We start from the raw sequence: 440,790 nt of genomic DNA, 5'->3' as shown, positions 1-440,790 counted from the left end.
TCCAGATAAAACTTTTTTTATCTGAGTACAGATCATTAAGCCTGTTTGGCTTAGTGGTTTAGGCATGAAGCTAAAAATTAGGAGACTGTGAGTTCTAGTTCTACTTCAGACAAAAAACCAGTTTTGTGAGGCCTAGGAAAAAAGTAAGGGGCAAACTACTTCCAAATATCTTGCTAAGAAAACTGCAGTGACTAATCAAGAGGAGTCAAAGTTGACTCAAACGCACAGGGGAAAAAATAATTAACTATCAGTATGAAAATCTGACAATCAGATTACATGATGGGAAAGATGCTGGGTGAATGACAAGCATCAAACAAAATGATCCACATCAAACAAAATGTTCACAGGTGTTTGGCATCCATAGATGCCTAGGTTCAGTCCTGACATCCCCAAGCAAGACCAAGAAAGAAAACTTTAGAATGCTTCTAATACCGCATCATATCAGGTTACTTAGTCTATTGGTCTGAATTAGTATAAAGCACTATTTTTCACTGGATTTTTTGCACTGTGGTGAATGAATATATTGTCAGTCAAAATTGGCTTATTATAGTATGCATGATTCATGAGCTAGATGCTTATTTAGCTTTTCTTCAGCAAGAGGGGGGAGAGGCTATTTAGTCATTGCTAAAAATGTTGTTCTGAATATAAATTAAGTAAATGAAATAATTCATGAAGCCCAAATGGTGAGAAACAAAAGGAGTAATCATGGGAGACTAGGAGAAGGAATGTAGGGAGTTGGCAAGGTGTGGGGAGTGTGGAGGAGGTGTGGAGGCGAAATATAATGCCAATCCTGAAGTTGTGCAAATTGTCTTGCCTTCAGTAAGACTGGGAAAAAAGGAAGGAAACTTGGAAAGAATTATGTGGGACAAGATTGCCTTAGAGAAAACAATACCAATTTCACCGTGTACAAGGAATGGGGACTTACATTTTAATAGATAATTATTGTTTCTTCGTATTTTTGTTCAAAACCTGCATATGTATGCAGTTGTTCACACTGTAGGTATCTCTTTAATACAATCAACCATAAAAACCAAAGTTATCTAATGCCGACTCCTCAACCATGTTATCCCAAAGCCTGGGAGAACCGGTCTTTCATTATTTCCTGAATGACATTAGGGTGGGAGCGGTGTGAATCTCTGGGTGGATATCCTTCCAAAGGGCAGGCACTGAATTCCTGGGTCCTATTAGATGTCATTGTTTGATAACCACCCTGCATGATTTTACTGGATGAGCAGAAACAGACTGAGATAAAATGGTCCCTCAAACAGCCAGGGCCTATGCCATGAATGGCTTTATGGGGGAGAACCAGCACCTGGAATCACCTGGAAGCTAATTGATGACTAGGGTGCACCAATGCTTCCTTCAAGGCCAAGTTGACTGACTACTCTGAAGGAAGCTGATACCACCTGCCAGGCAGCCTTAACAGTATTCAGGAGAACGCCAAATCTAACAAGTAGCTGGTCAAGCTCACAGACTGGAGGACCCAGTCAAAGAGTATTTGTCACACAGGCCTTGCAGCCACTGTAGCCCATTCTTCCCCACAGAGATCAGGTAATTTTAAATGGGGCCACTGGGCAGCTTTCAGCATATGCAATAAAAGCTGAGAAATAAACTATTTCGTCACCTTTGTTGCAACATTGTGATTCTTATAGAAATAAGTTCTTACTCATGCTTAGTCTGCTTGCCACGAAGTTCTTCAGAAATAGGTCCAGAGGCTGCCTAAATCATCTTTCCAAAGGATGCTCTAATGATTTTGCCTCTGTGGCTGGGTGACTCTAATATCATGTATGCAATGCCTTTTAACTATAACCTTATAATGGCGCTATCTGCCAGACTTCTCTTGGATGAACCTTCCCACAATTCAAATTGGCACATCGGTGAGAGAATTTGATGTGAGGCCTGAAGCTACTTCAGTTGCCTTCTGATAGTTATGACTGCAAGCAGGAGAAAACAGACAAGAGATCTGCTGCCCTAAATTGCCTATATATAGATATGTCATCTGAAAGTACAGTGCTAATTGGAATTCTTGTGTTATTATAACATTTCCTTTCCTTCTAAAAATAGTATTAACTGGAGGTCTGTTATTTTTGGTCCTTGGATTAACAGTTTTTAAACCAAAAGACTAGGAGGGAGGACTGGCATAATTCTTTTGGAAGGTACATTGAGTGGTAGAATAAGATTGTTTCTGCAAAAACAGGACTGATGGAGAAAAACACTATTTTTTGTCAAGCTCCAAAATCCAAGAAAGACACATTGAAATTCTCTCACAATGAAATAAAGGAAAAGTAGTTTCCTTTATTGTTCCTCATCTACAGGCAGAAACTTTGCCAAACTAAAGCAGACTATTTGCAACATAAAACATACTCTGGGAACCGTTAAGGAGGAACTGTCTTCCCCCTTTTCCTCCCACACAAAAGATCTAAAGTGTGATGCTTCTTGCTCCTTTGGAATGCACTGGCTCTAAGCTGTACAACATTCCATCACAATTTCCCCAAATACCGTACATTACCATATTTACATATTTGGAGGAGAAGACTGAAGAGCCACTGAGTGTCAAGCAATGACTGATGAAGTTCTGACCCTTGCAAGTTACGCATTTAATTCAAGGTAAATCAAAGATAATGTCAACATGACCTCAGTAAATATACTGTACAAGGACTGTGACCCCAAAGCCAATATTTTCCAAGGACTTTTAGAAAATGGAAGGGGAAGGTTAAATTAAGATAGGGTTATTGTTGATGGTGAATTACAGTGGTTCTGTGTGGTCAGTTATTGGATATGAACATAGAATCCAGCAATCAATTGATTCCATCAAGATGACATAGGCCAATGATGGCAAATCTTTTAGGCACCAAGTGCGCATGCGCCCCCAAACTGCAAGGTATGGGGGCATGTGCCCGTGCACCTCATGCATGCACGCACCCATGCACATGCGCCCACACCCTGCGGCAGAGACCCGAAGGCCAGCTGGCCGGTGGGAGGCCTGCGCGCATGTACGGCAGACACCCAAAAGAGCTGGGTCGATGGTGCGTGTGCCCACAGAGAGGGCTCTGCGTGCCACCTCTGGCACGCGTGCTATAGGTTTGCCACCACTGACATAGGCTGAGTGGATATAACATACTTAAATGAAGTTTTTGTGGATTTGCTAGTAGTGCCAGAATCTGCAAGCCCCCTGCACTTTTGGCACACGACCCCCCTGCACTTTTGGCACGCAACAGTAAAAAGGTTACGGGTGAGCCTCATAGGCCTGTTTCACACCTGGACATAACCATAAATCATAGATCTCCTTAATTTATTCCTCAGCAAGTCTCAGCAGAAGATTCGTGAAGAAAAAGAAGAGCTAAAGAATCTTAAAAATCCAATGAAGGCCTATAAAGCCTTCATTTAGCATGCAGAGGGAGTTGGTGACACCAAGAATTGCAGCTGTAGATTCTGATTAAGAAGTCTCTAAAGGGAAGTCACTGGTGGCAGGAGGATTAAAAGGCTAACTGGAACTAAAGCGTGTGCCAGTAGGGAAAGACACTTTTGGAGTAAAGGACTACTGCTATTGCTGCTCTCTAGATGGTCTATATCAGTTTTTGCTGTCGTGTGCCAAAAGCAGGGGGAGCGCAGGGAGGTCATGAGCATGCGTGCCACACCCATAATTCAATGCACCCCGCACCCCGTACCCCCACGTATATGCGTGCAAGCCCCCTGCACTTTTGGCACACGACCCCCCTGCACTTTTGGCACGCAACAGTAAAAAGGTTACGGGTGAGCCTCATAGGCCTGTTTTTCACCCTCCCCAGGCTCCAGAGGCTTTCTTGGAGGCCGGGGAGAGTGAAAATGGCCTCCCGCCCCCAGAGGCGGGAAACGGCCCATTTCCAGTGGGCCCAGAACGCCTGAAAATCATCTGGCCAGCATGCGTATGCGCACTGGAGCTGAGCTAGGGCAACGCTTGCATGCCCACAGATATGGTTCCACGTGCCACCTGTGGCACATGTGCCTTAGGTTCGCCATCATGTATCTATATGATGCATAAAATAGATGCAAGCGTGCTGTGTAGAGGATGAAGACTCTGGAATAAATTTATTTTTTGAAAGTAAGCCAGTGCTGGAAACAATCTCTTATGGCTTCCTAGGATGGCTATCTGAACCCTTGCCTTTTAGTAGGGGATAAATCTCTTGGATCTGGTTGGTACGGTGCCTAACTCTTTCCTTCTGCTCTGATTGGCTGTCGACCTGCTTAGATATTTGCAGACGTGTGTAAAGGATCCAATGTTTTTGTCAAAATAATAAAAAGAGCATTGTGCTGTTGCACAGCAATCTCCGCCCCTTTTATATGCGTATGCAGTGTCACAATAAAAGAAAGGCATAGCAAGCGCCTTATTTATCACCTACATTCACTCTTCTGCAGTGAAACCTGGATAATGGACTTTGATGTTCTAATAAAAAGCAAGATGGATCTAGCTTGCTTAAAATCTGCACAACTAAAAGTACCATTATTAATTGCCTCTGGTCTTCAGGCTGTTTAAATGCTTGAGAAATATTATTCCCTGCTACGAATGTGTTTCAGATTGGGCAAAAGCCCAAATAACAAGATGGAGTAAGTTAATTTATAACATATGTTCATTTTTATGAGATAAACAGCACTTCCAAGCTATTGCAGACACTGCAACAGCACTGTAAAAAAGAAGGGGAAATAAGAAATATGTCTCATTTAGGAAGAGAAAGAATACAGGTAGTCCTTGACTTACAACAGTTCATTTAGTGACCGTCCAAAGTTACAATGGCACTGAAAAAGTGACTTATGACTGTTTTTCACACTTACGACCGTTGGAGTATCCCCATAGTCACATGATCAAAATTCAGATGCCTGGCAATTGACTCATATTTATGACTGTTGCACTGTCCTGGGGTCATGTGATTTTATGACCTTATCACAAGCAAAGTCAAGGGGGAAGCTAGATTCATTTAACAGCTGTGTTGCTAGCTTAACAACCGCAGTGATTCACTTAACAATTGTGGCATGACAAGCCGTAAAATGAGGCAAAATTCACTTAACGTTTCACTTAGCAACAAAGATTTTGGGCTCAATTCGAGGACTACCTGTATTGGTTTGAGTGGCCAAGAGTCCTCTCCTGTGATCACAGGAGAGCATTTATAATCATAAAACCATTAATTATCCCATTATAATATAGGTAGTCCTTGACTTATAATCATAACTGATCCCGACATTTCTGTTGCTAAGTGAGACAGTTGCTAAATGAACTTTGCCCCATTTAACAACCTTTGTTATATAGTTGTTAGGTGAACCACTACAGCTGTTAAGTTAGTAACACAGTTGTTAAGTGATTCTGGCTTGCTCATTGACTTTGCTTGTCAAAAGGTCGCAAAGGTGATCAAATGACCCCGGGACACCGCAACCGTTGTAAATCTCTGTGATTGCCAAGCGCCTGAATTTTGATCACTGCAATGGTCATATGGGTGAAAACGATCATGTCACTTTTTTCAGTGCCGTTGTAACTTTGAATAATACCACATGAACTGTTGTAAGTCGAGGACTATCTTATATGTGGAAAAATCATGGAGGCCCTGCATGATTTACTTTTTTCCACCAGCTCTATCATTCAAGCTAGCAATTGGCTGATTTTGTGAGAAGGGCTACTGAGTTCATTTTTATTTCAAAATCCAAAAATTCAATCCAATTTATTCCGTAGAAATGCTTCTGATCGTCACTTCTGCTTGAAATCCAATAAGATATTTCCCACAAAAGGATCTATTGCCGTTGCAAATTCCATCACATTCTATCTTCTATAAGGAAAGGCATTTCCATAGTCCGTGCAATTCTGGTGAAACACAAACACTTTATTTTGGGAAATTGAGTTCTAATTCTCTGAATTGCAGTCTAGATCTGAACATGGAATCAGACTGGATTATTTCTGGGTGGCCCACTTTTGAAAAATGTCCAGATTCCAGATCAGGCCCTGAGACAGATTCTCTGCTCTCACTTATTCACAATTAATTGAGGTGGGCTTATGGTCTTTTTCAATTCTAAGATTAGCCATGGAAAACTAGTGGCCAATTTGAATATTTGCTAGCCTAATTACCATCTCTGGGATATTTCAATATTTGATGAACAGTGCTGAGAAACTGACAAGTGTGCTGGATCAATTCATGAGTCACCTTATACCTGTTCTAAAAGTCTTGGGCTTGCTGCCAAGTTGCTTCTGTAGCTCTTCAAGGCTCTGGAAAGCACTTTCAGAAGACTTTGGCTGGCATTTATAAAGCATTCCTTCTGCCACACGATTTTAAATGAAACACTGCCCAATGGAATTCATTCCACATTTCGATATTGCTAGTTTACTACTTTATCTTTCATGGTGATCTGCTGAGACAACAGCTGTATAATAACTTTAATAAACAATAATATCTATTATGTTAATTTGTCTGCCTACCGGAGATTATGGTTATTTGGGCACTATCGTAGCAAAAACCGAAGAAATGCTGACCTAGTTTATTGCCCTCTAGTTCTCCATAGCCTAGGGGTAGTTTCTGGGACTGAAATTTACACAGCTGTCGATTCTCTGGTTCTGCTTTAGGATTTGTTGAAGGCTGAAGAATTTATAACTGCTAAAAAATACTGGTAATCATCCATGAAACTTTTCTTTTTTATTTTACATAAAACGGGTATTATATTTTATATACATATACTATCTATTAGATTTTTTTAAAAAAAATAGTTACCATATGGGCATACAGAGAGATGAATATATTTAATCATGGAAAGCCAATGAATGGTTCTTAATGCAAAGTCAGGTCAGTTCCTACATTCATTTTCTTTGTGCTTCATCAAAAAAGCACAACCAAGGTATAACGTCAAATCCAGGGTGTGCATTACTACAATTGAAAAGAATAAAAAGAGTGTTAAATAGACTAATCAATTCAAATAAACCCCTCAAATTTAGGCAAATTTCATTAAAAGCTGGTCAGGTGTAAAGCTTGCCTCCTTCAAGTTTCTAAGGAAACATTTTGAGTTGATTGCTCAATGTTTGAAAATCACGCTGTTTGAAAATGATATAACTTCTACTTATTGTGTTAACTGAAATTGGGGCAGAAATCTGGGCTTTCTTTCAAATCAAAATCTATAAATACATTATCCAATTATTTAAAGTGAGCTGCCTGAGATGAGTAAGCTTCTTTTAGTTAAGGTAACCTATATTTTGTTCACTCATTACTTATAGCTGTATTCCTAATTATTCAGTATTATTTCTGGCCAATGAAATATAACGAACATCTATTTTCCTGCAATTTTTGCATTTTATCCACAGGAAAATTTTTTAAAACGTAGTTAGGATATTATGACGTCTAAAAGACAAAATAGATTCTACAATAAAAATTACTGAAGAAATAAAAACCCTTTTAGCTACACCCATGGTCCAGTTCTCAGCCAAACTTACTACTGAGTAAGAATACATAGAAAAAGCACAATTTTACTAGGCTTACATATAATTTCATTTTATTCAAGCCAAAGATAAAAAATTGTAAGAGACAACTGGTGGTGGTTTTTATTAAGACCTAACATTTCAAAAGCAGTCTGAGTTTTTCATGCTCTCTTCTTTCCCATGATGAAATTTCTGGTATCTCTATAGACATTATAATTAATTCCAACTTTGCATCCATATGTATATTTGGCATGTGCTGCTTTATCTTAAGTTTTTTTAAAATAGTAATTCTATTAAAGATTACAATTTACAACAATAAAACAAATACAAATTAAAAAGAAATAAAAAGAAAAAATTGGTGCAGAAGAGAAAAAAATCAGAAAAGAAAAAAATGAAAAATAAAAATATAGTAAAAAAAGAAATATATAAAGAAGTGACTGCCTTCTCATCACAAGTATAAACAATTTTAATAACTTATCACTTTCTCTTCACTATCCCTCATCTTTCATCCCATATTCCATCTCTTATCTATAAACAAATCTACAAAACCTCATCATTTTAATCCTGATGTCAGCAAAAGTCCATAAGGCGTACCAAAGATATATCTGTTTTAACCTTGATCAAATAAACCAATTGCATAATCTTCCTTTTATTTCTAACAACCTTGATCTTTAATTCCGTCAAATAATGTTCTAGAACTTTCTTTTCATTTGTTCTATGTCCCTTCTCACAAAATTCTTCAAACTGATAATAAGCCTATTTTGTAAATCCAATTAAGAAAAGATATCCAGGTTATTGTCTTGGTTTATTTTTTATATATCCTTTTTTAATCTATAAAAATAAAAGCAAAAACCACTCATGCATTAATCATGAAATCTCCAGAACCGTAAAGCCTACAAACTTGAAATTTGCCATGTATGTTCCTCTCGGCTTCTAGGTGCGCACTAAGAAAGGATTTTTTGAAATGACCATCAGAGCATTAGTATTTCCTATATTATTATTTAACACGCTCTGATGCTAAGGAGTTCTACTCCCCCTCCCCACCTGAAAAGAAATCTGTTCCAAATGCAAAACACAAGCAGAGGAGAGGAGTTTCACTTTCAGTTTTACTTTCACAGCAGCAAGCAGCTTTACTACAGAACAGTTGAGCTAAGCCATGCCCAGCCTCCTTCCTGTCTCCTTCTTGCTCACACAGTAAATACTGTTTGAGTTTCCAAACATCCCTCAACTCTCTCACACACTGACAGGATGCTAGCCAGATGAATACCAATTGATGCTGCGGGCTGGGACATTCTACTCCCACTCCCCCTCTTTTCCAACTGCCAGTTGCATTATATTAACACACTCTGATGCTATGGAGTTACACATTCTACATTAAGTTTCAGGCTGTAAGTGTCAATTTATCAAGCCCGAGCGCATAGTTTCGTAGTGAAGCATGGGCATCCAGCTAGTTATTAAGATATCTCCCAGTTTCTTTTATATGTCCAGTATAACATTTTCCCATGCCTTTTCTGTAGCTTGTCCTTTCTAAATCCACTTTCAAATCAATCTCTATCCAATCAGGTAATACTTGTTTCTTTTCCATAGCATCTTTTAAACAAATCTGTCTATAGAGGCAGACAGGCTTAAAATTAATTTCTGGGTCTGTTGTTCAAAAATATCTTTTAATATGTCCAATGTTAGAATATTTTATGTCAGGTACAAGAAATCAGGAAATAAGGCAGTTCAAATGAATACATGTTTATTGCTTGCTAACTCTCTTTACAAGAATCTGAACTACTAACAGTCAAAGCAAATTGGCGCTAGATAAGAGTCAACAGAATTCAAGTTAGGACTGAACTGAGATAACTCATGGGCATGAAGGGACTTGAGATGTGCTTGACCTCTTCCTCGGGCTCAGCCTGATGATCTCCTATATCTTGCTTCATTCTGTATTAGTAAATTGAATTTGAGTGTTCCTAGATAGTAATCTTCAGTTTCTTCTAGTTCTTTCCAGTGTCAAATTTTTAAAGACCTAACTTATTTATTTAAAAATTCAAAATAAAAGCAGTTCCCCATGAGGATTCTTTATAATAATTTCAAAATTTTATTTCCAATTTATGTGCACACTTAGTATATGTGTAACTTTCTAAAATCAAAGTTTTAATTACTCTTTTGTGTTTTGTTCCAGAAAGAAAATTTAAACCTGTATTTAAAACATGTTTGCTAAGGATTGAAGACTCACTTGGTGTTGTAAAATTTATTGGTTCAAAGGCCCCTTAATAGGTGAAAAACAGTTAATAAGCAATTTCCAAAAGTGATTAGAAAATGGAGTTTGAAAACCTGTCCTTTTAAAGGCTAATCTCTTGTCTCCCAGTGCTCTAAATCTCCCACAGTCTTGCAGTCATCTCATGAAGAGCAACTGTCTTGAGCTACCTGTGGGTAATCTCAAATTCTCTCCTTGTCCAGAGAGGAATTACAAAGAGTCAGTCTATTTGCAGGCTCTTCATTCTGTTGCAGTTGTCTTCAATTTGCCATTCCTTCCTCAGAAGTCTCCAAAAGAGCCATGATGTTTTAAGAGGCAGAGCCATTTTCTGGTACTTTTGGGAACAGATTTACAAGACTTAAAAGTGTCAGGTTGGGAGCAAAATGTAGACAGGCAAATGGCTGAAGATTTCAGTTGCACAGTATCAGACATTTTGGGTGGAAATTTAAAAAAATTGAGTAGTTTATCTGCTAGTTACATTTCTATTCAGTTTGCCAAGGATGATGATGTAATGAGAAGATGATATGGGACATAAATGAAATATTGGGGGCTGCCAGGTCACAAGTTACCAGTTTCACAGGAGACAAAATTTTAGCAGTGAGGCTTTCTATATACCTAAACAGCATCTTCACCTTGATAATGCCAGCAATGTGGGAAAGCAACTGTGGTGCCTATGAGAATTGACGACCCAGACTACATAACATCAGGAAATAGTGGACTGTATAATATAAGATTCATTATACTTTTCCATACGGAAAACCATTTATGGGATCTTAAATTAGCATAATACTTGCTCACTCAGCATTAAGTGTATTAGACAAGATGGGTCGAATATAAATCTAAATAAATAATAAGTAAATAAATAAATAATAAGTAAATAATATTTATTGCTTGAAATTTAACCTGGAAAGACCAAACAAATTCTACAGTGGAAGTAGCTCAGCAACTATGGTTCTGCTTAAATGATAAAAAGAAAAGAAGGGATGGAAAATAGATCTATTTTCTTTCTTCATGGTCAATATAAAGAAAAGGCCATTTTCAGATTAATACCAGAAATCTGATATGCCGAATGACCACTCAAGATCAATGTGGGTGGTTGTTTATCCCAGTTGTTATGTGCTCCCAATTATACCAGGGACAGCTTCTGTTCTGCTATAAATTCAAGGTATTTATTGCAGTCTTAAATCTTTAACTGAAGTTACATAAAAGCACACTGAAGATTTAAAGCTTCCTGTTTCAGTATAGACAGGACAGCTTACTTGTCCTAGAGTCCAGAGGAATAAATCATATGTTCAGGGAAGGCTCAAGAGCAGTCAATGTCCAGTTTACAGGTGAGCCAGTAAATCAACTCAGTGTGCAAAGAGAGCTTCAGGAAAGAGGACACAATTTGCCACAAGAAGCCAGTCAGTTGTTTGTCCCCTTTTGACTGCCAGATATCTACCGTAATTTGCTGGGTCTATTTCTTTCTTTTGAATTGTCCGGTTAACTTTCCTTTCTTTACCGTTTGTGGTTTGTGATGTGTCAGCTGGTGTAGGACCTTGCCCAATTCAGGCTCTGAGTCGGTTGGTTAAGATGCTCCCTAAACCCAATCTGTTATGATTGCCATTTTATTTATTTAATTATCAAATTTATTTGCTGCCCATCTTACAGTTTAAGGTGACTCTGAATGATTGACATCACTGCTTGTCTCCCTCAACTTCATCACCATCTCCAGCACTGTTCTTTTGATTGCATTCTTTGTCTTCCGTGCCACTGCTACTTCCCCAGGTACTGTGGCACACACACAAAATAGCACTTTAGTGTTTTCTATTACATGTGTAGGGACAAGCCTCACTCCTCAAAATGTTGCTCCTTGTTTGGGTCTCCCCTGCTGTGGTCCTTATGAATCCAGTTTACTAACCTGATTTCAGATATTTCTGCCCCTCCCTCCTTCCATGCATTTCTTCTCATTCTTCCCAATGCCAGCTGTTTCTATGAAGTAAGAAATGTGAAATCTATTGGCTTAATTTAATTTGTTGAAAGGCTGTATATCATTCCAATGAATAATAAGATTCAGACATAATATATTTCATGGTCAATACGAAGGGCAAACAAGAGTGGCTGACTTTTTGTTTTGCTAGCTTTGTAGTTCATTTATTCACAACCACCAAAGTTTGTTTAAAAATGCTGGCTACACTGTTTTCACAGAAGAACACTATTTTATTCTCTCTTTATATCCTTAGCACCACGATTAAATACAGCTTATATATGTAAAATTGACTGTATCTCTTTCCCCCATCAAACAAAGAAGCACAAGTATATTAATTGCCAGAAAATACGATGAATATACACTATTTACCTCTTTGAGCACAGAAACTTTTGAATGCAGCTACGAAGGCTAAACTGTTTCCAGGATATAGTTATTGAAAAAATGGATTCTGATCAGGATTGATCAATTGATCTATCAAATGTATATAGCTGCCCATCTCACCAAAGGCAACTCTGGATGAGGCGAAGAAGAAATCAATAAAACCACACATATAATCCACAATGATAAAAATACAAAAAAGTAGCATTAAAAGTAAATATTATAAAAACAGATACAAATCCTAGGTGAAGAGAGAACCTGTGCCTATGCCATTAAGGATTTTAAAGGTCAAACCAGCACCTTGAGTTGGACTCGGAAGAAAACTGTCGATCAATGCAGCTTGTAGAGCAGTATTGTCACATGCGCTGTTTTAGGAGCCAACATAACTACCTGCACCACTGCATTCTGTACCAGCTGAAGCTTCCAGATACTCTTCTAGGGCATGTCCATGTAGAGTGTATTGTAATAGTACAATCTGGAAGTGACTAGGAAATGAGTGACTGTGAACGGGGCCTACTGATCCAGTAAAAGAAGCAACTGTTACACAACATGAAGCTACGCAAAGGCTCTCCTGGCCACGACTGTCATCTGCTCATGAAGCAGAAGTTGTGAGTCTGGGAGGACTCCGAGATTGTGCATAGGATCTGTTCAGGGGTGAAATCTACTTACCTTCCCTACCGGTTTGGAAGTGCACGTGCCCTGCACGTGCACTCTGCTTGCGCATCACACGCGCACACGGACCCTCTGTGCATGCGCAAACCCCTCTGTGCATGCGCAGAGGGTAAAAAAAGGTTACTTCCTGGTTAAAACCAGGAAGTAATGATGAGTGGTTGGGTGGGTGGAGCCTCATGCCGCCATCGCTACCAGTTCTTCAAACCACCCGCCGCCATTGCCATCGTCCGAACCGGTACCCCCTGGATCTGTTTGGGGGTAGTAAAACCCCAGCAACAAAAATTGTAGTCTTGGACCCAGTGGGTCCTAAAATTCAGATTTTCTTTTAACCCCCACACCACCCAATTAGAGGAACAATGAAACAATTACTGAAACATTTATGGTCATCAGTTTCAGCTGATAGATATAAAGCTCTGTTATCTCAGCTGCAGAGGTATTTATGGGCAATTCAGCTGCTCAGAAGTTCAAAGATCACCTCATAAAGTTTACAGTAGTATTAGAAAGACATGACAAACATCTCCCACGCTCATTTTAACAGACATTTTCACTTGCACTCTTCTAAAATATAAGCACTGAATTATTCTGTGAGATATACAATCACATATTGTTAGTACCATGTTCACTAATTTCACACATGCATTCTTACAGATATATATTACAGAATAGTAATTCTTGCAGGATTAGATTTCCAATTAACTTGCTAAGTCTGCTCTTGTTTCATCATCTTGATGAGTGTTCATAGCTCTAATAATGATTGGATGCTGAGTAACTAATGAGCAAATAAATCTCTAAGAATAATTTTGCAACCAGAAATTAAAAGTTTGTAGGTTTCTAGGTGTCACAAATGCTGAACATCACCATGGTCTTAACAGCTACTATTTGGAACTTAGTCCCATTGATATCAATGGAATTTGCTTCATAGTAAGCAGGACATAGCCAATAATGGACATACCGGTATGTTCTATATGAAAAATGCCAAGTGGATCTAATATTTGTTGGAAAGACTAAAGATTGTAGTTTATGTTATTTAGTAACATTTAGGCTTATTAACAAATAAAGGCACTGATTTTTATTTATTTTTTTACAGCTAATGCTTTTCCTGAGTTGCCTTGATCTTTTTTCACTGGTTCATAGCCTCTCCTCTTACTGGTACATATCTATATGGAAAATGTATTTGGGATCATAAGATATAATGTCATTTGTTTGGTTATGACTTAGCACTGAAACCACAGTTTATAGTTTAGCACTGTATAACCCTGGCCGCTATGCTGTACTCATGAAACCACAGTTAAAGCAATGTTTGAAATCAGCCACAGTAGAATTATCTCCCATTTTTTTCTTAGTCATTCAGGTTCTTTATCTGCAATTTTCTTAGGAAAAGACATGGCTGACAACTCAGCAGCTGTTTCCAAAGTCCATATAAATCTATTAATTCTTTCTACAGTATTCTCTCTAAAGCAGGGGTGCCAAACTCACATGGTTACGACAGCATCATGTGACATATCGAGAGTTTTTACCCTTTGCTAAACTGGGCATGGGCGTGGCCAACGCGTGATGCATCTGGCCCACAGGCCAGGAGTTTAACAGCCCTGCTCTAAAGTACTAAAGTAGAGTTTAAAATAAGAATCCCTAAAAATGCTGAACAATAGTTAATTGTTGTAGTATTTTAGTTAAAGAAGCCACAAGATGAAAATTTCCAGTTTCACAGAACCATTCAAATCAACTTTCCATCGCTACTGTTAGTTAACTATTATGTACTGTGTGAAATCACTCTATTATTGTCATTGTTCACTAAAATGGTTAAAGAAAAATGGTTGAAAATTTGTGTTTGAAAAAAAAAACTGCTAAGAAATTTCCCCAAGGGGCAAAAGAGAACCTTTGAGTTGTGGCATTATGATCTGGAGGCCAACGTGTGATTAGTTTGAACAAAACTTCTAGATCTTTAGTTACATTTCTTAGGCACGTAACTGTGATTGTAATTGGTTTGTTGGCTTTTTCGTAAGCCTCAGAAATAGCTCTTCTGCATGTTTACTCTGATTCACTGCTACTCTGTCATTTCAAAACTTAAGTACAAAACTAAGAACTGATCTGAGTAAATGGGTTGCAGACAGATTTCAAGTTTGCTTGAAAGCAGAAATCAAATGTCTGATTTTAAAATCCCGACTTTCAGGAAGTAGATTTGTTTCGGTATACTTAAGTTGTCAAGAAACAAAGAAGCTACCATGGCAAAAATGTCCAAAGATAATTGTGGACTAAAGAAAAGAATTACCCTTTGTAGTCTGAGCTATATAGAATTTCTGCTGTCTTCAAACCATTGAAACTACTGAAACTACAAACTGCTGAAATATTCAGGGCAGATTACAGATCACTTAAGGCTTGGAATGTATTGTAATTTTGATTCACCTTTCCTGAACATTTTGCATAGAGTTCTATTCAGTTTTTTTATGCTGTGCTGATTTTCTAACCTCCGGTACTTAGCCTCATAGGCCAAAAATATTAAGACAGGAGTTACTACAAATGCATTTCACCCATATCTTTGGGTGTTTTTTGCAGTAATTTTCCTGTTTCATTGGTGTATAGAAAAATGAAATTAAGAAGGAAACAGTTCTATGGAAAGGTTTGTTGTAAAAAAATAAATTATCAGAAAATGTTTTTCTGAGTCCAAAGGATAAAAAATAAAATACCGATATGTACAAAAAGTAAATTGGATGGATCCATTAGAACTAAAATAGATGAAGAAGCAAGACTGTCACTCTGTTAAACTGTAGTCATTTCCAAGATTGCTTTCTACTCCTCTGAAAACAGCTCCAGACAGCATGAATTCATGATGTTGTCTCTATTTGGCAAATCATCTGATTTATTCCGGACTCAGATGAAATGTTTTTGAAACTGCAGTTAGACTCACCCTTTCTTAGGCTCTATAAAGCTTATGCGTTGGTGGAAGAAAGGTATGACTATAAATCTAACAAATCCATTTCATTCTATATCTGGTGCAGATGAACCACTTGGGGTTGGTCTTGCTTCTCTGTTCTCTAAGTAAAGGAAATGTAGTATCTGGCTGCAGCTTCTTTATAGGGAGTAAAAATAAAACCACTTTGGGAATAAAGCTGAGCTGTGAAAAGAGAATTGCATATGGAAAACTGACACCATCTGGTAAAAAGGCTAGAGCGGTGGGGGCTAAGCTTTTTCTTCCAACACTTTGGTACAAGGAGAAGGATTTTACAGCCGCCTATCCTTAGGATAGTAGTCAGACCAGATTGTTATTTTTAAGATATAGACCACACCTTAATCACAAGATACTACTAAACAGCAAGTTGCTTTTAAACGCTCCAGAGTTTGTTCTGAACAGTGTCCTGAACACTGTTGTGGGAACAATTATTGAAGCGGTGACACAATTTCTATGCCTTTGTTCAATTATATAAAGAATATTATTGCTATTAGCTAAAATATTGGAGATTAAGTAAGTAAGTGTAGTAAGTGTGGTTCTGTTTATATATTATTACAGTTGGAGGTTAAGAGATGACTAACATAAAGACCATTGCCTGAAAAAACTACCAAGACTTTAATCCTGCAAATTATCTGATTAAATCATATTGCACTTCCAGTATGTCTCAATCCATCTCTGTCTAGATGGATTGCTCTGCTTAGTTAGAAGGTCAGAAAAGGTGATCACATGACCCTGGGACATTGCAAATGTCATAAATATGAATCAGTTGCCAAGGGTCTGAATTTTGATCATGTGACTATGGGGCTACTGCAATGGTTATGTGTGAAAAATGGTCATAAATCACTTTTCTCAGTGGTGTTGTAATTTCGAGCAGTTACTAAATGAACTGTTGTAAGTTGAGGACTACCTGTACACACATGGCAAAAAAGAGGAAACTAACAATAGCTTGAAGACCTTTGTCAGCAGGGTGTTTTCTCTACCAGAAGAATAGCATTTTGTAAGGTCAGCTATTTATGAATAAATACCTGATTTTTTAAAAATAGCAAATATAATACAGGAACTCTATTTTTGAGTCAATTATAACTTACTGTTTGGAGAAGATACATAATAGCCAGTGTGTGCACTATTACTTTAAAAAGAAACAGGATTTGACTTGAGAATGTAAAAGAAAAATTGCTTGCTGGCAGAGATCCAAGCTTAGTCAACTGTTCTGTGTGAAATACGTTTCTGCAGATATGTTTAAGCTGTACTAACTGCCAGATTTTGCAGCTGAATATTATCCTGACTTGCTCAATCTTGTCTTCTCCATAAATCAAAAATAATTAAATGCAGATGAAACACAAGTGATTTTTCTGAATCTGCATAGTGTTCTGTTACATAATAGAGTTATCCAAAATGATTTGCCCTGTCTGAAAGATTTGATTTCAGTATTTGCAATGGCCACATAACTCCCTGGCAGTTATTTGCACAAACTCCCCAGTTAAGCTCAGCTTCATATACAGATCAAGTTGGGAAATTCTTGAACTACAATTTCTAGAATAAGAAGAGTTAAGTGTACCCTATTTAATATAATTAGTATTATTGGTTTTCAATCTGGGTATATGCAAGGATAGTGCTTAATTAAATCAGTATAAATTAATTAAATATTTATGATTGTCATTTACTTCAAAATAAGGATATGATAATACCTTAAGAACATTTTGTCTCATATGTGGCCGAACCTGGCTGTCCTCTGGTCTTGGAACCTAAGCCGAGCCAGGGTAAAAGACCAAGACTGTAGATCAGATTAAAAAGCATCCCAGAAAAGGCCATGGCATATGCACATTTGTAAGAAAACTACACACAGAAGGTGTGCCTACAGAGTCATCAGACGCTGTGTTCGACTTGAGGATGCCTCTATCTGCTAAGAAAATATTAATCTTAAGAGAATATTTGAAAGAGCTTTTACATACAGTATAAAACAATGGCCCCCAACCCTTTGGGCACCAGGGACCAGTTCCATGGAAAGAGGTTTTGCCACCAACCAAAGGGGCGTGGTTTTGGGTGCTGACTTCATCCCGCGGATGGGGCTTCGCTTATTTGTGTGGCCCAGTTTCTGGCATGCCAGTTCATAGACTGGAAGTTGGGGATCCCTGGTATAAAATACAATATTTTAGATATACATTTATATAATTTTTGAACAATCGTGTTGCAAACAATGTTACTGAAAAGAAATCTCACTGGCCTTGTTTAAACGTCAGTAAATGATTCTTAAATACTATTTTACTGAACAAGCGAGTTTGCTTCACACAGAATGCTAAACCAGAATGGATAGAATGGATGTATAATGCTGATCTGGGAAGAAATTATTGTTTTGGATTTGCTTTGGATTAAATTTAAAAGAGCTGTTAAGGCAGATGGACTTTATGATATAATCCAGCTGATTTAAGTAAAAATTGTGCAAACATGAGAGCTAATAGGTAGAACCTGTGAGAATTAAATTTTCAGGCACTGCTACTAGCTACTTCAGAACAGTGGTGCTCTTTGGACAAGATCCCAGTTAATTGTTTAGCTATGAGCAGTTCTTGTATTGCCAACAGAATGATTTACAGTGCAATTTCCTGCATGCTGCATGGGTGTGTGTTTTCATTTACTTAGATGTATATAAATATTTGAATGTGTTTTGGGAATACACTTGTGTGCAAGAACGCAAGTTTTCAGTCTACAACAGTCAACTCCCAAAAGTAGAATCTGTCATCTTTCTCTGTTATATAGAACTATTGCTCTAAAGCAGTTTCTTATCAAAAAGAAATCAGATCAAGAATATATTCTGAACTGTTATTAAAAATGTGCATTAGATATGTAATGCATTATTTTATTTATAATTGCATGCTTATTTATAATTACCAACACTTTTCAAGATTTGCAAAACCTTACAAGTAACCAGTTCTCTAGAATTAAGACTTTAAAGGATTTTGTATTATTATCTGATTTTAATTGTTAATTTGTTTTTTTAAAACAATACTTATTACATTTTTGTGGTCCCAAATTCTTATTTTATGGCTATCCAAAAGAGCACATAGGACTTTAATATTGTTTTCAATTATCTGGGAGTAAACCTCATTACGTTTGGTAAATATTACTTCTGCAAAGGCACTAATTAAATTTCCTATCCTCCACATTTTGCTAAGCTACAAGCTACCAACTATTTTAGCCAGCACAATTTAGCAAAATATGAATTGTCACATCTGGTCTATACAGGGTTTGGGGGGAGGTTATTCTTTTTTTGGGGGGAGGAGGGAATTAGTCCCCTTGAGTTGGTGTTGATTCTAGGCAACTGCCCAGACAAGTCCCTGTAGTTTTCTTGGCAAGATTTTTCGGAAGTGGTTTGCCACTGCTGCTTCTGCGCCTGTGGCTAAGAGAGCAGGGACTGATCTAGATTTCACAGTGGTCTTTGAAACACAGTCTCCCAGTTTCTAGCCTGATGCCTTTTAACCACTAAACTAAACTGTTTTTTTTTTCTAGGATTGTCACAGATTAATATTGTTGTCATTGTTCAGTGATTATGCAGTGTCTGCCTCTTTGTGGCCCAATAGACCATAGCATGGTGGCTTCCCTCTCCTCCAAATTCATGTTCATTGCATCGATGACACTATCTAGCCATCTCATCCTCTGCTGTCCCTTCTCCTTTTGCCTTCAATCCTTCCCAACATCTGGGTCTTTTCCAATGAGTCCTCTCTCCTCATTAAGTATTTGAACTTCAGCTTCAGTATCTGTCCTTCCAAAGGACAGTCAGGGTTGATTTTCTTTAGAATCGACTGATTTGATCTCCTTGCAGTCCAAGGCAGGGTCTCCAACCTTGGCAACTTTAAGACTTGTGGACTTCAACTTCCAGAATTCCTCAGCCAGCTTTGTTTTGATCTCCTCGCAGTCCAAGGCAGGGATCTCCAACCTTGGTAATTTTAAGACTTGTGGACTTCAACTTCCAGAATTCCTCAGCCAGCTTTGTTTTGATCTCCTCGCAGTCCAAGGCAGGGATCCCCAACCTTGGCAACTTTAAGACTTGTGGACTTCAACTTCCAGAATTCCTCAGCCAGCTTTGTTTTGATCTCCTCGCAGTCCAAGGCAGGGATCTCCAACCTTGGTAATTTTAAGACTTGTGGACTTCAATTTCCAGAATTCCTCAGCCAGCTTTGTTTGATCTCCTCGCAGTCCAAGGCAGGGATCTCCAACCTTGGTAATTTTAAGACTTGTGGACTTCAACTTCCAGAATTCCTCAGCCAGCTTTGTTTGATCTCCTCGCAGTCCAAGGCAGGGATCTCCAACCTTGGTAATTTTAAGACTTGTGGACTTCAACTTCCAGAATTCCTCAGCCAGCTTTGTTTTGATCTCCTCGCAGTCCAAGGCAGGGATCCCCAACCTTGGCAACTTTAAGACTTGTGGACTTCAACTTCCAGAATTCCTCAGCCAGCTTTGTTTTGATCTCCTCGCAGTCCAAGGCAGGGATCTCCAACCTTGGTAATTTTAAGACTTGTGGACTTCAATTTCCAGAATTCCTCCAAGGTTGGAGACCCCTAGTCCAAGGGACTCTCAAGAGTCTTCCCCAACACCACAATTCAAAAGCATCAATTCTTCAGCGCTCAGCTTCCCATATGGTCCAGCTCTCACAGCCATACTTTACTGCCGGGAAAACCATAGGCAGATTCATGTAATACTAATTTTTGTTTTATAAAATAAAATGTAGCTCTGCTCAAATTCTGCAGATTCAGATCCCTTCAGGCACAAGACCATCTAATGCATTATTATTGAAAGTATCTTTTTTTTATTATTGCATGGTTCTGGCTAAACAGCTGTTGATGAGAAAGGCTCTCCATCTTTTCTCTGATGTCAAAAGAGAAGAAAAGCTCTAGAAAACCTAACTTGTGCTTGGCTGTATCGTATATAAATTGCCTAAGAGAACATGCATGACTAAAAAGAACAAAGTGAATGCATCATATATGCATACATTCGTTTATATCATGGGTGTCAAACTTGCAGTGTCACATTGTCATCACGTGACATTTTGCCAAGTTCTTCCCCTTTGTGGAGGTGGGTGGGTGTGGCCTGCATGTGATGCATCTGGCCTGTGGGCCACCAGTTTGACACTCCTGGTTTATATCAATATCATAATTTAAATAGGTAACCTACAGTGAGGGATGCGGTGGCTCAGTTGGCTAAGACTCTGAGTTTGTCGATCAAAGGTCGGTAGTTCAGCAGTTCAAATCCCTAGTGCTGCGTAACGGGGTGAGCTCCCGTTACTTGTCCCAGCTTCTGCCAACCTAGCAGTTCGAAAGCACGTAAAAAATGCAAGTAGAAAAATAAGGACCATCTTTGGTGGGAAGGTAACAGCGTTCCGTGCGCCTTTGGCATTGAGTCATGCCGGCCACATGACCATGGAGACGTCTTCGGACAGCGCTGGCTCTTCGGCTTTGAAACAGAAATGAGCATCGCCCCCTAGAGTCGGGAACGACTAGCACATATGTGCGAGGGAAACCTTTACCTTTAGTCTACAGAACCACGTTCGTCCCATTCGTCCCTATCCCAGGGAGGGATATGCTACAGAATTTTGATTGGCGGGGTCTAGGAAGAGAGCCTTCTCTGCCACTGCCCCTGCATTGTGAAACATCCTGCCCTCAGAGATGAGGCAGGCCCCTGCTCTCTTGGACGTCTGCAAAGGGGTCAAAATTTGGCTGTGCGGTCTTGCACGGAGGACACAGAGGCACATACAACCGTGGAGCTGGCTGGCTCCATGAGTGTCGTGTCCCACTCCTCCGCTGACGGCTGGGTCCGGGAAATCCGAATCAGGCTTGCCTCTGCAGCTCTGCCCAAAGTCCTAGCAAAGTCCTCAGAGCAGGCAGGAGACCAGTAAGTGACTTCAGCAAGATAAGTTTGACTTTTGCCTGACTCAGAGACTGCCAGAAAGTAGCTCCTTTATATAGGCCATGGGGTGTGGCTCCATGACTCAGCACTCATTAAGGCCTGCCCCTCCCTTCCCTCTGTTGCCTCCGCCTCTCCAATCTTCTGATGCGAGGGTCACTCCAATCAGCTGTTCTTGGGAGTAAACCCTCCTCAGGCTCACCTGCTGTGGATGAGGGGGAGGGGTCTAGCTGCTCCGTTTGCCTGGGCATGGAGTCAGGGCTGGGGCAGGGAGATGCTCCTTCTTCTGCAGTTTGTGGGGGCATGGAGCCAGGACTTGGGCCGGAAGGCATACATTCCTCAGTGTTGGGGAGCAGGTAAGAAGGCCCCGGCTGCTCTGAGGGCGGGCAAGACACAACAATGAGAACTCCCCTGCCCAACCCCTGACTTATGACAATTGAACCCATTTTTTTCCCTGCTAAGTGAGTTTTGCCCCATTTTACAACCTTTCTTTCCACAATTGTTAAGTGAATCACTGCAGTTGTTAAGTTAGTAATATGGTTGTTAAGTAAATCTGGTTTCCCCATTGACTTTGCTTGTCAGAAGGTCCCAAAAGACGATCACATGAACCCGGAACACTGCAGCTGTCATAAATATGAGTCAGTTGCCAAGTGTCTGAATTTTGATCGCATGACCATGGGGGATGCTGCAACGGTCATAAGTGTCAAAAACGCTCATAAGGCATTTATTTCAATACTGTGATAACTTCGAATGGTCACTAAATGAACTGTTGTAAGTTGAGGACTACATGTACACACATGGCCAAAAAACAGGAAACTAACAATATCTTCAAAATCCTTGTCAGCAGGGTGCTCTACCAAAAGAAGAGCATTTTGAAAGATCAGCTACTTATGAATAAATACCTGATTTTTTAAAAATAGCAAATATAATACAGGAACTCTATTTTTGAGTCAATTATAACTTACCGTTTGGAGAAGATACATAACAGCCAGTGTGTGCGCTACCACTTTAAAAAGAAACAGGATTTGACTTGAGAATGTAAAAGAAAAATTGCTTGTGGCAGAGATCCAAGCTTAGTCAACTGTTCTGTGTGAAATACTTTTCTGCAGATATGTTTAAGCTGTACAGACTGCAACGGTCATAAGCATGAAAAATGCACATAAGTCACTGATTTCAATGCTGTGATAACTTCGAATGGTCACTAAATGAACTGCTATAAGCCAAGAACTACCTGTATTCATAGTTAGTTCAAAAGCACTGTCCAAGGATTTCAAGGTGCCTACCGTCCCTTTCCTATTGTTCCCATTTATTCATTTCCTTATCCTGTATTCATAATCATGTTTATACTTATATCTGTTATCTTATATGTGTTTGACAAATAAATAAATAAAAATAAAATAAATAAGGTGGCCCATTTGAAACTAGGCAGATTTTGGCTTTACATTTTTCCCGTGGGAAGCAACAGCTACTCTGAATCTTTTTATGGGTTTAGGTGTTAACACACCGGTTACTGTTCATTTACTGCCTCTTTTATTGTAGTCCATTCTAATAAAGCAGAAAACTGCACTCCATGCAGAAGAATTGAACTTTCCACAAGCAGGAATCTGTGATCAAGAATCTGTGCCATTTCCTTTCTTTGAGAGAGGTCTCTTCAAAGTAAGGCAAGAGGAGTTGGGAAGAAACAGAGAAAGGAGTTGAACTTCACTTCTATCATTTGGGAAAAGAGAAGTATGAAGCATAACTTTTTTTTTTTTTACCAGCGTATGGCCATTTCTACTTCTGATAATTTATAGGCTCTTGCTGCATCATCCAACCACTGATATCAGTAATGAAGAGAAACTTTCTATCGCCACAGAGCCGCTCAGGTGAGTCTATAAGAAGCTATCGATCACTCATAAGGGGAGGTTTATTTCATTCTGCCCCTCTTCAGTTAATGTGAAAGTCCGGTAGAGGTGATGGGATCTCAATGAACTAATAAATATGTTCTGAAACAGCAGATATCCTGTAGGCTGGATGCATGAAAAGTGGGGCCGGTTCCAGTTAGCTACACTTTCTAAGCGGGTTTAATAATTTAGTTACTTATGTATTTAGCCAAGAAAATAAATAAACGGATCATCGATCACACCAATAACATTTTCATTTCAGGCATAAATGACCAGACTCAAATTATCTTACTTTGGACACATGCAAAGACCTAGTTTATTTTGGAAAAGGTTGTAATGCTAGGAAAAATGGAAGAATAAAAGAAAAAAAGACCTCTGAGTGGGTGGATTCAGTTACAGTGGCAATGAGTTTACTGTTGGAACACCATAAAATCAGATCAGAGACAGATCATTATAGATAAAATATATATTCTTTGCGAAGATCTGGAACCAACTTGTTGGTAATCAATTTATTAATTTATATGGTACAAAAATATGGCACAATTCATAGAAGTTTACAAGTACATGAAAAGCAACATAGCGTTCCCTGCAATGAACCAGATGTATTATCAAAATGACAAAATGTGCATTATGATGTTACAATGTCTATCCCTTAGGTGCTTGTGTATGATATCTCAATGCAATACGAAAGGGTGAAGTTATTTATTCCAGTTCCATAATACAGTTGAATAATAGGGAAAATGTATTTTTATTACATGGAAAGGTACTGGTAGTCCTCAATTTACGACCACAATGGAGCCCAAAATTTCTGTTATTAAGTGAGACATTTGTTAAGTGGGTTTTGCCCTATTTTAGACCTTCCTTGGCACAGTTGTTAAGTGAACCCCTGCAGGTGATAAGTTGGTAACCGGTTGTTAAGTGAATCTGGCTTCCACACAGACTTTGCTTGTCACAAGGTCACAAAAGGGGATCACATGTCTTTGGGACACAGCAACAGTGATACGTATGATGCAGTTGCCAAGCATCTGATTTTTGATTACATGATCATGGGGATGCTGCAAAGGACAGAACTGTGAAAAATGATCACAAGTCACTTTTTTCAGTGCCATTGTAACTTTGAAAGGCCTCTAAATCAGGGGTCCCCAACCTTGGCAACTTGAAGACTTGTGGACTTCAACTCCCAGAATTCTTCAACCAGCTTTGCTCTAAATGAACTTGTATGTCAGACTACCTGGTAGACTTTCTGTAGATGAGGATGTTTTTTAAAATAGTAGAGTGTACATTATTATAGATCAAAACCATGACCTGACTCTATTAAGTTTTTAAAGTAGTAATAATAGTACACGTATACCAGAACTGTCAAAGGATTCCTTGCTTGTGAGAATTCGCTTCGTGATAGGTGATGAAAATGGAACTTCTACAAACGCCTACAAGTATTGCATTAAAACGCCTATTTTAAAAATGCCACTTTTGATTAAAAAAAAAAAATTAAAGGGGGTATTTATTTGGAAGTCCCGTTATATTTGAATGCCTGCCTCAATATTTGCCCATATTAAATGAAAAGAAAAAAATCATTTACGTTACGTCCAGATGGGATCTCCTTTTATTTGGAGTTCCGTGCGCTGAATTGAGCCGTCATGTTTGGTTCTTTTGATGTCTGCTCAAAGAAGGCAGGAAAAGAAACCCTGAAAGATCCGGTTGTGTGAAAAGGACCCATCTGCACGGCTCTCCTTCCCTAAATGACCAGATCTCGAAAAGTCCGACTGGGGAAAACGAGGTCATTGCTTGGGAGGGAATGGAATTTCCGCTCTTCGCTGGCCACGCCCCAAGCCCTAGCAGGGGGCGGGGACTACTACTAGGATGGGCGTAATGGACTAACCGCACAGGTAAACGCGTTGTCCAATCAGAGGCCGTGTAAGGAAACGGGTTAGGCGGACAACGCGCACTTTTATTTAAAGCGACACCATGTCTTACTAGAAAGAGCAGGGCCACGCCTCCTCCATCTCGCTTGCGCCAATCAGCCTCCGAGGGATCGCTGTCTCCCGAGCATGCCAGTGTTTGGAGCCAGGGGAGCGGCGGCGGCGGCTGCCTAGCGAAAGGGAGGGGCTACCTGACAGGAGCGGCGGCGCGAGGCCAGCCGGCGCCGAGCCAATTGCGACACGAGAGGCACCGGCGGGCGGATCGGACGGCTGCGCTTGACGAGGGACTGGGGAAGGGAGGGGGGGATGGGGCGCCCGAGCGCCGGCGAGGCAGCGCCCTGAGAGGTGGCCGGGCCGGGCTCTGTCTCGGGGAGGGAGGGGGACGCCGGGAAGAACCGGGAGGAAAGACCGGAGAACCCGAGGCGGCAAGGATGGCGACGATGTCTCTTCAGTCCGCAACCGCCGCCGCCGCCTCCTCCTCGGAGACTCGGAAGTTCACGCGGGCGCTCAGCAAGCCGGGCACAGCCGCCGAGTTGCGGCAAAGCGTCTCCGAAGTGGTGCGGGGTTCGGTTCTTGTGGTGAGTGGCGGCGAAGGACGGGCGGTGGAACCCGGGAAGGTCCCTGGAGCGGAGCGGGTGGTTTTCTTACCTCCGGTGGGTTCAGGGAGTCCCCCGCGCCCCTCCTGCCTCCCTCCCTCGCTTGGGACGGGGAGGCGGAGACAGCAGCCGCCCCCGACTTGCTCATCTCATCTCAGCGCTGTCCCGTTTGGAGATGGGTGGCCAGACCCCCCCGCCCGCCCGCCTCGCGGGTCTGTCTGAAAGCAGGCAAAGGTTCACCAGTAAATATCGCCCCGGCGGTGCCCCTGTTCCCTTCAGACGTGCCTCCAGGCGCCTCGTCCGGAGAAGCGTGTCTAAGCGTCGCTCTACGAGGAAGAAGGCGGCGGCATGGGGCCAAGGCGCTCAGTTTGGATCTCGCTTCTCCCCTGTCCCGACGAATGGCAAGATCCCTTTTCGAACCGAGTCGCCGTGCCGGAATTCCCGAGGCTGGTTCGGATAGCGGGAAAAAAAGAAATAAAAAAATAAAAACCTCCGCTCAGGGGGATGAGTTAGCACCGCCTGCTTCCGGCTCGGTTTTCCCCACCTTTGGGGTTGTTTTTTTCCCCTCCCTCCCGTTCAGCGGAGACCTGTTTCCCGTTCTCTGAATCCTTCTGTTTCCCGTTCCCTGCTTCGAATACTGAATACACAGGAACGGGAAGGAGGGGAGGTGGGGAGGGTGATCCCTTCCCATCTGCAGCAGCAGCTGGCTCCAGACGTTCGGATTTTCCCTTTTCTGTAAAAACTTCCGTCCATTCACAAGGAGACCCGCCTTTGTTTCCTTCCCGCGATATCTATGAATGAATGAGTGGTTGGAAAACTTGGGAGGGAGAGGATTCCAGGAGTTTAGAGGCAGGAAAAAAAAAAGGTAGCTGTCACAAAACACCTTCAGTGGTTGCTTTGAAAATAATAATAATAATAATAATAATAATAATAATAATAATAATAATAATAATAATAATAATAATAATAATAATAATAATAATAATAAGCACTAAATCGTTTTAAGTTTTAAGCTTCTCTGCTCAGAATAGAATAGGAATAGAAATGAAATAGAAATAGAAATGTTTATTAGCCAAGAGTGATAAGAATTTGTCTCCAGTGCACCAGCTCACAATGTACATATAAAAGGTCATAGGTCAGAATCATAGTTACAATCATTAATCATAAGTTGCAAACAACAATTGATAAATCATAAGAAACCAGTAGGAGAAGACAGTACAGTAGGAAAGATGACAAGATGAAAAATAGGAGGGGATATCCAACCTAGTACTGTATTTCTCTTTAACCCATTTTTTTTTACTGTCTTCTCTTGTTTTATTTTTATTTTGTTACTAACTGAAATGTTTCATGGACCTTTTGGTTAGAGGTTTTAGAGGGTTTGTCTTTAAAAAGTTGGCAGGACCAGAAGAAGGAAGCTGGTAGAATCATGACAAATGAGAGAGTGAAATCTTGATAGATTAACATGTCAGTTTAAATCAAGCTATTCAAACATAGTTAGTATTTTACTCTTTTTCTGTGGGAATGAGTATGTATTGTAAGTAGGCTGTCCTGAGACTACATGTTATAGATCTTTGACATACAAGAAATTAAATACCACTCCGACAGCTTTAATAACAACAACAACAACAACAGAGTTGGAAGGGACCTTGGAGGCCTTCTAGTCCAACCCCCTGCCCAGGCAGGAAACCCTACACCAACTCAGACAGATGGTTATCCAACATTTTCTTAAAAATTTCCTGTGTTGGAGCATTCACAACTTCTGCAGGCAAGTCGTTCTACTTATTAATTGTTCTAACTGTCAGGAAATTTCTCCTTAGTTCTAAGTTGCTTCTTTCCTTGATCAGTTTCCACCCATTGCTTCTTGTTCTACCCTCAGGTGCTTTGGAGAACAGCCCAACTCCCCCTTCTTTGTGGCAACTCCTGAGATATTGGAACACTGCTATCATGTCTCCCCTAGTCCTTCTTTTTATTAAACTAGACATACCCAGTTCCTGCAACTGTTCTTCATATGTTTTAGCTTCCAGTCCCCTAATCATCTTTGTTGCTCTTCTCTGCACTCTTTCTAGAGTCTCAGCATCTTTTTTACATCGCGGCGACCAAAACTGAATGCAGTATTCCAAGTATGGCCTTACCAAGGCATTATAAAGTGGCACTAACACTTCACATGATCTTGATTCTATCCCTCTGTTTATGCAGCCCAGAACTGTGTTGGCTTTTTTAGCAGCTGCTGCACACTGTTGGCTCATATCTAAATGGTTGTCCACTGGGACTCCAAGATCCCTCTCACAGTTACTACTATTGAGCAAGGTACCACATATACGGTACCTGTGCATTTTGGTTTTTTTGCCTAAATGTAGAACCTTTTTTCACTGTTGAATTTCATTTTGTTAGATAGCACCCAATGTTCAAGTCTGTCAAGATCCTTCTGTAACTTGAGCCTATCTTCTGGAGTGTTGGCTATTCCTGCCAGCTTGGTGTCATCTGCAAATTTGATGAGTTCCCCATCTATCCCCTTGTCCAAGTCATTGATGAAGATGTTGAAGAGTACTGGGCCTAAAACAGAGCCTTGGGGTACTCCACTGCATACTTCCCTCCATGTGGATGTAGTTCCATTGAGGACTACACGTTGAGTGCGGTTGGTCAGCCAGTTACGAATCCATCTGGTGGTGGTGCTGTCTAACCCACATTTTTCTACTTTATCTAGTAGTAGGTTATGGTCTACTTTATCAAATGCTTTACTGAAGCTTTGATTGTCTCCATCTCTTTTTCCTACAATGTGATGATGTTCAAAGAGCTGCTTGCTCATTTTCATCCATATAAAAATTTAATAAATAAATAAATAAATATAAGTTAAGGATAAATCTGTATCTAGAGTATTACACGGAGACTGTGAGTTCTTGTCTTGCCTTAGGCACAAAACCAACTAGGTGACCTTGGGCCAGTCACTCTCCCTCAGCTCTGGGAACTAGGCAGTGGCATACAACTTCCAAAATTTTGCCAAGAAAACTGCAGAGACTTGTCCAGGGACTTGCCAGAAGTCACAGGTATACATAGAAAAGTACAATACAGTAGAAGCTGTTTATGATTGGGTAAATCACAGAATTTGATGGTGATATTAAAGAATGTTACGAATGAAGGCGAATATACGTGTCCAGAATAAAGAATCTTACTCCCTTGTGGTGAGTGGTAAAAAAAACCATGAACACTTGATACAGTTATAGCCTTTAAAAATAGAAAATTAATTTCTTTGAATTTTGGAGACTGTTAATTCTAGTCTTTCTTTAGGCATGGAAGGTAGCTCAGTGATTTTGGAGAAAAAAGATAATCTATCTCTCATCCCAACCCACTCACTTGATGTGGGGGCAAATAGAAGGAAGCATTATGTATTCAATAAGAGCTGACACTGACTTGACAGTTCATAATTTTAAGTCAAGATAGGATATAAATCAGTATATATATGCAGTAATTCAGGTATGATAGGCATTGCTGCAGATATATTAAAGATAGTTTAATGAATAATTTTCTAATTGAGACTGCGGACTTGGAATAATTTTATTAAGAGTACTTAAGGACAGATATATTACATGATTGTGTTTTTGGTTATTGCAAGTTGCAGGTTATTTTATATTGTCTTTTGGTAAAAAGTTCAAATTATGCAGCACTGGTTCCTTCAAAATGTTTTAGCATTAGATCTCTTATGGATCTTAGTGCTGGTAGAGTTGGTCATATTGGTTTCAACCTTTGTAGGTTGAGAGTAACCTAGTCAGTAATGATTTGGTTGTATCTTTCTATTATATTGATATAGTTGAGCATTGTTTGCATCTTGGCTATGTGTTTATATGCTGTGTGTATTTCCACTTGGTGGGACTCACATAGTGGTATTCTCTCTTACAGTCTCCAGATTAGAAATCCCAGCTTGCAGACAAGAATATGAGTATGCTTGGAACAGGAAGGAAAAATGCATTTCTATGAAACTTAGAGAAACTAAAAGGGTGTAACAGAGCTAAATGGAGATGGTCTGATCTTGAGAAGTTGATGAATATATTCAAGAAGGTAAAGATGTAGGTTTAATTAGGAATGATTGGTGACTGTTGCTTGCCATTTGTCATACTAGACAAATGAATTTTGGTTAAAACTATACATTCTGCATAAAAGTGATCTGAGGAAACTTACTTTGCTAAGTAACATGAATAAATAGGAATGAGTAGAGAGAGTTACAAAAAGCAATTAAGTGATTTGGCAACACAAGGATGAATGTGAATTTGTGAGCATTTGATGAATCTTTAGAAAAATATTATTCTAAATTCATGATTTAAGATAATTCCATTCATGCTTACACATAGGAAAGAAATGAATAGAAAACCATGACTAAGAGAAATAGTGGTAGAGCAATAATTCATGATTCTGAAGGTAGATTATAGTATCAAAAGTAGATCTTGACAAAAAAATAGGTGTGTAAGAAAAATAGCATTTTTTTCTTTATGAAAAATTATTACAAGATAGATTAGTTTCCCAATTGAAAAAAATTGAAAGTTATCACAAGGACAGAAGGCATAAAACTGCCTTCTTTTGGTGAACAGAATTATGTTTCAGAGTACCACATAAAAGTATATGGAGTTATGATAAAGAGGAATATGAAAAATAATGCTTGGTGGAATGACCAAGTGAAAGAGACTGTGAATTAAAAAATGCATTTAAAGTATAATTGATGCACAAATCTAGAATGTAGAGAGGGAAGATACTGTGTTTCCTCAAAAATAAGACCCTGTCTTATATTTTTTTGAACCCCGAAATAAGCACTTGGCCTTATTTTCGGGGGGGTCTTATTATTTTGGGGCATGTGGAGCAAGACAGAGCTCCTCTTCCCGTCTTACCTGATTTCCAGCTCTGTCTCCCTAACCCTAACCAGAGGAAATGGCAGGACGCAATGTATTTAAATATTTTTGGGGAGGGCTTATTTCAGCACATGCGTTCAAAAGCACAATTGGCCTTATTATCAGGGGATGTCTTATTTTCAGGGAAACAGGGTAGTTGTAAAAGATGTAGTCAAGAGAGAACAAAAAAAATAGTAGAGGGAATACACAAGTTCCATAAAAGTTTGTTTTGGAAATGAGAAAAAAATAAGGAGCCTCCAGCAGCGTTACTGGATCAAATTATCTGAGATGAAAATGAAGTCAGAAGTTGCCAGAAGGAATATATATGTGATTTACATAGTTAGTGCAAATGTTAGTGGAATTGAAGAGCAGGTTTGAAGACAATGCTAGAAATGTTAGTATCCATGAGAAAAATAATGAAGTCATAAATCCTATGCAAATGTTGTAAAATGGTAAGATTGCAGCTATAACTAAAAACATATTAAAATATGGCTGTTTTTTGCTTACGGAATGACTGTGTTTATCATATGTTTAGACCTGTACATTATGATAGAAGACTTGTACTTGGGGTTATCTTGGCTTAGGGTAAGCAATACAAGTAGAGATTGCATTTTTTATATTTTATCCCAATAAATTCTTAAGAATTGTTATTATTGTTCTATTACATTAAGATCAAAATAGCAAATAAATTAATTTTTTGCTGTGCCAGAGAAATTTCTTATTAAAGGGGTATAGGAGGTATCAGTAAGCAGAATGTTGGAAGTGTTTAGCTTTGAGTTGGGCAAGGTATGTGCAGGTCAGATTTTTGTTCTTTGGAAATCACTGAACATTGTATAAATTTGAAAAAGAAATCTATTATATATTTATTGATTGTGGAAAGTATATGATAAACTAAATAGGATTGAATTATAGATATGTTTAGTGAATATTTGAAGGTTGTTTCCTGAGTGCAACACAAGGAGTATGATTTTGAGGTGTAACTGGTATGAGATTAAATTGAGTGCCTAGCAAATGTGTTGAACAGGGAATAAAACAAAAATAAGTGTTATTTCTCTGGTTGTTTAATATTTCTATGATTACATATATACACAATGCTTATAAATAACATTAGATTTTGTTGGTTGAGGACATGGGAAAATATAGAGTGCGTGGGGGGTGGATGTTAGTATTTTTGGCTCAGAACCAAATTATTTACAGCATATAGTAAACTGTATGGATATAGTGAAGATCAAATGCTGGTAAAAAGGTAGGCAATATGTGGTTTTTTGCAAGAAATGAATCTTGACAGATGGAAAAATGGCTGTGTATAGAATGGGCTTCTGCCCACTTGGTTACATGAAAGTGAAAGTTGGGTCTGTGAAGAGAAACTTAAAAGTTCAATGTGATGGGTTATTTAAGAGGTTTGCGTGATAATAGCTGATCCTCATATCCTATCCAAAGACATTTTATAGTTATCTCATCTTCCTAATTGGTTTAAGGACTGTTTTGTTTTAGAGGAAAAGTTAAATAAGTTAATTTCTCTCCATCCTCAAATCATTAACAGTCAGCCTATTTAATACTTGTTCAAAACTTCATAGATGACTTTTCATCAGAGTGAATGATACAGGCCTGCTGAGCAAGTAAAACAAATAATTATAGTCTGCTGTGTCAGAGGTATTATGCACACCCAGAGTTTTTAACCATCTATTCTAGAAGTAACTCTATACAGGAGCCCTTTCACCATTTTTCCTGGCCATCATATTTTTCTATATCAAATGTGGAGCCAGCAAGACTCTCAGCATATTAGATTTATTCATTCAGAAATCAGGGCATTGCTAACCAATATTCTAGTCTTCTGTTGCTTAATTTTAGCTTTTCATGTCTTCTGTATCTAAATAATTTAAGCTATCACCAACCTTGGAAATTTGGATATATCAATGCAGTGGTTGTGTTAATTTGTTGCTGGTTGTCTTAAATTTTGCCTCAACTGCCAATTATATATGCATTACTTGTATTGGTTATATGTTGATTTATGGTGCTTTTAACTGCTAGCTTCCCAGAGTTATGGATTTGAATTGGGTGGCCATGTATATATTAAAACAATAAATACATCTGGTAGTGTAACCCAAATCATCATGACTAACTATTTTAAGTCTAAAAAGGGAAAATATATAAAAAGCAGTAAATTACAGTGTTATCAGCTAAGGAAACTGGACCTAGAAATATGGGGATAAGGGCCTACAGTATATCCTGGCAATCTGCAGAATTATCCTGCAATACTGCATTCTAACCACTGTGCCATCATAGCTGTTATAATTCATATCAGGCAGATGTCTGTCAACCTTCTACATGAATATAGGTGAGTAATATGGGTTGTGGATTCTATTAAAAATTGCTGCTGGTGCTAGGAAATATTTTTCCCAAGATTTTAGTTGGAACATAACTATTATCCTGTGCTCTACACTGTGAAATAATAATGAATGGGCCTTAAATCTTTGTCTCTGTGACATCCTTTCAAATAATTGAGTACTCTCATTTTTTCATCCAGTCATCTTTTTCTAGACAAACTTGGCTCCTTAAATCTTTTTTCATAGGACTAACTTTTTAATTTCCTGGATTTTCCACTTTATTTTCTTGAAACTATCTTAAGGAGGGGTACCCAGAACTGGACATAATAATTGAAGTGGCATTTGAACGTCCAAAATGGACGTTGAAAACTTCTATTGATGCATTCTAAAACCGCATTTGTCAATTCTGATGTCAGATCACAATGCTGAATCCTATTGGAAATTAATTATTTGTCAATATCTTTTCTCCCTGATCAAGATAGTATCTCATGATGGTTTTTATGTTATTTCTATCCTACAGCTACTAGCTATCCTACCCAATTTTATGTAATCTGCTAATTTGATAAACAATCTCTGTACCCTTTTCTCCAAGACTGACTTTTATCCTCAGCCCATTCATTAGCTCACTCCAGTTCAATTAAGAACCATTAAAAAGTACATTCTGAACTTAATTCTTGAACCAGCTATGTATTCAGTTAATTGCTATGCCATGCAACCACAGTTAATTAGCTGAATGAAATGTCATGGGTATTTTGTCAAATTCAAATTAAGATTAACTAATGGAGATTTGTTTTACAAAATCCATGCTGATTTGGGGTAAATATATTTTTTAGGTTGTCTACAAATATCTCTATTTTAGAGTTTTAGAACTTTCCCAAATGGCGGTGTGAGGTTGGTTTAATTCTCTATATCTGCCCTCTGTTTTTTAATGTTAGAAGTAACATTTGCATTATCTCAGATATTTCAAAGTTATTATATAAAATGACAACCATCAATTAGTTTCTTTAGACCCATAGCATCCAGTTCATTTTGTTTTGAGGACTTAAACTCATTCAGAATAGAGATATTCTATATTCATGTTTCAGTTAGTTCCAGGTTACATTTGTGCTCTCTTTATCCTTTTTTCCAGACTTCCCCTGTAGAATATAGATAGATAGCCCTCAGTTATTTGTTATAATTGGGACCAGGAACTCCACTGTTAAGCAATATGATTGCAGAATGAAAAATCACTTGACCACACTGTCTTACGATGGCAGTTCTAAAAGTTCTGGTTGCAGTCATTCAGTGAATTACAATTTGTGATTTCTTACCAGTTTTCCCATTGATTTTGCTTGATGGAAGATGGCAATGAGGGTTGCAAATGGTGATCACGTGACCGTGGGAAACTGCACTCAAAATACAACCATGTGATTGTGGGAAAGCAGTGGTGGCTGCAACTTGGGGCAGTTGTAAATCTTGTTCAGTACTGTCATAATTTTGAACATTCACTGAACGAGTGTTTGCTAAGCGAGGACTACCTATTTTTTTTTTATTGAACACTGACAGAAGTTGATGGCATTTTAATGTCTTCATTGAGTACCAAGTATATTGATTCTTTTTTTCTATTTGAACTTATTTAAGAAGCTCTCATTTTTGTTCTTTGCAACCTCCGCTCATCTAGAATCTTATAATTCTTTTATTTTAACATTCTTATCCAATAACATATCCAATAACATATTTAATGTACCATCATATACAATTAATCGGATCTGCCCGGTCACCACCCCCTTCCTTTTCCTTTTACTCTCCTTCTCTACCTTCTTCTACTTTCCACAACCATCCTCCCCCTCTCTTATCTACATCCTCTCCTCCTTCCTCCCTACTCCTTTCTTCTCCCTCTTCTATCCCTCTTCCTTCCTTTCCTCTTCCTCCTCTTCTCTTTCCTACCTCCTTCTCTCTTCTACTTCCTTCTTTCCCATCATTCTGAAGTGATGCCTTCTTTACAGTTTTGGACTACTTGGTGTGTACCGTACTCCTTCTTGAGAATCTCTTTCCGCCTCTTTATATCTAGCCTTTTCGTCCCTCTACACTAGATAGTCGCATTTGTGCTTTCGCTATATTTTTTTTCCACGTGGGAATGATTTGAAATTATGTTTTTATTATTCCTTTTTTAAAAGAGTGTTCATTCATCTTGATTTCCTTTTTCCATTAGGTTCTCTTATTCCTATTTCTCAATTCATTAAAATATGCTTTTTTTCAATCCAAGTTATGTGTTCAACTGCACTTACAATCAATTACTTGAATATTACATAATCACTTTCCTCCATAATCTTATTTCTGTTTCCTAGTATTGGGCCTTCCATATTAGTTAGTATCTAGTGAAGGAAAGTAGATCCTTGTCCTTTACCCCAGCTTCAGAAGAAAGTTGAATGATACATGAATTTCTGTGTTTCAAGAAAACATACAAAGTGAACTATATATAATTATATATATATATGCATAAAGTCAAACCACTAGATGGAGTACTATTTCATAGTTTCATACAATAAAAAGATTTAAGATTTAAATTTGAAAGATTTAATATTTATACAACTTATAGTTAAAGTGAAAATTTTGCTTATCCTTTGATATATTTTTATGAACATGTTTATAAAAGTTTAAACATTTATAAAAAATACAGTTTCTTACTGAAACTCATATATTGTAGTTTCTTACTGAAGATATTGGTAAAAAGTAAAAACATCTTAAGTGGTTTTTTTAAAAAAAGTATCCATTAGAACAGGGGTCCCCAAACTTTTGGACCTCAAGGACCAGTAAATTCATAATTTTAAATCCCGTGGACCACTGATATGATCTGCCTAAAGACCGGCTGGGTGGGCGTGGCTAGGTGGGCACGGCCAACTCAATGACACGTCGAGGGGTGCCTCACCTGCCTTTACTTGCCCCTCCCCTCCCAGCCACTCCTCGCCTGCCCACCCGGGCTCTTTAGGGTCCCAACAGGAAGCAGTTATTGGAGCTAAGCAGCCACCACTAGAAAGAGTTGCCAAAACAGCTGTCTCAGTTCAGATTGGATCTGACTGAGAAGGAGGCTCAGCAGAAGCACCTCACTGAGGACTAGAAGCATAGGCTTTCCAACCAGAGGGAAAACCTGCGGGATTGTAAGACCAGGTACCGGTGCCTGGAGGTTCAGTGGCTGAGATGGTCAGCTACTTCCAAGCCATGAGGCAGTCCCACTGAAACAAGGCCCTTCAGTTCTTCGCCACCAGCAGCACTTCCCTCCAGCCTTTGCCCAAAGCCCCACACCAGGAGGCTGAAGCAGACCCCAAGTTGGAATTTCTTCCCCCCCCAACACACACAAGAAGACCCTGAAGCGGGAGACTCTCTGCAGCAACACAAACGTTCATTGCACATATCCGTCCCAGGGGCCATAGTTTGAGGACCCCTAATTTAGTTCAATATAAAAAATGCAAATAATTTTTCTGTTGACCACCAAAATTTTCTTGCAGACCACCAGTAGTCCACAAACCACCAGTTGGTGATCGCTGCATTAGAATGTCTTTTATGGTCTTATGGATGAGCAATTTTAATGCCATGTGTTCACTCTATAAGGTGCAATAAAAATGGTTGAATATAGAAAGTAATATTTTTTTTTTTATTTTTTTATTTACATTTATATCCCGCCCTTCTCTGAAGACTCAGGACGGCTTACAGTGTGTAAGGCAATAGTCTCATTCTATTTGTATATTTACAAAGTCAACTTTTATTTGTACTATTCTTTATTTATATTAATATTCTTACATACAGTATTTGCTGTATATCAGGATTTGTCTGTCCCTTTCTCAAAATGTTCATATTAAGCAGAAGGACTGATATCTGAAAATATCTGCTAACAACCTTTTTATAAAAGAGCCGTGGTGGCACAGTAGTTAGAATACAGTATTACAGGCTGATTTTGCCCACTGCTAGGAGTTCAATCCTGACTGACTCAAGGTTGACTCAACTTTCCATCCTTCCGAGTTAGTAAAATGAGGATCCAGATTGTTGGGAGTAATATGTTGACTCTGTAAACCACTTAGAAAGTGCTGTAAAGTATTATGCAGCAATATACAAATCTAAGTCCTATTGCTATAAAAGGTCTCTTTAGAAAAAGGTTAGTTAGGGACATTTTAAGAGATGCAATGAATAACATATCCCCTCCCCAAATACTTTCTGTAAAATAGGTTTTTGAAGTATCAGGCCATCTTTAAAATCCCATAAATGTTTATACTGATTAATCATTTTTCACCACGAGACTTAGACTTAGACTAACTTTATTGTCACTTTGAATGTACACTAACTGGCATAGATTGAAATGAAATTTCATTGCACACAGCTCTCCACCTCCAATATACACTACGTAATAATAAAATATGATTGAGGCTGATGATTTCTTTATGTTACACTGTTATGGTGGTTTTGCTGATTTTTTATTTTATTTTTACTGTTTTCTAATATTATTATTATTATCATCTCTTTTATTCATTAAACATGAAACTCAGTCAACTGAACATTTAAAAATGTGTCATAAATACGATTGACTGGTGCTAATGGTTGATACGGGTTGTTGCCAGTGTCCTAGGTATCAACCAAGTACCTTCTTAAAATATATGATGTTCTGAATAGCACAGTTTTTTGCAGTTCCGCTGCTGTTATTGCAGGAAGCTGCAATTTCTTGATGTGTTTTGTAAAATTCTTGGACATGGTACCAAGTGCCCCAATGACAGTGGGTATCACTGTTACATGTTTCATCCATAGCAGTGTAATTTCGGTGGCCAGGTCGGGATATTTCATGATTTTTTCCAATTCTTTTTCTTCAACTCTGTTGTCTCCTGGTACAGCAATATCAATAAACTGTACGCTTCGGCCCTCAACAACTGTGATATCTGGCATGTTCTGTTCCAAATGACGATCCATCTGTATTCAAAAGTCATAATAATAATAATAATTAATAATCCTTTTGATGGAGAAATGCAGTACACATTTTTAAAGAAAGAATGCTGTTTCCTGATTTTTCTTAGCAGCAGTTGATCTTAACTGATTTAAAAAAAAATCAATGTCCTAGTTAAAGTCAAACGACGATAAAACTTTGGTCACCAAACCCCCAAGTAGGACATAACAGATTTTAATGTCAAATAGATTTGAAAATGGTGAAAATGGGCTCCCTACCTCCGTTTTCTGCTGCGATGGCCTCCTGCAATCCTCTGCCAGTGAAAATGGAGCTCCAAAGGGCCACCCTCAGCCCTCCTGAGTTTCATTTTCGCTGGCAGAGGCACCGTGGGCCGGTCTTTCACTGTTTCCAGAGCAGCCCTGCGGGCCAGATCTGGCCCCTAGGCGTTGAGTTTGACACCCCTGCTCTAAGAAATAAAAAACATCAAACTTATATTTGACCTCAAATATGTATTTTTCTGCTATACAATCCGTGGGATGCTTAATCAGCTATATCAAACAATTTTTAGGTTGAGCCCTTATGCAAAGAGAAAATTTGATTGGCTTGGTCTTAGCTTCGGGTATTGTGTCAGACCAGCCACTACGGTTTATGTATTTTTGGTATATGGGCAGTGTTAGATGAAAACCCAGACATTGTGACCTATGCCACAAACCAGATTTTCACATACTGAAGTGTGATTTGAAAAAGAATGGTGTCCTCTACAGATCCACCTAGAAATGAATTTACTATTCCTGGGTTCACAGGTATAGAATTGTCTCTGTAAACAGTAATTAAGCTTTTTTGAACTCTATAGAAATTGCTTCTCAGTTAACATTTATAGACACAGTTTTCTTTATTTGGAAATGTATGAATGAAAAAAATAACTTGTATTCTTTCATATGCCAGTAACTGCAGTGCTACTTACACTGAATTCATTTAGAAAAGTTTTTTTTTTAAATGCTCTGCTCTCTAGTGGTTTACTATTTGCAGTACATGCATATCTGGATATTTAAAATAAGCTTCCACAGTTGCACGTATCGAATAGTTCCTATAGTAGCAACAGATGGGCATATCTTCTCCATCTCTTTTTGTGCAAGGTCAAATGTTCTTGCAGCAGGAATCTTAACACCCCCACCCACTCCAAATCCAGCACCTCAATATTTAGGTTGACAAAAAAAAATTGTCTGCTGGTGCAAATGCTAAGCTAAGCATTCTGGGAGAATGCTTTTCTTGCGGAGATGAGAGAATTCTTTGTGCCTGGCAGTAGAAGCTGCAGCAGGGTGCTTTTTTCCTTTTTCTTTTTTGGCTTCAGAAAATTTGAGAACGTTGACAAATGGAAATCAAGGCAGCTTAGTTAGGAATGCTGCATTTTTTATCTATTTGTTTTTCGAGCATTTTAGGAAGGATTCTGTTAGAGGCATGGCTGCATTATGAGGTGTGGCTCTTGCTGATATCTTCAAAAGATTTTTGGCATTCTTCTACATAAGCTTAGAATATAGTGCTATTAAATCTTAATAGATATATACTGCTGGAGTGGCTGAAGAAAACCATGCTTTTGAATTAAAGGAATATATTCTGGAAAGAAATACATTTGCTGGAAGGACAGGCTGCAGAGAAATTGTAATGGGTTGTACAACTAGTGTTATTTTATTTAAAGGTATTCGTACAGTTATTGAGAGAAACTGTTCATATATTTGCAAACATCAAAGAGAAAATAAAGCTCTGGAATATACAGCAAATAGCTTAACAAAAGAAGACTCTGGGATACTGATCCATTCATTTTTGGTAAATTTTGATGTGCTTCATTAAGATGTTTTAAATTTATTTTATATATTTTGTATCTGATGCTTTTGAAATTCTCCATCCATTCTGATTCTGTTGCTGTTGAATCTTTATTATTATTTTAATAATAGTACAACATGCTAAAATGCTGATGATACTATTTGTAAGCAATATTTTTAGTAAAACATTGATTTTTCTCTCTCTCAGTATGTCTACGCAGTACTATTTTTAGCATTCTCATTGTTGTTTTATGAATGTCCAAAGCATGTGTCTGGAAAAGGAGATATTATAATTGTAGTAGAAGATAGAAGAATACAGTAAAACTAGGTATTCCTATAAAGATAAACAAAGCATTTAGAAGAAAGAGCTTTTCAAGTATGTTTTTATTTTTATGATGGTGCATATATAGCATAAGGCAGTTGTTAAATAGTGCATACTTAGCAATCTGTGATGTATCTCGGCATTGGGTGTATGGTATTAGCATTTGAGGGAGTGGTAATGTAGCATTTATTAGTGCAGAAAATCCACGTACATAACAAGTATGCATTTTAATGTCTTCCAACATTAATAATGAATATAGTACAGTACTGATTATTCTATTTTATTAAGCCTGATTTGACAAACAATACATGTTAACTTAAAGGAAAGTTAATTAGACAAAATCTTTATTATGAATTATTTTTAAATTCTCCCAATATTTTCTTTACTTTATGTTTTACTTTATATGAATGATATTTTTAAGCAAAGATGCACTGAGCATTAATATATCCATGAATGAAAAATAAATCTTTGAATAGATGTTATAATATTTATTAAGATGATTATCAGCTGCCTTTCTGACCAAAGTCATTCTTACGAAGATACATAATTTTAAAAAACAAGATGATTATGTTAAGTACAGAGTAAACTTCTTTAAAATACAGAATGTAAACTATCTCTTAAATCAGTTCAAATGAAACAATATTGATACTCCTCTAACAGAAAAGCTACCTACTACTTGGTTAAGAACTGTTATAATCTTGGTGCATCCATGCTACCATTTCACTAACTTCTTATGCTGCAGTTTGCTAGTGGCCGTTGAATAATGACCGTAATTGTGGACAGAATTATCGTCATAAGCCATTACAGTTATAAGTTGAGACACCCATGTGACAGGAAGTAATTTATGGTATTTATTGTGGCAGTTGTTAAGCAAATGCCACAGTTGTTAAACAGACCCATTCATTTAAATGGGTGTTTTTTGTTTTGTTTTTGCCAAAACCTGGCAAAAAAAACCCCATGAATCACAGTCATGTGACCATGGAATGCTTCTATGGTTGTAAAGATGACTTGGCATGTTGTCATGTAAACACAGGGAATAGGGGCATAACCAGGAGCACTTTATGGGCCATTAAAGCACTTGTTCCATGGCTGTTGTAACTTTGAATGGTCATTCAGCAAGCACCACCTGTATGACAAAGCATTTGAGGAAGATAGTGAATTAATTTTGGGGTATCCTGGTTACAAACTTTATAGCTAATTACCTTAAATTTTGAAAAAGTATCATTTGTGTATATTATAAATATGATACAGTATGATGCCAGTTTGCTCTACTAAGGCATCAGCCAGAAACCAGGAGATGGAGTTCTAGTCATGCCTTAGCCATAAAAGTTGACTAGGGACTTAGCCCCTCCCCCTCACTCTCAGTCCAACTCACTTCATAGGGTTGTGGGGAAAAAAGGAGGGGGAAGGAGTATTAGATTTGTTTGCCACCCGGAGTTATTTATAAAAATAATAAAGGCTGGATTAAAAAAAATCTAAACAAATAGTTCTATACAATTTAGAAGCAGTATATTTTAGAGCCATGATGACGAACCTATGGCACGTGTGCCCGAAGTGGCACACGGAGCCTTGTCGCCTGGCACATGCAGCATCTCCCGTTCCTCTTCTGGGTTTCTGGCATGCATGCACATGCGATGATCAGCTGGCCTTTGTGCATGTGGCAGTGCCGGAAACCAGAAGAACTGGTCTTCCATTTTCCGGCATGAGCATGTGCGCCAGCCAGCTGATCAGCGTGTGCGCATGCGTTGCAGTAACCAGAAGACTTGCTGGCCAGGAAGCATGCTCCAGAAACTGAAAGTACCTTATCCAGCACACGCATGCCCACCGGGCAGCTCCTCTTCCTGGTCGCGGGCCTGACAAGTGCATGCGCAAAGCGCTTCCTTTTCAGCACTCGTTCACCATTACTGTTATAGAGAGCAATCCAGTACATTAGTACTCAACTTATGACTCTAATGGAGCCAGCCAATTACAGTTGTAAGTTATGATGGTCATAAAACAGGTTGGTCACAAGATTGATCCAATTTTATGATCATTTTTGCAACAGTTGGTAAGTGAATGCTGGAATAATTAAATGAACCAAGGGTTTGCTGTGGGCGTGGTTTTGCTGAAAATGTAAAGTAAATGCTGGTTTTAGGAAAACTTTCATAAAACATGGTCATGTGATCGCGGAATGCTGCAAACATATGTAAATGTCGTCCAGTTGGCAACACCTGAACTTCAGTCACATGATTGTGAAGGGAAGGTGTTGGAACTTTGAAACTGGGTTGTAAGTAGCTACCAGATAGATCCATTGTAACTTTGAATGGTTGCTACTAAGTAATCGGTTGTAAGTCGAATAGTATCTGTATGTGGAACAATTTTGCACCAACTGCAGAAATATTCTTTAAATTAATCCCACAAAAAGCATATCATGGTTATTTAAAAGAATTAAAATCATTTTGGAGGTAAACAAATTTTAATAAAACAATGCATTTGATTTTTTTAAAAAGAAAAAACACTGTTTTTTTTGCTTAGCCATAAAATCAAATTATAAATATGAAATTACATTCTGGAGGTTTATGGCTTTTCCATAGCACATAGCTAAATTGTGCAATTGGCTATTACAAGTTGTGGTAATGGGAGTCAATTTGAATAATGTACTGCTTTAAGACTATCATTCAGAAGCACAAAAGCTTTCAATGGGTTTTCTAGTTGTATTAGAAACTCAGTACAAAACATCATTTCAAAAATGTTATTTCTTTTATTCAAACTACCAGACCAAACCCAAATATTTGCTAATCATTTACTTTCAGTTTCCAAGCTTCATTCCTTAGAATAGAAAACAAGGTTTATTTATGGCTAGAGACTCCAAGATTGAGTTCTTTTGCCTCCTTCATCCCATTTCCAAGTAAGGCACAATGACTTGAGATACTAAACTATAAACTTTTTCCCCATCTACTACTTCCTATTAACTAATTTCAAACTAAGGAAGAGCATATAGGTACTGGTAGCAGTTTCCCCTTTGTGGGCTGGCTGTTCTCTGGTTGATAAAACCTTTGATCATCTGTCATCTTCAATCCCTGAGGGATCAGAGGAGGCAAATTCTATTCTCACTTCCTTCTTTTATGATTTAATGGTCCTCCAGGGCTTACCATCTTTTTGTGAATTTCAGGTCATCATCCAACTAACAATGTAAATATTGCTCAATTCACTGCATCTATAATACTTTAAAAGCCAGAGCCCTGTAGCTCAATCTTAGCTGCCAGCCTATGCCTTCATTCTCCTTTTACTCATTTCCAGAGCATCTGTGGTAAATTTAAGATTCTACCTCTAGTTTTATTTATTTAACAAATTTATGTAGCCACCGATTTTAAGCTAAACTATGGACAGCTTACAACCCCAGATTTAAATAATATATGCAATTATATTGTATATATCACTCAATCTCAGTGCTTGAGGGAAAATTCAGATGGAGGCTTGTTGGATCACAAGGGGGAAGGGTAGGATAGGCGCTGCAGTGAAGAAGACATGCTTCTGAGGACCCACAAGATCAATGTTTAAGGGAAGGAATGTGTTCACCCTTTGTTCAGAAACATTCAAGGAAAATGGTCTCACAATTAACCTGGTCCCATGCTATGTGGGAATTTAAAGGTGATAACCAACACCTTGAACTGCACCTTGAAGAAGACTGGGAGCCAGTGCAGCTCACACAACGGGTGTTAAATGGGCCTCCAACATGGTACCCTCCACTGCATTTTGGATCAGTTGTAACTTCTAGGTGGTCATCAAGGGCAGCCCCATAAATAAGACAATGCAGTAAATGTAAATAGAAAATGACCAAGGCATGAATGATCATGAGCAAGATCTCTTGGTTAACAAGGCACAATTGGCATACAAAATGAAAGTGCAAAGGTTTCTAACACAGCTCCGACCTACTCAACAAGCCGGCGTCATGAACCTAGGATGATCCTCAAACTGAACATCAGCTCTGAATGGGGTAGTTCCATACCCTGACCCATACTCTGAGTGACCTTGGGTCAGTTACTCCCTCTCAGCTCTAGGCAAACCATTTTCAAAAAGTTGTCTAGAAAATATTATGGACTTGCCAAAGAGTAAAGTAAGAAGTAAGGCAAGAAGAAAGACAAGGCAAGAAATACAGAATGATTCAAAAGCACCCTCTAAAAAACAAAACAACTCTTTAAGACCCTAGCCTAAAAACATAGCTGAAAAGAGATTTTTTTAAAAGGGATAAGCTCATGGAAAATCAGGTTTTCACTAACTATTCATTTTGATGGTTGTTTATTACCTCTTGAATCATAGGTAGCCTGCCTAGATTGCTTGAAAGTGGAAAGAGGCTACTGTCTTGTACTTGAGGCTTGTTATCTTATTCAGTGCACCCTGTTTGGTCTCTGTGTAACACATAACATACAAAGATAGATTTTCACTGTGACTGTTCATGCCTAACCCAGTCCTTCAGGTCTTCCAATGCTTGACTCATCTCCATTGTAATTGAGTCTATTGACCTTGCTGCTTGATCCTCCTCCTTTTCTTTTTCTTTCCACCTTTGTAGGGTTGAATTAAATTGTCTTTTGCATTACTAGTAAATACCGAAGGTATTAGCAATAGTACTTATATACTGCTCCATGGAGCTTTACAGCACTCTGAGCAGTTTACAATGCCAGCATATTGCCTCCAACAATCCGGCTCCTCATTTTATCAACCTCGGAATTATGAAATTATGAGTCGCCCTCAAGCCCTGTCATCGTGGGCAGAGTTAGCTTGCAATACTACATTCTAACCACTGTGCCACGAGGGCTCCTAGGTGTTGAAGTTAGAGCATGTGTGTGTCTGGAACCCACAAAATAGATGTGAATTTTATTTTTTAATTAAATATTTGAAATCCTTCCTCAAATTGTAGCATGTATTCTTCCAGAGTTTTTTGCTCAGAATATAAACATACATGAACTGCTTGGTACTTGCATGAGAGAATTCCAGGGAATATCAGGATAAACAGAAGTAAAAAACATCCTGGAAGTAGGCAGTAGCAAACTATAAACGTTTTGCTTACACAATGTATTTGGAAAAAGCAGTTCCCAAGTCATAGGGTTAGGTGATAATCTGCAACTTAAATTTCTCTCAAAATGTATGGAAAACCAGTGTAGCTACTATAACAGTGGAGTTTGCTCTAGTGGTTAAGGCGCCAGGCTAGAAAGCAGACTGTGAGTTCAAGTGCTGCCTTAGCCATGAAGGCCAGCTGGGAGACTTTAGCCAGTCACTCTTCCTCACCTCACCTCACCTCACCTCACCTCACCTCACAGGGTTGCTGTGGGGAAAATAAGAGGAGAAAGATATGTTGAGTGTTTGGCTTGAATATAGACTTAACAAAGGAAAGCAAAAGATGGGCCTCCTCTGATTTGGGAAGCCAGTAATCTGATAGAATTAATAAAACAGGCACAATGCTACAGTTAAAAAAGCTACAACAGTAACATTTTTGCAGAGAATACAGGCATCAGACAGATTGAAAAACCATTGTGACACACATACATACACACCCATCCCCTCTTGCTTGGACTACCAGTCCAGCTACCTATTCCTGAATATGCCAAAGTTGTGTTCCACTGGAACAGTTGAACCATAAAAAAAAAATCACATTTCATGCAAAACTTTTGACTATAGAGATTATTTATTATTTTGTAATCTTTGCTTTTATGATAAAATTGATATTTTTATACAAATATAAGAAATATGCGTGTGTTGAGAGAATGGAGTTAATTCAAGTCTTCTTTTTCCATTTAACTCTATAGTTATATAGCAATTATTATTCAGGAAACTCACCAGACTATCCTGAGTCTTGTTCTAGACATTTTCAGGATGAATGTTAGACATTGCCTGAATGAGTTCGCAATTGTTCCCAATTTTCTCAATACAGTACAATATCAGTGCAAGAGATGGGTTTGCCTGGGAGAAGAAAGCTGTTTGCCCAAAGTTACCCCGTGACATTATAGAAAAGTGATAACTTGATCTGGGTATCCTCTGTCCAGATCCAACCTCACCAATCACAAAACAACACGGATTCTTGATATAATCCAAATTATTGGTACTTGTAGAGTCATCTAATCAGACCACCAACATCAGCTGGATAAATTGGTCATGTTACCTTTCCATATCAGAATCCATAAAATAATAATTTTGTATTCCATTTCAAAGTCACTAACATTTAATACTTAAGCTGGCAGAGCCTACATATTCTATTGTCATAGGATCTCTTTTGTCTCTTTTTATTCTCATGAGAAAAACTATTTTTCTCAAGGGAAAAACCATATTAAAAGTACTCTGACTGAAAGAGCCCTACACGCATAAATACAATTTATTGTTGAATGTAATTGTTTAGAAACTACTGATTTAGAATATTTTAAAATATATGATTATTAGCTTCATTTTATCAGAACAGGGAAGAACTGTTTGGTGAGTTTTATGCTGAAATGGATCCACCTCCTTCTCTGCTACACACACTTTCCTCCCCCTTTTCAAGGGCTGGCCTTTATCTGTCATGCATTCCCACCATAACTTGACTAAGTCTTCAGCAGAGTACTCTCACAACTACTCTCTTTGCAGTTTTAAGGGTGGCAGAAGCTTTACTTTTTGTTCTATCATTGGTATGCTTCTGTTAGAAGATAAAGGTGCTGAGATTTACATTTGTGTGAAATATTCCGGATAAGAATGCTGGCAAGAACAAATAGTAAAAACATTAAAAAGGAACTTACAGACTTTCCTAAAAAATGTTTGGATGCAGCAGCCTCTGAAACAGACATGAACACTTCAGTCCAGGTTTTGGTAAGGTGTTTGTTTTCTTTTTTTTGATGGTTGTGTTTGTGGGGTTTTTTTTGGGGAAGGGGGGGAAGGAAGAAAAAGGTTATAGCATTTAAGATTGAACGGTTCTACCTTCTAATGCCCTCTTTCAGTCTCCTGCTGTGTTATTTCTGATGAATGTATATATAGTTTGCTCTTTTATATTTTAGAAAAGCACTTTTCTAAGTGGTCTGTCAGTACTGATTAAACTTAAATACATTTAAACCAGAAAGTCTTTCTAGCTTACTAGTTTAAATATGATGAAACTGATGTTCTATTTTCAATGCTTTTATTTAATGTTTGAAATGAACAAATCGTTATATTTTTATCTTGTAAACTAAGGTGCACAGTTTCAAAATTTTAGACTGATTAAATACATCTCTGCAATGAAAAATAAGCTATAGAATATATATTCAGAAGGAGCAATGAAAATGTTTTGCTTTATGTGGTTAAGAGGTCAAAAGGCAATTTCTACAGTACGTGAAACTTGACATGTATTTTTTTGTAAATTTTGGGTTATTGAAATAGGGAAGAGAATGGAAAAAGGAAAATATTGTGTCTCAATGATTTCTGACCAGATACCAGAAGTTATATGGTAGATCTTACTACCAGGAGAGTCATTCTGATAATCTGTAATTCTTTAGTTGTTGGTCAGACACTTGAAACATCATAGCTGCAAGTCAATATTGGTTACAATTGATATGCAGTTAATTTTAGACCTAGGTACATTCCTTAGGAATATAAAAATGATAGATGTCTACTGGATCAAACTATAAATGTTTTCTGTGGCAAAATATGAAGATTGTGTCAGAAAAAGATTCTCATAGATTTTGAAGGGATAATGTTGTATATAGAATTCATGAGTACATGTGCTAAAGGAAGTCCAAAGGAAATGTTTATTGGAAACAAATTTGAACAGAGATGTGAGCCACACCCAATCAGCGCAGTACTTATTGGGAGTGTGTTCTACATAACATCCAGGTCTCCATTCTGTGTGTCAGCTATCCTTTGGAATGGTCATTAATTTCTTTATGGTAGACTGTATCTCTGACCATAGTATGGACAAGCTAAACTTTTTAATAGAAGTTCTATAGACCAAATTTGACGTAATTGTGTACATTTTAAACAAGCATTGTGAAATTTTACATTAATGGAGGGTAAAGACTAATATATAACCATATACAAATATACAAATATAAATATACAAATAGAATGAGACTATTGCCTTATACACTGTAAGCCGCCCTGAGTCTTCGGAGAAGGGCGGGGTATAAATGTAAAAAATAAAAATAAATTGTTTTTCCATAGTCTTAAATAATGGAACAAATGCAGAAATTCGAATATGAATCATACAAATGCCAGTTTATAACCCTAATAAAGATTTTATTGATATAAATTTATGTAGTCTTACCATATTGAGCAAGGTGAGCTTTTATCACATTCTTTAATATGAGTTTTTTAATTGAATTACCTGGACTTTATTATGAAACTGAATTATTTGTTGCCTCCGCTTCGTTATAGAACTGAAAATAGATTGTCTCATCTCTAATGCAATTTTGATTGATACTCATTTGAATGAGATATGGTGTGATATATATATGTATTTCAGGACCTACTCTTCTGTTAGCTATGGAGATCTAGGAGACAGTATTATGTATATGTAGTTCTAGGAGACAGTTACTATGTACAGGTACAATGGTTCATTTAGTGATCATTCGAAGTTACAGTAGCACTAAAAATGTGATTTATGACTTTTTCACATTTATAACCATTGAACCATTTACACATATAACCACATGATCAAAATTCAATCACTTGGGGACTGCTATGTTCTGGATCATGTGATCACATTTTGCAACCTTCTGACAAAGTCAATGGGAAAGCCAAATTCACTTAACAACCTTGTGACTAATTTAACAACTGCATTGATTCAGTTAACGACTGTGGCAAGAAAGGTTGTAAAATGGGGTAAAATTCACTTAACAAACGACTCGCTTAGCAACACAAATTTCGGGTTCAATTTTGGTCATAAGTCGAGGACTGCTTGTATTTGTTTTTTTCCTTTTGTTAATCATAAAATTTTAGATTTCTTTCTGTCATATTATGATTACAATTCAATTCAGAGTCAGTTAAATTCTTGGATCCATTTTTATTATTTCTGACTTTTTTTTTTTACTAATTGTTTCTCATTCTAAGTTCATATCCTATTTATTAGCGTTCCCATATAATGGTAGAATGACTTCAATGACTTTTAAAATACATGAAAGATGAATTTTTTTGGTGATGTTGATAACAGAGTTGAATATGAATTATCAATTTCTATATTGGGGACAGTGCTGCACATTGTTCTTGAATATATTATTTGCATCTATTTCTCTCCAAATACTACCTTTATGTTACTACTAACATCTGTCATTTTGGACACCTCAAACTTAAATGCAGACTTTCTAAAGATAGTCACTACCAGTATATTTCAGTTTCTTTTGATGTACATAGTTCCATTTCTTCACTTATTCAACTTTTCAAGAAAAAGATAGGGCCAATTGATGTAGAAATCTAGATTATAGATTTCTATTAGAGACATGTTGATGAGAAGAAATATATACCAGTAATTTTTTTATGGTTATAACAAATTCTGTACAGTTTTCTGATAAATCTTATGGTGTTGAATAGCAAGGGACATATCTATTTGGTTCTCATTGCTTGTATTTTAAATAGCATAAATGGAAAAACCATAGAGTATAATGATGTTGGGTTTGTCCACTTAACCATGGCAATCACTAAAAAAAATAGTTCAGTCTTTCTCAGGCCAACTTATCTTAGTGTTGTTATTGTGGGAATAATATTAGGGAATCTCCTAAGGAGGTCCCCTTATTATTATTACTTTTTAGGAAAAAAGTATTCTTTGTTCTTTTTTTTCCTTCCAGGTTTTACCCTTTTTAATTTCAGCTTGTTGCCTTGATTTCTGGCACAATATTCAAATTGCTATATGATTTTATAATTTTATTTTAAAATTTTGTTTATTTTAGGAAAAGGAAGTGATTACAATGTGGGATACTAACAGCTGAAAAAATTATTATAGGTGTAGTATTATGGTATCTATAATTTTTCTATAGTAGAATCTTTTTCTCATGTGGTGAAACTATTTATAAACGGAAAATGTTTCTAGGAGAATATGAGAAAAAGATTCTGCTTTCCTGTAAAAGTGTTGGTATCAATGTAGCAAATGCCAAAGTCAATATATTGTCCTCGTATTCTTTTGTTAGGGATGATGACATTTCCTTCCTCTTTTTGTAGATCTGAACTCTCAGATGAGTTTGGAGCAAATGTCTCACAAGAGTTTCTTCAATCAGGTTAATTACTTTAATTTAAAATCCATTGTTAGATCTAAATGTAGATATATAAAGCAGTAGAGAACATTCTATTTTCAGAGGAAATTTTGAATAAAAGAGAGGAGCGGTTTTGGTAATATGAAATATAAATAAATAAAACAAAACTATTTCAAGGAAAGCTAAGGATTGAAAAAGAAAACACCACATTACTGAAAATACAACGTTGTTTTTACTAATATTTCTGAAATAATATATTTTGAACAGAACTTCATTAGAGAAAACAAACAGCAATAATTTATACAATTGCAAAAAAAGAAGGTGAACCATCGTTGGCTCAACATACATGGGTACAAAAAAGCAATTACTTCATGAATCTTAGATTTATTTTAGTAGGCTTTAGTAGGTCCAATGCTTGAATCTTAAAATACATCATTTGAAGAAAATATGTTTGCTATATTAAATATCTTAATATCAGTTTCTACTTAATAAAAATAGTAGCTTTTCTATAATAGCTTTGTACCAGGGGTGAAATCCAGCAGGTTTTGACATTCTGGAGAACCGGTAGCAGAAATTTTGAGTAGTTTGGAGAACCGATGGTGGAAATTTTGAGTAGTTTGGAGAATCGGCAAATACCACCTCTGGCTGGCCCCAGAGTGGGGTGGGAATAGAGGAGGAGTTGGGAGAGAATGGGGATTTTGCAGTATCCTTCCCCTGGAATGGGTGGGAATGGAGATTTTGCAGTATCCTTCCCCTGCCACGCCCACCAAGCCACGCCCACAGAACGGTAGTAAAAAAATTTGGATTTCACCACTGCTTTGTACCATATAGTTTCAATCTTTGTTAACACTCAAGACTCTTTTTTTCTGCTATGTATTCAAAAAGATTGTGATATCTATATCTATATGGATATATATTGTACCGTATGATTCTTGATGAATGTATCGTTTCTTTTATGTACACTGAGAGCATATGCACTAAGACAGATTCCTTGTGTGTTCAATCGCACTTGGCCAATAAATTTTTTTATTCTATGTGTGTGTGTGTGTGCATGTATGGGTATGTATATTTTCTTCTGAGTGTGGGCATCCGAATTTCAGTTTTTTAATGTGTGCCAGTGTGTTCACAGAAATAAGTGACAATAAACATTGTCTTGTCTTAAGCATAAGAATGATTAATATTTTGATTTGGCTATTCTGAAATTTAGCGGGTTTTGAATTAGGTGAGGTGGAAAAATATCCTGTGTTTAAGTTTGTTTCAAATTTATATAATGTCAAATAGATTTTACAAGTAGCATTTATAGTACTAACAGAAATCCAAAGCTGTCAATCAATTTCTACACATAAAGCTTTTATGGTCTAGGCACGAAAATCTATTCTACAAGGAAATAATGGTTTTCTGAAATGTGTATATCCATTTTAATACTAAGAGGCATTTGAATCCCATTTGCTACTTTTTCCCATTCCCAACCTTTTAAAACTTCAGGATTAATCTGAGAAACTAGAAAGGCTTGGGGGAAATGGTCCAGAATTAAAACTATAAGAGAATATTGACAGGTATGAAGATAGTTTATTCGTCTTCCTGTCTTTGAAACACAGCAAATGCTGTACAGCAGGGGTTCCCAACTCCCAGTCCACGGCCCATTGGGAATCGGGCCACACAAACTGTAGGTGAGTGTGCAAAGCTCCATTTGTGCATGTGTGGGATTAGGTTGCCCATGAAAAATCATCCCCACCCTTCCCGCCACTGCCAGTCTGCAGAGCCACTAAGGTTGGGGAGTGCTGCTCTACTTGAAACAGAAAAAAACCTCTACTACAAGGCCTTGCTGTGGGATTATAGTTTTCCTTGTATCCAGAAATTCAGAGGATATATATTCAGTATAACAACAAGAAAAAAATTCTGAAGGTATTTGAAGAAAGAAATTGATGATTATAAAAAACTGACTTAATATCCAATTGGGATAGGAATATATTGGACTTGCAATCACACTTAACTAATATTGCATGCAGATATTTCAATTTTGTGTTGCTCTTTCAGGTTGCCTTTTCCTTGTTTTCCTTCCCTCAGTTTTACCAAGCATACAGGTATTCTGAACAAGTCTGTACAGTCAAATCCCAAACAAATCTGAAGCATAGTTGAAGCAATATTTTTATGCTGTTCTGGATCAGGGATCCATGCTATCAACAAAACAATTTGAAACAGCTTTCTTAACCAAATGCTTTACTATGGTGAACTTTTCCATGACATGGCCTGTTTTGATACTGTCAGGAAACAGTTTTCAGGAAGCATATGCAAAAACAATAATGTGTGTTGAAAATCTTTCCACTTAACAATATAGAACAACTGCTCTTTCAAATTGTTTTGCTGACAGCATGGACCCCTGATCCAGAATGATTCAGAATAACAGAATATTGCTTCAAATATGGTTCTGATTTGTTTGGGATTTGACTGTAAAGGCTTGTTCAGACTGTGCTTGGTAAAACTGAGGGAAGGAAAACAAGGAAAAGGCAACACGTGAGATGAAGGCACCGGATCAGCAATATGATTAGAGTGTGTTGAGGAATAGCTGTTAATTATTATTAAAATCAGATCAAGATGAAGAGTATTTGTCCATGTAATCTCCATGAGTTAAACTTGTTTTGATGACTTTTCAATTACTATTGAATAGGAATTAGAGGAGAAATCCCAAAGACTGCCAATCCACAGTTGGAGGAGAAATAGCTGGAGGAAAGGGTGTGCCTCTATGGAGGTTGCTTTCATTTCGTTCATTGTATATTGATAATGTGAAGTTGCAGTATAAAAAGTCTCTCACAATTTGGAGTTAAGTGTAGTATTTTTGTAAAAAAGGCCCATAGCCTACTGTCTCCCTACTTCTTTCATTTGCTGACTTTTTATTTCAGTGCAAGAAAATTAATTGAAAGTCTGCACCAGCTCAGTGTAAGCCATTACACATTTGAACTTGGATTGCCAAATTGTATTCTCAAATTGTTATTGAACAGTGACTTCAATTCTTATATTATAAAATATAGTCAGGGGTTTGTAAATTGTGAAAAGCAATGTATTTAGTACTGATAGAAGAGAATATTTGTAGTTCAGAGTTGAATTGTAGCGTCCTTGTTGTTCTCTTAGCTTGGTGGTTTTTTTGTAGATATTTCATGATGCACTGATGATGTTACCTGGTTTGGTAATGAAAACATCTGCAGGAAAACCACCAAACTCAACGAACAGCAAGGACTCCACAATGTTTTTAGTCTTTCAATCTAATGTTTGGGTGAAGATAAGGAGTCTTTTATAAGAATATTTTAAAATTATAGTATAATAATATTCTTTTTATTATGCCAAGCCATAGAAACCCATATTTAGTAGCATAGAAAAAATAAAATTATATTTCTTTGTGCTTTGAAAAAAAGAAGTTCAGAACTTGTTCTTTCCGTATAAGGTCTTGCCTTTTTAATATTTAGTGGTTTGTAAAATACAAACAAATGTAACACAATACAGGAAAAGTTAAACACTGAAACAAAATAGTCTGAGTTAAATATAACTGAAAGTGAACAAAATACTAATAGTTTTATTGCCTAAACATAATCAAATAATCATAAGATAGTTCAAAATAATATTAACATTAGAACATTAATCTTTTAGATTTCATTGTCTTTGTAAAACTAAACTATTTTTTGAAAAAAAGAATGTCAGTCCAAATTTTGTTACATCATTCATCATATTAGGGAAGTAGCAAAGCATTGGTGAAAATTCTTTACATTTTCATTTAATTGTCAAATATTTATAATAAAGAAAGCTATTTCTAATACAGGTAGTCCTTGACATAAACAATTGAGCCTAAAATTTCTGTTGCTAAGTGAGACAGTTGTTAAGTGACTTTTGTGCCATTTTACGACCTTTCCTGCCACAGCTATTAAGTGAATCACTGCTGTTAGTAACATAGTTGTTAAGTGAATCTGGCTTTCCCATTAACTTTGCTTGTCAGAAAGTTGCAAAAGGTGATCACATGACCCCAGGACACTGCAACTATTATAAATATGGACCAGTTGCCAGGTGTCTGAATTTTGATCACAAGTCCATGAGAATGCTGTCATAATTGTGAAAAACAATCGTAAGACACATTTTTTTAGTGCTGTTGTAATTTCAGTCACCAAATGAACTGTTGTAAGTCGAGGATTACCTATAAAGCTACTATATTGTAGGTGGGAATTGTGACAGTAATAAAATACCATTGAAGGTTCTAACTTATGTTTTTCTCTATGTAGGTGCTTCTTGTCTCTATTGCTTCATTGTTAGTTAGAAAGATAATTTATTTCTTACCCAGTTGTAATAATGGACAATAACTGTTGAACTGTATTTAACAGTTTTTATGCTTAATTATCCATCTCCAGAAGACTTAGATTTAAGTATTCATTTCTGTGAAAGTATTTCTATAGGGCTATACATGAACCGACATGTAACTGTCTTGGTATGTTTTCTGAGCTAAATTAATTAAATGAATTAGTTGAATATAATGTTCAACATGCTTTGTAATTAGAAAAAAATGTAGATGTGTATTTCCTGGGTTTTTTTTCTCATTGTTAGTGTCCTCTATTTATATTTGGTCTTTTACTAAGTTTTTGCAATGGCTAAGTTAGTATTTTCAAAATTAATTTTGTCTATATTTTTTTAAAATGTGGGTGTTATTATTCTTTGAATTAAGTGTACTCTGCTGTATCAACAAGGCATGTTTTCCTGCTATAATGATACATAGTGTGCAGTCTTAAAAAAATAGTTTGCTTCATAGTCTTAATTCTGTAGTCTCTCCTTCATAATGAATCTTTCAAAACATAACCTTTTGTTCTTTTGAACTCCTTCCAATAACATTATTCAAAGACAATATCTCCATGTGGTAGGCATTAGACTATGTGAAGTAATCTTCTTTGACCAACCTCTCTGCAGATCACTATGCTTCTATAAGACTTTTCTAAGAAATCATTACCCTAGAAATACTTTAGAACTGTATTTCAATCTGGAATGGAAACGTAATGTATTTTAAATCTAATTTCACATTCTCCACGTAATTCTAATTGCTGGAATTTAAGGTTTCCTATAGTTTTTTCTAAAGACACCTCGGTATGTGGAGAAATTTTCAAGCTCAAAAGTTAACTATTCTTTTTTGTTGTTGTTACATCAAAACAGCCTTGTAGCTAATACCAAAAACAAAACAAAACATATAATTGTGTTTGATGCCATAATATTTTGTCTAGATTCATGATCTAAGGATTAGAAAACAGAACCATCCTTTAAGATGAAGAGTAATGGAAATAGTTTCTATATCTAAATAATTTAGATTGTATAATAGTAATTTTCAAGCTATTAGCATGAGGTGTTTATGTTAAGAAAGTAGAAATAGGTTCCTACAGTTTTTAGTGCCTAGTGCTACCAATCATCATGATATTAGTTCAAGCTCTATATCAAATATGGAAGATGCAAGATTATATTTAGACCCATACATCAAGTACAGCCACAACAGATTTCCCTGAATCCTTTGGTTTAGAATTGTGAACTAGACTTTACTCAGCTTCTCTTGAACATCAGAACTTGAATATGGCAAAGAGCCTGGCTTTCTGAGAGACTGATTGTCTCCAATAGCTTCTGCCCGCTCGGTGCATTCCAGCAGAATGGCTGTGCTCCAAGTCCACCTCATTAAACATTTCCGTCTTGTGGGACCTAGAAACCTTCCCTGTTTTGCCCTCCAGAACAGCATCCCCCTCCCCCAGGGATAAGGACCGTGCCCTCTCCTACAGTTCCAGAAAATTGTGAAAATATTTAGTCTCAGTCCTGGGACAATGTTTATTATTTGTTTAATGGACCCTGTTTTAGTTTGTTGATAGTGTTGTTTACTAGATAATTTAACTCTTGGTTGTCTGTATGTTTTTAGCAATTTTTAAGTTTTTTTCTAGGTTGTATGCAACTCCAAGGCAACGGGCAGCCAATAAATTTTTAATAATTATAAGATCCTTGGAAATGACTCAGTAGGTGGATAAAAAGGTGAAATCCAGTCTAACTATCACTCTCTATCCCACATATATTCCAGCTTAAAACAGGAACATTAGAATGTTACGATGTGGTTTACATATAGTTCTGAATCAGTTATTGCAAAATCAATTAGCTAATCAATTAAAATTCAATGATCAGGAAAATTAATATCAATTAATGGAAAGGCTATAAGCTGATTAAAATCAATAGCATTTGTTTCTTTAGACAGAGTTGAACTATATATTATCTTGTTAGCATAATGCTCATTTTTTCATATATGTTTATAAACACATAATTTTAAGTTCAAAACTATCCTTTCTAGATAAAAGCAGTAATTCTGTACACTTTTAACTAGGGAATAAATCCAGTGTAAACAATGGTATTTAATTTTGAGTAGTCATATCTGGGATTGTATTGCATAGATTTATGAATGTATATTGCATCTTAAAATATATTTGGGTATAAGCATAAAAATCTCTACTCATCAAATTTTTTTCCCTCTTTTCAGGCAAAACCAAAGATAATTGAGCCAATAGACTATGAAAATATAATTGTTCAGAAGAAAACTCAAATAATCAACGATGGCTTGCGTGAACTGCTACTTTTTCCATATGATGATTTCCAGGTACTTTTTATTTTTTATGAAGGTTGAATTAAATTTATTATACAATACTCTAATACTAAGACTTGAAAGAAAATAGTTAAGACAATGCAGCTGATCTACCAGTTTCTAATATTCTATAGCTGTATGGTTTAGGTACATCATAAAATAAATAAATGAAAAAATGAATCAAGTCTAAGTAAATTTCAAGGTTTTTTTTTAGTTCACTGCTCGTAATCTGTAGTTATTGGTGAAGTATTGTTATCTTTCTGTTTTTGAGCTTAACTTGATTGTTAATTATTTCTTTTAAAGTCTTAAAGCAGGATAGGACTAGATCACCTGAAATGACTCATTTTATATCCCTTAACTCAAAGTCACTTGAAGGTTTTTATGTGATATGGAAACAGTTATTAAACATAGCCTTTAGAAACAGATAGCTTAACAGGGGATAGATAATTGTGTTTGATGCCATAATATTTTGTCTAGATTCATGATCTAAGGATTAGAAAACAGAACCATCCTTTAAGATGAAGAGTAATGGAAATAGTTTCTATATCTAAATAATTTAGATTGTATAATAGTAATTTTCAAGCTATTAGCATGAGGTGTTTATGTTAAGAAAGTAGAAATATGTTCCTACAGTTTTTAGTGCCTAGTGCTACCAATCATCATGATATTAGTTCAAGCTCTATATCAAATATGGAAGATGCAAGATTATATTTAGACCCATACATCAAGTACAGCCACAACAGATTTCCCTGAATCCTTTAGTTTAGAATTGTGAACTAGACTTTACTCAGCTTCTCTTGAACATCAGAACTTGAATATGGCAAAGAGCCTGGCTTTCTGAGAGACTGATTGTCTCCAATAGCTTCTGCCCGCTCGGTGCATTCCAGCAGAATGGCTGTGCTCCAAGTCCACCTCATTAAACATTTCCGTCTTGTGGGACCTAGAAACCTTCCCTGTTTTGCCCTCCAGAACAGCATCCCCCTCCCCCAGGGATAAGGACCGTGCCCTCTCCTACAGTTCCAGAAAATTGTGAAAATATTTAGTCTCAGTCTTGGGACAATGTTTATTATTTGTTTAATGGACCCTGTTTTAGTTTGTTGATAGTGTTGTTTACTAGATAATTTAACTCTGGGTTGTCTGTATGTTTTTAGCAATTTTTAAGTTTTTTTTCTAGGTTGTATGCAACTCCAAGGCAACGGGCAGCCAATAAATTTTTAATAATTATAAGATCCTTGGAAATGACTCAGTAGGTGGATAAAAAGGTGAAATCCAGTCTAACTATCACTCTCTATCCCACATATATTCCAGCTTAAAACAGGAACATTAGAATGTTACGATGTGGTTTACATATAGTTCTGAATCAGTTATTGCAAAATCAATTAGCTAATCAATTAAAATTCAATGATCAGGAAAATTAATATCAATTAATGGAAAGGCTATAAGCTGATTAAAATCAATAGCATTTGTTTCTTTAGACAGAGTTGAACTATATATTATCTTGTTAGCATAATGCTCATTTTTTCATATATGTTTATAAACACATAATTTTAAGTTCAAAACTATCCTTTCTAGATAAAAGCAGTAATTCTGTACACTCTTAACTAGGGAATAAATCCAGTGTAAACAATGGTATTTAATTTTGAATAGTCATATCTGGGATTGTATTGCATAGATTTATGAATATATATTGCATCTTAAAATATATTTGGGTATAAGCATAAAAATCTCTACTCATCAAAATTTTTTCCCTCTTTTCAGGCAAAACCAAAGATAATTGAGCCAATAGACTATGAAAATATAATTGTTCAGAAGAAAACTCAAATAATCAACGATGGCTTGCGTGAACTGCTACTTTTTCCATATGATGATTTCCAGGTACTTTTTATTTTTTATGAAGGTTGAATTAAATTTATTATACAATACTCTAATACTAAGACTTGAAAGAAAATAGTTAAGACAATGCAGCTGATCTACCAGTTTCTAATATTCTATAGCTGTATGGTTTAGGTACATCATAAAATAAATAAATGAAAAAAATGAATCAAGTCTAAGTAAATTTCAAGGTTTTTTTTAGTTCACTGCTCGTAATCTGTAGTTATTGGTGAAGTATTGTTATCTTTCTGTTTTTGAGCTTAACTTGATTGTTAATTATTTCTTTTAAAGTCTTAAAGCAGGATAGGACTAGATCACCTGAAATGACTCATTTTATATCCCTTAACTCAAAGTCACTTGAAGGTTTTTATGTGATATGGAAACAGTTATTAAACATAGCCTTTAGAAACAGATAGCTTAACAGGGGATAGATAAGTGTGTTTGTTGGTCATTTTCCTAGTGCTGTTTGTTTGTTTCTTTTTTCTTGGGACATGAACATATTGGTCTATAGATTTAAATGTTGGCGTTATTGTATATTCTGATATAAATCTGATTTTCATTGTTAATCACAGTTTTGAAAGTCAGCTCCAATTTATTTATGACATTGTGATCATTAGCCACAAAGAGTGTCCAAAGAGCCAAGGAGTGTTTAAATGCTCAATATAGCAAGCAGACTAGTTGGTCTGAAAAATTAACAGGAAAAAAAGGCTCAAGGCTTATGAAACTATTTTTACTCATCTAAGCAGATTTTGAGCCAGTAGAGAATGTCAACTCTTACATCTACTTTGGCCAAGTGTTCAGTACACAGACAGAATTGATAAAGATATATCAATTGAGGTAGATTGGTATGGATTAGCTTTCATCCAACAGAAAGCAAGAATGGAATTTTCAGTATCATAGACATAACAGTAATGACCTATGGTTGTGAAGTGTGCAACTTAAGAAAATCAGAAGTGAAAAAACTTCAAAAAATTGAAATTGATTACCTATGAGCTGGAGGGATGAATTACAGAAAATTCTTGGACCTAACTGAATCTTTAAAACATTTATTAATATATAATACGTCATGACCCAGATTCAGATTCTGAATCTGAAGTTGAAGAAGCTGCTCCAGGTGAGTGTATGGAATATCAGCCTCAGGAGGGACAGAGCCAGACATCACATGAGGCTGATCAATCACAGGCACTACCTGACAGCTGGACCTGTCAGGTGATGATGACATGAGGTCTCCCAGTCCTTGCAGTAGATGGCAGGAAAGAAGATAGAGCAGAGTAGGTCTGTTAGGATACTTGCCAAGCAATGGAGTAAACATTCTAATTAGTGACAGCTGGCTGCAGGCTATAAAAAAAACATGATTTACCTTTGTTCTCTTTGCTGGAAACAATATCTGGTTCATGCTTGACTCCTGTGTGTGAATTCTACCCTTGGACCTTAGATGCTTGGACTAGCTGACAATTCTGACAGATTCTTGAAACTTTAGATAACTCTTCTGCATACTCCTCTTTGAAAACAAACTTCACAGGCAAGCCTTTGTGGTGTTTGACATTGCTTGCTACAGTAATGTTGCTTGAAAGTAAAACTCATAATCTTCACCCAAAAAATTATACATTGATTTGTGGCTGAAACCTCAAGCAGGACACAATACAAATACTTGTTGGTGTCATTGCTTCAGGCAGAGAATCCACCTGAATAAATATGACTGAAGTACCAAAGATATCACAGCAGTCTAACAATGCCAAATGTCACTGCTTGAATAAATAAACATATGATCATTTTGTATAGGTTGAAGAATCTGTAAACAGAATGAACAAATAGTTCTAAGCCAAGATGATAATAGTAGTCTTCAAAATCAAGTTGTTAGTAGTAGTTAGTAGAAAAAGTAATTGGTTGAATTGATATTTAGTCATTTTAAAAATGTTACAAATGACCATCATTCTTGCTATGTTGAGGGAAAATGATTAAGAAGATTGAACAATACAATTAAAATATTTTAGAAACTGTCTGAAGCATCAGTAGAATAAATAGCAATAAATAATGAAACAATATAGGCAGTGGGAGATAGGAATTTATAGATCTGTCAATAGTAATTTGAGGAGAAGAATCGGCAGACTGAAGACGGTTCTGCAAAAAGCAGACCTGACAGCTGCAACATAGTGAAGAGCTACTGAGTAGATGACCAGCTCTTTTATAATTCCTCTTGTATTTGAGATCACCAACAAGTTCTCCAGACAATTGCTTCTTGTGAGGAGACCACAAATAACAGTCTCTAGTGGGTTTAGAGCTCTGGGAGATGAGGGAATAAAGATCTTGCTCAAACTGCAGTCATTGCCTTTGAAAGAACACTGGGTTCACATATTTTGCTTTCTAAACACTTTCAGAAATTGCTTGTTAATTGCTTTGTTAGGAATTTTGGATTAACAGGTTTTATAGCACCAGATGAGCTTCCTTGAATTCTTAGTGAAAGAAGTTTTAAATCCAAGATTAAGGATTTATGCAAAGAGTGATTAAAACTTTGATTTTAGAAAGTTCCACATGGTGGTCCAGATAAATTTGAAACAAAGATTTTTGGAATTAATTATTAAAATGCTGTTGTTTTGAAGTTTTTTTTAAAATAACAACTTTAAAATTAGACAAAGCAAAAACCATAAAGAAGTAAAGATTTTGATTAAAGGCGAAGACATTCAAATTCAATTTACAAATACAGAAAAAAACCCAAAATATTTTAACACTGGGCATGTTGAAGAATATTTTTGAACAGTGGATCCCAAAGTTAATTTTAAGAATTTCTGCCTCTATAGATAGACTCTAAAAGATGTTATAGAAAAGGGCAACTTTTACATTACAAAACTGAGACTGATTTGGAAGTGGATTGAAAAGTGACTGGCTACAAGAATGACATGAAAACAGATATCCCACTGGATACTGTCCTACATTTTAAGAATTAAAACAGATATAAAAATAACAAACAGAGTAACCTGTATAATTTTCCTATATTGGATTCATAAATTGTTAAAGCTTTGAAGAGTTTTGTAAGAATAGACAAAAAAAAAGACATTCTATCTAGGACATTATTTGAATAACTAAAGATCCAGATTGTTAGATGCACTAGGAAGGAATATAAAGTTGGTTTATTTAATCAAGATTAAAATACATATGTTACTTCTGGTAAACTTCAATAGACTTTTGCTATGCCAGGACTGAATATCTATGAAGACTCTCAATGATCCGTGTCATAGTTGCCCCAAAATTGTTTTCCCAAAAGGGGACAGGACGTTCTTGAGGTTTTTTTTCCCCCTTGAAAACATTTTGTTTTTCATCTAAAAAGCAGAACTGAAGAAGTTCCTTGGATGAGAAGTGAAATGTTTTAAATGAAAAAAATCCTAGAAAGTCCAGTTGCCTTTTGGAAAAGTATCTTAGGGGCATCAGGACTGAAATGACAATCCTTTAAGGATTTGTTTATAGATGGAGATCAGCTATGGGAAGATGATGTGATCTGCTGTATTTTAAGAGGATGTGATAAATTACTAAAATTGTTTGTACTTGTGTTAAAGGAAGAAGTCATTTCTTTATATATTTTTTCTTTTTCAGTTATTTTTTCTATTTTTGTTTTTGTTTTGTTTTTCTGCACTTTTTTCCCAAGTTGGTATTAGATTTGCTCTAGCTGTAATTTTAATGAAGTTACTCCATTAAAAAAAGAGTAGTTTTTCTAGAATGACATTCTAAAATGTCTTGATATCCTAATTGATACATTTATCTGGCTGTTCAACTCAAACTATATGGCAAGCCTACTTGGATATACATCCCTGATTATATTTGTTCTCAGCCTTTGAAAAAAAATGTAATTGGAAACACTTTTTAAAAAACAACAACAGCTTTATTGTAGAGTTAAACTTTTTATTTTTACATATGACTAGTTTTGCCTAAATAATGTGTATTTTAAAGAAGGGCGTTCCTCTTTTAAAGGAATTGAACTATTTACCTATGCGTGTAGAGAAAACTATATTTAGTAGATCCAATAAGAAATATGTTGAACATTTATGGAAGGAACCGCATCAAATGCAGGAAACAGGTGTGACTATAAACAATAGGAAGTGCATATGTACTTTAAAAGTTAAACATCTTGGAATTTATTACCAGAACATTGACCCTCTACAGATTTAATGTTGTCTTAAGATACTTCTAAATTTGGCTGTTATTATGAAGTGTCTCTATCTTCTCCATGCAGTATTTCAGAGACGGGGAATAGAGGGAAGAAAGGGATCTTGTAATGTTCCATTTATAATTCTCTGTTTTCTAATCTTTCTTTCAATTTTTGCATCAAATTCGTTAAATGAAAAAAAAGATGGTAGGACAAAAGCTGTCCTATGAAAACAGCCCTAGATTCCTTTAGAGAAAAAAAAAACCTCTATGATATCAAAATAATCATTCATGTAATTTATATGCTGCCCAACTCCCAAATTACTCTTGCAGCTGTAGCTAAGAAGATTTCTAATATTTACATTCTGAATACTTTTATTATAGTAATAATATTTATATTGAAAAGTACATTGAGATTGGCAACTCAATTGCTAAACGAAGTGGTCTTTAAGTGGGACAACACATGACTGTCCTCTTTAGTGGCAGCAGGTCCAACAATCCTGGTTACAGTTGTTAAGCAAATTTTCTACAGTCATTAAGTGAGACATCATATAAGCATTATGTGCAACCTTCTGTCTATTTCCCCATTGGCTTTGATTGTTGGAAGCCATCTGGGAAGGCCCACATGATAATAACATGTATGTAAGTGCAAGCACCAGTCATAAGTTATTTTTTTCAGCACCTTTGGAGCTTCAGACAGTGGTTAAACTAATGGTTATTAAGCATGGACTACATGTAGATGTGTATATATAAAATATACTTCTCAGAACAAATAATATTACTATAAAATGTTTGTTAGGCAAAATGATACATCATTAGGCAATAATTTTTTAATCAATATGCCACAAGTGGGCTAACATAAAGAATGCATCCAACATCTAGAGCCCATTACTGCCATGAAATTGTAATTTGGTGAAGTTGTAGATGCTTCAGCATTGCTGTGTCACTACGATCACCCGCAGTTACATAATTGTTATTTCCAACACTCCCTGCCAGCTTCCCACAAAGGAAATCAATGGGGATGCCAGCAGGAAATCGAAAGACTCCCACTTGCATTGCTTTTTTTGCCCACCTGTGGTCATTCTCTTTATTTAGTTAAGGAGATATCTCTGAAATGTTGACCAAACAGGCCACAGGTTGTCCAATAAAACTTTAGAAATCAACATTGAAATATTCATAATGGCAGTATTGCAGAATTTTTGCATATTATTTTTATAATCTCATAGTTTTAAGTTTAGAACTAATGTATGACCAATGATGTTATAGGAATGCAACTAGGGGATTCTGATTGGGAGATATACAATGAATTAACTGCTGCAAAAATATGCAATATCTGTTGAATAAATTGATGAACTAAATATATGCTTACATATTTTCTTTTGAAAATATTGCAATGAGTTTAAAACTCAGCAAATATGCACATATCTAAGTATGTTTGAGAAAACAGCAAACTGCACTATCACCATGTGCAAAATATTTTTAAAAATCACATAGGAAGCTTAAGAAACAAAATTTTCTGATTTTTTAAAAATATGCACAAAGAATATGGAAAGAAAACCAAATATATACAGTAGACCAGAAATGAAACAGGAATGTCAGGAAAGCAAAAATTGAAAATGCACCAAAAATTCTGAAAGGTAATAAAAAAGGGACTCGGTATATCTACTGCTGTAAAATGTTAAAAGCATATTCATTTCTATATTGGTTCTCTTTTCTCCAATAGAAAATTTAGTTCTATGAGGAAATTATGACAACAATGAGAAAAATAGGAATAAAGATAAAACTTAAAAATCTACTCTGAGATTCTTACTGATTTTGAGTTTAAATGTCCAGGGGAGATGAATTGCTTCCTAGGCCTTAGTTGATTTCTCAATAAACCTTTGTGCATTATATTTAGGAAATCCTGGAGAAATAAATGCAAATATTCCTATCTTTAAAAACAATAAGGAGGGAATCTGAGGGATTAAGAGTTCTGTCTGACATCAATACCTGGAAAGATTCTAGAACAGATCATAAAGCAAGTGAGCAGATTTCAAAAACACTGTGGTAATTGCCAGCATGAGCAATTGTTTCCAAATTAACTTTATCTTGGACTTTGATCAGATTGCTTTGTTACTAAGAATATGGAAATGAGGGAGATATAATAGACCTTGATCTCAACAAAGCATTTGACAATAGTACTTGTGACATGCTGATTATAGGTTGAGTAAATACATGTATGGCTACAGGACATTAATTAATAAAGAATGTAGTTGAAGAATTCTGAGGATTTTCATGGATGTCATCACACTGGAGCAAAATTTCAATATTTTTATTAATGACTTGAATGAAGAAGTGAAGGAAGTGCACTCTAGCCGAGAATACTTTTAGGACAATAGGTATGGATGATGCATCTCTAGTGTAATCAAAGGACTACTATATAGTGGTGTTGTGACTTCTATGCATTTTAGACTACAGAGTATATATATACCCTGTATTTACTGGTTGCATTAAACACTACCCCAAAATATTTGAAGATTTTAGCAAACCCTGGTCTAGAAGTATATTTTAAGGTGTTGGTTACGACCTTTAAAGCGCTCCATGGCTTAGGGCCTGGGTACTTACGGGACCGCCTGCTGTTACCACATGCCTCCCACCGACCCGTACGCTCTCACAGAGAGGGACTTCTCAGGGTGCCGTCCGCCAAACAATGTCGGCTGGCGGCCCCCAGGGGAAGGGCCTTCTCTGTGGGGGCTCCCACACTCTGGAACGAGCTTCCCCCAGGTTTACGCCAAATACCTGACCTTCGGACTTTCCGCCGCGAACTGAAGACATACCTTTTTATCCGCGCGGGACTGGCTTAAATTGAATTTTAAATGTTAAATTTTATTAATTTTAAAAGGGGTTTTTTAGTGTATGGTAAATTTTTAAATTTTCAGGCTAATTTAAATAAGTTTTTTAAATGCCATTTTAATTGTATTTTGTATTGCTCGTTTTATTCTGCCTGTACACCGCCCTGAGTCCTTCGGGAGAAGGGCGGTATAAAAATCAAATAAATAATAATAATAATAATAATAATTTTCCCAACTAGATGCTACAAATCAGAGGATGATCTAATACCATGTGTCCAGCTCTAGAATCTGCTTGCCTTTCAACTATTTTTTAAAATCATTTTTTAAATTCCATCTTTATTATTTTTATAAATAACTCAAGGCAGGATACATACCAAACACTCCTTCCTCCTCCTATTTTCCCCGTAATAGCAATCCTTTGATGTGAGTTGGGCTGAAAAAGAATGATGGGTCCAGAATCACTTTGGGGTGCTAATTGGCAGAAAGAAGCTGGTTACCTTTTTTCTACATTAGAACTGTAAGGGCTAAACCCCACTCCTGTAAATAAAGTTCTTACTGATTGTATTTTTTTTTCATTAAAGACTGCAGTATTGAAACGACAACACCAGTATGTATGTTCTACAATTCCCGAGAATGCAGAGAAAGAAGCTTACAGCTTATTTGTAACAGAGGTAATATATTTTTTTGTATCTTTCTAACATATGCCACTTCTGGGCTACAAAAAACTAAATAGTCATTAGATGGCATCAGGTTTCTTATATCTTTTAGACATCTGGAGCTCATCTGGATTTCTGCAGTCCAGAGGTGGTATGCCTAGTTACTTAAGTCTATATTACAATTTGCTTTGTTATTGTAACCAGTCAGAACAACAATAAAGTGTTCCGATTCATCTCCACCCTTTACTCGGAGCTCCAGCTGGCTAGAGTAGCAGTCTCGAAGTAGTATTCAGTAAGACTTTTAGAAACTGTTTGGAGTTTTGTAAAATTTCCTTCCAAACTAGCTTTTTGGAGTGTGCTGGATATTTAAGAAATAGGCTGTTTAATATTCTGAACAGAATGCTTTAATTTGTTACTTAGTATTTCAGGAACATGCTTTGTTTGTCTAATAAATATAGCACAAAATAATTATATCTTGGACCTCAGCATTTACTTGACTCTTTTTGTTTCAGTGAGAGAGTAGAAGTGATTTTCCTCTTCTAAATTCCTCGTGATATATCTATATCAATCCAAATCTAGTCACCTCTCCATTCTAAATTCAGTCCAGTTAAATTGCTAAATGGTTGAGCAAGTCAGTTTTCGCACTCATTTATTGCTGTCAGTTGTTCACAATTATGTCTCTTTAAATCACTCTGGCAGAATTCTTGTTCATTCATACAGTAGTACAGACCTATAGGGAGATTGCATTAGAATGTTTTAGGAAATTGAATGCCTAAATAAACTCTACAGGTGTGGTTTAGTTAAAGTTTATGGTATTTTTCAAATAGTAAAACAAAATGTAGCCAAGTTAAGAGAAATAAAATCACAGTAAACAGATAATAACCTGGCAATCTGGCTAAATAGGCTGCTGTTAGCTGCAAGTGGACATCTTTGTAATAAGAGCAATATAAAAATATAATAATATGGTTTAGTGTTTCAGAACTCCTTCAATACAGGGGCAAAGTGTTTATTCAAATGGGATGAGTTTCCCCCGAATAGCTCCTGGGAGGGCATTAAATCTTGCCAGAATTAGGGCTGTTCTGAAATTTGCTATTTGGCTTGGAAATCAACCTGGCTTGAAAAAATGTGAATAACTGCCCAGGAACACACCTCTAAATATGACAGCCAAGTCTGATTCCAAATCTCTGGCTTGCTGTGTAAAGGATCCCTCTGCATCTTAATATACCACCATCAGGATTATATTAAGTGAGAAATCTAGCAATTCCTACCCTAAAATGAATCAAAGTAATGGCTTAATTTTTTTTAAAATTTGTGTTTATATCCCACCCTTCTCCGAAGACTCAGGGCGGCTTACACTATGTTAGCAATAGTCTTCATTCTATTTGTATATTTATATACAAAGTCAACTTACTGCCCCCAACAATCTGGGTCCTCATTTTACCTACCTTATAAAGGATGGAAGGCTGAGTCAACCTTGGGCCTGGTGGGATTAGAACCTGCAGTAATTGCAGGCAGCTGCTGTTAATAACAGACTGCATTAGCAGCCTGAGCCACAGAGGCCCATTATTAATAATTAATCATTAAAAATCACAGGAATTAAGCCACAATTTGGGGGGGATAACAAATAAGAGGAAAAAAGACATAAATTTTCAATTTTGATCACTCCAAAACTTATGTTGAAGGCACACAATAGGAACCTATCATGGATATTATGAAAATGGCATTGAAAACCACTGAGAGGTCAAGAAGAACAAGAATGGTCTACCCCCATCCTCCTTCAACCCACCCCGAGGCCATCCAAGAGCACAGTCAATGCTGTCTCTGTCTCTTACCTTGGCCTGAATCCTGACTGAAGGGGATCCATAAATCTGTTTCATCCAGGGTCCTTTATAGCTTTCCAGAATCTTCCCTAAAAAGGGAAGACTTGATGTTGTCCAGATTGGTCAAGCCAAGCAATGGTCTCTTGAGAAGGGGATATTCCACCACTTTCTTCAGAAGCGGAGGGATTCCCCTTCCCTCAAGGAAGAGCTTACCACCCACCCAATCACACATCCTAATTCTGGGCAGCCTTGACCAGCCAGGAGGGGCATGGATCTAAGAAGTAGTTGAATTAAGATCAACAAGAATCAACTGAAATGAAAATTCCTTTTTTCCCCTTTAATTAGCATAGATATAGCAGTGTGATCAGAGCAAGTACTCAAATTACTAAAGTAAATGTATTGTTGCCTACAAGAAGTGACCTAAAGTTTATTTTTTGTCCTGATTTAAAGTGTATTAAGACATACATCTCTGACTGGCATGTTGTCAATTTCAAACATGAAGATTACTCAGGAGACTTTCGGCAGCTTCCAAAGTAAGTAATTTTTGTCTTAAGCTTTATATTAATGCTTACTAATACTTGTTAACTTTTAATATTTAATGTGGTAGATTCTTGGAAATTACTTCCATTTCAATTCTAACATGCCAGATTTGGAAACATGTTTTTTCCTGGCTTCCAGGTTTAATTTCTTAGGATGATTCAGTCCTGCAATATGGGTTTCACAAAAACAACATGGAAAGAACATTTGCAGTTTGTTTTTTTCATGGTTTCGGGAGAAGCAAGAGCTATGATGCTTATTAATAATTGATCATTAATTTTAAAAATTCCATTTTGAATTGTGAAATATGAATGCTATATCAGTACTGTATACAAATAACTGCAGAAATGTATGAGGCTGTGTTAACCATTTTCCTATAAAGGAAGAATGTCAGTTCAATGAAGAAATAATATGCTGTAAATCCTCATTTTTAGCAGGTGAAAATTTAATATTGATAGATTATAGCAAGTATGTCAGCAATTAGTTTAAGATGCATTTAAATGATTTTCCCTACATTTGCAAAACAAATTTCAAATCGTTTCCAAATCTTAGCTACATTTGCATTCAAGATAAAAAATAAGAAAAACTAAATCAAAACTATTATTACCTTCATATAGGCATTCTCTTTTAGAGTCTCTCATGCTATATATTATAATCATACTTTCACACACTGGCAAACTGTTGCAGTGTGTGACCCTGTAATAATTATTGTGTGTTATGGCTCTTTTCTTTTTTTTTAGCAAAGGGAACAGATTAGAAAAGCTTCCAGTTCATGTTTTTGAAGTTGATGAAGAAGCTGATAAGGATGAGGCAAGTCTATTTTTTTGATTATTTTATTTCACTTCATTTTAAAGTTGTTGTTATGATATAGGCCCCTTTTGGAGTAACAAAATGTTATATTTAATAAGAAGTAACTTTATCCTGAAATCTTTAAAATATATTGAATAATATATTACTTTGCCCCAGTGATCTGTATTAGGCATAATAATTTTAAATAGTTTGTAGATGGAGGCGCATGATAGTTCCTTATGTATTTTGTTTATTATTTTAAAACCACCTTATAATTCTGTGCATTTCCAGATGGTATGCAACATTAAAATATCATTTAAATGTAAAATACAGGCCCATAAATACTTTATCTTTGTAAGCTAATATGAATGTATATCAGTGGGTGGCATATAAACCTAATAAATAAATAAATAAATAAAACAAGAATTTAAGAATTATTAAAATACTCAAAAGTTATATGAAGTCATACTCTGAAAAAAACAGGAGCAGATGAATTTATATAGCTTCTGAAAAAGATTAAAATTATTACTATATTTTTAAGAAAGATTATTCTCTCTAATACCATCTGCTATTTTTATATGGTTTCTTTTTCCTTCCTTTCCCCCCCTTAAGAATTTAGTTTCCTTAGTTTTTTTAGAGAAATAGTATATTGCCTTGCTTCTTCCAACCCTCTGGGAATTAATACTTTATTAGTGTGCCTTTGGTTATGCTGACCTACAAGAACTTACAGCTTTGTTTAGAGACCAGTTCCATGTTATAGATTTATCTTTAGGAGAGTCTTTTAACCTCTTCTTTTACATACTTTTTTATTGTCAAGCTAAAACTTTTTATTTATATTTGATTTATGTGTTTCTAATTTCAATCCGAGATTCATGCATGTGGGCAGCTAACAATAGTTAAAAGCACAATAACAACATATAACAAAAAAAGACAATAATACCCATTTAATAAGTATCTGAGATTAAAAAAAACCTACAAAAGCAAATCAAACTATTGTATAGGCTCTACCACGTGTCATGTCTGAACCTCTGTGCTCAGTGACAAAACCATAGCTGAGGCCTTGTGAAAGGCCAATAGCATTGGGACAATTTAATCTTGGGAGGAGCTGCTGTTCCAAAGGGCCCTATAACAGATGGGACACCCTAATAGACTGGACAGGAACATTAATCCCAGCTAATCCAGTCATTAATAGAGACATTGCCTGGCTGTTCTGACCAAGGTATATAAACGTTTTCCTAAAAGATAAAGCATTCTGAAATAACCTACAAAATTGCTAAATAATGTGCTTAACTCAATTCTTTCCTGTGTTTCAACCTGACCACAGGAGTTGGTTATTTATTTCATTAATGAGATTTAGCAGTATTTTTAGAATTTACTTTACCTTTTATGATCTAATATTGCACAACAGAAGGGAAACCATGATGAATGAGTGTTACAATACTATGTTTCTCTTCTATTGACAACATTGAGTTATGCTCAATAGTCATATTTAAGTTAGATCAAAGCACTTGTTTATTAGTTATTTTATTTATTTATAGGTTTATTTTTAAAAAAAAATATTTTACTCATGAATTTGAATTTATGTGAAGTTTATTTTTTAATAGGATGCTGCATCTCTAGGATCTCAAAAGGGTGGACTTACAAAACAAGGATGGTTATATAAAGGGAACATGAACAGTGCAATCAGTGTTACTATGCGGGTATGTATAATTTTTGGCTATTCATAAAATACTGTGATGTTATATAATGTACAAGTGCACATTGACTATGATTTCAGCAATACTTCTTAATGTATAAAAAGGTTTGCAGTGTTGTGAATACAATTAAAGAGGTACTTTTGGTCTCTGTGTCACATTGCTTTTGTTTTTAATACATTTTAATTTTTCATAAATTAGTCATTCAAAAGAAGATTTTTTCATCTCCTTCAACTTGGTGATGGATCATATAATCTTAATTTCTACAAAGATGAAAAAATATCAAAAGAACCAAAAGGATCAATTTTTTTGGATTCCTGCATGGGCGTTGTCCAAGTAAGTAGAGAATTATACTGCTTGATATGATGTGTAACTCTTGCAAAAACCCATAGTATTTCTTCTAGTACTTTGGAATTACATCTTCATACTTCTTTACTTGTATAGAATATAAATTCATTAAATGCAACAGGGATTATTTTTGAATTAATTTACTAGAATTGCACTATTGGTCCTCTGGGTGATAGAAATATATATTTTTTATTACAATGGCTTTATGCTTTTAGTGAGCAAGTATTATAAAATAGTGTCTTTTCACAAGAGCTTAATAATAATAACACAGGTCTAGTTTAAGTGTTGAATTAATAAATCTAGAATCATGTTTTTTTGAAATAAGATATTCAGGAATTGGTGCTGCTATGTTTGTTGCTATGAAACTTATCTTTTTGAGCATCTAGTGGGTTTCCAAGTTTGAATAATACTGATACAGACTAAAAAAAGTATCTTCTCACCAGAAAGGCCAAAAAACAGTTATTTTTCATTTGCGTGCTAAGCATGGAGAATGCTGGGAATTTTTTATTTTTATTTTTATTTTTATTTAATTTTGTCACACAATATACACAAACAACAAGCACACAAAAAGATTATAAAATATATAAACATATATATGAGGAGAAACAAGGAAGTATAAGCATATATATATATATATATAGGAAAAGAAACAGTAGGACAGGAACAGTAGGCACGTTTGTGCTCTTATGCACGCAGATGTAACAAACCTGGAATTATGCACACATATTAATTGCTTTCAGATTTCCCCCCTCTGTTTAATAGTTTAATATAAAATTGTTTCTGTAATCTGGTTCATGTAACACTTAAACTCTGGTTGAGCATTATATTTAGAAGCAAGTAAGCTTGAATAAAGCTTCATGATCATGCATTCTCCATTTTCCCCTTGGGCACATTTGGGAGAATAGTTCAGAAGAGTTTACTTTCACTTTTATAGAATTTTGAATTACAGTACTATAGCCAGCAAACAACTTAAAAACTCAACAGCAGGTTTTAGTGTTCATTTATTGTTCATTGAAAACATTGACTTCCAGTCCTGCTGAAGTCTACCCAAATTGCAAGAAGAAAATAAGAATGTGATCCATCATTTTTCAGGGTATTCTGCTTATAGTGCTAAACCATAATTTAATATTGCATGTGAACACAATCAGTATGTGCATTTTTTTCCCTTGGAAATATCTCTTGTGTGAATTTTGCTAATTATAATTTTATAATTAGCAAAATTATTATAATAACCAAAATGCCAAAGTTGTTCAAAAATCAGGGCAAAATATAAGTTGAAACCTTCAATATTTTATCTTACATTTTCTGGCAAATGGGATCCTTCTCATCCTTCATTACTAGCCCTTCTTCCATATTATTATATAAATTAATAATACTTCTCAGGCAGAATATTTTGGAAAACTTGCCCATGGGTTAATTAGAAAAACTTGAATTTAAGATGGAAAATATTTTAGTTTTTGGGTTTTTTTATCACAACTCCTAAAAAGAATGTCTTTTTCCTAGACTTCATTCACAGTAGCATAATTTCTTGTAATCAATATGTTCAGAATAAATCTGTGGAACTCCTCAATTATTATTAATTGTCTGACCTGTTTTGACTTCTTTCTCTTTTTTGGCAATATAAAAGGAGTTCTAACATTGCTAAATTGAGCTAAATAGACAAGCTATCATTTGGGAGGTTTTGGTTCTTAACACTTGAATGGGTTTTTGTATATGTATAATTTGATTATATTTTATCTTAAAAATTATGTCTAAAAAACTGGACAGATATTATAAAAGGCCATTGTCTCACTTTTTCCTTCTCGTATCCTCCATCAATAAAATCAATAAAAATAGTAAAGTAAAAAAATTTCAATAAAGCACAAACACACACGCATTCACCCCCCTCACAATAGATATTAGATTAGAAATATAGAAAACAATAATGTCAGCGTTCCAAGTAATGCACCCAACTCCTCAAAGTTCTACTTAGATTCCTCAAAGAACAGTTTATTGAGTACATCATATTGGCACAACTGGTGAAAACTCACTCTGAAATTCCTGCGGTTTTCACCTAATTAAAAAGAGAAAATTTTCCCCTTCCCCCAAGTTATCAGTCACATTGTCCAATAGAGATGCTGACCGGTTGCTTGGTTACTTCACTCCTCCTCTCCCAGCCATCTGTTGGAATGACCCTGGTTCCCAAAACGTTTTGTTTTGACTGCAAAACCCCAGTTAACTATTCCCCCCTCCCTGTCCCCTCTTCTTCCTTGCGGCAACTCTGAAGCCACAGAGATAGCCTCAGCCAGGTTCACTTCAGGTTGACAAATAGATTTTTATACAAGAAATTAAACCCTGACAATATGAATGAATCATATTGTTCAGTCTGTCCATTATTCATGCAAACATTGAGAGTGAACATGTTTCCTCAGTTCACTATTTTAGGCCTAAAAGTAGTAGTTTCTTTTTAACAATGCAAAATTAGAGGGTGAGGGAGAAAAGAAAATCTGTTGCAGCTGCTAGATTAATATTTTTTCATTATATTGCAGAACAATAAAGTCCGACGTTTTGCCTTTGAGCTCAAGATGCAGGACAAGAGTAGCTATCTTCTTGCCGCAGACAGTGAAGCAGAAATGGAAGAATGGATTACAACTCTAAACAAAATTCTCCAATTAAATTTTGAAGCAGCAATGCAAGAAAAGAGATATGAGGACTCCCATGAGGGTAAACGCAGCTTATTTCCACGTTGCTTTCAAGCTGTTTAGTAAAAAAAAAAATGTTTTTCTCTATAATTAATAATTGGTTATAAGTAATTTTCAAACAGCGGCATGGTAGTCTAATGGTGAAGACTCTCACATTCCACTTGGAAGGTTGAGAGTTCAATCCTCGGTAGCAGCAGATATTTTCTTTCAAGGGCACAAAGAAAAAATATCTGCTGTGAACTCCGTGTAGGTGTCAGAAGAGCATCTGGCCAGTAAATGCTCAATTCCATCTAGTCGCCCTGATTCTACCCCAAACAGGAACTGCAGGGTTGTAAAAAGGGAGTTTATACAGTACTTTCCTCTGTTTTTGGTAGCCTATACAGATATGTATTATTAAAAAAAAGTCACATTTACTGTCAAAATAATATATAGGGATATAAATAATATATCCACAATGAATCTCATTTAGTTTTTACAAACCAGGCTGCTGTGATTCTTAAGAATCAATTAGTTGATCTTCTTACAAATGCCAGAATGCTGTGATAGTGACAAATTAGATACAGTCCAACATTAAGCAGTACCTAACAGAAAATAGAAAATTGCCCATTTGAATTTTGTTCCTGAATAGTGTGAAAGATTACCAATTTCCAGAATTTTGAAAGCTTGTGAGATTCTTGGTTGTTCTATAGTGATCAATGGACTTCTATAACTTCTTTTTTTTTTAATTTCCAGAAGATGAACAAAACAGGATAGACAGCTCATCTGGTTTAGATGCTTACCTTCCAGAAATTGCGAAGGTAGTCTCGTGCATTTTTTTTTAAATTATGAAATTCAATGACAGTATGTGATAGAATCTGCAAAAATAGAACATTCTGGAATGTACAATTGCCCCTCTGACCTGCATCAAACTATCATCATAGCAGTCATATGTTGATTTCTAGAGTTAAATACTTTAAATTTAAAATGGTTTAAAGTATCCAGGGCATAGTATTCTTGATGAAACAGGTTTTTTTTAAAGGTTCAAACTACTCTCTGAACACCTCAAATTGTTTCTGGTTTGAAGGATGAAACATGTCACTAAACAGTCACTTGAGACAGCAGGATCTGAAGGTGTTTGTCATGATCAATAACAGGAATAGAACATTCCATGGTTATTTGGAATGCTTCATTTTTAAATCAAGTGAATTTTGCAAATTGCTAGTTTATACACCTTACTAAGGAAAGAATGTTGATACTTACCAGGAAGGTTTGTTTTTAAAGTATAGTTGTTAAATAAAACTTAGGCTGCTAGAAAGAATGCTTTTTGAGTTGGGTTTTTGTTTTTTTCATAATTTCAAGCTAGTTTTTCTTGGTGGACAAGATATAGAGAAAACATTAATACCTATCATTGTCAAACGATCAGGATCCTCTTTAAGCAGATCTAATTCTTGATAGAATAAGAAATTAATGGGAGTAAATATTTCTATCAGAATAGTTTTATTGGCCTTTAAATTTAATAGTGTTTTACATTTAGAAAAATTACACTCAAGAAAATAGTCTGATTTAGCCTTAAGAGTGATATGCTAAAGCAGTGTGTTACAGCAAATAGCAGATGGTATTAGAGAGAATAATCTTTCTTAAAAATATAGTAATAATTTAAATCTTTTTCAGAAGCTATATAAATTCATCTGCTCCTGTTTTTTTCAGAGTATGACTCCATATACTTTTGAGTATTTTAATAATTCTTAAATTCTTGTTTGTTTATTTATTTATTTAGTTTATATGCCAATTTTGCCAACTTTACGATGTGTGGACTTCAACTCCCAGAATTACATTAAGCAGGATTCTGGGTAGCATTCTGCGTGCCTTGAGCTCTTTTTTGCTCAAAGCAAGCTGTTACTAAAAGGAGATACCAAAAGATCCCTTTAGAATGGAGATTGTGTCCATGTGGTAGAGGAATAATTGAAACAATGGAACATATTTTAGTTCTTATTTGTTTTATCTTAACTTGTTACTATCAGATTAATTCTTCTTACCAGAAAGTTTGCTCCTATTTGGCTCTTTGTTTAAACAACTTCTATTCTTTGCAATGTGCAGTATGCTTTTGCCCCTTGAAAATTCTGCTTAGATCAGGTAAACATCTGCACTGCATCTCTAAATCCAATGTGTTAGATTCGGGCAATAACGAGGCAGGAGACCAGGATAGTGACAACAGCTCTTTACTATATGGTGAACCCAGCAGCCAGTGCTGGGAAAAACCTCTCCTTATATACAGTTTAACCGGGGGCTTCAACCAATCAGCAACGTGCTATTTTCCCGCCAAAACTTTTAAAGATACATTACACTCCTTCCCTCCCAGAAAACACTTTACCACTATTTACATAAAATTTACATCTTATTTTTCGACGTAATCACGCAAGTAGACTGGGCGTCTCCTGACTCTTTCAGACCTGCGCAATTCATTCCCTGGGAGTGAGTCGAGCTGGCCGGAGGGACTGTTTGTTCCTCTCAGCTCCTCCTCTAGGCCATCCGGCCCTGGATTATTTGCAGAGTCTTCCTGCTGTCTTCAGGATGAACCAGTTGGCGTCGCTGGACCTCCGGCACTCAGATAAGTCCCGCGTTGCCCCGGGTTTGAGTCAGCTGTGGATTCAACATTGAATAGTCAGGGCATGTTTCGCCTGATTCTGTATTACCTGTTATGCTTTCTTATCTGGTCTATGTGGCGCTTCCATACCCGGCCATCCCCAACTCAACTAGATATGACTTTGGTCCTGTTATTTCTATGATTGTTCCTGCTAACCAGGTCGGGCCTCGCTGTAGTTGTGTGCCCACACTAGGTCGCCTGTTGCCATCTCTCTTGTTTTACCTGTGCCCCTTTGTAACCGCCTGGTGTGTAGTTTGGGTTTAAACGGTCTAGGGGCACCTAAGTTTCCGACCCATTAATAGTTCGGCCGGGCTGCGGCCAGTTGTGACACAGGGGTTCTGTGTTGGACTGCTAGGAATGTATCGATTTTGTTTGCCAATCGCCTGGCTTGATTCTGGACAATGCTTCCTTTGCGCTCCGAACGAACGCTCTGCAAGGCCGTTCATCGCAGGGTGGAAAGGCGCCGAGAGGACATGCCGGATGCCCTCCTCTGCCAAGTACCCTCAAACTGGGTTGCCGTGAATTGCGGGCGTTATCGGAGACTAAAGTGTCGGGCAACCCATGGGTTACAAATAGGTGCCGTAGGACTGAGATCACGGCCTCGGCTGTCATGGATCTCATGAGAATGATTTCCAGCCATTTGGAGTAGGCATCGACTACTACCAGAAAGGTTTGGCCGTGGAAGGGGCCGGCAAAATCGATATGGATCCTAGACCAGGGGCCCTGGGGTCTCTCCCATTCCCGAATCGGGGCCGTTGGGGGTAGCGGTCTGACTCCTGGCAGGCCTGGCATTTCCCTACCCTCTCAGCAATTTCCGAGTCCATTAAGGGCCACCACACATAGCTTCTCGCTAGACCCTTCATCCTCACGATCCCTGGGTGACCTTCGTGAAGGAGATCCAATACCTTTTTTCTTAGTTTCTCCGGGATCACCACTCGATCCCCCCATAGCAGGCACCCCCCTTGAGCCGAGAGTTCCCCACGTTTTTTTACAAACTCTTTAAAACGCTCGCCCGGCGCAGCGGGCCAACCTCTTTGTACCCAACCAATTACAGTTCTTATTGTAATGTCCTTATACGAAGCCCGAGCCACCTCTTTGGATGTGACTGGGCCAGAGTCCAAAGAGTCAATTAGCAGAACTGGTATCCCCGGAGTGGGGTCTTCGATAGTCTCTGGTAACGGGCATCTGCTCAGAGCGTCTGCATGCTCTAATTCCTTTCCTGGCTGATGTAGTAATTTGTAAGAATACGCTGCCAGGAAGATAGTCCATCGGGTCAGTCTTGGCGAAAGTGCCACGGGCGTTGGGCGGTCGCCTGCCAGCAGACCTAGCAACGGTCTATGGTCCGTGATGATTTCAAAATCACGACCAAATACATACTCATGGAATTTCTTTACCCCTGAGACTATAGCCAAGGCTTCCTTATCAAGCTGGCTATAATTCCTTTCAGTGGATGACATGGTTCGGGAGTAGTATGCAATAGGGGCTTCTGTGCCATTTGGTAACCTGTGGCTGAGCACAGCCCCCACCCCATAGGGAGATGCATCGCAACTTAACACTAATGGCAGCGTGCCATTGTATTGGATAAGGAGGCTATCACTCGTTAGGAGATTCTTTACCCCTTCGAATGCCCTAGCTTCCGCCTTTCCCCAAGACCATGCAGCCGTCTTTGCCAGTAATTTATGCAGCAGCTCGGCTACTGTTGCCTTATTCCTTAAGAATACTGCGTAGAAGTTGATCAGACCTAAGAAAGCCTGTAACTCCCTTTTGTTCTTTGGAACCGGGGCCTTCCTGATGGCCCTTACCTTGCTCTCAGTGGGGTGAATCCCTTCCCTGTCTATCCGGTAGCCCAGGAATTCCACAGACTCCACCCCGATCTGGCATTTGTTCAGTTTAACCGTGAGACCGGCAGACCGGAAAATGCCCAAAACTTTTCGCAGCCTTACCCCTAATTCCTCTAGATTCTCAGCGGATACCAGTACATCGTCAAAGTATGGTACCACCCCTGGTAGGCCCTGCAATAGCCGCTCCATTAGGTTCTGAAATAACCCTGGAGCCACACTAACCCCAAACTGTAATCGGGTACACTTGAAAGCCCCTCTGTGAGTCACGATTGTCTGTGCTTCGGCTGTGCTGCTATCTACGGGCAGCTGTTGATAGGCTTGGGCCAAGTCTAGCTTGGCAAAAACTTGCCCTTGCCCCATTGAGTGCAGTAGGTGCTGTACCACCGGGACGGGGTAAGCACTCTTTTGCAACGCTTTGTTAAGCGTTGCCTTGTAGTCAGCGCAAATCCGGACCGACCCGTCCGGTTTGACTGGGGTGACTATAGGGGTCTCCCACTTAGCATGGTCAACTGGCACTAGAATTCCCTGGTTTACTAGCTTGTCCAGTTCCCGGTCAATCCTGGGCTTTAGGGCGAACGGGACCCTCCTAGCCTTTAGACGGATAGGGGCAACTTGGGGGTCTATGTTAAAAGAGATAGGGGTCCCCGTGTACTTGCCCAGGCAGTCTCTGAAAACGTCCCCAAATTCTTTCACGAGTGCGTCTTTGAGGTCGACTTCGTTTCTGAAGATTCCAGTCACTCCCATGCCCAATGCTCGGAACCAGTCCAGTCCCAACAAGCTTGGCAGGGTCCCATCAACGATGGTGATGGGCAGAGTTTTCTTGTATTGTCCATACTCGACGTGGACGGACGTTACCCCTCGGACGGGGATGCGATTCCCCTGGTAGTCTTGTACCTTTAATTTCTGTGGTTGCAGTTTGCGCTTTGCGATGGCGGGTAAGGCTCTCACGAGAGTGTCCCAGGACATGATCGTGATCGATGAGCCGGTGTCCACCTCCAATCGGCACGGCACCCCCTCAATCTTTGCCTTTGTAAAGATTTTTTTCTCTAGGCGAGTTGATGCGTGACCCACTCTCACGACAGTCTGATTCAACTTCGCGCCTTTTTTAAACTGACCACTCGCGGGCCGCTTCGCCGTTCCCGCGCTCTGATTGGCCGGTTTGAATTTTTGGCGGGAAGGTTGGGGAGCTCGACAGACCTGTGCTAGGTGCCCCTTCCTTTCGCATCGCCGACAGGTTGCATCTTTAAATCTGCATTGTTGTCGTTGGTGTTGCCCTCCGCAACTCGCGCAGTCGCCCCGGTCGTCTTTCTCCGGCCTCCCGGTGTGGAAGACTCCTTCCTCCTCACCGTCCGATTCAGCCTGGGCCTCTTCATTGTGGACCGGGGTTGATTTTGCACCAGCCGTTGGTGCAACCTGCTTTTGTAGGGTTTCCGCCGCTTGGGTGGACATCTCGTGAGCCCTGGCTTCGTCCAGGGCGTTTGCCAGCGTTAGGTTGCTTTTAGACAGCAGCCGCCTCCGCAAACGGATGTCCCTGACCCCGCGGATGAGTTGCTCCAGCAATGCCTCGTCCAAGTCTCGGTACTCGCAATGTTTTGAGGCTTTCCTCAGGGCGGCCATGTATGCGCTGATGGACTCGCCTTCTTGCTGTCTGCGCTCCCCGAATTCAAACCGTTGCACATACTTGGATGGCATTGGTGCAAAATGGGCTTTTAGTAAAGTCTGCAGAGTTTGCCACGGTACCGACTGTACCGGCGTTGGCTCAGCCAGCGATTCTGCGGTGTCGAAAACTTCTGGACCGCAGTGGCTCAGGAAATAGGCTCGCTTCCTGTTGTCTGAAACTCCTTGAAGTTCGCTCGCCTCGAGGAAACACTCAAGCGAGCCATGTATGACCCCATTTTCCTTAGCTGGGTCGAATGGCGCTGGCGGTGTGTAGCCGGACATCGCTGCTTTCCGCCCTTGTTTTGCTGGGTTCGCATCTTCCTGGTGAGTTCAGCTCTTTTCCTGGCGCTCTTAGCCTCGAGATCCCACCTTCGTCGCCAGTGTTAGATTCGGGCAATAACGAGGCAGGAGACCAGGATAGTGACAACAGCTCTTTACTATATGGTGAACCCAGCAGCCAGTGCTGGGAAAAACCTCTCCTTATATACAGTTTAACCGGGGGCTTCAACCAATCAGCAACGTGCTATTTTCCCGCCAAAACTTTTAAAGATACATTACACAATGTAAGAATTAGGACATAATTTTTGATAGAATATTATCATGTATTTGGGACATTACACACATTACACAAAGGACAGCCTTAAAAAAAACCTTTGGGACTGAATGCCAACATTTTTCCTGGGACTGGGAAAGGAACTAAGCAATTTTCTACAAGGTGAAGTTTTAATTAATTGAAGACACATCATACTTTTCATTCTAGAAATGTCTTTTATGGTCATTAAAAGCAAAATGGAATTTGTGTATGATATAGAGGTGACTAGATGGTTGTGCATGGTATATAATTTTAGCCACTGATGCACATGAAGCTAAATACATACTTAGGAGATACATTCAAAATTATTTATTTCTAAATTCAGTTAAAAGTACAGTGTGAAATGGGAAATGTTGAACTCTATAGAAAGTGACTGGGATTTGGCTGTTCCTTGAGATGCAGGATACCTGCTTATTATATCTAATCTTGGTACCTCAAATGCAGTTTCCTGTTTCCTTGAGATCCAGCAGCTATTTTGGCTTATGTTTTTCTTAGGTACTATTCTCCCTGTATTCTGAGCTATTTTGTTGCTATTTACAGTAAGATTAATTTTGTTTAATCTCTGGATGGTTTCAAAAATATAAGTACCCTTGTGAATTATGCTCTGTTTCTTGGTCTCAGTCTGTTATATATATTTTTTCTGTAGAAACAAACACTACAGAATGGCTTGGCAATTGTATTTCTCTGTGTTTGAGATACTGCTTCATTCATTTTTTAAAGTTAGCTACTCATGACAGGGTCACCTGTTCTGTTTCACCATAATCTTTGCAGGAGATACTTGCCATCCCATTCTTGGTATACTGAAGGCTCCTCTATCAATGTCACCTTCTTTTTCTGAACCAAAATAATTCTAGACAGGAAATAAAGTTGGTCAGAAAGGTTATATTTTAGTACAAAATAAGTAAAATGTGGAATTTACAGAAATAGATTCTATTTTTGTAAAAAGTGCAGAATGAAATATACTAGCAGATTAAAGAATTGCCATATTTTTATACTTCAGATTGGATCTGTTATTGTATGCTTACTGTATTGTTCATTTCCTACTACACACCATCAAATTTCTCTTACCATAAAGTTAACTATAGTATTGTGTATATGTGTGTTTATAAACATAAATTCACAGAAATAAACATAAATACATGAGTATGTTTACACACACACACACACACACACATCAGGGGTGAAATCTAAAAATTTTCTCTACCGGTTCTGTGGGCGTGGCTTGGTGGTCAGATGACTGGGTGGGTGTGGCCAATAACAATAAATAATAAAAATAATAAACAAAGTATACAAAACAATAAGAGGTACCAAAAACCAACTTTCACACTTTACACACACACAACACAACACAACTGACTCACACACAATGTAAAAGCAGCTGCACTTCACCCAAAATGGCCCCCGCAACAAGCAGGAACCTCACACAGCCACATAAAGCTCAAAAATAAACTTTCACACTTTACACCAGGGATGTCCAAACTACGGCCTGCGGGCCAACTGCGGCCCGCGGGTCAGTTTTTATTGGCCTGCAGCAAATTCTGAAAATATAATTGAATATGGCCCGCACATGGTGCTTGAGCTCAACTCTGTTGCACTTCTCAGTTTCAACACTAGATGGAGCCAGTCACAGAAAAGGTGCTTCTCCACTAAACAAAATTAAGCAAAGAAAAATATTTACCACGAGTCACCAGAAATGGCAGCACCGAAGAAACGCAAGATAGCAAGTGAGTGTAGAAGATTTCAAACACGGTGGGAAAATGAATATTTCTTTAAAGAAATCAACGGAAAGTGTGTGGCCCGGGCCTTTGCTTATTTTTCTGTATTTGGCCCTCACCAAAAAAACTTTGGACACCCCTGCTTTACACACACACAACACAACTGACTCATACACACACACACAAAATGCCACATACAGCTTTGTGAGATTTTCTATGTTTGTGTAGTTAGAGTGAAACACTACAGAAACACACCAAATCTCAGAAAGCTGCACAAATATTTTATTTTATTATTTTATTTTATTTATATTTTTTAGATCAGGGGTCTCCAACCTTAGTAACTTTAAGGTTTGTGGACTTCAACTCCCAGAGTTCCTCAGCCAGCAGAGCTGGCTGAGGAACTTTGGGAATTGAAGTCCACAAGCTTTAAAGTTACTAAGGTTGGTGACCCCTGTTTTAGATAAAAGCAGCTAAATTTAAAACTTCCTTAACTTTAAATTGCTGTCTAAAAAAAAACTCCTTAAAAAACCCCAATTAACTATTTTTTAAAGCTCCCCCGCTCATTTACTTACCCAATTGGAGGCAGGCAGATTGAGTTGCTCACCGAGGAGATGGATTGCAGGCAGGCAGATTCAATTGCTAGCTGATGCAACTGACTGCAGCAGCCGAAGCAAAGATAGGCTTAGCGAGCCCAAAACAAGCAGCAATTAGTTAAGTGGGGACAGAGTGATTGGGTGGGCATGGGAAGGGGCTGTTATAAGAGGTTGTAGAAAATATGTTTTTTAAAGGTTCTGGTGATCAGGCAACTCAGCTGGGATTGCCAGAGGAGCCTTTTAAAAACTTTTTTTTACAACCTCTTCAGCCGAAGAGGTTGTTTAAAAAAAAACTTTTAAAGGGTTCTGATGATCCCAACTGAGCCGCGCGATCATCAAAGGTTTTTTTTTTTACTTTTAAAAGCATTTTTTCGGCTGAAGAAAAAATGCTTTTAAAAGTAAAAAAAAAAACACCTCTGATGATGGCGTGGTTCAGCAGGGGGAGGGAGCGGGGCCAGGGATTTTTGCTATTGGTTCTCCGAACCACCAGCTGCCATTGCTACCGGATCAGGCAATCCGGTCCGAACCGGGAGCATTTCATCCCTGATATATACACATACATACTCATACATATATAAACACACACACACACACACACACATATACATACGTGTGTGTGTTTATAAAAAAAATGCTTTCTCTCCCTTATGGGTGGTTTGTATCTTCATCAGTCTTGGGTCTTCCACCAGAGGCCTGCGAGTTTAAGGGTTCTATGCAGCATTTTAGCTGTTCCTAGCAGTACATTCTTCTGGATAGAGAGCTCTGAAGTTGCTTCTGGAATTTGTTGGAGCCAATCTCCCAGCTCAGAAGTTACAGCCCCAAGTGCTTCTACAGTTTCTCCTTCAATTAAAGGAAAGGGGTGAATAAAAATGGAAATTTAAAGCAAGAGAAGGTTACAAATAAGAAAAGAAATAAGGAGAAAACATTATTTAATGGGGATTGGAATTAAGATGAAAGAAGGATGAAAAATTATCTAAAGGATGGAATTGCTGTCAGGGGAATTGGGGAGGATCTGAAAGTGACTTAACTGGTTTTATCTGTAGTTCTTTATTTTTCCTTGTTACCCATCAGTATATTAATGTACTATTCACGAGATAAATGTTATAATTAAATGATTAAAATAATCCAAAGAACATAGAAATATTCCTAGAGCTGATAAATTGGAAGAAAGATTTAAAACTAAAATCAGTTGGCCATACCATGAGAAATATTCTAGAGCCCAGCCTGTCCTGTGTCGTCTCAAACTGTTATCATCACTAGTCCTACAGAGGACTTCACATCTGTTCTTGAGAGTTCCATTTAGTCTAGGAGAAATTACCCTAAAGAAAGAAGGATTGTTTTTTTAAAAAAAACGTTTATTAATTTAAAAATGCCATTTCATTTTGTAGAGTTGCAGAGATTCTGAATTCAAATTCAAAAGTGAAAACAGGGTTAAGCTCTTTGCGCTGGACCCAGATGCACAGGTAAGACTGATTGCAGGGAAAATCCAAAGCTTTTATATAATTTTAAGTATTTAAAGGTTATATTTAATGTTTGTTTCTTTTAAAGAAACTAGACTTCTCTGGTATTGACCCTGAAGTTAAGCCATTTGAAGAGAAGTTTGGAAAGAAAATCCTGGTGAAATGCAATGACTTATCTTTTAATCTACAAAGCTGTGTGGCTGAAAATGAAGAGGGACCAACAACGAATGTAAGCTGCAATAGTGAATCTATCATTTGTAATGTTTCAAGAATAATACCTAATATATATTTTGATGTCTAAGACTCCAAACATTCTGAGAAAATATAATTTCATCTGAAAACTTATTAGAGTTTTACAATCCAGTGCAAATTGAACAAATTGAATGACAAGGCTTTACCACAATAAGAAATTAGAAGTTATATAGAGCTGATTATGTTTTGTTTAAGTAAGGTGCATATGTGAATTTTTAAGAAATTGTAGTATTAACATTTGACTATATATAGTACTAGTATGATCTAGACCACGGGTGTCAAACTCGCCGCATCACATTGCTGTCATATGAGTTTCGCTGTGTTTTTCCCCATTTGTGGAGCTGGGGTAGGCATGGCCTGCATGTGACGCATCCAGCTCGTGGGCCACCAGTTTGAAACCCCTGATCTAGACAATAAGAATATATGGAACATAAGGTACTATTCTGTTTAATGGCATTCATCATATAAACATTAATGTGTAATATAAGAACTGCTTTTTCTACTGGCAGTTCTACACTATTGTTGTGCCTCGCCCGCCCCCCTCTCCTCAGCCGGGCCCCTCTCATCTCCTGTTATCTCAGCCAGAGACTGATAGTGCAGACGAATGGCCTGGCATGCCTCCAGCCCCCAGTCCTGGCACCATGCCCGGACAGACTGAGCAAATAAACCTCCCCTCCACAGCGTGTGAGCATGAGGAGCATGAAGCCAGTCACGAGCTAGAATTGCCGGCAGCTGGAGGGTGGACAGATCCACGCTTCCGGAGAATGGAGAGGCGACGTCAGCAAAAGGAAGGGAGGGACAGGCCTGGATAAGTGCTGAGTCATGGAGCCACACCCCATGGCCTATATAAAGGATCTGCTTTCTGGCATTCTTTGAGTCAGGCAAAGTCTAATCTGGTTGCTGAAGTCACACCTTGGATTCCTGCCTGCCCTGAGAACTCTGACAGGACTTTGGCAAAGCTGCAGAGGCTTCGTGGCCACGTTTGAGACAGACTTTCCAGACCCGGCCGTCAGAGGAGGAGTGGGACACGACAACTATCTATTGTTACAAGTAAATTAGCATTTGCCATTATTATGTTCATGTCTTCTTTTTTTAATGTCCAGGTAGAGCCATTTTTCATCTCACTGTCACTTTTCGATGTTAAGCATAATCGGAAGATTTCATCAGATTTCCATGTTGATTTGAATCATAGCACAGTGAGAGATATGCTAGCTAATACATCACAGGAGTTGTTGAATGGGAGTAGTGATCGCTTACATCCAATTCAGGATATTATTTCAGATGTTATGCTACAATATCCCAAACAAGTAAGGAAAATTAGTGTTTCATTAAAAATCAGTGTCCCATATTTATATTTAGGAATTAATGAAGCAATTAATTTGTCTTTAGGGAATATTCTCAGTAACGTGTCCACACCCGGATATATTTCTAGTGGCCAGAATAGAAAAAGTCTTACAAGGGAGCATCACTCATTGTGCTGAGCCATATATGAAAAGTTCTGATTCTTCTAAGGTATTTGCTTTGATTGTTGGGTATTTATAATTTCTGAATTTGTCTATAACTTGGTAGCTCAACAACATCAAACTGAAACGTGCACATATTCAAGACATAGTTGCTAGATTTTGCTATCAGTTTAATTCCTACACTCGGCAGACAAAGGTAAATACAATTTGTAGGCAAAGTTGCATCTTCTGTGCTGAAATTTGTTTACCAATTGCAAAAGCGGACTAAAAAAGATTGTAAAATCAATTACTGAATATCTGTTAAGGAGTCTCAAATATTGCTTTAGTTTTAATATTTGTTTGGAAAACAAGAACTTAATTGTAGTAAAAAGCATGGGCAACAAACTTTTAGATAAATTTTAGGAGTTAAGGCAAAATTAGATTGAGAGTTTGATGCCCATAGTAGTTTGGTAAGTAGTTAAGAAAAGGGAGTGGAAGAAATTTCAGTTTCAGTAAGAATAGGGATTGCAGAGATGTATGCGGGGGAATTTTGAGTTGTAATTCAGTTCTTTTTCTGATTGCTTACAGGTTGCTCAAAAGGTTCTGAAAAATGCAAAACAGGCTTGCCAACGACTAGGGCAATACAGAATGCCATTTGCATGGGCAGCCAGGTAATGCATGATAGCGTTCTTGATTTAATTCAAGAAGTCTCTGACTTGTATTGTTATGACCTCCTATATTGGTAAATTAATTTATGGGAGTGCCCGCTCCTATTGAATTAAATAATAGTTTAAATGTATTTCTAGTTTGGCATCAACCCAATATTTGTGACAAATGATTTAGAATTGGAATTTAGTCCTTTTTGCCCATTTATACTAACTTTAGTAAATTCATGTGTTAATGTTTTCTAAACTGCCTCTTTTCTTTATTTTCCCACTATGAAGTTCATATAAATATTTTTGATTTAAAAAACTTGCATTTCAGAACACTGTTTAAGGATATGGCTGGAACACTGGACAAAAGTGCAAGATTTTCTACACTTTACAAACAAGATAGTAACAAACTTTCAAATGAAGACATGCTTAAATTGTTAGCTGATTTCAGAAAGTGAGTCTTTTGTTTTACATAGAAATGAAATTATTCATATGTATTCAAATGGTAATAAGCCGATTTGTGTCACATGTGTTGCTTGGAATGGTGTGGTGCTGCTTTTCCCCCCCTCCAATAGAGTTATGACCATAAAGTTATAGAAGAGTTGCAAACTCAAAGTTCTCTAAATCTTCCTCTTTCGTATTTTATGTTGATTTTTAATTAGTTTATTTATGACTGATCCTGTCTATGTGATTTATTTATGACTGATCCTGTCTATGTGATTTATTCAAAAGTGGCTTTAAATATATATGTTGTAAGTCTTTAATACTGATATATATTCCATGATTTAAAAGTTTAAAATATTAAGAGTATTAAGTGTATTAAGAGCACTCTAGAAGAATTTAAGAGTTTAAAGCCTGACTCATCAATTCTGAAGGTTTCCAAAAGTGGATACTATTTATACATTTTCCTTACTGGTAAAATGAAAACAAAACAGAATTAAAGAGAAAGACTTCCTGTTGTCTGAAACTATAAAAAGTAATATGTAGGGGGGAAAATGAAAATCTTGCAAATGTACAGGTTAAGTAAAAATATTGTAGCAGAAGGCATTTTTTGAAAAGACTAAAAATTGCAAAGATAATTCTGTGGATGTGAATATTTGTGGAATTTGTGAAAACATTTTGTGGATGTTTTGAATTGAAAGCTGCATGAATATGCACATTAGGGTTTGCAGATATAAAGTTGTATTGTACATTATGTCAATAGGAGAAAACTTTGTTTCTCTAGAATACAAAACGCAAATATATTTAATGGAACAATAGATTTGGGAGAAATTTTAGAACTCATTTAGTCCAATCTCCTATTCAATGCAGCTTCCTCTGGAGCATCTCTGACAGAGGACAATTCAGCATCTGCTAGATTATCTTTTTCTATTGTCTGCCTCTGAAAAGCCTCTCCAAAGGTCAAGGATTTGCTACTCATTGTAGGCAGGCAGAAGGAGAGAAAAGCATAACACCAGGAACTTTGTGCAAACGATGCAGGATTCTTCTATTTTATTCTGCTTCTCAGCTCTTGTTATACAATGCAAGACATAATACTCAGGGGTGGGCTGCTGGGGGTTCGGGATCTATAGCTAAGATTCTGTGCAGTTCAGAGAACCCCCAAATCCCACTCCTGGCTGGCCCTGCCTATCCCACCCCTCCCAGGAGTCCCCACGCAGCTTGTTTTGGATGCAGGTAAGTGTAGGGCATGTGCAGAGACTCAGGGAGAGCGAAAAATGGGTCTACCAGAAGTTCAGGAAGGCTGGAAACACCCTCTCAGAGGCTCGAGGAAAGCCTCCAGAGCCTGGGGAAGGCAAAAAAGTTCCTCCCGCTGTGGTGCAGGAGGCCAACTAGGCCACGCCCACCCAGCAACTGGACAGAGTACCACTTGCTAAAATTTTTGAAGCTCACCCCTGATAATACTCAATGTTGGACAGACCCTCTGATTCTCTGGGGACTTTTGGGAGGGATGGGAAACTGGAATACCAGCAATCTATGTGGTAGAGAAAGGCTAGTTCCATAAACATCCCGAGTTATCCAGGGCCCATTGATTGTTGTGTTAATTTGAAATGAGTTGAATTATTCTCTTTTGAAGCATGCTTTGTATTTTTTCATAATTCAGATTGAATATATTGTCTCAACTATTTTTATGTTAGGTCATACTTGGTTTTTTCCCCCCTCATAGGCCTGAAAAGATGTCTAAGTTGCCAGTTATTTTAGGAAACCTAGACATAACAATTGATAATGTTTCTCCAGACATACCAAGTAAGTATTAAAAAACTATTGTAAAAGTGGATACAATGGCTTTATTCTTCCATTTTTAAATTCATTTCTAATATACTTTCCAGATTTTGTTAATTCATCATACATTCCCATGAAACAGTTTGAAAACAGTTCCAAGCCAGTAGTAACGTTTGAAGTAGAGGAATTTGTTCCCTGTATACCAAAACATACTCAGCCTTTCACTATCTACAACAATCACCTTTATGTTTATCCAAAACACTTGAAATATGACAGTCAGAAGACATTTGCAAAGGTGAGTTAATGTGCCTGTTAATTATGTTCAGATTCAAAGCTAAATTGATTCTCATTGTTGGAAGTTTGATTTATGTACTTGAAAATAAAAAAGCTACTAAGCTTAATTTCTGTGCTCTTTTTAGGCAAGAAATATTGCCGTATGCATAGAGTTCAGGGATTCCGATGATGAAGATTCTCGGCCACTGAAGGTATGTTGATCTGACTTGTGGCTATTCAGTCATTAATATCAATTTACAGTACAGATGATGGGGCAATATCTAAGATACATCCTCAAGTTCCTTAATATTATATTCTGTGTTTTGCGTAAGCATAAGTAAATCTGGTTACAAGAACAAGCTGTGTACAAGAACAAACCCTACTCTCCAAATAAATGGAGTTGGAATTGTTTTTCTGTGAAATAATATAGGAAGTTAAGAGAAATCAAGTTAACTATAGCTGCAAAGTAATTTGGTTTTTGTGTTACATTAAACTTATTTTCTGTATATATGTAGAAATATAAACAAAAGAGGTAACAGCCATCTTTAAGAAGTTTGCTGCCTAAAATTAGAATCAACCAATTGCTTGCAAAGTTATTTTTCATACTGAGGCAGAGCAGTGATTTTTCTAGTTTAAATCAGAGTAGGTGCAGCTATGTAAGAAATATATTTTTCCTACCCATTAGGTGTTTTAACAAAGATTTGACTTCAGACTTTAAAGATAAAAATTTCAGGAATAGTAGTGAACAAAAACAATATTTCTGGAAGTTTTAAATTGCACAGTGGTATGTGGTGGTAATTTGTGTTAATGTACATCCTTTTAACACCACTGGTTTTTTGCTTTGTTTTGTGTGCATATTTGGTATTTAGAACTGAATTTCAAGATAGGGAAAAGCGAACATGGAGAACTCTATTTACTTTTTATTAATAACTTTCCTAATTCAATATTATGCAAGAAATACATGATTTTTAAAAACCCTTTGTTTTAAGAAATATAGAAACACTAAATAAGGGTTAAAAGCAATTTAGCAGGTCTCAAATTTATGCAAATTGCATCATCCTGCCTTGTTTTTTACATTTTCAATTTATTTCTCATCTCTGTGTTGCTTCCCATTGAGTTGTTATCAGATTCAAGGAAAGTACAAGTTGTAAATCCATCATAGGAATAATGAAATGACATCAGTAAAAACCAGGAATTCCTCCTTGAAGAAAGCAATTGTAACAGAGTTTGAACTCTGCTCTGTTAGTACAAGAGCTGTCTCCCCTTCCTTCACATATTCACTCCAGTCTCTGGTACAATCAGAATCAATCTCTAAAGAAATAATAATCCTTTTATCATATATTTCATATATCACAGAGTGTTTATTGTTACATGCCAGAAGTTGTACAGTAGGAATGTGAAGCACTTTAGACTGAAAGCTGATAGAGCTCACCTACCCTTACCAAAATGCTTCACATCCATACTGTTAAGTATTGCTAAATACAGCTATAGTCGGAATAATATTTTCTGAGCATTTTTTCATCCATTGAGTCCTAATTAAAGGAAAAGCATTGCTGACTTGCATTATCTTGTAGAAGAGCTTAAAAAAAAGAGAACATTAAAAAAAATTCACATGAAATATTTCAGAAATTATATCTATAAAAATAGGATCAGTATAAACCAGCCATTACTTTTTCTGTTTCATTCCTAGTGCATCTATGGCAGACCAGGGGGTCCAATATTTACAAGACAAGCATTTGTTACAGTTCTGCATCACCAGCAAAACCCAGAGTTTTATGATGAGGTAATTTTGTCTTCTTTCCTTTCTCCAAAAATTCTTGCCCATTTAAATTGTTTTCCAGAAACACAGTGGGATAAGGGGGAAGAAGTTGCTTTGCAACATGTCAAGCATTTTTATTCAGAGGTAGGCAGATAAGTCTGTCTACTGTCTATGCTCAGTTTCTACCCATAAAATGATACAGTGATAGCAACTCATTTTCCAACTCTGTAAGATTATGTGCGATAAATATGCAAGATCTTTTTGGGATTAGGTGCTTTTCTTTAAGGAAAATATTCTGCAAGAAACATTTTTTAAAAAAGAAAGAAAATAGTGAAAATGTACAGAAAGAAAAAAATACAGGGAGTAGCAAAAGATCAGATGATAATTAATGGGGAAATGCATTCGAATCTATTTTTTAAAATGTAAAATGTACATTTTATTCATTTTTGTAAACTCACCAGTATTTCAGTTCTCTTCTAATTTCCATCTTAGCAGCACTTTGATTCTTGTAGGAAGAATTGTTATTTGAAGTTTGTTCTCCAGCCAATCGAATTCACAAAACAGAAAAGAACATTAACCACAAGTAATATAGTAGTACAATGATGAAAAATCACATTTAACCCTTATTAAAAATATTTTGAACAAGAACATAAATTGAAATAAGATTCTGTTAGTTTTAACTCTAAGTGATTATTATGTTATCCTTTTAAAATGCCATGGCAGAGAAAGTTCTCTTCCTTCTTCACCCCAAATAAATATTGATAAAATGTGGTACAATCGGATAATCTTGAACTGGTCACAGTAGGAACTAGGATTGCTTGGCAATATTGTGGTCCCTCATTGTTTAAGGTCTTATAGATTAATATAAAATCCCTTAAATCTGGTCCAGTGGTAAGTGTATATACTGTATGCTTACCAGTAGTGGGTTCTACTTACCTTCTCTACCCGTTTGGAACCGGGAGCACATGTGCATGCTCACTTCGCTCACACACAGCATTTCTGTGTATGCCCAGAACCTTCTGCTGCGCATGTGCAGAACGTCTGTGATGATGTCCGGGTGGGTGGGTGGAGCCTCCCGCTGCCGCCACTACTGGTTCGCCTGAACCGGGGCAAACCGGTAGAAACCCACCACTGATGCTTACAGGTTGTATGTTGTAAAATTTGTACTATATATACTACTATACTACTGCTAGAAGACACTTTCCAAACCAAAACTTGCATTTTATTTCTTCTTAGGTAAAAATAGAATTGCCCACACAGCTGCATGAAAAACACCATTTGTTGTTTACCTTCTATCATGTTAGTTGTGACAGTTCAAGTAAAGGGACCACCAAGAAGAAGGACATAATTGAAACACAAGGTTAGATTCAGTTGGTTTTTAAAGGCAATATATTTAGCTAAATATATAAACACTTATAAATAAACACTTATTAGAGAATACAGCAAAGATATGATTTCTCTTTACATTCCTTCTAGTTGGATATTCCTGGCTTCAGCTGTTAAAAGATGGCAGAGTGGTGACAAATGAACAACATATACCAGTATCTGCTTATCTTCCAAGTGGATATCTTAACAGTCAAGAATCAGGCATGAGCAAAGTAAAAAACCCAAGATAATATCTATCTTATTGGTTTGTTTTTGCTATTTGATAAAGCTGGTTTGTATTTAATACATTAAATAACCAACTTTTATTTTTACATCAGCATTCGGGCCCTGAAATTAAATGGGTAGATGGAGGAAAACCACTGTTGACAATTTCAACTCACCTAGTTTCCACTGTATATACACAGGTTGGTATTAATTACACTGTAACTTTTTGCCAAAGTTGTTAATTTTATTTCATCTGAAAATAGCTTATAGTTTTTTATAATTCTATAATTATAAAATATAAGTTATGAAAAATACGACATAATCAAGTTTTGATTATCTTGCTTGCCCATCTTATTATAGCAATCAACCTGGAGAACAAAAGGCAGAAGGAAATGTATGAATCTTTGCCTAAGTGTAGGAAAGGAAAGTAAACTCATGAAGCCTTCCCTCTACATGACAGGGCTCCAACTAGACTAAAACTGTCCAAGCCTAGAGTTGGAAAGAATATATAACAGATTTTCCTGTCTTTGTCCTGGATTTTAGATTAGCACAAGATGAGGACAATACTCTGACTTTCTGGTGGAAAGGTCATGGGATAAACAAATCTATCCAACACTAACATTTCAAAATTAAAATTATGAGTTTTATGTAATGGGACTTTGTACAAGTAAGAAAATACAAAGGGAGGACCAAGAGAGCAAGTTTTGCTCTAGGCTTTGCTATTCTTTCTTGCACCCTACTTCCCTGAAAACATGAGAATTTCAAGCAAGTATCAATTTGATATGTTGGAGGGAGGAACTCATTGCAGGTTATAGTTAAAAGGATGCTTACTATTAGCATTAAATCTTAATTAGACATAGCCGTCATGAAGTAAAATAATGAATTAGAGGCATAAAAGTCTTCGAAATCTATTATTAGCCTGGGCTATGGAACAGCAATACCAAGGAAATTTGAGCCAAACTTTTGAATTAGTGCAAACCTTTGGAATGAGATCATAGATAGTATTTACCAAGTAATGAGTAGATAGAAATAGAAAAGTCTAATGTACATCTCAGAGATCCCACTTGTAGTTATAGTATTATACACTTATTGAAAATCCAAAGTGAGGAATTGGCCTTTGCTTGCATGTTTTAACATTTTTGGTGTTTGAAATATTAGAAAAATGAAAATTTCCAAGTATTTTGCACAAGAATTATGAAGGCTCAGGAGCAATAAGTGCTACATAATTGAAATTAATAAACTTGTATTATTACATGCTATATGAGAACTCAACTGGGAAGGACAAGTTCCTTTAGCTTTTCAATTTTTTTTGAGTTTTTGAAAGTCAAAACATTTCCCCCCCCCCTTATCTGTATTGACCTTTTTAAATGGAAGTAGTGATTTCATGTAAATAGTTTACTTTTCTTTTACTAGGACCAGCATTTAAACAATTTCTTCCATTACTGTCAAAAAACTATGTCCGGCGCTCAAGCTTTAGGAGCTGACCTTGTGAAGTATCTTAAGGTATGAAATTGTTATAAGATGACTAAAAGATAGGCACAACCGAATGGTTACCAAGATCAGAGCCTGTTTAAATTCATTCAACCAAGAACTAACTAAATCTAAAAACCTTACATGTAAAAAAATAAATGTTAAGTCAATCTTGGCTCTGGATGACTTGATTAACTGATTTGCCATCAGGATGGTATCAACTCTTAGGGACCACATACATCTTCTCCAGGGCAATCCTGGTAGTTCAGGAACAACCAAATTACTTTGGAATGAGCAAAATACAATGGTTGTATAAAAGTTGCATGCAAAATGGGTAGTGAATTGTGTCCTACTCATGTTTATGTGCACTATTCTGGGAGTCAGAATTTGTGCTTTATAACAACTTTACAACAAAATAAATCATAACTAGATAGACAGGATTGAATGGAAAACAAATTTTGCTACAATTAGCACTGTATATTCATGGCAGAGAATTAATCATGGCAAAAGTTATCTATGTAGTGTACTCTTAAAGTATAACAATAAGCTGTGGAACAATGTTACTCAATATTCTGTTTCAAATCTTTTTATTCATGTTAGGTCCATAAAAGATTCTTTGGTGTGAAAATGCAACTACTTATCTTGAATTTGCTCTGTTAAAATTAAATTGGTTTCCTAGAAAGAAGATAGTTTTATTCTATTCTATGTAGATATGATGCCAAATCAACCTGATGTTAAGCATAGTTTTGATTTTCAGACTGATAGGCTAAGGGTGGTTTAGAGATGTACAGGTAATCCTCGACTTACAACAGTTCATTTAGTGACCGTTCAAAGTTACAACGGTATTGAAAAAAGTGATGTGACTATTTTTCACACTTACAACCTTTGTAGCATCCCCATGATCATGTGATCAAAATTCAGATGCATGGCAAACTGACTCATACTTATGACCGTTGCTGTGTCCCAAGGTCATGGGACACAATTTGCTCAATTGTGGTGGTAAGTCAAGGACTAACTGTATACCTGTATCAATCTTTAAACAGATTCACTGATGCGTTGGAGTTAGAGCTCTAATTGAAATCATGTTTTGCAAGTTCATTTGATAGACAACAAAGTAATCTCACTATTGTATGCTACGCTATAGTATACTATTGTATTCTATAATAGCATACTATAAAATAATATACACAAAGTAAGACTATTGCTGCATAAATTCACTCCTCATTTAGCAACCAAGTTTTGTTCCAACTACCAGTTCATTAAATGAACATGTGATAGAAAGACAGAGGTAGAGATGCTGCAAATATCACTATTTGCTGCTGCCTCATTCAGATAAAGTTCTCTTGTGCAGCTATGTTAGTTTTACTCTCACTACAACATGCATTATTGTCAAGCACACAAAATCTGATCATAAATACTTATTGGTTGGAAAATGAATTTATTACCCCCATCATATTTGCAAATGGTTGCTCACCAAAATAGTTGTTAAATAAGGAACGAGTATATTACATGTCTGACATATTAGCCTTGTTTAGAAGGTTAGTTTAAAATACCCAACAATAATTTTAATGAGACCTGTTCTCATTATTGTTCTTATATTACGTTCTTATATTAGAACAGTACGGCAGCATGGTGCTTTTCTTCTGGTTTTATCACTTGAGTAAAAGTATGTCTGTAAAACAGTATTATTTATTTATTTATTTATTTATTTATTTATTTATTTATTTGCATTTATATCCCGCCCTTCTCCGAAGACTCAGGGCGGCTTACACTATGTCAAGCAATAGTCTTCATCCATTTGTATATTATATACAAAGTCAACTTATTGCCCCCAACAATCTGGGTCCTCATTTTACCTACCTTATAAAGGATGGAAGGCTGAGTCAACCTTGGGACTGGTGGGACTGGAACCTGCAGTAATTGCAAGCAGCTGTGTTAATAACAGACAGACTTAGTCTGCTGAGCCACCAGAGGCCCATTTTCTCATCTTACCTGTTCTTACCTATCTTGATTCTTCTGGAAAGCTATGAAGTAACATTAGAAATTTGCTTCCTTACCTTACCAAATGTTTATTTTGTTTTTAAACTGTTCTCAGTGTGGTGTGAATCTTGTCAGTCTTGGTAGAACTGGAGTTTAATAGAATTATAACCATAGACTCTTGATTTAGTTTTGAAAATAAGTATGTTAGAAACAAAGTCCCTTTGTGTCCCTGTTTTTACTCTAGAGCCTTCATGCTATGGAGGGACATGTCATGATAGCATTTCTGCCTACTATTTTAAACCAATTGTTTAGAGTTCTGACAAGAGCAACTCAGGAAGATGTTGCAGTGAATGTGACAAGGTAAAAAGGGGTTTTAACATATTTATTATTTATTTATGCAACAGATTTTTGGCAGTTTAAAAATATTAAAAGTATCAGCAAAAAAAATCAAAAAGGAAACTTTCATGGTTAAGACTAAAACAGACACATAGAGAACAATAAAACTATTACTAAAAGCAACAGTTATGGACATCTTATCACCTAATGTAAACTCTTTGGAGTAATATACACCCTGTTTTAGTTTCCGAAAGACTAATAAAGTTAAAATCAACCTAGTATCTAGAGCCGTGGTGGCGAACCTATGGCACGCGTGCCATAGGTGGCATGTGGAGCCATATTGGTGGGCAGGTGAGCGTTGCCCTAGCTCAGCTCTGGCATGCATGTGCATGCCAGCCAACTGATTTTCGGGCCTTTTGGTCCCACCAGAAGTTGGGAAACAGGTCGTTTCCGGCCTCTGCAGGGCCTCGGGGGGGGGGGGGAAGGCCCGTTTTTCGTTCTCTTCAGGCTCCAGAGGCTTTCTAGGAGCCTGGGGAGGGTGAAAATGGCCTTCCCTTCACCTGAGGTCCTGCAGACTCCAGAAACAGCCTGTTTGCCGACTTCTGGTCCCACCAGAAGAGGGTGCCACCCATCCCACCGGAAGTTGGCAAATAGGCCATTTCTGGCCTCCTGGGGTTGGGGAAGGCCATTTTCACCCTCCCCAGGCTCCTAGAAAGCCTCTGGAGCCTGGAAAGAGCGAAAAACAGGCCTTCTGGTCCCACAGGAAGTCGGCAAATGGGCCATTTCCGGCCTCTGGAGGGCCTCCAGGGCAGTGGTGGGGAAGGCTGTTTTCACCCTCCCCAGATCTAAGAAAGCCTGGGGAGGGTGAAAAACAGGCCAACTGGGACCACTGTGCCATCATGTGCCTAAAGCAAGGGGATGGAGTGCGGGGTGCATTGAACTATGGGTGTGGGCACGCATGTGCGACTCACTATGCGCAATCCCCGCTTTTGGCACACGACGGCAAAAAGGTTACCCATCACTGATCTAGAGGGAAGCTACTCTATAGTACATGCACTTCCCCTGAAAACTAATGCCTCCAAACCCCTGCCTTCCCTACTGCATGGGAATGGGAGTTACTCAAAAGTTTCTTCCACTATACATAGCTCAAGTGAATCAATATGGGTTGGAGGAAGTGAAATAATCAAGCCACATAGGATTTTATAGGAAATGATCAAGACTTTTAAATTACACCCAAACTTAATAGAAACAGGAAATACAGATAATGAAATGGGACATTTGCAGGGTTTTGCAGCTTCTAGTATATACTACACATTGTTAACAAGTTACAATAAATTACAACCTACACCAACCATCACCTCAATAAGGCTCATAGGGGAAGGAGAAGACAAACTTTCTACACACAGCTATGTTGTCCAAATACCGTATTCATCATTTTTTGAGCAGCTAACATTGACAATGATTAAAACACATAATGATAAGGGTTTGAGTCTCCTTCTGGTAGGTCTACAGCTGGCCTACCAACTGGAGTTGGGCAAAGCACACTTCCCTTAACCTTCTCCAACCTTTCACACTTGATTCTTCTTCACAGCAGCCTTTATGCTCAGCAAGCACAGGCTTAGTAGATGCTCATACTCTGTTGCTATGGCTTATTTATAAGGAGACTTTTCCTTGACCACACAACAACCCCCATATACTGGGAATTTGCTTCCAGAAACTCCGGGGAAGCTGGATTCACTTAACCACTGTAAAAATTGTTGTAAAATGGGGTCCGACTCAACTCAACAACCTCAAATGACTCACAGTGGAAATTCCAGTCCAATTGTGATTGTAGCAATAGCATTTAGACTTATATACCACTTCATAGTGTTTTACAATCCTCTCTAAGTGGTTACAGAGTCAGCATTTTGCCCCCAATAATCTGGGTCCACATTTTACTGACCTGGGAATGATGGAAAGCTGAGTCAACCTTGAGGTGGTGAGGATCGAACCCCTCACAGTCAGTAGAATTAGCCTACAATTCTCCATTCTAATTCTAACTATTGTGCCACCATGGCTTGTAAGCTGAGGACTGCCTGTAATGTGCCAATTGCTGACTTTAAAAATATTTAGAATGTGAGGATTTCTTATTGTTAACTTTATTTTACTTAGGGTTATTATCCACGTGGTTGCCCAGTGTCATGAAGAAGGATTGGAAAGCTATTTGAGATCTTACGTCAAGGTATCAATCATATAAATATGCTTTGTTTAAAAATTGTATGATTAACATAAATCTGAATATTTTTTGCATAATGTAAGCTCTTTTATTTTTTCTTATCCCAGTACGTTTTTAAAGGAGAAACTTATATTGCTTCACAATATAAAACTGTACATGAAGAACTTGCCAAAACCATGACAACAATCTTGAAGCCATGTACTGACTTCCTCACAAGCAACAAGCTGCTTAAGGTATAAAAGGAAAAAATGTTTTGTTTGTATCATCAATTGAAGGGTTTCTCAGATCTGAAAAGAATTTTAGCACTTCATACTTAAGACTCTGAGCTTGTCAATCGAAAGGTCGGCAGTTCAGTTCGAATCTCCAGTGCTGTGTAACAGGGTGAGCTTCCATTTCAAACCTAGCAGTTTGAAAGCACGTAAAAAATGCAAGTAGAAAAATAGGGACCACCTTTGGTGGAAAGGTAACAGTATTCCGTGCGCCTTTGGGGTTTAGTCATGCCGTTCACATGACCATGGAGACGTCTTCAGACAGTGCTGGCTCTTCAGCTTTGAAACGGAGATGAGCACTGCCCCCTAGAGTCGGGAACGACTAGCATATATTTACCTTTAATTTTAATAATTGACAATAACAGTTATATAAGTTATAGATATAAATGAATACTTATATTGTTTTTACATACTAAACAATGTATTACCTATAAATATAATTGCATTACGTATATACAGTAGTTTATGTAAGTTATTGTCATACCTTAGGAATGAAAGCCACATCAGCGAGTTTGGGCTGGACACTTTTCTCTACCCAACTCATAGGGTGGTTGTTGTGGGTAAAATTGAGGAAGAAGGAGTATTACATATATGTTTGCCATTTTATAAAAAAAGAAGGTAGACTTAAAAAATATAATTTACTTACTGTTTTGTTTCTTCAATAGTATTCCTGGTTTTTTTTCGAAATTTTGATCAAATCAATGGCCCAGCACCTACTGGAAAACGCTAAAGTAAAGGTAAATGATCTAAAAGGTTATAGTACCCATTTTTAACCTTTAAAAATGAATCTGTCTGTTTCTGTCTCTAATCCCTACTGCCATTTCTGGCCACAAAATAGTGATAATGTTGTCTAGGATGGTGGGAATTGTACTCCATGGATAGTAAGCTGTAGAAAGCTGCAGCAAATGGAAAGTTGTTTACTTAAAAACATCTATTTTTCTTATTGAAATATAATCTATTTTGGTTTATAATTTCAAATATTCTCTTGAAGCTGTACTTATATTTTCTGTAACTTTTCATTGCAACAAGTGGTTAGTGCTTCTACTAAACTAGTTGAATAAATATTTTAGAGTAGTATTTCTTATCGCTTCATAGATATCTAGATAAAGTTGTTTCAATATTTTTGAACACTATGGAATTTTTGCAGCTGAAGTTGTTTCAGAATTGAAAACTGTACACATACATTGTGGATGAACAGGATAATTTTGCAGTGTTCCGATTTGTAAATTCTAATTTGTCTGTTTCTAGTTGCTGAGAAATCAGAGATTTCCAGCATCATTTCATCATGCCGTGGAAACTGTTGTCAATATGCTGATGCCCCACATAACTCAGAAATATAAGGATAACCCAGAAGCTTCAAAGAATGCAAACTATAGTCTTGCTGTCTTCATAAAAGTAAGTATATTTTATGTATGTCCTCATTAGTTCTTCCAAGTGGCTGTGAATTGCTCAGATGTATTATCTTTGTGGGCATTTATTTATTGAAATCATTTCTATTTCACTAGGCAGTTTACAAGAATCTCACAATGCAGTTTTAAAATATAAATTAGTAACAAAAGATCAAAATGCTTCCCTGCTAAGCCTTCAAAGTATAATTGATTGATTGATAATATGTCATCAAGCCAGAATTGAGTCTTAGTGACTATATATATACATTTTCTCCAGAATGATCTGTTCCTAATCTGGTCTTCCAGTACTACCATTGTAACTGGGTCCATCCACCTTGCTGCTGGTATTTGCAGCATTACAGCCTCCTTTAGAGAGCTAAGTCTTAACATAATATGTCCAAAGTAGCCCATTTAGGCATTTGTGCCTATCAATTTGTATCTCAAGGGAGAAATGGACATTTGTGCCCTGAGTGAGAACTCTGGGTTGATCTGTTCAATGAGGTATCCATTTGTTTTCTTGGCTATCTGTGGTATTCTCAGAGATCTTTTCCAACACCAAAGTTCAAAGGCATCAACACTCTCCCTATCCTTTATTCTTTAATATCCAACTTCCACTTCCATGAAATACCATGTACATTTTTTTTTGTACGTAGAGGCACATCATGGCATTTGAATATAATTTCCAACACTTTCCCGGCTACTCTACCAAGTGCTAGCCTGCAACATATTTCTTGCCTGCTTGTTCCTTTACTGTTGAAGGATCATCCTAAAAGGCAGAAGTGATTCATTTCTCCAGTATCTTCACTGTCAATTCTAAGGTTGATTGTTCTACTTCTTATCATTAGTTCTGGTCTAATTTATATTTAATTTTCATCCCATTTTCTCCCCATGGTCTTTGACTTTTAGTTCTAGGGTTTGCAGATTCTTTGAATTTTTGACTGTTAGAAAGTGTCATCAGCATAGTGCAGGATATTGATGTTTCAATGTCCAATTTTAAAACGATGTTCATCTTCTTCCAATCTAGCTTCCCTTAATATATATTGCATATAGATTGAATAAATAAGAGGAGAGTCTGTTCCACTTGTTGCATTTCTTTGCCAATCTGGATCCTGTCTGTTTTGCCATGTTCTATATGAACTGTGGGCTCCTGACCTGTTTATAAGTTTCTCATGATCTGGGATTTTCATTTTTCTGAGCACTTCCCACAAGAAGATGTGATCAATACAATTAAAGGATTTTCTATAATCAATGAAACATTCCGCATTCATCAGTTGTGTACATTCTATTTTTAATAGTATCTGTTAGTTAACACTGAGTGGCCTTGAACTGAATTATTCAACCTAGAGTATTTTGATTTTCAAAACTAAAATGTATGTACTGTGAAAATGTCTAATATTTGGCTATTGTTTGCCCTTTAGACTAATTTATTTTTCCCCAATACCAAAGAAATGTAAAGAAATGTAAGTACCAGTGACTGCTTCGTTTTGTTTTTGATTTGCTCTATTTTGCTTTTGCAGCGATGTTTCACCTTTATGGACAGAGGTTTCATATTCAAGCAAATTAACAACTATATCAGCTTCTTTGCTCCAGGAGATCCAAAGGTACTATACTACAAAAACAATTCCTGAATTGGGAGATAATGATAGTATTTTCCTATTATGTTTAGGGATATTTAAATATATGAACTTTCAATGGGGTTAACATTTTGTAAATTCAGGGAAGACTGTTGTTTTGTTCTTCTTATGAGATTGCAGTCATTTTTGTGTATAGGTAGTCCTCGATTTACAACAGTTTATTTAGTAACCATTCGAAGTTACAACGGCACTGAAAAAAGGTGCTTGTGACCATTTTTCACACTTAGGATCGTTGCAGCATCTCCAAAGTCACGTGATCAAAATTCAGATTCTTGGCAACTGACTCATATTTATGATGGTGGCAATGTCTCAGAGTCAATTGATCACCTTTTGCGACCTTCTAACAGGCAAAGTCAATGGGGAAACCAGATTCACATAAATGTGTTACTAACCTAACAACTGCAATGATTCACTTAATAATTGTGGCAAGAAAGGTCTTAAAATGAAGCAGAACTCACTTAAAAACTGTCTCACTTAGCAACAGAAATTTTGAGTCCAATTGCGGTTGTAAGTCGAGGACTGCATGTAATCTACACAGAATCTTCTTATTGCAGCCTGCAGTAACTGAACAATAACTAAATTGAATTGGGCTTCTTATCTTCAAGATAGGAGTATTCTTATCTTCAAGAATACTCAACATATTAACATGTTGAGTTTCAGTTAGAACAGGGGTCTGCAAACTTGGCTCTTTCAAGACTTGTGGACTTCAACTTCCAGAGTTCCTCAGCCAGCTTTGCTCCCCTCACGAAGTGTTGTGGGCCTTTTTATGTTATGTTAACATAAAAACTGAATATAAAAATTTAAAGTAGAGGCAAGGATGGTTAATTTCAACATTAAAAGTTACCATATTTTTCGGCGTATAAGATGCACTCCACCCCCCAAAGAAGATGGAAATGTTGGTGCATCTTATATACCAAATACAGCCATTTTTGGCTTCCTGAAGCCCCATCCCGCTTGTCCCATTTTTGCGCACAGGGTGCACAGAGGGTTTTGGAGGCCTGCAGAGTGCTCCTGAGGGCTGGGGAGGGCAAAAATGCCTCAGTTTTTGTGAAAAAAGGGGCGCACAGAGGGTTTTGGAGGCCTGGGGGCTGGGGATGGCAAAAACCTTTTTTTTCTTACTTACCTCTTCGAAATCTACACCGGTATGTCTTATCGTCCGAAAAACATAGTAATTAAAAGATGGAGTAGTCCTTCAGGGTGCTAACCAGCCTCATGGCTATGTGCTCTTCTGTGAGCCCCAAGCGGTCTTTAGAGATTGGGGACCCACTTCACCTCTGGTGAGAGAATGTTCCAAAGGGCAGGGCAACAGCAGAAGAGGATCTCTTCCTGGCCCCACCAGTGAGAATTGTTTAACTGACAATGTCCACAGTATACCTTCCCTCCCTAATCAGGAAAAAAACTTGTTTATTCAGAAAACTATGACCAGCAAGCATAATTAAACTGCAGCCCATGGATTGGGGACCCCTGCTTTAGGAGATATTTTTGATATATTCACATCTATATCAGATTTAGTTAATTGGGCTGTTAGAGGTTAAAATGTAATATATAAGACTAAATTGTAGCATGCTGGTTCTGCAAAATTGCCTTGGTCCTTTTTCTAATGCTATATTGATACAATGCAGTAATCTAGACCAAAAAGTTGATTTTAAAAACCTGTTATATGAAATATTTTAACAGATGATGGGATTTTTAGTTTAAGTCAATGATTAGACGATGAGGCTTTTATCATTTTTTGTGTTTGAAGATAAATATCATTGTATATTGCCATCCACTGGCAGAATATAAAATTGCAAAATCTATTCATAACTTGTTTTGAACCAGTTCCAAAAATTATTAGAAGCTGCTGTTAATATACTTGGTACACAATCTATGCAACTGCAGCAGAAATAGAAAATGAATCAAGAATGGGCAAATAATCCATAATTATTGTGTTTATATGCAGGTGTCTACATCCATACAATTCTTTAAAATTATATATATTGGATGTATAGTCATTGCTTTGCTTATATCTAGGATATTGAGCCAGTGATGTAAGGATTAATTTCCTTGCCTTTTTTGATTAATATCTACTAGATCATAACTTATAACAATAACATGTTTTACAGGCTCTTTTTGAATTCAAATTTGAATTTCTCCGAGCAGTATGCAATCACGAACACTACATTCCTTTAAATCTTCCTATGCCATTTGGAACAGGCAGGATTCAGAGATATCAAGGTAAATTTATATTTGATGTTGCTAAATTGAGATTCCTAAAAGAGAAAACATATCTTTAAAAAATCCTTTATATCCTAAGAAATGTACATTGGAATTCTGTACTCATAAATATAATAAATTCGTCTTCCTGCTTCAGTTCTGTAGGCAGTACAATGATAAAGTAAAAATACATATGTAATTTAATATGGAATTTGGTTTCTTACTTTCTTTGTTAGGGATGAGGGGAGTGAATGACAATATACTGGTTTTTGTCTTTGCTTCATTTTTTCTTTGAATTAGCTTTCCTTACACTGGAGTCGTATGATATTCCTGGAGGTAGGTGTGAAGTGTGTTTCCCAATCCTAAACTTTGATTTTAGAAACGATAATAATGTGCATAGAAAAGCAAATGAGAGAATTTCATGCTTGAGTCATGCTAGAGTTTATTAAAAGAAACATTTAAAACATGACATATCGGCCTTCACTGGAAACAAAATGAAAATGCATAAATATATCACAATAAACTGAAAAAAATAAAATGCAGAATGTTCTTTATTGTAGCATTTGCTAGGGAACCTAGAAGTCAGGGATAACACAGGGTGTGGTCAAAAAATCAACACGACAGCCAGTATGGTGTAATTGAAGTTCCACCCATTTTTTACAGGTTTCACACATGCAACTGAATCTGAGGGACTAGTAACTAGTTAGTAGTAATAGACCAGCTAGTGGTAGTTCTATTTTTTTTTGTTACATCTGGTTTTGATAGAACTGGTTCTGAAGAAGTGCACAAATAATTCTCTGTGATCCAATGTGCTTCAAGCCTGTGTATTTTAACACTTTCTTGTGTTGCATTGGGAAACCTTAAAACTATTAGTTGATTTATTTCCACTTTGGCACCGCCTGATTCCAGACCAGTTCTGAAGAGATATTCAAATTTCAGCTATTTGTAAGAAAATACTGTGTATCTACGGACACCTAGCTTTTTTGGATGCTGATATTCCTGGCTTGTAGTACAGCAGTAGCACTTAGTCTTACCCGTATTTTTTGGAGTATAAGACGCACCGGAGTATAAGACGCAGCTTAGTTTTTGGGGAAGAAAATGGGGGAGGGGGGAAAATCTGCCTACCAGGTATTCATCTGGCTAGCGTCCTTAGTCTGGTCAGCTTCAGCACATTAGTTTGCTAGTTTTGAGCGTGCGTGTGAGCTTTTTATCCCCTGCTTCGGGATAAAAAACAGCTTCTAAAGCACAACTGATTTTTGGAGAGAGAAGCAATGAGAAAAGCAGGCAAAGTACAGAGATCGCTCGCCAGCGCCTTGTTAGGAGTGAAAAAAAGTTTCTAAAGCACAGTTAAGAGTTGGAGGGAGCAGGCAAAGCCACTAGCACCTCGTTAGGACAAAAAAAGCTTTTAAAGCACAGCTGAGAGTTGGAGGGATCAGGCAAAGCCAAATCTCTTCAGTTGCTAGTGCCTCATTAGGGCTGAAAAAAAGCTTTGAAAAAGTTATATTCGGAGTGTAAGATGCACCCAAATTTTCAGCCTCTTTTAGGGGGGGAAAAGTGCAGTGGTATACAGTGTATACCACTTCACAATGCCTTTACAGCCCTCTCTAAGCGGTTTATAGAGTCAGCATATTGCCCCCAACAATTTGCTGACCTTGGAAGGATGGAAGGCTGAGTCAACCTTGAGCCGGTGAGAATATATGCAAGTGGTATAATTGGCACACAAGTTGAGGAAAGGGCCTCCTAGCCACAACTTTCATCTGCTGTTTGAACAGGAGACCATCTCCAGATTAAGCACTGGGTCTGTCTAGGGCAGTGGTGCCAAACCTATGGCATGTGTGCCAGAGGTGGCACGTGGAGCTCTCTCTGTGGGCATGTATGCTGTTGCCCCAGCTCTGTTTCAGCTGTCTGCCATGCATGCATATGCACCTCCCCGTGGCCAGCTGACTTCGGGTCTCTGTCGCGCAGGTGCGGGGCATGCGTGGGATGGCGGGCACATATTTGTGGGAGGCAGGTATGCATGCGTGGGGGGCAGGGGCGCGGCTGCGCCTTGCAATTTGGGCAGGGCACAGGTGCATGCGTGGGGTGCTCGCGCAGTTTGCAGTTTGGGCACACATGCACACTTTGGGCACTCAGTGCTTAAAAGGTTCACCATCACTCGTCTGGGGTAGTGCAACCCTATTCAGGACCAAAGATGATAAACTGCCAGATGCAGCGACAACCCCCCCCCCTTCACGGCAGACAATCCCTCTTGCAAAGATTCACCTACAACTATTTAATTTTACTAGGGGTCATATGAAAATTGTTATTTATCCGGTTTTCTCTCCCTAAAATTATGTCATTTTTTAAATGGGCTGTGTGTGTATGTGTCTAAGTGTCTGTGTTTGTAGGCATTAATGAATTTATTGTGAATCATTTTTCAGTCCTCTTTTGTACTATTCAGCCTTTCTGGACTCATATAAGAGGAAGACCAGCATAGAAATAAAATAAAATTGTGTGATGCTTGATTTCAGATCTTCAGCTGGACTACTCCTTATCGGATGACTTCTGCAGGCATCACTTTTTGGTGGGACTGCTTCTCAGAGAGGTGGGAAATGCATTGCAAGAATTCAGAGAGATACGACAAATTGCAATCGGAGTTTTGAAGAATCTAATGATAAAACATTCTTTTGATGACAGATACGCTTTAAAGGTAAGCAGATTGCCAAAATGTTTACTTTGAAAGTTAATTATTAATATCTTTATGTACAGAAGATTCTAATTAAATTGAGAATTAACAGAAGTTTTTACACATGGTCTAATTCCAGGGCTCCACGTATTGTTGTGCTCTAATGGTAAAGATGTTCTAGGCACTATTAGCTTCTCCACTCACTATATAAAGTGTATATATAGTAGATCTGCACTGCTGTGATTTAAACATTGTACTTAATAGGAGGCTTACAGAGTGTCCAAACCTCTTCTTGTGCCCTTATTTCATTTTCCATTTGGAAATGACTATTAGAAAATATTTTGCCTTTAGATCTTACCAGACTAAATTTGCTGTCCTTTCAATTTGAAATAGAATCCCAGATCTTAAAAATTAAACTTTCAAAATAATAAATGTTATGCTATTCAAAATCTTGAAATATTTACTGTCTAGGCCTTGGAGAGATCTTTCTAAACCTGTAACACCCTGATTTGTTTCCAATATCGATAAACTGATAATACTGTACAATTAAGAGGAATGAGCTGATTGGTTTTAATATCTAGTGTATTGCTGTCCGAAGTACAAAACACAATAAAAGAATAGCCTATACATTTACAGAGGTATATAAATATCTGAAGAGTAATCAAAGTGTCATACATTTCTGGAATTTTCACTTAAAACTAAATCGTTTATTTTAGACAGTGATTATCAGAAGCCATTTACAAAGGAATCAAATTGGCCCTAATAGTGCCCCCAAACGATTTCAGGATTTAGAGAATACTTATTTATTCCATAGAAAACATTGGTGAAAATTATTCAGTTTGTTTATAATTTGTTGATTTATTTTCTTTAATATGCTTACATATATTTATGCTATTTATTTGATGATAGAAATTGGGGAAGAAGGAGTAATGGATTCTCATTGTATTCCTTTGTCATAATTTATTTTGTTGGGTTTTTTAAACTTCTGTTTGCACTCCTTTCCTTTTCTTCCTTTTTATTACTTTTATAAGCTGCCTAAAGTAATCCCGTGGTGATTAAATTTATTATTTAATCATATTTAATCATTAATTAAATAAATTTAATAAATAAATAAATACATAATAAAATGACAGCACAAATTACTCATGAAATTTTAACATTTATGGATTCTTATAGAAGAATTCATTATGAACAGACAATATAAAATTTATTAGAAAGTAACCCAATAATTGAGTAAACTTTAAACTTGTGATTTGCTCTAGAAGAATACTAAACACACTTTTATCTGTACTCTTTAAATTTAAATGTGGATAGGATTCTTGTACTGCTTTTCCTCAGGCCATTTATTCAATTAGCAACTCTCTTTTCCGCATCTGGAAAATGCTATCACTTCAGCACTCCAAGTTACTTGAATCTCACAGATGTTAGGAATTGGAAATGTGTTGACCTCTTAAAGCATTTAATCAGATTGGCTACTGGTATTAAGGAACACAGAGAGAGAATACATCTGTGAGTCTAATTTAAAATCCTTCTCTGGTAACTATGCATTAATGTAGATTCTCAGTGCAAAACATCAAACCCCGGATGGTTATAACTAAATAAACAATTTAAAACTGGAAGACATCTGATCAAATTTATGGACATTTAATGTGCTTTTACTTTGGTTTAATAATGAACTTAAATATTCTTTTACAGAGTCATCAAGCAAGGATAGCTACCTTGTATCTCCCAATATTTGGTCTACTGATAGAAAATGTTCATCGAATTGATGTCAAGGATATTTCACCCTTCCCTATCAATGCTTCTAGCAGTGTAAGCATATTTTTTTAAAAAAAATAAAACCATCATATATCCCAGTATGCAAATATCTCTATTAACCATATCAAAGGATGAAAAAATGTTTTGCATTTTTTAACAGGGTGCAAAGGATGAATCACTTAATTTACCAGCTGCAAATCCATTGATGACTCCACAAAAATCTGTGAATGCCCTTGACACCAGCCTTCAGAAAGATTTGTTTGGTGCTATATCAGGCATTGGTAACCATATACGGAATTCAGAAACTTTTAAATATAGTTTTTAGTGACTTGCAACATACATGCTTATGAGAAACAAAATCAATATTTATAATGACTGAAGTTGGGATGTGACATCTTAAGTTCTCATATTGCTGTGAAGCTTTTGACTAGGGCCACATTTGACTCTCTAGAACAGGGGTCACCAACCTTTCGGACCTCAGGGATCACTAAATTCATAATTTTAAATCCCACGGACCACTAATATGATCTGCTTAATGATCGGCTGGGTGGGCGTGGTCAACTCAATGTCATTCATGTCGAGGGATGCCTCGCCAGCCTCTACTCAGCCCTCCCCTCCCAGCCACTCCTCCCCTCCCCATCCAGGCTCCTTAGGGCCCTACTAGGAAGCAGTTGTTGGAGCTAAGCAGCCACCAGAAGAAATAGTTGGCAAAACAGCTGGCTTGGTTCAAATTGGATCTGACTGAGAAGGAGGCTCAACAGAAACACCTCACTGAGGAATACAATACATAGGCTTTCCAAGCAGAGGGAAGACCTGCGGGAGTGTAAGGCCAGGTACCAGTGCCTGGAGGCTCAGCAGGCTGCGATGGTCAGCCAGTTCCAGGCCATGATGCTGTCCCACTGGAACAAGGCCCTCTGGTACTTTGCCACCAGCAGCACTTCTCTCCAGTCTTCGCTCGAAGCCCCACAACAGGAGGCTGAAGCAGACCCCAAGTCGGAATTTCTTGCTCCCTTCAACCCACACAAGAAGACCCCAAAGGGGGAGATTCTCTGCAACAACACAAACGTTCATTTCACGTATCTCTCCCAGGGGACGTAGTTTGAGGACCCCTGATTTAGTGCAATATAAAAAATGCAAATAATTTTTCTGTGGACCACCAAAATGTTCTTGTGGACCACCAGTGGTCCACGGACCACCAGTTGGTGACCACTGCTCTAGGAGGCTAATTTACTTCTTCACTTGATGATGAGATTGAAATCAAGTATTTGGCAGGAGAAAATGGAACATATGACTATTTGATTTCAAATCCTAAAAGTAAAAATGAAGCAATAACTTCCATTACTGAAAATGGAGCTGTGTCGTTATGAGGTTCTATTTCTTCCATTGTTAATCCCAATGTAATTCATTTTTATCATTAGTATTAAATACACACCTAACCCTGATACTCCCCTCACCCCTATTTCAACATACCGTACATAGAAGTAGGTACAGGTCAACTGTTTATTCCTAACTTGGTGAATGGCTGAGGGAAATGTTAAGTGAAGTAAATCTTATGTGGGTATTGCTAGATTGGGTACAAGAGTTGGTAGAAAATATGTTACTGTGAAAAAATTTTTTTGGAATTTCTGTTTCTCTTGAATACTTTTCTTCATCAGTTGAGACTGTAACACATCCCTTTTGTGTACATTTCATTATTCAGCACCCCCATATACTTGTTCCACTCCTAATGTTAATTATGTGAGGAATGCAGATTCGAGAGGTTCTCTTATAAGTACAGACTCAGGAAACAGTCTCCCAGAAAAACATGGTGAAAAGAACAATTCGCTAGACAAGGTATGAACTTTTAATGCATTTGTACATATTAATAAAATATACAGCGTCTTCTTGTTCTATTACAAGTGTCAGGAGAGTCAGCCTTTCATACAACCAAGGATTTGTCATCAAATTGGGAAGTCAGAAGGGATGGCTGAGCCTGTACCTTGATTATGTTGACTTCTGACTGATAGGTTTGTTGTTAACTCAGCTGCTGTTTCTATGCGTGTTGGGATGCCCCCCTCATTTTTTTACATTTTCATTCAACACTGTTAGATGCCCAAAGCCACTCTGTGAATGAGATGGGCAGTATCTAAATTTAATAAATAACGTCATTATGTTGAGCTGGGTTGGCCAATTAGATTGAAATAATTAAATAAATAGTTTCTGCCAAGGAGAAAGGCTAACTGTTTTGTTTCTGTCATAAATAAGATGCTGTGTATGCTACAGTTACACAGTCTTACACAAATTTAAGTAAATTTTCAGTTGGGAAAATATCACATTTACAATATATTGTAGTCAATCCCTTTAGTTTGTGTGTGTGGCATATTTCTGTCTTAATTCTAAAAACCTTGCAAGAAGAACAATGTGTTTTTAAAAAAGTGTCAACGTAGTATTTTTAACTTTTTAATAAAATATTTATTAAGTCTTCAGTGGCACAAATCTAGTCATTAAATATTACAGATTGATTGCCTAAGCATAATTTGGTTGATATAGTACAATATACAGTTATCCTTTAATTGGCATTTTTCTTTTAGCATTAGGACTGTATAAGAAAACATTGGTTTAATCAATTTTCTCCTTGATCTGCCTTGTGGCAGAGGGAAAAACCTCTCAGGAGACATTCTTCATCTGCAGTGTATAAAAGTGGAGTAGAAGAGCGCTATTTATCGTCCAAGAAAAAACGGGTCACGGTGGATTTTTCAGTACTGACAGCTCTGTCCTTACCAGAGAGAAATTGTCATGCAACTCTTCCATTACAAGTAGAATTTGGGTGGTTTTTTTTTGTGATTGGTTGGATGGTTGCTTGGTTTGACTGTAAGAGTGCAGTGAGTCCTGACAATTTTGCTAAATCACTGAAGCAGATTTTTAAAAGAGAAACTAGCTCAAATAATCAATAAACAACACTATATATATAGAATAGAATAGAATAGAATAGAATAGAATAGAATAGAATAGAATAGAATAGAATAGAATTTATTGGCCAAGTGTGATTGGACACACAAGGAATTTGTTTTGGTGCATATGCTCTCAGTGTACATAAAAGAAAAAGAAAAAAGAAAAGAAAAAAATACATCAAAGGTACATTTACAACACAAATAATGGTCCTAGTTGGGTTTTTAAGGGTTGCAATTTAACCCTTAATGATAGCAACAAAAAGAAGAAAAAAAGAAAAAATGATAGCAACAAAAAACACTATATATATGTATGTATATGGAAATGTAAATAAAACAAAATTGTATACAGAAATGTAAATAAAACAAAATTATATTTTTAAATCTTTTAAAAACTGCTTCTAGCAAATAGTAAAATTGTCGTTAAACCTACTCCCTTCTTGCTAATGGATTAATTTCTAATGTGAAACAATTGACTATAGTATTAAGACTTTCCAACTTTTAAAATGTTTTTTATTTAATAAGTTTTCAGAGTGGTAGTCAGCTTTACTAACTGATCTTATAGCCTCTTTGGTGTTTTTAATTTACCTGTTGATATATTTACGGTAAGTTAAATTTCTCCAGTTGGTGCAAGATAGAGAACAGAGTTTTCTTCCAACACCAAATATAGTAGGAAGGGATTACAGGATAGAGGAATGAGACTGTGTGGTTACCTCAGAAGCATAATTTCATCCTCAAGATAAAAAGAAAAATTAATGTATTTGTTTAAACATAATGAAACTTTCCTCCAACCCACTCAACATTCTGGACAGTATACAACATCAACAAAAACATAATAAAAATAAGTATAGTGGACCAATGATAGAGTAAAATATAATCACTGAAATCAAAGATAATCCAAATTGAAATAAATCCAAATTCATGAGGGAGACAAATGAAGGATTGAAAAACTTTGTTCTAAATATATTAATTGAAGCATATATGTACTTCAGCTGGATTTTGTCAAACTCTCTTTATCTTTCATGATGCAAGTTTTTATACAGTGTTATGAACATCTCTGTCAGATATTCTGAGTTACCTACTGAAGTAAATCTTACTTCTTACAATGTTTGTGAATAATTATGATGGATTCTTTCTGTTCTTTGTGTTTGCTGTGCTTTGTTTATAATATCTAATTCCATCCTGCACTGACTGGTATTTTGTGTGTATATATTTCTGGTTTTGCAACTGAAATATGCAATTCAAAATCAACAGCTTTTGTCTTACATATGTTTGTCTTACATATGAAATACATAAACATTGAGTTATAGCTCGATAGGGATTGGTTAGTCTTTGGATCAGATTGGCACTCATCCTCTTACATATATCACTCTCTCCTTGCGTGCCTTGATTCTTTGAGATAGAGAAAAATGCTGAAAGACAAGAGTAGATACACAGAAAAAGAGGTGTGGCAATGGTGTACAAAACAGATATGGAGGGAATTAAAATGTTTGCTGAAAAGGGGCCAGGCTATACTGGGGAAAGACTTTTCTATTCAAGTATAGTTTGAATTTATGTTGATCTTGATTCTATTAACAAAAGGATTAGAATCAAGATCATGTGAAGTATGGTATTATAAAACCATAAAGTACTGTCTTATAAAACCTTAGTTAGATCACAATTGGAATACTGCATCCAGTTTGGATCACCATATTATAAAAAGGATGTAAAGACTCTGAAAAGAGTGCAGAAAAGAGCAACAGAGATGATTACGGGGATGGAGGCTTAAACATATAAAGACCGGTTGCAGGAATTGGGTTTGTCTAGTTCAGGAAAAAGAAGGACCAGGGGTGAAATGACAGCAGTGTTCCAATATTTGAAGGGCTGCCAGAAAGAAGAGAGGCTCAACCTATTTTCCAAAGAAATTTCTGAATGCAAGACAAGAAGCAATAGATAGAAACTAATCAAGGAGAGTAGCATCATCCTAGAATTAAGGAGAAATGTCCTAACAGTGAGAACAGTTAACCAGTGGAATGGCTTGCCTTCAGTGGGTGGGTGCTTCAACACTGGAGGCTTTTAGGAAGAAACTGGACAGCCACTTGACTGGAATGGTATAGGGTCTCCTGCTTGACTGGTTGGACTAGAAGACCTCTAGGGTCCCTTCCAACTATGTTATTCTTTTATAAAGTGTAGGGAAGAAAGTTCCATGACTATTTTTAAAGCAGGCACTTTTTTAGAAGGGCAATGGTTAAAGTGGTGAATTAGGAATTGGGATGTCCTGGTTCAAGTCCATCTTTATTGGGTGACTTTCTGCCAGTCCGTCTTTCTCAGCTCTACAGGATTGTGGAGAAAGAAAAATTGCTTTAACAAATTAATAAAACAAATATGAAAGTAATATTAAAAATCTGGAATTTTATTTGAAAGAGCATCCAAAGGCTGATAGATGGATGCTTCCAGCCTTGCAAATGTAGGAAATGACCCAGAAAAGCTTGCTCATATTATTTAAATACAGTCACATATTTATATCATTATAAATACCATAGTTAAGGAAGTTTGATGTAGAAAACATGTAAACATAACATTCAGTTTTGTCCAATTTTTTAGTATGCTGAATTTTGTAACCATCTGTACTGTTCTGATATGAGTGTTAGAATATAGTTGTGTCTTCTTTTTGAGAGATTGGGATGCTTGCATTATTTTTTTATGTTAATACTTAAATGCCTTGTTTTTCAGAACCAGCAGGCTTGCATTTCAGGAAGTTCTGTTGTTCGTTGTGATAAACTTGATCAAGCTGAGATAAGGAGTTTACTGATGTGCTTCCTTCATGTTTTAAAAAGCATGACAGATGGTAAAGGAAACTTAAATTTTCATAATACATTTGGAGTAACCTTTTGGATAATTGTGTATTAGATGTTTGGGGCAAGAAAGGATCCACTCCCTTATAACTCTGCACATGCCCAGTGCTAAGTTTCTCATATTATCTCAATTTTTTAACTTATTTCTTTGGTACTGTTTAAACCTCATTTTTGGTACCAGTTACTTCCAGATCAATTGCAGTGCAGAATTTGAAGATTTGGAGTGACTAATTCCTCAGGACCAAAATGTGAAGATTCTGAAATTGTCCTGACATTTGTCAGATTCCAAAGTTATTATTATTATTATTATTTATTTATTAAATTTTTATACCGCCCTTCTCCCGAAGGACTCAGGATACAGCCAAAGATAAAACACAATACATATACAATTAAAACCAACAATTAAAACCTAGCAAATTACAAAAGGCTGATAATTAAAAGTTTAAATTTAAAATTATAAAAGATTTTTAAAAACCCAATAAAAACCCCAGTTTAAAATTAAAACTATTAAAACCATTATGCCAGTCCTGCTTGAATAAATAAATACGTTTTTAGCTCACGACGGAAGGTCCGAAGATCCGGCACTTGACGTAGGCCAGGGGGAAGTTCATTCCAGAGCGTCGATGCTCCAACAGAGAAGGCCCTACTCCTGGGGGCCACCAGCCGACACTGTTTGGCGGACGGCACCCTGAGGAGACCTTCTCTGTGAGAGCGTACGGGTCGGTGGGAGGCATATGGTAACAGCAGGCGGTCTCGTAAGTACCCAGGTCCTAAGCCATGGAGCGCTTTAAAGGTGGTAACCAGAATCTTGAAGCGCACCAGAAAGACCACAGGAAGCCAGTGCAGACTACGCAGCAGCGATGTTACATGGGAGCCGCGAGCGGCTCCCGTTACTACTCGCGCAGCCGCATTCTGGACTAACTGTAGCCTCCGGGTGCCCCTCAAGGGCAGCCCCATATAGAGAGCATTGCAGTAATCCAACCGAGACGTGACCAGAGCGTGAGTGACTGTGCATAAGGCATCCCGGTCAAGGAAGGGACGCAACTGGTGGACCAAGCAAACTTGGTAAAAAGCCCTCCTGGAGATGGCCGCCAGATGTTGATCAAAGGACAGCCGTCCATCGAGGAGGACACCCAAGTTGCGAACCACCTCCTTTGGGGCCACTAACTCGCCCCCAACAGTCAGCTGCGGCTGCAGCTGACTGTACCGGGGTGCCGGCATCCACAGCCACTCCATCTTGGAGGGATTGAGCCTGAGTCTGTTTCTCCCCATCCAGACCCATACGGCTTCCAGGCACTGGGACAGCACTTCGACCGCTTCGTTGGGGTGGTCCGGGGTGGAGAAGTACAGCTGAGTATCATCAGCGTACAGATGGTAACTCACCCCGAAACCACTGATGACCTCACCCAGCGGCTTCATATAAATGTTGAACAGGGTAGGCAAGAGAATCGACCCCTGAGGCACCCCACAAGTGAGGTGCCTCGCGGACGACCTCTGTCCCCCTCTCAACACTGTCTGCGACCGGTCAGAGAGATAGGAGGAGAAAATCTTGCGCTTCAAGATTTTGGTTACCACCTTTAAAGCGCTCCATGGCTTAGGACCCGGGTACTTACGGGACCGCCTGCTGTTACCCTTTGCCTCCCACCAACCCGTACGCTCTCACAGAGAGGGTCTTCTCAGGGTGCCATCCGCCAAACAGTGTCGGCTGGCGGCCCCCAGGAGTAGGGCCTTCTCTGTGGGGGCAGCGACTCTCTGGAATGAACTTCCCCCGGCCTACGTCAAGTGCCTGATCTTCGGACCTTCCATCGTGAGCTTAAAACACACCTATTTATTCAAGCGGGACTGGCATAATAATGTAGAATTTTAAATTTGGGGTTTATTAATATTTTAAAATTTTAAAATCTAAATTTTAATTTATCGGCCTTTATAATTTGCTTTGTTTTAAATGTTGTTTTAATTGTATATATTTTGTTTTATCGCTGGCTGTACACCGCCCTGAGTCCTTCGGGAGAAGGGCGGTATAAAAATTTAATAAATAAATAAATAAATAAACCACTGAAAAACGGTGCCTTCCACTCCCAATCCCTCCAACCGGCGCAGCAGGATACCATGGTCGATGGTATCAAAAGCCGCTGAGAGATCTAATAGGACCAGGGCAGAGGAGCAACCCCTGTCCCTGGCCCTCCAGAGGTCATCCACCAACGCGACCAAAGCCGTCTCCGTGCTATAACCGGGTCGGAAGCCGGACTGGAACGGGTCTAGATAGACAGCTTCATCCAGGTGCCGGGGAAGTTGCCATGCAACCACACTCTCTACAACCTTCACCACAAAGCGAAGGTTGGAGACTGGACGGTAATTCCCCAAAATAGCTGGGTCCAGGGAAGGCTTCTTAAGGAGAGGTCTCACCACCGCCTCTTTCAAGGCGGCGGGGAAAACCCCTTCCACCAAAGAAGCATTTATAATCCCCTGGAGCCAGCCTCGTGTCACTTCCTGAGTAGCCAGCACTAGCCAGGAAGGACACGGGTCCAGTAAACATGTAGTTGCATGCAACCTCCCCAGCAACCTGTCCACGTCCTCGGGAGCCACAGAATCAAACTCATCCCAAATAACCTCAACAAGACGTGTCTCAGTCATCTCGGTCGGATCATCACAATCTTGGTCCAAACTATCCCAAAGCTGAACGATTTTATCGTATAGATAACCGTTAAACTCCTCAGCTCGTCCCTGTAAATTTAGTAGCACATCTACTGTGCATAAAGTATGGGTTAAGCCTATTCATTTAGGATAGCATCAGTTTGCATCAGTGGTTGCTCTCCATTATTCTACTTGAGTTCTGTTGCTGAGGGTAATCAGATTCAAGGATATCCATGGGACGTCCACAGATTATAATCCCCATGGTAATTTAATTTAAATTATTCTCAGGATCAAAATTAACAGTTCTGTCACTATTATAACTATGTTCCATAAAATCTCCAACACTACTTATATGTATTCCTACATAAGTATAAAGATAATTACGCCATGAATATTCACTCTATGGTACTTTGAATAATTTAATAATAATTTATTACTGATTGATCAAAACCACCAGCACTCAGAAACTGATTTATTTAACTTCATATTATTGTCAGCTTCAAGTCTAAAACTGTCTGAGTACTGGTGATCTTGGTCAATCAGTAATAAATTCTGCTCAGTCTCAAACATACTCAAAATTGATCAGTAAGTACTTTTAATGGAGGATTCACATTGTGTAGCAGAATTACAGCTTCTTTTTAGCTCCTTAAATCTAAAAATAATTGCTCTAATTACAGTTTAATTTTCTTGTACTTTGTAGATGCTTTGTTTACGTATTGGAACAAGGCCTCAACATCAGAACTTATGGATTTTTTTACTATTTCGGAGTAAGTTTAAAATACCATATAGTTACCCTATTAGCAGCACAATCTAAATCTTATATGTAAATTTCAAGATAAACATTGTATTTTTTTGGTGGCGTCGTGGTTAGAATGCAGTATTGCAGGCTAATTCTACTGACTGCAAGTCTCACTGGCTCAAGATTGACTCAACCTTCCATCCTTCCGATGTCAGTAAAATGAAGACCCAGATTGTTGGGGGCAATATCTTGACTCTGTAGACTGCTTAGAGAGGGCTGTAAAAGCACTGTGATAGATAAGTGTGGTAGATAAGTCTTAAATGCTATTTCTATTTCTGTTAATTAGTGTCCTATTCTTGAAGACTGCCTGGAAAAGTCCCTACAGTTTTCTTGGCAAGGTTTTTCAGAAATGATTTACCATTACCTCCTTCCTAGGGCTGAGAGTGAGTGACTGGCCCAAGGTTACCCAACTATCTTTGTGCCTAAGGTGGGACTAGAACTCACAGTCTCTGGTTTCTAGCCCAATACCTTAACTACTATACCAAACTGGCTCTCTAAATATTGTATATGATGTTGTAATATCATAAACATTTCAGTTATAAAAGTATCTATATGGGGAGGTAATCTCAAATTCAAGAGATAGCATATGATCTATCCCTTATTTTGGCTCTAATGTTAGCACAGTTTGTGGATAGTTCACCAGAACTAACTAAATTAAATCAGGGTGACTTCTTTGCGCTCTACTCTGAGCTACTGTATTGTCATTTTGATCTTATCTTTTGAGGTTTTCCATTACGCTTCCATGATAAATCTCCTTTAGCCTATGTCCTTCTGAAATTCAATTTGAAATTCATTTTGCTGATCCCCTGTAATTTCATTTAGGCCAACACCTCTTTTTATTGTACTTTTATGTAGGTATAAAGGATCTTGAACATTTTATTGAAGCTTAATATTATTAATATTTTAGTTAGTAATCACTAAGCTCATTACAATTCTAGTGTCTATAGGAAATCTTGCAAGAGTATAAAAAGTCTTAATTCAGAAACCTAAAATAGTCAATTCATCCATTCAGTCATCCTTAAATAATAATGATAAAAATAAGGAAAGTTCTGATGAAGACCAAATGAAATGTATCTCATTTTTGGACCTGATTCCTTCCATCAGCCCCTTACTCAATGAAGCATTCTTATTACAGTATATGGCTAGCATTTAATATTTGAAGATAACGTCTTTAATAATTCTTACTATCTTCTTTCAGAGTATGCTTGCATCAATTTCAGTACATGGGGAAGCGATACATTGCCAGGTAATGTGTATAAGTCAAGTGTGTTATTTTATTGCAACAGAATGCTTTAAAATCTTGATGATTGAATAACATCCATCTAACATTGGGAAAAATGCATATCAAGAAAGAGGTAAGTAATTAGACTTAGTTATCTGACATGTTATCTGTGGCTCCTGAATGCATTTCAGTTTTATCTTGACATTTTTTTGATGTCACACAATTTTTGTTAATTATTATTGTAGCTGTAGAGATTACAGAATATTAGGCTAAGGAAAGTAGCATATTTTTATACAGTATTTGACGCCTGAATTAAATTGTTCAATCTGCTTTATGTATTCTCTTGGCACTTTAGGAAGTTTGAGAGAATCATCATATGTGTCTCCCATTCCTGACCACTGTTAAGGCTGATATTTTATACTTTGATATAAATTTAATTAATTAATTAATTAAATAAAATAGTATTTTAATGTTGAAAAAGTAGCCTTCTCGGATACTTTGGAATGAACCTGTTACTTGCAGACACATCAAAAGTTGCTCAAAACAATTGGATTGAACAACAGCTTCTTGAGCAGGGGGCACACCAGAGTCTTATTCAGAAGTAATGGAAATATCCCCTTACTCAATGAAGCATGGATTTTCTGTCAGATCCAGTCTCCTACCATCTCATTAGTTGTCATCCAACTGGGAAGTGGTGGAACTGACAGTGATACTGCAGAGGGCGCACTCTACTTTCTAAGGACTTAGTTTGGATATACTGAATACAAACATGCATTGCTTTTTTTCCCCTTTTCATTTCTTGTGCTCAAAATACTTTTAAAACAATCCTATCTGAATTTTTGCTGATTTTTTTTCTTTTTCTTTACACAAATGTCAATTTCTTGCAAGTGTGGGGAAGAATAAAGATGCAAGAATTTACTGTTTTCTGAAGTTAATTATTATTTGAAAATAGACACTGGGTTTATTAAATACTGGGTCTCTTTCAGTTATGTTTGTTAGCTTCATAAGCCTGTTTTTATAAAATTGCAAAGATGCCAAATTAGAATTATCACTTCAGATTGCAGGTATACACCATCCAAGAAATATACGTGCAGCATGTTTAGGGTATCCATTGTTTACATTCTAATATTGTAAGCCGCTTTGAATATTGAGATGGGCAGTATATAAATTTAATAATAAATAAATAATTTCTGGTTTCCAACATTAGAGCTTTCACCTGCAATCTCAAGTTGTAAACTCAAGATAACAGATTTGCATTCAGACTTCAGACTTCCTGATTGTGAAAATTGGGTCTGTAAATGTTTGTGCTTATAAAATTCGGGGTGAGAACACAGTGGACTCAAATCACTGTAATTATTGCATTATCATATTGTATACAGGTAGTCCTCCACTTACAACAGTTCATTTAGTGAGCGTTTAAAGTTACAACAGCACTGAAAAAAGTGACTTATGACCATTTTTCACACTTACAACCTTTGTAACATCCCCATTTTTGATCATGTGACCAAAATTCAGATGCTTGGCAATTGGTTTATGCTTATGACGGTTGCAATGTCCTGAGGTCACATGATCCCCTTTTGCGCTCTTGTGACAAGCAAAATCAATGGGGAAGCCAGAATTACTTAATAACCGAGTTACTAACTTCTCAACTGCAGTGATTAACTTAACAACTATGACAAGAAAGGTTGTAAAATGGGACAAAACTCACTTAACAAATGTCTCACTTAACCTATATTTCGGGCTCAATTATGGTTGTAAGTCAAGGACTATCTGTATTAAAATATAATGATAATTTCTGTGAATTCTTTTCCTTGATTTGTTCTGGTAATGCAAAAAGGAAAAAATCAGTTTATTTAATTACAATAATGGCTATTGCACAGAAAATATATCATCCAGACAGCATGTGATAATATTGAAATTAAAATTAAAAACATGCATGTTTCTGATTTTGTGGGGTTGAAAAAAAATTCACAAACAAATATTAACTCTACACATTGAAATGCACCAAAGGAATGTATTAGCAAAGAAATTGCATGCGATATTTACACGCCCTATAGTTAAAAGTAACAGAGAAGTGTGTAATTCTGGTATTGGTTTTCGTTTCTTGTCAGCTCTGGTGGTGGTACACACTAGGAGGTTAGTCTGTACTGATTGCTAACTCAGATCATTTTCTTATTTCCTTCATTTGATTGCTGGCAAGTTTAACAAAATATATGGCTCTACTCCCTTCCTGCCTGGTAAGATATAGGTGTTAGCATTTTTCACATAATTCTGCTTTAATTGCATGTGTGCTTATTAAACACCTGTTGACTTTCCTTTAACTTTTTTTTCACAAATGTGTATGACCCACAATATATTTTAACTTGTATATTATTTTAACTTAAAACAACCTCCTACAATGCTTGCAAAATACTTATTTCTGCTAATCAATGCAAAACAGCTCAGGACCAACTGGTCAAACAGTTAATCTTTGTTGACTGAGTCTGGTTTGAAAGACTACTGTGGCTGACTATCTGAAAACCATCCAACATTTAAAAATTTTAGAAGACCATCCAACATTTTCAGTTGGGAATTTAATTATATTGGGCACCTTCTCTATATAGTGTGGGCCATATATAATTGCTTTGGCTGGCTAGATCACATGAACATTAACTGAAAACACAAGAAGCTACTTTGTATTTTCATTCTCTAGTGGATTTTTTTGCTTGAGCTGCTTAACTAACTCTCTCCCTCTCATGCTGCAGTGCAACATGTTTAACTTTTGCTTCTGTCCAATTTCACTCATCTTGCAGGAACCAGGAGGGGTTGGGACCCATAGTTCATGATCGAAAATCTCAGACATTGCCTGTTTCCCGTAACAGAACAGGGATGATGCATGCCAGATTACAGCAGCTGAGCAGCCTGGATAACTCTCTCTCATTTAGCCACAGTAAGTTCCATGACATCATAACAGCTGAAATCTCATCTGGTACCACAACATCAGGGGCAGGTCAAAACCCACACCAGAGCATGTCATGGACTTTAGTTTTCTAGGTCAAACCAAAACATGAATCTGCTCACTGGACAGCAGTAACACCAAATGCAAACACAATGTTAAACATGGTTGACATACATACACACATACATATCAAAAATACTCTTTACAGACTTGAACATTATGTATTTACATTCTGTGGTGTTTACCTTAAAAGCTTTTTGTTGTGTCCAATGCTGTTGGGAATTGTGTCAGTTTGCAGTTTGTCCTGAGTCCTCTTAAAATGGGGAAATGTGCTTATTTGATTATGTGACCATGTTTTGACATAGAGTTTAAGAGAAACCTTTTGCAATAGTTTGAAAATACTATGAAAATGTAAAGTCCATGATTTAGTTTGAAGAAGCACACAGTAATTAAGTGACTTTTTCTGTGTTTTCAGTGTGAGAAAAATATCAAGTTTGCTTGGAATTTCTGTAGACAATGGTAAGAAAATGAGGTTACAGTCAGATTTTGTTGGAACGGCTTGAAATAATCATCTCTGGAAATACTTCAATTTTATTAGTAAGAAGAGCATTCAGTAGACATTTTTTTTAATAACAGAAAGTATCAAATTAAGAACAGGCAGCTTGCTGAAATAACACATGTATATATACACATAGACGCCCAAACTTATACACTCATATATTCATTTTTAGGGTCATATTCATTTTTAGGGTATACAGCACTGAGCAAGAGCATTAAAAACAGTAAGAAATAATAAATGAAAGAAATTAAAGCCCAGGGTTTAGAAAAAGAAAAGGAAACCAAATTTAAAGTGGTTTATATCAAGACTATTTGCTAGATTTTTCCATATCTATCTATTCTTGTAAACTATCCTCACTTTCACTATGTCTGTATACTGCTTTTATTATTCAAACTTCTCAATTAAAATGTATTAAAAATAACTTTTACATTTTTTTCTAAACCTAAAAGTTTAGTTTTAGTTTTAATTAAAATTTCTGACTAAAATAAAATATTAAGATCAGGTACCTTGCTGAAATAATATATGTATATATACACATACTGTATTGGTTGGAAACATGCAGAAGAGGCCTTCATCCTGCAGTAGATAGACAATGGCTAAAATGATGATGACGACGACGATGAGAGCATATACACATAGATGCACACAAATATAAATCATATATTTCGGTTACATTATTCCCTTTTAGAGTGCACAGCATTGAGCAGAATATAAAAAAGAGGAAGAAATAGAAAATAATAGAAATTAAAGGTCAGGGTGTAGAAAAAGAAAAGGAAACATAGTTAAAAATGGCTTAAAATTGATAGATTTTTTTCATATTTGTCTGTTCTTATCTTTGCTTTACTATTTCTGTGTAACTGCTTTTATTCTTCAACTTCTTAATGACATTGCTTTGAGGGTTTCTTCTTCCTCTCAATCCATTCATACATTTCTTTTGCAATTTGATCATTCTTTCTATGTGATCAAATCATATGAATATACTCTTTGTAGTGGTCAACGTTATTTCTGAGTGGAATGATATTCCATAGAGCAGACACAATAGCAAATAAAACACATTTGCTGGATCCTGTTAGATCAGAGTTCCCTAACCTTTTCAGCTTTGCATACTGGCAGAGAGAGGCTGTGCAAGTGGCAGTTAAGCATGTACAACTCCATTTGGGGGCGCATCCTCCACCACTTCCGCAGCCCAGTTCCGAAAGGCTCAATACCCGGTAGTGGGACATGGCCTGGGGTTGGAGACCCCTGCGTTAGATGAGTCTCCTTTAATCAAGGGAGTTGGAGCGGAACATTGGCTTACCTGAAGGTTCCTTCTATGTACGCTGCATGAGAGTCCAAAGCAATGGGTTGTTAACTTCATCTGATTGGCCTGAGACTGAGTTGAATTTGTTTGAACACACCTCCTCTTCCTGTTTAGCTCCAGTTTATTAACGAAGAAGCGGTATTGGAGAAGACGAACTCAATTTGAAAACTGGAAAAAAACGGAACTATAACCTCCGGCCTCCTGTATATAGACAAAAACAAGAAGTGAAATAGGGAGGGGTTGGACTCTCACGCAGCGTACATAGAAGGAACCTTCAGGTAAGCCAATGTTCCTTCTCCTGTACGCTGCTAAGAGAGTCCAAAGCAATGGGATATACCCAAGCAAAATATCCCTAGGGCGGGAAAGGAAAGATTAGGAAGACTCAGCAACAGGAAGAACTCGCTGCAGGACCCTCCGTCCGAATGAGGCCTCGGCTGAGGCAAATTGGTCCATCTTGTAGTTTTTAATAAATGGCGAAGGAGAGGCCCACGTGGCTGCTCTGCAAATGTCCAAGATAGAGGCCTGGGTGGCCCAGGCAGTTGTGGTGGCGCCATGGGTGGAGTGTGCAGTGATGCGGCCTGGAAGATGGTGTTTCTGCTGGTCGAGGCCATGGAAATACAGGCCTTTATCCACCTGCCTATGGTGGATGGGGAGACTTTGGTGCCCAGAGCCCTTAGTTGAAAGGAAACAAATAGGGATTCTGTCTTTCTGAAAGGAGCTGTTCTGTTGAGGTAAATACGCAGGGCCCTTCTTACGTCCAGCGTGTGCCATCGACGCCCGATGGATGCTTGGGATGAGGACAAAAATCCGGTAAGATGACTTCTTGAGACCTATGAAAACTTGTGTTTATTTTAGGGAGAAAGGTAGGGTCTAATCGGAGAATGACCCGGTTAGAGTGAAAAATGCATAAGTCCTTCCTAACCGAAAGGGCAGCGATCTCGGAGATCCTGCAGGCTGAGGTTATGGCTATGAGAAAGGCAACTTTAAAGGTTAAGAGCTTGAGACTGGAGGAGCTCAAGGGTTCAAAAGGGGAAGACGTAAGCTTCTGAAGGACAAGGGTTAGGTCCCAGGTAGGGTATCTGTGTACCGGAGGCGGTCGCAGATTGTAAGCTCCCCTCAGAAAACGTCAGATACGGGGGTGTTGAGAAAGTGTGGAGGTCCCGTCACAGAATAAAACAGTGGCAAGAGCTGCAACCTGCCGGCGGATGGTGTTGGTGGCTAAACCCTTGTCCAATCCGTCCTGGAGGAATTGCAGGATATGTCTGATGGAGGCAGAAGTAGGTTCTATTCGCTGCCTAAGACACCAGCGATGGAATGATGACCATGTGGCCTCGTAAATACGCGTTGTGGATGGGCGTCTAGAAGCCAGAAGGGTGGAGATGACCCCCATGGAATGCTTTTCTTTCCTTAGAATCTCCCTGTCAAGTGCCAGACGGCTAGTTGGTAATATTGAGGCTCTGGGTGGAGAATGGCTCCTTGGCGTAGAGAAATCTGATCCGTGGAATTCGCCAAGGTGGATTGATGGACAGGCTCACCAGATCCGCAAACCAACTCCGCCGAGGCCAGTAAGGGGCTATGAGGAGAACTTCTGCCTTCTGTTCCAAGATCTTCGTATGACCCTTGGCAGAAGGGGAGTCGGGGAAGGCATAAAGAAGGCCCCGGGCCACTGACATCGAGGGCATCTGTTCCTTCTGCTCCTGGGGTTTGGAACCTGGAGAAGAACCTTGGAAGTTGTTTGTTGGTCGGGCTGGCAAAGAGGTCTACTATGGGTTGCCCGAATTTGATCGTGATTGTGAGAAACAGATCCAGATGCAGTTGCCACTCTGATTGACCGATGGTCGCCCTGCCCAGCCAATCCGCTTGTGTGTTGGCGACTCCGGATATGTGGGCTGCCTGTAGTGAGAGAAGATGTTTTTCTGCCCACAGGCCTATGGCTGCAGCCTCTTTCATCAATATGCGGGATCGGGTGCCTCCTTGACGGTTCACATGGGCCTTTGTGGTAGTGTTGTCCGTCAGCAGTAGCACATGATGGTTTGATAGCTGCGCTTGGAAGTACCTGAGAGCTAGATGTGCAGCTCTCATTTCCAACCAGTTGATGTCGTTCTTGAGGTCGTTGGGGGACCAGCGACCCTGAGTTACCTGGTCTGATAGGTGGGCACCCCAGCCGTAGAGGCTTGCATCCGTGGTGAGGACGAGACGGCAATGTTCCTGGAATGAGCAGCCCTTTGTCAGGGCTGGAGACAGCCACCACTGTAGAGACTTTCTGACCTTTGGGGGCAGAGGAATTCTGATTTCGGTATGGCTGTTGCCTGTTCTTTGGTGTGGGAGAAGAAGCCATTGTAGGGGTCGTGAGTGAAGACGTGCCCAGGGCACGATCGACAGACAAGAGACCATCTTTCCCAATAACTGTGAGAGCAGTGAAAGTGGAACGCTCTTGAGTGCCTTTACCTTTTTTGTCGTGTCTCTCATGTTGAGGAGATGGTCTCGGGAAAGAAACACCTGGCAGGATCTGGTGTTGATTCTTGCTCCCAGATGGACAATTTCGGTCGTAGGCACTAGATGGCTCTTTGCTTTGTTGACCGAAAAGCCGTGATCCTGTAGGGATTGAATTGTTACCTGTAAGTCCCGTAACGCCTGCTGGGCGGAAGACGACAGAATCAATATATCGTCCAGGTAACATTGCATTCTTACTGGAATTGTGCGAAGGGGGGCCGCCACAGCATCCAGAAACTTGGTGAAGGTACGAGGAGCGGAAGATAGACCAAAGGGCAGGGCCCTGTATTGAAAATGGGCTCCGGCATAACTGAACCTGAGAAAGCGTCTGTGGGCTGGTCTGATGGGTACATGTAGATAGGCCTCCTTGAGGTCGATGGATGTTAGATAGTCCTCTTCTGATGCTTCCTAAGATTGAATTGAGGGAGTGCATCTTGAATCTGCGATATTTGATGTGAAGGTTCAGTTGCTTCAGGTCTAAGATGGCTCTGGTGCCGCCTGATTTTTTTGTCCACTAGGAAAAGAATTGAATAGAAGCCGGTCCCCTGGTGAGGCGTGGGAACCGGTTCTATGGCACTGATGGACAACAGGTGTTGAATCTCGTCTTCCATTTGAGCCCTCTTGGTGGGTTCTTTGGGAATCTGGCATTGGATGAATCTCCTCGGAGGATTTGAGTTGAATTCGAGGGAGAGACCAAGGGTGATGGTTTGCAGTACCCAGGCATCGGTTGTCGTGTGGGACCAGGTAGGGACGAACTTGGTGAGACGACCACCGATGGGATCCTGGCCGGGATAGTCATTTATTCCTGCGATAAGGTCGGAAGCCGGATCCACGGTAGGGACGTCTGGTCTGGGATTGCCTGGTCCTGTCACGAAAGGACTGTCTGTCCTGAAACCTGTCAGGGGGAGGTTGGAAGGAACGTTGATAGGCCGGGGATTGGAACCCGGGATCCTGGGTGCGAAAAGGCTGTCTGCGGTAAGGAAGAGAAGGACGTCTATCTGAACGCCTAGAGACGAGGGAAGGATCTTACGTTTGTCTTTTCCCTCAACTAAAATAGGGTCTAGGGCTTCACCAAAGAGAGATCCACCCTTAAATGGGGCAGCCGCTAACCGCCATTTGGTCTTCATGTCGGCTTGCCATTGTCTGAGCCATAACAGCCTCCTGGAGGTGATGCTGGAGGCAAGGGCTCGGGATGCAAATTTTGCAGAATTAAGGGTGGCATCCGCAGTGTATTCAGCAGCCGCTATCAATTTATTTATGTCCTGATGTAATCTGAGGACATAAATCTGAGGAATCCTCTCCTGCATTTGTCTGAGCCATATCAAAGAGGTTCTAGCAAAGAATGAGGCTGCTGTGGCAGATCTGATAGCCCAGGCAGCCGCTTGATGGGTTTTGCGGGTGGAGAGTTCCGCTCTGCGGTCCTCCGTTCGGAGACCTTCTGCTGCATCTGAAGGTATAATGTTGGAGGAAGAAGCCAAAGTGGCAATTGGGGTGTCTACGGTAGGAACCTTGAGGAGGTCCTCAAGATCTTGATCCGTCATGTACATCTTTTTGTCTGAGCCACTAGGAGAAGGAATGGCACCAGGGTGACCCCATTGATGTTGGATGGTGTCCAAGAAGAGCTTGGGTGAAGGAATTACCCGTTGCTCTGAGACTGGTTCAGTAAAGAGGAATTTGTTGGGGTCTGACGGATCTGAAGCTCCCTCAGATTGGCGTAAGGCAACCCCCATGTTGGCCGTAACTTTTGCCTTGTGTAGTAATGTGTAGAAAAGCTCATGGCGAAAAAGGCCGGTGGGAGCAGGTTTGTCTGGGGCAGACTCTTCGTCTTCAGACAGATTATACTCTGCTATGTCTTCCTCCCCCAAAAAGGAGTCCTCACTATGGTGTGAAGGGGTTGGAGAGCGTGTGCAGCGCGCATAGTCTGGGTGGGTGGCTATCAGAATGGGGTCTTTGGTCAGAGCTGCCCAAGGAGATGGAGCTGGGAAACCTCTCTGAGTGAAGGCATTGTCAATGCCTTGAGAAATGGTTTGCATGATAAGATGACGATATCCTGAGAAATGGCAGGATTACTGTCCTCTCTGTGGGAGACTCCCGCTGCTGTGGGAGTGAAGGTGGCAGAAGGTGCCTGATGTGGGGGCTCAGGCATGGCTCTAGAAGAATCTCCAAAAACTGTACAAATTGTTTCCTGGTTTTCTCCTGAACCACTAGGGATAGTGGGAGACCATCCAGGCTGATTTAATAGAGGAGAATCTTCAGTTAGTGGAACAGAAGTTTCCCTGCCTTCCTCTGCTAATTTTTGTTTTGCTTTATCAAATTGCCTATCCAAGGCCCGTTGTCTTCTGGAGGCATCTCTCTCTGCAGCAGCAGAGGTTTGGAGAGAAGTAGAAGACTTGGATTTGGTGGCAGAAGCCCTTGATTTGGATCTGCTCTTGTGAGGGGGAGGAGCCACGCTAGTAAGGTGTCCTTGGGAGGGCGAGGCAGAAGCCCGGGAAGGAGATCTGCTGCGATCCGCCATCTTGGAAATGAGGCCTAGTGGTTATCAGAGGCCTTGGAATATATGCCCAAATAATATAGTGGCCCTGATCTGAGAATCCTGGAATAAGATCAAACAATAAGGGCCAGTTAGCACCAAGCTGACACCACAGCTGGATTCAAAGCATTCAAAGGCTGCCTGGGGGGTTGCTTTGGGGGGGGGTCCCCAGATGGCGCGAAGCAGGCACCACTGCTCCTATAGCGCCCTTTTTACTGCAGCGTTGGCAGGGGGAACTAGCCTCCGACACCACGGATCTTTTTCTCCACCCCTGCAGGCGCGAAGCCGACACCACGGCTTCTCCTGTGCTCCGCTGGGCTCCACTTACAGTTTGGTGAGGTCCAGCGATGTCCGTTCCTCAATCCGGCGATTCCACAAGGCTTGAGAGGCTTGGAGTGTGAAAAAAATGGCCGCCGGCCTTTGGGCGGCTCAGCTGAGCGGCGCTGGGCTGCGCGTGAAGCGCGAGCCTCTTTCCTTGCCACTCCGGCTCCCAGCAATCAAGAAAAAACAATTGGGCACTTTAAAACTTTTTTTAAGAATTTTTCCTAATTTATTGAAGTCCTATGAGCTGATAAAAGAGTCAAAAGCAATGGAGCAATGGAGCTCTCTATGGCCGACTGAGTTAATAAACTGGAGCTAAACAGGAAGAGGAGGTGTGTTTAAACAAATTCAACTCTGTCTCAGGCCAATCAGATGAAGTTAACAAGCCATTGCTTTGGACTCTCTTAGCAGCGTACAGGAGAAATGCCTATTCTGTCAGTTCTGGGAGGATTAGCAGAAACAATTGGAGGCAGGTGATCCCTCAAATAACTCAACACTATGCCATTCAGGTCTTTATACACAGCACTTGAATTGCAACCAGAACATAACTGGGATCCAGTTCAGGTCATAGAGAAGAGATATTGCAATAATGTACTATACAACATCCCAAACTGACCACACCACTGCATTCTGGGCCATTTGGCCACAATTGACACACAAGATTGATCAGGGCAAAGATCTTCCTAGCCACAGCTGCCATTTGCTCCTCACAGGAGTCATGCATCTAAGAGAATTCCCTAAATTGCACAGAGTCAGTGGGAATGCTACCACCTCATTAAAAAAAAAAAGATGAAAAATCTATGGATGCAGGAGGCTTCAAAGCCTATAGCTATTTATCCCTGCCTTGATTGAGCTGCAGCCTCCTCATTCAGACCCTCACAACTTCCAAACATTGGGAAATAAACTCAGTGGCTTCACTGAGTTGCAACAGAAGAGAATGTAAGTTGCTCAGGTTTGAATTGTAGAGTCCTTGGTGCCTTCTGAGTTTGGTTATTTGCTTATTGACATTTCATTACCCATCTAGGTAACATCTGCTGTGCCAATAGCAATGACTATCCTAAAACATCTGTAAGCAAACAACCAAGTTCAGACCTCATTTAATTTGCCTAAGGGAATGGTACATCAGAATCTCACTGGAAGTTTCATGTAGATTTGAAAATGAAGGCAAGACAATTGAGCCCTGTGGTAACCTGCAAAGAGTAACAGAATAACAGCATTGGAAAGGACCTTGGAGAGCTTCTAATCCAACCCTCTGCTCATTTTAGAAAAATGGTTGTCCTATCTCGTCTTTAAAACCCTATGGCTAGATCTGTCCCTGATTTATTATTTATTTATTTATTATTTAGATTTTTATACCGCCCTTCTCCCGAAGGACTCAGATTAAAAAACAGTACAATATACAGCCAGATTAAAAAACAGTACAATATACAAATTAAAACAAAAATTAAAATAACATATTCTATAAATGGCCGAAAATTTAAAACCGTCAAATTTGACCCATAAAATTCATAAAATACCCCAATTAAAATTATTAAAATTCAAAAGTTTTTAAAAAATGTCACCAACACCAGCTGGAACCAATCTTGAAAGAAGAGAACCGCCCCAAAACATAATCAACCAGAAATGACATAGATCTAAAGTACAGGCAGCTGAACTCATAGTCTTAAAACTCATCAGGCCAACTCTTCCCAAGTAACCGAACAATGCTTCAGTCAACTCCATAGGACTTTGACTTGAGACAGCCAGATTCTTGCTGTGAGAAAAGCCAAACAAGTTTATCCAACAAATTCCTGGAATAATCCTCACAATATCTCTTAGATGTTCCCTGGTTTCTCCTTGGCCAAGAGGAATCGGGTCGCTTTAAACAAAACCATCAGAGGTTTTTTTGCAGATGAAATAAGGATGGACAAATAATTATGTTTTGCTGCCTTTATCAGCCTTAACAAAGGTTTTTACTATATTTAGTTGAGTTCACTCTTTGTTACCTCCAAGGGCATTCTAAGGATTTCTTATGCAGCTTCGTCATCCAGAATGTTTCTGAAAACCAGGGGGCACTCCAGGATACCTTTGCACAGAGTTCTTACACATGTGATCTATTTGAGGGCCTTTGTCATACTCTTGTTCCAGGCAAAGACTAAGGCCCCAAGTGAACCGCGTACCTGATGCTGAGAAACAACCCAAATGTTCCTCTGAAACCCAACTACATCCGTTAGACACCTGGGATAGTCTGATTGAATAGATCATTCCTCCCAGTGGTGGGGTGCTGCTGGAAAGAAATTCAAGATCAATAGGGAGTAATCAGACCATAGATGATAGTAACTGTTGTGGTCCGTCAGCAGCCTACAGTGCTGACAACGGAGTCAGACAGCGATGAGGCTGAGGTGAGGCCAGGGCAATCGGAGAATGAGTTGCGGACTCCAGAGCCTCCAGAGACTGATAATAGTGAGGAAGAGGAACTGGAGGAGCCTGTTCCTAATGCACGCATGAGAAGAGCTGCCAAAAAGCAAGAGCAATTCAAGCAGAGAGGACAACTTGGGAGTAGGGCCAAGAGATGATTGGCCCCTCCCATAAGGCTTAATAACAACCAGCACCAGTGTTTCAGCTTGCTGGAAAACAACGTTGTAGCTGCGTCCTCTGCTTCGTGTTTGGTGACTTCTGGACATTTATCAGGAACGGCCTTTGGCAGTTTACCTAATTGGACTCAGGTTTATGATAACTGACGCATTTGTGTTTGGGAGGCCTCCATTTCTTTTGAGTTGAACGATGCTGGGAATGAAGTAATTCCCAGCTGTTCGAATAAAGTTTATTTTATCATGGACTGAATTTGTTGCTACCTACTTGGGTCTGGGTCACAACAGTAACATCCACCACTTTCACATAGTTCGCCACCGTCCTGAGACAAAAAAGAGGTCTTGTATGTGAGCCTGCTGCGAGTCAGATTTTTGATAATATGGGCCAAGTTGAAATTCCCGTGTGCCTTACATTTGGGAACTCCATTGTCAACCTGGCTGTTGCATCAAGCAGCTCAGGTAGGGAGCTGCTATGTAGGAGGGAAACTAGTATGATAGCAGCAGTCTTAATCCGATCCTGGAGCCTAACTTCAGAAACAGGATGTCACTTACAGCTATCTGGAGACCAGTTCTCCTGGATGCTACTACTCTCTGTCACATGACACTACTGCTCCTAAATTTCTAACAAGGGAGGTCTCCTTTTCATGCCCAATCAGGTATCACTAATACATGCAAGGTCAGCCCTTTCACCAATGGTAGGGTTGTGGATGAGTGGAATTTTATTATAGACTGACCATGCATTTGACAACAGCAACCAGAAAGTGATAGCCCCTGAGACTCTGATGACCAGGCATTGGACCAGAGCACAGGAGGCTGGAACACAGCATCTATCCTAAGCACCAAAACCGCGAGAAGGATTTTTGACCTCTATTTGTTACTCTCTGTGCACCAATATGCCATTTCCTCTTAATTCAACTGAACTTTTTGGTTTTCCTTTCATAGCCAATTCTAACACACACACACAAACACACACACACACATGTGTATGTATATATAAAATAAAGGCAGAAGCATATTCTTATACAGAGATATTTTAAAATAATTTTTATTTTGAGGGGTCCTTGATGTTCTTTGAACTTGGTTGTTTCTTCAAGGGTTTCATTACCAAAACTAGGTAACACCATCAGTTACCAATCTTTGCAAGAAAACAAGCAAGCTCAGAGAGCACCAAGGACCTCTCATTTCAACCTTGAGCTACAAATATTCTTTTTATATTGTTTTTTTCTTTGCAACAGATGTTCTCTACTAGAATTTATGTCTTAAAATTTCCTAATTTTCCCGTCTTTAGTAATCACTAGACAACCCAAAGCCTATTGGGTCATCCTTTCAGAGATATTTCCTTCCCTTCCCTAAACAGAAACAGAAAACCCAGTGAATGTGAGAGAGGGTCTAGGACAGGCCTGTCAAACTGATCGCCATGGGCTGGATACAGCCCGCGCAGGCCACGCCCATCCTGGCTCCGCCAAGGCAAAAAACATCTCAATGTGTCACGATACAGCCCACGATGCAAGCAGGTGTGACACCTCTGGTCTAGGATTACTCACTGCGGGACAATTCAATGCTATATTAATCATTTCATTCAGTTATTTTTATTATTGGTGATCACATTTTCATCAACATTATTGTAGCTCTTGCATTTTTGGATTGATATTTTATTATTAATCCCCATGGTTCCACTGAAATTAATCTAACTTCTGTATTTTTCGAATTGTCCTGCGGTGAGTTGTTCCATTCTTGCAGGAGAAATTTCCATCTTTCTGCTGGCATCCTCACTGATTTTGTTTGTGAAAAGCTGCAAGGATGTGTTAGATATCACAATCAGGTGACTGTGGCAGCCACCAGAAGTTTGCAAATGTAATTGTTCTGAATATCATTAAGATTTCAGTTTGACAGGAGTAATGGGTTCTGGATTTTGGATGTGTTCGTTAAGTACCATTTGAGGTTCTGTGCTTCAAAATTATTGCCTAATGATGCAGAGTTTCAACTAATTAAAGGTTACATACAGAGAAGAGACTTTTAGTGGTATACAGATTTTAGCAAAATACACAATTCATCTGATTTTGTGCCATGATATATGACTTGCTATGTTATTCACCTCATTTTCTCTGTCAAGCAGCCTTTTCTTTTGATACATTAATTTTCTGATTGTTCTTGTTGTATCTTACAATCTTCTAACTTTCACTGCAAATTGTTCTGGTTTACAGCCAATAATGCAGAAGCATCTCTGTACAAACATATATATTCACATCCTACTATCATTATAGGCATCCTTAAACACTTAGCCATAGATATAAACCACTAAAGGGAGATCATTTTTAACTGTTTGGTAAGCATTCTAATTATTCTCGCATATGCATAATTATTGCTGTATACTGCTCTGACCATATTCAGCAATCAATTTTCAACACTGTTTTTGAACAAAATATTCTACAATTCAAGCTCATCCTTTTATCATGCTCTTTAATGACATTACAAATTAATCTTACAATAAATATTCATTTATATGTCTCAATGGCCTATTCTTTCATAATAACTTATACACTTAGATTTATACGTTACATTGACATCCTTCCTTGTTTTAGTTTCGCAAACATATAACTCATCTATTTTTGTTAATGTATTTATTTCTTTTGACATATCTCCAAAGATAAAATGCAAAATACAAAAATACAAAACAAAGAAAAAAACATCCGACAGCAAGAGCAAAACACTATGTGTACCAATCCCATCCCCCCAAATCTTTCTTACGTTAAACATAAAAAAAATCCACCTCAGATGAATTCTGAAATATGAATAAAAAAGCTAAAAGTTTCTCCTCCCCTTACATAACAGGTCCTTAACAAAAATGCTATATTTCATAAATATCCCTGATGTGGAGTTTCATTTGTCTAATAATTGCATCAATCCCTATATCTGATAACTATATATATATATATATATAAACCAAAACAGTCAACAGGTAATCCCAAAGGTAAAACTAATCTTCAAATCCCTCTGTTAACCATCTGTTATTTTATTTAACACGTAGGAAGTCCAGAAATGGCTTCCAGTCTCTTATAAACTTGTCTAATCCATTTTCTTTAATCAAAGCAGTTAATTTCCCCATCTCTGCTAATTCAGTCAATTTTAAAATCCACCCTTTTCCTTGGCATAAGCAATCCTTTCAGCAGTCACCATGTTAAGAAATAGCGTTATATACTGTTTTTCTATTGGTTTGTCCATAATACCTAGAAAAAAGGCTTCAGGTTTCATTAATATTTGTATTTGAAATTAATGCATTTATTTCATTTTAGTTTAGGTTCTTTATCGTTTCCTTTTTTAAACAATCCAAGCTGCAATTTTTCATATAGTATGGATATCATCAAACCATAGTTTTCGTTGAACGAAAGTTTCATGCACAATGCCTGTAATAATATCAAGTAGGAATAAACTTCACTGCTGGGTTTTTTTTAATTCCGAAGCCTCCACTGCTGTTTTTCTGTTCCTAAAAGGGAAAAATGCAGACAGAAGCAATCCCATATTTTTGTTTTTAGATGGATCCTATGGAAGCAACTCTGTGACTAGTCCAGAATCCAGAACCTCATTGTGTCCGATTCTCTTTAAAAATGCCAAATGTAACCACATGGCTCATAAAATGGCTTACTTTTTGTGTTTGTCAGCTTGAAGAATCGCATTTTCTCTTGATTTATTTTTATGTGCATATGTTTATATTAATTGAATAAACTGTGTTGTTAATCTATCTTATATTATACTTGTTTATTTTAACATCTTAATAAAGTAAATAAATTCTATGGCCATTAAGTTCAAGTGCAGTAATGAGTAAATAAATCTACGAATGAATTGATTTGGTCTATTGAATTTGTAATATAGGAATTACAAGCTAATTAATCAAAAGTTTACTCATTTCATAAATTGCTTTGTTTTACATAGAAGGCAATAACTTTAACTATCTAAAAAAACAAGGTAATTTTTGATCATTAGCAGTTTAGGCATGAAACCAGGTCAGAATTGCTCAAATTCTGTTGCCATTCAATTTCTAAGTGAGTCCCATAAATAAAATAAAACAACCCAGTCAAGGAGGCTCTGCTTGTTTCAGTGCTATGACATTCCTTCCTTCCTTCTTTCATTTCATCTTCAATAGAATTAAATATATTTGGAGATTTGAAGTAAAATTATTTGCTGTCAGAGGCCTTTTAATAATACTAATAAATTTAATTTAATAAAATTAAACTGTCTTCTAAAGGTGATTGTTTTTATGTGTCTAAAAATTATGCTGTAAGCAGCATAAAGATTTTTCTATATAAACAAACATTAAATCTTCAACTCTTATCCACTCTTCATTTTCTAATTAAATAAAAAAGAAAAGATAAGCCACAGATTTAGAAATACAGCTACAGGACTATTTGAGTGTTTCTCATAATTTTTGAGAACATTTTCTGATAGATACAAAACACAAAGTAATATAGAAATATTAACAGTTATCATTACTTTTAGGGAATTATAAATACATTGTTCCCTGTAAATAAGGAAATCAAAGTAAATGGATGTTACTTGCATTATATTACACGCATTATCTTGTTAATGTTGCTATCTATATCTCCAGCTCTATTATTCTGTAACATGAATACTACTTGATTAATTGAAATAAAATTGATCCAGATAAAAGCTACTTCAAATTTATGCAGGTTATGGCCATTCAGAAGCAGATGTTCTTCACCAATCCTTACTTGAAGCCAACATTGCCACTGAAGTGGGTCTTACGATTCTGAATACTTTATCTTTGTTCACAGTGGCATTTAAGGTATGTTTTAGATATGTACAATTGTGTACTAATATTGATAAAACAGTGTCTAACAGTACTATTTTACAGATAGAAATATTCCTGCTCCAGAATTTTCTTTTACAATTGTGTTTAGGCTTCCTTGTTGGTATTACTAAAGGTTGGGTTTCTATATTATACTGTGTAATAATTTAAAGGCTGTTCTACTTCCCTCTCCCTCAGAAATTTGATAAAAGTCACACTATTCATTAACTGAAGTTTTAGCAATTAATATGGTAATCAACACTTCTATTTATTAATAGAATTACCATTAGTAATTGCTTTGAGAAAAAAAAAGTTTGCTATGTCCACTGGCACATAGCAAGTCAAATTGCTATTCAAATAGACAAATCCAAGCTAATATTGGATACACAAAAGCCGAGGTACAGGTAGTCCGTGACTTACAACAATTTGTTTAATAACTATTTGAAGTAATGACAACGGTGAAAAAAGTTACTTACAACTCGCAATCCTTGCATTTATAACCACTGCAGCATTCCTACGGTCCCATGATCATAATCTGTGTGCTTTGCAATGGCCTCAGTATCCTAAAATCATGGGATTGCCTTTTGAAACCTGCCCGGGAGGCTTCCTACAAGCAAAGCCAACGAGAGAAGCCCACTTAACAATAATAGCAAAAAGGTGGCAAAATCAGGCATGATTCATTTAACAACTGCACTGTTTAGCAACAGAGGTTCTGCTCTCAATTTTGGTTGTAAGTCAAGGACCTTCTGTACACTTCTCTGGATCTAGTTAAAAATAGACTTTTTGAAAATGTTACTTAATATATGAGTCTATTGTTAATATCATGTTATTGCAAATTTGGCTTATGATAGTAATTAAGAATTTCTGAATTGTTTTGTATGCAGATCTTTGTGAAGATAATTGATTAGCGGATCTATATACTGATGCCTTAATGTAATTTTTTTTTTCCAAAATACACATTTTCTTAATTTTAAGAATCAGTTGCTGAAGGATGATGGCCATAATCCTCTGATGAAAAAAGTATTTGATGTATACATTTGCTTTCTACAAAAAAATCAGTCCGAAATAGCTTTAAAAAATGTTTTCAATGCTTTAAGGACATTAATTTTTAAGGTAAGTAGTTTTAATTTTATTTCCTTGATAGTGTATATTATATTGCTGTATGGTTTCACTTTTTATTTATTTCTCTAACTGTTAGGAATCAGTTAAATGCTTTCCCCCATATCATAGATCTACATGTTAAATCGAATGATACCTCTGATTCAAATGCCAAGGTCTGTCTTTTAGATAGCAGAATAACTTGATCCAGATTGTTGGGGCTAGTGTGCAAATACTACATTATAAATCACCCAGAGATTGCTGCAAGGTGCCATGGGATGACATATAGGCCTAAATGCTAATTGCTATTGCTAATTAATTTCTCTTCTGTTTAATGTTCCACATTATTTTTATTTTGCTCAACTTTAGTAAAGATGAAAGAGCATTTAGAAATATAAAAAATGTTATTTGGATTAAGATTTTATTTCATCCTAGTTTTATTAAATTGGTTTTAACAGAATAAATGTTTTTTTTGCTCTACAGTTCCCTTCTACATTTTATGAAGGGCGAGCCGATATGTGTTCTTCACTATGCTGTGAAATTTTGAAGTGCTGCAATTCCAAACTAAGTTCAATTCGAACTGAAGCTTCCCAACTCCTTTACTTCTTAATGAAGAATAATTTTGATTATACTAAAAAGAGATCATTTGTAAGGACACATTTACAGGTTGGTATACTTTGTTGTTTCACTTGTTTCATAAAAAAAACAATTAGACTTTATCTTTAAATTTCTGAAGATTTTAAACTGAGAGTTTATCTTTGCTAAAATATGTACAACAAATGGAGATAATGCATAGATTATGAGCATGCATACCTATACATGAAAACAGACACACTTTCCACCAGATGTTGCTTTGTTGTAATGTACAACAAATATTGAAAGATAATCATTATTAATCAAGCATTAAGTTTTATATATACGTCATTCTTTGTAAAAATTTTGGGAGAATTTTGATACTTAGTTTGATAACTGACAGTTTGCAGAATAGATTTTATATGGTATAGCATAGACCAGTGGTAGTCACCTGGTCCCTACCGGGCGTTCCAGCTAGTGGGTGTTCCAGCTTTCATGGTGGGCGGTAGGGGTTTTGTCCAATACTGAAGCACTTTCCTTTTTTTTTAATTTAATTGACTTTTTAAAAAAAATTCATAGCATTATTTAAAAACATTTTCATTAGGTTTTCATAAAATTCCCCGTGACAATTTAAATTTCTGAAAATATACTATTTGTATTGCACGCGCATAAGTTTAGTTCATGTTACATAACTAAAACTAAATGGCGCTATAGTGCTACTGGAAACAAAAGAGCCTTGTCCCAGAATAGCACGCGCATCTCCCCCCACACCACCCAGCTATAACAGACAAGCAGGGCTGGTAGCTGGTGCCCCCCTCCAAACCCAATCCACGATCGTGAGAGGCATGTGCAGACGACGATACATGGTGCATTACTGTGTATTGGTGGGAACCGGTGGGCGGTTAGAAAATTTTACTACTAACAGAGATACAAAAGTGGGCGACAGGTATAAAAAGGTTGACTACCCCTGGCATAGACTATCTTACTTGATGTTTTAGTGATCACACAATTTCTTTTGCAAGACTGCAGAGGTTTTTTGGAGAAGGGAAGGGATGCCTTGCATTATGATATTTCATTATTATACCCAAGTTTGATATTTGGCATACAGAGTTCATGGTCAGATATATTCAGGAGGTTAGGATCTTAGTTAGCTTTACTTCATGTATATTTTTAATTTCTTGTATATCATTTGGAAAATCGATTTACTTTATCCATTTTTAAATTCTGTCTTCAAATTATAACAATGTAATTTCAGTAAGATTTGATATGTCTTGATAATGTGGCAATGACATCTGCAAAAATAAGTGTTAAATGGCAGGAAAAAAAATAAATGCCCTAATTTCTGGTATGAATATTGCTTTGAAAGCAATTGCTGTTGGCTGAAATTGCTTTAAACACAGTATTTATATTGACAATTATGATTGCTAATTTAAATTATACTGTATGCTTTCAAGCTGAAATTGTAAGATAATTTACAAATTCTTGAATTTTGGATATTGATATGTAACCAAAGTTGTGATTTTGCATCTTAATAGGTTATCATTTCTGTGAGTCAGCTGATCGCAGATGTTGCTGGAATTGGAGGAACCAGATTTCAGCAGTCTCTTTCCATTATTAATAACTGTGCAAACAGTGATAAATATATTAAGGTTTGTAAAATGTGGAATGTAGAATTTGTCAATTGACATTACTCGAGTAATACCATATAATGTGATGGAACTTGCAAACTACTATTGGAAGTTTATTCCCCTTTATCCAGGTGGTTAGGTAAGCTTCTTGTAATTGAGGAGAAGGAACACAATAAGACATCTAGAAATGTAAGATTTGTTTATATCAAGTACGATATGTCTGTCGGAATTATGTCAGTAGTACAGTCAGTTTTACTACATTCTGTGGTCTCCAACAAAACTATTTTCCATATGGAAATTCAATCCTACTGAGAGAAATTTACCATATTGACAAAGTTAATCTTTGACATTTGTAGCCTTAAATACCTCCAAACAGTGAGAAAATTCAATGATAAATTTGTTCTTGTCAAGGTGCCATTTTATCGTCCTTTACCTTTCACAGTCTCATTCCTTGAAGTCTGATATTGAATGTGGGCTGTTGGCTGAAAACTTCAGTGCTGCAAATGCCTGACTGTCTGTAACTCTGACAGAAGTTTGTGAACTAATTTATAACTTTACAACCCAGCATAATAGTAAATGAACATACAACTCTATTATTTACTGCAGGAGTCTGTATAAACTGTGAAATCCACATGTTAGCTAACAAGTCAAAGAGAAGCTTTACATGAAGTTCCTTAAATGTATTTAGAATATCTGCATGATTTGAATTTCTAATAACTGCAAAGTTCTGAATCATGCAAAGAGTTGTTTTCTTCAGAGTACAACTTAACACATGGAAGTTGAAAAGAGTATGGAGTGGAGTTAGCATTTGCACCCAACTTTCCTTTGCTTTTCATTTTGTGCATTCAGGCAAATGCCTAAAGCTGACTTCTATCTATATTGGATGTATACTTTGCAGCTTACTCATCTTTTGTGGCCCTTGTTTGTGCTCACATCATTTATCATGTTATTTCAATTATAGCACACTACCTTTCCTTCTGATGTAAAAGATCTGACAAAACGCATCCGTACAGTCCTAATGGCCACTGCACAAATGAAGGAACATGAGAATGATCCAGAAATGCTAGTGGATCTTCAGTATAGTCTGGCAAAGTCTTACGCTAGTACTCCTGAGCTGAGGAAAACATGGTTGGATAGCATGGCAAAAATTCATGTTAAAAATGGAGATTTTTCAGAGGTAAGCAAGAAGAAAGTACCTTAATGTGATCTCGTAGAACTGTTTCATAATTTTTTTGAAAGTTGAAGTAATTAGATCTTTTTTTAACAGCAAGAAAGTTAAAAATGTGAGAAACTTCATTTCAATTTAACGAGAAAGTTGCATTATCTATATACATGCCTTTGAAGAACAGTCTACTCTTATCTGTGGAAATAGTTATTTTTTTTCCTGAAATAAGTTCCTGTACAAATAAATAGCTTAGTTTTATTTTCCTCTTCCATTACTTAATCCTTACAATCCTGAATTTATCATAATTGTCTTTTATTTCTATTCATAATCTAGGCAGCAATGTGCTATGTTCATGTAGCAGCTTTGGTGGCTGAATACCTTCTGCGGAAAGGTATGCATCATTGTTACTTTGGGGCAGTATTAATATATATTATATTTTAAAATATATTAAAAATAGTACAGAATGTTAAGTTTATTATATTCATGCCAGCCTTTTCAAAAAACTTAGGCAATAGGTCATTGGACCTTGATGACCTACAAGGTCCCTTTCAACTCTGTTAATCTGTATCTATATTTGCATTTTAAAAATTATTTTGGCCTCGGAGAATCCATAGGCAATTAGTTGGTTTCATAGTTGAGCACAGTTCATCACATAGTCTGATAAATAAATCTGAAAAACGTATGGCCACATAGAAAAAAGCAAAAATCAGTTCTTTACTTTCTGTAAAACACACTTTTCTATTTCAGGAGTTATTTCAGGTGCCCTTTGAAATATGGCAATATTATTTTCCTATTTAGAACAAGGGTAGAAAACATTGACCACAAGTCATCACATAGCTAAATCACAGCTATACAGCATCGTAAAGAATCCTCTGAGGATTAGTGGTTTTGAAACATTGCCATGTTGCCAAATGCAAAAACCGAGGTTGTGTATACCCTTGGAAGCCTATATATTAAAGTAAGAAAATATGGGTCAACACAGATTAGACGGCAGTTGTGGTAAACACATGGAGAAATGTAGATCATAAAGGTGAGCGAGAGAGGAAAAGGCTGTTTTTTATTTTCCTAAATTTGGTGCATCTCTTTACTTAACTATAAAATTTACAAGAAAATAACTAACACTGAGACATTATTTTCACAACTATTTTTTGACATGATGCAGCCATAATGCTTAAAGCCCCTCTATAATATGTCAGAGACAATTCACACAATTCTGGCTATGACAGTAACATCATAGAATAGAATAGAATAGAATTTTATTGGCCAAGTGTGATTGGACACACAAGGAATTTGTCTTGGTGCATATGCTCTCAGTGTACATAAAAGAAAAGATACGTTCATCAAGGTACAACATTTACAACACAACTGATGATCAATATATCAATATAAATCATAAGGATTGCCAGCAACAAGTTATAGTCATACAGTCATAAGTGGAAAGAGATTGGTGATGGGAACTATGAAACGATTAATAGTAGTGCAGATTCAGTAAATAGTCTGACAGTGTTGAGGGAATTATTTGTTTAGCAGAGTGATGGCCTTCGGGAAAAACTGTTCTTGTGTCTAGTTGTCCTTTTGAGGGTAGGAGTTGAAACAGTTTATGTCCAGGATGCGAGGGATCTGCAAATATTTTCACGGCCCTCTTCTTGATTCGTGCAGTATACAGGTCCTCAATGGAAGGCAGGTTGGTAGCAATTATTTTTTCTGCAGTTCTAATTATCCTCTGAAGTCTGTGTTTTTCTTGTTGGGTTGCAGAACCGAACCAGACAGTTATAGAGGTGCAAATGACAGACTCAATCATTCCTCTGTAGAATTGGATCAGCAGCTCCTTGGGCAGTTTGAGCTTTCTGAGTTGGCCCAGAAAGAACATTCTTTGTTGTCCTTTTTTAATGATGTTTTTGATGTTAGCTGTCCATTTGAGATCTTGCGATATGATAGAACCCAGAAATTTGAAGGTTTCTACTGTTGATACTGTGTTGTCAAGTATTGTGAGAGGTGGAAGTATGGAAGGGTTTTTCCTAAAGTCTACCACCATTTCTACGGTTTTGAGTGTGTTCAGTTCCAGATTGTTTTGGTTGCACCACAAGGCTAGTCGTTCGACCTCTCCCCTATATGCGCATTCCTCATTGTCTCGAATGAGACCAATCACTGTTGTGTCATCTGCGAACTTCAGTAGCTTAACAAATGGATCATTGGAGATGCAGTCATTGGTATACAGAGAGAAGAGAAGTGGGGAGAGCACACAGCCTTGGGGGCCCCCTGTGCTAATTGTACAGGTATTTGATGTGATCTTGCTTAGCTTCACCTGCTGCTTCCTGTTTGTTAGGAAGCTTGTGATCCACTTACAAGTCTGTTCCCGTACCTGTAGCTGGTTTAGCTTAGTTAGAAGAATGTCTGGAATGATGGTATTGAATGCTGAACTAAAGTCTACAAAAAGGACCCTTGCATAGGTCTTTGGAGACTCAAGATGTTGTAGGATGTAGTGCAGAGCCATATTAACAGCATCATCTGTTGATCTATTTGCTCGGTATGCAAATTGCAAGGGGTCTAACAGCGGATTCGTGATGGTTTTCAGGTAGGAAAGCACTAGCCTTTCAAAGGTTTTCATGACTACAGATGTTAGAGCAACTGGTCTGTAGTCATTCAGTTCCTTGATGGTGGGCTTCTTCGCACTTGGATGATGGTAGAGGTTTGAAGCAAGAAGGAACATAGCACATCTCTAGTGATTTATTGAAAATATGGGTGAAGATGGGGGCCAATTGGTCAGCACAGACTTTTAAGCAAGAAGGAGTTATCTTGTCTGGGCCTGGAGCTTTTCCTGGCTTTTGTCTGTGAAATAGGTCCTGCACTTCCTTTTCTGTGATCACTAGGGGTTGTGAACCCAATGAAATGGGGTCAGTTGTAGGAGGCTTGGCTGTTGTTGGTGTGTCTGAGATGGGGGTTGTGGAGATAGGTGGCTGTAGTTTCCTTTCAAACCTGCAGTAAAACTCATTCAGGTCATCTGCCAGTTGTTGATTACCTTCAGCCTGGGAAGGAGGTTTGCCATAGCCGTGATATTTTTAAGAGTTTTCCACATGTTTGCTGGTTCATTTGCTGAAAATTGATTCTTTAGCTTTTCAGAGTAGCTTCTTTTGCTGCTCTTATCTCCTTGTTAGTGCATTTCTGGCCTGATTGTACAGCATTTTATCACCTTTTCTGTAGGCTTCCTCTTTGGAATGTCGTAGCTGCTTAAGTTTAGGTGTAAACCAAGGTTTGTTATTACTGTGTATTCGCAAGTTCCTTGTAGGTACACATAGGTCTTCACAGAAGCTGACATATGATGTTACAGTATCTGTGAGTTCATCCAGGTCTGCAGAGGTATCTTTAAAAATATTCCAATCAGTGCAGTCAAAACATGCCTGTAGCTTTAATTCTGATTCCTCCGTCCAGGTTTTCACTGATTTAATTATTGGTTTTATGGCTTTAAGTCTTTGCCTGTAAGCAGGTACAAGGTGAATCATGCAATGATCAGAGTGTCCTACAGCTGCACGTGGTAAAGACCGATAGGCATCTTTTAGTGTTGTGTAGCAGTGGTCTAGAGTATTCTTGCCTCTGGTGGGACAATTGACATGCTGAAAGTATTTTGGTAGTTCTTTCCTTAAGTTTGCCTTGTTTAGATCTCCCAAAACAATGGCCAGTGAATCAGGGTGTTTGGCTTCAGCCTCCATGATTTGGTCAGCTAGAGTTCGTAATGCCTCGTTTACACAGGCTTGTGGTGGGACATAAACAGCAATTAGAAGAAATGAGGAAAATTCACGAGGCTAATAGTAAGGTTTGCAGTTGATAATTAGAGTCTCTAAATTGTTGTCACAGAATTTGTAAATTATGTTAAAATCTTGACACCAGGTTGAATTAATATATAGGCATAAGCCTCCTCCTTTCTTTTTACCAGATGTTTCTGGAATGCTGTCTGATCGCTCAATTTGAAATCCTGGAATGTTCAGGCTGCTATTTTCAATTGATTCATTTAACCAGGTTTCAGAGAAGCATAGGACTGCTGAATTGCGAAAATCAGAATAGTATTTGTTTAAGAGGAGTATTTCATCCATCTTATTTGCAAGTGAGCGATATTTGTTAGGAAAATTGAAGGCAGAGGAGTTTTAGTAGTTCTTAGCTTGATTAAGATCCCAGATCGTTTACCTCGCTTCCTTCGCTTCCGCTGCTTGGTTTTTAGTAATCCATGGCTCCGTGGGAATTGCCTCCTCCTGTGTTAGAATCTCCTCCGTGTTTGTAAAGACAGGCGGGGGTGAGATTAAAGAAAGCTGCTCCTTAAAGAAATGTTCCTTAATTTTTAGCAGATGGTCTCGTGAGTAGGAAATCCGTAGTGAGTCACAGAGAGCAATTAGAAATAAAGAAACAATTAGAGAGCATTTCACCGAGGCAGCCTTCGTCGGCGCCATCTTAGGGGATACATAATACCTGTATTTCTGGGTGGAGTGAACCTTAATACTATCCACCTCCCACCCACCTCCCAAATTGCCTATCATATAAAAGGACTTTCATTGTTCAATCTTAGTCTTGAAAGACCATGGACTGTTACTTAAGTAGTAGATGTCCTTGCAGAATCGACTTGAGACTCCGATACCTTGGAAGGTCATTTCTGATAGGTTGGTCCTTTGCCAAAATTTCCTTGTTGCTGTTCTTGTTACCATGAAATAATTCTTTTGTAGTCTCCTTCAAGAACAGCAGTCAATTGAACTGCTCATTTTTTGGAAGAAAACGTTACAAATAGTTTTAATACCCTCAATATTTGATACATACTGCTTTCTAAATATATCCTAACACAATTATACAAAACTCACAACTGAACTATTTACCAGTAACTATCAGATCATTTTTATTCACCTGTGGGATTTACATTCTTTTTCTCCCCAGATTAATTTGTGCATTTTTCTTCATGTTTTTTCCTATATGTTTAGGAATGTTTAGGCAAGGTTGTAGCAGCTTCAGAGTAATCACTCCAAATATAGATGAAGAGGCCTCAATGATGGAAGATGTGGGGATGCAAGGTGTTCACTTTAATGAAGTATGCAAACTTATATACTTATAAGTCATTATTGTTTTGATTTTCTTGATCTCTGAAATGTCTGTTTCATTAACTAGCCCAAATAGGGTTGTCAAATAACATTACATTTTTAAATTCATTTATTTATTACAGTTCCTAAGCCCATGATGGCAAACCTATGGCATGCGTGCCCAAAATGGCACATGGAGCCATGTTACCTGGCATGCCAGCTGTCGCCCCAGCCCAGCTCCACCGCATATGCGTGCACACCTCCTGCCGGCCAGCTGGTTTTTGGGTCTCTGCCACACATGCGCAAGGGGCAGGGCGCATGTGGGAGACACACGTGCGCATGCGCGGAGGGCAGCGTGCATGCATGGGGCACTCGCATTGCATTTTGGGGGTTCATGCGTGCACCCCCCCGCACCCCGTTTTGGGCCTGAAAGGCCTCCTACACCAACCTGGAAGCCAAAACAGGGCACTGGCGGGCTGGGGCAATTGTGCTGGGGGGGGCAGGTCGCATGCGTGGGAGTGCATGTGTGAGGCCGCTCGCATTGCATTTTGGGGGTCTGGGCACATGTGCGTGCATCCATGTGCACGCCTTGGGTACTCGGCATCAAAAAGGTTAACCATCATTGTCCTAAACTGTACTGCAAACAATCATAAGGCAGGGAACATTTTTTTTTTAGAAAAATGCTTTTTCTATCATGTCAATTTAATTAGCTGATTTGATCAGACTAATGCAACCTGTAAGAAATATGAAAATTTCACATTTCCACATTGTTAGTACTGCATAGAGGTTCACCCATAGTTTGCTATACTGTACTTAAGAATGTTAAAACAGTTTCTGTTATATGATCGAGAAATAATTTGTATGAATAAGTAAACATGCTGCCTAAATGAAAATAATAACATTGACTATCTATTATTCTAGAAAAATATCTGAATTTGATTTTTCTGTAAAAATTACTGCTTATTATTTTCAGATTATTACATTTTGCCACATAGTGAATAATTGCTTAGCTGATAATTATTGCATGTACCCTGCTGAGCCCGTTTTTAACTCATAAACTTTATCTTATGATAATTACATGAACTCTAGACCCTATTAAAATATATATGTGTGTGTGTGTGTGTGTGTGTGTGTGTGTGTATATTTTCTAGGAATACTGATATCTAGTTGGTGATAAACCAATACAAAAATCCACTGATATGAATGTTATCAGTTAATTTAATATGTATTATAACTTTGATTCTGCCAATTTTTTCTAAGAGAATGAAGATAAATGGAAATTATTTTAATTGACATTAAAATGAAAGTATTGAATGTGGTCTTCTGCATTATATTGATCAAAGAAAGATGAAACTGAGTTAAACATATAAATCCAATCCATTTTGAATATTAATTGACATCCCTGTTTGCTTCTTGAATATCGGAGCAAAATTTTATTAGAATATTTGCTGTATATTGCTAGTGCTTAAATATGAGGTAGATAGATGCATCAATAAATAGTGTAAAAATTGTGTCTATATTTTTTATTTTTTCTTCACAAAATTGGTAGATTAATTTCTATTAATAATGACAATTTGCTTGTCATCCTTTCTGTAACTAGGAAATATTGATGGAATTATTGGAACAATGTGCAGATGGTCTTTGGAAGGCTGAACGTTATGAACTGATTGCTGATATATATAAACTTATAATTCCCATATATGAAAAACGAAGAGATTTTGAGGTATTAATTTAAATCTATAAATACGTCAGAAATTTATGTTTAATGATATTGTACACAGGTGTCAACCTCACACAGGTGTAATTCACATTTATGACAGACCATGGGGATACTGCAGTGCAATGAGTTGGCTTCCTAGTTGAGCAGTTATCATGTAGTCAAAGTTCATATTAAGAAGACTATCTTTTTTCTATATATCTTTATAGACTTGAGATGATTAAAGCTAATGTTTTCAGTTGTTATATAGTTCTGCCTAATTTAATGAAACTGGGATCATTGGATTTTTCAACAGATGTCACCACTAGTAATTTAAAAAGTTATTTTAACATGAAACCCCTTTTTGTTCTATTTTAAGAAAACCTAGTTTTGAATTTTTAACACTTAAGTAGATAATACATTTTATTCTGTTTCTAATAACCCAAATGTATTCATGTCTTTATTCACAAAAAACATTTCCCATCTATTTTTAGAAGTTAGCACATCTGTATGACACATTGCACCGTGCATATAGCAAAGTTACCGAAGTTATGCACACAGGCAAGAGATTGTTGGGAACGTATTTCAGAGTTGCCTTTTTTGGACAGGTGAGCACTATCTGCTGTAGTTTTTGCTCAATGCCAACTAAACACCTGAAAGAATGCAACATTACAGGTAGCCCTCACTTAGCAACCACAATTGGGACTGGCAACTACATCACTAAGCGATGCAGTCACTGAATGAAACTTCATATGATTGTGATGGACATACGTCACTTCTCATTCAGTCGTTAAACAGCTCACCCCAGTTGTTAAGTGAGACAACACTGTTAAGTGAGACTTGCAATTTTACTGCCAACTTCACCATAGAAGCTGCTTGTTGGAAGTTGGTTGTGAAGAGCACAAGTGGCAATCATGTGACTGTGATATTGTTCTTAATGGTTGTAAATTGCAACGTGCCTAAATGTTCAGCATGCCACTGCAGGGCCACTGCAATGATCAAGAACATGAGGACTGGTTGTAAAGTTACTTTTTCAGCAACCATTGTAACTTTGAATGGTCACTAAACAGGGCAGCTGTTAAGCAAGGTCTACCTGTATTCTAACAGCATGCTTTTAAAATCTGTTGTGTCTATTTCTATTTGCATGTACTTTCAATTAATGTTTATAGAACTAACAATTGTATTCTGGAAAGGACAATCTCTTCATCAGTAAACTTTATGCTTTTTTCTTTTTTCTTTATGATTACTTTCTTAAGGCAGCGGTAAGTTTTCTAATCATATCAATATAAATTATTAAGGACATTATTTGGTGTTTTGATATGGAGAGGTTTTTTCCCTGATCTTTGTTTCAGTTTTTGTGAAAAAATATAATTTCACTTGGAAAAGCTGTCTCTGTACTTAGGCATACTCACTATTTTAACATGATTTATAGATCTCCTTTGCAACCAAATAAAATAAATTGTGTATATAAGTATATGTGTATGTGCATTTATTGGAGAAAAAATGTGTGTTGGTGATAGAAATTAAATTATGACAGGACTGAAACATATAACACTCCATTTATTCTATTGTCTCTTATGACTATAGCAATACCAGTTTACAGACAGTGAAACAGATGTGGAGGTAATTACAAATATTGCTTTTTAAAGCGAGCAGTGCAGTAAACATCACTACATACAAGCTTAATCTGGTGTGGATATTGTTGTCGATTTAGTCTGCATTTTAAACATGCTATGTTGTATTCCCTGCACCATTTCATTTTCAGATACAGATATTTATTTCTGTAATTTATAAAACAATAGATCTGCTTTCTAGATGAAAACACCTGTTTCACCTTCCATGGAACCTATTCAAAATAAATAAATCAGCGAGTACATGAACAATGATGATCTATAGCATTTCCTAAAAATAAGATAGAATTCAGCTAAATTAACCTTTGATTTAAAATTAACTTGGGTTATACTGTATGACATGATGAAATGAATTATAGTGTTTTGTTAAACTTCAAAATCACACAAATTCTTTAAGCATCGGCTAGTGTTTTGGCATGTGAAACAGGCATACAAACAATATATTGGGGGGAAAAATGTATGTTCCTGAAAATGTTAACCTTAACATCACATATAATTACAACATTCACTATATAGCTGTGTGTATTCATTTTAATGCAACCCCACTGCTTTATTCTTCAATATTTTTTCTCCTTCATCCTTGACATTAAAGACTGACATTGCATTAAATATTGAATATTGATATAATCAGAATTTAACCATTCTGTTTTTTTTTCTAAAGGGATTCTTTGAAGACGAGGATGGAAAAGAATATATTTACAAAGAACCTAAGCTCACATCTCTTTCAGAAATTTCCCAGAGGCTACAAAAGCTCTACTCAGATAAATTTGGATCTGAAAATGTCAGGATGATCCAGGATTCTGACAAAGTAGGCCCACATATTATTTTATAAGAATTGAAGAAGCTGTAACAAAATCTAAATACAGTAAACAAATAAATCAAATCATCTTTTCTGCTGCTATTATTTAAATAGAATAAAATAAGACTTCACAGATCTTCATTTGGTTTAATAATTATAATAAAGCTAGTCTGAGCTTAGTAACACTACTGAATAACGTCAACGTTTTTATGTCAATTTTTCAACAAAATAGTATGTTTTTAGTTCTCATGAAAGTATTATATCAAGCCTTAAATTAATAAATAACTATATATTCATAACTGAGCATTATATTGTCTACAATTTTTTGAAGGTAAATCCTAAGGACTTGGATTCAAAATATGCTTATATTCAAGTTACACATGTAGTTCCATATTTTGAAGAAAAGGAATTGCAGGAAAGAAAAACGGAGTTTGAAAAAAATCACAACGTCCGCCGATTTATGTTCGAGATGCCTTTTACTCAGCTGGGTAAAAGACGAGGTGTGGTGGAAGAACAGTGCAAGCGACGCATCATTCTTACAGGTAGTGCAGAGAAAATGCAGCTCTTGTTTCTCCTGCCACCCACTGAGCTTATTCTCTTCCTCTCAGATTTCAGAGCAATCTGTGTCTTATTAAAGGTTTGATGTGATTATGTCTTACCAACTCTTAACAATTCCATTTGGCAGTAAATTGGTATAGGTTTTTTTCCCTACCAAGGCTAAGTAGCATTGAATCAATCATACTAACTCTATTCAGGCACTTTTATGAACATATGAGTGTTAGAAACTAATACAAGGTATATTGTAAACATTTTTCTACCTTTGTGCTGACCTTGACCTGTTTAGCTGGGAGTCCTGAAGGAAACTAGAGTCACATTCTTGTAAATATGAATGTAGTTCTTCAGGTGCATCAGTGGTGGGTTTCAAATTTTTTTACTACTGGTTCTGTGGGTGTGGCATGGCTTGGTGGGCATGACTTGATGGGTGTGGCAGGGGAACGATACTGTAAAATCTCCATTCCCACCCCAATCCAGGAGAAGGTTACTGCAAAATCCCCATTTCTTCCCAATCAGCTGGGACTTGGGAGGCAGAAAATAGATGGGGACTGGGCCAGTCAGAATTTTTACTACCGGTTCTCTGAACTATTCAAAATTTCCACTACTGGTTCTCCAGAACTGGTCAGAACCTGCTGAAACCCACCTCTTAGGTGCATGTTTATTAGGGTCTCAGAGAAGCAATGCAAACAGACTGAGTGAATAAGATGTTTTATTTAATAGAAGCTACAATTAGTACCAATCCCCCTAAGCAAAAATCACCAGAAAATGTTAGTGATAATATATGCTTTAAGATACCATTTTACAATTGCAAAAATAGGTATCATTTTATGAAAATAATATTTTATCTTCCTAATACGTTCATTAAAAGTCATGCTGGGATTGATCATAGCTCTTTAGTGAGAGCATTCTGTGATAAATGCAGATTACTTCTATAATATTCTAAGCAAAGACAGTGCCATTATTTTGAATTTTATAGTTCAGATTTTCTTTCTTTGGAGCAGGCTACCTACATGCCTTAAGGTGGCAGGCATGTTTTGTGTCTTTTCACATTCTTAAACTCATTATGATTTATGGTAGTATGTGAGACATTCACATTATGTGCATGCTTGAAACTCTTTTATTTGTGTCCTGTCCTTTTAAACAAATGCAGCCCTACAAAGAGCTGATTTTGCTATAGAACTTAGTTTTTATTGCCTCTCAATTGCCATAACAGTTACTAATATGTCAAGGCCAGATTATATGCTGACTCATGACTACCCTTGCACCATGATTGATTGCTTAAGTAAGATTGGATGTTTCTTTCTCACCAAGCAACCAAAACATCTTAGATGACGATCTGTAAATTGTTCTCAATTTTTACTATACTTGAACCAGCTGATCAATATAAATAAATTAATGTAAAAAAAACACAATTCAAGAAAATAAAAAAATAAAAATCAGTGAAATGAAAATCAGTAAAATTAAGAGAATATATTGATCAGGAAAAAGTACCATGAAGTACAAGAATTAAGGACAAGACAGTAAAGAAAAAAAATACACTTTAGCAGCAGTAGAATCAAATAGTTTAAAAAAAGCATATGTGTTGATAGAAGAAAGATAAAAACCAAAGCAATCTAACCTTTTAGAAAAAAAGTAGGACTGTAATCTTCTCATGCTAGTCCTTTTAACTCAGAGTGCTCTACAAAAGATTCATCTTACAATGTGCAGACTAACATGGGAGGAGACTTTTTTATTACTTTGGTTACAGCTATTGTGACCTTAAAGCAGGGGTCTTCAAACTTTGCAAATTTAAGACTTCAACTCCCAGAATTCCTCAGCTAGTCATGCTGGCTGTGGAATTTTGGGAATTGAAGTCCCTCAGTCTTAAAGTTGCCAAGTTTGGAGAGCCCTGCCTTAAAGAATATAATTACACCAAGAAATAATCTGGTAGCCAGTATACAGCTGAAACATAGGGGATTACATGCTCAAGGGCACTTACATGGGCATCTGTATGATGGCTTCATGATGTTTATAAGATGATTTTGACATCACCATGGCTTTTTAAATGCTTCTCCCTGGAGTTTCATCATTTTGCAACTGGGATCTGAATTCTAGCAGCAGCACCTTTCATGGGAAAAATGCTAAATAAGGAGTGCATTTTTAAAAAAGCATTACATCATTTGTTGATTCTTAATTGCTATTCAGGGATAGCTATGTTAAGGATTGTCTGCAGAAGTGACACAGAAAGGAGCACTAATTCCCAAATTGGTGATTTTTTAGAATATGTATTTTAGTCAAAATCTACTTGGTCCGAATATAAAAAGAATTGCATTATCAGTAAAAAAAAAAGTTTTTTGTTTTCAAAACTTTGTGATTGAAATTCACAAACTATGAAATAACATGCTTAATCATATTAATTATTTTCTATCTCTAGTTATCAATTGTTTTCCATATGTGAAAAAGCGGATTCCCATAATGTATCAACAGTACAAAGATTTAAATCCAATTGAGGTAGCCATTGATGAAATGAATAAAAAAAACGCAGAACTCAGGCAACTTTGTTCATCAACTGAAGTTGATATGATCAAACTTCAATTAAAGCTGCAGGGTAGTGTTAGTGTCCAGGTAAGTGCCATACATTTTTCATTTGGTATATTTCCTTTTTTTAAAACCACTAAACCATTTCCCTTCCTTTATTATTCAACATCTGCTAGTCATTATATTAAAATAATAACCCAAATAATCAAAATCTAGTTAGAAAAATGCTTCCAACTGTCAATGACATTATTTATTTTTCCACAGGATATAACATGTATTGTAAGAGATTCAGGACATTCATCTAATGTTATTACAGGACAAAAAAAAACTATATTAATGAACAACACTTTTTCTTTTAGGTTAATGCTGGTCCATTGGCTTATGCCAGAGCTTTCTTGGATGATACAAGCACCAAAAGATATCCAGACAATAAAGTCAAATCACTGAAGGAAATTTTCAGGTAAAGTATCTGAAGATATTTTTTTTCTTGGACATAAGATACTTAAATGCTTTTAACTTCATTTTTTTTCACTTCCATTTTCATTTCAGACAGTTTATTGAAACTTGTGGGCAGGCTCTAGAAGTAAATGAACGGCTTATAAAAGAAGACCAGATAGAATATCAAGAAGAAATGAAAGCTAACTATAGAGAGATGGCAAAAGAACTCTCTGAAATTATGCATGAGCAAGTATGTACTGAGCTTCATTCAAGATACTCTAGATTATCCTATGGTTAAAAAGCATTATCTCCATGCCAGTAATCTCACCCAGAATTTGCCTATCTTGTTTTTTGTTTGCTTGGTTGTATGTGTGTATCTAGTACAGACAAAAACATATATTATATATATATATATATATCTATAAAAGACATTTGAACAAGAGAGGTTGTGCCTTATTTTACTTTTTTCCTTAAAGCTGACATAAAAATAAGTTTGACAACTTTCTTTCTGTCACACTTTCCCCAATTCTGTCCTGCTAGGAAATAAACAATAGGTTCTAAGATGAGCTATGGTAACATTTGCAGCGTAACTACTCAGTAACAGTAGATTGCCATTAGTCACCTTTCTGTTTATCAGCTGCTTAGTAAAATTATTTTTTTCTGCCAATAGTATGCCTGTACAACATGTAAGCACATGTTCAGCAATAGCACACTATCTGTTTGCTATTTCTTGACATGTTTAAATTAAACATACAACATAATTTTAAAAAACATCATTTTCCTATAATAGGCATGGAGTACCTCTGTGACATGGGTCAAATTGCCAGTCATGTTCAGCCCATCGCTTTCTTCCCCAAGTCAACACATTGAATTTATTTTTTTTCTGATTGGGAGATATTTGGACATGAGAACAACTCTTTTTATTACTTCACAATCTGATGATACCACTTCAAAAAAAGCCTCTACTTTGTATGGTGGAGGACTATTTTCAAAGAGAGTTGGTGAAAATGTGTTATTCTTCTAAATCCTGCAGACTCCTCCATATTAATCCCCCTGCATTGGAACTGTACTATATTAACAAATACTAAGTATTTGTCTTGTACTGTAGAGCAACAGTTAATTAGAAGTCTAATTATTATGTGGGGAAGCAGTATAAGAAGGGAGAGATTTATGTCTGAAAAATCTGCATAGATTTGTTTATGAATGTGTGAATGGGATTCAGACAATCATATTAGAGTATCATACGCTACAAGGAGGGTGGACCTGCCACTATTGGTATGCAATCCCTTTTCCAAAACCAATTTAGATACTGCTATAATTGGAGCCACTCTTAATATAACTGATCCCATAGCATGATACAGACTCTGGGTGGTGGCTGGCTTGAGTGCCAATAGTTTATGAACATCTCTCAAGATTTCAGGAGGGAGTAGAGCAACAAATTTCTCAGGAGATTTGCAGTCTGGAAGATTTAAGCGGTTCAACTCTCTCTATGTGGTGCTCCGTAGAGGCTTCCAATTATGAAATAATCATCTTGTATTTTTAAAAAGTGGGGAACCAACATCTATTGATCTCTTATTATATCTTACATTTTTACCTTATTATTTTAAAGGGTGTACGCCTTTTTTGCAAAGTTTAATACCTATTTTGCTTTCCTAAGTACATATTAAAGAAATTAAATACATTTTCTTTGAGAAAAGTGTTATCATATTCCATAGAAACCTTAATGGGCATCTCTCTCTCTTCCTTTTCTTTTCCCCTATGCTGCTTTGAAAATGTGATCAGCTGGGATGGTAATATCTTTTAGTTTCTTTCTAGTTTTCTCTTTGTCTTTTAGTTATGTTTTATTGACTTTAACTTATTAATACAAGACAAATTTGGATTACCCTTGTTTATTTTGCATATTAGATTTGTTTCTAATAAATGAAGTAGTTTCTCATTCTCTAGCTCTAGTTTACCATACAGGTAGTGTAGGCAGTCTTCCCCAAGCTAATAACTTCAAGATACTGTGCACTGCAACTCTTGCCATCCCTAGCCAACGGGATCTAGGACAAATCTGCATGGCAGCTTGGCATGGCCAGCTCACTGCCACCAAGTTGCTTCTGCCAATTCAGTGCCACCAAGTCGCTGCAGGACAACTCCACATGGCCAACTTGGTGATGCAACTCTTCATGGGTGATCAGAGGGAGAGCAGGGAGAGCAAGTGTGTATGTGAGGGCTTCCTATTTTCACAGCTCCTGCCACCACCACCCCGAACTCAGGATTGAAGAGACATGGGGCAGTGGCAGTAGGTGGTGTGAAAATGGGACAACTCTGGCTGCTGCCACCTCGCCATCATCTGCCACCGTTCCTGGCTTCTTCTGCCCAAAGCTCCACAGCAGGGGGGATGGTGGCCAGGGAGGTGAAAATGGGAAGCCACCTCTACTCTGCACTATGCCCACCCACTCTCTCACCCAGCTCTTCTTTTGGCTGCCTGCAGCAAATTGTCCCCACAGTGAATTGGCCATGTGGAGTTGACCTATGGTGACTTGGCAGTAGTGGGCTGGCAGAGGCAACTTCGCAGTGGCAAGTTGGTAGTGGCAAGCTGGTGAGCTTTCCCATTCTGTAGCCAGCATAATTACTGGTGATTGTGACTAGGAATGGTAAGAATTGCAGCCAGAGCTATCTGCAATATACTTGATCAGGTAACAACAGCAGAAATAAGTTCTGGAAAAATTCATTTTGTGTGCTGACTCCTCTCCCCCACTGACATTTATTTTCACTTTTGCTTAATCGTATCTTGCCATACTTCTGCAGATCTGAATAGTTAATATTAACTGTGATTGATATCAGTAAGCCAGCTTCCAAAAATCTGTATGACATTGATATTTTTCAATTACTCAAAAAATTTAGCTGGCTTAGATATCAGAAATGAAATATCTACCTCCCACCTTATTTGACTGATTTCTGTCATTACAAATTGTCCTGAACCAGTAAATCCAGTTTTCATGTTTTTTTGTTATGTAATTGAAAAATTATCAGTCAGATAAGATTAATGTGCTTTATTTTTTTTTTTTAAAGTAATTTTCTTGGGGAAAAATAGCAAATATGCTCAATATAGAAGTGGGCTTTATGTAATGTACCTCCATGCTACATAACCCATTGTTGTCTTTCATTTCTGTGACTGGCAATAAAAGACTTATATTGATCCATAACAGTTTTGCCACTAGACAAGTCAGCCAACCCTCATTGCAATAATATATATGGGATGTATAGTTCCTTTAAATAATTGGGGTGTTGTTGTCAGGTAAATCATTTTGTCTCTTTCTAAAGTTCATAGAGGGATGATATGCTGTTCTCATTTTAAAAATTACATTTATGCAAGGGTTATTCATAATTGGCTGATACCCTAATCTTTACAAAGATGATTATTCTTTACAATGTTCTCAGCCCGTGTATAAGACACCATTTTTTCTTTTTTAAGATTACTGCTGTGGAAGAAAAGGCCAATGTAGTGTCCAACTCACTACACATTTTCAATGCCATTAGTGGGACAGCAACAAGCACAACAGTTCATGGGATGCCCAGCTCTTCTTCAATTGCATAACTGTCTTATACATGAAAGTAACCTTGACTTTGGAACAAGAGGGTTTGGGGATAGCTTGCTAACTCAGGATGAAATCAAAAATTGTGAAAGAACTATGCAGATTCTAGTTATTGTATCAATCAGGTATAAGGAAATAAGACATCAGAAATGCACATATTTTTATATCATGCTTGCAATATTATGTTCTGAGAAGTATTTAGGAAAACTGATCACATAAGGATTTAATGAAGTGAATGGCACAATGTAGGCAGATTTGAAACATGTGTGGACACAAACTTAAGAGTGTTGCTGAAGTTATGCACATATGAACTGATTAAAGTATTAACCACTATGAACTAAATAAGCACTAAACAGAGGTGTTAATGTAAGTAGAAGTAGCTTTTTATAATGTTGACTAACAGTTGTGCTCTATTTTATAACTTACTGGCATTTTGGAGAGCTTATAAGCTTAAAATGAATCAAATATTTGCTTCCAATCAATGGTGACTACATGATATTATCTTAATAAATGTAAAAGTTTGTTAATACAGCTTATAAGGTCTATATAAATGTATTGCATTTTAAATATTTTTAATATTCATACTCACTTTCATCCTTTTACAATTGTGATGGATTCATGTTCATTCCAAGTAAATGCTCTATTTTCTTTTACATTTTATTTGTATATATAAAGTGCAATATGAAGTTGTATACACTTTCTGTAACATTATGCACTGTTTTAAAAAAACAACCACCTAATTTTGCCAAAGTGATGGAATATAAAAGTGGTGATAACTACTGTGGAAATGGTGATGTAATTTAAGGCTTTTGCTGTGTTGCTTGAAAACATGAATAATTTTATACCTGAGAAAGATAAAGGTTTTAATTTTATTTAACTGGAATCACTGTCCTGCTGTAATTAAACATTATGTATAACATCTATATTTTTAAAGAAGTTTAATTTATGTGCAATTTATTTGGATCTTTTTATTTTGCAAAACGTATCACTAAAATCAAGTATTACATTATTTTAATAAATAATATTTTCATATTCTTTTTTTGACATAAATATTTGGTTTAGGTTTTGTGCTATTCTTAAGATTTGCAATAAATGATACTACTCATATGTGTAACTTGGAAATTCTGATTTATTATATAGAGCTGTTGATTGAAATTATTACCATAGATAGATTTTTTGATGTTTAAGATAGTTGTTTAGTTCTTTCATGTATGCATTAGAAACTTAATGATTTCCTACTATTCAATTTTTAGAATAGCTTTAATTTGTGCAAACAGTACAGTAAATTCAATGTTGGCTACCATTATTTGGCTTATATTTTTAACTAATGGAGAGCCCAAATCTAGATGAATTACAGAATACTGAAGGAATTTACTGAATATCTAGTTGAACTTTATACATTTTGATCCTGGACAATGAATGAAATTCAAACACAATCTTCAAAATGGGAAAAAGGAAGATTCAGAGAACTAGACTGCTCAATCTGATATGGATCTAAGAAATTTCCAAAGCGGTTCATAAGGTATTAACCAATATGTATTTTCAAAATAATATAATAATTGCCAGAAAATACAAGAACAAATCTCATCAGATTTCTTAAACTCATTTTTGTGACATTATTTTAAGATTGTTTCAGAAAAATATTTGAAAAAGTACCCTATAATGTTTTGACTAGCAAGCTAGTTACATGATACTATTACAGGTGAGAATTAATTATCTCATTAGGAATCCTCATAAATTTATGTACAACATGAGCAGGAAATTAAGTTTCTTTTTAAAGATTTATTCAAAAAATAAATAAAGCTCAATGAACTCAGACAAGGACCTTGGAGTACTCATCTCTAATGATCTAAGTGTCAGAGCCCACTGCATCAACATTGCCAAAAAGGCATTAAGAGTTGTTAACCTAATCTTGCCTAGCTGCTTCTCTGGTAATATTGTACTGCTAACTAAAGCATACAAAACATTTGCTAGACCAATTCTCGAATACAGCTCATCTGTCTGGAACCCGCACTACATATCGGACATTAATACAATTGAACAGGTCTGGAGATATTTCACAAGAAGAGTCCTCCGCTCCTCTGCTTGCAATAGAATACCTTATGCCACCAGACTTGGAAATTTTGGGCTTAGACAACTTAGAACTATGCTGCCTTCTGTCTGACCTAAGCGTAGTAAATAAAATTATCTGCTATAATGTCCTACCTATCAATGACTACTTCAGCTTTAACCACAACAATACACGAGCACAAAATAGATACAAACTTAAGGTAAACCGCTCCAAACTCAATTGCAGAAAATATGACTTCAGCAACAGAGTAGTCAATGCCTGGAATGCACTACCTGACTCTGTGGCCGTATTGATGCCCTATTGATCCTGCATACAGATCATCATTATATGCAGTGGTGGGATTCAAGTAATTTAACAACCTGTTCTCTGCCCTAATGATTTCTTCCAACAACCAGTTTACCAAACTGCTCAGAAAGTTAACAACCGGTTCTTCTGAAGTGGTGCAAACTGGCTCAGTCCCACCACCGGTTATATGGAAAGGAATATAAATAATAAAAGACTTCGTCAGCTATAAATACTCTGAATTGCAACAAGAAATGACAAAATACATTATGGATTTCTATTAACTGGGTTACCTGATAGTGTAGAACAGCAGATGTCCAAATATGTTGTGACACACAAAGCCTGTTTAATCTGTCCTTGTTTTATTGTTGATCCATTACTGTAGTCTTACATTTGCAGTTTCACTGACACATTTTAAGCAGGAGCACACCCTTCGAAGTATCTAGACAGGCAAAACATCTAGACAGGCAAAACTGGTTGTTGGATATTGCCTGTCCTACATCTTTAGTTTCTCTGATGTTGACTTTACACAGTAGAAGCTGTTTTCTGCTTCATTATGCAAAGGCCATCAGCTGAATGAAAGAAGGGAAGGGGATTTTAAATTGACACTAATCCAGCTGAATTGATATCTTTATTTATTTACGTGGACTGTGATAGAAACCTAAAGAGAAAAAAAATACAAAATACAATATTATTAGTCATATGGGTTAACAATATTAGGAGTTATTGCCTATTTTATTGAGTTTGATTATATTAAGTACACTTCAAAGGAAAAAAATATAGTTAATTTGTTCACAGCATTTCAACGACAATATATTCCCCAGCCTTTCTTTACTGCTCCAGTTTTTGCCTGTAATTTCAGGCTACCAGCAATAAAGATGTAGATGTAGTCAACTTATTTTTATTTATTTATTTATTTTATTAGATTTATAAACCTTATAAACCTCAACTTATGACCACAATTGAACCCAACGTTTCTGTTGCGAAGCGAGACATTGAATTTTGCCTTATGAATATGAGTCAGTTGCCAAGTGTCTGAATTTTGATCGCATGACCATGGGGATGCTGCAATGGTTATGTGAAAAATGGTCATAAGTAAACTTTTTCAATGATGTAACTTCGAACAGTTACTAAACGAACTGTTGTAAGTCGAGGACTACCTGTATCTTTTTTCTCATTAGCTACCAATATTGAATGAAAGGAATCTGATCAAGGTTAAGTACCTAGCCCAGTGGTTCTCAACCTTTTCTTTACCATGGACCCCCTTTAAATATCTTTTGTGGCCAAGGAACATGGCCATGGACCCCCAAGACTGAATTCTAAATTGTAACATTTCTTCAAACCTTTGTGGACCTCCTGCGCCCCCGAGAGGTCTACAGACCATAGGTTGAGAACCATTGACTTAGCCTCTCTTTTTGCATTATTATTATTATTATTATTATTATTATTATTATTATTATTATTATTATTATTATTATTATTATTATTATTATTATTATTAAGAAAATCTGAAATCAGAGTTATCAATTTTTTAGCTGGTATCGACCTTCATATGCATCGAGTTTTTCCTAAGAATCTAGGATCCTACAATATATGGGCATAGTATATGTGCAGATCCAAGCGGTCTGGCCTTTTATAATTGACAGATCAAAATTTTCTCAATGCAGGTATTTTCTAAATGCTGTCCAAGATTTTTGGATATGGCACCCAGTGTACCGATAAGTTTATTATCATTATGCATGGGTACAGTTGGATTCACAGTGTGAGATTGGTGGAAATTTAATAGTTCAAAACTATCTACAAACAATGGCATGGCAAAGTATCAACAACAGTGCATTGAAACATCTGCAAGAAATTCTATTTCTTGCAAGCAAGAGCTGGTGGGCCCATAAAATAAAGTAACAGAAAATGAAGAAGCTAAAGTGATATATGATTTTAATTCAAACATACAAGTACCTGCCATGTTAGCAATTGTCAATAAGGAAGACAAAAAAGTCTGAATGTGGCAGTACCTAGAAACAGTAGAACAGAAGAGAAAGAAGTGGAGAAAATCATAAAATAAAAATAAAGACCTGCAAATATAAGTAGAAGGATTGTGGCAAAGGAAAGCAATGATAGTACCAATAACGGTGCAATCTCAAAATATCTGGAACACCACTTGAACACTATCGGCTTTGACAAACCCCCCATCAGTCAACTGCAAAAGGCAACTTCACTTGGAACAACTCCTGTGACAATACCTTTAGCACCATCAAAAATGTCTATCCTAGGTTCTTGAGAAGGAATTGATAGATGGATAAAAATGACAAATCCAGTGTAAAAATCTGGCTGTTTGATGAATCATAATAATAATATTTCATCATGTCAAAGGAATAATAAGATATATGCTCATGTTAAAGGAATTATTATAAATCTAAAAGTATAATTGATTTCATTGAGAGCAAAATTTGAGAAAATTAATGATACAAGAGTAATGAAATGTTTTGAGCATGGGACATTTCAATAGTATCAAGAGTGGATCATGAGAAAAAAAGGTATAACTTTTTTCTATTTTAAAAATTATATTTGCATTAAGCATTTTCAAAGGAAAGGAGTAGACATTATATATAAAAAGGCAAAAAACAGTAAATATACATGTCCCAGGATAATGTTGCAAATTGAATCTGGGTCGGTCACCAGTACCAGAGGTTTACTCTTCCAAGAGAAGTTCCCTAAAGACAGGCTCTATCACAAGTCCAAAAGCTCAGAAAAGTACATTTCTGGTCCCGGGGATTGACCCAGATTCATCAATCTTGCAAAAAATGGTAAACTCAAGCACAAAACAGATGAGGAAAATTCATATATCACAGAATTAGGCTATGTTTTCTTATTTCTTTAATTAATTTAACCAAAATATGACAACTTTGTCATGACAAATTATTGTAGAAGTGGAAGTAATATAGAAATATCAACAATAGCACAGTGTAAATCATATGCCATATGCTAAATAAAAAAATTAAAACATAGTAATTCTGGCCTAGCAATTAAAACTTTATATTAAAAGAAACCTAAATTTTAGATGATATAAACTCATATTTTAAGGCAATTAAAATAGAATTTTACGGCAAAAATGATTTTTAAGTTGAATTAAAAACTCTATCAGATTTACCTTTGAAATACGAAGTTTTGGACATGGAGGCATACTCCCAGAGTTCAATTAGCCACTGTTTTGCAGAAGAAATTGTCTACACTTTTTGATTGGAAGCATAGAATATACATGTAACAATAGACGTGTATAAGATAATTCAATATATTTTGTAAGGTTTAGTCATTTTTAACTAGAAATATATTGGAAAGGTAATTCAGATTTTATCATTTGTTTTAGCTTCTTTTCTTTTTATCTGATGCGTTTATTTTCTTCAGAATTGAAAACAAGTTGAAATAAATACGATACGTTGGTTCCGTCCCAGGCGCCTGATGGACCCGGAGAGGTTCCGGACGGAGCTTGGGCCACTTCCTGAGAGTCTGGCTCACGGCACGGCTGAGGAACTTGTTGCGGCCTGGGAACAGGCCGCGGTGGGGGCCCTAGACCGTGTCGTGCCTTTGCGGCCTCTGACCCAGCGCAGGTCCCAATCGGCTCCTTGGTTCTCTGAGGAGCTGAGAGGGATGAAGCGCCGGAGAAGACGCCTAGAGAGTTCCTGGAGGTCTAGCCGTTCGGAGGCTGATCGGACACTAGTGAAGTCCTATAATAGGGCTTACCTAGTGGCATTGAGGGAAGCGAGGCGTAGCTACGCCTCCTCCCTCATTGCATCGGCAGATAACCGCCCAGCCGCCCTGTTTCGGGTGACTCGTTCCCTCCTTCACCAGGGGGAGCGGGATGACCCGTTGCAGGGACGTGCTGAGGAGTTTAACGGTTATCTATACGATAAAATCGTTCAGCTTCGGGACGGTCTGGACCAGAATTGCGGTGACTCAGATGAGGCGCCTGAGGGTGGTCTTGGTGACATTTTGTGGGATGAGTTTGACCCTGTGGCTCCCGAGGACATGGACAGGTTGTTGGGTAGGCTGAATGCTACCACATGTTTATTGGACCCGTGCCCTCCTGGTTGGTACTGGCCACTCAGGAGGTGACACGAGGCTGGCTCCAGGCAATTACGAGCGCTTCCTTGGTGGAGGGAGTCTTCCGCCGCCTTGAAAGAGGCGGTGGTGAGACCCTCCTCAAGAAGCCTTCCTGACCCGCTGTTTTAGGTAATTATCGTCGTCTCCAACCCGCCATGCGAAGGTTGTAGAGAGTATGGTGGCATATCAGTTTCCTTGCACCTGGAGGAAACTGTCTATCTAGACCTGCTCCAGTCCGGTTTCCGCCCGGTTACAGCACTGAGACGGCTTTGGTCGTGTTGGTGGATGATCTCTGGAGGGCCAGGTATAGGGGTTGTTCCTCTGCCCTGGTCCTATTAGACCTCTCAGCGGCTTTCGATACCATCGACCATGGTATCCTGCTGCGCCGGTTGGGGGGATTGGGAGTGGGAGGCACTGTTTATCGGTGGTTCTCCTCCTATCTCTCCGATCGGTCGCAGACGGTGTTGACAGGGGGGGAGAGGTGGGCTCCGAGGCGGGTCACTTGTGGGTGCCGCAGGGTCGATCCTCTCGCCTTCTGTTCAACATCTATATGAAGCCGCTGGGTGAGATCATCAGTGGCTTCGTGTGAGGTACCAGCTGTACGCTGATGACACCCAGCTGTACTTTTCCACACCGCGCCACCCCAACGAAGTGCTGTCCCGGTGTTTGGAGGCCGTACGGGTCTGGATGGGGAGAAACAGGCTCAACCTCAATCCCTCCAAGACAGAGTGGCTGTGGGTGCCGGCATCCCGCACAGTCAGCTGAGTCCACGGCTGACTGTCGGGGCGAGTCACTGGCCCCGATGGAGAGGGTGCGCAACTTGGGCGCCCTCCTGGATGAACGGCTGTCTTTGAAGATCATTTGACGGCCGCCTCCAGGAGAGCTTTTACCAGGTTCGCCTGGTGCGCCAGTTGCGCCTTTCTAGACCGGGATGCCCTGTGCACGGTCACTCACGCCCTCGTGACGCCTCGCCTGGATTATTGCAATGCTCTCTACATGGGGCTCCCTTGAAGGGCATCCGGAGACTGCAGTTAGTTCAGAATGCGGCTGCTGGCGGGAGGGAGCCCTCGTGGCTCCCGTGATGACACCTATCCTGCGCAGACTGCACTGGCTACCTGTGGCCTTCCGGTGCGCTTCAAGGTTCTGGTAACCACCTTTAAAGCGCCCATGGCATAGGGCCGGGTTACTTACGGGACCGCCTACTGCTACCGAATACCTCTCACCGCCCGCGCCTCACAGAGAGGGACTCTCAGGGTGCCGTCAGCTAGGCAGTGTCGCCTGGCGACGCCCAGGAAGGGCCTTCTCTGTGGGGCTCCCACCTCTGGAACGAACTCCCCAGGACTCCGCCATCTTCCAGACCTCCGAACCTTCCGTCGCGAGCTTAAAACACACCTATTTATCTGCGCGGGACTGGACTAGTTTTTAAATTTTTTAAATTTTAAATTTTTTAAATTTTATAGGGGTTTTAATTGGTTTTAATATTTATATTATTTTTAATAATTAGGCTTTTTGAATATGTCTCTTAATGGTTTTCTTAATTTGTATATACATGTTTTTTATCTGCCTGTGAACCGCCCTGAGTCCTTCGGGAGATAGGGCGGTATATAAATTCGAATAATAAATAAATAAATAATAAAATAAATATTTAACCGTTATATAAGAATTAAAAGGAACACATAATTATAAATTTATTACACCTACTTTTTAGAATGTAGGTAAGTAGAACTCAATTATTTCCTGGAATTTGCCCATCATCTTGTTCTATAACCTTTAATTTAATAGTGATTCACGTTTGGTGTTTTCATTTTCAGTTAATAGAAATTTTTAAAACTCTTATGTAGATCTTTAAGCCTTTCTTAGAATTTCAGTATTCTTAGTATTATACCTGAGCTCGAAATCTAAATTTAGGTTAAATTTAACCCTGTATTGAAGTACAGGCTTGTGGAATTGCATAGTGGTGATGTCTCATTGAAATGTCTTCCTTTTTTCAAAAACTTTTTTGATATTTTGCTGAAAGATGAATTCCTAATTTAATTTTTAGAAAATTTAGTGATATCTTGACCTCAGCAAATGCAGCACATGACTTCTTTTCTAGTAAGTTATCTTCTCGTTCAAAATGTGGAAAACATCCAAATGTTTTCACAAATCCAGGACATTTTTAGGGTATCAATTGTTTCAGCCTCCATCTAATCAGTTGTATATATGGATTTCTTCTTATTCTAGGACATCTGCCTGACTTACAGTACTTATTGCCACTTCTCTGGGGTTTTAAGAAACAATGTAACATGTACTTCTTTGGCAGAGATGGTGCAGTAGTAACTTTCTCCGGAAGTGATATCTTCCATACTGATTACAATCCCAGAAAGACATGTTCTGCTGGTTCCTCTCTAACAAGGGTTCTTCTTGCTAGCATCCATGACATTCTAAATTCCACCTAGCACCTAGGCCAGTGATGGCTAACCTTTTCCAGACTGAGTGCCCCCAAAATGCAATATGCACCTGCCCCTGTGCATGTGCCCCACCCCCACACATGTGCATGCCCCGTACATGCCCCTGTGCATGTGCATGCAATCTCCTTACCCTGCACATGTGTGTGAGGCCCCATGCACACCCCTGCGCCCCCACGCATGCACATGTAGCCCCCTCGCATGTGCCCTGCCACCTGTGCACCCCGCCCCCTGTGCATGCGTGGCAGAGACTCAAAGACCAGCTGGCCGGTAGGAGGCACGCGCGCATGTGCAGCAGAGCTGAACTGGGCCGATGGCTCACATGCCCACAGAGAGAGTGCTGCGTGCCACCTCTGGCATATATGCCATAGGTTCACCATCACGGAAGGCGTTCCCTTATTCTATCTTTTCCTTATTCTATCTCCACTTTCCAGAACACAGTGATGTACAGCCTCTTAACCTTTCAGGTTTTGCTGAACGTACACTTCCCAACCAGGACTGAGAGGGAACTGGGAGTTTTAATTCTACCTTTAGGGCACTTCCATTCTCTATCTGAAGCAGTCAAGTTGATCCATCATCGCTGTCTGACATGTCAAGCTTGAAATGTTGACAATGATGAGCAAATATCCTGTCCTGCTCCAAATTTATTTATTTTGTCACAACATCATACAAAAGATTATATAGTATATAAACATATATATATAGGAAGAAGAAAAGAAAACAATAGGACAGGAATGGTAGGCACGTTTGTGCGCTTATGCACGCCTTATGGTCCTCTTAGGAATGGGGTGAGGTCAATAGTAGAAAGTTTTGGTTAAAGCTTTTAGGATTATGGAAGAGACCACAGAGTCAGGTAAAGTATTCCAAGCACTGATGATTCTGTTACAGAAGTCATATTTTCTGCAATCTAGATTAAAGCGGTTGACATTAAGTTTAAATCTATTGGTTGCTCTTGTATTATTGCAATTAAAGCTGAAGTAGTCTTTAACAGGAAGGACATTACAATAGATGATTCTGTTACAGAAGTCATATTTTCTGCAATCTAGATTAAAGCGGTTGACATTAAGTTTAAATCTATTGGTTGCTCTTGTATTATTGCAATTAAAGCTGAAGTAGTCTTTAACAGGAAGGACATTACAATAGATGATTCTGTTACAGAAGTCATATTTTCTGCAATCTAGATTAAAGCGGTTGACATTAAGTTTAAATCTATTGGTTGCTCTTGTATTATTGCAATTAAAGCTGAAGTAGTCTTTAACAGGAAGGACATTACAATAGATGATTCTGTTACAGAAGTCATATTTTCTACAATCTAGATTAAAACGGTTGACATTAAGTTTAAATCTATTGGTTGCTCTTGTGTTATTACAATTAAAGCTGAAGTAGTCTTTAACAGGAAGGACATTACAATTGATGATTCTGTTACAGAAGTCATATTTTTTGCAATCTAGATTAAAACGGTTGACATTAAGTTTAAATCTATTGGTTGCTCTTGTGTTATTGCAATTAAAGCTGAAGTAGTCTTTAACAGGAAGGACATTACAATAGATGATTCTATGACTTAAACTTAGGTCTTGTCGAAGGCGACGGAGTTCCAAATTTTCTAAGCCTAGGATTTCAAGTCTGGTGGGATAAGGTATTTTGTTGTTTTCAGAGGAATGGAGAACTCTTCTTGTAAAATATTTCTGGACACGTTCAATTGTATTGATGTCAGAGATGTGATGAGGGTTCCAAACAGGCGAGCTATATTCTAGAATTGGTCTATATTATATATATATATAATATTATATATATAATTTATATATATATTTATTTATTTATTTTGTCACAACATCATACAAAAGATTATATAGTATATAAACATATATATATAAAATTATATATATATAATTTATATATATAAAATTATATATATATAGGAAGAAGAAAAGAAAACAATAGGACAGGAATGGTAGGCACGTTTGTGCGCTTATGCACGCCTTATGGTCCTCTTAGGAATGGGGTGAGGTCAATAGTAGAAAGTTTTGGTTAAAGCTTTTAGGATTATGGAAGAGACCACAGAGTCAGGTAAAGTATTCCAAGCACTGATGATTCTGTTACAGAAGTCATATTTTCTGCAATCTAGATTAAAGCGGTTGACATTAAGTTTAAATCTATTGGTTGCTCTTGTATTATTGCAATTAAAGCTGAAGTAGTCTTTAACAGGAAGGACATTACAATAGATGATTCTGTTACAGAAGTCATATTTTCTGCAATCTAGATTAAAGCGGTTGACATTAAGTTTAAATCTATTGGTTGCTCTTGTATTATTGCAATTAAAGCTGAAGTAGTCTTTAACAGGAAGGACATTACAATAGATGATTCTGTTACAGAAGTCATATTTTCTGCAATCTAGATTAAAGCGGTTGACATTAAGTTTAAATCTATTGGTTGCTCTTGTATTATTGCAATTAAAGCTGAAGTAGTCTTTAACAGGAAGGACATTACAATAGATGATTCTGTTACAGAAGTCATATTTTCTGCAATCTAGATTAAAGCGGTTGACATTAAGTTTAAATCTATTGGTTGCTCTTGTATTATTGCAATTAAAGCTGAAGTAGTCTTTAACAGGAAGGACATTACAATAGATGATTCTGTTACAGAAGTCATATTTTCTGCAATCTAGATTAAAGCGGTTGACATTAAGTTTAAATCTATTGGTTGCTCTTGTATTATTGCAATTAAAGCTGAAGTAGTCTTTAACAGGAAGGACATTACAATAGATGATTCTGTTACAGAAGTCATATTTTCTGCAATCTAGATTAAAGCGGTTGACATTAAGTTTAAATCTATTGGTTGCTCTTGTATTATTGCAATTAAAGCTGAAGTAGTCTTTAACAGGAAGGACATTACAATAGATGATTCTGTTACAGAAGTCATATTTTCTGCAATCTAGATTAAAGCGGTTGACATTAAGTTTAAATCTATTGGTTGCTCTTGTATTATTGCAATTAAAGCTGAAGTAGTCTTTAACAGGAAGGACATTACAATAGATGATTCTGTTACAGAAGTCATATTTTCTGCAATCTAGATTAAAGCGGTTGACATTAAGTTTAAATCTATTGGTTGCTCTTGTATTATTGCAATTAAAGCTGAAGTAGTCTTTAACAGGAAGGACATTACAATAGATGATTCTGTTACAGAAGTCATATTTTCTGCAATCTAGATTAAAGCGGTTGACATTAAGTTTAAATCTATTGGTTGCTCTTGTATTATTGCAATTAAAGCTGAAGTAGTCTTTAACAGGAAGGACATTACAATAGATGATTCTGTGAGTTAAACTTAGGTCTTGTCGAAGGCGACGGAGTTCCAAGTTTTCTAAGCCTAGGATTTCAAGTCTGGTGGGATAAGGTATTTTGTTGTTTTCAGAGGAATGGAGAACTCTTCTTGTAAAATATTTCTGGACACGTTCAATTGTATTGATGTCAGAGATGTGGTGAGGGTTCCAAACAGGTGAGCTGTATTCTAGAATTGGTCTATATTATATATATATAAAAGGCAGGGTGGGCTTTCAAGGCGCTAACCAGTCCTACAGTAGCATGCTTCTCCTCTTTGCGCCAAAACAAGGCTTCAGAGGCATACTTTCACAATTTTCCGGAAGGCCAGGAGAGTGGGGGCCAAGTTATTGTAGATTGTTGTGTTAATGGATTTTACTTAGCCCTGTCTGCATGGAAGGAGAGTGCCCAATTTCCTACTTGTTGTGAAAACTGCGGGTGGCTTTTATGAGAGGAAGCTGAAAAGGCATCAGCCTCATTTCCCAACAAAAGAGCTGCATATTGTTTTTTACTGTGGTTTATCAAAACAAAAAAAATCATAGAACCAAAAATCATCTCATTCTGCTCATGAAGACACGTGGTATTAGCTGATCATAGAAATCAGGAGTTCCTTTGTGGTTGGCAGAATCCATTTATGGAAATGTCTCCAGGATCTTCACCTCCTTTTTAGAAAACACATCAAAAGTAGGATAAATTCTCCCCTGATTTTAATTGCATAGAAGCTGCTGGATGCAGTTGTTCTTGAGGAATGGCCAATTGACTGAGAGCAAAAAGATTCATTACTAGGCGAGCAGGATTTATTTCCTCTGTGCACGAGGCATATTTTTGTTTGTCTTCTGCCTCTGCAGAACAGCTCTGAGGTCATACCTTTATCTCCAATTAGAATTATGTAATTGCAATGATATTTTAAAATGATTTAAGCTCTAAAACTAAATTCCAATATGGGGTACAATACGTGCAACAGGGTATCTATTCCTATGATGTGCAGTTATCTACAGAGTATTTTATCAGACTGGGGTGTCCACTTCTCAAAATCCTGGCTGGACTCCCACAAAGCAAAAAGGGGGGAATATTCCTGCAGATAACTCTAGGAGATAGCAGCACCTGGCCTACTTTCCAAAGCATTCCAGATATCCCACAAGCCAACAACATGCAGTCTCTCTTGGGTCACCTCTTAAAGTAGCAAACAGCTGATGCTCAAGTTTGAGATGAGGAAGGGAGGAGGAAGAGGTGGAACAGGCAGACTGAGGCTCTGTCCTGGCACAGGAGACAAAGAGCACCCTTTCAGTGGGTTATTCATGTCTGGGACTATGTCATTCCTGCCACAAGGAATACATAACTACCAGAGGTGGGTTTCAGCAGGTTCTGACCAGTTCTGGAGAACCAGTAGCAGAAATTTTGAGTAGTTTGGAGAACCACTAGTAAAAATTCTGACTGGCCCTGCCCCATCTATTCTCTGCCTTCCAAGTCCCAGCTGATCAGGAGGAAATGGGGATTTTTGCAGTAACTTTGCCCTGGAGTGGGGTAGAAATGGAGATTTTACAGTAACCTTCTCCTGCCATGCCCACCAAGCCAAGCCACACCTACATCCACAAAACCGGTAGTCAATTTTTTTGAAACCCACCACTGATAACTAACACAAGCCATCTGATCTAGTGGTTAAGGCATCAGGCTAGAAAGAGGGGACCGTGAGCCCAAGTACCACCTTAGCCACGAAAGCCAGATGGGCGATCTGGGGCTAGTGACTCTCTCTTGGCCCAACTCATCTCTCAGGATTGTTGTTGTGGGAAACATAGGAGGAGGAAGGTATGCTGGATATGTTCACCACCTCGAATTGTTTGTAAAAAATAATAAAGGTAGGAAATAAATAAATAAAAATTAAATAAACTGGGGGAGGGACATGAGGAAAAGGAAGCTCTGCTTCAAAAGGCATTAGATAAGAAACCCCAGTCTTGTTATCTACAATAGGAGATTGCCCCATAGGAAGCAAGGTAGAGACTAACAAGACAATTGGTCTACCAGAATGCAGGGTAAGAAGCATCATCACTGGGGAAGAAACGTATCTTTCATGACTCCTGGAGCAGAGTAATATCAATTGATAAGTGCTTACAGGAATGAACAAGAGACTGCAGACCACCAACCAGAGCAATGGTGAAATCCAAATTTTTTTACTACCAGTTCTGTGGGCGTGGCTTTGTGGGCATGATGTGGCTTGGTGGGTAAGGCAGGGGAAAGATACTGCACAATCCCCATTCCCTCCCCACTCCAGGGGAAGGATACTGCAAAATCCCCATTCCCTCCCCACTCCAGGGGAAGGATACTGCAAAATCCCCATTCCCTCCCCACTCCAGGGAAAGGATACTGCAAAATCCCCATTCCCTCCCCACTCCTGGGGGAAGGATATTGCAAATTCTCCATTCCCTCTCCACTCTGGGGACAGCCAGAGATGGTATTTGCCGGTTCTCTAAATTACTCAAAATTTCCACTGCCGGTTCTCCAGAACCCATCAGAACCTGCAACACATGCTAAAAGGCAAGAGGAAAAGACATTTCCTATGGTCCCTGGTTATCTGCATTCATTGGCTCTTCAACACCAAGGCCATCTCACATATTTTTATTGAGAAATCTGAAAAGGAAAAGAAGCAAATAAGGGGAAAGGACTCCAAGAGAAGCCACATATTCCCCTTTAAGTTATTGAAAATGAAAGCAGACAATTGGGCCAAAGAAAACTCCAGACATGGAAATATCCTGATGCATACAAGGAAAGGGCTGAAAAGGCACAAAAACTTCATAACAGCACGGAAGCTGAATCTTATTTCCTGATACAAAATTTCCATTCATTGCAGCTATAACTCCATGATCCCAACCATCCTGCTACACTATCAATAGCAAGGCCTTCACAGTGGTTTTCTGCCAAACGCCTCGCCATCTATCTCTTCTCCCTTCCTCCAAGTTCCCATTATTCTCTTACCCTTCCAGTACTTCCGATTATACTGAACTGAATGAGCAACTGAGCTCATTTGCAGACCTTTGATCCTGGAAGGATACATTAAGGTCCTGCTGCTAAGGCTTTATAACCCATTGTTTGCCAGCTGTTTATTACGATTTCTCTTCCAAGTTTTATCGTGGCACATGATCTTTCGGGCTGGGGTATTTCATATGTGCTACTGCTAATGGCATGAGTGTAGTTCAAGGTCAGAGAGTAAAGTTAACTTTGCATGCTTTGTGCCTGTTTCACTTGTGCATCAGAGACTGCTTGACAAGGTAAGTTTCCAGCCTTTCAATGCCATTTAAAGTCACATAATTCCTCTTTGCCATGTGAAAGTATAGGCTGTGTGTTCACTCCAGATTGTGTACATTTAGAGGGTGCCTTTAAATTACCTTCTTAAAGGTGTCTGTGGTCACTATCTGCTAGAAGTACAAAGTGATTGGGGTGATAGTAGGTCACTAAAACAGACCGAATTAAAGAGAGGTCAAGTCAAATATCAGTCAACGTTTCCTTTGAGGGTCACCTCCAAGGATTGGAGAGCTTGTTTATATGCAAATTGCAATTCTGCCCACCTACAAATGGGCCATTACATTTTGCACCAGCTAAAGCTTCTAAGTAGAAAAATGTAGGAAGTTTCACCATTTAGGTTTCAGAAAAAAGATCTCAATTTCAATAGATTGAAAGTTCTCAGGAAGAAAGATCGATGACACACATGTAGTGCCTAAAATTTGTGAACTCTTTTGAATTTTTAATACTTCAGCATAAATATGATCTAAAACATGATCTGTTCTCCACCAAGTCCTAAAATTAAACAAATGAGTCAAAATATTTATGCTTGTTCATTTATTTATTGGGGACAATGATCCCAAGCTACTACATATTGTTGAGTAATAATGAGAACCTGTAGACATATCAGTTCATTTGATGATATTAGAATCAGATGTTTCACTCAATGGGATGATAATCAGGTGTGAATTTGAGGTCCTGACTTATTTAAGAAACAGATTTCTGGCCGCTGTCAAAAGCTGATCTCACAACACAGGTCTGAGTCATGGTTTGGACAAAGAAAATTGCTGGAGACTGCTCAAAAAAACAAAAACAAAAAAACAACCCAGTTATAAATGTTTGCCAGACTGGAAAAGATTATGAAAACTATTTCCAAGAAATTTGGACTCTGCCAATCCACTAATAGGCAGATTGTGTTCCCATGGACACAGTTCAACACTATTGTTAGCTTCCCTCGGATTGACCAAGATCACACCAAGAGCAAGGTGTATAATATTCCGGAGGTTTCCAAGAGTCTATAAAATGTCGACAAAAGTAAATGGTGCACTTGTTGAAGTTTGTGGAGCTCCCAGCAGAACTCTGGACAATAGCATACATGGCAGAGTTGCAACTAAAGCCACTAATCTCCAAAATGAACATTGCTGCCTGTCTACAATTTGCAGGAGGAAAAGTCACAGCATAGATAATAGTCTGATAAAATATGAGTCTAAAGGAAGAGTGGCGGTGGAAAAAAATCTCAAAAATGGACCTTTCTTATTATTTTGAGAGGAGAAGTACTTTTATAGTTGATTCTGTTACTGTAATCTCAATAAAAAATATTGTTAATATATGTGGTTGGTTGGTGTGTTTTCTCTGGGCTATTTTGAAGTGGTAATATGAAAGACGATACGGATAACCCAGAAGCTATTGGAAGAATATTCTGTGGATGGATGACATCAAAAAAATAACTTTTTGATTTGAATGAGAAATGTCTGGCAAAAAGCAAACATATTCCAGCATAAGATTCATATTATATGTTGAAATGGATTACAAGCACAATGAATTAAATATTTTCAGCCATAGTTATCTTTTAGGACAACTTGTTAATCCATTTTTCATTTTTTAAAAAGAGATCTCTCATACATATGTTGGAAAAAATATCCATCTGGTTCAGTTCCAGGAAGAAGACACTGGAAACATGGAGGCTGATGGAAAAGATGGTTTAATGATGAACAGAACCACATTGGTAGTTCTGGTGCAGCTGACCACATAGAGTTGAGAGTGGTGGGTGGTATTTCTACCTTCTCTTGGGCTTTGCACTTGAGCTTCCTGTTACTGTGCAAGAACATGTATTCTGTTGGCTATTGTAGGGGTCATAGCTGGCTCTGTAGGTTGTCTGAGCTATGTTTGGTTGAAGTTTGGAGGGTGATGCAATGAAGCGGCTTGTTGGGCAATTCCTACTGTAGCTGAGGGTTAACCCTATCTTTGTTCAGACTTTGCTGCAGGAAGTAATGGCTTATCAAATCTGCATTTCTAAAAGCTGGCCTCAGCTTAGTATCTGCTTGGGGGCAGGGAGCTGGGGCTCTGAGTTTCTCCTTCCTTAAGATTTTTATTTCTCTTTTAGGGGAAATATTTTATCCTGCCTTTTTAAATATTTCTCAAAATATTTCATTCTTCTAGGACAGGGGTGGGTGCTAATTTTCTACACATTATTACACATTTCAAGAACAATTCTGAATCTGCAGTCATAGGGTGATAAATTCTTATAATATAGTTCTTAGCAATTAATATGTTTATGAAAGGTTTGTGCACAAATTTTTAGCTCTTCCACAAATACAACCCAAAATATGGACCAGATATGTAGACATTTCCACAATACTAATAAAAAAAGACCAGTTAGAGAAAACCCAGAGAATCATCAACAGCATCTTCAAAGAAATCCAGTTTACCAGAGAAAACAACAACTCACTACCCTTCTTGGACATCCTGGCAGAACACATCCATGAACTAGTGTTCAAAAGACATGATGAAAACTCTTCACAACATACAGACAAACTTAACAATAGTTTCAGTTGGGAAACTGATCATCCTAGACCAAACCAAATACAAAAATGCTACCGAATTTCTAGAAGCTGGCACTCTTAGACTTAGAATAACTTTATTGTCATTTTGAAGGTACACTGATTGGCATACGTTAAAATGAAATTTCATTCCATACAGTTCTCAAAGGGTCACCGCTTCTAATATATAGTACGTAAACATGACAAAATAAATAAATACAAAATTATGCATATACCCACATATATTATATGACCGAGAGAAACACCATAGTCTAGTTCAGATGTATACATATACATGGCGAGAAAAATGAATCTTGCAAGGTTACCAGATGGATGGCATAGGGAGCAAAGCTGTTACAGAATCTGGTAGTCCTGCTAGAAATACTTCGAAACCTGTCTGACAAATTAGCCATCAATGGCTATATAAGCATAAACAATATCTACATACTATGCAAAAGAGACAATCAACAAGCCAAAAACAGAACAAAAAGACCAAAACACTTCCCCACCAGCAATCAGCACCCAGATCAGCGCAGATTAACTCCAAGATCCAACATCATGCCAACAATCAAGTAAACAATACCCCAATCAAGAAAATGCCAAACCAGCCAGCAGTAAACAGCCCAACCGAAGAACCTCTAAGACCATCTTCTCTAACACTGACAGGGCAAGCCACTAAAATATAAACTGAGAGAAACACCATAGTCTAGTTCAGATGTATACATATACATGGCAAGAAAAATGAATCTTGCAAGGTTACCAGATGGATGGCATAGGGAGCAAAGCTGTTACAGAATCTGGTAGTCCTGCTAGAAATACTTCGAAACCTGTCTGACAAATTAGCCATCAATGGCTATATAAGCATAAACAATATCTACATATTATGCAAAAGAGACAATCAACAAGCCAAAAACAGAACAAAAAGACCAAAACACTTCCCCACCAGCAATCAGCACCCAGATCAGCGTAGATTAACTCCAAGATTAACATCATGCCAACAATCAAGTAAACAATACCCCAATCAAGAAAATGCCAAACCAGCCAGCAGTAAACAGCCCAACCGAAGAACCTCTAAGACCATCTTCTCTAACACTGACAGGGCAAGCCACTAAAATATAAACTGAGAGAAAACTCTACTCCTTACCAGCACTGAGATGTTATCTAGTTTAGGTAATGAAATGTCTGCAAGAAAACAATCAAAGTATGAGTGCACCCCAGCAGAACTCTGGACAATAGCATACATGGCAGAGTTGCAACTAAAGCCACTAATCTCCAAAATGAACATTGCTGCCTGTCTACAATTTGCAGGAGGAAAAGTCACAGCATAGATAATAGTCTGATAAAATATGAGTCTAAAGGAAGAGTGGCGGTGGAAAAAAATCTCAAAAATGGACCTTTCTTATTATTTTGAGAGGAGAAGTACTTTTATAGTTGATTCTGTTACTGTAATCTCAATAAAAAATATTGTTAATATATGTGGTTGGTTGGTGTGTTTTCTCTGGGCTATTTTGAAGTGGTAATATGAAAGATGATACGGATAACCCAGAAGCTATTGGAAGAATATTCTGTGGATGGATGACATCAAAAAAATAACTTTTTGATTTGAATGAGAAATGTCTGGCAAAAAGCAAACATATTCCAGCATAAGATTCATATTATATGTTGAAATGGATTACAAGCACAATGAATTAAATATTTTCAGCCATAGTTATCTTTTAGGACAACTTGTTAATCCATTTTTCATTTTTTAAAAAGAGATCTCTCATACATATGTTGGAAAAAATATCCATCTGGTTCAGTTTCAGGAAGAAGACACTGGAAACATGGAGGCTGATGGAAAAGATGGTTTAATGATGAACAGAACCACATTGGTAGTTCTGGTGCAGTTGACCACATAGAGTTGAGAGTGGTGGGTGGTATTTCTACCTTCTCTTGGGCTTTGCACTTGAGCTTCCTGTTACTGTGCAAGAACATGTATTCTGTTGGCTATTGTAGGGGTCATAGCTGGCTCTGAGTTTCTCCTTCCTTAAGATTTTTATTTCTCTTTTAGGGGAAATATTTTATCCTGCCTTTTTAAATATTTCTCAAAATATTTCATTCTTCTAGGACAGGGGTGGGTGCTAATTTTCTACACATTATTACATATTTCAAGAACAATTCTGAATCTGCAGTCATAGGGTGATAAATTCTTATAATATAGTTCTTAGCAATTAATATGTTTATGAAAGATTTGTGCACAAATTTTTAGCTCTTCCACAAATACAACCCAAAACATGGACCAGATATGTAGACACTTCCACAATAATAATAAAAAAAGACCAGTTAGAGAAAACCCAGAGAATCATCAACAGCATCTTCAAAGAAATCCAGTTTACCAGAGAAAACAATAACTCACTACCCTTCTTGGACATCCTGGCAGAACACATTCATGAACTAGTGTTCAAAAGACATGATGAAAACTCTTCACAACATACAGACAAACTTAACCATAGTTTCAGTTGGGAAACTGTGACCATCCTAGACCAAGCCAAATACAAAAATGCTACCGAATTTCTAGAAGCTGGCACTCTTAGACTTAGAATAACTTTATTGTCATTTTGAAGGTACACTAATTGGCATACGTTAAAATGAAATTTCATTCCATACAGTTCTCAAAGGGTCACCGCTTCTAATATATAGTATGTAAACATGACAAAATAAATAAATACAAAATTATGCATATACCCACATATATTATATGACTGAGAGAAAACTCTACTCCTTACCAGCACTGAGATGTTATCTAGTTTAGGTAATGAAATGTCTGCAAGAAAACAATCAAATATAGAGAGCACCAAGGACACAAACAGAAAACCAAAATCACAAACATAAAATAGCAGCTGAGCAGCAACACAAAACCAGGGGTGAAATGCTACTGGTTCGATTCGCCTGAACTGATAATAAAAAATGTATTTAAAAAGTAAAAGCAGAATAATATTGTGGGTGTATGTTGTTCTGGTTAGAGATTTTTAAGTGATTATAAGTATAATCAATTTGTAAAGGAACAACAATACTTTTTAAGAGATGTACAACTTTTTGCATAATTAAGAAACAAGTGATAGCTGTGGTTTAACTTATGTAAAAGAAGTACTTTGTAATTAACAATGCAGACTATCTAATTAAGCCATGTGTTGTAAGAAATGTTTTGCTTTAGATGCCATAGGACTTATTGGACACTTCACAACTCCAACTGCTTCAACGACCTTCTAAAAGGATGCAAATGACCAGCTGTCTATAAGGAATATAAATCCTTCCATTCCCCACCATCCAGTCAGAGCTGAAGAAGTGTCTTGGTTGAGAAGTAAAATGTCTTCAAAGAAAAAACAAGAAAGCCCAGTTGCCTCCTGAAAAGGCACCTTTGGGACTAAATTTAGCATACACACACAATATAAATTTGCTTGTCTGAGATTTGAAAAGTTGAAAATTTACTCAAAAGCCTACATAACATTTTTAGAAAGTACACAGTGTACTTTTTACTATTTGTAGATAGCAAAATGAACCAAAGTCCCATTAATAGGATTTGCCCCAAATTGCTACATCAGACTTTTCTGACTTTTTGTTCTTTCAACAGTCTATTTTAAATTGTGTTGCTGTACTTGTAGAAAAAGTTGTTCACTCTGAAATGAATATGGAAGTCCCTTATTGATAGGTAACACATTTAAGATTCCACAATCAGATGGACATACAAACACACACACACATACAAACAATTCAGGCTAAATTGTGGCACAAAGTTTATACTGTATCTGACTGATGTTGTATCCACAGTTTCCACTGCAGATGCAAATGCAGGGGAATCTAACTACTTAAAATAAGCTTATATTCTTTTGAAAAGGATGTTCTAGGTATACAAATCTAATAAATATAATGTTCTCCAACTTAATGTACATTAATTAGCAAATCTGTTTAATAGATGGGATTCAACTCTGTAAGGATCTGCTTCCTCTATTCTAAGGTTAAAAATAAGGAGTTAGGTAAGTTGATAGATAAATTTGATAGATAAATATATATAAATTTTTGAATAGTACCCTTTTAACTTGATATTAACAATGGGGTGCCAAAAAGTAAAAGCAGAATAATATTGTGGGTGTATGTTGTTCTGGTTAGAGATTTTTAAGTGATTATAAGTATAATCAATTTGTAAAGGAACAACAATACTTTTTAAGAGATGTACAACTTTTTGCATAATTAAGAAACAAGTGATAGCTGTGGTTTAACTTATGTAAAAGAAGTACTTTGTAATTAACAATGCAGACTATCTAATTAAGCCATGTGTTGTAAGAAATGTTTTGCTTTAGATGCCATAGGACTTATTGGACACTTCACAACTCCACTATTTCCACTTCCCAATTCTTCAAAAGTTAATCTGAAGGTGATCTATGATTATGTTTCCTTTGGAGGCCTCAAGAACACTGAGAAAAAAAATCATTGCTTAAATTCAAGTTGCCACCAATCTGGGAGTAAAAAAATATCTCCCATTTCTACAATGCACAAGAACATTTTTTTAAAATGCCTTGTACTCCACTATCACATCCAAGGTATATAAATATAAATACAAATAAATCACTAATTAAAGGGCTTTTTTGTGGAGAGTTAAAATGGTGTCAAGCCATTTTTATTGTTGGAGAGCAAGAGGAAGAAACTGGGAAGAGGGGTGAGGAAAAGTCATATAGATAGAAAACAGAACATTCACAAGCAGTCTTATATGTTAGGAGTTAAATTTGCTTTGTTTTATTGAATATATTTTTATTGGTCACTTTGCCAAAGAAAGTTTCTGTCTATCTGCCAGAGTACTCATAAGTACCAGAGAGATGCAGTATTTCAAACAAAGTCCATTACTGGTGTTTCAAAAATATCAAGATTGGGAAACAAATCAGGTTGGCTCTTGTCTACAGCTACTTTGAATTAAATGTCATCAAAATACATATAAATCACAAAAACATACCGAACATTTGATACTACATAGAACATTGCTACATTTTGCTTTCTTTGGTATTTACTACTTTTTGACTAATGCATCCGTTATTTAAGTTTCTTCAAATATTAGCAATCCATAAAAACAATTATAAGACTAAAATGGATTACTAAATAATAAAAGAGCTTCTACATTAGCAGAATGCAAGAGTCTGGTATTTTTCCCTATCAGCCCTAAAAAAAAAATCACTTTACTTTCCGGCCAAGAAACTGAAACTGCTAAAACAAAAAATCCCACTGCCTTTTATTTCTATCAAATGGTTTATACAAATCTTTTACTCATTTTGTATTTTTTTCCTCAGTTTGCTGTCTCCGAGCACATTTCCCTTCCCTGTCTCATCACCTCCTGTACTTACAGCCCTCTTCTCCCTCCCACCCGCCTCAGTCTTGACCCCTTTGTCGGTAGCATTTTAAAAATCCACCTAAAACACTTTCAGTTCTCTTCCCATCCAACAATTGGATTTGGGATTCAACAGGTGCCTCCTGGGCAGCAAATGAGACAGAAGCAGCACCTGTTGGATTTCTGTCCCATCACACTATATAGAAAGGTACATACTAGATGGACATTACCTTACAGACGACCCCCATCCCATTAAAGACACTGGAGTTTTCATGTCAAATGATCTAAGTGCCAAAGCCCACTGCAACTACATAGCAAAAAAAGCTCTAAGAGTTGTAAACCTAATCTTGCATAGCTTCTTTTCGAAAAACACCACACTACTAACCAGAGCATATAAAACATTTGCTAGACCAATTCTAGAATACAGCTCGCCAGTTTGGAACCCTCACCACATCTCTGACATCAATACAATTGAACATGTCCAGAAATATTTTACAAGAAGAGTTCTCCATTCCTCTGAAAACAACAAAATACCTTATCCCACCAGACTTGAAATCCTAGGCTTAGAAAACTTGGAACTCCGTCGCCTTCGACAAGACCTAAGTTTAACTCACAGAATCATCTATTGTAATGTCCTTCCTGTCAAAAACTACTTCAGCTTTAATTGCAATAATATTAGAGCAACTAATAGATTTAAACTTAATGTCAACCGCTTTAATTTAGATTGCAGAAAATATGACTTCTGTAACAGAATCATCAGTGCTTGGAATACTTTACCTGACTCTGTGGTCTCTTCTCATAATCCTAAAAGCTTTAACCAAAAACTTTCTACTATTGACCTCACCCCATTCCTAAGAGGACCATAAGGGGCGTGCATAAGCGCACAAGCGTGCCTACCATTCCTGTCCTATTGTTTTTCTTTTCTTCTTCCTATATATATATATATGCTTATACCTCCTTATATTTACTCATATAAGTGTTTATATACTATATAATCTTTTTGTATGATACCTACATATATTGTTGTGACAAAATAAATAAATAAATAAATAAGGCACAGGAGGACCAAGGGATAAAAGCAGTGGCGCTTATCGATTGCTTCTTAACGATGTGCCAAATCAAGGAGCGGGGAGGTCGAGAGCCGGCCTTTTCCTCCCACTCCCTGCCCTACAAATTCCTCCTGGAGCGATGAAGGAAAGCGGTTCGGCTCTTTCCTCTCTCGGGTGTTTTTCGCTCTCGGGCGTGAGGGCGGTAGACCCAGTTCTTCCCTGCCCGCCGCCTACCTCCTTCCCCGCTTTCTTGGCCAGGTAGGGGTAGGACTTGGAATCCGGCCAAGGCAGAGGCTTTAAAGAAACCGACCTCCGTGGCCTCCGTTCCCTTTCCACCTCAGCATCTGCCCCAAGTAGGACCGCCGAGAGCAGCACCAAGGGCGGCCCAAATGGGTACGTACGGGAAAGGAAAGGGGTTGGCGCAGCGGCCGGACCCGAGGGTCACCGGGTGGGTCTCCCAAAGGAGCCAAGTCTGCCGGCTTCGACGAGCAGCCTTTGCCGGTTGCTTCTCTCGCTCAGGCGTCGTCCCCCCCCTTCCGTTACTTCTCCGGGTCATGAGGCGTCTCTTCGCTTTTAAGGCGTCTTGGGAGCACTTCTGCGCCCTTAGGCTGCAGTTGCGCTCTCTCCGGTTTTCTGGCGGGGAAGCCTCACAGAAAAGTTACTTCTGAGGAGACAACTTGTGGGGTCGAGGGAGCTAGGCCGATTCCCCGGATCGGCTTTAGCCCAAAGTTACCCCTCTCCCTCCCGAGAGGAGGTTCCGGGGAGCGGGGATGGTGGCTCGTATTCCCCCGTAAAGCGGGGGGCTGCAGGCAGGGACCACCGCAAGAGTGGCCAACCGTGGGCGGCGAAAGGAAAAGGAAAATCCCGGCTTAAGAAAACTCTGTGAGATTCTCAGTCATACAAATCGTGGATGTTTCAAAGGTGCTTTTTAATTAATAATTTTTTTTTTCTCCAAGAGGCAACCGAAGTTTCTGGTTTTTCTTGGAAGACGTTTTGCTTCTCATCCAAGAAACCGCTTCAAGCTCTTCTTCAGAGCTGAAGAAGCTTCTTGAATGAGAAGCGAAACGTCTTCAAAGAAAACCAGAAACTTCGGTTGCCTCTCGAGAAAAAGGCACCTGCTTAAGAAACGTCCCCTTCCCCCGCAAATCAGGGAAATAAAGGAAAAAAAAGGTGGCCGCCCTCCCCCTTCTAAATCCCCCCGCCGCGCGCGCTCAGTTCGATTCCTCGCACAGTAACGAGGGCGCCCGCCAGCCCGTCCGCCGCGCAAAAGGGAGCTAGACCGCCAGCGCTCGCGGCCGCCCAGGTGCTTCGAAGAGCGAAAGGGGCGGGATTGGCCGGAGTTCGTGGGCAACAGCCGGCAGCGAAAGAACTGGCCGTCGGTGGAGAAGGGAGTCTGGCGAAGGGGAGGGAGGGACGGAGGGCAATACCGGTCCGTCGGCGGCTGTAGTTGGCGAGTCCGAGGAATTCCATCGAACAAGCATAGCCGCGTTTGGAAGAGGCAGGCGGCGGCTGCTTCGACGTCCTGACGCTCCCCGCGGAGCTTTCCCAACCGCCTTGGTTCTCAACCCCCGGCTGGGTTCCCTTGACCCGCTTACCCGAGGTTCAGCCAGCTGTGGCTTCATTAATAATGAACCCCGGTTTTGTTTTTTCTGGGCGGGACGCATCGCAGCCCGACGCGTGAGACTAAACTGAGGGCGGCGAGGCGCTGCTTTAATCTGCGCGCCAGTTTCCTCCCTCGCTCGCCCACCGAAACTCCGAGGCGCTCCTCTGCTCTCCCGCCCTTTGGGGAGAGGCGCGCGCTCCTGGTCAGCGGAGGGCACCTGACCCTCGGCCGGAGAGGGCAGGGCCGGAGGAGGAAGGAGGTCTCTGAGGAGATAAGCTGCAAAAGGTGAGGCGCTCTGTGGCTGCGCCAGGAACTCGTCTCCAGAAAGGCTTTGTGGCTCCTTAAATGGGATGCAGCTTTGGCGGAGCAGATGTATCCTATTTATACCAGGGAGTCCTCGACTTACGACCACGCAGGAGCCCAAAGTTACCCCTCTCCCTCCCGAGAGGAGGTTCCGGGGAGCGGGGATGGTGGCTCGTATTCCCCCGTAAAGCGGGGGGCTGCAGGCAGGGACCACCGCAAGAGTGGCCAACCGTGGGCGGCGAAAGGAAAAGGAAAATCCCGGCTTAAGAAAAGTCTGTGAGATTCTCAGTCATCCAAATCGTGGATGTTTCAAAGGTGCTTTTTAATTAATAATTTTTTTTTTCTCCAAGAGGCAACCGAAGTTTCTGGTTTTTCTTGGAAGACGTTTTGCTTCTCATCCAAGAAACCGCTTCAAGCTCTTCTTCAGAGCTGAAGAAGCTTCTTGAATGAGAAGCGAAAGGTCTTCAAAGAAAAACCAGAAACTTCGGTTGCCTCTCGAGGGGGGAAAAAAGGCACCTGCTTAAGAAACGTCCCCTTCCCCCGCAAATCAGGGAAATAAAGGAAAAAAAGGTGGCCGCCCTCCCCCTTCTAAATCCCCCCGCCGCGCGCGCTCAGTTCGATTCCTCGCACAGTAACGAGGGCGCCCGCCAGCCCGTCCGCCGCGCAAAAGGGAGCGAGACCGCCAGCGCTCGCGGCCGCCCAGGTGCTTCGAAGAGCGAAAGGGGCGGGATTGGCCGGAGTTCGTGGGCAACAGCCGGCAGCGAAAGAACTGGCCGTCGGTGGAGAAGGGAGTCTGGCGAAGGGGAGGGAGGGTCGGAGGGCAATACCGGTCCGTCGGCGGCTGTAGTTGGCGAGTCCGAGGAATTCCATCGAACAAGCATAGCCGCGTTTGGAAGAGGCAGGCGGCGGCTGCTTCGACGTCCTGACGCTCCCCGCGGAGCTTTCCCAACCGCCTTGGTTCTCAACCCCCGGCTGGGTTCGCTTGACCCGCTTACCCGAGGTTCAGCCAGCTGTGGCTTCATTAATAATGAACCCCGGTTTTGTTTTTTCTGGGCGGGACGCATCGCAGCCCGACGCGTGAGACTAAACTGAGGGCGGCGAGGCGCTGCTTTAATCTGCGCGCCAGTTTCCTCCCTCGCTCGCCCACCGAAACTCCGAGGCGCTCCTCTGCTCTCCCGCCCTTTGGGGAGAGGCGCGCGCTCCTGGTCAGCGGAGGGGCACCTGACCCTCGGCCGGAGAGGGGCGGGGCCGGAGGAGGAAGGAGGTCTCTGACGAGATAAGCTGCAAAAGGTGAGGCGCTCTGTGGCTGCGCCAGGATCTCGTCTCCAGAAAGGCTTTGTGGCTCCTTAAATGGGATGCAGCTTTGGCGGAGCAGATGTATCCTATTTATACCAGGGAGTCCTCGACTTACGACCACGCGGGAGCCCAAAGTTTATGCTGCTTAAATGGCGAAATTTAAGTGAGCCTTGCCTCATTTTACCAGGTTTCCTGCCGCATTTGTTAAGGGAATCGCTGCAGTTGTTAAATTAGTATTGTTGTTAGTTGCAAAGTCGTGTCCGACCCATCGCGACTCCATGGACAACCTTCCTCCAGGCCTTCCTATCCTCTACCATCCTCTGGAGTCCATTTAAACTCACACCTACTGCTTCAGTGACTCTATCCAGCCACCTTGTTCTCTGTCCTCACTTTGTTTTGCCCTCAATCTTTCCCAGCATTAGGCTCTTCTCCAGTGAGCCCTTCCTTCTCATTAGGTAGCCAAAGTATTTGAGTTTCATCTTCAGGATCTGACCTTCTAAAAAGCAGTCAGGATTGATCTCCTCTAGGACTGACTTGTTTGATGGCCTTGCAGTCCAAGGGACTCACAGGAGTCTTCTCCAGCACCAGAGTTCAAAGGCCTCAATTCTTTGACGCTCAGCCTTTCTTGTGGTCCAACTTTCACAGCCATACATTGCAACTGGGGAAACCATGCACTTTTGTTGGCAGTATTAGTTTTAATTAGTATTAAGGTGGTGGTTAAGGGAATCTGGCTTCCCTCTTTGACTTTGCTTGTCAGAAGGCTGCAACTGACACTGCAACCGTCATAAAGGTGAGTCAGTTGTCGAGCATCCTAATGTAAATCACGTGACCACAATGATGCTGCAATGGTCATAAGTGTGAAAACAGTCAAAGGTCATTTTTTTCAGTGCCGTTGTAACGTTGAACAGTCACTAAGCTGTTGTAAGTCGAGAACCACCTATAAAAGCACCCACTTTTCCTGAAGGTGCCAGAAGTTTCAGTATGATGCTTGTGCTGTTTATGGATATTGCTCCCCAATAAGGACCGGACTATTGAACTTAGTTTCATAAGAAGACTTGGTGCAATTAGTTTAAATGCCTTTCTCTTGGTCTCGCTTACTAAGCAACTAGATAATAGAAGACAGGATGGGGGTGTGTTTCATCAACAAAGTTAGCTAATGGTTAGGCAGGCTTTTAAATGACACTCAGAGCATAAGGTTTAAACCTTATCTTTGAATCTTCAGTGTGCAGCCTGTACAGTGTCAAGATAAAACCGTGCCAAACTGACATTACATTTGCTGAGAAAGCAATTGGCCTCTCCTAGCCTTTCCTAAGCCAATGTTCTGCATTGGTGAAGTACCAGTACCTAGCCACAAACTAACCAGAAAGCCTGCTTTAATGGAATCCATATCAAGAAATGTCTAGAGTTAGAAAATTAATGCTATAATTTTTATATGTGCCCTGAGTCACCTAAGGAGTCCATAAAGTTCTTATGGAAACTAGCTTCCAGAAACTAAAGCAGCTTAGATAAACTGGCTAATCTTTATAACTTTGCTGCTTATTCATATTTCTATAAGGCTAGCTGAATCTGAATATCCTTAAATAAGCTAAGCATGCTTGTTAGGTAATGTTTTCCTTTTTTTTTTTTTATTTGAATTTATATCCCGCCCTTCTCCAAAGACTCAGGGCAGCTTACACTGTGTTAAGCAATAGTCTCATCCATTTGTATATTATATACAAAGTCAACTTTTATTGCCCCCAACAATCTGGGTCCGCATTTTACCTACCTTATAAAGGATGGAAGGCTGAGTCAGCCTGGGGGGACTTGAACTTGCAGTAATTGCAAGCAGCTGTGTTTTTGTCCTTCCAGAGTACCTTCTCATTATAAAATGGGCTTGGTAACTGAAGATTGATCCACTTGATATGATACCAGGTTCAGACCAATCAGTATACCCAAAATCCCAACTGTTTTGGAGTATACTATGGTCACGAGTCTTATATATAAAAGAGATCTACCCTGAGTGTCGCTATTTTTTACATATCAGCTTGTAAGTTAATGTATATCTTGGGTTCCTTACATTAATCTGCCTAAAATTCAGTGAAAAAAGCATAAGGCTAGAGGTATTACATTCCCTTCCTTAAAAATCCTCTGGAACAATCTGCTGCCTTGATGTGGTTACTACTTCTGCCACCACCTGTTTTCCAAGGAAATGCTTTTATGTAGCATCCTCCCTCTCTGATCCCGTTATAGCTAGTCCTCAACTTACAACTGTTCATTTAGTGACCAAAGTTAGAACGGCACTGAAAAAATGACTTATGACCGTTTTTTACATTTATGATCATTATAGCATCCCCATAGGCACGTGTCCAAAATTCAGACGCTTGACAATTGACGCATATTTACAAGGGTTGCAGTGTTCCGGGATCATGTGATCACCTTTTACAACTTTCTGACAAGCAAAGTCAATGGAGAAGACACTTAACAACCATGTTACTAACTGAACAACTGCAGTGATTCACCTTAACAACTATGGCAAGATCATAAAAATGCAGCAAAATTCACTTAAATGTTTCGCTTAGTAATTTTGGGTTCAGTTGTGGTCGCAAGTTGAGGACTACTTGTATGTGAGAGAAGAAAGCTTCATTCTGAATTGCTTATTGGCGAATGAAAGGGAAATAAGTAATAAAAAGGAAATAAATTTTATAGCACCACCTTCTGGCTCTGTAGCACTAATGTGTTTGGCTAAGAGCAAATAGGCTTGTCTTCCTCTTGTGCTAATGGGCAGGTAGACCAATCTCACAAGGGATGACTAGAATCAAACTCTACTACAAAAAAGATTCAGATAAAATATGCAAGGGATGAGTTTACAGAAAACAATATCGGAAAACATATAAAGGACACACACAATGTTAAAATAAAATAAAATAAAATAAAAAAGTAATTGTATGGTATATTTTTTTAATCAGAGGCTGACTAGACTCCTCCCCTCTTTTCAGACACAGCTCATTTTCACCTGCAGTCTTTTCAAGGACAAAACCTTTTCCTCTGCAGCAGAAAGCAAGTGGTTAGGTCAGTGATAGCTAACTTTTTTGCCATCAAGTGCCAAAAGCAGGAGGAATGTGTGTGTGTGTGTGTGACACATGTGCCCACACCCATAATTCAATGTGCCCCACGCATGCTTGCATGCTCCCCCGCTTTTGGAATGTGATGGCCCGGTGGGCCCGGTAGGCCGTTTTTCACCCTCCCCAGGCTCTAGAGGCTTTCTTGGAGTCTGGGGAGGGTGAAAAACGGCCTTCCCCACCCGCCCCGAGGCCCTCCGGAGGCTGGAAACTGTCCATTTCCGGTGGGACCAGAAGGTCTGTTTTAGAGAGAGGGAGAGGGAGTGAGAGAAAGAGAGAGAGTGACATATATTAGAAATAATGGCATATGTAAGGAAGGTCCCAAAAGTCAAGAGGATATGGTAGTTGAAAGCTTATAATGATTGAAGCATTGCCATTTTGTACCCATGCCTGATGTTAAGTTGATGCATATAGAAAGGGTGTAGAACTTTGAATGTGGGTTCAAGACTTCCATTGTAACTATTTTTGAACCACCTTATGGTTCATCATTCAGAACTTACTGTTTTTAATTTGTCAGCTCATTGTTGTTCCCATTTGTGCTGAAATTATTCCCTTTACAATTATATTGTTTTCAAATTTCTTGCATCAGTTCAGAGCATCATACTTTACAAATCATGCACATTCAGATACTAATGCTTCCATTTATCAGAACAAAAGAAGCCATCAGATCAAAGAAAAAGCTTGAAAATTATAGTAAAGTTGGAGATAAGCACTCACCTGAACAGTATCTTCTTTCCCCTTTTTGAAAGACATTAGGTGGTTTTGTATTTCTAGTTCATATTGGAAAATAATGAGTTGGTTTAAAATTGTAGAAAACAAAAAGTGTTTAATTGTCTCTTAAACGTATGGTAACCACTGTTGGGTTTGACCATTGACAGTGGCTTGCAAAAGTTGACCTTTTCATGTGCTGATGGATGCACAGAATGGTATTTTTTATTTTATTCAATTTCTATAGCTGCCCAACTCAAGCAAGTGACTTTGTATGGCAAACAATCATAAAATACAAATGATTACAATAGCGTTCAAATTACCGTATTTTTCAGAGTGTAAAATGCACCGGAGTATAAGATGCAGCTTAGTTTTGGGGGAAGAAAATAGAAAAAAAAAATCTGCCTACCAGGTATTTATCTGGCTAGCATCCTTAGTCTGGTCAACTTCAGCACATTAGTTTGCTGGTTTTCATCCCCTGCTTGGGGATTAAAAATCAGCTTCTAAAGCACAACTGATCTTTGGAGAGAGAAGCAATGAGAAAAGCAGGCAAACCATGAAGATCGCTTCACTCGCTACCTCGTTAGGGCTGAAAAAAGCTTCGAAAAAGCTACATTTGGAGTATAAGATGCACCCAAATCTTCAGCCTTTTTTAGGACAGAAACTGTGTCTTATACTCCAAAAAATATGGTATATATGGCAGCAGAGGAAAAAACGTCACTGTATATGTCAATATAGCCAGAAAACAGAATCCTTCACATCCATGCCCAGGCACAAAGCCAAGTCTTCAAGACCTTATGAAAGACCTACAGGGTTGGGTCATCCTCGACTCTGAAGGAAAATGCTCTAGAGGATGGGCTAGAAGAGAAGGCACATCTTCGAGTTTTTACCAGTCGAAATTCCTTGGCTGATGGGACTCTTATCATGTCCAACCTGCCTGATAGAACTGGATGGGTAGAAACCACTGGGGAAAGATGGTCATTAAGTATTAGTATCCCATGTCATGAAGGGCTTTAAGGGTGACAAACCAACACCTTGAATTGCACCAGGAAATACACAGGCAACCAGTGCATCTCATGTAGTAATGGTATTACATGTGACAAATATTTGACACTATTTACCACCTATACAGATGCATTTTGCCCAAATGAAAGTTTCTGAATGCTTTTCAAGGGCAGTCCCTGGTAGAATGCATTGCAAGAAACAAGAGGTCACAAGGATGTGAGTGACCATGAGTAAAGCCGCCTGGTACAGGAATGGTGCAACTTGTGCACAACCTGAAAGTGTTCAAAGGCCTTCCTAGCAATGGCTGCCCAAAATGCTCTTCTAGCAGGAGCTATGAGTTCAGAAAGACTCCTAAATTACACACTGGGTTCATCTGGATCAGAGCTATCCCATCCAGGACCAAAGAGTGAAGAACCTTGTCACCAGATACCCAGAGCCACTCAGTCTTGCATGGGTTGAAGCCCATTGCGCCCCATCCTGATCCCTAAAGCCTCCAAGCACTACAGCGTTGCTCAGGTGGCCCAGGATGGAGATATAAAGCCGGGCATCATTAGCATATTGATGATGCTTCACTCCAAACCACTGGATGACCTCACCCAGCAGAAGTAAAAAATGAATGAAAGCTGATTTTAGCAAATCTTTTGCAATGGGTGCCACTAAAGACTTAGTTGTATAACTTCTGACAATTGATTTCTTGTGTTTGGAGCATAGTGCAGTAGTGTGATGCTGAACAGCGCTGTCAGTTTTTTCATGCATTGTGAACTACGAACCTTTCCTATTAGAATAATTACAAATAGACCTGTAATAACTATAGATATGCTTATCCCACAAATCAGTGTTCTAAAGTACAGAGCCTCCTTGTACTTAGGTTTTATCTTCAAGATAGTAAAGCAGGGGGCAAAGGTGCTTAAGAAACGCTGACGTGAATTCTGTTATTGTCCCAACTTTTTAAAATTCTGAAGTGATATATAATGTGATAATGTCTAGGGTTTGGCACTACTCAGACTTCTAGAGAATTCAGTGAAAGAAGCAAAACAATGACTGTGACACAAATCAAAATTGGGGCTCTTTTTGTCTGTTCCATAATGTAGATAACAAGTTTGTATCTTCCATAGTCCCAATCCTAGGGAGGAACTGTACTTAAAGTGACACTGATAGACAATATTCAGCACAGATAAGAACCACACCATTTGCTGCTGCAGGATTTATTTTATTTATTTATTTATTTATTTGTCAAACACAACAATATATATAAGTATAAACATGAAATAACCATATGAATCGGATACAACCAAAGGGAACATTAGGACAGGAACAGTAGACACGCTGGTGCTCTTATGCACGCCCCTTACAGACCTCTTAGGAATGAGGTGATGTCAACAGTAGATAGTCTTTGGTTGAAGCTTTGGGGATTTTGGGAAGAGACCACATTGAATACCTTTGTAGAATTATATGAATTCTGAACTAAGAATCAGCATGTCATAATCACTGCTATAATATTGCATGGATTCAGATATGTCCTGAGATGTAAGGCTCGTTTGTTGCTCAGTTTGTTTCTCTTGCTAGAACAGGTCTTATTTACACTATCTCACTTTTCATTTGGCATTGAGATTGATTATCTGGTCTCAGAAACACATTAGGGGAGAGGTCATACATTGCAATAATCATACTTTAAACTTAGTTAAATACATGGCAGATGTCATATGAACCAAGATTAATAGTTGCTTTAGAATTATGCAGACATTAGTCCTCCAGAAAAACAGAGGTCTTGATAGCCAGAGATGTGTTGGAACATCTGCAAGCAGAGGTCTGCAGCAAATTGGTGCTCCCCTAATATATTGTATAATTACTTATCCAGAACAGGTGGTAATTGAGAAGTAAAGAAATCAGCTTTGGATTTTCTAAGGGTAGGCTTTTCAAATCTGCAGTTTGGAAATGTAAACAAAGTATGATTATCTTTCAGTCTTTCTGTAGATCTTTCACGTTACAGTATTCCTATTTAAATTTATATTTTATAGATATGTAATAGAGGATCATCTTTAAATATTGCTGGTATAATGCCTGTAATACAAAATATAGCTAAAATTACATCCTCTTGGTAAGAAATGCCTGTTGTACCATTACACTGTACTGTTACTATTATTTTTCATTTTCGTTTTTGTTTTTCCACACAGAGGAAAGTAAAGGAAAACTTCGGGTAAGTATTAATGCTGAAAAACATGGAAGCTTTGTTCTTAGTGGATCCCTATTCTTTTTCTTCTTTTTTCTAAGACCACATTATTTGTACTCTAATTTCTGACAGCTTCTAATGCAAAATTCAGGGCTGATTTTGGTCTTTGCCTATAAGGTTATATTAACTTAATCTCTTTGAATGTAGCCTTTACAGGTAATCCTTGATTTACAACAGTTCATTTAGTGACCTTTCAGAGTTACAACGGCACTGACTTTTGACAATTTTTCACACGACCGTTGCAGCATCTCCATGGTCACATGATCAAAATTCAGATGCTTGGCAACTGCTTGATACTTATGACAGTTGCAGTGTCCTGGGGTCATGTGATCATCTTTCGATCATGCGACCTTCTGACAAGAAAAATCAATGGGTAGGCAGATTTATTTAACAACTGGGTTACTAACTTAACAACTACAATGATTCACTTAATGAGTGGCAAGAAGAGGTAAAGTGGGACAAAACTCACTTAACAAATCTTTCCCTTAGCAACATAAATTTTGGCTCAATTGTAGTCCTAAGTCGAGGACTATCTGTATATATTTATTGACTTGTTTTTCTAGTAGTTTGGAAAGCAAAAGAGAGAGATTACATCAAAGTGTTACAAATCTTTTTTTTGATTAACTTATTATGGTTAGTCTATGGTTAAAATACATGTTTGAATTTTAATTAAATCTAGCAAAAATTATATTCTCTAATCAGAGTATAACCCAGAAATGAACTAGGATTTATTAGGGATTTTAATGGTGTTAGTGGATTTATTTTATTTATTTATTTATTTATTTGTCAAACACAACAATATATATAAGTATAAACATGAAATAACCATATGAATCGGATACAACCAAAGGGAACATTAGGACAGGAACAGTAGGCACGCTGGTGCTCTTATGCACGCCCCTTACAGACCTCTTAGGAATGAGGTGATGTCAACAGTAGATAGTCTTTGGTTGAAGCTTTGGGGATTTTGGGAAGAGACCACATTGAATACCTTTGTAGAATTATATGAATTCTGAACTAAGAATCAGCATGTCATAATCACTGCTATAATATTGCATGGATTCAGATATGTCCTGAGATGTAAGGCTCGTTTGTTGCTCAGTTTGTTTCTCTTGCTAGAACAGGTCTTATTTACACTATCTCACTTTTCATTTGGCATTGAGATTGATTATCTGGTCTCAGAAACACATTAGGGGAGAGGTCATACATTGCAATAATCATACTTTAAACTTAGTTAAATACATGGCAGATGTCATATGAACCAAGATTAATAGTTGCTTTAGAATTATGCAGACATTAGTCCTCCAGAAAAACAGAGGTCTTGATAGCCAGAGATGTGTTGGAACATCTGCAAGCAGAAGTCTGCAGCAAATTGGTGCTCCCCTAATATATTGTATAATTACTTATCCAGAACAGGTGGTAATTGAGAAGTAAAGAAATCAGCTTTGGATTTTCTAAGGGTAGGCTTTTCAAATCTGCAGTTTGGAAATGTAAACAAAGTATGATTATCTTTCAGTCTTTCTGTAGATCTTTCACGTTACAGTATTCCTATTTAAATTTATATTTTATAGATATGTAATAGAGGATCATCTTTAAATATTGCTGGTATAATGCCTGTAATACAAAAATATAGCTAAAATTACATCCTCTTGGTAAGAAATGCCTGTTGTACCATTACACTGTACTGTTACTATTATTTTTCATTTTCGTTTTTGTTTTTCCACACAGAGGAAAGTAAAGGAAAACTTCGGGTAAGTATTAATGCTGAAAAACATGGAAGCTTTGTTCTTAGTGGATCCCTATTCTTTTTCTTCTTTTTTCTAAGACCACATTATTTGTACTCTAATTTCTGACAGCTTCTAATGCAAAATTCAGGGCTGATTTTGGTCTTTGCCTATAAGGTTATATTAACTTAATCTCTTTGAATGTAGCCTTTACAGGTAATCCTTGATTTACAACAGTTCATTTAGTGACCTTTCAGAGTTACAACGGCACTGACTTTTGACAATTTTTCACACGACCGTTGCAGCATCTCCATGGTCACATGATCAAAATTCAGATGCTTGGCAACTGCTTGATACTTATGACAGTTGCAGTGTCCTGGGGTCATGTGATCATCTTTCGATCATGCGACCTTCTGACAAGAAAAATCAATGGGTAGCCAGATTTATTTAACAACTGGGTTACTAACTTAACAACTACAATGATTCACTTAATGAGTGGCAAGAAGAGAGGTAAAGTGGGACAAAACTCACTTAACAAATCTTTCCCTTAGCAACATAAATTTTGGCTCAATTGTAGTCCTAAGTCGAGGACTATCTGTATATATTTATTGACTTGTTTTTCTAGTAGTTTGGAAAGCAAAAGAGAGAGATTACATCAAAGTGTTACAAATCTTTTTTTTGATTAACTTATTATGGTTAGTCTATGGTTAAAATACATGTTTGAATTTTAATTAAATCTAGCAAAAATTATATTCTCTAATCAGAGTATAACCCAGAAATGAACTAGGATTTATTAGGGATTTTAATGGTGTTAGTGGATTTATTTAATGAATTTGTCTGTAGTACTTAGCTATCCTGTCGGAGGCTAGACTTCAGCATACAGTGTATTCCAATAATCATGAAGCATTATCCGCTCATTTCCATTTCCATCCCCTCCATTTTAATTTATACAGCAATTAGAGTGATACTAGCTAGTAGCTTCTGAATCTTTGCTATGTCTAGGCCAATTCTACTTGGAGAGGGAGCAGTTTATATATACTGTGTCATCTCAGAACTTTTTTTCCTTGAAGAATATTAGTAAATGTGGTAAAACAGTTGTATAGTTTTATAAACATTACAGTTAATTTTGTTGTTCTTTTTGTCTTACCTCAGGCTGGTTGCTTTGGCTACCCACTTAGTATCTTCTTCATAGTCATCAATGAATTCTGTGAAAGATTCTCCTACTATGGAATGCGGTGACTTAAAAATGTGTATTCTAAGTTGGAATTGCTATTGATGCACCTGTTTGCTGATTTTCCCATTAACTACTCTTATTCTTTTCTTCTTTTTTCTAAGACCACATTATTTGTACTCTAATTTCTGACAGCTTCTAATGCAAAATTCAGGGCTGATTTTGGTCTTTGCCTATAAGGTTATATTAACTTAATCTCTTTGAATGTAGCCTTTACAGGTAATCCTTGATTTACAACAGTTCATTTAGTGACCTTTCAGAGTTACAACGGCACTGACTTTTGACAATTTTTCACACGACCGTTGCAGCATCTCCATGGTCACATGATCAAAATTCAGATGCTTGGCAACTGCTTGATACTTATGACAGTTGCAGTGTCCTGGGGTCATGTGATCATCTTTCGATCATGCGACCTTCTGACAAGAAAAATCAATGGGTAGCCAGATTTATTTAACAACTGGGTTACTAACTTAACAACTACAATGATTCACTTAATGAGTGGCAAGAAGAGAGGTAAAGTGGGACAAAACTCACTTAACAAATCTTTCCCTTAGCAACATAAATTTTGGCTCAATTGTAGTCCTAAGTCGAGGACTATCTGTATATATTTATTGACTTGTTTTTCTAGTAGTTTGGAAAGCAAAAGAGAGAGATTACATCAAAGTGTTACAAATCTTTTTTTTGATTAACTTATTATGGTTAGTCTATGGTTAAAATACATGTTTGAATTTTAATTAAATCTAGCAAAAATTATATTCTCTAATCAGAGTATAACCCAGAAATGAACTAGGATTTATTAGGGATTTTAATGGTGTTAGTGGATTTATTTAATGAATTTGTCTGTAGTACTTAGCTATCCTGTCGGAGGCTAGACTTCAGCATACAGTGTATTCCAATAATCATGAAGCATTATCCGCTCATTTCCATTTCCATCCCCTCCATTTTAATTTATACAGCAATTAGAGTGATACTAGCTAGTAGCTTCTGAATCTTTGCTATGTCTAGGCCAATTCTACTTGGAGAGGGAGCAGTTTATATATACTGTGTCATCTCAGAACTTTTTTTCCTTGAAGAATATTAGTAAATGTGGTAAAACAGTTGTATAGTTTTATAAACATTACAGTTAATTTTGTTGTTCTTTTTGTCTTACCTCAGGCTGGTTGCTTTGGCTACCCACTTAGTATCTTCTTCATAGTCATCAATGAATTCTGTGAAAGATTCTCCTACTATGGAATGCGAGGTGACTTAAAAAATGTGTATTCTAAGTTGGAATTGCTATTGATGCACCTGTTTGCTGATTTTCCCATTAACTACTCTTATTCTTTTCTTTTTTTAGCTGTGCTTGTCCTCTATTTCAAGTTTTTTCTCCACTGGGATGATAATCTGTCTACTGCTATTTACCACACATTTGTTGCTCTCTGCTATCTAACGCCTATCCTTGGAGCACTCATAGCTGATTCCTGGCTGGGAAAGTTCAAGTAAGTGTATATTGGTGGGAAAGCACACTTAGGAGATTCAAACTCTTTCCCTGGGGCATTTGAAGGTGGGATTAATTTCCTTAATTCAGAATTGGATCAAATTATGGCACATTTCATTAAACCATCAATATATAATCCAGGATCCTATATGAAAGCTCAGAAGCTTGACTTAAATAGAGAAATTTTCTTTTAGGCATAATGTGTGCTCAGTGTACTCCAGTAAGTAGGTAGTAGCTGGCCTAAAGGCAGAAAAGTAATTTAATATATTTAAAATAACTAATTAAATATAGCTATCATTCTGCTTCTGTCATATTAAAATTACAATTCAGTGTTTTGAGAAATGGGGGGGGGGCATATCCATGGCTTGTAGGCAGTGGTGGGATTCAGCCAGTTCGCACCACTTTGGGAGAACCGGTTGTTCACTTTCTGAGCCGTTTGGCAAACTGGTTGTTGGAAGAAATCATTAGGGCAGAGAACGGGTTGTTAAATTACTTGAATCCCACCACAGCTTATAGGCCTCTTGTTTGCACACCTTTAGTTTAACACTTAAGGAAGTACATTTTGCTGCATTTTTTCAATTCTTATCCAGCGAATAATATAATTTTCATCTTAAAAAGATTATGGCAGTGTAGTTCTCTGGCTTCTAAGGGGGAAAAGTTGACTTCGACCATAAACAATGCATATTTACTTCTTCTCGCCAACTCTTAAGTCAAACACAGCTTCTCCCAGGATTGTACTGCCACTTCAGAAGGCAGTTGCATGAACACAGGAGAAAACATAGGTATTTCAAAAAGTTGCAGACAGGTGTAACAGTCCCTATATGTATGCCCTCATATTTTTACCTTCAAATCACAGAAACTGCTGCCCTATTCAAGGTGCACTGCTGGAAGAATACCTATCACATGTCTTCCACTTTTTGCTTCTACAAAAGCCATTGATTGATCAAGTCAGTGTCAATTTAGACACCATTTAAACAGATTTTTCTATAACAATCTGTGCCCAAGGTGGAAGAAAAAGTTTACAATGGCTAGGAAACATGTAATATTTTTATATTCCTCACAAATCTTAAATTCCAGCTCATACTTTGTTTTAGTTATAAAATTCAGCTAAGTTATCCTGCTCAGAGAAAAGTATTATTAAAGAAAATTACAAAATTATGTCAGAGGTAATTTACATGTAAGATCTTGTTAATTATTATAATGAGTATCAAGTAGGTTAATCACATCAATTAAAGAGATGTTTTGATTTCATGTTGCCATTTGCTGTTTGTTTCTGTTTCCTATCAGGGTGTTACCTGGAAGTTATTCCCCACTTTGTTCTGGGAATACTAGTTTCATGGGAGATCAGAGATGACATATCTGATATTTCATGTTTTTATTACTGTAACAGTGAAAAACTCAGTAGATTTCCCTTATCTGTTTTGCAGTGTGGCTACTAACATATGACCAGGAAATGTTTACATTCATTGATGGAGGAACAACAGATATTTTATTTCTGAAAAGGCACAATTGAACTTGTCAATTTAGAATCTAATCAAACATGCAAAGATGAACAATAAATGAACAAATGATCTTATGCTATGTAAATTCCATGTTTTCTACTTTAATAAAGTGTTTTATTGGAAATTTATAAATCACATACAAAACAAATACAGTAAAGACTTTTGACTTCTGGACAGTTATTTTAAACACCAGATTTACATGATAATAATACTTTCTTAAGAGTGTATTTACTGTTTAACATTCCTAGAATTTTTTTTACAGAAGATTGTTGAGTACAGCAAATATACTGTACTTAGAGAACAGAAAATAAGGTTTTTCAGAAGGCTTCTTCATTGCATATATTAATACATGAGGTTTAAGCCACGTTTATATGAAAGTTTAATACAGTAATGGGTGCACATACAGACGTACTGTATATGTGAAAGTATGTGTTTTTGTGTGTGAATACACTGTGCAAATAGGATTAATTTCAAAGGGACCCAGTTTCAATTTATTTTGCTTATTTTTTTACACTTAGAATTTAATTTGAAAGACAATAGCAAACTATATATTACTGCCAATAAAACTATATAGTCATGTCCCTAAAGTCCCCAGGAGATAATTTCTATTTGAAAGTCTTTAGTGTTTTACAATTTTTTTACTCCATTATCTATATTTGACATTTGCCCATAAGGAGCTACTAATACTGACAACCCAAATAGAAAAACCATCAAATACTGAATAGCATTCAGTAATATTTACATATGTGCAATTGAGTATGCTCGTTTTTTTTATTATTACACACTGTGTTAAGCTGAGTGAACCAATGTAAATTCTTCTATTAAAAAAAGACCGAGAGAGACATCATTAAAAATACATCTTCTGTCTGCGCCCTTCATTGCAGGACCATTATTTCCTTGTCCATTGTGTACACAGTCGGGCAAGCAGTCTTATCGATAAGTTCCATAAATGACTTGATGGATGGAAATCACGATGGTGCTCCAGATGACATAAACATTCCCATGTAAGTTGCGCTTATCTTTATCTTCTACATGAACACATATTGGGACCAATTAGGCATTCAGTGTACCACAAATCTGTTTACTGTGTGCTTAATTATTGTAGCCTTGGTTCCTCCCTTTCTATCATGTGGCAAAGTCCAAGGAGCATTTTTCTGATGTAGCAACAGATCGTAGATCTGCTTTTACAGACAAAGTGCTTCCATTACTGTCTTTTGATTGTGCTGTGAAAAAACATTTGCAAGAGTTTATTTGGTTTTTCAAAATGGAAACTTTGTCATCTTGCACTCTCCATTTACAAAGAAAATTACTAATTTTATAGCACATTGTTAAAGATTTTTAGATACAAGCTAATTTTTTAATTCTTGCCCTTCTAAGTTACTATATAGGAAACAATCCTCTCTCTGCCCAATACTAATGGCTAGATTAGATGCTTGTCCATTATAAAATTAAGTTTCAAAAATGTACTTTATAATAGTACTAAATGTGTACAGGGGACAGGAAAACTAAGTGGTTCACAGAAACAACATGGAAGAGTTTTGGATGAACATTTTACATGTTTACAGATTATCCCAGAAAATTCTGTATATTCGAAATATTTTTAAATATTTTTTAATATCGCATTGCTTTTGTCTAGCATAGCAGTTTGTATGTCAGATTTGATTCTTGATCTATACTCTTATTTATGTCTTCATTATTTTTCTAAGGTTGTATATTTGCCATGCAGATGTTCCTGGGTCAGGGGTTTTCTTTCTTTAAATGCTGGCAGGCTTCAGTTTAATGAGCTCATCTTACTATTTATTATTGTCAGGGTTGGTTTTGGGTTTATGGGTCATGTATATATAATTTAGATCTGAAATGTATTGCAATAATCACCATTATGAAGGTAAGCTAGGCGTAAATCTATACCATATTAAAATATGTTTTGGATAGGATATTAACCAACATGTATTTGTTTCATAATGTATATTTTAATTCCAGTTTTCCAAATCCTTTTTTCAAAGTGGGTCATCTTCAGGGTGACTAGATATATTTTGTGCTGCAATCCCTTTGGGATTTTCAAAGATCTTATTATATGCCTCAGCTGTTTGCTCATATAGCCCATTAGCAAGTACATCTCAATGTTCAAAGTAAAATGTAGATAGAAAAATACATGTGAAAAGACCAGGGTACTTTTACATCACTCACCTATTATGGTTAATCTGTTGTTGCAGAGCTTTCTCTATGATTGGTTTGGTCCTTATTGCTCTGGGAACTGGTGGCATCAAACCATGTGTTGCAGCCTTTGGGGGAGATCAGTTTGAAGAAGACCAGGTATCAATTTTATTTCATTACTTACAAATATTGTAAACTACCATCCTTTGGTTTAATTCTTGGTTGTATGACAGTATTGTTGCCATATTGGTTAATAAGGAAGCAAATAGAGAATCAAGAAATGGAGCTACAATGGATTTCCTTTGAATTGTGTGTGTGTGTGTGTGTGTGTGTGTGTGTGTGTGTGTGACTATGGAGATTTCTGACTTTATTTACAATATGCAACAAGATTCAATGGAAGTATAATAGATCTTCATAATATTTCAGAATTCACATCTAGAATACTTGAAAAGCTTGTTCTTTGCCTTTTTCTCTCTTGCTTCACCATGTAGCTTATACCTTTCCAGTACTGTAGAGAATCTTTGCCACAGCTACAGTTTGGCTGAAATTTCCTTAGCCAAACTTACACTTGGCAACTTTCTCCTGAGGAACAAATGTAGTCATTTGGGTCCCAGTAATCGTCTGCTGTCTAACTTATTTCCATGTAGATTTTAAAAAATACAGGTAGTCCTTGACTTATGACAATTCAAGATCAGAATTGCCATTGCCAAGAAAAGCAGTGAATCACTGCAGTCGTTAAGTGAATCAAACAGTCATTAAGTAAATCCACTCATTGATTTTGCTTGTCAGAAGCCAGCCAGAAAGGTCTCAAATGACTATCATATGACTCTGAGACACTGCAACCAATGAAAATGCATGCCAGTTGCCAAGCATTAAAATTTTGGTCATGTGACAGTGGGGACGTTGCTACAGCCATAAGTGCAAGTACCAATCATAAGTCACTTTTTAAAGTGCCTTTGTAACTTTGAACATTGCTAAATGAATAGTTGTAAGGACTACCTGTAAACATTCTTTTATGAAACGTTTAAAAACTATATGATAAATGATTTTGCAAAACATATTTATTTATAGATACCCTACACTTTTATATTAGAAGAATGTCAAATACTAATTGATAATAAGGTTCTTCTTTGTATTTCAGGAAAAACAAAGAAGCAGGTTCTTCTCTATATTTTATCTTTCTATTAATGCTGGAAGCCTTCTTTCTACTATCATCACCCCAATGCTTAGAGGTAAATTTTTCTACATCAGATTGATAAGTTTGCCTTGATATAGGCATGGGTTTGCTAAACACACAAATATAAGGGTAGCCATTTAGGAGGGGTTTGTATTGGTTTGTGCTTGTGATTAAACCAGTATGCTTCTGGTTACAAGCAACCGATGATTGTTTTAATCTTTTGTTATCTACTCTTGAAGTGACAAAATTAGTAGACAGTGACAAAATTAGTGGACCAGCTAAATGCTATGGATACCATTTACTTGGACTTGGATAAGGTATTTGTTAAAGTAGATCATAACCTACTACTTGACAAGATACAAAAATGTGGATAACATCACTACGGGATGGATTTGTAACTGGTGGACCAACCACATTCAATATGCAGCCCTTAATGGAACAGCATCTACATGGAGGGACGTGTGCAGTGGGTATCCCAAGGCTCTGTCTTAGGCTCAGCACTCTTCAATATCTTCATCAATGATTTTGATGAGGGGATAGAAGGGGAACTCATCAAATTTGCAGACAACACCAAGCTGACAGGAATAGCCAATACTCCAGAAGATAGGCTCAAGATACAGAAGGATCTTGACAGACTTGAACACTGGGCCCTATCTAACAAAATGAAATTCAGTGGTGAGAAAAGTAAAGTTCTACATTTTAGGCAAGAAAAACCAAATGCACAGATATAGAATAGATGGAACCTGGCTCAATAGTAGCTTCTGCAAGAAGGATCTTGGAACCTTATGAACAACCACTTAAATATGAGCCATTTTATGATGCCATGGTAAGATCACAGTTGGAATATTGCATCCAGTTTTAGTCGCCATGATATAAAAAAGATGTTGAGACTCTAGAGGGAGTGCAGAGAGGAGCAACAGAGCTGATTGGGGGACTGTAGGCTAAAACATATGAAGAACATTTGCAGGAATTGGGCTTGTCTAGTAGTTTAATGAAGAGAAGGACTAGAGGTAATATGATAGCAGTGTGCCAATATCTGAGGAGCTGCCAAAAAGAAGAGGGCAGGACAAGAATCAATGCATGGAAACTAATCAAGAAGAGAAGCAACCTAGATTAAGAAATTTTCTGAAGTGAAAACAATTGATCAGTAGAACAACTTGCCTCCAGAAGTTGTGGGTGCTCCAACACTGGAGGTTTTTAAGAGGAGATTGGACAATTATTTGTCTGAAATGGAATAGGGTCTCCTACTTGAGGTTCCAATTCTGTTATTCTGAAATACTCAGAAGCATAAATCCCAGCAAGTAGCCATAAATAACCATTTTCTTTCCCTATTGTTTCTTACACAGCCCAAATGTCCTTTCTGATTTATATAAGGATTTGATTTATATAAGAATCCTGTTTGGAATCCAAGACACAGACTGTAGTAATAGTGGGGACATTATTAATAGCAACAATTAAATTGGTTTATATAAGTCAGAATACAAATATCCTGGCTATGAAAACTATGTGTATGTGTACTATATATGTGTGCATATCTCTATCTCTCTGCCTCAGTCTCTGTCAATTCTATCTCTATCTCTCTATCTCTATCTCTCCAGGTAGTTCTGCCCAGAGGAAACAAATTAATATGGAATTATTTTCCCCTAGGTGGGAAGATGCAGCAATAGAGGAACTGTCCAAAGGGAAATCATGAAAGTCCATCATGGAGACTAAATATCTTTTCTGTATAGAGAGGATTTTCTTAGAATAGCTTAGTATCAAGTTAGCATGAGACAGGGCAGTAGAACAATTGAAGAATGTGCTATAGACATGCCCTAAGAAGTCAATAAATCATTACAAGCTGCTTATATTTCCAAATGAGACTCCCATATATAAATGTTTGTTCAAATATAATATGTAATTTTGTTCACTGAATAATTGACAGGGAAGACCTGTCCTTTCAGGCTACTGTTGCAGAAAGACCACAACTATGCCTCCCACTTATTTTTTTGTACAGGAGTGGAATGTGGAATTCACGACAAACAAAAATGTTATCCGCTGGCATTTGGTGTTCCTGCTGCCCTAATGGCTATTGCACTGTGTAAGTCAGACAATTGATCAGATGTACTGCTTTTTTACTTCCATATGATTAATTTTGTTACAGTGATATAATTGTACTGGTAGTCCTCAACTTAGGACCATTTCTTTAAATTAGGATGGCCTCTGGTCTGAGAAAAGGTGACTTATGACTGGTTCTTGAAATTACAATCTTGTACACATACCCCACAGTCATATGATTACAATTTTGGGCACTTGGTAATTTGTTTGGGTTTATGATGGTTGCAGAGGATTGAAGTCATGTGATCATGATTTGCAACCTTCCCAGCCAGTTTCCAACAAACAAAGCCAATTGGGGAAGCTGGATTTGCTTAACAACTATGTGATTTGCTTAATGACCATGGTAAAAATGGTCATAAAATCAGGTCCAGCCATAGAAAGACTCACTGAATGACTGCACTGCTTAGCGACCAAAATTCCAGTTCCAGTTGCAGTCACAACTACCTGTAATGTGTTCTGGTTCATTATAACACTTTCCTGACTATATTGAACAATTATGGATTGTGCGTGAGAGATAACTTTAAAAAGAATAATAGACTGTCAGAAAATACATAGATCTTAAATTTAATAGCAGATTCTCCCTCTCCTTACTTATTTAACACTAGTTCTTAAACTATAAATTGATTTTCTACCCAACCTCCCTTGTTGAAATTTAAACACTTTTCCCAAATTTGCTATCTTTTGGTTTCTCTCTGCAGTTGTGTTCATAGCTGGAAGCAGAATGTACAAGAAAGTGAAACCGGAAGGCAACATCATGGTCCAAGTTGGTAAATGCATTTCGGTAAGCAATATATAATGGAAGACTAACATTTTCAAGGGCAGTTTATTTGCTTGAACTTGACATTGAAATAAATCTGTATTCAGTGATTTTCTTACTAGTTGTCTCAGGGTTCCCCTTTTTTCTGAACTATATAAAAACCCTTAATCTGAATAGCAGTTCTAGTTCCTTATCTATAATGATTACAGTTTAGGATTTAGCTCTAGACAGATTGTTTGCTGATCAGAAATATTCCTCTTCCTGATTCTTGCCTAAAATGTTTTTCATGATCTCTGAAGCCTAATCTGCATTGATGAAGGCAGAGTTGTTAATTAGGAGAAATAGTTAATAATTTATAGCTAATAGTAAATAATTAATAGTAAATAATTAGGAGAAAACGACGCTATACAGCACTGCACACTAGAACAACTAGACACAAGAAGTTTTTTCCCAAACGCCATCACTCTGCTAAACAAATAATTCCCTCAACACTGTCAAACTATTTACTAAGTTTGAACTACTGTTAATCTTCTCATTGTTCCTATCACCCATCTCCTCCCACTTATGACTGTATGACTGTAACCTTGTCCCTACCTTGTTGCTTGTATCCTTATGATTTATACTGATATTGTTTCCTAGTATGATTTGATTGCTTATTTGTACCCTATGACTATCATTAAGTGTTGTACCTTATGGTTCTTGATGAATGTATCTTTTTTTTTATGTACACCGAGAGCATATGCACCAAGACAAATTCATTGTGTGTCCAATCACACATGGCCAATAAAGAATTCTATTCTATTCTAGTGTAAAAAGCTTTCTGGCAGGCCTCTTCTTCCAAGGGTTCTTTCATAAATATAGTAATAGCAATAGCACTTATACTTGTATACCGCTTCACAGTCCTCTCTAAGCGATTTACAGAGTCACCACATTGGCCCCAATAATCTGGGTTCTCATTTTACTGACTTTGGGAAGATAGAAGGCTGAGTCAACTTTGAGCCAGTTAGGATCAAACTTCTGGCTGTGAGCCGAGTTAGCCAGCAATACTGCATTCTAACCATGGCGCCGCCATGGCTCTTATTCAATTGATTTGCATATATAATTATAATATGCACATCAAACCTCCTTATGGTCCATATGAATAATTCTTGGCTCTTTTCCCTTCAATTAATCTCCAGGAAAAATAAACAGGAAGGTAGTTTAGATCTTCCTATCCAAAGCCAAAAATACAGAAGTTGACAAACTGAAATCCAAGAAGAAAAGACTGTCTTGGGTAGCAAAACTGGAACAAAATTTGTCCCTACCTTGTTCAACCAATTAAGCCAAATGTTTCTATGCAAAAAGTATTGGGGGCAGGGGGAAATAAACATATGCAGAATTCTTTAAAATGTGTAGGCAGACTAGTTAAACCAGTTACTTATTACCTGTTAAAAATTTTTTAGCTTTAAGTATTTTAAAGGCTGCATCTTGGCTTCCCACTTGGATATTAGATGGCACTCTGGCTCTTTTTTCTTTTTCCCTTTTATTTTTTCTTGAGGACTATATTTATCTTTTCTGAAAAATGGAGAATAAATGAATGTTAATATCACTGGGAGAACTCATGCTAAATATTCCAGAAAATCAGCAGATATCCACTGACTGATTTCTTTGTCCTAAAGACATTATGGGAATATGGTTAAGATGCAGACTAGTTCTGCTATAGCATTAAAAAGTTTAACGGGAAAAGTATTTTTGAAAAACAGAAACTGAACTCCATCTGGGATCAACATGCCAGCTACTTTGGGGTCACTACTATGCTATCCAAAACTTTGACACAGTTCCCTAATAAAAATAAGGAAGTTTTAGAATAGAATAGAATAGAATAGAATAGAATAGAATAGAATAGAATAGAATAGAATAGAATAGAATAGAATAGAATAGACTAGAATTGAATTTATTGGCCAAGTGTGATTGGACACACAAGGACTTTGTTTTGGTGCATAAGCTTTCAGTGTACATAAAAGAAAAGGAAAAGGAAAAGGAAAAGGAAAAAAATACCATCATCAAAGGTACAACATTTACAACACAAATTATGGTCATAGGTTGCAATTTAACCCTTAGTGATAGCAACAAAATGTTATAGTCATACAGTCATAAGTGGAAAGAGATTGGTGATGAAAACGATGAGAAGATTAATAGTAGTGTAGTTTTAGGAAATAGTTTGACATTGTTGAGGGAATTATTTGTTTAGCAGAGTGATGGCCTTCGGGAAAAAACTGTTCTGGTGTCTAGTTGTTCTGGTGTGCAATGCTCTATAGTGTCGTTTTGATGGTAGGAGTTGAAACAGTTTATGTCCAGGATGTGAGGGATCTGTAAATATTTTCACAGCCCTCTTCTTGATTCGTGCAGTATACAGGTCGTTATATTCTGAATGAAGCATCTATTACAAACTTAGCAACTTTAAGACGTGCAGCCTTTAACTCCCAGAATTCCCCAGCCAACCTGAATTGAAGTCCACACATCTTAAAGTTGCTGAGAAACACTGATTTATTGAGTCAGCTTTTAAATAACTGTTTGGGTTCCTTAATTTTATCATCTTCCTGGAAGTTTTTGTTCCATTTCAGTGGTAGGATTCAGCTGGTTCACACTGGTTCAAGCAGACCGGTTGTTAAATTACCTACTCCCCCACCCCCTGCTATCAAAGTGGATCCTGGGCGCTGCGCTGCAATGGAGAAACTGGCAACAGAGCGGCTGGCGCGAGGGAAGGAGAAAGCCCTCCTCCTTCCTTCGTGCTGGCCACTCCATTGCCCATTTCTCCATTGAGCGCAGCGCCCAGGATCCACTTTGATAGTGGGAGGTGGGTAATTTAACAACCCGTTTGCCCAAGGTCAGGTTGGCCATCATGGGAGGCTCATCCCGCATGTGCAGCAGAGCTGGAGAATGAGGATGGGCCATGCCTCCCACAACAGCCAACCTGACCCTGGGCGAATCAGTTAAATTATTTGAATCCCATCACTGTTCCATTTGTATTTGTAAAAAAAAGTTTAACAAATAGTCTTCCTCCAATTTCTTTAATCAAGAAATTGAAAGTGTTAGATTGGAACTCGCATCATTTTCAGATGAAAGGGGAATAAGAATGTTAGTCCAGCATATTTAAAGAGCATCAGGGAGGATGTTCAAGGAGGTAGCTTAGATTGTCTTTGATTGTTCTGGAAATGATACTTTGTATTCTCCTTAATGTTTATTACCATAGTTAATATTGTCAGCTGTGAAGAATCAGATTCACACATTAAGTTGCACTTAAGAAGACTTATTTTTCACACCTATACACAGGAACCTAGTCAACTAATAGTCAGCACTTAATTGGCACTGAATAATGGAGTTTGAGGGTGGCTGGACTTGGATCGCCTCTTGGATTGAGAACTTTGTTCACATCTAGTTAGCACCATTTCTATTCCCATAACTTTTGGTCTTTCCGGCAGTTAACTTGGGGTTCTTCCCCCCCCCCCAAATATTTATGAATGTAATTAAAAGAAAAATAGTATTCTAATTAATTTGCAAATTATTTCTTTTCCAGTTTGCTATTCGAAATAGATTTAAACATCGCAGCAAACAATTTCCCAAGAGAGAACACTGGTTGGACTGGGCTACTGAAAAGTATGGCGTAAGTTGTATTATTGGTCTATATTGAATTTTATTATATACTGCTATAACAACAACCCCTTTGCTTTAAATTTTACTTTTTGGATCAACCTGTTTTCATTAAATGATTGCTATCATTGTGCCATTGCCAAATGTCTAATTTTATGACGCCCCTGGCAGCCTTAAAAATTTGCTTGTAACTTCAAGAAGATAAACATGACAGCAGATATAATTTAAAAACATTAGGTGTGAAACCCCCAAACTTCAGAAATTTTAACAAGTAAGATCAGAATAAAGGTTAAAGGGTCCTCTATATCATTAGGGCAGTTAGATTTAATATCAGTTTACTTTGAAAACACACATAAGAATAGAAAGAACAAATGAACAAATGAACAATGCTTTAATATTTAATATTTAATATAGACTGACTAGCTGATTAAAATAAAAGCAGTTTACCCAATTGTAGTTATCTACTGTATTTATCAGAATAAAAATGTGGATCTAATTAGTTTAACTTTCAGATTAATTTTTGGACAAATCTGTTTTTTTGAAAAACAGCATTCTGTTCTTTGTAGAGATCATGCATATCTTTTGTTTATATCAGGCAATGTACTACTCATCCTCAGTTATGCAATTTTGAGATGTAAAAATAATCACTGCATTGCTTCATCAGTTATGTAATTATGACTCACTTACATTTCAATTACAGGCATAAAAACAAAGCTTAATTCAATTTTGGTTGTATTTACACAATATGGTTGTAGAATTTATTTATTTTCTGAGTTTGCTAAATTAACCAAATGGGGGTGGACTTACAAACATGGCTTACAAGTCAACTTGAGATAAGCAAACATAACACTTAGGATCTTGTGCAAATAGACACTTAATAGAGGCAGTATTGATAGAATAGAATAGAATAGAATAGAATAGAATAGAATAGAATAGAATAGAATAGAATAGAATAGAATAGAATAGAATAGAATTTTTATTGGCCAAGTGTGATTGGACACACAAGGAATTTGTCTTGGTGCATATGCTCTCAGTGTACATAAAAGAAATGATACCTTCATCAAGGTACAACAATGACAACTAAGATGTCTTATAATTAACTAATACCCACTAAGTCAGCACTGATGCTGAAGAAAAATACTGGTTTTGATTACTGAAATAATGTCTACCCGTCAGGATCAGCTTATTTTAGCTTCCATGAATTTACCTATTTCCCCTTCATAGTAAATCAAGATGACAATATCCACTAAGCAGAAGTACTTCCTTTCCTGAAGGAAGGTACTGATGGGCTGCCAAGTAGACCCTGGCTAATTACATGACTGCAGATGTGCTGCATTGGCCATAACCTCAGGAGCTGGGCATCCCTATCATTTGTTTAGTATTGCTGTAGCTTTGAAGATGGTCACTGAATGAATGGTTGTTAACCAAGAACTACCTCTATAGTGTAGTCTTTATTTTAAGGGGATGGGAGAAACATCCCACCTTTATAATATGGTTATGAATAAAGTCCTCTTCCATACCTACCGCTATTCTCCATCATGCATTTTTTTATCTCTTGGTACCTCTCAATAGATTAGATGCATTGTTGATGCTTATTTCAATCTGTATATGGAGAATTTTGCAGAATTTAAATATTTAATATTTGACACATAAACAAATGCAAATGAATAAGGCAGATATTTAACATTTCTTGTTTTGTTCTTTTGTAATAGAAACGGCTTATTACTGAAGTTAAGATGGTCTTGAAAGTTTTGTTTCTATACATTCCTCTTCCTATGTTTTGGGCCCTTTTTGATCAGCAGGTAAGTTGTGAGAAAAAATTGTTATTCTTCCTTTGCATATGACCATACAGTGCTTGCTAGAATTACACATTAGGATTTAGTATTGGATATAGATTTTAAAAACTCTGTGTGAACATTTTTATTACAGTGGAATGAAATACATAAAATATAATCCAATAGACCACCAATGCGATTCTATATTAGAGATGGTATACCTCCTTCTTCAGTTAAGTCTTTTTATAGAGTTAATAAAACTTGCATCCATCTTTCCATACTTCCCATCACCCTACAGGATTCCTTTCTGAAAAAAAGTACCTTATACAAAGTGCAAAAAATAGGTATAAAGTAGTAAGTAAAACAAAATTAGGAACAAGTTAGAACAGAGGTTCCCAATCTTTTTCGCCCGCGGCTCCCCCGGAAATCCGACCTGCAACTGCGCATGCGCACCAGACGCCCCAGAAATGGCGCATCAGCGCCAGACCCAGCGGGCGCAGATATTCCGCGGCGCCCCCATGATGATAGCGCGGCTCCCTGGGGAGCCGCGGCTCACACTTTGGGAATCACTGAGTTAGAAGACAAAATCTAACTAAAGACTATTCAGTCTATGTCTTGGTACCTTTGCAAACCATTGTCTCATCCACTGGGACCATGCCTTACTGCTTCACACAGTACCTTTTTGTTCTTTAAAATTCTTACCTTTATTTTTTTGAGGATATCATCAACTCTACCCAAACACTTCCTGTTCCTCTTGATTCATTACTCTTCCTTCATATATTTGCTTTATAATGCAATCCTCATCCATTATCTCCATATGATCAAAGCATCTCAAAGTATTTATTTCATTTTGGTCATTCCCTTTAGTATTCAATTCATATTTCATTCTTTCCCTTTTCATTCTGGATCCTATATTTTGGGGTTTATCAAAGCTTCTTATGTGGCATTCAATTTACTTTTATATATTCATCACATACTTACCTATCACTTCCAGATAACAATGTGAGCTCTTAATCTCTTTTCCTTCTACCACTGACTTGTGTAACAGCAATGTAAATATTGTTAATATAGTGCAGATACTTAATGTGCTTCTACTATTTAATGTTTAATTAGGATTTTTGCTTAAAAACTTATACTTTTTGTTCTGAAGGGATCTCGATGGACATTGCAAGCCACAACTATGGATGGAAATTTTGTAAGTTATTTCTTACTCGTGAACCTTCAATCAAATTCTAACTCTTTATTATGTATTTTTACCTTAAAAAGTTATCCATAGCTTCTCACCCAGCAAGTGATAAGCATTCAATTGATAGATATCCATGTATATTCCCCTTGCTAGATTAAGGCAATGATATTTAAATTAAATTAAATCAAATCAAATTATTAAATTAAGTTTAAATGAGTTTTTATAAGTGAAATGCATCCATTTCTTTTTTTCTTTCCTTTTAGGGTTCTGTTCCGATTCAGCCAGACCAGATGCAGGTATAGTAAGCTGGATTTTTTATACATTTTTGGGGGGTTGAGCTATTTCCAAATATCATTTTAGTTTTTTCTGAACATTATTAATTTTCTTTCTTTTTTCTCCTATAACAGACTGTAAACCCAATTCTCATTGTAATCATGGTCCCCATTGTAGATGCTGTTATTTACCCGTTAATTAAAAAGTGTCACATAAATTTCACGTAAGTAAATATGGACTTTTAAAAATTGTAAGTAGAAAATTGTATCAAATTCTAATGCATGAAATTTAACAGTATCCTGAAGTGATGGTAACATGAACGACTTGGGTTACTTTACAAATCAAAGTATAAAGGAGACATAACTAGTAAAAAATACTTTTATATGAAAAATAACTACTTTTCTTCTAATGGTAGGGCACAAACAAAACTAAGCAGTAGATAAAAAAACAAGCATCATTCAACATAATTTTCATGAATAATTATAGCACTGTAACTTCATAAAGAAACGATCTTAATTTAGGATTTTGCAGGTGAAAAGGATGTAAGATGTGCTCAATGTACCCATATGAGAAAGCTTGTTTCTGTTAATATCAATATTTGTATCAACTTTTACATATAACAAATTGATTGTGCTAGAATCTATTAAAAAAAGTGAATATTGCACCTCAAAATTATTTGTCCTGTGTCAAAGGATAATATTAAGTTAGTCATCTTGCTAAATTTCTTTCAGTATTCAGTTATTAAGTCTGTGTTGTTCTAATAGTGGATTTTAAAAAACATATATTGATTCAAAATGATTTGGCTATAATTCCTCTAATTTGGCTTTGATCTCAGGAGTTATTACAATTGTATTCCAACGTTTGAAAGGCACCAGTTTTGGAAACCTGTTCTTTCAGGTTTCAGTATTGCAAAATGACATTTTAGATTAAATATATATTCCTCAACATTGCAACATACTTTACTGCAAGTTTTGAGGGATTGCACAAAGACCCAACAACAGTGGAAATATGTTTTTAGGGAGATAAAATATATGCATCGCTACTTATTGTGACAGTAGACATATTAGGGCACTGATGGTGACCTGACACATGTGACTTGCCATGATGTTTTGGGTGACATGCCAGCATTCACCAACACCCAACAATAGCTATTCACCAAAGAACCCCTGTTCTCACAAAATTTTTTGTGGCTATGGAGGCCACATGAGAATGGAGTGTGCTCTTTTTTTATATATATATATAATTTTTTTTATTTCCATTTTCCAACATCATATTTATGTACAATCTGTTATCCATCATTAATCATTAATTTTTATTTATTGCTTATTCGGTCCTGCCCGACTGCCACTTCCTTTCTTCACAACCTCCCTCTACCCTCTACTACTTTCCCCTCCTTCATCTCCTTCACTTTACTACTTCCTCTCCTCCTTCTCCACTCCTCCTTTCTTCCACCCTATTATTATTATTATTTATTATTTATTAGATTTTTATACCGCCCTTCTCCCGAAGGACTCAGGGCGGTTTACAGCCAAAGATAAGAATACAAGCAATATACAATTAAAACAAAATTAAAAAAACTTATTAAATAATTGGCCGAAATTTAAAACGTTCAAAGTCTAAAAACCCTTAAAATTCATCTAGAAATTTGAAAATTTGAAAATTTAAAATTTAAGCCAGCCCCACGCGAGTAAATAAATACGTTTTCAGCTCGCGGTGAAAGGTCCGAAGATCAGGCACTTGGTGCAAGCCAGGGGGGAAGTTCGTTCCAGAGGGTAGGAGCCCCCACAGAGAAGGATCTTCCCCTGGGGGCCGCCAGCCAACATTGTTTGGCGGACGGCACCCTGAGAAGTCCCTCTCTGTGTGAGCGTACGGGTCGGTGGGAGGCGTGAGGTAACAGTAGGCGGTCCCGTAAGTACCCAGGCCCCAAGCTATGGAGCGCTTTAAAGGTAGTAACCAAAACCTTAAAGTGCACCCAAAAGACCACAGGCAGCCAGTGCAGCCTGCGCAGGAGTGGTGTTACATGGGAGCCACGTGCTGCTCCCTCTATCACCCGCGCAGCTGCATTCTGAACTAACTGAAGCCTCCGAGTGCACTTCAAGGGGAGCCCCATGTAGAGAGCATTGCAATAATCCAAGTGAGAGGTAACAAGAGCATGAGTGACCGTGCATAAGGCATCCCGATCAAGGAAGGGGCGCAACTGGCGAACTAGGCGAACCTGGTGAAAAGCTCTCCTGGAGACAGCTGTCAAATGATCTTCAAATGACAGCCGTCCATCCAGGAGAACGCCCAAGTTGCGCACCTTTTCCACTGGGGCCAATGACTCGCCCCCAACAGTCAGCTGCAGCTGCAGCTGACTGTATCGGGGTGACGGCATCCACAGCCACTCCGTCTTGGAGGGATTGAGCTTGAGCCTGTTTCTCCCCATCCAGACCCGTATGGCTTCCAAACACCGGGACAGCACTTCAACAGCTTCGTTGGGGTGGCCCGGGGTGGAGAAGTACAGCTGCGTGTCATCAGCGTACAGTTGGTATCTCACACCAAAGCCACTGAAGATCTCACCCAGCGGCTTCATATAGATGTTGAACAGGAGAGGCGAGAGAATCGACCCCTGTGGCACCCCACAAGTAAGGCGCCTCGCAGTCGACCTCTGCCCCCCTGTCAACACCATCTGCGACTGGTCAGAGAGATAGGAGGAGAACTACCGATAAACGGTGCCTCCCACACCCAAACCCTCCAACCGGTGCAGCAAGATACCATGGTCGATGGTATCAAAAGCCGCTGAGAGATCTAATAGGACCAGGGCAGAGGAATAACCCCTGTCTCTGCCCCTCCAGAGATCATCCACCAACGCGACCAAAGCTGTCTCCGTACTATATCCGGAAGCCGGACTGGAACGGGTCTAGATAGATAGCTTCATCCAGGTATTGGGGTAGCTGCCAAGCCACCACATTCTCTACAACCTTCGCAACAAAGCGAAGGTTGGAGACCAGACGATAATTACCCAAAATAGCTGGGTCCAGGGAAGGCTTCTTGAGGAGGGGTCTCACTACCGTCTCTTTCAAGGCGGCAGGGAAAACCCCTTCCAACAAGGAAGCATTAATAATCCCCCGGAGCCAGCCTCATGTCACCTCCTGTGTGGCCAGCACCAGCCAGGAAGGGCACAGGTCCAGTAAACATGTGGTGGCGTGCAGCCTCCCCAACAACCTGTCCATGTCCATGTCCTCGAGAGCCACAGGGTCAAACTCATCCCAAACAATCTCGACAAGACACGACTCCGCCCTTTCACTTGGATCATCCCAATTTCGGTCCAAACCATCCCGGAGCTGAACTATTTTATTGCATAGATAACAATTAAACTCCTCGGCACGTCCCTGTAAAGGGTCATCCCGCACCTCCTGGTGAAGGAGAGAGCGGGTCACCCGAAACAGGGTGGCCGGGTGGTTATCTGCCGACGCAATGAGGGTGGAAACGTAAGAATGCTTCGCCTCCCTCAATGCCACTAGGTAGGCCTTAGAATAAGACCTAACTAGTGTCCGGTCAGCTTCGGAACGGCTGGACCTCCAGGTACTCTCTAGGCGTCTTCTCCGGCATTTCATCTCCCTCAGCCCCACGGAGAACCAAGGGGCCGGCTGAGATCTGCGCCGGGTCAGAGGCCGCAAAGGCACGACACGGTCCAAAGCCCCAGCCGCGGCCTGTTCCCAGGCCGCAACTAGTTCTTCAGCCATGCCGTGGGCCAGATCCTCAGGAAACGTCTCCCTGCGGTTCCGTCTCCCTGCGGTGGTGGGTGGCAGTCCGAAAGTCCAGGCGAAGGAGAAAATGATCTGACCATGACACAGGTTCTGTTACTAAATCACCCTCTCTAACCTTCTTATTCCCCTCCTCCTTTTCAACTCTTTCCTACCTACTTTCTTCCCTCCTTCTACTCCTCTCTCCCTTTCTTTCTGAAATGGCAGTCGGGCAGCCCCAATATCATTTCAAATTTAAATTTCATATCTTCAATCATTACTGTACATTAATAACCAATCCATGTATCATTTTCCCCCTCTCCCCCCTCCCCCCTCCCCCCCAGACTTCCCAGAGCAAATACTGGGTATTATGACCAACGATCACAAGCTAAAGTATACAAAATATACATAAACTCCCACCCCTCTCTAAAACTTTAAATCCCCTCACAATAAAAATAAAGAGATAAGAAAGAATAAGAAAAAAGAAAAAAGAAAAGGAACAATACCAATACAATCTTCCCTTCACATATTGCTTCTTCTTACAGTCCATTTTTAAAATTAGTCCATCTTCTCAAATTCAAATTTTTTCCACTTGTATATTCCTTCAAATTTCATAAGTCCATTTCTTAAATTACAGTCCATCTTCTCGAGCTCAAATTTTCATCACTTTCAATTGTCATAACATTTATTGTCCGATCTTCCAATATTACTCCATCAGTCAAATATCATTATGAATAAAGTCTCTCAGATACAATATTTCCAACTTAACTTCATAACTTTTACTGTCTATAAACATATAAATTAAAACGAATAATCATTTAAGTTACATCCACAATATAACAGTAAACAATTAACATCATTACCCACAACATTATCTAAATTCATAAATTTTACTTTCCATCCTTCATAATTAAACAGTATCATTCCATAGGTTTATACTTACAAATAACAAATAACAAAACCTATAATTTATATCCTAAACAAATCAATTCTAAAAATTAACCATAATCATCATATTCACATCTTAAACATTCCTCCCCTCTCCTATTCTATTTTCCATCATCTCCAAACCAGTTAACTTAGCATCTAACAACAAAGGATTCCCACTCTTTAAAACATTAATATAGAAATGTCTTACTTTCATAACTGTATTAAGAAAATACTTTCTACCTTTAAAATTCACTGACAAACCCATTGGAACTTCCCATCTAAAATATATCTGATGTTTCTTAAACTCATCCACTAAAAAAGCAAATTCTCTTCTCTTTCTTAACATTTTAGGAGGAATTTCCTTCATCATTTTTATATCTTGTCCCAATATTTGAAATTTATTTTTATAAAAGGCTTGCAAAATTTCATACCTAACCTTTTTAGTTGTAAAATAAATAACCACATCCCTCGATAATTTATTTTGTCTTGCCCACCAAGAATTAACACGATAAATTCTTTCAATATTAATCTCAAAATCTTCTGGCTCCACACCCTTTATCTGAGCAAAAGCTTGCGTAAAAATCACTTTTAAATTTTCCTTCCTACTTTCCCTCAATCCCCTCACCCTTATAGCATATTCCATTAATCTATATTGTAATATTATTCTTTCTTCATCTGCCCTATCTACCTTTGCCTGTATATCTTCCATCTTATTATCTAAATTCCCACTGTTTTGATTCTTTTGAATTTCCTCTATTTTCCTTTGCAACTCTAAATTAACTTTATTAACTTCTGCCAAACTATCCTCCATTTGAATACAAGATCATAATATTTGTGAAATTGCATCCTTTACCATTTTCATTTCCCTCTTCTGCTCTTCCACCACTTCCTTAAAATCCAACATCTCTTTCTCTATTTCATCAAATTTTTGATCTATTTCTGAAAAACGAGACTCCAGAAACTCCTGTAAAAAATTTCTTAATTCCTCTTTGATTTCTTCTTTTAATTTTCGTATCTGAGCTGAAGAAATTTCAAAGTTCCCTTTTAACCTCTTTCCCTTTTAACCCCTTTTTGTCCTCTGTTACTGGGTAGGTTATATATTATAAAAAATGGCTTTTAAGCAAATAGTACCAAAAGCCAGAATGGAGTGTGCTCTTAATGCAAGTTAAAAATTGGAGCTTAGTAAATGTACAGAAAACAAAACATGAAAATCAAAATAATGTAATAAAAACATAAACAGAACGCTGGCAAGGAAAAGCATTACACGGTTAATTTCTACAAAAGGGGAAGTTAACAAAAATGAAACCTGGCAATGGTTTATAACTGGAACATTAAAAAAAGATTCCACAAAACACCGTTTGCTTTCTTCTCTCCTATCTTTGCAACAAATATATCCTCTATTAGGGGCTTGCAGTCTTCTTACGTACAAATGCTAGAACTCCAGTTTCTGCTCTGTCCGTGTTACAATCCATCACAAATCAATTTCTGCTGTGGAAATTGGACACTACGTTTTTTTCTTTCCAAAAAGCAGATGCCCTCGGAGTCTGGAGCTTCTTTCAGGCTTTGGAAGGAGCACTCCCCTCAAGCCCCCAGAAACTTTTCTGGGCTTCTCTGGGTGGCTCAACTTCAGCCTGAATGCTCATCTCTCCCTCTTTGCCCAAGGGAAAGATTTACAAGCTGCCGGACAGCTAAATTACGCTGTCCTGGCAGCTCTACAGACTAAGGGGTTAGCAGTCTAAAAAAGACTGCCATCAACAAAGCGAAGCCAAACCGGAAGTCCAAAAAAGAAACTGAAGGCTTCATTTTGGCTGCAAAAGAGCAAGCTGTTAGAACCAATGCAATCAAGGTTAGGATTGAAAAAATCATCAAATGATGTAGTGTAGATTGTGCAAAGAAGCAGAAGAAATGGTTGACCATATATTCAGCTCAGACAAGAAGATTGTACAAATTGATTATAAGTAATGACATAACACACTCACTCAAACAATTCACTGGAACATCTTAAAATATTAACATGTATCAGTAATGAAAAATTGTTGGGAACACATCATTGAAAAAATAGTTGAAACTGAGTATGTTAAAATATTATGGGATTTTTTGAATACAGACTGATAAAGTCTAAGCTCATAACACATAAAATCTAGGCTCTAGCGATATAACTCTGGTTGAAAAGACAAAAGTGTGAATAATTGATGTGGGGATACTATCCAGGAGATAATAGAATAAAAGACAAAGAATTGGAGGAGACCACAAAATATCAAGATCTGAAAATCAAAATTGAACTACTGTGGCATAAACCAGCCATTACTGGCACACTGGATGCCATACCAAAAAATCATGGAGAGCACTTAGAAAATCTGCACATCGATATAATTTCCATCTGTTAACTGCTTGATCCACATATCTACTATGTTGAGAAGAACTCGATGTGTATGAAGACCAACATCAGCTAAAGAACTGGCAGCTGTGTCTTCACATTGTTCTGAATAATAGTAGTAATTCTTAGGTCTTTGATTAAATTTCCACCAATCTTGGACTGTAAAAATAACCATGGATTGCCTACACATAGTCTGCCTATTTCAAGTGCTTGGGAAAGATTTGATAGGTGGACAAAAATGCCAAATGCAGTCAACATATGGCTGACTGTATGACTAACCATAATCATCATAATAATTTTGTTTTTAAAACTAATTTGGAAAGGTTTGCTTTGGTTTGCTAAAAGCTTAGAATCAATTAGGAGATATTTTTTCTCAATAGTGGTTGAATGAAAGGGAGAATTTAAAGAATATGTCAATTAGTTATGTATTATGGTGTATTCTTTTTAATGTAATTATTCAAAGCCCATAATTATTTTTATTTTAATAATGTTGTTTTAATGTTTGTAGTATTTATTTTAGTGTTCCTAAATAGCTCCTTGTCCTTCGTTCTATTCCAGGCCTCTGAGAAAGATGACGGTTGGCATGGTACTGGCAGCTTTGGCATTTGTTGTTGCTGCTGTGGTACAAATTGAAATTGATGTAAGTAAAAATAGAGTCAAATTCTGTCCAGGGGTGTTTAAATTATAAGACTTAAACTTTTGAAGTGGTGGGCATTGTCTATTCATGAATCTCTTAAGCCAGTGGTGGCAAACCTTTTACTCACTGAGTGCTGAACAGGTCTGCGCTTCGCACACTTTGAGCGGCTCCTCCCCTATGCGTTGCGCATGCAATTGCACCATCTGCGCATGCGCACAGCTTTTGTAGCCCCCACCATGCGCTGTGCATGCAACCACATTTGCGCATGCACACAACTTTTGTGCATGTGCCCCACCGTGTGTTGTGTGCACAATTGCACCATCTGCGCATGTGCATGGTTTTCGCACACACAATGCATGGCTGCAAACGCTGTCTACACATGCGCGCATTGCGCACCAGTACTCTTGTGTGCATGTGCACATGTGCAGGAGAGCTCCGAAGACCAGCTGGGTCCTCTGAATTGCACACATGCGCACCAGAGGCCTGAACACCAGCTAGGGTGCACATGCATGCACAGCTACAGGTGAGTTGCGTGCCTGTAAAAATGGCTCTACATGCCACTTCTGGCATGCGTGCCATAGGTTCGCCATCACAGTCTTAAGCGATTTAGAATCCTGATTTTATATTATGGGAAGGGGTAGTGCTATATAGAATAGTTTTTAGTTAACTGCTCTGTTTAGCAAATGTTCAAAGTTACAAAAGCACTGAAGACGTGACTTTATGACCAGTCCTAGAACATGGCAATCATTGTGGCATCCCCATAGTCACATGATCACAATTCAGGCACTTTGCAATTGGTGTGCATTGACCACTGTCAATATATTCTGCGGTCATATAGTCTCCATTTGCAACTTTACAACCAGTTTCTGACGAGCAAAGTCAATGAAGATGTGGCATTAAAATTGAAGATCATGGTCATATGATGTTTCGCTTAATGACCATGTTGCTTAGCAATGGAGTTGCTTGTCCCAACTATGATTATTAAGTCAAGACCACCTGTGTATGTTTCTTATACTGGGGGATAGATATGATTTAAAGATAACTCTGCAATCAAATGGCTTAGATCAGGGGTTTCAAACCGGTGACCCGCTGCCGGATGCATCACATGCAGGCCACGCCCACCCCAGCTCCACGAATGGAAAAAATGTCATGAAACAGCAATGTGATGCAGAGAGTTTGACACCCGTGGCTTAGATAAAAGGATCTTGACTCAATATCCTTTACATCAGGATTTTTCAAACTGAGTTCCTAGGAAAGATCTCACCCCCTGGTCCATTGCAGAGAGGGTGCATTTATTTTTTTTAAACAAATTTTCTGCCAGGGATTATAAGGCTCCCTAAGTCTCTTAAGGAGAGATATTCATCCTTTTAGTCACTATGGTATAGCAGGAAGGGCAAATTTGTCAGCTAAACGTCAGAAGCCCCACCAAACTGGATTGGGGCTTTTTCATTACTATTATTTTTTTAACAAACAGGTTCCATGACCTGAAAAAGTTTGAAAATCTCTGGTTTAGATTAGGCCTAAGTCTTTGACAAAGGTTTATTTTTGAAAAGTGGGGAGAGACTGCAGAGACAAAGAATTGGTCTGAGTGTTAAGAAAAGGAGGAGTTTAGTTCTTCCCTGTCATTTGCACTCTAGCTGTGTTTAAGGCAAAAGTAAGGAAAGATTTGTTTTACTGATGATTTTTTTTAAAAATCAGTCTTGCAGATAAGTCTGCTCCCTTGTCTAGCAAAACTACATCCAGAAGACTTCCCCAGTCCTTCTCCTCAGACTAGTGGTCCCAGTGAGCACAGAACAAGATGCTGGGACTGCCCACAGCTGCAGGTTGCCACCTGTTTTAGACGGTGAATTTCATAGGAAGTTTCCTTCAAACAATGTAAACTGCCATTAATAATGCAAAGGCACATTTTGTGGATGTCAATATACGTTACTAGTTCTCAAGATACTTTGAAGGTGGCATAATAGCACTTTCTGTTTGTTACTGTCTTCCACAGAAAACTCTTCCAGTCTTTCCTTCAGAAAACCAGTTTCAAGTCAAAATAATAAATCTGGGAGACACTAAAGCAAACATTGCTACTGCTGGAAAGAACATTGCCTTGAGTCCATTTAATGCGGTATGTTTTAGGATTTCATTTTAAGTTTTATTCCAGTTTCAAAACAAATGCATTTTAATGAGATAAAATTTCTCAACATTAATTAGAAATTAGTGAATATACGATTAGTCAAAATGCAGTTTGGGAATATACATCTTCTCATGCATAGACCACGATTTCCTACATTGCATACCATCATAAATAAAAAAGAACAACTTCTGTTTTAATACTAACAATTTTTACATTTCTGAAATTATACCATCATCTATATTGTCTATAGAGATTCTCAATCATCCAAGCTGGAGAAGCTTCTTGGATGAGAAGCAAAACATTTCAAAGAAAAACCAGAAAGAGTTTGAAAAAGCACTTTTGGGACATCATCCCTATTGAGATGTGTTTACTAAACTTGCCTGTTTTTAAATTGGAACTTGGCATGAAAATTGGAGCCTATAAACAGTTGCTCATCAATATTGAAATCAGTATTTATTACCCTCTTTTAGTAATTGGTCATGCATGGTGCTTTATAAAGTGGCTCCACTTTAGGTTTCTTATAAAGTTATAATTTCTGTCATGCCCTGATGTAAGGCACCTCAAGGCAGCATTTTCTATGTTTTCTTTATCTTCGATACATTCATCCATAGTTGGATGAGCCCTATTTGTATACATCCTAGGAAAACAAACAGAGGATTTCACCTCTTGTCAGCATCACACATCACAGAAGGAAAATGAAACCAGTTATTCAGAAGTAGCATTTCATGTCGACAGTTGAAATGGTTGGGGAGATACAATTTTAGAAGGAAATTAATAGCAGTAAAATCTGATAATATTTCAACAATTTTAATTGACCAAATGCAGGATTTTTTGGACTAGGTATCAAAACCATAAAATAGAAAATATAATTAATATAATTATTATTATTAATTGGCAGATATGAAAACTATTCAGTTACATGAAAGGAATGCCAGTTGTTTTATTGTTTTTTATTTTTATTTCCAGACGGAATATATTACATATGAAATGAAGACATCAAACAATATTGACATATCGTATCTAAATGGTTCTCTAACAAAAAAAATGATTAATATGGAGAAACAACGCCACACTCTTGTAATAAAAAATAAACCCAAAATTGAAGCAAAGCTGGTAAATTTATTTAAAGATTATTTGTTCTGTTTAGATCATTTATTATCTATTAAAAATTAGCACTAGATATACAAGCTACAAAATGTATAAATGTGATAGAGGCTATAATAGGACTGTTGCTGTTGAGTATACACAGAGTTTGGGTTTAGGGATAGTACGTAAATAATTACAATAATTAAATAAAAAACTTCATCCAGATGAATTAAACAACAACAAAAGCAAAATCAGTTTGATAAAAGATCACAAAAGAACCATATTTAAAATAAGGTTTCATGTGTCTAAGTAATAGCTTTATTCTTCTGCCTTCCCATTTGTGGGAATTTGTATTTAGTATGATACACTGAAACATAAAGTGTATTCATAGGAAAAAGAATGCCAATGTCATATGGAAATTAGTGTTGATTATGGTATATCAGGGGAAGCATACATGTTGAATTCAGCAGGGTGGGATATTTAAGTTAGCAGTAAAGCATTGAAGATATAAGGTCAAGAATGAATGTATGAATATAGATCAAATAACAAAAGAGAAATCAACACAAAAGAAATGTATTAAGGTGATCTGAAGCAATAGAGAGAATGAACGAGCGAATCATAACACAAAAATCTGAAGAGACTGATTGAGCCTAGGTGAAAGGAAATATCAGAAAAATGTAGCTAGATGGAATCAAAAAGAGAAGATTGCACCCAGATTGACAATAACTGAATGCTGGAAATCAGTTCCCCAACATTTGGTATATGGTTAAATGAAGCATTATATAAGATAAGTATGGAAAAGTTAACGTATCAAAAATGTATTGAAAAATACACAGGACCATTTTTATATTATATATAGTATTCTTTTATGAACTTTATTAATAAAGACAAGGTTAAACTGGTATAAAAATATAATAATAGCAATGTGAGGGGAATGCAGACAAAATGATGGCAAGATTGATTTGCAGGAGCAGAAAGGTGTGGATATATTTTAGTGTCAGCATAAATTAGATTTCATTAGATCTCCTTTCATCTCCTGTTTACATGAATGGTATGTGTTTATGTATTTAAAACCTGGAACAAGTATGCATATTGTGTGCCTTATTATTCCTATAGTCTCATGACTTTGAAATAGTGAAAGTTAATCAGGGTTGGGACTGGTTTGAAATCCTAATTGACAGGACTTTGTTCTGACCTTAATTGTGGTTAAAATGAAATTTAATATACACAGGGAGAAGGGCGGTTTATAAATCTAATAAAATAAATAAATAAATAATAATAGTTTTATTTATTTATTTATTTATTTATTTATTTATTTATTTATTAGATTTTTATACCGCCCTTCTCCCGAAGGACTCAGGGCGGTGTACAGCCAATTATAAAAAACAATAACAATATACAATTAAAACAAAAATTAAAAAACTTATTCAATTGTCAGCCGAAATTTAAAATAATTAAATTTAAAAACCCTTAAAATTCATAAAAAATATAACCCCAATTAAAAATATTTAAAAAATTTAGGCCAATCCCGCTTGAATAAATAAATGAGTTTTCAGCTCGTGGCGGAAGGTCCGAAGGTCAGGCAATTGACGCAAGCCAGAGGGGAGTTCGTTCTAAAGGGTAGGAGCCCCCACAGAGAAGGATCTTCCCCTGGGGGCCGCCAGCCGACATTGCTTGGTGGACAGAACCCTGAGAGGTCCCTCTCTGTGCGAGCGTACGGGTCGGTGGGAGGCATGAGGTAACAGCAGGCGGTCCCATAAGTACCCACGTCCTAAGCCATGGAGCACTTTAAAGGTAGTGACCAAAACCTTAAAGCGCACCCGAAAGACCACAGGTAGCCAGTGCAGTCTGCGCAGGAGCGGTGTTACATCACCCGCGCAGCTGCATTCTGAACTAACTGAAGCCTCCGAGTGCACTTCAAGGGGAGCCCCATGTAGAGAGCATTGTAATAATCTAAGCGAGAGGTAACAAGAGCGTGAGTGACCGTGCATAAGGCATCCTGGTCAAGGATGTGACAAGTTAAGATTGATTGATGTATTCATGCAGTGCACTTCAGAAAACAATACAAAAAGTTGAGGGGTTGAAAGCACTGTACAAGAATACATCAGTCCAAACTAACAATTATTGTATTTGTTTGATTTAGTCATCTGTATACAACATTTAAATATTAGTGGTATTCAGGTATAAGTATGTTTGTGAACAAAAATCATGAAAGTGCCTATGGTGTAAAGAAATATAACTGTTCTGTGTGGATTTTATTACCATTATTTAAACTATTTCTCCCTCTTAGTTTATAGATGGCATCACGGAAAAACCAGAACAAGGCAATAATATGATCAGGTAATAAAAATTAATTGTGTGGATTTATATTTTATTGTGGTTAATGTTTAATTTTATTAAGCTATAAAATAAGAGTCTGGAACTAAATATTGTGGCAGGGATTAGTTGCTTTGACATGGAAGACAGTCTTGGAAGGAACTATTATCCAGGTGTGACACCTCAAACCACAAGTTTGTCTCCAGGTCACACACTCTTACACAGAAACCCACATCAGACTCCATTGTAATAGCCTGCCACCTGCAAAAACAAGACAAGAGAAGTTGAGATATCATGTACTGCAGGGTGAAAGGCTCCCGGTTCGGACCAGATTGCCCAATCCGGTAGCGATGGCGGTAGGTGGTTTGAAGAACTGGTAGCAAAAATCCCTGCCCCCCCCATGCCCAGCTGAACCACACGATCATCAGAGGGTTTTTATTTTTATTTTTAAAAGCATTTTTTCTTCGGCCGAAAAAATCCTTTTAAAAGTTTAAAAAAAGCCTCTGATGATCACGCGGCTCAGCTGGGATTGTCAGAACCTTTTAAAAGCATTTTTTATACAACCTCTTCGGCCGAAGAGGTTGTAGAAAAAATGCTTTTAAAAGTAAAAAAAAAAAAGTTGGCCACGCCCACCCAGTCACATTACCCAAGCCACGCCCACAGAACCAGTAATAACAAATTTTACATTTCACCACTGATGTACTGTATGTAGAAGATCTCTAGATTGTTCATGGGAGAGAGTGGACGGAGTGCTATACTATTTTAAGGCAACAGCACTGAAAATTTTTTAGATTTACTGTAGTCTAAATTATAACACCTTTAGCTGTATAACTAAATTTTGTATCTTGTGACAGAATTTTTGGAGTAAGAAAGCTTTGGCTATAGTATTACTCTAAACACTTGAAAATCTCTGTTAATAATATTTAAGAATGAATTGTCAATACAGGTAGTCCTCGATTTACAACAGTTCATTTAGTGCCCGTTCAAAGTTACAGCAGCACTTAAAAATCTGACTTACGACCATTTTTCACAGTTATGACCTTTGCAGCATCCCCATGATCATGTGATCAAAATTCAGAGACTTGGCAATTGGTTCATATTTATGATCGTTGCTGTGTCCTCAGGTTATGTGATCCCCTTTTACGATCTTCTGATAAGCAAAGTCAATGGGGAAGCCAGATTCACTTAGCATCCATATTACTAACTGATCAACTGCAGTGATTCATTTAACAACTGAGGCATGAAAGGTTGTAAAATGGGGCAAAACTCACTTAACAGATGTCTCATTTAACAACAGAAATGTTGGGCTCCATTGTGGTCGTAAGTTGAGGACTACCTGTACTAAGGAAATACCAGTTAATGATAATAAATGGCTAAAAGGCCTTTCAATTTTTTAAATGCGACTTTTTAACTTTTTAAAGATTTATAAACAGTTTGGATTCAATCATTAATATCACTATGGGTGATGTGGCCTTTGGAGAGGTGATGAATTTCTCAGTCACCAACTACGCTGCTTTTCCAATTGGATCGTAAGTATTCTTTAACATTACGATACAACAGCTTTCCTCCAACTGGTGTTGTTAGATGTGTTGGGACTTCAGTTCTCAAAACTAATAGTTACAACTGCAATATTTCTGGAGGGTATCAGTATGGGAAAGTATGCTGGTAAGATGGAATTGAAAGAAAGTGAACATTAGTCCATAAAAAAATTAGGTACAATTAATGTGTATATCTCACAGAATAGATTAGTACGTTTACCTGCAGTAAAGTTTATAATTTAAGCTATGATATACTGGTTGATTGACAACTGTACTGAAGAATTCATGTCTCACTTTTCTTATTTACGTTGGATTCTAAAATTGTACTTAGCCTTTGGGGGAGAAAATGACATCTTAGGAGTGTAACCTTTGATTTAGATAATCATCAAGGTCTAGGCATTCTGGGTTAACACAGTGGCAGTTCCTCCAAGACATGGTGGCTGCCATTTTTCCTATCTTGGCCTGAAATGTTTCAGTGTGCATCACACGAGTAGGTAAAATTGCTATGACTGTCACAGGTGGCAAAGAATGGTTTAAAAAACAGGAGAAAGCAAATATGAAAAGGATGAATAACGAAACAAATGGGCCTTTGAGAAACAAGTTCTAGGACAGTCAAAAACGGGAAAGGAAAATAAAATAAAAAGCAGGAATGGAGGGAGATAAGAACTCCTTTTAAACTTTCTTACCTATGCCCATTACCTTTTTTCATCATTGGTGAACAGTGAATATCAGCCGAAGATTTTACCCACATTAATTGTTGAATTTTAAAAGTTTGCAAAACACACTTGGACTTCTAAAATAGAACAATAATTTAAATCAACGTAGTTTTACATGAGCAAGATAACATTTGAGTTGAAATAAAAAGTTGTTTTGGTTGATTTTGAGAGGAAAACATTTCCTAGAAAGAGCGAAACAAATGATGTCTGTTACTTCATTAATGGAAGTTTTGAAAAGAATCCTAGATAAAGGCTTACCAACATCTTCACTTTGGTAAAATACTGAAAGCAGCAGCTGAATTTCAAAGATAGTTAGGAAAAGTTCTTAGGTATTCATTGGATCCTGGTTTGTAGACTATCATTGCCTGCTTGGGATTTATCATCTTTTGGCAGCAGACTGCTTATTTTCTGCCTGTTCTGTAAATTGCATGTTCTTTCTGTGATTATGTAAAAGAGCTTGGTAAGTTTCTATTTCTAATTAGGCACTTGGAAGAATGTTGTGCTGGTTGATTACAGGTAGCAGGAACATGTAATTATTTGTTGGGAATTGTCACAAACTATCTTAAAAAGTGCCTGCTACAGGAATTAAAATTTGCAAACCTACTTTGGGGTGATGCTCATAATATGAATAGGCTTTCTTTACATTTATTTTTGATATTCTTTACAAAATTAGGGTATGTTTTTTTTTAAAGTTATGTTTGGAAATTATGTTATCAGTACTAATTTTTCTTATTGCATTTTCCAGAAAAAATATTACTGCTAAAATTGATAATAAAAAGTGTACAGTTCCATCCATGTCATTTGGTTATGGCAGTGCTTACACTATTATAGTCACAGGGGTAAGTTCTAAACTTTGTGCCTAAATTAACAAAATATTAACTACATAACCAGTCAAATATTTAAACCCCTATAATAAGGTCTTAGTTGAATTTTCAGCATTGTCATCTTATTTTAATGATTGTTACACTATTACAGGTGTCAAATAAAAGAGGAAAGCAAAGGACTAAAGTTGTATTACAGTTTATAGGCAGATGTGTTTTCATGAAAATTTTGTTGTGGAGAATAGAATTAGAAACGAATAGAAACGAATAGAATAGAATAGAATAGAATAGAATAGAATAGAATAATTTATTGGGCAAGTGTGAGCGGACACACAAGGAATTTGTCTTAGGGGCATATGCTGTCAGTGTACATAAGGAGAATAAAATACATTCATCAAGAATAAAAAGATACAACACTTAGAGATAGTCAAGGGTACTAATAAGCTATCAAATTGTATTAGGAAACAAGTAAAAACAATATAAAGTGAAAGATACATGATTATAGTAATAAGTGGGAAGAGATAGTTACTAGTAAGGAAGAGAAGACTAATAGTAATACAGTCTTAGTAAATTATTTGACAGTGTTGTGGGAATTAGTTGTTAAGAAGAATGATGGCATTCGGGGAAAAACTGTCCTTATGTCTAGTTGTTTTGGTGTTCTAATTGTTGTTTTGTAATAATGGAAAATACAGGCAATGTAAATAAGGAGTGAGTTTTTATAATACAAAAAAATTTGGTCATCACTTGAAGATGTTGTCCCTAACATCTGGTGATCAAAACCTTGCCATTTTTTAATATTGATTCTGGCCATTATCTTAATGTTTTTGACTCACTCGCCGATAAGAGTCAGAAATTTCTTCACAGGTTTGAATGAGAACATGTTGCTCAGATACTATCTTGATTTGGGGTTGCATTGTTTTTTTATGTTATGATTTGTGATCTGCCCAAAGAAATTGTGTGATGTTCAAAATTAATTAATTTGAAGAATTTTAAAAATATGGAAAACAAACACTTCATTTTTTATAATTTTCTGGGTTCTACATGACTTGACACAGGGAATATGAGGTTATTGTATAATTTTGAGAGGGCAACAGATTTCCCCCTCCATGCTGCACCTTTAAAATGGGAAGTTATGTTTAGATTAAGTGACAATATGATTATGGAGATAAATAAGGGTTTTCTATCCTATTCATCTTTTATGGAAGGAAAGGAGGTTAAGTTCAGTTAAAGACTGCCTACCTTTCAGATAAATATGATACAATGACAATAAAAGAAATTACATTTCAGTATCTTTTTAATTATTTTAGGAAAAGGTACTATAAGAATATGAATATATTTTGCTTTTTTTCAGTGTACTGACGAGAAACTAAACATTAAATACATTGAAGATATTCAAGCCAACACAATCAATATGGCATGGCAAATCCCCCAGTATTTCATTATTACTTGTGCTGAAGTTGTCTTCTCAGTGACTGGACTTGAATTTTCATATTCACAGGTAACTCACTTGGCTTTATAACCTCCCTGCTGTTGGACTGTGGAGTGCTGTTGACAACATAAGGCATATTTTCAGAAAAAACTGAAAATTGGCTTGGATTTGTCATGAGAGAAACCTCAGCTCAATCACAACCACCCCGTTTCAAAATGGTTTCCCCAGAACAGGCCATCTTGAGATGGTTGAGGTTTGCTTACAATGAAAATCTCAGGACCATGTTGATACTGAAGCACTTTGCAAATCCTTAAAACTAAATATCTCTTACTAGATTTTGAAACAAGGTTTGAAACTATTGAATTGTATATCTTATTTCTGTAGGCACCTACCAACATGAAGTCTGTGCTGCAAGCTGGCTGGCTACTGACTGTGGCCTTTGGCAATATCATTGTTCTTATTATAGCTGGTGCTTCAAAACTCGATGAACAGGTAAATTTATTATTAAACAAAACAAAACTTTGATAAACTTTGCTAATCAACAAAGAATACAGAATTAATCTCCGTAACTAATAAATTACGGAGATTAATTCTGTATTCTTTGTTGATTATAAAATATAAACATAAATATAAATATAAATATAAAATAAAACAAAGCCACAAATAGCATTAAGAACAAAAAAAAATAGATCTTAAATCCTAGAAAAAAATGTTTTCATCTAGGACTAAAAAGACAGCCGTGATTACTTCCTTGGGATGGGTATTTCAAAATACTTATATAAAAAAAGACTTCCTAATTGTTGCTACATGTGAAATCCAGAAGGAAGAGACTTTTGTTTTTTAAATGATAAGCTATGAATAAAGTATGGGAGTTCTTCTCTTGGTATATGAGGATCTCACCTATGCGAAACTTTACTGGTCAAACCAGTTAATCAAAAGACTAATGGTACAATCCTAGGCACGACTGCTGAAAATTCCATCAAGATATTTATTCCCAAGGAACTAAAGTTGAAGCCTTTTCCAAATTATACTTTCCCCTCTATTGCCCAGTAAATTTTAATCCCTTTAAAAATGTCATCATGTGTATGCCAAAGTTGTCCAAAGGAATATATGTATTGTTTGCCTTAACTGTTCTAATTGAGTTACTTCAGTTACTTCATAGGATGATCATGGTTTAGGGCAGGGTGTCAAACTCAATTTCATTGAGTGCCGCATCAGGATTGGGTTTGACATGGGGGGGGGATGGGTATGGCCAGCTTGAAGTCACTCATATTGGAGGCACCTTTGGTGGTCCAAGCACTCTGCCAGCAAAAACGAGCTTCCAAGCTCCATTTTCAGCTGCAACGGCCTCCTGCAACCCTCTGCCAATGAAAACAGAGCTTGGGAGGGCCGTGCATGGCCCTTGCGAGCTCCGTTTTTGGTTACAATGGCCTCCTACAACCCTCTGCCAGTGAAAATGGAGTTCTTTTTGCTGGCAGAGGCACCACGGGCTGCTCCTTTACTGTTTCCAAGTCGGCCCCAGGGGCCAGATCTAAGCACCATTTCCAGATCCAGCCCATGGGCCTTGAGTTTGACACCCCTGGTTTAGGGAAATCATGTTCTCCTGATGGTAATGCTCTAATATTACCTGAAGCCTAAGGCAGAATGTCCAGTGGTGAGAGATGTCACTAAATGATCAGAAGCTGAGAATTGTCATTGGGTCAGAATTTCCCCAAATCTGACTCATACCAGGTGGCCTGCAGGCTGTAGTGTAAATATCATGGACTGAAGGTCAGTGCTATTGCTGCTGAATGAGACATTGAAGACCTCTTAATATCTAGAAATGATTAACATGTTGTAGGTGAACTTCACAAATCTAGTGACATCTGAATGGTGTAAAATGAATCGTGCAATGTGATATCATCCCCCAGCTATGTGATTGTAAGATACTGAAGGACATTGTACATGCATACAATTTGTGGTGCTTTAGGTATAACAACGAAAAAAAAGTATGGAAAATTTCTACTGAAGTGTAGAAAATGGAAAGGATTTCTGGTGTGATCCAAATATGAAACACCATTTTAATTTTCCATATTAGTACTAGTTCCTGCAAGTACCTTAGAATTGAAATTGTTACTTGTACCATTTTGATGCAATTGAGGTTATTCTGAAGCCTAAAAAACAGTAATTTTCGCCTCAGAGAGAAGATAAACTGTTCTCTAAACCAGTGCTTCTCAATTATTTTCTGTCATGCCCCCCTAGGAAGAAGAAAACATTTTTCGCGCCCCCCGCGCGACTGTAAACATGGTGCTTAGCTTGTTATGACAGTGTTTGCTGAGGTCAAACGCGCCCCCCTTTACGGAGCCTCGCGCCCCCCCTGGGGGGCCCGCCCCACTATTTGAGAAACACTGCTCTAAACCAATGTAGACATGCTTATTCATTAGTAAGACAGTAACATGCAAATATCCTGTTTACATACTTTTTATCTCTTTTTTTCCACAGTGGGCAGAATATGTTCTTTTTGCAGCATTGTTGTTTGCAGTTACTATAATTTTTGCTATTATGGCCTATTTTTACACCTATGTGGATCCAGCTGAGGTTGAAGCGCAGTTTGCAGAAGAAGAGAAGAAGAAGAAAGAAAAAGATCAACTGGAAAAAGAGAAACACATATATGAAAATGAAGTTGGATCTGAGCTACAAACTAAGATGTGAAAATATGTTTGAAATCAGAATAAGAATGTAAATTAACAGGCAAAACATTTCACCTGAAGCTTGAGATTCATAAGTGACAAGCTGGATAAACTGTCTAATTGAACAGGAAAGAGTAAAGAGTATCATAAAATGAACACCCATGCCTGTGGCTGAAGATTAAGAAATCAGTTCTCCTGTGAAGAACAGAGATTTTCATTTTCTTAGTCAGCAGGTTGCACTTAGATAAAATCTGAATCTAGTTGCACTTGGCCATTGTGAAAAGACATTCAGAGTATTATTTTTATACAGAACTACTTTAATTTTATATGGAAGAAAGTAAATACTCGTAGCAAATAGACATTTATGTCTCCTGCTATACATAGGCCCAATGATTTGCAAGTTTTTATGCTGCCGTACCTATAATGTTTATGTTATATATACACTTTTTCCTGGAGACCGATCTGAGCCAGCTAAATGTTTACAGTCAGGTACTGCACTAGACACCTTAATTTTCTGCCAAAGGATTTTGCCAAGCCTAACTTTATACAGCTGCTGTGGTTGTGATGGGGAAAGAAGAAAATTGCATTGTGAGACAATTAAGGCAAGTGAAATAAAACTTGGTTCTTACCATTACAGTCCAAGCTTTCTTTTTCAGAAGAAGATAATCTGGCTTTATCTTTCGTTATTATCCATTTGCAGGCAGTGGACTTTTGAATAACATAATTAAAGCTCTACCCTGCTACACTTCATTTGAATTGGTTGGGAGTTGTAGTGAAGAAGCTGCAAGGGCTTCTTTTTAAATATAAAATTCATTCATTTAATATTACATTCAGACCAGTCCTCATTTCTGTTTAAACTAATGTTGCTCCATCCTTGAAGAGAGAAAGAGATTTATCACACCAGATCACACACATCACACAGTAATTTAGAGTGGCTTAGATTGTCAAAATAAAACAACGAGTGGGGGCTGATCATAGAATTACTGCCATATTTCCAGGTTTTATTTTTATATCTCTGAATGGGGAGTCTCCAGAACATTTTTCTTTGTACAGTTCAGGTGTGGATGTTGAGTGCGGCTGCCTTAGCAAGAATTTGTGACGAATACATAAGCCACCCAAAGTCATCAGGTGTGAGTTGGACACGCATATAAGTTTGTTTAATAAATAAATACCTATACAGGTAATCCTTATGACCAAAGTTACATAGGTTGCAGCTTCCCCTTAGTGACGTGATCATGATCTGGACATTTGGCAACCCATTCTTAAAATAGGTTGCCAGTGCCTCACAATCATATAATTGCCATTTAGAATTTTCCCCAGAAAGTGAATGGGGGAAGCTGGCATGAAAGGTCAAAAGCTACCGCCACCTGCTGAGAGGATTTCCTCTCATCTCTGGGGACTGGCTGAAAAAGGCCATGCCAAAATTCAAGTAGAATTTTCAGACTCTGGGCATCACAAAAAATGGACTCTACAACATCCTTCATCTTCCCTAATCTTGATGCAGTTGTAAGTTTTATATATTTTATACATTAGTAATAGCATGATGTTAAGTCCAAGATATTAACAGATTTTTTTTCATTAGCTACCAAATCTGGACTGCAAAAATTCAGATGACCACTAGATGGAAGCAGAGCTAGGTTTTCTTATCTTATCTCCTACTATCATCTAGAGCAGGGGACTCCAACCTTTTGGACCTCAGGGACCACCAAATTCATAATTTTAAATCCCGTGGACCACTGGGAGAGTGAGGCTCAGCTGCCTTTTGGGCCTACCTCTCTGCTTCTGCAAGGCCTCCAGGTAGGAGACCCAAGAGAAAGCGCCTGCTCAAGGCACATAGCCTGGAAACCTCTTATGTTCCTTCTCTCAAGAAGCTTGGTCAATCTGAGTGAAGGAAAACAAAGACGGGCAGAGTGACGGTGGCTTGCTAATGTTGGTGGGAAAGTTGGTCCCATATTCCAGAGCTTTAGTAGTCACAGGACTGGCCCTTTGGTCATGCACACGGGTGGAGGAGTTGATCCAGGATGACCAAAGGGCCAGTCCTGTGACTACTACAGCTCTGGAATATGGGACTGGCCACGTTGGGGCTGGAAATCTCTGCTATAGGGGGTGGCATGTGCAATGTGCAACTTTGCAGGTAGTGCAATGTGCAAAAAGGAGCGCAGCCCTTGCCGGAACGAGTAATGATGCTGTAGTGGCGGGCGGGCAGGGTGGCCCAAGTGGCGATGGCTGGAAGGTGCAGGAGCAAAGTGCTACTTGCATTTGCAAGGCATCAGCATTCCACCTTTGCCACAGTATATTTGCACCAGCTGGTGGCCCCAAGGCAGCCCTCATCTCCTGCTGCTTGTGGTTACCGCATCCAGGAAGCAGTACAGCAGAAAGAAGCAGCCAGAGTCAATCCTGGCTTTGGTTCCATTGCGGACGCTAGATCAGCCCCCTGCAAGGAGGGGAGCTTGAGTGAACTTTCCCGCACTGCTCGCGCTTCACTGCTTTGACTCCCAGGGACAGGATAGGGTCCTTCAGGCAGTTAGCTTGGTTGCCTGTTAGCAGAGAGAAGTGCCCGGGATCAACCCTAGCTTTGCTGTCCATTGCCGCTAGAAATCTCAAATATGGCTGAGAATTAATATTTCTCTTGTAGCCAGCCTGGATGCTAGATCAGCCCCCTGCAAACTCTCATCTCTTGAAGAGCGCTCGCTGAAGTGCAATATAAAAAAATGCAAAGATTTCTCTGTGGACCAGGCAAATGAAATAACGTAGGTTTTTTTCCCCCCCGGTCCGCAACTGCCCGGGTTGGGTTCCCGGGACCGTTCGGGCTGGATCTGCAGCGGAGGCGGGAGTCGGCCAAGGTCGCCCTCTGCAGCAAAGGCGGCGAGAAGAGAGCAGGAAGCGGCCCAGCCCTCCTCCTCCACCTCCTTCCAGCTCGCGGCCGTTCAAGGGCTCTCGCTCCGCCTTCCTCCGGCCGCGGGTCAGCGAGGGGCAAGCAGGAATCGGGAGGACGGAGCCGTTGCCCGCATTAAGAGGGCAAAGCCTCTCCGGTCGGCTCTCGCAGAAGTCGCAGGCGGCCTTCCCTTACAATCTCCCCCCCCCACCCCCCGCGGCCCTTCAGGTCGCAGGGAGCGCCAAGCCCCAGAGCTGACCTTGGCAAAGGATGCGGGTTCAGAGCCCGTTAGGGACTCGGGAGACCTTCCCGGGGAAAGAGTGGCGGTGGGAGTCCAGGAAAGCGCCCTGGGACGAGACAGGGCAAAGCGGCTCCCTTCGCTTGGACCTTGGGCTCCTTTTTTTTTCCCCACGCGTCCCTAACACGTGGTTGGGAATCCAGAGCTTTAAAGATGCCCCCGCACTGCTTGCCTCCTTTGACACGGCGGGATTAGGGCCTCCTGCAGGCGAGGAGAGGAGCGAGCCTCTCCTTCCGACGCTTCCACCGTCATCGAGAAATAATAATAATAAAAGTTCTCCCAGGGCGCAGATGGGGCGGGGGTAGAAAGACGCGGAAAACCCCGCGCGCTGCCCTCCTCCCTCCTCCCGTTTACGTTTTTTCCCCCACTCGCGGCGTGCCCGCCCCCCCTCCGCCAGTAGGCGGGGCCGTGCTGGCTCCGCCTCTTTTCCCACCCGGCTGTTGTGCGCGCGCGCACGCAGCCCAGCAGCCAACCAACCAACCAGCCTCCTCTCGCACGTTCCTTCCGTACTCGGTCCCTGGTTCTTTCTGGTGTGTGTGTGTGTGTTGGGGGGGGGGCGGCGGTGGTGAGGGCCGGAGGGGAGCGGAGGATCGCTGTGGGAAGCGGAAGCTGATGTGAATCCTTCGGGTCCTGCCTGGAGCTGGTGGAACGGGGAGGGGGGCTCGAGGGGAGGAGGAGGAGGAGGAGGAGGAAGAGCAGCGCTGCTTCTGCCGCTTCCGTCATCATGGCTCACTCCCCTGTCCAGCAGCCTGGCCTGCCGGGGATGCAGGTGAGCAAGCAGCCCGCTTCCCTCTCCCGCCCCGTTCCCCGCCCCACCGGCCTTCTCTTGCCTCCTCCCTCGCTTTCCCTGCTTGGGCTTGAAGCTGCTCGGGGGTCCTGGCGGGAGGAGGGCTTGTGGAGGGGGCGGGGGGGTCCGCTGCGGCTATCTGGTCGGGGGCTGGCACGAGGTCCCTCGCCCGGCGGGTGTCAGCCCTGGCAAGGGCGCCGACAGCAGGCGGGGAGAGAGGCGGGCGGGGAGGCACGTGCGGGGAGGGGGCGAGGGGAGGCGGGGGCTGCTGGTGCAGCCACTCTTCCATCTGCGCCCCTGGCAACGAGAGAGGGCGAGGGGAGCGCCCGGCTCGCCTCCTCTCTTGCCCACTAAGTCGCCTGGGGTAAGTGGGGTTGGCAATAAAAAACAAACCCAGAGACCCACCTTTGCGGACCCCCCTCTTGGTCTGCTGGAAGAAGGGTTGACCTTCAGGGCGTCCTGAGCTGCTCCCTTGTGTACGTGCCCAGCTTCTCTTCTCATTTGGACTTGACTTGTAGAGGACACCGCAGATGTTATTTGGGGATCCATCTCTCCCTCCCTCCCTCCCTCTTTACCACCCTCTTTCTCTCCCTCTCCCTCCCTTCCCACTCTCCCTCTCTCCTCCTTTCTCTCCTTCTCCCACACACTCTTTCTCTCACCCCTATTCTCATCCCTTCCCCCCTCACCCCTCTTCTCCCTATCCTTCCCATCCTCTCCCCACTCTCCTTTTCTCTTTTCCTTCCCCACTTTTTCTCTCCCCCTGTTCTCCCTCCCCCTCTCCCTTCCCATCCTCTCCTTCCCACCCTCTCCTTCGCTGTCTCCCTCCCTCCCTCCCTCCCTATTCTCTCCCCCCACACACACACTTTCCCTCTCTTTTAAATGCTTTGTATCTGCACTTGCTCTTTGGTTAATGTTGATTAACAAAATCAAGATGTAGAAAGGCAGTATTGGGATGGCATTCCTGAGGTAATCCTTGGGGGTGGGTAGAGGGTTTAAAATTTACATGTTAAGGAAAATCACAAATGAAAAGGATCCTTTCAGACTCTTCTACTTAGGTGGCTATGTTTTAAAAGTGGTATTTGGACTGTGTATATACATTTGAGAGACTGAATGGCAATTGGGAAGCTGTAGCTAGGGGGAAAAAACTATGTAGTGGACTTCCAGGGTATTGTATTTTTTTATTTTGAATTCTAGGACTTGCTGGGCCTGATAACTCAAATCCTCAATGACTTGTGCACTTTAGGAGGCCCTGTGAATTCCAGAGCTCTGAAATATTGTATAGGACCTTACCTTATACCCTGTAGATCTCCTCCCTCCCAGAAGTGGGAAGAGAGTTTTGAACCAAAGATACTGAGTTTTTCCTCAATTAACAAACAGACTCTGTATAGCATTCAGAATATTATCCAATTTCTTTGACCTCAAAATTGCTGTATGTCCAGATCCTCTGCTCAGATCATTGGGTTTTTTTTCATACCGGTAGTTCCTTTCAAAGGTCACCTTCTTCATCTTTTAAAAAGACATTAATCGGATGCTGAAGTTAGATTCTATTAGTGTTTGACTAAGAAGTAAAAGTTATAAAGATTCCCATGTCTTCTGTTTTTTTCCCATCTTCTGATTATTTCTCATTCTGTGTGCCTCCTCCAGTAACTGTACAGGAGAGCTCTGATAAACAAGGGTTGCATATATCAGATATATCATACACCTCTTACAGCATTGTGTACAATGCAAATTAAGCTAGCACAAAACAGGGAGCAAAAACAAAGGAATTTTGTTTTAAAGTAGGCCAAAATAAATTATGACTACTTACTTTGCTCTTACCTGGCAGGTAAGCTGTTTTTTGGCAGGTAAAAGTCCACTACAGTGATGGGTCCAGGGTCATAGTACAAAAGTCTCCAGGAGCTTCTTGGGTAGTGTTGGATTTCTGTATGAATTCAACGTAGTTTACATAGTTTGAAATATAGGTATAATTATTGGTGAAAGTGAGATTTACCCTGACTGGACTTCCTGGTGTTGAATTATAAATGGTAAAAATAGGATATTTTTACTTTATCAAAATGTAATTCATAGTTTAACCTCTCAAAATACCATCAAAAGGGATTTAAAACTTTGACAAATACAGTATAGAATAGAATAGAATAGAATTTTTTATTGGCCAAGTATGATTGGACACACAAGGAATTTGTCTTGGTGCATATGCTCTCAGTGTACATAAAAGAAAAGATACCTTCATCAAGAATCATAAGGTACAACACTTAATGATAGTCATTGGGTACAAATAAGCAATCAGGAAACAATATCAATATAAATTGTAAGGATACAAGCAACAAAGTTACAGTCATAACAGTCATAAGTGGAAGGAGATGGGTGATGGGAATGATGAGAAGATTAATAGTAGTAAATAGTTTATTTATTAGTAAATAGCTTGACAGTGTTGAGGGAATTATTTGTTTGGCAGAGTAATAGCGTTCGGGGAAAAACTGTTCTTGTGTCTAGTTGTTCTGGTGTGCAGTGCTCTATAGTGTCATTTTGAGAGTAGGAATTGAAGCAATTTATGTCCAGGATGTGAGGGGTCTGTAAATATTTTTACAGACAAACAGTATACAGGTCCTCAATAGAAGGCAGGTTGGTAGCAATTGTTTTTTCTGCAGTTCTAGTTATCCTCTGAAGTCTGTGTCTTTCTTGTTGGGTTGCAGAAGTACAGCTATACTTAAATATGCTTTTTTAAATGGGGAGAAGACTACTTAAAGTCACCTTGTTCCCATTGGATCAATCTTGTATTCAATGGATGAATCAAGTTGTATCAGAAAATTGGATATAGGTTACCTCTTAGTCGTCTACCCTCCATAGCATATTTGTTTAAATAGCACTTTATATCTCAATTCTTCTGAATCATTTCTCAAAAAGAGTTTTTGATATCATTCCATAATATTGTCATATAGTAAGTCCTTTTATTTTACATTTTTAATTTATTGTCTTAGTTCTTTGCAAATATATTCTATACAGGTAATTCTCGACTTATGACCACAATTGAGCCCAAAATTTTTGTTGCTAAGCAAGAGAGTTGTAAAGTGAGTTTTGCCCCATTTTATGATATATCTTGCCACAATTGTTAAATGAATTATGACTTTATTAAGATAGTAAACACAGTTGTTAAGTGAATCTGGCTTCCCCATTGACTTTACTTGTCAGAAGGTTGCAAAAGGTGCCAAGTGTCTAAATTTTGGTCACGTGACCATGAGGATACTGCAGTAGTCATAATTTTAAAAAATGGTCGTAAGTCACTTGTTTTGGTACTGTTGTAACTTCAGACGGTCACTAAACAAATGGTTGTAAATCAAGGACTACCTGTATTTTATTTTTAACAAGGCTTTTTGACTTATCTTTTTAAGTTTTTATTTATTTATTTGTCGAGTAGGTATTAGATAATATATATAAGTATAAGCATGAATTGAATACATAAAATAAATACAATTAAATTAAATCTTAAATTGAAACTTATCAATTCTTCAAAACTTCCTAGTCTACATGTCTTCTTACGTTAATTAAATTAAGGGTGGGGGGTGGAAATCCTTTACAATTTAAACCTTTGGAAAAGATTCCCTATTGTTCATCTGGAATAATTTGCTATGTAGTCATTTCCAAATGTTTTCCGGGTGTGTTGTAATGCAGTTCCTCTCCTAATTACCAGTATTAGCCATGCTGCCTGAGGATGATAGAAACTTTAGCTGAGCATACCTGGAAGGGACATCAAACTGGTTAAGGCAGCATTGTTTGCTTATTTATCAAAATTACATATTTCAAGAGGTTCGCAGTGAAGCCAACCTATGTAGTTAAACAAGTCAACAGCCAGTACAATAAAATCAAGCACACAATGGAGATGGACTGTGATTAACTCTCCAGCTTCATTTTAGTGGCCCTTAAGTGACACTTCATAGCATAATTTCTTACATTTTGGGAAGCACAAAAAGGGCAAAATCAGTGTGATAGATGAATCTGCTTCCTTTTTACTCATTTACCTCCTCCTTTCTGGGATGATCATGTATCTGTGTATATATATATATACACATGTATATATATGATGTATATATATATGTATATATATATATGATCATGTATCTGTGTGTGTGTGTGTGTGTGTGTATAGATAGTGTGTGTATAATATATATATATATATTATATATATATATTACTTTTTGCTATTTTAGCCACACATCCCTAGGATTCTGTGCACTTCTAGGTAAAGCTAAAATGTAAAAAGTTACTACTACTTGTAAAAAGACTTGCCTGTCCAAAGAAAATGCATCTGGTTATTTTATTACAGCACTAATCTTTAAATGTATTGTTATTTGTCCCCAGTTGCCTGTGTGGGCATTTGCAGGGAACAGTTTCACTGGGACTAGCAAGAAGTGTTGTGTACACAGACATTAAAATGGTTAAGGACAGGTCAGCTTTGCAGCAGATGTAACTAGTTTAATGCTCCAGAGAGAGATTCTTGCTTTATTTTAAAAGTATTCTGGGAAACGCCTCTTGAAAATGCTGTGTATAGCTCTTGTGTCTAGAATCATAATGTTATTGTTCAGAATGAAAGGGAATATAATGGTATACCTAACTGATTTTCTGTGCATTCCGTTCAACACCATTTTGTTGGATTGAGGTGAATCATTTTGTGTTCCAGTTGTCTTGAGGAAAGGGAACAAACTTTAGTTGCTCAGGACTTTTCAGTGCGTCGTTGCTGCTTAATTAATTTGGGCTCTTAATATTTTTAAATAGGATTTACTTTTAAATAGGATTAATGAAAGAGCAAGTTAAAAATACAGGAACTTTGCTGAAACTATGTGGGCCTGGTTCTGCCTACATATTAACCTTGAAAACTATGATAGAAGAAAGTTGGGATTTAGAAATATCATCATCATCATCATGTCCTACCTACACACACACACACATGTATAGATAGTCAACTCAATCAAAGCATTATAGTTATATTTGGCATGTTGGATTTTTGTGTATATCTACAATATTAGGATTAGCGCCAAAAAGCCTATTGAACATGGAATTTTATATCCTGTTAATAGTCTTTCATGCAGTATGGTTATAAATTACTGTTCAAAGTTACAGCTTCAATATCATCTTCATGCTTTATCAGTTTTCCATTCTCAGTTGTACCTTGTTTCCTTATATCGCCTGCTTCAGTGTTTAATCTAACACAGATTAATCTAAAACAAATTTGGCTCTCAGGATGAATTCTCGGCATTCTTCTCCACATTCTGTGAGACAGATTGTTGTCTAAACCTGAACTGATGCTTATGCTTAAGTAGACATTTATTCTCCAAAGAAATGAGGTTAGAAATAACCACAAAGTGGAGCCGTGCCTCTGACTGTACAGGTGGTCCTTGAATTACGACCATAATGGGGCCCAAAAATTATGTTGCTAAGTGAAACATTTGTTGAGTGAGTTTTGCCCCATTTTATGACTTTTTTTTGCCACTGTTGTTTAGTGAACCATTGCATTTGTTAGGAACGTTCAGTGAATTTAGATTCCTCATCGATTTTGCTTGTCAGAAGGTCAAAAAGTAGATCACATAACCCCAGGATGTTGCCACCATCATAAATATGAACCAGTTGCCAGGAATCCAAATTTTGATCATGGGACCATGGGGACAGCAGTCGTAAGTGTGAAAAATGATCATAAGTTCCTTTTTTCAGTGCCGTTGTAACTTTGAAGGGTCACTAAATGAGCTGTTGTAACTCGAGGACTACCTGTACCAAGCTGCTTCCTCTTCATGGTGTATAAGGGGGTTTAGGGGCTGAGAGATGACTTAGTCTTTCTTCATCCTATGCATGATACCTCCAGCCTGGGTTGGATCGTTGTTGACTTTTAGCAATACCTGGAATCCCTGACTTACAACTGTTTGTACAGTGACTGTTCAAAGTTACGATGGTGCTGAAAAAAATAATCGATTTATGATCCTTCTCTGAAATTATGGTCGTTGCAGTGTCTTCAGTCATGTGATCAAAATTCAGCTGTTTGGCAGCTCACTTGCACTTATATCTCCCCCCCCCCCATCTCCTTCCCATGTCTGCCCTTTGGGCCACCCTGCATCCTACACCCTGCCTTGCAAGCAGACACAGAACCCTGTGGCTTTAGGGCCGCAAGAAGATCTTGAGTCACAGCACAGTACAAAATCCCTGGAAGTCATGGCCAACCCAGCCTGCTCCAGTTACCACCAAACCTCAGTGCTCAGGAAGCACCAGCAAGCATTCATTCACCCAGCTGCCTTCTCCCCACAGTTCCCCACACCCACTTTTGACTTTGCCTCATTGCCTTTGCTGTCTCCTGTTTGGACCCGGGGCCACCATGGTGCTCCATCATCTCTGGCAAACATTTCCTACATGTGTCTCCCCAGCCTGGGCCAGTAGCATGGTGCAAATAAGAATGCCAGCCCGTGGGGTTAGGCCCGAAGTGGTTTCAACCAATGGGAAAACGCTACGGGTTGGCATAGGGTTGGTTCACACTTCCTACATGTGGCTCCTGGAGCAACCTTCTGTGGTTTTCTACTGGGTGAAACTAGTTCTGGCTTTCCCCATTGGCTGGCATTCTTATTTTTGCCAGGCTGCTGAATCAGAGTTGGGGATGGGGGTGGGGGTGGAGGTGGGCAGCACATGTAGGAAGCATTTGCTGGAGAAGCTGGAGACAAGCTGGTCCAAAAAGACAGCAAAGGCAGTGAGGTGCTTCTTCTTCAACTGTAATGGTTGGGCACAAATGGTAAAAGGACAGTGTGGGAAGGTGGGAGAGAAGGCAACCAAGCGAACAAATGCTGCTGCTTACTGGGCTTCCCAGACACTGCGGTTTGGCGCTGGGTTTCTGGAGCGGACTAGAGTGGCCGTGGCTTCTCGCTGCAATACAGTCTCAGTGCTGCATGTTTTGGGGGGTTGCCTCTACCCCAGGGTGCAGGGCAGCCAGAAGGGCAGAGATGGCGGGGCAGTAGGCAGGTGGAGGAAATTAGAAACAGCACATTACTGAGATTTGGGACTGGGAGAAATCATGCCCAAAGTATCTTGGATAAGGATAGGTATTCGCTTAATGACCTGCAATTCTCAGTTAACAGGGAGTGCTGGGATTGTGATTTCTAAGCCACATGGCATCTTGCTTTATGACCACATTGCTCAGGGATTCAAATTCCAGTGCCATTTGTGGTTGTACGTTGGGGACTATCTTTATGCAGAAAATAAAATGATCCACCTCCCTAAGCAGGTGCTAATTGGCCAACTATATTTTGCGCTGTGCATAATTATTTGTACAGGTAGTTGTCAACTTACGACCACAATTGAGCCCAGCATTTCGGTTATTAAGTGAGACATTTGTTAAATGAGTTTTGCCCCATTTTATGACCTTTCTTGCTACAGTTGATAAGCTAATCGTTGCAGCTGTTAAGTTAGTAACAAGGTTGTAACAAGCTTTGCTGGCTGGGGAATTCTGGGAGTTGAAATCCGCCAGGCTTAAAGTTGCCAAGGTTGGAGACCCCTGGCCTAGATCTATGCATTTAAATACATTTTCCTGAAAAGAAATCTGTAGGTTTCTCAGTCTTTTCTCCAAAAGGTTCATGGCACAGAAAATACTTTCTGGTGTATGAACTGGCTGTTGCTGATTTCATGAGTATGATCAAGTTATTATTTTATTATTATTATAATGGTTTACCGTTGCTACTTCCAGGAAGTGCCTTTTTTTTTTGAAACCATAGGGACTTCCTGGTGTCTCAATCCTGCTTAGATTTTCTTGACATCTGCCAAACTAAACTAGAGTTAAACTGTTTAGGTATGTTTTTTTTATTATAAATCAAATATATTCATTCTGTGCCTATGCAAAACTATTGAAAACAAAAACAGACTAATTAAAATACATCTTCCAGTAGGTGATGATGTGGATCAATTCTGTGGAAGCCACAGAGGCAGACTATTCCAGAGTGATGATTGCTTGTTATTTTTCCTTGAGCTGCTTCTCCTCATCCTTTCCCACTATTTCAATTTGTGGCTGTTACCTATAAAGATTTGTAACCCATCCAAATATGGATGGTGTTTTAATCTTAAGTAATAATGGAACTTCAATAATGGTGTTAACTTTGTGTAATGTTTAAGTTATGCTTGGCTGTGATCAATCTGCTGCTCCCTGTTGTTTATAATAAGATTTATTACAGCACTAGTATATTTAATATTAGACTCCACAGTGTGAAACTGCATTTTAGTTGTAATTTTAGGTGCTTATTGAATAAGGAAGTTAAAGTATGCTATCATGTTTGTAGGTTGAATTTTAAATTGATGAGATAGGTGGCAAATGTTTAATAAATAGTGTGTAAAGCTTAATCTTCAAAGTAATTGCAGAGATAATGGGCAAAACAGAAGATAATATATCCTTGTCTTCTCTTTACCTTTGTTCCTCCCCTCCCCTCCCCTTCCAATTTTGCTTTGTTTTTAACCAACATCCTGGTTGTTTGCTCAAGTCCTGCAAACCCCAAATACAATCTATAATTTTTAAAAAGCAAATCAATTTTTTTCCCTACTTTTGCTTTATTTTTCGTGGATTCTTTGTTTTAAGTCCTTTATATTTCTTCTTTCTGGAATTTCTTCCATTTTAAGTGGAAGAATCAACAATCCAGTAACCTCAGCTTTATTTATTATGTTCATTGAAATATTTCTTCCAGAATTTGAAAGCGGATCCAGAAGAACTCTTTACAAAACTGGAGAAGATTGGCAAAGGTTCGTTTGGTGAAGTTTTTAAAGGCATTGACAATCGAACACAGAAAGTTGTTGCTATAAAAATTATTGATCTTGAAGAAGCTGAAGATGAAATAGAAGATATACAGCAAGAAATAACAGTACTGAGTCAATGTGACAGTCCATATGTCACCAAATATTATGGATCTTATTTAAAGGTAAGTGTTTTTTTCACAGTGTGCCTATTTTATGAATCGGCGTATTTGTAAAACATCTATAACGAAGCCCTCTGACATTTGGAAGCCTAAACAAAATGAAACGTTCATTCATTCTGTAAGACCTTTCTGCTTATTTATGTAGAGACATCAATATATGCTGAAAACTGATCAACATAATATTGAAGTACATGTGTTCTTATAAAGTCAGAAAATTTAGAGAAGGTGTATATCCGTTTATATACATGCATACATGTATGTATTTTATGGGGGATGATATATCCCCACACATAACTTTTTCATGAATAAATACAATGTTGGTGCTAATTTAACCTTTTAATTACTACTTTTCTTATGAAGAATCTTGGGAGTTGCCATTTGGAAAGCATTCAAAATGCAAGATAATCCTGACTCATTTTGCAGGTTGTTCCTTCGTCTTATCCGCAGCGAGGGAAGTCCTTTTGCACAACTCTCATTTCTTGTCTCTTTTCATTTGCAATACCCTTCACCAACACTGATGGTTTCCTTAGCTTGGGAAGCCTCAGAAGATTTGGTTTTGTGTTTTAAAGGCTTAAATAGCTTACGATCTGACAATTTCAGGAACGAGCTCCCTCACTGTTGATATTTTCTGGACATTAAGATCATCCAAAAAGACTCTCTTAAAAGTTTTCCTAACTTATAGTGACCAGATTTTAACATTGGTAAAGTGGGACACCATTGCCCGGGGTGGGGGTGGGGGTTTCTAATTTTTTTTACTACCGGTTATGTGGGTGTGGCTTGTTTGGTGGGTGTGGCTTGGTGGTCATGTGACTGGGTGGGTGTGGCCAACTTGATGTCACTCACGTCAAGGGTTAGGGTGCTTGGCCTCTCCTATTTAAAAAAGGCTCCAAGAGAGACAGCTTTCTGACCTTTTGTCCCAAAATCTTGCCTTTACAAAATACTTTAGAATTTGGGAAGAGCGGGGAAGAGGAGTTTGGTTGTTCGATTTTTAATAATTTCTCTTTCTTTCTGTGTTGCGACGGCCAGCCGAACAGACTATCGATTGCTTCACGAGGACGGTTTCAAAGGGTTGGCTGCCAATTGGCTGCTGCGTGAGGGGAAGCACGCGAGTGTGTGTGTGTGTGTTTATGTACGCGCGTGCAAGCGTGGGAAAGTTCAGCCAACCTGTCCAGGCAGAAAATGTATGTAGAAATATACATCATGAGTGTTTATGGAAAGGTGTGCGGGTTTGGTGCGCCAGATGTGAAGCTACCCTTCCTCCACCCCACCTGTCAAAATCTAGAGAAATCACAAAACATTAACTGTGGAGGTGGGCCGAACAGCAGGAAATAAACAAACCCACCCAAGCCAAACCCTCCCTCGCTTAGCGAGGCTACTCGGAAGTAAATTGCGGGGGGGGGGATTAAAAAAACAGGCTTTTCTCCCAATGAGAAAAGCTTTTGACTGCAAGCGCCCCCCCACAAGACTTTGCCTTCGTTCCTCCCCAAATCGAGGAGCCAAGAGGTGCCCCTCGACTTTCCCCACCCTGTTAATCCCTTGTTTGGGATGCGTCATTTGCAATCCCGCCGAAAATCGGGGCTTTTTTAGAATGCCACGGGACGCGGGAAAATTTTTTAAAAAGCGGGACTGTCCCGCCAAAAGCGGACTGTCCCACCAAAAGCGGTCTGGTCACTATATCCTAACTTGTTTCATGGGTACCCAGAAGAGGGTTTTTCCTCATCTTGCTTCTTGCTATGGAATGTACTTCTCTTAGGAAATGTTCTCAGTACCAAATATTACTGTGGTTAAGAAAAGTCTTCCTAGCCAGCTTAGCTCTTGTTCATCAGACTAAGGGAATAGTTGATTGTAACTGCTTTTATTAAATTTTACGTAGGTTGACATTTTTAACTAAGATAATTAAGGTAAAGGTAAAGATTCCCCTCGCACATACGTGCTAGTTGTTCCTGACTAGAGGGTGGTGCTCATCTCCATTTCAAAGCCAAAGAGCCAGCACTGTCCGAAGACTTCTCCGTGGTCATGTGGCCAGCATGACTCAATGCCAAAGGCGCACGGAATACTGTTACCTTCCCACCAAAGGTGGTCCCTATTTTTCTACTTGCATTTTTTACGTGCTTTCAAACTGCTAGATTGGCAGAAACTGGGACAAGTAACGGGAGCTCACCCCGTTATGCGGCACTAGGGATTTGAACCGCTGAACTGCCGACCTTCAAATTGACAAGCTCAGCGTCTTACCCACTAAGTCACCAGGTCCCTGTGAGATAATTAAGGTGGATATAATTTAAATAAATAATAACTTTGATGTGGTTATTGAAGGAGCAAAGCAGAAGCTCCTAGTAGTTCTTGATCCAATAAATTTTAGATGATACCTAGTCTATCATTTAGGAATGAATAGGAATGGACCATGGTGGACTTTTCAGATACGTGGTCAGAAGTCTAACAGTTGGTTTCTGGATCTTGGAAATTCCTGTAGGGCTCATGTGACATAAGGTACCAGTGTCCATGATCCGTGCAATGTGCGTGGTTCTTTTTGCATATATCTAGAGAGGCAGTAGCTGAGGCAGAGTTACCATAGGTAATTCTCAGTTGCTAATAGTGTGTATGCTGTGTGTATCCAGGTTTTGTACTTCAGTCTTTAAGAACTTTCCCTGAACGTTCGGCGGCTTGTGATAGTAGAAACAGAACTCGGTATAAATTGGAAAAGCTGCTGCATTTTCCTGTAGAAACTCTGCAGAGTTGCCAAGTTTGGTATTAAAAGAAAAAGTGCATGAGTGAGTTTTGTAGTTTGGAGAACGAAATGTTCTCAGCTTGTAGAATTAGATAAAAGTTCTTGAAGGTCACTAGATCTGTCCTGGAGAATCATGTCAGTGCGCAAGGGTATTTCAGTTACTATTTGATTTTTGTTTTGCACCTGTAGTACACTAATACTGTGTAGTCTAAGAGTCTATATTTAAACTAAGTCTAGGAAGAGGATCAGCATGGTAATAGCATGGATGAGCTAGGTGCTGAAACATTGTTGTTTTCCCTACCACTACAATGACTAGGAATTCCCAATTTCAGATTTTTTTTCCTTTTGCACTAATCTAACAAGATACAGTGGGATTTTATGGTTTTCCTCAAGCAGTATTGAATATGTGTCTGCAGTATAGTTGTCCTTCAAATGAGACTTTAGAAACGGATCATTATTTCTGTTTCATTCTTCTATTTCCCCAGAAGATGGCACTAAAATGTCAAACTGCCTTGTGTTCTCAAATGCGCGCTGAGAGACTTGGAAAAAAAACCAGGCAAAATAAGCAATCCTAAAAATATCCACAAACCTTTTAGAAATATAATTTACAGAAGATAACAGATGCTAAATAAAATATTCTCAGAATCCAGTTGGCACAAAACCCTGGCTTACCAAAGTCAAATGGGTCAGATATCTGAAAACCTATAGAGAGACCTATGTTGGAAATATACGATAGCTTGCAGAATCAAAGTATTTGAAACTCTTGGTTGCTTTGGAAGGACAGTTTTGCGGGTGATGCATAATGATAGATGTTCAGAGTGAAGTGAATGACTTATGCTGTCACCACAGAATTAGAATCTAGGGACTGTTGAGATAACCTCTTCTTATATCCTTTATTGTAAGTCTTCCATAAAGGCTCATTTCTTAAAGAGATGCTAAAAAAACAAGTTATGTATACAATAGTTCAGTGGTGTCAAACTCTTATTTCATTGAGGGCCACATCAAGATTGTGTTTGACCTTGGGGGAGCTTGGGGGGGGCGTGGCCAGGGTGGACATGGACGTTTTCCCTGGCAGAGGGCTGCAGGAGGCTGTCATCGCTGAAAATGGATCTCAGGAGGATCACGTGCGGCCCACCCAAGCTCCGTTTTTGCTGGCAGGTACTGTGGGGCAGTCTTTCACTGTTTCTAGGGCGGCCCCATGGGCCTGATCTAAGCACCCCGTGGGCTGAATTTGGCCCTTGAGTTTGACACCCCTGAAATAGTTGAACTGTTATAAATTTAGTATTATCTTGATTATGGCATAGTTTGTTTCTGCTTCTTTTCCTTTTTTATTTTTTGCTTTTTTGTGGATATATGGCTGATTATGGTATAGTCCACTTGGAAGTACAGTAGATACTTTCCAAATTTGTTGGATTGGTCATGTAGGATTGATTGTGGGATTGCACTATAGGTATATCTCCCCTAATGACTATGTTTAGTGATGGTTCGAAGTTATGATGGAACTGAAAAAGTACTTTTGCGATCAGTCCTCAGGTTTATGACTGCTGCAGTGTCCCGTAGTAATTTGATTGCTATTTGTGCACCTAACAACCAGCTTCTAACAAGTCAGTGGAGAAGCCAGCAGTAAAATTACAAGTCATGGTCACCTGATGTCTTGCTTAATAACCCATGGTGATTTGCTTAATGACCAAATGGGAAATGACATCTTAACTCAGTCTTTTGCTTAGCTACAGAGTTACCAGTATGAACTGTATCTACTAAGTGTGGACTACCATTAATGGAATATTGCTGTATTTGTAGTGAAAAAAAAGGAAAAAGAAACGACATATGTCAATAAAAGCCAAATGCTGTAACTGAAAAGTAGCACAGAAATAATTGTCCAATGAGTTATGAGATTTAAAATGTCAGAATGGTAGGGCTGGCTCCACTTTTGGCCAATTTTGTTACAGGCCCCAAATTTTGAAATCCTTAAAAAGAAGAAGCAACAATTGTATGGTATGTTATAGTCATGCATAAAGACTATAATTTTTAAGTCTACAGCTCCCTATCTATATATTAGATTTTACTGTCATGTAGAAAGATACAGAAATGTAAAAATATGTTGTTTAGACAGATCAGATCTTTTGTAGTGATTTGTATGCAGTAATAATGTAGATAAAATTCAAAATCTGACTAAGAATCCAGTTTAACAAATTGACTGGTTTTACTAATAAACATTTATATGTATATTACTTTCCTATCACGTTGAAGCTATTTGTGTTACAGCTTCCTTATTTGTCTCCCAACTGTAAGTTATGTTACTATTTGTTTTGCCAAATATATTCTTCATTGTTTTTTAAGATGTGCATTTTCCCTTGTAGCTGAGTGGAAAACTAAACATGACAGAACTAATATTCCTTTTCTTGCAAGGATTAGCATTCAGAAGATAAATTGGAGGCTGATCTGTATTTCCCCTCAAAGAAATACCAATATCTGAGGGCAGTTGATCATCATGATACCCAGGGTTTAAATAATAATAAAGATTAAATCTATCTCAAGAGTATTGTTAGGTAAAATGATCAAACATGTATAACTTTTTTCAGTTTCCAAACCTTTTTAAATGTTTAAAGTTACTGCACAATTATTGACAAGATTAATTCAGTCATAGAGAAAAAGAGGTTTTTCATATCAAGTTATTGAAAGACCCTACTGGCAGTTGGATTTGAAGTAAAACAGCTTTCGCATTTGGCATTAATTCTTGATGTCCTGCTGAATCACCCTATCAGAACTGAGTAGTTTTCATAAATGCTTGCTGTTCCCTTTTTTTGCCTGTCCTGTTTGACCTCATTGCAGCTTCAACAGCAACTGAACAAACACAGGTTTTACTTGTTCTTCTGGCAAAACAGGCTCTTCTTTGCAGATGCTTATATTTCTGAGGATTTTTAAGATTCTATTTTGAGTTTATTATTACAAGAAACAGTTCCTGTTTTCGAAACACAACTCTACTTTTTGTAATCCAAAATATTTGAATCTGCATTTTGTTGTTGTAAAAATGTTGCATGAAAGTAACATTCCAGTATTGTCCTGAGTCAAAATTCATAAATTGAGGTTAGAGATTAAGGTAAACATGTTTGTATGTGATACTCGCACACATACCCACACACACACACACATATGCATATATCTAATAATAATACTGAAATTGTTCTAAGATGGCAGAAGCCAAATATTAAATTTCTATAAAATCTTTTCTTTGGTAGATGTGGCATGAAAAGTATGTGTTTCTCAAAAAAGTGTTGCCACACATCCTTTATTGTGGAAGCATACAACCACACAACCAAATGTGTTTATCACACTGTTTCCAAGAGCTGCAGTCTGGGTCTTCTTTTTAAAAAAATGGGTGAACCCCATCCTGACTTTAAAATATGGAGTATACTCTGGGAAGCTGTGTTTTGGAGACTGAAGAAGAGATTTTAGGATTGCGTGCAGGTTATTATTTATTTATGACTGCCCATCTCGCACAGGTGACTCGCGTATAAGATTTAAAAACTTGAAAACCATAAGCCCAATGCCCAAGGATGAACAGTGTCCCTGTTCCTAAAGAAACACATCAGTAACAACAGAATTCAGCTAATCTCCTGACCCAAATCTTGAGGAAAACTTCCACGTCTTCCATGCCTTGTGAAAGACTAATAGGATCATGAGTATTTGAATCTCTAGGGCAGGGATGTCAAACCTGCGGCATCATGTTGTCATCATGTGATGTATTGCTAAACCAGGGGTGGGTGTGGCCAATGCATAACGCATCCGGCCCATGGGCTGCGAGTTTGACACCCCTGCTCTAAGGGAGTGGTGTTCCATAAGTTGCCAGCCCCTGTTTTATTAATCTTAGTTTTCAGAATCCTTATTTACTGAACTGATTTGCAGATATTGCAGATATCATTACAAATGTCACTTTAAAGAACAAGAATTCTGTTTAGCACTGGCTACTTTTAATTTCGGTACTGAATGCCCTTGAACTGAGACGTGTAAGTGTCCTGAGGCTGCTTTTAGCTGTGACTTAATGGACTAAGTCAATCTGAAAGAATTCAATTAAAGTTTGTTGGACTTGTTCTTTAGTGCAGAACAGGCTAAAATAAATTTGAATGTACTGGTATATTTTTGGCCAATTGCTGTAGATTGGCGAGGATTTCCAGATCAGTGATTTAGCTGTGGAGAAGAAGAGAGAAAAACGTTACCTTCCTAATTCAGATTGTGAAAATCAAGAAAGCTGAAGTGAGAGTAGAAGGACAAGTAAATCTATGTAAGGCTTTCAGTTGTAATGACAAAAAAAATCCCAGAATTGACTATGACGTTAGAAGCGGATTTCTTTGCCATTGAGTTTTTATATTTTCAAGTTACTAAAGATCTAGAGATTTTTGTAAAACAATACAATATCATACAAAAGAAAACAAAACAAAACACCTGATCATAAAAATTCAAGTGGGTTAGGCAATTTATTGTCATGGTCTCAATTCTTAGATTCAATAGTTTATCTCTAATATAGCTAAAAAACTGGACTCATTTCTTGTCTGCGATTAGATCTTTTCAATGAAAACAAAACAGGGAGTCTTGGGGCATCTTATTTTGTGGTTCATGTCCTCTTCATTAGATGGATAGAGTAAAGTCCTATGAGAAAATGTTCATAGTACATATAGATGCAGTAGGAAGGAAATAGAATAAGTCTGACCTTCGGACCTTTCGCCGCGAACTGAAGACACATCTTTTTATTCGCGCGGGGCTGGCTTAAATTTTATTGATTTTATAATTTTTATTATTAATTTTAAATGGGGTCTTAGTTTTCTATACATTTTAAATTTTTAGGCTAATTATAATAAGTTTTTTAATCTTGCATTTTATACTGTATATTGTCTTGTCTGTTTTTATTTGGCCTATACACCGCCCTGAGTCCTTCGGGAGAAGGGCGGTATAAAAATCAAATAAATAAATAAATAATAAATAAATAAATAAATAAGTCCATCTTCTAGGTCAGGGCTGTCAAACTTGTGGCCCACAGGCTGGATGCATCATGTGCTGGCCCTGCCCTGGTTTATCGAAGGGGAAAAAGTTGTGATATGTCACATGATGCTGTCGTGATGCCGCGAGTTTGACACCCCTGTTCTAGGTCTTCCCTATTTTTCTGAGCCAATAGGCTTTAAAAATATTGCTTTTTTTTTTCTTTAAATGATACTAAACCTTTACCCATACAAGGATGTGATCAGAGCTCTGAACAGTCTTCACTCATATTATGCTCAGTAAGAAAATAAGGAAGAATTACTTGATCTCTTGCCATTGGAATGATAGTTTATTACAGCTTTGTATTGATTTGGGCTCCTTCCAGTTTCTTATTTGCTTTATATTAGCCTGCACGTATTTAAATGCCACAATTCCACTTTACCATTTGCAGAATAGGTGGCATTTCACTGAATTTTTCAACTTTGAAACCCAACCATAGAGCCATTTTTAATACCGTTCTTTTGATTGTAATAAGTAGTCTACTGGGATGGCTGTTTTGTAGATCAATAAAGCAGTGCAGATGCTGAGTAAGTTGCATGCTTTTTCTATACAGATGCTAAAAAAAATGATAACTGATTTTCCCCGGATACTGCAAGAGACTCCACAAGGTTCGTGTTTTTCTAGTGCACGCTTAGTATATGGCTCAACCGAAAGACTCACCCTATGAAAAACACAAATTTGCAGAAATAGACCATGTTCACACCAGGGGTGAAATTCAGCAGGTTCTAACAGGTTCTGGAGAACTGGTAGCGGAAATTTTGAGTAGTTCAGAGAACTGGCAAATACCACTTTTGGCTGGCCCCAGAGTGGGGTGGGAATGGAGATTTTGCAATATCTGTCCCCTGCCACGCCCACCAAGCCATGCCCATAGAACCGGTAGTAAAAAAATTTGGATTTCAGCACTGGTTCACAGCCATCCATAGGTTCCTCCACCTTAAGGTGACTCAGCCAGCTTATCCCTTCCCTGAACTGTCCTGCCTTTTCTCCACCCTGCCTGGCTCCTTTCCTCCTTTATCTGCCTGTCCTCCTGCTGGTCTGCCCTTCTGATCTGAGACCAAAGGCATTCTGGCAAGTGAAGGGCCAGAGAATAAGATGACACCAAGGCTTCTTTGTTTCTTAAAATACAAATTCTTTAGAAAAACAGTTTCAACGGCATTTTCAGTCCAAATCGTGTTTGCATCTCATCACTTAAATTAGGACTTGTAACTAAGACTATTTGGCAGAAGATTAAACTTTCTGTGCTTTTGAAATCCAGGTTTTTTTTTAGTTGTTTCTGTTGTATAGTAAAACTGCTTTGAATAGCTCGGAGTTATTTTTGAGGGCTTGTTGTAAGTTCCAAGTTTGTCCTTTAATTCTATAAGACCTGCTAGGCTTATACAAAATTACCGCAGCCCCAAAAATTGTTACTTTTAACTGGTCCTTGCACTTACTGACCTTCACAGCACTTCACCTATATGATCAAAACTCAGGACTTTGATACCTGGCATGGTTTTTATGATGGTTGCAGTATCCCAAGGTCATGTGATTGTCACTTGCAATCTTTCCAGCCAGCTTCCAAAAAACAAAATCAATGGGAGGAGCTGGATATGATTAATGACCCACGTGCTTTACTGAACAATCACAGTGATTTGCTAAACCATGGCAAAAATGATTGCGAAATCAGACATGACTCAATTAACAGCCACTTTGCTTAGCAACGGAAGCTCTGATCACAGCTGTGGTCATATATTGAGGACTATCTGTAACTGGTACATCTGTTTATTTTACAATGACAAATAAGCCATTATTTATGGTGGCAAATCGTATTTATTTTATCATTCTCTATGTGCTTTCTTAGAGATACGATAAAAGGCAGGCATAATGTAGTAAACACTTAAAATTATGATGATAATTTTTTCATTATTTGAATGTCATTTTGTATACATTAACAGGACACAAAATTATGGATAATAATGGAATATCTTGGTGGTGGATCTGCCCTTGACCTTGTAAGTAACCAGTTTTTATTACAATTTCTATAATTCATCTGAATTTTTAAATATTATTTTGCAGCTTTTATGTCTTATGTACATCATAAAAATAGATCTACAGCCACAGAACTGTAAACTTCACAAACAGAATTTTAATTATTCATGTAATAGGGAAGAATTATATATGCATTACTGAAAAAAAATTGGTTGAATAATATTAGGAAACATATTTGAAAGTGCATTTAAAGCTTATGGGTATCCAATTACAGCTTTTATTTTTTTAATCAAAAGTGCAGATGGATGGGTCTTTCATCTCCAAACCTTGCAATTCTGTTCATGGATGGGCCTCATAGAAACTTTTGTGTTTGCTATCCCCAAAAATAAATATATGAAGGGCCTAAATTCAGGTACATTCTCAGCCAAGAATGCTTCTGCATGACTTTGAGCCAGTTGATATCCCTGGACCTGACAGAATTGTTGAGCATTATAACAAATATAAATAAAATTAGAATAAATAAAAATGTACTTTATTGGACTTCAGTGTTTTAAATTATTGATCATTAATTATTTGGCCTTTTGTCCTGAAAATAATGTATTTTATTCTAGTTAGAACCAGGTTCACTTGATGAAATCCAGATTGCTACAATATTAAGAGAAATTCTGAAAGGACTCGATTATTTGCATTCAGAAAAGAAAATTCATAGAGATATTAAAGGTAAAAAAAACTATCGGGGCTCTGTTAGCACTTTAACCATTTAAGCTTAATTTTTCCAATTACAAATTTCTTCTAAAATATTTTCTAGCTGCTAATGTGCTCCTCTCAGAACAAGGGGAAGTCAAGCTAGCAGACTTCGGTGTAGCTGGACAATTAACTGATACACAAATAAAGAGAAATACATTTGTGGGCACACCATTTTGGATGGCACCAGAAGTAATAAAGCAATCCGCTTATGATTCAAAGGTAAGATTAATGTGCTACTTAATATTTTCAGGCATCAGTCAGACAGAAACATATTTTGCCTGTGAGATTTTCAAATGTGCATTTTGGCAACTCATCTGTGAGAATTTTTATAAAAGAGAGCACGGCCGTTTCATGGTTTCCAATTGTAATTTCCACATGTGGAATGATATGGGAATGCTGGAATAGGTGTGCATTTTCCACTTGTTTGCATTCTCCTTACAATCACATTCCAGAATACTTTAGCAACTTAATCTGACTGGCAGAAAATTGCAGGAGTTTGAGAACTTGTAAGAGAACACTAGGTGACCTTTACAGAAGAAGCCTGTGGATTACAATACATTTTTATTTGAAATAAAGACTATTATTAAAAATGGAGAAAGTGTCAAGAGTGTTCACAGTGTGACTAGTATTTTGATACAACCCAGGAGCAAAATATGGGATACAGAGGTTTTGTCTTTACAAACAGTGGTTTAGATACAAGTTATATACAGTATATATACATACACGTACTAAGCAAAGCCGGGCAAGCAATCAGTCTTCTTCAACTCTACACGGAGAACTACAATACAGATGCATGCGACGAGGAGAGTGATACATGAGGAGAGAGTTACGCTCGTATATCAGCATTGTAGATCTCCGTGTAGAGTTGAAGAAGGCTGAATGCTTGCCCAGCTTTGTTTAGCATGTGTATGTATGTATACTGTATCTAACTTGTATATAAACCACTGTTTGTAAAGACAAAAACCTCTGTATCCTGTATTTTGCTCCTGGGTTGTCTGAAAATAGTAGTCACACTGTGAACACTCTGACGGAAAGTATGTAAAACATTCTTCCAGGGGTCCCTTCTTTCCTAGCATCTCCATTGACTTTACTTGGCATGTCATGAGGACGATCCCCACTACATTAAAATTATTTTCTTCATTTTGAATACATTGCTAGGTGCTCTGGTGAAGAATAACAGCGGAAGCTGTAGGCAGGTTCTTCAGAAGGATGAATGACATGAATAAATGCTTGACAATGATTTAAAATTTGAAATGAGAATAAACTCAATTCTTTGGTTATTGTTAACTGCTACTGAGGGGCCCTTAGTGCTCTCTGAGCTTGCTTGTTTTCTTGCAGTCATTTCATTACCCAACTAGGTAACATCAGCAGAGCTCAGAGTTAGGGTAATGAAACATATGCAAGAAAACAAGCTCAGAGACCACCAAGGACCCTTCATTTCAACCCCGAGTTACAAATATTCTCCGTTACTGTTAACGGCTACTTTTTGCACCAGCTAAACTAATGCAGCTTTTATATCATCCTGATAGACAACTGACGACAAACATTCTTTGTGTAGCTGCCATTTATGTAGGTTGCTCATTATAAAAAAATCCTGGAGAGCATCGGAGAACAGTTGATTCATTTCTAGAAGGTACAAAAAGTTATGAGACCGGGTCTACTAAGAGAAGTAGATTTGACCTCTGTGAAATGTGTATATTAATCCATTTCTATCCTTGGCTAAAAACACTCTTCCATCTTTTTCACTAATATGGTGTTCCTTGACTGAGGTTAATGTAAAGAGCAAACTCACTTTGCTCAAGCTTGCAACCCTGGGCATTTCTTTGCAAGCAGCTGCTTTTGTAGCTACAGTTAAGAAGCAGAGAGGAAAACAGGTGCATTTGAAAATGAACAGTTGGTTAAAAAAAGATAGCAAACATGTAAACGATTTCACTTTTCCATTTCCATCAAATTATAAACTCATCCCTCTGTTAATAGGCAGATATATGGTCCCTGGGCATAACGGCCATAGAGCTTGCGAAAGGAGAACCACCACATTCTGAACTACATCCAATGAAAGTTTTATTTCTGATCCCAAAGAACAACCCACCAACCTTGGAAGGAAACTACAGCAAACCTTTAAAGGAGTTCGTTGAGGCCTGCTTGAACAAAGATCCCAGCTTTGTAAGTTACTAGATTTTGGTGGGTGTCTTTGCTTGTTGTATCAGCAGAAAAGCTGACTCCGTGTTTGTTTTACAGAGCCCTAGGAATGAACCTACATGAATTTTCATGCCATTTAACATTTATTTTAAAAATAAAAAGGTATACTATCTAAGAGTTAAATCTAAACATGTTTTATGCTCCTTACTCAAAACCAAGGATGGAGTACTATCTTCTTTTCATTTGAAGAAGTATATATTTTATACTTTAGTCCAATGTTTCTCAGCTTGGCACTTCTTCAGACCCATTCTATCAATGGCTTTTGCAACTTGCTGTAAGTTTTACTTCTGTCCTACTCACAGTTTTGTTCAGGTGCTATATAAAATAGTGAGGATATTTGGAACTGTTCCATAATTGAAAACTTGTTGAAAGTTTGAAATAGTGAAGGTCTGAAATAAAAACATTTTTATTTTTTCTAGTTTCAGAAATCCTCCTTCCCCGAAACTGGGAAATTAAAAAAAGGATTATGAAATATTAATATTTTACTTTAATGATATATAAGGCAATTAAGACTTGAAAGAAATATACCAATTCAAGAAATAAACTGATTGGGGAAAGATGGAGAAATATATTTAAATATATTTCCATAAATACAGTTTATGCAAAACTTACATTTATAGAAATTCATGAAAATGAAATAATAGAGAATGAGAAGTGCTGGTAATGATAACATTTCAGATTCATTACATGAGACAAATTGGATTGTTTCACTTGGAAAATATATATTCTTTCTACATTTTCTACAGAGCTTTCTGTATGTCTGATTCAATTGTAAAGAAAAAAAATCCAGAAATACTCTGTCTTAATTTACAGCATTGATAGTTTCTTTCTTTCTTTTTTTTTTCATTTTTTCATTTTATTTTACAATATATCCATATCAGAGTGTGAACAGTGTGGCATCTGGGTATCATACATTTTAGTACAAATAAAAATAGTGCTATTAATCATATTTGTTACATTCCTCAAGCTTATGTAGTTCTAGTGTTAATAGACATATTTGTATTAAAATTATAGACTTTCATTTAATTATTCAATGTTTCAATACGTTATTCCAATGCCAATCACAATATTGTTTAAACATACATAATAATACCATAATTCAATTTCTAATCTTCCCTCTTATTATTTTTATCTTATTGTATAAAAATGCGTATACTAATATTCTCCCTCTCTTATTTCTATCCCTATTCTAACTTTTAATCATGTCACCATTATATTTAAGAACAAATCCTTTCTATCCGTCATCTCTTGCCTGTTTTAAAGCTTTAATTGTTCATTTTTTAACTTGCCTCCCATGTTCCTCTCTTGGATCTTTATCCCTATCTGTGTCCTGATATTCATTTTAAACATTTCTCCTATCTCTGCCCTTTTGCATTGTCTAGCTTCTAAAATATCTATCCCTGCCCCATCTCCCTTTCAAAAATGTCTTCCTGAATCTCTGGTTCCCCTTTTAAATCTCTTTAAATGTTTTCCCCTTGGTTTATTTCGTCAGTCATTGTTGTTTTTGTTATTGTCTCCTTTTTGTCATCTTGTTTTGTTTGCTGATTAATCTGTTCTGCTTTTTCATCTGCTCTTTCAATTGGTTCCTCCTTTTCCTGGACATCTTGATCACTTATTGTCCTTTGTATAATATTTCCCAGTTTTTCATCCATGCCATGTATTAAATTCTTAATCTCCTTGTGATTTCTTATCAGAATGTCGTTGATGTTTTGAAACATTGACACCATTTCTTCCCAAATTCCACTCATTTCCTCCTGAAGTAGCATCTCGTCTTGTTTTAACAAGTCCTGCTCTTGTCTAGTAATCTAAAAACCATATATTCAAGCCTAAAGTCACCCCCCCAAAAGAATTCAATGTTCACAATTTTTGTATTCCATAGTTAATCAATCTGTTCCTTTGGATAATCCCAAAGGCTTTCCAGAATCTCCTTAAATCCCCTTTATGCATTCAGTTTTTTATCATAGCATTCAGAGGTCTCTTTAATGAAAAAAAAATGTCCTTCTCATATTTAAATCTCCAGTAGTCACGACATAGGTGCATAAAACATATTCTTGTCAGAATTTTTCAAGATTTTAGAATATGTTATACTTTCCTTTCATCAACAGATGGCACTCTCAGTTTAGATTTCAATGTTAACCAGTTTAATAAGTCAAAATATAGAAATAAAGTTAGTTTTTTGGTAAATAGTTCTAGTATTTTTTAAATGCCTTTCCAGAACAACACCTGCTCAGTTTAAAAGTCCAATTTTCTGTATTTTTAGCAGGGTTTTTTTCCCCGCTTTTCTCCTTTTAATTCTTTTCTTTCAATTCTGAAGTTTTTCTCAAAGTGCTTAGTCACTGCTTTAGCAAATAGTTGTGAGCTTCTCTTTCTTGGATTGTTTTCTTTTGGGGTTAGGTTTTAAATAAGAAAGAATCTTCTCACCCAGTTCCAGACATTGTTCATTAACTCAGCTCCAGCACCAGTCTGAGGTGTTCCTCGGCTGCCCCAGCTTCGTGGCAGCCATCTTTAGGCTGCCTCTTCTCCTCGTCATGGCTGAGAGGGGAAAAAAACCCCGGGGTCCAGTGGGAGAGATGCAACTCTCCGTGATCTCACAGGGCGTCCCTCTTTGCTTTGCCACCCTACAGGTGGCTTTGTCTTCTTTCGAAGCCCACCAATGGTGAGAACTTGGCACAGCAGCGCAGAGACCTGCTCCTCGTGTCTGATCTCGTTGTGATGTCAACCGGAAGTCAGCATTGATCATTTCTTATTCCATATATTAAAAAAACGAGAAGCTCCTGGGCTTATCCGCTTAATTTGCTACAAGAATGAAAACATTATAATGTAAATTCAAAATAAACATAATTACTGTTTGAATAAATGGTACTTTTCCATTATATGAAAAATGTACTTTTAGTAAGAAAAATAAATTATACATAATTTATTCTATAAAGAACAATTGCAGAACATTTTATTTTATGAATATATGAGATTCTGAGGCATGGATAAATGGATGGAGGTGAGATCAATAGGATTGATAACAAGAGCTATACAAGTAATACCTCTTTTATTTTCATTGATCCCCTCCCCCCCCAATTGCTTCAAAATTTGTGGAAACTCTTACCACTCTTACCAAGATGGGCGGCCAATAAATTTTATAAATAAATAAACAAACAAATAAATAAATTTAGCCATATTGTAACTGTCCTCAGTTTAGTAAAGAACTTACTTTCTATTTTTAAGAGACCAACGGCCAAAGAACTTCTGAAGCACAAATTTATAATACGAAATGCAAAGAAAACTTCCTACTTGACAGATCTCATTGACAGACATAAAAGATGGAAGGCCGAGCAGAATCATGATAATTCCAGCTCTGAAGATTCAGATGGGTGAGTGTGAGCCCAAAAGTTACCAGTTTGGTGTTTGAGGATGAAGGAATACTTCAGATATGATGGATGAGATTCACACTGAGATTCAAAAGTCTATTCTTAGATGTGTTCTGAATCAATCTCTTAAAAACAAGCAAAAGATTTGTAGCCAACATAATGTTCTCAAAAATTATGTTCAAGTAATACGTGCAGACTCTACCATTCTAAGAATGCAAAGTTTTAGACAAATCTAGAGCATCTCATCCCTTATCTCAGTGCTTCTAATTCTTGTCAGTTCTAAGTACTTCAACTCTCAGAATTCTGCATGACTGCCTGGCGAATTCTAGGAGTTGAAGTCCACACAACTTAAAGAATTGTGAAGGCTGAGAAATACTGCCTTATCTAAACATACTAATTAAGTCATTGTAAGGGTTATTCAATATTTTTTGGGGAAATTAGTCCTCTGAAACGTTTTGTGGCATTCATGTAAAACTCAATTCTGTTACCACTTTATATACAGAAATTAAAAACTGAATTATTACCATCATCCCCGATTTTGAAGGGTGCTTCAAGGTATTGAAAGTTTTCCTGAATTTCTCTTAAAGGCTTTCTCCATAACCTTAATCTTTCCAATGGCCATATCCAATTCCCTTTCTTGCTGATTTTAACCCTGAATCATGCAAATGGGTCTTATCATTTGAGAAGAAAATATAGGGAATAAATATATCCTCTATAGTGAGAAGGAGAAAACAGGATAAATGTTATGTTATTCTCTATTGTTTATTTAACCTATTTGAAAGAACAAATTGATTGCTATATATTTGAGCACTAAACATGTATTCACGAATATGATACATAGAACATAGAATAACAGAGTTGGATGGGACTTTGAAGGTCATCTAGTCCAATTCCTTGCACAAGCAGGAGAGTTTATACAATTTGAGACAAGTGGCTTTCCAGTCTCTTCTTGAAAGCCTCCACTGATGGGGCACCCACAACCTCTGAAGACAAGACATTCCACTGGTTGTTTTCACTGTAAGGAAATTTCTTCTTATTTCTTGGTAGCTTCTCTCTTTTTTGATTAGTTTCCATCCATTGGTTCTTTTCTTGAGTTCTGGTGCTTTGGAAAATAGTGTACCCCCCTCATCTTTGTACCAACCCCTCAAATACTGGAATACTGCTATTATATTTCTCCTAGTTCTTCTTTTTACTAGATATAACCAATTTCTGCAACTTCATATGTCTTAGTCTCCAGCCCCCAATAATCTTTGTTACTTTTTTCTCCACTCTTTCCAGAGTCTCTACATTTTTTTAAACATTGTGGTGACCAAAACTGGATGCAGTATTCCAAGTGTGCCTGTACTAAGGCTTTGTAAAATGGTACTAATTCTTTACATGATCTTGATTCTATATTAATGCAGCATAGAATTTCATTGGCTTTTTTGGCTACTGCCACACACTGTTGGCTCATATTTAAGTGATTGTCCACTTGGATTCAAAGATCCCTCTCATAGTTGCTGGCATTGAGCCAAATTTGACCTAGTCTATACCTGTACAGTTGGTTTTTCTTGTTTAAGTGTAATACCTTTTATCTACATTGAATTTCATTTTGTTAGACCGGACCCAGTATTCAAGTCTGTTGAGATCCATCTGGATCTTGAGCCTATCTTCTGGGGTGTTGGCTATTCCTGCCAGCTTGGTGTCATCTGCATATTTGATGAGTTCCCCTTCTGCTCTCTCATCTAGATTTTTTATGAAGATATTGAAGAATACTGGGCCTAAAATGGAACCTTGGGGTACTCCACTGCTTACTTCACTCTATGTGGATATAGTTCCTTTGAGGACTACACGTTGAGTATGGTTTGTTAGCCAGTTACAAATCCACCAGATGGTGATGCTATCTATCCTACATTTTTCTAGCTTACCAAGAAGTAGGTTGTGGTCTACTTTGTCAAATACAAAATTTGATAAAGCAAATACAAATACTACTTTGTCAAATACAGAATCTTAACATTTGTAGCATTTTGACTTGCTATTAAAAAATCTTTCTGTCCGCTCACAGACGACTTATTTTAACTTGAACAAACATTAACATTTTAATCAAGACAAATGATAGTGGGATAAACAAATACATTGCTTGTTTGCTTTAATTTTCTTCCTACAAATTTCCAAGAGATATAAAGGTTGTTATCTGAGCTAAACTGAGGAGTCTCAATTCCTAATTAGTAAAAGCATCCCTCGTATCATTTTTATTTCTAATATAAATTAGTTTTTTGTTTTTGCCTTCAAATATGATTGAATCTGCCAGTTTTGTATTGTCATCAGTTCTTCATAAATAACAAGACCATCTTGTAAATGTCAGAAATTTATTTGTGTTAAAGTGAAACAGATGAGCAGGCATCAGGTGGCAGTGACTCGGGTGACTGGATATTCACGATCCGAGAAAAAGATCCGAAGAATCTGGAGAATGGAGCAACCCAACTTCACGAGTGGGAAAGAAACAAGGTATTTTACTATTATTAATACTGTGGGGCATTAATGTAGTATTTTAAACTGTAATGCCTGTTTTGATGGCTTCCTTACCTTGAGGTCTCTTCTAAATTGTGAGGATCTAACTCTATGCAGATTGAAAACTCAAATGTAAAACCCTTGTGCAGTTTACAGTGGTTGTAAACAGTGGTTGGCGGCTGCAAAGCAGCATGAAACACAGTATGACTTATTGTTTAATTACCTGTAGTTAGCTCTTACATGTTCTCTATCCTGCAAGTTGGAAAGTCTGGACAGTTATCATTTTATTTAGAATCAGTTGAAAGGGCAGCAGCAACTGAAATCCAAAGAACTGGGAGTCTGCTTATGTTATCCAAAACACCATGAACAGGTGCTATTCAGCAGGTTCTGACAGGTTCTGGAGAACTGGTAGCGGAAATTTTGAGTAGCTTGGAGAACCGGCAAATACCATCTCTGGCTGGCCCCAGAGTGGGGTGGGAATGGAGATTTTGCAATATCCTTCTCCCAGTAGTGGGGAGTGAATGGGAATTTTGCAGTATCCTTCCCCTGCCATGCCCACCAAGCCACACCATGCCCACCAAGCTATGCCCACCAAACCGGTAGTAAAAAATTTGAATTCCACCACTGAGTCCATGAGCCCAATTGTCTCCAGCTCTGTTTTTACAGACCCTAAAGCAGTGGTTTTGAAATTTTGCAAGTTTAAGATGCAGGGACTTCGATTCTGGGAGTTGTTATCTTAAACTTGTAGTTTGCCTTGAAGTTGAATCACACACCTTAAACTTGCCAAATTTGAAAAACACCGCAACAAAGCATCCTTACAGTGCTGCCTCTGCAATTTAGCAGCAAAGTCTTTCCCTCCCCAAGAGTATGTTGAAAAGTTAGCAAAAGTTTTGAGCAGCAGTGTTTTCCCTCTTTTTGAGGGCCAAAATAAAGGTTGCATGTTTATCATCCTTAAATTCCACCAACCTCCCCTTTCTCAAGAAATGGAAATGCTGGCCCTGCTTAATCTTCTGAAACTCTCATACCTGATTTGAGAACCGTTGACCACCCATTCCAATGAAAAGCTCAAGATGTGATTCAAAGGAATCCTTGATGAAACATTTGAAGAGCTATTGTTGGAGAAAGAAAAAACAAAGCAGTTGTACAATCAGGGTGTGAACCTATGTTCTTGTATTCCCTTCTCTTATTTTGTTTCTCTTTCTGACTCATTCCGTCGGCTCATTCCAAAGTTCCATCAGATATATGTATTTTGCTACATTTAATTTTTCGTTTAGGGTTTGAATGCATTGTTCAATTCCGACAGGCTCTTTGCCATGCACATAATTTGATACATATCTATTATCTTTTTTGTAGTGTAAGAACTTAATAAGCAATTATACAGCCAGTCTGGCTTCTTACAAGTTTTTATATCCTCTTTTAATTAATTTGCAATGTATTTTTTTTTTCTGAAAGGAAAATACCATTCAAAGGCGCCCTGCATCTCGAAGCTTATCTACAATTATATCGCCTTTATTCACAGAGGTAATACCATTGGATTAATCATTTCTTCTCCCATTTAGAGATTGTATGGAAAAGTTGGGAGAAAATAAGGGAAAATTAATGCAGTCAGTTGTTCTTATAAGCTAATCTTTCAAGCATTTTTGAAAGAGAAGCTGCTCAATTCTTGTGATGCATAGGGAGAGCATTTAATGAATAATTGCATGTTGGAAGCTTAACTTGGGGCCAAGTTTTTAATGCTTATGATTTTAATAGATTTTGGTATGGTTTTTATGGGGTTTTTTTGGTCATTGTTTTAATTTTTGATTAGAAGCCATCCAAATTTTGAAATCAAATGGGCAACTATATAAAAGTTTTAATAGACATATAAATAAAAAGGATGTTGATGTCTTCATAATTTACCTTTTTTTTAAGAACAGATGGGAATCCTAGATAGGGATTTTTTAAAGGGGGCCATCCACGTTATTGACTCCATGCTTTTGCCATCCACGTTATTGACTCCATGCTTTTACCAAAGGTGTAAAAAGGTGTGAGGGGGGAGCGTACACTGATCTTGACATGATTGTCACACAGCAAAATTGTGACAAGTGCCACGTGTTGGAGTGACAGCACCTATTTGTTTCAGTTTAATTATATTTATTTTAGTGTATATAGCTACCCACTCAAAACAATTCTGGTCAGTCTACAACATAAAAACAGTAAAAAAATAAAAATAAGTAAGAATCCAGGAAAAATAGATAGTATTATAGAGTATATAAACTTGTAGGGCTCAGGTCAAAGTTAATTTTGCGTTAATATCAACACATTAATGGTTCATGCAGTCTCCTGGCCCTGAATCCAAAGGAGGAGCCATGGCATTTCTAAAAACCAGTATGGTTGGAAGCATCCAGATCTCAGGCCAATGATGGACTTCCCAAAAGTCACCTGATGTACTGTTCAATAGATGAGATCCAAACTTGTTGGGTGGGCAGCAACACTTGGAAATAGACAGTCCCCTAAATATCCTCTGGTTGTACCATGGAGGAGTTTATGCATGATAGATAACCGGTACCTTGTTTTATAGTCAGAAACCTTCTGGTAAAAAGTGTTACATGAATACCATGCCCATAATTACCTGCACTTTTGAACTGTGGATTCTTCAAAGGGAGTCCCATCTAGAATGCCTTGTAGTAATGCAATGAAGACGTCACTAAGGCATGATTGTCCAAGAGCTGAGCCTCCCAATCTAGGCATGGTTGCCATAGACATGCAAAATGGATTTAGGCAAAAGCCCTTCTAACCAACTTATGCTTCCATCTACTCCGGAAGCATAAGTTGCAAGACCAGGAGTATCTCCAGATTGCATACCCTTTGTGACTGGGGCAGCCCAGTCCCTTCCACAAAAAAAGATAGAAGATCTCCATGATCCTGTCGTCCTAAATCGCACAGCACTTGAGTTGCTAGGGCTGAGCCTGAGCCATTTCTCTATCCATACCCACCTCTCCCTCAGCATTCAAAATGGAGATGGAACCTTGAAGACATTACTTGGGTGAAGCCAAGTAATCTGTATCACCAGATGACCTCCCTCATCAACTTCATGCGAACGTTAAGTAGGAGAGAGGAGGCTGTCAAGCTCTGAGACATCTGACACGCAGGGGGCTAGGGCCAGTCTTCTCTTCTAACTAGAACTGGTTCTCAAGAAAGGAAAACCACCTACTTTTCCATGGCTTTAAAGTCAACTGAGAACAGGGTGGGTAGAGAAACCAGCAACTTTGGTCTGGGAGCAGCAGCAGTGGAAGAACCTGGCGCCTTTGTGATGCCACAAGGGGGAAAACAACTTCCAGCGAAGGAGGATGTGGTTTGTCGTATGTGAAGTTGTTCCACATAGACTTAACTAGGCATTTAGTGATGCAGTTCCTACTTTGCTGTTTCTTAAACTGTTATTCATGCTGAGTCTCGGGCATCAGTAAGGTCTTCTTTTTTTAAAAAGGCAATAAAAATATCTCTCTTTTTTTTTTGGGCTTGTACCAGAGGAAATTCACTTCCCTAGAGTAAAGATAGTTTCAAATGCTAGTAGGATTTTAAATGTAGTGTAAATGATGAGGTGTAATAAATCTTTTTTTTTAACACCACAGCCTCACTTGTGTTACTTTCTCCTCTACTTATAAAAAGGATTTCTAATGTAGGGAAAGAGGATTGGTAAAGAACAAGAGTAGTAGCTGTGATCAAAATAACAGAAATAGTCCTGTTGTGTTAGTGGTGAACCATCTGGATTATGGCTCTTATGTAAATTGACAAACAGTTGCTAATTTAAAGCTCGTTTCCTTCCTAGAGTTTCATAGAAAATGTATATTTTCTAATTTGCATTGATTTAAGGCTTATTCAGACACTATAAAATGGTTTATATGCACTCTGTATGTTTCCACACAATCTCTACAAAGCACAGAGCTCTGTTGTTATTTTTTTTTTATCCATACGTATTCATTTTGCAAATGTTTCAGATGCTTAGAACTAATCCTCTTCTGATTTTTAGTTGAAAGAGAGAAGCCAAGCTTGTGGGGGAAACATGGGCTCCATAGAAGAACTGAGAGAGGCTATTTATTTAGCTGAAGAAGCTTGCCCGGGAATTTCAGATACCATGGTGTCTGAGCTAGTACAGCGGCTTCAGAGGTATTAATTACAATAATGTGAACAATAACATTCCTTTTGGTCACACATTTCCTATCCTTGTTATTCATATTAAAATCATTGGAGCTGTGTTTTTTGGGTCTTTATAAAAAGGATGATGATGATGGTGATGATGATGATGATGATGAAATTCTTAGAATGTTTAGAACCCTTATTAGTGTATCAAAAATAGCAATATCAACTGAAAGCAGTTTTGATTTTAATTTTTTATTGGACTGTTCCTGTTGGACCATAGCAAATATTAGCTTCTATCAGAATAGGGTCAACATGTATTTTACTGATGGAAATATTTGCCTTTTTGTTTTGATGGTGGTGAAGTTAAGCAAGCTGAAAGTCATAGATCCTTCTAGAATAGCAAATATGTTTTGGCTCTCTATTTCAGGTAATATTAACTCATAAAAAAACCTGCTAAGCTGATAACATTCTTTGATAGTGAAAGTTGTTTTATATTCTCTGTATGCGTGTGTTGGTCATTGGTACTGCATATTTAGAAAATTGGTAGTTTTCTAAAAAACCTATTAGAAAGGTAGCCTTGGAAAGCTAGTCCCCAATCTTAATTCTTGCTCAAGACTCTGCTTTTAAGTGCAGGAGTATATTTGTCTAAGAGTGCAACTGAGATACGTTTATTTTTATTTGCTGTGTACCACATTTTGTTCACTACTTTTGTTTTAACAACATGCTTTTTCCCTTGCCAGGTACTCAGTAGCTGGAGGGAGCAGCTCATCCCACTGAAGTCTGACCCCGTGGCCACCTTTGCTACTTCGGTGGGACGCCTGCAGGCACCTGTTCTCAGGTTGGTCTTCCACAACTGGCAGGCAATCACATGGACATTTCTGAAAGTACATCAACAGAAGAAGGTGTTTTAGCAAGAGCACTGTTTTTCAACTCTGTATAGGTTTTTTTAAAAAAATAATGCACATATTCAAAGGAGGTATCTTTATACATTTCTGAGATGTAAATTTAGGATTTCAGTTAGGAACTAAAGCTATTGTGAAATCTCAGGTATCTTGTGTTAAGTCATTGGCCTTCAGCTCAAGGATCCATAGGTGGGTGGCATTTCAATCTGAGTTGCATTGTTGCAACTAGTTGCACTGCCGCCATTTTCTTTGTTTTAAGGTTTTGTTTTAAGAAAGAAATGGAAGCCTGGAGTTCAGCCCCATGTTCCACGTTTACATTTAACATGGACTGGGGTTTGAAAGAGTTGAAGGCAACCGCTTTAAGTAAAAAAATAATAATAATCTGTGAATTGGATGTATTATTGGCTGTGTGTACAAATTTGTATATAGTCACTTTTTTACTGAAATTTGCTTGACATGCATATGGATTCCTCTGTACAAATTGCCAAGAGCTTCTGTAGATGATACTAGTGAGGTAAATATTTTGACAGATAGATCAACTTATTATAGGCTTGTCTTTGTTTCTATGAAAATTTTAAATTGTATTATAGCAGGGTTTGCTTGACCTTTGTTTATAGGTCAGAAATAAAGCCGTGCTATAAAAATCCAGTTTATACCTCAGATGCAGTTTTTTTTTTTTTTGTGTTACACAGTAGCATTTTTTTTTGTTTCTAATCATGGTACGAAACTGATTGTTTTAATTTAGGACATCATATTCTTTGGAGTTCTCTAGTTTTGCTTATCTTCATGGTTTTATATCTTGTTTAAAATTGTGCCAATCCAAAGTTTAAATTTGTTTTTAATAGTTTTCTTTTGGAATTAATCTTAACATATAACTGAAAAAGGCACTTTTTTATATGCTTCCTAGAAATCCTGGATAAATAATGGCAGTTTTGCAAAATACTGGTTATAAAAAGAATTTTTAAAATGTGAGCAACTTTAGTTACAATCATTGAAATCAAAATTTGGGCTTAGTTTAATATCTGAAATTCATTGTGTGGTAGAGGAAGATATATGAAATTTCATTAAGATCTAAAATAGAAAACTGCAGTTCACTTTAATAGATAAGAACTAGTACAGTATAACTCTTGTCTATTGTTAAAATAAATACATGATAGAAATCCCATCTGAAATTTTATTTTGAGGTATTTGGAGAAAAGTGGAATAAAAACGTAGTTAAAAGGTTGTGGTTAGTCAAGAATTTTAGAAGAGGCTTGTTCTTTGTTGATTTACAGTAAATTAATGCTTTCAATATTACACTGTTTTGATTTCAACATGAAATCTGTATTGTAATCTTAAAAAAAATAAACACAATAACTCTAAAAGACAACTTGCTGTAGAAGATTTAACCCTATGACCAAGCCTTTGGTGAAAATCTCCTTTCTAATTTGTTTTGAGAAAAGCATAATAATGGAGTAAAGGATGGGCACATTTTGTCAATGGAAATTAACTCACTGCATGTTTAGAACCTGTAATATCCTCTTATCAATGTAAAGATCGAACAATTTACTAAATTGAGTGGAAATAACATTTTACTGCCTTGTGTTTGAGTCAGCCTTGTTGCCATCCCATTAGAGTGGGCGTGATGTTAACTGGATGGATTTTGTATTAGTCTCTACCCAGTGTTTACAGTCTGTGAAATGTAGCCTGATATAAGCTACACATTGAATTAGGGTGAGATAGGTGACAGATCTCTCGAATTTTCAGCTAAGCTTGTATGCAGTCCCAGATCTGGTAACCTTTTAAGATTTTTGATTGCAAGAATGTTGACCGAAAGATTTTGTTAAATGGAAACCAAAAGAACCTCAATGACTTGCTCTTTTAAAATTAGTAAATTAATATTTTGTCAGAGCTGTGTTCTTTTACAGATACGGTTTTTCCAACAAACACGTTTATTTTAAATCAGTTAGAAGATTACTATTTCGCCAGTTTGCTGTTTGAGCCAGTGCAGTTTATTTAAATACCAGTTTAATTGACTTAATCCCATATAAATTGTAAATATCCATAGAATTTCAAAATGACATTGTTTGATAAAAATGAAACAACCTGGTGAAAGTCACTTGTCTTTGCATTATATTGTAATCAAATTTAAACTCTAAAACATCTTTTGTTGTTTCGAATCCATTTTTACTCTCACTGTTTAACTTTACAATACTGCTTATTAACCCTTTAAAAATTGTTTAAGAACTATCCTAAAAAAATCCATCATTGCAGTGTTGTATGTATTCAGGATTAGTCTTTGGCGATTGATAGCAGTTTCCTGCATATTAAATAAGGTAATATTTTTGTCGTTTTACTAAAGGGCACCAAAATTTGCTGGTGTAGAGTGGACAATTTTCCCATTTTTCATAATGAAATTTCTAAGCAATCTGAAAGTAAGCCAAGTCTTTCAAACTGCAAAGGTTTTCTATCTGGGTCTGTTGGGCCACTTTTTAACTATTAATTAGAATATATATTTCCATTATAGCCACATACTTGTAAATGAACTCTTGAGACCACTGATTTTTCTTGTGAAATTGTGAGAAGTTGCTTCTGTTTACTCACAACCATTTAGGTGCCACCCTCCACCTCCCCACTCCCAAGTTCATTGCACTGTATTTTGATTGGTTCTTGACAAAATACAAAATGAAGCATTTTGTATGTTACATAATTTTCAGTATTGATATTTTTGTAATAGTTTAGAACCTATTGAAGCTGTTTTCGATAGTGGAATTTTGCAGCCATTAGTGCAGACGGGGGTGTATTGTATGTTGGCTTATATATGTATCAATGGATGGAAGGATTTAATTTTGAAGTTGGAAGATGACAAGTATGTTGGGATACACAGTCCTGAAATCAGCTTCCTCCCTCATATATAGGCAGTGAGCCAAAGCACAAACATAAAACTAGACTTCATTGTATCCTTGTCAATTTGCTACTGAATTGAAGTCGTAAGTAACACAAAATGGCAAAGCAGTTATTTTGGCATTTTAAAGGCTTACTGATATACTATTATAAATGTTCATGTGCAGGAGTTCATTTTATCACATGAATGAAATTTTACTAGTGAGCAATTATTTATTGGGGGTATGGATTGCTGTGAAATACCTGTAGAATGCAAACAACTGAATTTTGCAAAGGTACATGTAGAATTTTGTGGCTTTTCCATCTATTGATTCCCCCCCCCTTGGCACCCATAATGTATATGAACGTATACAAAATCTTAGTAACACTTGTGCACCTGACAAAGTAGAAGGTTAGTCCAGCAATGTGGAAAGGATATGTTTCTTTACTTTTCATTTCCAAAATTTATAAAATGAATTAGCAATGTAACTTACAGCTCTTTCATTATGTCCAAACAAGTCATTTCACACAGGGGTTTTAGGGTGGAAGGTGGAGGCTATTCTAGCAAAGATATGTGCATATATGATGCATAGAATGTTGAAAGTGCTTAAATTAGCATATAAAATCCTCCTTTCCATTATATACACAACATAAAGGGTATATAACACTGTACACTAGAATACTTGTAATATTTCAGAAAATTACACTAAGTATCCCAGAATATTTCCTGGAAAATTTTCAATTTAAAACACTGTAGTAAATCAATTTCACTGATCTCTAATCCAATTTATGCCATAATAAATTGGTTAAGATGTCACAAGACTTTATTTTTGCTCTTTTAGGTTAGCATAGTTACTGTTGTACATTATGGTGAACTAGAAATGTTCTTAATTAGAGATGTTTAATTGTTAGAGCCATAAATCAACTTTAAAGGTCTTCAGATTTGAAAGTATTGATACTAGAAAGAGAGCAGTAATTGTATATTTCTGTCATCTAATAATTTTTAGTAGAATCTGAATATACAAAACATCTACATACTTGAGGAATTCACAGTAGCTGGATAAAATATTCTAAGTATGAATTGGTTGCTTTTTGTTTTTTAAGAGAAGCATAAAATTATTATTTCCTTGCTGAATTATGGCAAAGGTCTTAACTCTGGCCAACAGTTGCTTTTTGGAAATGCACAACATAGCTGTCTAATATCTGGCTTATTTTTTTCATAAGCATCTGAGAATGCCTTTTTTAATCTCTCTCCATGGAGGTCCCATTTTTAGCCATCATGTGACATATGCAATGAAGACCTATTCTTTGATCAGGCTCTGTTTACTTCTGTAATTCTGCTGTTTATAACCTGCATACAGTATATTTGCTTATGTCGGATATCAACCTATTCTCAAAACCTTGTATGTTTCATGACACAGAAATAAAGAAATACAACCATTTTGATATGTCATTGAGCAGCGTATTTATATCACATACTTTACAAGAAAGTACACTTCAGAATTTAGCGACACTTAAAGGGAAAAACAGAATCATAAGCTATTGTGTTATTGCAAGTCCAAATAGTGTTATGGCTGCAGTGTTCTGGAAGAACGGATGTAAATGCTCTTATCAAACTGTTAGTTGTGTGCAGACGGAAATATTACCTAAGAATTTTGAGTGCTTTTCCCGTCATAGCTAGACTAAACAGAATTACAAGGGAGGTATATACTTTTTGAATAATCAGTTTCAATATAGGAAGTGTCATGCATATATGACTAAGTCTAGACTAACACCACATATGTGCTTATCAGTTTTGCAGTCAGTCAGCAAAACTCACACCGTATCTTGCCAAACTGATGAGGATGGCTTGTGTCAGTAAGGACTTGTTTAGTTTCTTTCTTTAGTAATTCCTTTATATATACACATATATACACATGTATGTATGTATGTGTATATATATATTTATTTATTTTCAAGGAAATATCAATGCAATTGGCACAAACTGTTTCAGTTAATTAGTTTTAATTATTTGAAACCAAACATAGACATGTATAAACCACGGGTGTCAAACTCGTGGCGTCACGTTGCCATCACGTGATCTTTTGTGACATTTTTCCCATTCATAGAGCTGGGGTGGGCGTGGCCTGCGCATGATGCATCCGCAGGCTGCCTGTTTGACACCCCTGGCATCCATATCATAATCTGAAAGGTATAGTTTTGGAGTAAAATGGGGAAAACCTTTATATCCACTTTCAGTGCTGTTACTGCTTTATTTAGGAACATTGTTTAAAAAAGGAGGTGTGATTATTATATTTTGTATGGAAATCTAAATAGCAAGAGCTGAAAGCAAAAATTGTTATAAAGCAATGTTCCCGCAAGAGGTCTCTGATAGATAATAGAAAACAGTGAATAAGCGATTTGTGCTCACGGTATTTATACCCTGAGGGACAGACAGTGGCAAAAGCTGAAAACTTGTGCCATCCTTGGCATTAGAATACTGTGACTTCCTAGGAAGCAAATCCAGCTCCTGAATCCAGACCATTACAAACCTTGCTGAACAAAAAAGGCACAAGCTAAAAGCTGCAGCTACGGTAGTAAATAAGGAAGATGGTCATAAGTTTGCATGATGATTTTATATGACCCTCAAAATTATATGCAAAACTTTCTCTAAATATAGTTCCAGCTGTTTTGGGTTTTACTTCTTTCTTCTCCCAATCTATTTGTAGCTGTTTACTTCTCTAAGAAACAAAAGAAGCTGGGCAGGTTTCAAAGAGACATAATGAGGTCAGAAGCAGCCTAGTTGATTTGGTTCATCTTCTTTCCACCACTTAGAAACAAAACAACAATTAAAAAGGAGTGGTTCTTTTTACAGCAACAAGAATCTACAATCTTCCAGGATTCAGCTTCAATCTCATGGCTTCGCTGGAAAAATCAAACCACGGCCTTGGGGGGGTGGGAGGGGAAGAGGTGTTGGAGAGAAAAACCTTTGAACCAATCCTGGATTGCAAAATGGATGTTGGGATATGTAGGCCAAAGGAAGGCTCATGCATGTGGCTGGACAACTTTTCATGGACTCATTTTGATGAGCTTAAGTTGCCTAACTCAGCTGCACATATATAAATTATGTGTTATCAATTATGTTTTGTAAATGGCAAGAAACAAACATCCTCAAAAGAAACCCTCAAAGCTATACAGTGTTTAAAGCTGTTGAGGTATTTTATTCCCTTTTCAGTAAGCAAATCTTAAAACATGTTTATACAACAGAGCCTCTATATTTGGCAAACCTGCTCTTAAAGCAAGAGATTGATTGATATGGCAGTAACCATTTCTCTTAATATGTGTGACAAATGTGCTGGGATTCATATTACACCTAATAATACACAATAAATCTATTTCAACTGCTGGAAAGTGTATATTCTCAGTCAAATCTTTAGAACAGCCTTTCTCAACTTGGGTTCCATAAGAGGTCATTATTATATGAAAAAAATACTGTTTTTAAAACTTTGTGTGCCATTAAATGCCAATAGTCCCAAAGGTTGGAATTTTTATATGCTGCAACTCAGCTTGCTAATCATAGTAATGTACCATGAGCTTTAGATAGTACAATTTTTATGCAATGGTTCTCTGAGCCCTGAAAATTATTTCAAGGCTTCCTCCAGAGGGAAAAGTGGTTGAGAAAGGCTGTTTTGGACTCTTTAAATTGGGCTGGACATTGATTAAATGAACATATTTAAGGCTATCTAATTGCTTCCAAATTTGTACAGACAAAATATGAATTGATTTATAGTACCACTTATAAAGGTGCAGAAGCACAGAATATATTGGGACAAAACATTACAGAAACAAATGTTTCCTTTGAAGAGATGCACCTGCACCTGTTCTTATTGAAACACCAGTTTTCTGACAAAAAATTAATGCCACAATCCTTGTAGAACACAGATATTGACATTTTGTTACACAAATTATTTATACCATCTTAAACTTCCTAAGACATCGTTACGAGTATTTCATGGGGTAAAATATGTAAACTGTTTCTCAGGCATGATTTTCTATCTCAATATGAATTTTCATCAGAAAAAAAGCAGGCAAACCCATCTGACAGTATAGGAAGGAAATATTTCCAACTTCCAGAAGTGAGATGAATTGAACAAACTACATATTTGGCTGCCAGTTTTAATTCTTACAAGCAAACTGTGTAGAAACATCAAAAATAAAAGAACTTTACCTTGAAGATTTATGTTGAGGTGGTGAAGTGAATAAAAGAGAAGAATAACCAAAACAAAAATCAGTCCAAAACTCATTTTGAGGGTCTGTATATTAAAGAAGAGGCATCTTGTTTTCAAGGAAATACAAAAAAAAAGGAAGTTGCTAAAAAATTGGTCTATATATTTCAGGTGCAAATTTTTTGAGGCAATGAAATATCTTTTGGCATTTGGCACTCCAAGGGACAATATTTTAATACTGGCACAAGCTAAAAAACCACACTAAAGAACAAATACAAGACATGAAACCCTCATGTGGCTGATAATAGTAAACAAACCTGCTGAGGCATTATTTCAAAAGCTGATCCAAAACATTTTTAATAGATTTGTGTTTTACTAAATCTTAAAAGGGGAAAGTAAATTCAAATATCCTCTAAAAAGCAGCAGTTGCTGGAATGAACCGTTTGGAGTTCAGCCATCAATAAACATGGGATTCTTCATGACTTAATACACGGACCCGTGAGGCTGGGCCTGTAGCACTTCGGATGACCTCCATCCACCTAAGCAAGAAGAAAGACAAACATCAGGACTTGCTACACTGCACAGGTGGGAAGCTTTTCTGTTGTGGATGTGGCTTCACAGAAGATGTCTGCCTATTAGGTGAGTTTGGGAGAGCTCAGTAGGATGGGAAAAGGGAAGGAACAGATGGCTCTCGTCCTGTGCAAAACACGTTCTTCTTTCCCAATTCTATTCCACTCTGTTTTTCCAACAGCTGATCTGGTTGGCCAGAATGGGATGGAGTTGGGGAAGAACAATGAAGATAACTTCCCATAGATTGCCTTTTCCATCCTAATAGCCTTGTTAAACATTAAGAGGACCACAGGGGGATACAGGAAAAAAAAGTGAACCGGAATGCCAATCTTTGTTCCACCCATTTCAGGTTCATCTCTCTGGGACAATCAACTAGGCATGGGAATTCTGATGGGGTCTCATATGGGAAGAGCTTAAAACCTCCACTTTGAACAGTGTGATGGCAGAGGGAAAAAGAGTGTAGTAGTGGTTTCATGCAAGAGGTTTCTCGACCTCAGCAGGATTAAGATGTGTGTGCTTCAACTCCCAGAATTCCCCAGCCAGCATTTAAGTCCACACACACACTAAAGTATTTGGAATTTGAGAAATACTGCACTCAATCGCCATTTGTAAACTAAACTTTACCTATATTAAAGAGCAAGACACATTCATTTAAATGCATTTTGCTACAGAATATTTAGGTTTCACTATAGAAAGTTTGAAAATTTACAAAATTTACAAAGACCAGTACCAGTACCACGTTTTTCACTTTCTTGTTAGATGGAAATAAGTATTCAGATTGTTAATGTTCTTGGCTGTTTCTTACTCTTCCCTACCAATCCCATCCCAAATAATTTCTGTCCTGCACAATCAGATTTCAGTTTGCACATGTAAGTAAACAATCTATGGGACATAATATCCTAAATGTACATGTCTGGGTTAAAAGACAAACTAGCTTAGATCTAAATCATGCACAGAACATTTTGTTCACCTTTAGTATGAACTATATAACTTTTGCTTCTCAACAAAAATAAATCCCTTCTAACAGCTTGTGGGGTATGAGAGGCCTTATACAATCCTGGGTGAATAATTTGCACACATTGCAAACATGATACATTCTTTATATTGATTTAGTACTCAAAGAACTATCAAGTATTTGGGGATTTTTTAAAATTACAATCCCTACTCTCCATTTCAAAACTTTAGATACCTCACATTTCAGTTTCACATTTTGATATTCTTTCACAAGATGTTACCAGATTTTAGTGCTTTTTAAAATGCTTGAGACATCTTGTCTTAAGAGTGATGTAAGATTTTGGAAATGATGCATGAGATTAGGAAAATAAAATGTAATTTTGTAATCTTGGAAAATTCCTGGATCTAGACTGGAAGAGTCTGCACCCAATTTACCAGTACATTTTGCAGGGAAATTTAAAAAAAAAATATTTTAGCTCCTTGACAGACCTCATGTTTTACTTAAATTGGCTGGATTATAACTGTACTTATTACCCACCCATTTTTAATGATAGAATTTAACAGCATAGTAGGTAGTAAAATTATAGTAAACAAACATACCTTTCAAATGTATATTCATTCTCCGCCCTAAAATAGTACACATGGGATTTGAAGTGTAGCTTAAAGACATAGTCTTTATTAATGTTCTCAGATTCAGAAGGAATGGTAAGAGAATAGCCCAGCAGAGGAAGGCTAGCTAAGGGATGATTGTCCTAAAAACAAGAGGCAAGAGAGGTTGTGGCAATAGCAAAGGCCCCGCTTCAAAAGTTTACAAAACTGCATGCAAAGAACTTCAAAATTATCTTCCTACCATCAAATCCCAGTATGTTTCAAGCAAAAGACAACCCAGGAAGGTCCTCCCCCAAAAGACATTGGCTTCTTATCTTGCACTGTACACATGCTTAGGGGTTGGAAGATTCTCTTTCCTTAGATTTTTTTTAATCACATCTTTTCTTTCATGTACAACTCAAGGCAGCAAACATGCCAATTCCCCTTCCTATTTTCCCCAGAAAAACAACCCTGTTTGATGAGTTAAGAACGAGCAACTGGCTCAAAGTTACCCAGCTGTTTTTTTCATGCCCAAGGCGGGACTAGAACTCACTGCCTTCTGGTTTCTTGTCCAGCACCTTCACCACTACATTCAGAGCCCAGTGAATGAACGAAGGAATTTACATGATTTATATGATTGCTCATCTCACACAGCTGACTCTGGGCAGCACTCAAGGATAAAACAAAGGCTCTGCTCATAAAAATCAACAACAGCAGAGTTTACCTAACCTCCTAGGGAAACAACAGGGTCTTTAGTGCTTTTCAAAAAAGTTACTCTCATGTGCAGAAGGCTGTCTCTTCCCCATATTCTGTATCTCACTGGAACTGAGAAGAGTTTCTGTGTAAGGGACTCCACACAAATTGCATCTAAATGGTAATCACTCCTGGGACAATTATTACACTCCCTGTAACATGGTGGCTGGAAACATAGCTTCTCATTCGCCTTGTCAGCTTTGGAAGCCATACTAGGCTGAAGGCTTCCACACAATACCACTTTCTCCTGTGTGGGAAAGTAGGGGAGCGGAGTGGTGGTACAAGGGACTATTAGACATAACAATATTCTTTCTGCCGGTCAAGGTCAGGCTGAGCTCGCATCCGGAGAAGGAATGGCCAGAGTGATGTCTTGAATGGGATGGTTGAAGATTGGAGCATGTGATCGGCAGAGGGGTCATGAGGGTGGGGATTTGGTAAATTTGATATTATATTTGTTTGCGAAACATGGCTGAACTCATCCCTCCCTGACTCCATTATTTCAAACAAAGAGTACTGTTCTGTCCCCCGACCTCAGTCCGGGAGGCACGTGAAATGACTCAATTAGCCAGCAATTTAGTCCACGGCAGCTATCAGCTCTGGCAGCAAACCAGCGAGCGTATGCCAAGGTTTTCTTTTATCTTCCTTGATGCCGGCGTGTCAACCAGGAAGTCAGGAACAAACAGCAATCCAAGCCAAATGCTCAGTCAAATAGTTCAGCTCAAGTTTTCTCCAGTCAGTTTGATTTGTCCGTCACGAAGTAATAGAGCAGCCCCTCCTGTTTTTATACCCTGTGGAGTGTGGCTCCGTGACTCAGCACTTTCTAGGCCTGCTCGACCCCTTCTTCTGTTGTTTTCGCCTCTCTTGTCTATGAAACCTGGGATCTAACCAGGACTGATTGTCCACAGCTGGGTCTGGAAGCATTGCCTGGGCAGGGGAAGATACAGGAGACAGAGGCCTCGTTACTTCCTCCACTTGGCCTGCTTCTGGCTCCTGGAGCTGAGCCAGAGAGGCCGGCCCTGCGGAGGGGAGCCCTGACGGCCCTTCCGCCTGAGTCACTCTCTGGCAGGGGGCCAGGCCCGGGAGTGGGTGGGCTGGAGCCACAACAAGTATCATGTTTTTCGGTCAGATCGCGAAACCCGCAGAGGAGGTGGAGTGGCTATCTTTTACAAAAAGTCACTGAATCTAAAAATGTGAAGTTACACATCAACTTTCTCTTCCTGAAACTATTGTATGTGACCTGTCCCTTAACATCACACTTAGATTCTTACTATATTACAGAGCCCCTGACTACGACATAGCTCATGCAAACAAGTTAACCACACTGCTAACATGGGCTACCTCTTGCCCATATCCTCTCATCTTCCTGGGTGACCTTAATCTACCTTCTATTAACTGGATAACAAATGAATGTACAACTGAACCCATCCATACTACCCTATACAACGCTGTTACAAACCTTGGTCTAGAACAACTAGTAACTAACAATACAAGACTCAACAACTGCCTTGACCTCATCTTCTGCAACAACACAAACTCAATTTATGGACTACAAATAAAAGAACCCTTTTCCAACAGCGACCACAGCATGATAGACTTTTGTCTCAAATATACGCCCTTATATAAATCGTCATAATAATGGTATTCCAAACTACAATTTCCAAAAAGCCAACTATGACCTACGACTTCTCATTTCTTGACTGGCATAATCTGTTCTCAACCTGCATCACTGCAGAAGACCACTATAAAGTTTTCCTACTTGAAGTCAATAGAGTCATTAATCTTTACATACCACAAACCACCACCAAAACCAGAAAAAACAAACTACCCATATCAATAAAAAAGCTTCAATCCAAAAAAAAATCCCTCTGGAGAAGAAACAAAAAGGGCTATGTAGCAAATTTCAAAAACCACTACAGAAATATATGCAATCAAATAAAAACTGAATGCACCAATTACCACACCAAGCAAGAAGAAGACCTCTTGCACACAAATTCCAATCGTGCTTTTTATAATTTTGTGAACAACAAACTTAAAGACTCGAGATCCATCCCACCACTAAAGGATTCTAATGACAAAGAATATAATGATGAAACAGTTAAAGCAAACCTCTTCAACACATTCTTTGGCACAGTCTTTGTTAACAGTAATGACTTATACCCGACATTCCCCAATTGTATCAACAATGAGTACAACGACCTAACACATATAGATTTCACAGAAGATAATATTGAAAAAGCTCTTTGCAAACTGAAACCATCCCTATCTATTGGACCTGATGGACTATGTGCATACTTCTTAAAAAAGATTTCCACTAATATAGCAGAACCCCTAAGCATAATTTTTGAAAAAGCTTTCACGACCAGTTCCCTTTCCAAACTTTGGTCACTAGCCACAGTCATCCCTATCTTCAAAAAAGGAGACCCCAGCCTAGTCAAAAATTACAAACCTATCTCTCTTTGCTGTGTCACCTGCAAAGTAATGGAATCTATCATCAACCAATCCATTACCCTCCATCTAGAAACAAACAACCTACTCTCTAATAAACAATTTGGTTTCAGAAAAAATTTATCATGCTATTTACAACTTCTTCACTGCAAAAACATATGGACTACAAATCTTGATCAGGGCAAAGCAATAGATGCAATCTACATAGACTTCTGTAAAGCTTTTGACTCAGTAGTACATGATAAACTTCTCCTAAAACTAAAATCCTATAGCATCTCAGAACCCCTCCACAATTGGATAACAGCTTTTCTATCAAACAGACAACAAATGGTCAAAATTGGCAATGCTCTATCAGATCCTGTTCCTGTTAAAAGTGGAATTCCCCAAGGAAGCGTTCTTGGACCAACACACTTAATATTATACATTAATGATCTCTGTGACCATATTATAAGTAATTGTGTTCTCTTTGCTGACCATGTCAAACTATTTAACACCATCAACAATACAGCTATCCTCCAAAAAGACCTTGACTTTTTATCTGAATGGTCAAAAACCTGGCAACTCCAAATCTCAACCAGCAAATGCTGTTTTACATATTGGAAAAAAAACACCAAAACACTAAGTACAAGCTTGAGGGACATTACCTTACTGATGACCCTCACCCTGTTAAAGATCTTGGAGTTTTCATATCAAATGTTCTAAGTGCCAAAACCCACTGTAACTACATCGCAAAAAAGGCCTTAAAAGTTGTAAACCTAATCTTGCGCAGCTTCTTCTCCAAAAACACTACGCTATTAACCAGAGCATATAAAACATTTGCCAGACCAATTCTTGAATACAGCTCAACTGTTTGGAACTCATACCACATTTCTGACATCAATACAATTGAACGTGTCCAGAAATATTTTACAAGAAGAGTTCGCCACTCCTCTGAATACAACAAAATACCTTATGCTACCAGACTTGAAATCCTGGGTTTAGAAAATTTAGAACTACGCCGCCTTCGACATGACCTGAGTTTAACTCATAGAATCATCTATTACAAAGTCCTTCCTGTCGAAGACTACTTCAGCTTCAATTGCAATACACGAGCACACAATAGATTTAAGATTAATGTTAACCGCTCCAATTTTGATTGCAGAAAATATGACTTCAGTAACAGAGTTGTTAATACTTGGAATACACTACCTGACTCTGTGGTCTCTTCCCAAAATCCCCAAAGCTTCAACCAAAAACTATCTACCATTGACCTCACCCCATTCCTAAGAGGTCTGTAAGGTGCGTGCATAAGAGCACAAACGTGCCCACCATTCCTGTCCTATTGTTTCCTTTCGTTATATCCAATTAATATAGTCATTACATACTTATATATGTTTCTATATTGTACAATTATTTCATGCTTATGCTTATATATACTGTGTGACAAAATTAATTAATTAATTAATTAATTAATTAAAATTAAATAAATTTTGGAGTTTGTATTACTGAGGGAGGAACCCGGATCCCCAGATTTGGATTTCAACCAACTGTGCCAGATTATCTATGTTAGTAAAAGAATTTTGAAAGATGTTTGCTTCGGAGTCTTTTCTGCAAGAAGGGTTTTCTGGAACGCTGACACTCCGGTTCTCTACTATATTTATTTTTGACCAGATGTGCAAGTGAAAAGGAATGGCTGCTCATCATTCTGTGGCCTTTAAGTGGTTATTTGTATGGAATGGAGAAGATGGTCAGAATATTCTATGGTTCATGGTAGACTCCTGGAGGACTACCTTCATCCACTGACAACTGTTCCTTATCTCAGTTTCTTGAGCTGATGCAAGCAAAGTTTCCATAGTACATATGAGTGGTCCTTGCGTATCAACTACTCACTTGGCAATCATTCAAAGTTACAACGGTGCTGAAAGAATAATTATATAACCAATTGATGACCATTTGTTACCTTTGCAGTATCCCTCATTTCATGAACACCATTACAGTCAATATGTTGTGTTCTGAATCTGACCTGTGTTTTTCTTTCTCCCACTATTTGAAGAGCAGGGAGATTGGAGACGAAGGGTTGCAAGGGAGTAAGCTGTTTGTTCTTCTACATCAAAAACAATGCAATTGTACTGGCAGCCTGGAGCTAGGACCCACAAATGCACTATGCAAACAGCTTGCAATATTTTCATGAAATCTCTTTCTAGCCAATCTCTTTGCTCTGCTAAGAAGGGCAGAGCAGAGAGATCAGAGAGTAAACTGTTAGCTCTTCTATACATGAAAAATAATGTGATGTATAAGTTAACAGGAATGTGGTCATGTAACTCCAATTTCTGACGTTCCCTACTTGTTTCCCAAAAGTAAAGTCGATTAGAAGCTGGAAGGAATTTGGTGATGTCCTCCCTTAATGACAAATGGGACTGTAGGAACTGCCATTGCTAAATGGCATAGATATACAATGTTGAATTTCATGTTGCTTAATGATGGGGATTATGGACTAGTAATGCTAGCTCTGCTGGGCTTGCTTCATGAAATTTGTACTATTAAGAAAACTCCACCACACATGCAATTTCCACAAGAAATCTCTGTCCAAGGGAAGTAATTAACTACAGCAATTCATACATTTGTGGCACAGTATCTTAAAGAGTACAGTAGTGGCCAGAATTGTGGAAACCTTTTGGGAAAAGTGTATTTTCTAAAACTAGCTAATAATGCCACTTTTTTGGGGGGAGTAGTACCATAAAATTATATATCAATGGAAAGATAATTCAATCAAGAATGTAATGCAATAACTTTTATGAAGGATTTGCTATTAGAATAGCAGTTACAGCATAAAGAAGAAAAGTGAAACATATAGAAAAAACGAGATATACAAAAATTATCACCATAGAAAAAAATGAGATGTAAAAAAATGATCATCATGTCAGTTAATCCTTAGTTGGGTAACCTTTAGCATGAATTATGGCCTTACAACGTCTTCCCATGGAGTGAACCAAGTCTTTTTGTTCTGCAGCTGCTATAATGTGAAACCAAGACTGAATGATTGCTTTTATTAACTGGGTTTTATTGCTGGATTGCTTCTGACTAACAAGTTTCTTTAGTCGGCTCCATAGATTTTCAATTGGGTTAAGGTCTGAGCTATTCCCAGGCCACTCCAACAGTGGAATATGATTATCCTGAAACTCAAAAAAAAAAAAGTGGTGTTATTAGTTATCAAACCTCAAAAATATACTTTTCCCAAAAGGTTTCCACAATTTTGGCTACTATGGTATAAGACAGGAAGCACATCAAAGCCATGGCAAGGAGAAATAGGGAGAGCACCATCTTTGTTGTGTCTTCAGCCCCCGAGCTGGGCCTCCAGGCAGAGAATGACTCAGAGAGTGAGAGGGAAGAGCCAACAGGGCTTCCCTCTGCAGGACCTTCCTCTCTGGCTCCACTCCAGGTCCCAGAGGCAGGTCAGGTGGAGGAGATGACGAGGCCTCTTTCTCCTGCACCTTCCCCCTCCCAGGAAATGCCTCAATACTCAGCTGCTGACAATCAGTCCTGGTTAAATCCCAGGCAGCGCAGAAAGGAGAGGCGGGAACAACAAAAGAAGGGGTGGGGCAGGCCTAGAGAGTGCTGAGTCACGGAGCCACACCCCACAGGGTATAAAAGCAGGAGGAACTGCTCTATAGCTTCTTGTGACGGACAAAAACTGACTCTTGGAAACTTTGGCTGCAATAGTTTGAGATTAAGACTTTGGCTTCTGTTTCTTTCTGAACTGCAATTACACTAGCCTGAGGAGATAGGAGAACTTGGCAGGCAATCGCAGGTTCGTTGCCAGAACTGATATCTGTCGTCAGAGTAAATTGCTGGCAGATATATAGTCAGCTCGCGTGTCTGCTTGGTTGTGGTTGGTGGGAACAGAACAATCTTCTTCTTGAATCTCCTCCTTAACTGACATCACAAGTATATTTGAAGATAGATGAATAAGGATTTTCTCAAAAAAAAAAAAGAGTGCAGGTGATTGCTCTGATCCTCAAGATAACGATGGTATAGTAATGAAGCAAAGAATTACATTGTCGTTAGACAGTGCACTAGATGAAAGAGGGCTAAAATAACATTATGAGGAGCCTCTGTAGGCTTATACTCTTATGTGTGATGCACAGAGTTTATAAAAAAACCACTGGATGGAAAAGAAGGCAAGAAGCAGAAAGAAAGAGGCTGCATTGCTTATTTTGTTCCCTCGTTGATTTTCTGTGCTCCATCTGCTCCCAATCTGTTCGGTTCCTCTGTTTTCCACACACAGCCATATCTGTGCCAATGTAAATCTGGACATCACGTTTCAACTGCTACTTTCTTACTATAAATTTAACCTTTTGCAGTAGCAAAATACCACACCAAGAATAACCTTCTCTTTTGAGGGCAAGCAGGAATGGACCTTTTTTTTTTTAAAGGATTAACAAGTCTACAAGTTAAGTAGAGGTCTGGACAGCAGATTTCTGTAGTGGTGTAGACTTCTGCAGATAAAAAATGGATTAGTTTTATCTGCAGTTATTAATCCTATACTTCCATTTAAACCCCCCAATTCTGAAATACTGAAGCATTTGGAATTCTCAGAAATCCATCAAGTGCCTTTGGAATAAACTTTAGAATTCAGTGCTGATTTTTCTCTCCAAATTGTTTATCCATAATTAATTATCCCTGCAGCTAATCCATTTTCTGTAAAATGCTTCATATTAATTAATCTCAAATATCCTTGGGTGTACCCTTCCTCAGAGAAATGAAATGTATGAACCAAAGCCACTATTAACAGAATAGCTGCTTTCAAACAGCACTCATGAAAGTGCAGAATTTCATTGCAGACATTTCTAATACAGGCTGTCCTTGATTTATGATCATTCAAACCACCTGAGTAAACAGTTCAACCATTCATTCAGCTAAGAGCCAGTTTGGGCTAGTAGTTAAGGCACCAGGTGAGAAACCAGGAGACTTATGAGTTCTAGTCTGACCTTAGTCATGAAAGTTGGATAAGTGACTTTGGGCCAGTCAGTCTTTCAGCCCAACCCAAAAAGATAAGGAAGGACATAAGTATGCTTACCACCTTGAGTTACTTATAAACAGTAATAAAAGCAGAATTAAAATGTAATAAATAAATCAGCAACAATCAGCAACTAAGTTACAATGGCACTGAATAAACAGTGGTTACAACCAGTACTTGGGAGTTCCAGCCGTCCCAACACCCCCATAGTCATGTGATCACGATCTGGGTACTTGGCAACCCCACATGCACTTATGACCAGGTGCCAAACGCAACGCAATGATCATTTTGCAACCTTCCGTGCTGGCTTCCTAAGAAAGTCTATGGGGAAGCCAGCAGGAAAGTTGCCAGTCACTTGAGGTAAGTCTTCCCACTTGTATACCCCGCCCCCAGATCCTCTGCAATTGCACTGCATCAGCCACTCATGTAGCCTGCATATCATCCCCAACCCACACTGCCCCCATGCACCGTCCCTGATTTGTGTGGCACCTCTTGCACACCCCTTGCACTCCTCCTGACTCTCATTACACCTCTTGTGCACCCTCTCATGAAGTCATTTATCCTTCCTGATCCAAAAGCTCTCACGGACCCTCTTATATCCTTCCCAATCCATGCAATGCCCCTCATGTATCTCTTGCACGTCACCTCACACTCTGCCTGACCCAGCACATTCCCTGACTCACACCATACCTCAGTCATCTTCTCATATCCCCTACCATCTTTTTTGATCCACACAGCCCCTCTCATTCTCCAAAACCCATGTGACACCTCTTGCACAATCCCTTGCACTGTCACACACACACACACACTCTCTGACCCTTCCCCATACCCCCTTGTTCCATCTCTCACTTGGCAACAGCCACTCTCCTGCCCATGAGTGAATTGCAGCTTTCTGCTGCCTTTCCCAAGACTGTTGGATGTGGGAAGCTGGCAAGAATTTGACTCCTCTAATGACTGTAATAACCAGGACTACACGGATTGCCATTGTTCAGTGATCCAGTCAGGCTTTGCAACTACATTACTTAGCAATGAAAATTCTTACCCCAATTGCTGTCATAAGTCAAGCACTATCTACAATTGCTGTCAAGGACTATCTATACTAGCTCTCCTGAGGCTAATCAAGCTGCATTTCAATCCTCTAATGTGAAAAAGCTAACATAAAGATTATTTTCTGCTTTCAGAAGAATCAATTACCTGGTGAGATTTGTAGAAAAACATGCAGAAGTTGGTGAACACCACCCAAAGCTTCTGCCACCCATTGCTGTTTTTGAATTTTCGCAGGAGGTTTCCAGAAAGTTGGTTCTGAAAAAAGGAGGGAAATAGTACAACAAACGAAATAAAATACACGAAGATGGTAAAACAAGCTGATGGAAAGCAGGCAAGACTCATGTAGAATGGCAGTTTTTTTCCCCGGCCTAAATTGGAACAGTTTATTTTTGTCTGTTGAAAAACGGTAATAGATTGCACTTCAAGTTTCTGAACTGTTTCATTCAGTGAGGTCAGCTTGTAAGTTGAGCTAGCAAGAAATAAATTATCTGCTGTTACCTTATTAGAAGCCCCACTCAAACTGAGGTGCTATTGGCAGACATGCAATTTTCTTGACAAAGTTAAAGAAGTATTTTGCCCTTGCCCTTTTTTCCAGAATGGTCTCTTGACTTCCTGGCTTATGTTCTAGGCCTGAAATTCCTGGCTTCCAACACTTCCAACTAGTTACCAGGACTGCTTTGCTCCTGAGCTCAGCAAAGACTAGCTAAATCCAGCCACTTGCTGAAGCAGATTTGAGGTCAGAATATTTAATTTTAAGGGAGTGTGGCTAGAACACAATTTTACTATAATTCTAAATCATAATTCTTTCTGCTGGTGGGGAAATTTTATAAAGAATATTTCACCCAACACCACTATATATTGTATTGACTGTTTCCTAATATGATTTGATTGCTTATTTGTTCCCTATGACTATCATTAAGTGTTGTACCTTATGATTCTTGATGAACGTATCTTTTCTTTTATGTACACTGAGAGCGTATGTACCAAGACAAATTCCTTGTGTCTCCAATCACACTTGGCCAATAAAGAATTCTATTCTATTTAAAAGGGTCCAGAAAAATGAATATATTTCTCTTAAGTCATCTTTAAAAGGTAGCTTAATCACAATAACTTAAGCCCCACTGATTTTAATAGGTAAAACATAGGTAGATTATAAACTTGCATAAATGAGAGGCTTTGCTTTGAATTAAGTTTTTGAAAACTTTTTTTTGGTGTGAAATAGTTAAATTAAGGTGCTTTGGATTCAATGTGTGTCTATCATATATTTGAAAGAAGCTAGATGCCAAATATCAAACACATCCAATGATTATGACAAAGGGGAGATAAACCCACAGTTTAGCTTAAAAACAATCAATCTTGCTGAACCTTTGTTCTCTGAGTGGAAAAGTTTTATTATCCCTTTTTTTTTGTTCTGCTGGAGGTTTAGCACCATAATGAACTATGCTCTTATCAAAACAGCTAAAAGGAAACACTATTGCCTTCCAAATTGTCAACAGGGGCTAACAAGCATTTTACTGTTTTTTGAAAGTTTTCATTTTGACCCATTCCAGTTTCAAAAAACCAGACAGGATGTGTGTGTACTGGGCTACCATAACACACATGTAGTCCTAATTCTCCACTTTTTGATTTTGGTTACCTCATTTTCTGAAGGGTATCATAAAAGGACAGGCTTTGCATTCGGTACCAGCAGACATATGAAATGGAAACAGGCCGCTGATCACTGATCAGTCCAACAGGTGGGGAAGGACAGTCACTGACAGTGAGAGGGTCTTCTACCACAAGAAAAAGAGAAAGAAGGAGGGAAAGAAGGAAAGACACAGAGAGAAAGCATAAACTATAATGCTGATGTGACATTAAACACAGAATTAGGAAAGTATGACTGTAACTTGCTGGTCATGGGAAAAGCTGTGGAACTAAAGACAGATGTGTGAGGGCACATGGATCTGCTTCTAGGTTGTTTAATGTGATAAACTCCAGAGTGGGTGATCTGGCTGCGACATTTGATCTCCAGAGGTGAAATATTAGAATGATTCTGACAGAACATGCAACACACACTCTCAGAAGCATTTGTATTTGGAGGGAACTGCAACCAAGTATGTCTGAATCCAAGGGAAAGATTTAGTTCTTTAAAAGTTTTACTTTTAAATCTATAGAACCTTTTATTCTATAAAACCAAGGCGTGTTTATCCAATGTATTCCCCGATGTAGCCAAAACAACCTAGAGGCATTCCTTTGGAAATGGGTGTCTGCAGGTACCTTTAAAGAAGCTAAACCAATTTCTAATTTAAATGAAATGCTATGTTATTTTTTCCTCTTGAACTCAATTTTATAGAACGTGTATGTGCTTCAGAAGACCTTTTTCCTTCTACTTTTCAATAGAGTTGAACGGAGCTGTACTTTATGAAGAAGAACTGAAAGCAAAACAATAATGATGATCTCCACAAATACCCCCTTTACCTTTGATAAAATTAAACACTGAAGTTCCACATTAAGAGTTCACTTGAGTTGATATGAGAATGCAATACTTTCCATGCAAATTTCACTGATTTGAGATGAGAATGTTTTGGATTTCATACCTCGTTAATTCGTGTCAAATTGGTTTAGCTACAGTCAAAATGCATCTTTAAAATACAGAGAGATTTCCTCTGATAAAGAAAACATGAGAAAGGCAGATGAGGCTGAGAGGAGAATATTGTAAGGCTCCAGAGAATAATAGACAGCAGAAAATAAAACAAGTTGCATAGAAATGCACATTTCAGACTGCAGCGGATAGACTTATTGCCCTTTCCAAATACACTGAGGATTTTTTTTTTTTAAAAATACTCAGAAGAACCCCTCTTGATATCCATATATGAAAATTAATTTAGAAGTATGAAAGGTGTCACGTGGAAATCCAAATTATTCATAAATCGCCTGTTAAAATCATGTCTTTTGAATGGACTTAATAGTTTCCAATTAACCAAGAGGGCAACGACTGGAAAGGAAATGGTGCCTGAAGAAGATGGCTCTTTCGAGCTGCAGTCCAAGCCATTTTGAGCCAGATACCTCCACCGCAATACTAAAGTCGACCATGGAGACACTGGTATTTCTGTGCCAGCAGACGTGCACCGTAGTGTTGCCACGGTGAGGAGCTTGACGTTCAAGTGAGGTGCGGGATGCATTGAGATCGTCTTCCGATTCCTGGTCTACAGTGGGCTCCTCGGGGGATTCTACGAAATGCAGGGAAAAAGCCTCTTTTTTTCCCCCCTTGTAAACGGAGCATGAAATCATAAGCAAAAGACTGTCTCTGATATGGGGAAATCTCCAAAGTGGTTGAAGAAGCCATATTAGTGTTTTGAGTGGTTGTGTAGGGAAAAAAGGAATATGGAAGGAAAAAGATATTTTTTCCCTGAGGAAAGCATGCCAATGAGAAATTAATGGCCAATTGATTAATCAATAATCCAATACGGGATTGTGCACAGGAACATTATTATTATCTATAACAGTATTTCTCAAGGTGTGTGGACTTCAACTAATAGAATTTCCCAGCCAGCATGGACCATGTTGGCTGGGGAATTCTGGGAGCTGAAGTCTTAAATTTGCCAAGGTTGTGAAACACTGATTTATAATTTGGGCCCTGGTAATTTTCTATTGTAAATAGAGTGACTTAGTACACACTTCAGTGTACTAAGTGTATTGTTTTGGGACACAGAAGGCATTCTTTAATTTCAGGATTATATCATTTACTACTTTACATACTATTTACATACTATTCCATTTACTGCTATTAAAAACATTTCTCAAATTCTTCATATAGGATTTGATACCCACAAATCAATTGCCATGTAATCTATCTGAACTGAAATTAGAAAGAAAAGACCATACTGATATTCCTTGTTTTTAAAACAGTAATCCTGCAAAATGTTCTCTATGTATCTCTATGTATACTTTGGAACTGTAGGATTTATCCTACCTTTACTGGTTCTGGACTTACTTGTGTCAGGTGGGCTATTTCCATGGAATTCAGAAGCAGGATCATTACAGTTCTCTGCCAAATCAATGGCCATCTGTATGTCCTCAGTCCACTTGTCCCTTTCAATGTGATTACTAGGAAAATAATAGAGGTTTATTTATTGTTTATTTACATATAATGATTCTAGGCAGCTCACACAACACACAAAAGCAAAGATAAAAACAGAAGTACCCTTCCCACAGTTGCCAGGCTGCACAGCCACCCAGCTCTATCCCCATCCTAGCCCAATACATTCGGCAAGAGGTCTTCACAGCCTCCTGATTTTTTCATTGCAAATCACAGTGAGCTTCAGAAGTTGGTCAAAATGAAGCCAAATCCTGCTTTCATACTATTGGGGGAGAGGGGGGAATAAACATCTTTGTAACCAGGCCAGATAAAATTACAAGAAAGCATAATACTGCCTCCTCCTCTGCAAGCCTACCTTATTTTATATTAACTGCTGCTTGTTTACTATAAAAGGGTGATTACAAATGAATTCAGAATGACCATTGTAACTGGCTACCTACAACAATCCAAAGTGCATATTCTGTGGTACAGGCATCACTGTCTCAAATCCCTACATAGATGTTCTTGAAGCATGTGGTTCAAGGCACTTACCTCGCAGCAACAACAATGGATTGGTGTTGACTTCTCAGTGTAAAGCAGTGAGGAACCCCCCACTCTTCTTCACTCTCTTCTATCTGAGAAAATAAAAATATAGACATCATCCTACAGTAAGAAAAATAATTTTCAAACACATGTAGACAATAATTTACAAAAATGCAAGCTACCACGGTCTGATTGTTTTTCACTAGGAATGCAACGATTTTTTTTTCTTTTCACCAATATGGAAACTCTGGAAAGAATTATAGCAGTTACTATGTAACAGCCACTATTTAGTACTGACAAACAAAAAAACTAGCAGAGCACATCTATGAACACTAACTAGTAATCAGAAGATACAATGAAAACTCCTTACTTTCATAACTCACGAAGAGACTCAACCATAGTTTCAACTGGGAAACTGTAAGCATCCTAGACTGGAAACTTGACTTTCAGACAAATCAGCCATCAATAGACTCATAGTGATATACCACGTTTATACACCATTTAAAAGAGACAATAAAAAAGTTAAGAAGGAAGAAAAAAGTGCAGAACACATCCTTTTAAGCAGCTGAAATCCAGATTCATAGGGCCCAGACAATACCAGACAAATAATCAAGCAGAAAACAATACCTTCATCATGGAACTATGATGGAGAAACCTACCCCCAAAACTGGGCAGGCCAAGCTATTGTGTAGAAACAGGGAGCCTACCCCACAATCACTAGCACTGATGAGGTTACCTAGTTGGGCAAGTAAATAACTAAGCTCACAGAGCACAATAATAGCTATTTAAAATCTGCTGCTCCAAGGTTACCAGCTATTCCTCGTAGTATGCAGAGTTAGTGGATAAGATAAAATGCAAAGCTATTTAGGGGTAAGAAAATTCATTCTAGTTAGATCTGCAGTGTGACCACATGCATTAAAAGCCACAATGAAAAATCAATCAATCAAAGAGAGAATATGGGCATCAGAATCATATACACCACCTCCTTGGCATAAGATAGGCCAACCTCAGGGTTGAAATACAGGCAGCTGTTTTATTTTCTATGGTAGATGTCAAATTAAGGGCATTTGTTCTGAATATTTTCAAAGGGTGCATTGCTTAAAAATGCTGGAGCTTGGCATGTGGTATGGAAGAATCTTGGTCATCTGTGCCTGCTGCCATTCTTATGTGAGCAGCATCCTATCAAGTTCGTTCTTTCTAGCAAAGAAAATGTGGCTTCATATTGTTGTTGCCAGTAGAAGCAACAGGGTGATGATCTCTACCCTTTTATTTTTCCTCTCCATTGTATGGAAGGGACTAGCCTTGCTGATTATCCTCTTCAACAAGAGAGCTCAAAAATTGCCAAGGAGTTTCCTCCCACTCTCTTGGAAGGGAGGCATGAATCTTCTGGTTTGTTTTCTGCCAGCAAAGGGATTTCAAATCACTGTGGCAAATTGAAATTTCATTTCCCTCCACATCTCCATTTGTGCACAAATCTCGTGCATCACTCGTGCTTTATCTTCTGAATAAATTTGTATTGGTAGGAGGTGATGTTCCGGTGTAAACATTCAAAAGCAAATGTTCACATAAACCCCCCTATGCAAGTTGCCAAAGAACTGATCTAGAACCTAATGGATCTTCAGATCTGAAAAGATTAACGAAAGCGGCACAATGGAGCAAGATGCCCCCACCAACAACAATTCCCGCAGTTTGAAAAGATGGCTATGATTGAAGTTAAACCCATTAAGTTTTCAAACAAACTTTTCGTTTCCTCCCAGCTACATTTATTCCTTCAAATTTCTAATTATTCTAGTCAGAGTACAGTAATTGAGAAGGTGTACATTTCTATAAACACCGTTTACATTTTAAGAGATTCAGCAGTAACCAATTCAGCCTCAACTAAGCATTTACTTACCATCATGCCGTACAGTGGAAGCTGCCCGTGAACTTTGAACTGATTGGATGCGGTTAGGCCCCGACTTGTGTACAGCAAGACATCATTGAACTGAAACATAGCAGGCAAGAATATAGTCAGAACAAAGGAAACAGAGAACTCTAAATACATCTGATATTCTATATGTGACTTAATGAACATGGGATCATTGACTTTTGACTGTTGTCATTTAGAGCTAATAAAGAAGTTATGTTCTTTGCAGGATAACATGCATGAATTTAGGACTGCTATCCCAGTATATCTACTTTAACCCAGAGGATCAATCGTATGAACTAGCCCTTAAGAACATGGGAGAAAACCATATTCATCCAATCATTATTTTGAAAATGTTTCCATCCACTACCTATAATAATACAATAGTTTCCCATTTTCTTCTAAAACTATTTAAAACAGACCCAAATATGTAAGTCACTGTTCACTAGAACAGTGAACATCACTGTTCACTAGAGATGTAGGAGCTTTTCCTCAAAAAAGCTGGTATTTTAGAAGTTAGCTTTGTTTCCTTGAGATAAAACATGCAGATCTTTTGTATGGGAGACTTAAGTTGAATGACAAAGAATTATCTCATATTATAAGTGTTTAATGTCAGGATTTAGAGGCCAAAGTGAGACAGGGCCTGGTTTGGCTCTTGGGAAGATTCAACTCATTCTCCTACTTGCTACACTGTATTTAGATTTCTTCTCTATGTAGAACAAATATTTTCATGTTATATTCCAGCTAGTTGACTTCTAATCAGAAGTCATGGTAAATCTATAAAGGCATTTTTCTTTGCTGGTGTGATAACACTGTGCCTTATAATCAGCTTTGTCCTGTAGGTTAGTTAATAAAAGCAACCTCTATAACCTACTGACTGTCTAGCCCAGGGGTCTCCAATCCCTGAGCCGTGGCCCATTACCAGGCCATGACCTATTCACAACGGGGCCGCGAGAGCGGTGGGCCTGTGCGCATGTATGCGCAGCTCAACTTGCACCCAGAGCGCACATGCACTGCAGTTCAACTTGCGTATGTTGAGCTGTGTATGCATGTGTGTGCATACCAGCCCACTGCTTGTGCAAGTTGAGCTGTGTGCATGTGCCCTGGCTGCCACTTGCGTGGCCTGGTTCCCATTTCCCCCTAATGGGTCTGCCAAGCTGCAAAGTTTGGGAACCACTGGTTTAGCCTAAATTGCCAAAATAAAGTTCATCACAGGGCTGTGTGCAGTTTATTGTAGACCTACATATCCTGCTACAAAGCACTTTCAAGATAGTGGTCCAAGTTTCTGTCAGGCTTACCATCTCACAGTGTAGGCCTTGCTCAGTTAGATGCCAAGCTGTTGTAAGTAATGATGGGGGGGGCGGAGGGAGGGAGAAAAGCAGGGTGGCCAAATGGGGGAGGGGAGGAAGAAATGAAGAAAGGAAAGAGAAACCCTATGAACCGTTCCCAGGGAAGCTGGAACCTGCTCAAAGTCACCCAATGGAATGCAACACCTTCAAGCCCAGGCAGCTGTTACTAAATCAATTTATTTGAAAGTGATTGGTCACTCAATGATAAGGGGGGATGAATCCCAGGGGAACAGTTAAATGCTTGGTTTGGACACAGAAAAGCTAGATTTGGCTTTGCTTCTCTGTAACCAGTAAGGCCTCAATAAGGTACCGTATACTTTTATTGCTATGGCTGTGACAGTCTTTCTATCTGATTGACCAAGTTGGGATGGCTGACAGTTTCTCTATTAAATTAATCCTAGATGCATCATTTTCTGAAATCTATGTTATGTCCCCCTCCCCACTTCACAGAGTAAATGCAAGACGTGTGTCTCCCAATCTTTTTATTTGCTACAGACCTGATTTTCTTCAGTTGAGGAAATACTTGGCAGTGACCGTGCAAAGACCTGCCAAGTTCTGAGTCTGTTATCTTGTATTCAAGTTCAGTTGCCAAAACTCACTGACAAAGTCTGTTAACCCTCCAACAACCGAGCTGCAGTGCACCCTTGGTAGCTTTTTTGTCCGTCACAAGGGCCACATGGCAGCTCCACCCATTTTTATACCCTTTGGGTGTGGCTCAGTGACTCAGCAATCTCTGAGCCTGCCACACCTTTTCCTCTGTTGTGCACGCTTATCTTTACATTGCTGCCTCGGATCAATCCAGGATTGACCGTCAGCAGCTGGGACTTGAGGCATTGCCAGGGAGGAGGAGGGTGCAGGAGAGGGAGGCCTTGTCAGTTCCTCCTCCTGGCCTGCAGCTGGAACTTGGGACAGTGCCAGCGAGGAGGGTCCTGGCGAGGGAGGCCTTGCTGGCTCCTCTCCCTCACTTTCTGAATCACTCTCCTCCATGAGAACAAGCTCGAGGGCCGGAGTCACAACATATGTATTGGGCTGCATATATTTCATAATTCTCAGGAAGAGCAGAAAAAATGCACAACGTGTGAGTGCAGATTTTGTTTTCTTAAGAATCACTATATATTTATTCCATCTATTGTTGGTTTATTTAACATTTGGCTGAGCTTCCTTTCATCCAGCAGAACAGAAAGCTGCAGGTCTCTTCTTAGATTACTCAGCAGTTTGCATCTGACTGCTTCTGTGAATTTCCTCCCCCTTCCTTTTCCCTTGGCATTTGTGGCACAATTGTATTTAATTGCACACATTCTAGGCAGTTCCTGTCACTTACCAAGAAGAACATCCGCTGCTGTAAGCCTTTTCCAGACAGTTTGCTGAGACTACCCAACCTAATAAATTCCTGTGGAGGAACAGACACAAAATAGAAAACATCAAACCTCAGGCTGAACATTGCCATGGGTGGTAATTAAATAATCAAATGCCGGCAGCCTTTGAAATTAAGATCCCCAAAAAGTGCTATGGAAGACAGTACAGCACCTATGCCTTTTCCTAAAACCTTTCAGCTGTCCTGTGATCCTGGAAAAAGACACACGCTTTAAAGCATTTTAGAGAGGGTTTTTGTATTTGTGACCCCTGCATTCAAAAGGATATTTTTGAAAATAAATTTATTTATTTATTTTGGAAAATTTATATAGCTGTCCACTCACTCAAGGCGACTCTAGGCAGCTTACAGAAAATAAAATAATGGAAAAAATAAAAATAATAAAATAATAACCACACCACACCACTTCTTGGCAACAACACACACTCATATCAGCCATTTAATGGACTCGATCCCACTCTGGGTTACCCGGCCCACTGGCCAAACCACGTCTTCAGGGCCTTGCGAGAAAGGGTCAGAGTGAGAGCAAGTCTAACTTCTGGAGGGATGATATTCCAGAGGGAGGGAGCCATCACAGAGAAGGCCCTTTTTCTGGGTTCCACCGTATGTACCTCCTTAGGGGATAGACATCATTTCTTGCCTCCCCGCTCTAATGGGTAGGGAAATGAATATAAATATAAATCTTTCCCAGATCCATTCATTAATGCTGTATCATTGACTTAATGAGATGATGCCATTGAGGAGAGATGCATAAGTGAAAAATAATGTGTGTGTGTGTGTGTGTGTGTGTGTGTGTGTGTGTGTGTGTGTGTGTTACTTCATTCAGGCATTGGGAATGAAAGGAAACTCCACAGTAGAAGAAAGTACAGTATGCAATTAAAACTATACAATTGAAAGTAAAAAATAGAAACAAGGTACCAATCTACCACTTCTATGCAAGTAGAGCAGGATATATTCAAATTCAATAGTTTAACTATTACTACTACTATACTACTACTATGACAACAAATGTAGCTAGTTTTGCTATCAGTGCTGGCAAAGAATAAATAAGAGTTGTAGGCCAATACAAACAAAAGGGAAAGAGTTAGAAAAGACCACTTATTTTAGTCGTTTTCTAAGTGGTAAGAGTCTTAAATACAATTGAGAGCATTTTTATGAGACTGTATAAATATAACCTTCTTCTTTTGGATTTAGCTATAGAGATTTAAGTGGCCTGGATTGATTCCAGGAGCTAATCAGAGAAAATGTATCCAGGTTGATGTTAATGAAGCCCTCAGTGACTTTTGATACTATTGGTGGAGAGTATCTTTCGGCTTTAGACTTCCTACCTGCTGTAATTGTACTTATATGATTTGATTTCCCTTGTCTACTGGCTTAGAGGATCTTTTGGGATTCTAATCTTTTGGTGGTGATGGGGGTCACCTGGGTTGTGGGCCACCAAAGCAAGGAAAAAAAGAAAAAGCTATTTCTTTTTGTCAGGTATCAAGGGAACTGAAAAAATACCCAGTATCAGTTTTGGACAGAAAAGTGAATGGAAAGTAGGCAGATAATGTGAAGTTAATCTGGAAAAGAGAGTTACTATACTAGCCAACAGAAACCTTAATGAGAAAATGATATGTCATCTGTTCTGGATATGGTGACCTTAAGCACAGGTTCAATCAACAGATTTTCTCAAATCTAACATGCTTAAAATTTTAATTTGGTAGGTTCTAGAGAAAACATACCCATAGCCCACAGCAACACAAGCTGCAATCTCATTCTGACTAGAATCTTACAACTGCTCATTTTTTTCAGCCAAATATTTTATTCCAAATACCGTGGGGATACCTACCCTTCCTGGAGTCACCAGATTGTCCATAGCTATCAAGTCCTTTTTCAGTTCATGCAGTTTCTGGAAGTTTTCCATTTTTAGCATACTGCTATGGAGCTGGGCCACCATCTCTGAAATTTCTGCCAGAGCAGCTGTGAAAGGGGAAAAAATAACAAACAAAGAAACTGTGCCATCAAATAGAGCTACTCTATTACAAGTTTGAAGAACAAACACACAATATTTAACATTTTGAGAACAATGAAATAGAATCTATAGCCATAAGACTTCTAGTTTCAAGTTGAATCTGCCCCCTCAAAATATTCCTGAATTTCACTTGGAGACGATGAGTTTCCATGGATGTTTGCTAGTGAACTAGTATAAATGATTTGATAGACTTAACTGATTTGGTCCATGAAACAAAGCTATAAACATTTTTATAGCTATACTTAAAAATATGTTTGATCAGGGCATCATTGCCCTTTGAAACCAAGGCATAATATTTCTGTATTCAAGAATAAATTACTAGACATATTTACCACCTTTATGCATTTATCAAGATTCTTTCAATCATGCACATACGCCTGAAAGCTACTCTACACTGGTTGTAGATATCTAGAATTTTCTTCTATAGTCCTTGATTATTTCCTCACTCTGCCTGCTCTTTTCTGTGAGATTGCTAATCTCAAGGAATTTCTTTCCAGGCTCATTTACTGTCTGACTCTCTGCCTAATGTTGCTAGCTAGAGCTAGGCTTTGCCTGCCCTCCCATTTTATGCTATTGTCCTTATTTTATTAAATTTATGCTGCCAGAATGGAAAGACTCAGAACTTACAACTAAAACTCAACAGAAACAATAAAGTAAATACAAAAACAAACAAACAATAACATGGGAATTCTCTGTAATTAATATTTTTTCTCTCTTAAAGATGCAAAGTACTCATTGTTACTCAGGTTAGATTCCTGCTCTCCAAGAAAACAATCAAGTCACTTCCTCCAAAATTTAAAATTAAGAGAATTGCTGCAGGAAGAGTTCACGCATTTACCTCTGGAGTCCCTGAAGTCCCCATGATTGGGTGGATAATGTTTGCAGAGCCTTTCCATTATCTGCTTGTAGTGCATCAGCCTATGCAGTGGCCTGAGAAGGAAGATATTGAGGGGAAGATAGCAGACTTTTTGCATCTCAAAATCTCTGCATAAGGCTTCCAGCTTGCGAGAGTTCTTGATTCCATTTTCCAGTTCTAGCAGAATTTCGCTGTGCTTTCGCAAATGAACCATTAGTTGCTAGAGAAGAGAGAGAGAGAAAAGAGAGTAAGTCCATGTAGGAAAGACTTGTTTATTTAGGTTTATTTCCACACAATATCTGTTCTGATTCAATTTTTGATTTAAGACTGTAATACAATATGACAATGAATCAAACATAGAAGAGATGATAGTAATTTCCAAGGGTGTTCAGCAGGTATTAGAAGTCTGAGAAGAATCTTGTCCACTGTTGAAACAAGATGAGATAAAAGGCTAGGCAAGTCTTCACAAGGAGATTCTAGAAGTGTGTGTGTGGGAGACCGACTGAGAAGAATCTATCTTTGGTTGCCCCTTCATAGTAATTCCTAAGTGAAGCCCCTGGAGCTATACTTTCAAGATGCAAAAAGTGTGGGACCCTTTTGCTTTTCTAACAAAGAATTCCCAGGATACGCAGAAGGGTAACCAACTCACAGAAATTATCTAGACCTAGAATTTTTTACAGAATTTCTCCCTCGCCTGAATTCTTAACATATTATTGGAATCAAAATCCCATCAGCCCCAGATAAGTAATCAATGGCCAAGAACCATGATTATTACAATCCAACCATATAAGAGAGCCACAAATTTTCTACTCTTGGTCTATGAGTCACACACACTTCTTTGTCACACACACTTGAAGTCTGTGATGGCCACCACAAAGAGCAGAATTAGCCTAAAGGCATCTTCTTCCCAGTGCAACGCTCCATTCCCAACAAACTTAGTGCAATTTGACTGGCTTAATTTTCTGTGGGAACTCAACCACTACGTTTTTATTTATTGGATCATGATTCAAACAAACCATGAATCAATATGTGGGTCCAGCTACCATACAATGACAGAGCACAGCTAAGAGTAGGAAGACCTTGGGAAGATAGTGTCTAGGAAAAAGGTACTCAATGCTTGTGTTGGATCATAAATCAGGCTGGAGCAGAATTGAAGAACTGCTTTCACACAGACAGATTTGTTATCTCTTCAGACCAAATGTTCAGAAATGCATTGACTTGTTTTAATTTCAGTGAGCAAATAGAGCAGAAGCTCATGCATGATTATCATTCCAAGAAACAGCTAGCAGATAATCACATCTAGTTCCATACCTTCATATTCTGAATATTCTTTAGCATAACATCTCCAATTTTTTGGAAATCTCCTTTCAAGTGGGCATTAGAGCGTCCTTCCCTGCCAGAAATAGAATTATCCATGTCAGTCAAACCTTAGAAAATCATCTATGTAACGAACAGAGCAGAGATGGTAAATAATAAGGAAATGCTGGAAGGAGGGAATTCATGGGAAATGGGGACCAAAAAAAGGCAAGATGGCAATTGCAACAATACATGTAACAATACATGACCTGACCCCTCTTTGACAAGTGACTGGAAGTAGCAGATGCCACCAAAATGGGCTGTCATTTGTGATGCAATGAAGAAAAAAAGAGTTTGAAAAAAAGCCCAGAAAATAAAGGTTCTTATAGCAGTTCATACATATACATATTTCACATATTTCACATATTTAATAACTGCACCATAATAATCTTGAAGTACTAAAGAACCATGCCTGATTTCTTCCCTTTCCCTCAACTCATGCATATAATGTCAAACAAATCAGTTTCCCAAGTCATTTAGACTTGCTCATGAAATAAAAGATCCCTTCGTCCTGCCAAGCAGTCTCCTGAAGAAGGACCAATGTCTAAAGAAGAAGAGAGAAGCTCCTTTTCCTGATCCTTCTGCCTTGCATTCCTTCCACATACAACTTCATATCTAGACGCAAAGAGTGTGGCAGTGGAACATGTGCTATTCCTAAGGAGCACATCAAATCCTGCTTTAGATGAAACATCTTAAAACAATGGAAGCAAAGGGAGAAAGAGGAGGGGAAGTTACCCGTCCATTTCCCCACAAATACTCTTACATAATGGCAAGTAATAAAAAGAAGACTTTTAGGTTGGACAAAATGAACTATTTTATTTGCATATGGATCCAAATAATGAAGAGAATAGGTATTTCTTCTTTCTTGATCCTTTGAAAGCTAGCACTTTTTTGAGACAATCTGGATGACATTTGTACTACGTTATAATTATTGATTCAGGTAAATGTTCTAGCCCCAAGGCCGGACCCAAATTTTGTTAACAGCAGGTGGCAGCATGAAACTGTTAATGGCTGATCTTGAAAAAGCTAAGTAGGATTGGACATACAAAGTGCAGAAATGGGCAATCTTCAGGGATGCAAGTTAGGCTGGGAACTTTTTCTTAAAAAATCCCAAAGGCAGGCAATAATAAGTAATTTATATATCATTGCCAAGAATACTAGATAAATATGTTAATATGTTCTTGTGACCAAGAACTGAACTTGACTTGAGGGGTATTTTCTTTAAGAATCCCAAGAATGAGTTTGAATCCAAAATATCTCCAACTATAGTGTGGGGAATGTTTCTAAAAACAGATCCATGGACCTCAGAGCATGGATCACAATGGACACATTGGAAACACAATAGGACACATTGGAAACACAAGGAATTTGTCTCCAATGCAGAAGCTCTCAGTGTACATACAAAATAGGTCATAATTGTAGTTAAAATAATTGATCATAAGAACCCAACAGGAGAAGATAGTAGGAAAGATGAGATGAGAAATATGAGAAGATGAGAAGAATAAAAGCAATTTACATGGGTAAATATCTTTAGGCTTAAAACAGTGCTGTGGGAGTTAGGTGTTCAGCAGAGTGATCAAAGCAATCAAACATCTGGTGTTTAGAGTTTATAAATCTCTTCCAAAATGTACTTGTAATGAATGTTTGTAAACCTGGATGAGCAGAGCCCAGGAAACTTTCACTGATTTAATGAAACCTAGGATTGGATTTATTTCCACTTGTAAACATCTGAGCGAGCAACATCTCAACCACTTGGGAAATGTCTTGCTTTGGACAGAAATTTTTGCAAAGATTTCTTTTGCAAAGGAAAGCAAAGATTCCCTGAAAATTAATTACCCTCACTTACATTTTTTTCTTTTGGGTCTATCATTCTTGGGTCAAATTCTTCAACATGATGAAGTTGGGTTTTTATTTTCTCAAACACTGATCTGGGGCAGGCTGACACATTCTTTCTTCCACTCTTTCTCATTCTTTTATATTGTACATCGTACAATATAAAAAGAGATAGGTTTTCAAACTAACATACATACTCTAAAATAATAATAATTTACTATGTCTCTCTAAAGGTAAAGCATTTTTGCATGTCAAAGACCACATTTAAATCCAATCTTTATGACTTCATACTTGAGAAACAAAACTTGGATTTCCTTCCTGTTGCCAAGGCTTTTTGTTAACGCCTGCCAAAAGAAAGAAAAATCCTACTTAGAAAATAACAAGAAATATCTCTACACAGGAACATTAAACTTGGATAGACCTGATTTTTAATATATTCTTGGCTAAAACACTACCAAGCACAGAGAAATATCCTTGTAAAATGACCCTAGTTTTGCTGTGAGCATATTGCTGTATACATTCACATATAAGGCCTGCATCTTTTGAAACCAGGGGTGGTTTATTGCATATAGCAGGTGGACTCTTTTGAAACTATGGAAAACTACTACAAAACTCCACTCTATTTTCCAAATACTGTCATCTAGATCTGTGGTGAAATCCAATTTTTTTTTACTACCGGTTCTGTGGGCATGGCTTGGTGGGCATAGTGTGTGGCTTGGTGGGTGTGGCAGGGGAAGGATACTGCAAAATCTCCATTCCCACCCCACTCCAGGGAAAGATACTGCAAAATCCCCATTCCTTCCCCACTCCTGGGGGAAAGATATTGCAAAATGTGCATTCCCAACACACTCTGGGGCCAGCCAGAGGTGGTATTTGCCGGTTCTCTGAACTGCTCAAAATTTCCGCTACCGGTTCTTCAGAACCTGTCAGAACCTGCTGGATTTCACCCCTGATCTAGATCTTTAATGCTAACGGATTATACTGGAAGAATAGCAAAACACAAATACTTAGCTATTTTTTGTTATTGTTGTTGCTTATTGTTGTTGCTTATTGCTATTGTTTATTTTATTTTCATTTTTATTCTGCTGGAATTTTGGACGTACTCTGAGATCGAAGCCAAGATCTATATTTGTACTACAAGGAAAAGGAAAAAGAGGCAGTAGTCATATTCTGCTTCCTAAACGTCAGTTAAGCCTACTAGACAGCTAAAAAGCAAACAATTATTTGCTGTAAGTAACTAGCACCTTCCCCTCTTTACTCTTACCGATAGCCTCTCTAAAATACATCACCCCATTATATGGGATCTACAAATGGAGTTGCTCCCAATTTGAAATCTTTCCATTTCCATGTCTGATGAAACTCCCTGCCTGAGGATCATAGCTATTTGTCCAGCTACTGCAAGACTGGTACAACAAGGGGATGAGGACTTAAAAAAGGAAAATGTTACTGATTTTATAGCCAGACAATACCTAGTGACAACACAAACTGTATTGTCAAATTTTGAGCTTCTAACAGCAGTTAACATTAAAGCGGAAGCTCTAGAAGAGACTTATTAAGCTTACAGCCAGTCAATTCAACTGCTGAGACAGTCAAAACTAGCACATCCAGTGACAGCCATGTCTCAAAAGCAGGAATCACAGTGGAAAGGTGGAATGTAAAAAGACAGTAAGGAATAATTTAAGAGCGCTAAACCTACATTCAGAAGAGTGTGGGAGGGAAGCTTCAATTTCCCAGGAAGTATTGAATGAAAAGCAATAAATCATAACTGTCACTTACAGCCAAAATGAGATCATTCTACGAATCCAAAATAACAGCAAATAAAGGAAAATGGGAATCCACAAGTACAGCCATTCTATGATAAAAAAAAATGATAAAAGTAGCCCACATGTTTAAAAACTGGAATCCAAATCTTGTTTCCTTTGTGTCACTCAGATAATATATTGGCTCAATTAGATTCCTGTTTCCTCAGTTGATATCATTGCTGCCTTACAACAAAAAGCTCAGGCATGGTCAACATGTTGCTTTCAGACACTCTGTCACTGGCAAAATCCATTTGCTTTACCCACCATGAACAGATCATGATCAAGAACCAACAAGCAGAGAATCAGATTTCCCTCATTGCTAAAGAAGGTGTGGTAAACCTGGGGAAGGACTGCTGGAACAGGATGAAAAACTACATCTAAAGATCATAGTTTCTCTTGACCAAAACAGTCTGAAAAAAAATCTCTAGTCAAACGTATGTCTATGAGTAATAGGTAACTGAAGGAGTGATAATAGATGCCCACACTATTGGTGAGTTCATAGGCTTAAAATGTATCATATAATAAAGCCTCCTGCTGCTTCACTTCCTTGTTTGGCTTTATTTGGAAAGGATGATTAAAGCACAGTGAATTAGAGCAGTCTCTTTTCTTCTGCAATCTACAGTCATTCAGATTGCAAGATTATTGTTCCTTTATATAACTATTAGCTTCAGGAATGAAAATAAACAGCCTCTCCTAATCCATGGTGATGAAAGAATAAAAATATTCTTATTACAAGCAATGGAATTCTAAATGTGCTTAGCTACAGTAATTGATTAAACAAGGTCTCTTGATAAATATTTATTACAAATAAAATGTCTCACTAGACTATTAAGATTTTATTACTGCTATCTTTCTTTTAATCAATTCAACAAAGCAATCAAAACATGTTTTAGACGCTAATTTGAAAACCTGTAACAAGTCTTTTGTTTATTAGCAATGCAATCAAATACTCAGAAAATAATTTGAGAATTTGAGAATACAGACTCAACAAAAATAATTTAGAAAGGCTCCTTTGCAATTTAGAAAGGTGCCTATACTGTGCAATCTGTTGTTCTTATTAATAATTTTAATTAAAGCCCTTGGCCCTATCTATGATGCCATTTAGTATTGTATTAAAAAGCCCATATTCCACTAACTTCAGTGGAAGAATTTTTTTTAAAGAAAATGCTTCTATAGTTAGTTCTCAATGTACGACCACAATTGAGCCCAAAATATACTTTGCAAAGTAAGACAGTTATTAAATGAGTTTTGCCCCATTTTACGACCTTTCTTGCTACAGTTGTTAAGTGAATCACTGCAGTTAAGTTAGTAACATGGTTGTTAAGTGAATCTGGCTTCCTCACTGACTTTGCTTCTCACAAAGTCACAAACGGTGACCCCAGGACATGGCAGCCTAAATAAATACATGGCAGTTGCCAAGCGTCCAAATTTTGATCACCTAATTGTGAAGATACTGCAACAGTCATAAGTGTGAAAAATGATCATGTTAGTTTTTTCAGTGCCATTATAAGTTCAAATGGTCACTAAACCAGTGGATATAAGTTGAGGGCTACCTGTATTATACAGACAACTGCACCTCATTGTCTGGTTCTTGGCAGCTATCATTTTAAGTCATAATATGGGATTTGGCAAAGAAATACTGACATTAAAAGGGATCCAGATTGGTTACAGATTTGCAAATCAGTTTATCTTTGTTGCAATATATGTAGTAGATGGAAAATGGTAAAGAGTCTTCTATGGCTGTATTACACTGATCCACTCATAGGACCTCCACTCACATACTTCAATTATCTGTATTTTCTTATACTCTTCCTTTATTTAAAGAACTTAGAGCCTCAATAGCTTCTTTATTTAGTGGTGCATTGACTGAATCAATATTAACATAATTAGCAAAAAGAAGTAACAAAATAGATCTGTTTCATAGTGCAGTGAATACACACCCAATTATAAAGCCACTGCATATTTTATTTTCGGTGAGGCATACTCCCTTCTATATTTAATTTGCTCTAGGGGGAAAGAAAGCCTCCAAGCCTCTTGATAGCAAGATGGGGAGCACATAAATTAAATAAAAAATAAAAAAGAAAGGACGAGGTGGATAAACCTGAATTAAATTACATCTGATAGGATGAAATCAAAGTAGATTCTAAATTGGACTATTATTCCAGAACTTGAAATTAAGCCTGTGGTGTGTGCTAAAGAGAATGAAGCTAATTAACTAAGATACTTTAAAATGTATACTTCTGTACTACAAATGTCAAGCAAAAGCTTAATAGTTCTAAATTACAATATCTTGACACAAAGGTCTACTGAGATTGAAATTCTTCTAATTTAATTTATTAAAAGAAAATATCTAGGAACAACTGTCAGTCATACAGGAATCTGCTGTAGTTTTAAAAAACAATTTATAGCCTTAAGACTTTATTATGATTTATGATTACGATCATGATTTTGCTTGTATGTTACACTGAGACCTTATGCACTGGAGACAAATTCCGTGTGTGTCCAATCACACTTGACCAACAAAGAATTCTGTTCTGTTCTTTATCAATCTGGAACTGACAGTATATCCATTCTGGATTGAATATGGTAGAACAGAATGTAGAATATTTAACATCAAAATGTCATTTTATTAACATAACTGCTGGAATTCTTACCACAGAGCAATTCGCTGTTCTACCTCCTTTAAAAAGTTGGTGTGAAATTTGTGCAAAGGTTGAAAGTTTGAAAAGATGAGGTTCTTCAATGCTTCTGGAATGCAGTCATCTTTACTTACTGTGCTCTGGAACCACTAGAAAAACCAAGCATAGTAATCATAGCAACTCTTGGCACAGACATTCCTGGTTAGAATATGTATATAGGGGAATCAGACAGTACTTGTTTAGTGGTAATAGCCTTACCAATAAATTAGTATTATAACATTGAAGTTAGGTTTTTTGAGCTTATTGCCAGTGAGACAACTTCTTTTATTTAAGAAGCATGCCTCTACATTTACTACCCTGTGTTTTCCCAAAAATAAGACCCTGTCTTATATATTTTTGCCACCAAAAAAGGCACCTGGTCTTATTTTTTTGGGAGGGGGATGTTATCCACTGACTTGTGTGCACCTCCCCCACCCGCCTCCTTTTCGCTGTCAGAGGCCTTCAGGAACTTCCTCAGCTGGCAAGGCTTTCCAGAAGGCCTCTGCAGCCAATAAGAGAGTTCTGGATTGATCTGAAGCTCCGTTATCGGCTACAGAGGCTTTCAGAAAAGCCTTGCTGGCTGCAGAACAAATGGACCAAGGTGTGTGAGGCCTGGTTGCAACTGTCCAAAGGTAAGTAGTAGGGCAGCTCCACCCTCCATCCCCACACTAGCTTAATTTTTACCCATGCACCCTGGAGTGGGTGGAGTCTTAATTAGGGCTTATTTTGGGGGTAGGTCATATTGGGTGCACGTATAAAAATCAAGCTAGGACTTACTTTTGGAGTAGGTTGGGTTTTTGGAGAAACACGGTATACCCAAGCTAAAGTTCTCCTGACCCAAAATATGTGGAAAATATTTAACCTCATTATTTTTTTAACCAGCAATTGTTCTATCTTTGATAGATTTGTGTATGTTAATGCATAAAACATTAAATTTCTTGAGTTGTGCAGTCATTTTAAAATACCAAAGTTATCCAGAATCAGCAGAAGAATCACCAAAGCTATCTGTTGTATTCTGTTTAGGTATTAAAACTATTCAGTGGGATATTTCCATGCTGTATTTGGAAAAGGAAAAATTTCTAAAGATGTTGTTTAGAATATCCCCCATTCGGTGCTCTTCATGGTATATCTAAGCATATCTTAATGCAGAGCCTTGAGTTCAAATATCCAGGAAAGCTATAAAGTTCACAATCTATAGGAAAGTACTTGAGAAAAAATAATTCACTTTAGGATTCTACTGAAAAAGAGCAGCTGAGCAATATTTCAGTTAATTTGGTGTTTTTACTCCATAGAATCCCAAATTAAGTATTATCTGTATATCCTCTGTTGAGTTCAATTGTAGAAAGCTAAACATATCCACTCTGGGAACTCAGACAGATTGGGATACTGTTGCTTAATCAATTTTTCTGCTTATTAAGCAGGCATCCTTTGATTTTTCCCCATTTTAAAGTATTGCTGAAAGTGATGGAACAGTAATGACAAATGACAATAGGGACACTGCTTTGTGGGTATACTGAAATGAGATAAAGATCCAAAATACAAAGCATTAAAACTGCAACAAAGAGAACAAAACTATCAGAAATTAAATGATCCATCTGTGCATTTTAAACACACACACACACACACAATTAAATTTTTATCTTCTGCTACAGTATTTAGATGAAATTCCAATCTCATCAGATACATTTTGTGATTTAATACACCTGTGATAAAAGATTATGTTGCTGGAGATAGTGGGAGATGTAGTAAAAGACAGGAAGAAAGATATTTGGGGAAAGATGGGGTCCCTAATTTAAGGGGGAAAAAAGAAACATACCGTTGTGATGACTTCAAGATCTTTCAGGTAAGTCCGTTCTGTAGTGGCAACTTCTTTAGCAATGAAGTATGCCTTGTCACTTGGAAACCTCTGAAATTAATCAGAAGACAAAATGACTTTAATCCGTACTCAAATGACAATGATAGGACTCTTATAGTTAGCTTTGGGTATTAAAAGAGTTGGATGCTAAAAAAAAAAAAAAAAAAAAAAGAGTTGGATGCTGCAAAATTACGGAATTAAGGAAAAAATGCCCAAGATCAGCAAATAGGAATAGCTTTATTCCAAAAATACAAAATGTACAAAACAGTTCTATATTCAGAAGTGGTATGTATGCATATGAATAGAGGCAACTGTCACCACTTCTAAGTCTCTACTGCTTATGTAGCCTAAAATGGTGAGAGATACGGCCATTTTTTTCAGTAGTTTTTAAAAGTGTCATTCATTGAAAACAAAGCAAAATTGCTAAATGTCCTTTGCATACCTAACAGGTAGAGCCAACATCAGTACCTTTCTCCTGACCTCCTCTTCATCATCAGCGCGGACTCCAGTTTGATCATTCAGCAAGGGACTGATCAATGGAGAAGCTTGCCTATTATCAGGACTCAAATTAGGAGACAAAGTTGCATTTGCTATGGCTGGTCCACCTTGAGAATTGATTGACAGTTCTGAAAGGTGAGGGCTGCCAGCAAGAGAGCCTGCTGAAGGAACAATACGATAAATTCAGAAAACTTTAATTTAATAGATATGAAGATTAAATCCCCTCATCCCATTTAAGTAGTAGGGCATCATAAGATTTAGAGGAGCTATTGATATTTAAATGATTACAATCTTTTTAGCAGGGTTCTCTAAGTAGTAACATAATCTGTTCTGAATACAGACAACTGGTTGGAATAAGTTTCACGTTGCTTGTAGCAGTGGAAAAAAAATCTTTCTTAGCCTCTATTGAATTGAATGCAACCAGCTCTACGACTCATGAATAGTTATGGAAGATGTATAAGCCTTTCTTAGATCTCACACAACAAACACGTTGTTGTAAACAGTGAAGGTGCTACACTTGTCCTATTGTGTTCCTTCTTTATGCATAGCAGGAAAAAAATTAAGGCTTCTAATTATGGTTTTCAACAAACTAGTTTTAGTTATGCCTAAATAAAACAATTGATAATTTCAATGTCCAATCCAAGTTAAATCCAAATTTTCCTATCATGGTTTGCCAACAAATTAAAATAAGATGAACCCATATTTATGTAACCCAACACCATGGAAATGGTTGCTTACTCAAAACCACAGCTAGGTAATTTACACGGCACCTTTTTTTTTTTTAAAAAAGGAAGATGAATTTTTGCACTGTTTATGCTTACTTACCTGCAACTGAAGTTGAGTAAAAAATCATTTATAAGTAACACAAATCAAATTTCTCTACATATATGATTACTATTACCACCAGTTAATAATTACTATCTAATTTATATTATTGAGAAATAACTACTGTGATTTACCCAACCCACTCCATCCCAGTCATTACATGCATAGCAAGGTAGGAACAGGTAACCCTCCATCTTCTCCACACATTTCCCTTATCACTTGACCCATTCCTTGAAAAGTGGGTGAGGGGTGAAATCATATGATTAGGGAAGTCATATTTAGATTAAATGGGATTTCAGCCCCTACTTCTCATAATTCCTAGAGGCAACCTAGGCTCCCTATGTGTGTACAGTTTTGTGAGGGGACAGAACCATGTCCAAAGATCTTGCTATTTATTTTTTCAGACTTTTATCTTAATTTTACTGCACAAAGTAGGAGAAAGTCACATCTAGAACATATAGAGTAAACTATTTCACGCCCTATGGCTATATCCAAGAAAATTAGTACAGTATACCTTGATGAGTTGCTCCTTTGATTGTTTGGGATAGAAATGCTACATTGCAAACAATAGAAGAGGGATTATTTCAAAACTTGTAATAGGACAGTTTCAAATTGCAGAGTTATGTTAAGTTCCTGACGGTACACATTTATGGTTATGTGAAATATATAACAGTGAAAAAAAAGTTTCAATACTCTTTCCTTAGAAGGCAAGTGGGTTACAGATTCTGCAAAGGTATAGCATAAAAATCTATGGAGGCTTTTATAATGATTCCAGCCATTTCTTTATATAACTTTTCCTTATGTCCCATACTTTCCACAGGATTTTAGTTTAGAAAAATGGATATGTAATCAACTAGGATGTTATTAAGACCCAAAGCTAAATGCAAGTGAAATTTCTGCAATGTTTCACACTCATAAATATTTTTTTCTTTGTTGAAAATAAAGTTAGAATTTTAATTTGGACTGGCGCATAGAAATACTAGGGAAATGTGGCATAAGATAAGAGCAGGATCAAGGAGTAATTTATTTTTCAGTAATATGTGTAATTAATACGTCTTTAAATAAGTCCCCAAGATTCATATTCATCCCATTATCTTTTCCAGCACCAAATCAAACCCCAAATTACAATGAGAGATTTGCCTACATTAAAGATTTTTGTTCTTAATATACTAAAAATCTGACAGAAAAGTCAAAGCTTGTTAACACAATGTCAATTTTATTGACACTAGTACACAACCTTATACAATATTTTCATAATAAAGTGTCCACATATAAGAAAAAGGAGAGGAAAGGATTTATACTCATGGAAAGATGCCTTCTATCTTCTTATAACTGGTACATATTCAAACTACATTTACTACGGAAACGAAGGTGTAATTTTAAATATGAAAGTAAAAAGCAGGAATTCTGGTGCTATACTGGTCTCATTACAGGATGAAAACATACATTTCATTGGAAAATATCTAAACTACCCAAATTAAACATAGTCCAAATCTCAAAGTTTTATAGACTTGCCAGAGAAAAATTTAAACAATGGCAGATACACATCATTTTCTATTTATCCGGGAAGTGCTTAAAAAAAGAAGCTGTACCCCAAAGTTGTTCAGAAGCTCTTGTACCACATAATATCCCATATAGCAGGTGGTTCCAACCCCCGCGCCATGGACTGGCAGCAGGCCACTGCATGCCAGCAACTGGGCCGTGCAAACAAGCAAAGCCCCATTCGCAGGATGCAGGCAGCACATGAAACCACACCCCTTCTGGTCCGCGGAAAAACCTCTCTCCAAAAGGAGGTCCCTGATGCCCGAAAAGTTGGGGGGACATTGCTATATAGCGTTTTGGGGAACTTTCAGATTCACCATCCTACTGGGGCTGCACAGAAGCCCCATACAGGAATCTAAATTGCCCTAGGGAGCTAAGGAACTCATCAACCCAGACTAAGTATAGTAAGAATTGGCATTAAGCACTTATCTGGATTAAATTGATAGGCTGGAGACTGTGTAGCAATTGAGCAGTTAAAGCTCAATTTATTGGATGAATCCAAATGTATCTGGATTGCATTTCTAGAGGCTTTACTCAATATTGATCACTTATCAAAATATCTGGGAATCAAGAGATGGTGAGTAAAATATATTCTAGGCCAAAAGATAACAGCTATAACAGATTTTTAGGTTCTAGTTTTTTTTCCTTTTCTAAATATGCATTTCTTACAAAATATTTTGTACCTTGTATGCCAAATAAAGGGATTACTTTGTTTTTATCAAAATGATTGTGCATATCAATCAGTATGTTTTCCACTTTCCATCTAAGAAAAGCATTTCAAAGTGAGAAAGCTCCTATGTTTAACAACAGTTGAGATTTTTTTTGTTTTGAATAGTTCTTAAAAGCAATAATTTTAAAAACTGTAAAAAACTGATAATGCAAAACATTATTATACTATTATAATCTGAAGGTGTGAAAAGCTTGCTATGCTCTGCATATTTTTATGCACAAATATAAAAGTTCTATAAAAAACAAATGATATTTTAGTGCCCCAAAGAATCACACCCCATTTAAATTGATATAATGTGCATTATTTTCCCTGTAAGCAATGTAGAGAACTTTTTGTTAATACATTATTACACTCATGTTTCTGCTGTAAAACTTCGTCTTAGCCATAAAAATTGTGTTAATTCCTTTGAGGGGCTGCATCTTTATATAAATTAACATTTAACCTTTTACTTTACTCACAGGACTGAAGCTGCTTAATTGCTTGATGCCAGTACCACAAGGCTTTCCCCAGAATCAGATGTCCAGAAGAATATAGCAGATAATGGGTAACACATTCCCTAAAAGAATTCTTAGCAAGTGTATCAAGGGTTAAGCTTTCCTTTAGACTTCTAGACGTCATTAAATCAGAATATTTCTGAGCATTCCTAGATTATGTTACCACAGACCTCATAAATATTTATTATTTCAAATTTTGCTTGATATGAACTCAAGAGAGAAATGAAAATGCATTTCACATTCATGTTTATAAATAGCAAATGAAGTAATTTGTTGCCAATCAAACAGCTTATTGCTGCTGTGATCTGAAAATAAGCTGTGTTTTTATGATGCCACATGTCACCATCAGTACTTTCTTTTTCCCCAATCAATAATTGAAACTTCTGTTTGGAAAGGTAGAATCAAGGTTACACTGATTTAACCATTATGGCTTTGGAAAGAATTAGAAAGAGGCTAAAATAGCCACACAATTGTGCATGCCTGTTTTCATAAACTGCATGTATACTAAGTGTGGTGCTTTAACCATTGGAACAGATATGCTTTAATTGTGCTCAAGAATCTTTTTAATAGACTTTGCACAGGTTTATTGTAGAGCTATTTTCAGTTGAAAAAGAACCAGAACCAAACTTTTTGTTAACCTCCAAACAGACATCTTCAAAGATGAATGGAAGCAGACACATCAACAAGTACTTGGTAGAAAAATGCAGATGCAAAATCAGCTCTTAAAAGCTGGCATCCTTGATGGTTCTGATTATAAGTCTGTGGTAAATTCTGAGTGCAGTATTGTTCTTATTATTGAATCTTTTCCTAATTCAATCATACAAGGAAGCTGCATGGAGGGATAAAAAGGGCTATAGAGTTTAAGAAATCAGTACTTGTATTCTGCCCCTGAATCAGAATGACATAATATATCTTCCCATGGAGAAAAAGTTATCATGTTAGGAGGTAGGGAACAGTGCTCATGTTTTCTTTTCACCACCTCAAAAAGAAATTCAGTTTGGGCAAAATTATTACACTGTTAAAGGAATAGAATAAATTTTTCTGACTATCTTATTATTAATAACAATTGCTGCTCTGGAAATGATGTAGTTATTATCCACAGGGGAAAAAATGGAGGGAAGAAAAAGCTGGATTCCTAAGCTTAAAAAGGATAACCATGATAATGGTGATGGTGAATGACACTGTATGTGAACTTGGAAAATCATACTAAGAAAACAGACCCTTTACTTGGTCAAGCAATTCAGCCAATAATTTGAGAGCACAATAAGCAAACAAGTGTTTTAAAAGCAAGATACCAGCCAGAAAGAGAAGAAAACCTTCAGTACAAGTAACAGAAAGCAAAGCAAATTTAAGATCATGCATATATAGGTGAATAAATAGCTTTGGCTTGACATGCTTACAAACAATCACCAAATTCATAACTAGATTTCTCAGTCAGTTAACACCACCTCTTGAATACAAATTTCAGGATAAAGTGATATAAAACAGAATTAAACAGTGGCAAGTACAAAACTGAACAGTAACCACAGCAGTTCAGAGTATAGTTGAACACTTTTGACAGAAAAAAAATGACAGGGCATTGCAAACTTTCTAATAACGGAATAGGATGCGTGAATTTAAAAGAATAAGGTGTTGCTCTTTTCTATCTTTATTTTTTCTACCACTGAGAAAAACTGGAAAAAAAATGAGCCTTTCTTTAAGTATAAATACAAAAACAAACAAAATAAATACACATTAAACAGTGCTTAATGTAATTATCTATGCACAATGGGCTATGGACCCAAAATATCGCTTAGGTATAGTTACTGTCTATTTTGGCTTAACCTCTCAATACAGCAGTGATCCTGCTTAAGAGAAAGTCTGCATTTAGAATAACTTTAAAATTATTCTTAATGTTTTTTTTTACTAAGAAATGAAGGACCAAGTGTTCCATAGAGTTAATAGATGGTTGCAATATGTGCCTGAGGTCACTATTGCCCATCATACTGGTTTTCACTTTTGAGTTTTGCAAAGCTGGATCCTTTCACAAACTGCAAAATTTTATCGATGAATCACAGTAAAAAGAAGTCTTTTCATTCTGCATTATTTCTCCCTTTAGGTAAGGGATACTGGGGTGAGTGATAAACAATGCAAAGAACATAAGGTATATCATGCTTTTAGTATAAAGATAGAATAGTGCAAAAAAGCTTCTTCCTTATATAGAGGCACATGCTGATAAAACAATGCAAACAGTGAAATAATTAAAAAAAAAGTTATAACCTTATTAAACAAATGACAAGAATGAGCATGAAAGTCCCAGCAATTTTAAAATCGATCTTAGATTTAGAATTTGTAATATGACCAGAAAAGAAATGGATGATAGAAATAAGGCAGTAATTTTTATCTCAGATTTTGTTAGTTGCTCAACATTTGTCAAAAAAGATGGTCAGCCTAAGAAATTCTAATGAGCAGAAGCTGTAAGCGGATAGGTGCTTCAAATTTTGCTTCATGGTTCTTTTGAAGCCAAAATCCGTTATTACTCACACTGGAATTTCAGCATTTTTAACATAATCTGCTAAAGATATGAATGATGACACTTCGCTTCTAATATACATATGCAGGTAAAATAGATGAGTTTTGTTTTTTCTGTTTTGAAAAGAGACATGATAAACTTGCTTTAATTGCTAATGTTCGGGGGGGGGCAGAATTGGGGAAAAACAGTGCCAGAGAGCTCCTTTGGAAAGAACATTGGCAAATAAATAGTAAGCTATCTCACTACAGTTGATATAGAATATTTTTTTTGCCCAAACCCAAAATAGTGATCATAATGATTTTACTATAATGATAGGGAACAGCCCTATTTTTTCAGATTTTTCTTAAATCCTCCTCTCTATAAGTAACTCAGGGTACTGAACATAACTAATACACCTTCCTTTTCCTATTTTCCACGATAACAACAATCCTGTGGAATGAGTTGGGCTGAAAATGACTTACTCAAAGTCACCCAACTGGCTTTCATGCCTAAACTGAAACTATAATTCACAGTTTCCTGGTTTCTGGTCTGGTGCCTGAATCACTAGACCAAACTGTGTTTTTTTTTCAATTTTAAAAATGTTTTCATTTTATCCTTTATAAAAACTACTATATTCACACACCCCTCTAATATTGGTTGATGTCTGAATAAATTAAAATCTGTGGTATATGGGGAGGACAGACCCTCCAAATAATGAATAATATAGTACCTTAATTCATATTACCAGATGGATTAAACATGCATACTATTTTAAGTGGGGGGGGGAAAGGAACAATAGCCACGGAAAGATTCTCTCTCATTAGGAAATAGACATGCAGGTAACAGTTCATTCATGGACCACCAAGCGTGTCAAGAGTCAGGAAATAAAGACATTCTTGAAAAATCATTTTTAATTGAGAATCATTTGATATATTCCACAGAGACGACAAAAGATGATGATGTATTCTGGGAGAAAAGAGAAATGAATTTTCCTCCTTCTAGAATATGATTTTTCAAGAAAATGATTATGCATTTCCTTCCCTCTGCAATATATATATATTCCAGGAGGGAAGTGTGTGTGTGTGTGTGTGTGCATGTGTGCACGTGCACACACACACACACACACACAGAGACAGAGTCATATCAATCATTTTTCATTACCAGACTGTAATGAAAAAAAAACCCCAGGGAAAATGTTAGGATAGGACTACTGTTTCCATGAATGATCAAAGTGAACATTTTGTTTAATCTTTTCCCTACTGTTAAAAGGTATGTTTATTGCTTTATTACAGAATTTCAAAATTTAATCCATCAAAGTGACACGGAAAGTATAGACATGGAAATAAATGGCCATGAGACTCTAATTTTTATATTTTTGAGTCAGTTAGTAATCTAATGAGTGTCTCTTGTTATGGTTCATAATTTTATGCTAGCAATAACATTTAATGTGATTTTAAAGAAACTTAAATGAGAGAAGACAACTGTTTCTTTGCCACAGTCAAGTACTCATGTCTGTTCCATGCATCAATTCCATGAGTATTAAGTATTATGCCAAAGATTTCCTACATATTTATGGCATCAGTACAAAATGCCAGGCTTCTTTTCATATATTTTCTAGTTTCTAACTTGCTTACCTAGACACTAGCTGGTGTGTCAAAGACCCAAGTTTAAAAAAGGATTAAAAATAATAAATTGATATTAATACACACTCACCCAACCCCAAATCAGCATTTGCTGGACTTAAGAACATCTGACAGAAGAATATAGGTGAACTATTATTATAGTTTGTTGCATAGTTAGCCAGATTTTGAGACTGGATTTGGCATTTTTGTCCACCTAACGAGTTCTTCCCAAGGACATCCTTATTATTATTATTATCTTGCACATTCATCTAAATAAAGAAGCAAGTATATTTATTTCAATCTCAGAAAAGGAGCTGTTTAAGTTACATCACAAGATTCTGTTTTTCATACTGAATATGAAATGTCTATCACATAAAAATATGGATGGATGGCATTTATATGACTAAATTGGCCTGAACGCTGAATTACATGTAAATCCCATATATTTCTTAATCTTTCTTACAATATTAGTTAAATGCAACTGCAGCTGTTTATAAACATTCTTAGTCACATAAAATTAATATTAGATATGTATTCATGGATCTGATTTGCCAGTTCTGAAACTGTGAAATTATTTTTTTTTCTAAAAGGGAAATTATATCCTTGAAAATGCTTGGAGAAATAATTGAACTAACTATTGGTAATGAGAATTCCTAATCCACCAATGTTTGCCATACAAGATACTAGATTTATATTTCTACTGTGATTTTTGCTTAGATCTATTTTAAATCAAAAATTTAGAAAACTATTATTTGACAAACTATTCCCCAATTTGATTCTCTTGACATGAAATAAAATCTTCACCTCCTTTTTTCTAACCACAAAGTTGTAGATTTGCCTATCTGTTTTCTTGTTGTCTACTGCCTAAACAAGTATCTGAACTGTATGCCTATAAGTTCAGTACCCATATTAAGCAGTTACTAGGGTAGAAAAAGATAAGTAGAAGCACTACTTCTATGTAGTGCAATAAATGTTTCTTTGTATATACCTACATTCCCAAAGCTGGATGATATGTGGTAAAATTCTTTTTAAAAGCTAATCCTTTGAGATTTTTACAGAAATCTGAAAATTTCAGTTTCCATACAGCCTGCATTAACTACCGAGATAATTTTGCTTAAAAGATGTTAATATTTCTTATGTTGGCTGAAACAGATATAAACTGAAGTCCTACAGGAATCTTCAGATATTGGAGAAGGCTAATTTAGTGCAAAAAGGCTGCCTCTCCTAAGAAGAGTTAAACTATTACCACATTTGGCATCTACATACTGAGTTCAGTCCAAATTTTATACAGGTTTATTCTTACTATTTCTTTTTTGAAGGCATCAGAAATAACTATCAACATTTCCTGTTGGTGTTCTATAAACCCAGGAAGCCATTAAACCTCTGCTTTTAAAACCATTCTGAAAACTGTGTAGAATCAACAACATGCAGCAAAAACCTGCCAATTCTATTTCTTATTTCCGATGCTTTTCTCTCAGTATTACCCACAAAAACACAGTTCATAACAATGCTAAGGGCAGGTAATAAACATTTCATTCTGCCTGGGCATAATTATTTACATCAAGAAAGCTCATCTAAATGCAAGGATTCATTTAAAATGCTATTCATTTAATCAACTCCTGAATGTTTATGCTTTCTCTTCCTTCATTTGTTAAATCATTAAATGTGATTTGAAATAATAATTTTATGCCTTGACAAATACGTAAACACGCAAACCTTATGCTGACTAGACATAGGATGGTGATTCTATTAATTTTCTCCTGAAAAAGTTGAATTATAACCCTCAGGCCACGAGTTTGACACCACTGATATGGTTTCACACTCAGCTGAGAATATATGTGTAAAAGTTATTGTCATGTTTTTAACTCCCATCTGAATCCTGGCTTAATTATTGCTGAGAACTTTGTGGAACCAATTCTGTCGAGATTAATTTTGTAACAACTTCTAGAAATCATAATGAGGCTTTTCAAATAATTGCTCAAGGGTTCCATTTTTAAAATCTCCGCTTTTTTCTTTTCTGTTGTTTAGAATTGTTTAGAATAAAAACCTGACATTTGTAATACTTGAAATATGTCTGATATATAATGTTGATGGGTAAAACATTGCATTAGTTCTTGTAAAGAGGCATAATCAAACCTTATAAAAAGTATTTGCTCAAATATCAAATTTCTTTCATTTTGACTGCAGTATAAAACTTGAAATAGAGGCACTGAATAGTAAGTTCCCCTCAGTACGAGAGAAATATATATTTATATAATATTATGCTGTTTCAAAAACAGCAATGGCTGCAGCCCTGAACACATCTACTCAGGGATAAATCCTAATGAGAAAAGTAGTAAGTTATTTCTAAATAAGAACCAACATTACTGATCTGCAAGTTGTCTCTTTGTGTTTATCCTGCTTAGACTTCATTAAGTGCACCATTTATAGCAATAGAGTCCTTTTCCTTAATGAAAAATCTACTGCCAAGATTATCTTATCTTTCAAAAACAAATAATGAATATGCCATCATTATATTTTATTTTAAACCACTTTAAACTACCATATCAAATTCTTTATCTATCATCTCAAGATCATTCTATATTATGAAGGTCAATATGTTTTATTTCTGCTTGATAATCAAATAACAGCATGATATCCTCTATATAACTTGGACAATTCCCAGTCAAAGTTCATATTCATAGTTAATCTCTTACTGAGACAGGATATATCTGCAAATGCCAAGCTGTAGAAAGCTACTCCAACAGTGACTTGACTGGATATTCCTTAGCCTCTTCTTAGAAAGACTATCCAAGAATCTCAACAACTGAAGACATGAGCATTCTCTTCATCATCTTCAGCTTCTCTTAACTGAAGGCTGCTAGAGGGATACTTATTCCTGGACCCTGGAGATGAATTTAGCACTATGGGATTACTAAACACAAGAGGCTGTGTGAAAGGATTAACCATTTCTGAATCAGAGTCACTAGACTCTGTTCCACTGCTTGTAGACCCTTCAGTCATTTGTACAGCAGGCATGCGGTCCATCATGCCCCTAGCATACAAGGATTGCATGATGGGACTTCGTTTTGATGGTGCAGTTGCTGGCATACCATTTGCCATACTTTTGCCCTCTAAAGGGACCATTTTAACCATTTGCCTTTTACTAAACCTCTCTGCTGTATATTCTTGACCTGGAGTTGAAGATCCTTGGCTCAAAATAAATGGATCTGTTTCAGATTTGTTACAAGCATTCTGAAACCTTTGCGACTGTGGTCTGTGCAAAGCTGGGGAAAACCTGGTATAATTATGATAGCTAAAAGTATGTCCATCATTATTTTTCCTCTTTGCCCTACATTCTTCAAAGATTTGAGTACCTGGGCTACCAATACTCATGAGCGGACTTGATCTTTTGCTGCTCGAATGCAAGGGAGTAGCCAGTGGACTACGGATATCTGGGCCATTAAACATTTCTTCAACCAGTGTACTATGTTGTGGGAATCTGAGATTCTCACCAAGAGAGAAGGACATATTACCAGAGCTGTTATCAATGCAGTCTTCTATGACCTTGTAGAATGCCTTTATAGGGGAAGTAGAAGATTCCTTGTACCTATTTTTATTATGATTTTCACCTCTATAATCAATATAGACTCCACTGGTCAAATCACCCTCATAATTGTCATTTGTTTGGGAATGTGACTGACTCATTTGCACTCTGAGGAGATCATACTCGCTATCTACGTCACTGCAGTCAATAAAAGGTATTGATGTGCTACTGCCATGAGTAGCTCGAGATGCAGGACCTGTGCTTGGCTGCTGCCTCTGAGATCTGCTGAGTTGCGACCTGTCCTTTACGACCTCCTCTTCCTCCTCCATTGTTGCCATTGTAGTACCATCTATCCCCTGGCCTTCCTTAGGGCTTTTTTTCAGGGAAGGAGTTGAGTGTGGTCCACCATCTTCCACTGAAATATTTAATTCCTTTCCCTGTTGGCAGCTTTGCACAACCAGGGAATCAGCACCATCTCCATATGTAAAACTACAACTCTGGAAAGAGAAAGGAAGAAACATGATACAGAAGGTAATAAATTATCATCAATCTTTATAGCAACTGTTTTACAAATTCAACATAAATAGGACTCTATTCAGTATAAGAAACTCTTTATTTTCAGCTGCCATTAAAACCACCTTTGATATTACATCTAGGGTGTTCATTCCCTAGTTTTCTTTCTGTAATAGCTTAGTCTTAACTTTCATGAAATTATATCAGAATATGCAGATTAAATATACCTCAATCATGTAATTCACTACTGCAATATGAAAAAAATAAGCAAGAAATTATACCAGATAATAATATAAAAAGCAATTAACAGCGATGGTTTTATATGAATCTGGAGTAGAAGCAACACATCTCACTGCAACATGAATGGGTGAATGTAATCTCACGCTTGCCTGTTTTGTGGGCTTTAGGAGTAACCTTTGGATAAGCAAGGCAACAGATGAGGATAACTGAAAACATTGACAGAAAATTCAAGTATAGCAAATGACTCAATCCACCCTAGACCAAATAAAATCCTTCCATGAAGCTACTAAAGGTAATACCATAACAACAACAAAAAAATACTGTAACAAAAAAAAAACCCTGCTTCCATAAAATTGCACGGCATAGAAAGGAATGAAGTGGGGTTGTGAATAGGAAAAGGAGAAGGAAAGGAAGGACTTAAGAGAAAATGGACAAGATTCAGGGATTATCTGTTCTGTTTTAAAATGTGAGTGACTCTTGAGCTCACATTCCTATTATTTGCCTCGGTCGCAATGACTGAAGGCAGAGCTGAAGACAGAGGAGTAAAAAATAAGTATGGGTTTCACTTACAGTATCGTATCATTGTTGCTTAGCCTTTGCGCAATGGCACATCCTCTTGTAAGTGAACAGATTGACATACTTTCTCCTTCATTTAATTTGTCATCATTGCTTATTCTTGACGCTTTTATTATCTCTTTGATCTATTCTTTTCCCAACATCCATTTCCAAGCATTTATATTATTTTGTACACAATGTTTCAACTGTATTTATTTAGACCTCCTTTGTTTAAACATTTTTCCAAGATTGATTTTGGGTATGTGTCTACATCTCCTCTTGTTCTTTGTCCTTACAAACAATGCCTCAAACCCATTAGACCTCCCAAAAGATTTGTATGCATTTGCTAGATACACAGTTTCAGTATTTTTATTGGTAAAGCCTGTTGAATTTAAATCCTTTCTGTCTGCTTGCATTTTCCATTTATTCAACAGCATTCCAAACCGGAGGGAAGTATACTGTTCCTTCAAGAAATTTGTTTACCCTCCTTAAACAACAGTACACAATGAAGAACAAAACCGCTTTTGGATTTTTAGTTAGCAAAAAGCATGAAAGATAACTGACTTGTTTTGGCACCACAGAAAGTTGCTCTGTAGATTTTGGAGTCAAACTCCTAACAGAATGGATCTTGCTGTGTTTTCTGTGGAGAGAAAAAGAACCACTGAAGCTGAGACAGTTTTGGGTGCTGTCTTGAGCTTTTGGAAGAAAGGTGGACTATAAAATTAATCAACAAAATTAATTCAAAATTAAAAACATTTGTACTCAATCCCTCAATTTCCTTAACTCTTGTAGTAATTGTGGAGAACAAAAGCCCCAAATAAATATATTCTTTTGGGTGTCTATGTGGGGTGTATCATTATGGTGACAGATACATACTTCACTGAACATGTTACAAAAACTTAAGAAAAGGAGGACTTCTGAATCCAAAAGCTGACTCAGAATGTAAAACCTTGTTTGCTAAAATCAAGTTTTAACTCACCATGTAAGAGGGCTTTGGAAACAGATTCGTCAATGACATGCCAAAAACCACTCTATTACTGTCTAACATTTCACCACCAGTAATCAAACTGACTTTTTTTTAAAAGCAGAAAAACGTTAAGCATTATTAACACTATAATCCAAAGAGATGTTTTGGAACAACTACATCTGTCATCAGAGCTACCTTCTTTGGGTAGAAAACCTCTTCTGCTCTTACCATAATTCTCTGCCAGCCAAGTCTCCGAGCAGAAGCACTAAACTGGCTAAAAGTTTCAGAAGGGGTGATTCTAACAGAAAGATAACATGCAGGAGCTGGCAAGTTGGAAGTATTTACTCAAACAAAGGGGACAAAGAGCAATACAATTAGTCACTGAACAAATGTTCTCTGAGTCAAAATACCACTATTTCTGCTAGAGGAGCAAGTATCTAAGGGCTTCTGGATGGGGAAAAATATACATTGCTCTTTTCCTGCATTTTGGTTGCTTTTGTTTTAGCAAATATGCAACCAACTTCAATCCCAACTGGCTAACTAAGAAAAATCAGGATTCCTGACACAAAGATCTTAAAAGCAAAAGATATATGATCACCACCATCATCATCATCATCAAAAAGTATCTCAAACCTCTCAAATTGCACTTTTTTATGTCCTCCTTCTTTAACATAGTCAAGGACTTGCTTCTGAGTACGGCCACTAAAGGGAAGGAAGGAGGGAAAGAGAGGAAGAGAAGGAGGGAGGGAGAGAAACAATTATAAAAAAACAGAAAATTAGTAACTAATACATTAGTTTTGTGATTTTCCTTCCTATATGTCTCTATTGTGTTTGGTTTTCTTATGGGCAGCAGTTGATGTCAGGAAAAAAAATGGATGAAAAGTGCAGTATTCATTGTGGTCATCCCAATTATGGCTCTGAAAAGAGCCTCTGTGCTGTTGAGTCAACTACTCTAAAAATAATATTAGAAGGTCTACTGGTTTTATGATTTTTAAGAGGCTCAAATATTAATTATATTAACGTGTTTTCCCAACCTGGTCTTATTTTCTTTTGGGCTTGAAAATAAGCACTTCAGCTTATTTTCAGGGAGGTCTTATTTTTTTTAAGTGCAGGAGGTGGTGAGCGTGGGGGCTGACAGGAGTGAGGAGCACAGCTACCACTGGCCCCGCCCTGTCCATCCCACTGTCTGCTTGCCCGTGGCTGCAACAGGCCAAGCTCTCGGAATGCCCCAGCTTCCACCCACCCTGCCTGCTGGCCCAGCTGCTGCTGGGACACTTCTCAGCCAGGGCGGGTGCCGTGCTGGCCACCAAGTGGCTGCCCAAGCTGCTGCTGGCCTCACAGGGGTTCTTTGCCCTTCTGGCAGGGCGGGTGGAGGCAAGGGTATGCTGAGAGCTTGGCCCTGATTGAGGCCGTGGGCAAACAGACAATGGGAATTCAGGGGTGAAATGCTACCAGTTTGGACCGGTTCGGCCGAACTGGTAGCGGTGGCATGTGGTTTGGAGGACCAGTAACGGTGGTAGTACGAGGCTCTGCCCACCTGCCTGGACTTCGTTACTTCTTGGTTTTAATCAGGAAGTAATCTATTTTTGACCTTCTGCGCATGCGCAGAGGGTCCAAGCTTACACTTCTGAACCGGTAGGGAAGGTAAGTAGATTTCACCCGTGAGCTAATTGCTCCATTTTGAACCATCCCCTTTGCAAGCACACAAAGCTTTTGAGTCTCCATCATTTCTCCATCCGGGTGAAAAGTGTTTGGTCGCGTTATGGGGCGCTTGGGAACAGAGCAATTTGCCAAATGCTTTTCGCCCGTACGGAGAAATGACAGAGACTCAAAACTTCGTGTGCTTGCAAAAGGGATGGTTTGAAACTGAGTGATAGCTCTGTTTCAAAGTGTCCCCTTTAAAGCAGATAAAGTTTGATCTCCCTCTGGGCGAAAAATGTGTAGCAAAGCGAGGCGAAGGCAGAGGGGATCCCAAAATGCTGCCCACTCCCTTCCACTGTCTCTCAGCTTCCTGCAGCCACGATGACCAACCACCCTTGCAGGGCATCGTAATCGCCTGCCTCCCCCATCCCCATGCCTCTGCCTCCACCTGCTGCTGGTGCCACTTTGCAAGTCTCCTGTGAGTCAGGCAGCAATTGAACTCGTCTGGATTGTCAGACTTCTCCCCTTCGCCTCTGCCTCCATGCTCAGACTTATTGTTATTTGTGCTGCGCTAAGGGGCTGGCGGGCTGCGGCTGCTGCCGGGCACTGTCAGCCCCCATGTGTTCACTGCCTCTCATGTTGGCTGTGCCCATCCTCCTGGGTTTATTTTTGGGATAGGTTTATATTAGGCCCACCTCAAAAAATCAAGGTAGGGCTTGTTTTCGGGATGGGTCTTATTTTCAAGGAAACACGGTATTTGTACGCACTGGCCACAATTTACTGCCTTAATGTTAAATGCAATCCTTTGGCTACATCCTCAGGGAGCTCATACACTTTCTAAGGAGACAGAAAAAAACAAAAAACAAATATTGCAAAAAAAATATTGAGATTGGTAACAGTTCTATATGTTGTAAATTCCAATAGTTATACAGTGATTTTGTTTTTTATTTATTTATTTATTATTTATTTATTTAATCACATTTTTATACTGCCCTATCTCCCGAGGGACTCAGGGCGGTTTACAGCCTAATAAAAACACAAATATAAATACAAGATAAAACACTAATTAAAAAACTTATTGAATAAGGCCAAATTTAAAATTATAATTAAAATAATAAAACCCCATTAAAAACTAAATTTAAAATTAAAATTCTAGTCCAGTCCTGCGCAAATAAATAGATGTGTCTTAAGCTCGCGGCGAAAGGTTCGAAGGTCGGAAAGTTGACGGAGTCCTGGGGGAAGTTCATTCCAGAGGGTGGGAGCCCCCACAGAGAAGGCCCTTCCCCTGGGTGTCGCCAGTCGGCACTGCCTGGCGGACGGCACCCTAAGGAGTCCCTCCCTGTGAGAGCGCACGGGTCGGTGGGAGGCAATCGGTGGCAGCAGACGGTCCCGTAGGTAACCCGGCCCTAAGCCATGGAGCGCTTTGAAGATAGTTACCAAAACCTTGAAGCGCACCCGAAAGGCCACAGGTAGCCTATAAATATAAATATTACATTTATATTTCTGCAAATTACCCCAATAAAAGTCTGTCATCACCATAGATTTAATGAAGCAGATATGATCCCCTGCACATCTACTTGTATCCAGGTGGTGGCAAAGGTGGGACAAAGATGGAATGTGTATCATGACTTTAGTATAAATGTTACAACTTGCATTCTTACATAAAACTTCATTATGCAGGCATATAATTACAATATTTCTGTGATAACATCATGATGTACCACATATACTCACATATAAATCCATTTATGGATAAACTGACCCTCAATTTTTTAACCCAAATACCATGAAAAATGTGATCACCTATGGATATGCTGACCACATTTTTCCATGGTACTTTGAGAGTCTGCTTAGTCATGGATGCACTTGTACATTTGTGGAATATTAGCTAATTATAAAGATATTACCATATATACTCATGGATAAACTGAATCCAATTTGGGTGTTCATTTTCACATATAAAATTTTCAGTTTATCCTTGAGACTATACAATACACCTATTTAAGAAGCCCTTGTTCAGCAACTATTCAAATTCACAACGGCACTAAACTAGTGATCTTTACAATGGTCCTTGAAGTTCTGGCCATCAGAACTTTCTGGGATCACGTGGCTGCCAGTTGTGATATTCTCTGCTGACTCCCTACAAGTAGCCCATGAGGAGGCAAATGGTGACCACATCCTCATTTAATGACAGTGTGAGATTTCCTTAATGATGGCAACTGGAAGCTCTGGAATTGTCATTATTAAGTGGGGCAATCATGTGACATTGTGTTTTATAATAGTGTCACTTAGTGATGGAAATTCTAGTCCCAATTGGCATTATCTAGATGTGTTTTCATTTTGACTTTGGAAAAACTCTGAAATACTTTGTGAACCTGATAACCTGTAGCATTCCTAGTAGATTTAAGTCAAATTGGGGAAAAGTTAGTTTGGACATTAAAATTTAACATAGCGGATTGTTGGGAAAGAGCATTATATTTGAACCAATCCATTCTGTCTCAAAAGAAATGAACAAACTTTTTCATGATTATGATAATGAAAAACAAAATCCTACCTGAACCTAAAAGATGAACCTCTGGTAAAAAGAACAGGTTTAGGTTTGGGTTTGGGTTCCTCAAACAGCCTGAAGAAGGCATGGTGTTCTACGCAAATTTTCCAAAAAGCCTTGCACAAATCCCGATTAGCCATTAGAAATTCCAGTGTGTCTTGGAAGTTACTCTAAAAAATAATAAAACTTGGTTTAGTATTGGAAAAAGAAAAGGAATAAAAAGAGACTGTACATATCAAAAAGAGAGATTTTTGTTTTGCTTTGAAGTAAGCATTTTTGCTTTGGCTGTCTGGTTTACTTAAAGATATTTTGTCTGCAGTGAAGATGAAAACTTTTATAATTATGTGTTATGAGACTGATTCTTTGAATCTATGTTTGTTTTCCTCCTAAGTGTAGATAGCATCCAGACAAGATCCAGGTGAAATAATAGATTATTCCTGTTATTCTTTTGGATGAAAAGCAGAATGGAACTTTGAAGGAATATTTTGTGCAAATCCCAACAATATTAACATGACCATTTTCATTTCTTTAAAGCAATGCCTCATACGTTTAATTACTGGCTAAGGTCATCTTACCCTGATGCAGTTTTGCAGAGGTGTGAAAATATTACTACTACAGTTGTTTGTCTTAAAATCCCAGCAGCAATAAAGGGCTATTTTGCATCTATATGTTTGGCCTTGTGTTTATGTAAATGTGTTCTGTATTTCATTTATGGCAGTCTTTTTAAAGACTGGTGCCTGGCTTTATTTTGTTCATGTTCTTATCTCTCATTTTAAGGCCATGCATGCTTCTTGGGAGGAAGACAAGGAATATTCCTATCGGGTGCCTGGAATTATTTTTATGTGATTGTGTAGCTAATGTATTTGTGCAATTTGCTTAGTTGTGAGTTTGCGTGTCAGGTTTCTTCCATCTGTGAGATAATTGCTTTTGTTCTGTGCTGTGCTTATTCTGAAGGACAGTCACATTTTTGCAAATGAAGACTGGGTGTTGCTTTGCTTGTGTATTTTTCTGCACTATCACTAGTTTCCCACCTGTGAAATGGGTATTCGATTATCTTTTATGAGAAAAATATACAGTATGCTTTGCAATTGGGAGTCAGGTTGTTATTTCTGCCTTGTGCTCGAGAATGAATTGGACATGGGCATAATAAGTGTTGCCAGGGTGAAGCAGGAGTTGGAAGACAGAAAGTTGATCTGGAAATAGTGCATTTTAAAGTTACTCTTGCCTTGTACCTTTGTGGTCTGGAGAAAAACCTGGGGCACAGAAACACAACAGGAATAAATGAGGACTTGATTTTAAGGAAATAATGAAAAGTATCCTAAAACAGGGGTCTCCAACCTTGGTCCCTTTAAGACTTGTGGACTTCAACTCCCAGAGTCCCTCAGCCAGCAAAGCTGGCTGAGGAACTCTGGGAGTTGAAGTCCACAAGTCTTAAAGGGACCAAGGTTGGAGACCCCTGTCCTAAAATACTAAAATGCCAAGAGGGACTGCCCTTCTAGAGACTTACATTTACATCTGGCCGTAGTTTAATAAGAAAACGCTTCCTCTTAAAGCTGAGTTTCCGAACTTTAGACCAGTTGAATGCATTTATCTTCGTGTAACCCTAATTATGATACATAATGAAAGAAAATAAGGTATTTGTTAGTCAGTTTGCATTATTGTTCCACATCAAACAAGAAACAAACAAAAATTCCCTTGTACTGTAGATTGATACTGGTTTTCGTTAACCATACCCAATTAATAAAGACATGGCTCCAGTGGTGGGCTGCTGCCTGGTTGCAAGGGTTCAGGCGAATCCTTAGCTCTGATTGCTGGCTGGGCCCACCCACCTGCCCCTGTTCTATGCTATCCATTTATAGCTTACTTTCTGGCTTGTTGGCTGGCCCAGCAGCATTCCGCGCCACCCTTGCTGTTCTCACCGGAGCTGCCTGAGCTGATTAGGAGCCTGTTTGAAGCTCTGTTTCTCTCCCAAAGGGGCGCGTGCTCACAACCAGTGAACCCTTTGTTAAAGAAAGTGCAGCCCACCTCTGCATGGCTCATATTCCTTCTACCACAAATTTGACCAGTGATTTTTGATCTGGAGGAATAGTCACAAGAATCCAACCTTGGCTGTTTGCAATTTGGATTAACTATAATTAGAACCACTTATGCACCTGAAACACCAGAATGCCTGTATGAGCCACTCCTAGGTTGATCTTGGTTCCTTCTCTGTCCTTAGCTGGATGCAACCGGATTCCATACATTTCCAAACGACGGGCAATTTCAAGCAGCTGGAAATCGGATTCTGCTGGTGTCTGACCACTGAAAGAGTTAAAATGCATTTCACAAGGTAAATTGAAAGTAGTTTTGAAGAACCTGCCTTTCCAAGGAAATACTGTTTCCTCCTCAACATGCTCTGCTATTCATTGTAAGATAGAAGTTGACTTTATAAGTTATATTGTCTAGCACAATATCCACTAGAATATACCATGTAACAAAGCTGAGAGTTTTATATACAAGAGTAATAAACCAGAAGTATAATCTCCTTGTCTTCCCGTTCCTCTGCAAAGTAACCTAATGCTTCTTCCAAATTTGGAAGATACTAATCACTTACTTAAAAAAAAAAGATTATTCATCGATAGGGCAAATATTTTGTAATCTCCCTACTTGATCTATTACCATACCCAGTTCTCTTCACCACCCTTTAATATTTCTCAGACATACTTTAGAATTAAAATAAAAATTATACTTGATATATTTCCTACTGTATTGGTATTCCAACATTACTTAATAGTAATGCTTAAGTATAGTAAGTATTATTTATTTATTTATTTATTTATTTATTATTTAAATTTGTATACCGCCCTTCTCCCGAAGGACTCAGGGCGGTTCACAGCCAGGTAAAAATACAATACAATAAATACAAATTAAAATACAATTAAAAAACTTATTAAAATTGGCCAGGATTAAAATTTAGAGCTAAAAACCCATTAAAACCCATTAAAACACTAACCCAGTCCAGCGCAGATGAATAAGTAGGTTTTAAGCTCGCGGCGAAAGGTTCGGAGGTCCGGAAGTTGACGAAGTCCTGGGGGGAGTTCGTTCCAGAGGGCGGGAGCCCCCACAGAGAAGGCCCTTCCCCTGGGCGTCGCCAGACGACACTGTCGCGCCGACGGCACCCTGAGGAGCCCCTCTCTGTGAGAGCGCACGGGTCGGTGAGAGGTATTCGGTAGCAGCAGGCGGTCCCGTAAGTATCCCGGCCCTATGCCATGGAGCGCTTTAAAGACATTCACCAACACCTTGAAGCGCACCCGGAAGGCCACAGGTAGCCAGTGCAACCGACGCAGGATAGGTGTCACTCAGGAGCCCCGAGGGGCTCCCTCAATCACCCGCGCAGCTGCATTCTGGACTAACTGTAGCCTCCGGATGCATAATAAGTATATAAGTATAATGTACTTACATATGATTATGATGAAATTCCATTATTTTGTCTTCTAAAGCTTCTTGTTGAGGTATATATTTGTTTTTTGCTAAGTGTTCATGATCAATGGTTTCATCAAAATCCCCGATTTCAGCTAAAGGAAAAAAATATTCAATGGATAAAAATCTAGATTAGAGAGGAGACTGCCACTGGAAAGTATAAATCTTCCTGATTCTATAAACATTAGCAATACATTGTAGTTAATTCAATAGGATATCCCTCCAAAGTTTTCAATTTTCAAACTCAAGATGGCACAATGTATTTTTCATGTAAAGGTGTAAAAACACAAAGATAAAATACTGGGCAACTGCAGCTATCATGAACTTAGGAATTTAAAAATATCTATTAGTAAGTGTTTCAAATGGACATAGACACACACACCCTAACCACTATAATGCCCCAAGTCCTTCTAATTCTTTACAACATTTAAAGTTTCAATAGATATTGTCAGACATCATTAAGGCACATCTTGAAGACTTCCATTTGAAACTCTTAACGCAAATACTAGCTAGCTATGGTTAAACTGTTATGTTTTAGACACTTACACACTACACAAGGCTTGTTCCAATGTAGACTAACAAGTATTATAAAGAGAAATCTTCTGGGAAACTCACATCATTATGGATTGGTATGCTTACAAACAATCGTGAAATTTAAATAGACAATGTTTTCTATATAAATAAAGAATATCATTAGATCATGAATTTATGGAAATCATGTGCTGTCAGATATTTAAATCATCATTCACTGATAAAATTATCAAAAGTATATAGGATTTTAAAAGAATAGTATCGTGAGAAATATCATTTTAAGTTGCATACTTAACTAATAAATATAATAAGGTATAATAGATAAAATCTTCTTGCCAACAAGAACCATTTTTGAAAGCCATTTCAATTGCTAATGTCATTCTAAAAAGCATGATTATTTTATAGAATGTCTTGAAATTTCACATCTCTTAGATGACTAGACCAACATTGTTCTTTGTCCTTCATATTTTCACTGAAAAAGGTGAAACTGAAGAATCACTTTTTCTTTTATAGGAGCACTTTGATTCCCAGCACCTCATGTAGCTTTTTTTCCGCTTTGTTTCATTAATCCCAATAGAATTGATCTCCAAACTTTCAAAATTGCTATTCTAAGAAAAGAAGGATGGATCTCCATGTGTCAATTCAAAGCTCTTCATGGACTGGGATACTTGGAATATGGAGATAGAAGACTTGAAAAAATGGAATCTCAGATTTTTCTTCAGCATTCCATTGGATGCCATCTATTGATATCGGCTTCAATAAAATTACATACATATACAGCAGCTGTGAGAGGACGTGGTGGCTCAGTGGCTAAGACGCTGAGTTTATCGATCGAATCCCTAGTGCCGTGTAATGGGGTGAGCTCCTGTTACTTGTCCCAGCTTCTACCAACCTAGCAGTTCGAAAGCACGTAAAAAAATGCAAGTAGAAAAATAGGGACCACCTTTGATGGGAAGGTATCAGCGTTCCATGCACCTTTGCCGGCCACATGACCATGGAGACGTCTTCAGACAGCGTTGGCTCTTCGGCTTTGAAATGGAGATAAGCATCACCCCCTAGAGTTGGGACCGACTAGCACATATGTGCGAGGGGAACCTTTACCTTTACAGCAGCTGTGCTGACTCTATTTGTAGCAGCCATCTGATCTACATTCAGACACTGAAATTAATCTAAAATTCTATTTTCTAGTACAACAGAAGATTTTTGCCAGAACACAGAAATGTTTTTTATTTGATTATTTCCAGTAGCTCATGTTTGGGCTTACACTTGCATATCTAAATGCAAAGCCGCTAATCTTTCTGGACACTTCAGAGAGAGAAATAAAACAACTTCTGCCTCTCTCCCCCAAATATAAGCTAGCTCCCATAAGAAAAAGCTGGGATTTGGCTAAGGGAGTTATACATTGCCCCATTGTTATTTCACATTCTATTTTTAAAGATTGAATGTATTCCCACTTTTACAGCTTCAGCCCTTAGTGTTATGGGGATAAAGTCGGTGACTTAGAATGTCAGCAAATTTCTGATTGTAAACAAGGAAACAGTATATTAGAAATTGTTAGCCTTTTCCCCTCTAAACATAGACATTGTGGATCTACCACTGAACAAGTATTTTAGGTAAATATTGTATAATATTTGAGATACAAGAATACAAGAAACAAAAAATAAACTCCTGGGAACAGTTTTATTTCCAGCTGTGTAATCTATAGAAAAATATTACCTAACATCATACTGTTCAAAATTCAGAAGTTAAAAAAATGAAAAAGTTTTACTTACACTGTACAATGTGTGATATTAAGAGAGCAGCACTAGTGTCATTACAGGTTAGTCTTCCTTGTGCTAAATCCTGTTTAACTTGCAATGCAAATAAGTACCTGAAAGGGCACATAAAAAAGAAAATATTACTTTTATGGAGTGTTTGTAAAATCAAAATGTTTACATATCCCTTGCTAACAAGCTTACTTGGGATGAAAAACCTGCCCATACATCAAGGTAATCAGGTAGGGTCTTTCTCTGAGAACCTGATACATTATTTACATATAAAGTGTGTCTACACATTTTTGGTTCAAGCACCTTGGAATACCTTCTTTATGGAAGTCTCACTATTAGAATATTTGTGGTGCCCAGCCAAGGCTCTCCCTATTTTTTTGTGTAAAATATTTCTATGTTTCCATTTCTAAGTAGTTATTTTTATGTTATTATTTGTAATTCTGAATGTGTATATTGTTCAAATGTCACTAATTTATCTTTCAAGAACTGTAAATAATACATTTTTGCACAACAAACATCACAAAATGTTTTTACAAATTATGAGCACCATAGATTATTATTTTCCCTATTGTGCCCATTGATTCAGCCCTATTAGAAGAGGGAAAAATACCACCAAATACTTCAGTCAATGATGAAGTACAAGTTGCCCTTCTTTATCATGAAAAAACCTGCCTTTTCATTGTTATGAGAGAATACCATTTGATTTAGTAATCTCTTTGAAAGATATCAAAAGTTCCAAAGATTCAGCAAGGAATATCTTAGTACAGTCACTCAGTTGCTTTGAGAGGAATAGGAAATCTGCCTGCCATCTCTCAAGCTCTGCTGGTTTCTCTATGCAGAGAGTGAGAGAAGGGACACAGCTTTGGACATGGGAAATCAGGTATCGGGGAAGAAAAATCAGTGGGTGATAAAATCCTCAGTAAATGCATATAGGTAAGAGCAGTCTCAGATGCCAATGGCTAATCTAGCATGCTGGGTAACAGCAGTATAAAATAAACAATTATGGATTAAGAGATGAAATTATAATATTAACAAGTGCTGACAATTCATTTTAAAGTATGAAGATATTGAGGTACGGAAATAAAAATCAGCTCCATTCCCACTTAAAAAATAAATCCGAATGTAACAACAGAGCAAGTTAAACCAAATTTTAGATCAGACATTTGAAAGCCCGGAATCCTTTCAAAGTAAATTCCTAACCTCACCTTAATATGATTTATTTTAAAATTTGGTATGAATATTTCCAATTCTTGTTGTCTTGATGAAGAGGAATTTAAAATGGATGCTTACACCAACCTTGTTAATTCTTCTTGTAGCTGAGCATGATCAGGTGGGAAGAATTTTACCACAAATTTTAGAATGACATGCTTAGGTCCTAAGAGACAAAATGAGGGACAATAACAAAAGTCATCAATTTATTATTTACATATATTGCATACAAATATTTTATTCATAGTATGATTTAAGAAGTGACTGAACATAAACTATGTACTATTAATAAAAAGTTAAAGAATGCAAAATCAAGTATAATGGACTAAACCAAACTACGTCTCAGAGCAAAAGAAATATAGCCACTATTAATAATCCTAGAATCTTACTTGAAAAAAAATTTTTTTGAAGAGCAAACCAATTTATATGAAATAATCTTGCAAATACTAATCTCTGATTTTTGAGACTTTTCTCTCTCCTATAATCTATATAGAGAAAAAAAAAATCTGCTCAAAAAATGCAGTTTCTTACTTAGTTCCTGAACTAAATATTTAAGGGATTAAAAGGAAAATGTACAACTAACAAACTTGTTTCACTACTCTGTTAGTCAGGATTGGTTTAGTGAAAATATTACTAGGAGTAAACTTCACACCTAAGTTTGTATGCTGTAATAGCAGGCAGAAAGACAGACAGCGAGGTCCCATAAATACATAGTATTCAAAAATAACATTTTTTTCTGCCCTAAATCAAATAAATTCTGGTCTTCGTTGACACTCTCTGTCCTAACCATCTGCTGAGAGGATAGTTGCATCTTCTTTATTTGGTACATTTGTACCAAATTTGGTACTCCAACATTCTCAAACATTTATAGTCAAGGCAATGTTCAAATAAGACCTATGTTTGTAAAATTTAATTAGTCACATTATTTTGTCTATACATTTAGTTAAAATAAAATCAGGGAAGGCTAAGTATCATCTGAAACTGGGTCTATATTTGCACTAAAAGAAAACTGTAAACACATACTTTTGATTTGTTTTATGATAGGTTTCAAAAGATCCAGCCAAACCTGGGGGAAAAGAAAAGATATAATCACTAGTGTAGCTAAAACAAGAAACAAGAGCTCCATAGTTTAATTTCTAATTCAATCATTCCTAGATTGCATCATTTTACCAGATCTGAACTGCATAAATTTGGATGATCAATGGATACTGCATCTGGCAATCATCCTACTTGTTTTCAGATTAGATTTCATAGGCCTATTTTAAGATGAAGGTGAAGACAGCTAATTTCATTGGACAGAGTACAACCAGGACAGGAGACATAAATCTGGATTACAAACTCCAGGAGCAATCATACACATTTAGTAGGATATAAACCGTATTAAACTGAATTTTCAGAGGAAAAAACATGTTCACAATTGTGGTATCTTGCCAAAAAACCCAGCAAAATAATTATAGCATGATTTGTTCTCCACCCAAGTGCTAAAATTAAATAAAGAGGACCCATTTAAACAAATGAGTCAAAACCATTATACTTGTTTGTTTATTTATTGAGGAAAATGATCCACAGCTGCATATTTATTTATTTTATTTATTTAATTTTGTCATAACAATATACACAAGCATAACACAAAAGATTATATAGTATATAAACATATATATGAGGAGAAACAGGGTAGTATAAGCATATATTTAGGTTTTGGTAATGATCTTCAAAGCGCTCCATGGCATAGGGCCGGGCTACTTACGGGACCGTCTGCTGCCACCGAATGCCTCTCACCGACCCGTGCGCTCTCACAGAGAGGGACTCCTCAGGGTGCCGTCGGCCAGGCAGTGCCGACTGGCGACACCCAGGGGAAGGGCCTTTTCTGTGGGGGCCCCCACCCTCTGGAACGAGCTTCCCCCAGGACTTCGCCAACTTCCTGACCTTCGAACCTTCCGCCGCGAGCTTAAGACACATCTATTTATTTGCGCAGGACTGGACTAGAATTTTTAAATTTTTAAATGTTTAAATTTTAAATTTGGTTTTAATGGGGTTTTATCATCTACATCTCTATTTTAAATATTCAGCCTTATGTAATAAGTTTTTTAAATTAATGTTTTATTCTGTATATATATATGTTTTATATGGCTGTAAACCGCCCTGAGTCCCTAGGGAGATAGGGCGGTATAAAAGTGTGAACAAATAAATAAATAAATAAATAAATAAATATATATATATATATATATATATAAATAAATAAATATATATATATATATATATATATATATATATATATCAGTGGATAGATTTTGGTTAAAGCTTTTGGGGTTATGAGAAGAGACCAAAAAGTCAGGTAATGCATTCCAAGCATAGATAATTCTGTTACAGAAATCGTGTTTTCTGCAATCTAAACTGGTGCGGTTGACATTAAGTTTAAATCTGTTGGTAGCTCTTGTGTTATTGTAGTTGAAATGGAAGTAGTCATTGGCAGGAAGGACATTACAACAGATGATTCTATGAGCTAAACCCAGGTCCTGTCGAAGGCGACGAAGTTCCAAGTTTTCCAGACCCAGGATATCAAGTCTGGTGGAATAAGGTATTTTATTGGTTTAATATTAGGGTGTGGTAGTATAATGTGAACCTTTGCTTTTAGTAACTGTGCCCCACTCAGACAGCAATAACTGCAACTAAAAGTTTCTGATAACACTTGATCAGTCCTTCATTGATTTGGAGGAATTTTAGTCTAACTTCAACTCTGGAATATTGGTGGGTTTCCTTGCATGAACTACCTCTTCCAGGTCCTTCAACAATATTTTTCTAGGATTATTAAGATCAGGATTTTGACTTGGCATTCCAAAACATTAACTTTCTTCTGCTTTATACAACTTGTATGTTTTGGGTCACTGTCTTGCTGAATGACCCAGTTTTTCTTGAGCTCCAGATTACAAACATCCTATAGAACTGATTGGAACAATTCAGAATTCAAAGTTCCATCTTGGTTCAGAGGCTGCAACGAAACCATGATATTGCCGCCACCATGTTTCACAAATGGGCTAAGGTTCTCCTGCCGGAATGCAGTATTTGCCTTTCCCAAATATAACATTTTTATTTAAGCCAAAATTTTCTATTTTTGTCTCATCCATCCACAGAACATTCTTCCAATAGCCTTCTTGTTAATCCATGTGGCTTTTTTTCATAAACTGTAGATAGGTAGCAATGTTCTTTTTGTAGAGTAGTACCTTTCTCCTTGCAGTCTTGCCATGCTCACCATTGTTATTCAGTGTTGCCCTGCTGGTGGTCTCATGAATATCGACATTTCCCAATGCAAGTGCACCATTACTTTTTAGACATTATCTGGGTTCTTGAAGACACCTCCGAGTATTACATGCAACATGTAACAATGATTGTTGGTGTTTACGTCCTTGGTAGTAAACACCTAGAATTCTCTTCTTTAAATATGACAGGACCTCACATACTCATACCTGATTATCATCTCCTTGATTGAAATACCTAATTTCTCCTTCAAATAAGTTGATATTCCAAGAGATTGACATACTTTTGCCACACACAAATATATATACATATACATATACATATACATATACATATACATATACATATACATATACATATACATATATAATATATATATATATATATATCTTTGGTTCATTTCTAAAAAAATAAATAAGCGAACAAACAATGTTTTTCACTCATTTGTTTATTTTTAATAGTTGTGTGAAGAACAGATCATTTTTACATGATATTTATAGAGTAATATTGAAAATTCAAAGAGTTCACAAACTTTTAAGCACCACTGTACATGCAACACACACACACACACACACACACACACAGAAAGAGATTCCCACGGAGTTAAAGTCCTAGATAGTAAGAAGGCAAACATTTCTCTCACAAAAAGAAAACTCACTTTTGTCCTGAACAAGAGAGCTCGAAAGAATCGTACATTTGTTCAGGACAAAACCTGAATAGCTCTTTGTTATACCAAGTTAAAAGCATATCCTCCTTTCAGAAAAATAGCTCAGGACCCACCAAAAAAAAAATAAATGTGTTCAAGTTCTGGCCCATTAATGCGTTTTGATTATTTTGAGGAAAAAGCTATTAATTTAAAATTGTTTTTGTTAGTCAATAAAAACTTGTATGCCTAATGTTCATTTGAGGAAAAACACAGTTTTTAGATTTTTTTTAAAAAAACAGATCTTGGTATTGCTTGGCATTGTAATAATATTTTGTTTTTGAACTTCACACTTGGCACCCTGAAAAATGTGTGCATTGCCAAATTCCTGAAAAAAATGACTAAAATACAACCCAGTTATAATTGCATGGGTACCCAGCACAAGAGTAGAAAGCTTTAAAATGTTATTCCTGGTGCAGAAATGATAAACTCAGAAAGAAAAGAAGCACAGACTACACTCCTCTGTGGTAGCAAATGATACTCTCTTAGAAAAGCTTAAAATACACAACAGTTGCCAAGGTACAACAGATTTGCTTCCACCAGAAGAGAGGAAGAAAAGGATGAACAGATGTTATTTTCATAATGTTAAACATAATGAACTGGACAGCTATCACTCAGTCCATGATTAATTATCTTTCCATCAAGACTGGAGTTTTATTCTTGAAATAATAAAAAATCTATCCAATAGATATGTGCATACATTTTAGTAAAATAGAAGTGTAAGTTCTATAGTCTATCTAGAACAGTATGTTTTGCTCTACTGCTGTGTATATTATTTATAGACAAGCACATTGCACATTTGTGATTGTGAGCTGGTAAACAAGAATATTTACTTATATGCTCTTGCTTATCTACTTTGCTTTCAAGTGAGAAAAATAGAAAATATTGTAAGGCAGGTAGGAAGTGGCAAACGTTTAAGAGCATGAAAAGATTATAAAATGATATCATGGGAGAGATGATTTACGCAAAATATCTTTACATACCATGACCTTCTTATGATCCAGAAACTCAAGGCCAAAATAATCACCTTCAACAAGATTCAGATGGTTGCAGACTGCATCCAATAAAACCTTTCCTGGAGCTCTTTGCTGTATTGAAAAACAAAGATTATACATTATATGCAAAAATGAAAAACCTACATTAAAAATCCATTTCAAATTCAAGTTATTTTGTCTTCTCACATATACACGAGCAGATAACAAAACCATGTTTTCCTGTGTACAATCTATTTTTAGTGAATGTCAAGGTACCGAAGGCTCTATGGTGTCTCTGCTTTACTATACAATACAATATAATACAATGAGTTAGTTGAAAAGTGGATAGGAAGGCACTGAGTAAACTAGCTGCATGCTCTTCAATTTAATTCGTCAGCTGCCAAGTAGCTATTTTCCCTTTAAGAAATAGGAGGAAAAGGGACAACTGATTTCTAGATTTGAAATTTACACAACACAACACAACACACACACACACGCACACGCACACGATACTTGGGTCAAGATCAAAACACAGGAATTGGAAGCATTCACCAAATATATCAACTCTATGGACATCAAATTCACAAATGAAGGTGTTAAGAAAAATAGTCTAGCCTTCCTGGACATTGCAATATACATTAAGGAAGACAGAAGCACATTAAAGAAGACAGAAAATATCGAGGTCTACAGAAAACTCATACACATAGCTCAATTTTTACATTTTGATTCTCACCACCCACTGGAGAACAAAATGGCAGTATTCGGAATCCTATACCACCAAGCTGAAAACCTACATTTCCATTTCTGATACGTCTGTTGACAATGTAATTGTAAACTGCCCTATATAAACCCTGAAGCATCAGTGCTGACATTGAGGCTTTCAGGATTTACCATAAAAGCCTATGTAAATTTGTTCAGACGTAATTCCCGGTATTTAGTTCTGATTATTGTCCTGCAATTTGCTTTTCATCTGCACCCTCCAGCATTCCTCATTCCCTCCCTTCTCTTTAACACCTTCTTGGAATAAGGATTTTCATTCTTCTTTCATTGCACATCACATTTTTAGACTCTATTACAGTACTTTCAATGTTTGACTCACCCTAAAAAAATTCCGGATCAATAAACAAATGCTCTACTACTCTAGACAGGGCTGTATGTGCTACATTCTTTAATGTGAACTTTTAATAAAGAAAGGATTGAGACAGAGAAAAAAAATTCTAATGTTGATATAACACATGACCTTCAGTTTTTTATCATCTGTTTCAAGTAAAAGATTTCTAAATGAAAATATATCATAAAGTTGATCAAATTGAACTACCAATAAACACATTTAATATTCTAGAAGATTTTAAACAACTAAAGTAATTTAACCAACTAAAAGGTAGGTTTTGTAAGCAAAGTTTTTCATAGCTATTGAATCCTCCTCCTCCTCTCTCTCTCTCTGTCATTTTCATTGAGCTTCCACACTTTTAATTACAATATTGATTGCTATTTGTGAATATATAAATGGATTATGGGGGGAATTTCATGCATACTATACACTAGTAAAAAAAATGAAATGCACAGAGTAAGCCATATGAATGGGTTGTTATATGAAATAGTCCCTCTATAAGGGAGATGGATGGCTTCAAACTTTCATAAATAAATAAATACAATATGACTTAATTTCAGATTCTCAAAGATATGTATAATACTATCATTTGTCATGTGCCAAAGGTATGTATAATACTATCATTTGTCATGCGCCAAAGATCATTTCCACACACGAAGGTCTAACTGTTGATTTATTGCTACTCATGCTTACGCAGAGGAATTTTCTCAACTAAAGGTTAGCACCTGCTAGGAGTACTAAGGGTCAACGGAACTGACTTAGTCCTTTTGTGGCTCTGCGGAGATCCTATGCTGATCCCTCTTTTAACTCCACCCCCAGTTTCTGTCAGTCCTTCCCCTAATCATTAGCATAATTAGCATAATAAATAATTTTGAAAACTTAGGCGCCTGATATGCAAAGGCCAAATCTACTTCAAAGTTTTGGATCTAATTTACTTCTCTCCATCTACCCACCAGTTGCTAAACAATAAGGAGAAGGAGTAGCAATATGAGTCTTATAATTAAGGCCATTACTCATCTGTGCATATTCAAAAGCATCCTTTCTAACTTGGAAATGGCAAAGGAATTTCCTCAGGTCAATAACTGACTGATAAGATTTAAATTGAAAGATTTAAAAAAATGACACTCATGTATTCCTAGGAGCTTCAGATTATTAAGGAAGAGGCCTAAAAGATTCACTATCATCAGCCAATTCTTATCATTCCAACAGGAAGGAAACAAAGGTCTCTGCTGGTGTGTTTGCACATACAAAAGCAGGGTTTGACCCCGACTTATTTGACCATGAATGCCTTTGACTGAAAAGATAGAAAAGGAATCACCTGAATACTTTCTTGAAAAATTGTCAAATGAAGCTTGCCACTCATGAATGGTACTAGCATTAAAAGGAGTGGGTGGAGGGGTGTTCATTTTGTTGTTGCCCATTACAGGAAATGGGGCATTGGATTTACCTGACACGCCCTTTCTCATGACGGTGAAAATGGCAGTCAGGATGATGGGGTTGACCTGTCTGTCAAGCTCGTAAGGACTGAGTCTGCAACTGTTTAAGCCCCGCCTCTTCCTCTTGGGCTCCAGTTTTTGGCGAAGGGACTATTGCAGACTGACGTGTCTTTCTGAAAGTAAAAAGTTAGTGATTGCCCTCCCCCCCACCGGTGGCTAGAGCAGGCCCATATAGGGAGGGGCTGACTGCCGTTTTCACAGTTGTGAGAAAGGGCATGTCAGGTAAGTCCAACGCCCCATTCTCCACTCCGGTGAGAAACGGCAGTCAGGATGATGGGACATACCAAAGCTCGTTGTCTAGTCGGGTGGGAAAATGCCAGCCGTCGTCCTACTATGCCTCCAGGACACGTTGTAACACCCTCCAGCCGAATGCTGCGTCTGATGAGGCGTATGCATCTAGTTTGTAATGATGAATGAAGGGCGTAGGAGTGGTCCATGTTGCAGCCCTGCAGACCTCGTGCAATGGGGCTTGAGTAGACCAGGCTGCCGAAGTTGCAGCGTTTCGAGTTGAGTATGCAGTAATATTGGAAGGTCTAGGCAGGCATTGAGTATCATAGGCTGATGCGATAGTCGATTTGATCCATCTACCTATTGTAGGGCCTGAGACCCTGAGACCCAAGGATGCAGGAAGGAAAGATACAAAGAGAGCTGCTGTCTTTCTAATAGTTGAAGTGTGTTGTAGGTAAATCTTGATAGCCCAGCGGACATCCAATGTGTGCCATAGAGCTTCAAGATGGTGAGATGGATTTGGACAAAAATTAGGAAGGACAAGATCCTGCAACCAGTGGAATAGGGTATTAATCTTGGGCATGAAAGTAGGATCTAAGCGTAAGACGACCCTGTCTGGGTGGAAAATGCAGAGGTCCTGGCGTATAGACAGGGCCGCTATCTCTGAAATACGACGAGCCGAAGTGATGGCTACCAGAAAACACACCTTCAGAGTTAGGAATCTGAGGGAAACATCCCAAAGAAGATCAAATGGAGGCTTTGTCAAGGCCAAGAGAACCTTATTGAGATCCAAAGAAGGATAACTGTGGACCGTAGGAGGGTGAAGATTGGAAGCTCCCTAAGAAATCTGCGAATGACTGGGTGAGAGGCCAAAGAATCGCATTTGGTGCAGGTGAGAACAGAAGATATGGCTGCCACCTGCCTTCGGAGAGTATTGGATGATAAACCTGAAGTTAGGCCCTCCTGTAGAAACCCGATGATGTGAGGAATTTCTGCTTGCGTGGGAGTAACCTCTCCCTACGACACCACCAAACAAAACTCCTCCAAGTAGTCTGGTAGATACGAATGGTTGAGGAACAACGAGATGCCTGGATAGTAGGAATAGCCTCGGGAGGAATGTTAAATTGAGTTAATATGTCCCGCTCAGCTTCCAAACGGTTAACTGAAACCATTGATGTTCCGGATGAGACAGCGTCCCCTGCAGCAGTTGAATCTTGTTGTCCGGAATTCTCCAGTGTTTGGCAATTGATAGAGCTAGAAGGCCCGCAAACCATGGTCTCCGAGGCGAATGTGGTGCGTCGAGTATTAACTCCGCTTTTTCCTCTATCAATTTGCGAATCACCCTGTGGATAAGTGGTGGTGGAGGGAACACATAAAGAAGACTCGGGGGCCAAGGAGAACATAGAGCATTCACCCCCTCTGCTCTGGGGGAATGGAATCTGGTGAAGAACCGTGGAAGCTGGTGATTGGTCTCTGAAGCGAACAGATCTACTTCCGGGGTACCGAACCGATGAACTATCTCCATGAAAAGATCCTGAGGAAGACTCCATTCTGTTTGGTCTATCCTCTGCCTGCTGAGGGCATCTGCTTGGACGTTGGCCTCTCCTGAGATATGATCCGCTCGAATGGAGAGGAGGTAACGTTCTGCCCATTGGCCTAACCTGAAGGTCTCTCTCATGAGTGATTTTGAGTGAGTCCCTCCCCACTTGTTTAAGTGGGCCTTCGCTGATACATTGTCTGTGAGAATCAGAATATCTTGTCCTGCAACTTGGTTGCTGAAGTGTAGTAGAGCTAGATAAATGGCTCTCGATTCTAACAGATTGATGGGGAGAGTCTGCTCGTGAAGAGACCAAGTGCCCTGAGCCATCCGGTGTCCTAGATGTGCTCCCCATCCCATGAGACTCGCGTCTGTGGTGAGGGTGAGTCTGGTTGGTTCCCTGAACCTGGTACCTTTGGAGATGGCCTCGGTGGTCCACCAGTGAAGAGATACATGTACCAGTGAAGAGATACATGTACCGACTGAGGAAGATGAACCAGTTGCAGTGAAGTGGCTAAGTGTCGTTTCTGGTACGGAAGGAGCATCCATTGAAGATCCCTGCTGTGGAAGCGAGACCAAGGAACAATGCCGAAGGTAGACACCATTTTCCCCAATAGTTGAGAAAGGGATTTAAGAGATACTGAATGATACTGAATGGTTCTTTCTGCCAATTGTTTCAGACTGTCCTGACACTCTTGGGATAGATATACCATGGAGAGATACGTGCCAATCTCCGCCCCCAAATGAAAATGCCTTGTGGAGGGTGAGAAATGGCTTTTTCCCCAATTTATGGAGAACCCATGTGTTTGGAGGACTTCTGTGGTATACGACAGATCAGAACGAGCTGTCAAGGCTGAATTAGAGAGGATGAGAATGTCATCAAGATAAAATTGTATGTGAGTGGGTCTAGAGTGTATGTGGCTAATTAGGGCTCCTAGAACCTTGGAAAACACCCTAGGGGCCGATGACAACCTGAAGGACAAGGCAGTGTATTGGTAATGTTCTCCTTTGTAGGAGAACCTAAGGAATTTCCTATGTTCTTGAGCTATAGGAATATGGAGGTAAGCCTCCGTGAGGTCAATGGAAGATAGGAAATCCCCTGGTCTGATGGACTCCAGAATAGAATGAAGGGACTGCATTTTAAATTTCCGATATAAAACATAACGATTTAGTGATTTTAGATCTAGGATTGCTCTCTAACCCCCCAAGGATTTGCATACCACAAACAGGCGTGAACAGAATCCCTGACCCCGTTGGGGAAGGGGAACCCGCTGAACGGCGTTGATTTGCAACAGATGAAAGATGGCTTCCTCTGTAACTGTTCGGTCATCCCTGTTGCGGGAAATCGGACATGGTAGGAAAAACCTCGGAGGGGAGGAGAGGAATTCTATGAAAAGGCCAAATCGAATTGTATGTCTAACCAAAGCATCAGAAATGGAAAGATCCCATTGATCGGCGAAATGGATAAGCCTGCCGCCAATGGGAAGGGAGGAAAGGGATTTATCTGGATCTGCGAAATCCCTTACCCCTACCACCCCAGAAAGGTTTCTTGGAGGGGTGTTTGGGATTGGATCTGACCTGGCCTCTCCTGGGAGAAGTTCCCTCTGGACTGAAATGGTCTTTGATTTCTGAACTGATAGAAGGAAGAGTCTGATTGACGAAAGGACTGCTGGCGTGAGTATGATGAAGCTCGAGCGTCTGGGCGTCTCGAAAGAGGGAAGGATCTTCCGCTTGTTGCGGGTTTCGATGAGAATAGGATCCAATGACGCTCCAAATAATTTATCTCCTGAGAAGGGAGAAGAAGCTAGCCTCCATTTATTTCTGTTATCCGCTTGCCAATTCTGAAGCCACAATAGTCTGTGGGAAGTGATGAAGGACCCCACTGCCTTGGAGGCAAATCTAGTAGCGCTGAGAGTAGCATCAGAAGATACTCCAGTGCAGCTATAATCTTGTTGAGGTCTTGGTGAGATCTAGTATCAGCAGGTGGGGTTCTAGCTTGCAATTGTTTGAGCCAGATGATGGTGGCTCTGTTGAAGAAAGAAGCAGAAGCTGATGCCTTGACCGACTATGCCGCTGCTTGATGTCCTTTGACTAAGATCTTTTCCGCCCGTTTGTCTTCAGGGCGGAGGGATTCCTTGGGCGGTCCCGTGAGGTAAGTGGATGAAGCCAGAGCTACTATGGGAGTGTCTACTGTGGGAACCTGTAACAGGTTAGACATCTCTGGTGCCATATTATAAAGACGTTTGTCAAAAGAGTTTGGATAAGGGCCGGATCCTGGGGCTACCCATTGGCGCTGCACCACTTCAGTGAAAAGTTTAGGTGCTGGAACCATATCATTAGAAGTAGATGGTTCTGAAAAAAGTGAACCTGAAGGGCCTTCCCCTGCTGGATTACGGTTCTTAGAAGAGGAGGCATCTCCTAAGCCAGTAGAAACCTGTGCCTTGTATAGGAGGGATTTAAATAATTGAGGCTTAAACAGACCTACAAAAAGGATGGCTGGTCAGAATTTAAGCCCTCATCTTCAGAAAGAGCATCGTCTGGGAGAATTCCCTCCTCAAATAAGGAATCATGGTTCGAATGTTCTGGGGAATGATGACCACCTAGTTCAGAAACAGAAAGGTCTGCTCTGTGAAAGGTTTGGTGAGTCTGGACCCCCGCAGAAGAGGGAGCTGCCAGTTGGGGAATACATTGGACTAAGCTAGACTTGATAGCCTCTGCAATGAGAGCTTCAAAGGTGGGTGGTAATTGCATATTGGAAAAATCTCCTGTACCCTGAGGTATAGGTTGAGGATCTGGATTAATGTTAATGCCAGAGACTGGAATAGGAGATGAGATAGCAGGCTGCTGGCTAGTTTGTTGAGACAAGTCTTGAAATAGAGGAGCAGGGTCAATTAGAGGAGTTGAGACTGAATGGTTTGGAGACCAGTTGGGAGGATTATCTCTGGGAGGAGCGACCTCTTGGTCCCTATGGGTGGAAGAAGCAGGACTGCCAGGAATATCCTGAGCTTGCTGCTGTGCTTTAGAAACCACCCTTTCCAGGGCTCTGTGCCTTCTGGCTTCTTCTGTTGTGGGGGCCTGAGAGGGAAGTTTGTCTCCTCTGCCCTTTTTGCTGGTTGTAGCCCCTGATGACCCTTCTAAAGGGTCCTCAATATGGCAGCGTTTAGAAGTAGCCTTTCTGGGTTGGGGCTGTGCTTGATCCGCCATCTTGCCCAGGCAAAAAAGGGCACTCCTTGATATGGTTAAAGGAGTAAAATGGCCAAAACAATCACTATTGAGAGGCTTGTCCTCTATTTAAGAGTATATCAGCCGGAAATGAGGCAGGAGAAATATGGGAATCACTCCGTTTAAGAGAGAACGTCCCCAAAATGGCGCCCAAAACTTTCACGCCAAAATTAACGCTCCTGTGCCAATATGCTGCTCAACGGGCTATGGAGGTTAAAGCCCAGGTAGCTGCCTCGCCCCCCGCACCAAAAGCGACTTACGGCTTTGCAGCGATCCCACGCCGGCTCAGCTCGCTCCTCCGATGCAAGGCAAGCCTCGAAGTCAAGCGGCAGAGGGGAAAAAGAGATCGGAAAGATAAGCGCCGCTCAGCTGTCTGCGCGCGCCTCCGATATCACTCAAAGCTGCTGGAAAGAAGAGTGGAAACCTGCAGCGGCTGACCCCTCCTTGAAAAAGCCAGTAATGTGAGAGACAATGAGGCGCCAAAAACAAGCCTTTAGAAAAGTTGCAGCTTGCCCCAAGGCAAAGATTGCTGCTTTATATGCTGCTAAGTTGCAGCTCAAGCCTGTCCACGGCCTTCAGCGGAATCAGGCATAAGAAGCCCTCCACGCTGGAATGAATCCTCTGAACTTGATACTTGCTTGTAGAAGAGAATTTTTTTTTTAAGAAAACAGAAAGACACATTCGTCCAGCTTGGGACCGAGTCAAAAACTGGAGCTCAAGAGGAAGAGGCGGGGCTTAAACAGTTGCAGACTCGGTCCTTGCAAGCTTGACGGACAGGTCAACCCATCATCCTGACTGCCGTTTCTCACCGGAATGGAGAATAATATGTTTTCCCTCTTTAATAGGTACTCTAGAACTTGGCATCTGAAGACATGCTGCCTCACCTACGTAATGTTAGCAATTCCCTTAACACAGAGATCAATAATAATTCTCATGAAATTCTGCACTAATAGATGAAGTGATATTTATGCATCCTAATTGGAAGGAAATGTGTTCGGTTCCAAGAAGCAATCCGGACAATTTCAATTAACCTATTTTTTTTAACATTTTATTTCCTTCCCCCCAAAAGTGCTGATTTCATAACAAGCATATTTTTTTTAATTTGCATTTATATCCCGCCCTTCTCCGAAGACTCAGGGTGGCTTACACTATGTTAAGCAATATTCAGCTTCAACAAACAACAGGCCATTTTTCTTTTCTTTCCTCGATATTTCCTGACAGTACTGAAAAAAAAAAGTATTCCCCTGGCCTCCAAGCTAGTCAAAAGTACATTACGTTCCTTCTTTCTTTCACTAAACCTAAAACAAGTTTCAGAATGTTTATTAGGAAAACCTGAGGTTGAATTTCATAGTCGTAACTTCAGGGGAATAATATAATAGTGTCATTCAGTTCAGTGTATCTATGCAGCAAACATAGTATAAAGAGGCACAAGAAATTTCCCATTCATTCCTACCCCAAGATATGCATCTTATGGACAAAAATTTGGGTGTTGTTTGCTGTGGGTTTATTTTATAGAGTGTCTATAGCCTGACTAAATGGACATAAATGATTTCTCTTTGGTTAGATCTTAGCCTATCTTTCTCTTGTCTCACTTTCTCTTTTGATTGATTCCACTATGATTACTAGCAGTCACCTAAACAGAGTAATTAAATTATTAGCGGAAGAAACAGAGCACTGACTAAGCAGAGCTAAGGATAAATAAAATAAGATATAGTGGAGATGGCACAGCTGCTGCTGCTAGGCTTATGCTTGTGTTTCTCTCTGTGTGTATATATACAGTAGATTTGTGTATATGTGTACATGTTTGTTTGTTTATTGGTTCCCTTCTCATCTGCTGTAAGAGTATAAATGAAATGTAATGTTTAATATCATGGATATTTCCTGTAAATAACAGCTACGAGAGGGAAGAAATGACACCACATCACATTTTGTACTAACAACAGATTGCTGGGAAAAGGAAAAGGAAGGCCTGCTTTTTCATAGAACCATGGTAGAGGCTACATTAAATATGAAAATAAGTTAGAGATAAGAGCTAACCTCTGACTTCTCCCTTAGGTGCTGATATAAACTCCATTCATCTGCATGCAGTCATTCCACTTTCCACTAATCAGGCTGGTACAGAAGCCTAAATGTCAGAGGAAGTAGCATTTATTACCTCCCTACTCCTCATCCCCCAAAATAACCTGCTGATGACATGAAAGAACCTAACAATGTTTTTTTTCCACAAAATCACAACATACACAATCACAGAATTGTAGTTGTGGGAAAAATGGGAGAAGGGAGTGCTATGCATGTTAGCATGAGCACTTAAAGGAAAAGCAGACTATAATTTCTTCCCACTCTGTTTGAAAATTGAACTATGGATTTTACTGGCAGTTTGAGTCAAAATTTTCAGTTTGTTCCTGAGCAGCTACAAAATACTACTGGAAGGTAAATTTCATAGCAAAAGAGGCACCCGGTAAGAAACAAACTTTAAAACATTCCTATTCTAAACTCAGTTTTAAACTGAAAGTTTCACAGCAACCAATCATCTCTAAAAGCTAAGAAATTAGATGAGAATACAATTCTGCAGAATTTAAACATATGGTTAGTAAACCACAAATTACATACTAAACCTTGACAATAACAACTGGGGTGAAGTCCTAAGCAATAGAACATTTATTAATAGGCAGTTATATTAGGTTTTTCCCACCCCATAAATAAGTAAGTAAGAAAAATTAACTCTTTGGAGTCTCCTGAATTTATGCAGCCAGAAGGACAATCTTTGGAACTCAAGAGGTACACTCAACTTCAAACCTCCTTTTTTTTAAATCTCTGGACTCCCTTTTGAGAACAATGTTTCCTTCCATTATGAAAAAGAAAACAACAAAAAACTAAATCCTAAAATGTGTTTAATATCCTTTTATGCACAAAGCAACTTACTCTGAGGTAGGAGAAAAATATAAAATCCAAGTTCAGAATATGAAAATGTTGCCCAAACCAAAAAATTAGACTGCAGCCTCCTACATTTGACATGAGAGTAAGCACTGTTAAACAGATAACATTATTTTTGAATAAATGTGCAAAGCACAATGTTAGTCTAGTCACATTTCTAAATCACACAATATATTTTCAGTGTTAGATTCTAGTCTTTGTAGGAATACCTATCTGTGAAGAAAACAGAATTAGATGGCAAAGTCAAGATGCAGGATCCTCCTCCCTTCTATGGGAAAGGAGAAAGAGGAGGAGGCAGAATTTGTTTCTAATTATTGTTCTTATATTTCCTGACAATCTTAAGCAGGGGTGGGCTTCAAAAATTTTAGCAAGGGGTTCTCTGCCTGGTTGCTTGGTGGCCGTGGACATGGTGGCCATGGCCTAGTCGGCCTCCTGCACCACAGTGGTGGGGGGGTGTTTTTGTCCTCTCCAGGCTCCAGAGGTTTTTTCAAGCCTCCAGGAGGGCGAAAACAGCCTCCCCAGGCTCTGGAGTCCCTCCAGTGGCTGGAAATGGGCCCAAAGGTGCGGTAGGCCTGTTTTTCATCCTCCTTGAGCCTCCGCACACAACCTGCACTTACTTGCATTTAAAATGGGCCGCCTGGGGACTCCTGAGAGGGCCGGGGTGGGAGGGGCCAGCCAGGAATGGGATTTGGGGGTTCTCTGAATTGCACAGAATCTTAGCTAGAGGTTCTCCTGAACCCCTGTGAAACCCCAGCAGCTCACTAATGATCTTAAGGGACTTCTGTTATAAAACCCTTATGAATACCAGCCTGGATTCTGGCCATTAAACTAATATACCAGTCTATTTTACAGAGAAATTAATCAACATAACTATACTATTGTCGATAAATAACATTTGTACATTCCTCCTCATTCTTCCATCACTAATTCTGAGAAAAGGATAAAGGCTAGTTTTTCTACACAATTTTACCTATCACTTTCATTCATGAAAACAGTATAATAATTAGATATGCTACATTTAATTTTATACAAGAACTCTAGCCACTTCCAGGACCTATCAAATGTAATCATTGTAGCTACATAAATATTCTGTTTATTATAATGTCTTCAATTAGATATTATTTATGAAGTTTTGTTATAATATCCGTATGTACTAATTACAATTTTAATGCAGTGTAAGCATTTGGCATTTGAAGGTAGAATGAAAAAATTCTTCAGAAGATTGAATGGTCAGAAGTAAAAGTTGAAAACTGATTGCACATAGAAGTTTCAGAAATTGTAACTAGTTAATGTAATCATTTGAATTCAACTCCAACTTAATTAAAAGTATTTTTAGGACAAAAGTACTTGTTTTTCTTTTTTACTAACGGAGTTGTTATTTATTTATTTTGGAAAATGTATATAGCCACCTACTCATTCATGGCAACTCTTGGTAGCTTACAGAAAATAAAAACACAATGTAGAAGAAATAAAATAACAAAATAATAAAATAATAGAATAATAACCACCCATCCACCCACTTGGCAACAATACACACTCAAAACAGCCATTTAATGGGCTCTATCCCACTCTGAGTTCCCTAGGCTTACTGGCAAAACCACGCCTTCAGGGCCTTCTGAAAGGGGGTCAGAGTGGGGACTAGCCTAATTTCTGGAGGGATGATGATGCTCCATGAAGGCCCTTCTTCTGGATCCCACCAGATGTAGGGGGATGGGACTCGCAACATTCCTTGCCTCCCCACTCTAATGAGTTAGGTGGATATGACTGGCAAGAGGTAGTCCCTCAGTTATATATAAGGCAGCTACATTTAAATGAGAACTGTACAACTCCACTATTATTCATGAAAACAGGCCCATCAATTACTGCTAATGCAATGATCTGCATCTGGAGAAGAATCGATAGGAGCAGAATCTACCTGCTCCTAAAACACTAGCTAAGCAACAGTTCCTTACATGGCTTCACATTACTGTTTTATTTGATAGTACCTAAAATTATATTTAGAGGACACAAATATGAAATTCAAGACCTCCACGATGTAAAATAAACCAGGTCGATGCACATCTAAAGACTGAAAAGATGGGAAAGCACCAAAATTTTCTTTATATTTTTGTAATAGCTTGTTCTTTAACTATACATAACACAGCTGTTCCAGCTCCATCCTCCTGCATTGAAAGAGGATTAGATACTTACGTTGTAACACTATAAAACTGCTGGTAGTCCTTGACTTACAACAGTTCATTTAGTGACCGTTCGAAGTTACAATGGCACCGATAAATTAACATGGCCACTTTACACATTTTTGACCATTGCAGCATCCCCAGGTTCACGTGATCACATTCGGATGCTTGACAATTGGTTCATATTTAAGACGGTTGCAGTGTCCCGGGGTCATGTGATCACCTTTTCAAACTTTCTGATAAGCAGAGTCAATGGGGAAGCCAGATTCACTTAAGAACAACCATGTTGTTAACTTCTCAACTGCAGTGATTCGCTTAACAAGCGTGGCAAGAAAAGTTGCAAAATGGGGCAAAACTCCCTTAACAAATTTCTCACTTAGCAATCTAAGTTTTGGGCTCATTTGTGGTCATAAGTCAAGGGCTACCTGTATTGTTATAGTGTTTAATCAAACACACTTTTGACTAAACACTCTAATGGTACTCCTACAACTATTGCACAAATCGGTAGATGTCTGACATGATGGTGTAAAAACGCTTTTCAAGTGCTGAGAAAGAGTTAATGCTGGAGAGGCTGGGAAGGTGAAAATAAACTCAAATTACTTGTGTGGTTACCAGGCAACTAGGCAAACATCCTCTAATTACTTCTTGATCCCTCCCACCGGTTTTTTTCCCCCTCAGCTGAGCTATACTCAAATAAACAGCAAAAAGTGTGCCATTGCTGTTGATGCCTCCTAGAGGGGGAGTGGTGGGAACAGCTGCAAAGTAGTTCTTTTGCCGTCTCTGTCTCCTCCTCCTCCTCCTCCTCCTCTTTCAACCTTGTGTCACCCTGTGAACAGTGTATTTACTCAGCAGCTGAGAGTAGATCAGCTTGCTAGAAAATCAAGCTGCTACCCCTAGAGCATTGCTATTGTATAGTAGCACAGAAGTGGCTCGTGAGAAGCTAATACTGAATTAATATCTGTGGAGATTCTCAGTCATCCAGATCACAGTCGTCTCAAGGGGGCTTTTTTCTCCAAAAGGCAGCTGGACTGATTTTTCCTTGAGGAAGAAGAAGAAAATGGATGGATGGATGAGAAGTGAACCGTTTTTTTCTTCTCCTTCCTCAAGGAAAAAACAGTCCAGTTGTCTTTTGAAGACAAAAAGCACCTTTGCGATAGGACTGAATAATAGAATAAGGGTAACAGAGTTGGAAGGGTCCTTGACCCTTGATCTTCTAGTCCAGCCCCCTGCTCAGGCAGGAAGCCCTTTATCAATACCATTTCATTAATTAGACTTAATACTAGGCTTCCAAACCCTAAGCAATATTGCAAGAAGTCCTGTTTATAATGCTATATTGTTTTTACTATAATTCACTTCATCGGTCACTCTAAATTGATTCAGTTCCAGCTGGACTGGACTAGCACTTGCAAAAAAAGATTCCTGGCTCATATATAAATGCTCGTGAATTCTTTGGACAAACAATACCATCCCTTTTGCATACAAATGTTAATATACGTACAGTAAAACAAATTGAACTCGAAGCATTAAAGTGATCACTATAGTGCAATGAAAGATGCTATACTTACGTTAAATTTTATTCTATTTCATAATTTTTGATATAAATCCATCTACTAAAACAGCATTAAATCATGTTATCGTTCTGCTTCCATATTAATGTTGCATAATATAATTACAAACAAGTTGGAATAATTCCTGAACAGAGTTCAAATGTATAAGTTATCTGCCTATCAGCCTTCCCCATCTAATGACAACCAGTTATATTGGATTTCAATTATTACAATCCTTCATCCAAAGAGTTAGTTTGGCACAGTGGATTAAGGCACCAGGCTAGAAACTGGAAAACCGTAAGTTCTAGTCCTGCCTTAGGGACAAAGCCAGCTGGATGATTTTGAGCCAGTCTCCCTCTTAGCCCTAGGAAGGAGGCAATAGCAAAGCACTTCTGAAAAATTTGCCAAGAAAACTGCAGTGGTCACTAACAGTGGTAAAGTTCAAATTTTTTTACTACAGTTCTATGTGCATGGCAGGGGAAGGATACTGCAAAATCCCCATTCCCTCTCCACACTGTGGGGCCAGCCAGAGGTGGTATTTGCCGGTTCTCCAAACTACTCAAAATTTCCGCTACCGGTTCTCTGAATTACTCAAAATTTCCATTATGAGTTCTCCAGAATCTGTCAGAACCTGCTGAATTTCACCCCTGGATCACTAGGCGTCACTAGGTGGACCACATCTGCAATCATTCTTTCTCAATAGGTCAATGGGTCACAGCTAAAAGGGACATATATATATTTATGCTCAAAAATAAATTTGATTCAATTTACATCCAATTCAAGTTTGACATATCAACCTTAAATAATTTATGGCATTGAGACTTTACTGTATTTCTGAGACATCATTTAGAAACCAAATGCCATGTAAAAATTTTAAAGCTTTAAAAGCAGGGGTGAAATGCTCCCAGTTCGACTGGCTCACGTGATCTGGTAGCGATGGCAGCTGCTGGTTCGGAGGACCGGTAGCAAAAATCCCTGGCCCTGCCCCCTGCCTCTGCTGAGCCGCACCATCAGCAAGGTTTTGTTTTTTTTTACTTTTAAAAGCCGGTTTTTCTTCAGCCTTTAAAAGTAAAAAAAAGCCTTTGAGGATCCCACCCCTCAGCTGAGATCGGCAGAGCCTTTAAACTTAAAAAAATTTTTTTAAGTCTCCTCTGGTGATCTCACCTGAGTTCCTCATCAGCAGAACCTTACTTGTACTCTTACTTGCAGAAAATATGTTTTCTACAAGTAAGAGTAGAGATTCTAAGGAACTTACCTGATTACTGATGAACGCATGGCTTTTTTTCCCAGCCTGAAAGCAGTTTCACTTTCAGACAGAATTAATTGCTTAGCTAATCTATTTCCTCAGTGATCAACTAATGCTGGCTGGCTTTGCTGGCTGAGGAACTCTGGGAATTGAGGTTCACAATAAAATAAAATAATAAAATAAAATATTTGTGCAGCTTTCTAAGATTTGGTGTGTTTCTGTAGTGTTTCACTCTAACTACACAAACACACAAAATCTCACAAAGCTGTATGTGGCATTTTGTGTGTGTGTGTGTGGTGTGTCAGTTGTGTAGTGTGTGTGTAAAATGTGAAAGTTGTTTTTTGAGTTTTTTGTGGCTGTGTGAAGTGTGAAGTGCAGCTGCTTTTACATTGTGTGTGAGTCAGTTGTGTTGTGTTGTGTGTGTGTAAAGTGTGAAAGTTGGTTTTTGGTACCTCTTATTGTTTTTTATACTTTGTTTATTATTTTTATTATTTATTGTTATTGGCCATGCCTGCCCAGTCATATGACCACCAAGCCATGCCCACCAATTAAGCCACGCTCACAGAACCAGTAGGGAAATTTTTTAGATTTCACCCCTGTTTAAAAGGCAGCTTTTTCTTAAACTACATTCTTTTTAAGGCATCTGTTTTGCAGCAAAGTATTACAGAAGCTATTCCCTCTCTCACATTTTTAAACTACTTATGATATAGCAAAAATTACAGTAATAATGCTTTCTTGAACCTTATGGTTTCAGCAATTCTTAACTATCTTACTTGTTTACTCTACAAGCAATCATATTCAAGTTAGCAGTTAAATCCATTTTATGATGCCCTCACCCATCCACGTACACAGAATTTGCACAGTAAAGACACCTTTAATGTGGTAGCTTTAGCCTTTAATGTGGTGCATTGGTGCATCATTGATACTTTATTGTTGTAAAGAGTTAGAACATTGTGTTATAACAATCAGTCATTAAAAAAAAAAAATCAATAAAATTTGCAATGTTACATAGAAGTCCCAATCATATTGGTCTTCTGAAAAAATCATAAACTCAGATTCTCCTCCAGGCACTGAACTAGGCTATTAAAAAAGTCCAGTACTGCTTAGGCCTGTTTTATGAGGTGAGCCTGTTACATGGTTATCTTTTATTATGATCATGATTATTTTGAGAGTGGTTTCAACAGTGAAGTGGGGAGCATATAAATTTAACAAATATGTAAATACCGGTAAATAAAATTTTAAATTTTGCTTAATTTTTTTAAAAAGTTGGTTAAAACATAGGTATTCCTCACGCTACCATCACAACTGAGACCAAAATTTCTGCTGTTAAGCAAGACAGCTGTTAAGTGAGTCACACCGAATTTTACAACCTTTCTTGCCATGCTTGTTAAGCAAATCACTTGCAGTTTTAACAGCAATAGCACTTGGATTTATATAACGCTTATTTATTTATTTATTTATTATTTATTATTAAAAAAATACAAAATACACTATAAATACAATTAAAATACAATTAAAAAAACTTATTAAATTGGCCTCAATTAAAATTTAGGACTAAAACCCATTAAAAAACCCATTAAAGCTTCATAGTGCTTTACAGCCCTCTCTAAGTGGTTTACAGAGTCAGCTTATTGCCCCCAACAATCTGGGTCCTCATTTTACTGACCTCGGAAAGGATGGAAGGGTGAGTCAACCTTGAGCTGGTGCTGATTGCGCTCCTGGCAGTGAGCTGAATTAGCCTGCAATTCTGCATTCTAATCACTGTGCCACCACAGTGGCTTAATAACTTAATAGCATGGTTGTTAAGCAAATCTGACTTCCCCCATTGACTTTTCTTGTTGGAAGCTGGGTTGGGAATATCACCAATGGCAATCACGGGACCACAGGATTATCACAACCCTTATAACATGCCAATTGCCAAGCACCTGAATTTTAATCACTTGACCCTGAGGAAGCTGTAGGAACTACTGGTAGTATTCAACTTACAACCGTAATGGAGCCTGCCCACTAGGATCATAAGTCATGATGGTAATAAAGGGGTCATCATGCTACTGATCTGATTTTACATTTTTTTGTGGAAGTTGTTAAGTAAATTACCATGATCATTAAGTGAATCCACGGTAATTAAGCAAATGCCGTGGTTGTTAAGCAATGGATTAGATAGTTGTACATAAACCAATTGTATTCTATACAGCTAAGTGACCAGTCGTAAGTTGAGGAATACCTATACTTTAAGACAAGAAAATGCTCATTAAGAACTGCAAGTTCTCCAGATTACTAAATTATTTTCTAACACGAGAGAAAAATAAATCCAATTACAAAAATATCTTGACACAAATTTAATTATATCCACAAACCTGGTTTATGTACAAATATCTAATCCAGGGTTTAATTCTCACAAACGTCTCCTAATTAGGTATTCCATCGCACTTATTTTACATGTCTTTTGCTTTTTTTTCAAGCAGTCTTATTTTATACTAAGCCTATGCAAAACATGTTTTTTCCCCAATTGTTGAATATTTGAAATGGAGTACAGGTGGTCCTCGACTTACAACAATTCATTTAGTGACTGTTCAAAGTTACAACAGCACTGAGAAAAGTGACTTATAACCATTTTTCACACATTGCAGTATACCCGTGGTCACATGATCATAATTCAGAGGCTTGGCAACTGACTCACATTTATGACGGTTGCAGTGTCCCGGGGTCATGTGATCCCTTTTTGTGACCTTCCGACAAGCAAAGTCAATGGGGAAGCCAAATACATTTATCAACCGTGTTACTAATTTACAACTGCAGTGATTCACTTAACAACTGTGTAAAGAAAGGTTGTAAAATTGGGCAAAATTCACTTAACAAATGTCTCACTTAGCAACAAAAATTTTGGGCTCAAATGTGGTCATAAATCAAGGATTACCTGTATAAATAAAAGTAGGAGAAGAAAAATATATTTTGCTCTAATTTATATATTCCTTTTCTATTAAATAAGTCTTACATTTATACTTGAAAAATTATTTTTTTCCAGTCTTGTTCCTGTAATACCGTAAAAACATCAGGATAAAAATAATTTTTAAAAAGTAGAAACAACATCCATTTATACATCTTAGTACATACAGAATAAATTAGTGCTATAATCCAAAAACGGGGATTTCACTACTGTACTACTTCAAATACTTGTTCTTCTTAAGTATTTACTTATCGCTTCCACATACTTATTCCTCTCCTGTAGCTACTATGAGCTGGTAAAGTTGCAAAGTGTTTGCTAAGCATGCAAAGAAAGTGTGCTGAGAGGAACAAAGTGGGAGAAAATGCTGAAAGGACACAAATTATCCTCCAGGCTTCATCCTTTCTTCTAGAATTAAGCAACTCAGTACAACTCACGTAGACGAATGTGAAGATACTCTTGATAAAGTATCTCTAGGAGCAGTTAGAGAAAAAAAACCACCAACCACCAACCACCAACCACCAAACCATGGAAAAGGGGTGGCATGAGAAACAAAATAACCCCTGCTTGACACTCTGGCAAGATTTCAAAATTCTATAATTATATCCTACAACAATTTAGTAGCATTCCTTTAATCTTTGCAATGTCTGTTTTCTGACCTGGACTGTCTCAAATAGCTGACAAAGGGGTAGTGTAATATTATCAAAGGCAACTGTTCTCATAAAAATAGAAATATTATTTGCCATTTATAGAAATGAATTAGCAGCCCAATCCAATGTATGTTCACTCAAAAGCAAGTTCACTCAAGGAGATCAGCTGTCTGGGAAACAGATATAAAATTGCAATTTAAAGTATACAAGATTTGGTACTTGACCTATGACCATAATTGAGCCCAATGTTACTGTTGCTCAGTAAAACAGCTGTTAAGTGAATTTAACCTATTTTACATTTCTTGCCACAGTTGTTAAGTGACTTACTGTAGCTGTTAATAACATAGTTTTAAGTGAAGCTGGTTTCCCCATTGACTTTATTTATAAGAAGGTCACAAAACGTGATCACATGACCCCAAGACACTACAACTGTCATAAATATGAGTCAGTCATCAAGCATTTGAATTTTGATCATGTGACCATGGGGATGTTGCAGTGGTTGTATAAAAAATAATCAGTCACTTTTTTCACTGTCTTTGTAACTTTGAATGGTCATTAAATGAACTATTGTTAAGTCGAGGACCACCTGTATTTAAAATTTTAATAATAGTGAAAGACAAAAACAAGTAGGCAGACATAGAATCTTTTCAAAAATTCTATTATGTTCCTTTAAACCAGTCTTTCTCAACCTTGGCAATTTAAAGATGTATGGACTTAGATTACATGCTGGCTGGGGAATTCTGGAAGTTGTAAAGTCCACATACCTTAAAGTTGCTAAGGTTGAGAAACACTGTTTTAAACTGTTATGACAATGTTCCTGATTACCAGCAACAGCTTGACAGAAAACCAGAGACAAAATAAAAAGCTGATGTACCATAAAATACCCAGGTTTGTCTCTGACATTAAGTAGAGTCCAGCAACAAGTCCTGATCCAAAGATTTCTGAGATGGGGCTATTATCCAACATCTGTATCTCTGCATTAAAGGCCATCAATAAACCAGCAATCTCCCTGTGAAAATTGCTGGCTACTTTTGGCAGTTAGCCCAGTAACAGATAGCAAAAGACTGATGTAATTCCATCCAACTGTAAGAAAAAATCTGGTCAGACAATGGCTATAATAAAGAATTTATTAACTAGATTTCCTAACACTTCCCAACAAGAAACAACTCAGAGACCTTGTAAAAGACGTTAGCAACTTTTCTGAAGTGAAAAACTCAACTTTGGGGCAAGAAAATAATCATTAGAACTTCCAAATTTCCATATCTGATTTGTTTTTTAGATAACATCCAAAAGGACCAATTTTGGAAAATTTCAATATAACTAATATAATGCCGTTATACCATCATCCAACTGGATAGTTCACAACCAAGTACACACTCCTCTCACACCAAACATTAAAATGTAATATCAACTTTAATAAAGAAACATCCATGGCTTTCAGGTTTTCAAGCACTCTGGACCTGAGATGTGTCTCTCTGATACAAAGACTCATCACAGAGAATCACTCCCTCCTCCCCATCTGATTATCCTAATTTTTCTTGTTCCTGACTAACTTTAGCAATAGCAATAGCACTTAGATTTATATACCACTTTACAGCCCTTTCTAAGCAGTTTACAGAGTCAGCATATTGCCCTCAACAATTTGGGTCCACATTTTACCCCCCTCGGAAAGATGGAAGGCTGAGTCAATCCTGAGCCTGGTGAGATTTGAACTGGCAAATTGCAGGCAGCCAGCCAGCAGAAGTAGCCTGCAGTACTGCACTCTAACCACTGCGCCACCATGGCTCACTTTACCTCTTAAAAGGAAGTGCCAGAGACAGGCATTGTGCTGTCCTCTCCCTTGGTCCTTTAAACTTTTTATCCTGTATGACTTTATTTTTGCAAATTAAAAACAAATCAATGGGAAAGCACCAGCTTTAGCATCTGTTAAGAACTTAAGAGACTAAAATGAAGAGGAGAGGGGCCAATATTCCACAGATCAGAAACTCAACCTTCCTTGGATAGCTCTAAGTCAGAGGTGGGTTTCAGCAGGTTATGAGCAGTTCTGGAGAAAATTCTGACTGGCCCCACCCCCATCTATTCTTTGCCTCCCAAGTCCCAGCTGATTGGAAGGAAATGGGGATTTTTGCAGTAATCTTACCCTGGAGTGTGGAGGGAATGGAGATTTTGCAGTATCCTTCCCCTGCCACGCCCACCAAGCCATGCCACATCCACCAAGCCACGTCCACCAAGCCACACCCACAGAAATGTTAGTTTAAAAAAAATTGAAACCCACCACTGCTATAAGTGGCTGCTTGGTAGTTTCTCCAGGGAGTTAGAGGTGGTGATGGCAAATAGTTTAATGGTTATTTGGAAACTGAAATCACTTCTGGACTTTGCATGAAAGAGAAAAAAAAATTGAAAATTTGACTTTGGGTTTTGACAATTAAGTGGGTTATTGTTACAGAAATGGCTGTAAAAATTCTGACTGGCCCTGCCCCCATCTATTTTCTGCCTCCCAAGTTCCAGCTGATTGGAAGGAAATGGGGATTTTTGCAGTAACCTTCCCCTGGACTGTGGAGGGAATGGAGATTTTGCAGTATCCTTCCCCTGCCACGCCCACCAAGCCACGCCCACTGCTATAAGTGGCTGCTTGGTAGTTTCTCCAGGGAGTTAGAAGTGGTGTTGGCAAATAGTTTAGTGGTTATTTGGAAACTGAAAACACTTCTGGACTTTGCATGAAAGAGAAAAAAAAAATGAAAATTTGACTTTGGGTTTTGACAATTAAGTGGGTTATTGTTACAGAAATGGCTAGAGGTTATTATTTTGCATAACTAAAAAGTTGGCATTATAACTTTATTATGTATCTTATTGCATCAAAAAAAAAATTGGAAGACACTACTTTGGAGGTTTTAAAATTTATTTTCCCCCTTCCCTCACTTTATCCTCCCTATTCCCAATGCAGCAGTCTCAAACATTTGCGGCTTGGTGGCCTGGCTGGAAGGGAGAGTCGGTGGGGAACCAGGCCGCATGAGCATGGGCTGGCATGCATTATTTTCCCTTCATACTTCCTATGCCTTAAAATCCTGCCTCCATCATGCCCATACACTGAATGCATTATCTTTTTGTTCTTTAAATTCCTCACTTCTATGCTCTGAAGAACTCATTAATTCTGAATAATTGTGATTCTTTTAGTTTTCCCCATCGCCTCATTCCATTCATTGCCCCTTCATTTATTTGCTTTGCAGTTCAATCTTCATTCAGTCTACAAGACCAAATCTTTTCTGTGTATGTCTTTCATTCTGGTCACCTCACTTTTCCATATATTCCACATTCATTCAGACCCGTTCATTATGGGTTAAAGCCATTTCTTTAACCACATACACTTAAAGCAACCTGTTCTCCCTGAAGTCATAATTTCTTCTGAAATACTATCGTATATCAAAATGGGACAAAATGCTTTTGTATATACATTTTTGCTTCTTTTGACAAACAATCTTTCTTGGCAAGAAAGATTGTCCACTTTTCGCTGGTATCTTGACATGTTAAAATTTCTCCATCCATTTTTATTTCTTGAAAGACAGCATCTAACTGAGCCCTTAGTATAAATCAGTGCTTCTCAATTATTTTCTGTCATGCCCCCCTAGGAAGAAGAAAACATTTTTCGCGCCCCCCGTGCGACTGTAAACACGGGGCTTAGCTTGTTATGACAGTGTTTGCCGAGGTCAAACGCGCCCCCCTTTACGGAGCCTCACGCCCCCCCTGGGGGGCCCGCCCCACTATTTGAGAAGCACTGGTATAAATGGTGCTAATCAGAACAGCCTTTTAGCAGAGTAGTATCTATAAAGGAGTATATTTATAGCTCAACATTGAAATGGGGGGTCCTTAGTTCTCTCTGAGTGTGGATACAGACATTTCATTACCCAAACTAGGTAACATCATCAGTGCTAGGCTGGAATTCTGAAAGCATCTTCCAGTCACTCTGACAACATGATTGTGATGGTGGACCTTACAAGCCACATCCTTCCAAGACACAAATATGCTCCATTTACCCTGCCTAGTTTCTTTTCCAAATGGTTTGTGCATTTCAGGTTTTTTTTTAGAACAGCTGAGCATAGAGGTAACCATCAACTTACAATCTTTCATTTAGTGACCCTTTGAAGTTGCAACAACTCTGAAGAAAGTGAGTTACTGACCATTTTTCACACTCACAACCATTGCGGCATCCCCACAGTCACTTGATCAAAATTCAGAGGCTTGGCAACTGACTCATATTTATGATGGTTGCCATGTTCTGGATCATGAGACCACCCTTTGTGAACTTCTGGCAAGCAAAATCAATGGGAATGTCAAATTCACTTAACAGCCATGTTACTAACAAACAATGCAGTGACTCACTTAACAATTGTGGCAGGAAAGGTTGTAAATTGGGGCAAAAGGGGCAAAATTCACTTAACACCTGTCTTGCTTAGCAACATAAATCTTTGGCTCAGTTGTGGTTGTAAATCGAGGACTACCTGTATTTCAAAATAGAAAAGTGGTCTGCAGTCACTCAACTTTATGTTCTAGCAAAGCTAACAGGACTCATTTGGTGGGGGTGGATAGAGATATTGTTGGATAGAAAAATGGGTTTTTCTGTTTTACTTTGTAGGGTTCCGGCTTCATTTTTTTGTATTAACATTATTTTTAAATGTAAAAAGTCAAGTGCTACAGGCAGGCACGCTGGTGTCTAAGAGTATCAGATTAGAAATGCAAGATTATAACAGGTAATAGTAACTGGAGCATCCAGTGGCAAAAAGAAATGTTGTGTAGGTAGCTTTATCCACAAATACTTTTAGTTCTCTTACTTGCAAAAGCTGCATTGACATTCTTTTTCACAGCATGAGAGGTATAGCAAGGCTGAAAGACATTTAGAAAAAGCCAGGTCTGCCAATACAAGTGCTATCAAATACTAATTCTTAAATGATACAGTATTATCTAAGAGCAGACTTGGAACTGTAACAGAAATGCACAGAAACTGGAACACACATGAGCGATGTTTCCGGTAATAACAACTGATGGTCAGTAGTTCTATCTTATAAAAAAGACACCAATTTACGTAATGCTAAATATTTATATTAGGGTTAGAGTGACTGACCATGCAAACCACCATGGATAAATGCCAACTAACTTAAGAGGTATAAGAACATATATGCCATGGTACCGCCTAAATCACTACTGTAACATTCCAGTTACAGTAGAGGAGTAGAGTACAGTAGAGGAGATCAACCCTGACTGCTCTTTAGAAGGCCAGATCCTGAAGATAAAACTGAAATACTTTGGCCATCTAATGAAAAGGAAGGATGCACTGGAGAAGAGCCTAATGCTGGGAAAGTTTGAGGGCAAAAGAAGAATGGGACGACAGAGAATGAGGTGGCTGGATGGAGTCACTGAAGTAGTAGGTGTGAGCTTAAATGGACTCCAGAGGATGGTAGAGGACAGGAAGACCTGGAGGAACGTTTTCCATGGGGTCATGATGGGTCGGACACGACTTCTTTGTGACTAACAACAACATTTCAATGTGAAATCTCTCTCTCTCCCTCCCTCTCTCTTCCTCCCTCCCTCAGTTGTTCCTTATGGCTGAAAAACTTTTTTGCAAAGCCTTGTGTTAAAATTGGTTAGGACTGCCAGAACCCAGCCAGTTATAAAATGGATCAAATATTTCAACTAGGGCTGTGAACACTTTGAAAATGATTAGGAAGGCTTCATGTGAATGCTCTGCTATGCATTAAAGCAGCCCAGCTTTTTCTAGCCCTTGAGAGAAGACTGGAAAAAAGAAAGATGCTGTTTAAGGAATCAATTCCTTAGTGTGAGTTCTTGACTGCTTTTAAGAATTTATTTTCAACATACTTTGTAGTTTTTTCTGAGATTAAAATGCAGACTGCCAGGAATGATGTACTCTGCCAATTTAATTTACTCAAGCAACCCACTGAATAACCTTAAACACTTTAAATAATTATTTTCCATAGTCTGAAAAGATGACCTTGTAGATTCCAAGCTGGTGAGACCGCTTTACACATGATTAATGTAGCCTCATCTATTTTTTGAAATGCTGTCTACACATAAACACATCTAACCTCCACCTCAGTTCCCACTTTCTTCTGTGACTCATAGAAATATGTGATATTTGAAAACACTTTGAGAGGAAAAGTGACAGAACTGTTATGTTCTGAAGGAAAGGTACCATAAACTGAAAGAAAGACAACATCATGTCTTCACACAGTCCCAGGTCTTTCTGACATGGTGCAGCCCCCTGTCCATTCATGGTCCCAGGTCAGTGTTGGGTTTCAATTTTTTTTACTACCGGTTCTGTGGGTGTGGCTTGGTGGGTGTGGCTTGGTGGGCGTGGCAAGGGAAGGATACTGTAAAATCTCCATTCTCTCCCCAATCCAGAGGAAGGATACTACAAAATCCCCATTTCCTCCCGATCAGCTGGGATTTGGGTGGCAGAGAATAGATGGGGGCAGAATTTTTACTACCGGTTCTCCAAACTACTCAAAATTTCTGCTACCGGTTCTCCAGAACTGGTCAGAACCTGCTGTCCCAAGTCTAACAAAACCATTAAGGTCACACGGCATGACCGGCTGGTCACAATAAAAGCGGTGAAGAACAGAAAAAAGATGTTTCAACTGGAGTCCGACTGAGTATGTACCTAGCCTGGTGCCGAAATGTTCGAAATTAAACAGCAAGCTCAGAGAACAAACCAGCGCCAACAAAACCACCAAGGCCTTTGGAAAAGCAATGGGGGGGGGACTGCACTTTTGTGGGGGGGATGATGTTCCATACAGAAGGGGTCAACACTGAGAAAGTCCTTTTCTGTTGTTCTCATCAGATGTACATCTAAGGATGACCTCTGTTTTTAGAAATAAAATTCCCTTCAATCTGGTATCCTCCATAACACTGACTACATGCCTGAAAAAGGGATGAGATACTGATTTATTTATTGGTTTTACATTAAGCTCCCATCACAGATGCAAACTAAGAATGTGGTAGTTGTAGGCCAACTTATATGGGTGGCAGTAAGTTGGGAAAGGCTGGTATAAATAAATGACAATAACATAGAAAAATGAACCCAGAGGAAAACTTTTTCCCACCAGGATCAAAAACTTTCTGCCATGGTGAGGATGAATTAAGGAGAACTTGATAATTTTAACCCAATCAGCATTTATTTAACTTAGTATAATATAAGTGAGATTGGTGTGTCTTCTTGCTAATCACTACTGGGTTACTGAGGTGCTGAGAAGCAGAATTTTAAAAAATCTTTTGTTTTTTTCTACTCTTTAGAGGCAACATTTAAAATAAAGACATTTCAGATTATCTTCAGGAAAATCAATAATGTTTTCAGAGCCTCAATTCTCAATTTACATGCTTTATACATAATCTCTTTCGTTTATCAGATATTAACAATAAAACAGCAGCGTTCTCTTTCAAGATGTACTTAACTTTGGCCAGTTTCAAAACAGTAGCTATGATACTATTTTAATCATTCATTTCTTCTCTGCAACCTTCCCTGTCTCCAGTATGCTATGGAAAAGGCATTTGACATTATAGAGAAAATCTTGTGAGCTAAATACAATAATCTGTCTAATATTCTGCCAAATCTTATATTTTACTAGTAATATGAAAGCTAAACCAGGATCAGCATACAAATCCAGGTTTTCTGAAAAGCAGCTTAAGAAAAGTTCTGAGGAATGCATTATTACTTAGATTTGGGAAAGATAAATTATATAGGCAAATAATATTGCATGATGCTATTATTAGGAAGGCTTTTACTTCCAAGAATCAAAGCAAGTAAAAGTTAATTTCTTAAAGCAGCGAACTGTAATGGCTTTTTCAAACGTAAATCATTCCAACAAGAAATATGTCTTCATGCCTACAAAGAAAAGCTTTTTTCCCTTCCCTCTCTTAAAACTCAAAGGAAAACAGCAAATAAAGGACAAAAATATAATGGGATTGGCAACCTGCTTAGTCTTAAATCTTAGTCTTAGTCTAACATGAGATGAAGAGAACCAAGTATGCATAATATACATACAGTATATGTGTATATTCTACCTGGATTCCCCTCCATGTTGCAGGAATTCTACTATGGAAAAGACCACATCCAAGAATCTCTCTCCTTTTGGGTCTTCTTGTGCAAAGTGATTTTTTCCCCAACAAGATGATACTCACGTGGTCTTTTCTCCAGAATTAAGGAATGGCAGAAACGGGAAACCGGAAAACCAGGTAAGCTTCACAAATGTCACGAGGGACTACATATGCACCTAATGCAGTTCATGGACTGCACACATGCCTGATTTAAACTGAACTCATTCTCCTGATACTAATTTTATACTTAAATGCAGTTTAGCTAGGGAAAAATTCTGACATGCAAACACACAATCGCATATCTGCAGCTTTATGTGGCATAATTTTAGGCTTCTGCAGCCAGATTAAGATAAAACCATTCATGTTTTGGCTTAAACAGACGGAGCTGTGCTTTGTTGAGCATGTGCCAGGTTTAGAATTTTTTTTAAAATACAAATTTAAGACCTTAGACATGTTTTTAGAGATTTTTCTCATCTTTTAACGAACTGCACTTTAGGGATTGGTTTTTAATAATGGAAAGGCAGGATAGAAATTTCATAAATAAATACTGACCTTTTTAGACTTTTTTTTTTACTTTTTCTATATTCTTTTCATAATGTACAATTTTCAACCTACTAACCACAAAAGCTTCTGGGGTTACAGTCTGTGTTAAAAAATAATGTAACAAAGACATGTGCCTACACTACCAAAGGAAGACGAAAAGATATTTTGTTGTTTTAAAACACCAAGTAAAACAGTCAGTGGACAGCAGTGTGAAACCCTTTATAGCCTATTGTTAACAACTACTGTAAATGTCAAATAATGTCATGTGGTTGAAAACCTTCTAAAAATTGGATTAATCATTTATAGCCTAACACTCTTTCGGTGATGGCAGATTTCAATGATTAACAATCATTAAGCAGAAGTAGCTGAAGAACAGCACTAAATTTGGAAAGTTATAAAACAAAAATATATATTCAAGTCACAGGAAGGATCAGAGCACTATCCTAGTGATCAAATCCAATTCTATTGAATTAAAGTTTCACTTCAGGAAACACATTTGTTACATTCACAAATTAGCAAACATGTTGCATCAGGCAAAGTGTAAGTTCTTATCTTAAAGGAGAAAAATTCTGATCAGCTCTTGAAATTTTCGTACTGGCTCCAGAAATGTTAGATCCCCTGACAGAAATGACTGAGTAAATGCAAACCAAACAAGAGTCCAATATAACTGAAGAACATCCAAATGAATTATGCACAGAAGTCTGGTTTTCTGCAATTAGGCTGCCCCCCAGCATGAATTTATTTGACAATTAGAGACAAGTGGAACAATTAGGATGCAGTTTAAAAAAAGAAAGGAATCTTTGCTGCTTTTCTCAGTTAACAATCTATATCCATCATAGAAATTATCTCTCTTTCAAGTGTTTTGTTTTTTTGAAAAAGAGAAACTGTTAGGTTTTTGTTTTTGTTTTTAAAATAAACATGCTATACTAAAAGACATGGCAGGTCTTGTATGTATATTATATATATCTGGAGACATGCTGTAGAAGAACCAAGATTTTGCGTTTCACAAAATTTATTTCACAAAATAAAACCACTATTCTCCTGACAATGGAAATGAAACAATATTAGAATAGACTGAAATGTGATATGTTTCAGCCCCGAAGGATTTTCTGCAGAACCAGTTGAGGAATTAGTCTGCACTGCTGGGTTTTGCTTTCTGCTTCAGCGCAAAATTAACGAGTTGCTTTTCTGTGCTAACAGCTCTTTAGATTCTCTTGAAATTTGTCTGCTTGGTGAAAAACCAGAACAAAGGAAGTATGTACACTCTGTCAGAGACAATAATGGTAGTATCAGACTTCATAAAAATATTGAATTTCTCGTTCATGGCTCCGAAAGAAGTGTCTTAAAAACAGGAAAATACCAGGAGTATAAATGATTTCATGGTAATGCAGACAATTGGGTATGTCCAACCATTAACCATTTATTAGTAGCCATTACATAGGATTTGAGAAATAAATCTCTTTGTCAGCCATATAGGATAGGAAAAGGCAAAAAAATGAACAGAATACAATTGCTTAGAAAACAACAGGATTTCTCATAAATACAATAAACAGTACCTATAAAGTAACCCTAAACTAGAGCATGTTAATCTTGTCTTTAACAATAGCTGGTATGTGAAGCTAGCCACTGAGCACTGCTGGAAGTGCTCCATTTGACAAACAAAATCAAGAAGCCAGCATTAGAACATTTCTGGCCCATTTTCAAGCCCCTTTTTGCAACTAAATGGTCAGTCTGTTGCTTTAGAGAATTCCGGGGGAAGCAGACTATCTGGACCCATTCAGTTGGATTTCAGGCCTGGGCACCATATTGAAATGACATTGATTATGCTTGTTGATGACATATGGCAGGACTGGATGGGATGGGGGCTCCTTCCATCCACATCCCCACTGAACTCTCAGTGGCCTTTCAGACCATCAAAATTGCTGTCTCAGCTGTTGGAAATGTGAACAAGAAGAGATATTCTTGTTTGGTGGTATAAAAAAGCTAGAAAATACTGGATTCTGGTATCAAGTTGTGACAGTCATAACACAATTTTATGACCATTTTTACAATAGTCATTAAGCAAATTACACAGTCCTAAGTCCAAAACACGCGGTTTAAAGTGCAAACCCGTTTTCCTGAATAGGCTTTTTCTGCTGGAAATTGGCAGAAAGCATCACCAATTGTAGTCATGTGACTGACACAAGGTGCAGCAACTAGGCATAAATGTCAGCCCATTGCCAAGCAACTCAAATGCAGTTATGTGACTGGGGGAGGAGGAAATGGTACAACACATTATGTCACCTGTAAGTGCTTTATATGCTGTGAAAGACCCTTTCTGTAGCTGTTATAACTCAAAAAACAGTTGTTAAAAACCAGTCATAAGTCAAGAACTACCTGTATACACACTTGAAGCCAGAGGTTTTTCTTTTGGAACTGATGGACAAACAGTTGGAAAAAAAAGTCATGGAATTTTGCTTTTTGCATGATAACTGCAGTGAAATTATTTGTATGCATGGCACTACCCACATGTTTATAGGGTTTTTTTAAAATAAATAAATAAATAAAGCAGGTCACAGTCACATAGCTTATTAGGCCAAAATCAAATCATATTGCAGCTTAATGTAATGTATGAAGCCAGTCAGAGACAGAAAAACAATTAGCTGCCTTTTAAATATATCCCTAATCTCACCCTTTAACAACTACTGATACTTCCAAATTCCTGGCCCATGGTGACGGCATCTCTTTATATAATGAGAAAAAAACCCTGAAGACTGCACTGCCTTCCCTCTATTTCATATGAGAGGAAGGGAAAGAGAAACTGTCAGGCTTTCAAGATACTGTTAACTTCAGTTTGTATTAATACATACTGTAGCGTTCTCTTTTCCTTGGTCTATCTCAGAGGGATGAAACATATTCACATGGGGGTAACTAGCATATTTTAGTGGTTACAGCCACTCAAAAAATTCACTGTCACAATGACAGATTGTCTGAGAATTCTGGAAATGGCAGTTCTGACATATCTGGGGAGCACTGCGTGTCAATGATATTTGAATTAGAAGATATTTGAACCACAGATCTGTGATGAATTCATTACAATAGACATCTCAATATAAGTATCATCTTTAATCAAAAGATGGTAATACTGATCTCATTTGCAAACTTGTTTAAAAACTATGCCCTTCCATACTCAGTTATAACAGCAAAGTTTATGGAACGGATCACAAATGGCTCGTGTACAAACTCAAGTTAAGCTAAAGCAGAATAAGAAGCCAATCAGTTTCCACAATATGATCTTGAGTATATATACCCAACATTTTCAAGGAAAACATCAGGAATTGCTTTAAAGTTTTGAGCTTCATTGATTGGACAGCCAGAGGAACAAAGCATAAATTTAAACTTGACAAGGGTGAATGTGAAAATAGACAGTCAAAGAGCAAGAAACAAAAGAAAGTGATGTCAAAACAAATCCTGAAAATTGAAGCCAAAACAAAGCAAAACAGAGAAAGATCTTAGGAAGGCACTTAACAAAGAATTCCTAAGACCATTAGTGGAGCAAAATGATGGAAACAGACATAGACAAATGGGAAGATTTCCACAAGATCTTCAAACTCAGAGGAGATTTCAGCTTTAAATTGTTATGTTAAAGGACATGAGTGAATTAGAAATGTCGACCAAGATACATTAGAAGATGTTCCATACTTTCAAGGACCTCCAATACTAGAAGATAAAATTAAATCAACATGCTGGTCATTACCAAGTCATAAGGCTACAGGAATTGATGAAATCCCCATTGAAATATGGCAAACAACAGGGGACAATCAGTAATAATTCTTAAGAAGCCATGTCAGCAAATCTGGAGAGTGACAATAGATTGAGAGACTTAAAGAGTGTGGAGATTATTATATTAGTTTGAATTATCTTCCCAGCCCCTGAAAATATGAAGCATATATTACATGTAGCTATATGGGACTATACTCACAGTGGAAATAGAAATCCATTTGACTTGCCAGATTACTTATTCCATAGACAGATATGTAAATTGTTACAATTTGTTTAACATATATCTTCTGACCAGAATGGGATCTACCTCACAAATTTTTAAACATGGTAATGAAACAAAAAAGGTTACATTATTTAAAGAAGCATAAACAAAATTCTAAATTCCTATTTTTAAGTAACGGACAGCATACTGAATGAAGAGAATAACAAGATGACAAGCAAGAATTGTTATGTTTTAAATGTACTTATATAACAGCCACAATGTCAGCGTTCCAGAAAACCCCCAACTCCAATTAAAAACTCTTAAAAACACATAAACTTTTCTATATTTAAACCTTCCAATTTCCAAAAAAATGTAATATGAACTAATCAGATATAGAATATAAAAAGTATTTAGCATATTATTAAAGTATACATACACACATATTCACACACACATATATACATACACACATGCACACGCACACACACACACAATACACACACACACACACACACATCTTGCACAACATAATGAAATATAGGTACAATACGACTGCTATAACTTCCTAGTTCCTGAACCATTCTTTTATAGGATTTAAACCTTTTTTGAAACAGAAGATAAGTGATGATTCATATATTTCAGTAATACAGGAACACACATACACAAATGAAACAGATATAGCTCATTAATGGTCCATGTTCTAAATTATTTTTTGGGGAAAATAAAATAGTTAAAGGTATTAATGTGATTTTAAATTGTATTAAAAATCCCAGATAGATAGATGATAGATAGATAGGTAGGCAGGCAGGCAGAGTTATTCCAGGATTACTATCCTGGACTTATTATATGTCTTTGTTTATGAACTGGCTGTTTATCTATAAAATTGAAAGACTAATCAATATAATTTGGTGTCTTGTAGTTAAGATTTTATGCTGTATTTAAGATCTGAGATGTTTTCTATATATACTATAAATCATATTTTTCTTGTTGTCTTTAAAGCCATAAAAAGAAATGTACTTTTAAGGAAAAATACTTTGCAAGTGTTTATATTGAAATAACAACAAACGAGCTGAAATAGAATTTACTGCCAGGCAAGTTTCCTGTCCAAGTATTTTCTGACATGCATAAAATGGATTTATTTTTATGTTTTATAGGCAAACAATGTCAGGTATTTCCTCTGTGCATTTTACAAACAGACCTTTTATAGAAAACATGATTCTGTGAATCATAGATTGATATGTTCCTAACAAAGAACTGTCTCTTTGTGACTTCGATTTGGACAAAACTATACAGCATGCTATGTTTTGGGATACTTTAAAGCTTTTTAGGGACAGACACCCAGGGACCAAATGTAATCTCAATTAAGAAGGATTACAAAATTACAAATGGAAAGCTGGCAGACAAGCTACTTCAGGCAGACCAGACACTAAGTCCCTGAGAGACCTTTAATGCTAAAACATCACAAAGAATTTTTGAATTTAGCTCTTAGAAAAGTGGCAGGAAGATATCCCAGTTCAAGAAAAAGACTCTTGCGCCTGAGACTATGGTCTAAATCCACGTGTATAATTTTATTATAGATAACTTAATCTCTTTGACAAAAGAACTCTTGGCTAGTTAGTATCTCTGCATTTATTTACTAAATTACTACTTCATATCTGTGCACACACATTTGAGACAATGAAAGGATGACTTTAATTACGGTACTGCAGTAAGAACAAGCTGATACAAGCTACCAAACGACATAATAAGAACAAGCTGAAACACAATTTATCAATATATTTGTGTAATAATTTTACTAACATTAAAATTAAAGTACCATAATACTTTGTAGATATAAAATTAGACCCCCACAGACAGTGGTGAAATCAAAAAATTTTTACTACCACTTCTGTGGGCCTGGTGTGGCTTGGTGATCATGGCAGGGGAAGGATACTACAAAATCCCCATTCCCACCCACTCTGGGGCCAGCCAGAGGTGGTATTTGCCGGTTCTCCGAACTGCTCAAAATTTCCACTATCAGTTTTCCAGAACCTGTCAGAACCTCCTGGATTTCACCCATGCCCACAGTGGTAAGTTGTTGATTAAATAATACAGGGACAATATACATAGTATGGTAAAGAAATATGGTCTTAAAATATTTTTATAAGGAAAAATAAACTAAGGAAAAAAGCCTACACTTTCTAAGGCATGAAATAAGAAAAAAATCTAGGGATTGGAAGTTTGACTGGTCAAATGAACAGCTTATAAACCTGCTATATTTTCCAAAGCAAAGTGAAGATGGAATGGGAATAGAGCCATCTTCTTTTGCAGGACACACCCTCAAGGGAATCTCTTAATAAGGGAGCAAAATCCCACCATCGAATTCTCTGACTGCACTCTAGGAATAAAACAAGGTCCTCTTTGACAGATTTACCCGAGCTTTAAAACTGAAAATGTGTTCCTTTTTATGTACATTGCCACACCGAATCTTCTTATACTAGTTTATTTCTCTAAAAAATTCCTTCAGCCATCTCATTTACAATTTTAATATACCATGTTAGAAAGGAGAGTGTTTGAGACTTAAAAAAGCTAGGCTAGACTGTGGATTGTTGTTTTTATATGGTGCCATTAAAGAAAAAAGCTAAAAACTTCTTATACACTTGAATAAAGGAGGCCTTGTTCACTAGGGTAGAGGACAAGCCCTTCAGGCATGACTAAAGCACTGTGTGGGCCAGGATGGGGAGAAAACAACTGTTGTTCTATATGGGAGCTACAAAGCAAAATGATGAAGGCAGAGCAATGGATAACCTCTGCCACTCAGAAGCATCAAATCCCTCACAGGAGTGACACAATGAATGATAAGGAACTTGGAGGGCTCCAAAAATTGTCTTATCAAACTACAAGGGCCAGTCACATCTTAAAGACTACCTGAATTATAAAAAGGATATCACTGAATGAACTCATTTCAATGTTATCATTGGTAATTTCATCATTTTTGTCTTAACCAAGAAAACTTAAAATGGATATTAGGAATGCTAAATAAGATTTCCGAATATATTTTGGTACATATGGAAACCTAAGTCAATTATATTTATTTATTTGTATCCTGCCTTTATAATTTTTGCAAGTAACTCAAGGTGATATTCCAATACAGATTTATTTACTTGTTTTCCTCACAACACCACCCTGCAAAGTGGATTACATTGAGAGAGAGTGACTAACTAACTCAAAGTCACCCAGTTGTCCTTCATGGCTAAGGCAGAACCTGAACTCACGGCCTCTCATTTTAAATTTAAATATCTATGGTATGATGGGCATTACCCAAAGGAAAAAAAAAACACAACAAAAAACCTACTTTTAATTTGGGGCAATTTACCCATGCTTGGGAAGCACCGGGTTAAAGCTAGAACTGACCAATTCTTAAAACAAGAAGAAGTACCAATGAAGGAGAATATTTGTATCTGAGGGTTGAAAAGAGGGGTCCTTGGTGCTCTCTGAGCTTGCTTGTTTTCTTCCAGATGTTTTATTACCCAGACTAGGTAACATCATCAGTGCTGATGATGTTACCAAGTTTAGGTAATGAAATCTCTGCCAGAAAAAGCTCAGAGAGCAACAAGGACCCCTCAGAATAAGAAGTCTCTTTACTATTTTTTGTCAACCCAGGACCAAGTATCAGTGGACATCACCACTATTGTTCAGTACTTCTTTCTGTATCTGCAGCAAACAGAACCATGACATCTTGAGGGAATTGGAAGTTCTATTATCTACTGAAAGGATTATGTCTGCATATTGCCATTTATTTAGTAAATTATGTTTTTATCTATGTTGTCCAACATGCAACACTGCACTGTGCACTTTGTATTAGTATTTAGCGTGAAATAGACTTTTATCTGCAGCAAAAATAATCTAATAATGAGGCAGGAAGTATTATCACACAAGCCTCCTCTGTGACATATCTGCTGTCATGGCAACTAAATTCAGCACTGAGTGAGTTTGGTTTCAATTTCACAGCAAGACAGCAAGGAGGAAGTAAAAATAAGCAGCTGGTAGGTCCCTTGCTTGCTGACTCTGGAGTTGGGATTTTTGACTTGTCCTGATTATGACCTAGTATGGACAGTGTGTTGTACAAAGGAATCCCTGCTTTCAGTAAGTGCCATAGTGTCAGCATTTCAAATAACAGGACAAATGCTGAGTGCCTCATGTGGTTGAGGTTAGTCTCTGTTTAGAAAACAATACAATCTGGATACAAATTGGAATGGTAATCATCAGGCACAGAAGACACACTTTAAGCTGATTTGTTGCTAAAAACCTATGCACAGGAATCTTTTCAACGAACAATGGGTACCTGACTAGAGTTAGATAAGGGTCAACTGCAGTCAATGGTGGGTTGGACTTAGTTCATTTGTGGCTAGGTAAGGATTATAGGCTGATGCACCTTTTCACTCTGCTCCAAGATTTTGCCATTCCTTCTTCTACTGTAAGATAACAAGACGAAGTGCAGTCATGACGCTAGATCCTACCTGAGATGGTCAAAGCCAAACTCCATGCATTGTGAGCATGAAAACGGCAATATCTGTATCCATGAGAATGCACAGTGGGTAAATGATATACCTAGTGGTTCTTTCATTGTTTGACCTGATTATTCCTTTTATCAGTGCCCAATAAGCAGTGGTAGAATTCAAATATTTTTACTACCGGTTCTATGGGCGTGGCTTGGTGGGTGTGGCGTGGCTTGGTGGGCGTGGCAGGGGAAGGATACTGCAAAATACCCATTCCCTCCCCACTCCTAGGGGAAGGATATTGCAAAATCTCCATTCCCATTCCCACTCTGGGGCCAGCCAGAGGTGGTATTTGCCGGTTCTCCGAACTACTCAAAATTTCCCTTAATGGTTCTCCAGAACCTGTCAGAACCTTCTGAATAGCACCCCTGCCAGTAAGGTCATTCTCCTCACAAGTCTGTGGAGATTCTCAGTCATCCAGGTCATAGTTGCCTCAAAGGTGCTTTTTCAAAAGGCAACTGGGCTGTTTTTTCCTTGAGGAAGAAAAACAAAATGTTTCACTTCTCATCCAAAAAGCTTCAGCAGTTGTGATGGCAGGGGGTGGGGTGGGGATGGAAGGATAGGTACTGACCATTGAAACTGGATGGTGGGGGGAATGTGTTTTAAAGAAGGGTAAAAGAGGCCATTTATGTTAACATTGAGAAGCCCTCTCTCAATGTTAACAGGGAGGGGGATAAGACACCACCTATCTTCAGTCTACAACAGGGGTCTCCAACCTTGGTTCCTTTAAGACTTGTGGACTTCAACTCCCAGAGTCCCTCAGCCAGCAAAGCTGGCTGAGGAACTCTGGGAGTTGAAGTCCACAAGTCTTAAAGGGACCAAGGTTGGAGACCGCTGGTCTACAACACAGTCCTTTCAACAGTTCCAAGAAGATTCCATAACCAATTGCACTGTGATTCAGGTGACTCTGAGTGCAAAGATAAATCTCAAGTGGCCTCATGAGGTGTCAGGGAGAGTGCTAAGGACCAGATGACTGCAAAGAAATGCAATCCTTCCATCCCTCCCCATCATCTGGTCAGAACCTATCCTTCCACCCCCCCATCATCCAGTCTCAACGATCAGTAACTATCCATCCATCACCCAGCATCACAACTGATGAAGCTTCTTAGATGAGAAGTGAAATGGGTTGGTATTGTTTCTCAAGGAAAAAACAGTCCAATTGCCTTTTGGGAAAGCACCTTTGAGATTCTCCCCACAAAAAAATATTCTGTTGTTTTGTACAGATGTCTTGTGCTGTGGGGGGAGATAATCAGGGATGGGCTGCTGGGGGTTTGCAGGGGTTCGGGAGAACCTCTAGCTAAGATTCTGTGCAGTTCAGAGAACCCCCAAATCCCACTCCTGGCTGGCCCCGCCCAACCCGCCCTTCTCAGGAGTCCCCACGTGGCCCATTTTGGATGCAGGTAAGTGTAGGGCGCATGTGGAGGTTCAGGGAGGGCGAAAAATGGGCCTACCAGAAGTTTGGGAAGTCTGGAAACAGGCTCTGGAGCCTGGGGAGGCCGTTTTCGCCCTCCCAGAAGCTCGAGGAAAGCCTCCGGAGCCCAGGGAGGGCAAAAACACCCCACCACTATGGTACAGGAGACCGACTAGGCCACGCCCACCATGGCCATGCATACTCAGCAACTGGGAAGAGAACCCCTTGCTAAAATTTTTGAAGCCCACCCTGTAGATAATTACCTGCAGTTGAAAGGCCACTCTGATAAGCTGTCGATCAAAAAGTCCCAATTTCAGTAGAAACTAAAATCAACAAATAATTAGTCGCCTGGTGCTTGCATCGGTGCTAAGAAGTGGGTTGCCAAAAAGTAGATTGCCACTACTTTTTTTCACATGTTCTTTTAAGCCCAAGGATTTCCTAGTGATCTTTCATTTAAAATTTAACAAAGTCTAACTCTGCTTAATTTTTCCAAATCAAATTGGCCAGTGCAACGTTCAATCTGTACCTTAGCCATGATGTTTTTAGATGGCCTAAACTAAGCTTCAATCTTAGATCGATTTTGAAATTCCCACTCCATTTATAGCAGAGTGATAATACTGTTGACATATCTTGAAAGATTTCTGTAACAAAGATGACTACACCTTTCATGTGAAATAATTTGAACATTTAAAGACAAGATAATAATAGAAATTATCAGCAAGATTTATTAATGTTATTGCTATTAGTGTCTGAATGTTTTACTAAAACAATGTGGGTGTCTATAAATATCTAAAGATATAATCTATATTCATTTGCTAGAGTGCAATTCCACCAAATTGACTGGAATTTATTTGTAAGTAGAATGGATAAAGCTGTAATTTCAAGGTGTTATATAGATATACTTATCACTGTTGAATTTTCTTACTATTGGTCTAATTATTTATACATAGTCATTTTTATATTTCATGTGGTAACATTCATTCCTGGAATACATGTAATATTGATGCAGCCAACATCAAACAATATATTCATTTATTTGTATTTTACCCTTCTTCCAAGAATCTAAGAATGACATACATAATTATTTCATTTTTCATTTTCCACATTTTATTAGAAAACCCATCAAATTAACCGAGCTTGCCTACAATTGACCATCCTATGAGCGTACTTGAATGAATATTTTAATATGAGTCTCCCCAGTTTAAACTAATGATATAGGACAGAGGTCCCCAACCCTTGGGCTGTGGCCCATTACGGGGCCGCAGCCCATTTGGAACAAGTGGTGGTGAGCATGCACATACGCACAGCTCCACTTGAAAATGGAGCTGTGTGTGCACCTGCCACTCACACAGAACCATTCACTCTCCCCACCCCCGTCGGGCTATCAAGCTGGAAATATTGGCGACTGTTGATCTAGGAAATTGGAAATAAAAATCTGTGGTCTGATAATGTGATAATAAAAATTGCTGGTTAATATATACTGGGAGACACACACACACACATAATTTTCAATGCACATAAATGTATAAGTATGCACCATTTTAATATTAAAAATACATTTCTACGTAGCTGTTCAGATGTCTATGTATTTTATTAAAAAAAGACCATTAATGTGACCATTAAAAAGTATGCACTTGTTTATAGCAATTACTACATTGTGAACTCAGTACTTACTATGTTATATTTATAACTTATCATAATATTTCCTGTATGAGTGTTTTGTTTACATATATTAATCTATTTTGCCAAAGGGCCTTAGGGTTAAATAGTAGCAGGTACTATTGTCTGGCAGAGATATACTGAACTTACTCATCTATGCTTCATGTCATAATGCCTGCCAAAAATCAGCTGGTTAAAACAACCTGTTTCCATCAAAAACTGGAATAAGCCATTTACTCATTCTCAATTTAGAATCCTTATGAAAACTCAAAGTCATTCCATGAGCTGGATGGTCAAAGGCAGAAAGAAAAATAAAAGGGAGTTTATCACATAGTACATTGTTAAACTATGGAATTCACCACCATAAGACTCAGTGTTAGCCATTAACTTAGCATAGCTTTAAACAATGATTAAATGAATTTATGAAGTTTATCAATATCTACTAATTGCATGGCCATATAATACCTCTAATATAAAATAGCAAGCCTTTCAACAGTTGGAAACTACTGAGTAAGAACATTTTGGTGCTCATGTTCTGTTTGTGGACCTCTCACAGATATCCATCTGGAAAGAAAAAACATTTGATTCAATGTTTTTCTCTCATCCAGCATGAGTTCTGTAACTAACTGACATATAGGATTGAATTTCCTTTTAAAGGAGCTCTACAGCTGACAGTACATTATACAATCAGTCTTAACATTAATTTCATTGGTTCTATAGCAGCAGCTAGCAAAATGCAATTCTGAGGTAATGTAGAATTCCCTACTTCTACAAATCTCTTTTAACTTGGTTATTTCTGTTTGTACTGTAAGAACAGACAGATTTGAGTAATGGCATTTGATATCCACTGCAAATTTTCACAAGAAATCTTAAATGCTTTAGAGCATAAAAGCAAAGTAGAATCCAGACAAGTAGACAAGTAAGCATTTATTTTAAATAAATGAGAAGAACCTCCATAGTCATTCTTTCTCCATGGTCTTTACTTTTTTTTTTACAATACTATGAAACTGAAAGGAAGTCTTAGGAAAGCAGAAAATCAATGTATTACGCAATCAAATATAAAGCTTAATTTTAATTAACCATACACATTTGGTATGCCCAGGATGAAATTATTAAAGAGTGGGAGAGTTGTCTAGACAGTTAATCTCACTCTCCTATAATCCTCTCATTTTCATTACTCAAGTGTTCTGCTAAACATAGATATTTGTACCATCTCTATTAGCACAATAGTCAGGTTTTGCAGAAATATGAGGCCAGCTAAGCAATTTTGTCTACGAATGGCAGCTTATTAGTGCATATAATAAAAATGTTGCCTCAGGTTTTATCTTAACTAAACCCAACTTGAATCTGCATTCCTCCTAATCAGCACCCTCAGTAATTTTAAGAAAATGCTTTCTTGACTATTGACAGTTACTAGCTATACATTTGTTTAACTTTAAAACATTCTGAAATTGTTATAGAATGGATAGTTCTTGGTTAAGTATACGACGTAATGAGTACTTAAGATTACTAGTCAGCTGTTAGCTATACAGACATTAGTCATCCAGAAAAAGAATGTGTTTCTGAGGAGGAATAGCAGAATAGCTTGTTTATGTACCAGTGCCTGCTGTTACAGGTTACTTTTCATCCCTGAAATAAATAAATATATCTCTATCTCTCTTAATCAAATATTCTTCCCCCTCTCCTTTCCAAACCTATTTTGGGAAAGTGGAATTCTTGTTTACGAAACAGCACCAGCAAGCAAAACAGCAAGGAGTAACAGATGGAGAGCAATCATAAAAACTGCTGGGTTATCAATTAAAAAAGTCTATTACATATGCCTATTTGTTTAGGTGAGTAACTTAATCCTAACGTGAGTATATAGTTGAACAATACCTTCACTCAGCTAGCAACAACCTACCGAAAGTCATAGGAAGATACAAGTGGAAAAGTAAAACAGCTGAATGTTTTATAGTATCATGTCAACCAATATGGTTTAGTGTTACTCTATTACATAAAGCTGGCCATTGTGATTTGTAAACTAGAATTTATGGCAGGATTGGACAGTGATTTAGTTGCAACATTTTAGGAGAAGGTGAGGGCTGCAGGAATGGTAAGATTAAGTGGACATGTATCATGTATGTGACTTGTGGTCTCCCTATTCCGGGATTTTGGTGGGAAGTTCTGGTTCTGTTCTGTTTTTAAAACTAAGCTGAAACTTAAAAAAAATACTTTTGATACTGTATTTCCCAGCTAAAATAGCATAATGGTGAAGTCTTACTTTGGTGTTGTGGAGACTAGCACAGGGCAGGAAAAGCTCAGAAAGGGATGGAAGTAAAGATCATGATGGTCAGAGGGAGATATGAGGCAGAAGGCGGAGAGTAGGCTGCTCTTTTGGAAGCGGGCGCTATGTATCTGAGCCCAATTTCATCTTTTAGCCTCTCCACCCCAGTCTCAACTCAAGAGCCAGGTTGCCAAGTTCTCTGATGTTCATGATTTAATTGTAATTAATTAATGACTGAGAAAGTAAGCCTGGTCTATCCATATCCCTGAGATCTAGATGACCAAAAATATGGAATATGCCTATCCAGGTTTTGGGTATGTCATCAGCCTGAGCTCAGAGTGGTGAAGATGGAAAGGCTATTGTCATACAAAAGACTGTACTAGTGACTAGAGATGCCCTTCCATGGCTATCCAGGCATAATTTCTTACTCATAAAGTTAAGTCCCAGGGAAAAGTGGTTACTGGTGTTGCCACTGTACAATCCCACCTGCTGCACAATGGCATTCCTCAGTGGGCTGCTCAACCTCACTTCTGGAAAACTGATGAAACTATCCAGATACATGAAGGGAATGAAGGCAATGTGAGTTCCTGATCATCATGACAATCACGGGCATGTCACAAGTCATCATAGTGGGAGGCTACACATTAGATCGGATATGATTTGAGTATGGAAGACAGTAATGTTTCTCCTTTGTTATGGTCAGATCAATGACTGATGCTATGGAAATGATCAGCAACATCTGATCATCTGCAGGGAGGATAAATTGATCAATCCTTTCAATGAATCTGCTCAGTTTTCAGAAGATACTTGAGGATCTTTGTGGAACCTTAGTGGGCAATTGTGCAAAGGCATAAGTCACCAGCTATAACTTAAAGCCAGATAGATTGCAACTGAACAACTCTCTTGGGCTGCCTCTGAAGATCACTTAGAAACTTTAACTGCTATAGCAGTATTGGTGGACTTTTTCGGCACTGAGTGCCAAAACGGAAGTGTGCATGCACACATGTGTGTGCCGGAAACCAGAAGAGCAGCCGTCACGTGCACATACGCATGATGGGAAGATGAACTTCTGTTTTCCAGCATGCGCCTGCACACTGGCCACCTGGTCTTCCTGTTTCTGGCACTCATGCATGCGTGAAGACCATCTTTCCAGTGCGCATGCATGCTGGAAACCGGAAGAGCAGCCGCCCACTGCACATGTATGCACCAGGAATATGATCTCCTGGTTTCCGATGCACACATGCACACCGGCCACCTGTTCTTCCCATGCGCATGCACGTCAGAACTGGAAGACCAGGTGGCCGGTGTACATGCATGCACCAGAAACCGGAAGATCATCTTCCCAGTGTGCACATGCGCACCGGGCAGCTGCTCTTATGGTTTCTGGTGCTCCTGCCCGTGTGAAAGTCAGTTGGCCAGCATGATGGAACCCAGAAGAACAACAGGCAATGGCTTGCATGCCCAGAGAGATGGCTTTGTGTGCCACTTCTGGCACATGTGCCATAGGTTTCCCATCACGGTGCTATAATATGCCACAACCCAATTAGTGATGGACACCAGGAGGATTTTCCATGTAATATTTCTGTTTCAAGAGCTACACCAGTATTGTCAAACCTATGGAATGCGTGCCAGAAGCAGCACATGAAACCATCCCACAAGGCAAGCGCAGCCTCACTGGCTCCTCTTCTGCGTTCCTGTGCACACACGTGCGCCGGTCATTTGGTTGTTGTGTGTGCAGGAGTGGCGAAACCCAGAAGAGTGGCATTCCATTGGGCATGCAAGTACCCAAACTTCTAGATATATGTCACGTGCATGCACGATGGCCAGCTGTTTGTCGGGTGCGCATCTGTGCTGGAAACCGGAAGTTTGGGTGCCGGCTCACACATGCGCGACAGACCACCGCTCTTCCGGGTATTGGCACTCCTGTGCACACGAAGGCCAGTAGGGCCGCGCATTCCTCGCGTGATGATTTTATGTGCCTTTTCCGGCATGCAGGCCAGCACGCAGTGATGTAAAAGGTTAGCCATCACTGAGCTACACTGTACAGGTGCAATTCAAAGTGCTGGTCATCATTTATGAAGTATGGCATGGGATGTGTTGTCTTTGAGATGGCCTAGTCTTATCATTTCTGTCCACCCAATAAGACTTGAAGAGTGGGGTCCCTTCTTTAAGATAATGTCATCAGAGGGATCTTGGAGACCAGCCTTCTCAGCTGTGTTCTCCTTTCTTTTTTTGTAATAGCATTTCTTCCCCTCTCCCCCCCAATAATTAAAATAACCTAGTTTCTTCTTGTAAATATTCTAGAATAGCCTGTTGTGGCTCCAGGCCCTCCCCCTCCCGGGCCTGGCCCCCTGCCAGAAAGTGACTCAGAGAGTGAGGGGGAAGGGCCATCAGGGCTCCCCTCTGCAAGGCCAGCCTTTCTGGCTCAGCTCCATGAGCCAGAGGCAGGCCAGGTGGAGGAGGTGACAAGGCCTTTCTCCTGTATCTCCCCCCGCCCAGGCAACGCTTCCAGACCCTGCTGTGGACAATCAGTCCTGGTTAGATCCCAGGTTTCATAGACAAGAGAGGCTGGAACAACAAAAGAAGGGGTGGGGCAGGCCTAGAGAGTGCTGAATCATGGAGCCACACTCCACAGGGTATAAAAGCAGGAGGGGCTGTTCTACTTGTTGTGTCTTGTCCGCTCTCATCGCAGCCGGGGTCTGCTTATCTGCTCCCGAACACGGAGGAATGTATGCCTCCCGGCTCCAGTCCTGGCTCCATGCCCAGACAAGCTGCAGAGGAGGGGGCACCTCCCGGTCCCAGCCCTGGCTCCATGCCCAAGCAGGCTGCAGAGGAGGGAGCATCCCCCGGCCCCAGCCCTGGCTCCATGCCCAGGCAAACGGAGCAGCTAGACCCCTCCCCCTCCTCCACAGCATGTGAGCCTGAGGAAAGTTTACTTCCAACAGCTGATTGGAGTGACCCTCGCATCAGAAGATTGGATAGGCGGAGGCAACAGAAGGAAGGGAGGGGCAGGCCTTAATGAGTGCTGAGTCATGGAGCCACACCCCATGGCCTATATAAAGGATCTGCTTTCTGGCAGTCTCTGAGTCAGGCAAAGTCGAACTTATCTTGCTGAAGTCACTTACTGGTCTCCTGCCTGCTCTGAGGACTTTGCTAGGACTTTGGGCAGAGCTGCAGAGGCAAGCCTGATTCGGATTTCCCTGACCCGGCCGTCAGCGGAGGAGTGGGACACGACACTACTACTTCATGACGGAGAAAACAAACTGACTGGAGAAAACTTGAGCTGAACTATTTGACTGAGCATTTGGCCTGGATTGCTGTTTGTTCCTGACTTCCTGGTTGCTCCGGTAATGAGCTTCTGTGACGCTGGCATCATGGAAGATAAAGACGATCGCTGGTTTGCTGCCAGAGCTGATAGCTGCTGTGGACTAAATTGCTGGCTAATTGAGTCAGTTCACATGTCTCCCGGACTGAGGTGGGGGGGACAGAACATAGCCATTAATATTTGGCTATTCCAGATGATTTGGGGTGAAGATCCTCTGCTATAGCAAGTGTCGATATTGGTTAATTCCTTTGGTATAAAGTTTACTGTAACTGTAATCTGTTGCTTCATTTTTGTTACTTTGATGTATTGTTTTTAATCTTCTTACTGGAAAGGGTTTGTAATCTGCCATAAATCTCTATGGATTAGACCAGCAAACCAGCCCTAATAACTAAATAAATAATAAACGTGCTCTGATCATAATAATTTCACATGATTTTTTGGTGTCAAACATTTTCAGCATTGCCATTTTCTTCCAAATCTATTGTACTATAAGTAAACAAATTATTTTTAGAATCTTTCTATCTTTCACTGAGAAAACAAAACAAGTACTTTATTGAAATAAGAAAATATATGGCTCTCCTGCAAGCAAGGAAGGTCATCCAACAGGGAAGTTAATTACTGCTGGCAAAAGTAAACACCTTCCTTAGGCAATCTCTAGATATATCTGGGGGAGGGGGGATCAATTTTTTTTGAGTGGAGGGATGAAACATTTTTTTAAGTGTGTGTTTTTCAATTTATATATTTGCACTTAAAATCCTCCATTTGGCTTGATACAAGACATTGGTTATAATAGTCTGCTATTTTCTGGCTATAATAGTCATGCTGGCTGAGGAACAAGTTTTAAAGCTGTCAAGTTTGGAAACTCCTGGTTATAATCAAGAATATCCAAGGTTCAAGAAGTATGTGTTATTTATACTTCTTGTATGAATAACACATACTCCATGTGTTATTCAGTAAATGACATTGACATTAAAGCTAGCAAGATTACTCTGGATGGTCATCAGAAAGACAAGCAATTGAAATATGATGGTCTGCTCACAATAATCTATCCCAACAGAGTTTTGTTGCTTACCAACTTCTTTCTGAGCTGAAACTCTGGAAAGGGGTAGGGCTGTTTTTGTCCTGTTTTTGTGCAACTGGTAACAATCTTTGACAGTTTCCAGCCCCAGTATACTTTAATAGTTTACTTGTGCACATAATCAATAATACATGGGGAATGGGATGTAAGGAGACAACTGCACTAGAGAAACAGTGATTAATCACTCCAAGAAAAAATATTTTATTAGGCATCATCATTGGTTCAAAGCTCACATTAAATCATGCTGTGGTTTGGCTCTTGTTTAGCAGACTGTGTGAGTCCAGTCACTGCAATCTAAACCATTATCTATGGTCTAGTGCACCAGACTTAATGAATCAACATATAGGTGGTGTTAAACTTTGCTAATTCAAAAAAGAAAAAGGAGTGAAAAAGAATAGCTGCTGAGCAAAACTGCAGGCAATTGTTGGAAAATGTTCTTTTTCTTCTTCTTTAATTCTATGAATAATTGACTGTTGAAACCTATTAAACTATAAATGAAAGTTATTGAGTATCCACTGATATTTTCTCCAGAGGCCCCCAACCAAATTTTGAATGAATTCCTCCAGGCAACATTTATTATGTTAACATTTGAGTCCTACAATCAAGAGTTAGCAGCCACCATTGAATTTATCAAGACCAGTTTTCTGTTTAGGGGAGGAATCCCAATTAAAGCATCCACAGCTAGTAACTGCCAGCCATTTTTTCCAGCACAATGAAGGAGAGCTCTTCTCCCTGTATAATTGGTACAACTGTCAAATTGTTCAAGAAAAGGTTATCACCGCATCGCCTGCACTTTGCATCAAGAGACATTGCCTTCTTCTTTGTTATGCTTCTTCAGGTGCTTGGAAACCTTTTCAATCATCTTTTCTCAAGGATAGAAGATACTGAATTGTTTCAGGTCCTTCTCATAAGACTATTTACAGTCCCTGTGTATCCTTATAGCCTTCTCTTATACCTGCTCCAACTTTTCTAACTTATTCTTAAAATTCAGTGCCCAGAACTTGATAGTTAGAATAGTCAAGAAAGAGTAAGATGTTATTGGGAGAGTACATTCAAACATTGCACTTTCCAACAACATCCATTCCAAATCTCACAATTTAACACTTTCAATATTCCTGTTAAACATAATGGTGTATGTTGTGGGATAAGGAGATGCGGTGGCTCAGTGGCTAAGACGCTGAGCTGGTCAATCAGAAAGGTTGGCAGTTCAGCGGTTCAAATCCCTAGTGCCGTGTAACTGAGTGAGCTCCTGTTTCTTGCCCTAGCTCCTGCCAACCTAGCAATTTCAAAGCATGTAAAAATGCAAGTAGAAAAATAGGGACCACCTTGGTGGGAAGGTAACAGCGTTCCGTGCGCTTTTGGCGTTTAGTCATGCTGGCAACATGACCAGGAATTGTCATCAGACAGCGCTGGCTCTTTGGCTTAGAAACGGAGATGAGCACTGCCCCCTAGAGTCGGGAATGACTAGCACGTATGTGCAAAGAAAACCTTTACTTTTACCTATATGTTGTGGAAATGCATGTTTCATTAGTCAGTGCTTATATAAGTAGAGGGGTTTAAGCTCTTTGTCTTAATGATGTGGGATAAATTCAAATGACTTGTGATTTCAGTACATAATTAGAAGATACGAGATTTGTAGTGACCCAGTAGAAATGAATTTTTTTAAACAAATCAGTAATTGTAAATAGTCAATTGTCAATCATGAACTTATTTATATATTGGCCAACATATAACAATGCCAGGATTCCCCAGTACTAGGTGCTCTGCACCCAAGTAGAAAACATTTGTTGAATGCCAAACTAGTCTTTCAATGACAACACCACCACAAAAGAGATGCTGGTTAAAGTGCATATATGTGAGATGAACTTTGATCAAATGTATCCATATAATAGTAATGTATATAAATAAACCAAATAAAATATACCAGTAATGAATTTGTTTTTGCTATGCCATTTTTTATTTAGACTTTTTTCAAGGTTTAAATCATTTTATTGGTCTGGCTCCTTAACATATCTGATAACTTTTACTAAAAAGCAACTGATAAGTTCTTAAGGACAATAACAGTTAAATGTTGATCAGGCAAAATAAGAATCTAATCCCAATGCAGTTAAGAATAAGTTTACTAATATATAACAATTGTAATCTAAAGCAGACATACTTTATATTTAAAGTACAAGCTAGGTCTAGTGGTTAAGGCAGCAGGATAGAAACAAGGAGTTTGTGAGTTATACTCAAGCCTTAAGCCAGCTACATGACTTACTCTCTCTCTCAGCCCAGCTGAGAGTGCTGGTTATTTTGGGAGGAAAATAGGAAGAGGAAGGAGTATCAGGTATGTTTACCAGTTTGAGTTATTTATAAAATAATAAAGGTGGGCTAATAAAAAAATAAAAATATTACCATGCTCACTAGATACTCAGAATATACGAAGAAACTCTTATAGTGAGCACATGTTCCTTATTTGCCCTTCTTTAATTGTTCTGTACCTTATTAACATTATTAATGTTAATAAAAAAATAGACACTAACTCAGAGTTCATCAAGGGCATTTTGACCTACTGCAAATCAAGAGTCATGAGACAAAGCCATGGAAAGAGACAAGTACATATTGTACTCATGGTATCCTGCTCTCCAAGTTCCCATCTTTGAAGGATTAACAAAGTATACATGCCTGTTCAAACTTTGCTGAATAACAAAATATAACTCTTTGCTTATTCATTATTATGCCACTTATTATTTCCCTCTAGAAATAATAACACTAAAAGCTTTAACTTTTAATTTAAAAATCTTTGTTCAGTTACTTAATTGCCAATTAGCAGATTCTTAATGAATGAAGTTAGTACTTCACTACTGATTTGCAATTAGCATGTTTTATCTCAGAACTGCTCAAGGGTATTTAATTATTTTTATGAATTAAGATCTTTCTCTAGCAGAGTTCTCAATACTGGAGGAAGGAAGTCAACTCCACTGAATCTAGAGTGTAGTATTTATATAAATCTTTCCCGAAAACTGGAATTCCTATAGTATTAATTAAATTAATCTATCAAATATTTTGTTTTAATGTGAATAATGTGACAATAACACCATTTTAAAAAATATCTTTTAACTTTCTGTATAGACTCAGTACTTTTAAAATATATTTCTCTAATATGTATTAGCTCTCTTTCAGTAACCCAGTCTTTTTGAGAACACCAGTGGCATTCATTTCCAGATGTTCAACAGAGATTATGCTATTTAAAATGTGTGCATGCAGTTTTATGCACAAAAATGTAAGTGGGTCAATTGAAATGATTGAAAGAAATTATCTTTGTTGTTTTCTGGCTAATGCCTGTTTACAACTACTTATTCCCTCTCATCTGCAGCTTTGCTGCTCCATATTTAAATAACAAAAAAAACTATAGGCACGAAGTACCAGCCAATCATGGTTCATACAAGTGTGAGATAAAAGAACTGACTCAGATTTGATTAGGAGACAATGGTGCAGAGAGCAAACTGGAATGAAGAACTGTTTTCTGGTTCCGATACAATACCAGCTATTTTATAGTTCCTTCACTAAAAACAATAAAAAATAAACTTAACTGTTCATTTTGACGCTTACAGTTTTACCTGGACATTTCAGCTCATGGTCAAAGGCTCACCCTCCAGTCCATTCTGAAGCTGAAATATTGTATCATTTAAAAACAAAATCTGCTTGCTTTTGAAATTAATTCTCTTATCACTGGATCACAGGTGCCCTTATAAACTATGATGACCCCCAAATGATGGAAAGTGTATCGAGATGTTATGATACAACCTCCACCCTTTTGTATTTGTAAGGCAGTATCACAGGCAAGTAAACTGTGGGATTTGTGTTACAATGAGGCAATTTTCTCTTGTCTGTCCCTCCCCCTACATAACCATTACAGTCTGGTTGAATACTTCATTTAATTTTGGTATCTGTAATCAAACAGATCTTAAAGCTGCCTGATAGTTTTAGCACTGAAAATTTAATTAGGCAAAATGCATCTGTCTAAAGTTTGAAGCGATATGGCCAACTGTTATAAATCAAAAATAAAGATAATTCTAGATTTGGTTTTTAAATTTCTATTTAAAAAAAATCTTAGCCATCAAGAGGCAAAAAGTTCTTTGGAATGGGATCTTTGGAGATCATTTCCACCTGAAAATGTAAAAGCATTTCCAGGTATAATTTATTTATAATTAACCCTACAAAATACGGTATTAGCATTTTCAATCTTTATTTGCCAATCCAACAGACTATTCCAGTAAATTTATTTCTTTAAAAAACTTGTTAAATACAGGCAGCTGTTCATATCGAACTTTGATATAAATAGAACCAATACAAAAGCACAAATTCCAAAAACTGCTGAGAATTCACAATTCTGCTTTGCTGCTAGGAGTGATTTCTCTGCAGCTAATTGGCTGCCTAGAGATTCCTTTGTTTCCTTAAACAAACGAACAAAAAAAAATATAGAAATAATTCAGCCATCAGTAGAACAACATGAATTCTAAGGGATGGACAGTCAAAGAACAAATTTATAGAGGAAATGACTGACAGCAAGAAAACCAAATATGACCGTGCAACAATAGTTTTCCAGTATTTTTGTCAATTCATCATTAAAAACTTTGTTATAGCTGCTGTGTAGTGTCATTCAGAAATATGAACAAACTTGTTTACTTTCAAGAAAAGGAGAACAAAATAATAATAGCTGAGAATTCTGGATACTGTACTTCCAATAGAAAATACTGAGACATTATTATCCCCAAAACTTAAACACTTTTGTATAAGATTCTTCTTACATAACAATGTAATGATAGAACTATGAAAAAAGCAATTGCTGGTTTGGAAATAAAAGGATATGAACTGCTTACACACACATGTATGTATATATACACATATATACATATACACATACACTGCTTAGTGGGCATGGTGTGGCTTGGTGGGCATAGCTTGGTGGGCGTGGCAGGGGAAGGATACTACAAAATCTCCATCCCCAGCCTATTCTATTGATATTGATTGTTCCTGATTGCTTATTTGTACCCTATGATTATCATTAAGTGTTGTATCATTAAGTGTTAAATTGTACCCTATGACCATCATTTGTGTTGTAAATGTTGTACCTTGATGAAGGTATATTTTCTTTTGTGTACACTGAGAGCATATGCACCAAGACAAATTCCTTGTGTGTCCAATCACATTTGGCTAATAAACTCTATTCTATTCTATTCTATTCTATTCAAAATGTCTGCTACCAGTTCTCCAGAACCGGTCAGAACCTGTTGGATTTCATCCCTGATACACTTGTACTAATTCACACTTCCTTTCAGGCTAGGGGGTTCAAATTTTGAATAATAAACATAACAACAACATCTCATTGTGTGAGATTTTCCTTCAGTCTAGTTTCCATCCTCAGTATCCCTTGTTGGTGTTCCACTGAAGTATTAAACAAGCCTGAACCTTCTTAGAATTTCAGCTCAAGGCTCATCCAGATGTTGCCATCTCTTGAGATGAAACCCTTAGTTAAAAGCTTTTGATTAACTCCATTGGTGTTTTCAGCAAAATCAATGTGTGCAGTGGCATTAATAGGCCAACCGTCCCATTGTGTTTTTGCATCCTGACAACCAACAAAACTTTAGTTAGCATGGCTAGTAGTGGAACAAATAATCAGTTGTCTCAGAAATAAAACACGACACAATAACCTGCTTTCTTCATAATGATGTGCCTGTTAGCACAACATAATTAAGATCAATATGGCATCAGATCAAATTCAAGTAGTGGTTACTAAAAGACAAGTGGCAAATCTTAATTTCTGAAGTAATTCTACTACTATTACAAAACAACTAATTATAAATGACAGTGATATTAATGTCTTATTAATCTGTCACATAGATTCATGACATAACAGCAAGATTTAAACTTCATGTTAAACAATCATTTAACCATACCATAATTGGCTGGATTTACACATAGCATTTAATCATAAACCATGGCATGGACACAATAGTGGCATTTATACAGGGTATAGAGCCAAACCCAGACAAACCACATTATGGCTTTGAAAATCAAAACAGAGCTAAATTCAAGAGCCAAGAGTCCACTGGTTGTTGAATACGCCATAGAGGTCTAACACATATATATAGTAGCCCTAATTGATGGGTTCATAAACAGACAAAGTTCACATTATGGTTTTTGTCATGAATGCACCAAAATACTCTTAACATAATAGCATAAAACATGTGTTAAGGGTGCTTAACACCAATGCATTTTTAACATATGCTTAACATGGTGGCTCTTACATCTAACCCACAAAAATTAATTTCTTTCAAAACATTAATTAGTTTAATTACATGTTAATATCTTTCTAAAATAATGACATACATTTTAGTTAAGGCAAGATGATGAGTCTTCAAAGAAAAACTGACTGATTTCTCAGCTGCAGTAGTCCTGTTCTTCGTATTAAAAACAGAAGCAGCCATTGGCATAATCTGTACTTTTAGATGAAAAATACATAACCAGATGCCTTCCAGATACTATGGTTAAATTTCTATTAGTCTTAGCCAATAGCAATTGATTGTAGGAACTGTTGTACAAAACATCTGGAGGGCATCAGATTATAAATATCGCAGCTCAAAGCTAATCAATGATGTAAACTTTCTTGAAATAAGACAGACATCTAACATCACTGGTGTTTCAGTCATGTTCCTGTGTGATAGGAGTCAAAAAAATTGGTTTCTAAATTTAAAATAAGTAAAATAACTATCAGGTGGGTCTGATTCAGCAATGTGGATACATATCTCCTATCTCCCTCTCTTGTGTCTGTTAGAATAGAATAGAATTCTTTATTGGTCAAGTATGATTGGACACACAAGGAATTTGTCTTTGGTGTAGATGCTCTCAGTGTACATAAGGAGTATAAAATACCTTCATCAAGAATAAAAAGATAGAACACTTAGCGATAGTCAAGGTTACTAATAAGCTATCAAATCATACTAGGAAACAAATAAAAACAATATAATTGAAAGATACAAGCAATATGGTTATAGTAATTAGTGGGAAGAAATAGATACTATTAAGGAAGAGAAGAATAATAGTAATATACAGTCTTAGTAAATTATTTGACAGTGTTATGAGAATTAGTTGTTAAGCAGAGTAATGGCATTCGGGGAAAAAACTGTCCTTGTGTCTAGTTGTTCTGATGTGCAATGCTCTATAGTCGTGATGGTGAACCTATGGCATGCATGCCACAGATGGCACGTGTAGCCATATCAGTGGGCACGCGAGCTCAGCTCCGGCACATGCCAGCTGATTTTCAGGCCTTCTGGGCCCACCAGAAGTAGGGAAACAGGCTGTTTCCTGCCTCCAGAGGGCCTAGGGGGTGGTGGGGAAGGCCCATTTTCTCTCTCACCTGGTTCCAGAGCCTTTCTAGGAGTCTCTGGAAGCTGGGGATAGCAAAAAAGTCACTTCTGGTCCAACCGGAAGTTGGCAAACGGGCAAATTTCTGGCTTCCAGAGGGCCTCCGGGGGGTGGGGGTGGGGAAGGCCGTTTTCGCCCTCCCCAGACTCATAGAGAGGCTCTGGAGCCAGGTGAGAGAGAAAAACAGGCCTACTGGGCCATCACGTGCCAAGAGTGGGGGGAACGGGGGGGTCGCATGTGCGGAACACATAAAATTATGGGTATTGGCATGCACACGCATGCCCCCCCGCCTCCCCTCATGGCACGTGATGGCAAAAAGGTTAGCCATCACTGCTCTATAGCATCGTTTTGAGAGTAGATGTTGAAACAATTTATGTCCGGGATATGAGTGTACAGATCCTCAATGGAAGGCAGGTTGGTAGCAATTGTTTTTTCTGCAGTTCTAATTATTATAATTATTATAATTATGCAAATTAGTACTAATTTTGAATTTAAAGTTAAAATATAATTAAATAAGTACTGCTAATAGGAATACTCCCTATTTCTCATACCGAACATTATAATCTGACAGCAACTTTTACAACTGGGGCGATGGTAAAATAGGGCTATCGGGTAGCCTTCCAGGAATTTTAGGGCAAGGATGTGAGGTCCAAGAAATGTGAGACCCACAAGGGAAAACACCCAAACCAAAATAAAGGAATAAGAACGGGATTTCTCTGACTAAAACTATTTGCTATACCAGTCCTAAGGAGGAAATGCAGAGCAGCTTTGAAGGGGGAGGGGCATGGTGAGCTACAGCGAACAGGGAAAAGAGTCCAGAAGGATTTATTTATATAAGTACAAACTTTGCTTGCAAGCTTATTGGGCAATGGAGAAGAGCCTTTCCGTCCTTGTATATTCCCTCTGGGTATGCAAAGTTTTGCACCTGAATAAACAATTTTGTGCATGACAAACTGCATGCGAGTTTAGGATCCATTATGGAGGTGGTGGCAACGAGATACAACCAAAGGTTATGATCCTCCTGCTGCTTTCTCAACTCAAACGTGCATTTTCCTGAGCCTGTGAAAATGCAATTTGAACCCTGAAAAAAATGCATTGCTGTGTTCTTGCAGGATCTGAAGCACTGTTGACAGCTGCAGAACTAAACCCTTCACCCCTCAAGAAGAGACTGAATATGAGCTTCTTCCACAACACAAAATGCCAGAAAAAACATGCTACAGCCAACGTCAAGATCATCCTCTCTGACTGGTCTGAAAAGTTAAGGATTACTTCTTTGGTTCCCTGCATTTAAAATAAATTGATCCAACCTGTTCCTTAGTTTGTCTCCTACTTGGCTGAAGGAATGAGCTATGAAACAGGGTTATTTTTACCACCTGCGGAAGCTAAAAAAAGGCTGCTGTTCTGGGTCTTCTTTTGCCACAAAAGATGCTAACTTCCACATGCGAAATCTAACAGGATACATTAATCTCTTTTAATAGCCTGTGTGAAATCTTTGGTTTTGTTTCCTCACTAAATGTTTTGTTACTCTGTGGGAAAGGAAAGAATCTTCCCAAAACAAAACAGAAGCGATATTTTAATCTTCCTGCTTAAATAAAGTAAGTCGTTAGAGTTACAAAAATAAAATGCCAATTTGAGGATAGAAGCGGCTTGAATCAAATAAAACTGGGCAGTTTTTAATAGGTTTCATTGTTGATCATACTCTACTCTAGGTTCTCACTAAACATCAGACATAAGAACTATTATGACTTTCACATTTAAATATTTTTTTTAAAAAATGCTGTTCTTAATTCTTAAAAAAACAGGCCAAGAACAAGGACTTTTTTTTACTGATTTTTTTTTACTGATTTTAATTCTTTCCTTGAAGCTCAAAATCTGCCAAAGTAAAAAGAAGTGAAGAAATCTGTTTTTCCTGAAAAATCCTAGAGGTCCTTGGAATTTATCCAGTGCAGTTACTTCTTGCTGTATTCTCTCAAATATTCTGCAAGTGGTATTCTAGTCTAATTTCTTTTTTTCACTGAGATTATGAAGACATTTAAAGTAGGGGTTGGGAAGGAGAAAGTGAGCAAAATGCTCAAGGGAATGTTTCCATTGCTTGAATTCCTTAAGCCTTTCGTTTTAAAAATGAGCTCATAAATCTTCCCCTTCCTAAGGATCCAGGAAGTAACTAAATGTTGAAGGAACTAAAATGTTAATAGAATCAGGGAGGCTGGGAACAAGATAATCATGAAAGCAAGTTCAGCCATTTGGCCAAGGATGGCTTTTGACATGATACTATAAAACCAATGACTAGTTTTTAGTATATCTCACTTGTTTCCTTGCCAGTATTTGGCAGAAAACTGCACAAATGCCAGACATGAAACACCAGGTCCACACATGATTTATTGTTACAACCTATGCACAAGAATCTTCTTACAGTACCTGAGTTAGAATAAGGCACTCAAGGAGGGTTGGACTTAGTCTTCTTATGGCTATGTGAAGGATTCTAGGCTGGGTCCTCTTTTAATTCCACCCCTATATTCTGCCACTTCTTCTCCCACATCAATTAATTTAAAGCAGTTTGCCACTCAATTTCAGCAAAATGATTTGGGTTGTTTATGCCATCTCATCTTCCACAAAACTTGCAAATCTCATGCTGGTTAAATATTGATACATCACAGCATGGAAAGATGGGCACATTCTAATTCAATCAAACAAACAAACAGATCTCAGCTGACAAAAATATTGCATTCCTTTTCATCTAGATTCTAGAATAAATTTCTGATTTTAAAATAGTTACTAAGTTTTCTTATCAATTTTTTTTATTCCATAGCAGAATGGGGTGGTGGTGGTTTAGAACAAGCAAAACTGATGACTGACATTAAAATCATATCAGGGAATATTTTAAATGCTTTTTCTCCTCCATCTATTTTCAGACTAATAATAAGTCTGCAAATTCTGTGCCTTATATGACTCTCCACAGACATATCAATGAAATCAATACAATTTAAGCTAGAATGGAAGAAAACTTCACCTTTCACTGTCCTTTCAATCCAAATAGTTTCAGGCAGTTCAAATTTCAAAGCAGTTGAAAAATTTGTTCATTAGACAGTTTGAACAGAACTGGCATAGCAAGAATCTACTTCCTTAAACTGATTGGTCTTAAATTGACTAACATGCTGCTTGGTAAATCTGTATGTAAGTCCACCAAAGATCCAGTATTTTTACAATATTACAGTGCTAGTGGCTTCTTTCATGTTTTAGAAAAATGCTCTTTCTTTTGTTAGCATGATCCTGTCAACATAATACATAAATTCTAACTGAACTTTGCCCAGCAATCCTTAACAAGGTACATTCATAATTTCCTTGTTTAATTGTACTAATATACTCATAAAATAACTGTGCAAATAAAAAATACAGTTTTTCTTTCAACAGTGGAAAATAGTGTTGACAGTTCTTAGTCATCGGTATTCAAGTTAATATTAATAGTTTAAAAATTACTTGTTTGTTTAGGGCAGAAAATATGTAAATGAACACCTGTATTTACATGCAATAATCTTCAAATGACACCAAAAGGGGGGAAAAAGATTGCATGGGAAATGTCACAAGCCTGCATAGACAACAAGATAATAGTTTGAGCTACTCACACAAGACTCAAATGCACATCTTTTCAATATGAGGCCTTTTGTCCATGCCTGTATACTCCTATGGCAAATTCATCCATCCTTTTTATCATCCCCTTCATCATTTCCTCTTGTCTAGATAACAACTGAAAGTTTGCAAAGATGGATAAAATCTCAGTCTTGTATTAACATCAATTATACAAATGAAGGCCATACACAACAGCCAATTGAACTGCAAAAATCTGAAAAGAGAATACAGACAAAATTTCTATGGAGCCCTGTTTTTGTTCCTTTTGACTTGAGGGATTATTTCAAGCTCTTTGGAATGCAGAAGGAGTCTGCTCCTTTTCTCTTTTTCTCAGGAGAAGAACAGCTCACTTGGCTTATTACCCTCCCTCCTTTCAGGTCAAGGGGGAAAGTAAGCATATCCTCTTGTGCCGCCAATTGGCTGCCTCCAGTCCTCAGAGACTTGGCTTCATAAGCTTCCACAGCTGCAGCCGAAATACAGGGAATTTTGGCATGCAGTATTTTCTTCTTCAAATTTAATTCTCAAGCCACCAAACATGGTGTGGCCATAAAACTAGAAAGGGAAATGAACAGTCAGAGAAGTTTTGAGGGAAAATTCCTCTGAAAAGAATGAACGATAAAGATTGGACCTTCTTTCATCAGCATACCAAATGCTCTTTACTTAAAACAGCCCCAATCAATCTAATTGAATGCTCTCTACTTAAATCAATCTCAGTCAATTTAATGACCAAAGAACCCAGAGAGACTTGTTATCTGTATCCAAGATCAGATGGACTATATCTGCCACCTCAAGCTGAGATATCGTCAATAGGCTGATGATACATAGGTATACATCTCAGCCCATGGTGATTTAAGCGATGCCATGACCTCCCTCTTTCAGTACATGAATGCTGTTAGGCTGTTAAGGGCTGGATGAGGAGCCATGGGCTGAAACTGAACCCTGGCAAGATGGAATGGCTCTGGGCTTGGGGCTGTTTGGTCCTTGGAGCCCATCTTTGGTCTTGGACGGGTTGGCACTGTTCCAGATAGACCTGGTGCACAATTTAGAAATTCTCCTGGACTCATGACTCCTCCTTAAGAAGAAGGTGGCAGCTATGGCCAGGAGGCCTTTGTGCAATTGTGGGTTGTGCACCAGTTATGCCTTTTTCTGGACTCGTGCTCACAATTACCCACACCCTAGTCACCTCTCATCTTGACTATTGCAATGCACTCTACAAGGGGCTGTCCTTGAACAGTATCCAGAAATTGGTTCAAAATGCAGTGGCCCACATGGTTTTGTGCAAATCTAAATTTGCACATGCACCTTCTCTCCTTAGGGAGCTGAATTGGCTGCCAATTTGCTGCCGGGTCCAATTCAACATGTTGGTTGTCACCTTCAAAACCCTATAATCTGCTTGGGAACAGATTATTTTCTCAGTCATATCTACTGGACACACCAGAGCAGGGAGGCAGGTTGCCTTTCTTAAGGAGGTGCATCTGGCGGAACCAAGAACGGCCTTCTCCATGATGGCTCCCTCTCTGCTGAACATCATTCCTGCAGAGTTAAGATTGGCCCACACTTTGACACTCTTCCACGAGGCCCCGATTCTGCCAATGGGCCTGGGGACCTCAGATTGATATGGAGCCCATTGAGCGGCTCGTCTGATTGTTGTTGCCATAGGGGTGGGTATTGCTTATTGGGGTTTCATCCTTGTAAACCACCAGGAATCACAGAGAGTGAGTTGGGCAGCCACATAAATTAGATGGATTATAAATTATAAATTGTGTTTTTTTAAAAAAAAATACTGGCTAGAAATAAACTTAACTTTTATCTATCATAGTGTAATTATTTCACATAATAATATCTGGAGTAGAACCCTAACCCTGAGAAAGGCATATGTACTGTTAGTTTTGGTTTTATCCTATTATGTAAGTAGCCCCCTGTTTTATGCAAGTAGATCCCATCCTCCATTTCCTAATTTAGATTCATTCCATGCTGTATGTCTGGAGCTGTTACTATGACAGGTCAGCTTGACAAAGATCAATTGTAAATGTCAAGTATTTTATTCAATCACAATATTAATTAGTTCTTAAAGAGGAAGCTTCAGTGGAATTGTGTATTAAGTACATTAAATTCTCTCTATTTCCCCTGTACAGGTAATTTTCGACAATTCATTTAGTGACTATTCAAAGTTACAAGGGCACTGTAAAAAGTTCTTATGACTGTTTTTCACACTTATGATCATTGCACTATCCCCATTGTCATGTGATCAAAATTCAGAGGTTTGGCAATTGGTTCCTATTTCTGATCGTTGCTGTGTCCTCAGGTTACACGATCCCCTTTTGCGAACTTCTGACAAGCAAAATCAATGAGGAAGCCAGATGCACTTAACAACTATTGTTGTGTCTTGCCCGCCCTCAGAGCAGCCGGGGCCTTCTTACCTGCTCCCGAACACTGAGGAATGTATGCCTCCCGGCCCCAGTCCTGGCTCCATGCCCACACAAACTGCAGAAGAAGGAGCATCTCCTGCCCCAGCCCTGGCCCCATGCCCAGGCATACATACATACATACATACATACATTCTCCCTGAACATCAGAGCCTTTTCTGGTTACTGGTAGTCTTCGAGTTACAACAATTCATTTAGTGACCATTCAAAGTTATGATGCCCTGAAAAGAAGGAAGGAGGGCAGGCCTTAATGAGTGCTGAGTCATGGAGCCACACCCCATGGCCTATATAAAGGATCTACTTTCTGGCAGTCTCTGAGTCAGGCAAAAGTCGAACTTATCTTGCTGAAGTCACTTACTGGTCTCCTGCCTGCTCTGAGGACTTTGCTAGGACTTTGGGCAGAGCTGCAGAGGCAAGCCTGATTCGGATTTCCCTGACCCGGCCGTCAGCGGAGGAGTGGGACACGACAACTATGTTACTAACTTAACAACTGCAGTGATTAACTTAACAACAGTGGCAAGCAAGTTTGCAAACTGAGACAAAATTCATGTAACAACTTCTCCCTTAGCAATAGAAATGGGACCACAATGTGGTCATAAGTCGAGGACTACCTGTACCTACCTACCTACCTACCTACCTACCTACATACATACATACATACATATATTCTCCCTGAACATCAGAGCCTTTTCTGGTTACTGGTAGTCTTCGAGTTACAACAATTCATTTAGTGACCATTCAAAGTTATGATGCCCTGAAAAATGGGACTGATGACCGTTTTTCATAGTTACAACCTTTGCAGCATCCCCATGATCATGGGATCAAAGTTCAGATAGCAACTGGTTCATATTTATGACCTTTGCTGTGTCCCAGGGTCATGTGATCACCTTTTGCGACCTTCTGTCAAGCAAAGTCAATGGGGAAGCCAGGTTCACTTAACAACGAGGTTACTAACTTATTAACTTGTGATTATCTTAACAACTATGGCAAGAAAAGTCGTAAAATGGGGCAAAACTCACTTAACAAATGTCTCACTTCACAACAGAAATTTTGTGCTAAATTGAAGTTGTAAATCGAGGATTACCTGCATTTCCCCTTTTTGCATTCAGTTTCCATGATAAGCAGTAGCTTGCTTAGGTTGAATTTCTTTGTTGATCTATGAGATTCCATGTTTTTAATGTTTTTACTTTTATTGAGTTGATTTCCTTTTTCATTAGCCTTCTTTCTTGGGTTAATACTTCCTTTCGATGTTTTTACTTTTTGTTTCCCGGTTATTATTTCTACCATCCTTCAAAATTAGGAATACAGTCTACTGTAACTGTGCATATTCCAGTTCTGGTTCTGTGATCTTTTGGTTTAAGTTTCTTTCAATACATTGTTTTAAGAGTCAATTCCATCGACATTTGCAGTCAGTATTTACATTCTGATAAAAAGAATTTCATCATGGAGATGCCCTGTGCCCAAGCGGATGCTAGGCTATTTAGCTTTTTTTGCTAATTACTGTATATCTGTTAAGATTAAAAACCTAATCTTAATGATTCATTAGAATTTTCAATGGTTAATCTTCTAGTTGGAGTTTTTATTCTCAGTCTTTTTACTTCACAGCATAGTCCAGTTCTCTCTATGAAAGTGTCATTTGTTGTCAATATATAAGATTGTTGATCCATGAGGGCAAATTGCTTGGCTAGGTTTCCTCCAGTTTCAACCAGCTCTGTCATAAACATACAATAGTGCCCTAATGACCAGTTGTGGAATGACTTCACACTGTAGGGCCTAATTTGGAGCAATGGGCCTTTAAAATAAGAGGTAGTTTGATGGACAGAAAAAAAATCTGTGATGTCCTAATTCGAGCTGAGGATAGCCACTTCTTGTGAGGGCCATTATGAGTATTTAAATAACAACAACAGCTCTTCGTGTTATCAATCATTCTTCTATCCTCCTGCCATAAGTGCTCTCAGCTTTACTAACAGGCTGCCATTAGGGGAGTTAAGTGAGTTTTGGGAGATAAGAGGCTTAGAGTTCTATCTTTAGTTTACATTGTTCGTTTATCAGAACATCACACTTCTACAATTGCTAAGCGTTTTGCAGTCAAACCACTGCTGATACTAAGTGCTTCAATTTTTGTTTTACTTCCCCAATGTTTATGGTAAAAAATTTAAAAATATCAGATGATGCTTACATATGTACAGCCTCCTGCATCACCATCTCATGGGATGTCCTTCCTGTAATACTGTTTGTGGACAATGTATGTGCATACAGTGAAGGAAAACAATTTCAGATTAATGAAAGGATTTTTCTCCCAGTTTACACCGTGAAAAAATTACCACATGAAAAGAACAAGATGTTGCCACATGCGCTGTAAAATTTTATCAAAGGCTCATTAATAAGATTAAATAAGATGGGAGCCTTATTACCATATGTCAGAATGAATCATGGGGGGGGGGGAGGTTCAAGCACATGTAGGATAAGAGAAGGTGGACTTAAATGTGTCATATGCTTGGAGTCATTGTGTTGTCACAAAAGACCCAAATCCAATCTCCCATTAATTTTATTGACTCATCTAGTACCAATTTAGTTTTGACCATCAGTTCACTAGATTCTTTCATTAGAGGTAGCAATAATAAACTCTTCTGTGGTTTGAACTCAATAAAAGCTCCTGGTTATTTGCACCTGACACAACACCTACACTTATTAAATCTATCCTTCATATTCTAAGGGGAAGAATGACTAGGTACTGAGATATTTTTTTTTAACCTTTCTCAATTACGAAATGCCCCCACCCCCCAGGAAGAAGACAATGCTGACTTTAATGGCTTTCCTAGGCTTTTCTTTAAATTGGTGTTATAAAATGGAACAGGTCTACAATGGATTCTAGTTTGAGCAAAAAGAAACACTCAAACCAAAACTGAAAAACTGCCCAGTCTACCAGGATGGTTTTATAGAGAAGTATATCCCAAAGGTAAACACTGAAAGAGCAGCCTGTGTCTTTTTTTTTTTAATATATAGAGTACAAAATAAACTAAAAAAAACAAAAACCCCACCAGATGGGATCTATTAAAGCTAAAGCTTAACAAGGCATTTATATGAGCAATAGAGAAATCAAACATCAAGTTTTCTATAGACTTGTAAAAGTAAAGCTTAATATAAACAACAAACAAAAGAACTGCAACTGAATAGCCTGAACTATCTTTTAAATGTCACCATCTTATTTTTGAAAGAAAATCTTTCTCCAATTCCCAGCTGGACTCAGTGGCAGTTCAGAAAGGAAGGCAGAAATATCTATCATCAGAACAGAAGTTATTTTATTCATATATTTATACGGCAGAGGAAAAAAAGGAAATCTCTTAACACAGCTGTAAAACTCACAAAGTATACATCAAAAATCATTTCAAGTTTCTTCAGAGGAAAGGGACAAAAAGGACACACTTTGAAGCAGAGAGGGCATCCATGGGTATAAAGCTCTGTTGAAACTGGTACTGAATTTTAATAGCTCCATAAACAGGACACATTAAGAGCTACAATACAGTTTGATGTGTTATATACAATATTTTCTTCGTTACAAGATAGCCAGACAGTTTGGTATAGTAGCAAAAACAGGGATCCGGAAAATGGAAGACCATGAGTTCTATTCCTGCCTTAGGCACAAAGCTAGCTGGGTGACCCTAAATAGTCACTTCTGAAGGAAACCACTTCTAAAAATTATGCCAAGAAAACTGCAGGAACCTGTCCAGGAAATCAACAGAAATTGACACTGACTCGCAGGCACACACCCACACCCACATTCAGAATACGCATAACCTTGGTAGGATAGGATTCCAAAATTCCCATGCTGGATAATTCAGTGTTTTATCATATATTACACAAATTGTCACAACTTCATGAATTACATTGCTGGTTATATCTGGCTGACCAACCTAGTTCCACATTTTGCCTCCATTAAACAGTAGCCAGAAGCTGTTTCTTATCAGCAGCAGATAATCAGAATGGACCACTTCCAGATATGGAACTTTTGTTTAATTATTATGTTAATAATTATTGCCAATTTTTTATTATCATGGCATGGGCCAGAAATAATTCTTATGGTCAAGCATCTTGTAAAGCTAGAGGGAAGAAATGATTTGTTTATGGAACATCACTGCTTCATGAGGTGGCGTGAGAAAGGAAGTAAGAAACAAGGAAAGAAGCGTGATTTATTTCATGTCAATTACATCTTATTTTTCTTTCTAAGAGCTGAAGGCAATGTGTGCTATACTACCTCTCCCCTATTATTCTCACCAGAGAATGTTTGAGCATGCTGAATGGTAGAACTACCCAAAGAATAGCTAAGTGAGAATTTACACCTAAACCTTTATTTTCTTGGTCCTAGAATAAAATAAAATCACCTTCACAGCGTGACTCCTTGTGATTTACATGGAGAAGTCCATGCAATCTTTTAAAGGCAATACAGAGATGACTGACCAGTGTCTTCTTCAAGAATTCTTGTTCAAACTGTCAGTCCCACAGTCCTGAACTACTTCCTTTCAAATACTAACCTGGTCTAGCTTTCTGGATTAGTCAAGATTGGCTATGTGTTGCTATCTGGCTGGATTATGTCTCCTTTGAATTGATTTCTTGTAACACTACATGTCCACATAATTTCATTGTTAGCAACATGGAAGTAGTTCACCATTGTCCTCTTCCAGGGTATTTTCCAACTTCCTTTAATAAGGGACAACCCTGTTTACATTCCAAGCCTATGTGTTTCATTAAGTAATACACCTACCAAATTATGGTTCCATATATTCTTTCTGCATTTTCAACCAGAATCTCATTCCCTTCTCATTCATTTTCTATTTAAGAGAACCCAATAATAGCTTCAGTCAGTAAAAAAAAAAATAAACTGATGAAATGCTCATGATCCTTCTGCCTTTCCCCTTCCCTTAAAGGGCTTCATTCTGTCTGCTCTGGCAGAGAAATGAGTGCTGAGTTGCTTTTATCCGGGATTAATCTAAATAAAACTAACCAAGCAGGCTGCAGTCAAGGAACTAACAGTTTCTCATTATTCTCAGAATCAACAAAACACACACACACACACACACACACACACACACACACATCACCATGATTATTTTACATTTGTTTTACTATTGATTCCAGGTCCAACTCAACTCAGAGATCCTCTTTGTATGACTACCTGGTTGGGAGAACAGGCACTAGTTCAGCATCCTAAAACTAAAAGCAACCACTTTTCTGTTCTACCAATACTTTTTTTAAGATACGTTCTTGTGAGAGAACATTTCTAAAAAATGTTTTGTAGACAAAACAAATATACTTTGCCAACTTTCCAAACCTTGCTTTGGTCTTTGGGACAGAAAGGAATTTCTTAGAATGATCTGAAACAATTAGCATATCAAATAATCTGTATTTATTTTGTATCTTGTCATAACTTATAATAAATAAGGAGTGGAGATTTTAAAACCTAGAAGTATTGAGTGATTGTTAAATGCTTGGTTATACTGGCAACCAAGAGCACTATTGAAACCTGAAAAAAACATACAGGGTCTACACTCTATAAACACAGAGACCCTCTCCCCCTCAGAAATACAATAGTTATGCAGATAGCTGTCACTTAGTGACTGCCTTGTTTAGCTACCATTCAAAGTTATGATGATTCTAAAAAGCAATTTAGCAACCGGTCCTCACATTTATGACCTTCACAGCAGGTATATTCACCACATACCAAGATGTCCTCAAAGAGTTCACCTGTTCACTTGAAGAAAGTAGCAAGAAGCAGAAAAAAATTAAATAAAATCGTAAGCACAATCAGATTTTCATTTAGCAACTGCTTCACTTAACTATCAAGTTGCCAATTATGATCATTAAATGAAGATTCTCTATTCAGAAACCTTAAAGGAAGGTACTCTGTATATACCATTCTGATAGATGAAATCCTACTGGATTCACATAGCATCCTAGAAAAGCTAAAATGGTTTAGCATGGAAACCCAGCTATTGTCTTAGCATAGTGTATAAACATCGTATTATCCTATAATCTACCCAACAGATTGCTTGAGCACAGCATGTTTGTGTTCACAATAACTATATTTTATTAGCCTAGTGCATTATAGTGCAAGCCTACCTAGAGCTGCAGTTTATGATGCTGAATATTTTTATGGTAGATCTATTCAGTAAATTGAAATATTAGGTTGTTACACAACTCTGAGATCCACCATAAAAATATATTTTACAGGGAAATCAACACAGGATTCTTAGCCCAGTAAATCATGTACAGCAATGCTATTCTACCCGTGATGGCGAACCTATGGCACACAAAGCCATCTCTGTGGGTACGCGCGCCATCGTCATCTGCTTTCCCAGGTTCCACCATGCGCATGCGCACCGGCCAGCTGCTCTCTTCTGGGTTCCGGTGCGCGCTCCAATTTCAGCACTTGGTGCTGAAAAGGTTACCCATCACTGTATTATACCAAGTGCATGGAGGCTCTTAGACCAAATCCAAAGGTTTTAAAATAATATAACACAATATAGGGTTATAAAACATGTTTACATACAGCCAGTGGTGGGATTCAAATAATTTAACAACCGGTTCTCTGCCCTAATGATTTCTTCCAACAACCAGTTTGCCAAACTGCTCAGAAAGTTAACAACAGGGTCTCCCGAAGTGGTGCGAACTGGCTGAATCCCACCACTGCATACAGCACACTGAAAAACTTACAAAGGGTGAAATCAAGGTTATACAGAAAAAACAAAAATAAATATCCAGGAATATATAAATGTTGCTGATTTGCAAGAATGTAACCCAATATTATTATTTAGCCCAGAGCAACCTTAGTATCCAAAAATATGCAATCATTTAAGAATCTATTCAAGTGTTATATCAACATTGCAGCCATTTCCAAATACTATCTGGAATTTAAAAAGACTGAACAGGGGAAAATTCCCTATCTAGATGGAGGATCCAGCATAATATAGATTAAAAATATAATCAAGAAGGAAAAACTAATTCTAATAAGAGTTATTCAAATAATAGGAATAATTCATAATTCATGTGAAACAATTCCATTTAACAAACTTTATGAGAAATATGTGGCTCAAGAAAAAACAACCAAGAAACAGAATTAATGGAAGAAATCAATGTAAATGAGGAAGATACAAACTCTTATGTTGAAGGGGAGAGATTAGAAAATTTTTAAAAAGCAGCTGTTATTTTGTCAGATAATTTTATGCATGTTATTCTATTTGGCATTAAGAAGCTAACTGGCACAAATTTCAACCTAACATTTGCTATTTGTACTATAATACGGATATTGTTTGCGAATAATGCTGACAATAAAAACCTACTTGTCTGTTACAGTTTACTTTGCTGCCATTTTTCTCATCCACAACATACATACAAAATTATCTACAATCTCTTGTGCAAGATATATTTTATGATATGGATATCATTTTACATCTTAATTTATGACTTTACCAAGCGTTCCTTATCATGCACATGGGAACAATAATTTGTCCATAATAGTAGTTAGAACCATTGTAAAAGAAAATCAGAGGGGATAACAACAGAAAATTATTGAAACCTTTTTACACATCAATTCTGAAATGCATCCCTGACCATAAAATTATTTAAAACAATGTGCCAGATCTAATGAAGCTAAAAAATCAAATCTCTCAATACTACATGTTTTTTACTGACATTTTAAAAGATATGGCACAAATTATCTGCATTTTAAGTGAGACAATTAACTTTTAGTGAAAAATCAATCTTTAAAGAAAATCTATTATGTGCTTCTAAGGAGAATTACTATTAACATAGTCCTTGCTATAAACAGGAAAAATTGTCAATGATTTTATTCTTAATTTCATAGGCCAAACTTGTTCTCAGGTCTGCTTTCATAATTATTTTAATGTTTGATCTGTTGGGAGAGTGTGAATAGTATTCTTTCAGGCATGGTGAAATAAAGCCCAAGATAAACAAAAATGGAACCTGATTTACTGTTCACATCTAAAGTTAGAGTGAGAATCAATTTACACCACAATGAAACCGATAGGGAAAGCTTAAAAGTTTGCTTCATGGGTTTTTCACAAATTTTTACTTAGGTTTTGCCAGATCAGAATTTCAAGTTTGACAGGGCAGGTAGAGGATAAGAAGTGAGAAAAACTACATGGACAAAAAAACCAGTGGTGGGATTCAAGTAATTTAACAACCGGTTCTCTGCCCTAATGATTTCTTCCAACAACCAGTTTGCCAAACTGTTCAGACAGTTAACAAGCGGTTCTCCCGAAGTGGTGCGAAGTGGCTGAATCCCACCACTGAAAAAAACCCTACTGTGCCTAGCTGCCATAATATCTGACAGAAACAAAGATTACATTAAAATGACTTGACACTTCTGAGGTCTCATGCTGAACTGATCCCACAAATGGATAACTATGTACTTAAACTTTCTAAGTTTATTTCAATCAATTTAGAAAGTATCTTTCTTTCAATAGCACTGTCAGGTTGGCATACAATATAAGAGTTGATGCACTAGAAGTGATACAAGCAAAGAAGATTTTAAAAATCTATACGGAGAGTTAGTAAGAATTAAACCAGCAAAAAGCATGTTTGAACAGTTGGCGGTGGAGAACCTTAATATGATACTAAAAGGACAGATTTGTTACAGATGTGCATACCCAAAGAAGGCAATCTGTCCCTGGAGCATTTATTTATAGAAATTGGGGATTAAGGAGAGGGTTTTTTTCTCTAATATTAACTCAAAATCGTTGTCCACTGCTACAAAAGCTTGATTATACTCCCCCCCCCACTATAGGAGTTTTAAAAAGGGATTTATCATCATAAACCATGACATACTAATCTGATCTAGGGTTTTCCTACATACTAGAATGGCATCTCAACTGACACTGAATGTCATTAGCCTATCTTCTCCCACCCACCTCCCTAGTTTTGTTTTTAAAAAAACACAAGAATTAGTCCTCAAGGGATACTATCAAGAGCACTATAGAGAGACACACTGTAATGGAAAAACATCTAGAAGAAACTCCTCCTTCCAAATCACAGTTCTTGTCTGATTAAAAATACTGAACTAGTTCTGAGAATTAGTTCTTGGTCAGTTCATGTGGGAAGCTAAAGGCTCTTTCCATTATATACTATTGCTCAGGATGACAAAATGCAGAAGATTCTTTATGAATAGGGGAAAAAAACGTCACTTATAGATCAGGAGAATGTATTTATGAGAAACTGATCAAGGTACAAGCAACACAGACTTTCTACTAATGACAATTGTTGACTTTTGCTTGACTAATGTAGGAGAATAATGAAGTGAGTGTTCTTATGAGTGCTGGATGACAATGGATCAAGTAATTCATCAATACATCAGTTACTGTTTTTTGCAGATGCTTGTTTGAGCATAACATTTAATTGAGATAGAGATTAAAGTCTACAACCTTATGGCATAATGGGCCATATAACTCACATATTAAAAATGACAATAATTTTGGTAATATTACAACATGATTACCAAAGCTGAACTTGTTTAATACAGATATAAAATCTGTTAGTTCTTTGATTAATTCTGCATGGCTCAGCAATTATCATAGGGATGCTTTCTCTTTAACTGAGAATATAAAAGAATACATCTTAGCAATTCAGAAATCCCTCTCATATAGATAATATGCATCTTAATCAAAGTCAGTCATAACTTCCCAAACATAAATATTTACATTTATTTTTCCAGCTATATTATCTCACAGATCTACTGTAGGTTTTGCAAGAGAATTATTATATACAGCCGTGAGCTGCCAGAGACAAGATGAATTTAAATGTACAAATAATTTTAAAAACCAGTGATTTCAGGCAATTAAAGATAGGTACATTCTGTTACAAAGAAATTTTCAAAATATATAAAGAAAATCAAACAAGTGGTAATGCTCTAATTATGTACAAGTTAGAATGTGATCGCCTTATTTAGTTACAATACTTAAGATTTAAAATGTAAGATCAAAATTACCTTTAGAGTATCTACAGAATAGCTAAAGTGAAATAACTGAAGTTGTTAGTATTATTTTTTTTTCTCTGTGAGGCTAATTATTCAGTTATTTCATAGTTCTTAATTTATGGTAGTGTATATTGCAACTGACAGTTTCAGTTAGTGTTAAAAGATTGTGATTTAGATAATTATAGCCGCCTAAAAAGTGTTTTTTTTCCTAAATAGTTTGTGTTGATACCAGGAACATATGAAATATTGTACCCCTATTACAATTTTAACTACCTTTTAAATATTAAGATTTTTAATGCTGCTTGTTATGTTTGGGTATTGACGAGGCAGGAGACCAGGTTAGTGACAACAGCTCTTTAATATAGTGTGACCCAGCAAAACTCTGGAGAAAAACCTCTCCTTATATACACTTCAGCCTGAGGCTGCATCCAATCAGAGACGAGATATTTCCCGCCTAAAACTCCCGCCAAAACTTACAGTAATACATTACACTCCTTCCCTCCCAGAAGGCACTTTGCCCCTATTTGCATACTACTTCTCTACGTAGTCCTGCAGGTACGTGGGGCGTCTCCTGACTCTCCCGGACCTGCGCAGTTCACTTTCTGGAGTTGAGTCGAGCGTGCGGAGGGACTTTTCGTTCCTCTGAGCTCCTCCTCCCGCCATCCGGCCCTGGATTATTCGCCGGCTCGGACCTGCTGTCCTCTAGAGGGACCGGAGGGTGTCGCTGGACCTCGCCTGACTCAGATAAGTCTCTGTTTGGTTCTTTGCTTACGATTTCTGTTTGTTCTCGGCTCCAGTCAGCTGTGGGGTTAATTAAATCATAGTCAGGGCTGGTCTCGCCTAATTCTGCCTTATCGCTCAATCTGTTTCTTAATTGATCTATGTGGCGCCCAGATTCTGCCATCGTCTAGCTCCACTAGATAGGATTTGGGGCCCGTTTGTCTATGACTATCCCCTCTTCCAGCTAGGGCCGTCGCTGTAATTATGTGCCCACACTGTGTCTCCTATGTTTAACTCTCGGATTCTATCTGGTTTTGTTTTGAACCCGTCCTGTATGTAGTTGGGTGTAGCCGGTCTAGTGGGCATCTTAGCTTCCGCCCATTAATAGCTCGGCTGGGCTGCGGCCAGTGGCCACACAGGGGTCCTGTGTTGGACAGTTAGGAATGCGTCGATTTGTGCCTGCCAATCGCCGGGCCGCTTCGTGATAGCGCTTCTTTCGCACTCCGAACAAATCGTTCAGCAAGGCCGTTCGACGTAGGGTGGAACGGCGCTGAGAGGGCATGTCGGATGCCCTCTTCAGCCAGGTACCCTTCAAATAATGCTGCGGTGAACTGTGGGCGTTATCGGACACGATGGTGTCCGGTAGCCCATGTGTGGCGAAAAGGTGTTTTAGGGCTGCAGTGACAGCTCCCGCGGTTGTGGATTTCATTAGAATGATCTCCAGCCATTTGGAGAATGCATCTACCACAATTAGAAATGTTTGGCCGTGGAATGGGCCGGCAAAGTCAATATGTATGCGGGACCAAGGGCCCTGGGGTTTCTCCCACTCCAACACTGGGGCCGTGGGAGGTAAGGGTCTGGATTCCTGACAGACTTGGCATCGGCCTACCTTGTCACTGATTTCCTGTCCATTTGGGGCCACCAGACATAGCTCCTCGCTAACCCTTCATCCTCACAATTCCTGGGTGACCCTCATGCAGGAGTTCCAGGACTTTTTCCTTAGTTTTCGGGACCACTACCCTATCCCCCAGAGCAGGCACCCCTTGTACAGACAATTCCCTTTTTCTTTACAAACTCTTTAAAACGCCGCCGAGCGGGCCATCCCTTGAACCCATCCAATCACAGTTCTTAATACAACGTCCCGGTATGAGGCCCGAGCCACTTCCTGAGATGTGGCTGGGCCAGAGTCCAAAGAGTCAATTAGTAGAACGGGTGCGCCCGGGGTGGGGTCCTCGATTTTCCCTGGCAATGGGCATCTGCTCAGTGCGCCTGCATGCCCCAACTCCTTTCCAGGCCGATGTTGTAGTTTGTAGGAGTAGGCGGCCAGAAAAATAGTCCATCTGGTCAGTCTAGGTGAGAGTGCTACTGGCGTTGGGCGGTCGCCAGCCAGTAACCCCAATAGCGGTCTGTGATCAGTGACAATTTCAAAGTCTCGCCCAAAACGTATTCGTGAAATTTTTCACCCTGACACTATTGAGAGCCTCCCTATCTAGCTGGCTGTAATTTCTTTCAGCCGGGGACATCGTTCGTGAATAGAACGCTATAGGGGCTTCAGTGCCGCTTTGGGAGTCTGTGGCTAAGTACAGCTCCTACTCCATAGGGGACGATCACAAACCAATACTAACGGCAGTCTGTTGTTGTATTGTATTAACAGGCTATCGCTTGATAGCAAACTTTTACTGCCTCAAATGCCCTATTCTCTGACTTCCCCAAGACCAAACAGTGTTTTTCCTAACAACTTGTGCAGCGGTTCAGCAACGGTTGCTTTGTTTCTTAAAAATACAGCATAAAAGTTTACCAGACCCAGGAAAGCCTGGAGTTCTGTCTTGTTTTTGGGTGCTGGGGCTCTCTTTATCGCTTTGACTTTGCTCTCAGTGGGTGAATTCCATTCTTATCTATCCTATATCCCAAAAATTCCACTGACTCGACCCCCACCTGGCATTTTTTGCTTTAACTGTCAGGCCGGCTGACCGAAAATGGCCAAAACTTTCCTCAGCCGCTCCCCAGTTCTTCCAAATTCTTCCCGATACCAACACATCATCGAAATAGGGCACGACTCCTGGTAACCCTTGTAGGAGTCGCTCCATCAAATTTTGAATAGCCCCGGGGCCACACTCACCCCAAACTGTAACCGGGTGCACTTAAAGGCACCCCGGTGCGTTACAATAGTCTGGGCTTCAGCTGTGCTAGCATCTACGGGTAGCTGTTGGTACGCTTGTGCCAAGTCTAATTTGGCGAAAACTTGTCCGTGCCCTAGTGAGTGCAATAAGTGTTGCACTACTGGAACTGGGTAGGCGCTCTTTTGCAATGCTTTGTTCAAGGTAGCCTTGTAATCAGCGCAAATTCTTATGGACCCGTCTGGTTTTATAGGGGTGACGATTGGCGTCTCCCATTTGGCATGGTCAACTGGCACTAGTATCCCCTGGCTGACTAATTTGTCTAACTCTTTGTCGATTTTAGGTTTGAGTGCAAAAGGAACCCTCCTTGCCTTTAACCTAATGGGAGCTATTTGGGGGTCTAAATTGAAGGAGATAGGGGTCCCCTTGTACTTGCCTAAACGGTCCTCGAATACGTCTGCGAATTCCTCCATTAGGGTGTTTTGCAGGTTGCATCCGTCCGTGGACGCCAGTCACCCCATTCCCAACGCCCGGAACCAGTCTAGCCCCAACAAGCTTGGCAAGGTTCCTCGACTAACGTGATGGGCAGGGTCTTTTCGTATGTCCCAGATTTGACCTCGACGGTCGTTGTCCTCGAACAGGGATGCGTTGCCCTGGTAATCCTGCACCGGAGCCGTTGTTTCTGTAGCTTGCGCTTTGCGATGTGTGGCAAGGCTTTCACAAAAGTGTCCCAGGACATGATTGTGATAGCTGATCCTGTGTCTACTTCCAGTCGGCACGGTACGCCTTCAATTGTCGGGTTTGTGAAGATCTTTTCTTCGATGCGGTAGCTGCGTGGTCTATGGTAACAGTCATTCGGTTTGACTTCGCGCTCTTTCTTTCCTGGCCAATCGCTGGTCGCCTCGCCGATCTCGCGCCTGATTGGCTGGTTTGAAATTTCGGAATGTGGGGTTTGCATCTCTGACTCAGAGCCGCTCTGATTGGCGATTTGAATTTTCGGCGGAAGGTTGGGGTGCTCGGCAGACTTGAGCCAGGTGCCCTTCCTTTCACACCGCCGCAAATGGCGCCCTGAACTTACATCTTTGGCGCTGATGTCGCCCGCAACTTCCGCATTCCTCCGGGTCTTCCTTGTCGATTTTCCGTGTAGTGGACTTCTTCCTCCTCTTCGCTGGTTGACTCACGATAGGTTTCTTCGTGGTGGACTGTGCTCGCTTTGCGCCCGCCATCGGCGTGAGTCGCTTTGTAAGGTGTCTGCTGCATGGTTGGACATCTCATGGGCTCTGGCTTCGTCCAGGCGTTTGCCAATGTCAGGTTGCTCTTGGCTAGCAACCGTCTCCTCAAACGGATGTCTCTGACCCCCCGTATAAGTTGTTCCAGCAGCTCTTCGTCCAGATCGCGGTACTCGCAATGCTTGGAGGCTTGTCTCAGGGCTGCCATGTAGTCGCTGATAGACTCGCCTTCTTGTTGCCTCCGCCCCCAAACTCGTACCGTCGAGCGTATTTGGACGGGCTGGTGCGTAGTGATTCTTCAGGAGGGTCTGAAGGGTCTGCCACGATACGGAGTGTAGCGGTGTTGGCTCCGCTAGGGCTTCTGCGACGGCGATGACTGCGGACCCACAGTGGCTTATGAAGTAAGCCCGTTTGCGGTTGTCGGAGACTCCCTGTAGCTCGTTTGCCTCCAGGAAACTTTCAAACGGGTCATATATATTCCCCATGTCTCCTGGGCAGGGTCAAACGGAGTGGGTGGCGTGTAGCCGGTCATCGCTGCATTCGCCATCACCTTGCTGGGTTTGATTCTCGTAGTGAGTTCAGCTCTGTTCTGGTGCTCTGCCTCAAGATCCCACCTTCGTCGCCAATGTTAAGTTTGGGTATTGACGAGGCAGGAGACCAGGTTAGTGACAACAGCTCTTTAATATAGTGTGACCCAGCAAAACTCTGGAGAAAAACCTCTCCTTATATACACTTCAGCCTGAGGCTGCATCCAATCAGAGACGAGATATTTCCCGCCTAAAACTCCCGCCAAAACTTACAGTAATACATTACACTGCTCTTATATGTGGGCTATTATCACATTATACAAAGTCACAAAACTAGAGGCAGATCTGCCTGGATGAACTTCTTGCGTTCCCCTCAGTCCCAGCCAAGAATGAATCATAAACTCAGAATATCACCTTACCGGAATTTCAAATGTTTCCTGTGTATCATCCAGCATTTGGACTTTGATAGAAATAAGCTTTCCTGTAGGTGTTGAAGGCAGTTTCTGTCCATGTTCCAGAGTACTGATGCCAGCATTCTCCTGAACTCCTAGTCGAGATCCTGTTGTCGCTCTTTGCTCCACTTCACCCATATCTGAAGAGACAAGCTTCTACTTCTAAGAGAGGGCAAAGACAAAAAAATATGGCACCATGTTAGTTCAATTATTCTTAAACTTCAAGTGACTTACAGCCACAACTTAGACTAGAATTTCTTTGTTAAGCAATGCAGTTGTTAAATGAGTCATGCCCAATTTTATGACCTTTTGTGCCATGGTTGTTAAGTGAATCATTTCAGTTGCTAAGTGAGTCACACAATCTTTAAGCAAATCCGCCTTTTCCCATGATTTTGCTTATGAGAAGCCACCTGAAAGGGTTCCAAATGGCGACCATGTGATTCCAGGATGCTGCAGCCAGTTTAAATACATGCTGGATGCCAAGCAACCAAATTGTGATCGTGTGGGGATGCTAGGTTGGTTGTAAGTGTGAGGACTGGTTGTAAGTCATATTTTTCAATGCCGTTGTGACTTTGAATGGTCACTAAATGAATAGTTGTAAGTCAAGACTACAACTATTCATTTAGTTGTAGGCTACACAGTAGATCTAAATCAAAATGAAAGAAATATTTCCTAATAAAACTAAGAAAATTGTTTATCTGAAATGACAATGGATTGTGAATTATTCATGTTTTTATTAATCAGTCTTCACAACAAAAATTACTCAAAAATATGTAAAGTAAGAATGATGATGATACAATCAGTCACTGGCTGTAATGTACTTGGAATCCTAAAGAAATCATGACAATTAATGAAGGTATGATCAGGATTTTTTGGCTTTAATATTGCCTAAAATAGTTATTTGCTTTTTTAGTTAAAGCAAATCCAATTAATTTATTCTGGAAAAGAAATTCCAGTCAAGGAACTGTTCCAACGATTTTACTGTAAGTTAATTGGTTTTTGAACTTTCTGGTTTTTTTAGCAGGGTTATATATTTTCTACTCTTTGTGGGTAACAGTTAAGATGATTCTATGAAACACTGCACTGTAGCTGATGGATGTGAATGTTATTTGTCTGATATACCAGATCATTATTTTGTCTTTCCTTTTGCTCTTCTGATAGCCAAAATGAAACTTAGTTCAAGTCTTCTGCTATTGCTCATAAGCTATCCTTTATGTCTTTTATGAACTCATGAATTATAATTCCTAAGGACATAACAAAGTGAAAGATATGAAAGAAATAAAATGTTTTCCTGAGTGGCACACTTATAAGTATAATTTATCACAAGCACTGTTTTTGAAAATCACACAATGTTTATTAATATACAAAAAACTTCTGAAAACATTCATATTTCAAAATATTCATTATTGTGAAAGCTTTCGCTGCAGGCAGGCTATTGGTTGGATGTTAGTTCTTTTGGTGTTTTTTTTTTTTGCATAATTAGCTATACAAATTTGGGTATTTTAAAAAAAGGAAAAGGTTCTTAGCCAAGAGAACATACATTTTTAATTGATTTCTGCCTCTGTGTTTAATGAAGTTGAAGTTACCGAAGGCTATGGAATAAATATTTGTTTGCTTCACTGCAATTAAATTTCAGGTATCTGAAACAAACAGCAACTTCAATAAAGTTTAATAGGGTATTATTTTTCCCCCACGTATTATCTTAGGCCAGAGGTGTCAAACTGGTGCCCCATGGGCTGAATGCGTCACGGCCAGGCCACGCCCACTCCACCTCCGTGAATGGGAAAAACATCACGAAACGTCATGTGATGGCAATGTGACATGGCAAGTTTGATACCCATGTCCTATGCTAATTATTTGATAGCTACAAAATGAAGCACATCCTCCTGCATTGAAGCATGAGGACTCACAATTATTAACCTCCCCATTAAGTTTAATCTCTCTGAGTCAAGGTAGATCAATAATTGTATCCTATTTGCTGTAGGAAACTTAACATTGATTATTCTCTTCTATTTATAGCAAGGTCTGAACAGGTAGTAATATAGAACTGAGTTTGACTGATATTCAAAAACGTTGGGGTTGAATTTGGCTCAAACTTCCAGGGCTGTAGCCTGAATTGAGAAGCTTAAAAATAAATCCCAGCAGAAAACAGTGGCAAACAATTTCCATGTTGTTGCCAAGAAAACAACATGGACTACTTAGAGAGAAGTTGTTATGATTAAATTTATTCCAAGGCCATTCCTATATGTGAGGAGTAGGAAATAAACAAAGTTTGAAAAGGTCTTGAAACAAGTATCTAATTACATCTTATATTAATCATTCAGAATGTACTTCTCTATTTTACTCTAGAGTAAGTCCAATGACATTCAGGGAAGAGTGGACATGGACAGGTTGTTGGGGCGGTTGAATGCTACCACATGTTTATTGGACCCGTGCCCTTCCTGGTTGGTGCTGGCCACACAGGAGGTGACACGAGGCTGGCTCCAGGGGATTATAAATGCTTCTTTGATGGAGGGTGTTTTCCCCGCCGCCTTGAAAGAGGTGGTGGTGAGGCCCCTCCTCAAGAAGCCCTCCCTGGACCCGGCTGTTTTAGGAAATTATCGTCCTGTTTCCAACCTTCGCTTTGTGGCGAAGGTTATTGAGAGTGTGGTGGCATGTCAATTACCCCAATACCTGGATGAATCTGTCTATCTAGACCCGTTCCAGTCTGGCTTCCGACCCGGGTAAAGTACGGAGACGGCTTTGGTCATGTTGGTGGATGATCTCTGGAGGGCCAGGGACAGGGATTGTTCCTCTGCCCTGGTCCTATTAGATCTCTCAGCAGCTTTTGATACCATCGACCATGGTATTCTGCTGCACCGGTTAGGGAGTTTGGGAGTGGGAGGCACCGTTTACCGGTGGTTCTCCTCCTATCTCTCTGACCGGTCACAGACGGTGTTGGCAGGAGGGCAGAGATCGACCGCGAGGCCCCTCACATGTGGGGTGCCGCAGGGGTCGATTCTCTCGCCTCTCCTGTTCAACATCTATATGAAGCCGCTGGGTGAGATCATCAATGGCTTTGGGGTGAGGTACCAACTGTACGCTGACGATACGCAGCTGTACTTTTCCACCCCAGGCCATCCCAACGAAGCCATCGAAGTACTATCCCGGTGTTTGGAAGCTGTACGGGTCTGGATGGGGAGAAACAGGCTCAAACTCAATCCCTCCAAGACGGAGTGGCTGTGGCTGCCGGCACCCCGGTACAGTCAGTTGCAGCCACGGCTGACTGTTGGGGGCGAATCATTGGCCCCAGTGGAAAGGGTGCACAACTTGGCCGTCCTCCTGGATGGACGGTTGTCTTTTGAAGATCATTTGACGACTGTCACCAGGAGGGCTTTTTACCAGGTTCGCCTGGTCCGCCAGTTGCGCCCCTTCCTTGACCGGGATGCCTTATGCACGGTCACTCATGCTCTGGTTACCTCTTGCTTGGACTATTGTAATGCTCTCTACGTGGGGCTCCCCTTGAAGAGTACCCGGAGGCTCCAGTTGGTTCAGAATGCAGCTGCGTGGGTGATAGTGGGAGCCACATGTTGCTCCCATGTAACACCTCTCCTGCGTAGTCTGCACTGGCTACCTGTGGTCTTTCGGGTGCACTTCAAGGTGTTGGTGACTACCTTTAAAGCGCTCCCTGGCTTAGGGCCAGGGTACTTATGGGACCACCTGCTGTTACCGAATACCTCCCACCGACCTGTATGCTCGCACAAGAGGGACTCCTTAGGGTGCCGTCCACCAAGCAATGTCAGCTGGCAGCCCCCAGGGGGAGGGCCTTCTCTGTGGGGGCTCCCACCCTTTGGAACGAAGTTCCCCCTGGACTTCGGCAACTGCCGGACCTTCGGACTTTCCGTCGAGAGCTGAAGACCTATTTATTTGTTCGCGCAGGACTGGCATAGGATTTTAATAGGATTTTAATTAGTTTTAATGTTTTAACATTCTATAATTCGGGGTTTTATTTTAAATGTTTTAATTCGGCCATTTGTATAATAAGTTTTTTAATTATGGTTTTATGTGTATATTGCTGTTGTTTTTTATTATGGCTGTAAACCGCCCTGAGTGCTTCGGGAGAAGGGCGGCATAAAAATTTAATAAATAAATAAATAAATAAATTTAAGCTTTCCTTTCTCAGCTAGAAAATTCCTCAAATTTGTCCCTTGTTAATAGTTCCAGTAATAAGCTGCAAATGCAAGTGAGAGGGATGGGTAGTAGTCTCTTTAACAATGTTTATTTGAAAAGAGATGTGTTACAAATATTTCAGCAATTAAACTATTTCTCATTTAGAACTGATTCATGGAAATTACAGTGGAAAATTTTGGACATTAATTCATTAATTCATTCCAAGAGGCAGTTTTAATTCTTACAGAAGCAGGATATGTACAAAACATTAAGTTTCTACAAGTGGAAAAATACAAATATAATGTCTTCTGGTAATAAAAAATGATTATTAAAGGCACAGCAGCTAAAGCCAGCCTTGTGTTGTTATATAAACAAAGGACAAAGTTTTCCTATAATTATTACAGATGTGATTGCCAATTATAATTTTGGCTTCAATGGTCCTATTTATGAAGTCCTAAACAGAGATTATGAAGAAATACAATAGAATCTTAAGTAAGAAAAGTACCTAACCGAAATGACCTATTACAAAGAAAGATAAGGAATTGAAAAGAATAGCAAAAGAAACTATATCTGTTATGATTAAAAAATCTCCTGATTTAGTTAGCTTCACTGTCCAGAAACAGTAAAACAAGATATTTTTGAGACTTGTGTAAAGCTCATGTATTCTCAGGTTCTGTTTACTGCTGGCCTAAGAAGAAAGTAATTTACACAAATGTTACTACCTGTCATTTTACTCAATCTCATTTTATTCACAATACATGTAATCTCAATCATATTTTCAACTGGGAAACTGTCAGTATCTTAGACCAAGCTAAATGCAAAAATGCAAAGGTATTTAGCAAGTGGAAGCTTGTCACTCAGGCATATCAGTCACCAACAGGCACATAGAGATAAAAACCAGACACATTTACACACCATTCAAAAGAGACCATAAAAAAGATAGGCAGCAAACAAACCAAGTAGAACACATCCTCTTCAGCAGCCAACTGAATTAAGCAGAGATTAACACAGACAAACTATCAAACAGAAAATATCCCAAGAAGAAAATCAACCCCCCCCCAACATTGACAGGGCAAACTACTTTATATAAACAAGGAGTAAACATGCTTGCACTGATATTATCTGGTTGGCTATGTATGCAAACAACCAAGCTCAGAGAGCACTAAGGACTTCACAGTTCAACCCTGAATTACTTATTATCTTTTATTGGTAACATTTATAGTATATCAGTCTGTTTCTTTTGCTAGTTACAGAGTTGATCATCTGTGTTAACCAGAGCTGGCAAATGCCCAGTGGACTCTGATGGAGGAAGAAACTGCCAATACATCTTGAGCTAAATAGAAGCAGGGTTTCTCAGTCTTGATGGTTTTAAGGTGTGTGGACTTCAACACCCAGAATTCCTCAGCCCACATGTTGAGTTGAAATCCATATATTTCATGCTGCTAGTATTGAGAAATACTGATTTAGAGGAATGTATGTAAATTTTCCATGTTTGGAAAATTGGCTGGAAACATGTGGAAGAGGCCTTCATCATGGAGTGGATAGAGAATGGCTAAAATGATGATGTAAATTTTATTTATTATTTTATTAATTTTTATGTCACCCATCTCCCCAATAAGGTGACAAGTTTGAATACTGATTTAGACCAACGTATGTATTGTTGGAGGTGTGGGAGTATCCATTACACATTCCTGGACTTCAGTCTGGCCTGCAACTTTCCATAGAACAAAAACCGTAGAGGTTAGCTTGTCAATTGAAACATTCAATATGGGGGAGTGATTGCCTATTGCAAAATATTAGGCTATGCTTGCTTTCTTAATTATAGCATTTCAACTGTATAAGCAATACACTACCTGATATCTTCCATAAACCTTGACCTTCCAAGTCCCACCAGACCTAAATGTCAGAGCTAACCTTAAGGGAAATATAATGCAAATTATCTAAATGTCACCAAGTTATTTGAGTGAAATTATTTAAAACTGGAAGCTAAAAAGTTGTCTCATGCAGCCGTTTGTTTCTGTAAAAATAATAAAGACACTGATGGGTCTTTTAAAGCAAATTTATTTTTATTCTGTCATAAAGATTGCATGGATCAAGGCTATTTCTTCAGATGAACGGAGTAAATTTAGCTGTCAAAATACGCATTTTTATCTTCACAGTAACAGAATTTTATTTATGAGTAATCTTTCATTTACTAAAACGATCAGATACATGGAGTATTTCTCTGAAATACAAACATGGTTAGAAATGGAAGATAAATAATAAAAGAGAAATCAAAGAAGATACAAATTCTGGTAAGACTTTATCCATGAGGAGGAAATCAGAGTAAGTCCATTGCACACATCCAAGCAATGTGAAGAACTAGCTATTCAACAGAGCATAGATAAAAACCTAATATTTATTAATTGAGCTTCCCAGTTTGAGAATAGAAGATATTTTAAATGGTAACATTTTATGTTTATTTTTTTTAACTATTGAATAATTCTACCCCAATTTCCCAATCAAAGCAGTATGGTACTGGACTTAATTATCTAATTTGAAATAATGTAGCATTGATAGAAGAATGATTACATGAAGAACAATCTGCTCAACAATTAAACAATTTTCAAGCTTATTGGAGGTAGTGATAGTTAAAACTGCACTTTCTTGGTTTAAAGGGAACTAGTTTATTTTATTTGCATAGCTTCTAGAAAAATAATTTTCAAATCTATATTCACATACTGCTTCATGTCCTGATGATTTCAAATGTAAAGAACTACCATAATATATTATTTTAATTATCTTTGAAAAAACACACTTTAAAAGACTTTAATTCTAAATTATCAATATTTTAATATTTCTTTAGTATCATATTTTGTCACAAAGTAAGCCATTTACAGAGCTTAAAAATGTTTAATTAAAAATATTTCATATTTAATTATAATCCATTGAGTTCTGTGGATCTCAGCTGCTCAGAGTCACTTGTTAGCAAGCTGGGCAGCATATAAATTTAATACATAAAATAAATAAACTCCTGGCTGAATGCTCTTAGGTTATACCCTTAAGCGCACATTTCCACTTTCAGACAGCTGAGTAGTTAATACAACCCATGAGCTACAATAAGCACCTTTCAATTATTCCAGAATACAAGAAGATGAAATAGAGTCTTGGATACACTTGCAGCCAAAGTTTTCAATTCCATTTTAATGAAATTAACAAAAGAACAGATATATGAAAATTGTAATGGAGACCCTATTAAAAAAATAAAATTCATGTACCAGCTGGAAAACATCACATTCACTCAGTTATGTACAAATAGTTCTTGACTTATGACCATAGTTAAGACCGGAATTCCAGCTACTAAGCAAGCCAGCTGCCAAGTGAGTTCCACCTTATTTTACAACATTTTTTGCCATACTTGTTAAAGGAACCATTCCAGCTATTAAGTGAAGCACGTGGCCATTTAGCAAATCCAGCTTCTCCCATTGACTTTGTTTGTTGGAAACCAGCTGGGAAAGTCATAAATGGAGATCACATGACCCTGGGACCCTGCAACCAGTGAAAATACATGCTGGTTCTCAAGCACCCAAATTGTAACCACGTGATTATGAAGGTGCTGCAGCGGTTGTATGCGTAAAGGACTGATTATAAGTCACTTTTTTCACTGCTGTGGTAACTTTGCCTGATCACTAAATGGATGGTTTTATGGTTTTGAGAACTACCTGTGGTCCTTTAAAGTAAATGTCATGGAAGATAAAGAAATAAAAATGTCTTAACAATTCTCAAGAAAAGAACTCACAGCATGCTCACTCCCTTGGTATAATGTAAACACCTTTCTTTAAAGGCAAGAATATTTAAATTAAGAAAAAAATAACTTAATTTCAGTTTTCTGCAACAATAACACAAGCTGCAAGTTGTAGATACATATATTACGTGATACTAATGTTTGGAATATAGACCTGGTGTCTGCCAGAAGTGTGCTAAAGGACAGCAATTTGAAAAAGAACACCAATGAAACATATTAATATTGAATAAAAAACAAAAACAGCCAAAACTTATTTTTGGAGGCAATTCAAGACTACTTTCAATTTTGGAAATACAAGAAAGTTGGCACCATTTGAATTTTTATTTGGCTTCATTGCTTTCTACCTCCACTCTTTCAGCTTCTGATGGGAACAGCTATCCAGTATCTTCAGAAAGGCTTCATATTACCTATCAAATACACAGATTTATGTAAAATATTTGTTCCAATCTGAAATAATTGCCTTTAGTAATTCACTCCAGTCTGTTGAGGTTATTTTAGTCTGCAGCTGCAAAACACTACAATAATCCTTAAGGATTAAGCAACTTAAAGGCTAAAAGGTATAATGTCAGAAGGTTGCATGAGCTATAGCTTATCCCTTCATTGCAGCATCTACAAGTCTCTTCCTAAGAATTCCTCAAGCCATATTTTGGAAGTTGATAAGACTATAAATCTCTTGCATAGTTATTTGTAAGAATGCTACTCTGCCAACATAGGTATCAGACTAATGTTTTTCAAACTTGGCAATTTTAAGAAGTAATGGACTTCAGTTCCCAGAATTCTCAAGCCAGCATGCTGGCTAGAAAATTCTGGGGGTTGAGGTCCACATACTTTAAACTTGCCATGTTTTAAAAACACCGTCTTAGGCCTTTCTTAGAAAATAGGATTTTAAAAAATGAGACAAGCTAAGCTAATGTGGTACAAAGTCCCCAGTAAGTTCATAGCAGATAATAGAGTGCAAACTCAGCTATTTGTTGTAGGAATTTAGCACCCACCCCCCTCCTAGAAGGATGAAATATTCTAGGAAATATTTAAAAAAGCAGAATATTATACCTTCCTGGATGAGAAAAGGAGAAACATGCTCTTGGAAAGCGGCCCCCACCTTTGTTAATATCCCCAGAAAGAAAAAAGACATCTTATCTACAACACAGAAGACCTTCAGCTCCAGGGTGATGGGATTAAGACATGGCCCTCAGGACATGATAGGATTAGCCTCTACCCATTTCACCACATGGCACCTGGGAAGATTACATCAGCCAGCAAGGCTCAGGCAAGCTTGAGGGACAACCTACAATGTTAGCTAAGACTCCCACCCCCTGGGAGTCTGACAACCAATCAGGATACTCTTCCTGTGCCCCAGAAAGTTCAAAGCTCAGAAAAAGCATAAAACCAGGGAGCACACAGGATCTCATCCCTTTTCTGTTCAGGAACTCAAGCCATGTGATCCTGACCACCATTAAACTATCTTTCCAAGCAGCCTCCATGTTTCCAGTGTCTTTGTCCCCACTTGGAACTGAACCCAGATGGATATTTCTTCCAACATTGTCTTATGATAAATTGGTGATCTATTGTTCTCCAGTCAACTCACAGACATTTCTTAGACGGCCACTCTCTCATCCTCCTGAGGGAAGTCACTGTGGTTTCAAGATTTCTGTAATAGTCACTAGTCCAAAAATTTGGCCTTCCCTTAACTGTAAAAATTCAGGGTGCAAAAATTGGGAAAAAATTAAGAAGAAATCTTTCCTCTCCTTTCCCTTTGTTTTATTTTATTTGGATGTTCCCTTCCCCAAAGGAAAAAAAAAGACTGCAATGTATTTATTTTAATAGTGTCCTTTAAAATGATACTTAAAAGAGTTAAGATGTAAAATGAATCCATATTTTAAAATGTGTGAAATCAATCAATAAAGCTTGCAAAAGTATAAAAGCCAGCTACCAAGCCATACACTATATATTGCCAATTTTGCATCCATTTAAAAATTCTTTCAGTCCCATATAATATTTTTGATGGGATTCATTATTAATCAAGTGTTATGAGGATGGATATAAATGTAAATTTGGCTTTTAAGACCAGTATCCACAGCCATCTGGCTAGGTTACTCTCCGAATATTCTGGGTATGCTGTAATAGGCCAGTGAGAAATGTGACAAACTTGGAAATTCAGTGGAAACTCCAAATAGGATTGTAGCCTTATACAAATCACTCTTGCTAGAAACGTGATGTCACATTTGCAGCTAATTTTATGAGTTGCTTGAACTCTTTTTATAGTAGATTATATTAGGTGGCTAATGAACACATCTAATCATTATTTCATTCTTTCTGACTGAAAAGGAAATGTATAACTGCATAATAAGAGACATTGATTAAACATTGATTAAAAACAAGAGAAATAATTCTATAGTTATTTTAAATTTATCCAAAAATGTTAGTGAAAAGTATTTCCCAATTACGGAGATTTTTGCCAGAAAAAAAATCAATACATTCTGCCTGAGATGCTTTTAAATTAAAATCTGTATGCTAAGTGTTAAGTGCCCTACTACATTTTTGTAAAATTCTGAATATGGGTTGTACAATATATTGACTATTGGGAGTCTGATCTGATAATCCTGATAACAACTTCCCATTCATACTCCTTTTCTGATCATCATCATAATTACTCTGAATATTTGGGTGTACAAGAAGTAAGTGTACAGTTCAGATACATATATGCTATATGTAACTCAACAAATCGTGATATAGAAATTTGTTTTCTACTCAGTCATATTGTCAATCTATTTAGTTATATATTGCCAAACTATTCTTTGTATACATTTATGGTGAGCTAGAGATGTCAGAGTCCACATCTGGAAAAATTGTGTTGTTTTATCTGAACTAGTAGTAAAACTCTACGATTTCAGAATAGGCGGCTCTATTCAGCAAACTTTGACTTACATCCCAAAAACTAAGCCAAGTCAAGAAGTATTTACCACTTGCCTTGAAATCCTAAAGCTACTGGTTAAACTGGGGACGGGGGGAAGGGGTAGGATCTGGGAAGTAGGCAATGACAATGCACTTCCAAAGGAGCAAACAAACTGTGATTAGGATTGACTCAAGGAAGTCTTTATCTTTACCTTGTTTGGAAATCCTAATGATTGATCTGGGCCTTTGGCATGCAAAGCATGTGCTCTATTACAGGGTGTGCTGTTTGGCCCACAAAGAAGCTACAGCATATATTATTACGTTTCCCCCAGCCTTAAAAATCTGAAATGTTTTCCTTTATTAAGTTAGCCTGTTTGTATTTCTCAACAACCAACCAAGGAAATTTGATTCATGTGTTTGTAATCTGATTAATTACAAAGTGATTACAAACTAAATGTACATTGGTTCCAAGTCCTATAATACATTAATATTTTGATCACTTCTTTAAGCAACATTTTTCTATTTTTTTCCACACAAAAGATGGATCTTTCACATCATTCAATATAGTTTTAGTGGCAACAGAACCACTTGAAAAGGCCCCGGTGGTTATCACATTCTGCAAAATTCAGAAATCAATTCGAAGTCACCTCCTACAAAAGAAAAAAAAATAAGCCAAAAACTTTAATAGCATCTCACAATGTTTTAAAAATTAGTAAGAAATGAAGATGATCTTCAGCACTTCCTTTCAAAATTCAATCTGGATTTATTTTCTATCCGATATAACAAGTATGGGAGTGTATTTGCAAATGTCCAATTTGGCAGTCATATTAAGTATTTCCTTTGAATTCCTGGAAAATATGTTTTCCTTTCAAAATGTGACCTCAAAAAATGTCAGTATCCTTTGACTAACACAGCTGTTTCACACAATTATATAGAATGTTTTTTTTCTCAACACTTACAGTTTAACTTATCTAGTATAATAGCACTTCTTTAGCTCACCATATCAAAAAGCAAACACAAAAAAAATGAAAAAATATTTTAAAAACCATAGGGAAAGTATTATAAAATATAAATGGCAAAACAGAATGCAGATCACATCTCATGAATAATAGGTTTGTGAGACATTATTTTCTGCAGTGCACATATTTCCTTTTTTCCCATCCTTTTGTAAAACAAATTTCTAAAATATAATATCCTGGAAAACTTCCTTATGGAAAATGATTCAAAACATTGTTTTTTTCCACCTCTTGGAAAGCTACAATATTTTCTAAGGGGTATTCTAATTCATTTATATTACATTTTTAATAAAAAAAGTGTCTGGCACTATATGAGGATGGCATTACTGTCATTCCATTTTGGTTGCAAGGATAGTCGTCAGACATTCAGTTGGGTGTGACCCTTGGCCACTCTATGGATCAGCAATCTCCATGACTTTGTGTCGCACTGCCTCCTTCAGATCTGCCATGGTCCTCCCAGTGTTCTTTATAGTGTCCAACAAGTGGGTATTAGAGTGGCTCCTTCTTCTTTTTCTATCACTCCCAGCATGATTAACTTTTCAAGTGAGTCAGCTCGCATGATATGCTCAAAGTATAGCAGCCTTTGTTTGGCAATCTTAGCTTCAAGTGATATTTTTGGTGAGGTTCAGTCTAGGACTTCTTTGTTATTTTTGCAGTCCATGGAATGTGTAACAGTCACCTCCAGCACCATAGTTCAAAGGCATCCACCCTTCTCTTATCTGCCTTTTTAGAGCCTAAGTTTCATAATCATAGGTAGCAATTTAGAAAAATTATTGCATTAATTAATCAATCTGCGTTTAGCTATGTTACAACTCCAGCCTCTTCTATTAAATAGCCAGGGCTGCTGTGATATATGAATTCTGGAGCACCCAAAAGAAAGGCAAGAACAATAAGTCAGCCTGACATGGGAAGAAAACCCCAAGTTCACATTCTGATAGCACTAAGACGCTAGTTTTCCTCTCTATCCAAGTAGCACACAATGTCTTTATTCAGTTCACCAATATCACAGTATGCCATGGGAAAAACATTTCACCACTAATGGTAGTGTACAAAGCGGTCTGTAACGTCTTATAGTTACATAGCTTGCCAAAATGATATTTGGTTCAGTGGCTGTTGTTTATAACTGTTTCTGTTGAAAGACGTTTGGAATTTGCAGAAAATTACAGCAAGCCAGAGCAATAAATCAGTTCATTCATTAAGATTCAGAAAAGATATGTGTTTGATTCCAGGACCTCAATTTACACAATAGCAGGGGGAAATCGGCCAATTCTTCCTCCTTCTATAACTTCCAAGCACACCAAACGGATTGAGAAAGTTAGAAAATATCATTCCATAAATAATAAGTATGCTTTTCACGGAAATATGGTTACACTCAGTTCATCTTGGTTTCTTCTAGTATCCAAGTAAGGAATATAAGTATAAAATCTTTGTACAGTTAGAGATTTCCAAAACATTGCAAATCAGTAACAAATATAAGCAGGGTATAAAATGACAGAGCAAAAACACAAAGCTAACACTATTTGAATAAAAACTGCACCAGCACCAGGGGTGAAATGCTCCCAGATCGGACTGGCTTGCGCGATCCAGTAGCGATGGTGGCTGCTGGTTCGGAGGACCGGTAGCAAAAATCCCTGGCCCTGCCCCCCTGCCTCTGCTGAGCCACACCATCAGCAGAGGGGTTTTTTTACTTTTAAAAGAAGATTTTGCTTCAGCCAAAACATGCCCTTAAAAGTAAAAAAAAAGCCTTTGAGGATCCCGTCCCTCAGCTGGGATCGGCAGAGCCTTTAAACTAAAAAAAAATAATTAAAGGCTACTCTGAGGATCTTACCTGAGTTCCTCATCAGCAGAACCTTAAAAAACATGTTTTCTGTGGAAAACATGTAGAAAAATTCCTTTTAAAAGAGTCTAAGACACTTACCTGATTACTGATCGACCTCATGGCTTTTTTCCCAGCCAGAAAGCCCCAAGTTTCATTTTCAGCACCAAACAGAACTAATCTAATTTAGCTAATCTATTTCACCACTGAGTGATTAATGCTGTCTGGCTGAGGAACTCTGGGAATTGAAGTCCACAATAAAATAAAATAAAATAATAAAATATTTGTGCAGCTTTCTGAGATTTGGTGTGTTTCTGTAGTGTTTCACTCTAACTACACAAACACACAAAATCTCAGAAAGCTGTAGTGGTATTGTGTGTGTGTGTGTGTGTGTGTGTCAGTTGTGTGTGTGTGTAAAGTGTGAAAGTTGGTTTTTGAGCTTTTTGTGGCTGTGTGAAGTGTGAAGTGCAGCTGCTTTTACATTGTGTGTGAGTCAGTTGTGTTGTATTGTGTTGTGTGTAAAGTGTGGAAGTTGGTTTTTGAGCTTTTTGTGGCTGTGTGAAGTGTGAAGTGCAGCTGCTTTTACATTGTGTGTGAGTCAGTTGTGTTGTGTTGTGGTGTGGTGTGTGTGTGTGTGTGTAAAATGTGAAAGTTGGTTTTTGGTACATCTTATTGTTTTTTTATACTTTATTATTTTTATTATTTATTGTTATTGGCCACGCCCACACAGTCATCTGACCAACAAGCCACGCCCACCAATTAAGCCACGCCCACAGACCCGGTAGGGAAAATTTTTAGATTTCACCCTGACCAGCACATATTTTGTCTCTGCATACCACAACAATTAAAAGGATGTTCTGGGCTACTAATCAGTTATCAAATAATTTGGGAGTAATGTATCAAAAGCAGCACTGAGTAAGTAGCAATGGAACTTTCAAATAATAGAATAGAATAGAATAGAATAGAATAGAATAGAATAGAATAGAATAGAATAGACTCATAAAGGAAGACTACCATATAAGTTGCATTTTATGAGTATAAAAACCTGGATTATTTGCAGGTAAACATTTCACATGTATCATACTGGATAATGGAGCACAGAATTTGAATCTTGACAACAGGAAATAACTGCAGTGAATGGGAAAAAACTGGAAAATACATTAAGGTGACCATCAACATTCAAGAATCTGACCGTCTCTATCCACATGAACAGCAAGTTAACATATACCAATTTTTAAAAGCACAAGAAACTCACTTCTGAAATGTAAATAATCCATAATGAATGTCAGTGTGAATCACATTTGAATGATACAAAGTACAGGCCAATGAAAGGATGTTAAAATAAACCATTTAAAAAAAATCAAGATTATAAATATATTTTCAACTATTTTCCAAGTCTCACAGCAGTTCACAGCATCAGGTCTTATTATTATCCCACAATATTTTCCACTAAATCTAACATTCCTGATTCATGCAGGAAAATGTACAATTGTGTTTGGTTCATCCCATTTTTTTTCAAAAGAGAGGAAATATAAAGTAGCTGTGATTCAATGATTACTGGACAAATGTACTTAAAGAACTAGCTAGGAACATATTCTATGCTATAATTAAAAATAATGCAGTTGCTTCAGCTAAGCAATTTTAAGTCCAGTGAGAGTCATATCACGGGAAAGTTCATTTCCATGCTTATCTCTGTGGATCAGGAGCTGGGCTAAGAATTCCATTATATGCCTCCTGGCACTACTCTTCTGTCTATTGTGCATATACATTATTTAGTAAACATGCATACAGTCCTAAAAAATTGCTCAGTGTCACTTGTTTGTAATGTCACTTGTTTGAAATATGGGGGGAAATGCTGAATTTATACACAGAGTGTTGGGGAAAATAAGAGTTTCACTTGGATTGCCATCACCTCTACATAAATTACAAATATTGAATTCAATATTGTCAGTGAACAACATATGTACAATGAGATTGGTTGAGCTCCCTCAGTGGACACCCCCTCCCAACACAATACAACTCACAGCAAAGACAAATATCCCTAATCCAATAAATCATATTAACAAAACACCCAGTCCTATTGCAACAGTGTGAACATGTTACACATTGTAGTTATGTTATTTCTCATTCAGGAGTCGGACAGCCTCCTGCCCATGGATAAAAACTGTTCTTCAGCCTGTTTGTGCAGCTGGCTATACTTCTATATCTCCTTCCCGATGGTAGGAGGGTAAAGAAGTGATGACCAGGGTGAGAGTCGTCCCTGGTTCAGTAACTCTGTACTGAGTATGTAATCCCATGGTGAGTGTCAGCTGTCATTTTGAATCCTCTAGAATCCTAGAACAGACCTTCAAGACTAAACATCAGCAGAATGAAAGTAACACTGCATCATTCTTATATTACTGAGGATAGCTAAATAAAAAATACTGGTTCTCATTAGACAACGATAGATTCATGCCATTATTACCAATAAGCTTGAAAATGGTTTTTAGCAGTGAGTCTAATTGTCATAATCATCAGCCTTACATCAATAGTATATGTACTGAATTAGATAATACCATGTTTCCTCGAAAATAAGACCCTCTCTTACATTTTTTTGAATCCCAAAATAAGCGCTTGGCCTTATTTTCAGGGAGGTCTTATTATTTTGGGGCGTGTGGAGCAAGACGGGGCTCCTCTTGCTGTCTTACCTGATTTCTAGCTCTGTCTCCCTAACCTTAACCAGACTGGCTGCGCATGCGATTATATATTTTTGGGGAGGTCTTATTTTCTGGGGAGGTCTTATTTTCGGGAAACACGGTACCAAGTTCAATGCTGCATTCAACAGGAAATTGTCGTTTTCTTCCAAAGTTATATCAAATAGATGTAAATAAAGTAATGCAATTCTAAAAAAAATCTTCACATTCCTTCTATATACTGTACTTCCAGAAAAGATTAGGAGAGATGCAAAGTCTGCAGTTGGGTGGAGATAAAGAAAGGAAAAGGAAAACTCTTCCCCATCATCTACCCTGGTTAATCTGAGCCATGAAGAAACTGTGATCCATTAGCAGTTCTTCTATCACAGTGTGGTGAGATATAGTGACAATCTTAGAGAAATTATGTGATGACTGCTACAAAAATATAATTACAGGTAGTCCTGGACTTACAACAGTTCTTTTAGTGGCTATTCAAAGTTACAATAGCATTGAAAAAAGTGACTTATGACCGTTTCCACACTTATGGCCATTGCAGCAACCCCAAGGTCATATGATCCAAATTAAGAGGCTTGGCAACTGACTCATATTTATGACAGTCGCAGTGTCCTGGGGTCATGGGATCAACTTTTGTCACTTTCTGACAAGCAAAGTCAATGACGAAGACAGATTCATTTTTGGTGTTAGTGACTTTAATAATTGTAGTGAATCATTTAACAAATGTGTCAAGAAAGGTTATAAAATGGAGCAAAGTTCACTTAATTTTCTTAATATATTTTATTACATAATATCTATCTCTGCTTTTGATCTCTCACGTTATACAATGTTTATAATAAAATAACATTTAAAAAAAGCCAAAGAAAGCTCAAGAAACACATATTGTACAATTAATATTATCTAGGCAACTTTTCATATGCTCGTAAGATGCCCAAGGAAATACTGACTATACAGCAGTCTATCCTCAACCATTCAGTTTGCTCAATTCAGACACTGCAATAGGCTGTGGTTTGCTCCAGAGACAGAATAAAGCCCAAACCATGTTTGGACTTTCTAAGGAATCCAGCAATCTACAGCTAGTCATAATTTTCATCCCCTTAGTCCTATTATGTTTCTTATGATACTGTTGCTGGGAAGAGTAATGGCTTTAGGTATTAGTCATCAAAGCAGCAAGCACAAGTCAATGTTTATGAAGTCATTTTAAAACAAGATTCCAGTTCAGGTTTGCTGGAAGATTATCTATTATATAGTCAATGCAGATTCTAGTCCAATTAAACACTGAATTCAGCTACACTAATTAATTAATTCAGTTAAGTTTCCTTAAGACCCATGATACTAAATTATATGTAATCTGATTACTTAAACATCAAACTGCAGAATAATATTTTTAATGTGAGTACATCACTGTTCGCCATACTTTTACTAGCAAAAAAGTTTGGAGAGACTGCTAAAAAACAGCATTATAAAATTATTTAAATTGGGTCATAGCCAACATCAACGGCTTCTCTCAAGATTTATGTTGGATGCTTTACAAGAAGAATGCATACCAAAAAGTTAAAATACAAATAAGCAAATAATCCTAGGGCCTAAGTACCGGTAGTTATCTTCTCATTCCCCAGAGACCTATTAATTTGAAAGTAACCTTGAGATCATGACTGAAAAGCTCATTACATTCAGTGTATCATGCTTCGGTTTAAAGAATGTCAAAAGCAATAAATGCTTTTTTTCTTTTTTCTTTTTAAAGGAAGGGAATAAAACTAAACAATCTTTATTTTTCATATTGAAATAACTATCGTGTATATGTGAACCTTCCGAGAGGTGCTTTGCTTCAATCATACCTTTCATAAAGCAATGCCTTGATAGGACTCTGTAAAGTGAAGTCCCTTCTGGCCTTCCAGAGAAGCCAGCATAGTACAGGGAAGGGACTGCTGGCCCTTCCTTGAGTTTCTGTATTTTGTCCTACAGACGACCTTTGTCTCTTCATCACATCAGAGGTGGGTTTCAGCAGGTTCTGACCAGTTCTGGAGAACGGGTAGTGGAAATTTTGAGTAGCTCAGAGAACCGGTAGTAAAAATTCTGGCTGGCCCCACCCCTATCTATTCTCTGCCTCCCAAGTCCCTGCTGATTGGGAGGAAATGGGGATTTTGCTGTATCCTTCCCCTGCCACGCCCACCAAGCCACAGCCACAGAACCGATAGTAAAAAATTTTGAAACCACCACTGCAACACATCCTTTCTCTCCAAAACAAATTCAATAGATTCACTATTTGTCCTGACTTAGTACTTTCTTGGTTGCATTTATATCCGACCTTTTCTGAAGGTATTTATACAGAGGCTTTCCTCTTGATTTTACTTTTGAAACAGCAATGCTGCAAAATAAATTGGGCTAAGGAAGAGAGAGACTGACCCAGTCACATAGCAAATTGTACAAGGGAATTCAAGTCTAGAACCACTTATTTTATCAAGAGAAAAAATGGAATTTGTTTCAAAGAGATTCAAAACCTGTGTGCATTTTGGCTGTGAAGAAACTAGTCCCCAACCATCCTAGAAACTGTAGTCGTCTCGCTTTCAAACTTCTTTGCATCCAGTTTGTAATATTTGTGCCTCACTAGATGGTTTGTTGTATGGGAAGTATCTTAGTTATGATAAACTGCAATTACACTGACTTATTAGCTAAATATATGTGGAAAAGAATTAATTCATGGAATGTATCTCTGACATGCAGCAGTCATCATAACCTATCAATTATTAAGGAGCAGGGATGCACAGAATGGCAAAATGTATGACCTGCATTCACAGAATAGGCATATCAATGATAGTATAAATACAAGCACAGCAAATACGTTAATCCAAAACATTCTAGCTATCCTAAACCTGTTCATTGATAGATGAGAAACACGAACTGCCTTGTAAATGCATTGAAATAATCGAATGTCTAATAATGTTAAAAATTCCAGTATTCTTTAATTTACTATGCTCCAAATGTTGCTGCTCACTGTTGGAGATGAGGTTGAGGTCAGATGAAGAGCATTCAGCTAAGAAAGAGTGAAATAGATAATATGGTTTCAGTGGGAGAAGAGCCAGCAGAGTTTTAAAAAGTCCTGTTGAACTACAGTGGCATAGAAGCCCCAGTAAAAAAATAAAATAAATGACAAATGGCAAGCATCCAAAACGTAAGAATGCATACCTTGATGAATGCATACCTTGATGAATGTATCTTTTCTTTTATGTACACTGAGAGCATATGCACCAAGACAAATTCCTTGTGTGTCCAATCACACTTGGCCAATAAAATTCTATTCTATTCTATTCTATTCTATTCTATTCTATTCTATTCTATTCTATTCTATTCTATTCTATTCTATTGATAACTTGCAAATGATACTAAGTTACCAGAATCTAATAAAAAAAATCATGTTATTTCTTGTCACAATGCTTTTCCATTCTATTCATTTATCTGTAAACTTCCCAGAGTCACTTAGGTAAATAAAATATCCAATTAGTTATAATTCATTAGGCACAGAATAATTGAGTGATAAGAAAATAGCTTATTTGTGAGGGATCTGAAAGTAGCTCATTTAATTTAGGAGTTGTGTACAAGTCATAATGTGTGCAGTCTCACTTGGTGTTCTCCAGATGTTTGGACTTCAATTCTTATTGATTCCCATGCAATCTAATAACAGGGAGTTGTCCAAAACTTCTGAAGGGCATCAAGTTTAGAAGGGCTGCCCAATGAAATGTATTTCATTTCTACTGACATCTGAAATATACCCATGACTAGAATATAGGCATGTATTCTAGTCCACTGCATGCAATTATAGAAATTCTTCCATTCTGTAACTTCCACCATTGTTCTGCTCAGTTTTCAAATTCACAAATATCAATGGTATTAAATGCCTGGTGCAAATATCAAGACATGATGTCTTTCACTAAACTGAAAGCTGTTGCACTTTTAATAGGCTACACCATTACTTCCCCAGAGTAGAATAGTTTCTTTCAAAAGAAAGATTTGGCTTCTGGTCAACCCCTTCAAGGTCAGGTTAAAAGATTTCAATACCAGAAGCAGAATATAACCCAATGCAGCTTTTGCCTAATAATTAACGAAGTGAGGCACAATCCACCAGAAAATTCCTCAGAACATCTGATTTATATTTGAGGTGTCCTGGCCCTGAACATCAAAATCTTCATTATGTCAGAAGAATAATTTGGGGTTCCAACTCAAGTTGGGGCTGTGCAAGAATAATTAAAAATAAGATCCAGACAGCTGTGAGGAAAGAAGAAATATTTATTCCTAAAAGCAAAACTGTTTGCCTTTAGGGGCAGGCTGCAGAGAAATGGGGTATAGCAGCAGATTTTTAGAGGGGGAGCTTGTCCAGGGTGAAGTGTCTATGTGACACCTGAGGGGCATGTGTGTGTAGGTAAGTTTACTCTTGTGAACATGCAGTTCCTGTGGAAGACCTAATTAACTCTGTGTTTGCGGACCTTATCCTTTGATATGCAGATTGGGTCTGGGTAAGGTGTTTGAGGAAGTTTGCTAATTTTAGTTGATTAATTTAGTTTCAAGCTTGACTGTCAATTATCCAGCAAAGGACACTGATTCTCAGACCATTATGGATCCTGTTAATATTTTAACGGAAGATGGAAACAGTGTACAGAATATAATACATTTGGATATAAAACTTCTCATAAAATAGTATGTCCCTTTGCCTTCTTCTGCCCTCCAAAAACACTCATGTTCCATCCCACCCTGCCACAGGATCTGGCCCCAAACCCTCCACCCTTTACCTTGAATCTCTGTACAAAGCCAGTTCTGCTCAGCCCCGCTACTTGGGTCACTTCTGCCTTTCCCACAATACATTTTCCAAAGTCCTGATCAGCTTCCCTTCCCAGGGGCAACACAGTCAACCTTCCACTGTGACACCAGACAAACCCAGGTCTGGTTTCTCACACCTAGAACACTCTCCCTCACCTTCCTTTGTGGCCAGCCCCACCTGACTGACGGCGGGGGGGGGGGAGAATAGTCGGGATGGTCATAACTGTGTGTCTCTGTCTGGAGACTGATAAGGTGTAAAGGACTTGGGGGAGGGGAAAGGGGGGCTAGGATGATGCCGTCCCCTCCTCCTCCTCCTCCACCGCCCACCGGCGGTCTATCCTGCAAAGAGCTAAGGGGCGGGGAGAGCAAAGTCAGGGGAGCCGGGAGCGAAAGCCCTTCGCGCGAACAAGTTCCGAATCCCGAAGAAACAAAAGGCACCAACTTCGCAAAGTAGTCTTTGCCTATATAAACCCGGGATGGGGCGGGGATGTTCTGGAGAACGGGGGAAGAGAGAGACCAACGCACACACCTTTAGCCTGCTTAAAGCCGATTTCCAGGGCAGGATATTCCCCCCACCACCACTACTCACATACACACACGCCGCTGAAGTGTCGCCGTCCGCTTCTCCCCACCCCCAGGCCGACCCCCGCCAACCAGCCCCTCTCCCCGCGCGCCCCCGGAGCTTCCCCCCTCCATCTCCCCACACCCAGCCAGCCGACGGACGCGCGCGCACCCCAGCCGCTTCTTTCCATTGTTTCCAAGTCCTGCGCCCCCCTCACCGTTCGCGGCGCTCCTCTCGGGCTTTTTTTCTTTTTTCTTTGCTCGTTGTGGTGGCCACCGGCGGCGCAGACAAGTCGGGGTGGCGGTCTCTGGAGGGTCCGAGCCATTAAAGGGTCCTCGAGGAGACGGAGGAGGAGGAGGAGGGGGCGGGTGCGACGGCAGCAGCAAGAAGGGAACGGGGGCAACACCGAGGGAGCGACGGGACCGAGGTCGCCATGGCTGAGGCGCGAGAGGAAAGCCAAAAGGCGCCCCGGCCAAAAGGGCGGGAGCGGGAGCTCGAGATGTCCAGCCGAGGGAAGAGCGGGGAAGCGGCGCAGCAGCTCCGGGTGGCTGTGGCTGCCTTCGCCTCCCTCTCCTTCTCCTCCCACTAGCGCTCCGGCCCCCGCCTAAAGGGGAGGCGGGGAGGGGAACCGCGGCGGTGTAGAGCCCCCTCCAGCGTCCGTGGGCGCGTCCTGCCCCTGCCACACAGCTTCGGCCCCCGCCTCCACCTCCTCTTCTCCCAGAAGCACAGCTCCGCCTCAGCCTCGAAGGGCCGGGTCTTCTTTTCCCGTGGAAACCACCTCCTCCCGCTGGACCAACCTCAGGGGCAGCCCGCGGAGGGAGGGAGAGAGGAAGGGAGCGGGGAGCGGGCGGGCCGTTTGGCGGCTCCGGAGGTCCTTGGACGGGCACGGTGTTTAGGTGTGCGCCTTTCCTGCGCAAAGAGGCGTGGCGGCGGCTACAAGTGTGCCAACCTCTACAGAGGGGGCAGCGCGGGATTGAATCCGGTACAAAGCGGGAACAAAGGGAAACGGATCGGGACGGTCAGAGCGGGCGGCTCCGGGTCCCGCAGCCTGGCTGAGGACGCCACCACCCCCGGCAGAAACTCCTCACCTCCTCTGGAGGAAATCCGATCAAATGTTTTACTTCTATAGCTGTTGAAAAGCGAAGGTCGTTTACCTTCTGACACTCCCAAATTGTTACAAGGGGTCCAGAGTAGCATGTCTTTCCCTAGGTGACGTTTCCCGCTTTTTTTTTCTTTTCTTTTTTTTTGTTTCTACACCGACAGATCCTAGAATTATCATTCCCAAAGGGTGTGTGTGACTGTGGCTGTGGCTTGCAAAGATTTCCCGAACAATGATCTGTGATAAGAGAAAATTGTATTGGGTAGGAAATGGGAGGTGACTGGAAAGCAGCAGTGCCTGGTTTGAGAATAAGGCAGATTGATTCCCCCATACAAGCTTTATTGGCAAGCTTGCATACTGAAAAACACATTAAGCTATTTTATTTATTTATTTATTTATTTAAAGGATACATAGATGTAACTGTGGTTAAAGTATTTTTAGATTGTGCCAAGGAGCTGTCCAGAATCCCCTGTTCTGCCATGTTCTCAGAATGGCAGTTCTAGATAGCACTCCCCAAAAGGTGTGGTGATTATTTTTTTTTGTTCTCTTTAACAATGTTTGTCTGCAAAGAAGAATGGAAGAACGTTGAAGAAAGTGAAGTTTGGAAATAAAAAAATTATGATTCCTGGATCCATTGCGAAATTCCATAATTAAAGTACAATTGAAGCACATTTTCTTCAATTAAACTGGAAGCACCTTTGTACATTTCTCCATGTACATGATTTATTTAATATATAAGGTAAAGGTAAAGGTTCCCCTCACACATATGTGCTATTCATTCCCGACTCTAGGGGGCGGTGCTCATCTCCGTTTCAAAGCTGAAGAGCCAGCACTGTACAAAGACATCTCATTGGTCATGTGGCTAGCATGATTAAATGCCAAAGGCGCACAGAATGCTGTTACCTTCCCACCAAAGGTGGTCCCTATTTTTCTATGTGCTTTCGAACTGCTAGGTTGGGAGCAGCTGGGACAAGTAAAGGGAGCTCACTCCGTTAAGTGGCACTAGGGATTTGAACCGGTGAACTGCTGACCTTTTGATCGACAAGCTCAGCATTTTAGCTTCTGAGCCACCGCATCCCTTAACATATATAACATATATTTAACATATATAAGTTTGTAAATGGTTATTAATTTTCCCCTCAGTGAATAATAGCATCTCACCTTTGAGGATCAATTTATTGCAATATAAATCATGCTTCATAACGATAATATGTAGCTTTGCTTGATAAAATAAAAGGTCACTTTAGGCTGCAATTGAATGCTAATTTACCTAGAAGAAACATGCTACATCTGAATCCAATGAGATTTGTAGTTGAACATATATAAATTATCAACCAAAAATCTTGTTCACAACAGTTTGCAATGTCTAAACAAAATCAGGAACTGAAGAAAACAATTCTGCTCCTGTTTTTAACACCCAATATACAGAAGCATTGGAGATAATACCATATTGTTCAGCATATTTTTGAAAACCAACTGCAAAGAACTCTTAAGTTTTTCCCCCCTAAGGTAGGCAATAAAAAAACACCTGATGATTAGGGGACTGGAGGCTAAAACATATGAAGAACGGTTGCAGGAACTGGGTATGCATAGTTTAATGAAAAGAAGAACTAGGGGAGACATGATAGCAGCGTTCCAATATCTCAGGGGTTGCCACAAAGAAGGGAGTCAAACTATTCTCCAAAGCACCTCAGGGTAGAACAAGAAGCAATGGGTGGAAACTAATCAAGGAGAGAAGCAACTTAGAACTAAGGAGAAATTTCCTGACAGTTAGAACAATCAATAAGTGGAACAACTTGCCTGCAGAAGTTGTGAATGCTCCAACACTGTAAATTTTTAAGAAAATGTTGGATAGCCATTTGTCTGAAATGGTGTAGGGTTTCCTGCCTGGGCAGGGGGTTGGACTAGAAGACCTCCAAGGTCCCTTCCAACTCTGTTGTTATGTTATGTTATGTTATGTTATGTTATATTACCTGTTATGCTTAGTGGTTAAGGTGTTAAAAGTGTTAAAACTAGGAATGGGGAGCTCATTCTCAGTTATTTCCATTTTATTTAGCTTACAGAGTTGTGAGGAAAAGTGAGAAGGTAGGACATTTTGTACACTACTTTTGAGTTCCTTAACCAAATGTGTGCTGCATATTTAATAAAATGGTAGCAGTTCAGGTTTTCTGAATACATCTTTTCTTGCTGGGAAAATCAATGGTACTAAATTACCGGTCGGATTAGTCTGTGTGTGTTGGATCTGACAAATTTTAGGATTTTGCTTACACTTGCTTTTCTCCCTGATTGGCTGCTAATCTGCTTCACTGGGCTTATGTGCAATTTAGCAAGGACATCCTTTTGCCTGATTGAATACGGGTTGTCCTCAACTTACAACCATTTGATTAGTGACCGGAGTTACAACGGCTCTGAAAAAAGTGACTTACTGTTTTTCACACAACTGTTGCAGCATCCCTATGGTCACATGATCAAAATTTGGATGCTTGGCAACTGCAGTTGTCATATTTATGACTTGCTGTGTCCAAAGTCATGTGATCACTTTTTATGACCTCACAAGCAAAGTCAATGAGGAATCCAGATGCACTTAACAACCATGTTATTAACAACGGCAGTGATTCACTTAAATGTGGCAAAGAAGGTTGTAAAACGGGACAAAATTCATTTAACAAATTTTTCACTTAGCAACAGAAATGTTGGGCTCAATTGTGGTTGTAAGTCAAGAACTATCTGCAACTAGATTTCCTAAAGGGGAATGTTTTTCTACCTTAACATACACTTTGAACTGCAGAAATTTCAAAAAAGGAAAACTAGACAATAGTAAGTTGAGGCTATCATTATTTCTTTTGTTAGCTAGTAGCCTATTTTGATTCATTGTGAATCAATTCTATGGCACAAAGAGCTGTAAAATATATCAAAATACAAAAAATATGTATTATAAGGAAAATTAGGAGAGGATCCTTATTTTTATTTGTACGCCTTTATTTTGTATACTTCATATTCCTGAATGTTCAGAGCAGATAGCAATCCAGATCATCATAAAAACAAGAAAATAATCTGAAAATAATAATAAACTGTAATGGCTCTGGTCTCATATACACAAGTTAAAAAATTGATTTATCAGTTGAAAAATAACAAAGCCCTTATCAAAGAGTGGGTTAACAGTTTTACCCAAATTCTTAAAAACCAATTTCACCCAATTGCATCTGTTTTAGCTCTTTTCTTCACTACCCTAATTTTCCAAATTATGTGATAATTCCATTATTCTTCCCATACACAGACAAATCATTGTGCAAACCATTGCCATATCAGTCCCTTATCTGTAATCAGTAAATCATATACCAGTTCTTCTCTTATAAACTTACTGGTTTGGGGCTTTCCAAAAACATCCTGGCACTAAAGCAGGCAGAGTTTATGCCCAACTGTTCAACCTTGGACCAAGACACAAAAGTACATTAGCTAATAGAAATAGCCTCACCAAAGGCAGTCTTTATGTGGCTTTCATAGAATTAAAGATGACCTTTGATTCTATAGCATGTGAGACTCCAGAGGAAATCAGCTATAACATTGATCATAACCTTCTTAAATTAATATGACTATACTCAGAAAATACCGTGCAAGTTAAGATAAATTGTAAAGAAGAACTAACTAAATCTTATCCCTAAGCTAAAAATACAAAAGGAGGTTGCATTCTAACCCCATTATTGTTAAATGAATAAATCAATGATGTGATTGGAGCCTTTGCTAAACTAGAATTTTCTGCTGCACTATTTCCTATAGTTCTCTACGTTGATGATACCTCCATACTTTCCATAAGTATGGGGGTACTGCTTGGATGCCTTGAAGTATTCTCCTTATTGCCATAGGGAATGGCTTGAGGTCAATAACCCTAAACGAAGGTCTTAATTTTTTTCAGAAAGTGCTTCAAGTCACTGATTAGTTGGAAGATTAATGACAGAACTATTGAGCAAGTGGTGACCTTTAAGTATGCAGGCATTCACTTTCAATCAATTACTCACTGGATCAATCAAGCAACCTTCATGTAAAAGCCCCCAAAGCATCCTTTGTGATCATTAAATATGCATGTCAACATGGTAACAGCCATGTACCAGCAGCTGTCAAATTATTTAAGGCTAAAGTGCTGGGCTCAGTGCTATATGGTGCTTAGTTATTTATAACTATCACAATATATGTGCATTCTTCGTAGTTGTAATTTTTGAAATTAGTCTTGTATTTAAAATGAGAGTTGTAAAAATAGGATTTTGAATATCAGTCTGTGATAGTAACAGAAAATTAATAAACGGGGAGAAAGCTGTTCTTGCTTTAGAAAGATCTAAAATGAGTTTCCTTGAGGAATACAGAAGGCCTAATCTGTTGTATTAGTGCAATGTAAGAGGTAGTTATGGAAAAGCAATTGGGCCTTGGAGATCACTGTGTTTTAGGAGAAATATTCATAAAACCATAAAAGGACAATTAATACCTCTCTCCAATGGTAACTGAAGTGTCTTGCCCTCATTGGAATAAAAACTGTTGAACCACAATAGAATTTTAAAAATGTTACTGTATAGAATAGAATTCTTTATTGGCCAAGTGTGATTGGACATACAAGGAATTTGTCTTGGTACATACACTCTCAGAGTACATAAAAGAAAAGATACATTCATCAAGAATAAGGTACAACACTTAATGATAGTCATAGGGAAACAGTCAATATAAATCTTAAGGATACCAGCAACAAAGTTACAGTCATAGAGTCATAAGTGGGAAGAGATGGGTGATAAGAACAATGAGAAGATTAATAGTAATGCAGAATGTATTAATTAAATTAATTAACTAAAAGTAATGCAGTATGGCATGTCAATTACTTTATTGGCTTTCCTTTCTCATTTTGAAAATTATGCAGTTCTATCTATTGTTGCCTTAGATCATGGGTGTCAAACTTGCCGTGTCACATTGCTGTCACATGACTTTTTCCCATTCGTAGTGCTTGGGTGGGCGTGCCCTGTGTGTGAGGCATCCAGCTTGCGGACCGCCAGTTTGACACTCCTGCCTTAGATAGTTGTAGCTATTGAAATGTCCATTAGTTCTAATGAAATTGTTTTTTCTTTGCTGTTCTTACATGGCCCTGAGCCTTCATCCTGAGGCGAAGATGAACCAAACTTTTTGATGTTCGTATTGTATTGTTGTATTTTCCTAATGCTGGGAATGATTGAGGGAAAAAAAAGGGGATGACAGAGAATGAGGTGGCTGGATGGAGTCACTGAAGCAGTAGGTGTGAGCTTAAATGGACTCTGGGGGATGGCTGAGGACAGGAAGGCCTGGAGGAACGTTGTCCATGGAATCGCGAAGG

General features: G+C 38.0%; 4 protein-coding genes and 1 long non-coding RNA gene across 16 annotated transcripts; 3 read left to right on the top strand and 2 right to left on the bottom strand.

Moving 5' to 3' along the window:
* Window positions 1–24,042: 24,042 nt before the first annotated feature.
* On the top strand, window positions 24,043–158,612 carry DOCK9 (dedicator of cytokinesis 9). 4 transcript variants are annotated; one of them, XM_058184564.1, is made up of 54 exons: window positions 24,043–25,909; window positions 56,863–56,979; window positions 66,386–66,475; window positions 68,731–68,813; window positions 69,558–69,627; window positions 71,211–71,306; window positions 71,502–71,636; window positions 74,177–74,351; window positions 75,062–75,126; window positions 84,741–84,815; window positions 84,901–85,041; window positions 86,168–86,371; window positions 86,454–86,576; window positions 87,095–87,177; window positions 87,491–87,613; window positions 89,324–89,403; window positions 89,487–89,674; window positions 89,799–89,864; window positions 91,343–91,435; window positions 92,648–92,771; window positions 92,888–93,009; window positions 93,115–93,201; window positions 94,415–94,504; window positions 96,696–96,811; window positions 98,939–99,008; window positions 99,110–99,235; window positions 99,937–100,008; window positions 100,520–100,666; window positions 102,177–102,260; window positions 104,399–104,510; window positions 107,000–107,178; window positions 108,850–108,966; window positions 109,073–109,193; window positions 110,612–110,745; window positions 114,552–114,666; window positions 118,008–118,074; window positions 119,305–119,352; window positions 122,121–122,257; window positions 136,725–136,840; window positions 137,819–137,956; window positions 138,425–138,607; window positions 140,050–140,163; window positions 141,104–141,319; window positions 141,641–141,698; window positions 146,266–146,372; window positions 147,962–148,084; window positions 148,552–148,665; window positions 149,645–149,680; window positions 150,350–150,496; window positions 150,819–151,029; window positions 153,456–153,646; window positions 153,919–154,019; window positions 154,109–154,247; window positions 157,458–158,612. In XM_058184564.1, exons 1-54 carry the CDS (start codon window positions 25,763–25,765, stop codon window positions 157,578–157,580), a joined length of 6,339 nt encoding a protein of 2,112 aa, XP_058040547.1. In that variant the 5' UTR covers window positions 24,043–25,762; the 3' UTR covers window positions 157,581–158,612. The 4 variants fall into 4 exon arrangements, with proteins under 4 accessions (XP_058040547.1, XP_058040548.1, XP_058040546.1 ...); XM_058184565.1 differs by lacking the exons at window positions 122,121–122,257; window positions 149,645–149,680 and adding an exon at window positions 122,742–122,785 and having other exon boundaries at window positions 24,044–25,909; XM_058184563.1 differs by lacking the exon at window positions 149,645–149,680 and having other exon boundaries at window positions 24,044–25,909.
* Window positions 158,613–182,281: 23,669 nt separating this feature from the next.
* Window positions 182,282–234,717, top strand: SLC15A1 (solute carrier family 15 member 1). 2 transcript variants are annotated; one of them, XM_058185572.1, is made up of 23 exons: window positions 182,282–182,398; window positions 192,193–192,215; window positions 196,359–196,443; window positions 196,540–196,681; window positions 199,067–199,186; window positions 200,396–200,495; window positions 201,478–201,568; window positions 203,510–203,593; window positions 204,309–204,391; window positions 207,924–208,010; window positions 209,710–209,799; window positions 210,923–210,967; window positions 211,222–211,254; window positions 211,366–211,454; window positions 218,822–218,903; window positions 220,894–221,013; window positions 221,989–222,135; window positions 224,399–224,448; window positions 225,846–225,953; window positions 227,424–227,517; window positions 228,851–228,997; window positions 229,313–229,420; window positions 231,410–234,717. In XM_058185572.1, exons 1-23 carry the CDS (start codon window positions 182,395–182,397, stop codon window positions 231,617–231,619), a joined length of 2,142 nt encoding a protein of 713 aa, XP_058041555.1. In that variant the 5' UTR covers window positions 182,282–182,394; the 3' UTR covers window positions 231,620–234,717. The 2 variants fall into 2 exon arrangements, with proteins under 2 accessions (XP_058041555.1, XP_058041554.1); XM_058185571.1 differs by lacking the exon at window positions 192,193–192,215 and adding an exon at window positions 193,977–193,999 and having other exon boundaries at window positions 182,362–182,398.
* On the bottom strand, window positions 224,445–235,191 carry LOC131199613 (uncharacterized). The gene is made up of 4 exons (XR_009155367.1): window positions 234,732–235,191; window positions 231,387–231,556; window positions 228,946–229,044; window positions 224,445–226,860 (listed from the first exon to the last, which is right to left on the bottom strand). It is a non-coding gene; the product is annotated as an uncharacterized LOC131199613 (long non-coding RNA).
* Window positions 235,192–235,280: 89 nt separating this feature from the next.
* STK24 (serine/threonine kinase 24) lies at window positions 235,281–270,089 on the top strand. 2 transcript variants are annotated; one of them, XM_058185574.1, is made up of 11 exons: window positions 235,281–235,300; window positions 244,254–244,484; window positions 254,172–254,228; window positions 254,817–254,925; window positions 255,014–255,171; window positions 256,930–257,115; window positions 260,371–260,516; window positions 262,877–263,000; window positions 264,456–264,524; window positions 267,013–267,149; window positions 267,863–270,089. In XM_058185574.1, exons 3-11 carry the CDS (start codon window positions 254,193–254,195, stop codon window positions 267,897–267,899), a joined length of 1,002 nt encoding a protein of 333 aa, XP_058041557.1. In that variant the 5' UTR covers window positions 235,281–235,300; window positions 244,254–244,484; window positions 254,172–254,192; the 3' UTR covers window positions 267,900–270,089. The 2 variants fall into 2 exon arrangements, with proteins under 2 accessions (XP_058041557.1, XP_058041556.1); XM_058185573.1 differs by lacking the exon at window positions 235,281–235,300 and adding an exon at window positions 235,397–235,539.
* A 2,376-nt stretch (window positions 270,090–272,465) lies between these two features.
* On the bottom strand, window positions 272,466–435,040 carry FARP1 (FERM, ARH/RhoGEF and pleckstrin domain protein 1). Of its 7 annotated transcripts, none has more exons than XM_058185564.1 (28): window positions 434,562–435,038; window positions 412,594–412,788; window positions 338,164–338,268; window positions 334,246–334,288; window positions 333,304–333,388; window positions 332,020–332,117; window positions 329,697–329,811; window positions 328,411–328,558; window positions 327,765–327,860; window positions 326,264–326,427; window positions 322,702–322,770; window positions 321,666–321,741; window positions 320,050–320,290; window positions 309,903–309,941; window positions 308,534–308,724; window positions 308,027–308,116; window positions 306,187–306,320; window positions 299,853–299,934; window positions 298,524–298,761; window positions 297,503–297,633; window positions 295,621–295,689; window positions 292,939–293,028; window positions 291,054–291,136; window positions 290,418–290,530; window positions 289,490–289,653; window positions 286,592–286,699; window positions 277,216–277,367; window positions 272,466–275,630 (listed from the first exon to the last, which is right to left on the bottom strand). In XM_058185564.1, exons 2-28 carry the CDS (start codon window positions 412,762–412,764, stop codon window positions 275,549–275,551), a joined length of 3,177 nt encoding a protein of 1,058 aa, XP_058041547.1. In that variant the 5' UTR covers window positions 412,765–412,788; window positions 434,562–435,038; the 3' UTR covers window positions 272,466–275,548. The 7 variants fall into 7 exon arrangements, 6 of the variants coding, with proteins under 6 accessions (XP_058041547.1, XP_058041548.1, XP_058041549.1 ...); XM_058185565.1 differs by having other exon boundaries at window positions 333,310–333,388; window positions 434,562–435,037; XR_009155366.1 differs by lacking the exon at window positions 272,466–275,630 and adding an exon at window positions 288,081–288,216 and having other exon boundaries at window positions 277,349–277,367; window positions 434,562–435,040.
* Between the last annotated feature and the right edge of the window lie 5,750 nt (window positions 435,041–440,790).

The sequence above is a fragment of the Ahaetulla prasina genome, chromosome 5 (genome assembly GCF_028640845.1).
Source record: "Ahaetulla prasina isolate Xishuangbanna chromosome 5, ASM2864084v1, whole genome shotgun sequence".
Classification (NCBI taxonomy): Eukaryota; Metazoa; Chordata; class Lepidosauria; order Squamata; family Colubridae; genus Ahaetulla; species Ahaetulla prasina.
This window is presented reverse-complemented; position numbering and strand designations above follow the sequence as displayed.

Coding starts and splice junctions, on each gene's coding strand:
- DOCK9 (XM_058184564.1), top strand. CDS start 25,763: ATGGCGACGATGTCTCTTCAGTCCGCAACCGCCGCCGCCGCCTCCTCC. Junction 108,967..109,072: donor CTATCAATGCTTCTAGCAGT/GTAAGCATATTT, acceptor ATTTTTTAACAG/GGTGCAAAGGATGAATCACT. Junction 137,957..138,424: donor TAAGGACATTAATTTTTAAG/GTAAGTAGTTTT, acceptor TTTGCTCTACAG/TTCCCTTCTACATTTTATGA.
- SLC15A1 (XM_058185572.1), top strand. Junction 211,255..211,365: donor TTCAGCCAGACCAGATGCAG/GTATAGTAAGCT, acceptor CTCCTATAACAG/ACTGTAAACCCAATTCTCAT. Junction 218,904..220,893: donor TGGTACAAATTGAAATTGAT/GTAAGTAAAAAT, acceptor TGTCTTCCACAG/AAAACTCTTCCAGTCTTTCC.
- STK24 (XM_058185573.1), top strand. CDS start 235,495: ATGGCTCACTCCCCTGTCCAGCAGCCTGGCCTGCCGGGGATGCAG. Junction 254,229..254,816: donor GTGGATCTGCCCTTGACCTT/GTAAGTAACCAG, acceptor ATTTTATTCTAG/TTAGAACCAGGTTCACTTGA. Junction 257,116..260,370: donor TGAACAAAGATCCCAGCTTT/GTAAGTTACTAG, acceptor TCTATTTTTAAG/AGACCAACGGCCAAAGAACT.
- FARP1 (XM_058185564.1), bottom strand. CDS start 412,764: ATGGGTGAAGTGGAGCAAAGAGCGACAACAGGATCTCGACTAGGAGTT. Junction 308,725..309,902: donor CAAAGGAGCAACTCATCAAG/GTATACTGTACT, acceptor TTGTTCCTTCAG/CAGGCTCTCTTGCTGGCAGC. Junction 286,700..289,489: donor ACTTTAGTATTGCGGTGGAG/GTATCTGGCTCA, acceptor TCCTTTTTTCAG/AACCAACTTTCTGGAAACCT.